The sequence below is a fragment of the Anomaloglossus baeobatrachus genome, chromosome 4, assembly GCF_048569485.1.
Source record: "Anomaloglossus baeobatrachus isolate aAnoBae1 chromosome 4, aAnoBae1.hap1, whole genome shotgun sequence".
NCBI lineage: Eukaryota > Metazoa > Chordata > Amphibia > Anura > Aromobatidae > Anomaloglossus > Anomaloglossus baeobatrachus.
This window is the reverse complement of record NC_134356.1, coordinates 364,314,302-364,767,419: the sequence shown is the minus strand read 5'-3', so window position 1 is coordinate 364,767,419 and position 453,118 is coordinate 364,314,302. Positions and strand designations below refer to the sequence as shown.

The window sequence follows — 453,118 nt, the reverse complement described above, 5'->3', positions numbered from 1 at the left end:
AATCTCTGAACAAAAGGTATGGTTACATTCAGTATCCTAGAGCCAGTATAGCACTGGTTTTATTTTATATATGAAAATCCTGATGGTTGGCTCACTTTAAGCATAATATACCTGTAGTAGCAATTCTTTAAAGGGAGTCTGTCACCCCCAAATAACACTTATGTATATAGGGTACTGAGCTACTATTTAAATTATACTAGGCAAGTATAGTTTAACTTTATAGTAAATTAAAAATCAATCTTTATTTAATATGCAAATGAGGGAGCTTTGATACCCCCTTGGCGTGGGTCCAGTACGAGCGCTCAATGAGATCAGGAGTGCACAGAACGATTGTCTGACATCAGGCTGACTCCAGCTGGTCTTTGGCCACTGCTCACTACACCAGGTAGCAGCAGAGCCAAACATCAGAGGGCATTTGCATTGACATTATGAACTTGCCATCCAGAGTCAAGTGCAGGCAGGAAATAGGACACTTGTTCAAGCCCTTTAAGATAAGTCAATTAATGCTTTATTATGCTAATAGAATGGCTTGGCTGTACACCAAAGCATAAGCCACGCCAAGGGTGCACACAAGTGCCCTCATTTGCATATCAACTAAAAGTTGATTTATAATTAACTATAAAGTAAAGGTCCAGTCACACTAAGCAACTTACCAGCGATCCCAACAACGATAGGGATCGCTGGTAAGTTGCTAGGAGGTTGCTGGTGAGCTGTCACACTGCGACGCTCCAGCGATCCCACCAGCAACCTGACCTGGCAGGGATCGCTGGAGCGTGGCTACACGAGTTGCTGGTGAGCTCACCAGCAACCAGTGACCAGCCCCCAGTCTCCTAGTTACAGCACACATCAGGTTAATTAACCCGATGTGTGCTGCAGCTAAATGTGCACAGAGCAGGGAGCAGCGCACACTGAGCGGTGGCTCCTTGCTCTCCTAGTTACAGCACACATCGGGTTAATTACCTGATGTGTGCTGCAGCTATCTGTGCACAGAGCAGGAGCCGGCAGCACAGGCAGTGAGAGCGGAGGAGGCTGGTATCAAAGGTAAATATCGGGTAACCAAGGACAGGGCTTCTTGGTTACCCGATGTTTACATTGGTTACCAGCCTCAGCAGAAGCCGGCTCCTGCTCACTGCACATTAGTTGTTGCTGTCTCGCTGTCACACACAGCGATCTGTGCTTCACAGCAGGACAGCAACAACTAAAAAATGGCCCAGGACATTCAGCAACAACCAACGACCTCACAGCAGGGGCCAGGTTGTTGCTGGATGTCACACACAGCAACATCGCTAGCAACGTCACAAAAGTTGTTCGTTACCAGCGATGTTGCTAGCGATGTTGCTTAGTGTGACGGGGCACTTAAGTTACACTTAGTTAAGTTGCCAGTATAATTTAAGTAGGGGTAGGTGTCCTATATACCGTATATACTCGAGTATAAGCCGAGTTTTTCAGCCCTTTTTTTATGCTGAAAACGCCCCCCTCGGCTTATACTCGAGTCAGGTAAAAAAAAAAAAAAAACACCACACAATTCTCACCTGTCCTCCGTTCCTGCGCTGTCATTTACTGGCTTCTTTCTGACCGCAGGTATACAGACCCACTCCGTGATCGCTGCATGAGGCCGCCGCATCATACCAGGAAGGAGCCAATACATTTTAGCATCTACCCTGCCGTCTGCCGTCATCGCTTTACTGCAGTTGACTGCTTTGCGGCCTCAAAGCATTCAACTGCAGCAAAGTGATGACATCAGACGCCAGCGACGGTTTCATGCACCCGCACCGACCACAGAGGGGGTCTGTGTGCCAGCAGTCAGCAAGAACCGGCAAGGCTGGAGTCTCGCATCACATTACCCCACACAGCGCACACTCTCCAGACATGAGCGTCTCAGCTGCATAGAAATACATGCAGCCGACCCGCTCCTGTCAGGAGAGTGTGTGCCGTGGCGGGTGATGTGAGAGTCACCCGCAAATGTGATCCCGGCCTAAGAGGAAGGGAGGACAGGTGAGAATATTTTTTTTGTGTGTATGTGAACGGCATAATATGCGTAGGGGACAAGAAGGGGACCTGAATGAGGACATTACTAAAGAATGGGGCACACAGGGCACTTTGCTGCAAGGGGCCAAGCAAGGATGGGGCACATTGCTACAAGGGGCAAGCAAGTATGGGGTAGATTGCTACAAGGGGGCAAGCAAGGATGGGCACATTGCTACAAGGGGGCAAGTAAAGATGAGGCACATTGCTACAAGGGGGCAAGCAAGGATAAGGCACATTGCTACAAGGGGGCAAGTAAGAATGAGGCATATTGCTACAAGGGGGCAAGCAAAAATGGGGCACATTGCTACAAGGGGCAAGCAAGGATGGGGCACAATGCTACAAGGGGCAAGCAAGGATGGGGCACATTGCTACAAAGGGGCAAGCAAGGATGGGGCACATTGCTACAAGGGAACAAGCAAGGATGGGGCACATTGCTACAAGGGGAAAGCAAGGATGGGGCACATTGCTACAAGGGGCAAGCAAGGATGGGGACATTACATTTTATTAGTATCTATTTTTATTTTTTGAATTTACCCGTAGCTGCTGCATTTCCCACTCTAGGCTTATACTTGAGTCAATAAGTTTTCCCAGTTTTTTTGTGGCAAAATTAGGGGCCTTGGCTTATACTCTAGCCGGCTTAAACTCTATATACGGTAAATGATTACACACTTTAAATGCCATTTTGGGGTGACAGACTCCTTTTAATATACTCCACATGTAAGTTCTGCATGATTTCTTCACAATCTACTGCTTCCTGTAATATGTGCTGTATTATCTCTCTAACTAATAATATTGGCTTGATGAATGAATTCTGCTTCTGCTTGCTATTCAGTAAGGGTAGCTCTTTTGTCTTCTCTCTTTGCTGTTAAAGCAGAGAGTTAGATACATATCAGTTACAAATATTTATTATTTTTAGATATAGTTACGGTATATAAATTTACAGGTTATACTTAACATTTATTATATAAACGTGATCAGAGTGTCGGTTTTGTTTCAGCTACTTATTTACTAGGCAGACATGTATTCTTCTGTATTAGAGCCACCAGTTATTATAAGCTATACCTACCGTGTTTCCCCGAAAGTAAGACCCTGTCTTACATTAATTTTACCCCAAAAAGTCCCACCCTGTCTTACTTTCAGGGGAGGTCTTACATTAGCCGAAAAAAAATGACAATTTCTTAACAGTGCAGTGGGATACGGCACTGTTATGGGGTATGGGGCTGTGTGCAGTGGGATACGGCACTGTTATGGGGTATGGGGCTGTGCCGTATCCCACTGCACACAGCCCCATACCCCATAACAGTGCAGTGGGATACGGCACTGTTATGGGGTATGGGGCTGTGTGCAGTGGGATACGGCACTGTTATGGGGTATGGGGCTGTGCCGTATCCCACTGCACACAGCCCCATACCCCATAACAGTGCAGTGGGATACGGCACTGTTATGGGGTATGGGGCTGTGTGCAGTGGGATACGGCACTGTTATGGGGTATGGGGCTGTGCCGTATCCCACTGCACACAGCCCCATACCCCATAACAGTGCAGTGGGATACGGCACTGTTATGGGGTATGGGGCTGTGTGCAGTGGGATACGGCACTGTTATGGGGTATGGGGCTGTGCCGTATCCCACTGCACACAGCCCCATACCCTATACAGTACATGTTTCCCTACTTGGTTTTTAAATGGTGGACGTTTTCCTCTGCGGTGCGGAAGGCCTGTGCTGCAGGGAACGCTGTGCCAATCAGCAGGGAAACAGCGGTGACGTGGGGCTGGGGCGGCCAATTACAGCCCGAGCTGCTGGGCCAATCAGCGCTCGAGCCGGAGGCCGGCGGTGACGTGGGGCTGGGGCGGCCAATTACAGCCCGAGCTGCTGGGCCAATCAGCGCTCGAGCCGGAGGCCGGCGGTGACGTGGGGCTGGGGCGGCCAATTACAGCCCAAGCTGCTGGGCCAATCAGCGCTCGAGCCGGGGGCCGGCGGTGACGTGGGGAGCAGGGGCGGCCAATGAGCTGGGCGGATTGCGGGGTTAACACGGCGAGTTAACCCCATGAGCGTTGGACCCGCCCAGCTGCACCTGAGGACACCTCTGGAGCCTGGGGACCCAATGGGGGACAGCGGCGGCCCAAAGGTAAGGGCCTTACATGTCACACTGGCCCCCCAACCCTGCCTTACATTCGGGGGAGGCCTTACATTGAAGGACCCCCCCGTAACCCCCACCCTGTCTTACTTTCGGGGGGGTCCTACTTTCGGGGAAACACGGTAGCACTGCTCGTTAGGTCCCTGTAAACACTAGGACTGCAATCCCTGCACCCTCTGTTGTTAGTAAGCAAAGAGACAACTCGAGCTATCTCTTCGGTATTATAAGATATGTTCTTCTGATTAAACAGCGTTTATCCTGCTTCTTAAGAGGAACATAACTTGTGAGAACTTGGGTTACATCTGCCCTAAGTACAGAGTTACTATATCAGTTACTGCTCAGTGCTATATATAACTCACCTTTTAGCTCACTGCACTCGACCTAACCAGTATCTTAAAGTCAACTGTTGTCAGAGACACTTGAAGAACGAATATTATTCATTTCTTTATTTCAACAATGTACTTTTCTAGTATCAAGAACTAAACTGCTTGTTTGTAGACAAATTCAATTTGTTATCAGGTTATTATGCAAAAAATAAGCTAAAACTATTGCTGATGTACACTAGGTGGTGCTCACACCCAGTCATAGCATGGACAGCAGTGCTGCAGCTTTACAAGGTTCAGTAGACATGAGAGAAATGATTATGAGACTGTTTATAGGATGTGTGGAGGGCCAAAGTCAGCCTTGTTACATAACTAGGCAGCACTGACTGACACAGACAGGAGAGGCCTCTGTGGAAGAATGATATATGGGCCCTTTTCAGCACGAGTTTTTCCTAATGCACAATTGTTTGTAAATGGAAATGGTCCCCTTTACTATTGGGCCCCTGTGCTGGTAAGCAGGATCACAAAAAGCTTGATAATGTTAGCTTAGGCTGCTTTCACACCTCCGGTTTCTGCAATGCGGCACAATCCGGCACTTTGCAGGAAAATCGCAACCGTTTTTTTTTGCTGCCGGTTGCGATTTTCCTGCATAGACTTTAATTAGTGGCGCATTGTGCCGCATGGCCTTGCGTTCCATCCGTTTTTTGCCGCATGCGGCAGATTTAGCCGATGTGGCAGCCGGATGGAACGTTGCCTGGCACGTTTTTTCGTTCGGCAAAAAAAAAACCGCATTGCGCCGCATTCGGCCGATGCGGCGCATTTTTCAATGCATGCCTATGGCGGCCGGATGCGGCACGATGCGGCAAAAAACGCATCCGGCCGCCGCATGCGGTTTTTGCCACTGCGCATGCTCAGTAGCATGCCGCAAGCGGCAAAAACCGGACGGGCCGCATGGGAAAAACTTATGCAAAGGATGTGGTGTTTTCACCGCATCCGTTGCATAGCTTGCACAGCCGGATTGAGCCGCAGAGCTCAAGCCGGATGTGTGAAAGCAGCCTTACCCGACCTATGTACAAAATACAAAAAATATTATGGTGGATACAGATTTTATATGAAGACTTTTCATACATATATTGGCATTTAATGTCGTTAGCAATTTTGAAGATCCAGGTACAGCATTTGACTCTGGACCAGGGTAATTCAATCCATGCCTCTTATTCTACATCTTAGGCTATGTTCAGGTTGCTTCAGAGGTTCTGATGCACTTTTTTTTATAAGGCTAGGTTCACATTTCCATTGTTTTGAATCAGTCACAATCCGCTGCTGTGATAAACAACGCAATCCGTTTGGCAGATTCCGTTGTTCCCATAGACGTATAAGAGTGGCAGATTGTGACTGATACTCTTGCATTGCATCCTCCGCCCGACTGATTAGTCGTGCAGGAACGTAGAGTGTAACGTTTTTTGAGCAGCGGAATCCTTAGGATTTCGCTGCGCATGCTCTCTCTCGGCGGCCGAACGATCAGCTGATCGCCCTGCAGCCGCCTTCTGTGAGCGTTCAGCTGATCACCCGTCGGCTGTGAGCGATCAGCTGATCACCCAGCGGTGGGCTAATGAGAGCGATCAGCTGATCGCTCTCATCAGCCAGCCGTCAGGAGATCATCTGTTCGCTCTCAAAAGTCGGTGGCCGGCTATTGTGAACGATCAGCTGATCGTTCTTTCTCACGTTTTACAACGGAATCCGACAATGAATTCTATTCTTGTCATCCGTTGTACAACGTATCTGTTAGGACCAGGTGGACGGGTAGGCCCAGGAGGTGGATCCACTGGGCTGAACACCTCACCGAGGGCAAGGTGCCCGGTAGCCGGAGCACTACGGGTAGAAGGACAGTCCGTTCAGAGGAGTGGAGTGAAGAAGTCCCTGGGACTACGGAGTCTCTGAAGGTAGTCCGGGTGACGGAGCTCAGGTTCGGAGGCCGAGATGATGTTAGGCAAAGTCCAGAACCAGCGGAGCGAGGAGGTGGGTCACCACACGGATCCGGGGATCGGAGATGGTAGGGACTGACGGGATGGCAGACAGTCACCGTTCGGGGTTCGGGAATCGTCAGGACTGGTTGGCGTGACAGGAGCGACTCTACAAGAGAGATAGGTAAGTATGGCACAAGACACAGGGAGACCTGACTCCTAGCTTAGCAAACACGAAGAACAGGCCCCGCCCACTTGGAAAGGATCCCCCTATATACCCTGTACCTGATTCTTCAATATCCTGTTGGAGGACACTGGCCCTTTAAGAGAGGGTCAATGACCGCGCGAGCGCCCTAATGCGCATGCGCGAAGCCCGGGTGCCAGAAGCCAGAGCAGGGAGCGGTGCACAGGAGGCCGGAGTGCCGGGCTGGCTCAGCGTTGCCGATGGGCGCCGGGAGCGGGGACCGGGCTGCCTGGGGACCGCAGGTGATGGGGCATGAAGGCTGTGGAGCGGGGGACCGGGAAGCCTGGCACGGGAGCGGCGGAGCGTGACCTGAGAGCGGGGAAGCGTGGCAGGGGAGCCGGGGAGCAAGGCAGGGGAGCCGGGGAGCAAGGCAGGGGAGCCGGGGAGCATGGCAGGAGAGCATGGCAGAGGATCCGGGGAGCATGGCAGGGGAGCCGGGGAGAGTGACAGTACCCCCTCCCCCACGCCCCCCTCCCCGCAACTGGGGCAGGAAGGCACGTATCAGAGGAATACCCACATTCTCCCGGGGTTCCCAGGACCTATCCTCAGGACCATACCCCGCCCAGTCCACCAGGAAGAACTGTCGGCTCCGTACGGTCTTCATGGCCACGATATCCCTTACCGCATAGATGTCATCATCAGCAATAGGAGGAGGAGCAGAACTGGCAGCAGCGGAGAAGGGACCAAGGACAACCGACTTGAGCAGGGAGACGTGGAAGGAGTTGGGTATCCTCATCGTGGCCGGGAGCTGTAGCTTGTAGGAGACCTCATTTATTTTGCCGATGACTTTAAATGGCCCGATGTAGCGAGGACCCAGCTTGTATGATGGCAGCTTCAATCGGACGTACTTGGAAGCAAGCCAGACCAGATCTCCAGGAGAGAAACACGGAGGATCCAGGCGCCTCTTGTCTGCGTGTCTCTTCATCCGCAGGGAAGCACGTCCAAGGGACGTCTTGACAGAGTCCCAAATTGTAGTAAAGTCACGGACTACAGCATCAGCAGCAGGGACATCTGAGGAAGAAGGTACAGGTAATGGAACAGAAGGCTGAAGTCCGTAAACGACATGGAAGGGAGAGCTGGAGGAGGACTCACTGACGTGGTGGTTATGGGAGAATTCAGCCCAAGGAAGAAGCGTGGACCAGTCGTCGTGATGGGTATTAACGTAGTGACGCAAGAAGGAGGTCAGGATCTGATTGACTCGTTCCACTTGGCCATTCGACTGAGGATGGTAGGCTGAAGAAAAGTCCAGAGCCACTCCCAGATGTTTGCAGAGGGCCCTCCAGAAGCGGGAGGTAAACTGAGTTCCTCTGTCGGACACAATGTGTGATGGAAAGCCATGCAACCGGAAGATGTGCTGTATGTAGGCGTCAGCGAGTTCCTGGGCAGAGGGCAGTCCAGCCATAGGGACGAAATGAGCCATTTTGGAGAACCGATCCACCACGACCCATATGACTGTGTGTCCGGCGGACAAGGGCAAGTCTGTAATAAAGTCCATCGCAATGTGTTGCCACGGAACGGAGGGAATTGGCAGCGGCAGAAGGCGACCATATGGCAGGTGTTTGGGCGTCTTGTTCCAGGCACAAGAGGAGCAGGGTGAGACAAAAGACGCGACGTCCGTGCGAAGGGATGGCCACCAGTAGTGACGTACTATTGTACTCCATGTTCTCTTCTGACCAGCATGGCCGGCTATTTTCGAGGCATGGCCCCAATGCAACACTTTTTGTCTGTCAGTCTCAGAGACATAGGTCTTCCCGGGCGGTATCTGGGCCAGAGTGACAGGGGCCACCGGAATGATTTTACTTGGGCAGATGATGGGCTGGGATGTCTCCTCCTCCTGTTCCATGGGTACAAATGACCTGGACAAGGCATCTGCTCGTACATTCTTATCCGCGGGCCGAAAATGGAGCTGAAAATCGAACCTGGCAAAGAACAAGGACCAACTGGCTTGTCGTGGGTTCAGTCGCTGAGCAAACCGCAGGTATTCCAGGTTCTTATGGTCCGTGTAAATGATCACGGGGTACACTGCTCCCTCCAGAAGGTAGCGCCATTCCTCCAGAGCCAGTTTGACTGCTAATAGCTCTCGGTCACCGATGGTGTAGTTGCGTTCAGGCGCTGAGAAGCTCTTGGAGTAGAAACCTCAAGTAACCATCTTCCCGGAGGAGGACTTCTGCATGAGCACTGCTCCGGCTCCCGAGGAGGAGGCATCCACCTCCAAGGTGAACTGTCGGTTTAACTCAGGACGGTGGAGCACAGGAGAGGAAGCAAAGGCCTGTTTCAGGGAGCCAAACGCGGCGTCGGCCGCAGGTGACCAGTCCTTTGGATTAGCCCCCTTCTTGGTCAAGGCGGAGAGAGGCGCAGTCAGGGCAGAGAAGTGAGGGATGAACTGGCGGTAATAGTTCGCAAATCCAAGAAACCGTTGGATTGCCTTCAGTCCGGAAGGAGGGGGCCAGTTGAGAATGGAAGAGACCTCCTCTGGGTCCATCTGCAGACCGGTATCGGAGATCACGTAACCCAGGAAGGGAAGAGAAGACTGCTCGAAGACACACTTCTCGTACTTGGCGTACAGACGATTCTCTCTCAGCCTTTGTAGTACCAGCTGCACGTTCTCTCTGTGGGTCTGCAGGTCCGGAGAGAAGACCAGGATGTCATCCAGATATACCACCACACAGACGTAGAGAAGGTCCCGGAACACGTCGTTCACCAATTCTTGAAAGACTGCTGGTGCGTTACACAGGCCGAAGGGCATCACACAATACTCGTAGTGCCCATCGCGAGTATTGAATGCGGTCTTCCATTCGTCCCCAGAGCGGATGCGGACCAGGTTGTAGGCACCCCGAAGATCCAACTTGGTAAACACACGAGCTCCTCTAAGCCGATCAAACAATTCGGGGATGAGCGGCAGGGGGTATTTATTTTTTACGGTGATTTGGTTCAATCCCCGGTAGTCAATGCATGGGCGCAAGTCGCCCTCTTTCTTCTTAACGAAGAAGAAACCTGCTCCAGCAGGAGAGGAGGCTCTCCGGATGAATCCCCTTGCCAGGTTCTCAGTGATGTAGGCAGACATGGCCCTTGTTTCAGCAGGGGACAAAGGATATATCCGTCCTCGAGGTGGTGTAGTTCCCGGGAGTAGGTCGATGGCACAGTCGTAAGGACGATTTGGCGGCAGTACCTCTGACTCCTTATCAAAGACGTCCGCGAAGGACCAATAGGCCGAAGGCAGTCCTGGTAGGGACTCCGGAACCGGAGGTCGTCGGATGGGCTGTATAGACTTCAGGCAGTTCTCGGGGCAAGAGGAGCCCCATCGGGTAATTTCACCAGTACGCCAGCTGACCGACGGTTCGTGTGTCCGTAACCAGGGGAGTCCCAGCAGGATTTGATGAGACATGTGTGGGAGGACGTAGAGAGTGATGTTCTCGGTGTGCAGGGCACCGATACGTAGTTCTACTGGCTTGGTGATCCACGAGATGGTGTCAGAGAGGGGTCTCCCATCTACAGAGGCATTCACAAGAGGTTTGTCGAGTGGAGTAACCGGCACCTGGTACTTGTCCACCGTGGCCTGCTGGATGAAATTGCCTGCTGCCCCGGAATCGAGGTACGCCTCGGCCGTGAACCGCGTCTCTCCCGTTGTCACTTGAACAGTCCACGTAACCGGGTCTGAGAGAGTCCCAGCACCTAGGGTGGCCTCTCCTACCAACCCTAGGCTTTGGAGTTTCCCGGCCTCTCGGGACAGGAACGTAGCAGGTGTGTGCCCTCTCCGCAGTAGAAGCAGAGACCCTTAGCGAGCCGTTCTGCTCGGCGTTGTTCGGACTGCCTCAGACGGTCAATCTGCATGGGTTCGTGGACAGAGACGCCAGACGATGCCGACTGAGGTACGACGGGCTTCTGCGGAGGCGAGGAATGCTGTATCGGACGTCTCTCGCGGGACACCTCTTTGGATCATTCCTGGAATCTGAGGTCCACACGGGTGGCTAGTGCAATTAGGGCATCCAGAGTGGAAGGAACATCGCAGCCTGCCAGCTCGTCCTTAATACGACTGGAGAGTCCTTCCCAGAAGGCGGCGGTGAGGGCTTCATCGTTCCACCCCAATTCTGAGGCCAAGGTGCGAAAGCGGATGGCATATTGCCCCACCGTCATGGTCCCCTGACGTAGCCTGAGGAGTGATGAGGCGGACGCGGCGGCACGTCCAGGTTCGTCAAAGGTGGTTCTAAACGCCTGCAGGAAGTCCTGGATGTCAGCAGTTACAAGGTCCTCCCTCTCCCACAAGGGGTTCATCCAGGCCAGTGCCTCACCCTCCAGATGGGACATCACAAACGCCACCTTGGCTTGCTCGGAGGCAAACAGGTGCGGAAGCAGCTTAAAGTGGAGGGAGCACTGATTCAAGAATCCTCTGCAGGTCTTAGGATCTCCGGCATAGCGGGGTGGAGAGGCTAGGCGGAGTTTAGAAGCTTCCGAGGTAGCCGCCACGGGAACTGTGGCCGTAGGCCGTGTTGTAGAAGCCTGAGATGCCAGGGACGTGGCGGTTGCTTGCAGCGTGTTCAGCCGGTATCCACCGAGGACATGAAGGCCAGCATGCGAGACTGGGTCTCGCGCTGTCGTCCGAGTTCCTGCTGCAAGTTGCCCAGCTGGGCCGCTAGTGCTTCGGCGGGATCCATGGCCTGTTCTTACTTTTAGGACCAGGTGGACGGGTAGGCCCAGGAGGTGGATCCACTGGGCTGAACACCTCACCGAGGGCAAGGTGCCCGGTAGCCGGAGCACTATGGGTAGAAGGACAGTCCGTTCAGAGGAGTGGAGTGAAGAAGTCCCTGGGACTACGGAGTCTCTGAAGGTAGTCCGGGTGACGGAGCTCAGGTTCGGAGGCCGAGATGATGTTAGGCAAAGTCCAGAACCAGCGGAGCGAGGAGGTGGGTCACCACACGGATCCGGGGATCGGAGATGGTAGGGACTGACGGGATGGCAGACAGTCACCGTTCGGGGTTCGGGAATCGTCAGGACCGGTTGGCGTGACAGGAGCGACTCTACAAGAGAGATAGGTAAGTATGGCACAAGACACAGGGAGACCTGACTCCTAGCTTAGCAAACACGAAGAACAGGCCCCGCCCACTTGGAAAGGATCCCCCTATATACCCTGTACCTGATTCTTCAATATCCTGTTGGAGGACACTGGCCCTTTAAGAGAGGGTCAATGACCGCGCGCGCGCCCTAATGCGCATGCGCGAGGCCCGGGTGCCAGAAGCCAGAGCAGGGAGCGGTGCACAGGAGGCCGGAGTGCCGGGCTGGCTCAGCGTTGCCGATGGGCGCCGGGAGCGGGGACCAGGCTGCCTGGGGACCGCAGGTGATGGGGCATGAAGGCTGTGGAGCGGGGGACCGGGAAGCCTGGCACGGGAGCGGCAGAGCGTGACCTGAGAGCGGGGAAGCGTGGCAGGGGAGCCGGAGAGCATGGCAGAGGAGCCGGGGAGCATGGCAGGGGAGCCAGGGAGCGTGACAGTATCAGTCACAAGCGTCAAGCAACGCATGTGACTGATGCAAAACAACGGAAATGTGAACCTAGCCTTAGCCTCTGTTGCACGTTCCAACACATTTGCAGGACAAAATTGTACTGCTTGCAACCCCTTTTTAATCCAAAATTATATACACCTCAACAGAACCTGATGTATCCTTTTATAAGTAAACTGATGTAGTTCTAACGCTTGTTACTTACGTACTGAGATTCCTGTTTCACACTTTCCTGCAGATGAGCATTGGTTAATTATCTGGACTCCCTTGCTTCATAGGTGGTTTGGGGGGTTTACTAATTCCACTATATATACAGTACAGACCAAAAGTTTGGATACACCTTCTCATTCAATGAGTTTTCTTTATTTTCATGACTCTGAAAATTGTAGATTCACATTGAAGGCATCAAAACCATGAATTAAAACATGTGGAATTAAATACTTAAAAAAGTGTGAAACAACTGAAAATATGTCTTATATTCTAGGTTCTTCAAAGTAGCCACCTTTTGCTTTGATTACTGCTTTGCACACTCTTGGCATTCTCTTAATAAGCTTCAAGAGGTAGTCACCAGAAATGTTTTTCCAACAGTCTTGGAGGAGTTCCCAGAGATGCTTAGCACTTGCTGGCCCTTTTGCCTTCACTCTGCGGTCCAGCTCACCCCAAACCATCTCGATTGGGTTCAGGTCTGGTGACTGTGGAGACCAGGTCATCTGGCGTAGCACCCCATCACTCTCCTTCTTAGTCAAATAGCCCTTACACAGCCTGGAGGTGTGTTTGGGGTCATTGTCCTGTTGAAAAATAAATGATGGTCCAACTAAACGCAAACCGGATGGAATAGCATGCCGCTGCAAGATACTGTGGTAGCCATGCTGGTTCTTTATGCCTTCAATTTTGAATAAATCCCCAACAGTGTCACCAGCAAAGCACCCCCACACCATCACACCTCTACCTCCATGCTTCACGGTGGGAACCAGCCATGTAGAGTCCATCCATTCACCTTTTCTACAAAGACACGGTGGTTGGATCCAAAGATCTGAAATTTGAACTCATCAGACCAAAGCACAGATTTCCACTGGTCTAATGTCCATTCCTTGTGTTCTTTAGCCCAAACAAGTCTCTTCTGCTTGTTGCCTGTCCTTAGCAGTGGTTTCCTAGCAGCTATTTTACCATAAAGGCCTGCTGCACAAAAACTCCTCTTTACAGTTGTTCTAGAGATGAGAAGGTGTGTCCAAACTTTTGGTCTGTACTGTAGTATGTTTAGACCTTTCTCAGTGTAATAAAATAGAGGAATTTTTCTTTCAGGTCCTGTTTTTGTTAATCTTTTTTATTAGCATTTGCGACTTGTAGTTTTATTTGTTGAAGAATTTTGACTAGCAATTAAAGCGCAACCGTTATTTTAAATATTCCATAAATCTATACTATTCATTAAAATAAGCAACTTTGTAATATATCTTATCAGATAAATTTGCTTCTTTCTCCCCCTGGACTGATCTTTCATTTTCAGAATTCTCAATTTCCTGGTAAAATCTGTCTTCAATGAATTACTGAGATAGAAGATGTCAGTTGGATTTATAAGATTCTCTGCAGATAGGAGTGAGAAGGAGGAGCTCTGCCTCTAGCTCCTCTCTCCTCCCTGCTCCTCCCTTCTACAATAGAATCTTGTCAGTGACAACTGTCATTTTTAACTCTGTAATTTAAAAATCTGTGTTCAGTGAAAACAGCATTTACCTGGATATTAAGAATTTTGAGAATGAATGATCATTTCTGGAGGAGAAAAAAAAAATGTCTGATAACATATATTACAAAGTTGCTTATTTTTATGTGTACTATTGATTTATTAAATAAAAATTCTAGTGATGCTTTAAAGGGTTATTCCCAAAATCTTAATGTACATAATAATGCACACATGTATTTATTAATTTGTGTAAATTACATTTTTAAAAAATCTATAGTTTTGCACATACAGTATGTCACAAAGGTGGGTACACCCCTCACATTTTTGTAAATATTTTATTATATATTTTCATGTGATAACACTGAAGATCTGACACTTTGATTCAATGTAAAGTACTCAGTGTACAGGTTGTATAACAGTGTAAATTTGGTGTGCCCTCTAAATAACCCAACACAAAGCCATTAATGTCTAAACTGCTGGAAACAAAAGTGAGTACACCCCTAAGTGAAAATGTGACTGAATGTTTCAAGGGGAACAGATGTGTTAAATCTGGTGTTATCACTCACATACTTAGACCATGATGAAGGTGCATTGAGCGCTGAAACGTGTTGTCTGATACCAACCGCTATATGAAATAACTGCTTGTTGGACTTATACAATGTGACTGACTTTTAAAATGAAGAATAAAAGTTATATTTTACTGAAAATGGATTACCTGAACTATCTAGATTATCTGGCATGACTCACTGGACCAAATTGATTTTTTATTTCTGATACATCAAGTGGGCTTCCACCTTCCCCGTCCATGAAGAATTATCCGCATACCAAGCCACAATATTGGACATCTTATTGGGGTAAACTGGCTATACTATAATTGTACATCACTCACACACTCTCTCATGCTGGTCATTGTAAGTTCAACATGGCACCTCATGGCAAAGAATTAGCTAAGGATCTGTAAAAAAGAATTGCTGCTCGACATAAAGAATAAAGATGGCCTAGGCTATACTAAGGTTTACAACACCCTGAAACTGAGTTGCAGCACGATGGCAAAGACCATACAGCGGTTTAACAAGATAGCTTCCACTCAAAACAGGCTTTGCTATGGTCACCCAAAGGAGATGAGTGCTGCGAGCATTGCTGCAGAGGTTAAAAGGGTGAAGGGTCAGCCTGTCAGTGCTCAGACCATACGCCGCACACTGCATCAAATTTGGCTGCATGGCTGTCATCCCAGAAGGAAGCCTCTTCTAAAGATGAGGCACAAGAAAACCTGCAAATATTTTGCTGAAGATAAGTAGACTAAGAACATGGATTACTGAAACCATATCCTGTGGTCTGATGCAAACAAGATAGACTTATTGGTTCAGATGGTGTCAAGCATGTGTGGCAGCAACCAGTTGAGGTGTACAAAGACAAGTGTGTCTTGCTTACAGTCAAGCATAGTAGTAGGATGTCATGGTTTGGGGCTGCCTGTGTGCTGCCGGCTGTGGGGAGCTACAATTAATTGAGGGAACCATGAATGTGTAAGATGCGATTACTCAGCTTGCTTCTTAATAGCATTAAGGCAGACACAGGAGGCACTTTGAATAAACTGTCCAGGCTGCTTTTTTTAAACTCCATAAAGCATACCGCCAACACAGGAATTAAACAACATTTCAGTGCAGGAAAAACATACACATTCCCAAACAGTGGCACTTCAGTGACAGTCCAGTAAGTCCCAGTATGCAGACTTCTCACAGGAGGCCTTCTGACTTCTTCACACTGACCCTGGTCAGTATATCCCACCCCTCTCTTAGAGGCTCCTTCCTGGAGGTATCACAACACCTCCACACGCTGACAATGTGTCAAACAAATAGACACAATTTTAAAAACATGAGACACACCCATGGGCAGAGGTATGTGGATAGCCAGACTCACCCATCTCTCCAGCTATCCGTAAAAACTGCTCCTGGAATGTCCTAATTAGCCACATGGCATTACAAGTACCAGAGAGGACATCTAGGTTTACACCACCTTCATTATACATATCCTCCGACATGTGACATACTGAATCAGAGCATTATCCCCTCCGTATTCCAACATGATAATGACTCCAAACTTACCTCCAACATGACCACTGCTTTTCTACTGATGGTAAAGGTGCTGAACTGGCTAAACATATCTCCAGACCTAATCCCCATTGAGCATCAGTGGGGCATCCTCAAATGGAAGATCGAGGAGTGCAAGGTCTCTAACATCCACCAGCTCTGTGATGTTGTCATGGAGGAGTCGAGGATTCCAGTGGCAAACGGAAGCTCTAGTGAACGCTATGCCGGAGTGATGGTGGCCGCACAAAATCTTGACACTTTGGGCACAATTTGGGCATTTTCACTTAGAGGCATACTCACTTTTGTTGTCAGCAGTTTTGACATTAGTGGCTGTGTGTTGAGTTATTTAAAGGCCACACCAAATTTGCATGATCAGGTGCTCCCTGCAAGATTAATGACAGAGGAGTGAAAAGAATTATCATTGTCCAAGAGCCAAGAACCACCTGTGGAGAGCTGCTAAAAGACCTGGAATCAAATGTACAATTGTTTCAAAGAAAACAATAAATAATGCACTCAACCTCCATGGCCTGTATGCACAGTAACCATGCAAGACTCCATTGCTGAACATTATTGAACAAAAGCATGCTCAAATGAGTTTGCTCAACAACATTTAGAGAAGACTGTGAAATTCGGGGAGAATAGATCCTGGTCAGATGAGACCAAAATTGAACTCTTGGATGCCATGTTTGGAGGTAAAAAGGCACTGCATATGACAAAAAAAAACACCACAGCATAAGCCACTGGCAAACTTAAAGGAATTGAAGGAAAGAGGAATAGACAAATGTACCGAGATATTCTTGATAAAAATCTGCTGTCATCTACCAGGATGATGAAGATGAAGCGAGGGTGGACATTTCAGCAAGATAATGATGCCAAACACACAGCCAAGGAAATTCCCAATTAGTTTCTGGGAAAGAAAATAAAGCTGCTAGAATTGACCCAACCAATCACCTGACCTGAATATAATAAAAATTTAAGTAAGAAATTAAGCTCAAAAGTCTTAAGGCCCCTTTACACAATGAGACTTTCTAGCGATCCCAACCTGGCCGGGATCGCTACAAAGTCTCTGGTGAGTCGCTGGTGAGCTGTCAAACAGGCAGACCTTGCCAACGACGCAACAGCGAATCCGGACCTGCAGAACGACCTAGCTAGTCATTGGGGACGTTGTAAAGCAGCTTTTTGAAAGGGAAGTCGCTAACGAAGTCGCTGTAAAGTCCTTTTACACACTGAGACTTTCTAGCGATCATGCTGCACAGCGGGAAACAAAGGACCAAAGAATGGTCCTGAACGATTTGTAGCGATCAGCAACTTCACAGCAGGGGCCAGGTCGCTGATGTGTTTCACACACTGCAATGTCGCTGGGAAGGTCGCTATTACGTCACAAAACCGGTGACGTTACAGCGATGTCTTTTGCGATGTTGCAGTGTGTAAAGCCACCTTTAGAAGGAGCCCACAGAACCGTCAGTATTTGAACAGTGTGTGTATGGAAAAATGGACCAAAATCACTTCTGAGCAATCTATGTGACTAGTTTCTCCATACAGTAGGTGTCTTGAAGCTGTCATCACAAACAAAAGGCTTTTGTACAAAGTACAGTCATATAAAAAAGTTTGGGCACCCCTATTAATGTTAACCTTTTTTCTTTATAATAATTTGGGTTTTTGCAACAGCTATTTCAATTTCATATATCTAATAACTGATGGACTGAGTAATATTTCTGGATTGAAATGAGGTTTATTGTACTAACAGAAAATGTGCAATCCGCATTTAAACAAAATTTGACCGGTGCAAAAGTATGGGCACCCTTATCAATTTCTTGATTTCAACACTCCTAACTACTTTTTACTGACTTACTAAAGCACTAAATTGGTTTTGTAACCTCATTGAGCTTTGAACTTCATAGGCAGGTGTATCCAATCATGAGAAAAGGTATTTAAGGTGGCCACTTGCAAGTTGTTCTCCTATTTGACTCTCCTATGAAAAGTGGCATCATGGGCTCCTCAAAACAACTCTCAAATGATCTGAAAACAAAGATTATTCAACATAGTTGTTCAGGGGAAGGACACAAAAAATTGTCTCAGAGCTTTAAACTGTCAGTTTCCACTGTGAGGAACATAGTAAGGAAATGGAAGCATTGGTCAACAATGCAGCGCATGTTGCACAAGGAGAAGCTGTATGGGAGAGTGATGCGAAAGAAGCCGTTTCTGCAAGCACGCCACAAACAGAGTCGCCTGAGGTATGCAAAAGCACATTTGGACAAGCCAGTTACATTTTGGAAGAAGGTCCTGTGGACTGATGAAACAAAGATTAAGTTGTTTGGTCATACAAAAAGGTGTTATGCATGGAGGCAAAAAAAACACGGCATTCCAAGAAAAGCACTTGCTACCCACAGTAAAATTTGGTGGAGGTTCCATCATACTTTGGGGCTGTATGGCCAATGCCGGCACCGGGAATCTTGTTAAAGTTGAGGGTCGCATGGATTCAACTCAGTATCAGCAGATTCTTGACAATAATGTGCAAGAATCAGTGACGAAGTTGAAGTTACGCAGGGGATAGATATTTCAGCAAGACAATGATCCAAAACACTGCTCCAAATCGACTCAGGCATTCATGCAGAGGAAAAATTACAATGTTCTGGAATGGCCATCCCAGTCCCCAGACCTGAATATTATTGAACATCTGTGGGATGATTTGAAGTGTGCTGTCCATGCTCGGCGACCATCAAACTTAACTGAACTGGAATTGTTTTGTAAACAGGAATGGTCAAATATACCTTCCTCCAGGATCCAGGAACTCATTAAAAACTACAGGAAGCGACTAGAGGCTGTTATTTTTGCAAAAGGAGGATCTACAAAATATTAATGTCACTTTTATGTTGAGGTGCCCATACTTTTGCAGCAGTCAAATTTTGTTTAAATGCGGATTGCACATTTTCTGTTAGTACAATAAACCTCATTTCAATCCAGAAATATTACTCAGTCCATCAGTTATTAGATATATGAAAGTGAAATAGCTGTTGCAAAAACCCAAATTGTTATAAAGATAAAAGGTTAACATTAATAGGGGTGCCCAAACTTTTTCATATGACTGTATTAAAAATAGTTCAGAAAGCGTGTTCAATACTTTTTCTCTGTGTTATTTCTCATAATTACACATCACTAATGTTTAGGATATCTATGGACACAAGAAGGGAAAAGTAGTCAGCTCACCAGTCCAGGTATAATTCAACGATTCAATCAGCAATCGGTGCGGTGCATAGACGTTCTTGAGCTAGTACACAGGAGACACAACCAAACAAGAAGGAAAGGATATCAAACTCCCACAAATAATGTATGGAATAAAAAATAAAGCTCAAAACGTATTGCTCCGTGGCATCCTATGTTATTTTTTTTTCAGTAAATAATTTTTATTGAATTTAAAGGCATAGTGAACAAGATATTGCATATAACACATGCAAGAGAGTAATAATAATGATGTTGAAACTTATCTAAATATTCGGTTCATTCAGAAAATGCTGTATCAAAAGAATACTTTCACAAGAATGTGACATAGTCTAAGAAAATAAAGCAGATAAAACATATCAACTTAAAATAGACCTTACTATGGAATGTAATCCTATGGTTTTTAATGTATCCGATATAGTGATGTTTTTATCTTAAGAAAGAACTGTCATTCCATACATTACTTACGGGAGCTGGCTATCTTTTCCTAATTGATTGATGGAAATGTATGTTTTATTTATGCACCTGTGTGGATTGGATGGGATGTTACCGACATCTGGTGAGAAACTCATGTCAATAGCACGTTTATAAATGCAGTATATGAAAAAAGTGAGTACACCGCTCACATTTTCGTAAATATTTTATTATGTCTTTTCATGGGACAACAATGAAGATATGACACTTTGATACAATGTAAAATAGTGTACAGCTTTTTTAACCCCTTCACAACAGAGGATGTACTGGTATGTCCTAAATCATGAAGGGCTGATCACCGCTGGATGCTGCGGTGATTCAGCGGCGATCCCCGCAAATGTCTGCTGATTTGTACAGCAGACATGTGTGCCTCGCAGGCGCAGGTGGATCCACGATCCACCGGCACCTTGTAACCCCTAAGATCAAATGTGACAGCGCGATTTAAATGACCACGGCAGGTAACGCGCATTTACCCGCTGCCATCGGAAGCCCCATGATGTGATCACGGGGACCCGATGGTTGCCATGGTAGCACAAGGTCATGTGAGGACGCCTGTCACTATCATGACTAACTTCCTGTTACTGCAGGCAGAGCGCTGCCTGTAACAGAAGATGAGCATTTCTCCTGGTCGGAGCTGTACAGCCCTGTACCAAGAGAAATGAATGAGCGATCAAACTTCTGATCCTTATAGCCCCCAAGGGGGATTAGTAAAATAAAAAAACTTTAAATAATAAAAAAATAAATTAAAAAACCTAAAAATTCAAATCACCCCCTATTCCCCCCATTGAAAATTAAACTGTTAAAAAAATTAAAAAATATACACACATTTGGTATCACCATGTTCAGAAATGCCTGAGCTATCAAAGTATAAAATCACTTAATCTAATCTGTGAATGGTGTAGCGGCAAAAAGATTTCAAAACGCCAAAATTACGTATTTTGGTCCTTGCAAATTTTGCACAAAATGCATTAACAGGCAATAAAAATGTAGCATCTGCGCAAAAATGGTACCATTTAAAATGTGAGCTCAAGATGCAAAAAATAAGCCATCACTGAGCACAAGATCCTGAAAAACGAGAACGCTATGGGTCGCGGAAAATGGCGTAAAAAGTGTTTTTGGACAAATTTCTGATTTTATTTAACCCTTAAGATAAAAGTAAACCTATACATGTTTGGTGTCTACGAACTCATACTGCCTTGAGGCATCACACCGACACATCAGGTTTACCATATAGTGAACATGGTGAATAAAATATCCCAACAACAATCATGCAATCGCACATTTTTTGCAATTTTTCCGCACTTGGATTTTTTTTGCCTTTTTCCAGTACACTATGTGGTAACACTCATGGTTTCATTTAAAAATACAACTTGTCTTGCAAAAAACAAGCTCTCATATAGCAAGATTGAAAAAAGTTTGGAAAAGTAAAAAAGTTGCGGCTCTCGGAAGAAGGGAAGCAAAAACATAAAAGATCAAAAAATGGAAAGTCGCCCGGCCGGAGGTGAAGGGGTTAACAGAGTAAATGTGGTGGGATCTCTAAATAACTCAATACACAGTCATTAATGTCTTAAACGTTGGCAAGAAAGGTGAGAACACCGTTAAATGAAAATGGCCAAATTATCTCCAATTAGCCATTTATTCTCCAGTGTCATATTGCTCATTAGTGTTAGTGTCTCAAGTGTAAATGGGGAGTGGATGTGATAACATTAGGTCGTCATATTGGAAATTTTATTCTTTTCACAAAAATGCTGCTTTAGCAACAAATTCTCACTTTTTCCACATGTGGTCAGGAGCCTCTGTTCAGACAAATGGGGAGGTCTCAGAATGGAAGGAGCACCATTTGAATTTTGTAAAGCAAATTTGGCTGAAATAGATTGCTTGCATCATGTTTCATTTGCATCACCCCTAAGGTACCTAAACAGCAGAACCCCCTCCCCCTCAAATGACCCCATTCTGGAAACTAGACCCCTAAAGGATTTTATTCAGCCAGGGGTATAGTGAGTATTTTGAACCCACAGGTTCTTCACAGAATGTGATAACCTATGTGGTCATCATATTGGAAATATTCTCGTTTTTCACTAAAAATGTTGTTTTAGTACCAAATTTCACATTTTTACCAGAGGTAACACTAAAAATTGGACCCCATGGTTTGTTACCCCATTCCTTTTGAGCACGGTGATACATACCCCACTTGTAGACAAAAAGTTCTGTTTGGACAAACGGGAGGGCTCAGAATGGAAGGAGCAATATTTGAATTTTGGAAAAGCTGAAATAAATTGCGGGCACCATGTTGTATTTGATTGGCCCCGAAGGTATCTAAACAGCAGAAATCATACACAAGTGATCTTATTTTGGAAAGTATACCCCTTCAAGGATATTATTCAGGGGTATATCACTGAATTTGATAACCCTAGGTCATATAAATTGAAAATTTTCTTTTTTTCACAAAAAATGTTAAGCACCAAATTTCTTACTTTTACAAGAGGTGCGCATGCGCAAGGCCCAGGAGCCGGAGATCAGCACAGGATGCCGAGAAGGAGACGCAGGAGAGCTGCAGGCAGAGTCCCAGGCTGCAGCGAGATGGCGGGGCTGACTAGCAGGGAGCACGGAGAAGGCTGAGGAGGGAAAGCGGGAACAGCGGCCGCCGTCAGAGCGCACGGGGACCGGGTCGGTGAGTGAGGATCGGCGCCGTGACAAGCGGTGCCGTTGCCCCGGGAGCTTGACAGCTACGACAGAAATCAGGTGGAAGAGGATGGTTTTGGCGTGTGCACAACACATGCGCTTGCAATTTTACAAGTTTAGGAATAGGAGGGAGCAAAGGGGCTACTTTGGCAGCCCTGGGGGACCGGGAGAGGACATTTCTCTCCCATCAGACATGTGTGATCATATCAGATGGGACAGACATCATTTTTTTCAGGCGCTTTTATTTATTTTAATGTGATTTCTAGGGTCTCAGCTAATTGGTAGCTGAAACCCCAAAGGTTTTTCTGACATTGGGGAGCGTTACAGGATTATTTTTTACTGCCATTTTAAAACAGGAATAAGGACCCTTAACTGCCGCCAATTTAAAGCATAATGTGGTCGTTAAGGGGTTAAGCCAATGTTCACTTAAACTGATGCAATTAAATATGAAGAAATTGAACTGTCTAAAGTAAAAACAGAAATCACAACTTTACAACATTCTCTTAACAAATAAATGCATTCTACTGATTTTACCTTTTTCAATGAGAAAAGTAACTCAGAACAAATTGCAATCCTTCATTATTGAAACTCAAGGACAAAAATGTATAGAGACATTGAAGATTATACCAAAAATGAAGTTTATAGTTGGAATAAAAATCAAATAATGCATACTATTTAAAAAAATGTATGAGAAATTGCATCTATAAAGAAGAAAAGGTCAGATTTAGGGATTCAGACAATGTGTCAGATACATCCTAATTCACAACTTTTAGGCTAAGTTCACATTTCCGCTAAAATCTATCAGTCACAATCCGCTGCTCTTGTAAACAGCGGAATCCGTTTAGCGGATTCCGCTGCTCCCATAGACTTGTATGAGCAGCGGATTGTGACTGATGATGCTGCGTTGCACCCTCCGCCCGACTGATCAGTCGTGGAACGACTGACCGCCGGGCGGGGGGAACGCAGCATGTAACGTTTTTTGAGCAGTGAGATCCGTCGGATTTCGCTGCGCATGCTCTCTGGCTCCCTGCACACGTCACCAGCTTTGGTTGGTTACCCGATATTTACCCTGGTTACGGTGCAAGGAGCCAGCGCTAAGCGGTGTAGGCCCGTAACCAAGGTAAATATCGGGTAACCAAGGTAAACATCGGGTGCTTTGCTGTTACCCGATATTTAGGCTGGTTACGTGTGCAGGGAGGCTGACACTTCCCCGCTCGGCCCCGCCCCCTCCCGCACTCCGCACATGTATGTACGTACACACACACACACCTGTCCCCAGCCATGCAGACAAGCACTGACACCCTCGTCTGTCCCCGCCCCCTGCTCAGCTCCGCCCCCTCCCGCACTTTGCATGTGCACACACACACATACATACATACATACATGCACATACACACACTCACTCACACATACACTCACCTGTCCCCAGCCATGCAGACCGCAGCAATTCTACTGACATCCTCAGTGCCTGGCCCCGCCCCCCGCTCGGCTCCGCCCCCTCCCGCACTTTGCATGTGCACACACATACATACATACATACATACATACATACATGCACATACACACACTCACTCACTCACAGATACACTCACCTGTCCCCAGCCATGCAGACCGCAGCACTTCCACTGACATCCTCAGCGTCTGGCCCCGCCCCCGCTCGGCTCTGCCCCCGAACTCCGCCCCCCGCACACAACGGAATCCGACAAAGAATTCTGTTCTTTGTCATCCGTTGTACAGCGTTGAACAGCGCATTTTTTAAGTGGAAAATCTGGTAACTCTAAACAACAAACATCATGGGACTCATTCAAAAAATGGAAGTACGTGAAGATCGAAAACACAAACGTAAGAATATATCTGAAATGTTCCAAGTACAGTACTAAATGAAACCCAATTAGTTACATTCTATTTGAATCACAAATCTCATTGTTATCCATATATTTAGGTTTTGCTCCTACTAATTCATTTACATGCTTAAAACAATCCTGGACATTAACAAACTTGCAAGAAACTTAACAATAAAATATAATTTCCTGGACACAGAGTCAAATCCACCATACAATACAAGGAGTACTAATATCAAGAAGTTTTATAATTCATCACAGAAAGAATGCCCTATCCGTTTTTTTTTTGTAACAGAAAACTATTGTGCATCTGAAAATGATAGAAGAGTCATTAACAGCTACTACTTCTTTTAATCACCCTTTTCCCATAGGAAATCCATGTTTCTATCCTTACACAAATACTTTTATACAAATGATGACCCCCCCACAACTTCCAATGTACAGTATGTTAGCCCTATAGCTCCCTATATTTAGTGTGATAGCTCCACAGCTACCTATAGACTGTATGACAACCAACAGCCTCATATATACAGTATGAGGTGTGTACAGCTTCCTATATACAGTGTGATATCCCCACAGGTTCCTGTACACATAATGGCACAAATAGTTTCCTATATACAGTATTATGCACCCCCCCAGCTCCCTATTTTCATTATGATGGCAACACAGCCTCTTGTGTACAGTATGATGGTGCCCATAGCTTCCTTTACACAGTAAAATGGTCCTGACAGCTCTTTAAATACAGTGTAATAGAGCTCACAGCTCCCTATTTACAGTATGATGGCCCCACAGTGCCGTTTTACAGTATGATGGCCCCACAGCTCCCCATATACAGCATGATGCCTATACATTTCCATACAAATACTGACTAATAAAATAAACACTATATACTCACCTAACCTTGTAACTCACCTAACGTGCGTAACTACGTTTCCATTCAAATGGGAAAGATCAAGACTCTCATTTTCATGATTGGTGTGGGTCTCAGTGGTAGGATCCCTGGAAAGTAGGCAAATCCAATTTATCATGTGTAGGTGTATTTGTAGGTCAACTCCATGAAATGTCTTAAATCTGTTATTGTGATAAATTTTGAGCTTTCTTTCTGAAAAACAAAGCTTTCACTTTTATTTATATTTACAAATATTAGGAATCTGATGAGTACAGAATTTGTCAATTGTCCCCTAGTGATCACACGGTTTCAACCCGTAGAAGTGTGAATCAGAACAATACTGACAATTGGCTCCCTACACGCGGTTCTTATAAATGTGGGTGCAGATCATGCGGTTTATGTAAATTTATGGTCGTGCACAGAATTTTTCATGTTACGCTAACGGAAAGTCCTTCAAAATTAATGATATGGTGAATTGCGGTACCGATCATGTTATTTATTCTATTTCCTGCACTACCTGCCGCTTGCAGTATATTGGCAGCACGACTCGCCCTTTAAGACAGAGAATATCGGAGCATGTTTACGATGCCAGTCACACAACAACAAGAAGTCTGTCAGGGGCATCACAACATTTTTTGCTAAAACATGCCGGTAACACGGATACACTACAGGTAATTGCCCTTGAGAAGGTAAAATTGCCAAATAGAGGTGGAAATTTGAAAGAATTATTATTACGGAGGGAAACACTATGGATTTTTTAATGGGCACGAGATCCCCTCTAGGTATGAATCTTAACAGTGACATGTTCTTAATTTGTTAACCCCATTACGACAGCCTTACGGAGATAAACGGAGGCAGAATCAGGTCCTTATTCTGATCCGCCGTCTATAAACGGCGGTCAGAAAAAGGTAAATAGCGCCCCCCAGTGTCAGAAAATCTCTGGGGTTTCAGCTACCGGGGGTAGTTCACATTACCGGCCGTGGGAAATGACCGGTAATTACCTCTGCTGTCTGCTGCTTTCATTCAGCGCTGTGTCTGTGACAGTCACGGCTGGATGGAAGCAGCGCAGGACCTGTGGATTACGCCGGAGCGGTGGATTACGCCGGAGCTTTGGTGCGGGAGGGGTTAATAAAATGGTGAACGAGGCTTGTTTGTTTTATTTAAAATAAAGGATTTTTCGGTGTCTGTGTTTTTTTCACTTTACTTACGGGTTGATCATGTCAGCTGTCACATAGACGCTGCCATGATCAAGCCTGGAGTTAATGGCGGTGGTCCCCCACCATCATTAACCCCTTGTATTACCTTGCTGCCACTGCTACACGGTGGCAAGAAGAGCCGAGGACAAACCGGTGCTGCCGCATAATGCATGCAACAGTGCCGGGGCAGCTGCGGCTGATATTCTTGGCTGCGGGAGGGGGAGTGAGGCAGGGGACATTATCCCTGCCCCTCTCCCTCCCCAGCCTGAGAATACCGGGCCGCCGCTGTGTGCTTACCTCGGCTGGAAGGTAAATATACAGCGGAGCCCACGTTCTTTGTTTTCTATATTTCCGTTTTCTTTCTATGTGTGTTCTATGTGTCTGTGTCTATGTGTTCTATGTCTGTGATGTCTGTGTGTGTGATGTGTTTGTGTTTACTCTCTGCACGGCTTCCTCTTCCTGTAATGACATCACTTCCCTGCAAAACCGCAGACAGGCGATGTACATTACCGGAGGTAAACCGCGAAATACCGCAGGGAATAACGCAGGAAAACGCAGTGAACCGCACAGAATTTGCTGCCTGCGTTATTCCCTGCGGGATTTCATGATTAACATTGGAGTCAATGGAGTGAAATCCCGCAGCGATGTGCGGAAAAGAAGTGACATGCAATTGTTTTTGCTGCGGGATTCCCGCAGCAAAACATGCAGCTGTCAAATTCCGCCAAGTGCGCACAGGATTTTTTTTCTCCATAGGATTTGCTGGTGATTCACTGCAGAGATGTTATGAACATTTTCTGCAGCGAAACATGCAGCAAATCCGCGGAAAATCCGCGGCAAAATCCGGTAAGTGCGCACAGGGCCTAAACCCAGCTTTACAATTTTGTGGTAAAATTTTATTATTTTATTTTCATGGCTCAACGTTATAAACTTCTGTGAAGCACCTGGGGGTTCAGGGTACTCACCAAACATCTAGATAAATTCCTTGAGGGGCCTATTTTCCAAAATGGAGTCACTTGTGGGGGGTTTCTGCTGTTTAGATACCTTAGGGGTCCTCCAAATGCGACATGGTGCCCGCAATCTTTTTCAGACAAATTTCCTTTCCAAAATTCAAATATTGCTCCTTCCGTTCCAAGCCCTCCCATTTCTCCAAACAAAGGTTTCAGACCACATGTGTGGTATCACTGCGCTCATAAAAAAGTGGGTAACAAACATTGGGGTCATATTTTTGGAATTACCTCTTGAAAAAGTGAGAAAATTGATGCTAAAGCAACATTTTTGAGAAAAAAAATGAAAATTTTCAATATGACAATGTAACGTTATCAAAATCTGTGAAGTACCTGTGGGTCCAAAATGCTCACTATACCCCTAGATAGGAGCCTTAAGGGGTCTAGTTTCCAAAACTGTATCACTTGTGAGGGGTTTCTGCTGTTTAGGTACCTTAGCGGACATCTAAATGCAACATGGTGCCCGCAATCTATTTCAACCAAATTTGCTTTCCAAAATTCAAATATTGCTCCTTCTGTTCCGAGCCCTCCCATTTGTCCAAACAGAGGTTTCTGACCACATGTGGGGTATTAACGCGTTCATAAGAAAGTGGGTAACAAGTTTTGGGGTCCATTTTGCTGTGTTACTTCTTCTAAAAGTGAATAAATTTGGGGTAGAGCAACATTTTAGGTAACATTTTATTTTTTGCTTTTTTCATTCCACATTGCTTTAGTTCCTGTGTAGCACCTGAAGGGTTAATAAACTTCTTGGATGTGGTTTTAAGTACCTTGAGGGGTGCAGTTTTTAGAATGGTGTCACTTTAGGGTATTTTTGTCACCTAGGCCTCTCAAAGTCACTTCAAATGGGATGTGGTCCCTAAAAAAATGGTTTTGTGAATTTTGTTGAACAAATGGGAAATTGCTGATGAACTTTGAACCCTTCTAACTTCCTAACCCCCAAAAATTTTGTTTCAGAAATTGTGCTGATGTAAAGTAGACAAGTGGGAAATGTTATTTATTAACTATTTTGTGTGACATAACTCTCTGGTTTATGGGCATAAAAATTAAAAGTTTGAAAATTGCAAAATTTTAAACATTTTCATCAAATTTCCGATTTTTCTACAAATAAAAGCAAAAAATATCGTTCTAAATTTATAACTGTCATGAAGTACAATATGTCCCAAAAAAACAATGTCAGAATCACCGGGATCCGTTGAAGCGTTCCAGAGTTATAACCTCATAAAGGGACACTGGTCAGAATTGCAAAAAATGGCCTGGGCATTAAGTACAAAACTGGCTTCGTCCTTAAGGGGTTAATCATGGCTTTATAACCAATTCAATAATGCCATGTGTCAACTTTGTTGCTTCTTTTCTTTTCTTTCTTTTTTTTCTGTTTTTTTTTCTTTTGCCGTTCCCTCTCCGCCCACCTTTCTGTCCATGTCCGGTTCTCAGCTTATTTTAATCAGTCCATGTTATCGATTAGTTAGAGACAGACTAAGAACTACCCTGTTTGAAACGCGTCCTCTCGGTCAGGCTCAGAACCATGTTTGGACTTTTTAATATGCTTAAATAAATTTCTTAAGTTTTTACTTGATTTCCTGGAGTTTGTTGCTGGAATTCCGGCTCCCTATTTACAGTATGATGGCCCCAGCGCCGTTTTTACAGTATGATGGCCCCACAGCTCCCCATATACAGCATAATGCCTATACATTTCCATACAAATACTGACTAATAAAATAAACACTATATACTCACCTAACCTTGTAACTCACCTAACGCGCGTAAGTACGTTTCCATTCAAAGGGGAAAGATCAAGACTCTCATTTTCATGATTGGTGTGGGTGACAGTGGTAGGATCCCTGGAAAGTAGGCAAATCCAATTTATCATGTGTAGGTGTATTTGTAGGTCAACTCCATGAAATGTCTTAAATCTGTTATTGTGATAAATTTTGAGCTTTCTTTCTGAAAAACAAAGCTTTCACTTTTATTTACGGTATATTTACAAATATTAGGAATCTGATGAGTACAGAATTTTGTACCTATTTAGATAAAATAAAAACAAACAAAAATACTTAAAGGGACTCAAGTGCAAATATATATATTACAAGCATTGAGATAATAACATCACTGTATTTGTAGATGTATTGGTTGTTTATTATGGCAAAACTGTTATTTTAAGTTCCCAGAGAGTTAAAACAGTTACACCCTCGTAATTATTATCCTTACCCAGTTCATGTGTGAGAACCACTGAAGGGTCTGTAAATGAATTAACTTTCAAGTTGTAGCTAAAGAATTAAGGTTATATATTAAAGTGAGGTAATAATTAAGGTCAAATACTGCATAGTATTATATGTTCTTCATCTGAATTCAGAATATAATTATAGTGTTTCATATATATATATTATAGCTTTGAGCTTATTACATCTTAACCTAGTTTGTTTCATAATAACAAAAAGGTGTGGTTAGGTATGGGTTTAGTATTTGGAAACATCTTTCTAATTGTTGAAAGTCTGTGAAAGGTGCTTGTAAAACAATACATGTTTTCTCTAAAACAACTTTGGAATGGAAATAAGCAAACACGTGCTTGTTCGAGTTCACCAGGTTCGGCCGGACTTTAGTTAAATGTTCAGTTTGGGACCTGAACTTGACCCAAACTTGACCCTGGAACCCAAACCCTATGTAAGTTAGTTTTGAACAAGACCAAATATCTGTCCTGTAAAATAACTGTAAAATGGTTGTACTAAGGGCTATGGGGCTACTAAAGAAAGCAAAATGGGGGCAAATTCCATGCAAACAAATGTGGCTAGGGAATAAATGAAACAAAAAAATTACATGGGCTCCCACCTAATTTTGACAACTAGCACAGGTAAAGCGATCAACTGTGAGCTTCAAGCTTTACCTTGGCTAGTTCTCAAAAATAGGGGATCCCACGATATTTTTTAAATTATTTCTCACAAGTGTGAGAAATTGTGGGCTGTCATTGACCGGCAGTGACCTATGGAGCCTCGTTCTGAAAACATTCTCAGAACGAAGCTCCATAAGAATCAATAGGTATCGGGGGACATTACTCCATTGGGTTACAGCGGAACTTTCAGGATTTCTTTTTTATTAAAAAAAAGGCAGGAGCCCGACCTAATTTTTCTTCTTTCTTTATTGTTCACCGCAGTGTACAAGCAACTTGTGTATGCAATAAAGCTTATTGATTAGCTGCGCTGCAGCTTTTCAACAAACTTTATTAACATATGAACAGTACCTAAACTCAATGAAAAATCAGAACTGTCATTACAATCTTTGAGAACTACTGTACTAAGGAACAAGTCAGACCATATACACAATTGTGCTAAAAGGACCTTCTGACTAGAGATGAACGATCCTGCCAATGATCGGATCGATTCAGGATTGTCAATCCTAGCTGAACCAATTAAATTCAACGGGAAGCAATAGCAATGTGGTGTGCAATGGTGTAGGGGGGCTGGAAAAGAAAGAAATTAAAAAAGGGTTAAAGCATACTTACTGACTCTACAGCAGCATTACTTTCGGGTCTGCTAATTATCCCTCATATATATTCACTGCTTTCCCTTCCACTAGCATCTCTGATTGGCTGCTGTTGTACCACGCCCACACCCTCAGAGACAGTGTCTGTGATTGGTTGGAATCAAAAACGCTGTCTGTGTCCTCATGTTGGTGATAAATAAATAAAAAAATGTCGTAGGGTCCCCCCTGTATTGATACCCACACAGATACGTCACGGCTACAGGCTGCAGCCCCCAGTCGTGCTCTTATCGTGGTTGTGTATCAAAATAAGAGGAACCACATGCGGCTTTTTATTTTTTTTTAAATTAGTTAAATAAATCATTTAAAAAAATGGCATGTGGTACCCTCCAATTTTGATTCACAGCCAAGATAAAGTCCGACAGCTGGGGGTTGGTATTCTCAGGCTGGGGAGACTCCTGGTTATTGGGCCCCCTCAGCCTAAAAATAGCAGCTTGCAGCCACTCAGTAGTGTTGCATCCAGTAGACACTTTACCTTGCTGGCAATCAAGATAATAAGGGGTTAATGACAGCTGTGAGCTGCCACTAAGCTCTAGATTAGCGACGGTTAGAGCTTTATGAAACTCTCCATCACTAATCCTATAGATAAAAAGAAATAAACACAAACACATAGAAAAATCCTTTATTTAAAAAAAAAAATAAAAAACCACCCTCTTTCACTAATTTATTAAGCCTCAAAACACTCAGGTCTAATGAAATCTACACTATGAGGTTCCACAATGATTTCAGCGCTGCTACATCTGAAGGCAAAGCATGCGGCCATAGAACATGACCGCCTGCTGTGAGCTTCAGGCAGAGACTGTGCCCTGTGATGAGTGGTGACATCATTCAGGTTAGTTGCAGTCACAGCCAGAAGTCCTCAGGACCCTCCACCTGTGACTGCAGGTAACATGACCTCAGGGGACCTCAATGAACCACATGCGGTTCCTCTGGTATTGATACACAGCCTAGATAAGCGCATGGTTGGTGGCTGCAGCCTGTAGCCATATGCTTTATCTGTGTTGGTATCAATATATAGAGGAACCGCACATCATTTTTATTTAATTTTATACCAGCAGTATAACACTGTCAGAGACGGTGGTGGTGCGGTCTCACTGCAGCCAATCAGAGATGCCGATAGGGAAAGCAATGAATATGTATGAGGGATAATTATTGGACCCAGAAGTAGCGCTGCAGCAGCGGGGAGACTCAGTAAGTATGTCTGGCTTTAACCCTTTTGCTTCCTTTTTTCTTTTACAGTGGCCATGCTAATACTTGACATGGCTGTGAGGGGCAGGGAGAGGTTAGTTTTTGATGTCTGAACATTTATCAATCCTCGGCAAGATCGCCGACTTTTGTGGTAAATGTTCGGATGTCCGATCCCGATACGATCCAGCCAAAGATCGTTTGATCTTAACATTTTCCAATCTTTGCCAATCAGGATTCCTTATCTCTGCTCCTGAACTCACCAATGACAGGCGAGATCGAGGTCGAGCATTTTGAATATACACACCTGATTCTTTTCCTCTTGGGAAGAAAAGCAGCTGCCAGTGGCTTTCTTTGCTTTTTCCTTTGAAACCACATGAATTTCCTTGTATATGGGATAGTCGGACGACAGCTAGCTCATATTTACTGTGAGCTTTGTTTGGATTTGTAACATCTGGAAAATAGGTTGGAAACCACTGTTGTCGACCTTTAGAACATGTATTTATATTACTCGTTGATATAGCTCTGTTAATTTCCACAGCTCTTTACAGACATAATTATCACTGTCCCCATTGGGGTTCAGAAAAAAATTTACTATCACTATGTCTTTGGAGTGTGAAAGGAAACTGGCGTACCCGGAGGAAACAAAAGCAAATACAAGGAAAACATACAAACTTCTTGCCAATGTTGTCCTTGGTGGGATTTGAAGCTTAAAGTCCCAGCTCTGCAAGGCCATCTAGTTATTTTACAACATGGTCAGACAAAAGAGTCTTGACATGTATTTCACTTTGTTTTCCACCAAGATAACATTTATTTATTTATTTGTCAAACTTGTATGCAGCCCCTCTCCAAAGACTCAGAGTGGACAATGACATGCTGAAGATAACATTTTAATATCACTTTGTCCTTAACAAAATAATGGTTGTACTACAGATGTCCTTACAGTACAATTTGTCTAAAACATGAAAGCAAATTGTATGCTTGTGTACACAGTGTAGCAAAGCTTATGCATTACTTGTAGATTATGCAGGGTCATTGACTTCTAGTTAATTATTCAACCTTAAGTAGTACTATGTTCTCTGTGGAATGTTTTTGTTTGCTTGCCTTTTATACTCTTTTATAGTGAAGGTACAGTTTATAAAGTAAAATAGCAATTATATCAAAATAAAGGGAAGGTTTTGGAAAACAACTATTATATTAAACCTTAAAAACATCAATTTTAATCAGATCTCTTTAAACATCCAAAAACACACACAATAATAAATAATAACCTAAAGTGCACAGATGGAGAAGGGAGGAGGGTTAGAGATAAGGCCCTAAGAATAAACCTCCCTCCTGTCCACTACCTCATGCGGGGGTTGACTAAAAGAATACGATATGGCGCCCCCACTCGTCGACGGCTATCCTTAACCTGCACTAGATTGCCCTAACGGCAGGTATGAAAGGTGCTCAAATCTAATAATAAAGTGCAAAACATGCTCAATAAGGATAGCCATGAGGTACATTCGTGAGAGAATCGTGTATATGCCCTGATTGCCTCACATTGATCATTTAGTGGGGTCAGGACCAGGTGCTTAACAGAGCTTTGGGTGGGAGATGGGTTTGTCTAGGTAAAACATACACCCTAATATAAATCTCCTTACTAACCCCTACCTCACGCGGAGTTATGTGCGATGCAATATGGTGCCCCCACTCAACGAGGGCTGTCCCTGAGATGGCCCTAATGCACCCTAGCAGGAATACATACATATATAAAGTGCCTGTGCTGATTACTTAAAGTGCATAATAGTATATATGTATCAAATTAAACGGCAGGTAACTTATTGATATGCATTGATATATTGTAGCAGCATTTAAATCAACAAAGTGCCTGTGCTTATTTAAGGTGCATAATACTGGGACAGTCAAAGGGTACTCATCACTGATACAGCCAAATACACGATCCTCCTGTTTTTAAGGGTTAATAAAATAGCAATTAGTCACAACGTCTTTTTCAGGCGCATTCCGCCATGTAAAAAAGAGTTTCCTGAAACTTCTTTTGCATGAAAAATTTGTCAGGATTGCTAAGTTTAAAAGACGAATTTTCAGAACATGAAGCTGTGTGGGGGCTATATATTTGCGCCCTGAGCCGATGTTTTTTCTAACCACTTAACAACACCCGATAAGCCTTTTAACAGCGACAGTTAAGGGGCCTTATTCCATAGCTCCGCTTTTTATCAGGAATAGGGATATAGCACCACCCAGTGTTGGAAAATCTCTGGGGTTTCAGTTCCCAAGGGTAAAATTATATTATTAACCTTACTTCCATGTTAAGGTTTAAAAAATGTTCTAATAAACTCAGTCTTGTTAACATTTTGGAAATTGTTCTTGTGTTCAGTGAGATACAGATTAAAGTTTTAATTTTCAAATGGGATGTACTCATTTATGCACTGTATATAAACACACAAAGTTCACTAACCTTGACCAAAACTCCACAATGAGGATGCAAATATTGCGATTTGTCACCCAAGGTTATTGAATGCAGGAGCAGACAGAGACAGAAGAGGGCCCTTGTGCAAGCACATATACAGTATGTGTGGGCTCTTTGCAGTCCAATAAGCTTATCATAACACACAAATATAATCGCTTTTGATGTAAAAATGTGCCTTTTCCTACCCCTCGGGTCCCTATGCAGCTGCACAGGCTGCACCCATGATATGTCCACACTTGAATGATTGGTATTTTCAAGTATGTACTAAAAAACTAAACTAAAAAAAATGCATATCCCTAACTTATTAAACTATGTGTTCTTATCAAAGACTCAAAATGGAGAGATCACTTAAAGTTTCTTGTATCACCTTATAAAGTGGTGTTGCTGTGTGTAGTCTTCTTTGAGCAATTGTGTAGGGACGAGCTAATCTTGATCCTGATTTCTGATAAAGAAGTCATAGTTTCTGTGAGTACACTGTGGCACTGTACCGTATTACAATACCAGCAATGTTTAAAAGGCAATGAAGTCTTTTAATAAAAACAGCTGTTCAAGTTTTGTTTGCTTAAAGGGAATTCATCACTAAAAATTATAATAATATTAATCATGTAGCAAAATTGGGATCATCATGGGACATCGTGTTTGTGGGTTTACGCCGGACCTAGGTATTTTGTGGTAATAAAAAAATAATTAATGTAAAGGATTTTTCTCGGTGTTTGTGTTTATTTCTTTTGACTTGTAGGGATATTGGTGGGGAGTCTCATAGACCTCTACCCATCACTAATTGTGGGCTTAGTGACAGGTGTACTCTGTCATTAACCCATATTACCCCTATTGCCACCGCACCAGGGCAATTGAGAAAAGTCGGGTAAAGCACCAGGATTGTCGCATCTAATGGATGCGACAATTCCAGGGAGGCTGCAGGCTGCTATTCTTAGCCTGGGGGGGTCCCAATAACCATGGACCTCCCCAGGCTTAGAATACCAGCCCCCAGTTGTCGGCTTATTTTGGCTTGGTGACAAAATTAGGGGGACCGCATGTCAGTTTTTAAATTATTTATTTAATGATTTATTTTTACAAATCTGCATGCAGTTCCTTTTATTTTGATACATAGCAAAAATAAGCCAATGGCTGGGGGCAGCAGCCTGTAGCTATGTCTTTATTTGTGCTGGTATCAGTACACAGGGGGACCTTTATGTAATTTTTTAAATTTATTCATTTTACACTGCAGTCTAAGGCCACAAATGGCACCTATGATTGCAGCCAATCACATGCACTGTTAGAAAGGGTGGGGGCATGGTCTACCAGCAGCCAATCAGAGCCGCCGGTGGTCGGGGAGAGTAGTGAATATGTATGAGCTCAAATTCCAAAGAGACAAAAAATAGGAGTAGCATTCACCATCCTTGAGAATACGTTTTTTTTTAATTTATAAATTCATCTTAAATGCATGAATACGGGGAGTAGCTGGAACACAACGTACGATGGCCGTTTTGTGTGTCGGAACACACTTCAACAGGTCCCTCAGGGCAGACTTTAAGGTTAAGGTTCGTGCGCGAACCGGACAATTTTTTTTTTTTAAAGTTCTGCTGAACCCACTGGACTCGAACACCTGCAGGTTCGCTCATCACTACTTACAAGTGATTTATTGAGGGTTAGCAATACGTAGGGATCACTGTATTTAATCTCTAAAATCTTGTTTGCTTTTGCTGCTGCTTGACATTGAGTACTGCTGCTCAGCTATCCTGCAACCAGAATACCTAAGTTCTATTTGTGTTTTGTACTCCCATGTTTACTCCGTCCTCGGGGTGCATTACTCTACTTGTATCAACATTAAAAGGATGTTCACTACACCGCATAGTGGCCACATCGATGTAAAGCTCATAAAGAAGACTTTTCTCAAATATCTTGTGCAGTCAATTATGCTTGTGAGCAGCGCTACTGTGGTCCGCTCATCCCCATTATGTGACCCCCGGGCTCCATGACCTCTGAGACCTGGTGATGTCACGTCAACTTTCAGTTGACCCGATATCACAGAGGTGAGCCCTAGTCTCCCATAGTGACTGGCTGTGAGCAGAGTTTCACAGATCCATGTGTGTGGCATTGAGTCAATCCAGTCTATGCTGAGATTGGTGTGTCTGGATCTTGAGTGGCTGCTTTATCTACTAGCAGCTGGTGCTTAGAGCCCCTGATGTGGTTCCCAATGCTTTTCTGAGCTGGATTCCTGTACTTATTCATTTGGTTCTGTAACTTGGAGGTTATGATGTCTGACAAGAATTTCCATGTTGTTGTAAAGCAGGCTATTAGGCAGTAATTAGATATAATTGTTCCCTTAAGTGGATCCTTCATGATCAGCACCATTTTTCCCTGTGTTAGCCAAGCTGGCTGGAGGCCTGTGTCAAGCAGTTGGCTCATCTGTTTTGCCAAACGTTCATGTACTGCTGTTAATTTCTTTAGCTAGTAGGTGTGGATTATGTCTGGGTCAGGTGCTGTTCAGCTCTTCATGCTCTTGACACACTGTTGGATGTCTGCTTCTGTAATAGCAACTGGTTCTTGTTTTAAGTGGTTCCTGTATTGCATTCTCAGATCTTGCAGCCACTTTGCCCTGGTGTTATTTGTGTTTTTCCTATTCTCATATGCTCATCCAGTATTGTTCACTCTCTGCTATTGGTGGAGTTGCTGCCTCTGTGCTGTTATTTTGCAGTTGGGAGTAGGGAGATCGACAGGTTCAAATAGGTTTAAAACAAAAACAAAAAAAAAACAAAAACACAAAAAAACCCTTTTCCAGCCCCGAATTGATCGCAGATATCTGCCCAGACGCTGCTCCCCAAAGATGTCTATGGGGACCGGAATCCGGCGCTTGAAAATGGTGGTAGAAGGGCTAGGGGGATTAGAGCAAGCGCGTTAAATTTAACAGTCTCCTGCACAGCTGTAACGCTTCTTCCGGGGCCACTCATTAACCTCATGCATATGCACTGCTTTTCCCCCACTGGCAGTCCCGGCATCTCTGGTTGCAGTCACATGCGCCCCCACCCTGTGTGACAGCGTGTTTGACTGCAACCAATCACAGATGGTGTATTCGTGTCTATAGTGTAAAAATAAATAAAAAAAAAATTAAGGGTGCCCCCATATTATGAGACCCAGCACATAAAAAGCATACGGCTAGAGGCTGCAGCCCACAGGACTGCATGCAACTTTTTTTTTTAAACTTAAATAAATAATTTTAAAAATTGGCTTGAGGTACCCCCCAATTTTGACACCCAGCCATGAGAATATCAACAGCTGGGAGCTGGTATTCTCAGGCTGGGGAGGACCCATGGTTACTGGGCACCCCCCAGCCTAAAAATAGCAGTCTGCAGCTGGCCAGGATTGTCACATCTATTAGATGTGACAATCCCGGAACTTTACTTGGCTCATCCGAATTGCCCTGGTGTGGTGGCAATTGGGGTAATAAGGGGTTAATGACAGCTCACAGCTGCCACTAAACTCTAGATTAGTAATGAGAGGCGTCTATGAGACCTCCCCATTAGTAACCTGTAAGTTAAAAGAAATAAATACAAACAGAAAAAATCCTTTATTTGAAATAAAATAGAAAGTGTTTTTTTGTTTCTCCCCTTTATAAAACCCCAAAACATCCAGTTCTGATGTAATCCAAATGAGGTCCCACGATAATTCCAGCTCTGGTACATACATACTGAAGGCACAATCCATGGGCACAGAACATGACCACATGCTGTGGGCTTCAGGAAGAGACTGAGCCGCAGTGATGAGCAGTGATGTTACTCAGTTTATTTGCAGTCAAAGCTGGAGATTCCCACGATTTTCCACCTGTGATTGCAGGTAAACTGACCTCAGGTGACCTCATTAAATTCAGTGACTTCACTTCAGGTGAGGTCCCTGAGTTTACAAACCTGTATCAGATTTCAGCACCGAATTTGCACCTCTTGGCAGGAAATCGCACTCAAACGGCTTCATTTTTGTTCATTTTTTTGCCAAGAGATGCAGATTTGGTGCTGAAATTTATAGATCATACTCCTGCACCAAACCTGCATCTCTTGGCAAAAAATGCATGAAAAATGCATGCATTTTCTCTACACAACAATGCCCCATATGTGGGAGAAAACCTCTGTTTGGGCACATGGAAGGGCTCAGAAGAAAAGGAGCGCTATTTTAATTTTGGAGCTCCATTTTGGCTGGAATAGATTGTGGACATCATATCATATATGGAAAGCTCTCGACATGCCAAAGCAGCAGAAACCTCCATAAGTGACCCCATTTTGTAAACTATACCTCTAGAGAAATTATTTTAGGGCAGAAGTGAGCATTTTTGCATTTTTAACCCTCATGTGAATCACAGAATTGTATAACATTGGGCTGAGTAAATTTAAAATTATCATGTTCTCCAATAAAACGTTGCAGTGAGCAAATTAACACTACATATGCTTCATAGAATTTTGTACCATTGGGCAGTGAAGAAAAAATAATTACCGTATTTTTCGCATTATAAGACGCACTTTTGTTCCCCCAAATTTTGGGGGAAAGTAGGGGGTGCGTCTTATAAGCCGAATATACAGGGGGGGTGTATATATATATATATATATATATATATATATATATATACACTGCAGGGTCCAGGGGAGGTGGGGGCAGCTCTGGAGCGCAGGTGAACGCTGCGGGTGGCAGCGTTAGATTCCCTGCTCCCGCTCATATAATATGCACAGCCGCTGTCCATCTCCATGGTGCTGAAACCGCACCGCAGTGACGGGCTGGGGGAGCGGTTCATATTATATGTCCCTGCGCCCCCCTGTGATGGCACATGCCCCCCCTGTGTTAGATATGGCTCCCATGCTGCTGCTCATCCTAAAATAAAAAAGCTTTACTTACCTCCTCCAGCGTTTCTCCCCGGTGTCCCTGCTTCCACTATGATCAGGCACGCAGAGATGAAGTCACTCTGCTGTGCCGATCACATGACCGGCACCAAGAACCAGGAAGTGGAGGAACAGAAGCACAGAGGGAGACAGGAGGGAAATCAGCGCTGGAGGAGGTAAGGAAAGAGTGTTTTATTTTACTATGGGCAGCAGCATGGGGGCGATATCTAACACAGGGGGACGTGTGCAATCCATAGGGGGCCATAGGCAGCACAGGGGAACGTATGCAATCCATAGGGGGCCATAGGCAGCAAAGGGGAACGTATGCAATCCATAGGGGGCCATAGGCAGCACAGGGGAACGTATGCAATCCATAGGGGGCCATAGGCAGCACAGGGGAACGTATGCAATCCATAGGGGGCCATAGGCAGCACAGGGGAACGTGTGCCATCACAAGGGGGCTATATTCAATATAAGGAGGCCATATCCAGGTTAAGGGGGCTAATTTTAGGATGGGGGGCTATGAGGGACATATACCCTAAATAATTTGTTAGACGGACACTGGCATTATAAGATGGACCCAATTTAACATTAAAAAAAACACTTCTCTTTTCCTTTATAATCAGGTGTGTCTTATAGAGCGAAAAATACGGTAAATTTTTTCACTAAAATGTTATTTAGGACCAAGTGTTTAATTTTTAAAGGGGCTGAAAAGGAAAAATGGACCACACAATTTGCTGTGCAATTTCTCCTGAGTACACCAGTACAGCATATGTGGTCAGAAACGAGTTTTCAGGCACAGTGCTCAGAAGGAAATGAGAGCCATATTATAGTGCAGATTTTTCTTTTATGGTTTGTGGGTGCCGTGTCACATTGGCAGAGTCCCTGGAGGTGTCAGAACAGCAGAACCCCACATAATTGACCCTATTTTACAAACTACATCTCTCAATGAATTCAATTAAAGATGCAGTGATCATATTGACACCACAGATGTGTCAGAGAATATTAAACCATTGGTTGGGGAAGAGAAAACAATTACATTTTTACCACAAAAAATTTGGTGCTAGCTCCAGATATTACATTTTCACATGGGGAAAGGGGTAAAAATGGCACCAAAATGTGTCACACAATGTCTGCTAAAGGTGGCAATATCCTATATGTTGTTGTACAGTACTGCTTAGGCTGGTTTCACAGCAGCGTTATTCTGCCGCACTGCCAGATCCGGCACAAATGCAGTACAGTTCAATACATTTCACAGGAAACGCAGCAAGCTATGGTCACATGCTCTGGTCACATGACCGCATGTGACCAGAGCTTGCCGCGATGCCAGTGAACTGTATAGAACTGTACTGCATTTGTACCGAATCCGGCAGTGCGGCAGAATACCACTGATGTGAAACCAGCCTTAGCCACACGGCAAGACTCTGGAGGGAATGAACACTGTTTGAATCTTGGAGCACAGATTTTCTCAGAATAGTTTTCAGACACTATACACAAAGCCCCTAAATGCCAGAAAAGCAGAAACCCCTCAACTGATGCTATTTTGGAAAACAAATCCCTCCGGGAACTTATCCACAGGCGTAGTGACGAATTTGAATTTATGGGTGTTTTCCGTAAACAAGCAGCAATGGATGTTGCTGAGTGAAAATTGCAAATCTGCCATTGTAGTGCCTAGAAAATTGTAGTGCCCATACATTGTAGTGACCATACATTGTACAAGCGTATGCTTCTGGATGCACCCTGTAAGTTCCTCAGTGCAATAATGTCAAAAGTGGACCCTAAATGTAGTTTAGGCACACTGTGGGGCTCATAAGGAGGGCACATTTGGATTTGAGAGCTCAGGTGTTGCTGGGTTTCTTTTGGGTGGAGCTATCGCACCCTTCCAGAGCCTTTGAGTTACCAGTAATGTGAAAACCCCCTATATTTCCATTAACATGATGGAAATAAGTGGGGATTTTTTTAATTTTTTGGTGGATTGAGTTGAACCTTTAATTGGGAACATTTTACATACATTTTGGATTGCATTTATCCTGTGCTCTATGCTGAGCACTTGCATCGCAGTTTTCATCTAAATCTCTGAATATTGCAATTCAGATGACACCCCCGAGGCATCCGTTAACTATAATGAATCAGCAGCGTTAGTCTGGACTCTGTTTCGCCTCTGTTCAATTTTGTCTTTTTCAGAAGTGCACAATACTGGTTGACCACACTTTTATGCACGACTACAGTAAAAAGATAGACACCGCCAGATCATAGGCAGACACAATTCCAGGTGGCTCCCTCTGCCTCATTATGAGGAATCTTCTGCAGGAGTTTCATTTGAATCTCAGAGATTTACATGTACACCCAGGTGTAGCATATAGCACAGATTGTAAGGTTGTGAGTTGTGCCTTACTGCCTTTTTTACATTTTCACTGACAGAGCTGTATGGTGGCTTGCTTTTTGAAGGACAAGATGATGTTTTCAACTAAATAATTTTTATTTACTTTCAACTTTTTGATCTTTTGATCACTGTGACGGGGTCCTTCTCCCATATCACACAATCAACAGAGCGAGAGATGGCTGTACAATCCAAAGAGCATTTATTCCAAGCAAATCAAATGGTCCATAACATAATCCACAAAACCAAGGGTAAAATTAGTCAAAAAAACACGAATATAATCCAGTAAGCGATAAATGTCCAGGTCTCTCTGAAGAGCTGCACCTTCAGCCCAGAGGTTCAATCTTCGTCCTTCTCTCTTCAAGTTCTCAAACAGACTGCTTCTTCCAGGTAAGCAGAGAGTTTACAGTAGGTAAATCCCAGGCCCCCTTCCCCAGACTTAAGGTACCGTCACACATAACGAGATCGCTAGCGAGATCGCAGCTGAGTCACGGTTTCTGTGACGCAGTGGCGATCCCGTGAGCGATCTTGTTATGTGTGACACCTACCAGCGATAAGGCCCCTGCTGTGAGATCTCTAGTCATTGCAGAATAGTCCAGGCCATTTTCTTCAAAGGTGATGTCCTGCTGGGCAGGACACATCGCTGTGTTTGACACTGTGTGACAGGGTCACAGTGACTGCTGAGATCATTATACAGGTCGCTACTGCGACCTGTATTGTTCCTGCATCGCTGGTAAGATCTGACTGTGTGACATCTCACCTGCGACCTCCCAGCGACTTACCTGCGATCCCTATCAGGTCGCATCGTTTTCGGGATCACTGGTAAGTCATTGCGTGTGACTGGGCCTTTAGGAACAGGAACAGTACAGGGGGTAATTACCTATAGACAATACAATGTACACACAAGCAATACAAATAATGGACTTTGAACCACTCGTAAAATATGAACCTACACAATATGATACACAGTACACCATATCCCATCATCACAACCACATTTTATTCCACTTTTTTGGGCGATGTGATGTAAAACAATAGTTTTGTGCCAATTTTTTTATTTATTTTTGATGTTGTTCTGGTTGTTCAGGTTGTTCTGAATGTTAGAAAACCAAATATGTGTACTTTTTTTTTTTATTTTTGTTTTTACATAAATAAACGGATTTATTGATATAATATATATTATTTTGTAATTATTGGTTTTTTTACATTTCTATAAACTTTTTTTACTTTAACTTTTATAAGTCTGGTCACTGGTATAATGCATTGCTAAGCAATACATTATACATGTTTTAAAATGGCAGATCGCCTGTTAGACTCTGCTTCTGGCTGGATCTAACAGGCCACCATACATGGCAGACCCAGAGGTCACCATGTGATCTCTAGCTGCCATGACAACCCTCGGCTCCCCTGTCATTATTTCGCAGGGGTGCTAGAGGGATGAGAGAAGGAGCCCACTCCCTCTCTCAAACTGCTATATGCCACGATAACAATTGATCACTGCATATGGAAGATAACAAAGGGTTAACATAATCATAACCTGATCCAACCAGGTCCCGATGATGTCTCAGATCAGAATTAGCATTCTGTGCTGGAATCTGAGCTTTTGTTGGGCTCTGGGGGTCCTGATCCCAGTCTGACTGTCGACGGTAGAGAAATGTTGGCACTGCACAAAACCCATCACAAAATGACATTTATCTACAGTGGGCAGGTGGGAAGAGCTTAAAAATCATGTAGGTCATACAAAATACTGGATGGTTATTTTTGACGTTGGGTGTATTCATTTTTGCATCAACTAATTTGAGTAAAATTGAAGATTTTGTAATGAATATTAAATTATGCTATGGGTTAAAAAATGTTCTATAAAACTCAGTCTTGTTAAAATTATGAAAAGAGAGATAATGATTAAAATCTTACTTTTGAAAGGGGTTGGGGGGATCTTGGATCAGAAGGTCACGGCATAGCATAGTACAGGCAATCGAACAATTGCAGTTTTAAGTCCCCTATGGAGACTCTTAAATACAGTAAAACATTTTTTTTAAAAAATAATAAAAATAAACCACAAAAGTTCAAATGACCCCAACCCCGACCCCTCTTTGATCCATTAAAAATAAAACAATAATAATAAAATATATATTTGGTATTGCTGCATTTAGCAATTGTCCGATCTATCAAAATATAAAATAAATTAATATGATCAGTAAACAGCGTAGTGAGAAAAAAATTAAAAATGCCAGAAGTTTTTTGGGTTGCCATAACATTGCATTAAAAGGCGATCAAAACATATTATCTACCCCAAAATGGTGTTAGTAAAAACATCAGTTCAGGGCACAAAAAATAAGCCTTCACACAGCCAGACCACAAAAAATGAGAATATTATGAGTCTCAGAAAATGGCGACAATAGCAGATTTTATTATACAAATTTTGGAATTTTTTCACCGCTTAAATGAAAAAAACAAACTATACATGTTTGGCATCTGCTTACTCGTACTGAGCTTGAGAATCATATTGCCATGTCAGTTTTACCTTATATTGAACATGGTAAATAAAATAGACAATAAAAAAACATTGTGGAATTGCCACTATGTGGCAGAATGAATAGTGTTATTCAAAAGTACAACTCATCCCGCAGAAAACAAGCCCTTATATGGCTATATTGATGGCAAAATAAAAAAGTCATGGCTATTGGAATAAAGGGAGGAAAAACGAAAGACGGGAGTGAAGGGAATAAAGTCAAGCCCCCAGTTATACAGTATGCCTTTACAAACATTTGTGAAAAAATAAGTTGTTCTAAAGAACTCACTGAATTTTAGTGTGTGTAATAGGAAGCCACAATTTCAACAGTTTAGTTTGTGAAACTTTGAGTGGTATTATTGAAAGGTGGAAGTGTTTAGAGCAACAAGAACTGTACGATGAATTGGCACACCATGTCAAATTACAGAGAGGGGGTTGTCAATTGCTAAGGTGCATTGTGTATGAAAGTCAACCACATTCTGCTGACTCAGTAACTGCAGAGTTCCAAACCTTCTTTGGCATTAAAATTACAACAAAACACATTTATTGAATTTCTGAAGTGATGGCATTAGATGAGACAATTCTGGCTCTTTACCCAGCTCATCTCGATTGCCCTGGGGCGGTAGCGATCAAGGTAATATATAAGGTTGATGTAATCTGTGATTTGTTAAAAATCGCAGCTGCCATCAAGCCCTGTCTTGGTAATGGAGATTTGTCTATGAGACCTCCCATATTACCAAGAGAAAAAAAAAACCACAGACACACAGAAATCCTTTATTTTAAATAAAAAATACAAACAAACCCTCTTTCATGGACTTAACCCAAAAACACACCCGCAGGTCCGACGTAATCCGCACACAATTTATTTAATCTTTTTCAAAATTTAAATATTACGTTCTGAGCCTTCCCGTTTGTCCAAACAGGAGTTTTTGGACTATAAATGGGGCATCACCGCGCTCATAAGAAATTGAGTAAAAAAAACTGTGGAATCCACTTTTTGGAATTACCTTTTGTCAAAGTGAGAAATTTGGTGACAAAACAACATTTTTTTTGTAAAAAAAAAGAGAACTTTCAATATGACAACCTAATGCTATCAAATTCTGTGAAGTACCTGTGGGTTCAAAATGCTCACTATACACCTGGATAAAATCCCTGTGGGGTCTAGTTTCTAAAATGAGGTCACTTATGTATGGTTTCTGCTATATAGGTATCTTACGGGCCCGGCAAATGCGACATGGTGCCTGCAATTTATTTCAGCAGCTCAAAAATTCAAATATTGCTCCTTCCATTCTGAGCTCTCTCGTGTGTACAAACAGAAATTTTTAACTACAAATGGGGTATCACCATGCTCATAAGAAATTGGGTAACAAACACGTTTTGCGGTTACCTCTTATCATAAGAGAAATTTGATGTTAAAGCAACATTTGGGTGAAAAAAATGAACATTTTCAACATGACAACTCAATGTTATCAAATACTGTGAAGTACCTGTGGGTTCAAAATGGTCATTATACCCCTGAATAAAATCCTTGAGTGGTCTAGTTTCTATAATGGGGTCACTTAACAGGGTTTTCTGCTGTTCAGGTACCTTTGGGGTCCTGCAAATGCAACATTGTGCCGTTAATCTATTTCAGCCAAATTTGTTTTCCAAAATTCAAATGGTACTTCTTCAGTTCCGAGCCTTCCTGTTTGTCCAAACAGAAGTTTATAACCACATTTGGGGTATCAGCACACTCAAAAAGTGGGTAACACATTTTGGGGCTCATTTTGTCATGCTTTCCTTTGTAAAAGTGAATAAATTGAGGCAAAAGCAAAATTTTTAGATAAAATATGTTATTTATTTCTTCATTCCACTTTGCATTCAATCCTGTGAAGCACCTGAAGGCTTAACAAATTAATGTAGCTTTGAGCAGTGTGAGGTGTGCAGTTTTTAGAATGGTTGCTTTGGGCCTGAAACACACATCCGTTAAACACGTGCGTGTTTGTTCCGTTTCCGTATATACCGGAGACACGGACAAACATGCACCAATGTTAATCTATGTTTGCGGTCACACGTGCGTTATTTCATAATGTCCGTGTGTCCGTGTCCGTGATCTGTATGTGTTTCTGTTTTGCACGGAAGCATGTCCGTTTTCTGCACGGAACACGCACACACGGACACCATGAAAGTCAATGGTTATGTGCGCACAAGTACGTGACACGGATGCATCTCCGTATGCTCCGTGTACGTTTTGTGCTTTTTTCTAGCGATGTCGGTCATTCTTTCTTTTCCTGTGTATGTCGGTCAATCTCCCTCAGTCCGTCGGTTGGTCTCTCTCTGTCTGTCTGTCTGTCTCTCTCTCTGTCTGTCCCTCTCTCTGTCTGTCGGTCAGTCTCCCCCTCTCTCATACTTACCGATCCCCGATCACCGGCGCGGCGCTGCACGGCGTTCACACTGCTCCGGCGGCTTTTACTATTTTGAAAAAGCCGGCTGCTCATTAATCAATCTTGTATTCCCTGCTTTCCCCGCCCACCGGCACCTATGATTGGTTGCACTGAGACACGCCCCCACGCTGAGTGACAGCTGTCTCACTGCAACCAATCACAGCCGCAGGTGGGCGGGTCTATATCGTGCAGTAAAATAAATAAATAATTTTAAAAAACGACGTGCGGTCCCCCCCAATTTTGATACCAGCCAGGGTAAAGCCACACGGTTGAAGGCTGGTATTCTCAGGATGGGGAGCCCCATGTTATGGGGAGCCCCCCAGTCTAACAATATCAGCCAGCAGCCGCCCGGAATTGCCGCATCCTTTAGATGCCACAGTCCCGGGACTCTACCCGGCTCATCCCGAATTGCCCTGGTGCGGTGGCAATCGAGGTAATAAGGAGTTAATGGCAGCAGCCCATAGCTGCCACTAAGTCCTAGGTTAATCATGGCAGGCGTCTATGAGACACATTCCATGATTACCCTGTAAGTGAAAGTAAATAAACACACACACCCGAAAAAATCCTTTATTTGGAATAAAAGACAAAAAACACCCTCTTTCACCACTTTATTAAAATCCCCAAATACCCCTCCAGGTCCGGCGTAATCCACAGAGGTCCAGCGACGCATCCAGCTCTGCTACATGAAGCTGACAGGAGCGGCAGTAGAACACCGCCGCTCCTGTGAGATCCAAGCAGCAACTGAAGTGAATCGCGCTGTCAGCGGGGACGTCACTGAGGTAATACCGGTTTGTGTGTGCGGGGATGATGGGTGCGGTAGTGCAGGTGTGTGTGCGGTGATGATGAGGGTTGTAGTGTCGGGATGTGTGCGGGAATGATGAGGGTTGTAGTGTCGGGATGTGTGCGGGGATGATGAGGGCGGTAATGTCGGGATGTGTGCGGTGATGTAGGCGGTAATGTCAGGATGTGTGCGGTGATGTCGGGGTGTGCGGTGATGTAGGCGGTAATGTCAGGATGTGTGCAGTGATGTAGGCAGTAATGTCGGGATGTGTGCGATGATGTGGGCGGTAATGTCGGGATATGTGCGGTGATGTAGGCGGTAATGTCGGGATGTGTGCGGGGATGTAGGCGGTAGTGTCGGGATGTGTGTGGTGATGTAGGCGGTAATGTAGGGATGTGTGTGGTGATGTGGGCTGTAGTGTCGGGATGTGTGCGGTGATGTAGGCGGTAATGTCGGGATGTGTGTGGTGATGTAGGCGGTAATGTCGGGATGTGTGCGGGGATGTAGGCGGTAGTGTCGGGATGTGTGTGGTGATGTAGGCGGTAATGTAGGGATGTGTGTGGTGATGTGGGCTGTAGTGTCGGGATTTGTGCGGTGATGTAGGCGGTAATTTCGGGATGTGTGTGGTGATGTAGGCGGTAATGTCGGGATGTGTGTGGTGGTGTTGGCTGTAGTGTTGGGATTTGTGCGGTGATGTAGGCGGTAATGTCGGGATGTGTGCGGTGATGTGGGTGGTAATGTCGGGATGTGTGCGGGAATGATGAGGGCTGTAGTGTCGGGATGTGTGCGGTGATGATGTAGGCAGTAGTCTCGGGATGTGTGCGGTGATGTAGGCGGTAATGTCGGGATGTGTGCAGTGATGTAGGCGGTAGTGTCGGGATGTGTGCAGTGAATATGATGGGGTCTCTCTCTCTCTCGGCTAAAGAAAACTTAACGCAACGTGGCCTTTCTTATCACACTATTTGCAAGGCATCCTTCACATGCGTTACACAACGCATTGTGACTGATGCCGTTCAACGCCGCTAATCAAGACGCCACACACAGACAGAGCTGGGGTATGACAATGAAGTCAGGTGAAGTTCATCTGAGTTCATTCTCATCGCCCGGCTGTGTCTGTGTCTGCTGTCAGCCGGCATGTAGCACAGCTGAATTGCCGGGAGAACGCATTGCCAAAAATGCATCCAAAACACATGCAAAATGCATGGAAAAAGAATCTAAAATGCATGCGTTGTGGATGCATTTTTTTTTACAAACGCAGTATCCAGTCTGCCAGAGGGTTCTTTTCTGCACTGCAGAGAACGCAACGTGCGCACATACCCTAATGGGCGCTGCACGTGGCTAGATACCAAGTGCATAGATCAAAGCTTTACATTATTGCAGAACGTGTTTTCGAGACATACGGTCCCCTTCATCTTTTTTTTCTATCATCTAGGCCTTTCAAAAGTCACTTCAAATATGATGTGGTTGCTAAATGGTTTTGTTAAGTTTGTTGGAGAAATGACAAATTGCTGAGAAACTTTGATCCTTTCTGACTTCCTTACAAAAATAAATTGTGTTTCAAAATTTGTGCAAATGTAAAGTAGACATATGGAAAATGTTATTTATTAACTATTTTATGTGACATAACTCTCCGGTTTAAAGGCATAAAAAAATCAAAGTTTGACAATTGCAAAATTTTCTAACTTTTTGTCAAATTTCCGATTTTTTCACATATCAATGCAAAAGATATTATACTAAATTTACCACTATCATGAAGTACAATATGTCACGAAAAAAATCACCAGGATCCGTTGAAGTGTTCCAGAGTTATAACCTCATAAAGTGACACTGGTCAGAATTTAAAAAAATGGCCTGGTCAAAATTGGCTCTGTCACTAAGGGGTTAATAAAATTTTGGGGTGGATACAATGTTTTGATCTCCTTTTATTAAAATTTTTGCGCAATTATGGTAGCTGAAAAACCATAATTCTGGCAGTTTGATTTTCTTTTCATTCTGCCATTTAGCAATTGGATTAATTTATTATATGGTTTGATTGGTTTGATAGAGCAGATTTATGAACCTAGGGATGTTTTTTCTTTTTCATTTCTTAATTTTGAATAGGGGAAAAGTATAGTGACTTCGACACATATATATGTTGAATATATATATATATATATATATATATATATATATATATATATATATATATACTAGAAGGTGGCCCGATTCTACGCATCGGGTATTCTAGAATTTACGTATTGTGTAGTTAATGTATGATTTTTGTTATATATATATATCTTTATATATATATATATATATATATATATATATATATAGATGTTGTTGTCTGTAGTTACCAAGTGTTTGTGTAGGGCGCTGTACATGTTCTGGGTGTTGTCTGGGTGTGGCGGGGGGTGAGAGCGGTGTTGTATGTGTGTTGCGTGTGTTGCATTGTTTGTGGAGCGCTGTGTGTCTGTAGCGTTGTGTGTGTGTGTGTTGCGCGGTTTGTGTGGGTGTGGTGTGTTTTGGGGGGAGGTATGTTTTGTGCAATGTGTGTGTGTTGCGTGGTATGTGCGTATATTTATGTATGCCGCGGTGTTTGTGTGTTGGGTGTTGTGTGTGTGCAGCATTGTGTGTGGGTGTCTGTGTAGGGCGGTGTTTGTGGTTCCCAGTGTGTGTGTGGTGTGTTGTGTGTGTGTGTGTTGGGGGGAGGTGTGCACCTCCCATCGTGCTCCATCCGCCATGCTGCGCACTCCCAAACGTGCTCCATCCGCCATGCTGCGCACTCCCAAACGTGCTCCATCCGCCATGCTGCGCACTCCCAAACGTGGTCCATCCGCCATGCTGCGAACTCACAAACGTGCTCCATCCGCCATGCTGCACACTCCCAAACGTGCTCCATCCCCCATGCTGCGCACTCCCCATCGTGCTCCATCCCCCATGCTGCGCACCCCCCATCGTGCTCCATCCCCCATGCTGCACCAGCATCAGCCTCTCTGCCCCCAGCATCAGCCTCTCTCCTCCCAGCATCAGCCTCTCTCCTCCCAGCATCAGCCTCTCTCCTCCCAGCATCAGCCTCTCTGTCCCCAGCATCAGCCTCTCTGGCCCCAGCATCAGCCTCTCTCCTCCCAGCCTCAGCCTCCCCCAGCATCAGCCTCTCTTCTCTCAGCCTCCCCCCTCCCAGCCTCCCTCCTCCCAGCCTCCCCCAGCATCAGCCTCCCCCTCCCAGCCTCCCCCAGCATCAGCTTCCCCCTCCCAGCCTCCCCCAGCATCAGCCTTTCGCCTCCCAGCCTCCCCCAGCATCAGCCTCTCTCCTTCCAGCCTCCCCCAGCATCAGCCTCTCTCCTCCCAGCCTCCTCCAGCATCAGCCTCTCTCCTCCCAGCCTTCCCCAGCATCAGCCTCTCCCTCCCAGCCTTCCCCAGGATCAGCCTCTCTACTCCCAGCCTCCCTCCTCCCAGCCTCCCCCAGCATCAGCCTCCCCCTCCCAGCCTTCCCCAGCATCAGCCTCTCCATCCCAGCCTTCCCCAGGATCAGCCTCTCTACTCCCAGCCTCCCTCCTCCCAGCCTCCCCCAGCATCAGCCTCTCTCCTCTCAGCCTCCCCCAGCATCAGCCTACACCCTCCCAGCCTCCCCCAGCATCAGCCTACCCCAGCATCAGCCTACCCCAGCATCAGCCTACACCCTCCCAGCCTCCCCCAGCATCAGCCTACCCCAGCATCAGCCTACCCCAGCATCAGCCTCTCTCCTCCCAGCCTCCCCCAGCATCAGCCTCCCCCTCCCAGCCTCCCCCAGCATGCCGTGCTCCTCTGCCGACACTCACAGATCCGATCGCATACACTCACACACACACACTCACACATCAGAACACACTCACACACATCCGATCGCATACACTCACACACACACTGACGATATCGCACATACGCGCTCACACTCACAACATCCGGAGATACCACATGCTTCTGACCATGTGATCCTCCGGCAGGTCCTGGAAGGTCACTCCACAGTATCGCCGCCGAGAAGCAAGTGATATCCCAGGATGTTGTGAGTGTGTGGATGCGATGTGATGTGTGTGTGAGAGTGAGTGTGATCTGATGTGTGTGTGTGTGTTGTTATGTGTGTGCGTGTGTATGTTCCGCCGTTGCAGGACCTTGATGCGCTGGTAACTATGCTACCATGGTTACCATCGTATCCCGTCCCCCGCTCGCAAGGGAGCCCACACCAGCATACGGCGGCAACCCCAGCAATGCAAGGGTATGTGTCGGCGGCGTACGCTGATGTGGGCTCCCGGGGGTACAGTACTCACCTGGGAGTCGTGGCTCCATTTCGGTTCGGGAAATGCGTGCGGGGGGCGGGGCCAGAGCGAGCGTGCATTGCGTGAGGGGGGCGGGGCGTGGCCGAGTTGCCAATGCGTGCAGGGTGCCGGGGCAAGAGGCCAATCCATGTGGGGGGCGGAGCCTGGGCGAGCGGCCGGCCAATCCGTGTGGGGGCGGAGCCTGGGCGAGCGGCCAATCCGTGTGGGGGGCGGGGCCATGGCGAGCCCAGCAGCCAATCAGCTTTGTGTCACCGTAAGGACACAATTTTGGAGCAAGACAGACAGACAGAATAAGGCAGTTATATATATAGATATATATATATATACATATATATATATATATATTGGGTGTAATTTCCAGGTACCTGAAGGTGCCTAGTTCATCTGTACAAACGATTATAGGCAAGTACAAACAAGATGGAAATGTCCAGCCTTCATATCGCTCAGGAAGGAGACGGGTTCTGTGTACCAGAGATGAATGTGCTTTGGTCATACATGTGGTTATCAACCTAAAGAACAAAAGCAAAACACCTTGTGAAGATGCTGGCGGAAGCTGGTAAGATTGTGTCATTATCCACAGTGAAATGAGTTCTGTATCAACTTGGGCTTTTTACCTTCGAATAAGGACATGTTTTTAACCTCCTGTCCGAAACGCGTAAGGATATTCTGATACACCTTTCCCCCCTTTTGAGGTTTTCATATTTTTAACTTATATGTCTCAATAAATTTTTGATTTTTATATAAAATAATTTTTGGTGCTGGATTCCATTTTTCCCTGCACCCTTCCTCCCCTCATTGACTTACTGTTGGTTCAAGGCTAGGCTATGCTGGAGGATCCGTGCACCACAAATTTTTCAGGGGACCATATATCCTGGTAAGCTGAAAATACTTTTTTCTGCTCAACTTGGGCTGAAAGCCCACTCTGCTAAGAAAAAACCATTACTCCAAAGGAAACATAAAAACAAGCTAGAATAATGTTTGCAAATGCACATAGGAACAAAGACCTTAATTTTTGGAGACATGTGCTGTGGTATCACAAAACAAAAATTTAGCTCTTTGGCCAAAATGACCATCGTTATGTTTGGAGGAAAAAGGGAGTAGCTTTGAAGCCTAAGAACACTATCCCAACTGTGAAACACTGGGGTGGCAGCATCATGTTGTGGGGTTATTTTGCTGCAGGAGAGACTGGTGCACTTCACAAATTAGATGGCATCATGAGGAAAGAAGATTATGTGGCAATACTGAAGTAACATCTCAAGACATCAACCAGAAACTTAAAGCTTGGGTGGAAATTGTTCTTCCAAATGGACACTGACCCAAAGTATACTGTCAAACTGATTACAAAGTGGCTTAAGTATAACACAGTCAATATTTGGGAGTGGTCATCACAAAAACCTCATCTCAATCCTATTGAAAATTTATGGGCAAAGCTGAAAGGCAGGTTTGAGCAAGGCAACTTAGAAACATGACTCAGTTCTGTCAGGAGGAATGGGCCCAAATTCCTACCAACTATTGTGAGAAGCTTGTGGAAGGTTATTCAAAACATTTGACCCAAGTCATACAGTTTAGAGCGTACCAATCACCAGCATTTTCCTATATAAACTAAAGCAAGTGCTATACTGGCACTATCACGCTGATTCAAAGATACATTTAGTTGTCAGATTGGATGTATAATTTTTGAAATACAGGTAAGTAAAGTCACAGAAATGTACAGCTTTTTGATTGGCAGCAGTTGCAAATTTACCACATAAACAACACAATAATTTAATGTAATATAAAGCAAAGGGGCTGTCCCTGATCCACCCTATCCTCGCCCCTACCTTGCCGCGGACGTTGGCACCCTAATTCATGTGCTGATGGTGCCCCCGCTCACCGTCAACTGTCCCTGTGGGCTCTGAAAAATCCCTACCAAGGTAGTTAGTGACAATAAACTAATCAGGAATATGGTAATCGGTAATGGTAATAAACCAGTAAGCACAAAATAATCTAGCATAAATATTCAAACTGTATTCAACCAATACGATTGAAGTAGAAGAATACCAAGGCAAAAATCCCCAATAACCACTCTAATTTCGAGTTGTCACGAAGACCTCCAAGGTCTAGATCTGTAATATACTACATCACTACACCCCCAATATTAGTCACCACTCACTCCCCCTCCTCATTGTCCCCTCCTCAGGTTATTAGTCACCAATCACCTCTCCCTCCTTATTGTTCCCTCCTTAGGCCTCTCTGTACGGGCATCCGCCACTTTCACTTGTAGGGGCCCACCGCTGCTCCTCTTGTAGTGGCCCCTGCCACTGTTTCTCTTGTATGGGCCCCAGCTGTGCCGATGCTGCTCTTGTAAGGGCCCCTACCACTGCTTCTCATGTATGGGCCCCGGTTGCACTGCTGCTGCTCTTGTAGGGGCCCTCACGACTGCTTCGCTTGTATGCGCCCTGGCTGCACCGCTGCTACTTTTGTAGGGACCCTTGCTGCTGCTTCTCCTGTACGGGCCCTGGCTGCGCTGTTTGTTCTCCTGCCGGAAACCTTTCAAATGACATGCCCACGCACTATACTGACAACCTTCGGGCACGCGCTCGTATGTCATAGAGAAATTGCCGGGCAGAGTACAGAGGACAGATTCCTGCGTTACGCTGCCTACACTGTGCGGAGCTGCAGGATCGCTCCCTGCCCAGCACGCAGTGTGTGATGCAGGCAATCTGGCCAGGTGCCTTGAGCTCTGAACTACAGGTCAGATTGCCCTCATTACTGATCGGCCAACAAGGGCACCATGAACCTCTGGGCCCCTGTGCCACTGTGCTGGCTGCACCAGCGATATGTCCACCAGTGTTGTCAGGTATGGGGGTCTTCACAAGATCCATGTCTGTCATGGTAACCCAGTGGTGTACTGCAATTACGTCACAGTTAGGCTAAGTTCACACACTGCGTTTTTTTTTTACGCATGTGTTTTTACCGCGATTTGATGCGTTTTTGGCTGCGTTTTGCTGCGTTTTTGATCTCTGCGTTTTTCTGCGGTTTTCCAATGCATTGCATGGGGGGAAAACGCAGAAAAACGCAGGAAAGAATTGACATGTTCATTTTTTTTTTAAGCTCAAAAACGCAGCTTAAAAAAACAGTTGTGTGCGGACAGCAAAATTGAAAACTCATAGACTTTGCTGGGGAAGCAAAGTCATGCAGTTTTGAGGCCAAAAACGCACCCGAAAAACGCGCAAAAACGCCGCGAAAAACGCACTGTACGCACATAGCCTTAGACTGGCGTTTTCCCTGCCGCTGCATTGTAAATGCCACTGTAATAAATTGACAGCAGCATTTAACAGGTATCTGCCAGCAGAGATATGGGCTCAGTTTATGAGCCCACATCAAAGTCAGGAAACTGACAAATGATGTAACTGTATGTCATATGTTGGTAACTGTCAAACACTGTTGTGTTTTGAAAAACATACTTTAAATGCCGGCTGGAGACCCAGCCAAATGAGTGACTGTGGACAGTCGAGTCCTTGCTGGATTCTCCCTGCTCACTGCTTTGAACTGACAAGTCTCTTCCTATACATGATAGCTGGTGGTGAGAAGCCACAAGGGATATGCCCGTCTGACTAATTTACTGGTTGTCTCAGTTCGACATATAAAATCATAGTATTAATATATAAAAATAATTGTTACAGAATGGGAAACACATTTTTAAATTAATTTTAGAGGTCCTTTATGGTTATTAAAAATTGGAAAGACCAACACTTGTTTCTCTTTTTTACCAACTAATATAAACAAAGAGAATATGAAAATTACCTAAAATGAAGCTCTATGTACCATGAAAAAATACGCAAAAACTCAAATAACCTGACCAGATTGTCAAATGCTGCAAAGCTGAGTGTCAGATCTAGCACAGCTGATGAGTAAAAAGCTGTGGAGAAGAAGCGCAATAGGGTTTTACCCCAATAACACACGGGGTAGAGACAGGGAGCAGTAATACTCACCAAGTGAAGTTGTGAAAGTCACAACTACTATGCAGGCATGGAAAGTTTTGATCAAGGCAGCAGCAACCCAGACTGCAGATATCAGAGAACAATAGAGGAAAATAGGGTTTTTTTTTAAGCTGCGCCAGTGATCACTTCTCAGGTATTCAGATTAATGGATCTTTATTTTGCACAGGTCTACGCGTTTCTGGAGTCTCAGCTCCCTTCCTCAGGACCATCAGGCATAAGAACACATCAAATCTACCATAATGGAGACTAAAGGTCCAGTCACACTAAGCAACTTACCAGCGATCCCAACAACGATAGGGATCGCTGGTAAGTTGCTAGGAGGTTGCTGGTGAGATGTCACACTGCGACGCTCCAGCGATCCCACCAGCAACCTGACCTGGCAGGGATCGCTGGAGCGTGGCTACACGAGTTGCTGGTGAGCTCACCAGCAACCAGTGACCAGCCCCCAGCGCCGCGTGGAAGATGCTGTGCTTTGTAACTAAGGTAAATATCGGGTAACCAACCCGATATTTACCTTGGTTACCAGCGCACGGAGCTACACGTGCAGAGAACAGGGAGCAGCGCACACTGAGCGCTGGCTCCCTGCTCTCCTAGTTACAGCACACATCGGGTTAATTAACCCGATGTGTCCTGTAGCTACATGTGCACAGAGCAGGAGCCGGCACTGACAGTGAGAGCGGCGGAGGCTGGTAACAAAGGTAAATATCGGGTAACCAAGGACAGGGCTTCTTGGTTACCCGATGTTTACTGTGGTTACCAGCCTCCGCAGAAGCCGGCTCCTGCTGCCTGCACATTTAGTTGTTGCTGTCTCGCTGTCACACACAGCGATCTGTGCTTCACAGCGGGACAGCAACAACTATTAATGGCCCAGGACATTCAGCAACAACCAACGACCTCACAGCAGGGGCCAGGTTGTTGCTGGATGTCACACACAGCGACATCACTAGCAACATCGCTGCTACGTCACAAAAGTTGTTCGTTAGCAGCGATGTTGCTAGCGATGTTGCTTAGTGTGACGGGGCCTTAACACAGTATAAACACATTTGATGACATCACAAGACCGCCCCTGATAGAAAAAAAAAAAAAAAAGGGCGGGAAAGGGTGCATTGCAGTGAAGCATGATGCAATACAAGTCACTTCATGAAGGATGTGAAAAATAAAATCAATTATAGTGGCGATAACACATATCTCAGATCGTGAAATAATGAAATTACTCAAAACATAAAAACACCAAAAATGACAGATCTATGTGTGATCATGATTATCTCTCAAAAAATATATATACAGTTAGGTCCAGAAATATTTGGACAGTGACACAATTTTCGCGAGTTGGGCTCTGCATGCCACCACATTGGATTTGAAATGAAATCTCTACAACAGAATTCAAGTGCAGATTGTAATGTTTAACTTGAAGGTTTGAACAAAAATATCTGATAGAAATTGTAGGAATTGTACACATTTCTTTACAAACACTCCACATTTTAGGAGGTCAAACGTAATTGGACAAATAAACCAAACCCAAACAAAATATTTTTATTTTCAATATTTTGTTGCGAATCCTCTGGAGGCAATCACTGCCTTAAGTCTGGAACCCATGGACATAACCAAGCGCTGGGTTTCCTCCTTCTTAATGCTTTGCCAGGCCTTTACAGCCGCAGCCTTCAGGTCTTGCTTGTTTGTGGGTCTTTCCGTCTTAAGTCTGGATTTGAGCAAGTGAAATGCATGCTCAATTGGGTTAAGATCTGGTGATTGACTTGGCCATTGCAGAATGTTCCACTTTTTTGCACTCATGAACTCCTGGGTAGCTTTGGCTGTATGCTTGGGGTCATTGTCCATCTGTATTATGAAACGCCGTCCGATCAACTTTGCAGCATTTGGCTGAATCTGGGCTGAAAGTATATCTCGGTACACTTCAGAATTCATCCGGCTACTCTTGTCTGCTGTTATGTCATCAATAAACACAAGTGATCCAGTGCCATTGAAAGCCATGCATGCCCATGCCATCACGTTGCCTCCACTATGTTTTACAGAGGATGTGGTGTGCCTTGGATCATGTGCCGTTCCCTTTCTTCTCCAAACTTTTTTCTTCCCATCATTCTGGTACAGGTTGATCTTTGTCTCATCTGTCCATAGAATACTTTTCCAGAACTGAGCTGGCTTCATGAGGTGTTTTTCAGCAAATTTAACTCTGGCCTGTCTATTTTTGGAATTGATGAATGGTTTGCATCTAGATGTGAACCCTTTGTATTTACTTTCATGAAGTCTTCTCTTTACTGTTGACTTAGAGACAGATACACCTACTTCACTGAGAGTGTTCTGGACTTCAGTTGATGTTGTGAACGGGTTCTTCTTCACCAAAGAAAGTATGCGGCGATCATCCACCACTGTTGTCATCCGTGGACGCCCAGGCCTTTTTGAGTTCCCAAGCTCACCAGTCAATTCCTTTTTTCTCAGAATGTACCCGACTGTTGATTTTGCTACTCCAAGCATGTCTGCTATCTCTCTGATGGATTTTTTCTTTTTTTTCAGCCTCAGGATGTTCTGCTTCACCTCAATTGAGAGTTCCTTAGACCGCATGTTGTCTGGTCACAGCAACAGCTTCCAAATGCAAAACCACACACCTGTAATCAACCCCAGACCTTTTAACTACTTCATTGATTACAAGTTAACGAGGGAGACGCCTTCAGAGTTAATTGCAGACCTTAGAGTCCCTTGTCCAATTACTTTTGGTCCCTTGAAAAAGAGGAGGCTATGCATTACAGAGCTATGATTCCTAAACCCTTTCTCCGATTTGGATGTGAAAACTCTCATATTGCAGCTGGGAGTGTGCACTTTCAGCCCATATTATATATATAATTGTATTTCTGAACATGTTTTTGTAAACAGCTAAAATAACAAAACTTGTGTCACTGTCCAAATATTTCTGGACCTAACTGTATGTCTGTATGTGCAGGGAGGACATAGGAAATGAGCCTAGAACTCACTTAGACATGAGTTCTAGGCTCATTTCCTATGTCCTCCCTGCACATACAGACATATATATATATTTTTTGAGAGATAATTATGATCACACATAGATCTGTCATTTTTGGTGTTTTTATGTTTTGAGTAATTTCATTATTTCACGATCTGAGATATGTGTTATCGCCACTATAATTGATTTTATTTTTCACATCCTTCATGAAGTGACTTGTATTGCATCATGCTTCACTGCAATGCACCCTTTCCCGCCCTTTTTTTTTTTTTTCTATCAGGGGCGGTCTTGTGATGTCATCAAATGTATTTATACTGTGTTAGTCTCCATTATGGTAGATTTAATGTGTTCTTATGCCTGATGGTCCTGAGGAAGGGAGCTGAGACTCCAGAAACGCGTAGACCTGTGCAAAATAAAGATCCATTATTCTGAATACCTGAGAAGTGATCATTGGCGCGGCTTAAAAAAACCCTATTTTCCTCTATTGTTCTCTGAGATCTAGCACAGCTGAGAGTGTCAGTTGCAGCAGAGCTGAGAGTGTCAGATGCAGCAGAGCTGAGATTGTCAGATGCAGCACAGCTGACAGTGTCAGATGCACAGAGGCGTATCTATGGGGGTCTGGCGGGGCATCTGCCCTGGGCGCAGTGTCAGGGGGGGAGCTGTCATGCCGACTGATGCAGGACTGAGTCTCCCCGGCAGCCAGGGCCAGCATCAGTGCTTGGCTGTCAGCAAGGGCGGTGATGTATGCTGCTGCCCCCTGCGCCGAGTTCCGGGGACCGCAGAGCTCCTGCCGGCAGCTTAACTCCTCACTTGCACAGAGTTTTCACTGCTGCGTGCAGGGTCTAAATTTGTCTGTGGGCGGAGCTAGCACGCACTGTGCTTCCCCTCCAACAGATGAAGGTAGATGCTAGACTGTACGGGCTCCTTCCAGGTATGACTTAATTTGTAATGAAGCTGGTCATGCCCACTAACATGGAAGGAGCCCATACATTCTAGGCTCAACCCACAGAGGAGCCGAAGCATCTACATACCGCCGAGCTGTATGTCATCCTTCCCACCCCAGTGCTGTATACCCGAAGTACTATCTGTTCCACATACCCCCAGTACTATTTGTCCCATGCACCCCATAGCTGTATACCCCCAGTACTATTTGCCCCACGCACCCCAGGGCTGTATACCCCCAGTACTATCTGTCCCATGCACCCCAGAGCTGTTTACACCCAGTAACACTTGCCCCACACACCCCAGAGCTGTATACCCCCAGTACTATCTGTCCCACGTCCCCCAGTGCTGTATACCCCTAGTACTATCTGTCCCACGTCCCTCAGTGCTGTATACCCCCAGTACTATCTGTCCCATGAGGGTTTTCATGCTGTATTTCTGAACTGATGGGGTTATATGGATGTATTTCTGTGCTGCTGGTGGTTCTGATGATGAATTTCTGTACTGCTGGTGGTTGTGATTCTGTGTTTCTGCACTGTTGGGTGTTACAATTATGTATTTCTGTACCTCTGCTGGTTCTGGTGCTGTTATTATCTCTGATCCTGTACACAAGTACAATTCATAAATAGTAAGATTGGACAACCCCTTTACTTAGAATTGGGATACTCTGCTTAATAGTATAAGTAAAGGGCTTGCCTAAGTTTGAGATGAAATTCTGCAATGACTCTAGGTGACTTCAGGCTTCTGAATTCTCACAATGCATGATTCTCCGGTACCAGTGGCAAGAGTGGACGGTCATGTAAGCGCAAGTATGAGATTTTTATATTTCTGGCCACTTTCTGATTTGACGTGTCCAGCCTCACTCAATTACTTTTGAGCGAGGCCACGCGTGTCTAGTCAGCACGTGACTACATATATGTAAATCACATACTTGCAGTTTCATGACCCCCCACTCTGACCATCGGCACCAGAGAATCCTGACAGCAGGCAGTGTGCGTACTGTGAGAATTCAGAAGTCTGCAGTCACATAGTAACTGCAGATTTTCATCTCAAACCTGGACAACCCCATTACTTATAAAATTAAGCAGTGTAGCCCAATCATAACAGCATGTAATATACTCACTGTCAGGATTCAGCTCTGCGTTTGGTTCCAGCAGTCATCATTTGGCTACTCCACTCATATGTGATTTTTATACTTGCATACGACAACTGGCTTTTCTTCATATGTTTCTCTTGAACATTAAGAGAATTAAATTATTAAGAGCAGCTCGTTATCACGTGACTGTGAGTGTGCAAATCACATATGAATGATTGGTCTCATGTGGGGGCGCCAACTAAAGTCTTGCCCCAGGTGCCAGAAAGCCTAGATACACCTCTGAGATGCAGCACAGCTGTCAGTGTCAGATACAGCACAGCTGAGAGTGTCAGATGCAGCACACCTGAGAGTGTCAGTTGCAGCAGAGCTGAGAGTGTCAGATGCAGCAGAGCTGAGAGTGTCAGATGCAGCAAAGCTGAGAGTATCAGATGCAGCACAACTGAGATTGTCAGATGCAGCAGAGCTGTGATTGTCAGATGCAGCAGACCTGAGAGTGTCAGCTCGGGAAAATGGGAAAAATCAGAAGGAAAAACAGAGAGAAGGATAAACAGCAGTAAAATCCACAGAAAAATTGCCGGGAATAATCAGCGGGAAAAATCAGCAGGAAAAACAATGGGAAAAGTCCGCAAGAAAAACAGCAGAATAAATCAGCTGGAAAAACAACGGGAATATCCTCGGGAAAAACAGCTGGAAATTTCTGCACCCAAAAATATGCAGACATTTCTATACCAAATTTGCATCGGTTGACAGAAAACCACACAAAAACTGTGTTTTTTTGCCAACTGATGCAGATTTTGTGTGTGTAGATTATGTGCAGGTGTGTGTTTTTTTTTTACAAAAGATGCATATTTGCTGCAGGAATTTGCAGTAAAAATTTCAGCCCAAAATCTGTATCGGTTGGCAAAAAAAACAAACAACAAACAAACTTTGTTTTGCTAGGAAGTGCATGTCTCATTTAACTCAGGTCAACCGTGGGCGGCACGGTGGCTCAGTGGCTAGCACTGCAGTCTTGCAGCACTGGGGCCCTGGGTTCAAATCCCACCAAGGACACCATCTGCAAGGAGTTTGTATGTTCTCCCCGTGTTTGCGTGGGTTTCCTCCGGGTACTCCGGTTTCCTCCCACATTCCAAAGACATACAGATAGGGACTCTAGATTGTGAGCCCCAATGGGGACAGTGTTGCCAATGTATGTAAAGTGCTATGGAATTAATAGCGCTATATAAATGAATAAAATTATTATTATTATTATTATTATTATTAAATGAGATCTGGCATCTTATGAACATAGCTGTGCTGCATCTGACAATCTCAGTTGTACTGCATCTGACTTTACAGTTCAGGTGCACTCATCACTACTTGTAAGGCCACATCTAAAATATGGGATCCAGTTTTGGGATCCACATTTTAAAAATTATTTTTTGAACTTAAAATCAGTTAAAAGGCGTGTAACTACACTACTACAAGGAATGGAAGGCCTCACATATGATGAGAGGTTGGGAAAATTGGACTTGTTTAGCTTAGAAAAAAGACGTCTTGAAGGACATCTCATTTATATGTATAAATACATGTGTGGTCAATATAAAGGACTGGCACATGACTTATTCCTTCCAAAGACAATACTAAGGACCAGGGGGCACTTGCTGCAGATGGAAGAAAGGTGATTCCAACAGCTAAATAGGAATGGATTCTTTACAGATAGTGCATTTAACAGTCTGACTGCTCTACCACAAATGGCAGACGCTATAACAGCTTTCAAAAAAGGACTTGATTTCCTCAGAACTCATAACATTTTGGGTTACTTTTAATTTAGTGACAAAAAATGTAGAATTAGTTGAGAAAGGTTGAACTTGATGGACTTAAGGCCCCGTCACACGGTACGATGTATTGTGCGATTGCATGAGCGATCGCACCCACCCCCGTCGTTTGTGCGTCACGGGTAATTTGTTGCATGTGGTACACAAAATAGTTTACCCCGTCACACGTACTTACGTCCTTAACGACGTCGCTCTGGGCGGCGAACATCCTCTTCCTGAAGGGGGAGGGACATTCGGCGTCACAGCGACGTCACACAGCGGCCGCCCAATAGAAGCGGCATTGCCGGCGGGCGCAGGTAAGCTGTGTTTGTCGTTCCCGAGGTGTCACACGTAGCGATGTGTGCTGCCTCGGGAACGACGAACAACCGGCGCCCAGAAGGAGGAACGACATTATGAAAATGAACGACGTGTCAACGAGCAATGATAAGGTGAGTATTTTGCTCGTTAACATTTGTTCGGAGGTGTCACACGCTACGACATCTCTAACGATGCCAAATGTGCGTCACAAAATCCGTGTCCCCGACGACATATCGTTAGATATATCGTAGCGTGTGACGGGGCCTTTAGTTCTTTTTTCAACCAATGTAACTATGTGACTAGGTCTTGAAATCTCAGTCTGCTTTGAAGTCTTTGCTTGGGAGATGATGCACTATAGCTACTTCATGTCTTATGTTTGTGTACAGTGTGGCCATGGTCTATGACCTGTGACATGAATCTGTCCTTTATAACCACACCGTAGTAGGAGTTTGTTCTTTACCCAGTTTTAAGCTGTTTCTGTGAATGATTGTGTTTCAACTTACATATGAAAATAATAATCATTATCACCTGTTTGGTAAAATTAGTTTCTTATACACATGACTATAATTCCAAAAAATCCCTGACTTAATGCAAAATCTGCCTAGAAAGATTCATGCTGTATTGAAGAAACAGGGTGTTTACACCAAATACTGATTTGCTATGGACTTCTCTTTCATCAGTGGCGTAGCAAAGGGGGGGGGGGCGGAGGGGGCGGTCTTCTCCGGGCGGCACGTGTCAGGGGGGCGGCATTTTGGGGGTAAAAAAATAAAAAATAGAAAATAGAAAAACATAGAAGAAATAAGAGTTAAGTAATAGAAGGCTAAGTAAGATTTGCCGCCCCCGCTTGACCTTGGGCTGCATATAATTTACATATTCGCTTATAGAAAAGGGTCATCCGCAGCTGCATTCCTGAACATCTTTAAATTCCATTCATAGTAACGAGGTTAACCACGCCCAATGCAGCCCCACTACGCTGCCAGCTTCCTCTCTATGATTGGCTGCACGTGCTAGCGAGCTGAAGAAATCCAAATTTGATTGTAGTTCCATGAAAAATAAATATTTTGATGGCTTTCCGGAATTTCGAAGGTTTCTGGATTATCAATGGCCAACCGAGGGGGCGGAAAATTTGACGACCGCCCCGGGCTGCAAAAGCAGTTGCTACGCCACTGTCTTTCGTTCATTAGTTTTGAACTTAGTAGATAAAAATAAACTATTAACACATATCTTTTAAAGCATTCTTACTTTGTAGCATTTTTGTTTCTCACCTGCTTAAAACTTTTCAACGGTAATGTACCGTATTTTTCGGACTATAGGACGCACTTTTTTCCCCCCAAATATTGGGGGAAAGTGGGGGGTGCATCTTATAGTCTGAACCCATCCTCTGTGTCAAACTATCGCCCCATATCCCTTCTCCCCTACACCTCAAAACTACTGGAACAGCATGTCCATCTTGAATTGTCCTCATACCTCTCCTCCTGCTCCCTCTTTGACCGGCTTCAATCTGGCTTCCGACCACACCATTCTACCGAAACTGCCCTAACCAAAGTCACCAATGATCTACTAACCGCCAAAGCCAAGCGACACCACTCTATCCTCCTCCTCCTGGACCTGTCCTCTGCCTTCGACACAGTAGACCATTCCCTCCTACTACAGATTCTCTCATCTCTGGGCATCACAGACTTGGCCCTATCTTGGATCTCCTCATACCTAACCGACCGAACTTTCAGCGTCTCCCATTCTCACACCACTTCCTCATCTCGCCCCCTATCTGTCGGTGTCCCTCAAGGCTCAGTTCTTGGACCCCTGCTGTTCTCCATCTATACCTTCGGCTTGGGACAGCTCATAGAGTCCCACGGCTTCCAGTATCATCTCTATGCCGATGACACACAGATCTACCTCTCTGGACCACAATGTTTGTCTGCTATTTCATCCTTCTTCTCTGCACGATTCCTAAAACTTAACATGGACAAAACAGAGTTTATTGTCTTTCCTCCTCCTCACTCATCTCCTCCAACAAGCCTTTCCATCAAACTTGATGGTTGCTCACTCACCCCAGTCTCACAAGCTCGTTGCCTTGGAGTGACCCTCGACTCTGCTCTATCCTTCAAGCCACACATCCAAGCCCTCTTCAACTCATGCCGATTACAACTCAAAAATATCTCCCGGATCCGTGCTTTTCTTAACCAAGAATCTGCAAAAACATTAGTGCATGCCCTCATCATCTCCCGTCTCGACTACTGCAACCTCCTGCTCTCTGGCCTCCCTTCCAACACTCTTGCACCCCTCCAATCTATCCTAAACTCTGCAGCCCGCTTAATCCACCTCTCCCCTCGCTACTCCCCAGCCTCGCCACTCTGCCAATCCCTTCACTGGCTTCCCATCGCCCAACGACTCCAGTTCAAAACATTAACCATGACATACAAAGCCATGCACAACCTGTCTTCTCCCTACATCTGTGACCTAGTCTCCCGGTACCTACCTGCACGCAACCTTAGATCCTCACAAGATCTCCTTCTCTGCTCCTCTCTTATCTCCTCTTCCCACAATCGTGTACAAGATTTCTCCCGTGCATCCCCCATACTCTGGAACGCTCTACCTCAGCACATCAGACTCTCCACTACCGTGGAAAGCTTCAAGAGGAACCTCAAGACCCACCTCTTCCAACAAGCCTACAACCTACAATAGCCCTCAGCCCAGTAGACCACTGCGCAACCAGCTCTGTCCTCACCTATTGTACCATCACCCATTCCCTGTAGACTGTGAGCCCTCGCGGGCAGGGTCCTCTCTCCTCCTATACCAGTCTGTCTTGTACTGTTAATGATTGTTGTACGTATACCCTCTTTCACTTGTAAAGCGCCATGGAATAAATGGCGCTATAATAATAAATAATAATAATAATAATAATAACATGACTGCAGGGAATGAGGGTGCTGAGGTGGAGCGGGTCATCTGTGGCATGAGCAGGCTGTAACAGCCTGCCGTGACCACGTGGGCCCGCTCATTTCATATGCATGCATCCTCCCGCCCATCATCTCTCAGTGCTGAAGCCGGCGCTAACAGGCGGGCGGGTTGATGGGTGGGGGGTGCGCGCATAGTAAAGAGCCGGCCCGCATGATCACCCCTGGCAATTACAGCCTGGAGTGATCATGTGCGGCTGTATTCACTGCTCCACGCGCATCATCATCAGCCCGGGGTGAGGGAATCAGTATACTCACCAGTCACTGTTCCCCTGCAGCATCGCGATCTCCTCCTGTCTGCCGGACAGCTGATCTGTGTAGAAGCGGTGAGCACAGCGATGACGTCATCCCTGTGCGCACCGCTAGTCTCCACACAGGCAGGCTGACAGGCAGACAGACAGGAGGAGATCGTGATGCTGCAGGGGAATGGTGACGGCTCCACACTCCAGCGGCGCTGTTGCAGGCACTGACAGGAGGAGGAGCGATGCTGCATGGAGCAAGGAAAGGTGAGTATAAACGTTTATTTTTTTTTGTGTGCCACATGTAGCGGGTCATATAGCAGGATGAGGGTATATAGCAGGATGGATGGGGTATATAGCAGGATGGGGGGTATATAGCAGGATGGATGGGAGTATATAGTAGGATGGATGGGGGTATATAGCAGGATGGATGTGGGTATATAGCAGGATGGAGGTATATAGCAGGATGGGGGTATATAGCAGGATGAATGGGAGTATATAGCAGGATGGATTGGGGTATATAGCAGGATGGGGGCATATTCCAGGATGGGGGTATATAGCATGATGAGGGCATATACCAGGATGGGGGTATATAGCAGGATGGCAGTATATAGCAGGATATCAGTATATAGCAGGATAAAAGCATATACCAGAAGGGCGCTATGTAGCAGGATGGGGGCTACACCATAATGGCGGTATATAGCAGGATGGGAATATATACCAGGATGAGGGACATATATACAAGGATGGGGATCATATACAAGGCAGGAGGATCATTATCAGGATGGGGTACCTTAGTAGAGAATTTGGGGACATTACCCCATAACCGTGTCAGCAGCAGATCCTCGCCCCATAAGTGTGTCATGACCACATTTTTTGCTTAAAATTTTATTTTCCTATTTTCCTCCTCTAAAACCAGGGTGCGTCTTATGGTCCGATGCGTTTTATAGTCCGAAAAATACGGTATTTACTTTTTTTATTATTATTGAGTGGGGGTGAGGAGGAAGGCAGATATCATTATAGAGCTGGTGAAGGAGGTAGGGCCAAGGCCCAAAAACATTTGCTGGGCCTCATAGCATTCTGGCTACTCTTCTGGTAGTCCCTCTAAGCTACGCAGCTTGAAACTCACCCTGCACAGTCACACTAACCCGCTCACTGCACTGTTATATCAAGAATTATGTGGTAATAGCTCTGGAACGCTTCACCAGATCCCATTGATTCTGAAATTGTTTTGTGTGACATACTCTACTTCGCATTAATGGTAGACTGATATTTTTTTTTACGTTTAGTTGTAAAAAAAATTGGAAATTTGGTGAAAATTTAGCAATTTTCAAACTTTGATTTTTTTTTGCCCTCAAAAAAAGAGTTATGTCACACAAATAGTTAATAACATTTCCCACATGTCTTCTTCACATTAGCACCATTTTTGAAACATAATTTTTTTTGTTAGGAAGTTTATTAGCAGTTTCTCATTTTTTCAACAAAATTTACAAAACCATTTTTTAGGGACCACATCACATTTGAAGTGACTTTGAGAGTCCAATCTGACAGAAAATACCAAAAGTGATGCCATTCTAAAAACTTCACCCCCTCAAACTGCTTAAAACCAAGTTTAATAAGTTTATTAACCCTTCAGGTGCTGCTCAATGAATTAATGCAAAGTGGAATAAAAAAAATGACATCTAAAAACTAGCTGTAGTACCTGGGCGTTGCCTGGGATAGTAATTGTCTCTCTGTCTCTCTCCATGTCTCTGTTTGTCTGTCTCTGTCTGTCTGTGTGTTTGTCTCTGTGTGTTTGTCTCTGTGTGTCTGTCTGTCTCTTTACCTGTTTGTGCCTGTGTGTCTGTCTGTCTCTTTCCGTGTCCATCTCTTTCTCTGTCTGTTTCTGTCTGTGTGTGTGTCTGTCTCTATCCATGTGTAACTCTGTCTCTATCCATGTCTGTCTGTCTTTCTGTATCAGTCTCTCCCTCTATATGTCTGTTTGGCTCTCTCTCTCTATCTCTGTGTCTGTCTGTCTATGTCTGTGTCTGTCTGTCAGTCTCTTTCCTTGCCTGTCTCATTCCAGGCCTGTCTCTTTCCCCATCTGTCTCTTTCCCCATCTGTCTCTGTCTCTTTCCTTGTCTCTGTCTCTTTCCCTGTCTCTGTCTCTTTCCCTGTCTCTTTCCCTGTCCCTGTCTCTTTCCCTGTCCCTGTCTCTGTCTCTTTCCCTGTCTCTGTCTCTTTCCCTGTCTCTGTCTCTTTCCCTGTCTCTGCCTCTTTCCCTGTCTCTGCCTCTTTCCCTGTCTCTGCCTCTTTCCCTGTCTCTGCCTCTTTCCCTGTCTCTGCCTCTTTCCCTGTCTCTGCCTCTTTCCCCGTCTCTGCCTCTTTCCCTGTCTCTGCATGTCTCTTTCACTGTCTGTATGTCTCTTTCCCTGTCTGTATGTCTTTTTCCCTGTCTGTCTTTTTCCCTGTCTGTCTCTTTCCCTATCTGTCTTTTTCCCTGTCTGTCTTTCTTTTTCCTTGTCTGTCTTTTTCCCTGTCTGTCTTTTTCCCTGTCTGTCTTTTTCCCTGTCTGTCTTTTTCCCTGTCTGTCTGTATCTGTCTGCCTCTGTCTCTTTGACTGTCTGTCTCTCTCTCTGTCTCTTTCCCTGTCTGCCTCTGTCTCTTTGACTGTCTCTCTGTCTCTTTTTATGTCTGTCTCTTTCCCTGTCTCTTTCCCTGTCTGTCTGTCTCTTTGACTGTCTGTCTCTGTCTCTTTCCCTGTCTGTCTCTGTCTCTTTCCCTGTCTGTCTCTGTCTCTTTCCCTGTCTGTCTGTGTCTGTCTGCCTCTGTCTGTCTCTTTGACTATCTGTCTCTCTCCGTCTCTTTCCTTGTCTGTCTCTGTCTCTTTCCCTGTCTGCCTCTTACTCTGTTTGTGCCTATGTCTGTCTCTTTCTGTCTCTCTCTATCCGTCTCCCCACCGACATCTTATTACCTCACACATAAGCTTCTTATACTAAGGGGCACTTTACACACTACGACATCGCTGCTGTTATATCGTCGGGGTCACGTCGTTAGTGACACACATCCGGCACCGGTAGCGACATCACAGCGTGTAAAACCTATGAGCGACGATCAATGAGCGCAAAAATGTGCAAAATCGTTGCTCGTTGACACGTTGTTTCCATAATATCGGTGCTGACGACAAACATCTCCTTACCTGCGTCCACCAGAAAAGGAGGAAGGAAGGAGGTGGGCGGCATGTTCCGGCCGCTCATCTCCTCCCCTCCTTTTCTATTGGGCAGCGGTTCAGTGACGCTGCTGTGATGTCGCTGTGACGCTGAATGAACCGCCCCCCTTAGAAAGGAGGCGGTTCGCCGGTCACAGCAACGTCGCAGAGCAGGTATAATGTTCGCTACGACAGTGATCATCACATATCAGCCGTACGACGGGGGCGGGTGCAATCGCGCTCGACATCGCTAGCAAATGCTAGCGATGTCGCAGCGTGTAAAGTACCCCTAACAATTTACTTTGTTCCTATATCAACCACTGACAGCTGCTATTAATAACCTATAGCTTAAAGCTCCATTGACTTTAATGGATGGAGAGTAACTGTAAAGCATGAGGTTAAATTTCCCCGTCAAAACAGTCTATGACATTCCCTGAGTCACATGGAGTGTCTTTGCAAAATTTCGTGATTGCAAATGCGACGGCGCGGATTCCTTTAGCGGACATACATACATACAAACACATAAACTCAGTTTTATATATTAGATATTGCTTCAGCCCCAATTTACTCACTTTGATAAGGGATAGTGTAGTGCCCCTGAAGCCATCAGGAGCTATAAGGAACTGCATCCTGTTAAAGATTCAGGGTCTACCCCCAGGGACCCAGACGACCAGTGCCGGTAACACCAAAAGACATAAATAATCGTGGAAGTGAGAGGAGACGTACGTAATATTACTGACGGGATTGTGTAACAGTGACCTGTCAGGCGCAGGCGTGTGGTTGCCAAAGGAGTACGGTGGAGTACTCTCGAAACCATAGCAGGGAGTACAGAGCCCTAGGTCAGGCAAACACTCTAGGCAGACCTGTTAAAATCTGCACAGTGTGGGGACCATCCAGGACCTCACTGACCGTAAAGTCCGGGGTGTCATGATGTATGTAGTTTTCTCCATTCCATATTTTTGTATAAGATGCCATGTGATGTATTTTACCTTCTCACTGTATTTGCTGTAATACTATGTCTTGGGATGTAAGTGACTATACCTTCCCCCAGCCTGTATCATATTGCACTCAGGCTTCAGCAATAGCTATTGTCATTGATTTGGTGGGGGTTGCATATCTATTGTTCTTCTCAGCATGGGACTTCTCCAATCTACAACTTGGTAAACAGAACAGAGCCAGCAGTCTAAAGTCCATTCATGCATCAAATGGCCAGGGGGAGGTGTGCCCAACTAAGGGGCTGATCCCAGGAGAGAAGAACATGTTAGTTCAGTTAGTTGGAGCTCGGCTGGAGAAGGACTAGGATCCATAGCTGAGGCTGGATCCTGGGGTCTGTGTGTGTGGACTGTTACAGACTGGAGATCCGCGGCCACGTGGGATTGCGTTTTGTTGTTCACCTGTTGGACTCAAGGAACTCATATAAGGACCATTGCCCTAATTCCCCTGGCATCGGAATACCAGGCGGTGCCCCTGGATCTTTTGTTTTTCTGTTGTGGACTCCTTGCAGATTTGAAGGATTTATATTTATGTTTGCTGCTTATTCTTTGTGGTTCCAATAAAGCCCTTTGGATTGTTCCTTGGCCTGGCGTCCCTCACTGCTCTGTTGCATACCCCGTCACAAACTGGTGGCAGCGGCGGGATCAGAGCAGAAGAAATGGAGGACAACAGCCAATCGACGTCTGAAACCAGAACCTCAGGATACAGGAACTGGACTGTGGCGAGTCTACAAACAAAGGCCCGTGAATTAGGTGTCGGCTACAAAGGACTCTCTAAGGAGCAACTAATTGAGGCATTGGAACACGCTTGCCTGCAAGATGGCACCGAGGAACAATTTCCACAGCAAGGGGAGCAAAGACGGGAGCCGGAGGTGAATACCCAAAAAAGTCAATGGGTTGTGTGGTACAAGGAAAAGATGGCACTGCTTGGAGATGAGGCCACCATAGAAGATAAGAGGGAGGCCATGCGTGGAGCTGAAGAGAAGGAGCGCAGGATGAAGGAGATGGCATTGCTGGATAAGCAGCTCGCTGTGGAAGCCGCGAGAGGTTCCAGACAGACTGTAACCCCAGCACCCATCATGAGGGAACTTCTCAGGGTGTCCCGCAAAGACTTTAAGCCGTTTAATGAGGCTGCAGGCGACATTGAGGGCTTCTTCCAGGACTTTGAGCATCAGTGTCGATTAATGGAAGTCCCGGACAGGGAGCGTGTCCGGCATCTGGTTGGGCTCCTAGAGGGGGGAGCTGCTGAAGCCTATAGAGCTATGGACCCTCGGTGGAACTGTGAGTATGCGGATATTAAACAGACTATTCTAGAACATTATGCTGTGACCCCAGACACTTACAGGACTCAGTTCCGTGCTTTAGCCTGTGATGGGGAAGTGTCTTTTAAGATATATGCTCATAGACTCAAACAAATATGTAATCGCTGGCTGGAGGCAGAGGAGGCCTTATCTTGGGAGACCTTCCTGCAGGTCATCCTAAAAGAACAATTCTTTGCCCAGTGCCCCGCTGAGATCCGGGAATGGGTGCGTGAGAGAAAACCAGCGACAGTGGAGGAAGCTGCTGCTCTCGCTGATGAGGCTCTCACCATCAAGCCTCAGTGGAGGGTTCTGTTGGAGGATGGAGAGACGCCTAACAGCTCCACAACACCGGATGCCCCCAGTTATTCTGTCCCCATTGTTCCCCGTTCCTCTAAGCCACCACATGTTGATACCCGTGTTAATGTGCCTCCAGTTGCTTCTACTGCACTTTCTGGAATACGCCGGGGAGAGGAAGTAACAGAGCGCAGGTGTTATGTTTGTAGGCATCCCGGGCATTTGCAGGCCTCATGCCCAGCCAGGCCATGGAGGAATCATCCTCAAACCCCTACAGCACCTTCAGGTGGGAGCCGGCCTCCAAGTTCCCCTACCCCTTACCCAAGAGGACGCCTTGGATGGAGGGAGACCCAGCTCAGATGCTATCAATGTGGACAGCCAGGGCATCGGCAAGTCTCCTGCCCAGCTGTTCAAATGAGGACTGATCCTGCACCCAATCGGATTGTTAATTATTTACAGCCCAGTGCCATGGAGGAAGATGTGGCACCGTTATGTGAGGACTGGCCTAGTGACTCAGCCCCCCATGTTGCACCACCAGGAGTTTACGGGGTGCGACCCGCAGTTATGACGACTTCTGCTCATCGAGGTAAGCACTTGCAGGAGGTTGTGCTGGATGGACAGAGACTTGTTGGATTTTGTGACTCGGGTGCTTTCCTCACACTGGCTGATCCCCGAGTGGTTCGGCCTGAGGCAATCCATAGAGGACCTGGGATTGTCATTGAACTGGCGGGTGGACAATGGAGGACTATTCCCACAGCCACTGTGGATCTGAACTTTGGTTTTGGGGTCAGGCGATGTGTGGTTGGGGTGATGGGTGGTCTGCCTGCAGCTGTTCTCCTGGGCAATGATGTGGGAGAGCTACGATGCCAATTCGTGGCTGCATGAAGCCACATGTAAGTAACGCTCTGCCTGTGTGTACTTAACTAGTGACCTGTAGAGGTCCCTAGTACGTACACAAGTTGGGAGGGGAAGGAATTGTCATGATGTATGTAGTTTTCTCCATTCCATATTTTTGTATAAGATGCCATGTGATGTATTTTACCTTCTCACTGTATTTGCTGTAATACTATGTCTTGGGATGTAAGTGACTATACCTTCCCCCAGCCTGTATCATATTGCACTCAGGCTTCAGCAATAGCTATTGTCATTGATTTGGTGGGGGTTGCATATCTATTGTTCTTCTCAGCATGGGACTTCTCCAATCTACAACTTGGTAAACAGGAAAAGAGAAGAGAGAACAAGGCGAACAAGGTCCAATATATGTAAAAAAGTATATTTATTTATGACAATTTAATCAGAACAATGGTACAATCGAGAGCAGCGAATGAGGGCACAAAATAAATTTAAGTGGTGAACAAATGTCAAAACCTGCAGAAAACACACCAATCATTAAGGATAAAAGAAGGGATACAGTACAAGGACAAATATACACATATATAGCTGTAGTAACATTATCATATAGCATTACATATAAGAGATAAATCATATACCAAGCCAATTGATAATGGCCACTCATATATGAAATATAATGCTAGCCCAATTGGAAGTTACATATGTATCACACATGCATTAAAGCCGCAGAAAAATAGCAGGAGACCCAATAAGGGCTCACCCAAAAGGTGGGCAAAAAATACCCAAAACCGCACACATACGCGGCATACAGTGCAACTTCCAATGGGAAGATCATATATGTGGCATATAATGCAACTCACAATGGGAACCACATATATATAAGCCTCGTGTGCTGAGCGGCTAACCAATGGTGGAAAACCCCAATAGGGACTAATCCATAAAAAATAAAACATGGACTGACAATGAAAACCGCATATATAGCGTTACACTAGGTATAAAGTGCACATATATCCCTCATATCCTACATAAACTGTAGACAGCAAAGCAGCTGAATAGTATGGGAAGCACAATCAAGGCTCACCCACTAATACATCCTTACTATTATGGTGGAAAATCCAGAATGTGACATGGAAATGAGCATGCCAAGGCAGCTGACTACTTGTATAGCAAGACTGCTACAGAAACCAACCGCAGCTGAATAATAATGGGGAACACGAGCAGGGCTCACCCACTAATACATCCTTACTGATATAATGGAAAATCCAGAATTGGACATGACAAATAAACATACCAGAGCAGCTGACTGATCGCGTGGCAGGATTACTGCAGGAGACAGCCGTTTCGAAAACCTTCGTCACGGGGCAGTGATGGAGTATGAAAGCACCTGGTATATAACATGACAGGCGGCCAATCAGAGACGGACCGCGTAGTGACGTTCACGCTGCCATGACAATGCGGGACGCCGAGCGGTGGCCGCGTCAGCGACACGTGACCAAGGAAATCCCAGACCACGTGACACTTAGTGACGCGACAGGCCAGTCAACTTGGTAAACAGAACAGAGCCAGCAGTCTAAAGTCCATTCATGCATCAAATGGCCAGGGGGAGGTGTGCCCAACTAAGGGGCTGATCCCAGGAGAGAAGAACATGTTAGTTCAGTTAGTTGGAGCTCGGCTGGAGAAGGACTAGGATCCATAGCTGAGGCTGGATCCTGGGGTCTGTGTGTGTGGACTGTTACAGACTGGAGATCCGCGGCCACGTGGGATTGCGTTTTGTTGTTCACCTGTTGGACTCAAGGAACTCATATAAGGACCATTGCCCTAATTCCCCTGGCATCGGAATACCAGGCGGTGCCCCTGGATCTTTTGTTTTTCTGTTGTGGACTCCTTGCAGATTTGAAGGATTTATATTTATGTTTGCTGCTTATTCTTTGTGGTTCCAATAAAGCCCTTTGGATTGTTCCTTGGCCTGGCGTCCCTCACTGCTCTGTTGCATACCCCGTCACACGGGGTACCAGCAGTGATGGGAGAACCAGGGACCGGAACAGAACACCGACCCTACAGGGTTCAAACTGCCCGCCGTACGGACTAAAGACTGAGACTACCAGGAGGGGACCCCCAGACGCTCCAAGCCACGGGGACCCACCAACCAGAGACAGGTGCAGGGGAAAGAGGCCACCAGGTTACAACACCGGCACTGGGACTAAGGGGACCAGTGGCGAGGACCAGCCTTCTTCGGGTTGCAAGCCATAACAAAGCTGTGACTAAAGAAACCAGTTACACTGCAATCCCTTATGTGGCCTACCTTCTTTCCGTGCCTAACACCATCACCTACCCCCTTGGGTCTGGCCCTACTTGCGGAGTGCCCAATATCCAGGCTGCCATTAACATCAGCCCCAGTGGTGAAAGACTGTGCATGCTTTAAATACATAGTGCTTTGAGGGATTTCCAGGAAATGGTGCACCGGCCCATTAAGAGGAGGCCGGTGTGTGCGTATGCCCTAAGCGCATTCCGGGGGAGGCTGTGCAGTGGGACATGAGCAGCTGCGGAGCTGCAGGGGAGGATGCAAACCCAGCGGCGGTGAGTAAGTTGGCGTCCCTGCAGGGATGATGGTGCTATAGCAGCCGCCCCTTTATGCCCCCTCTTCTCCAGGCCTGAAGGAGGTTTCTTCTCCAGCAATTTGTCTTCAAAGATGGAGGATGAAGACATGGCCAGTGGATGGGTAGGGTAGGATTGCGGCTACTGGAGGGACTCCTTCCTAGATCCTAAAAGGAACACGGCACCGACTTCCAGGATAGGCCTCACTAGAAGTTCAGGAACCAAACGTCTTTCTGGTCTAACGGGACATGCATGAATGAAGTGGTCTATACTTCCGCAGTAGAAACACAGTCCCATGGCTTGATGGTAGTCTCGACGTTGGTCTGACATCCTGACATGGGTCTGCATGGGTTCAGGAGCAGGAGCGGCAACTGGAAACTGGGACATTGGCGGCCTCGGGAGGGATGGAACCAGACGTATAAATTCCTTATTATGCTTCAAGTCAACTGATCGCTCCTGGAATCTAAAGTCGACCCGGGTAGCCAAGGAAATCCGGTCATCCAGAGAAACTGGAATATCACGGCCAGACAGTTCATATTTTATTTTCCCAGACAAGCTTTCCCAAAAGGCGGCCACCAGCGCCTGATTATTCCAGCCTAGTTACAAGGAGAGGGTGCGGAACTGAACTGCATATTGCCCAACAGTCTGTGCACCTTGACATAACTGCAGGAGGGAGGGTGCAGCTGTGGCGACATGACCTGGTTCCTCAAAGACTTTCCACAAGGCTTCAAGAAAGTCTAGATGTTGGAGGTGACCTGATCCCTTCTCTCCCACAGAGGATTGATGCAAACAAGAGCCTCCCTGTCAAAGTGCGACATCAGGAAAGCCACTTTGGCCCGCTCCAAAGGGAACCAGTGTGACAAAAGTTCATAGTGCAAGGAGCACTGATTGATGAACCCTCGGCATTGCTTAGGATCACTTCAAAACGTGGTGGAGCAGACAAACAGGGCCAGAGTTCTGCCGGTGCTGGAGCTTCGGGCTGGACGAGTGCCGAAGAACCAGCCGGACCCAGATCGCTCAGACGGGTGTTGACGGTCCACAGAAAGGACATTTGTTCTTGCTGTTCCCACATCAACAACATCTGCTGGTACAGCGCTGGCAACAAAAAGGTAGTGGAGTCAGCGGAGTCCATGACCTGCGCAAACTGTGATGGTCAAAAATGTTTTTGTGAGTGATCAAGTCCTGGAATTTATTGTCACATGACCTGACTTTTGAAGAACATTTGTGGGGTCCACATTCTGGAGTATATAGATGTGGGCATGTGGACGAGAATTTGTTATAATAATAATTTGGTATGTGAGTGATTAAGTCCTGGAATTAATTATCAGATGGCCTGACTTATCAAGAACATTTGTGGGGGTCCACATTCTGGAGTATACAGATGTGGGCATGTGGATGAGAATTTGCCTGAATAATTGTTTGGTATGTGGCCTGGAAATAATTGTGAAATGGGATAAAATGTGCTTTACTGATGAATATAGTATTTTTTTATGGGACAAATAAGAAATAGATTCTCTACTGGGGCCCACTAAACAGAAAATGTCAATTACTTTGAAAAAAAAACCAACAAAAAAATGCTACTACACAATTTGGAGTAATTGCCAATTTAATAATGGGAAGTTGTGGGGTATTTCTCAAAGTACGGGAAGATACAAAGGCCTGGTTGGGATGGTCATATAGAGCAATACCAAGAATCACTCCTCTGACCATGCTTACTACAAACCCGACATCTTTTTAGGAACAGTTTTGGGTGGGAGTGGTTTGGTGAGGAGAATGAAATGACAGCCTCTGGACAGCCTCTGATTCAAAGGCTGCCTCCTGTGCCGTTGAGTCAAATAGGAGACACGCAACAATTTTCTCCTAGTACTGGAGAAATGTGAGTGCTTCTTGTGACTTTTTGTACAGGACAAAGCTGCTTTACGTAGCAATCTGCATGAATTGCTAAGTTTTTATACCAGGCCCTGTTTTTTTGCTTCACCGGTTATGGGTGAAGCACCTGATCCGACAGGTCAACGTCTCCCAAGAATTTATCCTAATCTCTTACACAGAGTGGATTCTCTTTGTCCCTAGTAGCACCCCTGTCTCTGACCGTCACAGTGGTGTCCGCATGCACCGTAGTTAGCATGTAGATTTTCTTCCAGTCATTCCAGTTCACTTCAAATATGAATATAGAAAAAATACTGCCACTCAAATTTCTTCAGGAATTCTGAAGATTTATTCCATGAATCCATACTGGCGAAGTGCATTACGCGTTTTGGCATAAGCAGCCTTTTTCAAACACAGCATAAATCCAACTGCTATCAGATAGAATAAATAATTTCAATAATTCCCTTTGTGAGGGAACCACCCTCATAATTAACATAATTACAAATGCACACATGCTATTTAATTAACGACAAAACCATTAACCACTTTGAAATTGTAATGTCTGTTATCACAATTGAAATACTCACTGCATGTGTCAATGTGACTAAATGTATTGGAGAATAAATAAAATAACTAAAATACTGGAGAAATGTGAGTGCTCCTTGTGACTTTTTGTACAGGACAAAGACCTGTTATAGGTAGCAATCTTAAATTGTCAACTTTTTATACTAGTGTAAGGGGGTGACAAGAGCCCCATTAATCTCCCCAACGACCTGGCCTCGTTTGTGTAAGGGATATATAGGGTACCAGATAATTAAAGGTATGTAATGGCTGGGTTAAAGTGTAGTTTTGCCATCCACCAGAAGGTGGCACAGTATCCCCATAGTTCGGTTGGGGGGGGAAGTGGATGAGTCCAGCAGGGAGTAGAAAAAAGAGGATGTGTAGTTTAGGGGGCAGTAGTAAAGAAGACAAGGGAGAGTAAGGCTGGGCAGACTGATTGGAGAGGCACCGGTTCCTGAGGAATAGAAGGACACTCCTGTAGCTTGTGGACCGGCATGGAGAAGCACGGATGCATAAAGTGTGGGGCTCAGTCCTAGGGACCGCCACTGTGTAGTGTATGTTGAGGGACTCCTGAAGTGGAGATCAGTATGGCCAAAATGTCCAAGCCGCAGGGAGAAGGGCCGGTAATCCAGTAAACCCGTGGGGGTCTCTGGCAGCGGTGGTAGTGGGAATCGTGAGGTAATGTATGACTCGCCCGGTGAAGAAATTGTGCCTTTCCTCAGGAAAAGAAGATGTATTTAAAGTGATCAAAGACCAAATGTTGGATGAACACCAGGAGTCTGTCTTTGATTTAGTGGGACAAGGAGCTACACTGAAAGTAACAAAAACACGATATCTGAGATCAGGCCCCACGCTAAATTCAGTATTCTACCCATCCCTGTTTCTTGGAGAGAGACGGTCGGGGGCACGACTACTCATGCTGCCCTCGGCGCCTCCTTCATTCTAGCATAGTTGGCCAGATGGACTTAACATGCAAGGGGATAACCTGACTTCTGATACTGGAAGTGGAGCATCTGAAGAGCAGCGGTCGCAAGAGGCCCTGCAAGTGAACCATGACTGTGAAGCAGAGAGAGTTGCAGCCCGAGAGGCCAGAAACGATTCCCCCTGATTTGAGGAGCATCAGAGAGCCCAGCTTACTGTGTGGGAAGCAGTGAGGGCCTCGTCAGTCCTGTCAGCAGGGGCTACTCCCTCTGTGGTGGTCCACAGCAACCGCATTGGCCAGATATACCTGCAACAGGCCTACAGGGAGGTGGAATTATCTGTGGACCCGGAAGAAGAAACCAATCGATTGCGTCATCCTGACAGGCCAATAATGTGGCAACACCCCGTGTCGCCACGGACATATGAAATGTGGAGGAAGAAATGGGCGACTGGAAAGAAATAGGCTGGAAGTAGCTGGGGGGAGTGGATGAGCCCAGCAGAGAGTAGAAAAAGGAGGATGTGTAGTTTAGGGGAGAGTAGTATAGAAGACAAGGGAGAGTAGGGCTGTGCAGAATTATTGGAGAGGCACCGGCTCCAGAGGAATAGAAGGCCGCTCCTGTGGCTTGTGGACTGGCGTGGAGAAGTACGGATGCAGAAAGTGTGGGGCTAGATCCTAGGGACCACCAACATGTAGGGTTTGCTGAGGGACTCCTGAATGGGGGGGGATTAGTATGGCCGAAATGTCCAAACCACAGGCATAAGGGTCGGTAATCCAAGAAACCCGTGGGTAGTTAGCATGTAAACTTCCTTCCGGTCATTCCAGTTCACTTCAAGCCACTTACCAGTGAGCATGACAACCCCCTTCTCCAAACATCTGGACGCCAACTGTGACGGAAAACCTACCGTTTTTTTTATGACTATCCCACAGGCCCCTGTATTTGCATCATGGAGGGATTTGTATAATTGTCAGCGTACATGTGGTAACTTTTATCTACAAATTATGTAATTAGCTCCCAGACAATTTTACGAGGGATGTTAATTGTGTGGGGACAGTTTGGTGGGTTGATTTAGCGGTCTGTACCTTCATAAATCAGAAAGGTGCTTGTGTACCTGCTTGTGCTTTCGCACATTTTGTACAAATTGACACCATATTTGGTGCACATGGAGAGGATAAATTGGCGAAATGACAGATGGATTTATTGGCAAAATGACATCAGGGACTCGTCAAATGAAACATTAGGCTCCGGGGTATAGGAATTTAGAAATTAATGTTTTAGGAGGGGAATTATGGAATTACTTACAGCAAATAGAGGGCAGCAGTTATAACCTGCCCAGGCTAAGGAACTAATGCACTAGCAGGATGCAGCAAAACCCCAAAAGAGGTGGAGGCATCACAGGTGCAAAAGAAGCAAATCACTCACACACTTCCAATCCATGGAGGGGGCGATTGCTGGATGATAAAATTGCACACAAATGGCTTGTATAGGGCGCCGTTCACACTTGTAGGTGCACAGTATCTGGCTAGCAGCCTATTAGTTACACCCTTACTATTCGACTAGGCTGGCTGCTCAGTACTGTATAAGTGCACCATACAGGGACACGGACTCCAGTATACAAGGCCTAAATTAAGGGGCCTGGCTGCATCCTGTATAAAATGTTATGTGCAAAAAAATAAATAAAATGTATATGAGGTATTAGATGGTATTATGGCCAGAATACGGTTGCCCACAAACCACGTCATGAGTCCTCATGCTTGTGGGTCCCAGACTGATATAAAAATAAAAAAAAAGCAACAAAAAGAGGGATAAAAATCTCCTCCAACCGTATTCTGGCCATAATACCATCTAGTACCTCATATATATTTTATATATATTTCGCCATGGATTGGAAGTGTGAGTGATTTGCTTCTTTTGCACCTGTGATGCCTCCACCTTATTGGGGGTCTTGCTGCATCCTGCTAGTACATTAGTTCCTTGGCCTGGGCAGGTTATAACTGCTGCCCTCTATTTGCAGAATTTTTAGGGGAAATTTTGTCCCTCTTTTTGTTGCTTTTTTATTTATATAGGAGGGGAATTATGTATCTCAATTTATTTAGACCAGGGGTGGGGAACCTCCAGCCCTATGATCTTTTATGAGGCCCCCAGGCAGATTCCCGGGGACCACAACCCCGTCTTGCTGGCTACTGGCCCTTTAAAGAGAATCAATCACCAGGCTTTTCGTATCTAATCTAAAGCCAGTGCTATACTGGCACTATCAGGCTGATTCTCTACATACCTGTAGTGGTCAGCTCGGATGTATAGGTTTTGAAATCCAAGAAAGTAAAGTTTATAAAATCGGCAGCTGCTTGAGTGACAGCTGCTGAGAAGCAGATAATATCTGGGGGGGAATTCATAGTAATTCCCTCCCCCTGTTAGAATTAGCATAAGTATTATACAATCGATGTAACTTTTCACTTCCAGGACCTGTGGTGAGGTCATACCCATGTGACTAGAAGGGGCGGGGCTTAAGCCAATAGGGAAATGTTGCTTCGTGTTATCAGCTTTGTTGGCTGAGGTCCCGCATCAGGTATCTAAATGACCACCGATCGGTAAAGGTTTACCGATCATTGGTCGCATCTTGCCACCAGTTGGTCCATGTAAACAGACATTAAAGGGTTATCGAATCTCAAGATCAAGATCTCAATATCCTATCCCAATATGTTTCCCTGAAAATAAGACATCCCCTGAAAATAAGACCTAGTAGAGGTTTTGCTGAATTGCTAAATATAAGGCCTCCTCCAAAAGTAATTCCTAGCAAAGTTTTTGCTTGGAAGCATGCCCGCCAAACAGAACACCAGGACATGTTGTAGATGGAAATAATGGTAGTAACAAGACATTCTTATTAGGATTCACAGTTTGTGTATTTATGCTGGTTTGTGATGACCACTACTGTACAGTATATAATAAATGTTCATTTTTCAACAATTAATCTGAATTCATTTTCATGGAAAAATAAGATATACCCTGAAAATAAGACCTAGCGCATCTTTGGGATCAAAAATTAATATAAGACACTGACTAATTTTCGGGGAAACACAGTAGTAGGTATAAAATTAATTATATTAGAAAATGCCTACAATTAGAAATGTAGTATAGTTCATCTGATTCATTATGTCACTTACCTCATGTTCAGGTCATTGCAGGACCTTAGGTATCCATGGTTATTATCACGAGCAACTAACTAACTGTGCCTATATGCATTGTCCCAACCATGGATACCTAAGGTCCTGCAATGCTCTGGACATGAGGTAAGCAACATAGTGAATCAGAACTATACTACATTTCTAATTGAGGTATTTGCTAATATAATTATTATTACTCCTACTACATATTGGGATAGGATCTTGGAAATTAAAATAACCCTTTAACCCCTTAACGACCTTGGACGTACTGAGTACATCATGGTGACATGGTGCTAAACGACCCATGACGTTCTCAGTACGTCCTGGCGAAATCGCGGTCCCGGAGCCCTGGGGAGTGAAATTTATTTACTTAAACGGTAGATTCGGGAAGGAGGGGACCTCTGCCTGACCTCAGGAGGGGTGGTGCCTCCTCCCCGAACCTACAGAGGCTGTGATTGGCTGACGAACGCCGCTCAGCCAATTACAGCCACTGTAATGTTCCAGCCATTGAAAATGGCTGGAACATTGAAATCCAGCCCTGATCAGTGCTGCTGTAGCACTGGCCATTGGCTGGAGCTGGGTGATCGATGCTTCACCCGCCCCCAGCTCTGATTGGAGAGACCGGTCTTGTGACCGCTCTCTCCAATCAATGTGGATCTGCGGCCTGTGATCGTCCCTAGAAGCCGAGGAGAGCGGTAAGTTGTTGTCCCCGCCGCCCGCCCCTGTCCCCGATCGCCCCGCCGCTGCTCCCGCTTCACCGCTGTCCCCGCCGCTGCTCCCGCTTCACCGCCGCTGTCTCCGATCACCCCGCCGCTGCTCCCGCTTCACCGCCGCTGTCTCCGATCGCCCCGCCGCTGCTGCCGCTGCACCGCTGTCCCCGCCGCCATGCTCCCGCTGCACCGCTGTCCCCGCCGCCGCTCCCGATCCACCGCCGTCCCCGCCGCCATGCTCCCGCTGCACCGCTGTCTCCGCCGCCATGCTCCCGCTGCACCGCTGTTGCCGCCGCCGCTCCCGATCCACCGCCGTCCCCGCCGCCATGCTCCCGCTGCACCGCTGTCTCCGCCGCCATGCTCCCGCTCCACCGCTGTCCCCGCCGCCGCTCCCGATCCACCGCCGTCCCCGCCTCCATGCTCCCGCTGCACCGCTGTCTCCGCCGCCATGCTCCCGCTGCACCGCTGTCCCCGCCGCCGCTCCCGATCCACCGCCGTCCTCGCCGCCATGCTCCCGCTGCACCGCTGTCTCCGCCGCCATGCTCCCGCTCCACCGCTGTCCCCGCCGCCGCTCCCGATCCACCGCCGTCCCCGCCGCCATGCTCCCGCTCCACCGCTGTCTCCGCCGCCGCTCCCGATCCACCGCCGTCCCTGCCGCCATGCTCGCCACTGTCCCCGCCGCCGTCGCACCCACCTTTTTCAGCCGCTGCTGCCCCCGATCGGCGGCGGCGGCCGCCGCCTCCTTCATCGACTGCCCCTTCTCCATCGCCACACCACCTATCCCTCCATGTGCTGCAAGCCACCCTCCCCCCACGTGGGGGGAGGGTGGCTGGCTTGCAGCACATGTGGGGGGAGGGTGGCTGGCTTGCAGCACATGTGGGGGGAGGGTGGCTGGCTTGCAGCACATGTGGGGGGAGGGTGGCTGGCTTGCAGCACATGTGGGGGGAGGGTGGCTGGCTTGCAGCACATGTGCTGCAAGCCACCCTCCCCCTAGATGTGCTGCAAGCCAGCCACCCTCCCCCTACATGTGCTGCAAGCCCCCCTCCCTCCCCCTACATGTGCTGCAAGCCCCCCTCCCTCCCCCTACAAGTGCTGCAAGCCCCCCTCCCTTCCCCTACATGTGCCATCTCTCTCTCGCATCAGACTCTGCCCCCCTCCCCGATCTGCTGCCTGCTCTCTCCCATTTTCCATCTACTGCCCCCTCTCACCCTCCTCGATCTGTTGCCTCCTTCATCTGCTGCCTCTTCTGTCTGCTGTGATCCTGCTGCCTAGATCCATCCTGTAAGGTAGGTATCCCCATCTCACCCCCCCATCCTCTGCCGCTCCTCCATCCGCTGCGCCATTTCCCATCCATCCGCTGCGCCATTTCCCATCATCCATCCGCTGCGCCCTTTCCCATCCTCTGCCGCTCCTCCATCCGCTGTGCCCTTTCCCATCTTCCATCCGCTGCGCCCTTTCTCATCTGCCACCCCGCCCTCTCGCATCGCATTATTCAGCGCAGTTGCTCGCTTCCAGACTGCAGTGGATGATGCGATGCGAGACTCGTGCATTGCTCTCACGTTTGGCACTGGTCTTAGTGGCAGGCGCTCTTTTTTTTTTTTTTTTTTTTTTTACTGATGTCTGTATTTTTTATTTCGCCAAACTAATTTTTTTTGTATGGGGGGGGGTCTAGTTTCCAAAATGGGATCACATGTGGGGGAGCTCCATTGTTTAGGCACCTCAGGGGGTCTCCAAATGAAACATGGCGTCTGCTAATAATTCCAATCAATTTTACTGTGAAATGGCGCTCCTTCTCTTCTGAGCCCCGCCGTACGCCCAAACAATTGATTTCCACCACATATGAGGTATCATCGTACTCAGGAGAAATTGCACAATACATTTTATGGTGCATTTTTTTCTGATACCCTTGTGGAAAAAAAAGCTACCTGTTTGAAAAAACAATTTTGTGGTAAAAAAAAGAATAAAATATTTTCACGGCTGAACATTACAAACGTTTGTGAAGCCTCCAGGGGTTCAAAGTGCTCACTAAACAGCTAGATAAATTCCATGAGGGGTCTAGTTTCCAAAATGGGGTCAATTGTGGGGGAGCTCCATTGTTTAGGCACTTCAGGGGGGTCTCCAAATGAAACATGGCGTCCGCTAATAATTCCAACCAATTTTGCTGTGAAATGGCGCTCCTTGCCTTCCGAGTCCTGCCGTGCGCCCAAACATTTGATTTCCACCACATATGGGATATCTGCGTACTCAGGAGAAAATGCACCATAAATTTTATGGTGCATTTTTTCCTGATACCCTTGTGATAAAAAAAGCTACCTGGTTGAAGCAACAGTTTTGTGGTAAAAAAAATTTTTTTTCTTTTCACGGCTCAACGTTATAAACTTCTGTGAAGCCCCCAGGGGTTCAAAGTGCACATCAAACATCTAGAAAAAATATTTGAGGGCTCTAGTTTCCAAAATGGGGTCATTTGTGGGGGAGCTCCATTGTTTAGGCACCTCGGGGAGTCTTCAAACCCGACATGGCGTCCGCTAATGAGTGCAGCTAATTTTGCACTCAAAAATTCAAATGGCGCTCCTTGCCTTCCGAGTCCTGCCGTGCGCCCAAACATTTGATTTCCACCACATATGGGGTATCTGCGTACTCAGGAGAAAATGCACGATACATTTTATGATGCATTTTTCCTGATACCCTTGTGAAAATACTAATTTTTATGGCTAAAGTAACATTTTTGTGTTAAAAAAGTAAAATTTTCATTTTTTCGTCTACATTGCTTTGGTTGCTGTGAAGCTCCTAAAGGGTTAATAAACTTCTTGGATGTGGTTTTGAGCAGAGTGAGGGGTGCAGATTTTAGAATTGGGTCACTTTTGGGTATTTTCTGTCGCCTAGGTTTCTCAAATCACTCCAAATGTGATGTGGTACCTAAACAATTTTTTTTTGTAAATTTTGTTGGAAAAATGAGAAATTGGTGATGAACTTTGAATCCTTCTAACTTCCTAACGGAAATTTTTTTTTTTTTCAAAAATTGCGCTGGTGTAAAGTAGACATGTGGGAAATGTTATTTAGTAACTTTTTTGTGTGACATATCTCTCAGATTTATGGGCATAAAATTTCAAATTTTGAAAATTGCAAAATTTTCAAAATTTTCGCTAAATTTCTGAAATTTTCACAAATAAACGCAAAACATATCGGCCTAAATTTACCACTGACATGAAGTACAATATGTCACGAAAAAACAATCTCAGAATCGCCAGGATCCGTTGAAGTGTTCCAGAGTTATAACCTGTCAAAGTGACACTGGTCAAAATTGCAAAAAATGGCCGGGTCTTTAAGGTGAAAACAGGCTGGGGGCTGAAGGGGTAAAGCCTCCTGGGCAAAGGTAAAAAAAAATTAAAGGGAAGGTAGGAAACAGCACTAAGTACAAACAGCCCAAGACAAATTGGACGAGTACTCAGTCAAATATCAGTGAAATCACTACCCCAAATTGTGTACTACAAAATTTATTTTTTAATTATTATTGGTCCTAATAACCCTTTCAATTTGTAAGCCCTGGATGAGACAGCATAGCTCAGCAGTCACTGATTGGCTGCAGTGGTCACATGACATAATATCCCCTTGCAGGCACAGTGCTAACATTGCAGGAACAGGTGCTATTCAGGAAGGTAAGTATGAAGTGGTTTTATTTTTATGATAGGCAGTGCAGCTTCTAAGAAGGGTTGGTCAGTAGTTTGAAAACCCCCTTTAAACAGGTAGCAGATGGCGCTATATTAACTGTTGCAACGTGTTTAGCTATTTTTAGTTCCTCTCTATACTATATTGTTTGATTTCAATGGTTTGGTTCGTGTCAGTTCTTTCATTTATCCCCTTGCCACAAAAGAATGAACCTGTACATCATGCGAAAAGTTACAGAATGGCACGAGCACAGGAGTTATGTGTCCATGCGATTTGCTCTTGGAATTAGCGGTAATATACAACTAAGCTCCAACTGCATCTGCTAGGATTGGAGCTGGATCCAATACAAGCACTTTAGCCCCTGAGATGTCACTGAGAATAGTGACAGCAGCATGAGAGAGATGACAGAGGGAGATCACTTCCTCTGTCAGTCCGCCAGAGGACTTCTCAGCAGGATCATGGAGTCCTGATGGTTGCTATGACAACAGGGAGTCCTTTGTGTCTGCCATATACCTCTTGTTATAATATTTTGCCAGAGGTGTGGTCTGATAAGCTACCTGTCAGTCAAACACTGATAGGCCAATTTCTAATTGTAAAATAAAAGTGTGAGTCAAAAAACCCCAAACCCAAACATATCCCAGCTTTAATAAGGGCTTATTTGTTAAAAAATATTTTACTAAAAAGACACATAATTGGTATTGCCGCATTTGTAACAACCTATAAAAAAAAAACCGGTTACTCTTTATCTTACAATGAATGCTGTTGGAAACAGCCATATAAACATATACAAGAATTGTAGTTTTTGTTCATTCTGCCCCACAAAAAAGGAAATAAAACTGATTAAGTTCACATATATTACTGTAGACTGAAAAATTAAAAAGTTAGAGCTCTAAGAATATGAAGATTTAAAATAAATAAATAATATATATATTTAAAATGACTGAAAAATCTCATATTAACAGATGTAAAGTATATTGAATTTCTTGTGCTTGTTAGGTGAGGAATGAATACGAAAAATGTGTAAATTGTACTGAAATTAACATGTGGTGCCCCTGAGGCTTCAGTCGCCACAAGGTACTGCATCTCACCAGAGGTGCGGTACACATCCCGGGTAAGGAGGAGGTCGGTACCAGTTCACAACATCCACAACCACACATAAGCCAGTTGCCCTCTCACCAAGACGGGGTTAGGGTAGGGTCATTTAGGATGGTCACCATATCGTCTGGGGCCTCCCACCCACTAGCTCTAGGGCTTGAGTGGGCAGGGCTACTGATCAGGGGACTAGGAGCCACACACACACATTCGAGAGTAGAGACACCACTGGGAACCAAGTGAGACGCAGGAGAACACGGTCGCTGAGGGGAGAGCTAATAGCTCCCTCAGGACCGGCGCACATCTCAGGGTGCAGAGCCCTAGGCTGGTGGGCACTTCACGGCCTGGCAGCAGAATCTATTTTGATAGATAGGGCACTTCTGAATGCAGCGATACCAAATATGTGTTTTTTTTTTATTATTTTATTATCAATGGGGCAAAAGGGGGATGATTTCAATTTTTAGATTCTTTTTATTTTTTCATATTTTTTAAAACTTATTTTTTAATGATCGTATTAGTCTCCTTAATGGACTTTATGACTGCACAGTCCGCCTGCTTCTCCTGATCTGAGCAATGCTTTAACATCCCTCTGATCAGCAGAAATGTTGTTCTCCTGTGAATGCCGGCCCTCTGACGTCATTCACAGGTAGTTAGTCATGACAGTGACAGGGGTCATCACTTGACCCTGCACTGTCATGACAACACATTGGCACCCCATGATCGCATCATGGAGGCGCCGATGGCGGCCGGGAACAGTGCAATCCCTGCTGGAGCATGTTACAGTTAGGTCCAGAAATATTTGGACAGTGACACAATTTTCTCGAGTTGGGCTCTGCATGCCACCACATTGGATTTGAAATGAAACCTCTACAACAGAATTCAAGTGCAGATTGTAACGTTTAATTTGAAGGTTTGAACAAAAATATCTGATAGAAATTGTAGGAATTGTACACATTTCTTTACAAACACTCCACATTTTAGGAGGTCAAAAGTAATTGGACAAATAAACCAAACCCAAAAAAAATATTTTTATTTTCAATATTTTGTTGCGAATCCTTTGGAGGCAATCACTGCCTTAAGTCTGGAACCCATGGACATCACCAAACGCTGGGTTTCCTCCTTCTTAATGCTTTGCCAGGCCTTTACAGCCGCAGCCTTCAGGTCTTGCTTGTTTGTGGGTCTTTCCGTCTTAAGTCTGGATTTGAGCAAGTGAAATGCATGCACAATTGGGTTAAGATCTGGTGATTGACTTGGCCATTGCAGAATGTTCCACTTTTTTGCACTCATGAACTCCTGGGTAGCTTTGGCTGTATGCTTGGGGTCATTGTCCATCTGTACTATGAAGCGCCGTCCGATCAACTTTGCGGCATTTGGCTGAATCTGGGCTGAAAGTATATCCCGGTACACTTCAGAATTCATCCAGTTACTCTTGTCTGCTGTTATGTCATCAATAAACACAAGTGACCCAGTGCCATTGAAAGCCATGCATGCCCATGCCATCACGTTGCCTCCACCATGTTTTACAGAGGATGTGGTGTGCCTTGGATCATGTGCCGTTCCCTTTCTTCTCCAAACTTTTTTCTTCCCCTCATTCTGGTACAGGTTGATCTTTGTCTCATCTGTCCATAGAATACTTTTCCAGAACTGAGCTGGCTTCATGAGGTGTTTTTCAGCAAATTTAACTCTGGCCTGTCTATTTTTGGAATTGATGAATGGTTTGCATCTAGATGTGAACCCTTTGTATTTACTTTCATGGAGTCTTCTCTTTACTGTTGACTTAGAGACAGATACACCTACTTCACTGAGAGTGTTCTGGACTTCAGTTGATGTTGTGAACGGGTTCTTCTTCACCAAAGAAAGTATGCGGCGATCATCCACCACTGTTGTTATCCGTGGACGCCCAGGCCTTTTTGAGTTCCCAAGCTCACCAGTCAATTCCTTTTTTCTCAGAATGTACCCGACTGTTGATTTTGCTACTCCAAGCATGTCTGCTATCTCTCTGATGGATTTTTTCTTTTTTTTCAGCCTCAGGATGTTCTGCTTCACCTCAATTGAGAGTTCCTTAGACCGCATGTTGTCTGGTCACAGCAACAGCTTCCAAATGCAAAACCACACACCTGAAATCAACCCCAGACCTTTTAACTACTTCATTGATTACAGGTTAACGAGGGAGACGCCTTCAGAGTTAATTGCAGCCCTTAGAGTCCCTTGTCCAATTACTTTTGGTCCCTTGAAAAAGAGGAGGCTATGCATTACAGAGCTATGATTCCTAAACCCTTTCTCCGATTTGGATGTGAAAACTCTCATATTGCAGCTGGGAGTGTGCACTTTCAGCCCATATTATATATATAATTGTATTTCTGAACATGTTTTTGTAAACAGCTAAAATAGCAAAACTTGTGTCACTGTCCAAATATTTCTGGCCCTGACTGTATATCAAACTTTGACAGCGCGATCTAAGGGGTTAACAATCCACCCATGACTGTTAGCCACATGTCTGCCGGTCAGGTCTGCAGACATGTGCGGGGAGTAATGTGGGATCATGTCACGGCCGGGCGGTCGGGCAGACCCAGGAGGTGGATCCACTGGACCGAACTCTCTGAGATGGTGGTAGGGAGTCCGGCAGCTGAAGCACTGATGGGCAGTAGAACAGTCCGTGCAAGAGAAGGCAGCGGAGGAGTCCCAGGGACCACGGAGTCACAGAAGGTGGTCTTGGTGACGTAGCTCAGGTTCGGAGGCCGAGGTGATATCAGGCGGGGTCCGGAACCTCTGGAGCAAGATGACGGGTCACCGCAGGGATCCGGGATGGTACGGACTGTCAGATGGCAGACGGACAGCGTGCGGGGATCAGGACACGGCAGACTGGATGGCGAGGCAGGTACGGCTCTACAAAGACAGATAGGTGAGTACAGGCACATAAACACCAAGAGACCTGACTCCTAGCTCAGGGAACACGAAGATCAGGCCCCGCCCCCTTGGACAATGACCCCCTATATACCCTGTACCTGTGCAACCTCATTTCCTGTTAATGGACGCTGGCCCTTTAAGAAAGGGTCAGTGACCGCGCGCGCGCCCTAATGCGCATGCGCGCCGCCCGGGTGCCAGAAGCCAGGGAAGGAGGCTGCGAGGAGGACGCAGGGGAGCCGGCCAGGTCCAGGGAAGCTGTCGGGCGCCGGGATCGGGGGCCCGGAGCCCTGGGACGGACGGAATCCGGTGACTGGGGAGCGGAGAGCGTGGCAGGTGAGCCGGGGAACGGGGGTGAGGACCCGGGGAGCGTGACAGTACCCCCCCCCCCCACGCCCCCCTCCCCGCAACCGGGACATGAAGGCACGGATAAGAGGAGTGCCCACGTTCTCCCTGGGCTCCCAAGACCTATCCTCAGGACCATACCCTTCCCAGTCCACCAGGAAGAACTGTCGACCTCGTACGGTCTTCATGGCCACGATATCCCTTACCGCATAGATGTCATCATCGGCAATAGGAGGAGGGGCCGGACTGGCAGCAGCGGAGAAGGGACCAAGGACAACCGGCTTGAGCAGAGAGACGTGGAAGGAGTTGGGTATCCTCATCGTGGCCGGGAGCTGTAGCTTGTAGGATACCTCATTGATCTTGCTGAGGACCTTAAACGGCCCGATGTAGCGAGGACCCAGCTTGTAGGAAGGTATCTTCAATCGGATGTACTGGGAAGCAAGCCAGACCAGGTCACCAGGAGAGAAACACGGAGGATCCAGACGTCTCTTGTCAGCGTGTTTCTTCATCCGCTGGGAAGCGCGCCCAAGGGACGCTTTGACAGAGTCCCAAATGGTAGCAAAGTCACGAACTGCAGTATCAGCAGCCGGGACATCCGATGAAGGGGATATAGGCAATGGGACGGCGGGCTGGAGTCCATAAACAACATGGAAGGGAGATTCGGAGGATGACTCACTGACGTGGTGGTTATGGGAGAATTCAGCCCAAGGCAGAAGCGAGGACCAGTCGTCGTGATGGGCGTTGACATAGTGACGTAGGTATGAGGTCACGATTTGATTGACCCTCTCCACTTGGCCGTTAGACTGAGGATGGTAAGAAGAAGAAAAGTCCAGAGTCACTCCCAGATGTTTGCATAGAGCCCTCCAGAAGCGGGAGGTGAACTGGGTTCCTCTGTCGGACACTATGTGGGACGGAAAGCCATGCAAGCGGAAGATGTGATGTATATAGGCTTCCGCGAGTTCCTGAGCAGAGGGCAGTCCGGCCATAGGAACGAAGTGGGCCATTTTGGAGAATCGATCAACCACGACCCATATGACTGTGTGCCCGGAGGATAATGGCAAGTCCGTAATAAAGTCCATTGCTATGTGTTGCCACGGGACTGAGGGTATCGGTAAAGGCAGAAGACGGCCATGGGGCAAGTGTTTGGGCGTCTTGTTCCTGGCACAGGAGGAGCAGGCAGAGACAAAAGCAGCGACGTCCGTGCGAAGGGATGGCCACCAGTAATGGCGTACAATCGCACCCCATGTTCTCTTCTGACCAGCATGCCCGGCTGTTTTTGAGGCATGACCCCAGTGTAACACTTTTTGCCTGTCGGTATCGGAGACATAGGTCTTCCCGGGCGGTATCTGGGCTAGGGTAACAGGGGCCACCGGAATGATGTTGCTAGGACAGATGATGGGTTGGGTAGTCTCTTCCTCCTGCTCCATGGGCATGAAAGACCTGGACAAGGCATCAGCGCGTACATTCTTGTCCGCGGGTCGGAAGTGAAGCTGAAAGTCGAACCTGGCAAAGAATAAGGACCACCTGGCTTGCCGTGGGTTCAGTCGCTGAGCGGACCGCAGGTATTCTAGGTTCTTGTGGTCCGTGTAGATGATCACGGGATACACTGCACCTTCCAGGAGGTAGCGCCATTCCTCCAGTGCCAGTTTGACTGCCAAGAGCTCTCGGTCCCCGATGGTATAGTTGCGTTCAGGCGCTGAGAAGCCCTTGGAGAAGAATCCGCAAGTCACCATCTTCCCGGAGGAGGACTTCTGCATGAGCACTGCTCCGGCTCCTGAGGAGGAGGCATCCACCTCCAAGGTGAACTGGCGGTTCAACTCCGGACGGTGGAGTACAGGCGAGGAAGCAAAAGCCCGCTTCAAAGAGCCAAACGCGGCGTCGGCCGCAGGCGACCAGTCCTTTGGATTTGCCTCTTTCTTAGTCAAAGCGGAAAGTGGAGCAGTCAGAGCAGAGAAGTGAGGGACGAATTGGCGGTAGTAGTTGGCGAATCCCAGGAAGCGTTGGATTGCCTTCAGTCCAGAAGGGGGAGGCCAGTTGAGAATGGCGGAGACCTTCTTGGGATCCATCTGCAGTCCAGTCTCAGAGATGATGTACCCCAGAAAGGGGAGAGAAGACTGCTCAAAGACACACTTCTCATACTTTGCGTACAGACGGTTCTCTCTTAGTCGTCGTAGAACCAGCTGTACGTGCTCTCTGTGGGTTGGGAGGTCCGGAGAGAAGACAAGGATGTCATCTAGATATACTACCACACAGGTGTAGAGGAGGTCTCGGAACACGTCGTTCACCAGTTCTTGGAAGACGGCAGGGGCGTTACACAGGCCGAAGGGCATCACGCAGTACTCATAATGTCCATCGCGCGTATTAAACGCGGTCTTCCATTCGTCACCAGAGCGGATGCGCACCAGATTGTAAGCACCCCGAAGATCCAGCTTGGTGAACAGACGAGCTCCTCTAAGCCGGTCAAACAATTCGGGGATGAGCGGCAGAGGGTACTTGTTCTTAACAGTGATCTGATTCAGACCCCGGTAGTCGATGCAGGGACGTAAATCGCCCTCTTTTTTCTTGACAAAGAAGAAACCTGCTCCAGCAGGAGAGGAGGATCTCCGAATGAATCCCCTAGCCAGGCTCTCTGAGATGTAAGTCGACATAGCCCTTGTTTCGGCTGGAGATAAAGGATATATCCGTCCTCGTGGTGGCGTTGTTCCAGGGAGCAGGTCGATGGCACAATCGTAGGGGCGATGTGGCGGCAGTACCTCGGATTCTTTTTTATCAAAGACATCAGCAAAGGACCAATAAGCCGAGGGCAGCCCCGGTAGGTTCTCAGGAACCGGAGGTCGTCGGATGGGTTGTGTGGATTTTAGGCATCTCTCATGACACGAAGCACCCCAGCGGGTGATTTCGCCAGTGCCCCAGCTGACTGATGGTTCGTGAGTCCGTAACCATGGAAGGCCCAGCAGGATCTGATGGGACATGTGCGGAAGGACGTAGAAGGCGATGTTCTCGGTGTGAAGAGCACCGATGCGCAGTTCAACCGGCCTGGTGGTCCAGGAGATGGTGTCAGAAAGGGGTCTCCCATCCACAGAGGCAATCACCAGGGGCTTGTTGAGTGGGATAACAGGCACCTGGTATTTGTCCACGGTGGCTTGCTGGATGAAATTGCCTGCTGCCCCGGAATCAAGATAGGCCTCAGCCGTGAACCGCGTCTCTCCCGTTGTCACTTGCACGGTCCATGTGACCGGATCAGAGAGAGTCCCAGCACCTAGGGTGGCCTCTCCTACCAACCCTAGGCTTTGGAGTTTCCCGGCCTTTCCGGACAGGAACGGAGGAGGTGTGTGCCCTCACCGCAGTAAAAGCAGAGACCCTGGGCAAGCCGCTCTGCTCTACGTTGTGCAGACTGACGCACTCGGTCAATCTGCATGGGCTCGTGGACGGGACTCCCAGCTGTTGATGACTGAGGTACGGAGGGCTTCTGAGGAGGAGATGAATGCCGTAACGGGCGTCTCTCACGAGATAGCTCTTTGGAGCGCTCCTGAAAACGTATGTCCACACGAGTTGCTAGGGCAATCAGGGCATCTAGGGTGGAGGGCACGTCCCGACCCGCCAACTCATCCTTGATGCGACTCGAGAGTCCCTCCCAGAAGGCGGCTGTTAGGGCCTCATTATTCCACCCGAGTTCTGAAGCCAAAGTGCGAAAACGGATGGCGTATTGGCCCACCGTCAGTGTTCCTTGACGTAGGCGGAGGAGTGATGAAGCAGAGGCAGAAGCGCGTCCCGGCTCGTCAAAGGTGCTGCGGAATGCCTGCAGGAACTGTTGAAGATCCTTGGTCATGGGGTCCTCCTTCTCCCACAAGGGGTTCATCCACGCCAGCGCCTCGCCCTCTAGGTGGGACATTATAAAGGCGACCTTGGCTTGGTCGGAGGCGAACAGATGTGGCAGCTGCGTGAAATGAAGGGAACATTGATTTATGAAGCCCCTGCAGGTCTTGGGATCTCCAGCATAACGAGGAGGTGACGCCAAACGGAGTCGGGAAGCATCTGACGAGGTTGCCACTGGTGCGGGGGCCATGGCTTGCCTGGCGGGGGACCTGGGTGCCGCAGGCGTCATTGATGCTTGTAATGTGTACAGGCGGGTGTCCACGGAGGTCATGAATTGCAGCATGCGGGTCTGGACTTCACGCTGGCGTTGGAGTTCCTCTTGCAGAGCCATTAGTGCTGCAGCGGGATCCATGGCCTGATCTTACTGTCACGGCCGGGCGGTCGGGCAGACCCAGGAGGTGGATCCACTGGACCGAACTCTCTGAGATGGTGGTAGGGAGTCCGGCAGCTGAAGCACTGATGGGCAGTAGAACAGTCCGTGCAAGAGAAGGCAGCGGAGGAGTCCCAGGGACCACGGAGTCACAGAAGGTGGTCTTGGTGACGTAGCTCAGGTTCGGAGGCCGAGGTGATATCAGGCGGGGTCCGGAACCTCTGGAGCAAGATGACGGGTCACCGCAGGGATCCGGGATGGTACGGACTGTCAGATGGCAGACGGACAGCGTGCGGGGATCAGGACACGGCAGACTGGATGGCGAGGCAGGTACGGCTCTACAAAGACAGATAGGTGAGTACAGGCACATAAACACCAAGAGACCTGACTCCTAGCTCAGGGAACACGAAGATCAGGCCCCGCCCCCTTGGACAATGACCCCCTATATACCCTGTACCTGTGCAACCTCATTTCCTGTTAATGGACGCTGGCCCTTTAAGAAAGGGTCAGTGACCGCGCGCGCGCCCTAATGCGCATGCGCGCCGCCCGGGTGCCAGAAGCCAGGGAAGGAGGCTGCGAGGAGGACGCAGGGGAGCCGGCCAGGTCCAGGGAAGCTGTCGGGCGCCGGGATCGGGGGCCCGGAGCCCTGGGACGGACGGAATCCGGTGACTGGGGAGCGGAGAGCGTGGCAGGTGAGCCGGGGAACGGGGGTGAGGACCCGGGGAGCGTGACAGATCATCGCACAAATCAGCATTAAAGGGAATTTAACTCTTTGATGGCATTAACTACAAAATGTTTGGAGCCCAAAAGGCACCCACAAAACAGCATACCAACAGTGAAGTTTGAAGGTGGATGTTATGAACAAAAATCATTCACACACGGGTAATGGAAAGGGTAAGGCGCGGCTGCACCCAACTGGCCGCTATACAGCCTAAAAGACTCTAGCTGCACAACTAACCTTGGACCTGACTTCATAAAAGGTCGTTGAGGGGTTTCTTGTGCCACCTGAAGGGCCAGAGGGGAGGCCGCCACACACTGCCTACAGGGAGAGAGGAAGGTGTGCAGGAACAAACAGAAACTTTATTTCTCTGCCAGAACTGATCAGTCATTATCAAAATATTAAATTCTGAGGTAAAATCTGTATTCAATGAAGACTTTCCCATCACTGAGATGGGAGATGGCAGTTGCCATACAATTTTATGTAGACCAGAGAAAGTAGAAGCTAGAGGGAGGAGCTAGAGGCAGAAGGAGGAGCTAGAGAAAGAGCTCCTCCCCATCCTCTCTCTTATCTAGCTAGAATTTTTTCAGTAACAACCGACATCTATCTCAGTAATGGGAAAGTCTGCACTGAATAAAGATTTAACCTCAGAATTGGGAATTCACAGTAGTTAATCACCTGATTAATTCTGGCAGATAAAGAAGCAGATTTCTATGATAAGGTATATTACAAAGTTGCTTTTTTTCATGTGTATTATTAATTTTAGAAATACAATTTTAAATGACAGTTACGCTTTAAGCTTAGCTTCTTAGAGGACAATAGTGAAGTTTGGAGGTGGTTGTTATGAACATAAATCATTCACACTCAGGGTTAATAGAAAGGGTAAGGCACGGCTGCACCTAACTGGCCCCTGGACAGTCTAAAAGACTCTAGCTGCACAACTAACGGCACCACCTCAGACCTGGCTTCAAAAATGCCGTTGAGGGGTTTCTCGTGCCTCCTGAAGGGCCAGAGGGGAGGCTGCCCCACACTGCCTACAAGGAGAGAGGAAGGTGTGCAGGAACACATTGAAAGTTGGACAACAAAGAGTGAGCGAGGGATGGTGGAGAGTGAGGAAAGGCATGTATGAGGAAAAAGTATGAGAGGGGGGATATATGGGTACAGTTTGGGGACCAAGAGGGATGGGGGAGGACACAGTATGGGAAGCAGAGGTATGTGTGAGAAGACAATATGGGGAGTGAGAGGAAAAATATGGAGGAAGTATGGTTAGTGAGGGGATAAATATGTGAGGGGGAAGTATGGGTAACGGGGGTAAGGCGGACGTGAAAGTATACAGTATGAGGGAGGAGGGAAATCATGTGAGACAGTATGGGGAGAGAAAAGTATAAGAAGGCACAGAACAAAAACTGGATAGTGTGTGTGTGTGTGGGGGGAAGCGATATAGAGAGGGAATAGCGTAGGGGGACAGCGTAAGGGCACAGCCAGGAGGGGATGCGTATGCTGAGGAGGGGGGGGGGTGTGAAGAGGGGGCCCAGTATGGAAAGGAGAGGGTAGTGTAGAGGCCATGTACACAAGAGAGATAGTGTGTGTGTGTGGGTCATAGTTTGAGCAGGGAACACAGTGAGGGGCAATTATTTATTCAGGGTCACAGATTAGGGCAGATATTTTTTATTCAAGAAAATTATAATTATTCTATTTTTTAAACGTCACCATGTCGAGATGTGCTGCAGAAGACCAGAGAAGATGGAAGTTTGCAGAAACGAGCTGTGGATGGGAAAAGTCATCATGGCGTCAGGACAAAATGAAGAAGAGAAAGAACGACTCCGTTCAGAGACAACGTCACCTCTCTGGTACCTAGATGTAACTATTTATTTTTGATACTGGCTGTCATCAATACTGTAGTTCCTGTATGGTCCACAGTCTGCTGCTAACTGATAACAACTCCCATTATCTCTTTACCATTACCATTAAGGACATACTGGGAGTTGTCGGTCCATGTGATCCACCTGTGCCTGTTAAACCTTTAGATTGTGCTGTCAAATACTGACAGCGAAATTTAAATAGCCACAGCGGAGATTGCCCCATTCTCCGGCACCATCGGTAGTCCTGTGACGTGATCATGGGGAGACGATTGTTGCCATGGTAGCAACGGGTTATGTGATTGTGGTGCCCTGGACAAGCCAGGACGTCACAGGTACTGCAACAACACACCCCACACCCCGGTTAGGCACATCAGCCGCACACACAAATCCTTGTTGCCTCCCTCCAGGGGCTGATGTCCACACCAGGTGGGGTGGAGCCAGGCGGTTGGCCCCACCCACCGAGGAGTTCACAGTCCTGGAGGCGGGAAAGGAAGTCAGAGAACAGCTAGGGAGAGTGAAGTAGAAGGAGTAAAGTAGCAGACTGACAGTGTCCGGGTACGTGGCCCGGGCACATACAGCAAGGTTGGCAGACGGTGGTGGCCGTCTGCAGGAGTGGCCTATCGACGCGCAACCGTAGGGCCGGGGCTGGGCGGTGGCCAGCGGTGGCGGTGGTACCGAACCGGGGAGCGAAGAGAAGCCAGCACAGACTGGCAGGGCCTGCGGACCCCGACCAGGCTGGGAGTCGCCGTTAAACTGGTTAAATCCGTTAGCGACAGGAACCTACGGGGTTTCCTAGCGAAAAAGACCCGGTTGAAGGCAACCGTCCAAACCGAACAGGGAGATACAGCTACCGCCAGAGCTAGAGCTCCCAGGGCCAGAGCCTGCGGGCAAAAGGGGCTCCCCCGGCATCTATCCAAGCTGGGGAGCGGGTTACCGGTGGGAAGCCATCGGGACCGAAGACACACACCAGGTGCAGGGAAAGGCAGCCACCACCAACCATCCGGGAGTGATCACAGGAGCCGGCTGCGGGACCCGTCCATCCAGCCGTTTGTTTTACCGGAGACTCTGTATCTGTTCTTGGCTGAGTGAGTACCACCGTGCCCTCTGGCACCACGCTGCCCCCGCAACCCTGCACCTCACCTACCCTGCATTCCTCCCTACACCTTACCGGGCCCCGGGACCACTAACCCCTACCCACAGAGGGGAAAACATCCCAGCTGCTCCCTAACAACGCTCCCTGGATCCCCGTCACCAGCAGCGGTGGTGCCCCAACCTCACCACGACCTGTGGGTGGCATCACGAACCAAATTCCCAAACCAAACCAACCCCTTTCACTCACGGGCGAGGAGCGACGCTCGACTCCCCGGATCCGGCCCACCGCTCGAGCCACCGAGCAGCAGCCGCAGCAGCAGCAGCCGGACCCGAGCCGTGAGCGCGGTCGAGCAGCGCACCCCCCGCCCGCGACATGATGGCTCCTGTAGCTATCATGGCGTATTTCCTTTTCAGAGCCGACAGAGTGTCGGCTCTCACAGGAAAAAAGCATTTCTGCTGATCGAAGCTGTGCAGCTCGGATCAATAGAAATGTTCAAGCGATCAGGCTGCACAGTGATAAAGTCCCCTAGGGGGACTAGTAAAATAAAGAAAAAAGTAAAAAAAAAAAAGTTTAAAAATATGAAAAAAATAAAAAAAATCTAAAAGTTTAAACCCCCCCCATTCGCCCCATTGGAAATAAAAGAGTTAAAACACATATTTGGTATCACAGTGTTCAGAAATGCCAAATCTATCAAAATACTGTATATAATCAATTAAACTGATCAAAACACATCGTGGCGACAAAAAAATTCCAAACGCTAAAATTATGTTTTCTCATTGCGGCAAAATTTTTTAAAAATACAATAATGGGCGATCAAAACATAGCATCCAAACAAAAATGGCACCATTAAAATTGCAGGCTCAAGACGCAAAAAATAAGCCATCACTGAGCCCCAGATCCTGAAAAATGAGAACACTACGGGTCTAGCCAAAAGCACAATTAATTTTGTGGACAAACTTCAGAATTGTTTTAACCCTATAGATAAAATTATACATGTTTGATATCTACGAACTCATACTGACATGAGGCATCATATGGACACATCAGTTTTACCATATAGTGAACACAGCGGAATAAAGACCTCAAAAACAATCATGCAATTGCACTTTTTTGCGATTTTACCGCACTTGGAATTTTTTTTCCCTGTTTTCCAGTACACTATATGGTTAAACGAATGATTTCTTTCAAAGGTACAACTCATTCCGCAAAAAAAGAAGCCCTCATATAGCTCTATTGATGAAAAAATAAAAAAGATAGGGCTCTCGGAAGAAGAGGAGCAAAACATGAAAATGAAAAACAAAAAATCGACAGGAGGTGAAGGTGTTAACAACCAAGGATGTACTGGTATGCCCTTGGTCGCCTCCCTCCGGTTACTGCAGGCTCCAGCGGCGAGCCTGCTGTATTCTCTGCACATCTCTGCTGTTCTGATCAGTTATGGCTCTCGAAAAAAGAGGAAAAGCCGAGAATGAAAAATCACCCCGGGGTGAAGGGGTTGTCTAAGTTTTTGATGAATGCCTGCAGTTACTCTACATGACTGCAATCTTTTGAATTTTCACAGCGCACACTGCACACTGTTAGGATTCTCTGGTGCTGACAGTGAGAGGTCACAAAACCACACGTATGTGACTTACTTACATGCAGTTACAAGCCAACTAGACATGACTGGTCTCGCACAATAGAAGTGAATTGAATGAGGCCAGACACATCTAGTCGGAATGAGGCCAAAAATATACAAATCGCATACTTGTGCTCACATGACCATCAACTCTTGTCTCCGGCATGGGCGAATCTGCAAAATGTCCAGTGCATGCTGTGAGAACTCAGAAGTCTACAGTCATCTAGAATGACTGCAGCTTTTCATCATAAACCTGGGCAAGCATTTTAATTATAAAATGAAGCCCTGTAGTATGCCCAATCCTAACAGCATGTAATATACTCATTGTCAACATTCTGCTCTGCTGGCTGGTTCCAGCAGTCATCACATGGCCACTCCACTCATGGTTACGGTCATGTGATAAATAGCTTTTCTCGCTATGAAGAAGGGGCTGTAGTTTTCCATTGAACAGAGAGAGAATTATGAAGAGCAGCTCGTTGGCTGTAAGGCTATGTTCACACACTGCAACTTCTCTTAACCACAAAGATGCAGCATTTTTGGCCACATAAAACGCACCCGCGGCAAAAACGCATCGAAAAACGCATGCGTTTTTGACACGTTTTTTAACACATTTTGCCCAATGCGTTTTTTAAGTCAAATCTATTGACTGGAAGGGCTCAAAAATCCTGGCAAAAACACAAAAAGAATTGACATGCTGCATCTTCAAAAACGTAGTCAAGATGCAGCCAACAAAAGATGCACTGTGTAGACAGCAAAATAGAAATCTTATAGACTTTGCTGGGAAAAGGAAATGCATGCATTTAGGTGCATCTTTGTGACCTCAAAAACTCACCAAAAACGCAGTAAAAGATGCAGTGTGTGAGTGAAGGGACGAGCCAGGTGATGGCCAGCATTGCTCTGCTGCCCTTTCTCACTCCAGTGTTGTGCATGTGTTCCTCCCCGTCTGGGGGGTGCAACACTTACTTGGGTCTTCAGCGTCTCGTCCGCCACCCAACCACCGGTCACTGCCATAGACATTGTACTTGGGCAACACACAACAGAAACAGTTTTCCTTGAACTCAAACTTTAACGTCTTTATTCAGTAAACACGCATTCTGGGAGACATCTTCAGAATACACATTTCAATCTTCATAATAATTTTCTTTGAACAAACATGCCACTTTCTCCTTCGTTACCGTTCTGTTGCCACTGCTCAATGGACTAACCTTCTGTCTAGTGTGAGGAAAGAGTTAACTAAACTTGAGTAGATAGTACAAACCGACCCTTCTACGCTCTCGATGCTGGACAAGAGCCAAGGACAAATAAATTATTGAAACTATGAACTATGCTTCGCCAAGAAACGAAACTTACACTTTGTTGTGAAACGAAACATACGCTTTGCTGAGAATTGAAGCTTACGCTTATGCACACGACACAGCTACGCCCCTATTAGCTTGATAAAAACCGTATGTGTAATAAACGTCAGTTCAAAGCACACACTCTTGCCTTATGTGCAGATACCAGTCTCTGTATTTATCTCATTAAGGTTGAGAGAAGCGGAGGGGGTGACTGGGACCCTCTCCACATTCGGTCATCGCTGGCAACAGTTGTGACCTATTGAGGGGTCAACCTAACATTTCTGGTGCCCGAACAGGGACCCGCGCATACTCCAGGATCCAGTGGACCGTCTTGCCATCCTGAGGACAAGGGGACCAGACGTCAGGACCAAAAACACTTGGCCAGGTAAGGCGGGCTTTGCACGCTGCAATATCGGTAACAATGTGTTACCGATGCTGCAGTGATAGTCCCGCCCCCGTCGCACGTGCAATATCTAGTGAAAGCTGCCGTAGCGATTATTATCGCTACGGCAGTTTCACACGCACATACCTGCCGTGCGACGTCCCTCTGGCCGGCGACCCGCCTCCTTCCTAAGGGGGCGGGTCGTGCGGCATCACAGCGACATCACACGGCAGGCGGCCAATTGAAGTGGAGGGGCGGAGATGAGCAGGATGTAAACATCCCGCCCACCTCCGTCCTTCTCATTGCAGCCGGGAGGCAGGTAAGGTGAAGCTCCTCGCTCCTGCGGCTTCATACACAGCGATGTGTGCTGCCGCAGGAGCGAGGAACAACATCACACCTGTCGCTGCACCGGCATTATGGAAATGTCGGAGGCTGCAGCGATGATACGATAACGACGCTTTTGCGCTCGTTCATCGTATCAAAAAGGTTTTACACGTTGTGATATCGACTGGGACGCCGGATGTGCGTCACTTTCGATTTGACCCCATCGACATCGCACGTGCAATGTCGCAACGTGCAAAGCCGCCCTAAGAGTTCAAAATTTTTCTGCTCTTTTGCTCCCCATCTCTGTCCTCCTCTTTCCTCACCGCTGCAAGAGGGACACTGAGTAAAAACTGGGTAATTGGCGGGTCACTACTGAACTCTGAAAGAAAGAACTCTTGCCAGTAGATGCTTTTCTGTGCTTTTGTCCTTGTTGGCTGTCATAGATCAGAGAAGTCGGTAACAACTGATTCCTCCAGGCTAAAACTGTATCCCAGGGCCAGGCCGGACATCTTTAGGTTCCAGAGCGAGCGCAGTGGGAGCAGTGCCAGTGCTAAAACCACCTCGGGACGAACCAGATAACCAACTTCATAGGCCATCACGTGAGTGAGTGTTCCTAAGGGAATAGTGTGTCTATTCTGTCTTTTGGAGTGATGTTCACCACCCTGGTGTTAGGTGTGATAGCCTTGTTTGACGTTTTTATCGGATATAGAATATATCTCCACCATAAGAAGGGTACCCCAGGACCATTCTCCATACTCAGTCCCCTCTAAACAAAGTTAGGACCCCACCTTAAGTAAGAATACAGAAAAAGGAGTCAGCCTCCGGGTACTTCCAAGATAGGTGATTTTAGTCCAAGGGACGTTTAAGGGTCTAAAAGCTACAGAAAATAGATGGAGAATGGGTCAAGGAACATCAAAGGACAGAGTTAGATGCACCCTGCCGCATCTCATTACGTGCTACCATGGGAAAAGCATAACTAGTCAGTCCAGGGAGGTTTTAAAAACATTTGGATTGAAGGGGAAGGACCAACTGGACCCCAACAAATGGGACAAGATAAGAGCTACCAGAGCAGGAGTAATAGCAGATAAATCATGGACAGAAGTGGTCAGAATTCTTTCTGACATGGCAAAAACAGCCCACAATCAAAGTTGGATATACCATGAAGAATCAAAAACATGCGAAGAAACTGAAAAAAAAAGCTAATAAGGATCTTGAGCCTCCCCCGTACCCGTCGACTACTCATATAACGACCCCACAAACAGCAGGACCCCAGGGATGGACCCCAGGGATGGACCTCAACCAATTGTGGCCAACAAAACCCGGATTGGAGGGAAACATGCCTGGCCTGTGGAGCCCCACATTATAAACAAGCCACAGCACCAGCGCCTCTTTATCCCGTAATAGAAAGAAGAGCCATCATAACACCACCTGTTCACCCAGGAAACCCAAATGCTCCCAGAGATCCAATTCCCCGTGCGTATGATGCATATGTACCCTGGACTCCTGCCGAACAGATGGCTTTCCTGCAAAATACCCCTGACCCAACTCGAAACCCTGTCAGTTTTTCACGTTACTTGGACCAAATACAGGTCTCTTACCGGAGCACTTGGTTGAACATGGATGGTTTATGTAGAGTCAAAATGTCCCCTGAAATGTATGCCAAACTTACTGCCCATCTGGCAGCGAATGTTCCGGACGATACCCGGACTGTGGCATCCGGCCAAGATTTCATGACAAGACTCAATCTTTTCTGCGCCCAGGAGCAAAGGAATAAGGGCACAATGGGACCAGTGCACCAAGGTCCTGTGGAAAATGTCAGTTTATTTTACTATAGATTGATGCAGTAATTCGCAGATGAAGGGCTGGACTTACAAGCGGGTGCGATACATCGCCTCATGGTAAGATCCTTCATGGATGGAATACATGCACCTCTGGCAGATAGGTTGAAAGCGTGCTGTCCAGAATGGAGAAACATGGAGGACATAGATCTTCTAGTCAATAAACCAAGTGGTTTAGAAACCGACGCAAATGATAAAAGGACCAAGAAAGTTGTCGTAGCGGCAGTAGACGGTCAGCCAGAAGTCACAAGAAGAAAGGGACCGATCTGCTACTATTGTGGGATAAAAGGACACGTCATCAGAGACTGTAGAAAGAAAAAGAGGGATATTCAAAACCAACCCGAGAGTCAAGAAGAAAAGACTGCCTGACTTTGGGCAGCACGGGATAGGGATGCCAGAGGTCCGTTTATACACATCCCCCTTCAAATTGGTAACAAGGAAATAAGGGCTATGGTGGACTCGAGAGCCTCACGCTCCGTACTCCCTAGGGACCTAGTACCTGAAGACTCCATCTCGCCCGAGACTACTATAGTCTCCGGTTTTGCTGGACAAGCCCAGTTAATCTCAATAACACATCCATTAAAGGTGAAACTGGGACCACACATATTTGTGTCCAAATTTTTAGTGTCCCCACGACAGTCTACAGCTCTAATGGGAGCAGATGTACCATCAAGATTACAAGCTCAGATTGTCTATAACGAAGATGGTTCCGCTGTCCTGAGAATTCCGGAAGATATTCCAGAAGAAGTCCTGTGCACCATTCAGATGATCGAAGATCGACTAGAAATTGATGCCACACAGGAAGCAAACACGGACGCAGTACTTCTCCAAGTTCCAGTGAAACGCTGGTCCACATCGAAAACTGACCTCGGCACACTACCCATGCCCCCCGTAAAAGTATCAGTCAAACCTGGAATTCCACCACCACAGTTAAGACAATATCCTCTTAACGCTCAACAGGAAGCTGCCCTGGATCACCAAATAAAAGAACTAGTGAAGTCGGGAGCTCTCAGAACTACTAAGTCTCCATACAATACTCTGCTATTTCCTGTCAAGAAGAAACAGGTGAAGAAAGGTGACTCAGTTACATACCGCATGGTACACAATTTAAGGGCAGTAAACTCAATACTGGAGCCCCTTACTCCAGTTGTTCCCAACCCACATACTCTACTCATACAGGTACCGGCTACTTCTACCCATTACATGGTCATAGATCTTGGCAACGCTTTTTTCTCGGTACCATTGGATACAGCATGTCAAGACCTTTTTGCATTCACGCATAAACAAAACCAATACACGTAGACAAGGTTGCCACAAGGAATGCAGCATTCCTCTACTCTATATACTCAGGCTATGAGTAGTGTCTTTCAAGGCTGGCAGCCCCCTGACCACTGTGTCCTTCTCCAGTACGTGGATGACCTACTACTTTGCTGTCCAAGCGAAGAAGAATGTAAAAAGGCTTCAATAAGTCTTCTAATCTTCCTAGCAGAATCAGGATGCAAAGCGAGTAAAGACAAGTTACAATTCTGCAAGACAAAGGTCACTTTTCTGGGTCATTGTCTCTCTGCAGGACAAAAACATCTCAGCCTGGACAGACAAGAAGTAATTAGGAAAGCAAGCATCCCTGGTAACCTCAAACAACTCAGAGGATTTTTGGAACTAATTTCATTCTGCAGACAATGGATTCCCAATGCGTCATTACTTATGCAACCATTATATGATTGCACCAAGAATGTTCCATTCTTCCTTACAGAAGAAGCTCGACAAAGCTTCCAACAGCTCAAGGAACTAGTGATTGATGCTCATGCTTTGGCACTACCAAATTACGATCTCAACTTTTATCTGTTCGTAGCAGAACTTCAAGGATTTGCCGTAGGAGTACTCACCCAGAAGACAGAAAAACATCATATAATCGGGTACTACTCCTCTCAACTCGACGTCACCAGAGCAGCACCAACCTGTGTCCATGCAATCACAGCAGTTTCAAACATACTACAGAAAGCATCCGAAATCTCACTCAATTTCCCGACCACCATCCTTACCAGCCATGATATCTATGCTGTCCTCAACCAAGTGCAGCTGAAACACCTCTCCATGGCAAGACAAGTCAGACTTTAATGTGCGCTGTTACTACCACCAAACATCTCATTCGCTCGAGTTACCAGTCTAAACCTTGCTGATCTTCTGATCTTTACCAGTTTAGAAGGGGGGACAGAGGAAGAGAGTGACAAACAAAACAATGCACCATTTGACCATGATTGTCAAGAACTCATCCAACATGAGGCGAAGCCCCTGCACAATATTCAAACAACACCACTTGCAAATCCAGACTTCAAACTTTTTGTGGATGGTAGTAGATATGCCGACGAAACAGGCAAATTTCACACCGGATTTGCGGTAGTAACCCTACATGAAGTGATAACCAGGCAACCACTACCTCCGCACATATCTGCCCAAGAAGCAGAACTTCTCGCCCTTATCTGGGCAATTGAGTTTCTGAAAGAACGAACATCTACACGGACTCAGCCTATGCACACGGCATTGTGCACGATTTTGGCACTATCTGGCAAACTAGAGGATTCCTCACAGCGGCAGGAAATCCCATCAGACATGGAGACTCAGTAAAAAACTAATGGAAGTAGCCTTGAAACCAAAGCAGTTGGCAATCATAAAGGTTGCTGCCCACACCAAGGCCCAAACACCCGAGGCTAGGGGAAATCACTTGGCCGACCAAACAGCAAAACAAGCAGCCTTACTCTCTTTGAAGGAGACGGAAACAGTGTCAACGACGGAGGAAAAAACGCAGAACCTCTCTGAGACACAGGAAAACGCCTCTGAGGAAGAAAAGGCCAGATGGTGGGCCAAGGGGGCACAAAAAGTGGAGGGGATTTGGCGCCTAAACGGACTTTCTGTCTTGCCACGAAGCTGGTTCCCTGCCATTTTCCAAATACTCCACTACCCTACGCACGGTAGCACAAATTCAATCATGAACCAGATGCAACCTCCGTGGGTAGCCCCCGGGTTGAGACAATACTCCTCCCAGAGAATAAAAGCTTGTCACATCTGTCAACAGCATAATCCAGGCCAACTAACAAAAACCCCGCAAAGACACATGCCAAAGACGTTTGCCCCATTCCAAAGAGTACAAATAGACTATATCCAAGTGCCAACTCATGGCATCTACGAATTTGTACTTGTCTGTGTAGACCTCTTCTCAGGATGGCCAGAGGCCTACCCTGTCAGCTCAGCCACGGCCAAAATCACAGCAAAGAAATTGGCCTGTGAGCTGGTACCCCCGTTTGGACTCCCCGAAGTCAGAGTCAGACCGAGATACCCATTTTACTGGACAAATTTTCCAGAATACCTGTTCCCTGTTAAGGGGGCTTTACACGCTGCGACATCGCTAATGCGGAGTCGTTGGGGTCACGGAATTTGTGACGCACATCCGGCCGCATTAGCGATGTTGCTGCGTGTGACACCGATGAGCGATTTTGCATCGTTGCAAAAACGTGCAAAATCGCTCATCGGTGACATGGGGGTCCATTCTTGATTATCGCTACTGCAGCAGTAGCGATGTAGTTCGTCGCTCCTGCGGCAGCACACATCGCTATGTGTGACGCCGCAGGAACGAGGAACCTCTCCTTACCTGCCTCCCGGCCGCTATGAGGAAGGAAGGAGGTGGGCGGGATGTTCCGGCCACTCATCTCCGCCCCTCCGCTTCAATTGGGCGGCCGCTCAGTGACGTTACTGTGACGCCGCACGGACCGCCCCCTTAGAAAGGAGGCGGTTCGCCGGTCACAGCGATGTCGCCGGGCAGGTAAGTATGTGTGACGGGTCTGCGCGATGTTGTGCGGCACGGGCAGCGATTTGACCGTGTCGCACAACAGATGGGGGCGGGTACCCACGCTAGCGATATCGGGACCGATATCGCAGCGTGTAAAGTAGCCTTTAGTCATTCAGTCAGCCTTACACACACCTTACCACTCACAGTCATCAGGAAAAGTGGAAAGGTTAAATGGAACTCTAAAGCTCAAACTAGCCAAGGCAGTGGAGGAGACTGGTAGACCTTGGACAGAGTGTCTCCCCATAGCTCTTTACTCTATAAGGACCACCCCGCAGGGAAAGCACAGGCTCTCACCATTCGAAATACTTTTTGGAGGTGCACCCAGATTAGGATGCTACTTCCCGCAGGAATTACAACTGCAATGTGATAGCCTAACATCTTATGTTATCTCCCCGCAGCAGAAACTAACTGAAACCCACCAAAGGGTCTTTTCTTCTGTACCCGATCCTGATACCGTTCCAGGAACCCACTCCCTAAAACCTGGTGACCAGGTCTACCTGAAGAAGCACGTGAGAAAGACCCTCGAGCCATGATTCGAAGGACCTTTGACTGTCTAGCTGACCACACCGACCTCCGTTAAATTAGAGGGAAGATCGACATGGGTCCACGCCAGTCACTGCAAGAAGGCCTAATACTGCTGATAAGTATTTCTGTGTACCTCCTTTCTAGGGCCTTCGACACCAAGGCAGAATTCATTTCAACCCCGCAAACTGGTTTAAAGGAATAGGAGGATGGTTAATGGGGATACTGCAATCAGTTTTCCAAGTGATACTCTGTCTATTAGTGGCCTTTGTAGTGTTTAAATTGTTAATGGCTCTGTTCTCCTGCTGCGTGAAGAAATGCAAAGATAGTAATTATTCAGCGCCAATATGAAATTTCTAACATATACTTTTTCTACTCTTTCCCATAGAATCACCTTGGTGTATTATGATGTGACGCTTATCGGGAGGTATGCAGGCTCAGTACCCGGAGGACGGATGTGGATTTGAAGACTTCACACCCCCAAGCAACCCGCGGCTTGGACAGCATCCGGTGACCAGCCTGCTATTCCAGCTTCTCTATAGGATCCAATATAAGGATAAGGCTGCACATCAAAGTTAGATAATGGTATAATGCCTCAAGCATATGGAAAAATATTGGAAAATACAATGAAAAATGCTACTTGCTAACTTGAACATGTGAATAATGAATTGCATACCTGCCATGAATATTAGGAAAAAGGAGATATTTAGCAATCGCATTGATCAATGTAACTGAGCCCCAAAACCTCGTCAAGGTATATCTCTATATTGGGGTCCCTAGCTCTGTGACCCTAACTGTGTGTCATCTCATTGCAATTAAAAACTGCTGTGGGTGGAGAGGGTTAACCAAAGACTTTCTTATATAGGAGATGGAAAAAACATGGCCGAAAGGGGCGGAGCTGTGTTCACATTCAGAAAAAAACACACATATAACTGAATAGGATAACTGAAGTGAGCACTAATATATATATAGGCAGCTTCTCTGGCCACTGGCAACTTTCTTCTAGTGGTAGAGTTTTCAAGAGGCCGAGAACAATGTGATTCATCTTCTCACACAGGCCATTGGTCTGAGGATTTTAAGGTGTGGTACGGATCTTCTTGCAGCCATAAAGGTTACAAAACTCCTTGAACACCTCAGCTTCAAAAGGCCGAGCGCTGGTAAGTGAGCACCTGGTCTGGATAGCCATGTGGTCTGCAGAAATGGGCTTGGAAAGCTCTGGCTGCAGTCTGGCCTGTCAAGTCCTTGACTGGTACTACCACCAGGAACCTGGAGTAATGATCAACCATGGTGAGGGCATAGGTGTAGCCTTGTCTGCTGGGCGCCAACTTTACATGGTCCAGGGCCACTAATTCCAAGGGTTGTTTGGTTTGGATCGGCTGGAGCGGTGCTCTTTGACTGTGATGGTCTTTTCTTCTGAAATTGCAGGGGCCGCAGTCTCTACACCACTTCTCTAGGGCAGCTCTCATGCCCACCCAGTAGAATCTTTCTTTAAGGAGTGCCTCCAGTTTCTTCCAATCAAAGTGGCCTGCACCATTGTGATAGGCTTCCAGAACCATCCAAGCATCCTTCTGTGGCACAATCACCTGCCACACCTTATCATGCGTCTTCGGGTCAATGATGCTCATGTAGAGTTTGTCTTGATGGATAAATAATCGACCCCTCTCTCTCCACAGGTGCTGTGCCTCAGGCGGGGCGTCTGAATCAAGACTGGTGCCAGGTTGAGTGATCAGCTTCCTTACCAAGCCAACCACTGGATCATTCTTTTGAGCCTCCCCCCAGATGTAGTGAGGTAGCGGATTCAGGGTCGCTTCTTGGTGGCTGGTGTGTGACTGCTGGCACTGGTTGGCTTCATGGCGATGGAACGCTGGCATCTCCATCTCTTCAAGGTCATCGACATCTTCACCCTCGTCAGCTAAGTGAGGCATCCTTGACAGAGCATCTGCGTTGCCATTCTTGCGACCGGCTCGATACTTGACAGTAAAATCATAATTTGCTAGTCAGGATACCCAACGTTCCTCCATGGCAACCAATTTAGCAGTATCCAAGTGGGTTAGGGGGTTGTTATCTGTGAAGGCATTGAATTTGGTGGCTGCCAGGTAGTGCTTGAATCGCTCTGTGATAGCCCAGACCATGGCCAGGAACTCTAGCTTAAATGAGCTATAGTTTTCTGGGTTACTTTCAGTAGGCCGGAGCTTCCTGCTGGCGTAAGTCATCACACGTTCCTTGCCTTTCTGCACCTGTGAAAGCACTGCTCCCAGCCCCACATTACTGGCATCGGTATACAGCACAAATGGTAGACTGTAATCAGCGTAGGCTAGAATCTCTTCAACCTTCAGTTCCCCTTTCATTTGTCTGAAGGAGTGTTCTTCTGCTTCTCCCCAGTTAAACGGTGGGCCGTAGGTCTTTCCCTTCTTTGCTTGGCCTACCAGGAGCTCTTGCAAAGATGCCGCCATCTTCGTATAGCCCTTGATGAACCTTCTGTAGTAGCCCACAAGGCCAAGGAACTGACGTACCTCCCGGATGGTGGTGGTTTGGGCCATTTCTGGATGATTGTGACCTTCTCTGGGTCCGGTGCTACTCCTTCCACACTGACCACATGACCTGAGTATTGGACCTTCGGCTTTAGTAAATGGCACTTGGATGGCTTCAGTTTCATCCCATATCGGGATAGTGCTTCAAAGACTTCAGCCAGGTGTTTCAGGTGGTCCTCATAGGTCTTGGAGTACACGATGACATCATCCAGGTAGAGCAGGACGGTCTCAAAGTTGAGGTGTCCCAGGCAGCACTCCATCAGCCTCTGGAAGGTCCCGGGGGCGTCGCAAAGTCCAAATGGCATGCTGTTGAAATTACAGAGGCCCATGGGGGTGGTGAAGGCCGTCTTCTCCCGATCTTCTTCTGCTACAGAGACTTGCCAGTAGCCACTAGTGAGATCTAGGGTAGAAAAGTAGTTAGAGGTCTTTAAGGCAACGAGAGATTCCTCTATCCGTGGCAAGGGGTAGGCATCCTTGTGTGTTATCTTATTTATCCGTCTATAGTCCACACACATCCTCATTGCGCCATCCTTCTTTTTCACCAGGACCAGGGGAGCTGCCCAAGGGCTGCAACTGTCCCTAATGACTCCTGCCTCTTTCATGTCTTTCAGCATGTCTTTAGCGCACTGGTAATAGGCTGGTGGCATAGGCTTATCTCTTTCCTTAATGGGAGAATGACTTCCTGTGGGTATGTGATGTTGCACACCTTTGATCCTACCAAAGTCTAGTGGGTCCTTACTAAAAACCTGCTCGTATTCCTGCATGACCTGGTGAACTCCTCGTTTCTGGTAGGTGGAGGTAGAGTCAGTTCCCACATGGAGTTTTTGGCAGGTCTCGTCCTCTTTTGAGTCAGCTTGCGTCAGGGGACCTACAGGTTGTATAGCGTTGTTTGGCAAGTAAACAGTTTGGCAATGGTAGCGTATCTTGGTAGTCTAGCTTCCTCCTCCCCACAGTTCAGCATTCGTACAGGTACCCTTCCCTTGTGTACGTCAACTACCCCTCTGGCTGTCAGGATTGTAGGTCAGTGTTCTGAATGAGTGGGTTCTACTACAGCCTGGTAATCCCATCCTCTGAGACCTACCGCTGCTATGCACCACATCATCATCTCGCTCTGTGGGGGTATCACAATGGGGTTAGCATCTATCACCCGTACATTACCAATTTCACCGCCAATCTGGTTTACTTGTTGCTTCCTCAAGATAACTCGGATCTCTTTTTGCAGGGCTCTCCGTTGTCCGCCCTCAACACCCTCAGCAATCTGGTGAAGCAACAAACACACTTCTCCTAGGCAATTCTCTATGACATTAGTGCCTAAAATCATTTGTGGGTTCATCATTTCTCTAACATCATTATCTACAACAATCAGTCCTTGTCCCTTCATTTCCTGCCTTCCCACTTTTATGGTTACCTCTGGTCTATAGATTGTCCATTAGCTGCATAGATGGTAAGTAAGGTCACAGTCTGGTCGTCGGAGATCTTTGTCCGACCAAAACCTGCGATAAAGGACATATGGGATTATACGTTACCTGGGATCAGGTGTCCAATAATGCAAAGGTTGGGATCCCGTCCAGGGTGATGAACAGGACCGGTCGTCCACCCACATACTGATCACGGCAGTCAGCTAGGCCAGGTTTTCTTACTCCTAGGGGCTGGCCCTTGGCCCCAGGTTTGACCGGTTTAAAGGACAGACCCTCGCAACATGGCCTGCTTCCTGGCAACGGCGGCAGATGGGTTGTCCGGACGAGTCATAGCAATCACTGCTCCTCCCTCGGAATGAGGGACCTCTTCTCCCTCGCATCCAGGGGACATCCTCTGGGCTGTCCGCTAGCAGGATCCTATGGGGGGGTTTGGATTCTGGTGGAAGTTGCATCGCTTTCAAGATCCGGGCGACATCCTTGCTGAGTTGTTGTATCTGAGAGGACAGGGTATCTGTGATTTCGGCTGAGGTGATGAGTCCTTTTGCAGCTACCAGGGCCTGCGAGGAGGATTTTGCTCCGACAGTCAGGTGCTGGTAGACCATGCTGGTTGGATGGGGTCCGTGTCAATGGGGGGTTGAAGTGCTTTCATGGCCCTGTCTTTCAGAATGGCAAAGTCCACATCACTGTGTTCCAGGGACCACAGCCTCATCTGTTTTCTATCCTCAGAGGAGTGTAGGCTCTGCAAGAACTGTTCTGTCATCATCCGGTTTCCCTCCTGATCACTGACAGGGTCCACGAGCTTGAGAGCCCGCAGTGCGGCTTGCAACCTGAGGGCATAGTCTCTTATGCTATCTTGGGGCTTCTGGCGGCAGTTATAGAAGCCCATTCTCAGCTCTGCCTCTATGCGGTTTTCAAAGGCAGCTTTCAATTTGGCAAAAATGGTGTCCACAGAGCCCTGGTCATCACTGGTCCAGGCTTCAGGCTCTAGTTCTGCTGCTCCAGTCAGTTGCCCCAGCACCACTGCGGCCCTCTGCTTACCGTTCATCGCGTACATGTCCAGCAGGGTGCTGATCTTTTTGAATCCGGTCAGGGTGTCCATCTTGCCAGCGTATTGGGGAAGCCAGGTCGCCCCTGGGACGTACGGTAGGGAGATCGGCATGATTCGGGAGATTTCGGACGGCGCGGCTGTGGCCGCCGCACCAGGGCTAGACGCTGCTGCGTTCTCTGCGCTGGGGCCAGGCATCGCTTGGGGTGCGTTGCCCTGGCTGGGAGTAGTAGTACTCATGGCATCCATCTTCCCTCAATGTTCCTTTTTCCGGTCACCCCCTACTCTTGCGGGGTCAGAGCGCTCCGGGGATTCTGGGACAGCCACTCCTCTCCGTGGGCGGTTACTTTTCTTCTGCAGCTTCTAAAATCGCGCGCTTTTAATGGCAACAAAATGGCGGCGGTTCAAATTTTTCGATCGGACCACTAAGGCGCACTGTTACCCGTGTAAACAGGTCTAGTCCTTGATCCTGTTCGTGACACCAAATGTGAAGCCCACCTGCAGTAGTCACCCCAGGGACATCATTCTCCCTTCAGGGACGCCACAGGGTCTTCTTTTGGGAATATATTTGGCAACAGGTAAGTTTGTTTTTATTATAATCGTGACGCCACTCACGGTTTGCGGTCAGGGTTAAGGGTGACCGCCACTGCAGGTTTAATGAGCATCTGGGGCTGATGGAGTCTGCAGTCGAATGGTGTGGCCTCCCGTGAGTGAGGCTGGTCCCAGGGGCTCGGGTGTGTAGAACAACAGGTCCCAGAACAACTCAGTCTCAGTCCAAAATGTCTTTCAACTGATCTTTTCTCCCTTTTAGATGGTTTTGTGAGGTACCCGGGCAATGCTGAGATAAACCATGTGGAACCAGGAACTCCTTCAAGCCGTCTGAGGGTAACCATTAACTCGCCTTCCTAGCACTTTTTGTTTTGGATAACACCTGACTTGAAGTACCGTGGGGTCTATCCAGGAAAGTCGCTACTGCCTTTTCTCCCCTTTTTGGCCCGTTTGACGGCAACGTGGACTAGGTGAGATGGCTTCTGGCTCTGTCTCCTTACGGGTCCCCGTGTTGCTGCTGAGGCTCGGACTCTGTATGGTTGGTGAGGTACCTCTTGTCCCCTCACCGACAGGTTTAGCAGATCAATAAATGGACGTCTACTCTAGGGACCTGTTCCTCGTGCATGCCTAGTCACCAGCAGTCCCCGTACCCGACCGCCTCTCTTCAGGTGTCTTTATGACTGACTCACTGGTAACCGTTCTCCCCCGCTAATGGCTACTTCACGTGCATGGTCTCCCTAGTGTGAGCGCGCGCCTGCGTCTCCTAGCAACCACACTAACTGCTACCAGACTGGCTCACTCCCCATCTTTCCTGACAGCCTCTGTAGCTTAGCTCCCAGCCTTTACACTACACCCCTTGATAAGAATTGAAGGCCAGACCCCTTCAGGGACTGCCCAAGGGTCCCATCTAATGGTGTGGGAGACCTGGTTGCTATGTATCTGTGCGTAAACACCTCTTTCTAGCCTTTGGAATTACCTGGAAACACTGCCCCAGCATGGGTGCAATACTCAGTGGTGCCTGTCCAGGTCAGGGGCGCCACACATATACTGTGGGGACTACTTTGGGGGCCCTCATACAGTATGGGGGCTACTATTGAAGCTGTGACGCCCTGGGCAAGCCAGGGGTCACAGATAATGACATCACCACACCCTACACCCCGGTTAGGTACACCTAAGCTAGACCTGAAATCCTTGTTGCCTTCCTCCAGGGGCTGATGTCCACACCAGGGGGTGGGCCAGGCGGTTGGCCCCGCCCACCAAGGAGTTCACAGTCCTGGAGGCGGGAAAAACAGGCAGATAGAGAGTGGAAGTTGAAGTTGAAGTTAGAGTTGAGTGGTAAAGGAGCAAGTGTGAGGAGAAAAGTGACAGAAACAGAGCCTGAAGTTGGTCCGGGGTGTGCCCCTGACAGAGACAGCAAGGTTAGCAGACGGCGGTGACCGTCTGCAGGAGTGGCCTATCGGAGGTGCCGTAAGGACCGTGGACGGGTGGTGGCCCGGCGGTACCGGACCGGTACACAAGGAGAAGCCAGCACCATTGGCAGGGGCCTTTCGGATGCCGGCAAGGCTTGGAGTCGCCATGAATTTGCCAAATCCGTCAGTGAAGGGGACCTCCGGGTCTCCAAACAACTAAGTCCCGATTGAAGGCAACAGTCCAACCGTATAAGAGAGACACCGCCACCGCCAAGGCACCAGTTTCTCAGGCCCAGCGCCTGCGGGCAAAGAGGGGCTCCTCCGGCCCATATCCAAGTCGGGGAGCGGGTTACCGGTGGGAACCCATCGCTACCAACATTGAACTCAGGTGCAGGGAAAGAGACAGTCACCGTTAACTACCGGGAAAAAGCAACAGCAGTCGTCCGTGGGAACCGTCTTTCCAGCCGTGTGTTTTACCAAGAACTGTGTCAACGTCTCAGGCTGAGTGAGTACCACCGTGCCATACGGCACAGCGCTGCCCCCGCGACCCTGCACCTCACCAGGCCCCGCACCCGGCCTGCCATCCATCCCTACCCCATCACAGGACCCCGGGGCAATCAACCCCCTACCCACGGAGGGGAGAAATAACAACAAAGCTGCTCCCTGTCACCGCTCCCGGGATCCCCATACAGAGCAGCGGTGGTGTCCACACAATCACCACAACCGTGGGTGGCGTCACGGACAATAAATCCCCAAAACCAATCCCCCTTTTCACTCATGGGCGAGGAACGCCGCTCGAGTCCCTGGGATCCGGCACATCGCTCGAGCCACGGAGCATCAGCCGCAGAGCAGCGGCGGCCGGACCCGAGCAGTGGGAGAGCGCAGCGTCCCCTCCTCCGCCCGCGACAACTTGGCGTCACGAACAGGATCTTACCGCTCTGCCGTTGGGTAGAGGTGCGCCTTGTTACCGCCGGAGGTGTCCGGCCGGAAAATTTCAGAAGCCGCCATCTTTGGCGCGAAAAGTTCCCGCTCGAGCATCCCCTCGAGTAGTGGAGGCGCGAAGGCCAAAATCCCGCCCCGATAGAGGAGGAGCCGGAAAAAGGCTAAGGAGGACGAAATGGCGACTGGTCGCATGTAGCCGCGGCTATAAAAGCAGAGACGCCAGGACTCTGCAGCAATACTGGGTTCCTGGAAGGCTCGATTGCAAAGATGCACAGTCCGACCACCAACGAGGACGCTCCCGCACCCGGCACGGCGATGTGGCTGAGAGACCGGACTGCCCCGTTGAATAACCGTCTGCAAGCCCATATGCAGCTCCTCCTAGAGGAGTGGGAGACCGACATGGCGGACGTAGTGGCTGCTATGCGGAGACGCGAGGTGGAAGAGGATTTGGAGGAGCGGGTAAGAGACCCACGCCCCTGTATTCCCGAGGGATCGGCCATTGAAGCTGAGGAGCCCGGCCTGCCTCTGCTCACCCTGCCTTTCTCCCCGCTACCCGTGTTAGCTGCTGCCGCTCCGCCACCAGGCCCGCTACCTGCCCAACCAGTAGCGATACCCTGCCAATCCGCCCAGGCGGACCAACCGGCTGCAGACGCCCAAGACGTCCCTGAATTACTCCCGGGGGAACCGCTAGGACCGCGGCCCCTTAACAAAAATGTGCCAGGAGTCCCGGCAGTGATTGCGCCAGCCCCCTAACCCGGGACCGTGGCATGGATGAAGGCCCGGGTGATTGCGTTCCACCAACGGCAACAGGATCAGATCTTCCGGATGATGGAGCAGTGGACCAACGAGGTGGAGATGCTGATTGCAACTGCCCCGATGTACGGGAGGGGAACAGATGTAACAGAGTCGACTGGTGACCCACGTCCCTATGTCCTACCAGGACCGGCCGCTGCGGCTGAGGGACCCGGCCTAGTCTCGACCTATGCATCACCCTTGCCGTTACTTATGGGACGCCTCAGTGTAAACTCGCCTGACCCGCTGCCCCGTGCTACTGCGGAAGGATCTGATGTGCAGGATGCTGGAGACCAGGAGGCTGCAGCAGCTGGCGGCAACCCGCCTGACGCAGATGCAAGTGATGGTGACTCCAGCGACGCCGGCTCTGGTGCTGAACTCACCCCTGAAGGTGAGGAGGCAAGTGAGCGTCTCCGCTATGTGGGGGAACCGGTAGTTTATTACACCGCGCGTAATGGTGGGAATGGATACCGGGCGCCCATATCACAGCAAGCCTGTCACTGCATGTTTGATATGCTGGTGGCAGAGAACCCAGCAGACACAGAAGAGTCAAGGCCACTTTACACGCAGAGATAAATCTTTGACAGATCTGTGGTTGCAGTGAAATCATGGACATATTGTTCCATTTGTACACAGCCACAAACCTGGCACTGATTGTCCACAATTTCATTGCAACCACACATCTGTCGCAGATTTATCTCTGTGTGTAAAGTGGCCTTCAGAGTAAAGGCAGCGGAGCACCGTTGTCACAGTCCCCGTTGGGACCATCCATGTGTGTTTAAAGTTTAAAAAGGAAAATGAGTGATCAACCGAAGTTAACCTGATTGTCTACACTGCTGATTTAACCGGTTGTTGCCGGCACCGTTGTCCCCGTGGGGACCGTCTGAGGTTGCGTAAGGGATACCTTACGGACAAGCCCGTGAACTTGCAGGGCAACCACAAACGTTAGTGGCTTTTAAATAATGTTTTGTTATGGCTTCACCGTTACCGCCTCCGGAGAGGCAGGTTGGAGGGAGGGCCCGCAGTGGAGCAGGCTGGGGCCCAGCCACCACCGGAACCGGTGGCTACCCTCTGGGGGTTCCAGGGGCTCCTCATGGACGTGGGTCCCCTGGAAAGGACAGATCCCGCTCGAGTAACTTGGTGCAGGACTGGGGTCAAGGGGTGCTGCCTGTTTCTTAGGGGCAGCATCAGGGCCAGGTTACTTGGGTGGGTGAGAGCGGAAGCCGTAACCGTTAAAACCGTTTTGCAACGTTTAAGAAAAGTGCCTCCCGTTGTGGGATGATGTTACTATACTTGTATTGTTTTCTTATCTTTTTTCAGAAAAATAAAACCGGTGTTGGACGGGCAGCCCGCGGACGGTCTGCATTTTGCTAAGGGGGAATGTGACGCCCTGGGCAAGCCAGGGGTCACAGGTAATGACATCACCACACCCTACACCCCGGTTAGGTATACCTAAGCTAGACCTGAAATCCTTGTTGCCTTCCTCCAGGGGCTGATGTCCACACCAGGGGGTGGGCCAGGCGGTTGGCCCCGCCCACCAAGGAGTTCACAGTCCTGGAGGCGGGAAAAACAGGCAGATAGAGAGTGGAAGTTGAAGTTGAAGTTAGAGTTGAGTGATAAAGCAGCAAGTATGAGGAGAAAAGTGACAGGAACAGAGCCTGAAGTTGGTCCGGGTGTGTGCCCCGGACAGAGACAGCAAGGTTAGCAGACGGCGGTGACCGTCTGCAGGAGTGGCCTATCGGAGGTGCCGTAAGGACCGTGGACGGGTGGTGGCCCGGCGGTACCGGACCGGTACACAAGGAGAAGCCAGCACCATTGGCAGGGGCCTTTCGGATCCCGGCAAGGCTTGGAGTCGCCGTGAATTTGCCAAATCCGTCAGTGAAGGGGACCTCCGGGTCTCCAAACAACTAAGTCCCGATTGAAGGCAACAGTCCAACCGTATAAGAGAGACACCGCCACCGCCAAGGCACCAGTTTCTCAGGCCCAGCGCCTGCGGGCAAAGAGGGGCTCCTCCGGCCCATATCCAAGTTGGGGAGCGGGTTACCGGTGGGAACCCATCGCTACCAACATTGAACTCAGGTGCAGGGAAAGAGACAGTCACCGTTAACTACCGGGGAAAAGCAACAGCAGCCGTCCGTGGGAACCGTCTTTCCATCCGTGTGTTTTACCAAGAACTGTGTCAACGTCTCAGGCTGAGTGAGTACCACCGTGCCGTACGGCACCGCACCCGGCCTGCCATCCATCCCTACCCCATCACCGGGCCCCGGGGCAATCAACCCCCTACCCACGGAGGGGAGAAATAACAACAAAGCTGCTCCCTGTCACTGCTCCCGGGATCCCCATACAGAGCAGCGGTGGTGTCCACACAATCACCACAACCGTGGGTGGCGTCACGGACAATAAATCCCCAAAACCAATCCCCCTTTTCACTCACGGGCGAGGAATGCCGCTCGAGTTCCCGGGATCCGGCACATCGCTCGAGCCACCGAGCAGCAGCAGCCGCAGAGCAGCGGCGGCCGGACTCGAGCAGTGGGAGAGCGCAGCGTCCCCTCCTCCGCCCGCGACAAAGCCATTATACAATATGGGACAATTAGTTTGTCAGCTACTGTGGTGGCCATTATACAGTGTGTGGACCATTGTTTTGGGAGAGCTGTAGGCCCATCATACTGTGTATAGGAGGAGCTATGGGAACATCATACTATGTATAGGGGAGGTATAGGGGCTTCATACTGTGTATAGACCAGTTATACATGGGAGGGACATTATTAAATGTTAAGCGGACACTTAAGAACCATTATTGTTATAGAGACACTCAGGGTATTGTGACCGTCACAGGCACACAGGGGGCATTATTACTTTCTGGGAGCAAAATGTGGGTACTTTTCTAGGGCATTTATACAGGGCATTAATATTTTTTAGGGGCAATTCTACCATCTAGAGGGCCCAAAGGAGGCATTTTATTATGTAAAGGGCACAGTGGTGGCATTATGTGGGGGCATTAGTATGTGGGGGCATTATTACCATTTGGGGGCACAGTGGTGGCATTACTATGTGGGGGCACAGTGGGGGCATTATTACCATGTGGGGGCAAAGTGGGGGCATTAGTATGTGGGGGGCACAGTGGGGGCATTAGTATATGGGGGGCACAGTGGTGGCATTATTATGTGGGGCAGTAAGAGGGGCACGGTTTTTGTACGCCACAGCAGGTGCAGTAATAGGGACACATGCAACAGCAACAGCAGCAGCACAGCACAGTACAGTATTGGGGTATCAGGAGGATGAGGAGTTTGTGCAAGTTGGGATTAGATGGAGACAGACAGGAAATGTGGGAAGTCAAATGTGTCTTTGTTGTAATCTCTGCAGATGAATCGTGGCTGGAAGAAGTTGTCATGTCGGTCTGGGCCAGATGGAAAAGGTGAACTTTTCCATCCGAAAGAACGTCAGCTGTAAGCCACCAGCTATTACTACACTGAAACCTCTTGTATGTGCTGCAGGACTGATATTTACCACTATATGGTCACCATATATCAGTGTCATCTGCTGAGGTTCCACTATACCCACATTAGTCTGCGCCACCGTAGTTATCATGGTTACCTGGTTAGGGGCCCACTCAGATGTTTCACCCCCCTGAGCTGAACCCTTAGCTAGCCCCTGCGTGCCTCTGTGTAACTGTGTGCCATGCCCCTCCATCATGCCCAGGACATGACCAGCTTCACTCCTGCTCCTTGCTTCCCCAATAACCCCCTGCCCCTCTGTGCAGTAACAGGCGCAGACTCCTCAGCAGGGGGCCGCCAGGTGGAACAACTACAGCTGGAAGCCCTGAGAAAAAGGGGCGGCACCAACTGGCAGCTGGGTGGGAGGGGCCACTTTACGAGCGCCTGTGGTAGCATTGCGCGCGTGCCTCTAGTCATTTGTACATTATGTGACGTCACATTCGCAGCACACAGGAGCAGCCGGTGTGAAGGACAGGCCTATGACGTCACCGGTACAGACTGCAGTCTCCAGTACGAGCTGTCGGAGCCAGTGCTGCTGACGTCACGGGGCGGGTCGCAGGCGCACAGCAGGGGGCGCCGCTGTGTGTGTCTGAGCTCTGTCCTGTCCCCCCGGTAGCTCCGCCTCCCTCTCCCGGCTCTCATCACCAATGTCCCGGGTCTCGGAGGTGGCGTTAGATGGCAGCCGCTGGGGGTGACAAGAGAGACCTGTGACCGTCCGCACAGCGCGCCATGTCGGCCACGCAGGATGAAAGCTCGGTGCGGGTCGCCCTCCGGTACGTGTTGGGGGTTGTGTGCGCGGAGTGTCTCTGAGCTGTGACCTCCTGGGGCTGCACCTGTGCTGCGGAGCATTGTGCCGGGCAGGGAGCGGGATGAGCGGCCACCTGAGCAGGCCGGTGTCCCTGAGCCGGGCTCCTCCGTGCAGCTGCACCTGTCAGGCCCACACTGCCGAGCGGCGGATGTGCGGCCCCTGAGCCTGCACCTGTGCGGGGCCCATTCATCTGTGTAGGGAGCTGGTCAGGGGCCCACAAAGCCGACTACATAGATGGGCATGTGCCTGTCCCTCACTGGGGTGCCGTATGTGCCTGTCCACCCCAGGGTGCCTGCCCCTCAGTGGGGTGCCGTATGTGCCTGTCCACCCCAGGGTGCCTGCCCCTCACTGAGGTGCCGTATGTGCCTGTCCACCCCAGGGTGCCTGCCCCTCAGTGGGGTGCCGTATGTGCCTGTCCACCCCAGGGTGCCTGCCCCTCAGTGGGGTGCCGTATGTGCCTGTCCTCTCCAGGGTGCCTGCCCCTCAGTGGGGTGCCGTATGTGCCTGTCCTCTCCAGGGTGCCTGCCCCTCAGTGGGGTGCCGTATGTGCCTGTCCTCTCCAGGGTGCCTGCCCCTCACTGAGGTGCCGTATGTGCCTGTCCACCCCAGGGTGCCTGCCCCTCAGTGGGGTGCCGTATGTGCCTGTCCTCTCCAGGGTGCCTGCCCCTCACTGAGGTGCCGTATGTGCCTGTCCACCCCAGGGTGCCTGCCCCTCAGTGGGGTGCCGTATGTGCCTGTCCTCCCCAGGGTGCCTGCCCCTCACTGAGGTGCCGTATGTGCCTGTCCTCCCCAGGGTGCCTGCCCCTCACTAGTGTACCTGCCCGTCCTCACCAGGGTGCCTGCCCCTTGCTGGGGTGCCGTATGTGCCTGTCCTCCCCAGTGTGCCTGCCCCTCACTAGTGTACCTGCCCGTCCTCACCAGGGTGCCTGCCCCTCGCTGGGGTGCCGTATGTGCCTGCCCCTCGCTGGGGTGCCGTATGTGCCTGCCCCTCGCTGGGGTGCCGTATGTGCCTGCCCCTCGCTGGGGTGCCGTATGTGCCTGCCCCTCGCTGGGGTGCCTGTCCTCCACAGGATGCCTGCCCCTGACTCGGGTGCCTGCATGCATCTGCCCCTCACTGGGGTGCCTGCATGCATCTGCCCCTCACTGGGGTGCCTGTACGCATCTGCCCCTCACTGGGGTGCCTGTACGCATCTGCCCCTCACTGGGGTGCCTGTACGTGTCTGCCCCTTAATGGGGTGTCTACCCCTCACCGGGGTGCCCGTACACAGCTGCTTCTCCACTGGGGGGAAGGGTGTGCTGTACAGTACATGTCTTTCCTCCCTGAGGTGCCCGTATATTGCTGCCCCTCACCGGGGTGTCTTTCCCTCATCAGAGTGCCTGTATGCGCCTCCCCTCTCAGGGGTGCCCGTGCACGCCTGCCCCTCACCGGGGTGTCCCCTCGCCCCATCTATGCCTGTCCTCCTTGTGTGATCTGTGCCTTTGTGTAGTGAGGGGCAGATGACACTAAATTAACATCTGTAAAATGCATTGTTTTTCTGGCTAAGTGCAAAATCTGTCACCCCTATGATCTCTCCTGCTGCCATACAGCATCATGTCCTGCTTAGCATAGACAGTGGATATAAGAAGTCTACACACCCCTGTTAATTGTTTGTCACGTGAAATATCATACCAATAAGAATAATTTCAGAGCTTTTACCATCTTTAATGTCGCCTATAATCTGCACAATGCAATAGAAAACAAGTTTTTTTGGGTTTAAAAAAGAAAAATAGTGAACTAAAATAATGTTGTTGCATAAGTATGCACACCCTCTAAACTAATACTTTGTTATAGTAGTTGTTAAATTTCTGACAACATTCAGTCTTTTTGGGTAATAGGGTACCAGCATGGCACATCTAGAATTGGCAATCTTTGCCCACTTTTTTTTGCAGTAGATCTGTCAGATGTGAGGGCACCTCCATTGTACAGACCTCTGCAGGTCACCCACAGATTTTCAGTTGGATTCAGTTTTGGACTCTGGATAGGCCGTTCCACAACTTTGAATTACTGACAGCCATTTTTTTTTTTTTTGAGGTACGTTTTGGGTCGTTGTGCTAAAAAGTAAACTTAAAGCTTCACCTGAGGACTGAAGGTTTTGTTTCAAAACTGACTGATATTTGTAGCTGTTAACAATTCCTTCCAATTTCCCTGCTGGAAAACAAACCCTAAGCATAATGCTGCCTCTGCTATGCTTCACTGTGGGTATGGTGTTTTTTTTTTTTGGTGCTATTTGTGTTAGTTTAGTGTCGAATGTAAATTTTGGAATTATGGCCAAAAAGTTCAACTTTAATCTCATCAGACCATAAAACATTTTCCTGAATGGATTTGGCAAAATTTAGTGGGGCTTGGATGTTTTTCAGTGTAATAAAAGGCTTCTATCTTCAACCTGACCCTATAGGCCAGAGATATGAATAAGGCTGGAGTCACACTGGCGTATGAATTGGGCTAGGTTCACATTTCCGTCAATTTCTATCAGTCACAATCTGCTGCTCTGGTAAACAATGGAATCCGTTTGGCAGATTCTGTTGTTCCCATAGACTTGTATGAGCGGCGGATTGTGACTGATGATGCTGCGTTGCATCCTCCACCAGACTGATCAGTCGTGGAATGACTGACCGCCGGGCAGAAGGAACGCAGCTTGTAACGTTTTTTGAGCAGCGCAAATCCGTAGGATTTCGCTGCGCATGCTCTCTCTGGTTCCTGCACATGTAACCAAGGTAAATATCGGGTAACCAAGCAAAGGGCTTTGCTTAGTTACCCGATATTTATCCTGGCTACGTGTGCAGGGAGTCCGGCACTTCCCGCTCGGCCTCGCCCCCTCCCGCACTCCGCATGTGCACACACACACTCACCTGTCCCAAGCCATGCAGTCACCGGCACTGACGTCCTCAGCGCCATGGCTCCACCCACCCCGCACTCTGCCCCCTGACCCCTGCACACATTTTTAGCGGCCAAACGATCAGCTGATCTTTCTCTCTTTTATAACGGAGTCTGACAATGAATTCTAATTCTTGTCATCCGTTGTACAACGCATCAGTCACAAGCGTCAAGCAACGCATGTGACTGATGTAAAACAACGGAAATGTGAACCTAGCCTTAGACGAGTGCAATGTGCAAAATTTCTGGCATTGCACTAAGACCAGTGTGCACTTGATAATGATGTGTTTTTTTCACTGGATTTCTACAGATTATGGGTGACATTATAGGGGAAAATAGTTCTGAAATGATTCTTCTTGGTATAATTCTTTTTTTATATGTCTAAAACATGTCTTTCTGACAGGGGTGTGTAGACTTTTTTTCTATCCACTGTATACTGAGGTCTTATATCATCAAGTACTGTATGGGATGTGCACTGAAATGTTAGCTACTTTGTCTTCTCTGGGTTCAAATAAGCTTAGGTATTTTGACTATATTTCATGCTCGGTGCCTTGGGGAGTTGCCTGTCTAGTGCATACCATAGGCAGGTGACAGCACAGTCACAGCTGGAAGCACACAGTTGTACACTTGGTGACTGGCGGACATATCATTGGTGCAATCTGTACAGCTGCATATATGAAGGAGCAAGTTTGGTCTGCAATCAGATGTGAAAAGACCCATAAAAAGTGCACTAATCCTAATCCTGCATGTGAAAGTAACATGTGTGAATGAAGGTTAAAGCAACACTCCAGATTTTTTTTTTTTCTTTTCAGTGCTGGAGTGGTGCTTTAAATGTAAGCCCCCTGCCCTGATATTATACTCACCTGCCCTCGTCTTCCTCTTTTTTTCGGCACTGGTCTGGTCTCACGGCTCCATCTAGTGCCCCTAACTTCTCAAACGTCTCACTGGCTGGAAGTCTGGATTTGCATCACAAACTCTAAATGCAACTCTGAGAGCCAGAAAGAGGCTCTCATAGACTTGTAATCTCTGGCATGCTCCATGAAAACACTGCAGCAGCCGGTAGCTCATAAATCACAGGAGACCGACCAGAGCACTGCTGGAAAGGGATGAGGGTGGCAGGTGAGACGCCGGGGGTAGCGACTTCCATTTAAAGCACCACTACAGTTGTGCAATAAAATTAAAATGCTAGAGTGCTGCTTTAAGGCGGCCTGTGGATGTCAGGGGTTAAGGTTTGTCACCTGACTTCACCATGCAAACTGTCATTTATAAAGTGGGCTATTAGACCTGGTGTACTTACTTTTGTAAGGCTTGTCAGAATGGCTCTATAATCCGTTTAGATAGCTTTCCCACTTAGGCTAGTTTCACACTACGTCTTTTTAACATCCGCTGAAAACGTTTTTTTAGCGGAAGTACGGATCCTGCTTTTACAGCAAATAACGTATGCAAACGCATATGTTATTTTGCAGGATCCTGCACTGGATGTTTAGGGGCGGGCATTGGAGTCATGTGATCGGGAGTGAGGGGAGCTAGACTGGGAGGAGGCTTCTGACAGCTGCAGACGCTGGTAACCAAGGTAAACATCGGCCTTGGATACCCGATATTTATCTTGGTTACGAGTGTCTGCAGCTGCTAGGAGCAGGGCTCCCTGCACACGTAACCAACGTAAACATCGGGTAACTAAGATAAGTGGTTACGCGATATTTACCTTGGTTACGAGTGTCCACAGCTCTCAGGTGGGGGAGAGGGAGGAAGGGGGAAAGACAGAGATAGAGAGAGAGGGGGTGAGGGAGGGAGGAGGAGGAGAGACAGATCACTGGAGACTGGTTCTGGGCATGCTCAGTACTTTCTGGGCATGCTCAGTACAAAAGCAGGATCCTGTTACAACGCAACTGAACGCATTCTGCTAGGCAGGATCCAGCACTCATTGAAATGCATTGCAGCTCGCGGCGCAATGTGAAGGATCCTGTGAGATGCGTTATTTTGACAAAGCAAAAAAACGCTACATGTTGCGTTTTTGAAACATGTTAAAATAACGCAAAAGGACGGATCCTGCGTCTAACGGACGCAAACGCATGCGAACGGAGGTGGACGCGAGTCCATTGAAAATGCATTGAAGTGAAAACGGATTTGCACAGGATCCGTACTTCCGTTAAAATAACGTTTTCAACGGATGTTAAAAAGACGTAGTGTGAAACCAGCCTTACTGGTAAATGAGCTGTACCCGAGCTTATGCTCATTTTAGTGACATAACTGTATCATCTGTGTGGATTTGATCACTGAAATCCCTAAAATGAAGGGATTATGATGCTCGTCATTGTCTTCTGGCCTCTGATAGCTGCACTTGTGTCTTAAGGTTGGTCGGGGCTGAAGTGTCTGAGAATCGTGCTCATGTATATAGAGCAGCAGCCGTCACCAGGTCAGAAGCCGCCAGTGTTAGTAGTATACACTTTTTTTTATTTAAATCTGCCATACGGCTGTAGAGATAGGGGCCTGACAATTCAGTGCTATTTTAGTGGCCTTTACAAGGGGGCATGGCTCATTGGATAATACGTGAAAGTAGCTGAGAGACCCTCTCCCACAGAATCCTGAGACCCCACCCTCCTTTAAAGACCATAAAAATTAGCACTAGGTAAAAAGGCTCATATGTTTTGGACAGTATGGCAAATTTAAAGGGAATCTGTCACCCTTTTTGGGCTTTTTGGTTATTAAAATGGGTATACAGGTTGTATACAGCTGAAATTAGCCAGACCTGTATGTTGGCTTGGTCTGTAAGAGTCCCCTCTTAGCACTTTGGTCTTCCAGGCTATGGGGTGTGCATTGCCCGGGAGATAAGACTGCCTCCGATCCTCATTACACAGGAGTTCTCCTCCCCTTATTTTCAGTGTGCCTTTGATGTCAGGTGAGCGGCTGGAAATACCGCGCCGGAGTCTTCAATACCGTATTAGAAGCCACAGAACAGTGCAGAGGAGAGACGGAGGGCAGAAAGGTGCAAGAATTCTGGCCACGCACCTGATGTCAAAGGCACACTGAAGGGAAGGAGAAATCTTGTCTAATGAAGTTCGGAAGCAGTCTTATCTTCCAGGCAGCGCACCCCCTATAGCATGGAGGAGCAAAGCGATAAAAGATGAATTTTACAGAATCCATCATCCCGGGGGCATACAGGCATGGCTAGTTTTAGCTCTATATACCCTCTATGCTCATATTAATAGCTCAAAAGGGTCACAGATACTCTTTTCTGGTACCATGAAAAAAAACAAAAAACCTAGTGGAACCCTATGATCAATATGACCCCATCAGATGAAACTTTGCGAATGACGTATGAATCAAGCCGCATACAAGGTTATCCTGGGAAACAGTTGCTTCCTTCTGCTCAGGCAATGTTCTCCAACTCTGAGGACTGGTCTTTCCAGCAGGACAATGCACCATGCCACACAGCTTCTGTATTTTTTCATCTTTTACATTTTTAAATGAGCAAAAAAAGGAAAATGGTCAGATTAAGTGAACTATTGTGTCCATGCCTTAGCTATGGCATACGTGCCTGTGTTCCGCAGCAGTGTCGATGCGTTGAATATCGGGGCACTGTGTAGCATGGGATAGATCAGCACTGAGGCTTGCTGTATGTCTTGACACTGCATTTCCTGATCTGTTTCCTGTGGTTTATAAACCAGTACACGGCAGTAAGTTGCCCAAGAAGTCAGCGTCCTACGGAAATAGCCTGAATACAGCCGCAGAGTCATATTAGCGAATTTAGATGTTCTCTTGCTCCACCTTATGTGGATAACGCTTACATGGAAATTTCTCCAGGGAAGGAAAATGGTGTCAGCTTTCAGTACATTCTTTCAGTTCCTGCGAGATGCACGCTTTTAGGCGATGTAAGGCCATGTCACTCAGTTTTATTATGGTGATCGCTATATAAGGACCTAATATACAATAACACTTGTGCTTCGGAGAACAAGTCACCGTGCAACATATGGTCCTATATGCCAGACACTGCCTGCAGGGTAAATTATTGATGGCTTCTCGGAGGACAAACCTTTACAGTCTTATGGAAAAATGCATGGTCACTGCAGATGACGCTGAAATATTGATGAGCAGGCTTTAGTGACGCAGGCTCTTGGTTTTCTCTTGCACATACCGTTATATTCAGCAGCTTTGTCATCTGTAGGTCTGTTATTTTAGATTTAGGGCAGGGGTCCCCAACCTGCGGCTCGCGGGCCCATGATGTGTGGCTTACGGCTCTCTGCCAGCTTTGTGCATTAGCATCAGGTCTAGCACATGGCTATGAAAACTCCCCAGCTTTGGTTGTCTTTATACCAGGGTCTGTGGTCTGTACTATGAGGGTAGGGGCGCTGAATGTGGCTCTCATGGTAAGAGTGATTGGGGACTGCTGTATTTTCCAGGCTGTGTGCAAACATGTGGAACTGAATGTGATCTTAGTGTGAGTACAGTAACAATAATCTCCAGCACCCAGGTCTTTTGCACAAAAAGGAGAATGTCTGCCGGAGTCTGTTACTGCAATTACTCATATTTTCTCCTGAGCACCAACAACACGACAGCTGAGCTACCTTACTCCTGTCTACATACTATGGTCTTAGTTTAGTTAGTTTTTGATATTTGTTTAGTGTGTTGTGAATATAAGAGCAAAGTTGTTTATATTGCATATTATTTCACTACTACTCATTACAATAGTAAATAATGCTGGTAGCTGTTATTCTGATCCATATTGACTGGCACTATAAGGCTGTGTGCACACGCTGCGTTTCTATCACGTTTTTTTCATTCTTGTCAATTTTAATCAATACTGCAAGGAGAAATGTATCCCAGCAAAGTCTGAGAATGCTGAATTGTTGAGCACATGTTGCAGAGTTTTTCCTTGCAGATTTTGGTGCAGTAAAAAATCAGCAGCATGTCAATTCTTAGGCTTACACCTATGAGTGTAAAATCGGTCCGACTAGGCTGGAAAAAACTCGGCTGATTTTAGTTCACGTTAGGTCAGAGTGCAACGCAAGTGCGATGCTTGTTTTGAATAATTTAATGTTTTGACTCGCGTGTGTGATGCGATTGAGATGCATGTTTCCTGCAACATCTTAACAAAATTAATTCGATTACACGTGTCAGATAATTAACCTTTGGAAATGTGATGTCACATTCATCTGTTGAATAATGAATGAGCGAAGTTACTGCCACACTCGCAAATTGGAACGCTGGTGCGCGTGTGTGATCCTTCTTTAAACACGCTTCCATAGGAAATCATTGAGAAAAATGGTGTGAGAAACTCGCAAAAGCAGCATGCTGCGATTTTTTTTTTTTTTTTTTTTTTTTTTTTTTTTTTTTTTTTCTTAGTCCGATTTGGACTGAGAAAAATCGCTAATGTGAGCTGAATCATTCACTAACATGTGTCCGATTCCAATGCGAGATTTTCTCGCATTGCACTACTGCGAGAAACTCGCAAGTGAGAAGCCGGCCTTACTGCGTTTTTCGGTGCACCTGATATAATCCATTGCAGTGCTTGGTCACGATCACTGCTGTGGATTATATCTGTCAGTTCTACACTTGCAGCACTGACCCTTCACCTTACACACCATGCATCTGCCATGGTGTGTGAGGCGATCTGTAGCTTAGTAACCCAGGGTTATCATAGTGACAACCCAGGATTGCCATGGCAACAGTTGGGTTTTCATGATCACATTACAGGAACCCAATCACCAGGTAGAGGTAAGCAATTCCTCTCCCTGCCTCCTGAATGCTGCAATCACGATTGATCGCAGCATTTAGAGAGTTAAACTGCTGGGTGCGGTGCAGGCACCACCCCGGACAGTGAGAGCTGGGTCTCAGCTGTAACATCAGCTGGAGACGCAGCGGTGATCGCAGGGGTACAGCACAAAAATCACTGTGATCGCCAGAACGTTGAAAAAGTTTGAAAAACCCCCCGAGAGTACGCGATAAAAAACGTGGGTTTTTTTTTCCTGCTAAAAGATGCAGTTTTCTGTGCAGAAAATCTGCACACAATTCTGCTACGTGGGCACATTCCCTACAGCCTTATTCAGATATCTGTCTTGATCAGCTTGTCCAGGTTTTGTATTCTGTAGGTTTGCAAAAAAGTCATTGAGATATATCCATTTTTTTTATCCACGTCCTGGATCAAAATTAACAGTATAACTCTATGGGTCCATGAAAGTCATTGGCAGTACACACCATCGTACCGGTTGTCATTAGCCTTGCAAAGGATGACAGAAGCTTTGCAAAGTTTTTTTTTTGTTTTTTTTATTGTCCTAAAAAAAAAAAATCACTGATGAAACTGGTAATAAAACTTACAATGACGACACTCGGAGCGTTCTTTGCTCTATGGTGGATATGTCGCAGATTTTACGTCCGATATAGCCCAGTTTAGGATGTAGCAGTGCTGATCTTTAGAGGCTTTACGCTTTGATGCTTGTTTTATATTTTCTGTTCTCGTGGCTTTTTTTATTTTGGGTTAAATGCAGTTTGTCTACTCAAAGTCTTAACTTAAGGACGTCATGATGGGAGCTGGTGGACAGTGCTTCCGCTCGGAGGCAGCAATGTGGCACTCAGTATTAATTTTTAATGAACCTCAACAAATGACAAATAGAGCTGCATTTTAGCTGTAAATGCACTTTATGGATTTGTGTCCAGGAACTCGTCTCCGACATTCTGTAGCCTGTCACCCATACTGCTCATAACCTGGTTATACGTGATTTGGAAAGGAGCCCTTGTGGTTTCTTATAGGTGTGGTCTGTAGCTTATTTTTTATTTTGACAGTAGAGAAGTTGTATTAATTACTCTGTGCCAATATGCTGCCATTTATAGATGTGAAGACCTGTAACATTTCGACATTACTTTCTAGGCAAACTCTGTTTCATATTTTGCACACATGTATATGGCCCCAGCTTTTCATGTACATTGGGGTCTTTTAAATGGAGGCCTCACAATAGCCTCTCCTACCTGGAATTACCTATACTGGATTGTGTGACATCGTAGGTTACTATATTATTTCAGGTTTCTCCCCATTCCACGTCGGCTCACCCTCTCTGAATCGCCTTCCCAGTTGTCCAGATAGCCACCCGAGGGATCCCGTACGTCCGTTTTACTGTGTCCCAAAAGGATTTATTAGCCTGGGTGCAGCAGGTAGATACCATATCGCTTAGCAATATGGTAGCTCCCAGCTGCCATGATCTAATCCCCTGATGAACCCCAAGTGATAAGTGGGGGGAAACGAGTAGGGAAAAGATTTTTGTACCAGACATGTTATCTACATATGAAGATTAAGAGATCTGGGATACTTAACCATTGAAACCACTGTAGCCCTGGAGGACTACCAACAAACAGTAGGGTGGTTTTCACATACCAGTGACTGTTTCATAATAATCATCTGTATGTTAAAGGGGTTGTCCGACACAAACTCAAAAATTTTTGGTAAACTAATCTGTGCTGTCTTGTCATATAAAACACCCCTACATTGTTATTTTTTGTTTTCTAACTTTTCTTCCTCTTGAATTCACCCTTTATTCTCTGCAGCGTTCTGTTTACATTCAGCTCCAGCAAACTGACCACTTCCTGTGCAAAACCTCAGTCAGAGCTGGCACCGCCCGGTCTCACTGTCCAGCCCCTCCCCAGTGTCCAGCCTTGCCCCCTGCCCGCCCCCTGCACATCCATTCCCTGTCAGTATTCTTCCCCAGCACCTGACCTGGTATTACTACAGCATTGCAAATAACAGCCCCACATCGGGCTCCGCACCCCACACGCACATCGGGCTCCGCACCCCACACGCACATCGGGCTCCGCACCCCACACGCACATCGGGCTCCGCACCCCACACGCACATCGGGCTCCGCACCCCACACGCACATCGGGCTCCGCACCCCACACGCACATCGGGCTCCGCACCCCACACGCACATCGGGCTCCGCACCCCACGCGCACATCGGGCTCTGCACCCCACACGCACACACACACGGCGCTCTGTACCGACCCCCTACCCCCATAGGGAACACATGTAGGAAATACATACTTACCCCTCCTCGGTCCCCGCCGCTCCTGCACATTCGTCCGCTGTCTGGTCTGGACATATCAGCACAGTAGTGACGTCACCGTTGTCCTGAACTGTCAGACACAGACTGCACGGGCAGTGATGACAAGCAGCGCTGTGGTCCCTCTCATCAGCGCTTTCAAATGTACCGGCATCTGTGATCTGCGATGCCGGTACATTTGAATGTGCGATCCTGAGCAGGGGGCCTAGTGCTGGCGCTGACACCATGGCAGCCGCCGCCAGGCCCCTCCCCCAGGTGACGGACCCCACAGCAGTGCAGGGGGAGGTTGTGGGGAGAGTACGGGGTGCGTGGGAATGTGTGGGAGGGTGCAGGGAAGGGGGCGGAGACTCACGCACTGTACAGCCCAGCAGGGCGGCAACATGCTGTTCCAGATTTGCATGTCAACATGGTCCTGCCCATGTTGACATGAAGTGACCGGAAGCAGCAAAATCGCGGCAAGAGCGGTCACATGACCACTCTGAGCCGGGGGACAGGGGCTGACAGCAGGGCAGGTAAGTGCTCACTATCTACTTACCTGCCCCAATGTAGCCCAATAGTGTAAATAATAGAAAAAGTCAAAAGAAGCCGGATAACCCCTTTAATGATACTGGATTATCTATATCTGGTCTAATCTACAATCTAATTTTGTCAGATTAACTTTGGTTTCTGATCTATATATTGAGACTGTATTCCTGCAGACTGGGAACTCTGTATCTATTGGAGATTTGTTCCTAGACTTATTTGGTCTAAAAAGGCCCAGTCACACACAACGACTTACCAGCGATCCCGAAAACGGTGCGACCTGATAGGGATCGCAGGTAAGTCGCTGGGAGGTCGCAGGTGAGATGTCACACAGACAGATCTTACCAGCGATGCAGGACCAATACAGGTTGCAGTAGCGACCTGTATAACGATCTCAGCAGTCACTGTGACCCTGTCACACAGCGTCAAACACAGCGATGTGTCCTGCCCAGCAGGACATAGCCTTTGAAGAAAATGGCCTGGATCATTCTGCAACGACTAGAGATCTCACAGCAGGGGCCTGATCGCTGGTAGGTGTCACAGATAACGGGATCGCTACTGCATCACAGAAACCGTGACTCAGCTGCGATCTCGCTAGCGATCTCATTATGTGTGACGGTACCTTTATGTGAATGCTACAATAGTGGATAAAAAATATATTTTGTTAATCCCTAACTCAATCTATAAGTGGACGTTTGTCTGGTATTTATGTGCTGTATCTATTGCACCTTTGGTAACTGGTGGTGGAATAAATTGAGGTAGACAGGAACAGAGAGGGTGAGCCGACGTGGAATGGGGGCACCACACAATTAGGGTGCTTAAAGCCCCATTGTCAGGCAGGACCGAGAGGAGGGAATAGACAGCACCCCTGGTATCCATCTTGGAGTATCCCTGCTTTACATTCACCTCTGGCCCCTCTATTATTTTCCTCATACCTCTCCACTAAGTGTGTATTTTTCTCACACACACACACACACACAAACACTGTGTGTTTGTTTGTCTGAATGAATGTCATTTGTGACTTTTAAATATTTTGGTTAATAAAATTGATTTTAAGGGTATTATTTAATTTTTTTTTTTTATTTTTTTTTTAACTTTGATGGTCTTTTGCATGGTGCAGAACATGTCGGATGGTCGGCCTTCAAGAATGTCGTTTTCAACTTTCTAGTCAACTACAAGGCACCAGACTATGCTGAACAGGTTGAGTCTTCTTCAGGCTTACAAGTCAATGAAGTGCAACATGTCACTTAAAATACAATTCCTTCATTCACACTTGGACTTTTTCCCACCAAACCTTGTACTGTAAGGGTGCGTGTCCACGATCAGTGTTTGCTGCGCTTTGGATGCAGCATGCTTCAGCTCCGTCCAAAACGCTGTTGTACAGTACAAGCACAGTGGATGGGATTGTTTAATATCCCATGCCCACTGTGCTTGTTTTTTCTGCAGCAAACAATGACCTGTGGTGCATCTTTCCAGACCGCAGCATGTCAATTGTTTGCTGTGGATTCGCATGCATCCTCTGTAGGGAGAACGCAGGAGGCCGCAGTGCACTGAACCCTGATCATGGGCACCTGCGGTCTCCTGCGTTCTCCTGTATTTTCCTGCGGAGGAGATTCGCGGAGCCACAGGTCAGGACCCGCTGCATCCAGGACACAGTGAGTCCTGATCGTGGGCATGTACCCTAAGTGATGAACATGGTGAAAGGTTTCATCAAGACCTTTCCTAGACCAGGGAAGGTGGAGTCCCTCGATGCTGGGTGACTATTGTTGGAACCTTGTCTGTGAGTCATTGAACAGTGATTATAAATGAAAATCAATGGCTAAACATTTCTAAACTTGATCGCTGTTGCTGACTTTGGCATTTGGAATATCGCATACCACTATGAATTTGACAGCATTCAATGCATATATATAATTACATTTTTCTCAAAATCTTAAGTGATTGAGCAATTCTGAAGTTATTTCTGACCTCGACATGAAAATTCCAATAAGATCCACCCAATATCATGCAGGAAACAAAACCCTTATTGAACAATATTAACGTGGTATACAGGCTGTATCATGATGAGCAAACATTAGTGTCAGTGAATGGGACCCTCTGAATGCATAGAGATTGTAGAGTAAACTGCAATTTCTTAGGCGATGTTGGATTCCTGCAGCAGTAGACGTGCTCCTCATCTCTAGCTGCTTCTGGCACATTTATACAGTCCGTGACACCAATACCACACAACTAATACGAAACTTTGCTTGTATAACAAAATGACCACCAATAATTTAGCAAGCAAAAAATAATTAAAAGGGTAACCTTTATTCACAAAATAAGTTAAAAACACATCAAAAAAATGGAACCGCCCAGGTGACGGATAGAATATAAACACATGGGGGTACAACACCAGTGGTAACAAATAGCACCACCATATACCACACAAATTTGTAAACAATGTATTAGTTTTGTATCAATGCATGTTTGTCAATGAATAATATAGCCAAAAAAAGGATACAAGTGTATCATACATAGAAAGTAATATAGAAAAAGGTAAAGAGGCTATGTAGTAAAAACTTATAAAACAAGCATCAAAACATCATATTACCAGATGGAACAAGTGGTATCAGTGTAGCAATCCCCACCAACACTGACGCGCGTTTCGCAGCTCGTGTGCTTCGTCCAGGAGTGATAAATCAGGAATCCCAGGGTGCCTATTTATAAGCAGCTATATCCGAAGAGACAGCATGTGTGCAATTACACAAACAATGTCCGTAACGTCATTTCCGGTAAATCCCCCCTCGTGAGTCATGCGGTTGTCATAGTGATCTTGAAAACAACTTTGTGATTGCAATCCAGAAGTCCGGCACGTCATATCCGGGAACCTATACCGTGACGCGCATCGTCACCAAGGTGAATTTTGCAAACACTCAGCCGTTCCAAAGTCCGATTCGTCATATCCGGAATCTCCATGCTGTGACGTACGTCATCACCAAAATAGGCTTTATAGGTAGAAAACATTCAAAAAGGTAGCAATATGCTCAAGAAAAGATTTGTTCAAAAAAGGGGGGAGACCCAGAGGTATCTATGACAGTAATCACAATAATATCGCCACAAGGGGAAAGAAAAGGAAAGGAAAAGAGAAATCTCCAATATCATATCATATATATATCCCCATATTTTTACCGGAAATGACGTTACGGACATTGTTTGTGTAATTGCACACATGCTGTCTCTTCGGATATAGCTGCTTATAAATAGGCACCCTGGGATTCCTGATTTATCACTCCTGGACGAAGCACACGAGCTGCGAAACGCGCGTCAGTGTTGGTGGGGATTGCTACACTGATACCACTTGTTCCATCTGGTAATATGATGTTTTGATGCTTGTTTTATAAGTTTTTACTACATAGCCTCTTTACCTTTTTCTATATTACTTTCTATGTATGATACACTTGTATCCTTTTTTTGGCTATATTATTCATTGACAAACATGCATTGATACAAAACTAATACATTGTTTACAAATTTGTGTGGTATATGGTGGTGCTATTTGTTACCACTGGTGTTGTACCCCCATGTGTTTATATTCTATCCGTCACCTGGGCGGTTCCATTTTTTTTATGTGTTTTTAACTTATTTTGTGAATAAAGGTTACCCTTTTAATTATTTTTTGCTTGCTAAATTATTGGTGGACATTTATACAGTCCGTTAAGGGGAACCTGTCCCCAAGTTCAGCCTGCTCATATCACGGGCATCAATACTTGGGGATATGTCCCAGCATCCTGATAACCAAAGTGGAAAGTGATATTCTCATTTTAAAATGTTGACAATTCTACAATCCCCTGTACATAGGTCTATGGGAATTGCATTAAGAGCAAGCAGAACGCCACCACAGACATGGCCGCATATTATTTCATCTGGATGAAGAATGTGGGGGCTGCGAATAAGAAAACTGGTTTCCCCAGATTTCTGTTCTCTAGAGGTGGAGCCATATTTATTGAATATTATGGGGATGAGAATTCCCCGGGATCTCACAGCCGTGTTTTAGATGACGGTGGCTTGTGCCTGTCCCATAGAGAAGTGTCATCAGAGGATGGCTCCATCTGGCCTCCCCTTCTCCACTTGCTGTGTTGAACGAGCATTTCCAACCCCCCCCCCCCCCATTTCCCTGTTTTATTACTGAAGCAGTTCCGGTCATAAAGGCACCAAGTGTGACCTTAGCCTCCTTGGTAGGGAGCTGCTCGTTCTGCTCGGTAGACATTGGCTTTCCTGCTGGTCTTCTTTTCTCCTGATCTTCCTTTGGTGATAGCTGCTAGACCACAGTCTGTTATTGAGCTGCTGATGGAAGCCGCTTCCTCATTAGTCTTCTCTTGTTACTGTAGTCAGGGAATATGGAGATTCATGCTGTCAGTGCAATTATAACAAAGTAATGGCTAAACATGTGTATGGCTATTTATGACAATTTTCCCCATCGTATCATGGCTTCCTGCTTGATACACCGGTAGAGCGGTCCTGACAGGCTTATTCGGTAGCCTTTGTTGGGCTGGTTTCATGCATGGTTACAAGAGGTACACAATCTGTGGTCTCAGTATGGCGTGTGTTTAGCATGCTAAGTGCCCTAAGTACTTGATAATCTTTCCTACAGTCTTGCTGAGCTAGAATAGGAGCTTTCATGGCTGGGGTCAGCACTTTTAAGTAAATCATTAAAATTCTTGCACTTCTTTAGTGTTGCCTATAGCAACACCCACTGAACTATACAGATGAAAGTATAGATCTGATTGCAGTAAACACCAACTGTATCCACAAATGGCCATCACCATGTTCAAGGGAAGCATTTACTTTTACTTTCAGATTATTGATTGTATTTCATCTTCTTTTTTTTTTTTTTTTCTTTTTTTTTTACATGCAGATTTAGTGGTAATCTGCAGGTAAATAACATAACTGGGCTGTGCTCTGCTACTGCAAATACAGTCCTGGCTTCCAGTAATTGGGGTGGTGCAGGGAGCACTGCGCTATTTATTATTATTATTATTATTGCGCCATTTATTCCATGGCGCTTTACATGTGAAAGGGGTATACATAATAGGGACAAGTACAATAAGTACAGTACTCTCTCCCCGACACACTTCCAGCCTGTTCTGCTGTGTGGGGCCGCCGGTTAGGCGGCGGGGTGGTGTCGCCAGTCATGGTGCAGGTAGAGGGGCGTGCAGGTGGGGGGGGGGGCGCCGGCCAGGCTGCAGGTGGGGGGGCGCCGGCCAGGCTGCAGGTGGGGGGGGGCGCCGGCCAGGCTGCAGGTGGGGGGGGGCGCCGGCCAGGCTGCAGGTGGGGGGGGGCGCCGGCCAGGCTGCAGGTGGGGGGGGGCGCCGGCCAGGCTGCAGGTGGGGGGGCGCCGGCCAGGCTGCAGGTGGGGGGGGGGGGCGCCGGCCAGGCTGCAGGTGGGGGGGGGGGGCGCCGGCCAGGCTGCAGGTGGGGGGGGGCGCCGGCCAGGCTGCAGGTGGGGGGGGGGGGCGCCGGCCAGGCTGCAGGTGGGGGGGGGGGCGCCGGCCAGGCTGCAGGTGGGGGGGGGGGCGCCGGCCAGGCTGCAGGTGGGGGGGGGGGGGCGCCGGCCAGGCTGCAGGGGGGGGGGGGGGGCCGGCCAGGCTGCAGGTGGGGGGGGGGGCGCCGGCCAGGCTGCAGGTGGGGGGGGGGGCGCCGGCCAGGCTGCAGGTGGGGGGGGGGGCGCCGGCCAGGCTGCAGGTGGGGGGGGGGCGCCGGCCAGGCTGCAGGTGGGGGGGGGCGCCAACCAGGCTGCAGGTGGGGGGGCGCCGGCCAGGGTGCAGGTGGGGGGGGGCGCGCCAACCAGGCTGCAGGTGGGGGGGCCGGCCAGGGTGCAGGTGGGGGGGGGGGGCGCGCCGGTCAGTTTGCAGGGGGGAAGCGGTGCCAGTCAAGGGTGCAGTGCAGGCCGTTGGCCAGGGTGCAGGTGGGAAGCCGCCAGTCGGGGTGCAGGGGAGGCCGTCATTCGGGGTGCACTGTAGTGATTATATTGTGTTCACTAGTGAATGATGACTGTACTATAACTTATATAGATCTTAATTTTCTCTCCTATAGCAGTGTTTCCAGTAACACATGGTTAAGGCCCCGTCACACTAAGCAACATCGCTGCTAACGAACAACTTTTGTGACGTAACAGCGATGTTGCTAGTGATGTCGCTGTGTGTGACATCCAGCAACAACCTGGCCCCTGCTGTGAGGTCGTTGGTTGTTGCTGAATGTCCTGGGTCATTTTTTAGTTGTTGCTGTCCCGCTGTGAAGCACAGATCGCTGTGTGTGTGACAGCGAGACAGCAACAACTAAATGTGCAGGCAGCAGGAGCCGGCTTCTGCGGAGGCTGGTAACCACGGTAAACATCGGGTAACCAAGAAGCCCTGTCCTTGGTTACCCGATATTTACCTTTGTTACCAGCCTCCGCCGCTCTCACTGTCAGTGCCGGCTCCTGCTCTGTGCACATGTAGCTGCAGGACACATCGGGTTAATTAACCCGATGTGTGCTGTAACTAGGAGAGCAAGGAGCCAGCGCTAAGCGGTGTGCGCTGCTCCCTGCTCTGTGCACATTTAGCTGCAGCACACATCGGGTAATTAACCCGATGTGTGCTGTAACTAGGAGAGCAGGGAGCCAGCGCTCAGTGTGCGCTGCTCCCTGCTCTCTGCACGTGTAGCTCCGTGCGCTGGTAACCAAGGTAAATATCGGGTTGGTTACCCGATATTTACCTTAGTTACCAAGCGCAGCATCTTCCACGCGGCGCTGGGGGCTGGTCACTGGTTGCTGGTGAGCTCACCAGCAACTCGTGTAGCGACGCTCCAGCGATCCCTGCCAGGTCAAGTTGCTGGTGGGATCGCTGGAGCGTCGCAGTGTGACATCTCACCAGCAACCTCCTAGCAACTTACCAGCGATCCCTATCGTTGTTGGGATCGCTGGTAAGTTGCTTAGTGTGACTGGACCTTTAGGGGTGCTTCACACACAGCGAGATCGCTACTGAGATCGCTGCTGAGTCACGGTTTTTGTGACCTCATTAGCGATCTCGCTGTGTGTGGCACTGAGCAGCGATCTGGCCCCTGCTGTGAGATCGCTGCTCGTTACACACAGTGCTGGTTCGTTTTTTTTATTGTTGCTCTCCCGCTGATAAGCACACATCGCTGTGTGTGACAGTGAGAGAGCAACAATCCTGAATGTCCAGGGAGCAGGAGCCGGCGTCTGACAGCCTGCGGTAAGCTGTAACCAAGGTAAACATCGGGTAACCAAGGTGGTTACCCGATATTTACCTTCGTTACCAGCCTCCGCAGCTCTCACGCTGCCGGTGCCAGCTCCTGCTCCCTGCACACACAGCTAAGCGGTGTGCACTGGTAACTAATGTAAACATCGGGTAACCATACCCGATGTTTACCTTAGTTACCAGTGTCCGCAGCTTCCAGACGCCGGCTCCGTGCAAGCGCAGCGTCGCTTGCAAGTCACTGCTGGCTGGGGGCTGGTCACTGGTCGCTGGTGAGATCTGCCTGTTTGACAGCTCACCAGCGACCATGTAGCGATGCAGCAGCGATCCTGACCAGGTCAGATCGCTGGTCGGATCGCTGCTGCATCGCTAAAGTGTGAAGGTACCCTTAAGGTACCGTCACACTAAGCAACTTACCAGCGATCCCAACAACGATAGGGATCGCTGGTAAGTTGCTAGGAGGTTGCTGGTGAGATGTCACACTGCGACGCTCCAGCGATCCCACCAGCAACCTGACCTGGCAGGGATCGCTGGAGCGTGGCTACACGAGTTGCTGGTGAGCTCACCAGCAACCAGTGACAAGCCCCCAGCGCCGCGTGGAAGATGCTGCGCTTGGTAACTAAGGTAAATATCGGTAACCAACCCGATATTTACCTTGGTTACCACCGCACGGAGCTACACGTGCAGAGAGCAGGGAGCAGCGCACACTGAGCGCTGGCTCCTTGCTCTCCTAGCTACAGCACACATCGGGTTAATTAACCCGATGTGTCCTGCAGCTAGCTACATGTGCACAGAGCAGGAGCCGGCACTGACAGTGAGAGCGGCGGAGGCTGGTATCGAAGGTAAATATCGGGTAACCAAGGACAGGGCTTCTTGGTTACCCGATGTTTACATTGGTTACCAGCCTCCGCAGAAGCCGGCTCCTGCTGCCTGCACATTTAGTTGTTGCTCTCTCGCTGTCACACACAGCGATCTGTGCTTCACAGCGGGACAGCAACAACTAAAAAATGGTCCAGGACATTCAGCAACAACCAACGACCTCACAGCAGGGGCCAGGTTGTTGCTGGATGTCACACACAGCAACATCGCTAGCAACGTCACAAAAGTTGTTCGTTAGCAGCGATGTTGCTAGCGATGTTGCTTAGTGTGACGGGGCCTTTAGAGTGCTATTTACCTGCAGATTATCACTTTATCTGCAGATAAAGATTTCCCTTTAAAAACATCATACTAAACATTACTGACACTGTTGATGTTCCTGCTGCTCAGTGCCACCTCTGCACCCTGGACTTTTCTACTGACAAGAATACTATCCCATCTATGACATGTGACTTTACCTTCAAATCACTGACCTTCACATACATGCCATAATAGACAGCATGAGCTCACCGAGGACAGTGATTGGCTGCAGTGGTCATATGTTGTAGTTGGTATGTCACCAAAGACCAGTGGGGAGCAGCGGAGAGGCAATGGCAGTAAAGGGCTTTTCCTATCATTGCTCTTTATTTTGTTTTTTTTTTTTTTTGTTTTTTTTTTTTTAACACCACCTCTTTTAAAGGTTATCGGCATCTATGGCATGTTGATAGGGTTGGTGAGAAACCGCACAGTTGGGAATGGGAATCGCACATTGCATATGGGAGCTCCTGAATTTCTGAGAATGATGTGCAATTTTCAGAGCTCCCATAGAAATGAATAGAGCTGCTCATTCTCTTGATGCCATAAATGGCCCAGATGACCCCTTAAGGCCCTGTGCGTACTTACCGGATTTTGCCGCGGATTTTTTTGCAGTTTTGCTGCATGTTTCGCTGCAGAAAATGTTCATAACATCTCTGCAGTGAATCACCAGCAAAACCTATGGGAAAAAAAATGCTGTGCGCACTAGGCGGAATTTGACAGCTGCATGTTTTGCTGCGGGATTCCCGCAGCAAAAACAATTGCATGTCAATTCTTTCCGCACGTCGCTGCGGGATTTCACTCCATTGACTGCAATGTAATCGTGAAATCCCGCAGGGAATAACGCAGGCAGCAAATTCTGTGCGGTTCACTGCGTTTTCCTGCGTTATTCCCTGCGGTATTTCGCGGTTTACCTCCGGTAATTTACATTGCTTGCCTGCGGTTTTGCAGGGAAGTGATGTCATTACAGGAAGAGGAAGCAGAGCAGAGAGTAAACACAAACACACACACACACACACACACAGACATCACAGACATCACAGACCTAGAACACAGACACATAAAATACACATAGAAAGCAAATGGAAATATAGAAAACAAAGCACGTGGGCTCCGCTGTATATTTACCTTCCAGCCGAGGTAAGCACACAGCGGCTGCCCGGTATTCTCAGGCTGGGGAGGGAGAGGGGCAGGGTTAATGTCCCCCGCCTCACTCCCACCTCCCGCAGCCGAGAATATCAGCCGAAGCTGCCCCGGGACTGTCGCATGCATTATGCGGCACTACCGGCGTGTCCCGGACTCTTCCTGCCGCCGTGTAGCAGTGGCAGTCAGGGTAATACAAGGAGTTAATGGTGGCGGATCGCCGCCATTAACTCCAGGCTTGATCATGGCAGCGTCTATGTGACAGCTGACATGATCAACCCGTAAGTAAAGTGAATAAAACACAGACACCGAAAAATCCTTTATTTTAAATAAAACACAAACGAGCCTCGTTCACCATTTTATTAACCCCTCCCGAAACAAAGCTCCAGCGTAATCCACAGCTCCTGGGCTGCTTACATCCAGCCGCGACTGATACACAGCGCTGCATGAATGCAGCCTCGCAGCAAGACAGCAGAGGTAATTACCGGTCATTTCCCACGGCCGGTAATGTGAACTCACTGCCGACCGTGGGAAATGCAGCGATCTATCTATCTATCTATCTATCTATCTATCTATCTATCTATCTATCTATCTATCTATCCCTCTATCTATTCTTCTGTCTCTTTATCTATCTATCTATCTACTATCTCAGAATGAAATTACTTTTTTTTTTTTTTCTTCTTCAATGTGCTTTATTGCATTGAATGCAATAAAGCACATACCAACCCGCACGCGGCAATACCGCGAACAATACCGCAGCAAACCGCATGCGGTTTTCAGGTGCGGTTTGCCACGGTTTTTTACCGCGGGTGCGGTAATCTTTGAATACCTGCGGAATTTTCTTGAGAAAATTCCATTTTCCAGTGCGCACATAGCCTTTGGACTTAAAACTACAGTTTTAACTGCATCCAAACTGCAACCAAAACTGCACCTTGTCCCAGAGAGTCTGGAAATAAAATAAAAATAAAAAAAAAAGCTTGTAATGCAGGTGCGTTTATGCATTTTCAAAGGAGAAACAAAATAAGATTGATAGCTAGAATAGAACATATAGAATAGATAATAAGAAAGAATAGATGGAAATAATAAAATAACTCTACAGAGGGATAACTAGCTTGACCAGCAGTTTTTTTTTTTTTCTTTTTTTTACAAGAAAAAAAAAAATGACGTGGGGTTCCCCCGGTTTTCATATACAGCACAGGAACAGCAGAAGCTGCAGGAAGCAACCCTCAGTTGTGTGCTGTACCTTGGCTGGTTATGAAAAATAGAGGGAATCCCACGTTTTTTTTTTTTTTTTTAGAAATGACGTGGGGTCCTCCTCCATTTTTCTAAAACCAGCCAAGATACAGCAGACAACTGGGTTTGATATTATTAGGGATGGAAAGGCCATGGTTATTTGGCCCTTTCCAGCCTAACAATAGCTGCCCCAGAAGTGGCACACCCATAAGATGCGCCAGCTCTGGCATGGGACCTGGCTCTTCCTGTTGCCCTGGTGCGGTGGCAACGGGGTAATAATGAGTTAATAACAGCCCATAGCTGCCACTAAGTCCTAGTTTAGTTATGGCAGGCATCTGAGACATCCCCCCCCCAATCAGTAATCTGTAAGTGAAAGTAAATAAACACAAACACCCAAAAAATCCTTTATTTGATATAAAAGACAAAAAAGACCCCTCTTTTACCACTTTATTAACTTCTCCATAAACCCCTCCAGGTCCGAAATTATCCACAGGAGGTCCCATGACTCTTCCAGCAATGCTACGTGTGACACTCAAAGCAAGCGCCATAGAACATGACTGCCCGCAGTGAGCTCCGCGCAGCAAGTGAAGTGAGCCGCGTGATAAGGCCTAAGACACATGGCATGAAAATCGGAGTGAGTGGAATGCGATAAAACATCGCATTCCACTCGGACCAATATTAACCTATGTGTCAGCACCCATGAGTGATTTATTTTCTCAGCCCTAATCGGACCGAGAAAACAATCACAGCATGTAATGCAATCCAGGTTTCTCTCGCACCCATTCAAGTCTATGGGACTAGAGAAAAATCACACCGGTGTACCGCGAGTGCAGGGTGAGAATGGCAATGGAGGAGAGAAGGAGATAAATCTCTCCCTCCCTCCCCTCCTCAGTGCCGGCCCTCCCCTCATCAGTGCCGGCCCGTTCCCCGCAGCTGAGGTCCGCTCGCGTGATCGGACCTCAGTCGCAGTGACACTCGCATGACACTCTGCTTCCGCTGTGCTGCCAGTGTGAGCCGAGTGTCATGCGAGGATCGCAGTAGATCCCCGTGTGGCCCTGGCCTAAGCGGTGAAGTCACTCACCTGATTTGCGGTGACAGCTGGAGTCCTGTGTCCTGGAGTCTGGGACTGAAGGGAGCCGTCAGATGTAGCAGTCTTATGTCGGGATGGAGAGAGAGGTTTTGACAAAAAAAAAAACCTGCAACATGCGTACAGCAAATCTGAATTGTGAGACTTTGCTGGGAAGTCAAGAGTCAGAACTTGCTGACAACAAAACTGCACCAAAAAACACATAAAAAAATTCAGGAAAAAACGCAGCGTGCGCATGTAGCCTAAAGCTTTCTTTTGTCACTCGCTGCTACTTATGTGACAATTGGCTTACTATATATCGTAATGAAAAAATAAGTTGTGTACCTTATGCATCTCTGAAATGTAAAGTGATTTTTATATATCTGCTATCTAGAAGATACCTTAATTTCTGCACAATAAGTAAAAGGAATTGCTAAAATATAAAGGCTGGGGATGATAGATCTGTAAAGCCCCTACGGTGTGCTACAAACACTGCTTGTATCATGTCTGTTTTCTGAATCCGGATCCAGATCTGTGTTTCTTTGTGCCAGACTTTATAAATATACCCTATATGCCAGTCCTACATACGTAATGAGTGCCTGCGGAGATATTTATATAGCGTGCAATTGTGGCTGCTTCTTCTCTTTTGGCTTTTGATTCCCGGTAACCACATCACATAAAGCCTACTCCCACGGTGCCCTACGTGTCTTTGTCAGCCATACTTGCTGGCCCCCTCGGTCAGTCATCTTTGTGGGATTGTTGCGATGCTTTGTAGCTTGTTGAAGTGAAGCCATGGATGGGATAAGACTCCATTGAAGTGGATTCTTTATAATCCGTATCTATGTGCAGTCACATTCTAACACCCATGCATCAGCGTGCTATGACAGGCCCCTTGTCAGTCCTTCTAAGGAGCTCAATACAAAGTTCATCTCCATCAAAACCCTACAGTTGGGCGTACTCTAGTATGTGATGCCATCATCTGCGGGAAGCTCTTCAGATCAGTCATGTGCATGCATGTCGGGTAGTAGGAGGGCCTCTTTGTGTCAACCTCTTAAGCACCTGTTTCACCAAAATAAGATGAGATCCACGAGTCTGCGTCTACAGAAATCATCATATCCTGATGATTCTTCTTTAGCGATGTAACATAGTGTGCAACAAAACCACCTGGAGCCCCCCCCACCCCAAAACCCGTGAACAATACAGTCATGTGTGAACTGGAATAAGGCTCCATTTCCAGTGATGTCTCATCGTTTGGTTATGGTGCGTTTTTAGGTCTTTATCTTTTCCTGGGCATTATTGAGTAATGGAATGCCTGTACATGTGAGCCATTAGGCGAGGGGGGTAGAGTCATGTAATTCCTGTTTTTATTTCTTCTGGCACTTGTACGTCTCCAGAGGCTTCCGGGATCACTGATGTGCTCATATTCCGTAGGGATTGATGATCTCATTATGGGCCTTCATCATCTAACCATTTACCTTTCGGGAGCAGAATAGTGTTTGGAAATAACCTGCGTGAATAAGCCTCAAAGCCGGTGGCCCCCTGGGCACTACTGATTCCCTGAAATAATGAGATTATTATTGTGTATTTGGTCTACTGGGCCTGGTTGTGGATATTTGTGTCTTCACTGCAACATACAAGGGACTTATTGTCCCCATTTTCCACAAATTGTTTCTGATCCACTCTTTACTGAATAATTGAAACAATGAATGTTCAGTGTAACAAACACCATGTTTGTGAATGCATAAAACAATCTTTGCTGATGGCAGCAGTGTTTCCACGAATCCATGGAAAATAGCTTTTATCTACATGGAAAATATGAAATAATTGATCCCCCATTGATACGCATATAACATGATGCCGCCTCACAGCTGTATGGATAGTCTTTCTAGCTATATTAGTAACCCTCCTGTATTGCTCAATTGTTACTGTAACCTCTGAAGTAAGTTTCTGCATAATTATTTTTTTGGCAAACAAAGGTCATTTCTTCAAGGCCGGGTTCACATGACTGTTATTTTTTGTTAAATTGCAGACACAGTGGGTGCATTTACAGCTCCGCAAAATAGGCTGAAAGGGAGCCAATCACCAGGATTTTCGGATATAACCTAAACTCTGTGCTATACTGGCACTATCAGGCTGATTCTATACATACCTGTAGTGGTCAGCTCGGATATATAGGTTTTGAAACCCAAGAAAGTAAAGTTTATAAAACTGGCAGCTTCTTGAGTGACAGCAGCTGAGGATCAAATATCTGGGGGGTATTCAGTTATGTCCTACCCGTGTTAGAAATAGCATAAGTGTTATACAAACTATTCACTTTTTCCCTTGCAGGACCTGTGGGATGTCATACCCATGTGAGCAGAAGGGGCGGGGCTTCAACCAACATAAAAATGTTGCTTTGTGGTATCAGCTTTGTTGGTTGAGGCCCCGCCCCTTCTGGTCACATGGGTATGACCTCACACAGATCCTGCAAGGGAAAAAGTGAATTGTTTATATAATACTTATGCTAATTTGGTTGAGTCTAGAATGTGCGGGCTCCTGACAGGTTATTGGTGCGGCTGGCTTGGTTGGATGCCCCCACCCCCTCCGCAGCCCACACCCATCTAGGGGTCTTAACCCCAGACACTCACTCCTATTATAATCACCTCTATGCCCACGTGGACTTAGAATATACATTGTTTCTCTGTCCTTAAAGGGAACCTGTCACCTGAATTTTCGCTATGAAACTAGAAGCATCCCCTTCTACAACTCTTGGGCTGCATTCTGGAAAGGTTCATCTTGCTACTGGCCCCCCTTTCAGACCTAAATAAACACTTTATAAAATCTTACCTTTTGGTATGCTAATGAGCTTTGCTGGTCACAGGGGCGGGCTGTATTTCTTCCGTTATTCCCCCTCCTGTCGCTGTTCGCCGTCCCCCTGTCTTGATTTACATCGATGAGGCTGCTGCGCTCATGTTACGCAAGTCTTGCGATTTGAACAGCGCTCAGTCCCGCGATAGTGCCACTGGGCATGTGCGAGACTTCAGGAGCCTTGTGTAAAGTGTTTATTTAGGTCTGAAAGGGGGGCCAGTAGGAAGAGGAACCTTTCTAGAATGCAGCCCAGGAGCTGCAGAAGGGGATTCTTTTGTTTCATAGCGAAAATTCAGGTGACAGGTTCCCTTTAAACGTCCGGCTGGAAACATCAGGCTGCATTTTGAACATGACCCATCACATGACAAGTTACATCATACTTGTCAGGAGCCCGTACATTCAAGCATCTACCATGCCAATTCTAATAGGGGGAGTGGATAACTATGAATGCCCCCCCCCAGCTATTATCTGCTCCTCAGCTGCTGTCACTCAAGAAGCTGCCGTTTTTATGAACTTTACTTTCTTGCATTTCAAAACCCATACATTCGAGCTGACCACTATAGGTATGTATAGAATCAGCCTGATAGTGCCAGTATAGCATTTGCTGTAGCTTATAAACGAAAATCCTGATGATTGGTTTCCTTTAAAGAGGTTTATCACTACTTTGACATTGATGGCCTATCCTTAGGATAGGTCATCAGTGTCTGATAGGTCGGGGTCCGTCACCCCGGATCCCTGCCGTTCAGCTGTTCTCTGTCCTTGTGGCAGCAGCAGGGGTTGGAAATGCTTAGTCCTGGAGCTGCTCCATCTTCTGATAGTTGCTGGGGCCAGGTACTGCACATCTGCCTCCTATTGATTAGAATGGGAGGCAGATGTGCAGTACCGTCCGCAGCCGCTACCAGAAGATGGAGCAGCTCCGGAACTGAGCATTTCCAGCTGTCTGCTGCCGTCGCTGGGACCGAGAACAGTTGATCGGCGGTGGTGTGGGCTGTGAGACCCCGGCCGATCATACGTTGATGACCTATCCTAAGGATAGCCCATCAGTGTCACAGTAGTGGACAACCCCTTTAAGTGGTGCGAATTTTTTTCCTTGGTTCCAAAAGTGGAAAATAACAATTTAGTCCATGTACAGTCCCACTGCAAACACAAGTGGCACATTGACTGAAATGCAGTGTCTGAGCCCGGCCTTATACTGAGATTGCCATTCTAGTCCAAACCACATTAAATATGTTGTCCAATCGCATCTAAGTAAATTCTCTTAAAATGGATACGAGGCTCTTGGTACACAGTTTCATCAATGCATAAGCCCACTTACAGCAAGCTAATGGGATACATCTCGCACCCTTTCTGGTTCTTTAGAAATATGTATTTTTACCTTAGACTTCTGTTTTCTGGCTTTAATCAGAATAGGGTACTAGATTTTCCAATATCTTTATTGTAGGTAGTTTTGATTATACCACTATCATATTAAATTTACTCCCAACTTGTATGTGTAGGAAATATATGCGCAGCATATGGCATAAATATGGCGCAAATTAACCAGAGAGTCGGGTATCGGAGGTGCGACCCAGTGGCGTAACTAGAGTTGGATGGGCCCCGGTGCAAAGTTTAGACCTGGGCCCCCCCTCCACATACACAGACACTTGGGGTAAGGCATACCTCCCAACTTTTAAAGAAGGAAAAGAAGGCCAAAGTTTGCGGTGCGCGTAGCGCGCCGCGGCAAATTTTTAGGCCACGCCCCCTAACCACACCCATTTCACAGTCACGCCCATATCCACTCCCCATCCACACCCATTCAGCATGGACACGCAGGCAGCCGGCGGGCCTCCAGCATGGACACGCAGGCAGCCGGCGGGCCTCCAGCATGGACACGCAGGCAGCCGGCGGGCCTCCAGCATGGACACGCAGGCAGCCGGCGGGCCTCCAGCATGGACACGCAGGCAGCCGGCGGGCCTCCAGCATGGACACGCAGGCAGCCGGCGGGCCTCCAGCATGGACACGCAGGCAGCCGGCGGGCCTCCAGCATGGACACGCAGGCAGCCGGCGGGCCTCCAGCATGGACACGCAGGCAGCCGGCGGGCCTCCAGCATGGACACGCAGGGAGCCACAGTGAGGCGGCCGGTCGCCCACACAGTGAGGTGGCCGGTCGCCTTCACAGACAGGCGGCAGGGGGGCGCCCGCACAGACAGGCGGCAGGGGGGCGCCCGCACAGACAGGCGGCAGGGGGGCGCCCGCACAGACAGGCGGCAGGGGGGCGCCCGCACAGACAGGCGGCAGGGGGGCGCCCGCACAGACAGGCGGCAGGGGGGCGCCCGCACAGACAGGCGGCAGGGGGGCGCCCGCACAGACAGGCGGCAGGGGGGCGCCCGCACAGACAGGCGGCCGGGGGGCGCCCGCACAGAAAGGCGGCCGGCCGACCGCACAGAGAGGCTCCGGCCGGGGGTGAGGGGGGGGGAGGGAGGGAAATCAGCGCTGGGGAGATTTTACTGTACCAGCAGCAGCACAGGCAGCGCTCCTCTCTGTTATGCCACGTCTACTGGGATGGTAGGAGGGAAAAGCAGGGAGGCGGAGAGAGAGTGGGTGGGCGGAGCCCGGGAGCCGGCCGTCCCGATCGTGGCAACGGGACAAACAACGTAAAGCGTGAAAGTCCCGCTGTATCCGGGACGGTTGGGAGGTATGGGGTAAGGGATAATGACACTGACACTCGGGGTACAGGATAATGACGCTGACACTTGGCTCTCACCCACAGCACCCTGAAATCCCTCTATCAGCACCCAGCTTTCCTATGTTCTGATATTTATCTTGTCCTCAGCACCCAGCTTTCCCATATCAGAGCATGAGAAAGCTGGGTGCTGAGAGATGTATATCAGAACATGGGAAAGCTGGGTGCTGAGAGATGTATATCAGAACATGGGAAAGCTGGGTGCTGAGAGATGTATAGCAGAGCATGGGAAAGAGCCTTTTTCCCTCAGCACAAAACATTTCCATCCCATACTTGTATCTTTGTCCCCCCTGTATAAAGTTCTCAAAATACTATAACAGCCCCCACATAGCCTTCCAAATAATTGTATAAAGGGTCTCACATAACCCTTCATATATTAGAATGCAGATACATAGCCCTCCATATATTATAATGCACCCCCATAATCCTCCATGTATAAAGTAGCCCTTCAATTATAATGCATTTCCCATAGTTCTCCATGTATTAAAATTCACCCCATAGTTCTCCATATATTATACTGCACCACATAGTCCTCCATGTTTTATAATGCACTTCCATAGTCCATGTATAAGGTAGCCTCCATAGTCCTCCATATATTATAATGCAGCCCCCATAGTCCTATATGTATTATAATCCAGCCCCATCAATTTTCATATTGTATTATGCAGCCCCATACTCCTCCATGTATAATGTACCCCTAGTCCATGTATAAGGTGTCCTTCATGTTTTTTATGCAGTCCCATAGACCTCCATGTGTCATGCAGCCAGCCACCCCAGGGCCTCCATGTGTCATGCAGCCAGGCCCCTCCAGGGCCTCCATGTGTCATGCAGCCAGGCCCCTCCAGGCCTCCATGTGTCATGCAGCCAGGCCCCTCCAGGCCTCCATGTGTCATGCAGCCAGGCCCCTCCAGGCCTCCATGTGTCATGCAGCCAGGCCCCTCCAGGCCTCCATGTGTCATGCAGCCAGGCCCCTCCAGGCCTCCATGTGTCATGCAGCCAGGCCCCTCCAGGCCTCCATGTGTCATGCAGCCAGGCCCCTCCAGGCCTCCATGTGTCATGCAGCCAGCCACCCCAGGGCCTCCATGTGTCATGCAGCCAGCCACCCCAGGCCCTCCATGTGTCATGCAGCCAGGACCCTCCAGGCCTCCATGTCATGCAGCCAGGCCCCTCCAGGCCTCCATGTGTCATGCAGCAAGGCCCCTCCAGGCCTCCATGTGTCATGCAGCAAGGCCCCTCCAGGCCTCCATGTGTCATGCAGCAAGGCCCCTCCAGGCCTCCATGTGTCATGGAGCCAGCAAAATAAAAAAACAAGTACCTCTCTTCTCCTTTTGACCCCTGCAACCACGGTAGTTATGACCCTGCCCCCATATGTCACACACACTGCTCCCCATACAGCCTGCACCCCCCATAGCACACACACTACACCCCCATATGTCACACACCCTGCCCCACATATCTCACCCTGCCTGTACCCCAACTTACCCCTCTCAAACACTCTGCACCCCTTCACATCCTTCTGTCACAGTCTGCAGCCCTCATATGCCACTCACCCTGCACTTCTCTCCCCCTCGTGCCCCCTCTTTTCTCATTACCAGTCATCATGTGTCCATGTCTCCTTCAGGAATCCGTATCTTCTGATGCTTTCTGCCCGGCAATCCTGTGTCTCCCCCCACACACTCACATGGGCATGACATCATCGCAGGTCCTGGAAGGATGGATTTCGTCTGCTGTGCAGGAGCGCTTCTGCTCTGCCGCAGCTCAGAAACGCCTGGTGGGTCTCTCCAGGTCAGGGAGCCACTCTGCCCCCTGCTGACACCGGGCCCCCTGACTCACAGGCCGGCCCCCTGGCGGTCGCGTAGTCGGCCACTACACAGCGCATCTCCTCTGTTACAGAGAGGAGCCGGCTGTGCAGAGCGGCTGCCGGGCCCCTAAAACCCTGCGGGCCCGGTCGCAGTGGCGACCGCTGCGACCGCGGTCGTTACGCCCCTGGTGCGACCCCTACCTACATTAGTCATTTATTGGTTGTCCTGTCAATATGCCCCGAGCTGGGAAGACCATCTTACTGGAGTAATACTGTTGAGCATATGCCATGTTGATTCACATTCTCCAAATGTAGAGGTTTCAGGGATTTTTGTTATAAGGGCAAACTTAGTTTGCTTATCTGCATTTATAGAGTATACAGTTGCTACCTCCAATAGGTGGCACTAGTGTGTCTGGCCTCTTTTGCCTATTTATATTCCCAGGTTTGCATGGCCTATAAGTCTCCATACAACAACTTGGTGCTCTTCATGATGGGGAACGTTACCACATCAGGGCCAGGTCAGTATTGACAGCCGGCCATGCAGTGCTACGTACAGAGCTGTCAGTCACTGCTGGGGCGTGGTTAGAGCTGCTGCTGTCAGTGCTGTGAGTGGTGACTGTAACCGTTCTGCGCATAACTGAAAGCTGGCGGCTTCTGGGAGAAACAAAGTTCATTTTCTCCTGGTAGCCACACTTTCATTTCTGTGGTCGAGCACATTCATAACGCTATTGACCTGGAGACTGACCCAATATCTACAAAACTCAAGCACAAGCTATCAAATGTACGGTTTAAATAAATTTCAACAAAGATTTAGTGAAATTATATTTCATGATATTTGTAATCTAGGTTTTTAAAAATGTAGTTTTTTGACCAGATGTCTGACACTGTTTTCTTGTGGTCCATGTGTCTGTCTAGTTTTAGGTCTTGTGGTGTAGCAATCAGTAAAACACAATGGTTCTTATCAGTGATGTGTGATCTGTGCTTAGTCTTGTTTAGATTCTATTGAAAGGCCTATCAGAGCTGTGCTGGTGATTTGCACAACAGAGTGGTGTGGAGGGACTGTAGGGTGCAGCCAGCGCTTACCAGAGTGGGTGGTGTCAGCACAGCCAGTGGGTGCCATCTTGGATTTTGAACTTTTTGTGCACATGCACACCTCTCCGTTCAGCAACCTATAGGCAAAGAATACAAAAGTACTGGGGTCTCCACTTTCCAACACCGGAAAAGTGGAGAGCTGGTCCGGTGTCTGGACGTCATGGGCCAGATTAGTGCCGCTGGCCTTGAGTTTGACACCTGCTCTGAAACCTCTGAATAAGCAAACTTGATGAGGATACAAAAAACAAACTTAGACAAGTTAAGGGTAAGTTCACACAGTGCGTTTTTCGCGGCGTTTTTGTACGTTTTTCGGGTGCGTTGTGGCCTCAAAACTGCATGACTTTGCTTCCCCAGCAAAGTCTGAGTTTTTTCATTTTTGCTGTCCACACACAACTTTTTTTTTTTTTTTTTTTTAAGCTGCGTTTTTGAGCTTAAAACCCCCCCCAGCCATGTCAATTCTTTCCTGCGTTTTTCTGCGTTTTCCTCCCATGCAATGCATTGGAAAAACACAGAAAAACGCAGAGATCAAAAACGCAGCCAAAAATGCACCAAATCGCCGTAAAAACGCATGCGTTTTTTGCCGCGGGTGCATTTTTCTGCGTTTTTAGCGGCCAAAAACGCACAAACACAGCGTCAAAAAAACGCAGCGTGTGTACATAGCCAAAAAAGTGTCAAACTGTATAGAGAATAAAGCGCAAATAGTAAAGTCATTTAAAAGGAGCAAATTACTCACAAAAATCTGTAGGAACAGCAATTATCAATTAGAACCTAACACTTGTAGCTTTACAACAGCTGGACGTTTGGAGAACAGTGCAATATGAGATTACAGCTGCTATAGAAATTTGGTTTATCAGCAAAATATACAAACTTTCTGCTATTTGCAATAAACCAATGATACAAGAAGAGTGTAAATAGCTGAACACAACTAATCTAAGAAGTGGCTTCTTCAAATTCACCCCAAAATTCCACTGTTACTGACTACTGCAGCCTCAGAATTATTCATCCTCTTCGTGTCAGTCATATTTAGTACTTAATAAAACACATATTGGTTGGTACCTGCTACCAATGTGATGCATAAATACATATCGACTTCTGGCATTTTCTCAGGTCTTCAAGGACTACTTCTGGGAGGTGTGTTTGGAATCCGTGTCCTGTCGGAAGCTCGAATGATGCCCAAGCTTCAGTTTACTAACAGAAATTGTTTTCTCTTAGGAAGAAGTACCTTTTTAATACTAGATTGAAGCCATCTTGCCCTCCATATATTGCAGACTTCCAGTGCCAGAGGAAGCAATACTGCCTCAAAGCATCAACGAGCCCCCACCATGGTTTACTGTAGGCAGGATGTTCTTTTCAGCATGTGCTTTATTCTTCGATCTCCAAACATATTGGGGATCCATAGACCTGGAAAATGCCAATTTATTATTTTTTTTTTATCAATCACAGAACAAAATCCCCAAATGTTTGTGGGATATTTATAAACTTTGGTATACTGAAGCCAACTTTTCTTGTGCTTTTGAGTCAGGAGAGTTGCATGTTTTAAAGTTCAAACATGGAGACCTTTTATTGTTAGTATGTGCCTTACTGTCCAAACTGAAAGCTCAGTGCCTGCTGCTTGCAAGTCTTACTGCAGGTATTTTGTAGTCATTTGAGGGATTTTGACAGTCTTTCTCATGAGAAACAGGCGGCAGCAAATGATACGTTTTCTCATTCCGCCACATCCATGTAGTTTAGTAAATGTGCCTGTATCTTAGATTTGTGAAATATTGCCCCAATTCATCAAATCAATTCCACTAGAATTTTTCTTTAAAGTCACAATTTTTGGCGCAATGCGACGTTTCGATTTCTGGCACTTTCACTCCAGTTTTGCTTAGTTGTGTCCTAATAGGACCTGTGGCAAGAAGCGGGCAGAACTGTGGCTTGATTCCATGGCTTGTCTAATTCATGACTACCTGACTGGTGTAAGATTTGTGGTGAGGCACACGGAGGTGCATGCCGGTTGTCAGACACGATTCATTAAGTGCATGCGACTCATAATTAATCAGTTGCTTTTGACTCTAGCATGCCCCCTTATCAAGATTGGTATGAACAACCCCCATCTTGATGAATTGGTGCCCGTGTTTCCATATGTACTCTAGGACCATGCCTTTGCTATCTGTCCCTTATTTTTGCAAGCCTATGATCTCTGAATCACTGTCTTGACTTAAGGTCCAGTCACACATAACGAGATCGCTAACGAGATCGTTGCTGCGTCACAGTTTGTGACGCAGTAACGATCTTGCCAGCGATCTCGTTATGTGTGACACCTACCAGCGATCAGGCCCCTGCTGTGAGATCGCTAGTTGTTGCTGAAGGGTCCGGACCATTTTCTTCAAAGGTGATGTCCTGCTGGGCAGGATGCATCGCTGTGTTTGACACCTAACAATGACCTCCTATACAGGTCGCTCATCGTTTGTGCATCGTTGGTAAGATCTGACTGTGTGACATCTCACCAGCGACTTAAGGTGGTGTCACACATAGCGACGACGACGACAACGATGTCTCTGCTAAGTCACCATTTTCTGTGACGTAGCAGCGACGTCTCGTCGCTGTCGCTTTGTGTGACATCCAGCAACGACCTGGCCCCTGCTGTGAGATCGCCGGTCGCTGCTGAATGTCCTGCTTCATTTTTTGGATGTTGCTCTCCCGCTGTGAAGCACACATCGCTGTGTGTGACAGTGAGAGAGCGACGAGCTGAAGCGAACAGGGAGCTGGCGTCTGGCAGCCTGTGGTAAGCTGTAACCACGGTAAACATCGGGTAACCATGAAGCCCTTTCATTGGTTACCCGATATTTACCTTAGTTACTAGCGTCCGCCGCTCTCACGCTGCCAGTGCCGGCTCCCTGCATATGTAGCTGGAGTACACATCGGGTAAATAACCCGATGTGTGCTCTGGCTAGGAGTGCAGGGAACAGGGAGCCGGCACTGGCAGCGTGAGAGCGGCGGACGCTAGTAACTAAGGTAAATATCGGGTAACCAAGAGAAGTGCTTTCCTTGGTTACCCGATATTTACCTTAGTTACGCTTCCACGCGTCGCTGCTGGCTGGGGGCTAGTCACTGGTCACTGGTGAGATCTGCCTGTGCGACAGCTCACCAGCGACCATGTAACGACGCAGCAGCGATCCTGATAAGGTCAGATCGCTGGTCGTGATCGCTGATGCTCGCTATGTGTGACACCACCTTTACCAGCGGTCCTTATCAGGTCTCATCATTTTCGGGATCGCTGGGAAGTTGTTAAATGTGACGGGGGCTTTATATTTCTAATATGCAAAATTGCAAACAAGTGTCACACTTGCCAAACCCCTGGCCGGTGTAGGTATTTGATGTGCATTATCTCAATCACCCCAGAAGGAATAATGAAGCCCTTGGATTTTGGTCAGGGGCTGAGAACGCAGTAGTTATCAAACAGGCATTTTGTGATGCCTTTGGAAAAAACACCTATTTTACTTGTGTTCAGCTTTATAAATTCTTATATCACAGATTTATTGAAAACAGTAGAAACTTTGTACGTTTTGCTAATAAGCCTGATTTGCTATGAGGGTTGAATAATTTTTATTGAACTGTAGACTTTTTTTATTTTGTACTTCAGACTTCTTTATAAGCTTCAGCTAGGAGAGATTCCCCACGTGATGTGAAAAACTGATTTACAACAACTGATATATAAGTATTCCTTCTGTTTCAAATGGAAGAATATATAGTAGTTAGTTATTATAGGGCATAATTGTGGCAATAATATGAGGAATACAGGATGAAAATCCATCTAAGTCTGTAACAAGATGTATACGTCATGTTGATGATACTGATCTTTTTCTCTTTTTGTTCTTTGTCTTTTTTCTTGTGAATTATTCAATAAAGAAAGATTCTACATAAGCTTCAGCTAGGGCCGGGCAATCTGGCATCAAAATCACATCTTGCACTCTTTCCTACTTGTAGATGATTCACGCTTGTATTTGCTAAATATAGACCCTCCTTAGGTCTGTCCTCCAATTTCTGGACCAGCATCGCATGGTTATTCCGCTAAGTTCTGAGGTCATACTCTGCTTTTTTGAGAAAATTAGTATTAAAAAATAATTATAACAAAAATAAAATATACATTTGGTACACTTTTCTTGTAACACAATACTGATTTTGCTCAACTAAATAACATTTTTATAAAATATTTAAATATATTTTTTTTTGTGGCTGCATCCAGGAGCCATAATAGCTGTATTTTTTTTGTTGAGGTTGTATGAGGGCCTCCTTCCTTTTTATCTAATTAAAGGGAATACATCAGGTTTTAGTACCCTAAACCGGTCTAATCTGTGTTGCGTCGCTGTAATGCATATTAATGCCGTCCCTTTGTTTTCTCAATCCTTTATTCCATTTCTTAGTAATTACTTTTCCATTTTTTTCTGTAAGGCTGCTTTCACACATCAGTTTGTTGCAATCAGGCACAATCTGTCAAAAACATGAAAAAACAGATCTGGCGTCTGTTGCCGCCGGATCCGTTTTTTCCCCCATACTCTTTCATTAGCGCTGGATTGTGCCGGAAGGCCTTGCGTCTCATCCGTTTTTTGACGGATCTGGCAAAATTTTCTTGTCCGGCAGCCGGATGAAACGTTATAGTGAACGTTTTTGTGTCCGGCAAAAGAACCGGATCCGGTGCTGTATGGCATGTTTTATAATCGAAACCTATGGACGCCGGATGCGGCGTAATTCGGCAAAAAACAGATCTGGCCACCGGATCCGTTTTTTGAACTGAGCATGCTCAGAATCACACCGGATCTGTGAAAAAACTGAAGGAACTGATGGAAAAAACTGATGCAACTGAACTGTTTTTTCGCCGGATCCGTCGCATCAGTTTTTTCGCCGAATCGTGCCTGATGCCAAAAAACTGACGTGTGAAAGCAGCCTAAATGAGCCTGAAATATAGGGGGCTTGGCCCTTTCTTTTCATCTCTCCGGCCTCTCCCCTTCCTTCCTGCCCACCGCCGTCCTGCAGTCACTGAATGTCCAATCGCTCTGGTCTACGTGACGTGCCGGAGATCCCCCACAGGCACTATCATTCTGTAAGGTGGGGCATCTAGAAAGAGAGCCATAGTACTAGAACTTAAAACCATAGGAAGCCACCGCCACCAAAACGCATTTTTTTTCCCACATTCAACCACCGATGATGTAAGTATATTAAATGCTAGTGTCATGAATTTTTTTTTATGGAATAATTAAATTAAATAATTAAATGTTACATTTTATTTCACCTGACTGATTCCCAGCGGATTTTTCCTTTTCATGGTCATTTAAAAATAAAAATGACTATGTTATTGCCATGTCTGTAATGGTCCAGTCTATGAAAATGTAAAAACCAGTACACCGTGAAGAGAAAAGGAAATGAAATACCAGAATTGCGTTTTTTAGGCACCACACTTCCCATAAAAAGTACAATAAAAAGGGGTCACAACATCGTATGTACCCTAAATTGTATCAATAAAACCACTGTTTTTTCCACGCAATAAAACAAATCTTCATGCAGTTTCTTTGGTGGAAAAATAAGAATATTATGATTCTTGGAAAATGACAAGTATTTTACAAATGTTTGCTTTTTCCCCGTTTTTTTTTTTATGACTTTGGTATTGTTGTAATTGTACAATCACATTTCCAGGTAATTGTTACAGCACAATGAAAACCGTAAAAACAAAACTCCAAAAATAATGGCAGAATTGCATATTTTCACCATTTCATTCCAAACTACATCTCATACCATAAAAAACAAGCCCTGATATGGCCATGTTGACTGAAAAATCCACCGGGCGTTAAGAGAGTTATGTATAAAATTGAAAAGTGCTTGTAAAATGAAGCAACAATGCAATTTAGTTAATGAAATCTTCTCCATTCTGAAGACTTTAGTGGTTTTTAAATTTTTTATTGGTCTTTTCCTTTTTTCCGTGGTGGATCTTCTCCAAGACAATAGAAGTTTTTCCAGTAGAACTTGTAAGTGCTGTTGTGATGTTGGCCAGATCACTGATTCCAGCCATCTTCCCCCTTATCTGCACTCCTCCGATGCTGCAGCAGCAAAGCGGCTTAGTGCATGGGAGAACAGTGGCACAAGCATGCTGCATTCTGTACTGAAAATAATGTAGGCGGGAGGCAGAGAAGCGGTGCGCTCCTGAACACAGAACTTGACTGCTTAATACACCTACGGGTATGTGCACTGCACATGTTGGGTATGGGTTGTGCATGAAATGCACTGTATGTGAATATAACCATCGTTGATGTTTGTGACTTTGTAATATCTAAAATATATGCTTATGGTTGGAATATGACGTGTCAAAGTAACTGAAAATGATTTGCGGTACATGTGCGTCCTCTGCAAGGTATATTTCCTGCAGGACGAGTACAACTACATCTGTGGTTGGGCGGTCACCTGGCAGCCCCACCCCATACAACACGATTGCAGGGCTCCCATGGGTTCTTATGGCAGCAGGGGGGTAGGATACAGAAGTATTGTACTGTATTGTACCAGTGATCAGGCTCAGATATGTTTAAGTACCTTAAGGCCCCATCACACACAACAAGATTGCCATTTTCGTGACGCAGCAGCGATCTCGTTATGTGTGACACCTATTAGCGATCAGGCCCCTGCTGTGAGATCTCTGGTCGTTGCTGAATGGTCCAGGCCATTTTCTTCAAAGGCGATTTCCTGCTGGGAAGGACACATCGCTGTTTGACAATGTGTGACAGGAATCACAGTGACTGCTGAGATCGTTATACAGGTCGCTGATCGTTACTGCGTCGTTAGTAAGATCTGACTGTGTGACATCTCACCAGCGACCTCCCAGCGACTTACCTGCGATCCCTTTCAGGTCACATCGTTTTCGGGATCGCTGGTAAGTCGTTGTGTGTGACTGGGCCTTTAGTGGAAGAATAGGTTGGGACAGTTTGGGTGGAGGGCCTGCATGGTTTTTTTTTTGTTGATTAATTGATTGATTTTTATTTTTTTTTTTCTTCATTTCATACAAACGTTATCGGCAGGACTGTTAGCTCTCCAGACATTATGAAGCACATTTTCACTTTGTTTTCTTCTGGTATTTGTCCAATAAATTTCTCACTAAATTGACATTATTACCAGTCACACGCTCTGTTTCTGTCAATTAATGCTGACCACGGGTACTGATACACCCTATTCATCTCAGTGGTTAGCACTGCAGCCTTGCAGCGCTGGGGTCCTGGGTTCAAATCCCACCAAGGACACTATCTGCAAGGAGTTTGTATGTTCTCCCCGTGTTTGCGTGGGTTTCCTCCCACACTCCAAAGACATACAGATAGGGACTCTAGATTGTGAGCCCCAATGGGGACAGTGTTGCCAATGTATGTAAAGCGCTGTGGAATTAATAGCGCTATAAAAATGAATAAATATTATTATTATTATAAAACTGACCTGTTAAGATCTGTGGGCCGGACAGTTAGCTGTCAATCATAAGGAGTGTTACCAGTGTGAGACATGAAGATAAGGAGAGCACTGTCAGTCATTACATGTCTTACATTGGTAACACCCTCTTTTATTTAAAAGAAGCTCTGGAAGCAGATTCTCATGGAGATCTGTGTCTGACCCATAGATCTTAACATATTAAGAAAAATGTGGATATCTTTGGAATAAGACAAAGGATTGCGGATATCAAGCTATTATCCCATTTTCATTCACCTTCATACCCACATAGACTGCTTAGGAGGGTTGATCCTACTGTCATTAATACAAAGATTTTTACAGTATCAAAAAATGTGTTTTGTAGCCATGATTTGTATGTGTGACTAGGCAATTCCTGGAGTTGGTATGTTGCTAACACATTACACAAGATACTCTCTAGTAATTGCATAGTGGCTTATACTTCCTTCCGTTATTTTATCAGCATTATATTTCCTTTTATGTCCTGCCAAAAGGTGGTCTCTTCACAGTTTTAAAGGGGTTGTCAGACACTTTATTGTATTATTTATTTTTTTTTACAAAGTAACGTGGACTAAAATAACAAACGAAGGATACTCCAATTGTGTGAAGTAGCACAGTACTCTCAGGTGACAGTGGTCATCATGGTCAGTGCTCACAGAGCCAGCCCGGACCACCACAGTGACCTGCATTAGATCTGGGGGTTTCTTAGTTTTTATAGCAGTGCATTATCTTTGAATGCAGGACGCCTTTACATCTAGTATATTACATCCAAGGTAGCGATTGTCTTTTTATATAAACTCTCCGCACTGCTCGGAGGTAAGCCTCAGACTCCTGTAGCAGAGGCTCAATGTGTGCTCATGAAGTGAGTAACATGTAGTATCGGAGCTAAGCTGGCGTTGTTGTCTCCTGTCTTTTCTTCAATAAATGTCTCGGATTTCCACCATGCCTTGCAGCATCTAGCACACTTTCAGCAGTTCCAGGAACCAGACTGATGTCATCCGCAGCTGCCTGCGCCCTGTGTATATCCACTCTGCTTGGAGGGATATGATCTGGACTATTGTCCACCGATGTGCCGTGATTAGAGGAGCCGTGTAGGCCATGAATCCCAGCATAAGAGACGTTTGGGTCAGAGGGACCACTAAGATCTAGCTGAACATGTCATTAGAAATTGGAGTGTCTGCCGATCATACTGCTGGATTTCACTGTGTGCTCATTTCTATATCTATGCAGGGCAGACTCTTATTTTAATGATGTATTTTTTATATATTCTCTTTCCATGTGTGATTTGTATATTTCCACTATGCACACGGGTGTAATTTAGGGCCTTATAGGAATTGTGTGAGGGACAGACTATGATGGCCAGGGCGCTGTCTCATTGTTTGTTCTTTTAGGGTGGCAATGAAAGAACTGTATCTATAATTATAATCAGGCAAATTAGTTACAACTCTTCCTTCCTCATTTTCGTGTTTCATATCTTAGGGGGGTGGTAGACCAATGTATTGTACATAAGCCCTCCCATTTACAAACCTATAAAGGGAACCTGTAGCCAGGTCAAAAGGGGCCAGTTTTTATTCTTCTATTCCTGCTGCTCCCGTTTGCTGTCATGTCCTACTACACAGTGTGCAGAATTATTAGGCAAGTTGTATTATAGAGGATTTTTTTTATCGATCAACAACTATGTTCTTAATCAACCCAAAAGACTCATAAATATCAAAGCTTAATATTTTTGGAAGTTGGAGTGGTTTTTTTTTTAGATTTGGCTATCTTAGGAGGATATCTGTTTGTGCAGGTAACTATTACTGTGAAGAATTATTAGGCAACTTAATAAAACCCAAATATATTCCCATCTCACTTGATTATTTTCACCAGGTAAACCAATATAACTGCACAAAATTTAGAAATAAACGTTTCTGACATGCAAAAACAAAACCCCAAAAAATGGTGACCAATATAGCCACCTTTCTTTCTGATGACATTCAACAGCCTACCATCCATAGATTCTGTCAGTTGCTTGATCTGTTTACGATCAACATTGCGTGAGCAGCCACCACAGCCTCCCAGACACTGTTCCAAGAGGTGTACTGTTTTCTCTCCCTGTAGATCTCACATTTTATGAGGGACCACAGGTTCTCTATGGGGTTCAGATCAGGTGAACAATGGGGCCATGTCATCATTTTTTCATCTTTTAGACCTTTACAGGCCAGCCACATTGTGGAGTAGTTGGATGCATTTGATGGAGCATTCTCCTGCATGAAAATCATATTTTTTTGAACGATACCGACTTCTTCCTGTACCACTGCTTGAAGAAGTTGTCTTCCAGAAACTGGCAGTAGGTCTGGGAGTTGAGCTTCACTTCATCCTCAACCCGAAAAGGTCCAAGTTTATCTTTGATTATACCAGCTCATACCAGTATCCCACCTCCACCTTGCTGGCGTCTGAATTGGAGTGGAGCTCTCTGCCCTTTACTGATCCAGCCTCTAGCCCATCCATCTGGCCCATCAAGAGTCACTCTCATGTCATCAGTCCATAAAACCTTTGAAAAATCAGTCTTCAGATACTTCTTGGCCCAGTCTTGACATTTTATCTTATGTTTCTTGTTCAAAGGTGGTCATTTTTCAGCCTTCCTTACCTTGGCCATGTCCCTGAGTATGGCACACCTTGTGCTTTTTGATACTCCAGTAATGTTGCAGCTCTGAAATATGGCCAATCTGGTGGCAAATGGCATCTTGGCAGCTTCACACTCAATTCATGGGCAGTTATTTTGCGCCTTTTTTGCCCAACACGCTTCTTGCGACTCTGTTGGCTGTTTGCCAAGAAAAACTTGATTGTTCGGTGATCAAGCTTCAAAAGTTTGGCAATTTCAACACAGCTGCATCCCTCTGCAAGACATCTCACAATTTTGGACTTTTCAGAGCCCGTCAAATCTCTCTTCTGACCCATTTTCCCAAAGGTAAGGAAGTTGCCTAATAAGTAAGCACACCTTATATAGGGTGTTGATGTCATTACACCACACCCCTCCTCATTACAGAGATGCACATCACCTGATTTACTTAATTGGTAGTCGGCTCTCAAGCCTATACAGCTTGGAGTAGGACAACATGTATAAAAATTATCATGTGATCAAAATACTCATTTGCCTAATAATTCTGCACACAGTTTAATACTGGCCCACGTACACCATTATTTATTGTGCATGGTTTTATACGGTTTGGATATTGGTCTGTTTTATTTAGGCATATATGGGAATATTTCATGTGAATATATAATAAAGACTTTTTTCTTTTGTGAATCCTCATCCCTTCTTGGGACCCTTTTCCATATCAGCTGTATGATGAGTAGTTTCATCTTGTAAGAGGCTTGGTTTAATACATGGGATTATCTTTGTTTTCCAGTGCCTGTCATTGCTTTCCAACTGTCTTTATTGTATTACATATGTAAACTAGAAATCAAACGTACAGCATCATGTCCCAGCAGAGTTTGCTAGGCCTTGGCCTTTTGAATTCGACAAGATATATGCTGTAATACCTGAAGAATGTAAGTGATTAATCGCACTCACACCACCCTAAAGCTATTATCAACCCATTGCTTGCCTTCAATTTTACCTGTAATTATAGAGCTGTGACTGACAAACCAGATAATCTTGTTTAGTGAAGAACAAATTCTTAAACATTTTAGGAAGTTATTCTGTAATCATTACTGCTCTTCAAAAAGTATCGTACATCTACATTCCCTGCAGAAAATGATATAGCACGGTCCTCACGTCAACTTGTCAGGTACTGTGAGAGGCCTGAAATAATTTTTGTGATTAGGTTATCATTTTTCAGCAAACAAAATTCTATAAAATGTTAAACCTCTTGGTTTCACTAATATGTTTACTATACTCCTTTGTTTATACGTATATCTTCACACACACACACACACACACTATATATATACATACACACAGTATACAGAACTAGGAGAACCAAGGGAATGGTAGTCATAGGTCACAAGTGGGACCAATGCATCAAGAATTACATCTCCACAACTTTTTAGCAAAAATATGACAAAGATTTATTAAATAGAGTAAATGGCAAAAAAGTAACATCTAAAATACAATATCAAAGGGATATACAAGGAACAATGATCAGGCTCATAAGGGTGTCACTGAAGTTTAAACACATGGGTCCACCACCCATAAGGGGGGCAGTATCAAAAATAGTAGGGACATGATCTGATTAACTTCTATACAATAAGTGGAGAATTACTCCAATATTACAGCACAAGTGCATAAACATCAGAGAAACGCTAAAGCGTGTATCCTATAGTGTAGAGATACAATTTATATAGAGTATAATAACCGGACACTCAGGTCATGAACCGAATACCTATAACATAGCAGACAGGTAACATTAAGCGATATCAGCAAATTTTGTTAGTCAGTCCCCGTCCTACACTCACCCATAATGGTTAACGTGGAGCCCGAGAAAAAGGTGCCCCGACGCGCACGTTTCGCTGTCTTCTTCGGGGGGCCGGTATGTATGTATGTATGTGTGTGTGTGTGTGTGTATATATGTATGTATGTATATATATATATGTATGTATGTATGTGTATGTATGTATGTGTGTGTGTGTGTGTGTGTGTATATATATATATATATATATATATCTTCTCAGATCACAAGTCTCTGTGGGTTGAATAGCACTCACCCTGGGCTCTCTCCTCATATCCTGCCAGTCTGAGCACGCAGGATTTCACTTTCATACCCTTCGTACTACATTTTGGTACACTTGTAGCCTGCCTTCACACAGCTAGCCTTTTTCTGCAATTTTTTTATTTTTTTTTACCTTGCTTAACATATAAGGTTTTTTTTTTTGTTTTTTTTAGTGCAGTATTAAAACATGTTTTTTTTTTTTTTTTGCCTATGATGTCATTAAATTCCCTTATGCAAATTGCATCTTCAGAGACGAAGAGCACCACCTGTTGGTGGCCAAGAGTATGCATATTGCATACATGCAGCCACGTGACCACTGTTTTGCGCTGACACCAGAGAATCCTCACAGCGTGCAGTGCATGATATGACTATCCACTATCTGCAGTCACATAGCTTGACTGCAGACTTGTCGTTTTAGACCTGGCAACTCCTTTGAGGAACCTCAGCATATTACTTAGTATAAGAAGTCAAACCAGAAATTCCATCTGCAGACATGTTTCGGGATTTTTAGGCTACATGCGCACGCTGCGGTGTTTTTTTTTTTTTTTGTCAGAACTTTTGACTTCCCAGCAAAGTCTGAGAAGTCAGATTTTCTGTGCGCACATTGTAGTTTTTTAACAGGTGTTTTTTTTTGTTTTGTTTTTGTTTTTTTGTCTTTCTTTTTACAAATTTTGTGATCTAAATGAAGCAGCATGTTGATTCTTATGTTTTTGTCAACTTTTGTCACCCATTGAAATCAATGAGAGGAAGAAAAACGCATGGTTACAAATTCTTGGCGTTTTGCATACAATTTGTCAACAAAAACGCAGCTCACTAACTTGGTTCCAGAATGACAAAATAAACGCTGGAGTGATTTTGGGGTGTCGGTGTCTCGCTCTCTCCATGCGCTTCATACTCACCAATCACTAATGTGGCTATCACACTGCTCCCGCGGCCTCTAATTCTTCTTCTCGACCCGCTCATTAGCCTCATTACATATTCACTGCACCCGCGCATTAGGCTCAAACATATTCGCTGCTTCTCCGTCTGTAATTGGTTGCCGTTAGACGCGCCCCCACGCTGAGTGAAAGCAGTCTGACTCCAACCAATCACAGCCGCCAGTGGGCGGGTCTATATTGTACAGTACAATAAATAAATAAAATAACGGCGTGCATTCCCCCCAATTTTGATACCCAGCCAAGATAATATCTCACAGCGGAGAGCTGGTATTCTTAGGCTGGGGAGACCCACGTTATTGAGAGTCCCCCAGCCTAAAAATATCAGCCAGCAGCTGCCTGGTATTGCCGCATCCACTGCACAATACCTACAACATGCTCTATTGCTTTTTGTCATATGTTTTCTAAGGGATTTTTAAGTAAATTCTTGCCAAATAAAAAATGCAAACAAACAAGTGTTAAAAATGTCCCAAAATGATGAAAAAGGCTGAGAAAAACCACCCTAAGGCATAATTTCAGATGTCAGTGTTGCACGTGTTCTGTGTATTTTACTGATCTAACCCGTACCCATCATTGTGTATAGGACTATTCCCATGTCTATATTTCCTGGCAGAAGGGATGAGAAGGACCGATACAAGTCTATGGGACTGTGAAAAACACGTACAGCACAAGCATGGCATCAGTGTACCGTCCATGTGCTGTCAGGGTTTAATAATACAAAGGATAGGAGAAGCTTTGTGTCCTATTTATCCATAAGTGAAAATGGTGACACACTGATCAAACACTGATGACACACAAACCAAAACATTGATGACACTTGTTCTAATTTTTTGTGTACGTAAAAAAACATTGATGTCTGAATAAGGCCTAAGGGGTCATTTACAATGCATGAAACGACCGCCAAACAGAACCATGCTTGCCAGATGGTAGCTGTAGTAGATAAGCAGTGAAAGGGGTTAAGAAAAATGTCCCCCCAAAAGTCTCACTCATAATGTAGATTAGCACATTGTGAGGAAATTATAAAACATAACTTTTAATAAAAATATTTAAAATATGGAATCGCACATGATTAAAATTACCCGTGTGATACCGGTAAAAAAGCAAGATGTCCTCCCAGCCCCAGGTGGCGAGAGCCAGTATATCACTGAATAGGGTAATAGCCAAGCACTGCTTGTAAGGATGGACGGGTCTCTGCTAGATTGGTGGCTGCATAGGGACCCCATTGCCTGCACATTTATCTGCTATTCCACATATCAGTCCCTAATCGTGTTCGGCTAAAATATATTCCACTGTCAGTTTTTTGTCTCATGGGTTTCCATTTATATTGATGACTGTTCTTGTTATAGCCATCAGAGTGGATTAAACACATTTTTTGTTTTTACTCGCTTAAAATGAGTAATTTTATCATATGTGACTTTATATATTTAGATGAAATGTGATGTTTTATAGTTGTTTAGTAGCCTGCTTACTTAGGCAGGCAAAACTTGAAATGTGCACCGATGGATCAGAAATAATCGTTTGGTGCGTGTGGGCTGCCATTGTTCTCGGCAGCACATATCCTGTTAACAAAGAGCGATGTACTGCCAAGAACAATCATCTTTAGGGTGAAGCCAAAATATAATTTTACTAATGAGCAAGCGTGTTTCTCGTTCGCAGGTCATCAGTAGGCTGTTTAGACTGCACAATTATCGTTCACGATAATCATGCAAGATAAATGCTCCTTAGACCTCCTGTTGACATCTTTGTTTACATGCACAGAGTGTAATCAATGTTTTGGATCAGTTTCATCAATTTTTGGTTAGTTTGTTAGTTTTTACCATCCATGTTTCATCAGTGATTTTCACGTATTGATAAATAAACCATGGATAGAAAATGTACATCTAGATGAGGCCTTAAGGCCGGTTTTACACATCCATAAATCAGACTCCAAGCATGCAATGTGGTTTACAGACCGGTGGTGGGTCTACTGACCCAAACTCAACAGCGTCCCATATATCTGAGGCTTTTAAGGTTGAATCAGGAGAAGCTTGAGTCCATATCCGAGCTGATATCTCATGTTTGACATTACTGGTCCAACAGTAAAACTAGTATAGCAAAGATTGAGTTTAAATATCATTAGAAACTGTTAGCAAATTTGTGTGCTCATACACAAAGAACTGAGGACTAGAAGCAGACTGTCAGGAGTACAGAGCACCCGAGCATGGTAGCGCTCCTCATCACTAACCGTTACGAGCACAGAGCACCCGAGCATGGTAGCGCTCCTCATCACTAATCGTTACGAGCACAGAGCCAGAGCACCCGAGCATGGTAGTGCCCCCCTCATCACTAATCGTTACGAGCACAGAGCACCCGAGCATGGTAGTGCTCCTCATCACTAACCGTTGCGAGCACAGAGCACCCGAGCATGGTAGTGCTCCTCATCACTAATCGTTACGAGCACAGAGCACCCGAGTATGGTAGTGCTTGCTCATCACTAACCGTTACGAGCACAGAGCACCCGAGCATGGTAGCGCTCCCCATCACTAATCGTTACGAGCACAGAGCACCCGAGCATGGTAGTGCTCCTCATCACTAACCGTTACGAGTACAGAGCACTCGAGCATGGTAGTGCTCCTCATCACTAACCGTTACGAGTACAGAGCACTCGAGCATGGTAGTGCTCCTCATCACTAACCGTTACGAGTACAGAGCACCCGAGCATGGTAGTGCTCCTCATCACTAACCGTTACGAGTACAGAGCACCCGAGCATTGTAGTGCTCGCTCATCACTAACCGTTACGAGCACAGAGCACCCGAGTATGGTAGCGCTCCTCATCACTAACCGTTACGAGTACAGAGCACCCGAGCATGGTAGCGCTCCTCATCACTAACCGTTACGAGCACAGAGCACCCGAGCATGGTAGTGCTCCTCATCACTAACCGTTACGAGTACAGAACACCCGAGCATGGTAGTGCTCCTCATCACTAACCGTTACGAGTACAGAGCACCCGAGCATGGTAGTGCTTGCTCATCACTAACCGTTACGAGCACAGAGCACCCGAGCATGGTAGCGCTCCTCATCACTAACCGTTACGAGTACAGAGCACCCGAGCATGGTAGCGCTCCTCATCACTAACCGTTACGAGCACAGAGCACCCGAGCATGGTAGTGCTCCTCATCACTAACCGTTACGAGTACAGAGCACCCGAGCATGGTAGTGCTCCTCATCACTAACCGTTACGAGTACAGAGCACCCGAGCATGGTAGTGCTTGCTCATCACTAACCGTTACGAGCACAGAGCACCCGAGCATGGTAGCGCTCCTCATCACTAACCGTTACGAGTACAGAGCACCCGAGCATGGTAGCGCTCCTCATCACTAACCGTTACGAGCACAGAGCACTCGAGCATGGTAGTGCTCCTCATCACTAACCGTTACGAGCACAGAGCACCCGAGCATGGTAGTGCTTGCTCATCACTAACCGTTACGAGCACAGAGCACCCGAGCATGGTAGTGCTTGCTCATCACTAACCGTTAGGAGCACAGAGCACCCGAGCATGGTAGCGCTCCTCATCACTAACCGTTACGAGCACAGAGCACCCGAGCATGGTAGCGCTCCTCATCACTAACCGTTACGAGCACAGAGCACCCAAGCATGGTAGCGCTCCCCATCACTAACCGTTACGAGCACAGAGCACCCAAGCATGGTAGTGCTCCTCATCACTAACCGTTACGAGCACAGAGCACCCGAGCATGGTAGCGCTCCTCATCACTAACCGTTACGAGCACAGAGCACCCGAGCATGGTAGCGCTCCTCATCACTAACCGTTACGAATACAGAACACCCGAGCATGGTAGCGCTCCTCATCACTAACCGTTACGAGCACAGAGCACCCGAGCATGGTAGCGCTCCTCATCACTAACCGTTACGAGCACAGAGCACCCAAGCATGGTAGTGCTCCTCATCACTAACCGTTACGAGCACAGAGCACCCAAGCATGGTAGTGCTCCTCATCACTAACCGTTACGAGCACCCGAGCATGGTAGTGCTTGCTCATCACTAACCGTTACGAGCACAGAGCACCCGAGCATGGTAGCGCTCCTCATCACTAACCGTTACGAGCACAGAACACCCGAGCATGGTAGCGCTCCTCATCACTAACCGTTACGAGCACAGAGCACCCAAGCATGGTAGTGCTCCTCATCACTAACCGTTACGAGCACAGAGCACCCGAGCATGGTAGCGCTCCTCATCACTAACCGTTACGAGCACAGAGCACCCGAGCATGGTAGCGCTCCTCATCACTATTGATGAGGAATATAGTATAAATAAAAAAGCTCAATGTATATGTTGGCCTTGGTTAGAACTAGGTGGTTCTGTTTCTGAAAGAAAGCAGACATGTTTCTTCTAATCCTGGACAACCTATTAATATACTGTGTAATTTCTGCTTATGCAGTTTCTTCTGTAATGAAAGCTGTGAAAGATGTAGGGTTTAGAAGAAAAAAATAAAGTGTGAAAACCGCCTCAGTAATGAAGTGTTGATAGCTTGTGAATAGTTCATGTTCGCTCTCAGTATGTCTGCACTTGCAGTGTCGGTGTTGTTCATGGCACTCGGTCAGACACACCTTTCTTGTTGTTGGGTATACATAAAGTGCAACAAAAATACAATGTTATATTGACTCTAATTTTCTGAGTGCTTTATGAAGGCACAATTGTCTACTGTGCACTATAGTTTTCCCCTCTCTGTGCAGGAAAATCCTCTCCATATTCCCTCTATGGTGGCGTATGTCTTCGTCCAATGGCTCAGTTACCTACTGTTACAGGTTTTAATTTTGTATTATTTTTCCAATGGAGATGAAGCAAAACGCGCTTCTGGTGGCTCTTTATTAGCCAACTTTATCAAGAGCTATAGTGAATATTCTATAGTTAAAAAATAAGAGAATTTAATCTTTTTATTTTACTTCTTAGAAACCAGTGCTGACATTTTAAACGACGTACCGTACTTTGCTTGACATAGTTCATATAAAAATCATACTTTTAGTTCATATATCGCTGCCTGTTGTCCATAAAATCTTTTTTCCCAAGTGCTAATTTTTGCTGCACCCTTGGCATGGCAGAGTGCATCAGTGTGCTGTACCTATTACACATTCTGCATATGAGCATGCATCCTTCTCTGATGGGGGACAGATGGCTTTCCTGGAGCGGGCGGTGTGTGCACACATATATAGGAATATATACTATACTATACTATATAGTGTGGTACTGTTGTGATTTCCCAGTCACCTAGTCTGCCTTGAGCTAGACGACAACTTTGGCTGCAACACAATTGTGTGTTTGTGTGAGATTTTCTATATAATATAATATAGTGGTATGTATGTGTGTGTATATACACATACATAATTATACACACCCACTTTTTAGTGCTGACATTGCAACATCAAGAAGGAAAAGTCATTGAATTGTGTCAATCGTAGGATTTCTGTCCCACATATACTTGATGGGCTACAAACCATTGCAGCACTCTTAGGTCGTACAGGCTGATAACAGTAGCACAAGCAAGATGCAGCCTGGCATTGTCGTGTTGAAAAATAGCTTTTTTGATACTTTGATCTGCAGAGTCTTCAGACTTTGTATACTATTGATCGCGTCTGGTGTATCGTTGTTCGGCAATTGCAAATGGAGCTGGCACCAGCAGACCTTGAGTACTTGTGTGCCCAAGTGCATTCAGTATTTCAGAGCAGTCCTCAGACAACGATTAATAACGTCAATAATAATAACATAAGACGTATAAATAGTTATTTCTGGGCACGACGTTCATACTTAATACTAAGTAAATTGAGATGTTTTGAAAGAGATGTTTCCATGTTCTCATCATTTGCATAAAATTAACATTCATCCTTCCTTTGATTTCCATAATACCACAACTCTTCCTTTTTAGTGTTGCAATTTCAATGAGGAGGGGTGTGTATGTGTGCATATATAAATTGTCTCTCCAGGAAAGGAGAAAAACTCTAGCGCCACCTATTGGAAGTAGCAATCCTACAAGTCAAAATTGGCCTTTTGACAAGCCTTTTCATATGTCCTAGGATATATTCAAGATCAGAATCCCAATTTGCAGACACTGTGTTTCGGGATGATTGCCCCTCGTCAGTGCAAAGAGTGGGTATCTGATCTGGCTGTATGAGAAGCTATGTGGGGACCACGGGGGAAGACTATTCTCCTTATGGAGAACTGACAAACCAGTCTGGCTGTCGGTGGTAAGGGGACTTATAGCTGCAATGCCCCTCTGGGAATTATTCAAATTATCTCTCCAGGAAAGGAGACAAACTCTAGCGCCACCTATTGGAAGTAGCAATCCTACAAGTCAAAATTGGCCTTTTGACAAGTTTTTTCATATGACCTAGGATATATGCCAGATCAGAATCCCAATTTGCAGACACTGTGTTTTGGGGTGATTGCCCCTCTTCAGTGCAAAGTGTGCATATATATAATATTACAAGCACAATATATCACGAAAGTCAGAGCAGCCCTCATGAGTTTGTAAATGTCTTGGGACAACACTGAAGATATGACACTTTGATACAATGTAAAGTAGTCAATGTACAGCTTGTATAACAAAGTACACTTGGTGTTCCCGCTAAATAATTCAACACACAGCTATTATTATTACTTAATTGTGTACACCCCTAAGTGAAACTGGTGAAATTGTGCCTAAAGTGTCAATATTTTGTGTGGTCACCATTATTTTCAAGCACTGTCTTAACTCTCTTGGGCATGGAAATCACATGAGCCACTGGATCCTCTTCCATCTCCATAACGACATCGTAGAGCTGGTGGATGTTAGAGACCATATGCTTCTCACCATTCCGTTTGAGGATGCCCCATAGATGCTCAATAGGGTTTAGGTTTGGAGACATGCATGGCCAGTCTATTAACTTTATCCTCAGATTCTTTAGCATTTCAGTGGTCGTCTTGGAGGTGTTTGGGGTTATCATGTTTGAATACTTCCCTATGACCCAGTTTCCGAAGGGATGGGATCATGCTTTGCTTCAGTATGTCACAGTACATGTTAGCATTCATTTTTCCCTCAATGAACTGTAGTTGCCCACAGCCATCAGCACTTATGCAGCTCAAACACTCCCACCACCATGCTTGACTGTAGGCAGGACACACTTGCCTTTGTAACTCACCTGGTTGCCCTCACACATGCTTGACACCATCTGAACAAAATACGTTTATTTTGGTCTCCTCAGACCACAGGACATGGTTCCAGTAATCCATATACTTGGTCTGCTTGTCTTCAACAACTGCTTTCTTGTGCATCATCATTAGAAGACGTTTCCTTCTGGGATGACAGCCATGCAGACCAATTTGATGCAGCGTGTGGCATATGATCTGAACACTGACAGGTTGACCTACCCCTGTAACCAATGCAGCAATGCTGGCAGCGCTCATACGTCTATTTTGAAAAGACAACCTCTGGATATGATGCTGAGCATGTGCACTTAACCTTTCTGGTCGACCATGGTGAGGCCTGTTCTCAGTGTAACCTGTCTTGTTAACCCGCTATATGGTCTTGGTCACTGTGCTTCAGCTCAATTTCAGGGTGCTGGTGATCTTCCTATGGTCTAGGCCATCTTTATGTAGAGCAACAATCCCCCCCCCCCTCTATCCTCCAAGAATTCTTTGTCATGAGGTGCCATGTTGAACTTCTAGCGACCAGTATGAGAGTGATAACACCAAATTTACCACCCCTGCTCCCCGTTTACACCTGAGACCTTGTAACACTGAGTGACATGACACTGGGGAGGAAAAAAAGGCACATTGGAGACAATTTGGCCATTTTCAGCTACGGATGTATCCCCTTTTGTTAACAGCGGTTTTGGCATTAATGCCTGTGTTGAGTTATTTAGAGGTTGTATCAAATTTACAGTGTTATACAAGCTGTACACTGACCACTTTACATTGTATCAAAGTGTCAGATCTTCAGTCTTGTCCAATGAAAGATATAATAAAAAATTTTACAAAAGTGTGAGGGGTGTACTCACATTTAAGTTATACTGTGTGTGTGTGTTATGTACTGTATCTGTGTGTATTTATTTATATAATATATATATATATGTGTGTGTGTGTGTGTGTGTATAATGTAATGCATGTGTGTAATATATTTACTGATGTGGTAAGAAGGGAGAAGTATAACTTGTGCTTGCAGTTCCGTCCCTATAATTATCATAAAATAGGGAACTCTATGGGTGTGAGGTAACAAGTTATCATTTGTAAGGTAGGTCACAGAGAGTGAAAACCAAAAAATTCTCGAAAATGTTTACTTTGCCATGAAGAACCGAAAATTCTGATTTCTGCCATAAAATACAAAACTGCATATAGAAATATCACTTTTGGGCAGTTTACCGGTGGGTTCTTCAGGGTAGAGAAACTACAGTATGAGGCAAGTTTTGGAATATCTCATAATCGGCAATGTTTTTACTCCACTGCCTTCTACTATGGGGTTCTGCTGCATTGTATCCATTTTCCTGTAGTTCCCAAAGTAGATCACTCATGAACCAATGAAAACCAGAGCAGAGTATTTCCTAAAAATCCACATCACACAATCCAAATTGATTAGCCACAGAAGTACCGTATTTACCATGAACAGGTACTGGCGGGCTGCATGACCTGCCACGTGGGCCTCATTCAGACGTCTGTTTTATCACTGATTTTTCATCCGTGTCGTCAGTTTTATTCACTGATCAGAAAGTAAATGTTTTCCCACCTTCTCCTATCTGTCATTAAAGAGGTCAATTGAGTGCTGTATGGTTACCCCCCCTCTCCCCCTCTTTCAGGTACCCATATACTCTTGTTGCTGAGTTTGATACGACACTCAGATCAATAATGTCTGTGATTTTACACGGACCACTCTTTCCACAAAAATAATGGACATTTAAACAGCCCATAGACGGTCATAGGTACGAGTGTTATCCCTGAAAATAGATGGCCCTCGTACGTAAAAAATTGATGTACTGTATGAATGAGCCCTTAAAGGGAAATCTTATCAAAATAAGTTGGTCCGACTGTTGTTCCAAAAATGTCTCCTAAAAAAGTCTCCTAAATGTAGCATTGTTTCCTTTTTAAAGGGGTTTATCTAGGACTTAGTTTTTAGGCTATGTGCCCACGGCTATATCCGCAGGTTTCCCGCAGCAGCTCCCCAGAATCCGCAGCTATCCATTGCTGCGGGACTCCAGCAAAATATCTGTGGAAAACCTGCGGACTTTCAGGTGACTTACCTGCGGAAGTCCCGGCATCTATCTCCATAGTGGAAAGGCGGAACATCTGCAGATATTTCTGTATGAACAATTGACATGCAGTTATGTGTGGCTGCGGGACATCCGCAGCATGTTCTGTAGCTACACATACCGCAGCATGGACAGACACTCCCCATGTCCCATAGGATAACATGGGGAGTGTCTGTACTTGCTGAAACCAGCGGATTTATCTAGAAAATCAAGATAAATCTGCAGGTTTTCAGTGGCAAAATCCGCGGGTACAGAGTCCCATGAGCACATAGCCTTAGGCTTGTCGTTGAAGACAAAAACAGGCAGGTAGTTATCTACCTTTTCCACCCGATAGTAGCTCAGAGCAGTCGCAACTGCTCCTGCCGTATTTCACAGAAAGACATACTTTTAGAGTCGGACAGACGGATCACCAGCCTTCTCAGAGGAGATCTCATTTATTTGTATAAATACTTGTGTGGTCAATATAAAGGACTCACACATGACTTAGTACTGTCTTTGGAAGGAATAAGGACAAGGGGGCGCTCACTGCGAGTGGAAGAAAAGCGATTCCGGCAGATAAATAGGAAAGGGTTCTTTACAGTTAGAGCAGTCGGACTGTGGAATGCCCTACCACAAGAGGTAGTAATGGCTGATACTGTAACAGCTTTTAGAAAAGGGCTGGATGATTTCCTCACTACACACAACATTGTTCGTTATCAATGATTTAGTGACAAAATGTAGAATTGGTGGAGGAAGCTTGAACTAGATGGACCTGGGTCTTTTTTCAACCTATGTAACTTCTCCCCACCCCGGAGTGGAAGGTCTCTCCCTATATGAGCAGCAGAGTGACCTGGAGCGGGCAGGGAGAAGCCGTCAGTCCCACCTCAGAACAGCCTTTTGTGTGGCTCAGTCCTCGGTGCCTGGTAAAGTCCCCCTTTTAAAGCATGTTTGTGATTGCTTGCTAAAATGTTAACTGGATTTTCATCCTGCATTAGAATAGTTGTGCCTTGTTTTTTTCTCTCCGTAGTGTATAGGATATACATTCGATGTATAGGTATGCTCTCATTCCTGTTAACACATAACTGTTAAAAACTGTAAAAAAAAACAAAAAAAAAACCCCCCAAAACCTGAATTTGAAAGAGCACTTGTCCACACAGCACCACCCTCTACTAGACAATTCTGCCCCATTGTGCACAGCTGGCAGTTGGGTCATTGCTCTACCAGCCTGACACTATGCAGGACTCTATTGTATAATATTTTCTACTACAGTCCTCGCTGAGACTCCTTTGTGAGACACTTATCTAGTCTGGACGCTGACACAATATATTCATGTGACATGAAAGAAGTAAACAGTTGAGAGTCTCATCGTGATGTTGTATCTCTTCCTAGTGAACATATAGTACAATAACGACTATGGGCATTAAGATACTGTAAGTAGCGGGGATAAAAATAAAATGTGTAATGTAGTTCTTTTTGTACAGTGTCTTGAATGATTAGCCATTCTTTCCACAATTGCAATAATGTGTGTGTGTGTGTTCAAGAACCATTGTCTTTATTAACCAGGGCAACTTGCTCTACATGTGTTGGGATCTTCTGTTACAGTTATGGACTAAATTAGGTCACGTAACTTGCCTTGCTTCTTAAAGGGTTTTTCTCTGATTAACAACCCCTTCTCAATCAGCAAGTTTTGCTCCAATAAGTTAATAACACTCATATTCTCCTCCGTTGCTGGTTCTGTTCCTGCGGTATCCGCACTTGCTCTCCTGGAGCTCATTTGACATTGTTGCATCATGAGAGCCCTGCACCTAATCAGCGCTGGGTTCACACTCTCTGCCTTTGAACAAATGAAACTTCGAGTAAGTGAGAGCTGCCGGTACAGGCTCACATCATCTTCATTTTTGATGTGTTCAAAAGTGGGGACAGTGAAGCCAAGGCTGACTGGATGCAGGGCTTTGTCACGTGAGCCCCAGGAGAGCAGGTGCTCACAACAGTGAAACGGCACTGGCACCACAGGTGAGTGTAAGTATTGTTATTTTACCACCACAGATCTTGAATATTAGGTTCTTACCTTTTTTTTTTTTTTAGTTTTCTTTTCTGTACTAAAGAGAACCTTTCATCTGGGGCAATTCATGCTGCCCAAACTGCAAGCAGCATTAATTGAAAGCCTGGAGAGAACTGTTGATCTGCAGCACGGCTTAGAACAGCCCCAGATAAATTTGGACCCATGCACCACCATATTTTTCTTCAAACCTCTTAAGGGCACTTTACGCGCAGCGATATCGCTAGCGAGCATACCCGCCCCCATCGATTGTGCGTCACGGGCAAATCGCTGCCCGTGGCGCACAACATCGCTTACACCCGTCACACATACTCAACTGCCGAGCGACGTTGCTGTGGCCGGCGAACTGCCTCCTTTCTAAGGGGGAGGTTCGTACGGCGTCACTAAGCGGCTGCCCAATAGAAGCGGAGGGGCGAAGATGAGCGTCCCCGAACATTTCGCCGCCCACCTTCCTTCCACATTGTGGGCGGCCGCAGGGACGGTGATGTTACTCGTTCCTGCGGTGTCACACGTAGGAACGACGAACAACCTCCGTCCTGCAACAGCAACGATAATCTGGAAAGGAACGACGCGTCAACGATCAACAATTAGGTAAGTAATTTTGATCGTTATCGGTCGTTCGTGCGTTTCATACGCAACGACGTCGCTAACGAGGCCGGATGTGCGTCACGAATTCCGTGACCCCTAACGACATCTCGTTAGCGATGTCATTGTGTGTAAAGCAGCCTTTACCTTTGCGACACCACATAGTTTTGAAGCAATCAGTTCCAAATACCTGTTCTCTTGGTCTCATCACTGCAGAGTATAGCGTCCCATTAGTCTTCATATGTTTCAGCATGGGCCCTGATATATTGTAAGGGATCTTGTTTGAGCTTTGGCTTTAGGAGAGGCTCCCTTTGTGGATGACACGCATGCATGCCATTGCTCTCCAGTGTACGCCATATTGTATCATGGGAAACACTCACCCTGGTTTGGCTTTTTGATTCTTTAGCCAACTGCAGTGAACTTACATGTTGATTTTCTTTGACTTCTTATCAGAAGATGCTCCTGATTAGGTGTTAATGTCCATGGTTGGACTGGATGTCTCTGTAAAGGTGGTGTCACACACAGCGACGACGACAACGACGTCGCTGCTACGTCACCATTTTCTGTGATGTTGCAGCGACGTCGCTGTGTGTGACATCCAGCAATGAGCTGGCCCCTGCTGTGAGGTCGTTGCTCGTTGCTGAATGTCCTGCTTCATTTTTTCGTCGTCGCTCTCCCGCTGTGACGCACATATCGCTGTGTGTGACAGCGAGAGAGCGACGAAATGAAGAGCAGGGAGCAGGAGCCGGCGTCTGGCAGCTGCGGAAAGCTGTAACCAGCGTAAACATCGGGTAACCAAGGGAAGCCCTTTCCCTGGTTACCCGATATTTACCTTCGTTACCAGCCTCCGCCGCTCTTGCTGCTAGTGCCGGCTCCTGCTCTCTGCACATGTAGCTGCAGTACGCATCGGGTAATTAACCCTATGTGTACTGTAGCTAGGAGAGCAAGGAGCCAGCGCTAAGCAGTGTGCGCGGCTCCCTGCTCTCTGCACATGTAGCTGCAGTACGCATCGGGTAATTAACCCTATGTGTACTGGAGCTAGGAGAGCAAGGAGCCAGCGCTAAGCAGTGTGCGCGGCTCCTTGCTGTCTGCACATGTAGCGACGTTATGATCGCTGCTGCGTCGCTGTGTTTGACAGCTAAGCAGCGATCATAACAGCGAGTTACAAGGTCGCTGTTACGTCACAGAAAATGGTGACGTAACAGCGATGTCGCTGTAGCTATGTGTGAACCCAGCTTAAGGCTGCGCTCACATCAGCAGTATTTTGCTGCAAAACCTTATCCGTCATAAATGCGTTTCAGTTCCATTAATTTTCAATCGACTTGCGGCAAGATGCGGTGACATGCGGTCGCATGCGGCATATACAACCGCATCTTACCACCATTCCATTGTAAATTAATGGAACTGAAACGTATTTATGATGGAACCAGGTATTGCTGCAAAATACTACTGATGTGAGCGTGGCCTAAGATGGTTTCAGTTCCATCTTTGTTAAATGAAAATTAATGTAAAGCTTTGCTTCTTGTAGCCTTCACTCTTCTTGTGTAAAGCAATGTTCTTTCTCCGGTCTTGTGACATTTATCTTCCATGTGATGCCATTACTGAGAGCATGAAAAGGGAAGGGGTTTTCTTGTTTAGTAATGCCCTTTCATAGCCGACGGTCTGCTGGACACCTGTTTAATGAATATATCATTAGACTTACCTGTGGTTGACTTCTTGTTAATTAGAATCTTATTGTTTTAACTTTAAGATTGCTGTTTAGGCTTTCATTGATGTGTAGCAAAAAGAAAATTGAATCAGCTCACCCATGGGAAGCGAATCCAACAGAATAAAAGGAGAAAAACAGCAATTGTCCCGGAATAAAAATCCAAAACCTTTTTCTTTTTTTTTTTTTTAAGGCCACTTTAAACACAGCGACATCGCTAGCGATGTCGCTGGTGAAAGCACCCGCCCCCGTCGTTTGTGCGTCACGGGCAAATCACTGCCCGTGGCGCACAATATCGTTAGTACCCGTCACACGTACTTGCCTGCCTAGCGACGTCGCTGTGGCCAGCGAACAGCCTCCTTTCAAAGGGGGCGGCTCGTGCGGCGTCACAGCGACGTCACACGGCAGGCGTCCAATAGAAGCAAAGGGGCAGAGAGCAGCCGCATGAAGGTTACTCCCACCTCGTTGCCGGAGGACGCCGGTACGGTGTTCGTCGTTCCTGGGGTGTCACAGGTAGCGATGTGCGCTGCCTCAGGAACGACGAACAACTTGCGTTCAGAAGCAGCAATGATAATTGGGATTTGAACGACTTGTCAACGATTAGGTGAGTATTTTTGATCATTAGCGGTCGCTCGTACGTGTCACACGCAACGACTTCGCTAACTAGGCCGGATGTGTGTCACGAATTCCGTGACCCCAACAACATCTCGTTAGCGATGGCGTTGCGTTTAAAGCGGCCTTTAGGATTAAAATCATCCATACAATTTTTCAAGGTACAGAGCATAGGCTAGGGGCAAGGCAACGCGTTTCTGACCCTCTTAGATCTTAGTTACTGTACTCAGTGAATTGATGAGGACAGACTAATCCAGAAGAAAAAAGCTAGTTTGTCTGATTTACTATAAAGTTGCCTAACTTACTTTGATGTGTACTAATGATTAATAACATGAAAAGTTGATGGTTATTCGTTAAAATTGTGGTTAGTCATTTTCCTGGGAATATGTGAAAAATATTTGTGATGTAAAAAATAATTTTAATACCTTCAAATGATACCTATGCAATACTATGTAAATCATTATGAAAACGTTATGGAGTTTTGTAAATGTAATATATATATGTATGTATGTATGTATGTATGTATGTATGTATGTATGTATATGTATATATGTATGTGTATTTCTTTTCTAACACGAATATAAAAGTTTGCCAGTGCTGAGTCACAATGGAGATTGCAGCCTCTTTCAGCAATTTTCCGCACAGAGGGTGGGAGTAATCCACTTGATTATGTAGAAATAGAAGAAGCAGTTTCCAGTGGACGTATAAAGTGGAAAAAGGTAGTTTCTAGTTAAAAACCAAAATGTTTATATAAAAAAGTTCTAAAAAATTACTACACCACATAGTTGTCAAACAGGGTTAGTTGTCTACAGCGTCCACCCATATCCTGTCCACCGCCATTAACTTGAGAATGGCGGCAGCTATAGGCATAGAAGTGGTGTCTAGGAATAGTAAAGTAGCCATGCGCTACGCAATGAAACCACCTGTAGCTCCACCTGGAGGAAAACAACAGAGTTAGCATTTTTATCTTGAAAACAGAACGAGATAGAGAAAAAAAGTGAATTATAAAGTTGTAGTGCATCATCAATTCAATACGAATCGACATCTTGAAACCCATGCCCCCCCCCCCAAAAAAAAAACCCCATTGAATGCTGGTCACGCATATAGCGCATATTTAACTTTGATGCTCAAAATGGCCACTGTCAGTTGCAATGCACATCTGGACTCTGGACAGCATACTGTATCTTGCTGCATGTTGTGCAATATGGTAGGTGACACATTTGCACAAGCATCTGTGATATGTCGTCGTAGATCCTGCAATGTTAGTGGAGGGGTCCCATACACCTGCTGTTTGATGTGACCTCCCAGAAAGAAGTCCAATGGGGTCAGGTCAGGTGAGCGTGGAGGCCACTCCATGCAGCCACCATACCCAATGACTTGTAGGAAGGTCTCCATGAGGTATCGCTTCACCTCCACAGCCTTGTGAGTTTTACACGTTCTAATCATAGCATTTCTGTATGCAAGGTGTCGATTCGTATTGAATTGATGATGCCCTACAACTTTGTAATTCACTTTTTCTTTTCTATTTCGTTCCGTTTTCGAAATAAAAATGCTAACTCCGTTGTTTCCCACCAGGTGGCGCTATAGGTGGTTTTATTGCGTAGCGCATGGCTACTTTACTATACCTAGACACCACTTCTATGCCTATAGCTGTCGCCATTCTAAAGTAAATGGCGGTGGACACACTGTATATAGGGACTATGGGTTTCAGCATTTATCTACGCCTTCCTCATGGTCTGTCCACGGACCATGAGGATGGCGCAGATAAACGCCGAAACGCATAGTCCCCATATAGACAACTATCTAGTTTTGCCAACTAAAGGGTGTAGCTATTTTTTACTACTTTTTTTCTATAAACACTTTTGTTTTTAACTAGAAATTACTTTTTCCACTTTATACGTTTGCTGGAAACTGCTTCTTCTATTCCTTTTCTAACAAACAATGGCTGATACTTTTGGAAGTTTAATATTTGTTTTGTACAGAATGAACTTTGTTACTATGGATCCTCCACGTGGTCAGTGAAGCAGCGAGCCTTTATACTTTTCTGTCAGGGTCACAGGTCACAAGCTAAAAATAAACTAAATAATGTTAAGGGCACAGAGAAAATTACAAATGTGTCCGGAGGATCCTGCAGGCGCGGGCCAGTACCAGCCATTGTCACCTCTTACTAGGTGTTGGCAAATCTGTGTGATACTGAACCTATAGAGTTAAAGGAAGACTTGTACCATTATGTACATTGCACTTTTTATGTGGATTTTAAGGCAGATCCGTTCCAAAATTCACAATATGGACATTTCAATCAGTTTGCTGTGTATATTGAGGCTGAGGTTGTTGGACCTGAGATGTCTCGAAAGCTTGCTTTGTAAGGCTGCTTTCACACATCCGGTTTTTCCTGTGCGGCACAATCTGGCGCTTTGCAGAAAAACCGCAACAGTTTTTTTTTTTTGCCGCCGATTGCGTTTTTTTTTTTTTTGCATAGACTTTCATTAGTGCCGGATTGTGCCGTATGGGCTTGCGTTCGGTCCAATTTTTGCCGCATGCGGCATATTTAGCCGATGCAGCGGCTGGATGGAACGTTGCCTGGCACGTTTTTTTTTTTTTGTCCGGCAAAAAAAAAACCGCATCGCGCCGCATCCGGCCGATGCGGCGCGATTTGCACTGCATGCCTATAGACGCTACATGCGGCGTCCTGCGGCAAACACCGCATCCGGCCGCCGCATGCGTTTTTTTCCACTGCGCATGCTCAGTAGCGTGCCGCAAGCGGCAAAAACTGGACGGGCCGCATGTCAAAAACGTATACAAAGGATGCGGTATTGTCGCCACATCCGTTGCATAGGTTTTAGAGCCGGATTGGCCGGCTCTGCTAAAACCGGAGGTGTGAAAGCAGCCTAACATCACTTTTATTTTATTTTACTTAGCCATTAAAAGGTATCACAAGATTATAATTTTGTTCCTCTCACTGAGAACATTCAATAATATTGAGGCTGATTCACATCAAAGTCTATGTAAAAACAAAACCCCAAAAAACGTGAATATAGATTTATAGTGCAGTGGAAATAAACACCTAGGAGACTGCACAGTGGGCTAATAAATCATCTAGAAAAAATATCACTGGGTGTACACTTTACTAAACATTTATTTCTCCAAAATCTGTAGGGTGCAAAATTGTCCATGACATACCAAGCGGTAGCACACGCTGCCTGCCAGTCCGCCTGTAAATAGGTGATATCTGTATTTTCAGGTCATATCTAGTGCTATATAAAGTTACAAAAGGTGCCCATTTCTGATCAGATTTACTTTTTCTTCACATTTTCTTTTTCTCTGGCTTTTGCATTTAAGTTAGCTAGAACTAAGACAAAACCTGTTTTGAGAGCGCGTTATAAGGGGTTACATATACTTTGGGGGGGCACTTCACTTTTCTTAAAGGTAATGTGGCATGTTATGTTCATTTTCCTAATGTTTTTCTTTTTTGATTAACTACCTGGCCCATAAAATAGAGCGATAAAACATACAATCTGTGCCTCTTCAATAAGTCTATGTGTAGCCCAACACTTAGGGTTACTTTGCACACTACATCGCAGGTGCGATGTCGGTGGGGTCAAATTGAAAGTGACGCACGTCCGGCATCGCATGCGACATCGTAGTGTGTAAAGCCTAGATGATACGATTAACGAGCGCAAAAGCGTTGTAATCGAATCATCGGTGCAGCGTCGGCGTAATCCATAATTACGCTGACGCGATGGTCCGATGTTCCTCGCTCCAGCAGCAGCACACATCGCTGTGTGTGAAGCCGCAGGAGCGAGGAACATCTCCTACCGGCGTCACCGCGACTTCCGTAGGATATGTGGAAGGGAGAAGGTTGGCGGGATGTTTACATCCCGATAATCTCCGCCCCTCTGCTCCTATTGGCCCCCTGCCGTGTGACGTCGCAGTGACGCCGTATGACCCGCCCCCTTAATAAGGAGGCGGGTCGCCGTCCAGAGCGACGTCCCAGGACAGGTGAGTCCATGTGAAGCTGCTGTAGCGATAATGTTCACTACGGCAGCTATCACAAGGATATCGCAGCTGCGACGGGGGCGAGGACTATCGCGCTCGGCATCGCAGCATCGGCTTGCGATGTCGCAGCGTGCAAAGTACCCCTTAGGATTCACTTGTGACAGATTCCGTGAAGAAAAGTTACATAGGTTGAAAAAAGACCTAGGTCCATCTAGTTCAATTTTCCTCCATTACATTCCTTACATTTTGTCACTAAATCACTTATAAACTACAATGTTGTGTGTACTGAGGAAATCATCCAGCCCTTTTTTAAAAGCTGTTATAGTATCTGCCATGTTATAGTATCTGCCTCTTGTGGTAGGGCATTCCACAGTCTGACTGCTCTAACTGTAAAGAACCCTTTCCTATTTAGCTGCTGGAATTGCCTTTCTTACACTCGCAGTGTATGCCACCTGGTCCTTAATGCTGTCTTTAGAAGGAATAAGTCATGTACCAGTCATTTTTTATTGATTACACATGTATGTATACAAATAAATGAAATCTACTATGAGACGTGTTTTTTTTTTTTTTTTTTTTTTACTTTTTTTTTGTAACATGCCTCTTAGTAGTGCCAGGCACATGATTTCTGCAAAATTCTTTCATATGGTTAAGACCAAAGCAGAAATTTCTACAAAATGATAATTAAATTCACTCTGCCTATGGAGAAACCCACCAACCCATAATGAGGATTACTACCGATAAAGGGGTCACATTCCCTCTATGGCAATAGGCGTGTGCACAAAATCTCTCTACTTTTTTTTTTATAGTGTGCTAGATTTAGTAAAAGGCAAAAAGTACGGTATATTAAATACAATACAGATTTGTTACAACTTTTCATATATTGATTTACTAAAATGACAGCGACAGGTAGTATGTATTTGATATTCTCCCCATTCAGTGTAGATGAAACATCTGACGTGGTAATGTAAACCTATTTGGCGGGCTTTCTGGCTAGCTAAGCTCCCCTAAATTCTAGAAAATGAATGAGTGTGAAGCATGGTGTGACACTAGTAATATCCTGTGGGTATTAGCAAGTACGTCTGACTAGTGACAGATTGTGCCTTTGTGCAGAGCTTGATGTTTCAGTGTGTAAACCTTACTAACATTGTAAATGCTGAAATTCAAGATGAGATCTCTATCATAGTAATAGGAAACCATGAACACATGAAGATTATAGTTATAAAAATCTGTTATTTTATCATGTATGTGCGCCAGTTGTTCGCTTCTTCATATGTGACGTATTTTGCACTGTATATTCCAATATCCTCTTCAGTGCAAAGTAATGGTGGCTCTACCTTTCGGATCAGCTTTTTGTTCCACTGTTGGGCACCGTCCAAATGTCAGCAGTATATGTTTATGGCTGTGTGAGAGACTTATAGGCTGAAATAGAATCCATTTATCTAGCTCTTTTTGACTTTTGTAAGACAACTTTATATACGCCTTGGTCTAGCCACGATCAATCTGATTAAACATACAGAAATACTCCTAATGGGTGAGATTGAGGGTATGTATAGTACTTTTGTAATTTACTGTATACAGTTGAAGAAGGGCACTATACTGTTTGACTATTGGCACTCTGATGTGATGATGTTAAAAGATATCGACAGTGTCCCTTGGATACAGTGCAGTTTTGGAGATCGTGTAAACATTTCTAGACGAAGGTTGCTGTGAAAAAGATGGCCTTTGTGATTTTAAGGCGCTGATCGCTTGCTGATCAAGCTATTTGTGCTCCTGACTATAATAATGGTGTTGCATGGACATTACGAGTCTTTGCTGGAGCTGTCTCAGAGATGGAGTGTATCCAAAATGCAGCAACAGGTACACTGGCTAGAAAGCTGCAAATTAGTTCAGTACTGACTGTTTAGCTTGGCCCTGACTGTTTGGGCTTGGCCCTGACTGTTTGGGCTTGGCCCTGACTGTTTGGGCTTGGCCCTGACTGTTTGGGCTTGGCCCTGACTGTTTGGGCTTGGCCCTGACTGTTTGGGCTTGGCCCTGACTGTTTGGGCTTGGCCCTGACTGTTTGGGCTTGGCCCTGACTGTTTGGGCCTGGCCCTGACTGTTTGGGCTGTGCCCTGACTGTTTGGGCTGTGCCCTGACTGTTTGGGCTGTGCCCTGACTGTTTGGGCTGTGCCCTGACTGTTTGGGCTGTGCCCTGACTGTTTGGGCTGTGCCCTGACTGTTTGGGCTGTGCCCTGACTGTTTGGGCTGTGCCCTGACTGTTTGGGCTGTGCCCTGACTGTTTGGGCTGTGCCCTGACTGTTTGGGCTTGGCCCTGACTGTTTGGGCTTGGCCCTGACTGTTTGGGCTTGGCCCTGACTGTTTGGGCTTGGCCCTGACTGTTTGGGCCTGGCCCTGACTGTTTGGGCCTGGCCCTGACTGTTTGGGCCTGGCCCTGACTGTTTGGGCCTGGCCCTGACTGTTTGGGCCTGGCCCTGACTGTTTGGGCCTGGCCCTGACTGTTTGGGCCTGGCCCTGACTGTTTGGGCCAATCATGCTCTCTTTGTGTGGTTCCTCACCTGACTCTCTTGGGAGCTTTCTCCATACCCTACTTGTTGCCCTTACCAGTGGTTAACCCTTTTTTTCTGTGGTTATTCACTGTCTTCAGCAGTATATCCTCCTTTTTGATGTACTCCATCAGATTGTTTGCGCTAGTACAGGCCACACTTTGGACTCTCATCATTAATGTGCGCTCTATACCGTAGACTGTGCACTTGACCCATCTCTGTTGGACGGGAAGCATCTACTTGTGTACTGATGTAATATTTTATTTTCTTATAACTGCCATGTTAACTGGACTTCTTTTTTTTTTGCCTTGTCAAAGGGAGCTAATCAGCTGATTAATGCTTCCCAAACCATAAGCAACGTGACTTTTAGCCTTTCTGCACGATAGTAGCAAGGTATATTTTTCTCTGAGTCTCTCTGGCGTTCCATAGAAGATATAGTTTGGCCCTGGACTAGTCTTTTCTCTGTCTATGGGTCTCCACCCAGATCTTCAAACTTTGGTTCCGATTCATCAAGACCAATGTTGTTCTCGCTGGTGTTTGATGTTGGGGCAAGCTGAAGTCAGAAGCTCCTGATTCATGAACAAGTGCACGCCTTTCCAGGAATCTGGAGCATCTGACGAGTGTCGTGCGCCAAACAAAGTTCATTTTAATCAATAGATCTTGGAATAATAATAAGCTCCCAACTGGATGTGTTTAAAAAAAAAAAAAATAAATAAAATAAAATGTTCTTGTGCTGAGAATTGTATTTTTGTGCCCCCTGTGGTGTACTGTGTAATGGTTGTGTCTGACTGTACAGGGACATGGTCTGACCATACCACATCTCCTGGGTCGGGGAGGATGTAATAAAGTATACAGACTTTAGAGCACGGGATCCCACACAAATGTTTCTCCCAGGCCAGGAGATGTGGTATGATCAGACCATGTCCCTGTACAGTCAGACACGGCCATTACACAGTACATAGCAGGGGCACATTTACAAGATTATCACAGCACAGGAACATTTTTATCAAACACATCCGATTGTGGAACTTATTATAATTCCAAGATCTTTTAATTAAAATAAACTTTAAAATTAACTTTGTTCTTGGGAAAACCCCTTTAAGGTGGAAATTCCTAAACTATGAATTGTGCATTTATTTGCTGTTAGGGGCAGATCAGTTCAATTTGGTTGGAAATAGAAATCTTCTAGTGACTTTTTAGATGATTTTTATTTAAAGAGGACTTCTTGTGCTGACAATATATTTGCTAGTTTTCTATACAGCTCGCATGAGTACAATATAGTTACGGTATAACCTATGTGAAAAAGCATAAAACCTAGAAATCCTGTGACCAGGTCTGCCAGAACACAACCTGCCCACAGGCCGCTGAAATGTGACCCAGCCTCATTCTTTGCCAGCACAATGACATTATTGCGAGTGTAGCAGATAGCCATGATCTGTCTGCGGAGGACCGATGTGGATGAAAGGGAGCCAACAAGGCTGACTCACCGGGCTTATTTAATAATAAAGGAAGCACTTAGATAATCTTATTAGTCTTTTCTGCCCTTTTGCAGGTCAGATTTTGTGTTGTATTTAAAGGGGAATGGAATATAAGAAACGTAAAACAGTTTCCATTCTTCTGTTCTGTGCACATGTTCTAAATGACGGTTTACCGGGTTACATTACTTCCAGTCTTCACATTAGCGCCTTTGTTGACTAAACAATCCAGTGACAATGGGAGACCTTCACTTGATATCCAGGAGCCAAGAAAAGCGTAAACAGCAAATTGGTATTTTAAAGGCCCGATCCACATTCTAATGGGGGCCCCGGACAGATGATGTCAGCGGAGATAAGGATCCAGGTCCAATGTCGGGCTGCGGATAGCTTTGTTTTCTACATATAAAGTACCTAGAGTGTATGGGGCTGGAGGGGCGATTTTGTTTTTAATTAAAAAAATAAATAAAAATATAATGTTCAACTGTATTGATTACTTGTCCTCTCTGTTCCGTAGTCATGTGATACAGATTCCAATAAGGCTTGTGTGTATTAAAGGGAACCTATCACCAGATTTGGTGACTATAAGCTACGGCCACCACCAGTGGGCTCTTATATAAACAATTCTAACATACTGTATATAAGAGCCAAGGTTGCTGTGTAGAACGTTAAAATGACTTTATAATACTTGCCTAAACCGTCGGTACGGTGCATATTGGTCAGATGGGTGTCTCCGTTCTCCAGGTGCGGCGCCTCCTCTTTCGGACATCTTTGTCCTCCTTCTGAAGCCTGGGTGCATGACGCGTCCTACGTCATGCACACAGGCCAGCATTTAGGTCCTGCGCAGGCGCACTTTGATTTCCCATTGAGCAAGGCCAATCAAAGTATTGTAGTGCGCATGAGCGGGACTGTGTGCATGATGTAGGACGCATCATGCACCCAGGCTTCAGAAGAAGGAGGACAAAGATGGCCGAAAAAGAAGGCGCCGCACCCGGAGAACAGACACACCCATCTACACTGTACCGACTGTTTAGGTAAGAAGTAATTTTTACGTTCTACTCAGCGACCTGGGCTCTTATATAAACAATTCTAATATACTGAATATAAGAGCCCAGTGGTGGTTGCTGCAGCTTATAGTCACCGAATCTAGTGAAAGGTTCCCTTTAAGCCTTATGGAAGCATGGAGGGGATAATGAACGATGATTCTGCATCTGTACAAATTTCTAATGCGAGTCACTGTTGGATTAGTTATTTTATGTCATGAGCGCATATAGTACAAATTATTTTTTCTGCTAAAGTGATATATTTTCTCATCTTAATGTGTAACTTCCGGGGAACTTGCAGCAGAATGCCTGCCTGCCTCTAGCTTCTCCTTCCTCTGTAGAACGTTATGACCAGTAACTGTCATCTCTTTTCTATATAGAATGTGAAAATATATCTTCACTGCATACAGATACAGATATATGGAGCTTACCGAGTAAGATTAATTCAGGAGAATTTCTTATTTTCATGTTTACTATTGATGAAAAATTAATAATTAGAACAGGTGTTCTTTAACCTCTTTCTGGTATATGTTGTACTATTACATCACTATTACGCCATAAGACTGGTCCCCTTCTTTGATGCGGTCTCGCATTTTTTCAGGCAGATGATGGCTGTTAGTCAGCTGTCATCTGCCTCTAACCGCTAAGGGTGGAGAAGAGCTCACCCCGCTGCTAACGTGTTAAATGCAGATGTTCGTTTCTGACACAGGAATTTACGGCTTAATGGGGGGGGGCACTGTTCTGTGTGGCCATCACCTCCCACCCTGCGACACGCCGATGGGTTGGCATTCCAAGTCGATTCTGCAGAACAAAGATCATGACTGCTCCGATGAAAGCAAATGCGTGGCTGACGTTCACATGAGACTGGGATTTTTTGCTACAAACAGTATTGCTGTATATAGTGCAGGTTCAAGTCTTGTAAGAAAAGTAAAGTGATAGTGAAAATAAACAAGCTAAACCACAAACAAAAATTACATTTTCCCCCCAAAATTAAAGAATAATTCACAGCAGCAAAAGGGCAACAGTGCTTAGCTGCCCAGGCCACATAATCTAATGCACTAACATTCAAAAATATTGTTAACCCCCAGTGAAAGTCATTCAGAAACTGCGAATGGTTCTCAGTGGGGTGCCAGCTCATTTCATGCAGTGAAGTAAGCCTGTGCTTTGTGTTTGTTTCATGGACGACACATCTGAGCACTTGTGATACTCGGCTTAGCACCGTGAGTACCCGAGTGCTCGGATACTCGATCAAGTAGTGGCGAACATGCTCACTCATCATTAGTCGCAATGTAGTGCCCAGTGTCCGAAAGTTAGGCTTGCGTCCTAGGTCATGGGTCTTCCAGCAGGACAATGACACCAAACATACTTCAAAAAGCACCCAGAAATGGATGGAAACAAAGCGCTGTGTAAAGGCCTTATGGTCTCTGCACATTCCCAGTTCTGCTGGATGTTATTGAAAACCAACGATGACCTGTGGTTACACTCTCTAGAATGCAGCTTATCCTAACACTCCGTCCAGAGACTGAACAAGCAGCCTACACTACGACGATGTTCATCTGTTGTGTCTTTTGATATAGATTTTCTTGCAAATTATCTGTATTTTACTTGTTAAAGGAGTTGTCCGACATAAACTGAAAAATTTTTGTTAAGCTAATCTGTGCTGTATTGTCATATAAATCACCCCTACATTGTTATTTTTGGTTTTCTAACTTTTGTTCCTCTTGAATTATCCCTTTATTCTCTGCAGCTCCTTGTTTACATTCAGCTCCAGCAAACTGACCACTTCCTGTGCAAAACCTCCCAGTCACAGCTGGCACCGCCCGGCCTCACTGTCCAGCCCCTCCCCAGTGTCCAGCCCCTCCCCAGTGTCCAGCCTCGCCCCCTGCACACACATTCCCTGTCAGTATTCAGCCTCAGCAATGACCTGTTATCACTACAGCATTGCAAATAACAGCCCCACATCAGGCTCTGCACCGCACACGCACACATATGGCTCTGCACACGCACACATATGGCTCTGCACCGCACACATATGGCTCTGCACCGCACACATATGGCTCTGCACCGCACACATATGGCTCTGCACCGCACACGCACAGACAGGGCTCTGCACCGCACACAGACAGGGCTCTGCACCGACCCACCCCATCCCCCATAGGGAACACATGTAGGGAGTACATACTCACCCGTCCTCGGTCCCCGCCGCTCCTGCACGTTCGCGCGCTGTCTGTGCTCTAGACATATCAGCACAGTAGTGACGTCACCGCTGTGCTGAAGAGAGCACAGACAGCCGGGCAGTGATGAGAAGCTGCGCTCCTTCTCATCAGCACTTTCAAATGTACCGGCATCTGTGATCTGCGATGCCGGTATATTTGAATGTGTGATCCTGAGCAGGGGGCTTAGTGCTGGCGCTGACACCACGGCAGCCGCTGCCAGGCCCCTCCCCCAGGTCACGGGTCCCACAGCAGTGCAGGGGGAGGTTGTGGGCAGAGTACGGGGTGCGGGGGAATGTGTGGGAGGGTGCAGGGAACGGGGGCGGTTACTCCACGCACTGTACAGCCCAGCAGGGAGGCGACATGCTGTTCCAGATTTGCATGTCAACATGGCCCTGCCCATGTTGACATGAAATGACCGAAAGCAGCAAAATCGCGGCAGGAGCGGTCACATGACCACTCTGAGCCGGGGGAGAGGGGCTGACAGCAGGGCAGGTAAGTGGTCTCTATCTAATTACCGGCCCCAATGTAGCCCAATAGGGGAATAAAAAAAAAAGTCAAAAGAAGCCGGATAACCCCTTTAACATGGTTTCGCATTTGTTGCACATTTCATCCTTTTTTTTTTTTTTGCAAAGGGTGAAGCTGTGCTAAATTGTAATAATGCACTGGGTAGTTTGTTGAATGATTGATTGAGATGCTGCTTTTTTCTGTACACAGTGAATATGTAATGAGGCCAAATACTGCTCATATTGGGGGATAAGTGGCTCACTCCAGCACAGGGGCCCAATGGAGGAATTTCCATGTGTTTTTGGTGTTTTTGCACCGTGGGAACTTAATCTAAAAAGTTATAGAATTTTTAGATTTAATCATTTCAACAACTAAAGTTTTTAATTTTAAAAGTATAGTCCATTAAAACATCCCACCGCATTTATTGCATGTCGGGTTTGTGACATAGACCTCTGTGTAATAAGACTTGATGAATCATTTCATACGTACGAGTGCTGTAAAAGAAACTCTTCACTACCTCTTCTTCATATGGAAAAAGTGCTGCATTGAAACGGGACACGGCAAACACAAGCTGCTCTGTTTCGTTACAGTGGCCGGACTGTCAACTAATGTTTTTCTCATGCCTGTAATGCCGGCATGTAGAGGCCTTATATAACTCTTGGCGCTGTAATATTTGTTTTAGCCTAACTAAACTGGAATAAACTGACTTATAAATCCTCTTATGATCTCTAGACGTATGGGTCTGTCTGCAAAGTATCCGAAGAACTAAAAATAAAATAAAACCCAGTGCCATAATTGTGCCTATGTGTGTGTGTGTAATCTATATACGCCCACAAAGGGCAAGACTGGCGTCAGAGTTACGGGTAAAAGAAGACCACCTTTTTTATTTATTTTTTTTTTAATATCTAAATGCATTGCGGATGATCATCATCATCATCATAGTTTTTAAGGTTGAAGGGAGACTCTAAGTCCATCTAGTTCAACCCGTAGCCTAACATGTTGATCCAGAGGAAGGCAAAAAAAACCCCAATGTGGCAAACAAGTTCCAATGGGGAAAAAATTTCCTTCCTGACTCCACATCCGGCAATCAGACTAGTTCCCTGGATCAACACCCTGTCATAAAATCTAATATACATAACTGGTAATATTAAATTTTTCAAGAAAGGCGTCCAGGCTCTGCTTAAATGTTAGTAGTGAATCACTCATTACAACATCATGCGGCAGAGAGTTCCATAGTCTCACTGCTCGTACAGTAAAGAATCCTCGTCTGTGATTATGATTAAACCTTCTTTCCTCAAGACGTAGCGGATGCCCCCGTGTTCCAGTCGCAGGCCTAGGTGTAAAAAGATCTTTGGAAAGGTCTCTGTACGGTCCCCTCATATATTTATACATTGTGATTAGATCCCCCCTAAGCCTTAGTTTTTCCAAACTAAATAACCCCAAGTTTAATAACCTGTCTTGGTATTGCAGCCCACCCATTCCTCTAATAATCTTGGTCGCTCTTCTCTGCACTCTCTCCAGTTCAGCTATGTCCTTCTTATATATCGGTGACCAGAATTGTACACAGTATTCTAAGTGCGGTCGCACTATGATATGCCTTAGAAAAACACTGGGTAGAAAAGAATGTAACTTGGGGACTGTAAAGTGGGAAAGACAAGTCCATGTGAAAGTGTGCTCTGGCACATCAGGTAGCAGAGCTGAAGTGGTAGACTCGCATATTGACTGGGCCAAGAAGTCATGGGAAAATTACATTTCTTATATGTGGCTAGTGTGAACCTGTAGAGGGAAAAGTTGTGTAGGGAAGTTAAATCCAGGCAAGGCCCTGATTTTCCGCCGACTAGTCTGCCCTCTTAGCGTGTTAGCATGCTCATAGGGGTGAACTAACATGCTATTAAATGCCCATTGCCCAGCGTCATCAGCGGTGACATGCGTACCTGTGTCCCTCATCACCGCCTCAGACGCAGTCTTAGAGTCAGTGCATATGATAAGATGTACCGGCACTTCCAGTCATGAGCAGTAGACCTCTCTGAAGCCAGGTACACCCTGCTTCATAGTGTGTATGACCGTAAGTGCCGGCAATGCTGATTGTGTGCACTGACCCCAAGCCTGGCGTCTAAGGCGGTGACAACGGACACAGGTACTCAAGTCACTTCTGATGATGCTGGGCAGTGGGCATTGAATAGCATGTTAGTACACCCCTGTGGGCAAGCTAACATGCTAAGAGGGCGGGCTAGTTGGGGGATATAACGCCCTTGCGACTAGTCCCTGGCCTCATTTGCATATTATAAAATCTTTAGAAATACTTTTTTTTAAAGATCTCTTTATCTATGCTAGTGTATACAGGGACGGTTCGGCAGGGATTAGCAATATGCACCCACAACTGCTCGTGGCTCTGCGTGCATATTGCACCTGACCGGTTCCCTTTAAATACTTTTCTTGTTGTCTAGGATTTATATGTTAGGGAGAATCTCACCTCTCCCTCGTGTAATGATGATTTTTTTTTTTTTTTAACTACCTGTAGTTTTTCAAACTTTTTTCCATGGCAGCTCACTGCTACTTTACAACTGTGAGAAGGGAGCCAGCACGATCTGAGAGTGGCATGCATCATATAAAAAGTGCAAATTCATGGATTTATTCCACCTGTACTAAAATTTAAAATTAGATTTTTAGAAAATAATTGATCAATTTTTTTTGAGCTGCCACGTCACGGCAAATCTCGATACGGGGGTCCTACTCTATATTATGTATTTCGTGTGTCATGCGGCCTCCTAGATAAATTAAAAGCAGAACCATATTGAAGCACACATACTTGTAACCTATATATAACCGCTTCCATGTCGAAAAAGAGGCAACTGCGGATAAAAAGCAGCCCAGGTCCCAGTGTGCGCAGCAGACGCCACACTTTGGTTTGCAATATATTCCTCCTGTTGGTAGCTGTTCACATTCAGCTGCCTCACCCTTTTCCACAGGCAATGTTCTAATTAGGCACCATACTTGGATCTGATCCGCCTTGATTTATAGTTGCTGGTCTGGCACTGTGAAGGTCAGTTCTGATATAGTCCTAGTGTGTGGCGTCTGCTGCGCAGGTTGGGACCTGGGCTGCCGTTTATCCACAACCGCCTCCTTTTGCGACATGTAAGCGGTTATACACAGGTTACAGGTATGTGTGCTGTAATATGGTTCTGATTTTATCTAGGATGCCGCATGGCACATGAAATACATAATATAAAGTAGGACCCTCCTTTCGACATTTGACTGGCTGAGGTGGCTCAAAGAATTGATCAATTTGCCAAAAATTCTCATTTTTTATTATAGTACAGTTGGAATAAATCTGTGTATTTGCACTTTTTATATGATGCATGCCACTCTCAGATCGAGCTGGCTCTCCTTACTTTACAACTGTGTAAAAAAACTTGCTGGACAATTTATCCATCTACAACATGTGATATATTTAAAAGGTTCATCTCGAGTTGTCTCTTGAGCAGCTCATAACTGTGTGGGCTCCTTCCTGTTTTTTGGCAGGACAGGCTCTCTACCTTGGGTAACATTTCTGGGGATAGCAAAGCTGTCATATTAGTAAAACTATAAACCTCAGAGCAAGTTTTACTATAACCTGTTCAGGTACCAGTGGTTTTCTGTGAAATGTATACTGGTATATCTGCACAAGCTCCCAATGCATCTCTTTGAGAGCAAGAACAAGGCTCTCATAGACTTGTATTGAGTTGTGACTAGAGCTGTCAGAAGGTCACAAATTACAGGAGACTGCCCGCAGAGGCAATGATAGATGATGAAGCCGCTGGAACGGGCTGTTTAATTCAGGGGCCGGGGACTTAGATTTAAAGCATCACTCCGGCGGTGAAATACAAAATCCCTGGCGGGGGCTTATTTTAGAGTGGTCATGACTTTGAATCCACTCCAACTATGGTCTATATATGTATGTATATAATATATATCTATATCTCTGTAAAGTTGTGGTCACTTTTTGTAGTCAGAATTGCCTGATCCATGCCCACCTTCTCTGCACACATACCCAGCTCACTATACATACGCACACACTGACAGAGGCTATGGAAGAAGATCTGATTACCGTATATAATGCCCATACTGTTTACGATCAGTGTAGGAATCTGATGCCTGAGATTCTAATCAGTTTTAATTAAGATTAAGTGCTTTGTTTTATTAATCCCAATATAAGCAAATCATTAGCTATATTTTTATAAAGCTTTCATTGTACTTTTATATAGGGCATGTTTATATTGTGTTTATGGTAATCCATGTCCTGTGATGTATATTAATGCAGCCCTCCTAGATTATGTGATAAAGTCTTGTGCTCGTGGTATGCTCATCACTCTCCAGAGGAAATCTTCTATACACAAATGCGTGTCAATAAAGTACATGGCAGGAAACGGTAGCCTCCACCCACGAGCTGACCTCCTGGCCTTCACACATTGTCTACATCCGCATCACTGGAATAAATGTCACACACATGTCAGTAGCACAGTACCATATGGGAGGCAATATTGGCATTTTGGTTCTGTCTCCGTATTAAGTATGTAGTACCTAGTTAACCCTTTATTCTTCATCTTTTGCCCTATAATTAAAAACTTGAGAATCTACATTTTTTAGAAGCTGGAGCCTTCTATTTAGGCCGGCTTCTCACTTGCGATTAACTCGCACGGGTGCAATGCGAGAAAATCTCGCATTGCACTCGGACTAATGTTAAGCAATGAGGCAGCTCCCATCTGCTATTTTTTTCTCAGTCCAAATCGGAATGAGAAAAAAATTGCAGCATGCTGCGTTTTGGTGAATTTCTCGCACAAGTCTCATGCAAGTCTATGGGTGCATGAAAAAAACTGATGTCACACGGACGGCACACACACCATCCTAGTGACATCTGTTTTTCTCAATACATTTCACACATGTAGCAGAGAACACTGTAAATGCTTCTGTACATAACATTACATGGTTTAGCAGCTGCTGAGGGTAAAAACTGACAGCACACTGACAGCACACTGACAGCACACTGATGAAAAGTGAACTAAAATCGTCCAACTTTCTAGCATGCGAATCGGTGCGATTTTACATGCACAAGTGTGATTCCAGCCTTAGAGCCATTGTGTCATGTACAGATACTAATTTCTGATGTAACCAAGCTGGAAATACAATAAGGTGGAATTTACTGCACACAACGTTGCTATCAATTAAATGAAGCGATGACAGTTAGGCTTTGTGCGCACTACAGCTTTTTACCCACGGATTTGCCGCGGAAATTTCTTGAGAAATGTCTGCAATCTTTGTGCAGACATTTCCCAGCAAATTCTATGGAAAAAAAAATTGCTGTGCGCACTGTGCGGATTTTTCTCAAGAAATTTCCGCGAGAAGAATTTCTTGAGAAACTTTCTTGAGAAAATGAACATGTCCATTATTTCCGCAGGTACCCTGCGGATTTCGGCAGTACAGCCTGCAGAAATCCGCAGGGAACCACCCGCGGGAAAATCGCGGCTATTCCGCGGCAAATCCGCGTCAAATCCGCATGCGGATTTGGTGCGGATTTTTTCCGGAGGTCCGGAAATCTTTCACTCCCAGAAGTTTCTCGAGAAATTTTCTTGAGAAACTTCACATTTCTAGTGCGCACATAGCCTTATCCCGTCAGTGAAGGCGACGGTAGAAATGAGTAATGGCGTAAAACTACTATATAAGATTACCCATTCTTTACTGAAAATTATTAGGTTTCCTGATTGTGATGGAGAAATGGATATCAAACTGTAGTGTTCTGTGAAGACGCCTTGGCCTTCTGAAATATAGGATACATCATTTTTATATAGGGTTAGTGTCTTAAATTAATCCCATTGCCTTGTTTTTAAAGAACAGCATTAGTTTTTCAAATTCCTTGGTCTCGGGGTTCATACGACAAGTAAATTTTAATGTATAGCCTACTGCTACAACTTAGACTAGGTTCACACATACAGTGCTTTTCGCTGAGTACTCTGGTGGAGTCTCTATGAGATGTCCCGAAAACCATGATTCCTGCAAAATCACTGAAGGACTCCATCTAGCCTCTGTTCTCAACAGTGTTCATATTTTCTTAATATGCACAAAAACGCCTGTCAGACGGAGTTCGAAGTGACCTCATAATTATTAATGGCTCTGTTAGGATTTATATAGGAGTCGTGTTTTTTAGTGATTCTGAAGGAAACCACAAGAAGTGCTCAGCAGAGTTCTCTGTATATAAGAAAGACTCTTGCCTTAAATAGGTTGTCAGGTTTAGCACTCTGTGACTGCAGACTTGTAATTCCTCACATTGCGCATAACATGCACTGTCGGGATTCTCCCATGCCAATGTTGGGGGTGGACAGTCATGATCACAAGAATGCGATACGCATACTCCTGGCCACATTCTGGCTAGACTTGAGCGGTCTCACTTAATTCACTTGTATTGAACGAGGCCACGCACATCTAGTCAGCCAAAAGTTTACATATAGTATAATTCTGGTCAAATGACCACCCGCTTCTGGCGCTGGCACTAGAGAATCCTGACAGTGAGTGCTGTGTGTGTTGTGAGAATTCACAAGTCTGCAGTAACTCTGTGTGACAAACCTGCGCAACATCAACATTAAACTTAGAAAGTAGTATCAAAACAAAACCGGAGATAAACTTAGAGAATTATCTGCATATTCCTGAGTCTTGTAAAAGTCACACTATATTAGCTTCATTTAATTGTACACACTGTAAACAAATAAATATAAAACCAGTTAAAAACAATTATGATGGAGGAGGAAGGTCACACCCTGGGTCAGATGACCAGAGAGATATACAGGCAAACAAGACTGTGCCGCAGAGAAGTAGCAAGCTGGTTATACAAGTGCATACATGTAATCATACAATCATATGCAATAAATACGTAACCACCTAGGTACATGAGTGATCATATAATAACGCTTTAAATATCAGTCTGGGTGTGTAAATAAATGTTCATTCTTACAATAACTAGCGTGCAGCCAAGTCTTGTTATATCACTGTGTACACAACCCAACAATGCTGTACAAACTGACAAACTAGTTGACCTTATGATCCAAGGCAAGCTAGAATATAGCAGAATACACATTAAAACAAACTAGGGTGCAGTATAATGAAAGTTACCAACCAGTGTTAAGCTCCAACCCCAGACTAGATTGGTGTTTCGCTCCACAGCTTTTTCTGGGGATGCTGATGTAAAATGTTACAACAGGCCAGTACGGTTAAAAACTATTCATAATTACCAACCATATAATACATGATGTGTCAATCTAGTGACGCCTCTAGCATGTGACGAGAAGTGAGAGGGAGGACCATATATAAAGGGTGCAACCAGTTTCACTTATTATTGGATCCAGCCCAGATCTTGCGCCGTGTGATGAGTTTCTGCCTCTCAAGCACACACCGTGCGGTGGCCATACTGTGTAAGGGCGACTATGTTCACTGGTCATCCTCAGTGTACCCAGAACTCCGTTATCTGTCTTATCTCTATCGCTAATTATCTATTGAACAGAATTCTTTGGTGGTATTTGTCTTTTACCCAGGTTGTACCCTTCCTCCTTTGTCACAATTCTGTTTAATTCTTTTTACACTTGTTGACAGTATATGTTTCAAATATATTTTATATTGTATAGTTTACATTCCAGGTATCAACTATAAACTGGAGACAATACAATAATGGCGCTAGGATCCTGAGCAATCTTTGTCCAAACTTTCCAAAATGACATAATTTGTGCTCAGTCTTGAGCATTGGAGCGGGACTTTGTGGGTCGGGTCATCTGTTATCATTCTTCCTCCTGCCATTCCTCATTTTCTTTATTTCAGCTTTGTGCCGCCATCATTACTGCTATTGGTGCATGCGCATTTCTATTGTGACACTGTCTACAATAAAATGTGCGTGTACTGCACTCTTTGTCACTGTTTTATTGAAGACACTGTGGAGACTAACATGAGCGGTGGCGCATGCGCAGGTGTATTTTTTTTCATCAGCTGCCGCTGCTCATTATCATCTTCTCAGTGTCCTCTGTAAGATGGCGCCTAAGATCGTGGTAGTGAAATGCACTGTTTCTGGCTCCATTTTATTGAAAACCACGATCTCAATAGCAATGTGATCACACCGCCAACAGTGGTAATGGTGGCGGTGGGGGGAAATTTAAATAAAGAAAAGGTGGCAAGGCAGGACGAGGAATGATAATAGAGGACCCAACTTACAAAGTCCCAACCCTATGCTCAAGACTCTGCACAAATTACGTAACTTTGGAAAGTTTGGGCAAAGATTGCTCTGCAATAAAGCGTCAGATTTCTCAACTAAAGCTATCATTTTAATCAGCATCCTAGCGCCACTATAGCAATGTCTACAGTTTGTAGGGCAAAAACCTAGTGTATGGTTCCCTTTAAGCTTGTATGGCTTCCTTCCCAGCATCTTGATATAGAATAGAGACGGCTGTGCAGACTAGCTCTAGTTTGTGTCCATTGGCAGAAATGCTGGGTCTCTGAGCACTCCGTAGAGTGCGCTCATAATATAATGACAATGTAGTATGTTCTAGAAAGCTTCACACTCAACTTATTACATTTTTTTTATTCTTTCAGAATTCGCCCGCAGCTTGCCAAAGAAAAAATTGAGGGATGTCATATTTGCACTTCTGTGACACCTGGCGAGCCCCAAGTCTTCCTAGGAAAAGATAAGGCGTTCACATTCGACTATGTCTTTGACATTGACTCCAAACAAGATGACATCTACGTGGACTGTACAGAGAAACTTATTGAAGGCTGCTTTGAAGGATACAATGCCACCGTCTTTGCATATGGCCAAGTAAGAATGCTAGCATTAGTGTTGAAGTTAAATTAGTGAGGCCTTTGTTCGCCACGCATCCCCCAATAGTTTCAGCAGGCCTCCCATAGCGAGTACATACAACGTGAAACTACCTCCTGAGTATCCCTTTTAAAATTATATATAGTCACAAATTTTTGTAAATATTTTATGTTTTCAAGGGACAGCACTGACACTTGGATACAATGTAAAGCAGTCAGTGTACAGCTTGTATAACAGTGTAAATTTCATATGTCCTCTAAATAACTCAACACCGTGATTAATATCTAAACCACTGGCAACAAGAGTGAGTACACTTTTAAGTGAAAATAGCCAAATTTGTGAGGCCACTATTATTTTCAAGCACTACCTTAGCTCTGTTGTGGCATGGAGTTCACTAGAGCTTTACAGGAACCAATGGATCCTTTTCCACTTCTCCATGATGACATTATAGAGCTGGTGGATGTTAGAGACCTTGTGCTCCTCCACCTACTGTTTGAGGATGCCTCACAGATGTTCAATAGTGTTTTAGTTCTTGCACCTTTCCGCTCAGTTTCTTTAGCAAGGCACTGGTTGTCTTGGAGGTGTGTTTTGGGCCATTATCATGTTGAAATACTGCCCTGCTGTCCAGTTTCCAAAGGGAGGGGATCCTGTTTTGCTTCAGTATGTCACAATACTTATTGGCTTTCATGGTTCCCTCAATGAACTGTAGCTCCCCCAGCCAGCAGCACTCATGCAGCCCCAAACCATGACACTCCCACCATCATGCTTGACTGTGGGGAAGACACCTTTGTCTTTGTACTCCTCTCCTGGTTGCCTCTACACACGCTTGACACCATCTGAACCAAATAAGTTTATTTTGGTCTCATCAGACCAGAGGACGTTGTTCCAGTAATCCATGTTCTTATTCTGCTTGTCTTCAGCAAACTGTGGGCTTTCTTGTGTATCATCTTTTAGAAGAGGCTTCATTCTGGGACAACAGCCATGCAGATCAATTTGATGCAGTGTGCAGTGTATGGCCTGAGCACTGACAGGTTGACCCTTACCCCTTTAACCTCTGCAGCAATGCTGGCAGCACTCATATGTCTATTTTGATAAGATAACCATGGTGAGACGTGTTTTGAGTGCAACCCAACTTGTTAAACCGCTCTATGGTCTTGGCCACCATGCTGAAGCTCAGTTACAGAATGTTGGTAATCTTCTAATAGCCTAGGCCATCTTTATGTAGAGCAACAATCCTTTTCAGATCCTCTGAGAATTCTTTGCCATGAGGTGCCATGCTGAACTTCCAGTGACCAGTATGAGTGTGTGAGTGATAACACCAAATGTAACACACCTACACCACATTTACACCTGAGACCTTGTAATATTGAGTCACATGACACTGGGCAGGAAAAGTGACTTCAAACGGAACCTGAAGACCCACCTCTTCAGACAAGCCTACAACCTGCCGCAACCCTCTGTCTGATACAGCGCCGCACGACCAGCCCTACCCTCACCTACTGTATCCTCACCTATCCCTTGTGAGCCCTCGCGGACATAGTCCTCTCTCCTCCCATACCAGTCTGTGTTTTGTATTGTTTATGAATATTATACTTATCCCTATTCTGTATACCCCTTTCACATGTAAAGCGCCATGGAATAAATGGCGAGATAATAAATCATAAAAATGTTATATATATTTATATTAAAATGTGTGAATGTGTACAGACATTTCCAAAAATGAATAAGAGATGCATTTAAGACTAATGTATCCTCTAAATAAATTTATTCTGTCATTGATATGAGGAAGACACTACAGATCAGGCGAGAGCTGCGTCACGTGTATTCACGCTCTCTCCGACCCTGACATGCCAGTTAACCACCCCCTTAAATCTCTTTAATTTTCATAATGCAAATTCAGAATACAAAGCTATATGTGTTACTGAGAGTAAAACAACACTGGCTTTTTATCCACTTTAGTTCCGTTTTTCACGATTCTGTTGGTAGTATCTTCTGTCAGACCTGCAAGTTGCTAAACTGTCAAATGTGGACAGTGCCCGTTCATAACGTCCTTTTTAGACTTTCATTACTTCTATTTGTTATCTGCAACTTATACAAACATACCGTATTTTTCGCTTTATAAGACGCACTTTTGTTCCCCCAAATTTTGGGGGGGGAGGAGTAGGGGGGGTGCGTCTTATAAACCGAATATACGGGGGGGGTATATTATATATATATATATATATATATATATATATATATATATATATATATATATATATATATATATATATATATATATATATATATATATATATATATATATATATATATATATATTACACCCCCCCGTATATTCGGTTTTATATATATATAATATTACACTCTAGGGTCCGCTCTGGAGCAGTGCTGGGGGCAGGTGAAAGCTGTGGGCGGCAGCGTTAGATCTCCTGCTCCCGCTCATATAATATGCACAGCTGCTGTCCATCAGCGTGGTGCTGAAACCACATCGCGCTGATGGACTGGGGCAGCGGGGCATATTATATGTGCCTGTGCTCCCTTTGATCGCACATGATCCCCCCCCCCCCTGTGTTAGATATGGCCCCCATACTGCTGCCCATAGTAAAATAAAAAAAGCTTTACTTACCTCCAGCGCTGATCTCCCAGTCTCCTTCTGCTGCTGTCTGTGATAAGGCACGCAGAGATGATATCACTCTGCCGTGCCGATAACATGACTGGCAGCAAGAACCAGGAAGTGGAGGAGGCCGGAGCTCAACCCCACGGAGGGAGACAGGGATTACAGCGCTGAGAAGGTAAGGAAAGAGTGTTTTATTTTATTATGGGCAGCAGTATGGGGGGTATATCTAACACAGGGATGTGCCATCTATAGTGGCCATGGGCAGCACACATGGGGGCCATATCTAACACAGGGGAGGTGTGCCATCTATAGGGGCCATGAGCAGCACAGGGGGACGTGTCCCAGCACAAAGGGGCTATATTCAATATAAGGGGGCCATATCCAGATTAAGGGGGGCTAATTTTATGATGGGGGGGGCTATGAGGGACATATACCCTATATGATTTGTTAGAGGAACACTGGCATTATAAGATGGACCCCATTTAACATTAAAAAAAAATTCTCTTTTCCTTCACCAAATTTGGGGGTGCGTCTTATAGTCAGGTGCGTCTTATAAAGCGAAAAATACGGTATATATATTGCTATTTGATTTCCTGCTGAAGGTCCTGTACATTGTATTATTTAGACAGGAGCTGGTAAGACGTACACCATGGGAACTGGGTTTGACGTAAATATAACCGAGGAAGAGCAAGGTATCATCCCCCGAGCTGTGAAACATCTTTTCCGAAGAATCGATGAGAGAAAGCAAGCTGCAGTGGAACAGGGTCTCCCACCACCGGACTTTAAAGTGAATGCTCAGTTCTTGGAGGTTTGTTTCTTACATCTCTTTGCACTTATCCGTACTATTGCACTGCAACTGTTCATTTATAATGTAGTAATAATGGTTAGGGCTGGTGCCTCTTGTCACTTTTTCATTCCAATGGAAGTAAAAGCACACAATGCCTAAAGTTTGATTCCTCCAGGCATACACATATTATGCTGTTTCATGTGTTTGTTTCCATTCTTTCTATTAATACATATGTTTCTTTTACCTTTTGGTGTTTAGCTTTACAATGAAGAGGTGCTTGATTTGTTTGATACCACGCGGGACATTGATGCCAGGAACAAAAAGTCTAATATAAAGATTCATGAAGACTCAAGTGGTGGCATTTATACAGTTGGAGTAACAACGCGCAATGTGGCCTCTGAGGCAGAGGTGTGTGTTTCTGTGTATGTCCGTGGCTGAGTGTGGTGTGATAACTTACTTTTTTTTTTTCCATACACAAAGAAAACAAGAATGAAAGGAATTACACAAGACTGACAGCAGATTACTTTCAGAATTTGGGGCAAAATTCTCATCAAACTGTTTGTTTTGCTGCAGTTTACTTTGTGTAAATGCTTTTGTTTTTTTTTCAGACTTCACACTGACATTATTTATTTAAAGGGATTGTCCAGCAGATAAAGGCCCTCATGCTTTTGGGAAAAAGCTCCACATGTATCAGTGGGTGATTTCTATTGCTGCAAATCCTCTTCATTAGGGTAGGATTCCCCTTGTGTATGACTCCTGCGAGGCTCGCATCGGTATCACCTGGCACGGCACACTCTCCTGGCAGGAGCGCCTCAGCTGCATAGAAATACATACAGCCGACCCGCTCCTGTCAGGAGAGTGTGCGCCATGTCGGGTGATACCTATGTGAGACTCGCAGGAGTCATACACAAGGGGAATCCTACCCTTAGGCCAGATGTAGATTCTCTCATCTGAGAAAATCGCGTCAATTATGTAAATGGCACTCTGATCTGAGTTTGATCGGAGTGTGATCCGATTCTCTCGGATGACAAGAAAAAATGCGCAAAAAAATGTCTCTATCTTCTCTAGTGTATCAGTCTGATAATCATGTAGTAGAATAACCACTGCACTTCTATTTGTTTTGTGGGGTGCACAAATGGGATCCAAACCCATAAATACAGTAGAAACAAATTTGGCACTCCTAAATATCAGATCAAACATGGGCATGCATCGTTTTTTTTTTTTTCTCGGAGAGACACTTTCAGAGGAAAATATCAGACATGTGCACGGCCCCATAGACTAACGCCGGTCCCAGTGCAATATGATATTTTGTCGGATCGCACTCGGACCTAAAATAGGCTCATCTGCCCTTAAAATAACTTGGACTGACTTGCAATGCTGCGCTTGGTTTCTAATTAGGTCCCTTTCTAATTTTCATTACTAACCATCCTAAGTATTTAGAATGGCCACTAACATTTAAGTGTAAATTTATGAAAAATTGCATTGCTAAAGTGTGAATTTACCATAAGAACAAATTTTGTATATATGCTTCCTTCTACAATGTGGTAAAACAAATCTGGATCTAGTCTGGTGTATTTCCAGCCTACACTGTAAATCAGAGGCGAGTGATTTATTGCTGAGCTTCATAGCAGAGATTCCAGCCCTTCACTGCAGCAATCAATAGGGTGTGGTGGCAGGTCTGCGCTATCAAGTGGAACTGGCTGGAGATGCTCTATTACATAATGCTTTGCTGCAGATTTCTCTGCATCCAGCTGTGAATAATATGGCACTATACCCAGCTTGTGAACACTTCAGATGCAGCCTGATTTTTTTTGTTGCATTATTGTGCTATGACAAGGATAAGCCTTTATGATCTAAAGCAGAACAAAAAACATGGCCTGACATTTAAACGCTTTGCTTTGTGTTTGTAAACACTTTCCATTGACTTTAATGTACATAAAAAAAAAGAAACACAGTAACACAGTAACACAGGCACACAGGCACACAGAAACACAGGCACTCAGACGCACTCACTCAGACACAGTCACTCAGACACAGTCACTCAGACACAGTCACTCAGACACAGTCACTCAGACACAGTCACTCAGACACAGTCACTCAGACACAGTCACTCAGACACAGTCACTCAGACACAGTCACTCAGACACAGTCACTCAGACACAGTCACTCAGACACAGCCACTCAGACACAGCCACTCAGACACAGCCACTCAGACACAGCCACTCAGACACAGCCACTCAGACACAGCCACTCAGACACAGCCACTCAGACACAGCCACTCAGACACAGCCACTCAGACACAGCCACTCAGACACAGCCACTCAGACACAGCCACTCAGACACAGCCACTCAGACACAGCCACTCAGACACAGCCACTCAGACACAGCCACTCAGACACAGCCACTCAAGACACAGCCACTCAAGACACAGCCACTCAAGACACAGCCACTCAAGACACAGCCACTCAGACACAGCCACTCAGACACAGCCACTCAGACACAGTCACTCAGACACAGTCACTCAGACACAGTCACTCAGACACAGTCACTCAGACACAGTCACTCAGACACAGTCACTCAGACACAGCCACTCAGACACAGCCACTCAGACACAGCCACTCAGACACAGCCACTCAGACACAGCCACTCAGACACAGCCACTCAGACACAGCCACTCAGACACAGCCACTCAGACACAGCCACTCAGACACAGTCACTCAGACACATACGTACATGTAGGTATGTCAAAGATACTTTTTCTTTGCAGCATAGCAATGTAGTCTATTCTATACTGCAAAAAAAAAGAGAGTGCTGACTAACCGCAGTCAAAATGTACACTGGAGTATGCAATATTAATATACCTTTTTATATGAATGCAAATAAAAACACTAGCAGACACATCAGAAATTCTTTTTTTTTTTTATCTGTCCAGCATAATGTAAAATCTTGCTATGAACAGCTCCTTATTTAGGCTGTCTTCACACATGCAGGTTTTTTAGCAATGGCCAGTAGTGGATAATAAGGGATTGGCGGCTCCTAATGTGCTGTGTCATTCACTGAATGCTATGTAGAAGGTAACCATTTCTTCCTACAGAAAGTCCATGGAAAATGCCAAAGCCTTATTTACAGAATATTGCCTCTTGAAAAATATCCTATTAATTTTAATGTATAAGCCCTGCATAATGGCGTTAAAAAAAAAACCCAACAACAGTTTGTTCAATTTTCTTTTGCTGCAATTTTCAGAAAACCTTGATATGAAAAATACTGCAAAGAAGTTAAGAGTTATGGGAGTAAGATTATTGCTTATGTAGTTTGTAACTTGAATTTCTACATTTTTTTTATTAATATATAAAATTTTGTATTGTAACTGTTAGATTGTTTGAGTCGGATACATGTTTATATAAAGTTTTCTCAGTGAAAAGCAGTACAATATTTGGGCATATCTTGGTGAGCAGCACAATATCCCCCTGTACCGGATTGCTCTCCCCCATTGCTGGTAACACGTCTTTTTGCTTGTTCTTGTAGATGATGCAGTGTTTGAAGTTGGGTGCCTTATCCAGAACTACTGCCAGCACGCAAATGAATGTGCAAAGTTCTCGCTCACATGCCATATTCACAGTCCACTTATGTCAGACACGAGTTTGTTCCAAAGTTGATACCGTATGTATAATCTGTTTTTTCTAATCTGAGTATTGTCTCAAAGATATAAATGAAATAAGCATCCACCCATCAGCTATGTGCGCATGTTGCGTCTTTGTGCTGACCACAAAGATGCACGTTTTTGGTCTTAAAAAAACGCTCCCTCAGCATCCATTTCTTGCCGCGTTGTACTGCTTTTTTCTTCAGCGCTCTATTGGGAGACCCAGACAATTGGGTGTATAGCTACTGCCTCCGGAGGCCACACAAAGTATTACACTAAAAAGTGTAAGGCCCCTCCCCTTCTGGCTATACACCCCCCGTGGAATCACGGGTTCTCCAGTTTTAGCTTTGTGTGTGAAGGCAGACGCCTTGGTCCAAGATTGGTCGCAGTTCCGACTCCCATATGTATTCCCGCCTCTGGCACTCTTGCCCAGAGTGTTGCGCAAGATCAGATCCGATTGCACCCGCGTCATACTCGTCGCCCCAGACTGGCCGAGGAGATCGTGGTACCCGGATCTGTGGCATCTCACGGTCGGCCGACCGTGGTCACTTCCAGACCGGCCAGACTTACTGTCCCAAGGGCCGTTTTTCCATCAGAATTCTGCTGCCCTGAACCTGACTGTGTGGCCATTGAATCCTGGATCCTAGCGTGTGCAGGATTGTCTCAAGGAGTTGTTGCTACCATGAGGCAGGCTAGGAAGCCCACGTCTGCCAAGATCTACCACAGGACGTGGAAGATTTTCTTATCATGGTGCTCTGCTCAGGGAGTGTCTCCCTGGCCATTTGCATTGCCTACTCTTCTTTCCTTCCTACAATCGGGGTTAGAAAAAGGCTTGTCGCTTGGCTCACTTAAAGGGCAAGTCTCGGCACTATCAGTGTTTTTTCAGAAGCATCTGGCGCGTCTGTCTAAGGTGCGCACGTTTCTACAGGGGGTTTGTCATATTGTACCCCCGTACAGGCGGCCGTTAGATCCATGGGATCTGAATAGGGTACTAGTTGCTCTACAGAAGCCGCCTTTCGAGCCTTTGAAAGAGGTTTCCTTTTCTCGCCTGTCACAGAAAGTGGTGTTTCTAGTGGCGATCACGTCTCTTCGGAGAGTGTCTGAGCTGGCAGCACTGTCATCCAAGGCTCCTTTCCTGGTGGTCCACCAGGACAAGGTGGTTTTGCGCCCCACTCCAGAATTTCTTCCTAAAGTAGTATCTGATTTCCATCTAAATCAGGACATTTGCTTACCTTCTTTCTGTCCTCATCCGGTTTACCGGTATGAAAAGGATTTGCATTTGTTAGATCTGGTCAGAGCAATCAGAATCTACATCTCCCGCACGGCGCCCTTGCGCCGCTCCGAGGCACTTTTTGTCCTTGTTGCTGGTCCGCGCAAGGGATTGCAGGCTTCTAAAGCCACCCTGGCTCGATGGATCAAAGAACCAATTCTGGAAGCCTACCGTTCGGCTGGACTTCCGGTTCCATCAGGGCTGAAGGCCCATTCAACCAGAGCCGTGGGTGCGTCCTGGGCATTACGCCACCAGGCTACGGCTCAACAGGTGTGCCAGGCAGCTACCTGGTCCAGTCTGCACACTTTCACCAAACATTATCAGGTGCATACCTATGCTTCGGCGGATGCCAGCCTAGGTAGAAGAGTCCTGCAGGCGGCGGTGGCTTCCCAGTAGGGGGGCGCTGTCTTGCAGCTCTGACAAGAGGTTTTTCTTTACCCACCCAGGGACAGCTTTTGAACGTCCCAATTGTCTGGGTCTCCCAATAGAGCGCTGAAGAAGAAGGGAATTTTGTTACTTACCGTAAATTCCTTTTCTTCTAGCTCTTATTGGGAGACCCAGCACCCGCCCTGTTGTCCTTCGGGATTTTTGGTTTTGTTTGCGGGTACACATGTTGTTCATGTTGAACGGTTTGTCAGTTCTCCGATGTTATTCGGAGTTAATTTGTTTAAACCAGTTATTGGCTTTCCTCCTTCTTGCTTTGGCACTAAAACTGGAGAACCCGTGATTCCACGGGGGGTGTATAGCCAGAAGGGGAGGGGCCTTACACTTTTTAGTGTAATACTTTGTGTGGCCTCCGGAGGCAGTAGCTATACACCCAATTGTCTGGGTCTCCCAATAAGAGCTAGAAGAAAAGGAATTTACGGTAAGTAACAAAATTCCCTTCTTTTATCGCGTTTTTTCCCAGTGCATTTTTCATGTTAAATCTATTGACTGAATGGGCTCAAAAACGCAGAAAGAATTGACATGCTGCATTTTTGTGGTCACCAGAAAGACACAGCCAAAAATAAGCTGCAACGAGCGGAGAGAAAAACTGAAATCTCATAGATTTTGCTGGGGAAGGAAATGCATGCAGTTTTGGGACCAAAACTGCATCCAAAAAACGCGCAAAAAAGCACAGCGTTCGCCCAAGGCCATCTAATGACAGAATCCCAGTGACCGTACAGAAGGCCGCCGGTGCTGCTGATGACCCAGGCTTGCCTTTAGATGTAGTGGATGCCCCTTAGTTGTCCTCCCTTACCTGCACATAAAACCATTGTCAGTGATCATTACAAGTAGCTGTATTTTAGCTGCGTTACCTGGAAGGCTATGTTCACACTGAGTATTTTGAGGAGTTTATTAAACTGTTCTACAGCTAAATTAGTTCAGAGAATAAAACAGTTGAACTTTACTAAATTTGTGCTGTTGAAAATGAATTTGAAGCTAAAATTTGCTGATTTGGCTCCGAATTTTCATGATCCAGAGGAATTTGCTATTCCTTTCATGCAGACTTATAGGAAAATTGCATCCTTATTATTTCATCATCATTATTGCATTGCTAATAGCTTGTCTATGCAGCAGAAGTTTTTTTTTCTTTCCGCAATTATAGTAAAATTGCAACGTTTTTAGTGCAGTTGCAGCCGCAACGTGTGAACGCAGCCTAATAAGCCCCATTTGTTTGTGACACTTTTTACAGCTTGTATGGCTATGTGCGCAACGCTGCAGAAAATTTCTGCACCTCAACACTGAATCTTGGGGCAGAAAAACTCATCAAAAAAAGCACATGCGTTTGCAGTGCATTTTTAATGCATTTTTGGTGCGTTTTTGCCGCGTTTTCGGTGCATTTTTTTGGTGCGTGTTGCCGCGTTTTCGGTGTGTTTTTGCCGCGTTTTCAGTACATTTTTTGGTGCGCTTTTGCTCATGCATTTTAATTTAGTATATTCAATTGCAAAAATGCACAAAAGTGACATGCTGCTTCATTTTTCTGCACCCAAAACTGCAAGGAAAAAAGAAGCAACGTGCACTCAGCACTTCTGATTTCTCATAGACTTTGCTGGGAAAGGAGATGCATGCAGTTTTGTGCAAAAAACTGCACCAAAAAATGTAGCAAAACTGCAGCAAAAAAATGCAGCGTGCGCACAGGCCCAATAGTTTGGTTTTGGAGAAATGCTGGTTAGCGATATCTGTAAGCAAATGTTATTATTTGTGTTTCTTGCTACTTAAAGATCTTTTTTCTAAGCTTTTTTTCTCTTCGGTTCCAGGAGAATGACTTGGATAATAGGATAACGTCGGAGTCCACACAAATGAACGAGTTTGAAACCCTCACTGCCAAGTTCCATTTTGTTGATTTGGCTGGCTCAGAGCGACTTAAACGTACAGGAGCTACAGGAGACCGGGCTAAGGAAGGAATTTCTATCAACTGTGGTCTAGTAAGATTAAGGGCTTAATTCACAATAGACTTCTGTATAACTAGCCTCCCTACCATTGAATGCACTAATCCTTTGTTATAGAAAAAAAAAAAAAGATACATCTGTAAGGTGGTGTGAGTTTCATTACATTGAAACGGTGGCATGAGGTTTATTCACCAATAATATACATATTTATTGAAAATAATGAATACAGACCCCGACTAAAGCTGCCCCTTTGCCACTCATGGGTTGGGCATAAGTTTTTACTACACAAGTACACTTTTTACTGGTTAATGAATAAAATAATTCATTATATAGCTGGATACAGGATGGTGCCAAAATTGAAAATAAAGCTCCATTGGGGTGTACACACTTGCATTTAAAGTTTTGTTTTATATATACTTTGCATATACAGCTCTGGCAAAAATTAAGAGGCCACTGCACAATTGTCAGTTTTTCTGATTTTTCTCTTTATAGGTATACTAAATGTAGTACCCGGGCGTTGCCCGGGATAGTAGCTGTCTCTCTGTCTCTCTCCCAGTCTCTGTCTGGGTGTCGCTGTTTGTCAGTCTCTCTGTCTGTGTCTTTCTTTGTCTGTCTCTCTGTCTGTCTGTTTCTATCTCTCTGTCTGTATTTGTATCAGTCTATCTGTCTCCATCTATGTGTCTGTCTCTATATGTGTGTGTGTGTCTGTCTGTCTCTCTCTTTCCCCATCTGTCTTTGTCTGTCTCTTTGCCCGGCTGTCTCTTTGCCCGGCTGTCTCTTTGCCCGGCTGTCTCTTTGCCCGGCTGTCTCTTTGCCCGGCTGTCTCTTTGCCCGGCTGTCTCTTTGCCCGGCTGTCTCTTTGCCCGGCTGTCTCTCTCTATCCGTATCGCCACCGACATATTACCTCACACATAAGCTTCTTATACTAACAGTTTATTTTGTTCCTATAGCAACCACTGACAGTTGCTATTACTAGCCTATGTAATTTGCCGCACCACCTTGTGAGAAGTCGGGCCTACTACCTCAGAGGATGTTCAGGTCACGGTGTCTCCGATGGCTCCAGCAAATCTCTAGGTTAGGTGGCAAATTATTAAGAGAAAAATAACAGAGATAGGAGACTGAGTTGTGGTGATATCTGCCAGGTATAAGGCCGCTGAAGGAAGACAGACACCAAGGATTCTGTGAAAATGTAAATGTGGAACTTTACTGAAATCTTGTAGCCAACCTTTAGTCAATAAAAGTTGTTTTTCCATTTCCAATAGACAGTCATTTCATAGCAATAAAGAGATCTCTTAAACAGTGGACTAGTTCAAGCGTTTTTCCTATCCCGACCTTGGGAGGATGGATGTCACTATCAATTGGATTAACTGCGTTTTTCAGTATTCTGTTGCAGAAACGGGGTGCTCCGAATAGTGTGATAATTACACTCCCCGCATATCTCAATGGAGGTCTTTTTTTTTTTTTTTTTTTCCCCCTGCATCACAGCAACTCAACCGCATCTAACAGGTTTTTCTTTTTAAACTGCCTCCTCAAGCTCCGCCCCCAACAGCCACTTCCTTGCTTTCAAATCAATTGCAATACCAAAGCAAGGCAGTAGAGGGCAGCGCAAAGCTAAATAATTTACCTCCTCCCAAGGTGGGGAATAGGTGTCACAAATGTAATCACATAGATAATACAGAACACACATTAGTTGTGGCTTTTCTGGTCACTACACCTATAGCTCCCACCTCAACTCAGTTTAATGGAGGCAGGATTTTGGAGAGTAACTGTAAAGCGCGGGGTTACATTTTCCCGTCAAAACATAGTCTGTGACGTTCCCTGGGTCACATGAGGCGTCTGTGCAAAATTTCGTGATTGTAAATGTGACGGTGTGGATTCCTTTTAGCGGATGTACACACACATACACTCAGCTTTATATATTAGATTTTTGAGTAAAATGTAAATTGTTTTTTATTCTATAAACTACTGGCAACGCGTCTCCGAATTTCCAAGCAATACATTTTGTATGTATTTACTGAAAATGAGAAATGGTCAAAATAAGAAAAACAATGCATTGCTTTCAGACATCAAATAATGCAAAGAAAACAAGTTCATAATCATTAAGAAACAATACTAATGTTTTAACTCAGGAAGAGTTCAGAAATCAATATTTTGTGGAATAACCATGATTTTTAATCACAACTTTCATGCGTCTTGGCATGCTTTCCACTAGTCATTCACACTGCTTTTGGGTGACCTTATGTATCTCCTAGTGCAAAAATTTAAGCAGTTCTTTGATGGCTTGTGACTATCCATCTTCCTCTTGATTACATTCCAGAGGTTTTTCAGTGGGGTTCAGGTCTGGAGATTGGGCTGGCAATGACAGGGTTTTGATGAGGTGGTCCTTCATCCACACATTGATTGACCTAGCTGTGTGGCATGGCGCATTGTCCTGCTGGAAAAAACAGTCCTCAGAGTACTGGAACATTGCCTGAGCAGAAGGAAGCAACTGTTTTTCCAGGATAACCTTGTATGCGGCTTGATTCATACATTCTTCGCAAAGTTAAATCTGCCCAATTCCACCCTTGCTGAAGCATCCCAGATCATCACCGATCCTCCACCAAATTTCACAGTGGGTGTAAGACATTGTGGCTAGTACGCCTCTCCGTGTCTACATTAGACAATTAGGTGTTCGGCAAACCTGAAAATTAAACTCATTAGAGAAGATTACCTTGCTCTAGAAATTGGGCAGATTAAACTTTGCGAAGGATGTATAAATCAAGCCGCATACAAGGTTATCCTGGAAAAACAGTTGCTTACTTCTGCTCAGGTAATGTTCCCCAACTCTGAGGACTGTTTTTTCCAGCAGGACAATGTGCCATGACACACAGCTAGGTCAATCAATGTGTGGATGAAGGACCACCACATCAAAACCCTATCATGGCCCGCCCAATCTCCAGACCTGAACCCCATTGAAAACCTCTGTAATGTAATCAAGAATAAGATGAATAGCCACAAGCCATCAAACAAAGAAGAACCGCTTACGTTTTTGCACCAGGAGTGGCATAAGGTCACCCAAAAGCAGTGTGAAAGACTGGTGGAAAGCCTGCCAAGATGCATGAAAGCTGTGATTAAAAATCATGGTTATTCCACAAAATATAATGATTTCTGAACTTTTCCTGAGTTCATTAGTATTGTTGTTTCTAAATGATTATAAACTTGTTTTCTTTGCATTATTTGAGGTCTGAAAGCAATGCATTTGTTTGTTGTTTTGACTATTTCTCATTTTCATCAAATAAATACAAAATTTATTGCTTGGAAATTCGGAGACCTGTTGTCAGTAGTTTATAGGATAAAAGAACAATTTACATTTTACTCAAAAATATACCTATAAAGAGAAAAATCAGAAAAACTGTCAATTTTGCAGTGGTCTCTTAATTTTTGCCAAAGATGTGTATTACATTACTTATATTGTAAAGATCTGAGCTAAAATTGTCCAACATTGTCTTCTGGCTCCGGTTCTGATCAGAGTTACTGGGCTTATTATTCTTGTAGTCTTGCTGTGATTAAAACTGAGCTATGAGAAATATGCCTGACCACTCGCAGGATAATATCCACAGATTGGCTATAAACTGCGGCTCCAAAGCTTTCAGATAACATTTTATTTAGTTATGTCTGTTCACCTTGTCCGCGTATTCTTGTGTAATGATTTTATACTACTTTAGTAGTAAAAAGTAGATCTTCACTATAAGACCAAGGTCACACGACTGTATTTTTGGTCTGCGTGCTGTCTGTGAAGAAACCAATGTTGTTAATAGGGCAGTGCGGATGAGTGATCTATTTTTTCAATGACAGAATCTTCATGGGAAAAAAAAGCACAGCACACACTAGTTTCTTCTATATGTCGGATGAGACTTGTCCAATCAAGTCTATGGGTGTGCAAAATAAATCAGATGCCATATGCTGCTACAGTATAGTATTTGATTTATACAGATACTTATACTCCTCGTCGGTGCCATTTCAGCGGTGCCTGCACTGGCTGTCCTGGGGCTCACGTGACATTCCCCTCCTTCGGAAATCCGACATCCAGAAGAAGTGAGAACTGCCGCTGTTACCTCACTGCCTCCTGATGTCAATTACATCCATAGGACAGGAGCGTGAAGCCAGTGCTGTTTGGCCGCAGGGGCCGCGTGATATAATAAAGTCACACAATCCCTAGGAGGGTTAGTGCTGATATCACTAGCCAGTACCAAAGTCGAGTATAAGTATTATTTTAATGGGGTAATCATAGGAACTGAAAAGGGGTTGTCTGTATAGTGGACAATCCTTTTAAAGGGAACTTTAATTAAAAGCCTTTCCTAAGATCACCGTAAGATGGCTTAGCCTTACAATAGGCCATCTGTTTCTAATTAATAGGGTTTGACCCTCTGCACCATTGTGATCAGCTTTTTGTAGTGTCCATAGAGCTTAGTTAAAGGGAATCTGTCACCAGGTTTTTGCTCCCACATCAGAGAGCAGCATCATGTAGAGACAGCGACCCTGACTCCAGCAATGTCACTTACTAAGCTGTTTCCTGTCATTTTGACAACATCAATGTTTTCTCTGCTGCAGATCTAGCAGTTATACAGAGCTCATGAATATGCTGGGCTATCTGGCAGCACGCCAAGTAGTTCTCTAATGCTAATCTACTGCTGATTAACCAGTAATTTTATCAAAACTACACTAAGCAGCCCAGTAAGTGACACACCGCTGGTATCCGGATCTCTGATCCTACATTATTCTGCTCTCAGATTAGGTGGCAAAAACCTGCTGACAGATTCCCTTTAAGTGCTGCAACCCCTTCTTTGTTAATACTACTCTGTATTCTTGCATGCTGTCTGCTTAATAGTGGCTGTCTGGGAATTGCAGCTTTGTCCTATTCACTACAATGGGACTACATCCAAGAAATACTTAGCACAATCGGGGGTGCTGATGTTCAGACCCTGATGAATCCAATGTTATCCAGGAAAACCCCTTTATTGTTGCCTAAACATTTTAATTTTAACTATGTCCCTCTATAAGCTACGATAGGGCAAGAACATGTCAAATGCTATTATCCTGGGAGAGCATCTATGTGAGTAAATGGAATTGTAGAAGTTGAATCTGTGTATATGCCCTAATACTAGCCATGTTTTTGATTTTAAAGCTGGCCCTTGGGAATGTGATAAGTGCTTTAGGAGACAAAAGTAAAAAAGCCACACATGTGCCTTACAGGGACTCGAAGCTGACGCGGCTACTCCAGGACTCCCTTGGTGGTAACAGGTAATGTTATATATACCCTATCTTTTTACTTTGTATCCACTCTTGCGGACACTTATTAGGTATTATCTATGGGGTGCGCAGTACACGTCCCCTCACTATGCTCCTGCCCACCTCATTCAACTTAATACTACTCCTGAGTACATAGTTAATAATAATACTGCCACCTAGAGCCCATGTCTGCGCTAATGGGGTCGCTTACTTAAGAGCACTTCTTTGTCTTATTTACTTTCTTGGCTATTTCTTATTCATTGCTCAGTATTTACTGTATATCTGAGTTTATATTAATAATCTTTGTGTTTTCCTAGTCTGTAATTATGGAAGCTCAATTAATTGGGGGGTTAACCCGGCTATTATTATTATTATTATTATTATTATTATTATTATTATTATTATTATTATTATCAGAAGATGACCATACTTTGGTCGTTTGACTATTTTTTACTATTGTCTATTGTACAATTTTCTCCCATTTACAGGCTATTTATTTTATTTTGTCTCATGATAAGATGTTAATAAAATTTATAATTTTATCCCAATCATTGGTCCTGATTTTCTATTTTCCTTGACTATTACTCTTAGGGGTACTTGGCACGTTGCGACATCGCTACTGCGATATCGTCAAGGTCAAATCGAAAGTGACGCACATCCGGCGTCGGTAACGACGTCGCAACGTGTAAAGCCTAGATGCGCCGATAAACGATTGCAAAAGCGTTGTAAATCGGTGATCTGTGTAGCGTCGGTCATTTTCATAATGTCGCACCAATAGGAGATACGATGTTGTTCCTCGTTCCTGCGGCAGCACACATCGCTGTGTATGAAGCCGCAGGAGCGAGGAACATCTCCTTACCTGCCTCCACTGCCAATGCGGAAGGAAGGAGGTGGGCGGGATGTTTACGTCCCGCTCATCTCCGCCACTCCGTTTCTATTGCCCACCTGCAGTGTGACTTCGCTGTGACGCCGCACGACCCACCCCCTTAGGAAGGAGGTTGGTCGCCGGCCAGAGCGACGTCGCAGGGCAGGTATGTGCGTGTGAAGCTGCCGTAGCGATAATGTTCGCTATGGCAGCTTTCACAAGATATCGCATGTGCGAAGGGGGCGGGTGCTATCGCGCTCGGCATCGCTGGCATCGGCTAGTGATGTCGCAGCGTGCAAAGTACCCCTTAGTCCCAACAATTGTGAATTTAAGGGAATTCTTTAGTTTTTTGAGCCTTTACGAGTGTATAAAAAAACACAAAAGTGCTTCACGACAACACTGTCTTGTTGCAAGTTATGCAAGACTTCTGTGGACACTTTATTCCAAGTTTCCATTGAATATTAACTTGCAAGGGTCAGCCACCTTCTCTTGTTAGTGCAGCTTTCCTCACAAATGGGCCATCACTTCTGTCCATACAATGACTGCTGGTGAAGGAGCACTGACCAGATGTGTCTATCCGTCTCCAAATATAAAACATCTCACAATACTAAAGTTATTTTTGTTGCAGGAGGCAGATGGACAAATCCAGTCACTGCTTCTCCGCCAGCAGCCATTGTATGGACAGAAGTGATGATCAGTTTGCGAGGAAAGGGGCCAGACCAGTGGCTTACCCCCAATGGCAGCAAACCACTGGCCACTATGAGGCCCGTAAGTCCGAGGGGGCCCGGTATCTGCGCCGGCTTTCCCCACCTGCCATCGCACTTTAAACTGTATTGGCATCACGACATGCTGTACAGTTAAAAGCAATCCGCTCACTTCTTCATCATTCCCTCGCTGTGTCTACACTCTGACGTCTTATCCCTTGTTAAATTGAATTTTTCTTTTGTCATCTCTGCATATTTTTGAAAAGCAATACATTTTTTTTTTGTAGCCAAACTGTAATGATCGCATGTGTAAGCCCTTCAGACAGAGATTTTATGGAGACGCTGAACACTCTTAAATATGCAAACAGAGCACGAAATATCAAGAACAAAGTCATGGTTAACCAGGATCGAACAAGTCAGCAGATAAATGCACTTCGAAATGAAATAACAAGGCTTCAGATGGAACTGATGGAGTATAAGACGGTAGGTTCAGAAAATCCATTACATTTCTGGGTAGCTCTTAAGTAGTGATGGGTGCACTCGCAGATACCCGGGGATCGGCAGGTCCACTGTGTTTAAAAAAAAACCCCAAAAAAACCCCCAAAACGTGTTTTGGGGGTTAATCAAGGGGTGAAAGAGGGTGTGTGTGTGTGTGTGTGTGTGTGTGTGTGTGTGTGTGTGTGTGTGTGTGTGTGTGTGTGTGTGTGTGTGTGTGTATTGTATTTAAAATAAAGGAATTTTTCAGTTTTTGTGTATTTCTTTTTACTTACAGATTAGTAATGGGGGGGTCCCATAGACGCCTTCCATTATTAATCTAGGGCTTAGTGGCAGCTGTGAGCTGTTACTAACCCTTTATTACTCTGATTGCCATTGCATCGGGATAGTAGAGAAGAGTCTAGTAAAGTTCCGGGATTGTGTTATGTAATGGATGTGACAATCCTGGGCGGCTGCAGGCTGCTATTTTTAAGCTGGAGGGCCCAATAAGCATTGGTCTCTCCAGCCTGAGTCACCAGCTCTGAGCTGTCAGTTTTATCATGGCTAGGTATCAAAATTGAGAGCGACTGCATTTTTTTAAAAATAATTTATTTAAATAATTAAAGAATGTGGTCCCTCTGTTTTTGATACACAGCCAAGAGAAGTGCACGGCTGGGGGCTGGAGCTTGTAGCAGTCAGCTTTACTGTACTGGGTATCCTAATATGCGGGGACCCTACTCCAATTTTTATTTTATTTATTTTTACACCAATAAAGATGCACACACAGCTCCTCTGATTGAAAGCAGCCAAACACGCTGTTACACAGGGTGGGAGCGCGTCTGACTGCAACCAGAGATGTGGGGACTGCCGAAGTGCGGGGAAAATAGTGCATATATATGAGGTTAATGAGGGTTCCCAGAAGTAGTATAAGTGCCCCGGAAGCAGTGTACAGCTGCACGAGAGATTCTGTAAGTATAATGTGCCTGCTTTCGCCTTCTCCTTTTTCTTTTTTCCTTTTTTTCTTTATTTACCAGAGTTTCTAGACTCTGATCATTACCTGAAGTTCCCTGAGAACTCCGGGCCCAGGGTCGGTGCTCAGGTACTTTTTCAACCTGCGCAAATCCAGACTTTTACAGTCCAGGTCTAGCCAGCACTACTCTTTAGCCAAAAATGTTTCCTCCAATCAGACTCTCTGCTTTGCATTTGTTTATTAGTGCTTGTATTTAGCAGGTTCTTGGGTCTCCTCAGCAATATTAGGTTGATACTTCAGCATTTGAAGGGGATGTCCTTTTAAATATTATTGCAGAGTTTTAAAATAACAAACTGAGGTTTTACTCGCCCTCTCTGGGGCTCAGCACAGCCTCTGCGCCGGTGTTTGTGGAACGGCTGCAGCAGTGATGTCCTGTCTGGAGTGCTTATGACTGCTGCCGACAATCACTGGGCTCAGTGGCTCTGCTGATGTAAACAGCACTGGCAGTTGAGCCAAGTGACTGACTGCAGTGGTCATGTGCCTTTTAGATGGGATGTACTGCTGAAGCTGATCAATAATCGACCAAAGCGATGGCAGAGAGGCAGCACTGGATCGGCAGACTTCAATTTATTTTACAAGCCTGCAAGCCAATGGACTAATAATATTTACAACAGGACACCCACTTTAAAGGTGACCTGTCATCAAGGTTGCATGCTGGCCAAGCCATGGGCAATATGAATCACAATCTGGCTGTGTCTTTGCTGCGGTGTATGTTTTACTCTGAAAAGATAGTTTGAAAGTCTGACTGGGAACCATGGGACTTGGAAGACTAGTTTGAGGCAGGTCCCTGGCGGCTTCTACCCACCATGATCCCTTTGACTGATGGATCTCTTTCGATGCATGCACATTGGGAGACACCGGGGAGCAGGGAGGGAGACTTTTTCAGAACCTACCTAGGGCTAGGTAGCTGAGACACAATCCCTGAGCGACGTCTTCAAAGTAAAGCTTCTCTGAAAACCTGCAGCTTCCAAACCAGGTTCTCTTTAAAACAAATAATGAGTTGAAAATCTTCGTTTATTGTGACCTATGTGAAGATAGAGCTGTAAGGGAAGCAATAAAAGAAAAACAGCCTTAAAAGAATTAAAGAGGGTAGGTAGTGATGAGGCATTATATAATTATAGAAAATTAAATAAAATATGTAAAAAGCAAATTAAGTTAGCTAAGTTTGAGACAGAGAGACTCATTGCGAGAGAAAGTAAAAATAATCCTAAAATATTCTTTAACTACATAAACAGTAAAAAACTGAAAAGCGATAGTGTTGGCCCCCTTAAAAATAGTCTTGGTGAAATGGTGGAAGGGGATGAGGGTAAAGCCAACCTGCTGAATGACTTTTTTTTTCTACGGTTTTTATACAAGAAAATGCCATGGCAGATGACATGACCAGTGATACCATAAATTCACCCTTGAATATTACCTGCTTAACCCAGCAGGAAGTACGCCGCCGCCTCGAAATCACTAAGGTTGACAAATCTCCGAGCCCGGATGGCATACACCCCAGAGTACTACAGGAATTGAGTTCTGTGATAGATAGACCATTATTTTTAATCTTCTCAGATTCCTTAATAACAGGGTCTGTACCGCAGGACTGGCGCATAGCAAATGTGGTGCCAATATTCAAAAAGGGGACAAAAACTGAGCCGGGAAATTATAGGCCGGTAAGTTTAACCTCTACGGTTGGTAAAATCCTTGAGGGTTTCTTGAGAGATGCTATACTGGAGTATCTCAAGAAAAATAACCTTATGACAGAGTATCAACATGGGTTTATGAGGGATCGATCCTGTCAAACTAATTTGATCAGCTCTTCTATGAAGAGGTAAGTTCAAGCCTGGACCAGGGAAATGCAGTGGATGTTGTGTATATGGACTTTTCAAAAGCTTTTGATACGGTGCCACACAAAAGGTTGGTACATAAAATGAGAATAATGGGGATAGGGGAAAATATGTGTAACTGGGTTAAAAACTGGCTCAGTGATAGGAAACAAAGGGTGGTTATTAATGGTACGTACTCGGACTGGGTCTCAGTTCATAGTGGGGTACCACAGGGGTCAGTATTGGGCCCGCTTCTTTTCAACATATTTATAAATGACCTTGTTGGGGGCATGCGGAGTAGAATTTCAATATTTGCAGATGATACTAAACTCTGCAGGGTAATCAATACAGAGGAGGATAATTTTATATTACAGGGAGATTTATGTAAATTGGAGGATTGGGCTGAGAAGTGGCAATTGAAGTTTAATGTAGATAAATGTAAGGTCATGCACTTGGGTAGAGGAAATAACATTTATGATTATGTACTTAATTGTAGAACACTGGGTAAAACAGGCACAGAAAGACTTGGGTGTATGGGTGGATGGTAAACTTCACTTTAGTGGACAGTGTCAGGCAGCTGCTGCCAGGGCTAATAAAATAATGGGATGTATTAAAAGAGGTATAAGTGTTCATGAAAAAAATATAGTTCTACCTCTGTACAAGTCACTAGTGCGACCGCACTTAGAATACTGTGTACAATTCTGGTCACCGATATATAAGAAGGACATAGCTGAACTGGAGAGGGTGCAGAGAAGAGCGACCAAGATTATTAGAGGAATGGGGGGGCTGCAATACCAAGACAGGTTATTAAACTTGGGGTTATTTAGTTTGGAAAAACTAAGGCTTAGGGGGGATCTAATCACAATGTATAAATATATGAGGGGACAGTACAGAGACCTTTCCAAAGATCTTTACACCTAGGCCTGCGACTGGAACACGGGGGCATCCGCTACGTCTTGAGGAAAGAAGGTTTAATCATAATCACAGACGAGGATTCTTTACTGTACGAGCAGTGAGACTATGGAACTCTCTGCCGCATGATGTTGTAATGAGTGATTCACTACTAACATTTAAGCAGAGCCTGGATGCCTTTCTTGAATAATTTAATATTACCAGTTATGTATATTAGATTTTATGACATGGTATTGATCCAGAGAACTAGTCTGATTGCCGGATGTGGAGTCAGGAAGGAAATTTTTTCCCCATTGGAACTTGTTTGCCACATTGGTTTTTTTTTTTGCCTTCCTCTGGATCAACATGTTAGGCTACGGGTTGAACTAGATGGACTTAGAGTCTCCCTTCAACCTTAAAAACTATGATACTATGATAAGATGGAGGGAAGAAGCAGCATATTGTTGCTGCATCCATCCTTAATGTGTATGACCTCTGCTAGAGGTTTTACCAAAGTGCCGATGAGGTCTGGTAGAATATATGGAAAAAAAAAAGTGTGTGTGTATATGTATATATATATATATATATATATATATATATATATATATATGTATATTTGTATGTATGTATAAAATGTGTGTATATGTATATATATATCAAAACAAGAGAGAGCAATACGACCGACATCCAAAGTGCAAAAAGTGAGATCTTTATTGAGGGTAGGTGCAGGGCGGCACAGTACAAGTGAAGCCACAGACAACAAGCACTGACCATGTACAACCAGTATATGACAAGTATTAATACATCTATATACAGATCACATAACTCCAATCCCTAGTACACATGGGAGACCCTTGATTATGTACCACAATTTTGGAGATTTTAAAAGATTATTTACCAGAGTGGATTATAACATCCCAAAGGAGGGGGAGATAGCCATTATATCCCTCAGGGTGTTCATTTGAGTACAAAGTATCTCAGATATATATATTTTATAAAGTATATTATGTGCTTAACATGTATTAATGTCAATCAAAAGCTGACATATTAGGTGTCAAAGAACTAAGCTAGAGGGATATATAGAGAGAGATGTCACAGATTTAATGATATCCCCAAAAAGAGGAAACATTTCCCCACATTTCCCAACCATCAAAAAATGTCCACCTGATGCCAGTATGTTGGTATTTCACAAGGGAATCCCAAAGTGTACAAAGAAATGGTGTGATCATTACAGTATGCACAGTCTAAGTAAATCTCACTATATAGCAGCCGCGGTTGGCCTCATTAATAGACTGTGATCATAGTTAACATAGGTTGTATATGACCATATCATACCAATAGAGAAAGGTCCACGCCTCTATGTACGCTGCAAAAAAGGGGACTTGTTCTATATCTTAATAGTGTGGGTCCGCTATTATAGCTCAGGTGCCTATGTGTAGAGGGACCATACCCCAATCATGGCGCACATATGGTAAACACTATACCTGGAAATTGGTGGTCAGTGGGTGTTGTCCGCGTCCTTCCCGACAGCCGTTTCGGCGAGAAGCCTTCGTCAGGGGGCGTGTACAAAGTGAGGGGACACGTGGTTTAAAAAGGATGCGTCAACCAATTACAGCCGAATACTAGTTTGGTGACGTAAGCAGTAACCCGGACAACGGAGGACGCTCGCCGCCGGCCTCGCATACTTCCCGTCCGACGCTTCCGGTCACATGAACACGCCCCCTGACGAAGGCTTCTCGCCGAAACGGCCGTCGGGAAGGACGCGGACAACACCCACTGACCACCAATTTCCAGGTATAGTGTTTACCATATGTGCGCCATGATTGGGGTATGGTCCCTCTACACATAGGCACCTGAGCTATAATAGCGGACCCACACTATTAAGATATAGAACAAGTCCCCTTTTTTGCAGCGTACATAGAGGCGTGGACCTTTCTCTATTGGTATGATATGGTCATATACAACCTATGTTAACTATGATCACAGTCTATTAATGAGGCCAACCGCGGCTGCTATATAGTGAGATTTACTTAGACTGTGCATACTGTAATGATCACACCATTTCTTTGTACACTTTGGGATTCCCTTGTGAAATACCAACATACTGGCATCAGGTGGACATTTTTTGATGGTTGGGAGATGTGGGGAAATTTTTCCTCTTTTTGGGGATATCATTAAATCTGTGACATCTCTCTCTATATATCCCTCTAGCTTAGTTCTTTGACACCTAATATGTCAGCTTTTGATTGACATTAATACATGTTAAGCACATAATATACTTTATAAAATATATATATCTGAGATACTTTGTACTCAAATGAACACCCTGAGGGATATAATGGCTATCTCCCCCTCCTTTGGGATGTTATAATCCACTCTGGTAAATAATCTTTTAAAATCTCCAAAATTGTGGTACATAATCAAGGGTCTCCCATGTGTACTAGGGATTGGAGTTATGTGATCTGTATATAGATGTATTAATACTTGTCATATACTGGTTGTACATGGTCAGTGCTTGTTGTCTGTGGCTTCACTTGTACTGTGCCGCCCTGCACCTACCCTCAATAAAGATCTCACTTTTTGCACTTTGGATGTCGGTCGTATTGCTCTCTCTTGTTTTGGTAATTAATTGCGACTTATCCTCAGTCCCCATCCAGGATCTTATACATACTATTATGTTTATTATCTATATTTGTATCTGGTAAATCATGGTGTGGCTGTGGTTTTCTTTGAACATGTATATATATATGTATATAAAATGTGTGTGTATGTATATATGGTCATGTAAGTATTCATATTCAGTGTGTATATTATATGGACAGTGAATATGCTGTTTTGCCTGATCTTTTGCTGTTTTCTTGGTTTAAATTGATAGGGTAAAAGAATAATTGATGAAGAGGGAGTTGAGAGCATCAATGACATGTTCCACGAGAATGCAATGCTGCAGACAGAAAATAACAATCTCCGCATGAGAATTAAGGCTATGCAAGAAACTGTGGATGCTTTAAGAACGAGGATTACGCAGCTCATGAGTGACCAGGCCAATCAGGTTCTAGCTAGAGCAGGTGCGGTGTTTATCCATTTCATTCATTCATTCATTCATTCATTCATTCATTCATTGTAGTTTTGATGGCCTAGTGCTGTTTTATCTGTTTGGCCTTCTTGTATCAGAATGCATATATATTCTGTTTTGTTTGTATGTCTAATTGTCCCTCTGCATTGGATGGTAAATCAGTAATGCAATGCTTTGTTTATTTTTTGAACAGTTAAAGGTATGTGCACATTGAATCATGCGCATGACATTGCTCTAAATTCTCCTCAAAAACTTGCAGTTTCCGTTCAGTTCCCTCTCCAAAAACTCAGCAAAAAAGACTCCGTGCAAGTGTGCACATATTTATTTATTTTTTTAAATGCGAGGGTATGTGTGACGCAGCCCTTACATTAGTGAGGAATCGGGTTATCCTTTTTAGGCTATGTGCGCACTAGGCCGTTTTACCCACGGTTTTGCTGCGAAAATTTCTTGAGAAATCTTTGAAATCTTTCTGCAGACATTTCCCAGCAAAACCTATGGGAAAAAAAAAAATAGCTGTGCGCACGCTGCATTTTTTTCTCAAGAAAATTCTTAGTGAAGATTTTCTTGCACATTTTCTCGATAAATTTTCTCATGTCACTTTTTTTCCGCAGGTACCTGCGGAGTACCCCCGGAATTTCACTCCATTCACTGTAATGTAATCGCGAAATTCCAGGGGTATACCGCAGGTAGCAAATGATGTGCGGTATACCCCCAGTATAGCCTCGATTTACCTGCGGTAATGCTCATCACTGCCTGCGGTTTTGCAGGGAGTGATGTCATTATGACAGAAGAGGAAGCGGAGCAGAGTAAACACAGACGTCACACTCCCTGGACGCTGCACAGAAGCACATCCGTGTGACCTCCGGCAGGTGCCCGTGCAGTCTGTGTCCCGCTCCGGCCCCGCGGTTGCCTGCCCTGCAGTGTGTCAATGTCTGCCCACAGTATCTGCAGCTTGTCATGCTGCAGCGCAGGCAGACACTGACACCCTGCAGTGCGTGCAGCTGCGGGGATGCTGAGCGCTGCTGTCAGGAGGTGAGATGAGATCATTACCTGCTGTGACGATCTCCTGCCTCCTGACGTCACCACTGTCACTGCCGTCTATGCCCGCGGCCCTAGACTGTCACTAGCGGTGACGTCACGGGCTCTCCCGATACTGCTGACAACGCGACGGGCATAGAAGTCAGTGACAGCGCTGATGGCAGGACTGCAGGAGATAGTCACAGCAGGTAATGATCTCATCTAACCTCCTGATGGCAGCGCTCGTCATACCCTGCAGTGACCTGGGCTGACCTATTGATGTTAGCTCCGGTCACTGCATTACTCTCCCAGACAATGGGGAACCTTCTGTTCTTCACTTACTGGGACAGTGACTATGGTACGGATCGTCGTGGCCCCCTCCCCCTTATTGGATTACACCGTACTTGGATTTGATTGTTCTTGTCAATAAATTAGTGAACGAGGGAATGTGGGGAGTGTTTTTTTCAAATAAAACTTTTTTTGTTGTCTATTTTTTATTTCTTACTGACTGGGTTGGTGATGTCAGGTATCTGTTAGATGCGTGACATCACTAACCCCAGGGCCTGATGCCAGGTGACATTACACATCTGGCATCAACCCCATATATTACCCCGTTTGCCACCGCACAAGGGCAACGGGATGAGTTGGGGCGAAGCGCCAGGATTGGCACGTCCAATGGATGCGCCACTTCTGGGGCGGCTCCGGCCTGCTATTTTTAGGCTGGGGAGTGTCCAATAACAGTGGACCTCCATAGTCTGAGAATATCAGACCCCAGCTGTCTGCTTTACCTTGGCTGGTGATCCAATATGGGGGGGACCCCACATTTTTTGTTTTAAATTATTTATTTAATGTAAAATAACAGCGTGGGGTGCCCTCTGTTTTGGATTACCAGCCAAGGTGAAGCCGCCAGCTGTGGTTTGTAGGCTGCAGCAGTCTGCTTTACCCTAGCTGGCTACAAAAGATGGGGGGACCTCACGTCATTTTTTTAAATTATTTATTTATTTTTTTGGCTAAATACAAGACTAGGCACCCTTTAGTGCCACTTTTGAGAGCGAACAGATGATCTCCCGGCTGCTGTCTAATGAGAACGATCAGCTGATCGCTCACAGCAGCCGGCCGCCGGGTGATCAGCTGATCGCTCACAGCAGCCGGCCGCCGGGTGATCAGCTGATCGCTCACAGCAGCCGGCCGCCGGGGTGATCAGCTGATCGCTCACAGCAGCCGGCCGCCGGGGTGATCAGCTGATCGTTCGGCTGCCGAGAGAGAGCATGCGCAGCGAAATCCTAAGCATTTAAGTAAACTTTACACTCTGCGTTCCTGCCACCCGACGGTCAGTCGTTCCACGACTGATCAGTCGGGCGGAGGATGCAACGCAGCGTCATCAGTCACAGTCCGCCGCTCATACAAGTATATGGGAACAACGGAATCCGCCACACGGATTCCGCTGTTTACCAGAGCTGCGGGTTGTGACTGATAAAAATTGATGGAAATGTGAACCTAGCCTAAGGGGTGCTTCACACACAGCGAGCTCACTGCCGTGATCGCTGCTGAGTCACGGTTTTGGTGACGCAGCAATGACCTCATTAGCGATCTCGCTGTGTGTGACACTGAGCAGCGATCTGGCCCCTGCTGCGAGATCGCTGCTCGTTACACACAGCCCTGGTTCGTTTTCTTCAAAGGCGCTCTCCCACTGTGACACACAGATCGCTGTGTGTGACAGCGAGAGAGCGACAAATGAAGCGAGCAGGGAGCAGGAGCCGGCGTCTGACAGCTGAGGTAAGCTTGTAACCAAGATAAACATCGGGTAACCAAGGTGGTTACCCGATATTTACCTTAGTTACCAGCCTCTGCAGCTCTCACGCTGCCTGTGCTGCCGGCTCCGGCTCTCTGCACATGTAGCTGCATTACACATCGGGTTAATTAACCCGATGTGTACTGTAGCTAGGAGAGCAAGGAGCCAGCGTTCAGTGTGCGCGGCTCCCTGCTCCCTGCACACACAGCTAAGCGGTGTGCGCTGGTAACTAATGTAAACATCGGGTAACCATACCCGATGTTTACCTTAGTTACCAGTCTCCGCAGCTTCCAGACGGCGGCTCCGTGCAAGCGCAGCGTCGCTTGCACGTCGCTGCTGGCTGGGGGCTGTTCACTGGTCGCTGGTGAGATCTGCCTGTTTGACAGCTCACCAGCGACCATGTAGCGATGCAGCAGCGATCCTGACCAGGTCAGATCGCTGGTCGGATCGCTGCTGCATCGCTAAGTGTGAAGGTACCCTAAGGCTTCTACTTTTTACTGCCTGAGAAGTCTGTAGAGAGCTGGCAAACTTTGAAAAGCTATTCTTGATGAAGAAAGCTACCTCCTCCCTTGATTTGTCCAGTCTGCAGCTGATTGCGGGAGGGGGTGATGAGTTCAACCATATCTTTTTGCATAGGAAGGAAGTTATAAAAATTGTCTTTTCTAATCTCATTTGCGATGGTCTTAAAATGTCCTGAAAGCTTACATTGTGCATAGCGTGGCAGATCCCAAGACTTGGCTGTCTTGTAAATGCATACTTTAAAAATGGTATTTTTTTAGATCCTAGTAATCACCAGCTCAGCAGTCTATTTCTTATACATGATGGGATTAGATACACAGCTAGGCAGACCGTATCATACATGACAGGAGTAGATACACCAGCTCAGGGAATAGTATCACACTTAATAAAATAAGAATCACCAGCTCAGCATTTGTGTCACACATAAGATTAGATACACCAGCTCAGTGAATAGTATCGCACATGGTGGGATTAGATACACTGCTCAGCAGACACTATCATACATGACAGGATTAGATACTCCAGCTTAGTGGACAGTAATGTACATGATCGGTTTAGCTACACCAGCTAAGCGAATAGCATTGCACATGATAGGATAAGATTCACCAGCTCAGTGTTAGTTTCACACGTAAGATTAGATACACCAGCTCAGCGGACAGTATAACATGATAACCTATAATGACTTTATGTACTCATTACCCCAGAAGTAACTCATCTTTCCTGTAATATACCATGGTATGGTGGTGCTCGGTCGTCTTGAGGCAAACACATATCTTCTGAACCAGACATTGTGACGTATATCACTAGCTCCCATTGGCACAATGGAGACCTCTTTTCGGCAGTACACCATGAAAATATTTTTTTGCTGGATAGAATAAATAGCCGATTACACTATCTGTCCGGATGCTTCTTGTAAAAATGTTTACTGTGTATTATTTTTATATTTTTCATGGAAGAGTGTAAGCCGCTTAGGTCGCTGAATGCTTACATGTTGCCAATCGCCTCCGGTATAGATCAGGTAGACCCCTGTGTGAACGCACCTTAGTACCTCCAAGGAACAGTCTGACCTTTAATTTCTCCACCACCTAACTTCTCTTTTCCATTTTCATTAGTTGTCATTCAGGTTGAAATCCTACGTTCGCATATCCCAGCTTGAGTACGGACCCCGATGCATGGACTGGCAGCAGGTCTGAACTGGACCCTGTAGCCACATATTAGACTGTTCAGGTCAACAGACCTGTGGGCTTTTTATGCATCGGGCTCCATAATCTGGCCTCATCAATCAAGGTCCAATACTTTGCCTTTTTATCTTTTTTCTCTGTCTCCTTGTTTTTTTTATACCTTCTTTAAATGTTTCCCTTGACATTGCCATGTGTTAGAATGATGCAAACAATTTTAGGTTCATGAGTAAAATGTAACATCATTTAGACATTCCTGCATAGAATATTACTTGTTGACCAGCAGATTAGTGAACTCAGCAGAAAGTAATCTGAGTTATGTAGCAAATTGCAGTCATGTATTTGCTTTTGAGTTTACTTGAAATGCTGTATATAAACATTGAACTGACGCTGACACAAAGGAAAGACTGTGGAGGAAAACAAATGAATGCTTGTGCTAAATATCACTAAAGAGGAAAGTGTTCCATCGTTCTGGAACATTAAGTACAACATCCAGTTCCTCGAATGTGCTGCTGTCAGCAGTTTGGAGGAAGAACGTTTTCTTGATCATATACCTATGAGTGTGAGCGGGCATTACCGTGCTCAGTAATCGTAAGGAGCAGGTCAGATGGGCTCGAATCATGGACAGAGTATGATGGAAGTCAGTGGGAAACTCAAGCATTTATCCAGAAGATCTTCCGGGAGAATGCTCAAGTTACCCATTGTAATTAATTATACTCTGTACTTGAGTCATGGCGGTCCAAGTGTCCCACCTGCTTGTTATGAGTCCCGAGCATAGTAATGCCTGCTCATCACTAATAGCTATATTAATGACACCGACAACATCTGTTCACACAAAGCTTTCTACATTTGTGGAAATCATGTGGACGCATGAGCAGTGTCTGCAAATTGCTCAACTAGATTAGCTAGTTAGCTTAGGTGTCAATGAAAAATTGAAAATCTAATTCTGTGAGTGACCGTCTTTGGTCTGATAATTTCTTGGTTAGGATTTTTTGTATGCTATAAGCTCCGTGCCCTGTAATATGAAGATGAACATTTTAAGAGGATGTACTTTTGTTCTTCTAACCTTTCAACTTTGATGGGCTAAAGTGATGATAAATAAATACGTTGTACAAAGGCTGGTTATATTGGATGATAATGAAGTTAGGCCAAGCAATACTCATGTATGGAAGTAATGAAGAGTAAAGGGAAGCTATCAGTAGGAACAATTTCTAAGCCATCTATATGTAGGTCATAGGAGGCTAAATAACATGATGCCTTTATATCTGTGATCTGATATCTTATTCCAGGGAAATCCACATTTTTCTTAGCTCTATGGGCCAGACAAATATATGCATGAGAATCTGACTCCCAGACCTTTTTCCAAAGGAAAGTGGGAGTTACCAGTGAGAGACATTTAATGGCTGACCATGTTCTTTCCTGATCTCACTGCAGAGTTGTTTGTGATTATAACTAACACAGTACAGCAGACCTGAACTTTCTCCATACAAAATATCTGCCGCTGCAGTTATCTTTTCATAGTTGTAATCAAGCACAGCTCTGCAGCGGAGCTGACTGCACTAACAATACTTAAGCTTCCATCTCACAGGTTGGTACTCTGCAGCGGAGCTGACTGCACTAACAATACTTTAGCTTCCATCTCACAGGTTGGTACTGCGGGGAGGGGAGATCAGATGACAGTACTATGAGAGGAGAGCTACAACTGCAGATGTTTGTAATAAGACAAAGTTCAGCTCTGCTATACTGTTAGTTATAATAAGGCACAGTGAGATCAGGAGAGCAGACTGTCGTTTATTATATGTCTCCCATTGGTAATGTCCCCTTTCGTTTAAATTAAATGGATGTTAACAGCTCATTAACATAATAAAACGTGGCTTTCTCTAGAAAAAGACATCGGATCACAGATAACAAGACATTCATTTATTTAAACAGGATCTATGGACTTTTTTTTGCTTTTTAATTTGAGAGCAGCATATTGTAGCCATTGTGAGCCTGATTTCAGGGATGTGTCACTTATTAGATGGAATGTTGTAGTTTCAATACAAGGAGTGTTTTCTTTGTCGCTCTATTGGGAGACCCAGACAATTGGGTTGTATAGGCTATGCCTCCGGAGGCCGCACAAAGTACTACACTTAAAAGTGTTAAGCCCCTCCCCTTCTGCCTATACACCCCCCGTGCTCCCACGGGCTCCTCAGTTTTTTGCTTTGTGCGAAGGAGGCAGACCTGCACAGCACAGCTCCACAGATTGGTCAGCAGCAGCTGCTGACCATGTCGGATGGAAGACAAGTGGGCCCATATAGGGCCCCCAGCATGCTCCCTTCTCACCCCACTCTTGTCGGCGGTGTTGTTAAGGTTGAGGTATCCATTGCGGGTACGGAGGCTGGAGCCCACATGCTGCTTTCCTTCCCCATCCCCCTCAGGGCTCTGGGCGAAGTGGGATCCTATCGGTCTCCAGGCACTGAGACCGTGCTTCATCCACAACTCCTGTGGAGACTGCTGGATAGGAGCCGGGTACCGTTCAGGGACATGGCCCTGCTACGTGAAGGTACTCTGTATCCCTGTGGGGACCGCGCACGGCAACACCTCAGCTTTGCTGGGTGTGCTAGTGCACCGGGCCGCGGCGCTGACCGGGTTAAATGTGCCATTACACACTCAGCGTCGCTGAGTGTGTTTATATGTAGGGGCTACCGCGCTAACCGCCGCTGCCATGGGAAACTGCGGCGCGGCTGGGACTTGTAGTTCGCCGGGGACTTCGGCGTGTGCCGCACTTTTACGGCGGCAACGCTTATACTCGAGTCCCCGGCTTGCTTGCGGCCTAGTTTTCCCTTTCTCCCGCCCTCAGCCCTGACAGGCAGGGGGAAGGGCGGGACGCTGCACGGAACGAGCAGCACTGAGGGCTGGAGTATGATTTGCATACTCCACCCCCCCTCACTGTGCCCAGTGCGGGCACCAGTTCCCGCACTTTCTCGGCCACGCCCACGGCTCCCTCCGCTCGTCAGGACGCCGCAGCCATTCCTGTCAGCTCCTCCGACGCTGCAGAGAGGGACAAACCCTGGGAGACCCAGACACGGTCTCTGGTGGCCTCACAACCGTTTTAAAGCGGGTGGTAAGCAGCACCTGAGTGTGCTAGCCCCATGGTGCTGTAGTGTATTGATACATTATTTGTTTATAGTATACTCTACACTGTATGAGCACAGTTCATTCTGGCTATATACCCTATTGTGTTACACAGGGAAAACAATAGCATGGCGCCCACAAAAGGCAGGGGTGCCAAAACACAGGCTTATTATGCTGCCTGCGCCGCATGTATGACCCCACTACCGGCAGGTTCCACTGACCCTCATTGTGTGCACTGTTCGGCCCCTGTGGCACTTGTTCAGCCAGAGCCTCTGCTAAGAGGGGCCCAGGGGGAGCCACCTGTTGACACTGTCCAGGTGACGGGGACTGAGTTTGCAAAACTCTCTGAGACTATGGCTAAGATACTAGAAGCCTTGCAGTCCAGGCCGGTATCTCAGCAAAGGAACTCTGTTGAATCATTGTCCCCTGACCCCCCTCAGTTGGTCCAACAATGTCCTCCCGGGGTATCTCATACATCCCAGGCTGAGGGTTATGACTTAGACCCCAGCCCCAGACCGAATAAGCGGGCTCGCTTAGAATTTCCCTCGACATCATATTGTTCAGGGTCTCAGCGGGGGGAATCTCTGGTTGATGATGCGGAGACAGCTGATCAGGATTCTGATCCTGAGGGCGCTCTCAATCTTAATACTCCAGACGGGGACGCCATAGTGAACGATCTTATTGCGTCCATCAATCAAATGCTGGATATCTCTCCCTCAGCTCCTCCGGCGGAGGAGTCAGTGTCTCAGCAGGAGAAATTCCGTTTCAGGTTCCCCAAGCGTACACCGAGTATGTTTCTAGACCACTCTGATTTCAGAGAGGCAGTCCAGATTCACCATGCTTGTCCAGATAAGCGTTTTTCTAAGCGCCTTAAGGATACACGTTATCCTTTTCCCCCTGACGTGGTTAAAGGTTGGACTCAGTGTCCCAAAGTGGATCCTCCAATCTCCAGACTGGCGGCTAGATCCATACTTGCAGTGGAAGATGGGGCCTCGCTCAAAGATGCCACTGACAGGCAGATGGAGCTCTGGTTGAAATCCATCTATGAAGCTATCGGAGCTTCTTTTGCCCCAGCATTCGCAGCCGTATGGGCGCTACAAGCTATCTCAGCAGGTCAGGCGCAAATTGAAGCGGCCGCGCCACAAGTGGCATCCATTACCACCCAGACCTCGGCAATTGCGTCTTACGCTATTAATGCTGTCCTGGACTCTGCGAGCCGTACGGCGGTCGCGGACGCCAATTCGGTGGTACTCCGCAGGGCCTTGTGGCTACGGGAATGGAAGGCAGATTCTACTTCCAAAAAGCGCTTAACCAGTTTGCCAATTTCTGGCGACAGGCTGTTTGGCGAGCGTCTGGATGAAATCATCAAACAATCCAAGGGAAAGGATACATCCTTACCCCAGCCCAAACAGAACATACCCCAACAGAGGAGAGGGCAGTCGAGGTTTCGGTCCTTTCGGGGCGCGGGCAGGTCCCAATTCTCCTCGTCCAAAGGGTCTCAGAAGGAACAAAGGAACTCTGATGCATGGCGGTCTAAGTCACGTCCTAAAAAGACCACCGGAGGCGCCGCTAACAAAGCGGCTTCCTCATGACTTTCGACCTCCTCTAGTAGCATCCTCGGTCGGTGGCAGGCTCTCCCGCTTTTGCGACACCTGGCTGCCACAAATAAAAGACCGCTGGGTGAGAGACATTCTGTCTCACGGTTACAAGATAGAGTTCACCTCTCGTCCCCCGACTCGATTCTTCAGGTCATCCCCGCCTCCTGAGCGAGCCGAGGCTCTTCTGCAGGCGCTGGGCACTCTGAAGGCGGAAGGAGTGGTGGTCCCTGTTCCTCTTCAGCAACAGAGCCACGGTTTTTACTCCAACTTGTTTGTGGTCCCAAAGAAGGATGGGTCTTTCCGCCCGGTCCTGGACCTGAAACTGCTCAACAAACACGTAAAAACCCGACGGTTCAGGATGGAATCCCTCCGCTCCGTCATCGCCTCAATGTCCCAAGGAGATTTCCTTGCATCGATCGATATCAAAGATGCTTATCTCCACGTACCGATTGCTCCAGAGCACCAGCGCTTCTTGCGCTTCGCCATAGGAAACGAACACCTGCAATTTGTGGCACTGCCGTTCGGCCTGTCAACAGCCCCACGGGTTTTTACCAAGGTGATGGCTACTGTAGTAGCGCTCCTACACTCGCAGGGTCACTCGGTGATTCCGTATTTGGACGATCTGCTGATCAAGGCACCCTCTCAAGAGGCATGCCAACGCAGCCTCGACGCTACCCTGGAGACTCTCCAGGGTTTCGGGTGGATCATCAATTTTCCAAAGTCAAATCTGACACCGGCCCAATCGCTGACATATCTTGGCATGGAGTTTCATACCCTCTCAGCGATAGTGAAGCTTCCGCTGATCAAGCAGCAGTCACTACAGAAAGGGGTACAATCTCTCCTTCAAGGCCAGTCACACCCCTTGAGGCGCCTCATGCACTTCTTGGGGAAGATGGTGGCAGCAATGGAGGCAGTCCCTTTCGCGCAGTTTCACCTGCGTCCCCTTCAATGGGACATCTTACGCAAATGGGACAGGAAGCCGACGTCCCTCGACAGGACCGTCTCCCTCTCTCAGGCGACCAAAGCTTCCCTTCGGTGGTGGCTCCTTCCCACTTCATTATCGAAGGGGAAATCCTTCCTACCCCCATCCTGGGAAGTAGTCACGACGGACGCGAGTCTGTCAGGGTGGGGAGCGGTTTTTCTCCACCACAGGGCTCAGGGTACGTGGACCCAGCAAGAGTCCTCGCTTCAGATCAATGTTCTGGAAATACGGGCAGTGTATCTTGCCCTGAAAGCGTTCCAGCAGTGGTTGAAGGGCAAGCAGATCCGAATTCAGTCGGACAACTCCACAGTGGTGGCATACATCAACCACCAAGGCGGCACACGCAGCCGGCAAGCCTTCCAGGAAGTCCGGCGGATTTTGATGTGGGTGGAAGCCACGGCCTCCACCATATCCGCAGTTCACATCCCAGGCGTGGAAAACTGGGAAGCAGATTATCTCAGTCGCCAGGGCATGGACGCAGGGGAATGGTCCCTTCACCCGGACGTGTTTCAGGAGATCTGTTGCCGCTGGGGGGTGCCGGACGTCGACCTCATGGCGTCCCGGCACAACAACAAGGTACCAATGTTCATGGCACGGTCTCAAGATCCCAGAGCTCTGGCGGCAGACGCCTTAGTTCAGGATTGGTCGCAGTTTCAGCTCCCTTATGCGTTTTCTCCGCTGGCACTGTTGCCCAGAGTGTTACGCAAGATCAGGGCCGAATGCCGCCGCGTCATCCTCGTCGCTCCAGACTGGCCGAGGCGGTCGTGGTACCCGGATCTGTGGCATCTCACGGTCGGCCAACCGTGGGCACTACCAGACCGACCAGACTTGCTATCTCAAGGGCCGTTTTTCCATCTGAATTCTGCGGCCCTCAACCTGACTGTGTGGCCATTGAGTCCTGGATCCTACCGTCTTCAGGGTTATCTCAAGACGTCATTGCCACTATGAGACAAGCTAGGAAACCAACGTCCGCTAAAATCTACCACAGGACGTGGAAAATTTTCCTGTCGTGGTGTTCTGCTCAGGGTATTTCTCCCTGGCCTTTTGCCTTGCCCGCTTTTCTGTCCTTCCTTCAATCTGGACTGGAAAAGGGTTTGTCGCTCAGCTCTCTTAAGGGACAAGTCTCAGCGCTCTCTGTGTTTTTCCAGAAGCGCCTAGCCAGACTTCCACAGGTACGCACGTTCCTGCAGGGGGTTTGTCACATCGTCCCTCCTTACAAGCGGCCGTTAGAACCCTGGGATCTGAACAGGGTGCTGATGGTTCTTCAGAAACCACCATTCGAGCCAATGAGGGATATTCCTCTTTCACGCCTTTCGCAGAAAGTGGTTTTTCTAGTAGCAGTCACTTCACTTCGGAGAGTGTCTGAGCTAGCAGCGCTTTCATGCAAATCCCCTTTCCTGGTGTTTCACCAGGACAAGGTGGTTCTACGTCCGGTTCCGGAATTTCTCCCTAAGGTGGTATCCCCCTTTCATATCAATCAGGATATCTCCTTACCTTCTTTTTGTCCTCATCCAGTTCACCAATGTGAAAAGGATTTGCACTTGTTAGATCTGGTGAGAGCACTCAGAATCTACATTTCTCGTACGGCGCCCCTGCGCCGATCGGATGCACTCTTTGTCCTTGTCGCTGGCCAGCGTAAAGGGTCACAGGCTTCCAAATCAACCCTGGCTCGGTGGATCAAGGAGCCAATTATCGAAGCTTACCGTTCGGCTGGGCTTCCGGTTCCCTCAGGGCTGAAGGCCCATTCTACCAGAGCCGTGGGCGCGTCCTGGGCTTTGAGGCACCAGGCTACGGCTCAGCAGGTGTGTCAGGCGGCTACCTGGTCGAGTCTGCACACTTTCACGAAGCACTATCAAGTGCATACCTATGCTTCGGCGGATGCCAGCCTAGGTAGACGAGTCCTTCAGGCGGCGGTTGCCCACCTGTAGGAAGAGGCCGTTTTACGGCTCTCTTACGAGGTATTATTTTACCCACCCAGGGACTGCTTTTGGACGTCCCAATTGTCTGGGTCTCCCAATAGAGCGACAAAGAAGAAGGGAATTTTGTTTACTTACCGTAAATTCCTTTTCTTCTAGCTCTAATTGGGAGACCCAGCACCCGCCCCTGTTTTTTTGTGTACACATGTTGTTCATGTTGAATGGTTTCAGTTCTCCGATATTCCTTCGGATTGAAGTTACTTTAAACCAGTTTATAATTCTTTTTCCTCCTTCTTGCTTTTGCACCAAAACTGAGGAGCCCGTGGGAGCACGGGGGGTGTATAGGCAGAAGGGGAGGGGCTTAACACTTTTGAGTGTAGTACTTTGTGCGGCCTCCGGAGGCATAGCCTATACAACCCAATTGTCTGGGTCTCCCAATTAGAGCTAGAAGAAAAGGAATTTACGGTAAGTAAACAAAATTCCCTTCTTTATCAGCAGGGAATTATCACCACCTGACTATGTCTCAGGCAACCAGTAGTCAGGCTACTAACCCTGCCTCTATCACTTATTGGCAGCTTGGCCACAAACACAGTGTACACAGGACGCTGCCAGTCAGGGGTGTGGACAGGGTTATACACAGAGCAGCACACTCTGCACCAAGCAGTCCAGTAGGAATACCTCTCTGGAATCAGGCTCTCTGCCCCTACATTGTGCAGCTCTCAGATAACATGGCAAAAATCTGCTAACAGAGTCCATTTTACCTTTCTCTGACCTACACGCTCACATAGCCTGCTTAGTCGGGGTTGAGCCTTCTGACAGATTCCACTTAGAAAGCAAAAAAAAAAGCAATCACAGCAAGCTCTGCTCTGGAACCTCCTGAATATAATTCTGCTAGCAACATATAAGGGGTTTTAGAACATAAAACGTAACTTTTAATATTCTCAATAGAATCATACACAATAGTCTGTGTTTTAAAGTGCTCGTGAATTTGTGCAAAACCAGAATGGAGTAACCATTCATATCCCGTCCACCAAGGACTTCAGCAAAACAGTATATATATAATCCACTGGTTGTGGCTCCTACAGTAAATCACTGTTGTGCCAATGAGGAAGAGCTCCAGAGAGCCCCAATCAGTGTGAATAATACTGGCGGTAGAGGTGTCAATAGTAGATCATCTAATATATCTACTACTAGTTGAAGCACTCCCCAGTTCTCAAGATTATACTCTAGCTAATAAATATACGATCTTGACATTCTCTATCCTTATTATTTAATCCTGAGGAGTCATATTTGTGGCTGTCTGATCATTAGTGTCATAGACATAAATGCCAAAATGGCATATATAATAACATATAAGATCACAATAGTGATTTTTTTGATAATGAAATTGTGTCACCCATCAATAGATGTCACATGAGGTTGCCCGTCTGGTAGTTCCTATTCGCCTACAGATTGTGTCTCCTATCCCTGTATTAATTGCTAAATTCTATGATACCCTAACTCGTGCCCTGACAAGGGCAGGACACAGCTGACCCTCCACTATTTGTCACCCTTTTAGATCCCATAGGCCTGCCAATGCGTTTTGTCAGTTAGGACTCACCAGAATTTGCTTATCGAATGCAGGGCACAGAAATAGGCATTGAAGATTGCGTAGATACCAAGTAGTCCATCAATCTGTCAGATTCCATTTAATGCTCCTGTATAACATCTTTTATCTGACATCGTTTTTATATAAACCTTGTATTTGTAGGTGACGGAAATGAAGAAATTAGCAACATGATACACAATTACATCAAAGAGATTGAAGACCTTCGGTAAAGCATTTCAGTTACCTAAACCAATAAATGTCACTAAATCCTGTTAAGTCACTCAGTAAATGACTAAAGGCCACTTCACACATAACGAGATCGTAAACGAGATCGTTACTACGTCACAGTTTCTGTGACGCAAGAACGACTTCAATTGCGATCTCGTCACGTTTGACACGTACCAACGATTCACCCCCTGCTGCGAAATCGCTGATCGATGCCGAACAGCTTGGGCCATTTTTGGATCGTTGGAGTCCTGCTGGGCTGCATGAATCTGTATGTTTGACACCCTATTAACAATTTCGTTGACGACGCAAATGCACGCCTACGTGACTCACTGCATTTTACTACGCCCCTAATGGGATTGGAATCGTTAACATAGTTGCTGTGTGACAGGGTCCCAGCGATTTGAAAGATCGTTATACGGGACGCATGCTCGTTCATAAACTCGTTATGTGTGACACCCAACATGCGATTTCAACAACGACTCATAAACGATCCAGAAAGTGTGACGTAGTAGCGATCTCGTTCACGATCTCGTTATGTGTGACTGGACCTTTAGGCCGGGGCCACACAGGGCACTACTGTGATGCTCGCATGAGACTCGGTTCGCGCTGGCAGCACAGCAGGAGCCGAGTGTCATGCTGGTATCCATGTGACTGAGGTCCGACTATGCGAGCCGACCTCAGCTGCAGGGGGTGGTCCGGCTCTGAGGAGGGGCGGGCCAGTGCTGCGGAGTGGCTGGCCAGCATGGAGGAGGGGAGAGAGGGATTTCTCTCCCTCTCTCCTCCGTTGCCGGCTATTGCGATTCTCGCTCTGCACGCGCGGTACACCGGTGTACCGCGAGTGCAGTGTGATTTCTCTCTCGCCCCATTCACTTGAATGGGTGCGAGAGAAAAGAGTCTCGCATTGCAATCACAGCATGCTGCGATTGTTTTCTCGGTCCGACTAGGGCTGAGAAAATAATCGCTCATGTGTGCTGACACACAGGCTAATATTGGTCGAGTGGAATGCGATGTTTTATCGCACTCCACTAGCACAGATTTTCTCGCCGTTTGGCTTAGGCCTAAGGGTCCCATTACAGATAGCGACATACGAGCGATCCCACCAGCGATCCAACCTTGCAGGGATTGCTGGAATGTCACTACATGGTCGCTGTTGAGCTGTCAATCATACAGATCTTCACAGCGATCAGAGACCAGCCACCAGCGACCCGTGTAACGACGGCTCCCTGCAGACAAAAAATGTTCCTGATCGTTTTGTCACACACAGCAATATCGCTGGCGAGGTCGCTGATATGTCACAAAACCTGTGACATTTCCGCAATCTCGCTAGCGTTCTCACGATGTGTGACTGGGTCTTTAGATGTGCTAGTTTTGCACAATTTCGAAACTATTAGCAACATCAGTATATTCTTTGCTTAAACTTTGCTGCCATCTACTGGTGATGCTTGTGTATTACAACTGTAAAATTGTTTTCAAAATAATTTGAAAATTATTTTTTAAATAGGAAAAATCGAGCTTAAAAGGGTTGTCCTTTTAAAACAAGTTGTTTGCAAGATAAACGATAACTTTGAAGTTCCCCTGAGCAGCAGAATAGGGATCTTTTATCCTTGTCAGAATGGAGTGACCGTGCCAATGCAAGAGCTGTGCTCCATTCATTCCCTATGAGGCTGCTGAGTGCTGCGTTCAGCTTTATCTGGCACTCCCATAGAGACTGAATGGTGCGGCTGGCAGGCATCTTGTGACCAGGAGAAGTGTTTTTCTGTTGGAGATGAGGATTCCCCAGTCTGCCGTTCAGTGCATACCCCACTGGTGACCCACCCACTGGTGACCCACCCACTGGTGACCCACCCACTGGTGGGCAAGTTATCACCTGGCTTGTGGATAGCCGATTACTTGTTTTAACCAAGCAGTGATTAGCATATCTGTTCTGCTGTCATAGCTGCAGAACAATAAAAATGTCCGTTGCATGATGAACACCAGAAGCACCTGGCTATAAAATGTGGTCTGTCAGGTCTACATCATGGTGTCCATCAATAAATGTTAGGGATTTTTGTATGTATGCTGTTTCTTAATATTATGCTTTGTATATTCTTTTGTGATCAGCGCAAAATTGTTAGAAAGTGAGGCTGTGAATGAAACCCTTCGAAAGAACTTATCAAGAGCGTCATCAAGAGCCTCTTATTTCTCTTCTCCGTTCTCTGCCGCTCTGATCCCTGCTGAAAAGGAAACCACGGAAATTCTCGATATGGCAAAAAAAGATATTCAGAAATTGAAGAAGATTGAAAAGAAGAAAAAGAAGAGGTAATGTCGCCCACTTCCATCATTTTCCCTGACTGTACATCACATTCCTACGGTTGGATCTCCTCTCAGACTGTACATTTCTTTTGCTTGCGTTCATAAGCCCTGCTTTGCAATGTTTGATTGTCTCCGAGATGCTGCATGTTTTACAGTGCATGGGTAATTATAATCCATAAGAAGGATCATATGGTCTCCTCATAAGTAATCTTCAATTCGAAACATCTGAACTTAGAAGTTGCCACAAATTCTACAATGAGGACTAGTGAATGTACAAGTGGTCAGATAGATCAGGAGGGATCCAGATCTAACTAACAGCACTTATTTACATTAGTCATTAGACGTGCTATATAATTTAAGAGCAAAGGTGTTCCTACAAATGGATAAATAGCTAGGAGCCTGTAGTGTAGGTGCCACAGTGCTCTATGTCAACCGGTAATAATAAAACCAGATTCTGCACATGTTCAGCAAACTGCCAATACATGGATGGCCCATAAGTGATTCTGTAAATTCCATAAAATGAAATATTACTTTTTTAATATTTCTATATTTACGTAAGGAAAGCTTAAAAGCTACTTAACACTTTTGAACACTCTAATTTCTTGTGTTTCAATCTCTATGCTTGCACTCAGTGAAGGGATTTAATTTTTGGAGTGGAATCCACCTCAAAACATTTAGTGCACATAATCTTAACAATTAAAACTGGTCCAGCAATATGAGAGAATTATATAGAACCTTTTTATCAAATTTTCACATTGAACTGGACAGTGTAATGTAATAGTGGGTGCAGAGCAGAGTAAAAGTTTTTTTTCTTTTTCGCTCCTAATTGGGAGACCCAGACAATTGGGTGTATAGCTACTGCCTCCGGAGGCCGCACAAAGTACTACACTTAAAAGTGTAAGGCCCCTCCCCTTCTGGCTATACACCCTCCCGTAGGAGTACGGATTCCTCAGTTTTAGCTTTGTGCGAAGGAGGTCAGACACGCACGCATAGCTCCATTGTTTTTAGTCAGCAGCAGCTGCTGACTATGTCGGATGGAAGAAAAGAGGGCCCATACAGGGTCCCCAGCATGCTCCCTTCTCACCCCACTGTATGTCGGAGGTGTTTGTAAGGTTGAGGTACCCATTGCGGGTACGGAGGCTGGAGCCCACATGCTGATTCCTTCCCCATCCCTTTTTACAGGGCTCTGGGTGAAGTGGGATTTACTGGTCTCCAGGCACTGAGACCGTGCTCCATCTACAGCCCCTGGAGAAGATGCTGGATTGGAGCGGAGTACATCAGGGACATGGCCCTGCTTCCTCAAGGTACTCTGTGTCCCCGTGCATTTCGCGCTCACACCGCAGCATGCTGGGTGTTGTAGTGCGCCGGGGACATCAGCGCTGCGGCGCTTGTGCCATGGCCTCATTTCAGCTTCGCTGAAGCGGGCACACTTTTGGGGAACGGTCGCGCCGGCCGCTGGGACTGCGGCGCGGCTGGCACTTGTGGTGCGCCGGGGACTTCAGCGCGGGCCGCGCTTTTACGGCGGCCGCGCTGATAACTCGAGTCCCCGGCTTTTGCGGCCTGGTTCCGTTCGTTCCCGCCCCCAGACCTGCCAGTCAGAAGAGGGGCGGGACGCTGGTCAGTGCATCAGCGCTGAGGGCTGGAGTCGTTTTTACATACTCCAGCCCTCACAATAGGCACAGAGGGGACACTGTTTCCCGCACTTTTGTTTGGGAACTCCCACGGGCCGCCCCTCTCCACAGACGCCGGCAGCCATTCCTGCTGACACGCTGAGCTGCAGAGGGGAGCCAGGGAGACCCAGACAAGGAATTCTGCGCCTCTTACCCGCTATTCAGCGGGCGGTAAGCAGCCCTCCGGGCTCACCCCCTCTTGTGCCAGTAGTAATCTTAGTATTTTGTTCCTGCAAATACTTTGTACTGCATAGCGCTGGTCGCCTTTTGGCTATAGACTCTCTCACATTGCAGAGAGCCAACAGCATGTCGTCCACAAAACGCAAGGCAAGGCACAGACATTATATGCTTCCTGTACCGCATGTGGGACTTTTCTACCGGCAGGCTCCAATGACCCCCATTGTGTGCAGTGCTCGGCCCCTGTGGCACTTGCACAGCCGGGACCTCCGCTGGACGTGACCCAGGGTGTACCACCTGTGAATGCTGTCCAAGTGACAGGAACAGCTTTTGCTAACAGAATGTCTCTCACTATGTCACAAATTCTTGACACATTGCGGGCTAGGCCTGTACTTCAGGCCACGGACACTGTGCAATCATTGCCCCCTGGTCCCCCTCAGCTGAATTACTTCCAAGCTCCGGGACGGGCACATACACCTCAGGGTGAAGACTCTGACTCGGACGATGGTCCCAGGCAACCTAAGCGGGCTCGCTATGAGAGGCCTTCACATTCATCTCAATGGTCAGGATCCCAGCGAGATGAATCTATGGGTGATGAGGCGGACGTAACTGATCAGGATTCTGATCCTGGGACCGCTCTCAATCTAGATACACCAGATGGTGATGCCATAGTTAATGATCTTATAGCATCCATCAATAAGATGTTAAATATTTCTCCACCAGCTCCTCTTGTAGAGGAGTCAGCTTCGCAGCACGAGAGAATCCATTTCAGATATCCCAAGCGTACATTAAGCACTTTTCTGGACCACGCTGACTTTAGAGACGCAATCCAGAAACCCCACGCTTATCCGGAAAGGCGTTTTTCTAAACGGCTTAAAGATACACGCTATCCTTTTCCCCCTGAGGTGGTCAAGGGTTGGACCCAGTGTCCAAAAGTGGATCCTCCAATTTCCAGGCTTGCAGCTAGATCCTTGGTTGCAGTTGAAGATGGAACGGCACTTAAAGATGCCACTGACAGGCAGATGGAGCTCTGGCTGAAATCCATCTATGAAGCTATTGGAGCGTCGTTAGCGCCATCTTTTGCTGCCGTATGGGCACTCCAAGCTATCTCAGCCGGGCTTGTGCAAGTCGACTCAGTCACACGTGCATTTGCCCCGCAGGTAGCACCATTGACCTCGCAAATGGCGGCATTCGCGTCGTACGCGATTAATGCTGTTCTTCACGCTACAAGCCGTACGGCAGTGGCGTCAGCCAACTCCGTTGTTTTGCGTAGGGCCCTGTGGTTGAGACATTGGAAGGCAGATTCTCATTCCAAGAAGTGCTTAACCAATTTGCCTTTTTCTCGTGACCGATTGTTTGGAGAGCGTTTGGATGAAATCATCAAACACTCCAAGGGTAAGGACTCATCCTTACCGCAACACAGACAAAACAAACCCCAACAGAGGAGGGGTCAGTCTGGTTATCGGTCCTTTCGAGGACCGGGCAGGTCCCAATTTTCCTCGTCAAAAAAGACTCAAAAAGATCAGAGACGCTCAGATTCTTGGAGGTCTCAGTCACGCCCAAAAAAAGACAGCCGGAGGAACCGTTGCCAAGACGGCGTCCTCATGACTTGCAGTCTCCGATTCCCACACCCTCGGTCGGTGGGAGGCTTTCCCACTTTGGCGACATTTGGCTGTCACGCGTCAAAGACCGTTGGGTGAGGGATATTCTGTCTCACGGGTACAGGATAGAGTTCAGTTCTCGTCCGCCAACTCGTTTCTTCAGAACTTCTCCACCACCAGACCGAGCCGATGCTCTGTGGCAGGCGGTGGCCGCTCTAAAGGCGGAAGGAGTGGTGACCTCCGTCCCTCTTCAGGAACAAGGTCACGGTTTTTACTCCAATCTGTTTGTGGTCCCAAAAAAGGACGGATCGTATCGACCCGTCCTGGATCTAAAGTTGCTCAACAGACACGTAAAAGTCAGGAGGTTCCGGATGGAATCCCTACGCTCCGTCATAGCCTCAATGTCTCAAGGAGATTTTCTAGCATCAATAGACATCAAAGATGCGTATCTCCACGTGCCGATTGCGCCAGAGCATCAGCGTTTCCTACGCTTCGTCAGACGAACACCTGCAGTTCGTAGCGTTACCTTTCGGTCTGGCAACTGCCCCCCGGGTCTTCACCAAGGTCATGGCAGCAGTAGTAGCTGTCCTGCACTCGCAAGGTCACTCGGTCATCCCGTATCTAGACGACCTGCTTATAAAGGCACCCTCTCAAGAGGCATGCCAACACAGTCTGAAAGTGGCACTAGACACTCTCCAGAGTTTCGGGTGGATTATCAACTTTCCAAAGTCTCATCTAACCCCGACCCAATCACTGACTTATCTTGGCATGGAGTTTCATACTCTCTCAGCGATAGTGAAGCTTCCACTGGACAAGCAGTGTTCGCTGCGGACAGGAGTGCAATCTCTCCTTCAGAGCCAGTCACACTCACTGAGGCGCCTCATGCATTTCCTAGGAAAGATGGTAGCAGCAATGGAGGCGGTCCCGTTCGCGCAGTTTCATCTGCGCCCTCTACAATGGGACATTCTACGCCAATGGGATGGGAAGTCGACGTCCCTCGACAGGACTGTCTCCCTCTCTCAGACTGCCAAGGACTCTCTGCGTTGGTGGCTTCTCCCCACCTCATTGTCACAGGGAAAGTCGTTCCTACCCCCATCCTGGGCAGTGGTCACGACGGATGCGAGCCTATCAGGGTGGGGAGCGGTGTTTCTCCACCACAGGGCTCAGGGGACGTGGACTCAGGAAGAGTCCACCCTGCAGAGCAATGTTCTGGAAATCAGAGCAGTCTATCTTGCTCTGCGAGCCTTCCAACAATGGCTGGAAGGCAAGCAGATTCGGATTCAGTCGGACAATTCCACGGCGGTGGCGTACATCAACCACCAAGGGGGAACACGCAGTCGCCAAGCCTTTCAAGAAGTCCGGCGGATTTTGACGTGGGTGGAAAGCAAAGCGTCCACCATATCCGCAGTTCACATCCCAGGCGTGGAAAACTGGGAAGCAGACTTTCTCAGTCGCCAGGGCATGGACGCAGGGGAATGGTCCCTTCACCCGGACGTGTTTCAGCAGATCTGTTGCCGCTGGGGACGCCGGACGTCGATCTGATGGCGTCACGGCACAACAACAAGGTCCCAGTTTTCATGGCACGGTCTCACGATCACCGAGCGCTGGCGGCAGACGCCTTGGTTCAGGATTGGTCGCAATTCCGACTACCCTATGTGTTCCCACCTCTAGCATTGTTGCCCAGAGTTCTCCGGAAAATCAGGTCCGACTGCCATCGAGCCATTCTCGTCGCTCCAGACTGGCCAAGAAGGTCGTGGTACCCGGATCTGTGGCATCTCACGGTAGGCCAACCATGGGCACTACCAGACCGTCCAGATTTGCTGTCTCAAGGGCCGTTTTTCCATCTGAATTCTGCGGCCCTGAACCTGACTGTGTGGCCATTGAGTCCTGGATCCTAGCGGCCTCAGGTTTATCTCATGAAGTAGTTGCCACAATGAGACAGGCTAGAAAACCATCCTCAGCTAAGATCTATCACAGGACGTGGAAGATATTCTTAGCTTGGTGCTCGGCTCAGAGGGTTTCTCCCTGGCCATTTGCATTGCCAATTTTTCTTTCCTTCCTGCAGTCTGGGTTGGAAAAAGGTTTGTCGCTTAGCTCTCTTAAGGGTCAAGTCTCCGCGCTATCCGTATTCTTTCAGAAGCGCTTGGCACGGCTTTCTAAAGTACGCACGTTTCTCCAAGGAGTTTGTCATATCGTTCCTCCTTACAGACGGCCATTGGAACCCTGGGATCTAAACAAGGTTCTCATTGCTCTCCAGAAGCCGCCTTTCGAGCCTTTGAAAGAGGTTTCCCTTTCTCGGCTTTCACAAAAAGTGGTTTTTCTTGTGGCGGTCACGTCTCTTCGTAGAGTGTCCGAGCTAGCGGCGTTATCTTGCAAATCTCCCTTCCTGGTGTTTCACCAAGACAAGGTAGTACTGCGTCCAATTCCAGAGTTTTCTCCCAAGGTGGTTTCTTCCTTTCATCTCAATCAGGATATCACTTTGCCATCTTTGTGTCCGCATCCAGTTCACCAATTTGAAAAAGGTTGACATCTGTTGGACCTGGTGAGAGCACTCAGGATTTACATTTCTCGCACGGCGCCTATGCGCCGTTCTGATGCGCTCTTTGTCCTAGTCGCTGGTCAGCATAAGGGATCGCAAGCTTCCAAATCCACCCTGGCGCGGTGGATCAAGGAACCAATTCTTCACACATACCGTTCTGCTGGGCTTCCGATTCCATCTGGACTGAAGGCCCATTCTACCAGAGCCGTGGGTGCGTCCTGGGCATTGCGGCATCAGGCTACGGCTCAGCAGGTGTGCCAGGCGGCTACCTGGTAGAGTCTGCACACGTTTACCAAACACTATCAAGTGCATACCTACGCTTCGGCAGATGCCAGCCTAGGTAGACAGGTCCTTCAGGCGGCGGTGGCCCACCTGTAGGAAAGGGCTGCCTGACAGCCCGATCACGAGGTATCTTTTTACCCACCCAGGGACTGCTTTTGGACATCCCAATTGTCTGGGTCTCCCAATTAGGAGCGAAAAAGAAGAAGGGAATTTTGTTTACTTACCGTAAATTCCTTTTCTTCTAGCTCCAATTGGGAGACCCAGCACCCGCCCTATTGTTCTTAGGGTTTCGTTTTTCGGGTGCACATGTTGTTCATGTTGTTTCTTAAGTTCTCCGATCTTGTTATCGGATTGAATTTGTTTTTTGAAACTGTTATTGGCTTTCCTCCTTCTTGCTTTGGTACTAAAACTGAGGAATCCGTACTCCTACGGGAGGGTGTATAGCCAGAAGGGGAGGGGCCTTACACTTTTAAGTGTAGTACTTTGTGCGGCCTCCGGAGGCAGTAGCTATACACCCAATTGTCTGGGTCTCCCAATTGGAGCTAGAAGAAAAGGAATTTACGGTAAGTAAACAAAATTCCCTTTTTGTTTTTTTTTAATTTTGCTCCTCTGTTGCAGAGATATTAGCAAATGTAACTCATTAGGTGCCAAATATTTTCATTTTTTAAAATCCAGTTGGGTGTTATCTGCATTTTCACTGGGGAGATGTACTACTTCCCCCCCGTATAATGCCGACCAATCAGAAGCAGGAAGCAACACTCAAAAGAAAAAAGACCATTCACCCATCATAGCTGAGAGCAGATTCCATATGTGATAAATGAAAGACAGCCCTGATCTCCATCCCTTCTTTCTAATAATGTAGGATGCTATGACAGCTTTCAGGTAAGATCCCTGTGAGGGCAGGCGTAGCACAGCTGAGTTTAGCTGAGTCACGTTACAATCCCTTCTATCAGCTCTCCTAGCATTGTCAGCTTGATTGTACTGCCCTACCTCCACACTGAAAATTGTCTAACACTCACCTGGACTATTAAAAAGAAAAAAGTTATCTCATTAGGTGCCAAATACTTTCATTGCGAATATCTCCACAAAGGAGAGGTGGAATGAAAAAAAAAAAATTGTTCCGCTCTGCAGCCACTATTATATCGTTCAGCATTAAACATTTGGTGAAAGGTGCTCTTAAGAAAGCTCTGCATAATGAAATGTTTAATTCTGGCTTAATTTTTAGCAGTGAAAATAGTTGGCATTTACATAAAGGTTTTTCATTCCCATAAGAGACTAAATATTGTAAGTATCACAGCTCCTGCTTCATACATCACTCTCAGATAAAAACTTCCCTTTGCCTGAAAAGAAACCAGAGGGCATCCTAATTTTTTTCAGGGCCATTTGGAAAGTTAAAGCTGAGCTCCACCTTAGCCGAGACTGATACTTGGGTAAGACTAGGGAAAATACAGTTTGCAGCATAATTCACATTTGTTAAACTCCTTTTTTTTTTTTTTTTCCCGATACATATAGGATAGTAAATAGTGTCAAGTAATGGAATAATTTCCAGTTTTTATGTTAACCCCTTAACTTCAGCGGGCAGTAAAGTTACGTCCTAGCATTCATAGTGTTAATCCCCGCGGGCTACTGTAAGCATTCTGTGGCGATTAGCGCACATCTCATCTGATTTATATAGCTGACGTGTGCCTGCTAGACACAAGTGGAATCGCTATCTGCCCGTGCCTTTTTAACCCCTTAAATGGCACTGCCAATATGTGAAAGCGCCTTTATAATAGCGATCGCGCTATAACTTGACTCGCAGGCCGATACCGGAAGTCAGATGACGTGATCATGTGGATCTTGTGGTTGTCATGGTAGCACAGGGTCATGTGATGATGTGATGACTCCTGTGCTCACATGACTTAGGTCCTGTAAGAAACAGCCAAGTGCTGCTTTTTACAGGAGATGATAATTTCTCCTGGTCTGAGCTGTGCTGCTCTGATCAGGAGAAATGAATGAGCGATCAGACAGTAGATCGTTATAGCCCCCTAGGGGACCTAGTAAAATAAAAAAAGCTTTATAAAAAATTTTTTAGAAAATAAAAAAAATAAAAAACCTAAAAGTTCAAATCACCCCCCTTTTCGCCCCATTGAAAATTAAAGGGTTAAAAAATTAAATATACACACATTTGGTATATCCGTGTTAAGAAATGCCAGATTTATGAAAATATAAAATCAATTTACCTGATCAGTAAACTGCGTAGCGGCAAAAAAAAATTCCAAACGCCAAAATTACTTTTTTTTGGTCGCCACAAATTTTGCGCTAAATGCAATAACAGGTGATCAAATTGTAGCATCTGCGCAAAAATGGTACCGTTAAAAACAGCAGCTCGAGACGCAAAAAATAAGCTGTCATTGAGCCATAGATCCCGAAAAATACGGGTCACAGAAAATGTGCAAAACGAAACTTATGATTTTTTTTTTAACCCCTTAGATAAAAGAAAAGAATTTTGTTTACTTACCGTAAATTCCTTTTCTTCTAGCTCCAATTGGGAGACCCAGACAATTGGGTGTATAGGCTATGCCTCCGGAGGCCGCACAAAGTATTACACTTAAAAGTGTTAAGCCCCTCCCCTTCTGCCTATACACCCCCCGTGCTCCCACGGGCTCCTCAGTTTTGGTGCAAAAGCAAGAAGGAGGAAAAAGAATTATAAACTGGTTTAAAGTAACTTCAATCCGAAGGAATATCGGAGAACTGAAACCATTCAACATGAATAACATGTGTACACAAAAAAAAACAGGGGCGGGTGCTGGGTCTCCCAATTGGAGCTAGAAGAAAAGTAAACAAAATTCCCTTCTTCTTTGTCGCTCCATTGGGAGACCCAGACAATTGGGACGTCCAAAAGCAGTCCCTGGGTGGGTAAAATAATACCTCGTAAGAGAGCCGTAAAACGGCCTCTTCCTACAGGTGGGCAACCGCCGCCTGAAGGACTCGTCTACCTAGGCTGGCATCCGCCGAAGCATAGGTATGCACCTGATAGTGTTTCGTGAAAGTGTGCAGGCTCGACCAGGTAGCCGCCTGACACACCTGCTGAGCCGTAGCCTGGTGCCTCAAAGCCCAGGACGCGCCCACGGCTCTGGTAGAATGGGCCTTTAGCCCTGAGGGAACCGGAAGCCCAGCCGAACGGTAAGCTTCGAGAATTGGCTCCTTGATCCACCGAGCCAGGGTTGATTTGGAAGCCTGTGACCCTTTACGCTGGCCAGCGACAAGGACAAAGAGTGCATCCGAGCGGCGCAGGGGCGCCGTACGAGAAATGTAGAGTCTGAGTGCTCTCACCAGATCTAACAAGTGCAAATCCTTTTCACATTGGTGAACTGGATGAGGACAAAAAGAAGGTAAGGAGATATCCTGATTGAGATGAAAGGGGGATACCACCTTAGGGAGAAATTCCGGAACCGGACGCAGAACCACCTTGTCCTGGTGAAACACCAGGAAAGGGGCTTTGCATGACAGCGCTGCTAGCTCAGACACTCTCCGAAGTGAAGTGACTGCTACTAGAAAAACCACTTTCTGCGAAAGGCGTGAGAGAGAAATATCCCTCATTGGCTCGAATGGTGGTTTCTGAAGAACCATCAGCACCCTGTTCAGATCCCAGGGTTCTAACGGCCGCTTGTAAGGAGGAACGATGTGACAAACCCCCTGCAGGAACGTGCGTACCTGTGGAAGTCTGGCTATGCGCTTCTGGAAAAACACAGAGAGCGCTGAGACTTGTCCCTTAAGGGAGCCGAGCGACAAACCCTTTTCCAGTCCAGATTGAAGGAAGGACAGAAAAGTGGGCAAGGCAAAAGGCCAGGGAGAAAAACCCTGAGCAGAGCACCACGACAGGAAAATTTTCCACGTCCTGTGGTAGATCTTGGCGGACGTTGGTTTCCTAGCCTGTCTCATAGTGGCAATGACGTCTTGAGATAACCCTGAAGACGCTAGGATCCAGGACTCAATGGCCACACAGTCAGGTTGAGGGCCGCAGAATTCAGATGGAAAAACGGCCCTTGAGATAGCAAGTCTGGTCGGTCTGGTAGTGCCCACGGTTGGCCGACCGTGAGATGCCACAGATCCGGGTACCACGACCGCCTCGGCCATTCTGGAGCGACGAGGATGACGCGGCGGCAGTCGGCCCTCATCTTGCGTAACACTCTGGGCAACAGTGCCAGCGGAGGAAACACATAAGGGAGCTGAAACTGCGACCAATCCTGAACTAAGGCGTCTGCCGCCAGAGCTCTGGGATCTTGAGACCGTGCCATGAACACCGGTACCTTGTTGTTGTGCCGGGACGCCATTAGGTCGACGTCCGGCACCCCCCAGCGGCAACAGATCTCCTGAAACACGTCCGGGTGAAGGGACCATTCCCCTGCGTCCATGCCCTGGCGACTGAGATAATCTGCTTCCCAGTTTTCCACGCCTGGAATGTGAACTGCAGAGATGGTGGAGGCCGTGGCTTCCACCCACATCAAAATCCGCCGGACTTCCTGGAAGGCTTGCCGACTGCGTGTGCCGCCTTGGTGGTTGATGTATGCCACTGCTGTGGCATTGTCCGACTGAATTCGGATCTGCTTGCCTTCCAGCCACTGCTGGAACGCTTTCAGGGCAAGATACACTGCCCGTATTTCCAGAACATTGATCTGAAGCGAGGACTCTTGCTGGGTCCACGTACCCTGAGCCCTGTGGTGGAGAAAAACCGCTCCCCACCCTGACAGACTCGCGTCCGTCGTGACCACCTCCCAGGATGGGGGTAGGAAGGATTTCCCCTTCGATAATGAAGTGGGAAGAAGCCACCACCGAAGGGAAGCTTTGGTCGCCTGAGAGAGGGAGACGTTCCTGTCGAGGGACGTCTGCTTCCTGTCCCATTTGCGTAGGATGTCCCATTGAAGAGGACGCAGGTGAAACTGCGCGAAAGGAACTGCCTCCATTGCTGCCACCATCTTCCCCAGGAAGTGCATGAGGCGCCTCAAGGTGTGTGACTGACCTTGAAGGAGAGATTGTACCCCTGTCTGTAGTGACCGCTGCTTGATCAGCGGAAGCTTCACTATCGCTGAGAGGGTATGAAACTCCATGCCAAGATATGTCAGCGATTGGGCCGTTGTCAGATTTGACTTTGGAAAATTGATGATCCACCCGAAACTCTGGAGAGTCTCCAGGGTAGCGTCGAGGCTGTGTTGGCATGCCTCTAGAGAGGGTGCCTTGATCAACAGATCGTCCAAGTACGGGATCACCGAGTGACCCTGAGAGTGGAGGACCGCTACTACAGTAGCCATAACCTTGGTGAAAACCCGTGGGGCCGTTGCCAGGCCGAACGGCAGTGCCACGAACTGCAGGTGTTCGTTTTCTATGGCGAAGCGCAAGAAGCGCTGGTGCTCTGGAGCAATCGGTACGTGGAGATAAGCATCTTTGATATCGATCGATGCAAGGAAATCTCCCTGGGACATTGAGGCGATGACGGAGCGGAGGGATTCCATCCGGAACCGCCTGGTCTTTACGTGTTTGTTGAGAAGTTTCAGGTCCAGGACAGGTCGGAAAGACCCGTCCTTCTTTGGGACCACAAACAAGTTGGAGTAAAAACTGTGGCCCTGTTGCTGAAGAGGAACAGGGACCACCACTCCTTCTGCCTTCAGAGTGCCCAGCGCCTGCAGTAGAGCCTCGGCTCGCTCGGGAGGCGGGGATGACCTGAAGAATCGAGTCGGGGGACGAGAGGTGAACTCTATCTTGTAACCGTGAGACAGAATGTCTCTCACCCAACGGTCTTTTACCCGTGGCAGCCAGGTGTCGCAAAAGCGGGAGAGCCTGCCACCGACCGAGGATGCGGAGTGAGGAGGCCGAAAGTCATGAGGAAGCCGCTTTGGTAGCGGCACCTCCGGTGGTCTTTTTAGGACGTGACTTAGACCGCCATGCATCAGAGTTCCTTTGATCTTTCTGAGGCCTTTTGGACGAGGAGAATTGGGACCTGCCCGCGCCCCGAAAGGACCGAAACCTCGACTGCCCCTTCCTCTGTTGGGGTATGTTCGGTTTGGGCTGGGGTAAGGAAGTTTCCTTTCCCTTGGATTGTTTGATGATTTCATCCAAACGCTCGCCAAACAATCGGTCGCCAGAAATTGGCAAACTGGTTAAGCGCTTTTTGGAAACAGAATCTGCCTTCCATTCCCGTAGCCACAAGGCCCTGCGGAGTACCACCGAATTGGCGGCTGCAACCGCCGTACGGCTCGCAGAGTCCAGGACAGCATTAATAGCGTAAGACGCAAATGCTGACGTCTGAGTGGTTATGGACGCCACCTGTGGCGCGGACGTGCGTGTGGCTGCGTCAATTTGCGCTTGACCTGCTGAGATAGCTTGTAGCGCCCATACGGCTGCGAATGCTGGGGCAAAAGAAGCGCCGATAGCTTCATAGATGGATTTCAACCAGAGCTCCATCTGCCTGTCAGTGGCATCTTTGAGTGAAGCCCCATCTTCCACTGCAAGTATGGATCTAGCTGCCAGTCTGGAGATTGGAGTATCCACTTTGGGACACTGAGCCCAACTTTTGACCACGTCAGGGGGAAAGGGATAACGTGTATCCTTAAGGCGCTTAGAAAAACGCTTATCTGGACAAGCATGGTGATTCTGGACTGCCTCTCTGAAATCAGAGTGGTCCAGAAACGTACTCAGTGTACGCTTGGGAAACCTGAAACGGCATTTCTCCTGCTGAGAAGCTGACTCCTCCACCGGAGGAGCTGAGGGAGAAATATCCAACATACGATTGATGGACGCAATAAGGTCGTTCACTATGGCGTCCCCGTCCGGAGTATCAAGATTGAGAGCGGCCTCAGGATCAGAATCCTGATCAGCTGTCTCCGCATCATCAACCAGAGATTCCCCCCGCTGAGACCCTGCACAACATGATGATGTCGAGGGAAAATCTAAGCGAGCTCGCTTAGTCGGTCTGGGGCTGGGGTCTGTGTCAGAACCCTCAGCCTGGGATCCATGAGATACCCCGGGAGGACATTGTTGGTCCAGCTGAGGTGGGCCAGGGAACAAAGATTCAACAGAGTCCCTGTGCTGAGATACCGGCCTGGACTGCAAGGCTTCTAGTATCTTAGCCATAGCCATAGTCTCAGAGAGTTTTGCAAACTCCGTCCCCGTCACCTGGACAGTGTCAGCAGGTGGCTCCCCCTGGGCCCCCCCTAGCAGAGGCTCTGGCTGAGTAAGTGCCACAGGGGCCGAACAGTGCACACAATGAGGGTCAGTGGAACCTGCCGGTAGCGGGGTCGTACATGCGGCGCAGGCAACATAATAAGCCTGTGTTTTGGCACCCCTGCCTTTCGTGGGCGCCATGCTATTATCTTCCCTGAGCAACACAATAGGGTATATAGCCAGAAATCAACTGTGCACCATACAGTGTAAAATAAACATATAATGTTACACTACTGCACAATGGGGCTAGCACCACAGGTGCTGCTTACCACCCGCTTAAAGCGGTTGTGAGGCCACCAGAGTCCCTGCCTGGGTCTCCCAGACTTTGTCCCCCTCTGCAGCGTCCGAGGAGCTGACAGGAATGGCTGCCGGCGTCCTGAGGAGAGGAGGGAGCCGTGGGCGTGACCCAGAAAGAGCGGGAACTGGTGCCCGCACTGTGCACAGTGAGAGGGGTGGAGTATGCAAAGCATGCTCCAGCCCTCAGTGCTGCTCGTTCTGTGCAGCGTCCCGCCCTTCCCCTGCCTGTCAGGGCTGGGGGTGGGAGGAAAGGAAACTAGGCCGCAAAAAGCCGGGGACTCTAGTAATAAACGCGGCCGCCGTAAAAGCGCGGCCGGCGTGGAAGTCCCCGGCGCACTACAAGTCCCAGCCGCGCCGCAGTGTTTCCATGGCAGCGGCGGTCAGTGCGGCAGTCCCCTATACATAAACACACTCAGCAACGCTGAGTGTGTAATGGCACATATTAACCCGGTCAGCGCCGCGGTCCCCGGTGCACTAGCACACCCAGCAAAGCTGGAGTGTTGCTGTGCGCGGTCCCCACCGGGATACAGAGTACCTCCAAGTAGCAGGGCCATGTCCCTGAACGATACCCGGCTCCTATCCAGCAGTCTCCACAGGAGTTGTGGATGAAGCACGGTCTCAGTGCCTGGAGACCGATAGGATCCCACTTCCACCAGAGCCCTGAGGGGGATGGGGAAGGAAAAACAGCATGTGGGCTCCAGCCTCCGTACCCGCAATGGATACCTCAACCTTACAACACCGCCGACAAGAGTGGGGTGAGAAGGGAGCATGCTGGGGGCTCTATATGGGCCCACTTTTCTTCCATCCGACATGGTCAGCAGCTGCTGCTGACCACTCTCTGGAGCTGTGCGTGCATGTCTGACCTCCTTCGCACAAAGCAAAAAACTGAGGAGCCCGTGGGAGCACGGGGGGTGTATAGGCAGAAGGGGAGGGGCTTAACACTTTTAAGTGTAATACTTTGTGCGGCCTCCGGAGGCATAGCCTATACACCCAATTGTCTGGGTCTCCCAATGGAGCGACAAAGAAAGTAAACCTATACATGTTTGGTGTCTATGAACTTGCGCCGACCTCAGGGGTCACAGCAACACATCAGTTTTACCATATAGTGAATAAAATATCTCATAATAATAATAATATAATAATAATCTTTATTTCTATAGCGCCAACATATTCTGCAGAGCTTTACAATTCAGAAAAAAACATGCAATCACATTTTTTTTGCAATTTAATAATTTGGTAAAGGCATCTTTTGTTAGCGAGTATATACATGTCCTCAAATGTAAAGCTGTATATTTTTACAGTTGTACTGTACGTGCAGTTCCGGTCCATGTATTTAATTAAATCATGAGGCATTTGGTCATTTTTGAAAAACGAAACTTCTGACCACCAGCGCCATGTCAGTACTGCATGTTTATTAGTAAAAAAAAAAAAGTATAGAAAAATATCCCTAAGGCAATGTGCGCAGAAAATCTGCACATAAATACGCATGTTTTGGCAGAAAGAAGCAGCTGAAAAAAATGTGCATTTTTTTATTGCATTTCCGTGTTTTTTTCACATGCTTTTTTCCATGCTTTTTGTGGATTTTTTTTTATTGTGTAAATCAGATTTTATTCAAATAAAGAACATGTTTACAAGTTATAGGATAGGCAACATATGATATAGAGTAGAATAACTCAAATCTTGGAGGTGTGGATCTTTTTTTAATCATGGCGACTGCTGGTATTCAGGCGTTGTACTGCTGCGATTGCTGCTGGGTCTCTGGCTGATGGTACAACTAGAATCCGGCTCTCTACTCGGAGCGGTGCCCGCACTGCTCCCGGCAGTTTAACTCCCTGAATGCTGCGATCAGTGGTTATCTTACCTTTCTTTGGCGATCGGGTCACTATAATGCAATCACAGGGACCTGATCACTGCCATAGTAACCCTGGGTCATCACCATGACGACCCCGGGTTACTGAGCTATGGAGAACTTTAGACACCATGCTGTAGGCATAGTGTGAGGCAGAGTGTTGTGCTATAATCCCTTCTAGTGATAAAGCATTGCAGGGGATTATAGAAACTCCGAAAATAGCATGTCAATTGTTGCTGCATTTATCAAACAGGTCATAGACAAAGAGGGGAAAATATAGTATTTCAATTTCATCATAATGAATGCAATCACAATCCCCTGTATGGATAGTATTATGGAATATACTCCCAAACAATTGAATACTTCGTGCAGAACACACGTAAGGAGACTTATTCAAATGTAAAATCTAAATTTTTATTGAAAAACAGACATACAATAATAAAATTGTGCATTTTCCATATAGTTAATGTTTGAGGTAGGTAGATTCAATCACAGCCACCCACCTGGGAAACTAGCCACATTTAACCCATCATTACTCCATAAAGTTAAATAGTAAATAATTAATCTAGTAAACCATGTAATGGAGATACACTACAGGATCAATTGATCACAGTATAGAATAAGGCATTTCAAACGTACCCATACATACCCAAACATACCCCGCTGATGAAGCATTTGCGATAACGCGCGTCCGGGATAAAGGTTGCTCACTCGCCCACTCTGGGACTGCCAGCTGTAGACCCTCTATCTTTACACTATGGGTAAGTTTGAAATGCCTTATTCTATACTGTGATCAATTGATCCTGTAGTGTATCTCCATTACATGGTTTACTAGATTAATTATTTACTATTTAACTTTATGGAGTAATGATGGGTTAAATGTGGCTAGTTTCCCAGGTGGGTGGCTGTGATTGAATCTACCTACCTCAAACATTAACTATATGGCAAATGCACAATTTTATTATTGTATGTCTGTTTTTCAATAAAAATTTAGATTTTACATTTGAATAAGTCTCCTTACGTGTGTTCTGCACGAAGTATTCAATAATTGACATGTTGCTTCTTTTTTCAGCAATAAAATCTGCAAGAAAAAAGAAGCAGCGTGTGCACAGCAACTCACAATTCTCATAGACTTTACTGGGATGCTTTTATTGATTGAAAAAAGCAAGGAAAAACGTTAGAAAAAACGCAAACAAAACACACGTGTGCATGGCCTAAATGCCCTTAAAACTGGACCTAAACCCCTTATGCAGATTAGTTAGGGCTCTGTAAAGAGATTTATGTATTGCTAACAGTATTGTGCAGTGTTATTGATGGCAGCATGATCATGCACCATTCTTACCTTTGTAACTTTCATTGTTTGTCTGGTCTGTCCTTCATTGGTTTGGCTCCCTATACTATACTTCTGATTTTGAAGGCTACAGCATCTTCAAGAAAACAATCAAGAAGAAAGAAGGTTGGAATACTCCCCTTTATCTGTCTATTTGATTTCTTTTATATGATCCGTTATACAAACTAACTAGCTCTAACCTAATGATATGACTGTGATCTTCATGTGTCTTTTTGGAGCAAAGTGTTTGCTATGTTAATCAGAGCCATATACAACCCCAGGTCTTCAGTGTAGAGGCTGCTTTACACACAACAATATCGCTAGCGATCTCGTTAGCGATGTGACACGCCAGATCGCAGATATGATTTGCTGTGATCGCACATAGGTCGTTTTTGTAGCGCCGGTCAAATGTGCGATCTCAGCAAATCGTATGTGCGATCTGGCGTGTTACATCGCTAACGAGATCGCTAGCAATATCGTTGTGTATAAAGCAGCCTTAGGTCAGGGGTTGTCCAAGAAGCCATTATCCTACTGAAACTGATGTTTGGATTACCACTTTATCAGATATAATGTCTTCTCTTCTTTAAACGTTACCCATATCCTAGTAATACTTAAACTGCTCATATACTGTAAATACTAGATATATTTTCTTACTATGACAAACACTTTGCACCCATAAAAGAAGTTTCTGGATCCTTCCACCTAGTAGGATATATTATATGCATTGAGTAGGTTGTGCTGAATCACGTCACAAAGCCACTCTTGCATAAAATATAACCTGAATATTATGGAAGCACCATCTTATATTTTTAAAGGGAACCTGTCATATGATTTATGCTGCTTGAACCATGAGTAGCATGAATTTAGGACAGGCTCCTTATTACAAGTAACTATATTATATTCAGAAATCCTCCAGCTTTTCAGAGAAAAATACTGTGTGTTAGTTGAAATCAAATAGCTCTTCAGTGAGATCATCAGAGCAGACTGTCAGTCATTATATGTCTTACACTAGTAATGCCTCCTTTCATTTAAAAAAAGCTCAGATATCGAGGTATACTTTTATTTTCTATGACCTACAAATCTGTATTGATAGCTTAGGAGGGTTGATCTTGACTACAGATTTCCTTTGAGGGCCCAGATCGAAGCAACTGAGATGACCAATCTCTGTTGGCCTATTCATGACTCGCCCCACCCTGCTTGATTGACAGGTCTTGCTGTATATGTGCATCGAGAGAGACTTGTCAATCATGCAGAGCCAAGCAGTAAGACTGCATTGGTGGCCTGCCTGAGTTACTAGACACCTCAGATGCCTTGTTCTGGGCCCCTTTTTCAGAGTATTTTTTTATCCTGAAAAGCTGGAGGGAGTCAAAGTGAGACCTAGTTATTTGTAATAAGGATACGGTCTGTGATTCATGCCTTCTGTGGTTCAAGTAGCATGAATCAGATGACCGGGTAACTTGTAAAGTGCAATGCATAAGGTGCTGATATTAATCTCTGTAAATTTAGATAAAGCCTTAAACAGATGGCTATTGGCTTTGAGGCATATTATATTTTCAGAGGTAGGTTACTGATAGCATTACCTTAAAGGGAATCTGTCACCCCCTTTGACGATTATAAGTTATTACTATGGACATACTGGTGATAGGATGGTGAAAGTAGTCTTACCTGTATGTCTCTTAGTAGATGCCTTGTTCCACATATATTACTTTAGATCGCTATATGCAAATTAGCCTACCGGGCTACTGGGTGTTGTGCTTTGGCTACTGGGCTGTTGCTTCCCTGTAAGTAACCGCTGGCAAATTCCGCGCGCGTGCAGTAAAGTGTTGTTCAATCTTTGTTCATTCACCCTCACTGAATCTACTGCGCATGCGCTGGTGAGTCAGCTCCACTTCCGTTATCGGTGCTCTGTTCTAAGTAGTCCTCCCGACTTCCTGCCTGCAAAATCGCCCAGGTATGTGTATGTCTGTCTGCATGCCTGCCCCCAGGCAGGAAGTCAGGAAGGCAACAGCGCACCGATAACTGAAGTGGAACTGTCACCAGCGCATGCGCAATAGATTCACGGGAGGGGAATGAACGCAGGTTGAAGAACGCTCTACTGCGCACGTGCAGGATTTGCCAGCTGTGAGGCTGTGACTGACGCTGAGAGGAGGTGACAGGAAGGATAGTCCAACACGGAGGCCGGGATTTCTTACAGGGAAGCAACCGCCCTGGTAGGCTAATTTGCATATAGCGATGTAAAGTAATATTTGTGGAACAAGGCATCCACTATAAGGCATACAGGTAAGACTACTTTCATTCTATTACCTGTATGCCCATAATAATAGGGGGATGACAGATCCTTTAAAGACTGGGTTTGCCTTAAGCATGTCCTCCATGCTCCATTTTCTGACTTATGCGACCTAAAGAAACCTTGACTGTGACTGCTCCGATATTCCAGCATTCAATAGTCAAGGATTTTGTATTTTGCTATTGTTTTTGTTACAATATCAGCCCGTAATGCATGTGCTCACTGTTATCTCTCACGCTGTACTAAGCCGTTCTTCTACATGCCATCCGCACATCTTTGTTGATCTAACTATTTTTCTTTCGTTTACATTTTTTTTTCTTCCTAGGACAATGACCATTTAATTTTGCTTCCTTTCATTTCTGATTTAATCTCAAATTCTGTTTTATTTTTTCCATTTATGATGTGTTATGTGACAAAGAAATATGGTAAAAAAAACAAACAAACTGAAAGAAAAGTAATGTTTTATGTCATAGTTGCACATCACAGGTATTTCTTCATTTCAAGCTATACTTTTCAACTTCTCTTTAAAGACACTGTACATCTTTGAGCCCATTTATTATTGTTCTGATAGAACTTTTAGAAAGAAAACAACATATTTGCAATTGGCTTTAATTAGAAACTTTCTACTGTTTGTCTTGTAGAGCTTGCATGTAATAAACTTCAGTGCAGGCTGCTCAGTGACTGCTAAGTTTATATCCCATCTATGACCTCTCCTTCTTGAGTAACTAAACATTCAACAGGTTTTTTTTTGTATATGTTGCAGATATTGTAAATGGACCCATTTCAAGACCCAGACGGCCACGAATCTGCAGCCAATTAAAATACCTGCACTATATAAAAAAAACAACTGCTGAAGGTTTAAAGTGAACCTTTCAGGTGCAGTATGCACCCAGAACCACGAGGAGTTCTGGGTACATATTCCTAATCCCTGCCTAACTGTCCCTGTATACACTAGCATAGATAAAGAGATCTTTAGAAAAAGTATTTCTAAAGATCTTTTATCATATGCTAATGAGGCCATTGACTAGTTGTGAGAGTGTTACCGTACTTCCCTCAAGTAGTCCGCCCTCTTGGCATGTTAGTACGCCCACAGGGTTGTATTAACATGCCGCTCAATTCAGCGTCACTAGTGGTGATGCACCTATCTGTGTCCACGGTGAACGCTGAGCTGAATGCCCAGCACTTCTGGTCATGCGCGGTATGAAGCCGGGGGTACGCGTCCTGCTTCAGACAGGTGTAGTGCGCATGACTGGAAATGCTGGGCATTCAGCTCATAGTTCACCGCGCACACAGGTACGCACATCACCACTGGTGACGCTGCATTGAATAGCATGTTAGCAAGCCCCTGTGGGCGTACTAACATGCTAAGAATACAACAAAGGAGAACAATCGAGTGTATATGCAAATAGTTTATTAAAGAAAAGACACATGCAAAACAGTAGTGAGGCAAAAAATAAAAGTTAAAAACAACTACCACAGTGTCAAGGGGGGCATACAATATGATGAAAAGATACAATATCTAGGCCGCCAGTAGCCGTGGGAGAGGTGAACAAATGTAAAGTCCCTGATAGTCGTGGGAGAGTAGGCGGTCACAGGGGAATGGTATCATGACCAGCAAATTTGGTAATATATAGCCGTGGGAGAGAGGAATGCGAGTTATGATATCATCCTCTAGTCGTGGGAGAGGAGGACTGATCAAATTTAATAGAAAGGATAATGATAATATTAATAGTAGCATATTGTATGCCCCCCTTGACACTGTGGTAGTTGTTTTTAACTTTTATTTTTTGCCTCACTACTGTTTTGCGTGTGTCTTTTCTTTAATAAACTATTTATTTGCATATACACTCGATTGTTCTCCTTTGTTGTATTCTACTACGAGTGGTACATATTTTCCGCCAGCGCAAGTGTGCTGGCGGAGTATCTACCATATGGCTCATTTATTGGGATATGCCCTCATAACATGCTAAGAGGGCTGACTAGCTGGGGGAAGTAATGCCCTTGTGACTAGTCCCTGGCCTCATTAGCATATAATAAAGAATCTTTAGAAATACTTTTTCTAAAGATCTCTTTATCTGTGCTAGTGTATACAGGGACGGTTCGGCAGGGATTAGCAATATGCACCCAGGACTGCTCGTTGTCCGGAATGCATATTGCACCTGACAGGTTCACTTTAAAGCGGTATTTCCATCTCCAAGATCCTATCCCAATATGTTGTACGTTTAATAATAACAAATAGCAAATGTAGTATAGTTCTCCTGATATAGACAGGTCTCTTACCTCATGTGCTGGGCATTGCAGCTTAGGTATCCATGGTTATGACCATGAGCAACTAACTGTCCGCCACTATATGAGTGTATGTAACTATGGATACCTAAGCTACAACGCCCTGCACATGGGATAAGAGACATGGCTACATCAGGAGAACTATACTACATTTGTAATAGGAGGTATTTACTAATAATATTATTATTATTATTATTATTATTATTATTATTATTATTACAGCTTAAACATATTAGAATAGGATCTTGGAGATGGGAATACCCCTGTAATTACTCTTGCATGAAAACTAAAATAAACCACATTAATCAAATGGATCTAAACTTCTTCTGCATATCCGCTTAGTTTATACAGTATTTGCTAGTTGTCAGAGCAAGGCTGCAGACTTGCATCATCAGCGATTTGTCTAATAGGAGGGTAACGCCTGCATCTTATTGTACATAAACTCTACAAGACAAAGTCTTTATGAAAATAAAATGCAACTCCTTATGTTATGAGAGCACAATGCAGTTTTAATAAAAAAAAAATGATGGGTCCAAAAGCTTACATAACCATTACACTAATGTAAAGTTTTCCATCTATAAGGTTTTTTTTGTTGTATAAACATATTAGGACATGTTTTATACTGTAATGCAGATACTGGTATTTTTTTTTTTTTAAGGGAATCTGTCAACAGCTTTTTGCTACGTAATCTAAGAGTAGCATAATATAGGGTAAGAGAGCCTGATAACAAGGATGTGTCAGTTATTGGCTGCTTGCTGTGGTTTGAACACAATCAGTGTTTTATCCACAATAGATTATCACTAGAGGACTAGGCGTCTCACTGGCAGACAAGTCAGGCTAATCTGTGTTACCCCACCCCTGATTGGCAGCTTGCTGACAGTTTACAGTGTATACAGGAAGTTGCCAATCAGGAAAGTGAATCTTAGCTCTGCTACATCTACATCAGACAAAAAAGGGATTTTATTAAAACTACACCAAGAAGTCCAGTAAGTGACACATCACTGCAATCAGGGTCTCTGTCTCTACATTATGCTGCTATCCTATTCTATAGCAAAAACCTGACAGCTTTCCTTTAAAGTAAATGTAGTATACTTCAATATATATTAATAAACTGACATCCTGTTAATCTGAAACCTTTTGTAGTAGCTAATTAGTTGCATACTTGTCCAAATCTACTTTTAGGCTAAGTTCACACACTGCGTTTTTTTGACGCTGCGTTTTTGTGCGTTTTTGGCCGCTAAAAACGCACAAAAGCGTACCCGCAGCAAAAAATGCATGCGTTTTTACCGCGTTTTGGTGCGTTTTTGGCTGCGTTTTGCTGCGGTTTTGATCTCTGCGTTTTTCTGCGGTTTTCCAATGCATTGCATGGGGGGGAAACGCAGAAAAACGTAGGAAAGAATTGACGTCCATTTTTTTTTTTTTAAGCTCAAAAACGCAGCTTAAAAAAAAAAGTTGTGTGCAGACAGCAAAAATGAAAACTCATAGACTTTGCTGGGGAAGCAAAGTCATGCAGTTTTGAGGCCAAAAACGCACCCAAAAACGCGCAAAAACGCTGCGAAAAACGCACTGTGCGCACATAGCCTTACTATTCATTACCTATCTTTTATGTAAGCAGATAGGTAAAGTAATCAAAAAATGTGTATCCTGAATTTTCATGGTTCCTATGTTCAGATTGAAGTGAAATAAACTGTCCCAATGGGTTTCAGATTGCTGGAGTATTCTGAGATCTAACGCTCATCACTCTTGTTGATCAGCTGCTTGAAGGGGACTTAAAGGGGTATTCCCATCTCCAAGATATTATCCCAATATGTAGTACGTGTAATAATATTGGCAAATAATTACAGGTAGGAATGTAGTATAGTTCTTCTGATTCACTTTGTCACTTACCTCATCTTCAAGGCATTGCAGGACCTTAGGTATCCATGGTTACAACAATGTATATTGTCACTGCTAAGATCCGGCAATGCCCTGCACATGAGGTAAGGGACTTAGCTAATCAGGAGATCTATACTACATTTCTAATAGGAGGGATTTGCTAATTTTATTATTATTACACCTACTACATATTGGGATAGGATCTTGGAGAGGGGACTAACCCTTTTAAAGGCAATCTGTCAGCAGGTTTTTACTATGTCCTCTGAGGGCAGCATGAGGTAGGGGATGAGACACTAATTTCAGGGATGTGTCACTTATTAGGCTGTGAGCTGTTGTTACATTACAATGAGTGTTTGATCAGCAGGATATTATCACTGGCTGGACAAGTTATCATGCGAGACCTGGTCCATCCATGCCCTCAGCACTGATTAGCAGCATTCTGTCAATTTGCAGTGTACACAGAGAGCTGTGGGCAAGGTTATTTCTCTGAGCTCTGCTACATGTAGAAACTCTGATTGTATCACAACTGCTGCACCCAGTATACTGAGTGATACATTGTTGGAATCGGGGTCACTTTTCTTATGAGGTAGCAAAAGCCTGGTGACAGATTCTCTTTAAATGCAGTCCTAACACAGCCGTCATGAAAAGTGCGGTGTTCTGCCGTACCAGCAATGTCGAGCGCTATCCAATCAGATATGGCCACTTCATTGGTGGGGTTCATGAGTTATACCCCAACTATCCTAGTATTCTGGGCCTATTCAAAGGATGCATAAACATATCGATAAATGAAAAGTGCTTTCTTGTTCATTTGCATATAACTATATCATCAGTACATTTTAAAATATAATGAAAATTGAAACAAACCATTCGGATACCACACAGTGTGGTCACGTTTAATATATTTGAACAATAAATATAATTAATAATAAATTATTATATTAATAATAATTCAAATTAATTTTAATTTTTGTAGCGCATTAATGCATAATCTGCAATTTGCAACTAAGCTGAACAAAAAAGATGTTTTATTTTATATATTTGTTTTTTTTCCTATAGTGTAAAAGATGAAAATGCCGACAATGAGAAGTCTGAGGAGAGAGGGCTTACAGAAAAAGAATTAAATGATATGGATGCTGTAAGTGTGAAGAACATTACATGAACAGATAATACTATATGTACTGCCTGTAAAACAGTCGGAAAAATGGAATAGAGAAACTTGCTTTTATAAGGCTTGTCTCTGTGTCTGTAGACATGTCAGTGCAGTTACTGTGTATACTGTGCATGAACACACGTGTGCAGGACAGGGTCCATGGATGAAAAAATAGCTTTATTTATAAAAATGACATTCAACCCTTCATATCACAGTGTAGACTTGTGTGATAAAGCTGTAACACTTTTCCTAATCCTGTACAGACTTTAATTTTCATGTAATGTTATGTGAGTAGTGTAGCATTTAGTGTTGGCACCCTTGAAATAGTTTCAGAAAATAATTTCTCCCAGAATATTATTGCAATTTCACAAGTTTTACTATACAGACCCACGCTTATTTCCTTTGTGTGTATTAGAATATCACACACACAGAAAAAACGAAATAAAAAAAGGCCAATTGTACTTAATTTCACACACAACCCCAAAAATGGATCGGACGAAATTGTTGACACCTTTCCAAAATTGTGGGTATACAACTTTGTTTCAAGCAAGTGTTGCTCACTCACCTGTGGCAAGTATTAGGTGTGGGCAATATAAAAATCACAACTGAAACCAGATAACAAGGGGAGAAGTTGACTCAATCTTTGCATTGTGTGTCTGTGTGTGCGCCACATTAAGCATGAAGAACAGAAAGAGAAGAGAATTTTGAGGGCTGAGAACCACAATTGTTGAAAAATAGCAACAATCTCAAGATTACAGATCCCTCTCCAGAGATCTTCATATTTGTTTGTCCACAGTGTGCAATATAATCAAGAAGTTAACAACCCATGGCACTGTAGTTAATCTCCCTGGATGTCTACGCCAGAGAAAAATTGATAAACTGTTGCAACACAGGATAGTCTATGATAGTAGATAAATAGACCCTATCAAGTTCCAAAGAAATTCAAGCTTTCCAGTAGGCTCTGGGGGCATCAGTGTCAGCGCACGATCTGCCAACATTTGAGTGAAATTAAACACTATGGAAGGAGACCCAGGAGGACCCCACTGCTGACACCGTGACATAAAAAAGCTAGACTGCAGTTTGCCAAAATGTACGCAAGTAAGCCAAAGTCCTTCTGGGAAAGCATCTTGTGGACAAATAACACCAAGATAGAACTTTTTTTGTAAAGCAAGTCATTCTACTGTTTACCAAAAACGGAAAGCGTTGTACAAGGAACTTAACACAGTACCTAAAGTCAAATATGGTGGAGGTTCAAAGATATTTTGAGGTTATTTTGCTGCCTCTGGCACTGGGTGCTTTGACTGTGTGCAAGACATCATGAAATCTGAAGAGTAACTAAGGATTTTGGGTCACAATATAGTGCCCAGTGTCAGAAAACTAGGTTTGCGTCCTATGTCATAGGACTTCCAGTAGGACAGTGACCCCAAACATGCTTCAAGAAGCACCCAGAAATGGATGGAAACCAAGTGCTGGAGAGTTCTGAAGTGGCAGCAATGAATCTTGATCTAAATCCTATTAACCTATAGAGAAATTTTAAAATTGTTGTTGGGAGAAGGCGTCTTCAAATATGAGAGACCTGGAGCAGTTTGCAAAAGAAGAGTGGTCTAAAATTCTAATTGAGAGGTACAAGAAGATTCTTGATGGTTATAAGAAACAATTGATAGCAGTAATTTATTCCAAAGGGTGTACACCGAAATATTAAGTTGAGGGTGCCAACATTTTTGTCTGGCCCATTTTTGGGGTTTTGTGTTTGTGTGAAATAATGTCCAATTTGTTTTTGTTTTTCTAATAGACACACAAAGGAAATAAATGTGTATGTATGTATATAGATAGATAGATAGATAGATAGATAGATAGATATATTAAAAAAAAAAAAAAAAGTGTAACTGCAATAATTTTTTGGAAGAAATATTTAATTTTCTGGAACAATTTCAAGGGGGCCAACACTTTCGACCATGACTGTATGTATCCCTCTGAGGAATGCTTATGACCTTCACTAGCCCTATTTTATACTGGAGCACCAGTCGTTTTCTGTAAGTTATATTTAAAAAAAAAAAAAAGAAATATATAATATATATATAATATAAAATATATATATATATATATATATATATATATATATATATATATATATATATATACATATATATATATAATATATAATATAAAATGTGTGTGTGTATATATATATATAGATAGATAGATATATATATAGATATATGCACATATATATAGATTATATATATATGAAAAACTAAAGTATACTAGAAAATGGATAAAGGCAAAGAAAATACAAAGAATAATACGTTATGACATCAGCTTGTTTTTGAAAACTATTCATAAATATATTGTTTATATATACTGTTATTAGAAATTATTTTAGCAGTTTTACAGTTATAAGCCTCAACTGTAAATCTATGGCAAATGATGGCTCTTTGTAGGAGGAAGGACATGATGGAAGCGATCATGAGGAGGATGAAGAAGAAGACGATGAAGATGAGGAAGATGCAGATGGAGCAGAAAGTTCAAGTGAATCGGATTCAGAACAAGATGAAAAGGGTAAATATTTTATTTATATAAAAGAAAACTAAGTAAATCGGAACAGATTTCCTAAGATAAGGCTTAGTTTAAGCCAAAACATTGACAGCTCTGCCTTGCACCATGTCTATTATATAATTCACAGGACAAGGAGATTTGGTTTCAATTTAAAAGATGTTATTTTAATTGGAAGTGAATGTAACAACATATGCCAAAATATGTGCTGGAGTTATCATGTAACATGAGCCACTGTGATAACATTTGTGGCTTTTTAGACTGTCAGAAGGTCATATTGTACAATGATTAGACAGCATTAGTATATGAGCTCTTATATACTAGAGACGGCTTCATGGACCAACTGTGTACATCGCTTGTTGAGTACATGTTGTGCTGGAGCAATGGCTAGTATAGTATGTTGTGTGTTTATATGGAATGATATAGTTCATATACTAGATAAAAGCATTGCTGGTATACTTGCATAGTAAAATCTGCTAATTGTATCTGATGCCTTCCATGGTCCATTATAGTTTATAGCGCTGACATCACGTTGACAGCGCTGCAGCCAATCAGTGTGTCAACGGCTCTGCTAGAGTACACTGCACAGTAGACAGATTATGCTTGTCACCCTCTCCGGCTCCAGTGCTGAGTCTCTCCTGCTGCTTCTGGTGAATGTTATTGTCTGCAGCGCTTACTTCACATCAACATCGCTGCAGCCAATCAGAGAGCTCAGTGGATAGTGTCATGTACTCCTGCAGATTTAAAGAATCAGTAAGGATGGTGGCGGTAAAATGGCTGGTAAATCCAATGGTGCGGCATATGACAATATGAAATTAGGGAATGAGGTGAAGCACCAAACAAAGTCTGTGATACACCAATGGAACCAGGAGAGATAAAGACAATAACAGGTCAAATAGGTGTGCTGCCAAGAGAATTAGTGAGGATGGGGTGATTAAAATGAAATATCTTATTATTTAGGGTTTTTAAAAATTACAAACTGGTTTTCGGCTCCGCACTGGAGTCTTCATCGGGTGATATGTTTTTGGCGTGCAAAGTGTTATTTAAATACACATTGTGGCAGCTCACCAATATAATCTTTTATTGTTTTTATATACTTGAGCAAAGCCACTGTTAGGTCAACAGTGCTGCAGCCAATCAGTGCTATCAGATATCAGACTTCAGATGCAGTGCTAGATGCTCAACTCTGGACCCAGGGAGGGGGAGTAAAGCCAGTTTGTGTTTAAAGGGAACCTGTCACAAGTTTTGTAGCTTATAGGCTGCAGCCCCCACTAGTGGGCTCTTATTTACAGCATTCTAACATGCTGTATATAAGGGCCCAGGCTGCTGTGTAGAACGTAAAAATCACTTTATAATACTTACCTAAACGGTCGCTGCGGTGGAGTTGGGTCATATGGGCATCTTCGTTCTCTGGTGCCGGCGCCTCCTCTTTCGGCCATCTTTGTTGTCTATCTTCTGAAACCGGGGTGCATGACATGTCCTATGTCATCCACACTCGCCGGCATTGAGGTCCTGTGCAGACGGACTTTGATCTGCCCTGAGTAGGGCAGATCAAAGTATTGTAGTGCGCCTGCGCGGGACCGGCAAGTGTGTATGACATAGGTCATAGGATGTGTCATGCACACAGGCTTCAGAAGGACGAAGATGGCTGAAAGAGTAGGTGCTGGCTCCAGAGTACGAAGAAGCCCATATGACCCAACTCCACCGCAGTGACCGTTTAGGTAAGTATTATAAAGTGATTTTTATGTTCTACACAGCGGCCTGGGCTCTTATATACGGCATGTTAGAATGCTGTATATAAGAGCCCACTGATGGTGGCCGCAGCTTATAGGCCCCAAAACTGGTGACAGGTTCCCTTTAAATAGACTACAGTTGGGGGACAGGGCTTCCATTAATTATGGAAATAAGTCAGGTTCAAATAACTATGTGCATTTATTGTTTTAGTGTACTGAAGTATTCTTGGTTTTTTTTCTGTCCCGATTTAAAGAAAACTACCAAGCGGATCTGGCTAACATCACCTGTGAGATTGCCATTAAGCAGAAGCTTATTGATGAGCTGGAGAACAGCCAGAGAAGGCTGCATACCCTGAAACAGCAGTATGAAGAAAAGCTGATGACCCTGCAGCATAAGATCCGGGACACACAACTTGAGAGGGATCGCGTGCTTCAGAACATGGGTAATGACAGGATGGTGCTAAATTTACTGAAATAGCAGGTTCTTATCCAAGGAGCCATGGTTTTCATTTTTCCTCACATCTATAGGTCATTGAACACCTTTGAACCTATTATTATTGGGTGATAAATCAGAGCACCATACATTGTGTACAGCTTGATATTAAACCCAAATCACAGCTGCAAATAGAAAATACTCTATTGAGTCCAGCATGAAAGAAGGCAATATAATCCAGTCTTCTGGAAAAGAAAAACTTGATATATCCTTAGATTCCATCAATATTTACCCAAAGACAAAAAAATGGTCTGCAAACACATTCTGTGCACACATTTCTCTTCTTACAAAGCCGTTCCCTGGGCCTTCATCCTGCTTATCACTCATTACTAGAACATCTCTTGTAGGTTCAATGGAAACATGTACAGAAGAGAAAACCAAAAAGATAAAGACAGAGTATGAGAAAAAGCTGCAGACCATGAATAAGGAACTCCAAAAGCTGCAAACTGCACAAAAGGAGCATGCCCGTTTATTGAAAAACCAGTCCCAGTATGAAAAACAAATGAAGAAACTGCAGCAAGAGGTTGTAGAAATGAAGAAAACGAAGGTACATGAAATGTCAATACATTAAATATTTCATATCGTATGAAAGGTGACTTTATACCATAACACTTAAAGGAAAGGTTTGCCTTTTGTGTTTTTTTTAAAGGGAATCTGTCACCAGGTCTGTGCTACCTAAACAGACAGCACCATAATGTAGGGGCAGAGATTCCAGTACTGTTACATACTGGGCTGCCTAGTGTAATCTTTTATAAAAATTAACTTTTTAATCAGCAGGAGATTATCACTAGAGGACTACTTGGTGTGCTGCTGGGTAGTCCAACCACACCCCCCACCATCACTGATTGACCATTTTCTGTGTACACTGTGCATAGGCAGAAGTACGAAATAAAATAGGTACATATGCAACAGATCACAGTTTTTAATCAAAACTGCAGCACCAAGTTTTACTACTAATACATTGAGGGCCTATTCTTAGGATGGGTCATCAATGTCTGATCGGCCTGGGTCCGACGCCAAGCACCCTCGCCAATCAGCTGTTCCCAGTCCCGGTGGTGGCAGCAGGCTGTCGGAAATGCTTAGCTCCGGCACTGCTCTGTCTTCTGATAGTGGACGTGGCCGGGTACTGCACATCTGCCTTCCATTCTAATCAATAGGAGGCGGATATGCAGTACCCAGCCTTGGTCGCTATCAGAAGACGGAGCAGCACTGGAACTGATCATTTCTGGCTGCCTCCACCGGGACCGGGAACAGGTGATTGTCAGGGGTGCAGGGTGTCTGACCACTACTGATCAGACATTGATGGCCTACTCTAAAGGCCCCGTCACACGCAGCGAGATCGCTAGCGAGCATACCTGCCCCCGTCGTTTGTGCGTCATGGGCAAATTGACAAAATAATTTAATCAATAGGGGGTTCATTTACTTATAGTGCCACCTGGTGTTCAAAGGTTCTAACAATATGCACATCCATCTAATAAGTGGTCAATCCCTCTACCCACAGATGGGTGTCTCCTTAGTGATCCCACACTACAGAGCAGCTATAGAAATCATTTTCTGCCTGACTTGATAGAGTAGTGCTATTCACTTACTGCCTTTCATTAGGATCATCAGGAAGGCAGTGAGTAGAGTAAGGCTATGTGCGCACACTGCGTCTTTTTGATGCTGCGTTTTTGTGCGTTTTTGGTCGCTAAAAACGCACCTGCGTCGAAAAAACGCATCAAAAAACGCATGCGTTTTTGCCGCGATTTGGTGCGTTTTTGGCTGCGTTTTGCTGCGTTTTTGATCTCTGCGTTTTGCTGCGTTTTTCAAATGCATTGCATGGGCGGAAAACGCAGAAAAACGCAGGAAAGAACTGACATGTCCATTTTTTTTTTTTTTTTAACTCAAAAACGCAGGTAAAAAAAACAGATGTGTGCGGACAGCATAAATGAAAACTCATAGACTTTGCTGGGGAAGCAAAGTCCTGCAGTTTTGAGGCCAAAAACACACCCGAAAAACGCGCAAAAATGCACTGTGCGCACATAGCCTAACTCAGTATGTTCAATCAGCAGCATCCTCATTCATTAGATGAAAATACACAGTGTCAGTGTTATGCATGAGCCCCATGTGGTGCCATATTATGTAAGGAAATATCTTAATGCTTCATTACAGGGAACTTGTGTATATATGATCTATATCCAGTTGTCTTTAACGCCATTCTTGCAACCCCTTCATAAGAGCCCAGCTGCCCCATATAGCTTAGAAAATACCTTTTATCATTGTCTGACAACATTTGGTTTCATTGACTCTCTGGACTGTGCTTGGCGCCTCCTCTGCCCCTGCAGTCGCTGTCATTTCTATCTTTATTTAGAAGAATGTTTCAACTGCACAGTCTGTTGCGTCCACACATCTGGTTCCCTGTGCTAGCGGGAGAGTTGAACTGACTCAATGGATGACATAGGACATATCCGCTACGTCGAATACAGCAAGACAGAGATTGCAGGGGCAGAGGAGGCGCTGAGCATGGTCCTGACAGTGCCGATTAGCTTACGGCACAAGTCAATTACAAAAGGCTATCTCCTGGATATCTGGGAATGCTAGCGTCATGTGAAGGGTTACAAGACAACTAAAAGATGGTGATTATAGTTTATATAGCCTGGTGAAAGGGTCCAATTAACACCTTGCAAAGTACAAATATTCCTCTGTATTTCTGATTTATACTGTGGATGGGATATGTAATGGTGGGCCAAGTACATAATTCAGTACAGCAATCAATCAAGTATATTTATTAGGCGCTCAATACACAAAATAAGATATTTTGTAAATTAACCCCTTCAGCCCCCAGCCTGTTTTCACCTTAAAGACCCGGCCATTTTTTGCAATTTTGACCAGTGTCACTTTGACAGGTTATAACTCTGGAACGCTTCAACGGATCCTGGCGATTCTGACATTGTTTTTTCGTGACATATTGTACTTCATGTCAGTGGTAAATTTAGGCCGATATGTTTTGCGTTTATTTGTGAAAATTTCGGAAATTTAGCGAAAATTTTGAAAATTTTGCAATTTTCAAAATTTGAAATTTTATGCCCATAAATCTGAGAGAAATGTCACACAAAAAAGTTACTAAATAACATTTCCCACATGTCTACTTTACACCAGCGCAATTTTTGAAAAAAAAAAAATTTCCGTTAGGAAGTTAGAAGGGTTCAAAGTTCATCACCAATTTCTCATTTTTCCAACAAAATTTACAAAAAAAAATTGTTTAGGTACCACATCACATTTGGAGTGATTTGAGAAACCTAGGCGACAGAAAATACCCAAAAGTGACCCAATTCTAAAATCTGCACCCCTCACTCTGCTCAAAACCACATCCAAGAAGTTTATTAACCCTTTAGGAGCTTCACAGCAACCAAAGCAATGTAGACGAAAAAATTAAAATTTTACTTTTTTAACACAAAAATGTTACTTTAGCCATAAAAATTAGTATTTTCACAAGGGTATCAGGAAAAATGCATCATAAAATGTATCGTGCATTTTCTCCTGAGTACGCAGATACCCCATATGTGGTGGTAATCAAATGTTTGGGCGCACGGCAGGACTCGGAAGGCAAGGAGCGCAATTTGAATTTTTGAGTGCAAAATTAGCTGCACTCATTAGCGGACGCCATGTCGGGTTTGAAGACCCCCTGAGGTGCCTAAACAATGGAGCTCCCCCACAAATGACCCCATTTTGGAAACTAGAGCCCTCAAATATTTTTTCTAGATGTTTGATGTGCACTTTGAACCCCTGGGGGCTTCACAGAAGTTTATAACGTTGAGCCGTGAAAAGAAAAAAAAAATTTTTTACCACAAAACTGTTGCTTCAACCAGGTAGCTTTTTTTATCACAAGGGTATCAGGAAAAAATGCACCATAAAATTTATGGTGCATTTTCTCCTGAGTACGCAGATACCCCATATGTGGTGGAAATCAAATGTTTGGGCGCACGGCAGGACTCGGAAGGCAAGGAGCGCCATTTCACAGCAAAATTGGTTGGAATTATTAGCGGACGCCATGTTTCATTTGGAGACCCCCCTGAAGTGCCTAAACAATGGAGCTCCCCCACAATTGACCCCATTTTGGAAACTAGACCCCTCATGGAATTTATCTAGCTGTTTAGTGAGCACTTTGAACCCCTGGAGGCTTCACAAGCGTTTGTAATGTTCAGCCGTGAAAATATTTTATTTTTTTTTTTACCACAAAATTGTTTTTTCAAACAGGTAGCTTTTTTTTCCACAAGGGTATCAGAAAAAAATGCACCATAAAATGTATTGTGCAATTTCTCCTGAGTACGACGATACCTCATATGTGGTGGAAATCAATTGTTTGGGCGTACGGCGGGGCTCAGAAGAGAAGGAGCGCCATTTCACAGTAAAATTGATTGGAATTATTAGCAGACGCCATGTTTCATTTGGAGACCCCCCTGAGGTGCCTAAACAATGGAGCTCCCCCACATGTGATCCCATTTTGGAAACTAGCCCCCCCCCCCCATACAAAAAAAATTAGTTTGGCGAAATAAAAAATACAGACATCAGTAAAAAAAAAAAAAAAAAAAGAGCGCCTGCCACTAAGACCAGTGCCAAACGTGAGAGCAATTATTATTATTATTTATTATTATTATTTATTTATAGAGCACCATTGATTCCATGGTGCTGTACATGAGAAGGGGGTTACATACAAAATACATGTACAAGTTACAGTAGACAGACTAGTACAGAGGGAAGAGGGCCCTGCCCTTGCGGGCTTACATTCTATAGGATTATGGGGAGGAGACAGTAGGTGGGGTGTAGGTGGGGCGGCAGCTCCGCACGGTGGTGGGGCGGCAGCTCCGCACGGTGGTGGGGCGGCAGCTCCGCACGGTGGTGGGGCGGCAGCTCCGCACGGTGGTGGGGCGGCAGCTCCGCACGGTGGTGGGGCGGCAGCTCCGCACGGTGGTGGGGCGGCAGCTCCGCACGGTGGTGGGGCAGTGAGGTCATTCAAGGTTATAGGCATTTCTGAACAGATGAGTCTTTAGGTTCCGTTTGAAGTTTGCAAGTGTAGTAGATAATCTGACGTGTTGAGGCAGTGAGTTCCAGAAGACTGGGGATGTTCGGGAGAAGTCTTGGAGACGGTTGCATGAGGAGCGAATGAGAGAGGAGGATAGAAGGAGATCTTGGGAGGACCGGAGATTACGTTTTGGAGTCTAGCGAGAGATTAGTTCAGAGATATATGGAGGAGACAATTTGTGGATGGCTTTGTAAGTCAGTATTAGTAGTTTGAATTGGATACGATGGAAGATTGGGAGCCAGTGAAGGGACATGCAGAGAGGAGAAGCGGGGGTGGTAGTGAGGCGAGAGGTGGATCAGTCGGGCAGCAGCATTAAGGATGGACTGGAGAGGGGCGAGCGTGTTAGCAGGGAGACCACATAGGAGGATGTTGCAGTAGTCGAGGCGGGAGATTATGAGAGCATGCACTAGCATTTTTGTGGATTGAGAATTGATGAAGGGACGGATTCTGGAAATATTTTTGAGTTGAAGACGACAGGAGGTGGTGAGGGATTGAATGTGTGGTATGAAGGACAAGGCAGAGTCAAAGGTCACTCCGAGGCACCGAACTTTGGATGCTGGGGAGAGCGTGATGTTATTTATTGTAATAGATAGATCAGGTAGAGAGTGTAGGGGAGATGGAGGAAAGATGATCAGCTCAGTTTTGGGCCACATTGAGCTTTAGGAAGCGAGAGGAGAAGAAGGAAGATATAGCAGATAGGCACTCTGGGATTCTGGACAGCAGAGAAGTGACATCTGGACCAGAGAGGTAGATCTGAGTGTCATCGGCATATAGGTGGTACTGGAAGCCATGGGACTTTATGAGTTGTCCCAGGCCAAATGTATAGATAGAAAAAAGTAATGGTCCCAGGACAGAGCCTTGAGGGACACCAACAGAGAGAGGACGGGATGAAGAGGTTGTGTGGGAGTGGGAGACAGTAAAAGTGCGGTTGGAGAGGTATGAAGAGATCCAAGAGAGGGCGAGGTCTCTGACACCAAGGGAAGAGAGGATCTGTAGTAGGAGGGAGTGGTCAACAGTGTCAAAAGCTGAGGATAGGTCTAGAAGTAGGAGTATAGAGAAGTGGTTGTTAGCTTTGGCAGTAAGTAAGTCATTTGTGATTTTTGTCAGGGCAGTTTCGGTGGAATGATGTGGACGGAAGCCGGACTGTAGGTTGTCAAAGTACAATGCAATGCACAAGTCTCGCATCGCATCATCCACTGCAGTCTGGAAGCGAGCAACTGCGCTGGATAATGCGATGCGAGAGGGCGGGGCGGCAGATGAGAAAGAGAGCGCAGCGGATGGAAGATGGGAAAGGGCGCAGCGGGTGGAAGATGGGAAAGGGCGCAGCGGATGGAAGATGGGAAAGGGCGCAGCGGGTGGAGGAGCGGCAGAGGATGGGAAAGGGCGCAGCGGATGGATGATGGGAAATGGCGCAGCGGATGGAGGAGCGGCAGAGGATGGGGGGGTGAGATGGGGATACCTACCTTACAGGATGGATCTAGGCAGCAGAATCACAGCAGACAGAAGAGGCAGCAGATGAAGGAGGGTGAAAAGGATGGGAGAGAGCAGGCAGCAGATCAGGGAGGGGGGCAGAGTCTGATGGGAGGGGGGAGGCAGCACATGGAGTGGAGGCAGCACATGGAGGGAGGGGGGAGGCAGCACATGGGGGGGGAGGCAGCACATGGGGGGGGGGCAGCACATGGGGGGGGGCAGCACATGGGGGGGAGGCAGCACATGGGGGGGAGGCAGCACATGGGGGGGAGGCAGCACATGGGGGGGAGGCAGCACATGGGGGGGGGAGGCAGCACATGGGGGGGGGAGGCAGCACATGGGGGGGGGAGGCAGCACATGGGGGGGGAGGCAGCACATGGGGGGGGGAGGCAGCACATGGGGGGGGAGGCAGCACATGGGGGGGGAGGCAGCACATGGGGGGGGAGGCAGCACATGGGGGGGGGAGGCAGCACATGGGGGGGGAGGCAGCACATGGGGGGGGAGGCAGCACATGGGAGGGAAGGCAGCACATGGGGGGGAAGGCAGCACATGGGGGGAAGGCAGCACATGGAGGGAGGGGGAAGGCAGCACATGGAGGGGGGGGGGAGGCAGCACATGGGGGGGGAGGCAGCACATGGGGGGGGAGGCAGCACATGGGGGGGGAGGCAGCACATGGGGGGGGAGGCAGCACATGGGGGGGGAGGCAGCACATGGGGGGGGAGGCAGCACAAGGGGGGGGAGGCAGCACATGGGGGGGGAGGCAGCACATGGGGGGGGAGGCAGCACATGGGGGGGGAGGCAGCACATGGGGGGGGAGGCAGCACATGGGGGGGGAGGCAGCACATGGGGGGGAGGCAGCACATGGGGGGGGAGGCAGCACATGGGGGGGGAGGCAGCACATGGGGGGGGAGGCAGCACATGGGGGGGGAGGCAGCACATGGGGGGGGAGGCAGCACATGGGGGGGGAGGCAGCACATGGGAGGAGGCAGCACATGGGAGGAGGCAGCACATGGGGGGGAGGCAGCACATGGGGGGGAAGGCAGCACATGGAGGGGGGGAAGGCAGCACATGGAGGGGGGGAGGGGGGGGGAGGGGAGGGGGGGAGGCAGCACATGGAGGGGGGAAGGGGAGGCAGCACATGGAGGGGGGAAGGGGAGGCAGCACATGGAGGGGGGGAAGGGGAGGCAGCACATGGAGGGGGGGAAGGGAGGCAGCACATGGAGGGGGGGGAGGGGAGGCAGCACATGGAGGGGGGGAGGCAGCACATGGAGGGGGGGGAGGCAGCACATGGAGGGGGGGAGGCAGCACATGGAGGGGGGGAGGCAGCACATGGAGGGGGGGAGGCAGCACATGGAGGGGGGGAGCCGATTAGGTGCAGTGGCAGCCGATGGAGGCGGCGGCCGATCGGGTGCAGCGGCGGCTGAAAAAGGTGGGTGCGACTGAAAGGGGACGGTGGCGGCAGGGACAGCGGCGTGTAAAGCGGCGTGGCGACCAGGGACAGCGGCGTGGCGGGCAGCAGAGGTGGATCGGCGGGCAGGGACAGCGGCGGGAACAGCGGCGTGGCGGGCAGGGACAGCGGCGTGTAAAGCGGCGTGGCGACCAGGGACAGCAGCGGTGGATCGGTGGGGAGCGGCGGTGGATCTCGGCGGGGAGCGGCGGTGGATCTCGGCGGGGAGCGGCGGTGGATCTCGGCGGGGAGCGGCGGTGGATCTCGGCGGGGAGCGGCGGTGGATCTCGGCGGGGAGCGGCGGTGGATCTCGGCGGGGAGCGGCGGTGGATCTCGGCGGGGAGCGGCGGTGGATCTCGGCGGGGAGCGGCGGTGGATCTCGGCGGGGGATCTCGGCGGGGAGCGGCGGGGGATCTCGGCGGGGAGCGGCGGGGGATCTCGGCGGGAGATCGAGGGGGGGGGGTGCTATAACTTACCGATGGGCACCTGCAGCGACCGCTCTCATCAGCTTTCACGGACGGAGTGAAGCTGAGGGTAGCGGTGACGGCACAAGATCCACAGTGATTGGGAGAGATCGGTCACAAGGCCGGTCTCTCCAATCAGAGCTGGGGGCGGGTGAAACAAAGTTCACCCAGCTCCAGCCAGTCATCAGTGCTACAGCAGCACTGATTATGGCTGGATTGCAATGTGTTAGCCATTTTCAATGGCTGACACATTACAGTGACTGTAATTGGCTGAGCGGCGTTCGTCAGCCAATCACAGCCTCTGTAGGTTCGGGGAGGAGGCACCACCCCTCCTGAGGTCAGGCAGAGGTCCCCTCCTTCCCGAATCCACCGTTTAGGTAAACAAATTTCACTCCCCGGGGCTCCGGGACCGCGATTTCGCCAGGACGTACTGAGTACGTCATGGGTCGTTTAGCACCATGTGACCATGACGTACTCAGTACGTCCAAGGTCGTTAAGGGGTTAAGGACGGTCTTTCCATTGACAGTATTTTGAGCAAAAAGGCAAGTGCTCTTGAAACAGTAAAGGTCTTTGAAACACTGTAATAGCAGTCTTTTTATAGCTCAGGCTTTCACTCAAAAAATAAATGGCTAGACCATGTTTGTGTCTGATGAGTCTGTAATAATGATTTGGACAATAATTTCTTTTCAAACCAGTATGATACCTGTAGCATGTACCGGAGCCCTGGAAAGGATCGGTTTGCATGCATGTCATCACATGGCTCTCCTCCAGTCAGGGGTAGACGTGTGTCCACCGCTGCACAAACCTGAGACGTAATAATTATTTGTGTGCAGGTGCGGCTAATGAAACAAATGAAGGAAGAGCAAGAGAAGGCAAGAATGGTAGACTCTCGCCGAACCCGTGAAATTGCACAGCTTAAAAAAGATCAGCGGAAGAAAGAGGTGCGTATTTTCTTACAGCGGTTTTTGTTATCGTCCATATATACTGCATGATTATCATTTCTAAGAATAATCAACTCCTGATAATTGATCGGTCAAGACTGGTTGTCAATTGCCAAATGAACTGGCAAAATGCTTGTTCGTCAGGTAAAATCCTTTTTTGGTTTATACAAAAGATCCTCTGTAACGAATGCCTGTGCCAATGAAAGAATGGCATCCCAAGTTCACTGAATGATCTAGTACAGATTGTTCAATGCGCATCTGAAGCTGAGTCTGTGTGTGCAAACCCGGTATTAAACAGCCACCTATCGGCAACAAAGTAGCTGATCAGCGGTTGGTTAGTGCCACCAGCTGTCAGGTGTAATTGTACCTTTACTTATCATTAGGGATGTCCTAATTGTTTTTGTCTATAATGACGCAGTAGAGGTTTAATATAAGTATTTTTAAGCTACCAAAATAAGACTTAAATTGTCACTGTATGACCCCTGAGTCTAGTGGTACTGATTGGTGCTCCTACATTTTGGGAAGCATGTGGAGACAGAACTTCAGAAGGAGAATACAGTTAGTCGCCAGTGATGCGTCAGCGTGCTAGGCACTGCTCATTACTTGACCGAGCATCGTCATGCCCAGGTGCTCTCAGAGCTTGGCCATGTATCGCAGGTGCTCTGAATGGCTTTCACTGGTAGGAAATCAGTGTTTTCGCATGTGGTGTCCAAAATAAAAAATAAACTAAAAAAAAAAAAAAAAAGAATCCCTGCCCTTCCTCCCCTGGAAATGTTCCGTTTATGGCTGGCTGTATGTGTGCTAAGAGCCTAACTGCCCAATCATTGACTTCCATTATACTCCTTACTCAAGTTGTGCACTTTCAGAGTGTCTGATCTGCTCAACTTGAGCACCCGAGCATTTTAGTGCTCGCCCATCTCTATTAGTCACCTTTCCTTCAATTAGTGTTGCAACAAGAGCTGTATGTACATTACAGGCACATTGAAGGTAGTTAAAATATTTCAATAAAGCAAAAACTGACATTGTTCATGGGTAACCCTTTTACTTTTATGTATCCTCTTTCTGTACACTCAAAACACTTAAAGTAGAGTTTTAGGTTAGATGTTTTTTTCTGTCCTTTTTAACAAAAAATCACAATAGAGCCATACTGATAAATGAAGAAATGAAGCAATGCTCTCCTCAAGAACACACTGCCAACTCCAACGCCATTGCTTCACAGTTCTCCGCAAACCACAGTTATGACTTCACGTCCACAAATCACCTGATCCGTGCGGCCACAGATTGGCTGCATTGTGAGGAGACTTGTGCTCAGAACGCCGTTGCTTATTATCCAGTAGAGACCGTTGGAACGTGAGTAGATTCCTGGGGCGAGTATTCCATCATATTATTTATTTATTTTTTTTAAAACATCATGGCTGCTCAAAGAATTTTTTGCGAAAAGACTGGAATATCTCTATGGCTATGTGCGCACGTGTGCGCTCTCCACGGCACCTAAAAGGTGCGCTTCAAAGCGCAGCTGAAAAGCTCCGTTCTGAAGCGCATGGTGCCGGCGAGAACGTGCGCTCTGCCTGCAGCTCCTGCCATAGACAGAGCAGGGGCTGCCGGCAAAGCGCACGGAAGAAGTGACATGTCACTTCTTAGAACGCAGCGATTCGGGCAGCAGCCGAATCACTGCGTTCTAATATGCCACGTGCGCACGGCCCCTGCACAATCTCCATAGATTGTGCAGGGGACGCAGGACGCATGCAGTTACGCTGCACTACAAAGCGCAGCGTAACTGCACGAATTACGCACACGTGCGCACATAGCCTAACTTCTCCCTGATAGGCGATGTACTGCCCCATCATACAGTATGTCAGGCCCCTGTCTTTGAAGAATGCTTAGAAGTTTAATCTGCAGTATGAACAACCAATGATAGCTATGTTATTCAGCCATCACCTGCCTCTAACAGTGGGTGCAACTTGATCCATCCACTGCTAAATTAAATGTCTCTGTCAATTCCTGACAGCAGTGTTTAACAATAGAACGCGCAACCCTAGAAATCAACCATAGAAAACAAGTAACCTAGCAGGCCTGCGAGGCCCCAGGTATGCGTTCTAGGGTTAAAGTACTTGACCCATGAATATTCCATTCCACGTACCCTTCAGCACCACCACAGTGTGATTGTGAGGTGGTGAGGGGGTCCTTTGGTGGATTTGGGCCTGCTGAATCGTCAGACTGCTCTTATGAAGACCAGACTGAGGCTGGCTTCATATGAGGCAATGATTTTTACTATTTACTGCAGGGGATGACAAAATAAAGCAACATTTTTCTCCATTAAAAATAAAAAAAAAACCAACCCAAATGTGGTATTTCCATGTTTGGAAAACCCCAGTCTATCAAAATATACCATTAATTAACCTCACTGTTTAAATGTCATAATGAGAAAAAAATTAAAACACCAGAATTTTTTTTTTAGTCAACACTACTCAAAAAAAGTGTAATAAGTAATAAAAACACTGTATGTACCCCAAAATGGGATGACTAAATAAATCCGCCCAGGATGCAGATAAGAAGCCCCCACACAGCTCTGTCAACCGAAAAATGAAAACATCACGGTTTCGGAAGTCTAATATTTTTTACTCCTTTTTTTTTTTTTAATTTTTTTTTTCTTTGGTTCTTTTATCTACTTTTAGAACTTGTGTGAAAATTTAATGTAGTTTTTAGGTCAAACCTATGCAGAAATGTGAAAAATTCTGAAAGGTTCACAAACACAACTGTATGTGAGGATTAAACTGGGCCATTGTTATGTTTCAGAGTCAGGTGAGGACCCTCGAAGCCCACAAAAGACAACAAGAAGTTATCTTACGACGGAAAAATGAAGAGGTAAAAACTGTTTATAAATAACTGACTTGTTTCTTTTTCATGTCTAATCTTGTGCATTGCTCACTGGTTTTATCACCTCTGATTCATGTAAACAGGTTACAGCACTACGGCGACAAGTAAAACCAATGTCTGATCGAGTGGCTGGGAGGGTCGTAAGTCGTAAAATTAGCCTCCCTGAACCAGTTTCAGAACATGTCAGTGAAGAGCATGAGTCAGCCCGGATAGCAGGACAACAAAGACCTAAAATCCCAATAGCCAGAGTACAACCTGCAACGTCCAGTACTTACAATGGCACAAGGTACATCATTAATATCAATCATCTGGGAGGTTTTCACTTTTGAAGTGTTATAGATCTGTGGTTCTAGATGCTACAAAGTTGCTATTTTATTATTTCTTGCATCCTAAGTCATCTTTTGATCTACCAAGCCTATGATCAGTCATGTTGGATTACAGATGACTATCTACCTGCCAAAGCTGGCCATATACAAACAAAACCCAAGAGAAAAAAAAACAAGAAGAAAAGGAAGGAGCATGTTCCATATAATAAAGGGTTAAACAAGTTTGGATTTTCATAGAGTGCATATTTACTGATGCAGACTTATTAAAGGAGGTGTTTGTTTTCTTTTAATTGGGCAGAAGGTTGATTCAAATTGAACTTTTTTTTTTACACTATTTTATTTTTTTAGTTCCCATTAGGGCCCAGAACCTTCTATTTGTTCGCTTGTTCTCTGTGCTGCAATAGTACAGTATTGCAGTATATAGGACAAACCTCTGTCTCCGAAACATTTCTGACCTGGGATTTGTGCATAAAAATTGCATGGTCGGATAATATTCACAGTTTACAATCCATTTTAGTTGCGAAGTAATGAAAAATAATGCTAAGCAACATCAATAATGAATTTGTACTTTTTGGGTACATTTCTGGCCAGCCAAGAACAAGTAGTATTTTGGACTATATCCATATGATTTGTTTAATGAGATTTTCTTTTTGCATATTCCTTTTTATAGACGTGTTCTGAAAGTTCTGCACCACAGGAGAAGTAATCTCATTATTAGCCTTAGTTCAGGAATCATGGGTATTTATTTTTAATTACATGTACTAAGTGGAGAATTATAATTTTAATGAAGGTACAGCAGTTATTGCAAAATGTTCACCATCCCCAGCTGAGAACAGTAGGTGTGGGCGGATGGATCGCAGTATCACAGCAGCGTGGGATAATTACAATACGTTAAGCTTAATTAAGATTTAGCAGCGCGTACTTTCACTCTCTCATTTTTGTGTTTTTATACTTTTTTTTTTTTTTTTTTTTAAAACCTCATTTTTCTTTAGTCAAATACTATAGTCACGGACACAATCCCAAAGCAGCTATATTAAAATTCAGATTTTTTTATATTTGCACATGTTACTCCTTTTATTGGCAGAAAAAAACATCAAAGGAAGGGATCTAACACTTACACGTCAAAGGCGGCCAGGCAGAAATGGCAGTCACTGGAGAGAAGGATCACTGACATTGTGATGCAAAGGATGACTATATCTAATATGGAATCTGACATGAACCGGCTACTGAAGGTAAAATAACCGCTCACAATAAGGATTCATATATTAAAAATGGTATTAATGTGTCACACAATGACCATTGTAACGTCATAATCTATATTCAGACCATAAATTCCTGGACAACAAATAATGAATTGCATATGCCCTCAACATGTCATTTTAGAAATATCATAAGATTTGACATGGCCAATACAGATAAAACAAGTCATTTTGTCACCAACAAGTCAGAAGTAGCTGCGGGGAACTGGTGAATCATTTTCATTATAGAGAATAGGAGTTTCTTCCCTGCTCAATACGCCCAGTATACACACAAATTAATATAGCCCTGGAGCGGATAAATGGCCATAAATTACACGCAATATAGGTACAGAGCAGTAAATCACACACAGCATAGGTGGAGAGCAGTAAATTACAAACAGTACAGGCATGGAACAGTAAATTGCATGCAGTACAACTGGAGAGCATTAGGTTGTACGCAGTATCAGTGGAGGGCAGTAGATTGCGCTCAGCAGAGGTGGAGGGCAGTAGATGGCGCTCAGCAGAGGTGGAGGGCAGTAGATGGCGCTCAGCAGAGGTGGAGGGCAGTAGATTGCGCTCAGCAGAGGTGGAGGGCAGTAGATTGCGCTCAGCACAGGTGGAGGGCAGTAGATTGCGCTCAGCACAGGTCCAGGGCAGTAGATTGCGCTCAGCACAGGTGGAGGGCAATGGGTTGCGTGCAGTACAGGTGGCGGGCAGTAGGTTCTGTGCAGCACAGGTGGAGGGCAGCAGGTTGGGGCAGCACAGGTGGAGAGCAGTGGATTGCCTGCAGCACAGATGGATAGCAATTGGTTGCGCGCAGCACAGGTGGAGGGCAGTTGATTACGCTCAGCACAGGTGGAGGGCAGCAGGTTGCTTGCAGCACAGATGGATAGCAATTGGTTGCGCGCAGCACAGGTGGAGGGCAGTTGATTGCGCTCAGCACAGGTGGAGGGCAGCAGGTTGGGGCAGCACAGGTGGAGAACAGTGGATTGCCTGCAGCACAGATGGATAGCAATTGGTTGCGCGCAGCACAGGTGGAGGGCAGTTGATTGCGCTCAGCACAGGTGGAGGGCAGCAGGTTGGGGCAGCACAGGTGGAGGGCAGTTGAGACCATGCCAGACTAATCCTACCTAATTAAACTATCAAGAATGAAAGAAAATGGTTTTGTTGCACATAGCAGCAGCATTTTGTCACACAATGAACCTGGTTAAAAAGTATGACTACGGCTTTTTATCACACTGCTGGATATTTGGGCACTTTGAGGTAATTGACCTTTTCCCTTTAAAATGGCGAACAGAGTTCTGATTTTTCCAGTATTCTGTGCAGACAATATGTGGGGTGGTGTAAAGCAGGGAGTCTGTGAGCGCTTCCGCCAAAACCTGCAGAGTAACAAGCTTTGTTTTGGTAACTTCAGTTGTGCTGCTTAGGAACACTTCGTCTTTGTTATTACTGGAATTTCTAAAGGGGGTTGGCCAGTATAAATGCAATCCTTACTGGGCCCAATCACCGCCAGTTTCACTGTCATGACCTTTGGGCGAATTGATCAAGAGGAAGGGAGTACTGCTGCTGCCAATCACTTCCTGATGATGTTTGATCCGTACAAAGGCCATGAAAGTGAAGACGGTGGTGATTAGGGGTGGTGCTCGCGTGACAGAGCCACCTCTCAGGAGCCCCAAGACAGTGAGTGTCGCTGGAACGGCATGGGATGGGAGTATAAGCTTTTTTTTATGTTAACAGAGGCAAGCCTGGGGAATGAGAGGGGGTTCTCCGAGGATTGGACAACTATTAATTATATTCCAGTCTGGGTGAAATGATCCAGGTTTTCAGCACAGAAATACAGTTTTCTTGTGCCGACTGTGAAGGTAAAAAAGCTCGACATTAGCCAAGTTCCCATTTTTTTTTTTTAAATCTGGTTTTAGATCTGTATTTACTTTTTCTATTTAAATGGTCACCGTTCTGTCAAATGCTACAATGTACGTCTGTTAGTTCAGTGATTAGAGTACTGTATTGTTTATATAAGACCCACCTCTTCCGACAAGCCTACAACCTGCCGTAACCCTCAGTCTGATACAGCACCGCACAATCCGCTCTACCCTCACCTACTGTATCCTCACCTATCCCTTGTAGACTGTGAGCCCTCGCGGGCAGAGACCTCTCTCCTGTACCTTTTTGTGTATTGTATTGTTCTGATTATTATACTTGTCCCTATTATGTATACCCCTGTCACATATAAAGCGCCATGGAATTGATGGCGCTATAATAATAAATATTATTATTATTATTATTATTATCTCCTATCACAGCAACGGGAGGAGCTCACAAAGAGGAAAGAGAGAGTCACAAGAAGACGGGACCGGATTATGAAGGAAACGGGTGACACTGACAAAAACCTCAGCAGTCTGAATGAAGAAATTGAGTCTTTAAGTGCAAATATTGATTACATTAATGACAGTATATCCGACTGTCAGGCCAGTATTATGCAGATTGAAGAGGCTAAAGTAAGACCTTGGTCACATTTTCTTTTTGTTCTTTTCTTTTCCCCCTTTTTTTGCCTTTAATAAAAAAGTCTGTGTGTTTTCCCTTTTAGGAAGAAGGAGATACATTGGATGTTACTGCCATTATTAGTTCCTCCACTTTAACAGAGGCACGATACCTCCTTGATCATTTTCTTACAATGGCTGTCAGCAAGGTAATGCTTTACGGTTATCTTAAGTGCCCCAAGCAATCTGTCATCTGCTGGGTATGTGATTCTCAGGCAGGAAAGTAGGAGAATGAGGATGTGTGGGTTTTTTTTTTTCTTTTTTTTTTTTTTTTTTTTTTTATAAATCTGCACGACACCTACAGTATGTAGTTAATGGAGGACTTTGAACTATTGTATACAGTGTGTCCACCCATATTCTGTCCATCGCCATTTACTTTAGAACGGCGACAGCTATAGGCATCGAAGTGGTGTCTAGGTATAGTAAAGTAGCCATGCGCTATGCAATGAAACCACCTATAGCGCCACCTGGTGGAAAACAAAGGAGTTAGCATTTTTATCTTTAAAACGGAACGAGAGAGAGAGAAAAAAAGTGAATTACAAAGTTGTAGGGCATCATCAATTCAATACGAATCAACACCTTGCATACAGAAATGCTATGATATGAAACCCATGACCCCCCCCAAAACATTGAATGCTGGTCACGCATATGGCGCTCATTTAACTTTGATGCTCAAAGTGGCCACCGTCAGCTGCAATGCACATCTGGACTCTGGACAGCATACTGTATCTTGCTGCTCGTTGTGCAATATGTGGTTACATGTTTGCACAAGCATCTGTAATACGTATTCGTAGGTCCTGCAATGTTGGTGAAGGGGTCCCATACACCTGCTGTTTGATTTGACCTCACAGAAGTCTAATGGGGTCAGGTCAGGTGAGCGTGGTGGCCACTCCACGCAGCCACCATACCCACTGACTTGTAGGAAGGTCTCCATGAGGTATCGCTTCACATCCGTAGAGATGTCTTGCAGGGGGATGCAACTGTCTTGAAATTGCCAAACTTCTAAAGCATGATCATCGAACAATCAAGCGTTTCATGGCAAATAGCCAACCGGGTCGCAAGAAGCGTGTTGGGCAAAAAAGGCACAAAATAACTGCCATAAATTGAGGAAAATCAAGCGTGAAGCTGCCAAGATGCCATTTGCCACTAGTTTGGCCATATTTCAGAGCTGAAACGTTACTGGAGTATCAAAAAGCACAAGGTGTGCCATACTCAGGGACATGGCCAAGGTAAGGAAGGCTGAAAAACGGCCACCTTTGAACAAGAAACATAAGATAAAACGTCAAGACTGGGCCTAGAAATATCTTAAGACTGATTTTTCAAAAGTTTTATGGACTGATGAAATGAGTGACTCTTGATGGGCCAGAGGCTGGATCAGTAAAGGGCAGAGAGCTCCACTCCGACACAGACGCCAGCAAGGTGGAGGTGGGGTACTGGTATGGGCTAGTATCATCAAATATGAACTTGTGGGACCTTTTCAGGTTGAGGATGGAGTGAAGCTCAACTCCCAGATCTACTGCCAGTTTCTGGAAGACAACTTCTTCAAGCCTTCAAGCAGTGGTACAGGAAGAAGTCTGTATCGTTCAAGAAAAACATGATTTTCATGCAGGACAATGCTCCATCACATGCATCCAACTACTCCACAGCGTGGCTGGCCAGTAAATGTCTAAAATATGAAAAAAAAAATGACATGGCCCCCTTTTTCACCTGATCTGAACCCCATAGAGAACCTGTGGTCCCTCCATAAAATGTGAGATCTACAGGGAGGGAAAACCATACACCTCTCGGAACAGTGTCTGGGAGGCGGTGGTGGCTGCTGCACGCAATGTTGATCGTAAACAGATCAAGGAACTGACAGAATCTATGGATGGTAGGCTTTTGAGTGGCATCATAAAGAAAGGTGACTATATTGGTCACTAATTTTTTTGGGTTTTGTTTTTGCATGTCAGAAATGTTTATTTCTAAATTTTGTGAAGTTATATTGGTTTACCTGGTGAAAGTAAACAAGTGAAATGGGAATATATTTGGTTTTTATTAAGTTGCCTAATAATTCTGCACAGTAATAGTTACCTGCACAAACAGATATCCTCCTAAGATAGCCAAATCTAAAAAAACCATTCCAACTTCCAAAAATATTAAGCTTTGCTATTTGAGTCTTTTGGGTTGATTGAGAACATAGTTGATCAATAATTAAAAAAATCCTCTAAAATACAACTTGCCTAATAATTCTGCACACAGTGTATTGCTCAGGCATACTGCTGCTACATAGAATCCTCCGCAGGTAAAAAGATGGTTTACATATAGGGTCACCCTAGAGCATTAGTAAAAGCTGGGAATGGGGACCTACATAGACACCCATTTCAGGTAAAATGCAGCATATGCACAGGAGCACTGTGTCTATGTAGGTCCCCATTCCCAGCTTTTATTAATGCTCTAGGGCAGTCATGGCAAACCTTTCAGAGACCGAGTGCCCAAACTGTAGCCCTAAGCCCAATTTTTTTTTTTTTATTTTTGAAGTGCCAACACAGCAATTTAATCAAATCGATTATGTCAATAAATAATTGATTTTAACCTTACCTTTTGTAGTCTTCTCTTCAGCAGGGGGCATCACGCTCATGCATACTTACCACACATTGAAGCTGAGCCTCTCCCGCTGCCCGCTCCAAACACAGCAGTTGGATTAATCTTCATGGAAAAAAATGCAGAATATTAGACACACAGACAGATTTTAGCATGGAATGCAATCAGATTTCACCCTGTAATCCACATCTACATTTCAAAGTCTGAACATCTCGAAATCCCATAAAGACATACGAGTTGCTCCCCTCCCCCTTCATTATGTAGTTATGTCCCCCCTTCCTGGGCCACTTCCTGGTAAACAAGTGCCCCCATCCTGATATCTTACCCCCCACTGGTATGTTTTCCCCCATGGTATGTTTTGCTCCCATGCTGGCACTTCTCCCCCCTGGCATGTTTTTGGCCCGATGCTGGCACTACCCCCCCCCCCCTCCCGATATAGCCGCACACAGGTTAAGAAAAAAAAAATAAAGCATAATCATACTCACCCTGGGACCTCAGTTCCTGCGCGCCCACAAGCGTCTTTACGCCGGCGCTGCGTACTGACGCTCTCGATGTCTCCTAGGCAACAAGCCTGCGGCCTAAGAGAGGAGTGTTGGAGCTGGGAGAAATGTCTCCTCCGCTCCCACACAACTCTGAACTGCCGGCACCAGGAGTTCAAAGTGGCTGAATGAGGAGATAGTGCACGTGCTGACAGAAAAGGCTCTGCGTGAGGTTCGCCATCACTGCTCTAGGGTGACCCTATATTTAAACTATCTTTTTACCTGCGGAGGTTGCTATGTAGCAGCAGTATGCCTGAGCAACAGAGGGTTACAATTTTTTATATGTGGTCATGTGTGGGGATTCTTTTCACCTCTCTGTGTCGTCCTAGTCCTGTGTACTATTTATATAATTGTATGTTCCATTTCCCTGCACTTTTTGATAGCTAATGAAAACTAGTTTCAATAGTTTTTAGTGCTTTTTTTAAGTCCTTTGAGACCCGGGAAATGTGATTACTGACAGGCAAATGTAAAGACTTTTTTTTTTTTTCTCTTTTTTTTCATATTGTAGATAGCTGCCTTTTTACTTTATTTAATTGGTGGTCCACTGTGTCCCTGCACAACTGTAGGGAAGGGAGAATCTCAGTCTTCCCAGCATCAATGTTTATCAGCACTAGGAAGAAGGGATCCCATATGGGCTGAGGAGGAATGAAGCTGTGCTGGCACACAGGACTGACATGTATCATGCCTCAAAGGGAAGGATGCAGTATGATCACACCAGAAAAGTGTGAAACTAAAGGCCCTGTCACACACAGAGATAAATCTGCGGCAGATCTGTGGTTGCAGTGAAATTGTGGACAATCAATGCCAGGTTTGTGGCTGTGTACAAATGGAACAATATGTCCATGATTTCACTGCAACCACAGATCTGCCAAAGATTTATCTGTGTGTGACGGGGCCTTAAGAGCAGATTGCACGACATGTGCGTTACCAGAGTATACCTTGAAGTCCTATATACTATGCAGAGGCGGTTTCTGCACCAAACCGTGCAATACCTTGTCACCGGATTTATAGGTCAGCTTCAGTCCTCCTTATGGAAACCGTGGTCATGGGCGCACGTAGTCAAGGAAAGAGAAAATCCAAACCGATGTCTAGAAAGCAGAAATCTACAGCAAACACTATCCAATATTCCAAAGTGCTTTATTCCATCATCATGTGCAGTTAAAAGTAGCGGGGAGAGAGCCGAGTGCAGGCCCCCTAATGAACGACGGCTGTTTCGCACGTTCTTGTGGTGCAACGGACCCGTTGAAGCACAAGGACGTGCAAAACGGCTGTCGTACAGTAGGGGGCCTGCACTCGAGCCGGCTCTCTCCCTGCTACTTTTAACTGCACATGATGATGGAATAAATCACTTTGGAATATTGGATGGTGTTTGCCGTAGATTTTTTCTTTGTGGACATACCTTGAAGTCCTGCCTCAGCTAAGCCTCCTGACAGTATGATAATGAGATGACTCTACTCCTCCAACCCCAGACTGTACAGCAGAGATGCAGAAAATAGGATGCATCAGCGTAATGTGATTATTTGTTTCTTACAGTAACGAAAGTATCAAAACTTGATTTAAATATGTAATTTTCTAGTAATACCTTAAAGGAAACCTGTCATGAAAAAAACAAAACAAAACCTTCTATAAACCTGCAGATATGAAGTGAATAGTGTTGTGGCGCCTGCTGCCTCACTGAGAGCACTGCTGCTGGGAGGAACTTAACTTAATTCCTCCCGGCACCCTTGGGCTTTTTTACATGAATTTTTTTTAACTTAAAGAAAGGAAACCTTTTTGTGTCCAGTTAATATTTAGTCTTTCTACAAATGGCACGGCTTAGTAGTAACCTCCAGTTGAACTGTTTTTACAATTTTGCTATTGTTATTGCTGTGGTTTTTTAATTTTTTTTTTTTGTACTCAAAGTTTATTGAAGAGATCAAAGCTATCACATAGTTTAAGGATATAGCAAATGAAAAAATGTTGATGTCCAATAAGTCACTACCAGGAATGAATATAAACATACTTAATACATGGTACTGACAGTATTGGACCTCCTTTATACGTCCGTGGTTCCAGTACATATGGTTATCGATGGTGCTCTTCACATGTCCGTGTTTTTACATGAACTGGGTGTCTGTGCAATACACTCAAGACATATCCATTTTTTATGGTATCACAGATGACAAGGGCCAATACAAGTCTATGAACATAGATATGGGTTCTTGGATATAATATCTCTAAAACCTTAATTTCCATTTTTGCTTGTAGGGTCTTCAGTCTGCTCAGAGAGAGGCCCAAATTAAAGTTCTAGAAGGGCGTCTGAAGCAAATTGAAATAACAAGTGCTACACAAAATCAGCTTTTATTCCATATGTTAAAGGAAAAGGCCGAGCTGAACCCTGAACTCGATGCTCTGTTGGGCCATGCTTTACAAGGTTGGGACCAAGTTTTTATGCAATTACTTCTTGTGCATGACGGCTTTTATTTTTTGGCATGTTTTATAAATGCAAAAATTGTGATGTAGTTTGTGAATAAATGCTGTAAGTAACTTCACTAAGGAGAACACCTAGGGTAGTTACAAGTCAGGTTCTCTCTTGACATAGATACAGGTTACATGGTATTTTGTTATTCTTAACTTTTCTTGGGGTTTTAAAAGTAAAAAAACAAAACAAAACAGTTTTCGATCAGTCCACACAAAGCATCTTTATGTAATTCAATGTTTTGGGGTTCTTTTGGTGGTGGGAGAGAGATTGGGGAAACTGGGGCATAAAAACTGCTACCAAGTGTGTGAAGTCTATGGTAAAATGTGAGCCTGTCGACACGCAACGTTTTGGTGTTATGCATCTTGCGGCATTTTCATCAAAACACAACATGGTGTCGTTATGTGTCACTTTGCAGTTCTGAAAAATTCTGTAACTCTCAAAGAAACCTTATACAGCATCTATTCTGCTTTCATTTTAAAGATCACATGAAATGTACAAGGCTTTTTCTATTTCTTTGAAAAATTCTATCAATATTCCTCTTTTTTTCACTAAAGACTAAGTATGGTGCCTCTGTGAACTGCAATTTAGCAGTATTTGTAGAAAACACTTTTTGCTGCCTGGCTTTTTCAGTATGTGGGTGTGTGTTTGTATACATCACTGCAGTGGATTGTCTCCTAGCAGAGGAATAATTAAGCTCTGCTTTTATAACACTACTCACAAAAAGTTAGGGATATTTGGCTTTTTGGTTAAAGTTATAAACAATGTAAAACGTTCACACACCAGTGCTATTTTATCATGACAGTAGGGCGTTTAAGTAGAGATCTGCAATAGTGATCTCATCTCAAACAATTTATTGAAAAAAAGCCAACGGCAGTGGTGGTTATGCCCCCAAAAATATCAGTATCTCAATAACTTCTCTTGTGTCCTTGAAAATCAATTACAGTCGACAATTGCAACTGTAATTCAACAATGACGTCTCATGCTGTTCACAAGTGGAGTTACTGTCTGTTGAGGCATGGCATCCCACTCTTGTTGAAGGGTGGCCTTCAGGTCATTGTGGTTCTGGGTTACAGAGTTATGAGCCTCTACACGTCGACTCAGATGATCCCATAGGTTTTCTATGGGATTCAGGTGTGGAAAAAGTGCAGGCCACTCCATTTGATGTACCCCAGTCTTGAGAAGCCATGCTCTAATGATGATCTAGAGCATTGTTGTCCATGAACATGAAATTAGGCCTGTGTTGTTCATGCAGAGGCACAATGATGTTATTCACATAGTAGGGGTTTGTAACAATATCATTCACAGTCTATAGGGCAGTTCTGTATGGACTAGACACACCTGCCCACGCTGTAACACTACTACCTCCACCAAAGGTTTGTCTGGTGGCAACAGAACAGTGGCTGATGCATAGCGCTGTCCTTGATGAATCCAACATCATTGATTGCCATCATTTCTGCTCAGCATGATTCGACTTTCATCAGTGAAGAGCACTGAGGCCCACTGGTCGCTCGTCCAGTGTAGATGACTACTGTGCCTGGTGGTGTAGTGAGATACGTTTGCAAGTCGTCTAGCACGCAGACCACACTACTAATAAATAGTTTTGGATGGTCTGATGTGTCTCTTGGGTGCCTCTCACCTCCATTAAATGTGCCTAGAGTAGTGTGGCATTCATCATCCTGTTCTGAAGGGCATTGTTCACAATGAAAGGTCATCAGTGTGGGATATGGTCAAGGGATGTCCACTTCTATGCCTTTTTGTGACTCTTTCAGTCTCTCTGTATCTCTGTTGCAACCTGCTGATGACATTCTTTGAAACTCTAAGCTCAGTAGCCACTTTCATCTGAGAACATCTTGCTTGAAGTCTCGCAATGGTGCGTTGTTAGTCTCATGATTTAAAAATGTGAACAGCATGATGAGGAGGACTGTTTAAATCTAATTGAAAGCTTAAATGTATTGGGCGATTCATGGATCAAACATCTGTTGTGAATTTTGCCATTAAGCACTTTGTCAGACAACAGCAAGTTGTGCATAAAGTACTGAAAAATTGAACACTTAGACATGTGCAATCAGAAGTTCAGAGAAGGTCACATTAATTTCTCATGTAAAGAGTGCATTTTAGGCTCATCCTGAAATTTCACCCGAGAGCCAAATATCCTTAACTTTTTTTGAGTAGTGTATGTTCAGATACAGTCCAAGGGAGTACACAATGTCTTTTGTTTTTCTGGTGGCAGAGCAGCCAAGTTTTTCCTAGATGAAGCCACTTCAGGAAACCACTGGTGGTCTTTTTCCTGAAGCAGATTCTCTGGCTGAACAAAAGCAAATAATAAGGGTGCACATAGGATGGCTTCCCGGTGAAAACAAATAGGTAGAAATTAGGAAGACATCCAGCAAGCACAATGTAAAGGACTATAAAACATTATTAGTAACTAATAAAATATTAAAGGGTAAAAAAAATAATAAAACACACTAGGTCAATATGTTTTGAACGTAGTCCCTTGTTGAGCCCTATGTCCTTAAAACGCGTAGGCGTAGTGTTTGTTTTTATTATCTCCCTTTTGATCTTTTAATAGTTACCAATGTTTTTATAGTCTTTTTCATAGCGGTTGCTGGATGTCTGCCTATCTTCTAGCTGATGGCTTCAGTGGCTGCCTTGCTGTCGTTTTTTGTGGCGATTTCAAAGGCAGAGTCTTTTGCTGTCCTTTCCACTATAATGCCGTAAGCTGCCTGAAGAATGAACAGGCTACTTTTTTTTTTTTTTATATCCACTTCATGGTTTCTGAACCATGAAGTGGTTAAAAGAAGTAATAAAAGATGTAACAAATGACTGGGCATGTGCACAGCAATGTCGTTTATGCTTTGCTTTAGACTTTGTTCATTTTTTGCCGCAATATTTCAGGAAGGGTTATAGCTGGAATCTGACTGAAAAAGATGTGCTCAAACAAATACTAGAGAAAAATTACTGCTGTTTCCTATAATGGACATTCCTTTCTGAAAATGGTTTTCGAGATTAAATTGAGGGATTTTTATACGGGTCAGAAAACGGCTGTGTGTGACTATATTCAGACATGGCATATTTGTGGAACGCACAAGCACAATGCAGATAAATAGAGATTAAACTTGCCTCATTTACAAATGGCATTAAGACACGATTATATTCTAGGCGTAGTGTGGATTCTCATTACCACACCATGCTAAATGTGTTTTAATGATTTTTGCTGAGATCAAATCATTATTGAAATCCACTACAAAATTGACAGTGAGGCCAAATTTGTAACATTTTACATGCTAGATGTGCATGCTACGCAATTAAAAGGTCTATGAAGATCTCGACTCTCTATGGTTTTTCCATTGGTTGTGCTAATCTATTTACAAGGCCATATACAAGCATGACGGCTGCCAATTTGTGTGAGATTACTACTGCATTTATTAGATGCAATTTTATTCTCTGTACAGCTTACGATGTAGGCGGCACCCGTTTAGCTTACATTGGTTAATTAGCACCACAGGATTAGGTTTTACAGTGTAACCGTCTTTTTCTTTTTTTATTCCATAAAGGAATAGTACACATATATACGTATAAGCAACTTTGTAGTACATCTTATTGGAGAAATGTGCTTCTTTCTTTGCCGGAATTGATCAGTCATTATCAAAATTCTCATTTCTGAGGGAGGAGCTGGAGGCAGAAGGAGGAGCTGGAGTCAGAGGAAAGGGGAGCGCTGGAGTCAGAGGAAAGGGGAGCGCTGGAGTCAGAGGAAAGGGGAGCGCTGGAGTCAGAGGAAAGGGGAGCGCTGGAGTCAGAGGGAAGGGGAAGCACTGGAGTCTGAGGGAAGGGGAAGCGCTGGAGTCTGAGGGAAGGGGAAGCGCTGGAGTCTGAGGGAAGGGGAAGCGCTGGAGTCTGAGGGAAGGGGAAGCGCTGGAGTCTGAGGGAAGGGGAAGCGCTGGAGTCTGAGGGAAGGGGAAGCGCTGGAGTCTGAGGGAAGGGGAAGCGCTGGAGTCTGAGGGAAGGGGAAGCGCTGGAGTCTGAGGGAAGGGGAAGCGCTGGAGTCTGAGGGAAGGGGAAGCGCTGGAGTCTGAGGGAAGGGGAAGCGCTGGAGTCTGAGGGAAGGGGAAGCGCTGGAGTCTGAGGGAAGGGGAAGCGCTGGAGTCTGAGGGAAGGGGAAGCGCTGGAGTCTGAGGGAAGGGGAAGCGCTGGAGTCTGAGGGAGGAGCTACAGGCAGAGCTCCACACCCTCTTCTATCTACATAGAATCTCATCAGTACCAACAGCCATCTTCTATCTCAGTAATGGGAAAGTCTTCACTGAATACAGATTTTACCTCGGAATTGAGAATGCTGATAATGACTGATCAGTTCTGGCCGAGAAAGAAGCAAATGTGTCTGATACATATTAAAGTTGCTTATTTTCATGTGCACTATTGATTTATGAAGTAATAATGAAATAACGCTTCCACTTTAAGCTTTCTAGCCATGAGTGTCTGAGTAAAAATACACAGTGCATTTCCATGAATGTTTTCAGCGCACCCTTTCAGGCTTCTTCTCTTTTTTTCACGTGATCTTTAAGTCAATACTTTTCTTATAAGAATGGCGTTGAGCTCTCATGGCAGATGAATCTGTTTTGATTGTGGTGTTGGTTTTTGTTTCCTTGTTGCTTGAATTCACACAGACTTAGATAGCATTCCGCTGGGTAAGTATGTCTTTAGCTTACTATGTGTTGTGCAAATGCATGACTTACTAATTCTCCATATGCATTAACCAGAAGACCACGCACACCTCCTGACAATGTGCCCACGTTGCATGGCCTTCTATGATGATATTCTTTCATCCGTACATTTCCAGTCTCATGCCCCTTCCATCCATTAATCAAGATATTAACAGCTGAATGCTGATAATATTGCTTTTTGTAAAGATGTAGATCACCGTTAACCTTTTTGGAGCACTATAACCAATTCTGAGGGCATCGCCTCTTTTATTACTTTTTTTTTTTTGTTTACTTACACATAGATATTTATTCTAACAACTTCTAGACAACTTCTAGATTCATATCCATATTTGCTGTAGTTTAGAGCAAATCAAGCGTATTTGGTTTAGTGATTAAGAAGAACATAACTTGTTACGGTTTCTTTAAGGTAAGCCTGCTGTCAGTGTAAAGGATTTGCAAAAAAAAAATGCCAGATGTTGTTGGCCTTTTTGTATTTAAAGGGACTCGGTCACCAGGTTTTTGCTCCCCATCTGAGAGCAGCATAATGTAGGGGCAGAGACCCTGATTCCAGGAATGTCACTTGACATTTTGATAAAATCAATGTTTTTTCTGCTGCATATCTAGCAGTTATACATAGCTCATGAATATGCTGGACTACCTGGCAGCAGACCAAGTAGTCCTCTAATGATAATCTACTGCTGATTAAACAGTGATTTTTATGAAAACCACCCTAAGCAGCTCAGTACGTGACATATCGCTGGAATCAGGGTCTCTGGCTCTAGATTATGCTGCTCTTGGATTAAGCAGCAAAACCTGCTGACAAATTCCCTTTACTATTAGAAATTAATAATTTACTAAAAAATTGTTTTTTTCTATTTACTCAGATTTTTTTTTTTCCTGTAATAGCTTGTACAATGGTAAAATCATTTGACCATTGTTGTGGCTTACAGTTTTAGTATTAGTTATATTTAATATGGGCATTTTCAAGTTACTATTTTTTGACATTTAGAAATGTATAGCACTCCGCTTACAATAAATGGGTAAACTTAATTAGTTTTCAGTGGTTGCTCATCTTTGAAAACCACTTTGCTGTTAATAAATGGATATAATCAATATAAAATGTTGAGGACCTGTGTAAATACAAATTACTTGTTTTGATCCTGCAGTAGCTCTTAAAGGGGTTGTCCCCTTTCAGCAAATATTGGTCCACTGGCACAGTTTATAATTGAAAATAAATAAATAGAACCGTGCTTTACTCACCCTCCCCAGTTCCAGCGCTGAGGGTTACTTTGCACGTTGCGACATCGCTACTGTGATATCGTCGGGGTCAAATCGAAAGTGCCGCACATCCAACGCCAGTAACGACGTTGCAACGTGTAAAGCCTAGATGCACCGATAAACAATTGAACAAGCGTCGTAAAACGGTGATCTGTGTAGTGTCGGACATTTCCATAATTTCGCTGCAGCGACAGGTCCGATGTTGTTCCTCGTTCCTGCGGCAGCACACATCGCTGTGTATGAAGCCGCAGGAGTGAGGAACATCTACCTGTGTCCCGGCTACAATGAGGAAGGAAGGAGGTGGGCGGGATGTTTACATCCTGCTCATCTCCGCCCCTCCGCTTCTATTGGCCGCCTGCTGTATGACGTCGCTGTGACGCCACACGACCCGCCCTCTTAGGAAGTAGGCGGGTCGCCGGCCTGAGCGACGTCGCAGGGCAGGTAAGTCCGTGTGAAGCTGCCGTAGCGATAATGTTCGCTACAGCAGCTATCAAAAGATATCGCATCTGCTACGGGGGCGGGTACTATCGCGCTCGGCATCACTACAATCGGCTAGCGATGTCGCAGCGTGCAAAGTACCCCTGAGTCTCCACAACCGCTCCCGGTATCTGATATTGGCTCATGTCACGTTGACATCAGTGATGCAGATATTGTTTTTTTTCCCCCAAATAACAAACTTCACCCAAGAATGAGGATTTTCTGAAAGGGGACTACCCCCTTCAAGGCTCAGAGCAATCACTTTTCCAGTTGTCCTCAAAAACCACCCCTGCAGTGAATAAATGAGTTTATTATATAGCTGAATATTCTGTACCTTACGTATAGATGATGCTTCCCAGAATGCAAGGAATGTTACAAGATTTCAGATTTGAAGCCTGCAGAATTGTGCCAGGAGCGCTCTTCTATTAATACATAGACTAGGTTGCAACTGCAGATCGGTAAAGGTTAAGTAATGCAATTTATTTAAAGGACCCTCAGTATACATCATGATGATTTATTGTGTATATAATTATCTTTATCCAATGCTACATGTTGTGGTGTCCTAGAGTTAGAGGCGGTAATCCTAGACACTTTGTTTTGCATATTCATGCTGTGTTGACTATGATGTTAACAATTGTGACTTTTTTTTTTTTACTGTAGAAAACCAAGAAAACAGCAGCGATGAAGAAGGGTCATTGCAAAGCCCTGGATCAGAAGGCAGGTATGTTGATGCAGCAATATTTCATGTTCCAAAGGACAGCTTTTAACTATATTATTATTATTATTAATAATAATAATAATAATAATAATAATAATAATATGTACAATATTTTGTTATTCCTGTGCAATATTTCTGTAGTTCTGTTATGTAGTGTTTATGTAGGTGCACATCTTCCAGAGTACTAACTGAAATGAAGATTTACTCCCGTTAAGCCTGCTTTACACGTTGCAATTTCGCATACGATATCGTATGCAACTTGCAACGCCCCCATCGTATGTGCAGCACGTTCAACTTGTTGAACGTGCCGCACAAACGATTAACCCCCGTCACACGTACTTACCTTCTATACGACCTTGATGTGGGCGGCGAACGTCCACTTCCTGAAGTGGGAGGGACGTTCGGCGTCACATCGACGTCACGCGGCAGCCGGCCAATAGAAGCGGAGGGGCGGAGCTGAGCGTTACGTAAACATCCCGCCCACCTCCTTCCTTCCGCATTGCCGGCGGGAGCCACAGGACGCAGGTAAGATCTGTTCATTGTTCCCGCGGTGTACCCTGGGAACGTTGAACAATCTGACTTTCAATTCTAGAGAAATGAACGATGTGCATGCGATGAACGTCTAAACGTGCAATCGCACGTACCTGTCACACATTGCAATGTAACTTACAATGCCGGATGTGCGTCACTTACAACGTGACCCCACCGACACATTGCAAGATACATTGCAGCGTGTAAAGCGGGCTTTAGTCTGTCTTCTGTAGTTCCTCTGTAGATTTCACAGTAGTCTTTGTTGTCATGTAAAATTATTAAACTACATTGTGAATATTACAAGCTACCTCCTAGGCTTTTTGAGCAGCGACCGGTTTGTTTTCAGTTATTAAATCCATAGTGCTTTTGTGAGATTGTTATACTGAAATGACCCCCTGGGCAGCATATATCAGCCACTGGCTGTTTTATTTTAACCAAGTATGTTTGACTCTTAAAAGGTGCGGAGTTTCAGAGAAAAACATAATTAATGCCAGCCGGAGCCAGGCTGCATAGGAGACTAGTCAGAAATACTGCGGGACCCCGGCAGCTTCTGCCAACTTGCTCCATTTAAGTGACAGGTCTCTTCCTGTAAATTTGGAATGGGAGAGACCCGTTATCTAATCGCTCACCTATCAGGCCGCCCACTGCTCACTGCCTGTCATCCGGTCAGCTTTCCACCGTCGCATGCCCATCTCCAGCCTCTTCACTAAAGGCCAAGACATCCGTCTGCATCCATGCCTCACAGGTCACACCGTGTGCTGTAAGTTTGTGACATCAAGACATGCGCTGCGACTTTATTAAGCACATTGACCTCTGAAACCTGCACATGGCTGGACGTCCTGGCTTCTAGTGAAGTGGACAGAGATGTGGCACCCAATGCCAGAAAAAAGATGACCGGATGGTGAGTAACAAGGTGACTGGAGAGGTGAGTGATGAAATGAGTATTGGCAAATAAAAAAAAACATTACCTCACTGGTTGCTGCCTTCCCTGTCCAGTTCTCTTCTCTCCGACGTCACGTTTTCTGTTCTCTTCACTAAAGGCCAAGACTTTAGCTGTGTCCAAGCCTAAGGGGTCACAAGCGCACTTCACAGCCTTACAACATGCAGTGACCTCTGAGGCCCGGACACAGATGGAAGATGTGGCACGCTACGGAGGAAAGCTGATTAGGTGGCAAGCAGCTTGGCAACTGGAGAGGTCCGCAATTGGATATTTTTTCGGCTTTTTTTGTTGGCTCAGTTCCAACTTACATTCAAATTCATGTTACAAACAAACCTACAGAACCGATCTAGCGTGTACCGTACAATATATAGCATAGTATGTCTTTGTATGGAATAGGGTATATTATACAGGACTGCACCATCCCAAAAATATATAAATGAAAACGAAGGCCAGATTGACATTCATTTAGCCTTTTTCAGTTAAATGGAAATATGACAAATACTGTAGCTAGTTTTCAAGATGACTTTGGCCTTTTCATTAGGGGTAGAGTAGTCATCATAGTTGTGTCGTGTATCTTTTAATATTGTATTTAATATTTTGTTTAGTACTCTTTCATCGGATTTGATGAAACTTTGCGGTGAGGGAAAACCCAAAAGCAAGGTAAGAAATAACTTGTATGTCCATTCCATTTACCAACTAACAGCATTAGAATTTTCCCCCTTATTAGAACAGTTAATATAAGAAAATTATTTTATTTTATATAAATTTAGTTAGCGTATGTTTGTTATAATAGATGGCAGACTTAAGGAATAGTATTTGCTACATATTAGATGTTTTCTAAGATGGCATTTGCTATGTTTTTTACAAACTTAAAAGGAATATTCCAGTAATAAGATATCCATTTCTTTGTCGCTCTATTGGGAGACCCAGACAATTGGGGTGTATAGGCTATGCCTCCGGAGGCCGCACAAAGTATTACACTCAAAAGTGTTAAGCCCCTCCCCTTCTGCCTATACACCCCCCGTGCTCCCACGGGCTCCTCAGTTTTTTGCTTTGTGCGAAGGAGGTCAGACACGCACAGCACAGCTCCACAGATTAGTCAGCAGCAGCTGCTGACTATGTCGGTTGGAAGAAAAGTGGGCCCATATAGGGCCCCCAGCATGCTCCCTTCTCACCCCACTCTTGTCGGCGGTGTTGTTAAGGTTGAGGTATCCATTGCGGGTACAGAGGCTGGAGCCCACATGCTGTTTTTTTTCCCCATCCCCCTCAGGGCTCTGGGTGAAGTGGGATCCTATCGGTCTCCAGGCACTGAGACCGTGCTTCATCCACAACTCCTGTGGAGCCTGCTGGATAGGAGCCGGGTACAGTTCAGGGACATGGCCCTGCTACGTGAAGGTACTCTGTATCCCTGTGGGGACCGCGCACGGCAACACCTCAGCTTTGCTGGGTGTGCTAGTACACCGGGGACCGCGGCGCTGACCGGGTTAAACTGTGCCATTACACACTCAGCGTCGCTGAGTGTGTTTATATGTAGGGGCTACCGCGCTAACCGCCGCTGCCATGGGAAACTGCGGCGCGGCTGGGACTTGTAGTTCGCCGGGGACTTCGGCGTCGGCCGCGCTTTTACGGCGGCCACGCGTATACTCGAGTCCCCGGCTTGCTTGCGGCCTAGTTTCCCTTTCTCCCGCCCTCAGCCCTGACATGCAGGGGAAGGGCGGGACGCTGCACGGAACGAGCAGCACTGAGGGCTGGAGTATGATTTCCATACTCCACCCCCCTCACTGTGCACAGTGTGAGCACCTCGGCCACGCCCACGGCTCCCTCCTCTCGTCAGGACGCCGCAGCCATTCCTGTCAGCTCCTCCGACGCTGCAGAGAGGGATTAACCCTGGGAGACCCAGACACGGTCTCTGGTGGCCTCATAACCGCTTTAGGCGGATGGTAAGCAGCACCTGTGGTGCTAGCCCCATGGTGCTGTAGTGTATTGATACATTATTTGTTTATAGTATATATTTTACACTGTATGAGCACAGTTCATTCTGGCTATATACCCTAGTGTGTTACTCAGGGAAAACAATAGCATGGCGCCCACAAAAGGCAGGGGTGCCAAAGCACAGGCTTATTATGCTGCCTGCGTCGCTTGTACGACCCAGCTGCCGGCAGGTTCCATTGACCCTCATTGTGTGCAATGTTCGGCCCTGTGACACTTCTTCAGCCAGGGCCTCTGCTAAGAGGGGCCCAGGGGGAGCCACCTGTTGACACTGTCCTAGTGATGGGGACGGAGTTTGCAAAACTCTGAGACTATGACTAAGATACTAGAAGCCTTGCAGTCCAGGCCGGTATCTCAGCAAAGGGACTCTGTTGAATCATTGTTCCCTGGCCCCCCTCAGTTGGACCAACAATGTCCTCCCGGGGTATCTCATACATCCCAGACTGAGGGTTCTGACTTAGACCCCAGCCCCAGACCGACTAAGCGGGCTCGCTTAGAATTTCCCTCGACATCATATTGTTCAGGGTCTCAGCGGGGGGAATCTCTGGTTGATGATGCGGAGACAGCGGATCAGGATTCTGATCCTGAGGGCGCTCTCAATCTTAATACTCCAGACGGGGACGCCATAGTGAACGTTCTTATTGCGTCCATCGATCAAATGCTGGATATTTCTCCCTCAGCTCCTCCGGCGGAGGAGTCAGCTTCTCTTACACCGAGTATGTTTCTGGACCACTCTGATTTCAGAGAGGCAGTCCAGATTCATCATGCTTGTCCAGATAAACGGTTTACTAAGCGCCTTAAGGATACACGTTATCTTTTTCCCCCTGACGTGGTTAAAGGTTGGACTCAGTGTCCCAAAGTGGATCCTCCAATCTCCAGACTGGCGGCTAGATCCATACTTGCAGTGGAAGAGGGGGCCTCGCTCAAGGATGCCACTGACAGGCAGATGGAGCTCTGGTTGAAATCCATCTATGAAGCTATCGGAGCTTCTTTTGCCCCAGCATTCGCAGCCGTATGGGCGCTACAAGCTATCTCAGCAGGTCAAGCGCAAATTGAAGCAGCCACATGCACGGCCGCGCCACAAGTGGCACCCATTACCACCCAGACCTCGGCAATTGCGTCTTACGCTATTATTGCTGTCCTGGACTCTGCGAGCCGTACGGCGGTCGCGGCCGCCAATTCGGTGGTACTCCGCAGGGCCTTGTGGCTACGGGAATGGAAGGCAGATTCTGCTTCCAAAAAAGCGCTTAACCAGTTTGCCAATTTCTGGCGACAGGCTGTTTGGCGAGCGTCTGGATGAAATCATCACACAATCCAAGGGAAAGGATACATCCTTACCCCAGTCCAAACAGGACATACCCCAACAGAGGAGAGGGCAGTCGAGGTTTCGGTCCTTTCAGGGCGGGGCAGGTCCCAATTCTCCTCGTCCAAAAGGTCTCAGAAAGAACAAAGGAACTCTCAGGCATGGCGGTCTAAGTCACGTCCTTAAAAGGCCACCGGAGGCGCCGCTAACAAAGCGGCTTCCTCATGACTTCGACCTCCTCTAGTAGCATCCTCGGTCGGTGGCAGGCTCTCCCGCTTTTGCGACACCTGGCTGCCACAAATAAAAGACCGCTGGGTGAGAGACATTCTGTCTCACGGTTACAAGATTGAGTTCACCTCTCGTCCCCCGACTCGATTCTTCAGGTCATTCCCGCCTCCCTAGCGAGCCGAGGCTCTTCTGCAGGCGCTGTGCACTCTGCAGGCAGAAGGAGTGGTGATCCCGGTTCCTCTTCAGCAACTGAGCCACGGTTTTTACTCCATCTTGTTTGTGGTCCCAAAGGAGGACGGGTCTTTCCGCCCGGTCCTGGACCTGAAACTGCTCAACAAACATGTAAAACCAGACGGTTCAGGATGGAATCCCTCCGCTCCGTCATCGCCTCAATGTCCCAAGGAGATTTCCTTGCATCGATCGATATCAAAGATGCTTATCTCCACGTACCGATTGCTCCAGAGCCCAGCGCTTCTTGCGCTTCGCCATAGGAAACGAACACCTGCAATTCGTGGCACTGCCGTTCGGCCTGGCAACAGCCCCACGGGTTTTTACCAAGGTTATGGCTACTGTAGTAGCGCTCCTACACTCGCAGGGTCACTCGGTGATCCCGTACTTGGATGCTGATCAAGGCACCCTCTCAAGAGGCATGCCAACGCATCCTCGACGCTTCCCTGGAGACTCTCCAGGGTGTCGGGTGGATCATCAATTTTCCAAAGTCAAATATGACACCGGCCCAATCGCTGACATATCTTGGCATGGAGTTTCATACCCTCTCAGCGATAGTGAAGCTTACGCTGTTCAAGCAGTAGGCACTACAGAAAGGGGTACAATCTCTCCTTCAAGGCCAGTCACACCCCTTGAGGCGCCTCATGCACTTCCTGGGGAAGATGGTGGCAGCAATGGAGGCAGTCCCTTTCGCGCAGTTTCACCTGCGTCCCCTTCAATGGGACATCCTACGCAAATGGGACAGGAAGCCGTCGTCCCTCGACAGGACCGTCTCCCTCTCTCAGGCGACCAAAGCTTCCCTTCGGTGGTGGCTTCTTCCCACTTCGTTATCGAAGGGGAAATCCTTCCTACCCCCATCCTGGGAAGTAGTCACGACGGACGCGAGTCTGTCAGGGTGGGGAGCGGTTTTTTCCCCACCACAGGGCTCAGGGTACGTGGACCCAGCAAGAGTCCTCGCTTCAGATCAACGTTCTGGAAATACGGGCAGTGTATCTTGCCCAGAAAGCGTTCCAGCAGTGGCTGGAGGGCAAGCAGATCCGAATTCAGTCGGACAATTCCACAGCGGTGGCATACATCAACCACCAAGGCGGCACACGCAGCCGGCAAGCCTTCCAGGAAGTCCGGCGGATTTTGATGTGGGTGGAAGCCACGGCATCCACCATATCCGCAGTTCACATCCCAGGCGTGGAAAACTGGGAAGCAGATTATCTCAGTTGCCAGGGCATGGACGCAGGGGAATGGTCCCTTCACACGGACGTGTTTCAGGAGATCCGTTGCTGCTGGGGGGTGCCGGACGTCGACCTCATGGCGTCCCGGCACAACAACAAGGTACCAGTGTTCATGGCACGGTCTCAAGATCCCAGAGCTCTGGCGGCAGACGCCTTAGTTCAGGATGGTCGCAGTTTCAGCTCCCTTATGTGTTTCCTCCGCTGGCACTGTTGCCCAGAGTGTTACGCGAGATCAGGACCGACTGCCACCGCGCCATCCTCGTCGCTCCAGGCTGGCCAAGGAGGTCGTGGTACCCGGATCTGTGGCATCTCACGGTCGGCCAACCGTGGACACTACCAGACCGAACAGACTTGCTATCTCGAGGGCCGTTTTTTTCCATCTGAATTCTGCGGCCCTCAACCTGACTGTGTGGCTATTGAGTCCTGGACCCTAGCGTCTTCAGGGTTATCTCAAGACGTCATTGCCACTATGAGACAGGCTAGGAAACCAACGTCCGCCAAGATCTACCACAGGACGTGGAAAATTTTCCTGTCGTGGTGCTCTGCTCAGGGTTTTTCTCCCTGGCCTTTTGACTTGACCACTTTTCTGTCCTTCCTTCAATCTGGACTGGAAAAGGGTTTGTCGCTCGGCTCCCTTAAGGGACAAGTCTCAGCGCTCTCTGTGTTTTTCCAGAAGCGCCTAGCCAGGCTTCCACAGGTACGCACGTTCCTGCAGGGGGTTTGTCACATCGTTCCTCCTTACAAGCGGCCGTTAGAACCCTGGGATCTCAACAGGGTTCTGATGGTTCTTCAGAAACCACCATTCGAGCCAATGAGAGATATTTCCCTCTCACGACTTTCGCAGAAAGTGGTTTTTCTAGTAGCAGTCACTTCACTTCGGAGAGTGTCTGAGCTAGCAGCATTGTCATGCAAAGCCCCTTTCCTGGTGTTTCACCAGGACAAGGTGGTTCTACGTCCGGTTCCGGATTTTCTCCCTAAGGTGGTATCCTCCTTTCATCTTAATCAGGATATCTCCTTACCTTCTTTTTATCCTCATCCAGTTCACCAATGTGAAAAGGATTGGCACTTGTTAGATTGGGTGAGAGCACTCAGACTCTACATTTCTCGTACGGCGCCCCTGCGCCGCTCGGATGCACTCTTTGTCCTTGTCGCTGGCCAGCGTAAAGGGTCACAGGCTTCCAAATCAACCCTGGCTCGGTGGATCAAGGAGCCAATTATCGAAGCCTACCGTTCTGCTGGGCTTCCGGTTCCCTCAGGGCTGAAGGCCCATTCTACCAGAGCCGTGGGCGCGTCCTGAGCTTTGAGGCACCAGGCTACGGCTCAGCAGGTGTGTCAGGCGGCTACCTGGTCGAGCCTGCACACGTTCACGAAGCACTATCAGGTGCATACCTATGCTTCGGCGGATGCCAGCCTAGGTAGACGAGTCCTTCAGGCGGCGGTTGCCCACCTGTAGGAAGAGGCCGTTTTACGGCTCTATTATGAGGTATTATTTTACCCACCCAGGGACTGCTTTTGGACGTCCCAATTGTCTGGGTCTCCCAATAGAGCGACAAAGAAGAAGGGAATTTTGTTTACTTACCGTAAATTCCTTTTCTTCTAGCTCTAATTGGGAGACCCAGCGCCCGCCCCTGTTTTTTTGTGTACACATGTTGTTCATGTTGAATGGTTTCAGTTCTCCGATATTCCTTCGGATTGAAGTTACTTTAAACCAGTTTATAATTCTTTTTCCTCCTTCTTGCTTTTGCACCAAAACTGAGGAGCCCGTGGGAGCACGGGGGGTGTATAGGCAGAAGGGGAGGGGCTTAACACTTTTGAGTGTAATACTTTGTGCGGCCTCCGGAGGCATAGCCTATACACCCCAATTGTCTGGGTCTCCCAATTAGAGCTAGAAGAAAAGGAATTTACGGTAAGTAAACAAAATTCCCTTCATTTTGCCAATAAATGGCAGTGCCATCAATGAAACACCTACCAGTCAATAGATAGAGGATAACTTATTACTAGAATACCTTTTCTAAGGCTTTTCTAGATTTTTGCTTCTAATTCTTAAACGGTTCGCCAGGCATTACCCTTGTAATCGTTGTGTAACTGAAACGTTCTACCTCTTTCTAAGATTCTCTAATTCATCATATTTGTTACTCCGCATGTGTAGTCCATGCTGTTGTAGCTCACAAATCATTGCCTATATAGAGTAGTATGCTCTTGTCAGCTGAGAGCAGAACTGGCTAAGACTGGGATTTCAGCTTCTCAATGTAGACAAGAAAAATACTCAAAGAAAACAAACATCTTGATGTAGGAAATTATTGAAGGATAATGTGATTTTGCTGGTTGTCACTGTAATCTAGTAACAGTCTTGTAAGCCCTAACAGCTTAGCTGAGCTCCCATAATTCAGAGACGTCATCTATACTACACCCAGTTACTATGGAGCACATGGTATTAAAGTAACTGTTCATAACTTGACAACCCCATCTTAAAGGGGTCTTCCCATCTCCAAGATCCTATGCCAATATGTAGTAGGTGTAATAATAAGAATATTATCAAATATCTCCAATTAGAAATGTAGTATAGTTCTCCTGATATAGCCATGCCTCTTACCTTATGTGCAGGGCATTACAGTAGTTTAGGTATCCAAGGTTACAGCCACACATATAGGGACAGTTAGTTGCTAGTGATCATAACCATGGATAACTAAACTACTGCCATGACTACACATGAGGTAAGTGAGATAGCTAATCAGGAGATCTATACTACATTTCTAATTGGAGGTATTTGCTGATATTCTTATTATTACACCTACTACATATTGGGATAGGATCTTGGAGATAGAAATACCCTTTTAGCTATTAATCGCCCCATGTAACACACAAACTCCCATCTCCAAGTGCTGCTATGTCAGTGATGTTATCATATGTCATAATAAATGGGTGCTGATTGGCTGCAGCCTTTTAGTATGCCATCAAAGCATTTGACAACTGGGAGTCACAGCATTGTAACAGTGTTGATCTGGTAGGTGAGCATGTTGTAGTATTTGTACAGATCGATCTGGGAGGTATGTTGTAGTGTGTAATGTAATATGTGGTATATATACTGCAACCTACTCACCTCCCAGATCAACACTGTTCCAGTTGACCTGACCTCACCGAGGCCAGCCCCAGTCTTCCTGAGTGACTGGGCTATGGGTGGTGTTTCGCCGCTCATCACAGCTCATCATCGCTCCTGCTTGCGGCGCTCTGCAGCAAAGGAGAGAGCTCACAAAATGCTGGGCTGTGACGAACGGTGAAATTCCGCCCCCAGTCACTCAGGAAGACTGGGTCTCGCCTCGGTGATGTCGGGTCAACTGGAAGTTGACATATCTTCACCGAATCTCAGAGGTCACAGAGCCGGGGATTACTTGATCTGAATGAGCAGACCGAAATAGCACCGCTCAGAGGCACAATTGATTTACCAAGGTATTTGAGAAATTTGAGAAAAGCCTTCTTTATGAGCTTTACATACATCGATGTGTTGCCACTAAGCTGAGTATTGGACCACCCCTACAAAGCATTTCCCTGCCTGTTTTTAAAAAATGTTTTATCTCAAAGAATTATTTGCGATCCTGATACAGTGGAACCTTGGTTTACGAGAACAATCTGTTCTGGGAGTGTGCTTGTTGTTAACCAAGTTACTCGTCTAGCAAAGCAAGATTTCCCATAGGAAATCATTGGAATGCTGACAATTTGTTCCTCAACTTGTTCAATGTCCCATCCTGGTCCCCCAATGTGCCATTCCACATACACACAAACACAAATTTATGCTCCTCTTACCTTCCGTTCCCTCGCCGTCCTTCTGGTTCTTGTAGTCCGCCGGTACAGGATGTGTATCTGGTAACCATCGCGACCGATGCTGCCAGTGCGCTGACGTCAAAGCCATGAGCCGCTTGCCTCTGATTGGCCAGCACGCTGCCTTTTGAGTATCGACTGACAGCGGAAGTTCCTCCATCGTCGCGATGGTTACCGGATATGCATACTGTATCTCCGGACTACAAGAACCAAGAGGCCGGCGAGGGAATGGAAGGTAAGGTGAGCATAATATGTGTGTTTGTGTGGACTGCAAGAGCGGGTCAGAGCGTGGTGAAAGTACGGAACCGGAAGTGTGTGCAGTGAGTATTTCCTCGTACAGCAAAGCTTGCTCGTAAACTGAGTTGCAAATTTACAGCAAGCTTTGCTCGGATAGCGAAATGCTCACACACCAAGTTACTCTTAAGCTGAGGTTCCACTGTACTTATTTTGCTTCTTCTCCTGCCCAGGAGATGTGGTATGATCAGACTATGTCCCTGTATGGTCAGACATGGCCATTACACAGTACACTGCAGGGCATAAGATATCACAGCACAGGAACATTTTTTTAAACCCTTTCGATTGTGGAAATTATTCCAATATTTATTGATTAAAATTAATTTTAGTGGAAAATCCATTTAAGAGGCATCTGACTTTTACTGAAAGTATGAACATCTGATTCCAGCATACAGCTTATCAAGATCGGCATTGTCCTTGCCAGTCTTAATACGGTAAAGAATACTGGCACATTTCAGGTCTGAAGCAAGCACGGTGGTATGTGCGGTAGTGGCCCTCCCGTAAATCGGGTTCAGTACATATAACAGAAGTACTTCTAAAAATAAACCGCAACATGGCTCAAGGTTGACGTTCCCTTAACTAATAAACTAAACTGTTAAGTATGATAAGATGTGGTATCATTCTTTTCATGTTGTTGTTGCAATTTTAGGTAATGTTTTCTTGTCCTCTATACAGGCTCGTCGGAGAACTACTACCCAGCAGGAGTTGCTTTATGCAGATACTAGCGAGACTGCCGGCGATCTTGGATCTGGAGATGGTGGCTTGCCTACTTGCCTCCCTCCTGTTCCCGAAGTGCAAGGGCTGGAGATACACCTGGAGACAAGTTCCGGTTCTGTTAGGGAGAAAGACTCCTTGCCCTCACCTTCTGGCTTATCTTCTAAAATAGGCAGCATGTAAGTCTGTCTGCACTGCATTAACCAAGGCGGCTTAGGGGTACTTCACACATAGCGAGATCGCTACCGAAATCGCTGCTACGGCACGGTTTTGGTGACGCAACAGTGACCTCATTAGCGATCTCGCTGTGTGTGACACTGATCAGCGATCTGGCCCCTGCTGCGAGATCGCTGCTCGTTACACACAGCCCTGGTTCGTTTTCTTCAAAGGCGCTCTCCCGCTGTGACACACAGATCGCTGTGTGTGACAGCGAGAGAGCGACGAAATGAAGCGAGCAGGGATGTTATGATCGCTGCTTCGGCTGCTGTGTTTGACAGCTAAGCAGCGATCATAACAGCGACTTACAAGGTCGCTGTTACGTCACAGAAAATGGTGACGTAACAGCGACCTCGTTGTCGCTGTCGCTTAGTGTGAACCAGCCCTTAGACTGTTTCTTTCAGTTTTACGATGACGTGCATGTCTTTAGTAGACTAGACTGGGCCAGAAAGCATGGAACTTATACTAAGCACATCTCCTGCAAAGCTCCACCTTACAAATAACCTTTGCTTCGTTTATAAGGGCTGCACATTGTTTGGATAGAACCTTGTATATAGTGTGTAGGTGATGTGTAAGGTATAACATTTGTACATAACATGCATCTTTCTGGGTTTTTTTTGTTTTGTTTTTTTAAATAATTTATCACTATGACACTTATTATGATTCAAGAGTCTGAATCTTTTGCATTAAAGCAGGTAGATGCCATTTATTAACTTTTTCACATCCCGTGGGTGTGAAGGATCTATTACACTATTATACTGTAATCTCCTCAGCTCTGCATGTCATTATTCAAGGATATGAGTTTCATAGTTTCATAGTTTTTAAGGTTGAAGGGAGACTCTAAGTCCATCTAGTTCAACCCGTAGCCTAACATGTTGATCCAGAGGAAGGCAAAAAAACCCCAATGTGTCAAATAAGCTCCAATGGGGAAAAAAATTCCTTCCTGACTCCACATACGGCAATCAGACTAGATCCCTGGATCAACACCCTGTCATAAAATCCAATATACATAACTGGTAATATTATATTTTTCAATTAATGCGATCAGGCTCTGCTTAAATTTTACTTGTGAATCCCTCAATACAACATCATACGGCAGAGAGCTCCATAGTCTCACTGCTCGTACAGTAAAGAGTCCTCATCTGTGATTATGATTAAACATTCTTTCCTCAAGACGTAGCGGATGCCCCCGTGTTCCAGTCGCAGGCCTAGGTGTAAAGAGATCTTTGGAAAGGTCTCTGTACTGTCCCCTCATATATTTATACATTGTGATTAGATCCCCCTAAGCCTTTGTTTTTCCTAACTAACTAACCCCAAGTTTAATAACCTGTCTTGGTATTGCAGCCCACCCATTCCTCTAATAATCTTGGTCGCTCTTCTATCTACCTGTAAGATTATGCTATTTATAACCTTCTATACTTTTGCTAACAAGAAATGCATCCATTCCTCTCTTAAATTCATTCAGTGAGTTGGCCATCACCACTTCCTCAGGAAGAGAGTTCCAGAGCCTCACTGCTCTTACCGTGAAGAACCCTCTTCTATGCTGATGTAGGAATTTTCTTTCCTCCAATCGAAAAGAATGCCCCCTTGTTCTTGTCATAGTCCTTGGTACAAACAGATCATGGGAGAGATCTCTATATGGCCCTCTGATATATTTGTACATATTTATTAGGTCTCCCCTAAGTCTTCTCTTTTCTAGAGTAAATAGACCTAATTTTGATAACCTTTCCGTGTATTGTAATGCACCCATTCCATTTATTATTTTAGTAGCCCGCCTCTGAACCTCTAGCCTCTAGCAATAATCATCTTGAAGTTTAGCTGCTGGGTTTCCCAAAATCCATTATGAAGATTGTTTCTGGTTTTGAAAAATGCCAAGCAGCCTATTTATATATTTTTAGAAAGGAATGCTTCCTGTGCATGGCATCTGCAGAGTTGTCATTCTTACACATACATTCATCATTAAGTTTCCTTGAGCGAATGAAAATTGCATGAACATCTCTCCTCTGGCGCCACTAAATTCTCTGCATGTGCAATGGTGAGAGGTAAAGCAAAATTAGCAAAATGTTAGGAAGAAACCTGAAAAATAACAAAGATCAGGACATCGTTTTGTTGCCGTTGTCAGTGGAGAAATAGATTTTAGACTCCCTCTTTCATCAGTATCTTGTTATAATGTTGGAAGATCTTACTATTTTTATAACAAGGTAATCTTATCTCTCTTTTGTCTTGGAGACTTGATCATTGTTATAGGTTTTGAATTGTTATATAGGTACAGCATAAAGGCCACTTCACACATAACGAGATCGCTAACGACATCGTTGCTACGTCACAGTTTCTGTGACGAAACAACGACTTCACCAGCGATCTTGTTATGTTTGACACGTACCAACGATCCGCCCCCTGCTGTGAGATCGTTGGTCGTTGCCAAATGTCCTGGGCCATTTTTGGCTCGTTGGAGTCCTGCTGGGCAGGATAGATCTGTATGTTTGACACCTACCAACGATCTCGTTAACAACCTAGATGAGAACTTAAAGTGTGACACGTAGGCGTGTAGTTGCATCACCTTTTCCGCGCCCCCCTCTGCATCGTTACTAAAGTCGTTGGGAAAATGACTGTGTGACATCTCACCAACGATCTCACCAACGATTTAACAACGATCCGGAAACTGTGACATAGTAACAATCTCGTTAACGATCTCGTTATGTGTGACTGGACCTTAAGTGATATGCTATCTATATTTGATCTGAGGATGTTTAACAGCTGGAATCTCCACCAATTCGGAAATAGTTTTATTTTCCTTAATACAGGTTGCGCCCCTAATAAAGCTCAGCTCAAGTGACTAGGCACAGAAAAGAATAGTTACAGGCAGCAGTGTTTATCAAGGAAATTGAAAATTGACTCGACGTTGCAAAATTTCATTTGCACGTTTTTTTACGCCTTATATTCAACTTTTAGCAGCAATTTATGATAGATGGCCAGACTGAAATCAAGAGGGCATTGCAGGTCCTAGAACTTCTGATTTCCTTTGTTCTTGGACTGCAGAAATGGACAAGCTGCTCATAACCTTCTTACCCAATGCCTGTGTTAGTATCTAATTATTTTTTCGCCTAAATTTTCTGCCTGAGGTACTAAAGCTAGGTAACCTCAACACTAAGGCCGTGATTCATCAAGCGATTATGCCGGAAATTACTTTGAAAAGTCACAACATTTTTTTATTACTGTCGGTGTTTTCACTCCAGTATTGTCAAGCTGTGGCAAAATGAGTGTAGCTGTAATTGGGCGCTACAGTTTGTATTGTTCATAACGCACTGTGGTGTACCTTACTCCAGAAATCTTACTGTTTTGGCAAGGAGTCATGTACCACTTGTCAGATACTTCTGATAAGTGTGCACCTCGTTATGAATCAGAAGTGTGACTCTGCAACGCTCCCTCGTCAAGACCGGCAAGAAAATCGCTGGTCTTGATGAATTTCTGACCTTCATATTTGAGATAGACTGTGTTTTCTAGTGTTTTCTACCTTTAATGTTTAAGGCACAGTTTGTATGTTTTGGTGTCTTTAAGAATTTGTACTTGATGTAGACATGGTACTTTTACCTATAAACTCCAATTTGCTGTTTTATATGTTTTATGATGCTATCCATAAAGCATTGCAGTAACATGTAAATACCTGTTTTGTTCTGTTCCTTAGTTATATTATTATATACACTACAGTTCAAAAGTTTGGGGTCACCCAGACAATTTTCTTTTCCATGAAAAATCATATTATATTTATCAAATGAGTTGCATAATGAATAGAAAATATAGTGCAGACATTGACTAGGTGAGAAATTTGAAATAATAATTTTCTCCTTCAAACTTTGCTTTCGTCAAAGAATGCTCCCTTTGCAGCAATTCCAGCTTTGCAGATCTTTGGCATTCTAGCAGTTAATGATGAGGTAATCTGGAGATATTTCACCTCATGCTTCCAGAAACCCCTCCCACAAGTTGGATTGGCTTGATGGGCACTTTTTGCGTACCATATGGTCAAGCTGCTCCCACAACAGCTCAATAGGGTTGAGATCTGGTGACTGGGCTGGCCACTCCATTACGGATAGAATATCAGCTGCCTGCTTCTTCCCTAAATAGGTCATGCATAATTTGGAGGTGTGCTTTGGGTCATTCATCCTGTTGTAGGATGAAATTGGCTCCAATCAAGCGCTGTCCACAGGGTATGGCGTTGCAGAATGGAGTGATACCCTTCCTTATTCAAAATCCCTTTTACAAATCTCCTACTTTACCAGCACTAAAGCAACCCCAGACCATCACATTACCTCCACCTTGCTTGACAGATGGCGTCAGGCACTCTTCCAGCATCTTTTCAGCTTTTCTGCGTCTCAAATGATGATCTGTGTGATCCAAACACCTCAAACTTCGATTTATTTGTCCATAACACTTTTTTTTACAATCTTCCCATGTCCAATGTCTGTGATGTTTTGCCCATATTAATCTTTTCCTTTTATTAACCAGTCTCAGATATGTTTTTTTCTTTGCCACTCTGCCCTAAAGGCCAGCATCTCGGAGTCGCTTCTTCTCTGTAGACGTTGACACTGGCGTTTTGCGGGTACTATTTAATGAAGCTGCCAGTTGAGGACCTGTGAGGCGTTGATTTCTCAAACTAGAGAATCTAATGTACTTGTCTTGTTGCTCAGTTGTGCAGCGGGACCTCCCACTTCTTTCTACTCTGGTTAAAGCCTGTTTGTTGTTTGTGCTATTCTCTAAAGGGAGTTGTACACACCGTTGTAGGAAATCTTCAGTTTCTTGGCAATTTCTCGCTTGGAATATCCTTCATTTCTAAGAACAAGAATAGACTGCCGAGTTTCACATGAAAGTTCTCTTTTCCTGACCATTTTGAGAGTTTAATGGAACCAACAAATGTAATGCTCCAGATTCTCAACTAGCTCAAGGGAAGGTCAGTTTTATAGCTTTTCTAATCAGCAAAACGTTTCAGCTGTACTACCCTATATGCGCAAGGGTTTTCAAGGGATTTCTAAACATCAATTAGCCTTCTAACACAGTTAGCAAACACACTGTACCATTAGAACACTGGAGTGGTGGTTGTTGGAAATGGGCCTCTATATACTTATGTAGATATTGCATTCAAAATTAACAATGTATAGAGTGTATTTCTATTTAATTTAAAGTTAGCTTCATTAAAGAAAAATGTGCTTTTCTTTCAAAAATAAGGAAATATCGAAGTTACCCTAAACCTTTGACCTGTAGTGTAGATATCTATATATATAATTGCCTTATTCTGTCTGTCTGTCTGTCTTGCTCCAAAATTGTGTCACCGTGACAGTGTCACCGTGACAGTGTCGTTAGAGTGACAACTGTCGGATTGGCCGCTGGGCTCGGCCTGGCCCCGCCCCCCCCACGGATTGGCCGCTTGCCTCGGCCTGGCCCCGCCCCCCGCATGGATTAGCCGCTCGCCCCGGCCCTCCACACGCATCGCCCGCTCCAGCGTACACCGGCTCCCGGTACACATGTGCAGGGAGCCGGCATACGCTGACGCCTCGCCCGCCTCGCCCCCGCCACACGTTGGCACACTCAGCCCCGTCCCCGGCGGACATAACCTTGCGATGCTGGGATCGTGACGGAGCCGGTATACGCTGGTAACCATGATACACATCGCGTAACTATAGGAAGCGCTTCCCTTAGTAACCCGATGTGTATCATGGTTACCAGCGTACACCGGCTCCCGGTACACATGTGCAGGGAGCCAGCATACGCTGACGCCTCGCCCGTTCAGCCCCGCCCCAGGCACATGTTGCCACGCTTGGACCTGCCCCCGGCAGCCCCAGCATGGGGGATGGAGCACGATGGGGGGTGTGCAGCATGGAGGATGGAGCACGATGGGGGGTGCGCAGCATGGGAGGTGTAGCACGATGGGGGGTGCGCAGCATGGGGGATGGAGCACGATAGGGGGTGTGCAGCATGGGAGATGGAGCACGATGGGGGGGTGTGTAGCATGGGAGATGGAGCACGATGGGGGGTGCGCAGCATGGGGGATGGAGCACGATGGGGGGTGCGCAGCATGGAGGATGGAGCACGATGGGGGGTGTGCAGCATGGAGGATGGAGCATGATGGGGGTGTGCAGCATGGGGGATGGAGCACGATGGGGGTGCGCAGCATGGGGGATGGAGCACGATGGGGGGTGCGCAGCATGTCGGATGGAGCACGATGGGGGGTGCGCAGCATGGTGGATGGAGCACGATAGGGGGTACGCAGAATGGGGGTTGGAGTACAATAGGGGGTGTGCAGCATGGGGGATGGAGCACGATGGGGGGTGCGCAGCATGGGGGGTGCGCAGCATGGGGGATGGAGCACGATGGGGGGTGCGCAGCATGGGGGATGGAACACGATGGGAGGTGCGCAGCATAGGGGATGGAGCACGATGAGGGGTGCGCAGCATGGGGGATGGAGCACGATGAGGGGTGCGCAGCATGGGGTATGGAGCACGATGGGGATGTGCAGCATGGGGGAAGGAACACGATGGGGGGTGCGCAGCATGGGGGATGGAGCACGATGGGGGTGCACAACTCCCCCCAAAACACACACACACCGCCACACGCGCACCGCACAACACAACACACCACACACACACTGGGAACCACAAACACCGCCCTACACAGACACCCACACACACAGACAACGCCGCACACACAACTCCCAACACACAAACACCACGGCATACATAAATATACGCACATACCGCGCAACACACACACTGCACAAAACATACCTCCCCCCAAAACACACACACGCACCCCACAGCCACACAAACCGCGCAACACACACAGCATCACACACACACAACGCTGCAGACACACAGCGCTCCACAAACAACGCAACACACACAACGCAACACACATACAACACCGCTCTCACACACCCAGAACATTTACAGCGCCCTACACAAACACTGGCAACTACACACAACAATATATATATATATATATATATATATATATATATATTCTCAAAAATCATACATTAACTACGCAATACGTAAATTCTAGAATACCCGATGCGTTAGAATCGGGCCACCTTCTAGTATATTATAATCATGTTATTATATATTGTAATTACATTAACATGTAAATACCTGTTTTGCATTGTTACTAAGTTATATTGTTATTAAGAAACTTTGGAACACCATGAAGAATACGAATCTACCCAACCATCCGATTAGCCTCATTGTGAACCTTTACCAAAAAACAACAGTCCGAGCAGACCACTGAGATATGTCATGGTTCAAAGTAGAGCAAAGCTTCAGACGAGATGCATCCTGCCACCATTTAGCTTCAATGTATATGCAGAAGCTGTTTTTAGAAAGGCTGGACTTGCTGAGAAAGAAGGAATCAAATTTGCTTAACTCAAAACAAAAGACAGATATTGATTACTGCCAGGTACAACCGGGACATACTTGAAATTGACGGCTACAAAGTGGAAGTTGTAAAGGATTTCATCCTACTCTGATCAATGATCACTCAAGAAGCAGTAATGACACCGGAAGTCAATAGGAGAATAGCTATTGGCAAATCAACAATGAAATCACTGGACAAGGTCTTAAAATCGAGTAACATTTCACTGGCGACGAACACACGGCTCATACATAGTATAGTCTTTTTTGTAGTAACATGGATGCAAAACCTAGATGATGAAGAAACAAGACAGAAGAAGACTCAACGCCATTGAAATGTGGTGCTGGAGAAGGATGTTATCAATACCATGGATGACCAGTAGAACTAACAAATCAAATTTGGGAAAAATCGAGCTAGACATGTCACTCAAACCAAGGATCACCAAGCTATGACCTGTACACATCATACGAAGAGAGCAATCACTGAAGCACATAATCGTTGGAAGAATAGAAGGAACAAGGCCGAAGAGAATGACCAGCAACTTGATGGCTTGAGACACTCAAGATAACCGCTGAGAAGACTCTGGTGGACAAATCTGAGATTGCACAAGATCGGTCTTCCTACAGAGCATTCAGTCAAGTCACCATGACTCGAGATCCAGCTAAAGGCCATTAAATAACAAATAATGTATTATTTATTTGTATTTTTTGTTTGAGTTAAAATTTCCAGTTCTTACATATTTTTTTTCTGGAGATCTTGCTCTGTTAATTAACATACTTTAGTTTTTACACCAGTCATTGTAAATGAAGGTGACAAAAGCTTCCAAGAATGCAAAGCAGCAAAAAGTATGCACAAAGTTAGGTTGGCTAAGCTGAAGTACACAATGACTACATAACTTTTTATAAGAACCAGCAAATATGGATGTAGATATGGACTGAAATTAACAAGATATGTAGATTTAAAAAAGTGGGTGAAATAAGTATTAAACACATCACCAGTTTTCGAAGTATATTTGTAAACGTGCGATTGACCTAAATTTATCATCAGATGTCGGTAATAAGCAATCCAAAATCCACACAGGCAAAGAAATCAAACCATAGATGTCCTTAAATTTAGTGATGTGTAATAATGAAAAATTACACAGGGACAAAGTATTGAACATGCTTACTAAAAAGTATTTAATGAGTCCAATAAAAGACTTTGTTGGTGATGACAGCTTCAAGACTCCTGTATGGAGAAACTAGTTGCATGCATTGCTCAGGAGTGATTTTGGTCCATTCTTTCATACAAATACTCTTTACATTCTGATGAACTTTGAGCTTTTGTTCCTTCCATAAAATTTGTATTGGATTCAGGTCAGTTGATTGGCTGGGCACTCTAGCAGTTATATTTTCTTAAACAAATTGAGTTTCCTTAAGGCCACGTCACACTAAGCAACATCGCTAGCAACATCGCTGCTAAGGAACAACTTTTGTGACGTAGCAGCGATGTTGCTAGCCATGTTGCTGTGTGTGACATCCAGCAACAACCTGGCCCCTGCTGTGAGGTCGTTGGTTGTTGCTGAATGTCCTGGACCATTTTTTTAGTTGTTGCTCTCCCGCTGTGAAGCACACATAGCTGTGTGTTACAGCGACAGAGCAACAACTAAATGTGCAGGCAGCAAGAGCCGGCTTCTGCGGACGCTGGTAACCACAGTAAACATCGGGTAACCAAGAAGCCCTTACCTTGGTTACCCGATATTTACCTTCGTTACCAGCGTCCGCCGCTCTCAGCTGTCAGTGCTGGCTCCCTGCTGTCTGCACACGTAGCCACAGTACACATCGGGTAATTAACCCGATGTGTACTCTGGCTAGGAGTGCAGGAAGCCAGCGATAAGCGGTGTGCGCTGGTAACCAAGGTAAATATCGGGTTGGTTACCCGATATTTACCTTAGTTACCAAGCGCAGCATCGCTTCCACGCGGCGCTAGGGGCTGGTCACGGGTTGCTGGTGAGATCTGCCTGTGTGACAAGCTCACCAGCAACCCGTGTAGCGACGCTCCACCGATCCCTGCCAGGTCAGGTTGCTGGTGGGATCGCTGGAGCGTCGCTTAGTGGGACATCTCACCAGCGACCTCCTAGCAACTTACCAGCGATCCCTATCAGGTTGTATCATTGTTGGGATTGCTGGTAAGTTGTTTAGTGTGACTGGGCCTTTAGCTGTGTGTTTTAGATCATTATCTTACTGAAATGTCCACCCTCACTTTATCTTCATCATCCTGGTAGATGGCAGGAGATTTTTATCAAGAATGTACATTTGTCCATTCATCCTCCCTTCAATTTCATTAAGGTTGTGAGTACCTTATGCTGACTGGAACCTGATATGCTTCATGATGTACTCATCAATCATGGAGTGTTAAAGGGACTCTGTCAGCACAGAATGACTGTTTAAACTAATCACAGGTACTCCGTGCATCATGGGGAGGACAGACATTTAAATACACCTTCCCACCTGCTTGTTTTCCCCTCTATCTCGACCCCCTCTTCTTCTTTGATTGGCACCTCTGACTTCATAAAGCCATAGAAAGGCGGAGATGATGGAACCAAGCAGGTGGGAAGATGCACTTAAATATTTGGCCACACTATGATGCACCAAGCACCTGTACTTGCTGATAGTCGCTTTAAGGGATTTAAGTAACTTTCTTTGTCGCTCTATTGGGAGACCCAGACAATTGGGTGTATAGGCTATGCCTCCGGAGGCCGCACAAAGTATTACACTCAAGTGTTAAGCCCCTCCCCTTCTGCCTATACACCCCCCGTGCTCCCACGGGCTCCTCAGTTTTTTGCTTTGTGCGAAGGAGGTCAGACACGCACAGCACAGCTCCACAGATTAGTCAGCAGCAGCTGCTGACTATGTCGGTTGGAAGAAAAGTGGGCTCATATAGGGCCCCCAGCATGCTCCCTTCTCACCCCACTCTTGTCGGCGGTGTTGTTAAGGTTGAGGTATCCATTGCGGGTACGGAGGCTGGAGCCCACATGCTGCTTTCCTTCCCCATCCCCCTCAGGGCTCTGGGTGAAGTGGGATCCTATCGGTCTCCAGGCACTGAGACCGTGCTTCATCCACAACTCCTGTGGAGCCTGCTGGATAGGAGCCGGGTACCGTTCAGGGACATGGCCCTGCTACGTGAAGGTACTCTGTATCCCTGTGGGGACCGCGCACGGCAACACCTCAGCTTTGCTGGGTGTGCTAGTGCACCGGGGGACCGGGTTAAACTGTGCCATTACACACTCAGCGTCGCTGAGTGTGTTTACATGTAGGGGCTACCGCGCTAACCGCCGCTGCCATGGGAAACTGCGGCACGGCTGGGACTTGTAGTTCGCCGGGGACTTCGGCGTTGGCCGCGCTTTTACGGCGGCCACGCTTATACTCGAGTCCCCGGCTTGGCTTGCGGCCTAGTTTCCCTTTCTCCCGCCCTCAGCCCTGACAGGCAGGGGAAGGGCGGGACGCTGCACGGAAGAGCAGCACTGAGGGCTGGAGTATGATTTCCATACTCCACCCCCCTCACTGTGCACAGTGTGAGCACCTCGGCTACGCCCACGGCTCCCTCCTCTCGTCAGGACGCCGCAGCCATTTCCTGTCAGCTTCTACGATGCTGCAGAGAGGGACAAACCCTGAGAGACCCAGACACGGTCTCTGGTGGCCTCATAACCGCTTTAGGCGGATGGTAAGCAGCACCTGTGGTGCTAGCCTCATGGTGCTGTAGTGTACTGATACATTATTTGTTTTTAGTATATATTTTACACTGTATGAGCACAGTTCATTCTGGCTATGTACCCTAGTGTGTTACTCAGGGAAAACAATAGCATGGCGCCCACAAAAGGCAGGGGTGCCAAAAACACAGGCTTATTATGCTGCCTGCGTCGCTTGTACGACCCAGCTGCCGGCAGGTTCCATTGACCCTCATTGTGTGCAATGTTCGGCCCTGTGACACTTCTTCAGCCAGGGCCTCTGCTAAGAGGGGCCCAGGGGGAGCCACCTGTTGACACTGTCCTAGTGACGGGGACGGAGTTTGCAAAACTCTCTGAGACTATGGCGGAGATACTAGAAGCCTTGCAGTCCAGGCCGGTATCTCAGCAAAGGGACTCTGTTGAATCATTGTTCCCTGGCCCCCCTCAGTTGGACCAACAATGTCCTCCCGGGGTATCTCATACATCCCAGGCTGAGGGTTCTGACTTAGACCCCAGCCCCAGACCGACTAAGCGGGCTCGCTTAGAATTTCCCTCGACATCATATTGTTCAGGGTCTCAGCGGGGGGAATTCTCTGGTTGATAATGCGGAGACAGCTGATCAGGATTCTGATCCTGAGGGCGCTCTCAATCTTAATACTCCAGACGGGGACGCCATACTGAACGTTCTTATTGCGTCCATCGATCAAATGCTGGATATTTCTCCCTCAGCTCCTCCGGCGGAGGAGTCAGCTTCTCTTACACCGAGTATGTTTCTAGACCACTCTGATTTCAGAGAGGCAGTCCAGAATCATCATGCTTGTCCAGATAAGCGTTTTTTCTAAGCGCCTTAAGGATACACGTTATCCTTTTCCCCCTGACGTGGTTAAAGGTTGGACTCAGTGTCCCAAAGTGGATCCTCCAATCTCCAGACAATGGCGGCTAGATCCATACTTGCAGTGGACGAGGGGGCCTCGCTCAAGGATGCCACTGACAGGCAGATGGAGCTCTGGTTGAAATCCATCTATGAAGCTATCGGAGCTTCTTTTGCCCCAGCATTCGCAGCTGTATGGGCGCTACAAGCTATCTCAGCAGATCAAGCACAAATTGAAGCAGCCACATGCACGGCCGCGCCACAAGTGGCATCCATTACCACCCAGACCTCGGCAATTGCGTCTTACGATATTATTGCTGTCCTGGACTCTGCGAGCCGTACGGCGGTCGCGGCCGCCAATTCGGTGGTACTCCGCAGGGCCTTGTGGCTACGGGAATGGAAGGCAGATTCTGCTTCCAAAAAGCGCTTAACCAGTTTACCAATTTCTGGCGACAGGCTGTTTGGCGAGCGTCTGGATGAAATCATCAAACAATCCAAGGGAAAGGATACATCCTTACCCCAGTCCAAACAGGACATACCCCAACGGAGGAGAGGGCAGTCGAGGTTTCGGTCCTTTCAGGGCGCGGGCAGGTCCCAATTCTCCTCGTCCAAAAGGTCTCAGAAAGTACAAAGGAACTCTGATGCATGGCGGTCTAAGTCACGTCCTTAAAAGGCCACCGGAGGCGCCGCTAACAAAGCGGCTTCCTCATGACTTTCGACCTCCTCTAGTAGCATCCTCGGTCGGTGGCAGGCTTTCCCGCTTTTGCGACACCTGGCTGCCACAAATAAAAGACCGCTGGGTGAGAGACATTCTGTCTCACGGTTACAAGATAGAGTTCACCTCTCGTCCCCCGACTCGATTCTTCAGGTCATCCCCGCCTCACTAGCGAGCCGAGGCTCTTCTGCAGGCACTGCGCACTCTGAAGGCAGAAGGAGTGGTGATCCCGGTTCCTCTTCAGCAACTGAGCCACGGTTTTTACTCCAATCGCCTCAATGTCCCAAGGAGATTTCCTTGCGTCGATCGATATCAAAGATGCTTATCTCCACGTACCGATTGCTCCAGAGCACCAGCGCTTCTTGCGCTTCGCCATAGGAAATGAACACCTGCAATTCGTGGCACGGACGTTCGGCCTAGCAACAGCCCCACGGGTTTTTACCAAGGTTATAGCTACTGTAGTAGCGGTCCTCCACTCTCAGGGTCACTCGGTGATCCCGTACTTGGATACTGATCAAGGCACCCTCTCAAGAGGCATGCCAACGCAGCCTCGACGCTTCCCTGAAGACTCTCCAGGGTGTCGGGTGGATCATCAATTTTACAAAGTCAAATCTGACACCGGCCCAATCGCTGACATATCTAGGCATGGAGTTTCATACCCTCTCAGCGATAGTGAAGCTTCCGCTGATTAAGCAGTAGTCACTACAGAAAGGGGTACAATCTCTCCTTCAAGGCCAGTCACACCCCTTGAGGCGCCTCATGCACTTCCTGGGGAAGATGGTGGCAGCAATGGAGGCAGTCCCTTTCGCGCAGTTTCACCTGCGTCCCCTTCAATGGGACATCCTACGCAAATGGGACAGGAAGCCGACGTCCCTCGACAGGACCGTCTCCCTCTCTCAGGCGACCAAAGCTTCCCTTCGGTGGTGGCTTCTTCCCACTTCATTATCGAAGGGGATATCCTTCCTACCCCCATCCTGGGAAGTAGTCACGACAGACGCGAGTCTGTCAGGGTGGGGAGCGGTTTTTCTCCACCACAGGGCTCAGGGTACGTGGACCCAGCAAGAGTCCTCGCTTCAGATCAACGTTCTGGACATACGGGCAGTGTATCTTGCCCAGAAAGCGTTCCAGCAGTGGCTGGAGGGCAAGCAGATCCGAATTCAGTCGGACAATTCCACAGCGGTGGCATACTTCAGCCACCAAGGCGACACACGCAGCCGGCAAGCCTTCCAGGAAGTCCGGCGGATTTTGATGTGGGTGGAAGCCACGGCATCCACCATATCCGCAGTTCACATCCCAGGCGTGGAAAACTGGGAAGCACATTATTTCAGTTGCCAGGGCATGGACGCAGGGGAATGGTCCCTTCACCCGGACGTGTTTCAGGAGATCTGTTGCTGCTGGGGGGTGCCGGACGTCGACCTCATGGCGTCCCGGCACAACAACAAGGTACCAATGTTCATGGCACGGTCTCAAGATCACAGAGCTCTGGCGGCAGAAGCCTTAGTTCAGGATTGGTCGCAGTTTCAGCTCCCTTATGTGTTTCCTCCGCTGGCACTGTTGCCCAGAGTGTTACGCAAGATCAGGACCGACTGCCGCTGCGCCATCCTCGTCGATCCAGACTGGCCAAGGTGGTCGTGGTACCCGGATCTGTGGCATCTCACGGTCGGCCGACCGTGGACACTACCAGACCAAACAGACTTGCTATCTCGAGGGCCGTTTTTTCCATCTGAATTCTGCGGCCCTCAACCTGACTGTGTGGCCATTGAGTCCTGGACCCTAGCGTCTTCAGGGTTATCTCAAGACGTCTTTGCCACTATGAGACAGGCTAGGAAACCAACGTCCGCCAAGATCTACCACAGGACGTGGAAAATTTTTCCTGTCGTTGTGCTCTGCTCAGGGTTTTTTCTCCCTGGCCTTTTGCCTTGCCCACTTTTCTGTCCTTCTTTCAATCTGGACTGGAAAAGGGTTTGTCGCTCGGCTCCCTTAAGGGACAAGTCTCAGCGCTCTCTGTGTTTTTCCAGAAGCGCCTAGCCAGGCTTCCACAGGTACGCACGTTCCTGCAGGGGTTTGTCACATCGTTCCACCTTACAAGCGGCCGTTAGAACCCTGGGATCTAAACAGGGTTCTGATGGTTCTTCAGAAACCACCATTCGAGCCAATGAGAGATATTTCCCTCTCACAACTTTCGCAGAAAGTGGTTTTTTCTAGTAGCAGTCACTTCTCTTCGGAGAGTGTCTGAGATAGCAGCATTGTCGTGCAAAGCCCCTTTCCTGGTGTTTCACCAGGACAAGGTGGTTCTACGTCCGGTTCCGGATTTTCTCCCTAAGGTGGTATCCTCCTTTCATCTCAATCAGGATATCTCCTTACCTTCTTTTTATCCTCATCCAGTTCACCAATGTGAAAAGGATTTGCACTTGTTAGATTTGGTGAGAGCACTCAGACTCTACATTTCTCGTACGGCGCCCCTGCGCCGCTCGGATGCACTCTTTGTCCTTGTCGCTGGCCAGCGTAAAGGGTCACAGGTTTCCAAATCAACCCTGGCTCGGTGGATCAAGGAGCCAATTATCGAAGCTTACCGTTCGGCTGGGCTTCCGGTTCCATCAGGGCGGAGGGCCCATTCTACCAGAGCCGTGGGCGCGTCCTGGGCTTTGAGGCACCAGGCTACGGCTCAGCAGGTGTGTCAGGCGGCTACCTGGTCGAGCCTGCACACTTTCACGAAACACTATCAGGTGCATACCTACGCTTCTGCGGATGCCAGCCTAGGTAGACGAGTCCTTCAGGCGGCGGTTGCCCACCAGTAGGAAAGGGCCGTTTTACGGCTCTCTTACGAGGTATTATTTTACCCACCCAGGGACTGCTTTTGGACGTCCCAATTGTCTGGGTCTCCCAATAGAGCGACAAAGAAGAAGGGAATTTTGTTTACTTACCGTAAATTCCTTTTCTTCTAGCTCTAATTGGGAGACCCAGCACCCGCCCCTGTTTTTTTGTGTACACATGTTGTTCATGTTGAATGGTTTCAGTTCTCCGATATTCCTTCGGATTGAAGTTACTTTAAACCAGTTTATAATTCTTTTTCCTCCTTCTTGCTTTTGCACCAAAACTGAGGAGCCCGTGGGAGCACGGGGGGTGTATAGGCAGAAGGGGAGGGGCTTAACACTTTTGAGTGTAATACTTTGTGCGGCCTCCGGAGGCATAGCCTATACACCCAATTGTCTGGGTCTCCCAATTAGAGCTAGAAGAAAAGGAATTTACGGTAAGTAAACAAAATTCCCTTCTTTCTAGCCTAGCTGTCATTTCTCAGTACCCTCCATGTAATAAATAAGGGTTCTGTACAGTGTGCTGTTAATTGAATTATCTACTTACCCTCTTTCAAATACCCTTTTTAGAGAATATTAACCTAGCAATAGGTGTTGCTGTTCAGAGCCCTCATTTATTATCTGGTGTCATGGGCGACTACAAAATAACACACTAAAAATGTATGTAAAGTTCATATGAATATGTCAATAAAATTTTGTCAAGGCCAAATATCAAAGTATCAAAAACAATGCAGCTTTATTTAGAACATAACATACCAACAAGAGACCAAAAATGCAATAAAAACATACGTAAAGCAAAGCAATGAAAAAAAGGCAATTAACCTAAAAGGTGCATAAATGCTGCAAAAACAATACAGCATCCAAAACACCAAATACTCATTGCCGGCATGAACCCTTAAGCATAAAAAACTAGGAATATTTTGTATAAATGTATTAATGTATAAATCGTAAAAAAATAATTAAACTTCGTATACACGCTGATATGTTTTAAAATTCAACAATGGAGGAGGGGGGTGCGGTTACAGTTATCACTCTGATTTAGAGCCTGCACTTCAGGATGTATATGCAGTTTGTGTGTACAGAGCAGGTGGTCAATCAGTTTGCTTTGTGTACTGAGCTGTGACTGTAATACCACCCTGCACCTTCCTGATGACTGGAAGAGAGTGGCTGCAGGGAGAATATAACTTAATTTTCTCCCTGTAACTGCTACTCTAGTAAGCCAGCCAGAAATGGTTTACAAGCTATATTTTTAGATTACCCCTATATCTGCAGGTAAATAGCTTTTTTTTGGATTTGACAGGTTTCTTTTAATAACAATATGCTGATGGCAAAACTGAGTTATAACAGTCTTCAATGAATGTTTTTCCTAGCCAGGGTTTGGGATGGAGCAGCATGTTTGGATTGTGTGTAATATTTGTACGTTTTTGTGTTTAATCTCAAAGCTGTGGTTAAATATATTCCTATGTTTATGCATATGGATATAGAATTGTTTTTTTGTGTGTAGAAAATTGTCCTTTTAACAATCATGCTGATTAAATTATTCATGTCACACTTGAAATATATACAGAACCTCAGAGTACAAGATTTTAAGAATTGTCTTGATATTGGTATAATTCTCAGGTCTAAGCCAAATGCATCGGCTGAAAGACGTATTCCTGAGCCTTCTCCTTCATCAAGAAGGAAAACCTATGATAGGAGTGGGGAGAAGCCGGTTAAATCCAAAGAACAAAAATTGTACGTATGCCCCATGGACATGTTCTGTTTCTTCCTCCTCTATGTCCTGTATTGTGTGCTGGCGTTGCTTCCAGGACATGGCAGAAGTCATCTAGTGGTAGTTGACATTTAGAAATGAGATAAATTGAGGGGCTCTGTGTTCCAGTTTTGTAGACTATATGTGCCAATACTTGTTGCGCTGGCTTTGCCTGTTTTTTTTTCTATTATTGTTCTTGTGTAAGCCTCTGTTTTTTGTTAGTGGAGAACATGCTACAGGAGTTGCCATGTTTTATTGACAAGAATCCTGTAAATTGCTATTTGGAAAGCAGGCTTGTATAGCATGAGTCATTTTGCCGACTTCCATCTTTTCTAACCCATTGAAGTGAGCATTCCGTGTTCTTTTTTTCTTGTAGCTCAGACTCGGGAACCTCAGAGGCTAGTCTATCACCTCCTTCTTCCCCAACGAGCCGAACCCGTAATGAAATGAATGTTTTTAGCCGTCTCACAGTTTCTCAGGGAAACTCAACATGTCAGCAGGATAAGTAAGTTCTAGGATAATAAGCCACCCCTTACATTGGCAGGCACAAGACTGCAAAGTTTCAGAAGGGAATGGCAGACTGACTGTTGCATTCTGTCATGCAATAGATTAGGAAGTAATCATTCAGTTTATGATAATTGACCTACACATGAAGAATTAAGCCATGCCTTCTTAGTACCTTAGACTTTACTTATTGTACAGGCAGAGATCCAAGATTTTGTACAAGAACAGGAAGCTTAATTTGATACATTGTACCTTGGTGGGTTTAGAACAGTCAAAGCAAATATCTTTGTGATTGAATACTTTATCAAATCTATTGTGTATCTCTAAATGTTTCCCTTGGATAAAGTAAAATGTATTTTACCACTGGCTGTTGTATGTTGAAGGATATGAAATGTTTTTGTACATCAGTACCATAATATCATTGACACGACTTGTAAATTTACCATGAGCCAGACTTTGCTTTAATGTCTGTGCATACTCCCTATTCGGATAATTGGATGCCATAGAGGCCGTTTTCTATCAGCCAGAATGAAGAGGCGTTCACGGGTGAATTGCTGCTATGTAATGCTAGGCTGCAGCAGGGGAATTGTACGCCAACTCCTGGCTTCATACAGCTATGGCAGCCTTTGATGAGGATGAGACTTGTGATCAGCCCATTTCATGTTTAAAAGGTTATCTTCCTGAGACTAAAGCTTTGATATGTTTGGCTAGCTATTTTCCATTGACTAGACAAAATAATTATTTATTTTACTGCATTACAAAGTGACACACACTTTATGGACAGAAATGTATTGGGATAACCACTGAAAGTCAGTTAGCGAACACTTGCACAAAGCAAGTTCCATAAAAGCAAGCCTTGGTGAGTTTGGTTTGGAAGACCATGATGGCTCTGCGAGACCCCTGTGGTGAAGGCCACTTTTGGGATGAACGAAAACAGATATTGTGAACCAGGCCATATCATCCAATACCAGTGCCTGGCTAACCCCACAAATACTCTTTTAGATAAATGTGCACAAATTCCTATAGGCACTCTCTAAAATTTTATACAAAATCTTCCAAGTGTGGAGGCTGTTGTACCTGCCAATAGGGGATGGTCCAAGTTCATATCAATGCCCATGGATTTAGAAAGCAGTGTTATAGAAACATTTGTCGGTGTAACGTGTAGTTGTCTCATACTTTTATCGTTCGTGTATTTCTCCCTAACAGAAAGTTTTTTCTTCCATTGTTTAGTTTGGTATGAATGAAAGACAGGTTTATGCACAACTCCTCACATAGAAGGTATTATTTGTGTCTAATTTTAACTGCAAAAAGATTAACAACTCTGTCATTACCACAGTTCAGTTAATCCCAAACACAGATTGCAGCCACATTGCCATTGCATTTTCTCTTCTCTCAGTAGACTCGAACTTCTATGGGTTTAGAATGGAATATCATAGACGTTTCCATAGGTGTCCCAATAATTTTGTCCATATAGTGTATTTACCATTAAAGGAGTTGTCCACTTGTACAATCCCTTCTCATTCGCCATGTTTACCACTGTTAAAATAAATACACTCACCTCGCGTGCAGTCTACGTTCCAGGTATGTCGGCACTTGCGTTCCCAGGATTGTTACGTCACGCAAGCCCTGCTCCCAATCACCGGCTGCTTCTCTGTTCTCGCCTTGTGACATATAAGTAATTAAAGGGAACCTGTCATCAGAAATTTAGCTATAAAGCTAAAAGTTCCCCCCTCTGCAGCTCCAGGGCTGCATTCTAGGAAGCTTCCTATAGATTTTGTGTCACCTTTTATCCCAAAATAAACACTTTATAAACTGGTACCTTTTCGTATGTATATTTCTTAATTTTCCATGTGGGCGGGCTGTCTGATGTACGTTGCTGTTCCTCCATCATATTGACGCCGCCCCCGAACGCTGAATTTGAAAGTTCAGGACACCGCCCCTGGGTGCCTGTGGTCCAGCGCATGCGCTGTTCCACTGTAGCGGTGCCGTGCACTGTGTGCACGTGCGACCGCTGTGACGCTTTGCGCGGGCACGAGGTTATGGGCGGCGCTGTTAGTGTCATCAGTAAGTGCCGCCCATAACCTCGTGACCGCACTTTCCCCTATTCCTCCAGCGTTATGCGCAAGCGCTGGAGGAATGATGCCCGGACGTCCCCTCCTTCCCATCATGCTCAGCACGAGGTCACGAGGTTATGGGCGGCACTTACTGATGACACTAACAGCGCCGCCCATAACCTCGTGCCCGCGCAAAGCGTCACAGCGGTCGCACGTGCACACAGTGCACGGCACCGCTACAGTGGAACAGCGCATGCGCTGGACCACGGGCACCCAGGGGCGGTGTCCTGAACTTTCAAATTCAGCGTTCGGGGGCGGCGTCAATATGATGGAGGAACAGCAACGTACATCAGGCAGCCCGCCCACATGGAAAATTAAGAAATTTACATACGAAAAGGTACCAGTTTATAAAGTGTTTATTTTGGGATAAAAGGTGACACAAAATCTATAGGAAGCTTCCTAGAATGCAGCCCAGGAGCTGCAGAGGGGGGAACTTTTAGCTTTATAGCTAAATTTCTGATGACAGGTTCCCTTTAAGAGGAGGGGAGCGGCCAGCCACTGCTCTCACTGCCTTTTGATTACTTATTTGTCTGACGGCAGGGAGAGAGAATCATGCAGTGATTGGGCCCAGGGTTCATGTGACGTAACATCCTCTCACGTGAGCCCCGGGAATGCAAGTGCCGACACCGCTGGAATGGCTGCGGCATGGGAGGTGAGTATAAGCTTTATTATTTTGATGGGGCAAACATGGTTAATGAGAAGGGGTTGTCCTAGTAGAGGACAAACCATTTAAAGAGTAACTAAAGGAAAAGAAGCAGCACTGGCAGTTTCAAAGAGGGGGTGCACTCCTCTATGGACTTGATCCAAACAAAAAGAAACTAAATAGAGCTGAAACACTACATGGGTTAATAAATGGTTCATTTCACTGGATGTGTTGCTTCACCCTCCCTATTTGTTGTGTTTACCATTGAATGCTGTTGCATTGTAACCTCTAACGCCATTGTTGATTGCTTAAATTGGGTCGCTAAAATGTTTTAATTGGTGATCAGTGAGCACTACCATGCTCAGGTTCTCGGACGGGCTCGACACGTTTACCGAGTATAATGGAAGCCAATGGGGAACTCTAGCATTTTTACAGAAGATTTTCTGACAAAATGCTTGAGTTCCCCTTTGATTTCCATTATACAGTTGAACCTCGGTTAACGAGTAACCCAGTTAGCGAGTATTTTGCTTAACGAGCAAAGCTTGCTGTTAATTTGTAACTCCGTTTACGAGCAAGCTTTGCTGTACGAGCAAAATATTCACCGCACACTCTTCTGGTTCCGTACATCCACCGCGCTCTAACCCGCTCTTGCAGTCCGCACAAACACACACAAACACGCACAAACACATATTATGCTCACCTTACCTTCCGTTCCATCGCCGGCCTCATAGTTCTTGTAGTTCGCTACTACAGGATGTGTATCGGTAACCATCGTGAAGATGGAGGAACTTCCGCTGTCAGCCGCTACTCAAAGGCAGCGCGCTGACCAATCAGAGGCAAGTGACTCCTGCTTTTGACGTCAGCACTCTGGCAGCGGAAGTACCTCCCTCATCGCAATATTTACCCGATACACATCTCGTACCGGCGAACTGTAAGATCCAGGAGGCCGCGATGGAACGGAAGGTAAGGTGAGCATAATATGTTTGTGTTTGTGCGTGTTTGTGCGAGTTTGTACGTGTGTGGAATGGCACAATAGGGGACCAGGATGACACATTTAACAAGTTGTGGAAAAAATTGTCTGCATTGCAATGATGTTCTATGGGAAATCTTGCTTTGTTAGATGAGTAACTTGGTTAACAACAAACACACTTCCAGAACGGATTGTTCTCGTTAACCAAGGTTCGTTCCACTGTACTTGGTAAACGAGTCAAGCGCGTCCAAGCGTCAGACTGCTTGTTACTAGTATTAATTAAAAAGAAAAACTGCCTTGGGAGAGAACAGAAGAGTTTGCTTGAAATGTTAAAGGAAAACTAGACCTTTACTTCAAGTAATAAAATCACTAATACTTTTTTAAATGACAGTTATGCATTTGATTTACAATTAGACTGCCAAATTTATGAAGAGGAGTTTTTTTCTATTAACTGGAGTTATGTTGTAAAGGTTGGTTAAAATATATATAATAAACATTTTTGAAGAAGAAATTTATAATTATTGCACAGGGAGTTTCAGTGCTTTATTATCCTCTTAATTAAGGTTTTCCTTCGCTGCTCAAAATATTGGGCTTTGTTCACATGTACGTTTTATAAAGTCCTTTGTTCTGCTCGGTCATAAAATTAAAGGCAGAGTCCGATCCGTGACATGGTGGAAACTAACAGCGCTTGATGGACCCTATTGACCATTAAAGCAGTCCTCCTGGTTTCTATCCTGGTGTCCACTTCCGTGTTTCTTCATTGTTTATTTTTAAAGGCTATGGACAACTTTGATATGTAAAAAAAAAAATCTAGTAACATGTGTAGTGGTTACTTTAAACTAATACTGCTGCACTAAGTTTCAGTTTACAATTTTTCATTCCCTAGACCCCCTGATACACTTTAGTGTTTGAGGTAAAGTTGATATGCAGTTTGCAACTTGATTCAAGTTTCATGTTTTTTTTTCTTGTAGCAGTGTTTCTCCCTGTAATACATTCTGGATGTGAGCTTTGTGTGTCCATTATGCATCAGCAGTGATCCAAGTCTACACTTGTTTCCACTCTGTGTGCTTTCCTCCTTATCTATAGCCTGTTTTCTCTACTTTTCATAAGACCTTAGATTCTTTCTCACCTCGCTTACTGCATATCTATGTACATCTCCCATCCCTCCTGTACGCTCTAACACTGAGAGAAGGGAGAGGGGGAGCAGAGAGCTGTCTGAACCAGGAACAGGATTATGATTATTTATTATTATTATAGCGCTATTTATTCCATGGCGCTTTACATGTGAAAGGGGTATACATTATAGGAACAAGTACAATAATCATAAACCATACAAGGCACAGACTGGTACAGGAGGAGAGAGGTCCCTGCCCGCGAGGGTTCACAGTCTACAAGGAATAGGTGAGGATACAGTAGGTTAGGGTAGAGCTGGTTGTTCGGCGCTATATCAGACTGAGGGTTACGGCAGGTTGTAGGCTTGTTGGATGGATGGATTTGGATTTATTTTACACATCATTCGGTTAGCTAAAGGACTTAAGAGAGGTAGGTTAACATTGATAGCCTATCCTTAGGATAGGTCATCAATGACTGTTCGGCCAGGGTCCGACGCCACGCACCCCTGCCAATCTGCTGATGTAGGTCCCTGTGGCGGCAGCAGGCAGATGGAAATTCTCAATTCTAAATCTGCCCCGTCAACTGTTAGCAGCCGCGGCCAGGTACTGCACATCCGTCTGCCATTCAAATCAATAGGTCTTGATGACCTATCCTAAGGATAGGCCATCATTATAAGAGTACTGGATAACCTCTTTTAAGACTATCTGGAAAGTCACTTAAAGGGTTTGTCCTACTAACAAAGTTCATTTTAACCTATAGATCTTGAAATCTTCGTATGATCCACAATTTGTTGTGATTAAAAGAAGTGTTCCTCCTACATCTGCCCCTACCATGTACTGTGTTATTTGCTTTGCTCAGCCAAGTAGAGCTGTTGCAGCTCCTAGTCAAGGGGGAAAATATAAGTCAGTTTACAAACATCTTGCCAAGGAATCTCAGCTGTATTTCAGTGTGAGGGAACACGTTTCCGTGTCTGTTTGTTTTATCACAGGAGCCAGTGTTTTTGCTGTGTCAGTCCTGTGCTCATCATAAAGCAAATCAGTGACTGACTTGATTTTGGATGAGTTTACTTGTGCATAGTATATAACACAGTAATAAATAGCAGTGGTACATTTATAAGGTTTTTTTAAACACCACCAATTAAGGAACTTACTAGTATTCTAATATCTATTGATTAAAATGTACGTTAATATGACAACCATTCATAACTTTGCATTTGGGAAGCAAATGACCTATAAATAAAAAATGTGTGCAAAAGCCTTTAAACTTTAATGATGGAGCTGCATTGAACAATACATGTGATTTAAGTCTCCTAAACATAGAAATAGGAAAAGACCCCTGGATTGGCTGATATTGGTGATACACTGGAGTATGTGATACGGTTTATCATTCTGCTTCTCCGTGTATCTCGGAGATCACGCTCTGGTGGGCATTTATACATCCACTCCATTTACTGAGCAGCTTATCAGCTGCAGGCAGCTGCACACATTAGACAGTTTATTATCCCATCCACTACCTTATGTCTCCTATAGACTAAAATAGTAAATAATAAGATCAAGAACTGTATGCCATGATGTAGCAATTTCAGTAGGAATTAGCAATATGATTACTTATTTTGTACAGTCTCATTAGGCTATTAATAAAATAACACTCAAATCATGAATATACCGATCTCTTTCCTTATAAGAAGCTTACCAGAAGAAAATTTAAATAAAAAATGTATTTTGAGAAAATAGAAGATGTAAAAACTATTCAATATCTTCTATTAGAAGATGTTATTTAGACTGGGCCTGACTGGACGTCCCAGATGTGCTGGCTGCCACAGTTTCTAAGTTGATTGTTAAATGGAGACGTGATATTGTCAGAAAGCTGTTAGAGGTTGTCCACTACCTTTACATTGCTGGCCTATCCTCAGGATAGGTCATCAATGTCTAATCGGCTGGGACACCCTCTCGTGGTCAGCTGTCCTCGGTGCTTGGGCAAAAGCAGGTACCTGTAAACTCTCAGCTTCGGAGCTGCTCTGTCTTCTGATAGCAGCCGTTGCCGGATACTGCACATCCGCCTCCCATTCAAATCAATATGAGGCGGATGAGCAGCCACTGTCAAAAGGCGGGACAGATTGTCACTGAGCGTTTCTGGACTCCTACCGCCAGCACCGAGAACAGCTGATCGGCGGGAGTGCCCCGGGAGATCAGACATTGATGATCTTTTCCTAAGGATAGGCCATCAGTGGAAAAGTAGTGGATGACTTCTTTTAATTGTGCGAACCTCAGTGCCACCTTGTCTAACCTTGCCTTTAGGGCTCGTGCAGACGACTGTATTTTCTCCAGCCGAGAAAAACGGTCCAATTATGCTAATGCCATCTTAGTGCAGTCCGATTTTCTTTCACAGACACCGTTTCCCAAAGGCAAATCATGCATGCTGCAATTTATTTATTTTTTTTTCCCCCTTGGTTCGAGAACAAAATTGCACATGTGTACTGTCTTATTGGATAACATTAGCCCGAGTGCCGTCCGATTTTTTTTTTTTTTTTTTTTTTTATTATTATTTTGATGGCCCAAAAATCCTGTCGTCTGCATGAGTTCTTAAACGGACGCTATGTGCACACAGTTTTGGTGCAGCAGTAAAAAAAAAAAGATTTTTAGTGAAAACACCTTCAGGAAATGCTTTATTTTTGGAGTTTTTTGAGGATCAAAAGCAATTTTGAGCAGTTTTTTCAAGGGTTTTGCATAGGCTTTTTTTGAATCGTATTTTGCAGCCTTTTGGACGGTGCTTATTTTGGAGGCTTATCCATCAGCAGACCCTTAAAAACAGGTGACATACACTTGCTTTTCTCCTACTAAGTATTTTGAAAAACCTGAAGTGGAATAAAAAAAAGCTCTAAATGTTGAACATGAACAGGTTTTACAATAGAAATGAATAGGAAGAGACTTTCAAGTATTTTCTTTTGTGATTTTTTTTTTTTCAGGCGTTTTTGGAGTGGAGTGGAGACTCCAAAATAAATCAGTGTGCACTTACCGTCTTGTCACCGCACAAAGCTGTAGTGATGTCAAGAATGTAACTAAAACTGGTAACCAATAGATCATAAGAGAATATATCATTATCCCACATTACTGCCTTCTCTTCCTATTAATTGAGGTCATATCATAACTTTATCTTTAAAAAAAAAAAAAAATATATATAAATAAAAGTGATTTGTCCTAACATTAATTAACATTTTAACGTCACAGATTTTCTGGTATAACATGCCTTCACACTAATACCAAGGAAGTTTCAATATTGCAAATCTGCTTTTCTATTTTTTACATTTTTGTTCAGAGGCATACACAAGACTGCGGTGTGTAAAGTGGGAGAAATGTTCAGTCCACCACATTATTTTCTATTTATTAGCTTCTATGTTAACAGTTGATATGTGTAGTTTTGCAGTCTTTTTGGCCGATGGTAGAAAACATGTTGCTACGTATCAGGAACTATAGGTGCCCCTTGGCACTAATGCCCATCTGTGTTTTTGGTGTGGTCGGGCTGTGTGTGTCGCCTATCACTGGAGCAGACTTTACCCTTCTGATATCTGTATTCTTTCCCCTTGCACTCTCTACTACTGATCTTTGTAGGTCTGATGAAAGTGATTCCTCTCTGTCCGAGGTACACAGGTACACATTTCCTTGTACACTTTTCCTTGTTGCAAGTAACGCTACTTTTATTTTCTGCATGATTTATTTTTTGTTCTTATTCTGCACTTACTACCGTATCTTGTTCCCTGCATCTGGTGTCTTATCGTAATAGATATAATTTAAGTTATTAATTTCAGACGGTTATAATTTTGCTTGCTGACTTTGACATTTTATTTTAGGTGTATGTGAATGACATGTACAATAGCACTAGCAAACCGCTATTTCATGAAAGCACAGTGGGGTATATTTTTTAATCCTGTCCAATCTGTAGGTGGTGTAAACTGCACAGTTGCACCAATAATGTGTGCCATCATTTATGCCATACGTTTGGCACATGTTTTGATGCGATGGTACATGTTAAAGGGAACCTGTCAGATCCCTTTTGCCCTCCAACTCAGTAGCCTTTACATTTGTATGTCTAAATTCCATTCCTAATCAGCCCTGTATAACATCATTCTCTAAAATAAAACTTTAAAAAAGCATTTATTACCTCCATTTTTCTTATTCAAATTAAGCCTGTGACTAGTTCCCCTTACTAGCCGACCCTTTCTCCATATTATCCATAATAACATGATTCTCTTGACCTGACATCACCGCCAGCTCCTGAAAATTTCACGCATGCGAGTGGCTCATTCCAGCCATGTCAGTTCCCCTCAGAAGAAGGGTGGATGCATCCCGGCTTCAGAAGTCTTCTGTGCTTCCGGTCACGCATAGTGCACCCCTATAACCGAGTGGACGCTTCCCAGCTTCAGAGATGCGCTGCGCATGGTCGAAAGTGCAGAAGACTTTCACATCATGAGCATTCCCCCCCCTCTGAAGCCAGGATACATCCACCCGGCTATAGAGGTGTACTGTGCATGACCAGAAGTGCAGAAGACTTCTGAAACCAGGATGCATCCACTCTGCTTCTGAGGTGCACTGACTTTTGGAAATCCTGTTATCATAGCCACAGGAAAAAGGGCTGACAAGTCAGGGGAACTAACACCCTTGCAACTTTTCAGAGTCTTAAAGGGAACCAATCACCATTATTTTCGTATATAACCTAAAGCCAGTGCTGTACTGGCACTATAAGGCTGATTCTCTACATACCTGTAATGGTTAGCTTGGATGTTTAGGTTTTGAAATCCAAAAAGTAAAGTTTATAAAATTAGCTGCTTGCTGAGTGACAGCAGGAAAAGAGCAGATAATATATTCATAGTTATCCCCTCCCCCTGTTAGAATTATACATTATATATATATTATACATTATACAAACAATTCACTTTGTCTCTTGCAGGACCTGTGTGAGGTCATACCCATGTGAGCAGAAGGGGCGGGGCCTCAGTCAACAAAGCTGGATACCAGGTCACATGGGTATGACCTCACACAGGTCCTGCAAGAGACAAAGTGAATCATTTGTATACTTATGCTAATTCTAACAGAGGGAGGTGATAACTATGCGTATATTCTGTTCCCTTGCTGCTGTCACTCAACAAGCCGCTAATTTTATAAACTTTACTTTCTTGGATTTCAAAACCTATATATCCGAGCTGACCACTACAGGTATGTATAGAATCAGCCTGATAGTGCCAGTATAGCACTGGCTTCAGCTTATATACGAAAATCCTGGTGATTGGTTCCCTTTTAAGCCTCTGACTAGTTGCAAGGGTGTTAGTTCCCCTGACTTGTCAGCCCTTTTTCCTGTGGCCATGATAACAGGATTTCCAAGTGTGGCCATCACTGCCAGTATGTACGAAAATCCTGGTGATTGGTTCCCTTGAATTTGATTAAGAAAAACCAGGGTAATTAATGCTTTTTTTTTTAATGTTTTATTTTAGAGAACGATGTTATACAGGTATGGTTAGGAAGGCAATTTGGACATGTAAATGTTGGTGTTTTGCAGGACCTGACAGGTTCCCTTCAAGCTTTGCCCTCAGATTGACCACTCCTGTTTTCCGAGTTAGCCATATCTTCTTTCCGGATGGGCTGCTGCCAGTATTCTTCAATGGATTCTTATTCCATTTGACATTACATTCTTAAAGGGAGGGTGAGTTAATGGAGGAAATAGTGGGCACAGTTTTGAGACTGAAACAAATTGTATATGCATGTATCCTTAATGCTATTTTATGCACTGTAGGTTGCATTATTTATTTTTTTTTAACTTTTGCTTCTTTGCTTTATTCACACCAAGCATTTATTCTGGCTGACAGCATGATCAAGAATCCCCCAAACCTCATGTGTATTAATAATTATAACGTTACTTTTGTGCACGCACAAACCTGTTGATCTTTAATAATCGCAATTACTGCATGTGTTGTATATTGAGTAGCAGAAATTGTCAGATTACTTTTAATGAGCAGCATTAACACAAATGTCTTCTTCTCTCCAGGGGCGTAATTAACCCATTTCCTTCGTGCAAGAGCAGCAAATCATCCCTTATACAGTGTATCCATATAGCTGAAGGGCACAACAAGGCTGTGCTTTGTGTAGATGCTACTGATGATCTTCTGTTCACTGGCTCTAAAGGTCAGCCGCATTATTTCTTCTGTATAAATACAAGCTGACAGCTAATATTCAGTGTATTTCTAGTTCAAGTGAAATGTCATTGGTTTTAGATATTTTAGCTTTAGTTTACATATTTAGTATGGTTGTCAACTTTGAAATGGGTGTTGGAGTGTATAATGTAATGACTGTGTGGATGGTCTTTTAAAATGGGTGAAAAAGTTTCTAGTTAAGAGTCTTTTCTTATGTAGGATTATTCTCAGATTTAAAGGGAATCTTTCAGCATAAAAATAGACTAATCTGCAGGCATTACGTTATAGAGCAGGGGGGAGCTGAGTACAATGATATATTGATGATATATAGTTTCTTTGTCGCTCCTAATTGGGAGACCCAGACAATTGACAATTGGGTGTATAGCTACTGCCTCCGGAGGCCACACAAAGTATTACACTAAAAAGTGTAAGGCCCCTCCCCTTCTGGCTATACACCCCCCCGTGGGATCACGGGCTCCTCAGTTTTATGCTTTGTGCGAAGGAGGTCAGACATCCACGCATAGCTCCACTGTTTAGTCAGCAGCAGCTACTGACTATGTCGGATGGAAGAAAAGAGGGCCCATACTAGGGCCCCCAGCATGCTCCCTTCTCACCCCACTTTCTGTCGGCGGTGTTTGTTAAGGTTGAGGTACCCATTGCGGGTACGGAGGCTGGAGCCCACATGCTGATTCCTTCCCCATCCCCATTAGGGCTCTGGGTGAAGTGGGACTTTACCGGTCTCCAGGCACTGAGACCGTGCTCCTTCCACAGCCCCCGGAGAATCGGCTGGATATGGAGCTGAGTATCGTCAGGGACAGGGCCCTGCTTCGTTAAGGTACTCTGTGTCCCCGGGCATACCGCGCGCACACCGCAGCATGCTGGGCGTGTTAGTGCGCCGGGGACATCAGCGCTGCTGCGCTTGTGCCATTCCTCACTACAGCGCTGCTGAGTGAGTAGACTTAGTACGAACGGCCGCGCCGGCCGCTGGGGTCAGTTTTCACTGCGACGCGGCTGGGACTTGTGGTGCGCCGGGGACTTCCGCGCTAGCCGTGCATGTATGACGGCCGCGCTTATTACTACAGTCCCCGGCTTTTGCGGCCTAGTTCGTTTCGTTCCCGCCCCCAGACCTGCCAGTCAGGGGGAGGGCGGGACGCTGTACAGACCATCAGCGCTGAGGGCTGGAGTCTGCTTTACATACTCCAGCCCTCACACTGGGCACAGTGGGACGCCAGTTTCCCGCACTTTGTTTGTGGCACGCCCACGGTCCGCCCCTCCTCACAGGACGCCGGCAGCCATTCCTGTCTGCACGCTGAGCTGGAGAGGGGAGACTGGGAGACCCAGACACGGGATTCTGCGACCTCACACCCGCTTTTCAGCGGGCAGTAAGCAGCCCTCAAGGGCTCACCCCCACTTGTGCCGAAGTGTACTTTGTATTTTTGTGCTTGCATGCTATACATTACACTGTACGGTCGCTGGTGACTCTCTGCTATATACCCTCCTAGGTTACTCAAGGCAGACAACAGCATGTCGTCCGCAAAAAGCAAACGTGCCAAGGCACAGACTTTATATGCTGCTTGTACCGCATGTGGGGCTGCTCTACCGGCAGGTTCCACTGACCCCCATTGTGTGCAGTGCTCGGCCCCTGTGGCACTTGCTCAGCCGGGGCCGCTGCTAGAGGTGACCCAGGGAGAACCACCTGTGAATGCTGTCCAGGTGACAGGGACGGAGTTTGCAGTTTATGCTGACAGATTGTCTATGACTATGTCTAAAATTCTTGAAACATTGCAGTCTAGACCAGTAACTCAGACCATGGGCACTGTTGAATCATTGCTCCCTGGTCCCACTCAGCTGGATCACTCCCGAGCTCAGGAGGTGTCGCATGCACCCCAGGGTGACGACTCTGACTCGGACGACAGTCCCAGACGGCCTAAGCGGGCTCGCTATGAGCGGCCCTCAACTTCATCACACTGGTCAGGGTCCCAGCTGGACGACTCTCTGTGTGATGAGGCGGATGTGGCTGATCAGGATTCTGATCCTGGGACCGTTCTCAATCTGGATACACCTGATGGTGACGCCATAGTGAATGATCTTATAGCGTCCATCAATAGAATGTTAGATATTTCTCCACCAGCTCCCCCTGCGGAGGAGTCAGCCTCACAGCAGGAGAAATTCCATTTCAGGTATCCCAAGCGTAAATTGAGCACTTTTCTGGACCACTCTGACTTTAGAGACGCTATCCAGAAACACCACACTTATCCAGATAAGCGTTTCTCCAAACGGCTTAAAGATACACGATATCCTTTTCCCCCTGACGTGGTCAAGGGCTGGACCCAGTGTCCCAAGGTGGACCCTCCAATCTCCAGGCTTGCAGCTAGATCCTTAGTTGCAGTGGAAGATGGGGCGGCACTTAAAGATGCCACTGACAGACAGATGGAGCTCTGGTTGAAATCCATCTATGAAGCTATTGGAGCGTCGTTGGCGCCAGCATTCGCAGCCGTATGGGCACTCCAAGCTATTTCAGCTGGGCTTACACAGGTCGACACGGTCACACGTACATCTGCTCCGCAGGTGGCGCCCTTGACCTCTCAAATGTCTGCATTCGCGTCTTACGCGATTAATGCTGTCCTAGACTCTACGAGCCGTACGGCAGTGGCGTCTGCCAACTCCGTGGTTTTACGTAGAGCCTTGTGGTTGAGAGAATGGAAGGCAGATTCTGCTTCCAAGAAGTGCTTAACCAGTTTGCCTTTTTCTCGTGACCGACTGTTTGGTGAGCGTTTGGATGAAATCATTAAACACTCCAAGGGTAAGGATTCATCCTTACCTCAACCCAGACAAATCAAACCCCAACAGAGGAGGGGACAGTCTGGTTTTCGGTCCTTTCGAGGCTCAGGCAGGTCCCAATTCTCCTCGTCCAAAAGGACTCAAAAGGATCAGAGGGGCTCAGATTCTTGGCGGACTCAATCACGACCAAAAAAGACAGCCGGAAGAACCGTTACCAAGACGGCTTCCTCATGACTTTCAGCCTCCTCTCTCCGCATCCTCGGTCGGTGGCAGGCTCTCCCGCTTTGGCGACATTTGGCTGTCACAGGTCAAAGACCGTTGGGTGAGAGACATTCTGTCTCACGGGTACAGGATAGAGTTCAGCTCTCGTCCTCCAACTCGCTTCTTCAGAACTTCTCCACCTCCCGACCGAGCAGATGCTCTTCTGCAAGCGGTGTCCGCCCTAAAGGCGGAAGGAGTGGTGACTCCCGTTCCTCTTCAGGAACGATGGTCGCGGTTTTTACTCCAATTTGTTTGTGGTGCCAAAGAAGGACGGGTCGTTCCGTCCCGTCCTGGATCTAAAGCTGCTCAACAAACACGTGAAAACCAGGCGGTTCCGGATGGAATCCCTCCGCTCCGTCATCGCCTCAATGTCTCAAGGAGATTTCCTAGCATCAATAGACATCAAGGATGCTTATCTCCACGTGCCGATTGCGCCAGAGCATCAGCGTTTTCTACGCTTCGTTGTAGGAAGCGAACACCTGCAGTTCGTAGCTCTACCTTTCGGGCTGGCGACAGCCCCTCGGGTCTTTACCAAGGTTATGGCAGCAGTAGTGGCAGTCCTGCACTCGCAAGGTCACTCTGTGATTCCGTATTTGGACGATCTACTTATCAAGGCACCCTCTCAAGAGGCATGCCAGCACAGCCTGAACGTGGCACTGAAGACTCTCCAGGGTTTCGGATGGATTATCAACTTTTCAAAGTCAAATCTAACCCCGACCCAATCACTAACATATCTTGGCATGGAGTTTCATACTCTCTCAGCGATAGTGAAACTTCCACTGGACAAACAGTGTTCACTACAGACAGGGGTGCAATCTCTCCTTCAGAGCCAGTCACACCCCTTGAGGCGCCTCATGCACTTCCTAGGGAAGATGGTAGCGGCAATGGAAGCAGTTCCTTTCGCGCAGTTTCATCTGCGTCCACTTCAATGGGACATTCTCCGCCAACGGGACGGGAAGTCGACATCCCTCGACAGGGATGTCTCCCTCTCTCAGACAGCCAAGGACTCTCTCCGGTGGTGGCTTCTTCCCACCTCATTGTCGAAAGGAAAGTCGTTCCTACCCCCATCCTGGGCGGTGGTCACGACAGACGCGAGCCTGTCAGGGTGGGGAGCAGTGTTTCTCCACCACAGGGCTCACGGTACGTGGACTCTGAAAGAGTCCACCCTTCAAATCAATGTTCTGGAAATCAGAGCAGTCTATCTTGCCCTACAAGCCTTCCAGCAGTGGCTAGCAGGCAAGCAGATCCGAATTCAGTCGGACAACTCCACAGCGGTGGCATACATCAACCACCAAGGGGGAACACGCAGTCGGCAGGCCTTCCAGGAAGTCCGGCGGATTCTGACGTGGGTGGAAGACACGGCATCCACCATATCCGCAGTTCACATACCAGGCGTGGAAAACTGGGAAGCAGACTTTCTCAGTCACCAGGGCATGGACGCAGGGGAATGGTCCCTTCACCCGGACATGTTTCAGGAGATCTGTCGCCGCTGGGGGATGCCGGACGTCGACCTGATGGCGTCACGGCACAACAACAAGGTCCCGGTTTTCATGGCGCGATCCCACGATTACCGAGCTCTGGCGGCAGACGCCCTAGTTCAGGATTGGTCGCAGTTCAGGCTACCTTATGTGTTCCCACCTCTGGCGTTGTTGCCCAGGGTGCTGCGCAAGATCAGGGCCGACTGCCGCCGCGCCATCCTCGTCGCTCCAGACTGGCCAAGGAGGTCGTGGTACCCGGATCTGTGGCACCTCACGGTAGGCCAACCGTGGGCTCTGCCAGACCGTCCAGACTTGCTGTCTCAAGGGCCGTTTTTCCATCTGAATTCTGCGGCCCTGAACCTGACTGTGTGGCCATTGAGTCCTGGATCCTAGCGGCTTCAGGTTTATCTCATGAAGTGGTTGCCACCATGAGACAGGCTAGGAAACCATCCTCCGCCAAGATCTACCACAGGACGTGGAAGATATTCTTATCTTGGTGCTCTGCTCAGGGAGTTTCTCCCTGGCCATTTGCATTGCCTATTTTTCTTTCCTTCCTGCAGTCTGGGTTGGAAAAAGGTTTGTCGCTCGGCTCCCTTAAAGGTCAAGTCTCCGCGCTATCCGTATTTTTTCAGAAGCGCCTAGCGCGACTTCCTCAGGTACGCACGTTCCTGCAAGGGGTTTGTCATATCGTCCCCCCTTACAAGCGGCCGTTGGAGCCCTGGGATCTAAACAAGGTCCTAATTGCTCTCCAGAAGCCGCCTTTCGAGCCTTTGAAGGATGTTTCCCTTTCTCGTCTTTCACAGAAAGTGGCCTTTCTAGTGGCGGTCACGTCTCTTCGGAGAGTGTCCGAGCTGGCGGCGTTATCATGCAGATCTCCCTTCCTAGTATTTCACCAGGACAAGGTAGTTCTGCGTCCAATTCCAGAATTTCTTCCTAAGGTGGTATCCTCCTTTCATCTCAACCAGGATATCACTTTACCATCTTTGTGTCCGCATCCAGTTCACCAATTTGAAAAAGGTTTGCATTTATTGGATCTGGTGAGAGCACTCAGGATCTACATTTCCCGCACGGCGCCCCTGCGCCGCTCGGATGCACTCTTTATCCTTGTCGCTGGTCAGCGTAAGGGGTCGCAAGCTTCCAAATCCACCCTGGCGCGGTGGATCAAGGAACCAATTCTTCACACCTACCGTTCTGCTGGGCTTCCGATTCCATCAGGACTGAAGGCCCATTCTACCAGAGCCGTGGGTGCGTCCTGGGCATTACGGCACCAGGCTACGGCTCAGCAGGTGTGCCAGGCGGCTACCTGGTCGAGTCTGCACACTTTTACCAAGCATTATCAGGTGCATACCTACGCTTCGGCGGATGCCAGCCTAGGTAGACAAGTCCTTCAGGCGGCGGTGGCCCACCTGTAGGAAAGGGCTGTTTGACGGCCCTATCACGAGGTATTCTTTTACCCACCCAGGGACTGCTTTTGGACGTCCCAATTGTCTGGGTCTCCCAATTAGGAGCGACAAAGAAGAAGGGAATTTTGTTTACTTACCGTAAATTCCTTTTCTTCTAGCTCCAATTGGGAGACCCAGCACCCGCCCTGTTTTCTTAGGGATTTTGTTTTTTCGGGTGCACATGTTGTTCATGTTGAAGAGTTCAGTTCTCCGATGTTGTTCCTCGGATTGAATTTGTCTTTAAAACAGTTATTGGCTTTCCTCCTTCTTGCTTTTGCACTAAAACTGAGGAGCCCGTGATCCCACGGGGGGGGTGTATAGCCAGAAGGGGAGGGGCCTTACACTTTTTAGTGTAATACTTTGTGTGGCCTCCGGAGGCAGTAGCTATACACCCAATTGTCAATTGTCTGGGTCTCCCAATTGGAGCTAGAAGAAAAGGAATTTACGGTAAGTAAACAAAATTCCCTTCTTTTGTGAGAAAGGATTATAAGTATAAGTATAACTTGTGTTGTAATGATTTAATCCTCTGCTCTTTCTGGGATTTCTGGTCAAGCGGGCAGTCCTATCAGTGATTGACAGATATCCCTGTATGTATAATTACACAAAGCTGTCAGTCACGGATAGGACCGCCCACTGAACAAAAAATCCCAGGTGGGGCAGACAACTTAACATTCTAGTGAATCTTCACTCACAAAACTATATATGAATCTACTCCGCTCCCCTTGCTCTATTCCATGATGTTTGCAGCTTGGATTGCATTTCCATGTTGACAGATTCCCTTTGTTAGACATCACATGTGAATACAAATGAGGTATAATGAATCCCCAACTGTGCAGAGGGGCTCCAAAAGAACCCAAAACATTCAGCCCCATATCCATCTTCTAACTAATTTAGTCAAGCTGTTAATTTTTAAAAAGTTATCAATAATATGCTGCGGTAGAGAAGCCCAAAATCAGGTTTAATGGGGTTGTCCAATCTGTTTCTTTTTCACTAATATGGTAAAAGGTTATTCCAAAAAATCATAAATTGGTTCTATATTAAAGTCCATGACTTTTGTAAACGTTTACAAATATAAGCTATTTTAAAAATCCTCATATTGTATGAATAATTGCCTCCTAAATATGTCTCCTTGTTCCCAGGCTATATTTACTCTACATGGTCAATGGAACGGTCCTCTTGTAGTTCCATGTGCATAGGTCAATCATGCGCAGTTTAGGCATCATGTGCTGTATAGCTACATGCTCCCACACTCATGGGCAAAGATTGATCATGTGCAGTTTAGGCATCATGTGCGGTATAGCTGCATGATCACACACTCATGAGCATAGCTCGATCATGCACAGATCATCCATGAAGGCCAGATTTGTGCAGTGTACAACTGATTGTTGTCCTATGGACAGACTCTCTCACCTTAGCTGTAGATCTCTGCAGTTCATCCAGAGTGATCAATGGCCTCTTGGCTGCATCTCTGATAAGTCTTCTCCTTTTTGAGATGAAATTTTTGAGGGACGGCCGGGTCTTGGTAGATATTCAGTGGTATGATATTCCTTCCATTTCAATCTGATCGCTTGCACAGTGTTTCTTGGGATGTTTAAAGTTTTGGAAATCTTTTTGTAACCAAATCCGATTTTAAACTTCTCCACAACAGTAACACGGACCTCCCTGTTGTGTTCCTTGGTCTTCATGATGCTCTCTGTGCTTTAAACAGAGCACTGAGACTATCACAGAGCAGGTGCATTTATACGGAGACTAGATTACACACAGGTGGCTTATATTTATCATCATCAGTCATTTAGGACAACATTGGATCATTCAGAGATCCTCAATGAACTTCTGGAGTGAGTTTGCTACACTGAAAGTCAAGGGGATGAATAATATTGCACGCCCCAATTTTCAGTTGTTTATTTTTTTTACAAAAGTTTAAAATAAGCAATAAATTTCGTTCAACTTCACAATTGTGTCCCACTTGTTGTTGATTCTTCACCATAACATTAAAATTGTTATCTTTATGTTTGACGCCTGAAATGTGGGAAAAGGTTGAAGAAATCAAGGGGGCCGAATACTATCGCAAGGCACTGTAGCTGCATGCTCCCACGCTCATGAGCATAGCTCAATCATTTGCAGTTTAGGCATCATGTGCTGTATTGCTGCATGCTCCCACATTCATGGGCATAGCTAGATCATGCGCAGTTTAGGCATCGTGCTGTATAGCTTCATGCTCCCACACTCAGAGCAGAGCTCCCCATCTATGATTGATGAAACTGTTCATGCATGGTTCCCTCCAGCGATTTCTGACCTGCCTACAACCTCAGCTCAACTGTAATATGTTTACCCAGCTAATTATGGAAATCATAATTATGGAAATCACAGGATCGATTGACATGTTAATAATATGCAAATGACGAAAAAATATATACAAATCTTTCAAAACATCTGGGTTTCAGGAGTATGAGCACTAAACACAGAAATACATGGAATTGACTTGACTTTTATTACTAAAATTATTAATGGTTGTGTTAGGATTGTTCTGTCATGATCAGTGCACTTGGGAACACATATGCTCAACATCCACTTCTGGCAGCTTTATTTGCAGTTGCTGACCAATAACATCCCAGAAGTGCTCAGTGGAAGACAAGTGGAGAGGTGCAGCAGGTTATGATATAAAGTTTTGGCCATGCAGCTTGCTCACAGTAGCACGAGCTTGGTGTTGTTTTCTTTCAATATATACTCCGTGGACCCTTTGGTGAAATGCCAATGTCTCTACTGCTATGACTAAATCCATGTAATGTCAAGCTGTTAGTGGACCTGGAAAGAAAAGTAGAGATGTCTGACTACCATAAATTATTCCGCGGAACACCTTTATCCTGGGTGTAGGCCTATTCATGGATATGCCCACGATGTCTCCAGACCAATGTATGTCTATCATTGCGTCCAGTACAAAAGTGGAACTAATTACTGAACAAACAGACCTCAATTTTAGCCTCCATTACAGCCACGAGTTTCCATCTGGGGACCACATATGTAATGCCATGAAGAGCCCTTTACAAGGCAACATCACATCTGTCCTATTCTTGGGATTAATATGTGAGGTGGCATATCATACGGGAGCAGAACCCCTCGTCTTCATTTCAGGTACACTTACAGCTCGGGATTACATTATGTTGGTGGAACTAGGGTCCCAGGAACTGTCATTCAACAAAAAAATTACAGGCTGTGTGTTGCTTATAATATTGTGATCAGTAAAGCAATGGCTTTAGAAATTTCAGAGGGAATGTTCCCCAACCTTTCAGCTTCGAATTGCAATTATATACAATACAGACCAAACGTTTGGACACACCTTCTCATTCAAAGAGATTTCTTTATTTTCATGACTCTGAAAATTGTAGATTCACATTGAAGGCATCAAAACTATGAATTAACACATGTGGAATGAAGTACTTAACAAAAAAGTGTGAAACAACTGAACATATGTCTTATATTCTAGATTCATCAAAGTTACGCCCTTTTGCTTTGATTATAGCTTTGCACACGCTTGGCATTCTCTTGATGAGCTTCAAGAGGTAGTCACCGGAAATGGTTTTCACTTCATAGGTGTGCCCTATTAGGTTTAATAAGTGGTATTTCTTCCCTTATAAATGGGGTTGGGACCATCAGTTGTGTTGTGTAGAAGTCTGGTGGATACACAGCTGATAGTCCTACTGAATAGACTGTTAGAATTTGTATCATGGCAATAAAAAAGCAGCTAAGTAAAGAAAAACGAGTGGCCATCATTACTTTGAGAAATGATGGTCAGTCAGTCCGAAAAATTGGGAAAACTTTCAAAGTGTCCCCAAGTGCAGTGGCAAAAACCATCAAACGCTACAAAGAAACTGGCTGACATGAGGACCGCCCAGGAAAGGAAGATCAAGAATCACCTCTGCTGTGGAGGATAAGTTTATCTGAGTCATCAGCCTCAGAAATCACAGGTTAACAGCAGCTCAGATTAGAGACCAGGTCAATGCCAATACAGAGTTCTAGCAGCAGACTCATCTCTAGAACAACTATTAAGAGGAGACTTTGTGCAGCAGGCAATCATGGTAAAATAGCTGCTAGGAAACCACTGCTAAGGACAGGCAACAAGCAGAAGTGACTTGTTTGGGCTACAGAACACAAGAAATGGACATTAGACCAGTGGAAGTCTGTGCTTTGGTCTGATGAGTCCAAATTTGAGATCTTTGGATCCAACCACCGTGTCTTTTTGTGCGATGCAGAAAAGGTGAACGGATGGACTCTACATGCCTGGTTTCCACCTTGAAGCATGGAGGAGGAGGTGTGATGGTGTGGGGGTGCTTTGCTGGTGACACTGTTTGGGATTTTTTCAGAATTGAAGGCATACTGAACCAGCATGGCTACCACATTATCTTGTAGCGGCATGTTATTCCATCTGGTTTGCGTTTAGTTGGACCATTTATTTTTCTACAGGACAATGACCCCAAACACACCTCCAGGCTGTGTAAGGGCTATTTGACTAAGAAGGAGAGTGATGGGGTGCTATGCCAGATGACCTGGCCTCCACAGTCACCAAACCTGAACCCAATCGAGATGGTTTGGGGTGAGCTGGACCACAGAGTGAAGGCAAAAGGGCCAACAAGTGCTAAGCATCTCTGGAAACTCCTTCAAGACTGTTGGAAGACCATTTACGGTGACTACCAAGAGCTTCAAGAGAAGCTCATCAAGAGAATGGCAAGAGTGTGCAAAGCCGTAATCAAAGCAAAAGGTGGCTACTTTGAAGAACCTAGAATATAAGACGTATTTTCAGTTGTTTCACACTTTTTTAAGTATTTCATTCCACATGTGCTAATTCATAGTTTTGATGCCTTCAATGTGAATCTACACTTTTCAGAGACATGAAAATAAAGAAAACTCTTTGAATGAGAAGGTGTGTCCAAACTTTTGGTCTGTACTGTATATCAAAAGAGATTTATTTGAATTTCCTTAAAATGAAGCTAACTGCGGAATTGTGTAATTGCTGTTTCTGACCATACAGGGACATGGTCTGACCATACCACATCTCCCAGGCAGGGGAGGAAGTAAAAAAGTATACAGACATTACAGCATGGGATGGCAAATTATTCATTCTTTGAGGTAAAACATTTTTTGAAAACAGAAACAGAAGTTCCAGGCGGCACACAATCCTTCAAGGTGCACGTGTCCAAGGAAGGCATCCACAGTATAATTGATTATGATGGAATAAACTACAAAAATATTTCAGAAGATTTGGAGTGCCGGTCCTTTGTATTAATTATTTTTTAAAAACAGGCAGGGAAATGTTTTACCTCACAGAAAAGATCAGCTGTGATCCCATGCAGTAATGTCTGTATACCTTTGTTGCATCTTCCTTTGCCCAAGAGATGTGGTATGATCAGATCATGTCCCTGTACTTTCAAACACGGCCATTATACAGTACATAGCAGGGGCACATGTATAAGATTCTCAGCACAGGGACATTTGTTTTAAACTCATACAATTGTGTAACGTATTCCAAGATCTATTGATTAAATCAACGTTTAAAATCAACTTTATTCATGGAAAAACCCCTTTTATTACTTTGCTGCTGAAAAATTACTCAGCAAGTAATTAGTTTACAGAATATATTCTTTATTTTCAGCTATGTTTTTTTTCTATTTTCACAGATTTTTCACTGTGACCAAAAAAATGCTTCCTTTATACCTTAACTTGTACTGGTCAGTGGTAGCTTAGAATGGGTGAATTCACATAGTACATATTTATTACAGAAATGTATGTGACTCAAAATTAGTTCCACCCATTCAAGCACATTTTTTTCTGCAGCAAATATATGAATTTTCAGGAGCCTTGTTAAATTAAATGGAACAATTCAAACATTTCTTCAACAAATCTGCCACACAAACTCACCATAAAAGGAGTACTGCATGGATGTAAAAAAAAAATCTTCTAATGGCCATGCTCTCAAAAACTAGGACAACGCTGGGTACTACAGCTAGTAAACTATAAAGATTAGATCCATAGTGCCGTTTCCCACCCTGACACTACCTGTAACTCGGTGTGACACTGGAGCTGCTCCTTGGTGCTCCCCCTCCCTTCTGGGAAGTTATATTGCACATCAGGGACTTGGCCTGTTCCATGCTGTTGGTAACTACCAGCCTCCTGATAATTGTTTCCCTGGAGTCCAAGAACAAGGGGAGGGGAGTTCTCGGACTGCAGTGAAACACATATTGAGGCTGGCTGTTATCATAACTATGAGCAGGCTATGCCCCTTAATATGTGATGTAACCTCCCAGAAGAAAGGGGGAGCAGCAAAGAGCCGCTCCAGCGTCACACTGAATTAATGGTGAGGGTGGGGAACAGCAATATGGATCTCATCTTAATAGTTTGAGGGCATGGCCATTGGAAGATTTTTTTATTTACCTGGAGTACCCCTTTTAAGGTTTTCCCTACAAGACTTTGGATTTTTTTTCTTCACTCAGCACCCCTTCCCTAAAATTTACTGATTGGGCTATTGGTGCTGTGGTACTTGTGTGAGCACTGCAGCGTATTCTGTGTTTACATCATGCCAGCTTCTTAATACTGATAATGATGGGTATTGTGGTATAGTCCCCTTCACCTCAGACCGTCAGAATTCTGATCTTATGGAGGCCTTGCTAAAAATTATTGGTACATTTGTGCCAAATAAAAAAGACTGGTCTCCATGAGTACACATGTTATACATTATCAGTTTAGCTGCTTAAAGTAGTTGTAATAAGCTGCTTTCATGTACTAGTAGCATACTTTGACTTTATTTATTTTTTCTCTCTCAGATCGGACTTGTAAAGTATGGAATCTTGTCACTGGACAGGAAATAATGTCTCTTGGAGGTCATCCAAACAACGTGGTGTCTGTGAAGTATTGTAACTACACCAGTCTAGTATTTACAGTGTCAACATCTTACATTAAGGTGTGGGACATCCGAGATTCTGCAAAATGCATCCGTACACTTACGTAAGTATTTTACTGTTTGGCAAACTGCTTGCTTTTTTTGATAAATACAAATATCCTATCAGATATGGTCAAGAGTTACTGTAATTGTTTAGACTAAACAATACAATCCAGTCAAAGGTGAGCGGTGTGATTTTTTCCCCAGGGAATAATGTAGTCTGCAGTTTGAGTATTTTAGAAGCTACTAATCTAATGAGTAACTAGAACTAAGAGGAAAGTCATATAAATATTAAAGATGTAGAGCATTTATATTAGGGATCTCTAGGAACACTCAAAATACAAAAATAGACCCAGTTCCATATTTCCCCAAATACATGCTTAGTGTTCCAGAACTTGAAACATTGCTGTCCTGCTGGGATTCTGCACTCATAAACTACTTAGAAGAGTTGTAGGGGCAATCGAAAATGGGCCAAGGGGGCAAACGTTAAAAAAAGAAGCATTACTTACCTGTTAAACCCCTGCCGCTTCAGTGCTCCCTGTCGGTCTTTGGCTGCAGGGATGTTATGCTGATGATTATAATACACTTCAGCCAATTATTGGTCTCCAATGTGTGACTGCTGAAGCCAGAGATTGACTGCAGCGCTGATGAGAATGAGGGAAGTGAGGAATTTATCAGCTAAACAGTGCTTTTTATGGTCATGTGAGATTTACAAGCCTCAGTCTGTTTTTCTTGTTGATTTCAGACATTATTGTTCTTCCCAAAAGTTGGAATAGATGTTTGGTGGTGGTCTAAAAAGCCTTACATTTTTGAGGGAAAAATGTATTTATTTGAATTGTTTTGGTTTGCAAGTGCTGTTTTGATCACAACTAAGGAAAGGACAGTGTCCAAAAAGGAGATGTTTTTTCTCCAAAGAAAAGCTTACCTTGTTTAAAAAAAAAAAAAAAAAAAATAATAATAATAATAATAATGTGATAAACCCATTGTCTGTGCCCCAAAACTGTGTAAAAATACTTATGTTCCATAAGATTTCAGCAATTCATAGTCTGTGTATCCATCAGGGAAAACTCTCTCATCATGCTCCACATACTAAATAGGAACGCTTCAGCAAATACTTCTTGACTTGGAATATAAGCAAACATCTCATCCCCCTCAATAATAATAAAAAATATATACTTCAAATAGAAAAAAGAACTGCATAGGCACATCCAATCCAATGAGTTAGGATAAAATCTTCTTTATTCAAACCATGTTAAAACCACACAAAACGCTTAACAGAAAGCTGACATGTTTTTGGTGTCCAGACACCCTTAGTCATAGGTATTTCCAATGACTAAGGGTGTCTATGGACTACTGAAACACGTCAGTACGTGTTCAGCGTTTTGTGTGATTTTAACATGGTTTGAATAAAGATGTTTTTATCCTAATTCCTTGGGTTGGATGTGCCTATGTAGTTCTTTTTTTCCACTGGATCAGCCCTTTCAGGGACTGGTTCAGTCCAGGTTTCCACAGAATATGAGCATTTATTTGGAGCGGTGAAGGCCTTTTTTTTTTTGTTTTGTTAAAAGAAAATATACAAAGCAGTTGGTATATTTCTGGGTTCATAGCATTTTATTTACTAAACACATATGTTACCTGTTTACTCCCGTAGATGGCTGACAGCCTTGAGCGTCCAAGTAAATCACTTGATATCCTGATCACTTTGACTCCCCATTGATTTTTTTTTTTTGTTTTGTTATTGCTGCATACTTTCCTTATCAGATCACAGAATAGAGATAAGTTAACAATTATCGAAAATGTCAAATCTTTTTTTTTTTCTTTGTTAAGATCTTCTGGCCAGGTGATGGCATGGGATTCCTGTGCCGGAAGCCAGAATAGGACGGTGACCATTCCTCCTGGTGAAAACCAAATCAATCAAATTGCACTGAACCCGACAGGCACCTTCCTATATGCAGCTGCTGGAAACGCCGTGAGAATGTGGGATCTGAAAAGGTATGTTTCATGTTCTTGAAGTTAAGGTACCATCACACTTAGCGACGCTCCCGCGATCCCACCAGCGATCTGACCTGGCAGGGATCGCTGGAGCGTCGCTACATGGTCGCTGGTGAGCTGTGATCTGAATGTGCAGGGAGCAAGGAGCCGGCTTCTAGAAGCTGCAGACGCTGGTAACTAAGGTAAATATCGGGTAACCAAGCAAAGTGCTTTGCTTGGTTACCCGATGTGTACCTTGGTTACCAGCGTCCAAAGAAGCCGGCTCCCTGGTCCCTGCACATTCAGATCGTTGCTCTCTCGTTGTCAAACACAGCGATGTGTGCTTCACAGCGGGAGAGCAACGACCAAAAAATAGTCCAGGACATTCAGCAACGACCGGCGACCTCAGCAGGGGCCAGGTCGTTGCTGGATGTCACACACAGCGACATCGCTAGCAAGATCGCTGTTGCGTCACAAAAAACGTGACTCAGCAGCGATGTCGCTAGCGATGTCACTTAGCGAAACGTGGCCTTTAGTGTCTACCCATGACTTTAATGAAAGATTAAACTAAGGAAGAGATAAAGTGACCAACTGGATATCTGCAGTATGCACCATAGTAAAATGGGAGAATAAGCATTCTGATGTGCAGTACAGAAAAACCTCTGTAATCAGTCATGAGAATGGAAATGCAATTTATCAGGATCAGGTAATAAATGACAGGACCTGATGATCTGACCGAGGTCAACAATTACATGGTTTTCATATTGACAATTGCATGGATCAAATACTCCCTTCCATACTGTCATTTAATAATACCTCTTTGAGGGAGCCTTGAAGATTAGCAGAAAGTTTGATAATTTGTGTATTTTGATCTAAAAGATTTGTCATCCATGTTCATTGTGATTTATCTAACAATAGGTATCTTTGTGATAGGTCACATTTATTAGAACATATGGCGGCATTAGGCGTAGTCCAGGATTCCTGCAGGACATTGTATACCTGGTGTTAGATTCTGACTTTTAAGATATAACAGCTGCTGTTTTTTTCATCTTAAAGGTTCCAGTCTACAGGGAAATTAACTGGACATCTTGGACCTGTCATGTGTCTTACAGTAGACCAGGTTGCCAGTGGCCAAGATCTAATTATTACAGGCTCAAAGGATCATTATATTAAGGTGAGGAATCAAGGTTATTGGGATTCTAGTAATCGGTAATTAGAAAGCTATGTTCAAATGATAAAAGTATATAACGTGTATTGTTATATTTAGTAAGTGTTATATGGAGCAGATCCGTTAGTAAAATATTCAGTCATAGCTAAAGGCATCATATAATACCTCCAGGTCTTAAAAATGTAATAAAAGAAGCAACACAAAGTGCAGTGCCTAACAGAGTATTAATACCCCATGAACTTTTCTACATTTTTTTCTAGTTACAAAGAAGGCCTTTCATTTATTATTTTTAATTTGTGTCTACATATACTGATGTAATGTAGTATGCGTGTATTCATATACTCACAGCTGCTCTCTTCAGTGTCCAGCACCGTTCTTCTCCTCTTCTCAGTGACGTCACCCCTCTGCAGACTCTTTTAAACATAGAAATTTTAAACATATAAATCTAGAAATTGTGATGTGCACTTGTGTTTAGCCCCCCCACCCACTTCCACAGTCAATACTTTTCAGGACCATCTTTTGATGCAATTTCTGCTACAACATTTTGGGGTATGTCTCTACTAGTTTTGCACATCTAGAGGCTTTTGTAATTAGTGCTCTCCGTGCTTGGGATGTCAGGTTAGGTGGACGGTCAGCTCTCTCCACATCCAGACATCGGCTATATTAAATAGCTGGCATCGGTCTCAAACATCCACGGACAGAAACTGCGGCATTTAAATGATGTCCATGGTAGCTCCCTCATCTTTGAATGTCTGAGCTATCCAAATATAATACTAATTAATCCGATTTGGTAAATGGTGTAACGAGAAAAGATTAAACCGCCAAAAAAGCTTTCAACTCTAAGGGTATGTGCGCACGTTGCTTTTTACCTGCTTTTTACCTGCTTTTTTGCTGCTTTTTCTTCTGCGCTGTTTAATGCCAAAATGGATGTGTTCTTCTATTCAAGCAAAGTCTATGGGAATTTGGGTTTCTTGTTCACACTATGTTGTTCAAAATGCAGCCTTTTTGTGGCAGAACTTTGGTCAAAAACTCAGCTTTGCAGTGCAAAACCCAAATGGCAAAAACAATTGACATGTTGCTTCTTTGAAAAGCTGAGTTTTTGACCAAAGTTCTGCCTCAAAAAGGCAGCATTTTGAACAACATAGTGTGAACAAGAAACCCAAATTCCCATAGACTTTGCTTGAATAGAAGAACACATCCATTTTGGCATTAAACAGCGCAGAAGAAAAAGCAGCAAAAAAGCAGGTAAAAAGCAGGTAAAAAGCAACGTGCGCACATACCCTAAGAGCGCACATACTATCATTGTGCTCTCTCATGCAGGAGCTGTTGACTTCTGCTTCCTGAGCTGAACGCTTTCCCAGCTTAGGATCAGTTGGGGTTGCAGGACCTGAGCCCCTCAACAATCTACACAGTACATTTAAGGATGCCAAGATGAGTCAGAAGTATGAAATCATAGATATTATCATCCTTGTTCTGCTTTGTGCAGACCTGGTCCACAGTCCAGGTTAGTTCTCTTGGGCTGTAGACAGGAACTCTTACCTTTCCTTACCTTCTGGGATCCCGGGCTCGTCTTATTTACAATTTGCTATGCTGGAGCTTCACCACACGGCATACAGATGTCACAGCAGGCCAACAAATCAGATGCCACACTGAAAAAGCCGGAAGGTCAGGAAATTCATGAAGCTTATGTCCACAGTCAGAGCACTGATTTGGACAAGAGTGGCGCTCATCTTTGCTGATTTTTTTATTAGCTCTTTCTCCACTATCTCTCTTAGTGTGACCAGGAACCCATTTTTGAAGAGGTGGAAAAAGATAATGCTGTTTAATAATTCTACTTGTATTTGAAATATAATAATTCTCTCCTTGGATGTGCTAAGTAACAAGTCACTCCTGCATCCATTTCTTAGCACATAAGAACCTTTTAATATACTAATATTCTGCTTTTCCTTAGATGTTTGATATTACGGAAGGAGCCCTTGGTGTTGTTAGTCCTACACGTTGTTTTGAGCCACCTCATTACGATGGTATTGAAGCTCTCATCATAAGTGGAGATTACCTTTTCAGTGGGTCAAGAGACAATGGAATCAAGAAATGGGACCTCTCTCGTAAAGACCTTCTTCACGTAGGCCTATGTTTTTACTCTCAGGCATGTTAGTTGTTTATACAAACAAACCTATTTCATGATATTGTTTCTGTTTCTACAGCAAGTTCCAAATGCTCATAAAGATTGGGTATGTGCTCTTGGGATAGTGCCCAGTCGTCCCATTGTTCTGAGTGGCTGCCGAGGTGGCATCCTGAAGCTGTGGAATGTGGATACGTTCATGCCAATAGGAGAAGTCAAGGGACATGATAGTCCCATAAATGCAATCTGCACAAACTCTACTCATATTTTCACAGCATCAGAGTAAGTATTGTTTTCATTCTTATATAAATGTGTCTAATTTTAGATTGTAGTTAAGTGTGATTTCATGTCTGCATTAAAAGCAATCTTGTCACCTCGGAAAATGTTATTTACCTGTTAATGTAATCTGTAGGTGAATAGTGGTACAATGCTTCTCGGTTGTCTTATTGACATGTTGGCGGCTAGGAAAAAATGAACCAATTTCTTCCCAGTTGCCGCCAGCTTTCAGTCGTGATGTGCCTGGGTATTGATCTAGGCTGTATATTGGCCTTCTATCTTCAGTATTCAAACAGATTCATATCATTTAGTTTATTTATTCACCTAAAGCATTTGTTTTATTTTTTCTTTGCAGTGATCAAACTGTTAGAATTTGGAAGGCTAATGGTTCTCTTGATGGGCAAATATCAGATGCTGGGGACACAAGTGAGGATGTTGCAAGCAATTAAACTGGAAACCTAAAGATAAAGTCTTAAGAGGATACTGTGACGGACTGTTTACTGTTAAGACTCTTTTGGGCATTTGCTATAGTATAGTACACATACTGGACCTGAATTACTGGAAGCTTTGTTCTGAACGGTTATACTGTATTCTATATCCTACTAGTATCCACCTAACACACTGACCGAGAATCTTGATGGTCTGTACTAGAATGGCCATTGTGCTACAGCTTTGGGTACAAATGGTACTTGTTTGGTTGTGCGTGCCGTACTCCCATTATGCTAACATGCAGTAATTCTATATAGAAGTAAGCATACAGTATTTACTTGAAATACTCCCATACTGTCCACCCTCACATACACTGTGTGCCTGTAGACGAATACAAAACTGCCGAGCGCAGAGACATGCAACTAATGGCTATCCTTAACATGTCTGCCGTGGTGGCTTCTGGTCATGCTGATGGTCTTCACGAGAGATTGCCAGAAGAAGTCTGTCTGTTATATAGCTTTGGTGTTAAATATATTACAATTGTACTACACTCGACCAAAGTTTTTCTTTTCTGCACACCCTGGTGATCAGGATTGTCTGTGCAGTGAAATATCTGACACGTTACACATTTCTGTCTTCACATAGTAACCTTTTTGTGGCTGCGAGGCAATGTTTTCTGTGTTGTGTGTCCTACTGGTAATACCTACATATGCTATAAATTATTTTTTATTTCTTAGTTTATTTTTCTTTTAATACTTCCATTTTATTTTCATGACTGCATAATTTTGCTTCTAATTTAAAATGCTGCTATGTGTATCCTCAATACGGTTTCTTTTTTTAAACCTTAGAGTCTTGTTTGTGGTAGAGAACTGTATATAATTTGGTTGTAAAAAGATATTCTGCAGCTCCTGGTTTGATTTTAAATGCTGTGTTAATCTTTGGAAAATATTCTTTTTTGTGTTTTTATTTTTTTTTATGTTTTTGTTTTCTTAATCTTATTTTGTAAATTTGACAAATGCAAATTTAATATAGAAGAAACAAATATTTGTGCATATTGAGTTTGTAGATTACAATAACTAGTGAATTTCAGTTCAGCTAATGCATGAATAAACACATGCACAAATACTTCTGTCCTTGTTTCGTTGTTTACTGGTTTTCTTGATTGATTTATTTTTATCCTTTTATAAATGCTACCCTTTTTATGTACTGTTTATTAAAGGGGTTGTCCATACTTCTGATAAAAGTCTGCAGTCACTCTGACTGCAGACTTCTGAATCCTGATAGTCAGGATTTAGAGATATTGCCCATGAGACGGGGTGGTTATATAACCACAAGTATGCTATTTACATGCTTCTGGCCACATACCAACTAGACGTGCCTGGCTAGTCTCATTACGAGTGAATTGAGAGAAGCCAAGCATGTCTAGTAGGCACATGACCGCATGTATACTTCCGGTTAAACATGCCTCATTGGCAATAGCGGTGAATCCTGAGAGTGTATGTACATGTCGGGGTTTAAGAGGTCTGCAGTCACATAGAGTGACTGCAGAATATGTTATCAGAAGACCGGAAAACCCCTTTGCCTAGCGTAGAAAAGTATACTTTCATGCTTGTGCAAAAGAAGAAGTCTGAAGGCAATCAAGCTCCCGCCATGTGTCATCTTCTCCCAACCGTGATGCTTCGTTAGCCACGTGCAACAAATAACTGATGTGGAAACTGAAGAACAGTGACCTGGATATGGTGGAAAAAAAAAAAAAAGTCCGACTTGAGCAAGATCCTAATGAAATAAGAAAAAAAGAATGCAATTTCTATTTTCATTCAATTAACATACTTTGATGGAGGCCTTTAATTTTATAAGAGTTCCATACATTTTATACATATTAGTGCTAAGATACAAAACTTTGGATAACGGTGTTTTAAGTATCGAAAAGGGTTGCTGTGACACTGTTATAGCAGCTACCTTTAGTGTCCACTAGAGAGAACTCACTGCATATAGATTTATACAGCCCCCTCCCAACTTTAATAATCGCTGTTCTAGCTCCCTGTAGTTTTGTCTTCATATATCCAGAATGATATAATGTATCAATTAACAAACAGTTCTCCAATATACACGCCCAATTTTAGACCTAGAAATTGAATTATCGACATGCAATAAAAGTATAATACTCTTTAGCAGAAGGTGCTGGGGGTTTGAGTCCAATCTGACTTTTCTCATGGGTGGTCTGCCATGTGTTTATGCTCTTAGGTAAGGCTGAGGCTAAATTCTGTGCTAGACAGTATCGTTTTTTAGATAACTGTAGCTGAGTAATTCATCACTAATAGTCCTGTTTTCATGTGAAAACATTCCAGGATCTGTAGATGCATAATTACAATCTCCATCTGCTCACTCACTATACCTAACTAGCTTTCATAAGAAAAGAACAGATCATGCTACTAAATAACTATAAAAATAGATGGCATTTACATTTTAGTAGACAACTGCTGGCTTCCAGATCTTTTCCAAGGTAATATATTTGTCCACTAGGAGGCACTTTGCACTTGTCATAATCAAAGAGGCAGAATAATTGCATTTGCACATGGAACAATTGTTTTCTAAAAGTCTCAATTATTTCAGTGTTTTTAAAGTAAACACCCATGTGTTTACTTGAAAAGTAAACACAGTCTGAGAATTATTTTAGCATTGTTTGGTACTGTAATTTACCAAAAACCTGTCAATTTTATAAATACATTACAGCAGATGTTGAAAAATCTTGCAAAATAGGAATGCTTTTCAGAAAAGGGGTAATAATTTATCAATTAACAAAATTCAAAAAAGTGAATTAACAAATATTTAAATAAAAATCAATATTGCATCTTGACCACCCTGTTTCTTCAAAACAACATCAATTTGTCTAGGTACAGTTGCACAGTTTCCAAAGGAATTCTGCAGGGGGATTGTTCCAGATATTTTGTGGATGTACAGAGGAAGCCAAATGTAATTATACAAATATATTCAAATAACATGCCATCTTGATAACCTTTCTCAGAAAGTTCTCTCCAAATGGATTAAGATAGATTAAAATTGCAAAAGCCATTGACTAATCTCAAGTTAGGTGCCAGATTACACTTTGTAGGCTTGTGAACATCCTTCTTCCTCTTGATGTAGACCCATTCAGACTAATAGAGCCCAACGTTATGAGGAACTTCCACCATGTTTCATTGTTGGCAAAAGACAAGTTATTGTACTGTTCTACAGCCCCTCTGCAAATTGTCTTCCATTGACTCATTGCACCAGAGCTTTCTATTTTTTGTGCATAGCTGAGTTGCTTGGCTTTTTACCCTATCAAAGATATGGCTTTTTGACCACAATTCTTCCTCGAAGACCATTTCTGCACAGATTTCTCTGAACAGTAGATTGGTGCTGATCGTTCCCACCAGTTGATGCTAGGTCTGAGCTTATGGCACTTTGGTCTTTTTATCTGATGCACTATGTCTCCTTGGCTGACCACTGCATCTACAGTCCTTACAGCACCAATACAACATTTTCTTTTATTGCCCCACTGGAGTGGTGCTCTAAATCTAAGTCCCCTGCCCCCTGTCTGATGCTCACCTTCTGGCGGCTTCACCTTCTATCATCATCACTCTGTCTTCTGTGATCTATGACCTTCTGACTACACCAGTGTTTCATGGAGCGTGCTGGAGGTCACAACTAAATAAATTGCAATGAGAGCCTTGTTTTGGCCTTGTTCTGGCTCTCATAGAGACGCATTGAGACCTTGTGACGTAACTTCTGGCCGGTGAGAAGTTGCTGTAACAAGATGGTGCCGCGGGACTGGAGTGGCATCGGTAAACTGTGAAGATGCCAGAAGGCGAGTATATGAAAAGGGGCTTAAATTTAAAGCACCACTCAAACAAAAACCAATGGAGGTGTGCTTTAATGTTGCTTATATTTTTGGTGCATCTTCGAAAGAGCTGACATACCTTGAAACCCTAGTTTGCCTTTAAATTTTTGCCTAAGATAGACTTTGCTGATGCAGTAGAACTACATTGTGTCTTGTTACTGTTCTCTGTCTTGCCATGATGTATGAATTTTGACATGAAACTGTTCCACAACCTCATCTTGGGCCTCCTTCACACATCCGTGACGTCCGTTTTCTCACATACCTAAGACACAGACACACATAGACCCATTAAAATCAATGTGCTTGGTCAAACATCTGTGTTTTCACACAGACTGTGTCCGTGTGACATATGTCTGTTTCTCCACACGGCGTCATGTCAGTTTTCTGCTGTCTGCACGGGTGGCACATGAACCGCACACTGATGTGATCCATGTGACATCAGTGTGACTCGTACTGGAGAAAACACAGGTCACATAAAAATAAACAATGTTACTACTTACCTGTCAACTGCGCTGCTGTCTCTGCCTCTGATGTTGCTTCTGGCTCGCTCACTAAGGGCATGCATATTCACTGCACTGACCGTGGACCCAGAAGTAACTGCAGCACCGGAGACAGGTAAGTATACCAGTTCATGCTATCCGGATGTCACATGAATCACGTAGAATGCACACACATACACCTCCACCACGGACTGGGCAAAATGTTTGTGTTTTGCACGGACGTGTGAAGAAGGTCTTAGTAGCAGACTTTGACTATTCCCTCTCCCACTTAGTTTCCTACACAGTGGTTTCTGTTTCACTTAATGACTGGGTTTGTCTACATATGAAAATCACGATCATTATGATGTGTTTGCATAACTGGTCACTCATACACCTGACTATAATCCAACAAAAATACCTGACCTTGTGCAAGTCTACCTAGTATAATAGATGATTTGAGGGCAAATGGCGGTCAAACCAAATATTGATTTGATTTAGATTTCTCTTATCTTCTTCACTTGGCATTTTGTTAACTGATAAAAATACAGAATTACTTCTTTTTTTCGAAAGCATTCTTTGCGACATGTTTTCAACACCTGCCTCAATCTTTTGCACAGTACTGTATTTTGTAATATTTGAGAAATCATTAGGGCAATATTATATGTAATGTATACAAACATTAAGAACATTTCAAAATGCTTAGGGGCACAGAAACTCTGTGATCAAGAAAACATCTTGTGCCTTTATGGCTGATTCTTTAGCTCGTTAGCTTCCTTACCTAAGCTTTGCTCTTTCATTGGGTAAGTGTGGGATTTATAGAGCAAACAAGAGCGATTCCAGTGAAGATTAGACTTATTAAAAAGTGGCATCATGGCAAAGAATAATTTGATGTTGCTAAGCAACTGAAATTCAATAGTTAATGGAGAGGTCGGCTGTTGTGTAATGGACAGCGAGATGGAGCAGCATTACAGTGTACTAATAGTTGGGATAAGGATTTTCTTATGTGGACTTAGGTTAGACGAAATATTAATAATCCAATGTTTTATGTGAATTATACATTAGCTTGATCTTCTCTATTTTATTTTTTTTTGTCTAATTTGTCTTGCGCCATGAGACCACCCAATTATAGCTGGCATTAAAGCTAAACTCTAATAGGTTAAGCTTATACACGGTTTTGTTTTTTTACAGATTTTTATCATTCCGTATGTTCTTTATTTTTATATTTGGTGCACTGCTCTCATTAAAGTCTAAATCTACACACACAGTTGCCTTTCTAGGGGGCACTGTTTCTCCTACGAAGACTGCCAGCTGGAATAAAGCGAGAAATAGGTATTGATCTCTAGGTGTAACTATACACTCTATAGCCCTGCTGAAGAAGAACTCTTTATTAACACCTGACGATATCTACTCCGGTAAGTCAATGTCCGACCCACTTAAAAGCTATGGATTTTACGAAAAACAGTCAACACCATAAAGGGAGACACATTCATCTGTTTTATAGTTCATCAGTAAATCCCCACCTTGTGTTATTGTTACTGTTATGATTTTTTTAGTTATAAAAGCGCAGTGTCTTAAGGCCCCTTTACACACTGCAGCATCGCTAGCGATATCGCTGCAACGTCACCGGTTTTGTGACATAATAGCGACCTCCCCAGCTACATTGCATTGTGTGACACACATCAGTGACCTGGCCCCCGCTGTGAGGTCGCTGATTGATACAAATCTTTCAGGAACATTTTTTGGTCCTTTGTTTCCCGCTGTGCAGCATGCATCGGTGTGTTTGACACCGTTACAACGACATTGTTAGCGACTTAGAACCCAGCCTGTAGAGGTGCTATAGCGTTCCCTTTCCCGCCCCCTTACCTTCAATTGGTGGTCGCTGTTGCGTTCTGATTGGTGATCGCTAGTGCGTTCTTATTGTCGACACCAATCGGAGCTGAGGGTGTGTAAAAAGGACACCTAGGGGCGTGGTGTTTGGCGCTGAAGCCACCTAACATAGGTGCGAGTCGTCAAATAGCTGCTGTGTGACACGTCTCCAACGACCAGCGAGGTCGTTCTGCAGGTCCGTATCACTGCTGCGTCGTTGGCCAGATCTGCCTGTTTGACAGCTCACCAGCGACTGTTTAGATACTTTACAGCGATCCCGGCCAGGTCGGGATCATTGGTGGGATCGCTAGAAAGTCTGTGTGTAAAGGGGCCTTTACAGTTCCAGCAAAGTGGATGTGGTTTATAGAAATCTCCTGCCCACGGTGCCTCTTGATTACCGAGTGTAATCTGAGTTGCGGTGTGTGTTTCCAATCCGCAGCATGTCAATTTTTCTTGCAGGTACGTTAAGATTGCAGATTTTTGGAAAAAAATGCGCATGCATTTCTGCAGCAGAAATGCATTAAACTTGCAACTGAATATGCCGTGCTTCCCACATCCATAATCTTCAGTCATTTACTATCACTGCCGAGAGATGAGTGGTATTATGGGGAGCAGTGCATATTAAGTTTAGATTCCCATACACTTGACCAACCAGCACATGACACTGAATTCTCTGGTGCTTACAGCAAGACAACTGGAGAAGCTACAACAATAAAAGTTACTGATCCTGAAAGGGCTGACCATGTACTATTAAAATCACAAATACTGATTAAGGTTCATGACACAGATTGGGGTGAATAGATATATAATGCCAGTATATTGATCATAACCGATGTGTGGGAACGAACCAAACCATAGGGATCATTCAGAATGATAAGACACCAAAGGAGGGAAAAGGAGGGGGGAGAGGGGAGAAAAATCGAACAAAGATCAATGATGATGGCTTTTATTGAATATAAAAAATACAATAAAATCTAATAAGATACCAGTCATTTACTGGAATGAAATAAGGCATCACACCATAGAATAAATCCGTGCACAGAGAGAAGTATATAGAATCTTAAGTATAATTCTCACAATGCTGTGCTGAATGAAGGGATACTTATGGCACATATATGGTTATCCAGAGGTTATACAAAAAATAAATAAAATATAAAGTGCTTATCAATGTAAGAGGTGTATATTACACAATATATGGTATATATAATCAAAGGAGAAGCATAATGTAGCCATAGAGAGAGGAGGTTTTTTGTATATGTATATAAGGCGTCATGTACAACAAGGGGTTAAATACCCAAAGGTGCAAAGATGTCCAGTCATGTATAATTGCAAGCAAAAAAACCTAATCACGCACCAGTAGTCAATTCCAACGCCATCCAGGTGCTGGCGCTTGAAGTGTAATTAGTTAGAAAATGTATTTACCTAATATTTGCAGAGGCACCGGGCTATGAGTAGTGACGCCATCCCCTGACGCTTGCGTTTCGGCGCTTCCTTCTTCAAAGGCATTACAGTAGCTGAAGTAACCATGGTTACAACCACTAGCAACAAGCTAACTCACTATATGAGTTGTCGTAACAATGGATACATATGTTGTAATGCCCTGCACATGAGGGAAGCAACATAGCAAATCAGGAGAACAATACTATATTCCGAATTAGATATTTGCTACTATTATTATACCTAATACATTTTGGGATAAGACCTTGGAGATGGGAATATCTCTTTAATGGTAATCTGCCAGCAGGTTTTTGTTACCTCATCTCAAAGCAGCATAATGTAGACAGAGTTTCTGAATCCAACACTGTATCCCATAGATTACTGGCTGCAGCCATTCGGACAGTCAAATATTTTAGTTTTAGCAAAGCAGCAGAACTTAAGAAGCTGCTCCTGCCCACACCAGGTTTACAGTGTACATATCTATAGAGAGAAGCTGCTAGTCACAGAAGGGGGCAGAGTTGGATTTGAGCTCAAGTGCTGCTCAGTCCACTAATGATAAAGCTACTGCAGCTTAAGCCAGCATTGTAGGTAAACAAAAGCACAATTTGTGATGAGACACATGGCTGAAATCTGTATGTTAACCCTTACAGTTTGCTGTCTTCAGATCACATAGCAAAAACCTGCTGACAGATTCCTTTTAAGGGACGTTTTAGGTGTCTGATGGGAACTATAGAACTGCCCAAAAGTCAGCCCCATTGTGACAGATGAAAGTCAAAGCATTGGGCCAAATTGCTGCCAAACTCAGAAGGTCTTTATTCCATTCCTCTCTGTAGCATGACATGGAACATGTTATATGAGCTTTTACCCTTACTAAAGGTGATTTCCATTCATTAATGTAGCATTTTAACTATTTCATCTGTAATCCATGTGTATAACAATGATTTTGGTGCTTGAAATCTGTTTTTGCCCTGCAAAGGATATGAACAGGTGATAAACATATTCAAGGTTCCTTCTTTCCGAGGGTTTTTAAGAGGTTTTGAACTAATCTAATATATACAGTCATTGTTGAAGACGACAACTTAGTAGCTCAGGTAGAAAAATAAGACACTTGGCACACCAAAATAGGAATAAATGGAAAAAAAAGATTATTTTTATTGCTACCACAAATGACATTTTGGCCTAATGACCTTCATCAGATACTGAAATAAAATATAATGACCAAATTAGTCTAATCAGAAATCAGCATGCCAATACTTCACAAGACAAATCAGTATATATATCGGTAGCATAAAGAAATCGCATACACAAGCAAAGTTATATGTATATACTGTACATATATATTTGTACATGACACAATAGAGAAAATTATGTCTATTTAGAGGAAAAGTGGTATCATCGTTACAAAAAGGAAATTGAACAAATCTTTTATAAATGATCACTTAACTAGGGCTTGCCATGCTCCATTTTCCGAAGGAAACATAAGAGAAACAAGTACAGCTGTGCTCAAAAGTTTACATACCCCCGATAGTTTTTTTTTGCTTTCTTGGCCTTTTTTTCAGAGAATATGAATAAGACAAAATCTTTTTATCCTACTCCTGGTTAGTGGTTGGGTGAAGCCATTTATTGTCAAACTACTGTGTTTTCTCTTTTTAAATCATGACAACCAAAAACATCTAAATGACCCTGATCAAAAGTTCACATACCCTGATGTTTTGGCCTGATAAGGGCACAAACACATCAGCGGTATTCTGCAGCACTGCCGGATCCGGCATAAGGGCAATACAGTACAATACAGTTCACAGACAGTGCGGCAAGCCCCGGTCACATGCTGTCACATGCTCCGGTCACATGACCGCATGTGCCCGGAGCTTGCCAGTGAACTTTAATGTACTGTACTGTCCTTGTGCTAGAACTGCGAGTGCGGCAGGAAAACGCTGATGTGAAACCAGCGTAACATGCACCGAAGTATACAATAATGGGTTTGAATGGCTAAAAAAGATAACATCCTCACCTGTGACCTGTTTGCTTCTAATCAGCATGTGTGCATAATAGCTGAGTGAGTTTCTAGGATCCAGACAGACTCTTGCATCTTTCATCCAGCCACTGACGTTTCTGGATTGTGAGTCATGGGGAAAGCAAAAGAATTGTCAACAGATCTACGGGAAAAGATAGTTGAACTGTATAAAACAGGAAAGGTATACAAAAAAAATCCAAGGAATTGATAATAATAGTCAGCAGTGTTCAAACTGTGATTAACAAATGGAAAATCAGGGGCTCTGTAAAACCAAACCACGATCGCAAATTTCAGCCACAACTGCCAGGACAATTGTTTGGAATGCAAAGAAAAACCCACAAATAACATCAGCTGAAATACAGGACTCGCTGAAAACTAGCAGTGTGGCTGTTTCAAAATGCAGAGTAAGGAGGCACTTGAAGAAAAATGGACTGCATGGTCAAGTCGGCAGAAGAAAGCCATTACTGCACAAATGCCACAATGTATCTCGCCTACAATACGCCAAACCGCACAGACACAAGCCTCAAAACGTATGCAACAATGTAATTTGGAGTGAGGAGACCAAAATCAAACTTTTTGGCCACAACCATAAACATTACATTTGGAGAGGTGTCAACAAGGCCTATGATGAAAGGAACATCATTCCTACTGTGAAGCACGGAGGTGGATCGCTGGTGATGTGCGGATGTGTGAGCTACAAAGTCATAGGAAACTTGGTCACGGTTGAAGAAAAGAGGAATGCAACACATCAGCAAATACTGGAGGCAAATTTGTACTCATCAGCCTGGAGGCTGCGTATGGGACGTACTTGGACATTCTAACATGACAACGATCCAGAACATAAGGCCCAGACGACCTGTCATTGGATACAGCAGAACAAAGTGAAGGTTCGAGAGTGGCCACCTCAGTCTCCTGACCTTAATATCATTGAGCCACTCTGGGGAGAACTCAAGTGTGCAGTTCATGCAAGAAAACCCAGGAATTTACAGGAACCGGAGACTTTTTGCCAAGAATAATGGGCAGCTTTACCATCTAAGAAAATAGAGCCTCATCTACAACTACCACAAAAGACTTCAAGCTGTTATTGATGTTAGAGGTGACAATTATTATTTATTATTATTAAAGTGCCATCAATTCCATGGCGCTTCACATGTGAAAGGGGTATACATAATAGGGACAAGTACAATAATCAAACAATACAAGGCACAGACTGGTACAGGAGGATGGAGGTCCCTGCCCGCGAGGGCTCACAGTCTACAAGGAATAGGTGAGGATACAGTAGGTGAGGGTAGAGCTGGTTGTGCGGCCCTATAACAATACACGGTGACAATACATGGTAATAAGAACTGGGGTATATGAACTTTTATCAGGGTCATTTAAATGTTTTTGGTTGTCATTATGATTTAAAAAGAGAAAACACAGTAGTTTGACAATAAATGGCTTCACCCAAGCACTAACCATGAGTGGAAAAAAAAGATTTTGTGTTAGCATTCATATTCTCTGAAAAAAGGCCAAGAAAGCAAAAAAAATCTGCCGGGGTATGTAAACTTTTGAGCACAAATGTATAGTGCATGAAACCTAAAGATATGTAAACCTGAACACAAAGTTACTTACACTGTGGTATAAGGCAAATAGCATGATATTCAGGGCGCTGCTGGTCTTAGCAACATGTGCTGGAAATAGGCACTATAGAGGATCCACTGTATTGGGTTTAAATAGTGTTGAGCTAACGAGCTGTAATGGCTTCCGGATAGCTAAACAGCGTGATCAGAAGTGATGTGACATTGGCAATAGTTGCCAACAACAAGCAGGATGCAACTATAGAAGACGTGGTGGTCCGTTCGCATCACCAGAAGTAATGCGATGCACGGCACACAGAGTATGAACGCTGAAGGCGTTGCAGTGGTTGTCATAGATACCTGCTCACGTCACCAAAAGTGACGCGATGCGGGTCTCAAAAGGTTTGAGTGGTTGTCCTGGAGACCAGCTCGCTTACTTGGAAGAGACGCAGTGCGGATCACAGGAGGTATAGACATTGGAAACACTATGGTGGTCACCATAGAGACCCGCTCGCGTCATCAGAAGTGTCCCTGTGTGGATGTTGGAAGGTATGGATGCTAGGAACCCGGCAGTGGTCATCATGGAGATCCGTTAGGATTACCAGAAGTGACGTGACAAAGATCACATATAAGAATATTAGTGACGCCACACTGGGAGTTATGTCAATCAGCTCACATCACCAGACGTGACGTGGTACCTAGGTGAATGGAAATAATAATAAAGATGGCATATGGATGATGTGGAAAGAATGAGAAACTCTGTGAAATATAAAGACACTGGCGTCCCTATGGGAATCAGGGTTGTAGACACTGTTTACCACTAGAGATGAGTGAACTTGAGGTTCGGTTTTCAAACCGAACACTGACTTGAAAAAACACTAAGGTCGGGTTCGGAGTTGTATACTTTACGTGCGAACTTCATTTGCGTGAGTACCGCTGTGCTCAGGCGTGATTAGCCCTGTGCGAGACGCTTGCAGTGTTTGAATGGCTTGCACTGAGGTTACAACAGCGTGATTAGATGTGTGCAACAAAAAAAAATTGAAAAAGCTTGCTTTCCTCCCCCGGAAGTGATCTGCTTATGGCTTTTCTGTACGTGGGTGGAGACCCGAACTGCCAATCAGTGATTTTGAACCAGGCTCAGGCCAAGTTCGAATCACTGGAGGTTCAATTTGATTGCTGCCAGCGAACCAAACCTGCAAAGGTTCTCTCATCTTTACTGACCACAACCTACTCACATTCTCTTTTCTCTCCTTTCCAAGTGCACAATCTCAACTCCCCAAGTGAGCACACCCTCGCAATCTCTCACACCTTGATTCACACTCACTTTTTGAGTCCCTTCTCCCTCTTGCACACATAGGTTCCTTATATGATGTAGATTCTACTGCTGCTTTATATAACACCACAATAGCTGTAGCTCTTTTATATCGGTTGCCCCCTCATGCATACCAAAAGTCACACAATAAATAGGCAACCCTGGCACTCCAGCCTAACTAAATAACTAAGCTGGGCTTCCAGGGTTGCTGAGCTGATCTAAGAGATCCCATTCCAACAAGCATTTCATCACATACAATCACTCACTAACTTCAAGTCCACTCTCACTGCTGAAATATAAACCTAATTATAATCTCTCATAGCCTCCATGTCTCACAACCTTAAACAGCTATTCAACACTTTAAATTCTTTCCTCTGTCACCCAGCACCTCTTCTCTCCTCTCTCATCTCAGTTGAAGACTTTGCCTCTTTAAGCAGAATATTGACTTCAGAGAGAGCTTTGCCCTACAGTCCCTATAGCCCCTCCTCATAAATACTCAGGCCTCTTCCTCCAAAACCAGCTTCTCCACATGACAGAAGAGAAACTGACATGACAGACATCTCTTCTCCACATGACTGAAGAGTAGGGACTTATCTCCCTACTCTCCAGATCACATCTCACCACCTGTGCACTTGACTTACTCCCATCCCATCTCATCTCTAGCTTCACCATAGTCTTCATCCCAATCCTAACCCATCTTTTCAACCTATCACTAACAACTGGTGTCTTCCCCTCATGCTATAAACATGCCTTGATCACACCCATGCTCAAAACGCCCTCCCTTCATCCATCCTCTTTGTCTAGCCATTGCCCCATATCACTTCTCCCCTATACCTCAAAACTGCTGTAACAGCCTGTCCATCTTGAACTGTCCTCCCACCTCTCCTCCTGCTTTCTCTTTACCTGTTACAATCTGGCTTCCTACCACATCATTCAACTGAAAATGCAAGAATTAAAGTCCCTAATGACCTACTTACCACCAAAGCCAAGTTACACTACTCTGACCTCCTCCTGAACCTGTCCTCTGTCTTCGACTAAGTGGAACATTCCCTCCTACATATTTTCTCATTTCTTAGCATAAAAGACTTGGCCTTATCTTGGCGCTCTTCGCACCTAACCATCTGGACATTCAGCATCTCCTACTCTCACACCACCTCCTCTTCTCCCCCTATCTGTTGGTGTCTCCCAAGGTTCAGTTTTTTGCCCCCTACTTTTCTCTGTGTACACCTTTGACTTGGGACAGCTCAGAGTCCCATGGCTTTCATTATCATCTCTATGCTGAAGACACACACGTCTACCTCTCTGGACCTGATATCACCTTGTTTCTTACCAGAATAACCAATGCGTGTCAGCTATTTCATCTTTTTTCTCTGCTCGATTTCTAAAACTTAACGTGGACAAAACAGAATTCATCATCCTTCCCCATCTTACTTGGGCGGCACGGTGGCTCAGTGGTTAGCACTGCAGCCTTGCAGCGCTGGGGTCCTGGGTTCAAATCCCACCAAGGACACCATCTGCAAGGAGTTTGTATGTTCTCCCCGTGTTTGCGTGGGTTTCCTCCGGGTACTCCGGTTTCCTCCCACACTCCAAAGACATACAGATAGGGACTCTAGATTGTGAGCCCCAATGGGGACAGTGTTGCAAATGTATGTAAAGCGCTGTGGAATTAATAGCGCTATATAAATGAATAAAATTATTATTATTATTATTATTATTACTCAACCCCCCAATAGACCTATCCATTAATGTCAATGGCTACAACCTTGCTGCCTCAACTCTGCTCTCCTTCAAGCCATATATCAAACCCTTTTCATCTCCTGCCAACTCCAAGTCAAAAATATTTCCCATATCTGTACATTCCTTAATCAATGATCTGCAAAAATATTAGTGCATGCCCTCATCATCTCCTGCCTCAATAACTTCAACCTCCTGCTCTATGGCTTCCTTTATGGCACTCTTGCACCCCTCCAATCTATCCTAAACTGTGCTTCCAATTAATCCACCTGACCCCCGTTATTCCTGGCTTTTCGTCTCTGCTAATCCTTTCACTAGCTTCCCATTGCCTAAAGAGTCTACAACCCCTGGCAAAACTTATGGACTCACCTGGCTCTGAGGATGTTCATTACTTTTCAAGACCAAACGGGAAAAATTATGGAATCACTCAATTATGAGGAAAAAATTATGGAATCACGAAAAACAAACAAATAAAAGAACACTCCAATAGATCACTAGTATTTTGTTGCACCACCTCTGGCTTTAACAACAGCTTGAAGTCTCTTAGGCATGGACTTAATGAGTGATAAACAGTACTCATCATCAATCTGGCTCCAACTTTCTCTGATTGCTGTTGCCAGATCAGCTTTGCAGGTTGGAGCCTTGTCATGGACCATTTTCTTCAACTTCCACCAAACATTTTCAATTGGATTGAGATCCGGATTATTTGCAGGCCATGTCATTGACCTTATGTGTCTTCTTTAATGAATGTTTTCACAGTTTTTGCTCTATGGCAGGATGCATTATCATCTTGATAAATTATTTCATCATCCCCCAAACATCCTTTCAAATGATGAAATAAGAAAAGTGTCTTAAATTTCAATGTAAATTTGGGCATTTATTGAAGATGTAATGACAGCCATCTCCTCAGTGACTTTACCTGACATGCAGCCCCATATCATCAATCACTGTGGTAATTTACATGTTCTCTTCAGGCAGTCATCTTTTTATTGTTTAGCTTTTCTGGTTGTAAATCCCATTTCTTTTAGGTGGTTTCTTACAGTTCGGTCACAGACATTGACTCCAGTTTCCTCCCATTCATTCCTCATTTGTTTTGTTGTGCATTTCCTGTTTTGGAGACATATTGCTTTACGTTTCCTGTCTTGGCGCTTTGATGTCTTCCTTGGTCTACCAGTATGTGTGCCTTTAACAATCTTCCCATGTTGTTTGTATTTGGTCCAGATTTTATACAGCTGTGCGTGAACAACCAACATCTTTTGCAACATTGCGTGATGATTTACCCTCTTTGAAACGTTTTGGTAATCCTCTCTTTTGTTTCAATTGACATCTCTTGTGTTGTAGCCATGATTCATGTCAGTCCACTTGGTGCAACAGCTCTCCAAGTTGTGATCACTCCTTTTTAGATGCAGACTAACAAGCAGATCTTATTTGATGCAGATGTTATTTTGGGAATGAAAATTTACAGGGTGGTTCCATATTTTTTTCCTCATAATTGAGTGATTCCATATTTTCCCCCCTGTTTGGTCTTGAAAATTAACCGTTACTTACTAACACATTATGTTTTCAGGATTTTTTTTAGTATTTCTTAAAGCCAGAAAGTTGCCATTTGAAATGACTTTAGTTTTGTTCCATGTCTGTGATCTGCTTTTTTTTTTTTTAAACAAAAGTAAACATCTGAATGAACATCTTCAGAGCCAGGTGATTCCATAATTTTTGCCAGGGGTTGTAGTTCAAAACCCTAACCATGACATACAAAGCCATCCACAACCTATCCTCTTCCCACAACCGCATACAAGATTTTTTACATTCATCCTCCATACTCTGGAACTCTTTACCCCACCATATTAGACTCTTGCCTACTGTAGAAACCTTTAAAAGGAACCCGAAGACCCACCTCTTCCGACAAGTCTACAACCGGCATTAACATTTGTTCACTACACCACTGCACAATCAGCTCTACCCCCACCTACTGTGTCCTCACCCATCCCTTGTAGACTGTGAGCCCTCACAGGCAGGGGTCTCTCGCCTCCTGTTCCAGTCTGTGCCTTGTTTTGTTTATGATTATTTTACTTGTTTTTATTATGTATACCCCTTTTCACATGTAAAAAGCTGTGGAATAAATGGCGGTATGATAATAATAATTTTCAGTCAAATTTTTGTAATAAATTGACATGCTACAGTTTTCTCATCCAAACCAATATACAAGAAACTTTTTTTTATTGGAGCTTGTGAATAAGATATAGAAAAATTTGCTACCTTGCATTTTGTGTAATACACTACAGATTTTCTAACCAAAACTCCAGACAAAATAATCGTATCACATTACAATTTGTGAATATACACATATAAATTGAAATATCTTTTGTAACATTTTTGTCATATCCACAACACATTATTATTATTATTATTATTATTATTATTATTATTATTAATAACTAGCTACAGTACCCGGTGTTGCCCGGGATAGTAACTGTCTCTCTGTCTCTTTCCCTATCTGTCTCTTATCCTGTCTGTCTCTCTCTTTCTCTGTCTGTCTCTTTCCCTGTTTGTCTGTTTGCCTGTCTCTGTCTCTTTCCCTGTCTATCTCTTTCCCTATCTGCCTGTCTCTGTGTGTCTCTTTCCCTGTCTGTCTCTTCCCTGTCTGCCTATCTCTCTCTGTCTCTATCGCTTTGTCTCTTTCACTGTCTCTTGCCCTGTCTGTCTGTCCCTCTCTCCACAGAAATCATATTACCTCACACATAAGCTTATTATATTAAGAATGTCCTTTGTTCCTATAGCAACCAATTAGAACTGCTATTAATAACCTGTAACTCCCAGCTCCATTGACTTTAATTAAGGCAGGTTTTTCGGAGAGTAACTGTAAAGCACGGGGTTACATTTTCCCTTTAAAACATAGTCTATGACGTTCCCTGAGTCACATGGGGTGTCTGTGCAAAATTTTGTGATTGTAGATGTGATGGTGCGGATTCCTTTAGCGGACATACACACATACATACACACATACATAAATACATACATACATACACACAGCTTTATATATTAGATTTCTCCCATTGTCAGTGGTCTATATTTTGGCTTATTAGTGAGTGTTCAACTGAAAGAGAAAACTCCCACTTTTTGCTTAGCTAAACCAAGTGTTACAAAACAGTATGGCTCTTGTGTTTAGAGGACTTCCTTAGATTCTCTCCTTTGTTCTGTATGCTTTTTTATACACTGTATCTCCAAAATAAACTACTATGTGTCACCTGTGTGCTGAAATCTTGGAGTTCCTAAGTCCAGAAAAGAAACTTACCAAAGGCCTCAGGAAAGTCTGAGGAAACTCGGCTAGAATGAATTCCTTTTATCTCACCCAGCTTAAGATATATGCATTCCCTCCAGCAATTTCCCTGCAGCGCCCTCACAATAGTTATTATAGTGCACAATGTCGCCAGTTTCCAAACAAAGCTCCTTTATTCGTGTAAACTTTACATAATTCTCCTTTTTTGTTGATATTTTCTTAATTCTTTTCTTACTATTCAGACATCTAATATAATGCTTGCTTCATTTGTCAGGAATGATCACAGAAGAAATGAATCATTAGGCTTTCTAATCGCACCGTTTGATTGTTAAGATCTCTTGATGCTTTTCTTACATCATAAATGTTATGAAGTTGTTCGTTGTGAATGACTGAAGAATGTGTTTTTTGTTTTTAATGCTTATTTGAAAAAAATCTGCCAGGAGAAGTGAAGCAGAAAAAATCCTGACAGCTTTATACTGCGCCAACTGCTCTACGATTTTTAGAAGGAAACAGCAGAAACATATGCAGTTAACGGACTGTGACAGTTTGAGATATCTATCTTTCTGCACAGAGCAGGTTTCGATCCAGGAGCACCTGCCAAATTTTCCCATGTACAGTACAACTGTGGCCTTTTTCTGTGAAGACTCTCCTGGTAAATGAAAAGACAAATGGCCATTTACTGTATTTTTCTGGCAATAGAATGTACCTCACTATAAATGCCAGCCAGGTTTGGAAATCGGGAAATAGGAAAAACATATTTCCTACTAATTAATACTTTTCAGGCAGTGTACAGAAGTTCCGAGATTAAAGGGTTATGCCCATCTCAGAGATCCCATCCCATTATTTAGTAGGTATAATACTGTAATATTAATATTAGCTAATACCTTCAATTACAAATGTAGTATATTTTTCCTCATAAGCTAAGTCATTTTCCTCACGTTCACTATGGGTATCCAGGGTTATGGCCATTATGGTGCTCCTGGCCGCGCTTGCGCAGTTAGTATGGAGTTTTTCATTATTACTGGCTAGGTTGTCGGGAGCGCAAATAGCTTGAGCCTGTACAAATAGAAGAAAAACAATAATTTTGTCAGCTCACCAAACCACAGCATATGTGAAGTCTGGAGGAGTCCAATCAATCCAGGGCGGTGCAGGGAACTTGATTCCGGATAATCACAAGGGAGATAGTATTCTTGGTTTGAAAATTCCAGCAACTCGACCAGGAAATTATAAAAAATAACTTTTATTCCATATCTTTAAAATAGTTAAAAAATAAGCCTGTTTTTTAAAAAAAACATGGTTCACCAATGCAGGGAATACGCTTACGTGTTTTGGACTGGAGAGCTGTCCTATCTGAAAGCTGAGATCAGCGCTGTACCGCAGGTGATATCACTGGTCTCTGTGCGCTGTCTCTTTTTCCCCTTTGTGCTCTCTCTTTTCTGTGCACTCTCTCAACCCCTCTATGCACTCTTCGCTTCCTGTGCACTGTCCCTCTCCCCGCCAGCGCTGTCTCTTTTCCTTCTCCCTCTGTGCTGTGGGAGGACCATAGCATCTTGATTATTGGCGACTTATGAATAGCAATAAGTTGGCAGCAAAGACCTGTGACGTCACCTGTGGGGTGACGCCGATCTGCTGCATCGATAGTGACACCGCTGCCGGTTTATTACTGTTCATACTATTGCTACAGCCTGTAATCGCAGTGACTCAAAGAATAAAAGCATCTGTGAACAGCATAAAAATAAATAAAAAAATAGAAAATAAAATAAATTCTTAATCTGATGTTGATTCTTAAATCTGATGTTAATCTGATGTTGATTTGTTTATTCTGCCTCCCAAAGATCGCACTAAGGCCATGTGCGCACGTTGCGTTCTGTACCTTGCAGAAATGAACGTATCCTCTGGCAGAATTTGTCATTGTCAAATTAGGTTTTGATCACATTAACGCGTTTTTAACGCATTTTGACCGCGTTTTACATGTATTTTCAGTGCTTAAATTGAGATGCGTTTTAAAAACAAAGACACTACAAAATAAAGTTTGAACATTCAAACAGTGGAAATAAAAAGTCATGCTTTAAATCATACACTATAATGTTAATTTTCAGGAAAAGATTATTGATATTTCATATTTATTTAAAAATTAAATTTAGATTATTGTTTGACTCTTTTTTTTAAGTCGGGCTGGATGTGACGGGAAAAGGAAACCTCTTGTCCTCACTATAATGCCAAAAACGCATGCTTAGATTTTGACAAAAAAGCATGCGTTTTGCATCAAAAATGCATGTAAAATGCTACAATTTTGATTTAGGATGCGTTTTGATAATTCTCATTGACTTCAATGTTAGCTGAACGCTGCCAAAACGCTCAAAACAATTGACATGTTGCTTCTTCAAACGCAGAGATTTTGACAAATTTTTGTCACAAAAAACACAGCGTTTTTGGACGCATAGTGCGCACAAAATATGTCTATTTCCCATAGACTTTGCTTGGAAATCAAAACGCATGCATTTTTGCATTAAAACGCTGCAGTTCAAAACGCTGCGGAAACGCATGAAAAAAACGCAACGTGCGCACATGGCCTTAGGCTGTGTGCGCATGTACATGCTGAAATTTCTGCAGCAATTTGTCAGCACATGTGCACTTCAAATCACTGCAAAAACACTGCATAATGGATGCAGTGTTTCAGCAGAATAAATTCCGATTTCATGCGCTCTGGATGCTGCCTCTCTCATAGACAGAGTGGGAGCTGCATCCAAAGCGCACAAAAGAAGTGACATGCTGCATTTTTGAACGCACCGATTTGGAACAAAATTTCAGCATCCGAATCGCTGCGTTCAAAAAAGCAACATGCGCAAAAATTATGCACAATCTTCATAGATTGTGCAGGGGATGCAGGGCGCATGCATTTATGCTGCAGTGCTAGATGCAACCGGATCTCCGTCGCCTGTGGCCCTGTCCACTGTCTGCCACCTAGCCGGGTAGTCCAGGGGCCCCTACCCCTGACTAAACTGCGCACTTCGCTCCTTTCACTTCAACTGTCAAAAACTGCTCTCTCACAACTACAAACTAGACTGTTGTGTTCCCGCCTCTGACACCTCAGGACCCCTAGGTGAGCGTTCTCATCCACCTGATCCCACCCACTGGTGTGTCCTTATTATCATGAGGGTGTGGCTAGGGTTTTATGGCTGTGTGTTATGCCTAAGTGTAGGTTTTGGTGGTAACAAGGAGGATATACTCTTTTGTGACTACCTGGTTTTGCCAGGGCGTCACACTCCCCCTTGGTTGAATATAGCCCGTCCGTGGGCTGTCCGGCCACTGACATTTATTTTGCAGCAACTGGGGATAGAAAAAGTACATCAAACATTGTAAAAACATTTCAGCCCTTATGGGAGGCACATGACTTGAACGTTGCAGTAAAACAAAAACATGCATCTACTTTTCCCGTTTTCACCCGCCACCCAAAACACCTGAACCCACCCTCGGTGCCACTGCTAATCCCAAGTGCACACCGTTCCGGGTTCCTGGGGGTGTTTGCAATGTTCGAGTAAGGTCCCTCACCCACTAGTCCATGTCAAGAGTTCCATAGTCCGGGAACCCTTGGCCTGGAGGTTAGCCACCGGTTTTGTTAGTGACTGGGCCTTGGCCGACTCTACCGCATGCCCTTCCTCCAACCTCTCCAGAGGCGTTGCAGTCCTGGTGGTGAGGCAACAAGAAAGTAGATGGGGTTATTTACAAGACCCAAGAAAGTTTTTGGGGCGGCTTTTCCAGTCCAAAAGCCATGGTCCATGTTTAGCTTTAACTTAAAACAAAGGGTTAAACATTTGGTTAACTGAAGGAGGGGTATCCATAAGCCGCTACCTACTCCTTATTTTCATATAAGTGACTGTGGGAGGCAAGGCAGGGTGTTTCATTCACCACGACCCATTTCTTTACATCCAGGGCAAACCACCCTCGCTCTCCACAATGCCGGGTGTAGCTCACTATATCTCCGGATTCCAAATCCCGGTCTGGGTGGCCGCTTGGCAGGTGAGGGGCCACATCCCTCCGGGACACAAAAATTTTGGAATCCAGTCCCGGTTCATATATGAAACCCCATCCCTTCTGGGGGTCAAAATAACGGACCTGTCCTCTGTAGGTCGGGCCCCGGACCCAAAAAGTAGCCTGCTGCAGGTAGTCTTTCTCTCTATAGGTGCGGGCCAGCACCTCAGTCTCGCACTTTTTCTCAAGCAGCAATCTCCATGCACAGCTGCCGTTGCTGCCACTCCCAGTACGGGGCATGGGTTTCGTGCTCTGCCTCCTGCTCGGGAGCCAGGCCCACGTGGATGCCCACGGCGCCGGCGACGACCGGACTCTCTGTCGTGGACCCATTGCTCAGGTGCCTGCTCCTCCTCTCTGCAGGTACACCGCGGCTGCTCCACAGCCGGGATGTGGTACTTGGGAGCATCTGGCGCCAAAAGTGGGATAGGTTTCTGGTCGGGGGCCGCCTCTGTTGCGGCTGGGCGGACTGCCGGAGCCGTCATCTCAGTTGCATCCGGGCGGATTGCCGGGGCCATCGTCATCTCTGTTGCGGCCGGGCGGACTGCCGGGGCCGTCATCATCTCAGTTGTGGACGGGCTCAGGGCCGAGACGGGTGCCGGGTCGGTGGTGCAGGTGAGGCCCGAGGTCCCTGTGGCGGGGTCCCCTTTTTTAGATGGGACGGGTTCCACTGCCGCAGCTTGGGGTAGCGGGTCGATCGGGGCACTGGCCGTGGACACGTCTGGAGAGGGAGGCTACGTGGAGGACGGGGGCAGGCCGGACCCCTCAGCCGGGATGGCCGGTTCCTGTGGAATATAGGGGCGTGGGTCACCCGCTCCTCCGAGGCCATCTCCATCTCGCGTGCCCGGACAGCTGCGGCCAGGCCCTTCATCTCGATCGTCCACCTTCTCAGGACGAAGTGAGCCTGGGCCTGGATGCGTCAGCACATCTTCTCCGTCTGCTCCTCAATCCAGTCAGCGGTCCCGGGGACGGGATCCTCCACACGCTGGTTGCCGGACCGCTGAGACATCCTGTCGCTCTTGTGTCCAGGAACGGGATTTGGCAAAGTCCTGGTGTCCCTGCCCTTTATCTTCTCGGATCACATGCCGCTCTTCCTGTCCTCCCCCCGGTTTTTCGACAGTAGTCTCGCGGGACCCACTGTTCTTTGCGCTTCCTGTCTTGGGAGTCACTGGCTTCCGCCCGTGTTTCCAGGGAGCGGGGCTTCGACTTCGCGCCTTTTTCGGGGAAGAATATTACGCTGTTGTCATTTTGGTGCCAAAGATGGTGGGCAAGATGGCGGCAGTTCAAAATTTCCAAAAAGTTTACTGAATTTAAAGCAAGTCGCGCGTCATCTACAGATGGGGTAGTAATCCTTTTTGTGACGCCAGGTTCGGGTTGTTGCGGGCGGGGGCCCCTGCCGCTTCGGGGGCTGCTCGGATCCGGGTTACTGCTGCGGCTCGAGTGGTGACCGGACCCGGGCTCGCACAGCCGTCTGTCCTCACAACCGTCATGAAGGGGGATATTTACAGGGGAGTTGTTGTGTCTGTGACGCCACCCATGGGTTGAGGGATGGGGGCACCACCGCTGCCTGGTGATGGGGCGCCCTGGGCTGATGGAGTGGTGCAGCAAGATGGGATCCCCTCCACGGGTAGGGGAGATGTAGTCCCGGGGCCTGCGGGTGAAACACAGGAGTGATGGCTGCTGGAGGTGGCACGCCGGGCTGGACCGGGGGACAATGGTGTACTCACAGTTCAGTAATTTCACACAAGTCCAGTAATAAACCAAGTTGCCAGTGGCCGGCTGCCTTAGGAGGCTGCATTCGGGTCCCGCACCCAGGTTAATGAACAGGTATCCCTTCCTCCTGCACTTTGTTTTTGTCTTTTCTTCTGGACGACTTTGCATGGAATGGAGAAGTCCACTCCCGGTTCTGTATGTGTTGGGAGCTGTGGCCCGCGAAAGCTGACCCTTCTGATTTCAGTGGGTTCTGACGGACACCCTATCCCCCGCGTTGGGCTTCCGTTTTGCTCTATCTGGGCAGTTAATAGGACAAAGTCTGAAACCCTGTCACCGGCTGGTTAATTGGGACTTGCAACCTTTCTCACCCTAGGGTCCAGGCACCCCAACTGTGCACGGCCTTCGGACTGGATTCCCGCTGTCGGTACCGGCAGGCTACAACCCTGCCTCGGTCCACTTTAGGTATCCCGTGATCGGATCTCCGTCGCCTGTGGCCCTGTCCACTATCTGCCACCTAGCCGGGTAGTCCAGGGGCCATGATAAAGCCCCACAGCTGGGAGCTGGTATTTTCAGACAGTGGGGGTCCATGCTTATTGGACCACCCCCCTGCCTAAAAATAGCAACCTGCAGCTGCCCGGGATTGTCACATCCATTAGATGCAATAAATCCAGCGCTTTACCCACCTCATCCAGATTCCCCTGGTGCGGTGGCAGTCCGTGTAATAAGGGGTTAATAACAGCCCACAGCTGCCATTAAGCCCTAGATTAGTAATGGCAGGCATCTATGAGACCCCCACATTACTAATCTGTAAGTGAAAGTAAATAAAAACAAACAGTGAAAAAAAATCTTTATTTGAAATAAAATACAAAAAAACCCTTCTTTCATGACTTTATTAACCCCCAAAACACCCCTGCAGGTCTGACGTAATTCACTTGAGGTCCAGCGACAATTCAGCTTTGCTATATCTGAATCACAGCAAGCGGCCATTGAGCATGACTGCTCGCTGTGAGTGCAGGCAGAGAATGAGCCTCGATCTGCCATGATGTCACTCAGGTTATTTGCGGTCACAGCTGGAGGTTCCGAACTGTGATCGCATGGCTAAAATGTCTGCACCAGATTTCAGCACCAAATTTGCACCTCCTGGCAGAAAAAAAAATTGTTTTTGAATTTTTGGGCTAAGAGATGCAAATTTTGTAATAACATTTTTACACCATATTTATGTACCCAATCTACACCTCATGGCAAAAAACTGGATTTTTTTTTGTTGCGGTTTTGATGCAGTTTTCTGCCAGGAGGTGCAAATTCGGTGCTGAAATATCTGCACCAGATATCAGCACCAAGTTTGCACCTCCTGGCAGAAAACCGTTTTTTTTTTTGCATTTTTGGACCAAGAGATGCAAAGTTCGTGATGACATTTTTACACCATATTTATGAACCAAGTCTACACCTCTTGACAAAAAAAATGTGTTTTTTGACCTGTTTTTTATGTGGCGTTGATGCGTTTTTTTGCCAGGATGTGTAAATCGGGTGCATGAATATGGTGTAAAAATTTCAGCACTAAATTTGCATCTCTTGGCAAAAAAACCCCGTTGGTTTTCTGCCAGGAGATGCAGGTGAGTTCACTAAGTTTAATCAGATCACCTGAGGTCCTTTGAGGTCAGGTTACCGGCAGTCACAGGTAGATGACCATGGGAATGTCCAGCTGGGACCGTAAATAAAGTGAGTGACGTAACTGCTGATCGCGGCTCATTCTCTGCCTGCACTCACAGCGGGCAATCATGCTCTACGCACACTCATTGTGACTCGATGAAGCAGAGCTGAATAGTCGTCGGACCTCGTGTGGATTACGTCGGACCTGCAGGGATGGTTTTGGGGTTAATAAAGTGGTGAAAGAGGGTGTTTTTTGTATTTTATTTCAAATAAAGGATTTTGTGTATGTTTACTTTCATTTACGGATTAGTAATGAGAGTCTCATAGATGTCTGCCATTACTAATCTAGGGCTTAATGGCCACTGTGAGCTGCCATTAACTCCTTATTACGCTGATTGCCACCGCACCAGGGCAATCGGGAAGAGCCAGCAAAAGTGCCGGGACTGTCGCATCTAATGGATGCGGCAATTCCGGGTGGCTTCAGGCTGATATTTTTAAGATGAGGAGCAGCCTAATAACCATAGGCCTCCCCAGTCTGAGAATACCAGCTCCCAGCTATGGGGCTTTATCTTGGCTGGGTTCAAAATTAAGGGGACCGCATGCAGTTTTTTAAAAATGATTTAATTACTTTACCATACTATATAGAGCTGCCCACCGGTGTCTGTGACTGTTTGCAGTCAGACAGCTGTCATTTAGCATGTGTGGGGGTGCGTCTGACTAGGGGCGGTCCAAAAAGCATTGACCTCTCCAGTCAGGGAATACCAGCTCCCAGCTATCAAAGCTTTATCTTGGCTGGGTATCAAAATTGGGGGGGACCGCATGCTGGTTTTTTTTTTTAATTATTTATTTAATTAAAAAAATAAAAAGCTGCATGCAGTTCCTCTTATTTTGATACACAGCCAAGATATGTGCAGGGCTGGGGCTGCAGCCTATAGTTGTGGGCTTTATCTGTGCTGGGTATCTGAATATGGGGGATAGTGCGACAATTTTCGTATTTATTTTTACTGTATGCTATAGACCAGTTCTGTGATTGGTCAGACACGCTGTCACATAGGCTGTAGGCGTATCTGACTGCAACCAATCACATGCGCCAGTGGGCGTGGAAAGCAGTGAATATTCAATGTGGGGTTAATTATCCGCTCCAGTAGTGAATGCGTGACCTGGAAACAATGCACCACCATGACAGATCCTCGGTAAATACAGCACGCATGCCCCTACCCCCCCTATCCCTTGTACCAACATTTTTAATCTCTGGATTCTGGTCCCCATAGACTTATATGGAGGCCGGATTCTTGACTGGAACCAGATTTAAAAATATATCATCTGCGAGTCCACCCAACACTAGTCACTGAGAAAAAAATGTCTGAAGTCATGTATCAAAATCACCCATGCAAGACTATATGGTTCAGCCACTATCAAGAACAGCACACAGATCAATGCCATCAATGTGCTGTCTGTCCTTTACTTTGCTATAGACAGGAGAAGATTTGATACATTTTCGTTTTATCATCCTGTTTTCAGCATATGGACACTAAGGAAATTATAATCCTGAGAAAAAAATGCTTGAGAAATATATTAATGCATCAGGAACAACATACCATTGTGCTTCCTGGACACTCAGATACAGGATGTAGAGACTACAAAAGGCTAGCTCCTCGGCAGCCAGAAGGAAAATCTTACTTTGTATAATAATTTTCAGTTCTAAGATACATTATTAGCATTTCTGCTATTATCCAGTTAATTATGCAAGTAACAAACAACCTCTTGTGGAGTTAATTATGCAAGTAGCAAATTGAAAAGGGCAGCAGGCATATCCGTTTTGAACAAATATAATGTTCATACTGTGGGTTGGGAAGGCTGGAAACTCCTCTTACATAATTATAAAATACACTGTAGCGCTAATATCAGTAATATTAAAACATTATTGTCAATGAACCAAAGCAGCCTCCAAACCTCTTCTTCCTTTTTTTTTTTTCCTATATTTCCCAGTGACAGCTATTTGGAAGCTTGTCTTTTGAGCACCAAGCTGTAGTTTTGAATAACACATTTGCAAATAATCTTTTAAAAATTCCAAGTGCACTGAAATAGTGGAAAAAAAAATCTACATTTTTTTTTTTAAATTTAGCGGCACCTATTTTGCAGTAAAATGAGCTGCCGCAACATAATTATCCAGTTAAAGGGAACTTGTCACTAAATTTGGTGACTATAAGCTGCAGCCACCACCCGTGGGCTCTTATATACAGCATTCTAACACACAGTATAAGAGACCAGGCCGTTGTGTAGAACGTATAAATCATTTTATAATACTCACCTAACGGGCTGTGCGGTGCAGATTGGTCGGATGGGTGTCTCTGTTCTCCGAGTCCGGTGCCTCCTCTTTCAGCCATCTTTGTCTTCCTTCTTCTGAATCCTGGGTGCATGACGCGTCCTACATCATGCACAAGGTCCGGCATTGAGGTCCTGCGCAGGCGCACTTTGTTCTGCCCTGAGCAAGGCAGATCAAAGTATTCTAGTGCACTTGCGTGGGACTTGGTGGTAAGACTGCTAAACAGATTCAGAATCAGTGGTCTTGTGTAACCCTGGGGTGGACACTGTGCATTTTTATTAATAATAATTTTATATATATATATATATATATATATATACACATATATATATATTTAATACATATTTTATACATATATAATTCAAAAACTTTCAGATCAACTTTAAAGTGTGTTGGAGTCATTTGTACAAAATTTTCACACTCAAGTTTTGCCTAATGTTTGTCTTTTTCACTAGCCCCAAACATACCACAAAGTCCTAGAATCCTAGAATGTTACTGTATCTCCACCACAGCAAATAAAGTGAGGTTAGTCTACCTATAACAATAGAAAATTATATTATACATATTTTGTGCAAACCGTGAAGCGTTGATTAAAAACAGAATAAAAGTTGCTGACAAGGCCAAGGAACCTAAATGTTGTTTTTAGATATCCTCCTGATTTTCCTGCTGCTTTGTAGACATTTAATTAAATGTCTCATGTTGCTATTTTAAATGATTTAAGTAATTTGCGCTAAGGTTGAATGACTTCTTGGTGTGATGAAGTACACAGGTCTCTTTTTACCTCGGAAAGCTTGTTGCAATTTTTAAAGCAACTGAAGTATTAAAAGGTTGGAAATCCAGTTAGCTACACGCTCTCACTAGGCTTGATGGCTAACAGGTTGTGCAGTTATAGCCAGTGTTATAAAATATAGATGAAGCATACACAGATCTCCCACAGAGACACATTTAAGACTTTTATTTAATTTCTTAGCATGTGAACGCGGCAGTATATTCTCCGGAAATAAGCTGCTAGTACCAAAATAAAAACATCACAATATACACAAATGTAATAATCCAAAATTCACATATCACCTATTCATTTATTTACATTTTAATACATCTAAAAGTTGTGTTTATTAATTTATTTCTCATGAGAAAGCTGCAGCTCAGAATACAAAGTGTAGAGGGATGAAATACAACTATCACAGTGTAAATACACCTATAGCTTTTACCTCCAATTATGGACCCTGCAATGACCTCGTCTTAAAACTATTGAAGAAGGAGGAAGATTTTCAAAACTAGGTCCTCTTCCTAGCCACAACGTCATTATTGGCAATACAAACTCTTCAGATTTCATTGTGCTCTTTGAGCCAGAAGTTGCTTATACAATGTAAACCTATAGAATCTCGTTTTGCACTCCATAACGTTGTAAAAGCCATTTCCAGGTCACACAGAGCGCAGTGGGATCATAAGAGTCTGAATTGTCATCACGTGACTCAGAAGAGGAACAGAATGATGCTGGATACCGGGTAAGATGGCAATTGGTGATTATGTGAAAGAGGTGGTTCACTACTCAGCATAAGTGGCCACATAGCTGTAAAGCTCATAAAGAAGGCTTTTCTCAAATACTTTCTGTAGTACATTCTGCCTCTGAGCAGTGCTATTGTGGTTCTCTCATCCCCATCATGTGACCCCCGGGCTCCGTGACCTCTAAGATCCAGTGGTGTCATGTCAACTTCCAGCTGAGCAAACATCACTGAGGCAGGCCCCAGTCTCCATGAGTGACTGGGCTGTGGGCGGAGTTTCACTACTTGTCACAGCCCAGCATCACTTCTGCTGGCAAGATGCTGGACTGTGATGACCGGTGAAACTCCACCCACAGCCCAGTCAGTCATGGAGACTGGGGCCCGCCTTGGTGATGTCGGGTCAACTGGAAGTTGACGTGACATCACCGGATCTCTGAGGTCATGGAGCAAAGGGGTCACTTGATGGGGATGAGCAGACCACAATAACGCCACTCAGAGGCAAAAGGTACTACATAGGAAGGCTTTTCTCAAATACCTTATGTGTTTTACAGCGATATGGCCACTTATGCTGAGTAGTGAACCATCCCAGCGGTCCCCGCTGGTATGGATTAAGAAGTGAGGAAAATGTATGTGTTTATATGTTGTAAATATTGTGTATAACATGTACTGGTCCATCGTGCTGTATTTTGCAGGAGATGTAATACAGGGCCAGGTATAGAAGTATGGTAAGGATAGGTGTAGTAGGAGTAATAAGATAGGAGTAAGTTGTAACCTAGGGACTAAGCCGCAGGAGTGTGGAACACAGTAGTAATTAGATAGTTAATAGGTTAGAACAGGGACACAGGAAAGAGCAGACAGATGGTTACCAGGGAAACGGAGATAGGTGGGAGGACTAAGCAGAGGAATATAGCATGTGTGCAGAAAGAAAGCCATGGAACCCATAGGGTGTAGGGGCGACATGACATTCTGGAGGGTAGGGAGTTGATGGGGTTAAATGGTGATAGTTATTATAGGTATGAGTAAGAAGAAGGTGATTGGTTAGGAGGTGGAGTGCGGTGGTAGGAAAGGGGGGAGCTTCATGGGGTATATAGGAGGAGGTGGGGGTCAGTTACCTCCTCGGCTTGATGGATCCGTGGACGTCGCAGATCTGGTCAGCATGGCAGTGCAGGGTGCCCAGGCAGCGCAGTCCCACATCCAGGCTGCCTGGGTGTCTCCTAGGTACCATCTGCTACTCCCCTCCCCCCTTCTGGGCTGCAGTGCTGGCGGCGCTTTTATTTCTAGACCTCGCCGGGGGTCTTTTAGGGGTGGTGGGGGGTGAGGAGGGACACTTAAGAGCCCCCTCCCCCATGAGGACCCTACAGGGCAGGGCGAGCGGCGGTAGCTTGCTGTGACCGCTCTGGCTGCCGGGAGGAATCTCCTGCAGGGCCGCGGTGGCTGAAAAGGGAGCGTGTCAAGCCCGGGGGCCTACTTCTGGTGTGAGGCCTCGAGCTGGATTTAGAAGCAATACTGCGGCTCCCGGCCAGGAGCACACCCAGCGACTGTGGATGCACTACATACCCACACCTGGGGGGGGCCGGAGGGCGGCTGCCTGCAGGGACACCTGTGTGGCTGGATCATCGGATCCAGAGGACTGGCCACAGCAGGCGGCGGTGAGGAGGAGAGACAGGAGGTCTGCTGTCTCTCCTGGAGCAGGCATTGGGTCAGCGGTGCAGCTCCCTTCAGTAGCAGCTTCCTCCAGGAAGGAGGAGAGCCCAGCATTGCGGAAGCGACAATTGGCCCAAACAGAGCATGTGGACGCGGTGCTCCTGGCTCAGGGGGCAAACCCAGCGGGCATTCAGTGGCTGCAGCTTGAGGAGCTGTCCCGGGAACGATAATGGACAACCGGCGAAAAAGGACGGTGACTGCTGATCTGAGGGCGTCCTCTGGAGGCAGCCTGGTGCGTTAACCAATTTAAGTTTTAGCCTTTTGTAGTGGTGGGGACAGTCGCTATAGTGTAGTAGTGACTAGAGATATGGGTAGCAGCTGGGGGGTTGGAGCGTGTGGTTAGTTCATAGGTCAGTTGCTGACGTGGTCCCCGAGGGAGTGTGGGTTCATGTTATTGAGGCCAGGGGCAGAGTTACAGATGGGGTGGTGTCATGGCGGCATGGCCGTGAGGGTGCAGATGGTGTCATGTCCAGTGGTCACAGTTTCAGGATGGGGGATGGATAGGTTCGGCGTTCGCCGCATTTTAGGTAATTTGAGACTTGGTTACGGGTGCTGACGATTGTGGCACACGTGAGCTGGTAGTGACGGAGCATTTGCTGAAGGTTCACTGGTGTATTTTATTGGGAATTTTCTAATGTATGGTGGTTCATATTGAATGAATTATTATGGGTAAGGTAAAGGGGCGAGGGGTCCCTCGGTACGGAGTGTGCAGGGAGTTTTCAGGGGATTTCGTGAGTGATGAGTGTGGGTGTGGGGCTCCGATATAGCGCAAGGGTTGCTGTGGATAATTGAATAAAGGAGAGCGGAAATGTAGGAGAAGATGAGGTGTTGGTTGCTGTAATGGGTTTGTAGGTTTGAAACCACATCTATGGTAGCAATTCGTGGGTAGTCAGCATGTTATCCTATTATGGAGTTTGGTGCTGGGAGGAATGATGAGTCCAGCGGGCCTGAATTGGTGTTAATGTAGGTGGGGGCAGCTTTGGGCTGCTGTGGGTGAACTCGGCAATGGTGGGCTGCGGATGGCACAATGGAGTTTCTCGGACATCCGTGATTACGGTGGGGGGACTATGTGAGTTATGGTTCGGACTTCAGGATTGGGTACTTGTGGTGCATAGAGAGTAAAGGCCCTGTCACACACAGAGATAAATCTGCAGCAGATCTGTGGTTGCAATGAAATTGTGGACAATCAGTGCCAGGTTTGTGGCTGTGTACAAATGGAACAATATGTCCATGATTTCACTGCAACCACAGATCTGCCAAAGATTTATCTCTGTGTGTGGCTTAGGGCCATCTGATATTATTATGTGTTTTGTGTGGTTGGGCTCATGGCATCTTTGGGCTGGTGGAGTTTGATTATATATTTATATACAATTTAAAAAAAAAAAAGTAAAAAATGATTGGCCCGGTGGTAGGTATGGGGATCTTGGTAAGGGTTTGCTTAGGGAGTCGTGGTGCTCCGATCTCACAGCAGAAAGGAAGTTGGTTTGGAGGGTGTAGTTGTGAGTTGCAAGAAAATAATGGTACACCCTATGGTGGTCGGCTTTGAGCGGGTACTACGGTGTGGCTAAAGTTTTAATTTATCATGGGGTGTAATATGAGGGCTCAAAGGGGGTGGTGTGTTATAGGGTTTCCTTTAAGAACACAAGGCCCGGACATGGTGTTTGGTAAAGTTTGTGTCTCCTGATGCCCATAGTTGCATATGGAGTCAATCAGGCTAGTGGTGTGGCTGCAATTTCCCGGAATGCATTGTTGTACAGGTAACTTGTCTTTGGTGTGGTTTGTGGAGAGAAGCAGACTGTAAATTATGGATTGGAGGTGTTGTTGGGGACCTTGGGGATCGAAAGTAATGCTTCGACATCTTCACCTCAGCAATGGGTGCAGGGCGATGGTTGCGATTGTTTTTTGTTTTTTGAGGGCGTGTTACATTTGGTGTGGGGCATGGTTCCGTAAGGCTGTGTGGGCCTCATGGAAAATTAAGTGGGCCCAAATTCGGATGAAGAATGTCCGTTAGTGTGGTGGTTGAGTATGTGGAAAGATTTTTTGAATTTTCTGGGAAAGACATCTTTAGCCTCTGTTGTTGTCAGAGTGTGTGATGGCGGAATAAATCGGTCGGGGGAGACCGGTAGTGATATTTTGCTCTGGGGAAGTGGTATGTCTAATGCATGCGTTAGTGAGCCTGGGGGGGGCAAGGACGGTGCCCCCCCTACTTTTGGTTAGGCTGCAAAGTCGGCTTTAGGGGAAATTTGAAGGCTATGGATTGCAGTCATTTTCAAGTGGGGGGTCACTTTAGCCGTTTCCTGGGGGAAACTAGGTTCAGGGTGTGAAGTAGCCCAGTCGAGTAGGCAGTGTGAGTGTGATCCTGATTGTTGTATCTCAACCTCAGTTGTGGTTGAGTCCAGCTGGAGACAGGAAGAGGGACAGGGTGACGGTACAGTGATTCTTTGGTCGGTAATGGGGAGGCCGATGGTACAGTCGGTACTGCATGTAACTGGTTTCACTGATGCCGGTGGGGCATGGTGTGGATTCAGGAATAGTTTGGGAGCTTGTGGCATGGTGTGCCGGGTATGCCTGAGTGGCCGTCAGAGGTAGCCAGTGAGCAGAGGGAGCCAGTGATGTGGCTGGGCCCCTGTCGAGCTGGAGACAGGGTTGCCTAAAGTTGTTTAGTATTATGGGGTGGCACCAGCTACGTATGATGGTGTGGAAAGCAAGGAGGTGGTTTCTGGAATGTTTGTCTTGGTAGCTGAATCGTGGTATCAAGGGAGTTTTGGTACGAGGTGGTGGCCATGTTATGTGGTGGTCATGGTGTGTCGTTCAGCGGGACCCGTATTGAAGGAAAATTTTAAAATAAACAAACAGATTGTGACACGGGTAGCTTCAAAGATATTTTGAGTGGCGTGTGCTGCCACCAAGGATGAGGGGAGTGCGGTGCAGTAAGATGGACTGGGAACGTTGGCTGGTGCATATATGGGATGCTCAGAGTCTAAGTTGATGGATGGAAGGGTTTAATGGTTGGTTTGGCTTGCAGGTTGGAGGAGCAAGCGTTGGGTGTGTGGGGTCCAGGCCAAGCAAGGTGTCACATGGCCTGTCCTGTGGCGGGGGTAGGTCTGGTCCAGAGGCGGTTTAATGGATAATGCTATTTGATTGGAGAGTCACTTGTAGGATATAGTGGCTCCGGTTACAAGGATCTTGCAGGCATGGATCCTGCAAGGTGGGGGTATTGATCCGTAGGTGATTCATACCTCATCTCCGGCCCGGTGTGTGCTGCGGCCAGGGATCAGTTTTGGTGATGGAAGGTGGTTTCTGTTCCAGTACCCTAGCCAAGGTTACGTATTGTATTACGTACTGTATTATTATTATGGTATTACCTATTGTTAAATGTTGAGGACGCCCGTTGGACGGCGCCCCCTTGTGTTAGTGTGTAAACAATAGGCAATAAAGGGCTGCTGTGGCCAATTTCTACCAAGTCACAAGCAGTGTACATGTATTATTTATACCGGGTAAGGGTAATTGGGAATAATATAGGAATCAACAACCGGAAAAACCCTCCTGGAATGTCAAGAAAGCCATGGAACCCATAGGGTGTAGGGGCGACATGACAGTCTGGAGGGTAGGGAGTAGAGTTGAGCGCGGTTCGAGGTTCTCCAGTTCGCGGCTCGAGTGATTTTGGGGGCTGTTCTAGATCGAACTAGAACTCGAGCTTTTTGCTAAAGCTCGATAGTTCTAGATACGTTCGAGAACGGTTCTAGCAGCAAAAAGGCTAATTACTAGCTGGCTTTCCACTGTAATAGTGTAAGTCACTCTGTGACTCACACTATTATGAAATTTCAGCGTATAGTGTGCGGGAACAGCGCATTCAGATCACTGCTGTTTGGATAATGGCGATCGCCATTTTTTTTTTTTTCCTTGTCTTCCTTCTCTAAGCGCGCGCGTGTAGTGGGGCGGGCCAGCATGTCAGCCAATCCCAGACACACACACAGCTAAGTGGACTTTTAGCCAGAGAAGCAACGGCATGTGTGATAGGATGTCCATGTCATATGTCCATGCATTATAAAAACGGACATTTTCCTCCGGCACGCCATTATCTGCCTTCTGCGTCTTGGTGTCAGTCACCGCTGGCGTAGCTCCTGTCTCCGATACTGCTGTGTACGCTCTATACACAGCGCTATACAGAATAGGGATAGAAGTTTCTATTAGTCCTTGTAAGGGCTAATACCGGCAGGGTCAGAGCCATAGGTGACAGTCAGGTGAGTGAAAACAGATTTTAACAGCTACACAAGATGACAGCGTCTGTGTAGCTAAGGTCAGGGATTTCCTCGCTGCATTTCCCCATTAGGAGGGATAGAAAGGGAGGCTTCCTTTCCTCTACCCAGACCCACAACCCTGCCACTGTACCCTCCTGCCCTTTGCACACTCAAACTCATTGTTACTAAGCCATTATACTAGCAAACACTGAGGAAACTTAGTGGCATCCTAAAAGTGGCTGTTGGAATTCCATTAGTGTCCCACTGGTGCAAATCTATGTGCAGCACCTCTGCATTGCACACTCAAGCTCATTGTTACAAAGCCATTATAATACCAAACACTGAGTAAACTTAGTGGCATCCTAAAAGTGGCTGTTGGACTTCCATTAGTGTCCCACTGCTGCAAATCTATGTGCAGCACCTCTGCATTGCACACTCAAACTCATTGTTACTAAGCCATTATACTAGCAAACACTGAGTAAACTTAGTGGCATCCTAAAAGTGGCTGTTGGACTTCCATTAGTGTCCCACTGGTGCAAACCTATGTGCAGCACCTCTGCATTGCACACTCAAACTCATTGTTACTAAGCCATTATACTAGCAAACACTGAGTAAACTTAGTGGCATCCTAAAAGTGGCTGTTGGACTTTCATTAGTGTCCCACTGGTGCAAAGCTATTTGCAGCACCACTGCATTGCACACTCAAACTCATTGTTACTAAGCCATTATACTAGCAAACACTGAGGAAACTTAGTGGCATCCTAAAAGTGGCTGTTGGACTTCATGATTGTCCCACCAGTGCAAAGCTATTTGCAGCACCACTGCATTGCACACTCAAACTCATTGTTACTAAGCCATTATACTAGCAAACACTGAGGAAACTTAGTGGCATCCTAAAAGTGGCTGTTGGACTTCCATTAGTGTCCCACTGCTGCAAATCTATGTGCAGCACCTCTGCATTGCACACTCAAACTCATTGTTACTAAGCCATTATACTAGCAAACACTGAGTAAACTTAGTGGCATCCTAAAAGTGGCTGTTGGACTTCCATTAGTGTCCCACTGGTGCAAACCTATGTGCAGCACCTCTGCATTGCACACTCAAACTCATTGTTACAAAACCATTATACTAGCAAACACTGAGGAAACTTAGTGGCATCCTAAAAGTGGCTGTTGGACTTCCATTAGTGTCCCACTGGTGCAAAGCTATTTGCAGCACCACTGCATTGCACACTCAAACTCATTGTTACTAAGCCATTATACTAGCAAACACTGAGTAAACTTAGTGGCATCCTAAAAGTGGCTGTTGGACTTCCATTAGTGTCCCACTGGTGCAAATCTATGTGCAGCACCTCTGCATTGCACACTCAAACTCATTGTTACTAAGCCATTATACTAGCAAACACTGAGGAAACTTAGTGGCATCCTAAAAGTGGCTGTTGGACTTCATTATTGTCCCACTAGTGCAAAGATATTTGCAGCACCTCTGCATTGCACACTCAAACTCATTGTTACTAAGCCATTATACTAGCAAACACTGAGGAAACTTAGTGGCATCCTAAAAGTGGCTGTTGGACTTCCATTAGTGTCCCACTGGTGCAAATCTATGTGCAGCACCTCTGCATTGCACACTCAAACTCATTGTTACTAAGCTATTATACTAGCAAACACTGAGTAAACTTAGTGGCATCCTAAAAGTGGCTGTTGGACTTCCATTAGTGTCCCACTGGTGCAAACATATGCGCAGCACCTCTGCATTGCACACTCAAACTCATTGTTACTAAGCCATTATACTAGCAAACACTGAGTAAACTTAGTGGCATCCTAAAATTGGCTGTTGGACTTCCATTAGTGTCCCACTGGTGCAAAGCTATTTGCAGCACCACTGCATTGCACACTCAAACTCATTGTTACTAAGCCATTATACTAGCAAACACTGAGGAAACTTAGTGGCATCCTAAAAGTGGCTGTTGGACTTCCATTAGTGTCCCACTGGTGCAAACCTATTTGCAGCACCACTGCATTGCACACTCAAACTCATTGTTACTAAGCCATTATACTAGCAAACACTGAATAAACTTAGTGGCATCCTAAAAGTGGCTGTTGGACTTCCATTAGTGTCACACTGGTGCAAATCTATGTGCAGCACCTCTGCATTGCACACTCAAACTCATTGTTACTAAGCCATTATACTAGCAAACACTGAGGAAACTTAGTGGCATCCTAAAAGTGGCTGTTGGACTTCATTATTGTCCCACTAGTGCAAAGATATTTGCAGCACCTCTGCATTGCACACTCAAGCTCATTGTTACAAAGCCATTATAATACCAAACACTGAGGAAACTTAGTGGCATCCTAAAAGTTGCTGTTGGACTTCCATTAGTGTCCCACTGGTGCAAAGCTATTTGCAGCACCACTGCATTGCACACTCAAACTCATTGTTACTAAGCCATTATACTAGCAAACTATGCTGCCAGTTTAAGGGCCGTAGTTGCATTGTCAGGGATAGTTATTGTTGTTTATTCTGCTGTTAATAAAGATAGACTACCGCTGCAATCTACACCATCTCTCAATTTTTACTACCACATTTTAAGTGCACAATCTTGTCGCAATCAAAATGAGTGGCAAAATGACAGATGCTGGTGGAAAGGGGAAGAGGCGTGTTGGAAAAGGAAAAAAAGGGTTTGTCCGTGGGGAAGGTGGCAAAGCTCCATTAACATCTGCTGAAGATAGACCATCTTCCAGCAAAAGTAAGATGTCTACTACTTACCGTGGACAATCCGATGTGCTCCCTTTTTTACGGACACGAACAACTGGAACAAAGGTAGATGATGGCCAAAAAAAGAAAATGCTTGAATGGATCTCAAGTGGTCCAACAAGTGCCCTCTCCTCCACCTCAACTACCACATCCAAAAAACACCAGTCCTCTGAGTTGTCATCCCAATCACACTTGCTTTCTCCCAGCTCTGAAGTCTCCATCCGCCCTGCACAGTATGGTGGAACTGAGATGGCTGAGTCTGCAGAGCTGTTCAGTCACACTATAGCCTGGGAATCAGAGGTCTGCTCCCAAGCTACAGTGAGTACAGACCAGGAAATGGTCTGCAGTGATGCCCAGAACCTTTGTGACTCAGATTCAGGCCGTGATGACCAAGTTTCTGAGCATAATGTTGACCCTTATTCACAAACTGAAACACCTGTTGTAATAGACAATGAGGAACATACTGATGACGATAAGACGCAGATACCAGATTGGGATGACAACTTAAATATTCGGTCAGGGCAAGAAGAGGCTCGGTCTGAGGGTGAGGGAAGTGCAAACACAACAATTGATGAGGAAGTTCTAGATGCCATCTACTGTCAACCCACAGTCTGGCCCTCGAGGAGGTCAACAGAGACGGTGGAGGAGGATGCAACTGACGAAGTTACCTTGCGCCTTCCTGGACAGAGTCGGAGTACTGGTAGCACATCTACAACTGCATCCTCAGCCACCACTGTGCCTCTGAGCACTAGTCGGGGTGGATCAGCAGGTCGCATGCCCTCTAAGCCTTGCCTAGCCTGGTCCTTTTTTGACATAGCAAAAGATCGCCCAAATTATGTGATCTGTAAAATTTGTCGTGATTCTGTTAGTAGAGGGCAAAACCTCAGCAGTTTGACAACTTCTTCCATGAATTTTTCACATGAATAAATATCATATGTCCCAGTGGGAAGCTCACCGTGCTGCAATGCGGCCTAGCGGAGCGAACCATCCACCGCCTGCCCCTTCCAGTGCATCCGCGCGCTCTTCATCTTCTAGGACTGTGGGGACAGCTGTCACACCTGGTTTTCCACGCACAACTTCCACCACTGTAACCGCAACAGGCAGTTTGCTTGGTAGGTCGTCAGTTGGTTTGGAAGGGGAAACAAGTGCGTGTGTACAGCTCTCTCAGACATCGATAGCACCAACGTTGGATGAAGGCAACATCATGTCTACGCCTGCACTTTCCTCACAAACCTGCATTTTTCCAGGGACACCCTACTCAACACCGTCTACACACAGCAGCCAGATCTCAGTCCCACAGGCCATTTCCTGCGACCCATGACAAAGCTAAGAGGTTGACTTTATCCCTCTGTAAGCTCTTGGCTACCGAAATGCTGCCTTTCCGCCTGGTGGACACACAGGATTTTAGAGACCTTATGTCTGTCGCTGTGCCCCAGTACCAGATGCCCAGTCGTCACTACTTCTCTAAGAAAGGTGTGCCCGCGCTACATCAGCATGTCGCACACAACATCACCGCTTCCTTGAGAAACTCTGTGTGTGAATGGGTGCATTTCACCAGCGATACTTGGACCAGTAAGCATGGACAGGGACGTTACATGTCGCTGACTGGGCACTGGGTAACTATGGTGATAGATGGTGACGGGTCTGCTGCACAAGTCTTGCCGTCCCCACGACTTGTGTGTCAATCCTCTGTCTGTCCAAGTTCCGCCACTTCTTCTGCCTCCTCCACCTCATCTGGGTCCTCCACCTCCGCCCCAAGCCTGCCTGGTCAGGCCACCAGCGTTCTCACTGCGCAGATGGAATCACGCACCCCTCATTACTATGCTGGCAGCAGAGCGCAATGGCATCAGGCGGTCTTTAGCTTGACATGTCTTGGAAATAGGAGTCACACAGCGGCTGAGTTGTGGGCAGCTCTGGAGACTGAGTTTAATAAATGGTTGTCTCCACTCAACCTGCAGCCTGGTAAGGCCGTGTGCGACAATGCTGCAAACCTGGGTGCGGCCCTTCGCCTGGGCAAGGTGACACACGTGCCTTGTATGGCTCACGTGTTGAACCTTGTTGTCCAGAAATTTTTAACACACTATCCTGGGCTAGATGGCCTTCTGACCAGGGCACGAAAACTGTCTGCTCACTTCCGCCATTCAACCGCCACAGCTGAGCGACTTGCATCGCTCCAGAAGTCTTTCGGCCTGCCGGTTCATCGCCTGAAATGTGATGTGGCGCTGGAATTCGACTCTCCACATGTTACAGCGACTGTAGCAGCACCGCCGAGCCCTGGTGCAATACGTCATGACGTATAGCCTGGGCCAACGAGATGCAGAGGTGGGGCAGATCACCCTGATGGAGTGGTCTCAGATCAAGGACCTATGCACGCTTCTGCACAGTTTCGACATGGCGACGAATATGTTTAGCGCTGACAATGCCATTATCAGCATGACAATTCCAGTCATTTACATGCTGGAGCACACGCTAAACACTATTCGGAGTCAGGGAGTGGGACAACAGGAAGGGGAGGAACTACAAGAGGATTCATATGCGCAAGACACAACAACATCACCAAGGTCCAGACGTTCATCATCACCAACGCGGCAGGCATGGGACCATGGGGGACAGGGATCAACAAGGGCGCATGGTAGCAGGCGAAATGTTGAGGAAGGTGCAGGAGAACATGAAGAAATGGAGGACGAACTGTCCATGGACATGGAAGACTCAGCGGATGAGGGAGACCTTGGTCAAATTTCAGTTGAAAGAGGTTGGGGGGAGATGTCAGAGGAAGAAAGAACGGTTAGCACCTCTATGCCACAAACACATCGTGGACTTGGTCCGCATGGCTGCGCAAGACACATGAGAGCCTTCTTGCTGCACTACCTCCAACATGACCCTCGTATTGTCAAAATTAGAAGTGATGATGACTACTGGCTTGCCACACTATTAGATCCCCGGTACAAGTCCAAATTTTGTGACATAATTCCAGCCATAGAAAGGGACGCACGTATGCAGGAGTATCAGCAGAAGCTGTTACTCGATCTTAGCTCGGCTTTTCCACCAAACAACCGTGCAGGTGCAGGGAGTGAATCTCCCAGTTGTAACTTGACAAACATGGGACGGTCTCGTCATCTTCAACAGTCTACCCGTACCAGTAGCACCGTATCTGGTGCTGGTAACAGCAATTTTATTGAATCTTTTCATAATTTTTTTAGACCCTCCTTTGCAAGGCCACCAGAGACAAGAAGTCTGACACATAGTCAACGGCTGGAGAGGATGATACAGGAGTATCTCCAAATGAACATCGATGCCATTACTTTGCAAATGGAGCCTTGCTCATTTTGGGCTTCAAATCTTGAAAAATGGCCAGAGCTCTCCACTTACGCCTTGGAGATTTTGTCGTATCCAGCTGCCAGCGTTGTCTCTGAACGTGTCTTCAGTGCTGCTGGGTCTGTGCTGACAGATAAGCGCACGCGTCTGTCCAGTGACAATGTGGACAGACTAACGTTCATCAAAAATGAACAAGTCATGGATCCACAAGGAATTTACTACCCCTGTGTCATCCTGGGGAGAGTAAATGCTTGTGTATTTTGAATGTGCTTGATGCAAATCTAGCTGTGAATTATACAACTAGGGCACAAGTGCTGCCACTGATGGGGTGTCTGTGTGGCCCAATTTTTGGAAAAAAGGGAGACTCCGCTTGGAGTAACCCTTGCTTACATTGTTTTTAAAAATGATCCAAGATGAACAGAGCTGGGATCAGGAAAGACTTTGCTACCTACCCCGGTGTCATCCTGGGGACGGTTAAGTATGGCGTATTTTTGAATGTGCTTGATGCAAATCTAGCTGTGAAGTGTACAACTGGGGCACAAGTGCTGCCACTGAAGGGGTGGGTGTGTGTGTGGCCCAATTTTTGGAAAAAAGGGAGACTCCGCTTGGAGTAACCCTTGCTTACATTGTTTTTAAAAATGATCCAAGATGCACAGAGCTGGAATCAGGAAAGACTTTGCTACCTACCCCGGTGTCATCCTGGGGACGGTTAAGTATGGCGTATTTTTGAATGTGCTTGATGCAAATCTAGCTGTGAAGTGTACAACTGGGGCACAAGTGCTGCCACTGAAGGGGTGGGTGTGTGTGGGGCCCAATTTTTGTAAAAAAGGGAGACTCCGCTTGGAGTCACCTTGCGGTGTTTTACATGATTTTCCAAGGGCGTGCCATGCCTATATCTGTGTCTCCTCCTCTTTTTCCTTGTCCAGCTCTTTTGTTTTCGCATGAGTATATGTCCTTGTCACTTTTCCATGTGTTTGTGTTGTGTTGTGAGTTGTTTGTCACCTTTTGGACACCTTTGAGGGTGTTTTCTAGGTGTTTTTATGTGTTTGCGATTGCCTGCCATTGTTTCCTATGCGGTTCGAGTTCGGTTCATCGAACGTTCGCCGAACCGAACTCGAACGAGATGCCGTTTGGCGAACCGAACTCGAGCCGAACCGCGACCGGTTCACTTATCTCTAGTAGGGAGTTGATGGGGTTAAATGGCGATAGTTATTATAGGTATGAGGAAGAAGAAGGTGATTGGTTAGGGGGTGGAGTGCAGTGGTAGGAAAGGAGGGAGCTTCATAGGGTATATAGGAGGAGGTGGGGTCAGTTACCTCCTATTGTACTTCCTGGACGACAGCTTCCCTCCCACCCTCCTTTTATATTGTGTATTGTTATTATTCTTGCGTTACATGCATGTATTATTCAATTTAAAAGTGGCATTATGTAGAAAACAAAAAAAAACAAAGAGAAAAGAAAGGAGTGGAGAAAGTGTGTGGTATATGAAAAAAAAAACAGGAGGAAAAGAAAAGAGAGAATATTTCTTTGTGGATTGTGATGTATATTGTTATTTGGGGATTCTTTTAAGTGGGTGAATAAGATGGGTGGGCATGTGGGAGTTCAAACTGTATCAATTCCCCTGTATATACTCCCCCTTCATTTGAGTTGCCGCACGACCCCGGGTCCGGAGACCCTTGAGCCACAGTGAACCCGAATCCAAGCAGCTCGGCTGCTTCCTCGGGGGCGGCACACATGGATTCAGGATACAAGAACACAGGCTGGCACCAGAACACAAGCTTGGATACAGGATACAGGAACACAGGCTGGCACCAGGACACAGGCACAGATCAGGAACCCAAGCTGGAACCGGAAACCAGGAACGGATCAGGACCTCAGGTAGGAACCAGGAATAGGATCAGGAACTCAGGCTGGAACCAGGAATGGATCAGATACTCAGGATGAAATCAGGAATCAGAAACCGGATCAGGAACTCAGGTAGGAACCAAAAACCAGGACCAGGATCCGGAGCAGAATCAGGAACTCAGGCTGGAACTGGAACCAGGAACAGGATCAGGAAAAGATTAGGGCATACAGGCAAGTACCGAATCTGCAGAAGGATGCAGGGGCGAGACAACGAGCTTGCAGCCACACTGGAAAGTGACTACAGAAAACAATGTTGCACAGGCACCTCCCCATAATGAAGGTGCCTTAAATACCTGGTACTCCCTAGCGATATACTGAAGACACATCAGGTGTCCCTGAAACTCCCCACCCATAGGCTGGGAACAAATCAGGGACTTATCTGGTACTTACCAGCAATAAAATGGGAAGACATCAGGTGTGCACACACATCCCATATAGGAAGCAGGGAGTGTGCACATATGTGTGCTAAGCATGTGGCAAAGCAACTCACATGGAGAGTGCAGATCCTAGAAGCTGGGAGATGCTGGCAAACCAGCGGGGTGGAGAGTGTTACAGCCAGATTAGGCTTTGTCAAAAAACATCTAAAGAAGCCTGCCCAATTCTGGAAAAGCATTGCTTGGTTTGATGAAACCAAGATTACGTGTACCAGAATGATGGTAAGAAAGTATGGAGAAGGCTTGGAACAGCTTATGATCCAAAGCACAAAAAAGTTGATTGGACGGCACTTCACAGTACATATGGATAATGACCCAAAACATACTGCAAAAGAAACTGCAATGGCCAAGTCACTCACAAGATCTCAACCCCATTGAGCATGCATTTTATATACTTAAGATAAAACTTAAGGTAGAAAGACCCACAAACAAGCAACAACGGAAGTCTGCTGCAGTAAATTCTTGGCAAAATAGCACAAAGGAGGAAACCCGGCATTTGGTGAAGTCCATAGATTCCATATACATAAATGATATGTCAGTGTTTTTTTTATGAAAGAGGGCATAAGCCATCCAACCATGTCAAGGTCTACTTTTTAATATGGATAGTTCCTAACTGATAAATGTCCTACCTCTCCATATGCTAAATCCAGCCTCACCTGAATTGGGAGTTAAAAGTGAACTACAGTAAGCATAGTTTGCAATTAAACTTTGTAGGGGAAAGATTAGTAGATAAGGGTGCTGAGCTCTGGAGGGGGCCACACTCCCCAATATGCACTACAACAAAGAAAAAATAGGACCTTTTTGCAATTAATGAATGAACTGGTACACCAATCTACTATATGGCCAATACGCGATGCGGCAGAACATTGTAAATAATGAATACATGAACTCCAATATTGCTGTAGATGTTGAAAATGTAAGGTATTTATATAGTTGGTTTTGATCAAGGAACGCAAAAGCCATCCCACCAGGTCAAGGTGAACCTTTTAATATGCATTTGTGGCGCCCCAGCGGTCTGGTTGCCACAGTAGTGTTATTCCACAAAGGTCAATACTAAGCCTGGAAGCAAGAGGGGGGAGTGCCTTGGCCAGTAATTATCTACAAACAATGCCGTTACTACTCAGGTCAGCAGGAGGAGCTCTGACCTCGGTGAGGAGTAGTGAGGTAGTGAGGAGAACCGGTTACAACCAGCCAGGCCTGGTCTGAGTGAGTTTTCCAGTCAGAAAGAAAAGTGACAGTTGACAGTTGATGGGGGTCGAGTCCAGTCCAGTCAGGAGTTGAAAGCAGACGGCTGAGGAGAGAGGAGCTTGAGTGAGGAACTGGAGTAGTGCGGACATGCGAGCTGTAGTCTGGGGCTAAGCTAGCTCAGCCCAGAAAGGCAAGGTCTGCAGAGAGGCACAGGAGGAAGATTCTGGGGAGAGTGGAGCTGAACCAGCTTGCCTCAGAAGAAAACGCTAAAAATTGGACATCGGAGTCCATGGTTGCCAGGGTGCTTGAGTCCCAGTAACCAAATCCGAAGGGCAGGAAGACTGCAGGTCTCCTGGCCCCAAAACAATCCGAAGGTACAGCCGCACTTTAGGGACCCAGTTTTGTGTCCTTCAGAGTGGCATTAGTGAAGGCCCGAGCAGCTTACCATACGGGAATGGGAAGTACCATAAGTCCCAGCAGAGAGGGCCTACATCGAACCAACGCAGCGGGGTCCTGTAGAAGAGAAGAAAGCATAGGGAGAAGGCCTCAATACTGACCTGGACAGGGAGATACCCCCCAACTGCTTCCAGGCCAACCGGATCGCTACCACCATCTGTACCGGTATCCCATGACTTCACCGGGTGTTGCAGAGTAAAAGGAAGGAGGTAAAGAAACTGCTGTATTGGTCTGTTATTATCCGTATCCCAGTTCCGCACCCTGAAGTCCACCAGGCTCCCATAATAGACTTTGATACTGTCCCCCGGGGACTCGCTCTACCTGAGCGAGATCACCTCAGCTGCGCCATCACCAACTGCCCCGGGGAACCTGAAGCGCAGCCGCGGCCTCATAGCCGCAAAATACTACAGGTGGCGGCACGAATTTTACTAAACATTAACTACAACTCCCATCATCATCTCCCCTTTATTATTAAAAGACACCGCCAGGGTCACGGATCCGGACCCCCGCCACCGCTGACATCCCCGGACTAGTCTGGCCCGGTTCTGAGTGCCCCCATCCCTGGGGCAGGCATGTCAGATTCCAGACACCAGGAAGTCATTGCCGCAAAGGATTCTCTACAAAGTATTAAAAATGAACATTCATTTATGGTAAAGTTAATTTATCCTATTATTTTTGAACCAATAAAATATGGAGACTTTGTAGAAAAATGGTTGCAATTCCTAAATGTTTCACAGGATATTTTTGTTCACCCCCTTTAAATAAAACTGAAAGTCTAAATTTCAATTATGTCTCAGTTGTTTCATATTAAATCCAAAATATAGGCATGCAGAGCCCAAATCACGAAGATTCAGTCACTGTCCAAATATTTTTGGACCTAACTGTATAATCTGTTTCCATGGTTTCCAATTTATATTTACTGACTCCACAAGTCATAAAAAGGAAAAAAATGAAGATGAGGGATTTAACAATAAGTTCTGGACATGATATTTTTCACATTTTCTCATGGAGATATTTTTCAATCTTTTGGGAAATGGAAGATTATTAATACCTTCCTCTTAAAATTATGTAACTGTACTTCGAGCCACATCAAACCACATAACTGTACTAAGAATCTCGAAGTGTTCTCGTGACAGACCTTTCTCTGCCATTTTACCACAATTACAGACTTAGCTAAAAAATGTTTAGAACATGAAAAAAGAAAAAAAAACAACAAAAATGTCTTCATTAATTTGCAACTACATGAAAACAATATTACAGAGATTTAGTATTTCTGAGTCCATAATGGCCTAAGCTACAAGGCAAGCAAAAGGGTAACAATGTTTTGAACGTTTAACTTTCAGGCTCCACATTTCATCATCCACTATAGCTTTGAGCATGAGACTTACCTTCATTTTATAGACAATCATCTTGGCTATCTCACACATGTATTTAACTTCTAACTCTTTAGCATATGATTAGTTATGCAGATTCTTATTATATCAATGCATGGTTACTGTTTTGCTCCTGGTGTTTGAAAAATCTTTCTCTTCCTTTATACTACAAATTACAACGTATTCTCACATTCCCTAATAGCTCAGTGTGTTATAAGATTGATTCAAAAGCAAAAGATTACTGGTTTGAATCGAGGAGCAGTCATGAAGATTTACCAAGAAAAGAGAAACAGAATCATCCAGCTAATTAATATTGGTCTTTTGGCAAATTAAATTGCCAAACTGCATCATGTGAGTGCCATGACAGTTGGAAGAGTACAAAATTAAGTCCATTCATCCATTCAAAAGCCAAGAGGTGGACGTCCAGCAAAATATCCGAGTCAACAAGTCGACTCAGCACAAGGTCTATCAGTTCTGGCGTGACAAACAGCAGTGGCGGTCGCTCGTATGCTTCATAATAGTGAGATCACAGACATCCATGTCAGCATTGTGTGATACACATTATACAAGTCTGTAATGATGGCCTGAAAAAAGGTGAAGAAGCCTCACTTTCAATATCGTCAGAAAAAACATTGGTTCGAATTTGCAAAAAAGTGCGAAACGTGGACAGTAGAAGATTGATAACGGGTCATTTGGAGCTATGAGACAAAAGTGTAAATGGTGATGGGTGTAAACGGGTCTGGGAGAATCGAGGGAAAAAAGGGCTAACGGATAAAGAAATTGAATTGTTAAGTTTGGTGGATGCAGCCTGATGATATGGGGTTGTTTCACAGCCAAAGGCATTGAATACTTGACCAGGATCAATGGTGTCTCAATGTTGAGCTATATGTGAGTATCCTACAAGATGAGTTACTTTGTACACTCGAATACTATGAGTATTAAAAGGACAACATAGAGTTCCAGCAGGATAACGCCCCGAAGCATATACGTCAAGTTTGGCAAAGAAATAGTTCAATGTCAATGAAGTACAGGTGCTAGATTGGCCCCACAGTCCTCAGACCTCAACCCAATCTAATACTTGTGGGAAGAGTTGAAAAATAAGCTGTATACGTACCCTAGTGAGTCGGCCAATATGCACCCACATTGGGAATGTGTAGAAGAGACCTGGGGTCAGATATCGGTCAAGACATGCTTGAATCTGATCACGAGTATACCCAGAAGGATTCAGGCAGTGTTGAAAGCCAAAGGTGGATTTACAAAATATTAACAAAATTAAAATTAAAATTTAGATTTTTAGGAGCAATACAGTAACCATGCAGTGACATTGCAAGAATCTGTATAATTAATCATATGTTAAATAGTTGAAAGTCAAATTTATGCATGACATAACCAAGATGTTTATAAAATGAAGGTAGTCTCATGTTCAAAGCTGCAGTGGACGGTGAGACATGGAGCCTGGAACTCAAAAGTTCCAAACATTGTTACCCTTTTGCTCATCAGTGTATATCATAATTAGGTTAAAAAAAGAGAAACAATGACAGAATTGCTGTTTTTTGTTCATCTTGCCTCACAATGGGCCAAGTTAAAGGGGTTGTCCACTATTCGGACAATTCCTTCTCAATCAGCAACACTAAAATGACAACACTCATACTCATCTCCGGTGTCAGCAATATTCCAGCTGTGTAGGCACTTGCTGTCTCAGGGTTCTCATGACTTTGTTAACTCACACGACCCCTGTGCTCAATCAGTGCCAGCTGCCCTCCCCCTGCTGGCAGACGAATTGAACATCAAGAAGGAGTCAGCTGCAGCCTGCTGGTCATTTTCTCTTGATGTTTGATACATCTGAATGTGAGGGAGCGAAACCAGCACTTACTTAATGCAGGGTTCAAGGTGACGTAACAATGTCAGGTGGGCCCTAGGAGAGCAAGTTCTGACACCGATAGAACAGTGTCAGCACCATAGGTGAATATAAGGGTTGTTATTTAATTGGGGACAGAAATGATGATTGAGAAGGGATTGTCTGTGTCATGGACAACCCCTTTAAATGAGCAAAAATTTGTATGTGCTCGCAAATGGTACCAGGGAATATGTCAACTCATGCAACAAAAACTAGTTTCATCAAAGAAAAATAATAAAAGGTAAAATATGGCTTTTAGAATAAGGCGACACGAAAACAAACTGTGAAACATAAAAGAACTGTAGATATTTGGTTTCGCCATAATCATACTCACATGTCATTTATAGTACTTTGTCAACATAGAAAAACTGAATTGAAAAAAAAAATCCTGTTTTGGGGTTATTTTGCACCCCCCCAGCAAAAAAAAGAAAATTATAACAATCAACAACTGTACCTCAAAAATTGTGGCATTGATAAGTACAACTTTTCCTGCAAAAATCAATACCTCATATACATATATTAATGGAAAATTAAGTTACAACTCTTGGAATGTTGAAAAAAAAGGAAACATTTGCCAGTATAGGTGAGTCCTTTAAGGGGTTAAATTCAAAATGGATTATGAAACTGACATAAAGCAGGTCCAGCATCCAGAAGAAACACATGGGGATGCTCTGAGTGACTGCCCAGTCTTCATTCTTCTGTGTCACTGAACTGACTGCCAGCAGGGACCGTGCGAGGTGCTGAAGGAGCCGCAGCTACGTCACCATGACAACCAGATGCAGCTCTAAAATTACATACCTGACATCCCCTCCCCCTCATATCATCTTTTACTTTAATTGCAAACATTTTCCTGATGTGTATATGCTTTTCATATCTCATTTATATTGTATCCGTATCACTGTTTTTGTTCAGTTTTCTTCTACATTTGACACCTAATCAATGTTCGTACTGCTTAGAAATCACTGTTTTCACTCATAATGTCACAGGACTGACTCAAGAGGTCCCAAACATTGAAAGATCCAATATTGATTTAATCTGGAAACAAAACATATTGCAACTGTATTGATTAATTGATTAGTGTTCATGTCTGCTTGACACATTTCTTACATTGCGCTATTAATTCCGCAGCACTTTATAGACATCATCATCACTGTCCCCATTGGGGCTCACAATCTAAATTCCCTATCAGTATGTGTTTGGGGTGTGGGAGAAAACCGGAGAACCCGGAGGAAACCCAGCAAACACGAACATACAAATTGCAGATGTCCTAGGTGGGATGTGAACTCAGGACCCCAGCGGTACATGTACCAACCACTGTTATTTCATAAAGTTCTATTGTATCAATATACTATATGATGAAGAAAATGTCACTGTTTGGTTGTAGTACTATATATATATAATGTCACCATGTACAGCTGATCTGTATTGGATCAGACTATGCTGCCCTAGCAGATTATGTAACCATTATCGTCTATGATGATACAATCACGTAAACATTAAATACCACATATATAAAGAGGAGAAACAATTCTAAAAACAGAAGGTCATTTTCAAACTCTTTTGCCAACCCCCCCATTGCCAGATCAAGGTGTTCTTTTACCATATAATTAAAGTACAGTGACTCCTGTCTTGTGAATCTGTAAAACTAAAGGAGACATATTCACAGACTGAGTACAGTGTAAGTGAAGAAAGAAACTCGCAGTGATTTAAATTAGCACTATTGACGTTGGCAACAATACTGGATGTGATAGGAATTCAATTATGCAAAGCTCACAAATAACACATGCTTCTCTGAACACAAACTGCCAAGAACTTGGGAAACATTTTATGCTTTATAGAGATTTAGGAATATGCAGCTTACCTATACTGGTAGGGCTAGCTGTATAGAAATAGTGAGCTCCTCATGAATATTGCCCGCATTTACCATTCCCTAATAACACCTTATAATCAAAAGACATTCTACCGTAGTTGGATGTATGGTTGTGACGACGTACTGCTATCAGCTGTGTGTCATAGATTTAGACAAAGGCTGGCCCTAGAAAGACTTTATAAATAACTAGGGATCACTTCTTACAATTACTATAGGAGCCTGTTAGCTTGATATTCTGACACACAGTGTTCAAAGATTTGAGATGGCATGCTTAGAAGAGTTGGGAAGGAAATATAACATGGCTGACTTATTTTACCCTGTCCCAATTAAAACCTACCAAAATTATACCAAGTAATACATTTTGAAAACCATGCAATTTCAGCACCTGGCACTGTCTGTTTCAAAGCCTATGGTCAAAATAGAGGTAAACTTACAGTCTGTATGTTGTCTTTCTACAATGCCAACAGCAGAACATGTGTTACGGGGGGGGCTGTCTGATAATAACCGAAAGGAGTATCAGACAGTCAGGGTCCACCGTGCAAAGACTTTGCTGCAGACTATGGCAGAGTGCAATACCTCTGTTAACTCACAGAAGGATATAATAAGTAAGTAAAGCAATTCCTCCCTTACTTGGAGGGTGTGTGGAATGATCTCTGTTAATAATCACAGAGACAAAGGCAATGTGTGCGAAATGGCACCAACCTAGGTCCGCTCTTCTAGTGGTGCAAAAGAGACGAACAGCAGCGTAAGCCGCACAAAGCTCCTACCTGCGTTCGCTCCACTAGTGTGCGAGGACACGAACCACTAGATATGGCACCTGCCTAGGTCCGTTCTTCTAGTGGTGCAAAAGAGACGAACAGCAGCGTAAGCCGCACAAAGCTCCTACCTCTGTTCGCTCCCCTAGTGTGCGAGGATACGAACAACTGCCAGACGCAGTATAAGGAACGTTACCCTAGCGGCAACGTCCACCTACGAGTAGAATCACGAGGCCCAGCCAGACCATGTGCCTCAGGCACCTGCCTATGTCCGCTCCCCTAAGAGGTAAGGATACGGACAGCAGCCGAAGCTGTAAGGTATAAGAACGCTACCCTGCCGGTAGCGCTCACCTAGCATAGACAGAGGAATGCCTAGAGGAACGCGCACAGAGCGTCTACTCATATGCATGAACCAAGAGGACTGAGCACCATGCGGCGTGTGTCAGGGTCTTATATAGACTCTGTGCCTCATCCAAGATGGAGGACACCAGAGCCAATCCGCTGCCAGAACGACAGGAGTGACATCATGCTGGCCTATCACCGAGCAAGACGTCACAAGCACATGACCAGCGACCAATCGGCATAGAAGGTGTCAGAGACATGTGACCTCGTGTCAGCGATGATGTCACCCGCACATGTGCAATGGCTCCAAGATTGGACTTAGTCTCCGGCGCTCGCACATGTGCAGTAGCAAGAAATCTGGACTTAGTCTCCAGCGCTCGCACATGTGCAGTAGCAAGAAATCTGGACTTAGTCTCCAGCGCTCGCACATGTGCAGTAGCAAAAAATCTGGACATAGTCTCCAGTGCTCGCAGCAACCGTAACAACATGTCTGGTGTAAAAGGAGAGTCCAATATTAATTATTAATGTCTGCTTTGACTACTAATAACTAGGAATGAGCGAACCTGAATGGTAAAGTTCAAGGTTCATAGTAGACATCTGGTGTACAGGGCTCGAACTCAAACATAGACTTTTAAAAAAAAGTCTGTATCCGAGTTCGGAGTTCTGGTGATGTTTGTATGCTTATATACTTTGTTGAAAGGCTGCTACCAATCAACAAGCTTTTTTCATGGGGAAGATGCCTGTACACTGCTGTGAACAATAATTAAAAAATGACTTGGGGTCTTAACTATTTTTGAAAACCTGTGCAGGTAAAGCAGACACCTGTGGGCTGTAGCCCTCAGCTGTCTGCTTTACCTTGATTGGTTATCAAAAATTAGATGGGACACCAAGCCATTTTTATCAATAATTTATTTAAACAATTTTAAAAAACAGCAAGAGGTTCCCCCCTATTTTTGATAACCAGCAAAGCAGACAGCAGGGGCTGGTATTATCAGACTGGGAATACCCATGATTATTTAGCCCTCCCGAGACTTAAAATAATAGCACGCAGCCATCACCATTAGAGGCGCTAATTCTGACAATCAGGTAATACTTTGGGTGTTGATGTTAGCTGTGAATTGACAGCTGGCATCAAGCCCAGGGGTTAATGAATAGGCATCTATCAGACACCTTCATTACTAACCAGTTAAGTGTAGTTTTAAAAAACACACACAGGAAAAAAAATGTTTATTTGAATAAAAGACTCCCCAGCTGTTATGGGGTTGGCGGCTTAAGGTACCGTCACACTAAGCGACGCTCCAGCGATCCCACCAGCAACCTGACCTGGCAGGGATCGCTGGAGCGTCGCTACACGGGTTGCTGGTGAGCTGTCACACAGGCAGATCTCACCAGCGACCAGTGACCAGCCCCCAGCCAGCAGTGACGCGTGGAAGCATGCTGCGCTTGGTAACTAAGGTAAATATCGGGTAACCAACACGATATTTACCTTGGTTACCAGTGCACACCGATTAGCGCTGGCTCCCTGCACACCTAGCCACAGTACACATCGGGTTAATTACCTGATGTGTACTCTGCTACGTTTGCAGGGAGCCGGCTTCTGCGGACGCTGGTAACCACGGTAAACATTGGGTAACCAAGAAGCCCTTACCTTGGTTTACCCAATATTTACCTTCGTTACCAGCGTCCGCCATTCTCACACTGCCAGTGCCGGCTCCTTGTTCCCTGCACTCCTAGCCATAGTACACATCGGGTTAATTACCCGATGTGTACTCCGGCTACGTGTGCAGAGATCCGGCAGCACAGGCAGCGTGAGAGCGGCGGACGCTGGTAACGAAGGTAAATATCGGGTAACCAAGGTAAGGGCTTTTTGGTTACCCGATGTTTACTGTGGTTACCAGCGTCCGCAGAAGCCGGCTCCTGCTGCCTGCACATTCAGTTGTTGCTCTCTCGCTGTCACACACAGCGATGTGTGCTTCACAGCGGGAGAGCAACAACTAAAAAATGGTCCAGGACATTCAGCAACAACCAGCGACCTCACAGCAGGGGCCAGGTTGTTGCTGGATGTCACACAGCGACATCACTAGCAACATCGCTGCTACGTCACAAAAGTCGTGCCTCAGCAGCGATGTTGCTAGCGATGTTGCTTAGTGAGACGTGGCCTTTAGGAGGAGGATGGTTCATTCAATCCTAAGCGCAACACCGTGCTATGGAGGGAATAGAGCTGCTAAGAGCCCAGAGAGCTAGATGGACAACTACAGACTTCAGTATAATATGGTTCAAATTAGTAAGGCGCAAATAGTCAGTGTTAATTCAGACAGACACCACCAAGAACAGCCACGGGGATGAGTCAACAACACCACTGCTGAAATAGTAAGTCAATGAGGGGAGAGAGGGGGCAGGGAAAAATGGAATCCAGCACGAAAAATAAATTTATATAAAAATCAAAGATTTATTGAGAAGTTAAAAATATGAAAACCGCAAAAGGGGGGAAAGGGGTATCATAAATAGAAGCTCCTATAAAAACTCAGAGATAAAGAGGCAGCAGTGACACCTAATCAGCACACAGGTGCACATGCTAAAAATAACAAAATTCTGGTGAACTGCACGCTTAACCAGTGCTGTCACCGTTAGTAACTACATAAGTAATGCAATATTCAAGAGAGCTGACTAGTAGCAGTGTACAGTATGCTTAACCAGCGCTATCACCAGTTGTAACTACATAAATAATGCAATATTCAAGCAACCTGCCTAGTAGCGGTGTTCAGTACGCTTAACCAGTACACCGGTAATAACAATGAGCGTAGCTGACGTCCAACTTCCAATCCAACAAAGCCACATTATCGGGACTGCTGATGTCCGACGGCCAATGTGAGGATGCCACATCATGGGCATGTGCATTGGCCAAAGAGTCTGACTTAGAAAAAGACTCAGCCCGCGCATGCACCCTCGCCCACTTTCCACGTTTAGATTCTGGCGGCTTAACAGCCACCAGTAACACAACGGAAGATTGGGCCAACCACTGCGAATAGCGCTGAGGTGGAGCAGCAACCATAGAATGGGTCTCGGGCAGAGGCGAGACAGGAGGCACCCTGACTCTTACCCGAGAGGGAGGACGCCTCCGGCATACAGCCGTAACACCTGCACTCCCTCATTCACCAATTTATTAATTAAATAAAAATCCTCGAAGTTCTGACATAATCTAATGGTGTAATGTCGCATGATGCCCAGCGATTCCTATGGAGCTTCCTTCTGAGAATGTTCTCAGAACAAGGCTCCATATGTCACTCTTGGTCAGTGGTAGAACCAGAATTTCTCACGCTTGCCAACACTTTCGGCCATGAATTCCTCTACAGTAAATTTGGGAATTCTCATGTGCTAAGGTACATTAATGTACAGTGGCATGTGAAAGTTTTGGTACCCCTGGTCAAAATTAGTGTTATTATGAACAGTTAAGCAAGTTGAAGATGAAATGATCTCTAAAAGGCATAAAGTTAAAGATGATATATTTCCTTTCCATTTCAGGGATTTTTTTTTTTAATCTTTTGCATTTTAAAATTAACAAAAAGGAAAATGGGCAGATGCAAAAGTTTGTGCACCCTGCAAGATTAGTACCTAGTAGCAACCAAATTGGGAAAGTATCACAGCTTGTAAATGTACCGCCCCCGTGACAGCCGACGGGCTGCTTGGATCCGGATCCACAGTGGCTCGAGGGGTCTCCGGACCCGAGGTGGGGTCGTGCGGCCTCTCGAAAATAAAAGGGGGATAGAAAGGATGGATTGGATAATGTTCGTGACGCCACCCACAGTTCATGGTAAAAGTTGGGATACCACCGCTGCTGCGTTTAGGGGAGAGGGGAGCGCCCGGGAGCGATGGAATGGCAGTTGTAGATGTTAACCCCTCGGTGAGCAGGGGAAGGTGTCCCGGGGCTCGGTGCTGACAGGCTGGGGACCCGTTGGGAGCAAAGGGGCACTGTGTGCTCACACAGTCCAGAGATGCTGACACTGACACCAGGTAAACCAAAGTCTTGAATGCCCTGCAGCCTTAGTTCGAACACGTTGGGTCCGTGCCCTTTTGCTGGTTGGTCTGAAGCCTTGTCCCTTAGCACTGTGTTTATACTTGGTGGATCCCTTTCGCCTAGAACTACTCGGGTCCCGCTCACCTGCGTGGCTAGCAGAGGGAGCTTGCTCTCAGGGTTCACGCTTGGGATTTTCTGGACGGTTTTGGGAAGTCCTATCCCTCCGTTGCGCTAGTACCCCGATTTTGGAGCGGGTGGGGAGCGGTTCGTGAAGATTCCGTTTCCGTCGGGTGAATTACTGGGCTGTGTGAAGCTACTTTCCAGCCTAGGGTCCGCGTACCCCGTCGTGCCCTGGCCCCTGCACGTTTGTAGCACAGGGCTGCCGGTCTGCCCTCCATGGCAGTACCGTGCCTTCTGTCACTACCCCCTGCGACCGGGGTTCCAGCTCTTCCAGGCCAGACTAACGTCTGGCACCTGGGACGGTTACAGGAGCCCAGCTCCCCAGCGTGACCTTTCCTGTCACTGCTCACTTGCACACTTCTCCATTACTCTCCTCTCCTACTCCTGACACTTCTGGCCCTCCTTCTACCATCCCTCCATCTGGGCGGCCCTATTCCCCTCAGGCTGCCCAATGGGTGTTTGGTGGGTGTGATGTAGAGTGTTCCTCAGGATTTGTGTACACCTGCTCTTAGCAACACCAAAGGGACAGGACCCATAACCAAGGAGAAGCGGGTACCATGCAGAAGGGCAGGTTGCACGGCACACTTGTGATGACCTGATAGGCCACAATTTTTGTTTGAAGAATTTTCATCCATTCTCCCTTGGAAAGTCTTCCAGTTCTGTAAGATTCCAGGGTAATCCTGTATGCACTGCTCATCTGAGGTCTAACCATAGACTTTCAATGATGTTCAGATTAAGGGACTTTGAACGCCATTGTAAAACCTTCAGCTTGCCCCTTTTATGGTAGTGTATTGTGGATTTTCACCTGTGTTTAGGATCATTTTCCATTTGTAGAAGCCATCCTCTTTTCAACTTAATCTTTTTTACAACTGGTGTTATATTTGGATCAAAGATTTGGTGAAATCCATTTTTCCCTCTACCCGTGAAATGTTCCTCTTGCCATTGGCTGCAACACAACCCCAAAATATGATTCACCAACCCAAAGCTTAATGGTTTCCGAGATGTTATTTTCCTGAAATTATGTGCCCTTTATTCTGCCCACATACCTTTTGATCATTATGGCCAAAGAGTTTTATTTTCATTTCATTGGTCCACACGACTTGTTTCCAAAATATATCAGGCTTGTTTAGATGTTATTTTGTATGCTTTTGATGCTGAATTTTATGGTGAGGACGCAGGAGACATTTTCTTCTGATAACTCTTCCATGAAGGCCATATTTGTGTTGATGTCTCTGAACAGTAGAACAATGTACCACAACTCCAGAGTCTGACAAATCTTCCTGAAGGTTTTTTGCAGTCAAGCAGGGGTTTTGATTTGCCTGTCTAGCAATCTTACCAGAAGCTGTCACAGAAAGTTTGCTTGGTCTTTCAGACCTTATCTTGACCTCCACTGACTGTTCTTGTAAACTGCAGTTTCTTAATTATATTTTGAACTCAGGAAAGGGTAACTTGAAAACGCTTTTCTATCTTCTTTTGGCCTTCTCTTGTTTGTGGGCCTCCACTATTTTCAGAGTGCTAGGCAGTATGCTTAGAAGTACCCATGGCTGCTGTTTTTTGGCACAAAGTTAGAGGAGGTTGGGTTTTTATAAAGCGGTGAAATTTACATCACCTGCACTTTCCTAACTATGACAGTGAACAAGCCATAACCCTAACTGATGAATTAAGGTTTAAAACCTTGGTTAACGTTATCTGATCACACAAACCTCCAAGGATGCCCAAACATTTGCATCAGCCCATTTTCCGTTTTGTAATTTTTCAAATGTAAAAGATGAAAATATTTTTTTTGCCTAAAATACAAAGGAAATGTGTCATCTTTAACGTTATGCCTTTTAGAGATCATTTCATCTTCAACTGACTTAACTGTTTACAATAACAGTAATTTTGACCAGGGGTGCCCAAACATTTGCATGCCACTGCATCTGGATTATCTGTACTGATTTAGATTTAATGTAATTTTAGTGCCCCTGAACCCCTCAGGGCACTACTAGGTACTGCATCCTGACAAAGACCAGTGGCGGTGCCACCAATACACATAACATCCCCAGTTTCCCCACTCCCAATTACGGATGACTGAATAATCCAGGACCCAAAGGATGGCCACCCAGAGGTAGAGTCAGTCCAGTCCACTAGACGGCAACCCGGAGGGAGGGGACAGACACTCAGACAGTAGCGAGTTCAGTAGTGACATTTGAAGTGGACGGATGTGTCTCCAGACGGGGTCGTGTAGCAGTGACCTAGGTGGCATAGGAGAGTGGTTGCCAGGGAAGGTAAAGTCAGGTACCCCTGGAACCAGAGCACCGACAGGGCACAGGACCCTAGGTCAGACGACAGCTTCAAGCAGGGTCACAGCATCGGCCATTACACAACTGTGACACAGCATCCCTGTACATATACGGCCCGGGACCGAGTACCCCATAGCTCTGGGGCGTGACATAATTATAAATCCAAATTGAAAACATGCCACAAGACCGAGTAAAGGGAAGCTGTCATCAGACAAAGACCCATAGTTTAAGTTAGATTTTTGTGTTTAAAGTATGTTTCTTTTAAAAAATTACCATTTTTTTTACCCTATCACAATCTTTATTAAAAATAAAAGAAAAATATAAATCTTACAATTTTCACTGGCTACTGGGGATTTTTTAGACTCAGATTTCCTGATGTTTCAGAAAGCAACACATGCACATAGGGTAGGGATTTCATCATTGTGCTTTTGTATTAAAGTATCTAATGAGTCATTGTGGAGACAGGGTGGCTGGATCAGCTGTGACATCTCCTGTGTGGATCCTATGGTGGTTCCTGTGTTATCAGCTGTGTATGGACGCGTTACCTGTGATTGTAATCCAGCCTGTTAATATGGAGCCTTGCTAAAAACTGTTCCTGAAAGCACAGAAACTGTGATCCTAAAGAAGTCCCAATGGCCAGTGTTTTTGTTTGCTTTTTTAATAATCATGTGAAAAAAACATTGCTAACATTGTTTTGTAAAATATTTGTAACTAGAGATGAACGAACCCGAGGTTCGGTGTTCAATTTTCTTACCAGACACAGTCTTTACAAAAAAACTGAGTTTGGGTTTGGAGTTCGGGTGCCTTACATATGCAATCCACTCGCGCGAGTATCACTGTGCTCAGGTACGCTTGGTACTTAGCTCAAAGCGAGCCGCGTATAGTGTTTGCATGGCTCATATAACACCCAAGGATATGGGGTACTCGGATCCGGGCAGAGTATCTATTGAGAATGTCACAGTGGTGGCCGTTACCCGGTTCCGTGCCCTGGGCCCTTTTTGTAATGGGGATATTTTCAGGAGATTATTGGATAAAGTTTATACGTGACGCCACTTCCGGTGTTGCGGCTATATATAGGGAGCCGCCGCTGCAAAATGTCTCTACTGGGGCTGATTGTATTGGCAACTAGTATGGTAGTCCCTCTGCAAGTAGGATATTGCCCCAGCGGGTGTATGGTGCAGTGGGCAGTGCAAGTGGTTAACTCACTTGGATGTTAACTGGTTGCCCGAGGCCGGCTGGTTTCGCTTCCAGGTCCCCGTCATAGCAGTGCCAGTCTGGTTCTCTGGTACTTTCTTCCCCTGCACCTGTCTCTGGTAAGTGGGTACCCGTGGTATGGAACACTGGGGGTCCCCGGTCTGTGGTTTGTCCACTTCTGTCTGCCTGACGGTAGCGTGAACCCTGTGGGGATGGAGTCTCTGGTCCTGTCCCCGGTTCTCCCTTTGCTACTGAGTCTTCGGATTCTTTAGGGTCAGCAAGGTCCTTGATGGTCCCCTTGCTGTGCAGGTGTTAACAGGTCGGCTTGAAGCTCTTTCCTGCTCTAGGTTCCTGTACCCCGTCGGTGCATAGTTCCGGGAGTACTCCACCGTACTCCACTGGCAGCAACTACCTCTCCTGGGTACCAGGTCACCGTCAACCCGAGTCAGGATGTCTCTTCTGTCAACTCTCTCTTAAGGGGGCTTTACACGGTGCGACATCGGTAATGATATATCGTTGGGATCACGTCGTTAGTGACGCACATCCGGCGCCGTTACCGACATTGCAGCGTGTAACGCAAATGAGCGACGATCAACAAGCACAAAAACGTCAAAAATTGTTGCTCGTTGTCACGTCGCTCATTTCCTTAATATCGCTGCAGCGACAGGTATGATGTTGTTTGTCGTTCCTGTGGCAGCACACATCGCTGTGTGTGATGCCGCTGGAACGACAAACATCTCCTTACCTGCGTCCACCGGAAAAGGAGGAAGGAAGGAGGTGGGCGGCATGTTCTGGCCGCTCATCTTCGCCCGTTCTTTTCTATTGGGCGGCGGTTTAGTGACGCTGCTGTGACATCGCTGTGATGCTGAACGGACCGCCCCCTTAGAAAGGAGGCGGATCGCCGGTCACAGCGATGTTGCAGAGCAGGTATGTGCGTGTGACACTGCCGTAGCAATAGTGTTCGCTATGGCAGTGATCACCACATATCGGCCGTACAAAGGGGAGGGGTGCTATCGCGCTCGGCATCACTAGCATCGGCTAGCAATTTCGCAGCGTGTAAAGCCCGCTTTAGACTTAGACTGACTACTGACTTCCTGTGTTCCCGACTACTCTCCACAGTCTGCCCCTCCCACTTTGTCAACTAGTGGACTGGAGTGGCTCAACCTCTAGGCGGTCATCCATGGTCCCACCCCAGCTAGGTACCATTGTATGGGAGATTGTTGGGGAAAACTGGGATTACCTGGGTTTTTGGTGTTACCAGCACTGGTGTTCTTCGTCCCTAAGGGGGTAGCCCATGGCACAAAACTAAAGGACTATGACTAAAAGTAATTTCAAATATCAACTTTCTGGCTTTAAGAAACACTAAAAATAATCATGAAAACATAATATGCTAGCCAGTTACTTACTTTTCAAGACCAAACAGGGGGAAAAAAATATGGAATCTCTCAATTATGAGCAAAAAATTATGGAATCATGAAAAACAAACAAACAAAGAAAAGAACACTCCAATACATCACTAATATTTTGTTGCACCACCTTGGCTTTTATAACAGCTTGCAGTCTTTGAGGCATGGACTTGTGAGTGACAAACAGTACTCTTCATCATTGGCTCCAACTTTGCATTATCAACTTGATAAATGATTTCATCCTTCCCAAACATTCTTTCAATTGATGGGATAAGAAAAGTGGCCAAAATTTCAATGTAAACTTGGGCATTTATTGAAGATGTAATGACAGCCATCTCCCAGTGCCTTTACCTGACGTGCAGCCCCTTATCATCAATGACTGTGGAAATTTACATGTTCTCTTCAGGCAGTCATTTTTATAAATCCCATTGGAAGGACACCAAACAAAAGTTTCAGCATCATCACTTTGCCCAATGCAGATTCGCGATTCATCACTGAATAGGACTTTCATCCAGTCATCCTCAGTCCACGATTGCTTTTCCTTAGCCCATTGTAACCTTGTTTTTTTCTGTTTAGGTGTTAATGATGGCTTTTGTTTAGCTTTTCTGTATGTAAATCCCATTTCCTTTAGGCGGTTTCTTACAGTTTGGTCACAGACATTGACTCCAGTTTCCTCCCATTCGTTCCTCATTTGTTTTGTTGTGCATTTCCTGTTTTGGAGACATATTGCTTTAAGTTTCCTGTCTTGACGTCTGTCTTGACACTTTGATGTCTTCCTTGGTCTACCAGTATGTTTGCCTTTAACAATCTTCCCATGTTGTTTATGTTTGGTTCAGATTTTAGACACAGCTAACTGTGACCAACCAACATCTTTTGCAACATTGCGTGATTTCTCCTCTTTTAAGAGTTTGCTAATCCTCTCCTTTGTTTCAATTGACATCTCTCATGTTGGACCCATGATTCATCTCAATCGACTTGGTGCAACAGCTCTCCAAGGTGTGATCACTCCTTTTTAGATGCAGACTAATGAGCTGATCTTATTTGATGCAGGTGTTAGTTTTGGGAATGAAAATTTACAGGGTGATTCCATAATCTTTTCTTCATAATTGAGTGATTTCATAAATTTCCCCCCTGTTTGGTCTTGAAAAGTAACTTACTGGCTAGCACATTATGTTTTCATGATTTTTTTTAGTGTTTCTCAAAGCCAGAAAGTTGACATTTGAAATAACTTTACTTTTGTTTAAAAAAAGTAGATCACAGACATGGCACAAAACTAAACAACTGAATAAACATCCTCAGAGCCAGGTGATTCCATAATTTTTGCCAGGGGTTGTGTGTGTATATATTTATATATATATGTAATACTGCCACCAGGGGGAGCCAGAGCTCTGCAGCAGATGACACTACACAGAGCAATGAGAACCAGGAAGGAAATGCACAGCATTCTCATGCACTGCCTAATCACCACAGCTGAGAGGCAGAACTGCAGGGTATGTGAGGAATAGTCGGACAGGCTGGGTCAAACATCGTACGGGCAGAAGCAGGACCGGAGGAGCGAGCAGAAGCGAAGTCAAAGTCAGGCTAAGGTCAGTACCGGAGGAAGCAACCGAGTGGGGAAATAGGAGGGGGGACACAGGACAGGAGGGACGACCAGGGGACGGAACACAGACAAGGGCACGGGGGCACAGGAACAGACAGATCAGGATATCACTCACAGGACCAGCAATCACAGGCAAAGCAGAGCTAAGCTTATAGCCGGCGCTGGTTCACTGGAAGTGTCAGCTTTTAAGGCATCCAGGGGCCGGAAGTGAGGCCTGAGAGAAGGCTCCGCCCCCTAGCCATGTGGATAGGGAGGCGAATCATGACAATATATATATATAATATATATATATATATATATATATATATATATATACAATCCCTGGCAAAAATTATGGAATCACCTGGCTCTGAGGATGTTCATTCAGTTGTTTACTTTTGTTTAAAAAAAGTAGATCACAGACATGGCACAAAACTAAAGTTATTTCAAATGTCAACTTTCTAGCTTTGAGAAACACTAAAAAAATCATATATATATATATATATATATATATATTTAGTTGTATAAAAATAAATAATTAAAAAAAGTGACCTAGCACTCCGCAGTATTTTTGATTCCCAACGCAGATAAAGCGGACGGCTACGAGCTGCCATGCCCATCTGCCTGGTTTTAACTTGACTGGCAATCAAAATACAGGGAAGCCCATTATTTATTTTTTTTAATTGTTTAAAAAAATAATTTAAAAAAAAAAAAATGTGTGGGCTCCCGCCGTATTTTGATCACCAGTCAGATAAAGCCAGGCAGCTGGGTGCTGGAATTCTCCGCAGCCGCCCCTGGAAATGGCGCATTGTTTCTTAGCGCCATTTCCAGGCATTTTACCCGGCTCATCAGCAGCCCTGGTGGCGGTGGCACGCTGGGTAATAAAGGGGTTAATACCAGCTTTATATTCTCAGATGGTACTAAGCCCGAAATACATGGTGTAACGCCAAATTAGACATGGCCACCATGAATTTCTAGTAAACAGTAAAAAAAAACACAACACAGAATTTATTTTAATTAAAAATAAAATAAAAAAACGTAATCCACAGGGACAGCAATGTCAACTCTGCTTCATCACTCTGTACAGACACAGTCTATTCACAGTGAGAAGCGGAGAGAATTGTCAGCTCTGCTACATCGCTCTGTATAGAGCAAGAAACAGGCTGACAGTGAGGGGATGATTCCACCTTTCTGATTCCAGGACCTTCGATGATGTCATAGTCATGTGACCAGTCATCACATGTTGGTTATCACATCACATGTGACCATTCATCACAGTCTAGTCTGAATGTCTGTACAACATTCACACCAAACTGGTCATAGGGCTATGACGCCATGCAAGGTCCTTTAGGCAGTGGTGCTTACTGGGGGCACAGCAATGATCGGACGCGGAAGCAGTGGCCGGGAGATAGCGGGTCTGCAGGACGCATCGCGGGACCTGTAAGTAATCATAATGTTTTCTAATAATGTGGCTTTATTTTTACAGCCCCTGGACCCAATCTGGATCCAAACTGTAACACGAGCTTCCCAGGAAAGCTTGTGATCGGGATCGTGTACACGATCACTATGTAATCAGTACGGTCACCGATCTTTACAGTTTGGGATCCCCCATCACTAGTAGCCAGGCTTTGCTTCACCCAGTCCAAATGCCAAGCTGCAACCCCCAAGTATACACTTAGTGATAGCCATAGGACCCTCATAATAGGAAGAAAGAAGATATATTGAGTAGGGCTGTGATTGGGTGGAGAAATGTAACCCCTGGGAAAACCTTTAGGACATATACAGAAAATTAGGATGCAAGTGAATAAGCACTGAATGTTACTAGGAGGAAAGTTTCACAATGTTCCTTACTCAGCACCTGTTGTATGAAAGTTGCAAGGAAAATACAAATCTGAATCATTTTTTGCACATGTGCTATAATTTTACCATCCTTGGAATGTGATTTTTTATATATAACTGCCACTTTAATTTAACTCATGGTCGTACATAATAGCACGCATAGCTCTCCAGTAAATCTTTTGTCGATGTATCAATCCATGGATGATATTGAGTATTGCACCTTAATAGTGATATAATAGACAGTAGGGAGCAGTATTATTATTTGTTATGGAGCAGTGAGATCCCTTAACTGCAGGGTCAATGTGATCAGTTTAGTGATGGACATACCATATGAACAACCTGTGTAGCTTTAGATTGAGACCTCTTGTGATATTACAATATGATAACTGAGTGAAACTGACTTGTGACATATTTCAGGTATGTTGCTGTGACATCACAACAATTGACCTGACAGACGCATAGTTGTGATTTCACAGCAGCTTTCCTGACTTATAGACCCATATGATGTGGCAGCATATTACACAGAAGCCCCACAGTAACTTAGAAACAAGTAGCACAGAGTAGTACTTTAGAAGAACAGTATGATCTGTATGCTTTTTTGATTTCCAATAGCAATAACTATGAACCCCATTTATGGCTGTCCCAAAAAATGAGCAAAGTTAATAATGTGCTGTTTACTAAAATAATCTACAAATTTGGGGTTAAAACACACAAATTCCCTTTTGCCCAAATGGAGCACATAAAAACTAGTGTTGGGAAGAAGGATACTTCTTAAAATGCTGTAACAGACCACAATATAGTTAATGAGAATTTGTCATCAGGTTTTTACTAACTGATCTGACAGCAATACACTGTGTGCAGAATTATTAGGCAAGTTGTAGTTTAGAGAATTTTTTTTATTATTGATGAACAACTATGTTCTCAATCAACCCAAAAGACTTATAAATATCAAAGCTTAATATTTTTGGAAGTTGGAGTGGGGTGTTTTTTAGATTTGGATATCTTAGGCCTCTTTTACACGTCCGTGAAAATCACGCACGTTTTTCACGGACTTGTCAAAGGTGCGTATTGCCCTCGGTGTGTCGCTTGTATGGCCCACATGTGTTCTCCGTGTGTTATCCGTGATAACACACGGAGAACGGGAACTTTCTGCTCACCAGTCCCTGGTGTCGCTGTCCAGGGTGCTGGACTTCGGTCTCCGGTCCTGCCGACTTCCCGCTGCTGCTGCTTCCGGCCGCAGTGAAGTGAATATTCAATTAGCATAATGAGTGGCGGTCAGAAGCAAATGACAGCTGCGGCTGAGACTGCAGGGCTGGAGAAGGTGAGTAAAGGTTTTGTTTTTTTTCTCGCAGATACATGTGTTTTCTCTGGCGCGTGTCACACGGAACACATCCGTGTGGTCCGTTTGTGTTACGTGGGACCCGTTTGTGTTCCATGTGACACCCGTAATGCCGGAGAAAACATGGACATGTCTACGTGTGGAGTACACGGGCACACGTATGCTCCACACGTACACAAGGTCCATGGCAGAATACGCACGTGAACGCAGACCCATTGATTTTAATGGGTCTATGTGTGCCCGTGTGACGCCCTGGACTAGCCAGGGGGTCACAGACACAACATCACACACACCCCTCTCCCGGACAGGTGACATCAGTCACACAAAAACCCTTGTTGCCACCCTCCAGGCTCTGATGTCCACCCCAGGTGGGGCGGAGCCAGGCGTTTGGCCTCGCCCACCGAGGAGTTCACAGGCCTGGAGGCGGGAAAACAGTAGAGTAGAGAGAGTTGAGTTGAGGGAAGGAGAGTGGAAGGAGAGGAGGAAAGTCACGCACAGGCGGACCTGAGACCAGGCCCGCCAGTGGAACTGCTAGGTGTCTGGGTCGGAGCCTAGGCACCTCCAGCAAGGTCGGCAGACAGTGGTGGCCATCTGCAGGAGTTGGCAGCACGGTCGGTGGAACCGTAGGACCAGGGTCGGGCGGTGGCCCACCGTTACCGAATCGGGGAGCCGATTGGGAGCCAAGCACCAGGCAGGGTACTCAGACCCCGACTAGGCTAGAAGCCGCCCTGATAGTCAAATTCACTGATTGCGGTCTGGACCTCAGGGGTTCATTCCCACTCAAGTCCCGATTGAAGGCAACAGCCCAACCCTCCAGGATAAGTGCCACCGCCAAAGGGAAGAGATCTAAGGGGCCAGCGTCTGCGGGCAACCGGGCTCCTACGACACTTAAACGCCGGGGAGTGGACTACCAGTGTCCAGGCACAGGAGTCAACATCTACATAACACAGGGAAACGACAGCCATCACCAACCCGTCCAGGGAGAACACTGCAGCCGGCTGCGGGCCCCGTCCATTCTGCCGTTTGGATTACCAGAGCCTTCAGTGTCTTGTGTCAGAGTGAGTGCACCAGCGCCTTCGGGCCGTGCGCCGCACTGCACCGCACCTGCGTCTAGCACGCCCATGCTCCCTCGCCTCAGCACCCTTCCCACGGGCCCCCGGGACCATCGCCCCTGCCCACGGAGGGGTTAATACCGAGCTGCATAACACTGTCCCCGGGAGGACTAGTCAACGGCAGCGGTGGTGTCCACCATACAATCACCACAACCCGTGGGTGGCGTCACAAACTTTACCTATTCCACTAAACTCCCCCCCTGCGTGCACCGCCACTACCCCTTTCAGAGCGACGTGACCCCCGGGTCCGTGAGAGGCTCGAGCCACCACCCGCAGCACATGAGTACAGATCCGAGCGGCTCGGCGGCCGCAGCCGAGAGCGCGGGGCGGTACACTCGTATCTCCGGTACGTGAGGAAACTGACCATACACGTACCGTAGGCACGGACGTGTGAAAGAGGTCTTAGGAGGATATCTGTTTGTGCAGGTAACTATTACTGTGCAGAATTATTAGGCAACTTAATAAAAACCAAATATATTCCCATCTCACGTGTTTATTTTCACCAGGTAAGCCAATATAACTGCACAAAATTTAGAAAGCGAAGAAGGGGCGAAAGTGAAGCCCCGCCCCTAAAGAGAGAAGTGCTGCAGAAAACCAAGGGGGGGAGCGGGTGAAGAATGGCGGCATGTAATTAGCGCTGCAGAGTGCAGGGACGCCAGGACTCTGCCGAAACCCGTTCCTGGACCCAGCAGCAAGATGTACCAGGAGCTCCAGGCCACAGTCCACTCCATGCTGGCGGAGTGGATGTCGGAGATGAAGGGCCTGGTTGCAACCGTGCGGGCATATGAAGTGAGGGTGGTCTCCAAGGAGCGGGTAAGCGACCCACGCCCCTATGTCCTCAAGGGAACGGCCGCTGCGGCTGAGGGGCCCGGCCTGCTGCCATCCACCATGCCACCTCCCTCACTGCCCATGCCCGCGGCCACCGCCCCGACCGACCTGTTACCCCTGTCACCGGTAGAGGAGCCCGCAGCATCTGAGGGAGAGGGCCCAGACCTGGGGCCCCCGGGCCTTACCTTTGTCACTGCCTTGGCACCCGTCCCGGCTTCCATCCCGGCTGCGACCGAGATGACGACGGCCCCGGCAGTCCGCCTGGTCGCAGCGGAGGCGATCTTCGACCCGAAGCCCGACCGCAAGTCCCGATGACCGCTCCCAGACACCCGGACTCGGCTGAGGCACGGCGGGGATGTAGCTGCCAAGCGGCAGAACAGGCCACGTCACAGCGGGGTACCTCGTTACCGAAGGTGCCGGTCGTAGCCGGCACGGACGGATTCCAGCTGGGCCCATCCCCCACACAAGCTGACCCGGAGCAGGTTGAAGATGCTCCATACTGGGAGCGGTAGCTACGGCAGCTGTGCCACTAGATCGCTGTTTAAAGAGAAGAGTGTTGAAAGGTAGCGGTTCTTGGCTTCCATGTTAACGTCCCCGTTGGGACCCTGTTGATGTTCCCGTTAACCCCCAAAGTTATGGAATCCGGTCGGAGGAGCAGTCATACCCGCACCGCCGGCGGCTGAAAATGGAGTCCTGTGTGACAGTGTCGCCCGTGACTGCAGGTGGCATTGGGGGCTCGTGCTGCCCGGTGGTGGACTGTAGGAAAGCTGCAGGAGGAGGCTGTGCCGGCAGTGGAGTTTTACAAGAAAGTTAAAGTCCCCGTTGGGACCCTACAGCAAGTCCCCGTTGGGACCTACAGTGTGTTTTTTATGGTAGCGGAACCGGCTACTGAAGCGCCCGTCCCTGTTGGGACTTTTGGTTCCCCCATTTCCCAAAGACAAGGCTGAGCACTTGCAAGCCACCCCAATAACTGTTGAGCTTGTAAATAATGCCCCAATTGCCCTTCCCACAACTGCCAGTCTCTGGAGAGGCTGGTTGGAGGAGGGACCCACAGCAGAGCAGGCTGGGGTCCGGTCACCATCAGAACCGGTGACCATCCTCCGGGGGGCCTCTGAGTGACTGCAGGGTGCGAAGTACCGTACCCGTTCCCGCTTGGGTAGCCTGGCCAGGTTCCTGTTTCCGGACTGGGGAAAAGGGGTGCTGCCCACTTCTTAGGGGTAGCATCAGGGCTAGGTTGCTTGGGTGGGAAAGTGGAAGGACATGGACCCGTCGCCTTGTTACAAATAAAAATGTTCCCGTTTGTAACAGTTCAAGAATGTGCCTCCCGTAAGGGAAGATTTAAAAAAAAAAAATGCTTAATGTTCATAAAATGTTGATTATTTGTTTACTTTTTCAGAAAAAAAATAAAACCGGTGATGGACGGGCAGCCTGCGGACAGTCTGCGTTAAACCAAGGGGGAATGTGACGCACTGTGGAGTACACGGGCACACGTATGCTCCACACGTACACAAGGTCCATGGCAGAATACGCACGTGAACGCAGACCCATTGATTTTAATGGGTCTATGTGTGCCCGTGTGACGCCCTGGACTAGCCAGGGGGTCACAGACACAACATCACACACACCCCTCTCCCGGACAGGTGACATCAGTCACACAAAAGCCCTTGTTGCCACCCTCCAGGCTCTGATGTCCACACCAGGTGGGGCGGAGCCAGGCGTTTGGCCTCGCCCACCGAGGAGTTCACAGGCCTGGAGGCGGGAAAACAGTAGAGTAGAGAGAGAGTTGAATTGAGGGAAGGAGAGTGGAAGGAGAGGAGGAAAGTCACACACAGGCGGACCTGAGACCAGGCCCGCCAGTGGAACTGCTAGGTGTCTGGGTCGGAGCCCAGGCACCTCCGGCAAGGTCGGCAGACAGTGGTGGCTGTCTGCAGGAGTTGGCAGCATGGTCGGTGGAACCGTAGGTCCGGGGTCGGGCGGTGGCCCGGCGGTACCGAACCGGGGAGCCGATTGGGAGCCAAGCACCAGGCAGGGTACTCAGTCCCCGACTAGGCTAGAAGCCGCCCTGATAGTCAAATTCACTGATTGCGGTCTGGACCTCAGGGGTTCATTCCCAACCAAGTCCCGATTGAAGGCAACAGCCCAACCATCCAGGATAAGTGCCACCGCCAAAGGCAAGAGATCCAAGGGGCCAGCGTCTGCGGGCAACCGGGCTTCTACGACACTTACACGCCGGGGAGCGGACTACCAGTGTCCAGGCACAGGAGTCAACATCTACATAACACAGGTGCAGGGAAATGACAGCCATCACCAACCCGTCCAGGGAGAACACTGCAGACGGCTGCGGGCCCCATCCATTCTGCCGTTTGGTTTACCAGAGCCTCCAGTGTCTTGTGTCAGAGTGAGTGCACCAGCGCCCTCGGGCCACGCGCCGCGCTGCACCGCACCTGCGTCCAGTACGCCCACGCTTCCTCACCTTAGCACTCTTCCCACGGGCCCCCGGGACCATCGCCCCTGCCCACGGAGGGTTTAACACCGAGCTGCATAACACCGTCCCCAGGAGGCCTAGTCAACGGCAGTGGTGTTGTCCACCATACAATCACCACAACCCATGGGTGGCGTCACGAACTTTACCTATTCCACTAAACACCCCCCCCTGCGTGCACCGCCACCACCCCTTTCAGAGTGACGTGACCCCGGGTCCGTGAGAGGTTCTTGCCACCACCCGCAGCACACGAGCATGGATCCGAGCGGCTCGGCGGCCGCAGCCGAGGCCGTGGGGCGGTACACCCGTGTCTCCGGTACGTGAGGAAACTGACCATACACGTACCGTAGGCACGGACGTGTGAAAGAGGCCTTAGGAGGATATCTGTTTGTGCAGGTAACTATTACTGTGCAGAATTATTAGGCAACTTAATAAAAACCAAATATATTCCCATCTCACTTGTTTATTTTCACCAGGTAAGCCAATATAACTGCACAAAATTTAGAAATAAACATTTCTGACATGCAAAAACAAAACCCAAAAAAATTAGTGACCAATATAGCCACCTTTCTTTATGATGACACTTAACAGCCTACCATTCATAGATTCTGTCAGTTGCTTGATCTGTTTACGATCAACATTGCATTAAGCAGCCACCACAGCCTCCCAGACACTGTTCCAAGAGCTGTACTGTTTTCCCTCCCTGTAGATCATACATTTTATGAGGGACCACAGGTTTTCTATGGGGTTCAGATCAGGTGAACAAGGGAGCCATGTCATTATTTTTTCATCTTTTAGACCTTTACTGGCCAGCCATGCTGTGGAGTAGTTGGATGCATGTGATGGAGCATTGTCCTGCATGAAAATCATATTTTTCTTGAACGATACCAACTTCTTCCTGTATCTCTGCTTGAAGAAGTTGTCTTCCAGAAACTGGCAGTAGGTCTGGAAGTTGAGCTTCACTCCATCCTCAAACCGAAAAGGTCCCACAAGTTCATTTTTGATGATACCCGCCCATACCAGTACACCACCTCTACCTTGCTGGCGTCTGAGTTGGAGTGGAGCTCTCTGCCCTTTACTGATCCAGCCTCTGGCCCATCTATCTGGCCCATGAAGAGTCACTCTCATTTCATCAGTCCAAAAGAACCTTTGAAAAATCAGTCTTAAGATATTTTTTGGCCCAGTCTTGACGTTTAATCTCGTTTCTTGTTCAAAGGTGGTCATTTTTTCAGCCTTCCTTACCTTGGCCATGTTCCTGAGTATAGCACACCTCGTGCTTTTTGATACTCCAGTAATGTTGCAGCTCTGAAATATGGCCAAACTGGTGGCAAATGGCATCTTGGCAGCTTTACGCTTGATTTTCCTCAATTCATGGACAGTTATTTTGCACCTTTTTTGCCCAACACGACTCTTGCCACCCTGTTGGCTATTTGCCATGAAACGATTGATTGTTCGGTGATCACACTTCAAAAGTTTGGCAATTTAAAGACTGCTGCATCCCTCTGCAAGACATCTCACAATTTTGGACTTTTCAGGGCCTGTCAAATCTCTGTTCTGACCCATTTTGCCAAAGGAAAGGAAGTTGCCTAATAATTAAGCACACCTTATATAGGGTGTTGATGTCATTACACCACACCCCTCCTCATTACAGAGATGCACATCACCTGATTTACTTAATTAGTAGTTGGCTCTCAAGCCTATACAGCTTGGAGTAGGACAACATGAATAAAAATTATCATGTGATCAAAATACTCATTTGCCTAATAATTCTGCACACAGTGTATTATGTAGGCAAGGAGATGCTGAATCCAATTTGGAATCACATAGATTACTGGGTGCAGTCATTCTCACATACTGAATGTTAAGCCTCTAGCTGAGCTGGAAGAGCTGTCCAGCCTACACCAGGCTCTAAACAGAGATTGTTCATTTTCTGTGAGGCATAGTTGTCTTTTGTTTTTAACCCCTACATCATGCTGTCCTCAGCTTACATAGCAAAAATCTGCTGACAGATTGCCTTTAAGTGGCATAGTGTTGTCAAAATGGAGTACTGAAATAGGTAGGAGAAAAGTGAAAGTGTGACTGTTTATTTGCTTCTTTTGCTTTTATTTTATTTATTTATTGGGGGTGGAATTTTTTCATTTAGAATTCTCTCACCCTCAATAAAAAAAAGTAGTTTCTTTATCTAATCCTCCCAAATTTAATAGCAGAGTGTCCGAATTTGTATGAAACCACAAATTTCAGATTGAACATCTGCAGATTGATCTGCTCATCTCTACTGCTCAGGCTTAAGGCCCTGTCACACACAGAGATAAATCTGTGAAAGATCTGTGTTTGCAGTGAAATTGTGGACAATCAGTTCCAGGTATGTGGCTGTGTACAAATGGAACAATATGTCCATTATTTCACTGCAACCACAGATCTGCCAAATATTTATCTCTGAGCGTGACAGGGCCTTTAAGGCCACTTTACACACAGCGACATTGTTAGCGATGTGGCTGGTGAAAGCACCCGCCCCCGTCGGTTGTGCGTCACGGGCAAATCGCTGCCCGTGGCGCACAACATCAATAGGACCCGTCACACGGACCTACCTGCCTAGCGACGTCGCTGTGGCCGGCGAGGGGGCGGTTTGTGCGGTGTCACAGCGACGTCACACGGCAGCCGTCCAATAGAAGTGGAGGGGCAGAAGCAGCCGAAAGAAAGTGACGCCGACCTCGTTACCGGAGGACGCAGGTAAGGTGTTGTTCCTCGTTCCTGTGGTGTGACACGTATAGACGTGTGCTGCCTCAGGAACGACGAACAACCTGCGTCCTGCAACAGCAACGATATTTGCGATTAGAACGATGTGTCAACGATCAACGATTAGGTGAGTAATTTTGATCGTTAGCGGTCATTTGTATGTTTCACTCGTAACGACGTCGCTAACGAAGCTGGATGTGTGTCACGTATTTCGTGACCCCAACGAAATCTCGTTAGCGATGTTGTTGCGTGTAAAGCTCCCTTTACAGTGTACTGGGGCTCAACACAAGAACTGAAGAGGTCCAAATTGGTCAGCAAACTTCTTGAAGATGCTGTCCTTGGTGGGATTTCAATCCACGGCCCGAGGGCTGCAAGGCTGCACTGGTAGCCACTGAGCCACCATGTTTAGAATTAGGGGTTTTGGTTTCTTCTTGTGAATGACATGGTAATGCCACCAAATTCAACCCACATTCTGGACTTGAACTTTTCTAGTGACATCTGTGCAGAAAGACCACATACTGCATATAGGTAAGTTAAAGGGACAATTTATTATCAATTATGTGTGACGCCCCTGACCTTATCAGGGTGTCACAGGGAACTGCACTCCTTTCTCTTCTGGTGCAGAACTCACTCCCCCATGGTTCTGGGATCCTAATGTACCGCCCCCGTGTCAGCAGCCGAGCTGCTCGGATCCGAAACCGCGGTGGCTCGAGGGGTCTCCAGACCCGGGTGGGGGGGTCGCGCGGACACTCGAATTCAAAAGGGGGAAAATATATCCAGGGGGATTGGAAGTTTGTGACGCCACCCATGGTGCATGGTAAGATGGAGTACCACCGCTGCTGTTGGGAGCGCCCGGTGGCGGTGGTATGGCAGCAAGGTGTTTAACCCCTCCGTGGGTAGGGGGTTTGCCCCGGGGCCCGGGGATGGTAGTGAAGAGGTGCCATTGAGAGGAAAGGGATTTTCTGCATACTCACTCAGTCCAAGAATACTGACACCGACAACTTGTAAACCAGAATTCTGAGCACCTCTGCAGCAGAGAGGGAGCACACGTGGATCCGTGCCCCTTGGTGTTGTTTGTTAGCCTGTGACCTTTTCCGTGCCACTTTCTTCACTATTTGTACCCTATAGTGTGAAACTAGTCGGGTCCCGCTCACCCGTATGGCTAATGGAGTGATCTTGCTCTCAGGGTTCACGCTTGGGATTTTCTGGACTATGTGCTGGATTTTAGAGTGGGTGGCGGATGAATCTTGAAGACTTCACCCTCGTCGGGTAAATTACAAGGCTGCGTGAAGCTACTTCCTGGCCTAGGGTGCACGTACCCCGTCATGCCCTGGCTCCTGCCCGTAGATGGCTCAAGGCCGCCGGCTGCCCTCCTTGGCAGATCCGTGCCCCTTGACACGATCCCCTGTGACCGGGGTTCCAGCTACTACCAGGTCCAGACCAACGTCTGCCACCTAGTATTCTACAAGGAGCCCTGATCCTCACCTCCTCTCTCTCCTCCTCACACTTTACTTCTCTTCTGACACTTCTCACTTCCCCTACCAACCACCCAAGTGGGTGGCCCTATTCCCTTCAGGCCCCCCAATGGTGTGTCTGGTGGGTGTGGTGCAAAGTGTCCTAGGGTTTTGACTGGCTCTGCTCTTAGCAACACCGAAGGACAGGGATCCGTAACTAAGGAAGACTTGGATGCTGTGCTGAAGGGCAGATTGCACAATACCCTGTAATGACCTGATAGGCCAGGGCATCACACTAACTATTGGTATTGCTTCCATCAGCATTCAAATCCTAGCCACACCTCACACCAAACCCTGTCAGGCACACCAGTGGGTGGTCTAGCTGGAAAAGGGCCACCCGCCTAGGGGTCAGGCAGACTGGTGGGAGGGACTTAGTCAGTTTTAGAGTAGCCCTCAGAGAGTGAGGAGCTGAGGGAGTTGTAGCTCCCTGGGTGACTTTGGTTAGGTCGCAGATGGTGGTCTGGGACTGGAAGAGTCGGAGACCCGGTCACAGGGTATTGGGGAAGAGTGCCCAGACTTAGTTTTGGAGAATGGTTGGCAATGGTAAATCTAGTAACCGGACTGGTACCGAACACGGCTGGGTACTGGACCCTAGATCAGGGAGTAGCTTCACACAACCTGATAATTAACCTGTGGAGGATAGTCTCTTTTTATGAACTTTCCCCAAGAGCTCAGAGATCGAAGGCACCAACACAACAAGGAGGATAGGGCTTTCCAGCTTATGCGGCCCACTGAAATCCCAAGTGTCAGCCATCGAGAGCACAGCTCTTCTATTTAATTAAAGGGAGCCGGACCTCGACAGCTTCAGACCGAGGGGCCACTCAGAAACGTCTAAACACAAGTATATGGAGGCAGGCTCCAGACCACCAGTAATACCAACGGGGATGGATTCCCGGATGAGCTCCCCAGAGTGGCAGCGGCACCCAGAGACTTGGTTTACTCCTGTGTCAGAGTCTGCTTAATGGTCGCACCCACATCCACACGGCCTGAGTGAGTACGCTCTTCTCCCCTGAGTCCTGCCTGCCCACCTGGCCTGCACCATGCTTCCCTACACCTCCACCATCCAGAGTCCTGGGGCCTCCCCTACCCGTGGAGGGAACATTATCTGGCTGCCCCACTCCATCTCCCCCGGGTACTCCCATCGGCAGTGGCAGTACTCCCCTTACCGCGAACCACGGGTGGTGTCACAAACACTTACCCCCTGTAAATAACCCCCTTTCATTTTCGAGTGGCCGCAAGCCCCCGGGTCCGGAGACCCTCGAGCCACAGCAACTCTGGATCTGAGCAGTCTGACTGCTGCAGGGGCTGTACATATGTATTACATATTACATATTATGAAGGCTCTCACCATGTTTGAGTGAGTTTCCTCCCATACTCTAAAGACCTACTATATAAAAAAAATAAAGAGGATTACATTTCTTACTTTCTGTTTTACACTAGGACACATTGAAATTTTATAGATGTAAATATTCTATATGGTGTTTGGATAACCCTTCCTGAACCCTTCTCATTAATACTATATTTTCTATTTTTATGTGCAGTTTTAATCTTTTGTTTCAGCTAAGGAACTTTAGGTTTTTGTTTTTTTTTAAATAATTTATTGTTTGGAGACAAATCTTCTTTAGATGATTTAAGTACGTTTTTCACCTCAAGTGTTGACATACAAACATCTCTACAGCTGTGTAATATGCTTCTCCTTCATAGAGCAGCTGGAATTAGTGATCACAAGGGATTACACCTACACTGGAAAGACCTGAGCAAAACTGTCATTAAATGTAAATCTGTTCAGGACCTTTGTAAGTATAGAGACTAGTGAAACACCGGTAGATAGATAGAAATTCTGTTATAAAGATATCAAACTTGGAGTGGAGTGCGGGCAAGCATATTAATAATATACACTAAATGGCTACTGGGTATGTCCTATTGTAGCGCCCTGGAAAACCAGGTAGTTGTACATGTAGGCCCCCGCATAACACCTATCCCACGACGGGTTAAATCAGCCGACCTGAAACCCTAGTCACCCCCCTCAGGGAAGGACAGACACACCAGTGGGCGGGACCAGGTGGATAGGGAACGCCCACCTAGGGGTCTGGAGAGCCCGGGGCGGGAAAGCAGTTGGATAAGTTGAGTTGAGAGACGGTGAAGTTCAAGTTTGGAGTGGAGCTGACTGGTGCCAGGGTCAGAGCCCTGACACCTTGGCTAGGTGGCAGACGGTAGCCAGAGTGTGCAGGAGATGGGAAGACGGCTGCCAGAGATCCGAGGTGGACCAGGACAGGGTTGGAGCCCGCCGGTACCGACACTGGAGAACCGACCCGAAAACCGTATGCACAGAGGGGGTACTTGGACCCTGAAGCCAGGACCGGCACCGACGGCCTAGCTAATTAACCAATTGAGGGCAGGATTTTAGGTCCTGTCCCAACCTACAGCCGGCGTCACACGGGACGATCTATCGTGCGATCGCACGAGCGATTGTACCCGCCCCCGTCGTTTGTGCGTCACGGGCAATTAGTTGCCCGCTGTGCACAAAGTCGTTAACCCCCTGTCACACGCACTTACCTCCTGCACGACCTCGCTGTGGGCGGCGAACATCCTCTTCCTGAAGGGGGAGGGACGTTCAGCATCACAGCGACGTCACTCAGCGGCCGGCCAATAGAAGCAGAGGGGCGGAGATGAGCGGGGCATAACATCCCACCCACCTCCTTCCTTCTGCATTGCCGGCGGGACGCAGGTACTCTGTGTTTGTCGTTCCTGCGGTGTCACATGGAGCGATGTGTGCTGCCTCAGGAACGATGAACAACCGGAGCACAGAAGGAGGACCAACATTTTGAAAATAAATGACGTGTCAACGAACAACGATAAGGTGAGTATTTTTGCTTGTTCACAGTCATTCGTAGCTGTCACACGCTACTATATGTCTAACGATGCCAGATGTGTGTCACGGAATCTGTGACCCCGATGACATATCGCCTGATATATCGTAGCGTGTGATGCTGCCCTAAGTCCCGAAAAGTAGACAACCACCCACAGAGAGGGATAGGGCAACCGCCAGGGCCCGTAGATCCCAAGGGTCAGTGCCAGACGGGCACGGCTCCCAACCAAAGGACCGGGAGCGGACTCCCGTGTTTCACACCGGGAAGTCCTACCTACAACACACTGAGTGCAGAGGAGAAAGACTTTGACTACCAACCCGGGTGTGGGATCAGATACACCCATCTGCGGCAGCTGGCCACCATCACCTTGGTTTACCACAGGACTTGTGTGCTTTATTGGACCGTGAGTAACATCCCCGGCCTGGCCGGGTGCGCCGGCCCCTGCACTCACCATTCTCAACATAGAGACACTGGGCCCCGGGACATCCATCCCTACCCACAGAGGAGTTAACATCCAGCTGCCAGCCCATCGTCACCGGGAGCCCCGCAACGGCAGCGGTGGTGCTGCACCTCACCACACACCGTGGGTGGCGTCACAGACATTTTACAACCAATCCCGTATAAATACGTCCCCTTTTATTCGGAGTGTCCGCGCGACCCCCGAGTCTGGAGAACCCCTCGAGCCGTACCGTAGATCCGGATCTGAGCAGCGCCAGCTGCTGGCACGGGAGCGGCACACGCCGAAACTTGGCATCGCGAACAGGATTCTTACCCATTCACTTGCCCGGTGAAAGTGCGCCTTCTTCTGGACTGTCAGCAGTGCTCCGCTGCAAAGTTTATTGAAAACCACCATCTTTGCCGCTATTTTTGGGTGCGGAAACAACAACACCCCAGCGTCTTCATCCCCGAGAAAGGGCGCAAAGCTGAAGCCCCGCCCCCTGGGAACAAGGCCGGAAGGTATACCCTGAGGCCGAAATCGAAACTAGCAAGCCGCATCAGAGGACTGCTCCCGAAATACCAAGGGGGAGCAGGGTGAAGATGTACACGCCCAATGCTGATGGGGATGCAGTACCTCTTGCTGGTGTGGCGACTCTGAGAAGTGGTAGAGGCGGAGTGGCGTTTCCTACAGAGGAGCCAGCGTTGGACCGTTTACCACCGGGGACCGCTGCCTGGCTGGAGCGAGAACTAGCGAGGTTCTGTGTCCGAGTGCGAGCTCAGTCGCTGCAACAGGTGCTGGATTGGAAAGCGGAGGTCCGGAGGATGGTGGCCGTGGTGTGGGCCCGCGAGAGTCAAGCAGCCCAGACAGAGTCGCATCAGGAGATAGGAACACAGACCCTCCCGGCCACGCTGACCTGCACGGAGCCAAAGCCTGTTCCCAATGTGACCGGAGAGCACCGGTCAGCACAGCTCCTGGAAGAGACGGTATCACCTGCAGTACCACCTCCATTTCCAATGGAAGTCCACAGTCCCGGGATGTATTGCAACTGGTCCAGGGATGCTGTTTACAGGCCGCCGAGTGAGCCGTACGGTCCTATGCAGCAGTGGTAGCGGAACCCGTAAGTCTACCCATCAAAGTTTACAAGTTTGCAAGTTAAAAGTTGACTGTTTAAAGAACCCGTCACCCCTGTTGAACGTCCTCATGTTCACTGGAGGAGGCCATCTGCACAACAGGTGGGGGGTGGCAGGGCAGTTGGAAAAGTTGACTGGTAGAGCGCTCCATTCTTGTTGAACTTCTTCACCCCTGCAAGTTAAAAGTGAAGAGTCCATCAGGGGTCGGAGCCCCTGGTGGAGGATGGAGCCCGGTCCGGAGGAGCAGCTGTACCCGCACCGCAGGCGGCAAGATGACGGGGTCTTTTGGACAGTGCCACCCGTGAGTGAAGGTGGCATTGGGGACCCGTGCTGTCCGGTGGTTGTCTTGTGGGGAAGCTGCAGGAGGAGGCTGTTCCGGCAGCGGTGTTAAAGGTTTTAAAAGTAGTCTGGCTACCTTTCTTGCTCAAGGCAGCCACTGGAGAGGCAGATTGGAGGAAGGGCCTGTGGTGGAGTCGGCCGAGGCCCAGTCACTACCAAAATCGGTGACTAACCTCCAGGCCAGGGGTCCCCGGACTTGGGAACCCGTGACAAGGACTGCCGGGTAAGGAACTTTTTACCCGGCCCGTGTGGGCGTCACCCGGACCCGTTCCTGGACTTGGGAAAAGGGGTGCCAACCAGTTCTTAGAGGTGGCACCAGGGTCAGGTTTGTTTGGGTGAGAGCAACAAGAAGGTAGCTCGGTCCGTCCCGTTCCGTTTAAATGTGCAACGTTTAAGATATGTGCCTCCTGTAAGGGAAGAAATTGTAAATATGTTATTATAATTGTAAATTTGTTTTTTCTACTTTTGCAGTTCCCGTTAAAAAAATAAATGGTGGTGGTCGGACAGCCCGCGGACGGTCTGTATTCAACCAAGGGGGAATGTAGCGCCCTGGAAAACCAGGTAGTTGTACATGTAGGCCCCCGCACAACACCTATCCCTCGAAGAGTTAAATCAGCCGACCTGAAACCCTAGTCACCCCCAGTCAGGGAAGGACAGACACACCAGTGGGCAGGACCAGGCAGATAGGGAATGCCCACATAAAGGTCTGGAGAGCCCGGGGCGGGAAAGCAGTTGGATAAGTTGAGTTGAGAGAAGGTGAAGTTCAAGTTTGGAATGGAGCTGACTGGTGCCAGGGTCGGAGCCCTGACACCTTGGCTAGGTGGCAGACGGTAGCCAGAGTCTGCAGGAGACAGGAAGACGGCTGCCGAAGATCCGAGGTGGACCGGGACAGGGTTGGAGCTATTTAACCAATTGAGGGCAGGATTTTAGGTACTGTCCCAACCTAAGTCCCGAAAAGTAGACAACCACCCACAGAGAGGGATAGGGCAACTGCCAGGGCCCATAGATCCCAAGGGTCAGCGTCAGACGGGCACGGCTCCCAACCAAAGGACCGGGAGCGGTCTCCTGTGTTTCACACCGGGAAGTCCTACCTACAACACACTGAGTGCAAAGGAGAGAGACTTTGACTACCAACCCGGGTGTGGAATCAGATACACCCGTCTGCGGCAGCCGGCCACCATCACCTTGGTTTACCACAGGACTTGTGTGCTTTATTCAACCGTAACATCCCCGGCCTGGCCGGGTGCGCCAGCCCCTGCACTCACCATCCTCAACATAGAGACACTGGGCCCCGGGACATCCATCCCTACCCACGGAGGGGTTAACATCCAGCTGCCAGCCCAACGTCCCCGGGGGCCCCGCAACGGCAGCGGTGGTGCTGCATCTCACCACACACCGTGGGTGGCGTCACTGACATTTTACAACCAATCCCGTATAAATACGTCCCCTTTTATTCGGAGTGTCCGTGCGACTGGAGAACCCCTCGAGCCGTACCGTAGATCCGGATCCGAGCAGCGCCGGCTGCTGGCATGGGAGCGGCACACTATCGATGTCTCAAATGTTAATATACCGTATAATGTGTAATGAAATCATGATTAGGGATGAGTGGACTCATGGAAGTTCGGTTTGGTGGGTGCAGCTGGATTTTTGATAAAGTTCAGTTTCATTCACAGAAACAAAGGGCAACAGCGTTTACCTGCCCAGGCGACAGGATCAGGATGCAGCAAAACCCCTTAATAAAGATGGAGGCAACCGATGCAAAACACTGATGGAGCAGCCACTTACACACTGCCAATCCATGGAGGGGGTGATTGCTTAGTATTAAAATTTTACACAAATGGCTTGTATAGTGCGCCATTCACACATGTGGGTACACAGTGTCCGGCTTACAGCCTATTTATGACGCCCATACTATTAGATTAGGCGGGCTACCCAGCACTATATAAGTGCACTACACAGTAACAGAGAGCCCAGTTTAAAAGGCCTACATAACTGGGCCTGGCTGCATCCTGTATAAAGATATGATAAGTGCAAAAAAAAAAATATAATGTAAGCCAAACACTGTGCACCTACACGTGTGAACGGCACCCTATACAAGCCACTTGTGTGCAATTTTAAAGGTAAGGTGTCGCATTTATAATTGTTTCAAAACAAGGGTACAAAAGGTATAATTTTCAATCAACAGTTACAATTCTTATTGAATAGGTTTAGGGTAATGACTGAGACAGTCAAACAGTAATTGGCACTTTTTTCCACAAACCCTTATATGGATTATCTTTCGTAGACTGCAACCTATGTGATTATCCTATACTACCAAACTAAAAGGAATTGTTCCGGGAACTCCCATTCCAGGATTTCCTAAGATAAAATACGAGAAAAAAATAAATAAAAAGAGAGATAAGACATAAAGCAGAAAAGGGGGAGAAAGAAAGTAAAGAGAAAAGGAAGAAACGGAAGATTATTACCACGATGTCACACCACTACCAACCTCGGTCGCATACCCACTCGGCGTGGGCCCCTCCTATTCTAGAACGCCTTGAGTTAGCCACGTCTGAAACTGTTGTGACTCTCTAAATTCAATCCAGGGATACCAAGTAGTAAACCAGGTCTGAATTGTGTTTGTGTCAGATGTAGAGATGAGCGAACCGGTCGCGGTTCGGCTCGAGTTCGGTTCGCCGAACGGGCGTCTCGTTCGAGTTCGGTTCGGCGAACGTTCGACAAACCGAACTCGAACCGCATAGGAAACAATAGGAGGCAATCACAAACACATAAAAACACATTATAAATGTACACATACAGTTAATAAACATTGCCATAACACTTACCGGTCCCCGCGATCCCTCCTCCACTCTGTCTCCTGCCGCTATTCCATCCAATGATCACTGAATCCTCCTGGTAACCAGCACTGCCAGCAGTGATGCAGGACCTATCGTGACGTGAAAAATAGCCATGTGACCAGTCACGTGCCTGTTATCTCATTGGCTACAGACTGGTCACATGACTATGACGCGTCATGTAGGACCTGTCATTGCATCTCTCTGTTACACGGTGCACGTTTGTGTATCGCCGTGTACTGGCGACATGCTCTAGCTCAACTCCCCGCTCTGCTTCCCCGTTCCCTTAAGGTACCGTCACACTAAGCGACGCTCTAGTGATCCCACCAGCAACCTGACCTGGCAGGGATCGCTGGAGCGTCGCTGCATGGGTTGCTGGTGAGCTGTCACACAGGCAGATCTCACCAGCAACCAGTGACCAGCCCCCAGCCAGCAGCACACGTGGAAGCGATGCTGCGCTTGGTAACTAAGGTAAATATCGGGTAACCAACCCGATATTTACCTTGGTTACCAGCGCACACCGCTTAGCGCTGGCTCCCTGCACTCCTAGATAAAGTACACAGCGGGTTAATTTAACACGATGTGTAGTCTGGCTATGTGTGCAGGGGGCTGGCACTGGCAGCGTGAGAGTGGCGGACGCTGGTAACTACGGTAAACATTGGGTAACCAAGGAAAGGGCTTCTGGGTTACCCGATGTTTACCGTAGTTACCAGTGTCCGCAGAAGCCGGCTCCTGACCGGCTGACACAACCGGTCAATAATGGAGATCACCGTTACCATAGCAACGCGCTTGGTAGCGGTGACGGGGACGTCCCGCTACCAGCACGCAGCGGCACCGGAATCACGTGATCGGAGCAGCGTTGCTATGGCAACCCGTGCCACCGCTTACAGCCGGGAGCCTGTGGTCACTCTCACAGAGTGATTTCTGCACGGAGCACAGCGTCTTCCCCCATGCAGCTGTACTGTCTGATGGAGCAGAGCTGCATGTGTTGAAGGGGAAAGAAGACAGAAGAGCAGGATCGTGGAGGGGTGACAGGGGGTAATAAAGATGGAGTCTCTAATGTGTCTATGTATTTATTTCTATTAAAGTATTTTTTCTCTGTGTGGTGTTTTTTTTTAACCCTTTATTGGAGATTCTTAATGGCCGGGTCAAACGTGCCTGACATTAAGAACCTCTGGCTTAATACTGGCTAGTAAAACAAAGCCAGTATTAACTCATGATTACCCAACAAGCCACCCGGCTCCAGGGCTGTTGGAAGAGTTGGATACAGCGCCAGATGATGGTGCTTCTATGAGAGCGCCATTTTCTGGGGCGGCTGCGGACTGCAATTCGCAGCAGAGGGGGCCAGAAACCTCGGGCTAACCTGTGCTGTGGATTCCAATCCCCAGCTGCCTAGTTGTACCCGGGCTGGACACAAAAATGGGGCGAAGCCTACGTCGTTTTTTTTTTTTTAAATTATTTCATAAAATTCATGAATTAATTAAAAAAAGGGCTTCCCTATATTTTTAGTTCCCAGCCGGGTACAAATAGGCAGCTGGGGGTTGGGGGCAGCCCGTACCTGCCTGCTGTACCTGGCTAGCATACAAAAATATGGCGAAGCGCACGTCATTTTTTTTGGAGTTTTTTGGCAAAAAAAATAAAAAATGCTTCCCTGGATTTTCCATTGCCAGTGAAGGTAACACCAAGCAGTGGGGGTTAGCAGCCAGTAGCTGCTTGGATTACCCTTAGCTGGCAATACAAAAAATGCAGCGGGAGCCCATATATATGTTTTTTAATTATTTATTTAAATAACTAAAAACAAAAAGGGCTTCCCTGTATTTTGATTGCCTGACATGACAGTGCTGTAAAAATAAATCTTTAAAAAAAATGACGTAGTGCTCCGCGGTATTTTTGATTCTCAGTGCAGATAAAGCAGACAGCTACGGGTTGCCACCCCCATCTGCCTGGCGTTACCTTGGCTGGCAATCAAAATACAGGGAAGCCCATTAATTTTTTTTATTTAAAAAATAGTTAAAAAAAAAATAATGTTGGGTCCCCCCATTTTTGATAGCCAGCTAGGGTAAAGCAGACGGCTGTAGCCTGAAAACCACAGCTGGCAGCTTTACCGTGGTTGGGGATCCAATGTGGAGGTCACCCCAGGCTCTTTTTTTATAATTATTTTATAAATAATAATAGTCACAAAAAAAAGTAGGGTCCCCCCCAAATTGGATCACCAGCTAAGGTAAAGCGGACAGCTGTGGTCTGGTATTCTCAGGGTGGGAAGGTCCATAGTTATTGGGCCTTCACAGCCTAAAAATAGCAGGCCGCAGGCGCCCCAGAAGTGGCGCATGCACTAGATGCGCCACTCCTGGCGCTTCACCCCAGCTCATCCCGTGCCCTGGTGCAGTGGCAAACGGGGTAATAAATGGGGTTGATACTAGTTGTAAAGTCACCTGACATCAAGCCCAGCAGTTTGTGATGTCATAGCGTCTATCAGATACCCGACATCATAAACTGTCAGTACTAACAAAAAAAAATCGACAAAAAAAATGTATTTGAAAGAAAACTCCCCAAAACATTCCCTCTTTCACAAATTTATTGTAAGGAAAAAACGGGAACGTATCCCCCATTTTCTAGGAGTGCAGACCCTCCACGTGAGGAGTGTGGGTGCAATGAATCTGCACCCACTCTCCCCGGGTCCACAGCAGCAGAGTCCATGTCGTAACGGTTGCTACCAAAGCTGCAATGCCCTGCTCATGAGATAAGGGCATGCCTAATCAGGAGAACTATTCTACATTTCCAAATATTCGTATTTGCTGATATTATTGCTATTCCACCTACTATATATTGGGGATAGGATCTTGGAGATGGAATACCTCTTTAAGTCCAGTTATCCAGCTGAATGAATACTAAACAACAGAGCTCGCTATTTAGATGTGTTTTCTTGTGGCGTATAACGGACTCTCATGTTTGGTAGTAATTCAGCAGGGCAACTATAAAATCAAATGCCTCCATTTGGAAATGTATTATATAGCTCTCCTGATCAAGTATGTTCCTTACCTCATGAGCAGGGCATTGCAGTAATAATAATAATTTATTCATTTAGCGCTATTAATTCCATAGCGCTTTGCATACATTGCGAAAACTGTCCCAATTGGGGCTCACAATCTAAATTCCCTATCTGTATGTCTTTGGAGTGTGGGAGGAAACCGGAGAACCCGGAGGAAACCCACGCAAACACGGGGAGAACATACAAACTTTTGGTGGGAATTGAACCCAGGACTTCAGCGCTGCAAGACTGCAGTGCTAACCACTGAGCCACCACAAGACTGCAGTGCTAACCACTGAGCCACCACAAGACTGCAGTGCTAACCACTGAGCCACCGCGCCGCCCATTTAGCTTACAGATGCATAACCACCACTCACTGTGTCTGAACACAGGAACCTGAGCTGACAGCCGCTCTGTGCATGCGGCAGCGTCTATTGTGAAGGAGAGTGCCGCGGGGGATAAACGCTGCACAGGTACCGTGGAACACCGGGGAACACCGGTGGGGTTATAGGGGGTGACCTGGCAGGGCCTGGGGAGGAATTTTCTGTCGCATGTGTCATGGCACATGCGACAGAAATCAGAGGAGTAGGGTGAATGCGGCCGGTGCGCGTGGCCATCTTGGATTTCAGGGAGGGCATCAGGGGGGGGCACTTTGGCGACACCGGGGGACCGGGTAGGAGATTTATTATGTTTGTTCATGCCAGATGGGAGAAATAATTTTTTACCGACACTGTCATTTACTGTAACGTGATCATCGGTATACGGTGTATACCTGTGATCACGTGAGCAGGGACCGGAAAAACCTTCCTGAATCAGGATCTCCAGGGTCTCAGCTACGCCTGAAACCCCGGAGATTTTCTGACGCTGGGGGGCGCTATTCACTTATTTCTGCCTGCTGTTTATAAACGGCAGATCAGAATAAGGCTACATTAACACGACCGATCCATTTTTGCAGTCTGCAAAAAACAGTCCGTTTTTTTTCACGGGTGCATTCGTGTGGCATCCGTTTCCGTTCCGTAGACGGTCCGTATGTCATCTGTTTGTCATCCGTGTGCCTTCCGTTTTTTTTGCGTACTGCAAAAAAACTGAAGGAGGGAAAATACATAAATTTACCCAGGATCCATAGCTTCAACCTAGGCGGTCACATGTTCACTCCAGTGCCATTGTCTACTGCTTTTCACAGCGTAGAGCGCTCTGGTGATTTTCTTGTGCTTGTGCACTTCATATCAGTCTTTTCTGTCATTATAATGGCAGAAAGACGCATAATTTCCCACTCTCCTGCATTTTGTAATTTTGCACCCTTTGGTGCCTTTCATGTGGCACTAAGGGGTGCTTAGCTTTGTATTTAGCCAAAAAAATGAAAAAAAAAATGACGTAGGGTTCCCCCTATTTTTGTAGCCAGCTAGGGTAAAGCAGACGGCTGCAGCCTGCAGACCACAGCTGGCAGCTTCACCTTGGCTGGTAATCCAAAACTGAGGCACCCCACGCTGTTATTTTAAATTAAATAAATAATTAAAAAAAAAAAACCACGTAGCGGTCCCCCCAAAATTGGATCACCAGCAAAGGTAAAGAAGACAGCTGGGGTCTGATATTCTCAGACTAGGGAGGTCCATGGTTATTGGACTCTCCCCAGCCTAAAAATAGCAGGCCGCAGCCGCCCCAGAAGTGGCGCATCCATTAGATGCGCCAATCCTGGTGCTTCGCCCCAGCTCATCCCGTGCCCTGGTGCGGTGGCAAACGGGGTAATATATGGGGTTAATACCAGATGTGTAATGTCACCTGGCACCAAGCCCTGGGGTTGGTGAGGTCAGGCGTCTATCAGAGACCCGACATCACCAACCCAGTCAGTAATAAAAAAAAATAGACGACAAACACATTTTTATTTGAAAAAACACTCCCCAATACATTCCCTCTTTAACCAATTTATTAGAAAGAAAAACAAATCCAGGTCTGGTGTAATCCAAGGGGTTGCCATGATGATCCACACTGTCCCAGTCAATGAAGAGCAGGATGTTCCCCATTGGCTGGGAGAGCAGTGCAGTGACCTGAGCTAACATCAATGGGTCAGCCCAGGTCACTGCAGGGGATGACAAGTGCTGCTGTCAGCGAGGTACATTACCTGCGCTGATCTCCTATACACTGACTTCAATCATCTTCACAGCCAAGTATCGCGAGCGGCCCGTGACGTCACCGCTAGTCAGTCTCGGGTCGGAAGCGAGAGAAGGTGATGTGACAAGCGGCGGCCATGGAGGACAGTGACAGTGCTGAGGTCGGGACTTCATCACCGCAGGTAAGCCGAGCGGGACCATGTGTGCAGAGTGTCAGGTGGGCGGAGCCTAGCGGGACCATGTGTGCAGAGTGCCAGGTGGGCGGAGCCTAGCGGGGTAATGTGTGCAGAGTGCCAGGTGGGCGGAGCCTAGCGGGACCATGTGTGCAGAGTGTCAGGTGGGCGGATCCTATCGGGACCATGTGTGCAGAGTGTCAGATGGGCGGAGCCTAGCGGGACCATGTGTGCAGAGTGTCAGGTGGGCGGAGCCTAGCGGGACCATGTGTGCAGAGTGTCAGGTGGGCGGAGCCTAGCAGTGCCATGTGTGCAGAGTGCCAGGTGGGCGGAGCCTAGCAGTGCCATGTGTGCAGAGTCCAGGTGGGCGAGGCCTAGCGGGGTAATGTGTGCAGAGTGCCAGGTGGGCGGAGCCTAGCGGGGTAATGTGTGCAGAGTGCCAGGTGGGCAGAGCCTAGCGGGACAATGTGTGCAGAGTGCCAGGTGGGCGGAGCCTAGCGGGGTAATGTGTGCAGAGTGCCAGGTGGGCAGAGCCTAGCGGGGTAATGTGTGCAGAGTGCCAGGTGGGCAGAGCCTAGCGGGACCATGTGTGCAGAGTGTCAGGTGGGCAGAGCCTAGCGGCACCATGTGTGCAGAGTGTCAGGTGGGCGGAGCCTAGCGGGGTAATGTGTGCAGAGTGCCAGGTGGGCGGAGCCTAGCAGTGCCATGTGTGCAGAGTCCAGGTGGGCGGAGCCTAGCGGGGTAATGGGTGCAGAGTGCCAGGTGGGCGGAGCCTAGCGGGGTAATGTGTGCAGAGTGCCAGGTGGGCAGAGCCTAGCGGGACAATGTGTGCAGAGTGCCAGGTGGGTGGAGCCTAGCGGGGTAATGTGTGCAGAGTGTCAGGTGGGCGGAGCCTAGCGGGACCATGTGTGCAGAGTGTCAGGTGGGCGGAGCCTAGCGGGACCATGTGTGCAGAGTGCCAGGTGGGCGGAGCCTAGCAGTGCCATGTGTGCAGAGTGCCAGGTGGGCGGAGCCTAGCGGGGTAATGTGTGCAGAGTGCCAGGTGGGCAGAGCCTAGCGGGACCATGTGTGCAGAGTGTCAGGTGGGCGGAGCCTAACAGGACCATGTGTGCAGAGTGCCAGGTGGGATGAGCCATGAGTGCTGGCGGCGGAGTGCGAAGTGGGTGGAGCCTAGCGGGGTCATGTGGCGCTGAGGACGTCAGTGTCGTGGACTGCATGGCTGGGGACAGGTGAGTGTGAGTGTGTGTGTGTGTGTGTATGTATGTGTACATGCCGCGTGCAGGAGGGGGCGGAGCGAGCTGAGCGGGGAAGTGTCGGCTTCCTGCACACGTAACTAGGATAAATATCGGGTTACTAACCAAAGTGCTTTGCTTGGATACCCGATGTTTATCTTGGTTACCAGCTTCTGGCAGGCTGCCAGCAATGGCTCCTGCACACTGTAGCTGTAAAAAGCCCTGCTTTTTGCTGCTAGAACCGTTCTCGAACGTAACTAGAACTATCGAACTTTAGCAAAAAGCTCGAGTTCTAGTTCGATCTAGAACACCCCCCAAAATCACTCGAACCGCGAACTGGAGAACCTCGAACCACGCTCAACTCTAGTCAGATGCCCTCAACTCCTCCATGCGACGTATGGTATCAAGTGCTTCAACCCAATCTACTCTTTTCAACTCATATGGTGTTCTCCAGTGTTTGGGAATAATTTGTCTCATTGAGACTATGAAGTAAGACAATAGGTCTTTACGTATTTTGGAGACCGATCCAGTAAACATGGAGAGTAATGCTATCTATGCAGGTGTGGGGATCACTTCCAAGTGTGTAAGATGGTTATATAGAGAGAAAATTTCATCCCTGAGCATGCCCACCAAATATGTAGCATTGACCCCGGTGATCCCCGACACCTCCAACACTCGTCTCCTACCTCTGGAAAGATCCTGTGAAGTTTGTCTGGCGTTCTGTACCATCTAGATACAATTTTATAATTTAGTTCTTATATCCTATTGGATACTGTTATTTTGTGTGTTAAGGTGAATGTTTTGTTCCACATTTTTTCAGAAAAACACGACCCAATTCTCTATGCCACTGATCCACATATCCGGGCAGGTCCCCTCCCCCGCCCTGCAGCGACTTTATTTTAAAGATGGTAGAAACTGCATGAGTTGGTGCTCCCGAGCCATACATCGCCTTTCAAAATGGGTCATTCCCTCATCAGCTCTGGACCCCAGAGTCAAAGAGTCTACGTAGCTTCGAAGCTTGAGATATAGAAACCAGTGACTCGGTTCCGTCCTTCTATCTCCTTATAATGAGTTCAGTGTTCTACATACTGAGGAGGACACCACATCCCTGACACGGGGAATTCCCATTGTGTAAACAGAAGTAAAACTGGGGTGGTGTTCGTGTAACCAATAAGGGAACTGAGGATTACCCACAAGACGTCAGGGGTCCCGGGCTTTTAGTCAAGCTGTATCTCCTATTGATATGTGCTAATTAGTAAAATGAGGAGTGGAGTCATTTCTACGTTCAATAAATTTTCACCTGATGGCAACCAGAAAATTCCCAGTGTACTAACTGGGGCCAGAATATGTTCCATTTCTACCCAGAATTTATTTTCTTTGTTATGTAATAGGTCCAGAATACAGTTTCCCACTGCAGCCGCATGGTAAGCCTTAGTCAGGTAGCCCCGCCCCCCCTCCCACCGTGTACGTGTTGTTAGGGAATGTTTTAAACGAGATTTAGTACCGTGCCAGATAAAGTGATGTATCATCCTTTTTAACTTAAGAAAGAAGGGTTCTCCTATATTGCACGGGATAGTCTGGAATAAGTATACAATTCTGGGCAATATATTCATTTTTATAGAGTTAATTCTACCAAACCAAGAGATTGGAAGATTGTGCCAATTTGTGAGGTCATTCTGGATGGATTGTAGAAGGTCCGGAAAGTTTAGGTCGTATATGGTTTGGGGATCTGCTGGTAGCTTAATCCGTAGATATTTAATAAAACTGCTACTCCGTCTAAATGGGAAGGAAGATTTAAATGCTTTATCTTCTACGGAAGAGAGTGAAATATTTAATATCTCCATTTTCTGGAGGTTAACCTTGAAATTGGAAAATCTACCAAATTCCTCAAATTCCAGTAGGGCAGTCGGCAAGCTTATCCTTGGTTGAGTAACGTAAAGCAGTAAATCGTCTGCAAACACGGCCATCTTATGGGAACTGGGACCCACTTGTATTCCCCTGATTGAAGGGTTCCTCCTGATAGTGTTTGCTAAAAACTCCATCACTATGATGTATAAGTATGGGGATAATGGGCACCCCTGTCTGGTGCCGTTTCTAATGTCAAATGGACTGGACAAGCGGCCATTTATCCTCACCTGTGCTGTGGGAGTTTGATATAGCGCCATTATCCATTTTCTCAACCGAGGACGGACCCCTATCTCCTGGAGGGAGGCATCAAGGAAACCCCAACGAACCCTATAAAATGCCTTTTCAGCATCTACTGTCAAAAAGCAAGGAGGGATTTTTTGTTTTCTAACCCAAGAGATCAAAGATATGGTTCTAATGGTGTTGTCCCGCGCCTCCCTCCCAGGGACAAACCCCACCTGATCCTTGTGGATCAGTTTTGGGATGTGTGATTGTAGGCGTAATGCAATCATCTTGGAATATAATTTAACATCGATGTTAATAAGCGATATGGGTCTGTAGTTGGTGCATACTAAGGGCTCCCTCCCTGGCTTGGGAATAACCCCTATCCGGGCTTGGAGAGATTGTTTTGGGAAGCCACATGTTTTAGATTTGGAATTATAAGCTTTCAGCATCAGAAACCACACGCCTCACCACATATTTTATAAAAACCGAGGAGTGAAGCCATCTGGACCGTGGCTTTTTCCCACTTTAAGATCGCTAATAACTTCTTTAAGTTCCAGTTCTGTAAAATCAGCTTCCAACTCCTCTGCCTCCTCCACACCCAACTTCCCTGGATTATTTCCCTAAAAAAAAAATTTCGAGCTCTGTCTCTGGAACACAAGGATTTTTAATCCAAAATGTAAATAATTTGGTGATGCAAAGTAGATATCTCTGCTTTAAGGACGTCATTTGGTGTGTTTTTATTTGTTGTTTCTTTCAAACCCAGTTGCAATATTAATTCCTTTAGCTCCATTGATCTTTCCCGCTTGAGTCTGGACCCATGAGAGATGCAGATGCCTCTAATTACACACTTCAGGGCTTCCCACTTTATTGGGTCGGGTGTTGGATCCAACGCATGGTCAGCCCTAAAATTTGCAATTGCTGAGTGAATCTCCTCTAAGCATGCATCGTTTTTCAGTAGGTTGTCATTAAGTCTCCAAGTATATCCCGATCCGCCTCTATCTCTCATTCCCACCTCTCCATAAACTGGCGCATGGTATGACCACAAAAAGGTATCGAGTGAACATTTTGGGGTGTTGTCCAGGAGATCATGGGAAACAAATAAATAGTCTATTATTGTATAGCTATTATGTGCTGATGAATGGAAGCTATAGTCCTTAACTCCGGGGTGCAAGATCCTCCAGAGGTTTACCAGTCTAAGAGACACCAACTCCTTTTTAAGTCTACGTATCGCAGAGTGGGGGACAGCTGACCTACCCGAAGATAAGTCCACTGCTGGATCCAGGACCATGTTGAAGTCTCACCCCAGGATGACACGGGAACCACCGGCGAATTCTGAGAGTTTCGCAAATACCTCCATAGCATACGCCACCTGTCCTTGGTTTGGAAAATAAATATTAGCGATGGTATAAATACTGCCCAAAATAGAGGTCTTAAGAGATAGCGTCCATCCAAGCCGAAGCAAGAATCAACTATTTCGGGTTGAAAGGACCGATGGAAGGCTACCAAGACCCCACATGCCTTACGGGTCGAATGAGGGTAATGGAACCATGTTGGATAGTTTTTTTTTATTTCACAACTGGAAACACCGCCTGGTCTGAAGTGTGTCTCCTATAGCATAACGATTTTAACATTCTTTTTATGAAAACGGTATAAGATCTGACTCCTTTTTTCCGGCTTGTTTAAACCCTTAGCGTTATACGTGCAAAAGGTTATATGTGACATCATGGCAACACAGATATTAGATGATGAGGTAAAGAAGAAAAAGAAAAAGAATGAAAACAGGAAATGTAAATAAAGTAAGGGTTAATAGAGGGAAGAGAGTGTTAACCTGCGGGTTAGTTGAAGAAAGACTCTCAAACAACTATATTGACTTTTGTCAAAAGCAGCAAGCAGCTGCAGCCCTAAGAGAAGTGGGAGAAGCCTCCAGCAACAGGATGGAAGCCCCCGCCACCGGGACTAGTACACTAACTAAGGGGCGTCCACAACTCCTCCCACCTAGGCACTTTGCAGATAGGAAGGCCCAGAACACCACAATTTGTAACTTTATGGAACACAGAGACTAATAGAACATCGTTATGTAACAAAATATTAATCAGGACATATAGCATTTTGAAGATAAGGATAAGAGCTCAAGTAATGGTTGGAACTTAAATTCTGAGTTAATATGAGCCCTCAATGAACAAAAGAAGGCAAATGCATTAAGTAATATCTCTCTAATGGAGAGACGAACAACAAAAATAATGACGGTATCAACGAGCGAAATGCAGAAAAAATTAGGGGATGACACCGATCTCCCTCCTTAACTCCTTCAGCTAAACTCGGTGATCACAAGTAACATCAGCGGTAGCCAGACTGCGGGGACTTCTGCCTCTCCTGGTCTGTACTTGGTTCCAGTGCTATCTAGGAGGAAGAGGTGCCGGAGTTTTCGGCGTTGGCCAATCAGGTAAGCTAATCATGGGCAGCTCAAAAGTCCCCAAGAAATTTGGGAGATCTCCCAGGTCCTTGAGAGTCACCATTTTTCCATTTTTTCTTGCTGACAACTGAAAAGGGTACCCCCATCTGTATGGGATATCCTTGTCTTGTAAGGCAGAGAGCAGTGGTCTCAGGGCCCTGTGCAGTTGCAGGGTTCTGCGTGCCAGATCTGGGAGAACCAGCAAGGAAGTCCCTTTATAAGAGCCCGCCCCATTGTCCCTGCAGCTCTTGAGAATAGCTTCCTTCTCTTTATAAAAATGAATTCTGAAAATTACATCTCTTGGGCGTGCGGGATCAGACGATTTGGGGCCCAGTGCCCTATGAATCCGGTCTATATCAATGTGCTGCTCCGGGTCTCTCTGAAGGAGATTGTTGAAGTATTTTTGAGCCCACTTCCCTAGCTGTGCTGGTTCCACTGATTCGTTCAGCCCCCTTATGCGAAGATTGTTACGGCGATGGCGATTTTCTATGTCATCCAAGTGAGTTAGAATGTCCTGCAGTTGTAAGGAATGATCTGACAGCACTTGATGGTGTGTGTCTAATTGGGAGAATATTTGTTCTTGGGCTTCCTCTATTTCAGTCATCCTCTGACACACTTTCTTAATTTCTGACTGCAAGTTGTACATGTCTTGCTTATGTGAGGCCTTTAGCTCTCCCAGCAGGGAATCCATCTCCCTCCTTGTTGGTATAGCTCTTATATGCTCTTTCCAGTCCCAAGGCTCATCCACTATCTGGGGTGTATTCGGGGCTGGGCTCCCATTCCCACCCTTTGCATGTCACTGAGGTCTGGGCCCCCCTCCAGGACTCTGTTGTGCAATATTAATGTGGGACTGCTTGTGGATGTGCTCTGCAGCAGCAGCAGCAGCACCCCTCCCCTCCACCCCCGCATTTACTGCCTCTGGAGCCGTTGTGCTGGGATTATGTCCTTCCCTGTCTGGGTTTTTTTGTGTGCTGATCCCCCCTTGGGTCTCCGTTTGTGGGCTCTGGGGCTCGGTGATCAGGGAAACATCTGCCCTATCAGCATTGGTGTCCAGTTCCTGTGAGGCCTCCTTGCCGTCCTGCAGCAGCGTGGATTTCTCAGCCGCCGCTATCTTGGTTAAGGAGCTACTGGTCGGCCGCTCTGTCTGTGAGCTAAAATAGCGGGCAATTCCTGCTTCTTTCGCCTCCTCAGCTGCTGCCTCCATCGTCTGCCCTCGCCTGCGTACCATCGCCTGTCTCCTGCTCCTGGTTGTCGGTCTCTGGCTCTGATTATGTCGCCGGGTAAGCGGGAGCTCCTTCTCCCTGCGTCCTATCCCTCCATCGGCTAGCTCTGCCCCTGCGTTTGTTTATTTTTGTATTAATAATAGTGATTATGA

General features: G+C 45.9%; 1 protein-coding gene across 7 annotated transcripts; it reads left to right on the top strand.

The window, feature by feature from the left end:
• The first annotated feature begins 120,851 nt into the window (after positions 1-120,851).
• KIF21A (kinesin family member 21A) lies at positions 120,852-360,609 on the top strand. Of its 7 annotated transcripts, XM_075345129.1 has the most exons (37): positions 120,852-121,175; positions 200,674-200,896; positions 204,139-204,321; positions 204,559-204,708; positions 207,826-207,960; positions 211,451-211,618; positions 216,747-216,862; positions 218,707-218,902; positions 225,498-225,687; positions 239,565-239,628; positions 241,731-241,928; positions 258,955-258,993; positions 266,372-266,450; positions 268,907-269,024; positions 271,006-271,194; positions 271,592-271,791; positions 280,521-280,628; positions 283,425-283,493; positions 283,589-283,791; positions 284,916-285,063; positions 287,373-287,567; positions 287,657-287,758; positions 292,976-293,141; positions 297,851-297,871; positions 300,302-300,362; positions 302,436-302,490; positions 311,593-311,810; positions 328,971-329,084; positions 329,477-329,605; positions 338,053-338,091; positions 340,481-340,617; positions 353,403-353,583; positions 355,346-355,510; positions 356,546-356,663; positions 358,609-358,779; positions 358,862-359,061; positions 359,411-360,609. In XM_075345129.1, exons 1-37 carry the CDS (start codon positions 121,132-121,134, stop codon positions 359,502-359,504), a joined length of 4,986 nt encoding a protein of 1,661 aa, XP_075201244.1. In that variant the 5' UTR covers positions 120,852-121,131; the 3' UTR covers positions 359,505-360,609. The 7 variants fall into 7 exon arrangements, with proteins under 7 accessions (XP_075201244.1, XP_075201245.1, XP_075201249.1 ...); XM_075345130.1 differs by lacking the exon at positions 297,851-297,871; XM_075345134.1 differs by lacking the exon at positions 329,477-329,605.
• Positions 360,610-453,118: the final 92,509 nt, after the last annotated feature.

Coding starts and splice junctions, on each gene's coding strand:
- KIF21A (XM_075345129.1), top strand. CDS start 121,132: ATGTCGGCCACGCAGGATGAAAGCTCGGTGCGGGTCGCCCTCCG. Junction 207,961..211,450: donor TTTGTTCCAAAGTTGATACC/GTATGTATAATC, acceptor CTTCGGTTCCAG/GAGAATGACTTGGATAATAG. Junction 266,451..268,906: donor AATTAAATGATATGGATGCT/GTAAGTGTGAAG, acceptor GGCTCTTTGTAG/GAGGAAGGACATGATGGAAG.